The sequence below is a fragment of the Epinephelus fuscoguttatus genome, linkage group LG13 (assembly GCF_011397635.1).
Source record: "Epinephelus fuscoguttatus linkage group LG13, E.fuscoguttatus.final_Chr_v1".
NCBI classification, from domain to species: domain Eukaryota; kingdom Metazoa; phylum Chordata; class Actinopteri; order Perciformes; family Serranidae; genus Epinephelus; species Epinephelus fuscoguttatus.
Window position 1 is genome coordinate 28,446,116 of NC_064764.1, and position 505,840 is coordinate 28,951,955.

The 505,840-nt window shown below is 41.8% G+C and overlaps 2 protein-coding genes across 6 annotated transcripts; one reads left to right on the forward strand and one right to left on the reverse strand.

Moving 5' to 3' along the window:
• Positions 1-11,441: 11,441 nt before the first annotated feature.
• On the forward strand, positions 11,442-13,139 carry LOC125899897 (nuclear receptor subfamily 0 group B member 1-like). Its single transcript, XM_049594568.1, has 2 exons — positions 11,442-12,319; positions 12,592-13,139. The coding sequence occupies exons 1-2, from the start codon at positions 11,665-11,667 to the stop codon at positions 12,831-12,833; spliced, it is 897 nt and encodes a 298-aa protein (XP_049450525.1). The 5' UTR covers positions 11,442-11,664; the 3' UTR covers positions 12,834-13,139.
• A 10,181-nt stretch (positions 13,140-23,320) lies between these two features.
• Positions 23,321-453,844, reverse strand: il1rapl1a (interleukin 1 receptor accessory protein-like 1a). 5 transcript variants are annotated; one of them, XM_049594508.1, is made up of 14 exons: positions 453,715-453,844; positions 415,906-416,055; positions 295,585-295,691; positions 259,176-259,277; positions 185,335-185,620; positions 172,926-173,112; positions 171,394-171,547; positions 111,273-111,347; positions 50,963-51,095; positions 43,279-43,424; positions 36,141-36,287; positions 32,600-32,770; positions 28,221-28,265; positions 23,321-25,565 (listed from the first exon to the last, which is right to left on the reverse strand). In XM_049594508.1, the coding sequence occupies exons 4-14, from the start codon at positions 259,255-259,257 to the stop codon at positions 24,844-24,846; spliced, it is 2,148 nt and encodes a 715-aa protein (XP_049450465.1). In that variant the 5' UTR covers positions 259,258-259,277; positions 295,585-295,691; positions 415,906-416,055; positions 453,715-453,844; the 3' UTR covers positions 23,321-24,843. The 5 variants fall into 5 exon arrangements, with proteins under 5 accessions (XP_049450465.1, XP_049450466.1, XP_049450464.1 ...); XM_049594509.1 differs by lacking the exons at positions 295,585-295,691; positions 415,906-416,055; positions 453,715-453,844 and adding an exon at positions 292,934-293,555 and having other exon boundaries at positions 36,141-36,284; XM_049594507.1 differs by lacking the exons at positions 295,585-295,691; positions 415,906-416,055; positions 453,715-453,844 and adding an exon at positions 292,934-293,555.
• Positions 453,845-505,840: the final 51,996 nt, after the last annotated feature.

Sequence of the window (505,840 nt, forward strand, 5' to 3'; positions counted from 1 at the left end):
CATGATGAAAGGTCGTCTTTTGTTGGCTTGCTACGTAGAGTGCGGTGACTCCAGTCTACAGCCTCCTTTAGCATCCATCCATCTTTGTAACCGCTTATCCTCTTGAGTGTCGGGGGGGGGGGGGGGCTGGAGCCTGTCCAAGCTTACATTGGGCGAGAGGCAGGGTACACCCTGGACAGGTCACCAGACTATCACAGGCTACCACAGGCCAACCATTCACACTCACACCTACGGACAATTTAGAGTCAACAATTAACCTGCATGTCTTTGAACTGTGGGAGGAAGCTGGAGTACCTGGAGGAAACCCACGCTGACTCAGGAAGAACAAGCAAACTCTGCACAGAAGGGCTCTCTCCTGGGATTGAACCAGGAACCCTCTTGCTTTGAGGTGACAGTGCTAACCACTTTAGCGTATCAGCCATAAACTGAGATGAATGCTTTCTGTGTTTAAGTATGACCTTAACTTCCGTAATGTAGATATTGCAACGCTGTGCCTTCAAATCCTTGCACCAGTCTTTCAGTGTAGCCAATTCTCTTTTCATGCCACTGACGGTCAGAGCAACAGAGGCGAGTGTGCCAGAATGGCTGCTAACCTCAACAGATAGCTTAGACGTGGTACTTGACTGCTTCAACTCTTTTATTGACTTGTTCCACCGCGCTTCCTTATCTCCATCTGGATCTGGGCAACGTGGCCTTTTGCCACCAAATCTTGTTTTAGAGACCCCATAGACTAGCGCTGCGTAATCGTCATCAGTCACTACATTACTGTCTTCTGCCGGGCCAACATTAGCATCAGTATAGCCCTCAGGTGTCCTCACCTCTGGCTCCGACTTGTTGCATCCTGGGAGTTTTTTCTGGCATTTTCTTTACAGCAGTTGAAAAGTTGTTTTTTAATTTGTTCATGTAAACATATGAGCTTTGTTTGCACGTTTTAAAAATGAAATGAAATAAGAGCTTTAGATAATCTTAGATAGCTGTTTCAAGTCTTCATGCTAAACTATGCCAACCAATCGCTAGCTTCCTCATTGTCTGTGTTTTAGTTCATTTTGTGGAAAGAAAAACAATAAGTTTAATGAATTCTCAAGTAAAGAGGTAAAAATAAAACACCAAAGTATAGTTTACATTTTGTAGTACCTTCTCAGTTTCAAGTGCCTTCATCATTTCAAGTGTTAATTGCAAGGCGTTCAACAGCACAACGTCTTCACATTGCACCACCCTTCGACCATCCATTTTGAAATATATTTAGTTTTCGTTGCTCTTATTAAATCTGCCTGTAGGGATAGTTATTCCAGCTAATTTGTAGTGCCATGAAATTATTATTATTGTTATCATTATCTTACTATATAATGACAAAAACTCTGTGTGTCTGTTCCATGTTTTTCTCCTCACTGACTTGGTCAATCCATGTGAAATTTGGCACAGTGGTAGAGGGTCATGGGAGGATGCGAATGAAGCAATGTTACATCAGTTGGCCAAAGGAGGGCGCTACAGCAACCGATTGAAAGTCCAAATTTGAATGGGCATATCTCATGCCCCGTATGACGTAGAGACATGAAACTTTGCACAGAGATGCCTCTCCTCATGAGGAACAAATCTGCCTCAAGAACCCATAACTTCCAGTTATACAGATTTTCTGCCATTTTGAATTTTTTAATTTTATTTTTAAAGATTACTTTTTTGGGCTTTTGCCTTTAATTGACAGGAGAGAGTGAAGTGGGGTAGTGAGAGAGAGTGGGGGGATGACATTGAGCAAATGGCCGCAAGCCAGAGTCAACCCCGCGACCACTGCAGCGAGGCATCGCTTCTGTACATGGGGCGGCGGCACTATCCACTACGCTACCGACATGCCCATCTTGAATTTTTTGAAAAACACTTCAAATCTCTCTCTTCCTAGGAAGTTTGACCGATCTGCATGAAACTGGGTGAACATAATCTAGGGACCAATACCTAAAGTTCCCTCTTGGCAAAAGTTGGAAAACTTACTAAAACTGAGCTTCTATAAGGCAATGAATATTGTGGAGGGCGTGGCTCATCACATAAAGGTGTATAACATCTCAAGTGTTTCACCGATTACCACGCAACTTTGTAGGCATATGACCACACATAATCTGAGGGGACCCCTCCATTATTGACCCGATCAAACAAGATGGGGGTGCTAGAGAGCTAATTTCCTATCTAGGCCTAACCGCCATATCGATTTTTACTAAACTTAGTAGATATGTAGAACAGGACGCCTCAAGGTGACTGGAAAAATTTAACTCTAATTGGCAACTGGGTGGCGCTATAACAACAGAAAAATGCTTAAAAATGTGTGGCTCCCCCTGTGGACCAATGTTTGTTTTTCTTTCTAATTGTTCTAACCTTGACTAAGTCATGGTATGGTATGCTACATAATCACGGAAACTGTCAGTGTCATTCTGTCAGTCAGTCATTCTGTCTGTCCCACGTTTTTCTACTCACGGACATGGTCAGTCTATGTGAAACTGCACATAGGCATTGAGGATTGGCAAAGGTAGAAGGTGACAAAGCTACCAATGGGTATGGACTAGTTATTATTGATAACAACAGGCATGCAGGTTTATAAAATTTTATTATCTACCTCAAAACAGGTGCTAAGATGACATATCTAACCTCACTGGTGGATACTGCAGCCGTAGCATTCTGGAGAGAGCACTTCTTCAGAGACCAACATAACATGTTTGAAGAGAGTAATGAACAGCTTATAATATTATGTGCATGTAAACAGTCACTGGCTTCTACGCAGCACTTCCTTGTTACTCCTGTCACTGTCAGGCTTACAGTGCCAAATGTGTAATTCTGTTAGCTTCCATAGCTACATTGTCTGAAAGGGCAAGCATTTTCCTAGCGCATTATTATTTTACGTACGACTGCTTTGTATCATGCTTGAGCACAATTGCCCTCCTCCCTCCATTCCCCTGCCACTCAGCTTTCACATTTTGTAGCTATGACTCAATCAAGTTAAAATATGAATGGGCGGTGGACCGACTGGGCAGCCTTTTTGTGATCCATTAGTGATAGGAGTACGAGTTATGACTAATAATATTCTGAATGGTTCACTTAACTAAAATGTTCTGATACACCTAATGTGGAGCAGTTGTGTTGCCACACCCAGACACTTTTTAATCCTTTGCTTTCCATTTTCACACTAATTTATTGCTCTTTATCTTTGTTATGCTATGTTATCTTTAAGCATTTTATTTTTCACATTTATTTCGCTGTTTATTTATTTTTTCAATAATCACATTATTGTTCCTTTGTATATTCTGATTTACAAAACAAATCGAGACAAAAGGAAAAAAAAAAACCCTGTACATTTTATCTCGCATTCATCACATCTAAAGCAAACTTGTCTTCTTTCTTCCTATCCAACACACAAACACACACACACTCATACACTTTCACTCTGCTGTAAGTTGGTGACACGAGTCCTTGGAAAGTGCAGTATTCAATTTGTAACTATTATGGAGACAAGGACACAGCCCTTTATGTGAGCAGCCACAGAGAGAAAATGGAGGCAGTCACTATAGCAACCGCCAGAAGAGCGCCCAACAAATCAACAAACAATGCAGTACAAGACTTTTCCAGTGGAGCCATTTAATGCAAAGCCTTGAATCATACAAAGTTGTCCTCTTAAGTTTCTGAGACCTGTCTTGGAGTGTCTGTGGGTGTCTAAGCCCCAAGTGTTTGGTAAAAAACCTTGTGTTTTTCTCCACACTTGTGTTTCAAGGCCGGCTCGACTGAATGTGCCAAAGAGCTGTCTTCTTGGGTCATGGCAACCTCAGAATTTCATTCTGTGTGATCAGCCTTCAGGAAATGCTTACTGCTGCAAAAGCACGTAAAACAACAATGCTCACTTACTGAAAATATTTTGTGTATTTACTTGAGCAATCTGCACATATTGAGAAAGAGTTTCAAAGAGTCTGATGTAGAGTTAAATTAAATAGAAGTTTTTTTATCTTCAGTCCAGCAGAGAGGTTGTGAGAGATCCTGATGGACGTTCAGACTAAAGTAAAGAGACAATACTAGCAAAGTTTTGTTAAACCTACTTAGTATCATCAAACACTGAAACCCTAAAGCACTAGACTGGTACTTCAATCTTTCCTTCCAACTTTGATTCGTGTATGTGCTCCACTCTCACTTTCCCATGCCCTCTTGTCTGAGCAGATAGCTCCTCTGGTTCTGACCTTGCTCTAAATTTCAGCACTAGACACAAAGCTGCAGCGTGGCTGATGCTATCTGACTCGGACTGTCTGGATGTCACACCAATTAGTTTAAGAAGTGCAGATCACAGCTAAATGTGGGTGTGTATGTGTGTGTGTATGCACATACACGTTATTTTTTGTTTGAAAATGTGCACTGTAGACTCTTTTGTGTGTCAATATTTCAGAGCGGACTAGACACTGGCAGGAGGGAGTTGGGGGATAAAATAGAGCATTGTGTTTTCTCTGCTAAACAATAAAAATACACTCAAAATTTAGCCAAAATGACCACGTTGAGAGGCTTGGAACTTATATTTGCTGTGTGTGACTTTATACTGGCTGTAGACAAACACCAACAGGGCAATGTGGGTTTGTGGGAAGAGAGACATTTTAAATTGGGTTTGGGACCAGCGGGCACTGGGCCAGAGAGAGAGTCTGCTCTATATCACAGACCACTAAATGCAAACTAGACCAGTGAAGCTGCTACCATGACTGTGGCTACTTTGTTTGATGGCACACGTCCAAGAATGTAAGGGTGCTTTCAGACCTAGAGTTGTCTTGCTTTGGTCTGAATCAGGGACTAATTTTGTTACAAAGTTGTATAATTGCCTAGAGTTGGTTCGTGTTCTCACGGCAGCATTTACAAGTGGACCAGATAAAATGCTTTGCACGTTTACACGTTCTCACCACAAATGAACCGCATCAGAGTTTGTTTGTAACCACACCGAGACCACCTCTTCAAGAAGGTCTCGGTCCGGTTGTTTTGGTGCACACCTGAGTGTGATTGCTGTGTTCACACCTGCCAAAATGAACCCCACTGAGGGGGCAAACTTACTTGAGTTCAATTGAACCAAACCAAACAGGGCAGGTGTGAAAGCACCGTTACACGTTTTTGCCAATTAGTCCAGTGTATAGCACGTGTTTTTGATGTTAAGGCCCTGACACACCAAGCCGGCCGTTTGCTGTCAGTCGGTGTTGGGCCTTTGGTGAGTGTCACCCTAGTTGGTCAACTGAATTGGCGTAGGCAAAGCCCATCGTTAAACAATGACTCTGATTGGCAGTTCAGCTCAGTGCACGAGAATAGAAACGGAAGTGAGGAATGTAAACAAAGAGCTAGAGTCAAGACGGAGTGAGACTTAAACAAACTTGTTCCACATGGTAAGATTATTTTTCTTTCGCCACTGAGCTCTTAAGCAGAAACATTTCATGATTATTTGTGTTACTGTTCACTGACACACAGTAAATATATGAAGTCATACGCCCCAGCTGTAACCAGCTGACAGCCAGCTGCTTGGATCACTGTTTCTAATCAGTCACACACCAATCACAGCCCGTTCCCACTCAAGACGGTCACCACTAATGCTGCTGGCAAAGCTTTACCTCCACCACCCCAGCCTCCACTTTTCCACTTCTAGTAATTGGAATACCGGGCAGGTTTCTGTACTGCACTCCCTGTTTAGGCATAGCATGCTGCTTATCTAATCCAGTGAGCACCCCAAAGTGCCACACATCTGTATTTCCATTTGTTGCAATAAATGGTTAAATCTATGACAAAGAATGTTCCTGACTCAAGCATTGTTCTTTTAACATTGGATTGTGCTGTTAATGTGCTAACTAGCTAGCTAGCATCAATATGGTCTCCCAGTTTCCATTTTTGAGTGGCAATTACAGACTATCGCCATCTGCTGGTGTGGAGAGTTATTTCATCTCATGCATGCACAAAATGTACGTGCTGGTTGGCTGCTGGCTGTAGTCTTTGTGGTGTATTCATGTGCAGCTTTTTAGCCAAGACACAGGAGATGGCAGGAGGCCTTCGTCACCACTAGTTCTCTGAAGTTGGTTTGGTGTGTCTGGGCCTTTAAAGCCAAACTTTTTCTTTTTTTAAACTTTAACCAGATAAAGACCAACTGAAATAAAGATCTCTTTTTCAATGGTAACCTGGCCAAGAAGGCAACAAAGTTACATCGACTGTACCCTGATCATGTACAGACAATAAAATACATAGAGTGGTAAAATAAAAACTACTGACGTTACATCAAAAGAAAAAGTTGAATGTACACGATTCAAGATTCAATACTTTATTGCCATATCGATGTAGATAATGTACAATTTATACAGACAAAAGGCATCAACACCAAAAATTGTTACGCATCATAGCAAGAACAGCCTGTGGTGAGGACTTCCGTTAACTTTGGTTCAAAATGGTTAAATAGACAAGGGAGTCTAGATTGAGTTTAGCCTGCAGGTCATTTCAAGACCATGGGTGGTAATAAAAACACTAAAACACCTATATAAAATTCTATAAAATTCTAATTCTAAAAACTACTACAGTGTTCTCTATTGTGTCTTCCTGTTATTAGAGACATGTCTGCCCCTCGATTAATACATACGCTCACCTCTTTTGTAGAACCCTGACATTCAGCCTGCCAATGTCTAGGGCTTATGGGAAATGGTGTTTGTTAAAGGCTGCTAAAAAACAGAAATATTAAACAATAACAATATTAGACCAGGCCCCAGAAGTGCGCTGGACTTTGAAGCCAATTTGACATAGTGGCCAAAGTGTGTAAATACAATGTCTAGGTCTGTCACGTAATGGCATTGGGCCCAAAAAAATGTATTGCCATAGACTTAGATTGGGAAAGAGACAACGATAAATTAGTGGATACACTTTTGAATGTCACAGCCCCCTCAAATAACTTATTTTACTGTTGGGATTTCATCCATTTCGTCTGATAACATTTTGAAAGTCTAGAAGAGACCCATGATTAAATCACTTTATCCCTGTTCAAGTGAGCGGAAAAAATAAACAGGAAGTCTGCATCGCCTTAACCTGCATTTCTGAGGAGGTGCACGTCAGGCGACCACGTGGTCGACGGCCAGGGATGGGCACTATTTCTATTACTTGTATTTAAAATACGTATTTCAATTACATTTGAGTATTTTGTAATTTGTATTTGATAAGGCCGATGAAAAGCAAATGTAATTTGTAACAAAATACTTTTGAGTGGAGTAATTTTGTATTCAAAATACTCAAAATACTTTCTCCACAAATCAAAAAACAAAAATAATAGGCTACACATTCTTATAACATTGGATGTAACAATATTTTTTACTTTTTTTTTGTTCAATATTTTTATCTATATGTTTTTTAAACTTGGGCCATTCAATGTGCCCTTCAATGACCCAGTGGTCTGTTTTACTGGACTGTGCATAACATAGGAAATTGTATGTTGCTGTGGTTGATGTTTGGGATGAGTATGCTACAAATGAATTGCCTCACGTGGGATCAATGAAGTTGTCTGAATCTAAATCTAAATCATTAAATAATATTTTAGGGTAGCCTACATGTCCCTAGCTTTTTTTTTCTCTTTTTCATTTGAAAAAAGTTGAACACAGGGCTCCAAAGGCTCCAAGTCAGACAGCAAACAAGTTAACTAGCTACAGTAGCCACAGTATCTTGCTGCTGTTTAGCTAGACCGTTGGTGCACAGCTAGAGCAACCGACCGACAGAGTGACCTATAGAGCTGCGGGTCGCTGCTAAACAGAAAAAGAAAAAAAGTATTTTCTGTATTTCAAAATACAAAATACATGTATTTTATTTTGATACATTTTCTGGCACCAGTATTTTGTATTTTATTTTGATACATTTACTTGAGGGGTATTTTGCATTTTGTATCAAAATACATTTTGATGTATTTTTGCCCATCTCTGGCGACAGCATAGGCTACGCGTCTATGCAGAGCCTTATGTGCAGCGTTGATTCCACAAAAGTACAAATCTCACTTTAAAACACTTGTTACCACGGTAACCACAATCAACACCAAGTCATCCAGGAGTGAAGTGTTAAGCCAAGTTGAGACCAAAGATTCGTAACGACACAAAACTGTTTTAGAGCGTTGCAGAGAAAAGTTGCAGCAGTGTGAATTGGGCAGACTGAGCTCGGCTCAAGTTGGCTGATGGTGTCACCTGCAACTGTCAAATCTGCAACAGCTGGTTTTAAGTGTAAAGCATGTCACCGGTTTCTCCAGCCAATCACCTTGTAGCGAAGTCCGCTGGTCAAGTCAAAATGACCGCAAACAGCGTGTTCGCTTGCTGCGGCAGATTCTCCGTCCCTGCTGAGCCCTCTGTTTCCATCCCCAGTGTCGGAAGGTGGGCCACTACTGCTGCTTGCTGTATTTTTGCTGACTGATTAATGGGCGCTGCTTACTTATATCATTGTGGCATATTTATTATGAATACAGTCTGCCTGATGCTCGATTTGCTTTTCATCACTACTACAAATGCAACTGTAGCCAGTATCTCACTACCACTATCCTCATTCCTCCTACTATTAAATGGAGAAACCTGTGTCCCTCCGTCCGTCTGTCATCATCCGGTTTCCTCCTCACTGCTTTGACCTATTTCTCTGAACGTGCACATAGGCTTTCATCTTGGTCATGTGCAGACAGCCACGATGCCATTTTTGCATTTTCCCCCACATCTCTACTGTTTATATTCACGTTTTTTTTCCACTACCCATTCATACTGTGAGCACCACTAGCAGCGTGAGCTGCGCATGCGCGGAGACCACTTGGAAAACACCTGCGCTGGGACCACAGTTTGGCCGGGAAGCCTTTATCTCCAACACTTGTGGAACGAAACCACTTGGAAAACACCTGCGCTCAGACCATAGTTTATGGCTGGGACATGCAATTTCAAGCACCAACACTTGCTGAAGACTAAGGTAATTACTTCACTGAACGAACGCGCGTCTGTGTACGTGAGCCAGCCATTACGTATTTTAACTTTACTGACATTAGCCTACAAACATTAGGAACTAAACATTGCGCTGTGCACTTTGCACTGTTTCTTTCATCCTTTCTCTGTGTTGCGTGTGTATGTGTGTACCTGTGTGCCCGCGCACGGCCCCGCACATGCCCGTGCCTCCAAGCCGTCAGCCAAAACTATGCTCCATGTATTTTGCCATAAAGCATGTTTCTAAATACAGTGTGCATTGTTTGTCTTACATTAATATTTATTACACAGTGCATTTACAATGCTCTGATTTTGCATCTCCTCAAATATACTGTTTTTGATTTCTTATTCCTCTATACATAACACATCCCCAGTTATAGACTAGTATTTTAAGAAGCTACAAATTATATTCAGCCACAAAATATGCCTGGAAATCAGAAGTGCAGAGAGTTGTTGCATAGAGATGATACACCAGCTCATCTAGTTGCATTGGTGTGATCCAGCAGGCTTTTAGAACGTTCCAGAATGGCGCATTGCAAGAAGTAGCCTGTTTCAGCTTGTCTCGTCACAAACATTTGGTCTGAACTGGGCTTTAGGTACGACGATGACTTAACACATAGCACTTGTTGTTGCTACAGTAACCATGGTCACTTAAAATGGGTTTCAGTTTGGAAAAATTATCTTATTATTTTCCTAAAATTCCTCATATTATTTAATTGTGATGCTGAAATGTGTTCCTGTTTCCCCCAATGTAAATGACTCTGTAACTTTGACGTAAAAGATGGTGCATAAAAACATTAAGGTCGATCAGTATAACTATAATTCACTATATACAGTGTACTCAGTATAAAGTAAGATACTCAAACCCAAGGTTCTTTTTGGATCTGCAATGAATATAAAATAAAGTTTTGTTGGCCTCAACAATATTTGGCTGCACATCTTTGGCTGAGGGTCAGCATGGTTTAGCACAACAAAGAAATATTTAAAGACATGTTTTATCTGCTCTGTCTGAGCGAGGATGGTGGAGTGAAGAGCTACTTAAGTACAACTCGCACAAATTTGATAAATAAATGAAGGAAGAAAAGGAGGACCTGAGAGCAAGACAAAGAGCGACGGAGCACTGTAGCTGTCTTTTCAACTTTGTGCTTTTGCAACAAGACATAATGTAATCTCTCCTTGAGACGGAAGGATTTTTATAACCTGCGCTGGCTGGGCCTTGAGCAGGAGAAGAGACAGGCTGGGTGAAGGCTGTTTATCCCGCGGTGTCCTTGATATAAACATGTGAAAAATCTCTCTGTTTTCTCTCTCAGCTAAATCAATACAAAGACATTCGGCCTCTGAACAATGTTGTAGCACTACTGCAAAAGTTTTTCATCCTGCCTCCATTCATAGCCGCGTCCTTCGAAGCAAAGAACAAGGGACGCTGAGGTCCTGCTTACTGTGATTTCATGAATGTGGCCATGCACTCAATGTCATCCTTTCTCCACACCAAAGACAACCTTCTGTGAAGACCCTTGTGTGACATTGTGAGAGCACAGCCTGAACTCCAGCATACTGCACAGTAAGCCAGGACCTCTGCATTATTCCCACACTGATAACTTCTTTGCTTGTATTTCTCTCCCCAGGTTAAACTCCTCTGTAATCACCTCCCATTTCCCCGGCGCCCCCTTCCTCCTGCTCTCTCTTTCAGGTAGCAGCCAACCCTAACCTGTGATCCCTCTTAGGAGCAATTAAGATAAACCTCTAATTCATCTGCTTTATCCCGACCTGTCTCTCTCAGTCTCTCATTCACTTGACCTCCACTCCTCCCTTCTTCCAAACCACCCCCCCCCCCCCCATTCTCCTTCAGTGACAGAGGCAAGGAGAGCATTGAGTCATGACATCATAATTCACCAGCTCCTGTTTTCACGGTTAAATCAATATCAGTGTGTCCGAGTCAAGGTTGGAGGCCGGCCTTCACAGCTCAGCTCTTCCTGCTTCTTTCTCATAGAAAATCATATAAATTGTCCCTAAAATAATTAAGCCTTCAGATCCGTCGCTGGCCTATATTTTTTACCAGCTCCCGGCTGATGAACAGTGCTGCCGGAGAGTCAAGGTAATGCTGAGAATAGCACTGGGCTCTGATTCCTTGTCTGTCTCTGTCTCGCTCCGGCTGCCTTTTCTCTTCACTCTCACAGTTAATAACATAATCTGTTTAATTAAGCAGACCTATTGACTGCTGCTTTTTTTTTTTTTTGCTTTTAGCTGTGACACATTGTGCAGCCGGGCTAAGTCACATATTTTGTGTTTTAATTTGAACTTTTCTCAACCTTTTGAGGCAAAGAAATATTTTAGCTGTTCTGAATTGTCTGATTTTTTTTTCTCTTTTTTGGAAAAATATAATTTTATTAGGCGTCTTTGAATATGTGAGAGCCCTGGGAAGTGTGTGCGTCTTTGTGTGTGTGTGTGTGTGTGTGTGTGTATTACAGAGGAAGAAGAGGAGGAGGTGGAGAAAGAGGAGGTGCCTGAGAACAGGGAGGCGGAATATGCAGAGAGTCTGAGGCAGCTCTCAAAGCTCAGGGACAGACAGGAGCTAATATAAACGTGCTGCCCTTCACTCGGGGCTAACAGGGGCTAAGAAAACAGCGCTACCTCTGTCGCCCGACCTCCTGCGCTTCAAAGAGACAGCGGGACGCGCGGAGCTCCGGCCCATGTAGAGCGGCCAGCGGCCATGGCCACGCTGGAGGGCTGCCGCTGCCGGGGTGCCAGCGGCCGGAACAACAACAGCATCCTCTACAGCATTTTAAAGAGTGACAACCTTGTGCCCACCGAGGAACATCAACAACAACAACAACATCCCCAACAACAAACATTGCAACACTTGCTCAACAAGACCTCCTCCTCCTCCTCCTCTGCCACCGCCGCCCCAGCCTCGCTGCAGGAGCTCCGGCAGCAGGCGTGCTCCTGCGGCTCGACGCGCCGCCGAGGCATCCTGCGCTCCCCGCAGGTGACGTGCAAAGCCGCCTCGGCGGTGCTGGTGAAGACGCTGCGCTTCGTGAAAAACGTGCCCTGTTTCCGCGAGCTGCCCGAGGACGACCAGCTGATGTTGATCCGGAGCGGATGGGCGCCTCTGCTCGTGCTGGGGCTGGCGCAAGACCGGGTGGACTTTGAGACCACGGAGACCGTGGAGCCCAGCATGCTGCAGCGCATCCTCACGGGTGTACCGGACAGGCAGAGCGAGGTGCTGGCCGGCCAGAGCAGGGGGGTGGCCGGGGTCTCTGTCGTGGATATCGAAGCGATCAAAGCGTTCCTGAAGAAGTGCTGGAGTGTAGATATCAGTACCAAGGAGTATGCGTATCTGAAAGGAGCTGTGCTGTTCAACCCAGGTATGTAGGCTCCTCGACACCTGTGCGTCAAAGTTATTCAGGCTCCAACTATCTCCACTCAGGCTGGGTTTATTATACACTCATTTGGATAATAAATAAGAAGCATAGTGCAGAGACAGTCATGCTTCCAAACAGCAACATGTGCGTCACTGACATTAGATACCTACTTAAGTATTTAGGGATTTTATGGCATCTTCTTGCTGACAGCTGTCGTATTTACACCATCTGTGGTAACCTGACAGAGCCTTTCTTTCCTCTCATCTCTCCCCCAGATGTGGAGGGTCTGCGCTGCCTCCACTACATCCAGTCCCTGCGTCGGGAGGCGCACCAGGCTCTCAACGAGCACGTCCGGCTGATCCACCGCGAGGACACCACTCGGTTCGCCAAGCTGCTCATAGCCCTGTCCATGCTGAGGGCCATCAGCCCACCGGTGGTCGCTCAGCTCTTCTTCAGACCCGTTATAGGGACCGTCAGCATCGAGGAGGTGCTCATGGAGATGTTCTACGGGAAGTAGAGGACAAGTCCACAGTGGACCGAGACATGAATTCAGCACATCCAGCTGCCAGAGGGGACTGACACGCTCCAGAGCTCTGACTGGGTGGGGAGGTGAGGGCAGGATGGAGAGGATGTTTTAGAGACTGAATTTGCAACTACTGTATGTGGGGGATTTTCAAGGACTGGGAGATGACCACCACAGGCAAAAGAGTGTGTGTGTGTGTGTGTGTGTGTAAGTGTGTGTGCATGAGAGAGTGAGAGACAGGACGAGAGTGTGTTGAAGGCAAGAGATGTTATTAATAGAGGAAAAAAATACAAAGCAGCTGCTGGAATTCATAACTTATTTGTTTTTATATAAACTATTTTTCTATAATAAAAAAATACTTAAAAAACTTTTCTTTTTTACTCGTGTGTGTGTGTGTGTGTGTGTGTGTGTCTAGGATATTATAATTAACTAAAACTTGGTGTGAGAAAACTAAACTAAAATAAAAAATTAAACTTTAAGACAAAAAAGAAACCCCACAACTAAAATGATATTGTGTACTAACAAAAGTAACTTAAATAAAATAAAAACATCAGGGAATTTGGTCAAATTCGTCAACACAACAAGCACGAGGAGGCATCGATGCATATAAGTTTATTGAAACTGGGATGTCTACAGGAGTACGAGTCAACTGCTTTCACAAAGTGTTGTGTTTTAATCATAATACCAATTCTACACGTCTTAAATCTTGCCCTAAATACCCCCTAGTATTATAATTTAAAAAAGAAACTAAAACTAACACTGCAACTGATCAAAACTAAACTTAAACGAAACGTTTTTAACAATAAAACTAAACTGAAACGAGCAAACCCACTCTGGAAACTCACTAAAACTCTGTGATATGATATCAGCTCTGTCATTACTGACACACTTTTCATGTATCAGTCCTGGGCCGAATCTTACAGGAGATAATGTGCGTACGTGCACAATGATTACTTAAGTATACTTGTAAATCTGACGTGTGTCACCTTGAAAAATCTAAGTCACTGATTCATGTCAACTCTCAACTTCATAGAGGTTACTGATTAGTTTAGCATGTCAGCTGTAGATTAAGACGAGGCTACACTCCACCTGCTCAGTGCCCGGTACAGCGGCTAAGGTGCAGAGTTCAGCAGCAGCACTGTCACTTTTAAACACTGCTGAAATGCCATGTTAGACCACCAGAGTGCAACAGTAGCACATGCATCACCCTCCCCACACAAAGACTCCCCGCACACACGGAAACAGGTGCAGAGATGGTGTAGTAAAAGTGCCTCAGGTAATGTTCTAACTGTCTCTCTAACTCCGGCCATTACTGTGTGGAATTTTGTGGATGCAGACTTAAAATGCCTCTGGCAGAAACTATCCATAGAGGAAGGATGGAGGTTTGGCTCACTAGGAGAAAAAAAAGTCTACGGTATCCTGCAGAGAAACAGCATCTGGAGACTGCACATAAAGGAAAACACGGATACAGTATGGTATAATCATGTAGCATTAGGTTCTGTTAATCCTGTAGAGAGCTAAGTGATTTAACACTGTACAACAGTAAGGCAAAGCTTTCCTGCTGTTACAGTACTTTACAGTAAGACCAAATTATTTTAGGAGTCCCTGGACACCTGATTACCGCTTCCAGCTACCGTACTTAGTCACTGTTCAAAGGCCAGATGGCTCGTAGCTGCGCTCGGTCCCTGCAGTTTTGTTTTGGCCCGCTCTGACAAAATAATCTGGCCAGAAGGTTATAAGTATTTTACATTTAGAGATGACCTGCTATGCAGTTTTTGGGATTTCATCCGAATCCAAATAAAGGAGAAGAAGTGAAAATGAGTTAGAGATGCGGAGAGATGCATTTTGTCTCAGGCAGACAGCCACTAGACATTCAAATAACCTTGTATTCCTGGGTAGACCTTAAAACAGGGAGCACTGCTGCCTGGGTGTGTGTATAGAGGAAGGTAAGATTAAGGGCAGGAGGTGGTGTATGTGCAAAAGTCACAAAGCAGTCGAATTTCAAGAAGTAACAACTTTAACCTCCTGAAAAGGAAATTTCAGCACCTGATCAAGCTGTTCGACAGGTATTACTGTGCAAAGCTTGTCAACTTTGGCAGCCTCATCTGCTCAAGCATCTGCAGTTTGGTAGCTATGACAAAGGACAGAACAAAATCCAACATTTAAAAGTGGACAGATTTTGCAGCCTCGACGAAAACTCAATGAAAACATGTCTACAAGAGCAGCAGGGTTTTTTTCCAGTCCGCATCAACGGCTCTACCTCTATGCTGTTTTCATATTCAGCACACAATAACCACATGCAATCAAAATGAAATGGCACTGGAAGGAAGGAGCTGAAAACAATGAATAATAAGCAGAAAAACATGAGATACCAACTGGATGTTCATGTGAGACCATCACTGGTAACTCTCACACACCTCCCAGTGGTCTGATAAGGCACTGCAGGATTTTTAAAAAATCTAAAACAAATATCCTGCATTTCACCTGCACTGGTCTTCATCAGTTATATTGAGGGTGATATGAAAACCAAGAATACATCAATAAGTAGGAGGATCAGGACAGGAAATGATTATTACAAGAATGGCTGTTTCATATTTTACATTATATTTGTGAAACATTATGTAGCCTGCATCGGTGGTGGGTTGCAGGCTACCTGGTCCTCTTCGAGGTCAAACAAGGGCAAAGAAATTATATAAATGAAACAGCCTTGCAACACATCACGGCAGGATTTAAATCATTTCAGCCTAGTAAAATAATGTTAAACCTGAGGGTTGTTATTTTCAATACTCACAAGGACATCTTCAGAGTCTAACTACTGCAACTAAATACAAACAATTTGGATTTAGATAAATAAAATGGCCTCACAACAAATTACATTATCTCAAAAAAGGATTATTTGATAGATACTTTCCTGTCATTGGCTTGTACTGCTGATAAAAACCTTCATACCTCCCAAAGTCACTATAAGCTAGCTATTTCTGACAATGTGGTCAGAAACATGCACACCAGTAGCCTCACGGAGGTCATTTTGTAGGGCTCTGGCAGTGCTCCTCCTGTTCCTCCTCACACAAAGGAGCAGATACCAGTCCTGCTGCTGGGTTGATGCTCTTCTACGGTCCTGCCCAGCTCTCCTCGTGTAACGGCCGGTCTCCTGGTATCTCCTCTATGCTCTTGAGACTGTACTGGGAGACACTTATGGATGTACCATCCTGATTATCTGTGCAACCTGACTGGGCTGCAGGTACCACCTCATGCTACCAGTAGTGACAAGGACACTAGCAGAACACAAAACTAGTGAAGAATCAGTCAGGAAGGATAAGGAGAGAGCAGCTGTCTGTGGCCACCACATGTAAAACCATTCCCTTTATGAGGGTTGTCTTGCTGTTGTCTCTCCATTGCACCTGTTGTCACTTTCATTTGCACCAAAGCAGCTGAAACTGATTCACACTCATCTCTAAAGTTTAACTGACTTGGTGTTTTACTGTGACCAACAGTGTTCCTTTAATTATTTAATTATTTATCCGTGAAATCCTCCACAGTCCGCTGCTGGTCCAACTTCCGCTGCTCCTTCACTCTCAGTGTAACAAAACCACTCGGCCTCTCTGTCCCACGGTAATCCTCAAAGTTTCCCCACACGTTCAAATGATGGAGTTTTGTGGCCGAATCTGGAGGTAAAAGGTTCCTTGAAGTCACGCGACATCACGGGTGAGTTTGATTCGTCGCTTAGCGCTGGGCGGTGATTGAGCCAGGTAGCCTAAAAAAATGCTTTCAATTTTTTTAAATTGTCTTTTTCATTTATTAAGGTAGCCTGTAACTTTTTTAAATATCTTATTCATACTGTATATTTATTCATTTATACTTATACCAAGAGCCAAGGCGCAGTTACTCTTATTCTTAATCCCTAAACACGTAACTCTACATTATTGCTGAATCAGTGACATCTTCACTTATCTGTTCAAAAAAAGCCTTTTATTCATTTCAGCAGTTTATTTTATATATGTGTCATTTGGTAGTTTTTATTGTTTTTATCATGTGTTGTCAACGGTTATTGTAGTCTTTTATTTTATTTTTTCTCATTCTAATTGTTTGATTTTCTGTACCTCAGAGCAATTTATAGAGAAATTAGTTGCCAGCTTTGCTTATCTGCTTTAATATTGGTATTTTATCTTTATTTTATTTTTATTGTTCTTTGTATTATCTTAAAATTGCCTTATTTTATTTGCTTGAATCATGCATTTTTTTAAAAATCTGGGATCAACCATGTCAAGCATTTTGTAACTTTAGTGCTTTTTAAATTGAATTTGTTGTTATTATTATTATTATTACATTCCATCATAGTACTCTTCACAAACAATTGTTTTATTTATTTATTTTAAATTATATTTATTTAACAGAAATTCTTTAATTCACTTCCTGATTTTTTTATCTTCTCTCCTAGAATTAAAGGGTCTCAAATCACTCAGTTTATTAAAAAACAAAGTGTCCAGCTTTTGGAAAATTTTGCATTTTTTCCCCTGAGTCTTCTGACTGAATATAATGTTTTCTCTGAATGTTTGTACCCCTGTTGATCTTTTATTTTGTCTGTTTATTTCAATGCAATTGTCTTGAAATGCTGTGCATATTTATACTCTTCACACGTATTTGTCATTCCTATTTTTTTTATGTGCTGTTATTAATTACCTGCTGTTTTGTACATTTTATTTTGTCAATTAAAAAAAAAAAAAACTGTTCACAAACTGCTGGTCTCATTGCGACCTCATCCCTCCATGCCACCACTGACACTTGGCCAGTGAACTACAACTTGAACATGTGTGTTTTTCGGAGCGTGAGCTGAGTACAGAGTGGCACGCTGGAGAAGTTTTCCTTCGGGGCTTTCTTTCTGCCAGAAATCTTTTCATTTTAACCCAGACCATTATATTTTCCCTGCACCTCACCAAGAATGGGCTTTCTGGCGTAAAGCCCTGAAGGCAAACTTCTCCCAACAGCTGCAGAGTGTCACCTCTTTCCAGCAGCTTCCTCTCTGCTCCAGCTGCTGATTCGACTCCTTTCTTTAGCTCCATTATCACTTGGCATAGTAAGATACTTAAGATGAATAATATTCATGTAAAAGCAAAATTACTGATTTTTTAAAATACTCATACCCCCCCAAATCAGTTCAGTACTAAATGTAATTTGTTACTTATTTCTGTCCAGCTCCTCTAGATGTTCCCTCACGATGGGGCCTATTTTCTCTCCAATTAAGCCCTTAATTGCTCTGGGTAATAAAGAGTCTATTAATCCTGTGTCTGCTAATAAAACTCCAGCTGTCTGGCAGGAGGCTGCCAACATGCAACAGTCACCAGCTCTACTTGTGGTTGACAACATGTCGTGCGTGCTGGCATGTGTGCACGCCACCAACTGTTGGCATCTTATTAGGCCAGGGCTAATTCCAGTGGTTATGGTTCATCTGTCTTTTAATTAATACAGTTATACCTATTCCTTTATGTTGACATGACCTGAAACCATCTGAGTTTTTTAGAGCTCATTTTGTACGCCAACAAAAATGTCCATAGCCTGTCTTTAATGGTGACAAACACTTTGTCTTTCTCCCTTCCTCTCCCTTTAACTCTGTCCCCGTCTTTTTCCTCTGCCCTAGTTTCTCTTTCTCTCAGTTATCTCCTGGGATTGAAAGAAATTCAGTAAATCAGCTTTCTGTTTCTGTGTTTACCAGCGTTCCATCACAAACACCCCTTGCAGGTAGTGTGAATCCCCAGGAGATGGCACTGTTTGGCAGCACTGCACCACCATTGTGTTTAGGTTGCCAGGCAAGAGTCAGGCATCAAATGAGACTCCTTGGCTTTAAGCCAAAATGTTTCTTCTACCAGCACTGTTTTTTTTAAAGAGTTATCTTTGGCATTGCCGCCTCTATCTGACAGGAGAGATAGACAGGAAACACGGTGAGGGAGCGAGAGGGATACTCAAGCAACTCAAGTCCCCTGCCAATGTCGAACCAGGGATATGGCGATTACACGGTGAGTGTTGTAGACGAGAAGGCCTCAGAGACTCCAATATCAGCCCACGTTAAACTGTAAGATTCCCATCATGACCTCCGTCATTACATGCTGTCTAGATGTTGACTCTTCTCCTTTGTACTCTGTGCTGACATTCGGCTGTAAATAATAATGTTAGTGTTGCAAGAATTATTGGAAGACAGGAACACAAAGGTCCAAACATACACTGCTGTTGAAAAGTTTGGAATCACCTGTTATATTGATGCTTTTCTTCCAAACTTTCAATAATGGCTACTTTAACAGAGATATAAAAAAAAAAACAGTATAATTCAGACATCAAATGTATTAATTAGATTTGAAGTAGTTTTGGCCCCAAAAGTCGAACAATTAAATGATAAAATTGTCCATTAAGTTGACGTCCCCACAGTGTTGTATGACAGGGGAGAATACCGCTGGGATCATCTTTATCTCCCAAATACCCTTCGATGTTGAATTCGTTTTGCAGTCCAGAAAAGTGTTAGTGACCTCAATCATAATTAAACCGCAATACTTGCAGTTGACCCTTTGCTAAGCCCCGCCCCTTTGTGATGATCCGACAAGCTGTCAGAGTAAGAATGGAGCCCACACTGTAACTAACTGCACTCCCTGAAGAAATATTATCATATTTTTGGAGAAATGAAAGAGTGATTCCAGAGAGAAGCAGACAGAGGGGTCTACAGTCTGTGTTTGAAGGATATATCCAGGATGTCAAACTGACTCAGCAGCAACAACAGGTTAAAAAGACAAAGATAGTTAGAAGCTAAAGCCGAACTATAGGCTACAGATCACAGTGTAAAAGTGAACCACCACATCACTGCTGATCGCCACACAAGACAATGAATATAAAGGGAAACTTTGCTGATATTGAACCAGCTGTGTGGCATCACAGTGTGTGCAGATGATCAGCGTTTGGCCTTGCTCCCGTGCCGCTGCCAGCACCCAGACCTCCACTGGAAGTAAAACAACATTCATCTGCACACACTGCGATGACACACAGCTGGTTGAATATCAGCAAAGTTTCCCTGCGTCCCTTCACTGGTTCCTGTACAGCAGGGTCGGTCTTTATTCACTGTTATAGTCATTACAAAGCAAAAGCAGCATGTGTATACATTCAGTGGGCTATATCTTCAGTAGCTAGCTAGCTAACCCTACACTTTTCAGGGTCTGATTTTGGTTTTGGAACAGGGAAGAAACGTATATCTTTTTCCAACCTCTCCAGGTAACGAGTATCATTAACACACGACGTGCCCCAGGCACAACATTTAGCTCCAAATCCACAAAACCAGCCTGAAAATGAAGGAAATCTGAAACGACTGCATTAGAGTCAATGGAGCACAGCTGTAATGTTGTCGGACCCTGGTCTGAGCCGGCCTGATGCTACGTTATGATTGGCCAGTCTGAGTCTGGAGCTGGTATCTAACGAAGGGCACTACATATTTTAGGATCCCCTTATTTTTAGGGCCCTCTGCAGTGTACTCTGTGGTTAGACTGAAAAGATTTAAACTATGATTAGTCAGTCCATAGTATGTTCCGCTGATATGATCCAATTTCAATAGCCTTAACCCTAGACTAACATTCTGTTTCTTTTGTAAAGTATGATGAATAGCTTTGCTAACGCAACATGCCTGCTTTTTTCAGCTTGTTAAGGGCATCATCATTACTTCACAATAGATGCCTCTGACAAATACGCCAGATCCTCTGGCCAAACAAAATCTCCAACCTTCAACTGTGCAAGAAAACAGGTAACCGAACCGTGTCACCAAAGAACTCACACGGACATCTGAGATAGCTAGGCGATGTGCTAAGAATGGAACAGGGCTGGATCACGAGAGTCACGTTAACATGGACACCATTAGACAAAAGAAAACCTTGAAGGCCCAAAACCACCTGGCGCAGAACTGTGACACTGGAGTTGGAAAAGAGGAACCTGTCATGTGGAGAGGCGCAACATGCTGCCAAGGCTCAAATGCAATGGAAAGAGCTCATTCAAGCCTTATGTCCCATAGGAGATGAAGAGGAGTAAGTGAAGGCATTATTGTGCACTTGACACTGAAACAGGAACCTGTTCACATTTAATATCTGCACACATTTTGATGTTATGACCATAGTAAAAGTAGTTCCACCTTGCTATATGGCTCAGAATGCCTGAGAATGAGAGCGACCTCTCCACACAAGAAGCCTCAAACCTCCTCCTGACATACAGCAAGTGAGCAAACTCAAGTGGATGGAGTGTGGAAAACTGTCCTCATATACTATGAGTGACAGCAACATTCGGGAGCTGATTGAGCCGTGAGCGAACCTGTTTGCTGTTGCTCTGAAAAGAGGTTGGAGGTGCGTGAAGCTTTCCCAGAATAGTCAGAGCCATCCATTTTTCAAACAAGCAACACATCACTTAGCCTGTTCGCTGATGCAATGAGCATTTGGACATTTTCTTTGGGAGACACTGGAAGAATCCTTCGTTCGCATCGTGTCTAGTTTGGAAGACGTGTCAGAAAACTCCTGCATGTCTTCTGACCTAACACCATCTCCAACCAACACCTACTCGCTTGGTCCAATCAAGAGAGCAAAGACTTCTGCTAGGGGAACAGGATGACTTCACAAAAACTGCCCTCCACTGCAAACCAGAAGGAAGGCGTTAGAAGGGAATACCTGGTGTAGAACAGTGCACAGAGAAATAAAACCCAGAAGCAGACCTGAGGTACCATCCAAGAGTTTGTCCAAAACAGACAGGAGCGTAATCCTTTGTTGCTGCCCTACATGCCAGAAGGCATAAAGGGAAGTAAGTGAGAAAGTAAGCAACATTTTGATAAGCTTCAAGTTTCTTTCAACAATGACCGGTAAAATCTTCGGTTCTGATTGAACTGTTGCTCAAAGGTATCTTCGTCTTTTTCTTCCCTTTCAGTTGTCAGACTGGTTGAATCATTTTAAAGCATTTTGTTCTCCGTGTACAAAACAAACCCTTCATACAAAATAACATCTATTTGTTAAGAGGACTTTCTAAAACCTTAAAGCATTGAAATAACCACTGACTGTATCCAATCAAGCTTTTGTGGCAGACGATTCCAAACCTTTAAATGGCAGTATACATGCCCCATTATTCATTGTCTGCAAAGTACATTTTATAATCTCCCTGTCAAGGTTTGTTTGGGGTTTGAGTTGAACTTAAAGACAGTGTTACAATTTGTCTTCTTTCAAAGTCTGTCTTAAAGCAGTCCAGTAGCCAGAGGGAAATCATATACGAACTGACCTCGTCATAGGGAGGTGGGGGAGATGGCGTGACTCCTAGGCGACATGCCTGCCAAGCTGCAGACCACTTCAGATCTACGTGTGAGACCAACAAACAACAAAACCAGTTGTGTTGAGCGAGTCATTGCTTTGCTTTTCCTGCAGCTTTTTAAGCACCAAACATGGGTGATTTGTAGCAACTGTTACCATTGTTCTCGTGGGGGATAGTGGCACAAAGAGCAGCTGTTTTTACTGAGACATCACTGCTTTTCTAGCAGGGACTGTGACTCCAAAAGCAAAACATTCTTTCACTAACTTTTCCGTTTCCATTTTCCGTTTCCTTATCCTGTTGGTGGTCATGGGGGGGGTGAGAGGCTGGGTACACCCTGGACAGGTCACCAGACTATCACAGAGCTAATTGCAAGACATTCACACCTACGGCCAATTTAGATTCACCAGTTAACCTGACCTGCATGTCTTTGGACTGTGGGAGGAAGCCGGAGCACCCGGAGAAAACCCACGCTGGCACAGGGAGAACCTGCAAACTCTGCACAGAGGGGCTCCCCCACCCTGAGTTCGAACCAGGAACCCAGCATGCCGCCCCACACAGTGTTGAAAGATCATGTTTCGGCTTAAATTACTCGCTTTTAGGGACACAGACCCCCTAGAAAAGCAGTGGTGTCTCGGTAAGAAACAACTGCTTCTTGTGCCACTATCCTGGCAAGAAAAACAGCAATGGGTTGCTACAAATCACAACCAGTTTTGTTGCTTGTTGGACTCACACTGATCCGCAGTGGTCTGCAACTTGGTAGGCATGTTGCCTAGGGGTCACACCATCCACCATCTCCCCTACCCCGTGATGACAAAGTCAGCTCATATACTATGTCACTTTAGAGAACTTGATATGATGCATATGAAATGTGCAAACGTAATGTATTTGTGGTCCAAAAACATACAGTGCCAACACTTTTATCTAGTAACTGAGCTGTGAAACACTGATGCTTTATCACCTTACCACCTATTATTCAACTGTTGTCACCAAATAAAACACAGAGGGTGATGATCATGTCATTAATGTGACTGTTAATGTGGATATTAAGGAGGGTGATCAGTACGAGAGGCAGATGTTATTAATTCATGTTAACCGTAAGCGTCGAAGACGGACACAAAAGGAAAACATCAAAAGGAAATCAATGTTTTTAATGTGCAGTGAGAAAGTAAGGGCAACTGATAATGATTGTGTTTCTATAAAGATAGACATTTCTTTCCAAGTGAAAATCGTGTTTATATATTTATATAAATATCTATATTATATATAGAATACATATCTATTTGCTATGCATACTCAAAAATCACACCTTCAAATATATTTAAAAAGTCTTTCAAAACACAAATGTATTCTTTTCTTTCCTTAAACATGAACTATCCATATGAACCAAAGTAATTATCAGGATGGGAATAATATAATGTTTTAAAAACCAAAACATTGAAAATGCTTTACTTTTGAATCTAGAACAGTAGAGGACATTTTTTTTTTTTTTTTACGTGGGATTCAAAAGCCACCTTAACCTCTTAACAAACCAGGAACCACACTGCAAGTGTACAAAACCAGCATAACACTTATACACAAATCCCCTTCCTGTGGTCGATGAAATGCAAATAATTATGACTTCTCAAGCAAACTCTTTTCTGTTACAAAAATAGAATTCTTTTTAAAATAATCTACAGATTTCCTTTTAAGGTGAGGCATTTCACTATCACTCTAAAACAGCAAGGCTGTTTGTTTCAATAGAAAATATGAAGCTTTAGAGAGAGATCTGCCAGTCTATCGGTCTGTCTGATTGGAGAGGACTAGCACTGCCCCCCAATCGCTCCTCCGTCTCGGTCCCACAGGACGGTTTATTTTTGCCAGCTCCTCCTTCTTTTTGCATATTCTATGATTTTTTAAAAGAGAGTTTCCTTTTAAACTAGATACACCTTTTACAGGTAAACAAAAAGAAGTTTCAGCTCCTTGAAGCTCCTGAAATGTCCAGGCAAATTCCAAAAAGTGTTAAAAAATGTTCTCTTAAACTACACAAAGATTTAAAAAACAAAACAAAACAAAAGAACACGACAGCGCAGGTACGTGACATACTGGCTTTCCAAAAAAAGCGCGTTGAAATAAGAATGAATAACAAAACTAAAAAGAGAAAATAATAAAAATATACAACTCTGTATAACAAGTTAAAGCAAAGTCCTACGGTAGAGAAGGCAACAAACATGATTGAATAAAACAAACGAAAGAACAAAACAGGAAAACACTGATGCTACAAATAAATTGAAATATATGTACAAGACCCTGTTTTCCTTTTGTTTGTGTATGCACATTTGTGTGTGTGTGTGTGTGTGTGTGTGTATGAGAGTGTGTGCACAATTGCCATAGAGTGTTCGTTAACGTGAAGTTCTTGCAAGTCCGTGTCTCGCTCGTAGATGAAACAGTGTTTTCATTTTATCTCCTGTAGTTCCACATAGAAAACATCCTCTGTAAAAGAGGCACTGTCCGCTTGAAAAAAACAAGGGAAACCGTGTCCACAAACCTGCTGTATCTCCGTCACTCACTGCCAGTCAACAACAGTTGGAACCGAATGGATCCAAAAGACTTCTCGCCGTGATCACGACCATAAACTGTGTTCCTAAGAGCTACCGGACTGAGCCTAGCCACGTCTGGCTCCGACTGATCTTCCCACAGCTGAAGCTGAGCCGGTTCACCATTACCAGATGACGCTGGAGATGCTGGTTTCTCTCGGCAGCAGAGGGAGCATGGCGTTGTTAGCGTGCGCCTCCTCCAGGCTGTGCTCTCGGCTCTTCCCGGGAGGCCTCTGTCCGTTCAGCAGTGTCAGTGGGATGTTGCAGTAGGTGTGCTGGTTCCCCAGAGAGGAGAGAGGTGGCAGGGTCCCTCCTGGGGGTAAGTCATACTCGTAGCTGCGGTAGTAGTGTTTCTGCCTCATGGTGGTGTGGTAGGTGTTGTGGAAAGAGGAGCGCAGCTCGGGGTGGGCGGTCGCCATGGCGGTGGAGGTGGCCGCTGCCATGGAGATGGCAGAGACGGTCTGCAGCTCTCCGAAGGGGCCCTGCTCGCTGACGTCCAGCGCCGGCTCGTGGGTGAGCATGGGCTCTGTGCGCCTGAACGGCATCTCGTACTGCAGCTGCTTCCAGAACTTGGAGTTGAGCTTGTTGCTCTTGGGGCCGCGCCACTTGATGACAGTGAGGGTTTTAATGGTATGCTTGAGGGCCTCCACCTCCTGGTAGTTCATGATGCCGCGCAACTCGGCACACTCGATCAGGATGACTTTGATCTCTCCAGTCACCAGCATGTTGCGCAGCCGCGTCTCCAGCTCAAAGATGCTCCAGCCTCGCCGCACCACATAGTTGGGTGTCATGACTATAATGAGGCGCTTGCTCTGGTCCACACAGCGTGCCACGTCCTCTATGTAGGCTGCAGGGAGAAGAGGTGAAGGAAGAAAAGAACAAACATGCATAAGAAAGTGAAAGTGGCAAAACAGCTGAGTAAGGTACATTTAGTATGTTTGAGCTTGTGATTTAATGAGGACAGGGCCACAACACTTAATGATGGATGAACATATAGCATCAGACACAAAACACAAGACAATGACAGGTGGTTATTACGCTGTCCACCTCCAGTATCTGGTCAATTAACACTCATAGTAATCTGTAGTTTACAGCGTGTGAAGAAGGACATAGGCACTGTGTACGTGTAGATACATATCTAAAAGCTTTATTGGGATAAATATATATTCTGGGGTTGATTTTTCAGTTTAGCCGGTCCAGTCACGCTTAAATTGACATTTGTCATTGTGACACGTTCTGGGCAAATTAAAAAGTAGCCTACATCAGCAACCTGTGGTGACAGCATCCCAGCGCCAAAGCCAATTGTGACAATCAGAGCCGCTGGTGTCTGACCGGCTGTGAGACGAGTAGAAATTTCATGTGTTTTTGGAGTGATGAAATGAGACAAAACCCCCTTCCCAAAACTGCACCAATATGGTAACTGTTTGAATTTGAAGCCAACTAAAGAGTGACATGGTGCACTGTTGGGAGCTTAAATTTTTTGACACCCTGTTCCTATTTATTCCTGTCGCTTGCTTTGAAAGCGCTGCAATAGACGAGAAACAGCTGATTGATGGCGTTTCAATGAAGAGTTATCTCTACAGTACCTCCTTATTTCACTACATACATCCAAATAAGGTGGCAGCTCACTGAAGGGAGATCACCATGGTACTGAAATGACCACCGCTAACAACATCTGACCTGCTGTCAGCTCTGTTGTCCATCATTTCCAATATAAAACCTTTGTTTTCTGTTTAAAAAGTAACGTTATAAAAGTAGGAAGCTAGCAAGCATGCTACTCACCCATCTTTTAAGTGGGTAGTAACAGGGGCTGGCAATATGAAGATATTATATCCTTATCGAAATATTAGACTATATATCGTCTTAGATTTTGGATATCGTATCGTGATATGGCATAAATGTTTTTTTTTTTTCTTGTTTTAAAGGCTGAAATATACGAAAGCGATGTAAATTTATCAGCTTACCATACTTTTCTGTTTGTTTTAAAGCTTTGAATTTGTCTCTCAGTCCTAATGCTTTTGAGGAGATTTAAAAATATCAAGATATATATAAGATATATATCGTGTATCGAGATATAGCCTGAAAATATCAAGATATATATCGTGTATTGAGATATAGCCTGATATTGTGTATTGAAATATAGCCTGAAAATATCGAGATATATATCGTATATAGAGTGTGCCAGCAGTGACGTCAAATCCCGGAAGTTTAGCATCGCACTGGTTCCCGGAAGAGAAAGTGAATGTGATTTTTGCATTGCGTTTTGGAATATGTCAGAAAATAAGCTCTGTGGCTAACACAAGTTTATGATACTTTCAGGTTTTGTTCAGCGAGATAATCTTCACGTATGAACACCTTTCATACCGCATTTGAAGTTTAAATGCGATCGCCAGTAGTAAAAACCTAACATTAGGCTTTAACGGACTACATGACTACTCCACAGTCGCATGACTCTTGATGTCACCGCCACTAAGCTTTCAACTGATTTCGGCCACTTTATTTTAAAAACATTGTATAATGGGGAAATCGGACTGTTTAAGCTAAATAAGAAGCTGTAACGGTGGACTGCCAGCACTTTTGTCTGTTCGGGGGTGATGACTTTTAATGTCCCTGACAGGGTTTGTAGTCGTATTGAGCAACTTGTTAGCAACCGCCTTTTTTACGACACGTAAAAGCTTCAAAATTCACAAGTAGGGTATTTACTGACGTGTTTTACGTCGTAGAACAAAACCTGAAACTTGCTTAAGCTTTTGTTAACCACAGACCTTATTTGAGGCATTTTACCAAAATCCCATTCAAAAATGTATTGACTTTTAGACGAGAGAACTGGAAGTGCTAAAAGTGCTAACGGAGTTCCGGGTTTACTGGCACACTCTATTGAGATATAGCCTGAAAATATCAAGGTATATATCGTGTATCGAGGTATAGCCTGAAAATATCAAGATATATATCGTGTATCGAGGTATAGCCTGAAAATATGGTGATAACATTTTCAGGACATATAGCCCAGTCCTAGTAGTATCAGAAGTGCATATCTAATGGATTCATTGTGGACAGAGAGCTCCAATCAGACACTCGTTTGCTGTCGGGACACAGTGTCATTATCTTCCACTCTGAAGCGACTGCTGAGTCACTTATGACACCTGGTAAAGTTCGGTATAGTGGTTCAGTCCGGTCTGGATTAATATCAAACTGGTTTATAAATTTTCACACCGGCCCAATTCTACTGCTGCAGTGTAAAGTTTTAAATTATGTACGGTGATCAATACTCTGGAGGGCAGACCCACAGACAAAGCTAAGCGCTGCACTAAATGGCTCTAGATGGGGGGCAATGATTGATAAAGCTGCACAGACTATAAGATTAGGCTGAGTCGCCGTCTACTGAACTGGGCTTGATGTTTGAGATCACACAGCAGTGCCACTCTGAGCGTCTCTTTGAAACTTCCTATTAGCAGGTAAATGACAGCAGCTGATACAAGAGGAAAAGACTGAGGGCGAGTACCTCCAAAGAGTCGTGTTTCGTCCTGGTAATGCTCATTGGTGAGACCTAAACATAAACATTTTAACATTTAGGTAACAGGCAGAACACAGCACAGACACAGAAACATGCTCAACATTGTCGTCAAAAGCGGCCGCATCTTTTCTCAACTCATCTTTTTCATTTCCCATATGATTAATCACATACCATGTTTCCTTGATTGGACATTCATCTACAGTGAGTTTGCTTGGCACTGACGCTGGCGGCAATTTTCTTTTGATTAAAGGAAGGAGGCGGCAGGGCTCAGAGCCTTCACACATTTCCCACTGATGTTTAATTCTGTCTCGACCAACTAGGACGTGTTTGCGTTTTATCTGTTCCACATGAAGCCTACAGTACAAACACACAGCAATACTACTAACTAGAGCACACTGTGTACCACTGGCACTGACGGACTACTAAGCAGAGTTAGCACGCATGAGAATATGTTCAGACAGAATTTTCATGGGTTTATTAATGCATGGATGAAAACCAGGGAGGATGATAAATCTGTTCAATATATCAGCTCCTGGTACACACTATATATATGTATATATATTTATATATTTCCATATCTGTAGTACGTAATGTGAGAATAGCCAGTGTGAAACACTCTGATCTTCTACTTTTATCTAGAGAGGTTTGAGAGGATCCAAGAAAATGGATTCTTGTGGATAATATTTGATTCAATATCGCATTTTTCTTTCTTTGGAATAATCATCCACTCGTTATTTTATGAGTGTGAACGTACTCTGAATCTGCCCAAACAGCACAAAACACTGAAACACAAGACAGGGACAGTGAAAAACACAACACAAGACAAACGACACACAGCAAACAAACACTTCAAACTAATGATCTTAACTGGTTAACTCTGTGTAGAGAGCAGGGCCATGCCTCAACCACACCTCTCATCACCTGTCAGACCTACTTATACCTACTTAACTCATCCTGTTCTTTTTTACAAGACCGATTGTGCTTCCTGCTTTCTTGCACACCTGCATCAGTCTTAAAAGTCAGACTATACTTCCTCTGGTTACACCTTCCTTTGGATCAACTCAACATTGATCCTGAGCTGCAGATCAATCTGTCTGATTCATGCAACCATTTGTTTGAAAGCGATTCTCCTCCTGTGACTTCCTGCATCTGACACAACCTTCGGTCCACTCTCACTGAGGCCACATCCACACTACTATATTTTAAAACACAGAATTTTTGTTTGTTTTGTTTTTGTTTTTTTCCCACACTACTCCAGCGGAGGGGTGTATTGAAGATAACTGTGATATTTAAATCATGTTGATAATACATATATGATAATATTGTGTAAATAATCCAGCTGCTCCTAAAACATTTCCGTCTCTTTCTGTTCTTGCTTTGTCTCTTTGTAATTTTTCTTTTTGTATGATTTTGTGCAGCTATGGTTACAGACTCTTTCTCTTGATCTCCCTAAATTTGAATTTTGAGTGGAATTCATTTGCCAAAAAAAGAGACAAAACATACAATAAACTAAGTTAAAGATGATGAGACTAGTGGCGTTTTGTTTTTCAAAAGTTTTTAAAGATATTTTGAGAAAATATCGTTATTGTGAAATCTTTTGGATACAATAATTCTGTGGTAAAAATTTGATATTTAACTGTGTCAGCACTACTGTGGCTTTTTGGAACCCCTAAAGCGGAGACCTTTAACCTTTTAAAACCTGAGCAAATTGGCTTGGTTTCTTTTAAAACATTGGAAGAAGGCAAGGAAGAAGAAAGAAGAAATGAGTCAATATAAATATTATAATATTTCTGTAACATATTTTTAAATTTTGCCGCATTTTTTTAAAAATAATAATCATAAATATAGTTTTTCTCTAGCTTTTTCTTTTTTCCCTAATTTTTAAAATTATTTTCTATTTTTTAAAATTATGATTATTATTATTATTTTTTTGCAGCTCATGGCCTGTTTTTCCCATGCTCTTTAAAGAAATCACACAAACTTACTCAGGGTTCAAAGGGTTAAATATCTGCAAAAGGCATCTGAAACAGCACAAGAAAAGTGATTTCTCTCCAGGTTTCAAAGGGTCAAAAAAAATACTGTTGACCTAGTTTTAGTTTGAAAATTCCAGGGCTGCATTTAAGTCTGGATGGGAGGAAACAGAGACTTTTGAAACAACGACGAAGACACCCATGTTTGCTTCCCAATTGAGTCTTATTAGTCGCAATGTTTTAAGTCAAATTATTGTAGCTAGGCTTACATACCTTTTCAGATTTCATCTTTCTTGTGTGGTTACTCTTTTCCTGTTGCTATGGCTTCTCCAGGCAATGGATAACACTCCTGGTACTGCTCTGATATGCTGCTGTATTTGCTTTTCAACCTGTTTTCAAGCTGCCTTGACTGCCTTATACTCATGTGTTACTTTCAGTAACAGTTCCACTTGATTGTTGGTCCAAGAAAAGAAATCCCTGGTCTTATTTTTGCCATCTCTGCAGTATTTTCTGTATCTTAAAAACCAATCCATGGATGTGTAAATAGAACTGGATACACTGTTGGGAGCAGGGCCCTGTTTGTTCCTTTGAAAGTTGCTCAGTGTGCATGAAGCAAAAAAAGCTTGATTTCTGAGTATAAATTTATCAAGATCTTCTGCATTGTTGGACCCATAGAGCAGGCACACCAGAGACTTAGGGCAGCTGAGCGGCCAACTTCCAATTTAGCTTTAGCATTAGAAATGTTATCGGACCGAATGGATCAAATTTTGATAGTGAAAAAACTAATTTCCTGGTAGTTGTGACAAGTCTTTTTGGGCTCTGTGGCATTGTGTGATGACCCTGACATTGTAATTTGGGCACCAGGTAAAATTGGCCTCAAAGCCTGGCGCTGTTTTGGGGGCTGGAACCTACTGCAGAGTAGATGATCTGCTTCCTGTTTACCCTGGCATGCACATGTTCAGTGTCTATGAATGCTCATGTGATATGCATTTTCAGGTGTGCTAGCATGGACAGAGATGATTTCCGAAACACTGCTGAAACGCTTGTTTGTGCTGTGATTGTTTTCATTTTCATTTTTAAGATTAAAACCTATTAGTGTGGATGTGACCTGAGAGTCCTGCTCTCCTTTGTCTGCACTCAGTGAGTTGCACCCATCGTCCTAGCTGCTAATCTTTGGGGACACTAATGTTCTAGGAAGTCCATACTCATTTGGAGTCCTACAACTCAAACCTGCCCAGTTCATTATCGGTGCAGCTCATGTTCCTGGGTACAAAATTAGTGTCACTGATCCATTGTCCTGCGTCTTGTTTCAGAAATTCAAACTTTTGGCCCCAGCGCTGGACATTCATCCCAAACCAGTACCACAAATTTAACAAGCTGCACAACTGGCAAACCTTTTGAATACCTTGTCTCACACTCTCTAAGCCTTTATAACTGACTGCAACCACTTTTCAGTCCTTGATGTCATGTCTATCTGCAATCTTACCCTGCTCTTTCACTGTCTAGACCTATTTATTAGTAATCAACTTTTTCCATCACACTACTTAAGGGCAGCCATTGTCCTTCTACCTCCCACTCCCACGTTCCCATTCTAATCAAAAAGTTGCAAAGACAGAAACCTCCAACCTTCTACACCTCTGTATCGATTCTCTACTTCTTATTCTCTGCTACACATTCAATCTACTTATCCCCCATGGTTGCCTTATCTCCAGAATCCATGTTCTTGCTGCTTATCTTTGGTTTCCTGCGGTGCTCTGAATTCAGCCCTACTTCATCTACCAATTATCCTTCTCCAGAATGTGAATATGAGAGAGTCAGAAGAATCTATGGCAATGCCAGACAGACTGGCAGGAAGAGAAGTAAACCCGACCAGCTGGGAGCCTTATTCCCCATCTACAATTTCTGTCTAGACTCCTATCTCTGCCCAAACCAAGTCCTCCACATTTCTGGCATATCTTTAGTGCACTTCTCCAATAATTGTTTCCACACTGGCACAGCTTCCACAGCAGCCAAACTGGGCATCACCAATCAAACCATTCAAGTCCTCAGTTGCTGGTTATCTCGGGCATACTGTCCCTACATTCACAAAAATCTAAGCTCTATGTAAGTCTGTTGACTCTTCTCCCAGCCTTCAGTATATCCATCCAAGACTGGCCTAACAGACAACTTGCTCCTACACGTTCGTCCGCTCCTCACATCCATCCTCAACATCCAGTTCTTTCTCATTTTATTAAATCTCTAAACACACATTATTGTGGCGTGGTCCTTGCTACTGAATGAGAAACGTGCCAAACACTGCAGCAACTATAGTACACGAGCAACTGTCACGCTCCAATACAATATGACACATGAACATATATGTGCAAGCACGTATGCACAGACAGTCACAGTGCTTACTTCCTGTTGGAATGAGGTCTCGATCTGGGATGAAGAGTTTGTAGCCGTAATGTTTCTCCAGGACATCAGGGAGGATTTCCAGGGCAAAGCGTTCCTCCTCCCTGGTCTCCTGACTCCACTGGTCAGGGTCCACTTTGGTGTAGGACAGGTACGCGTCGTAGTCTTTGTTTTCTGGAAAACAGAGGGAAACAGCAGGAAGTGGCTCGTGAAATAAGATGCATTGACATCCAGCTCAAAAGGCAATATAATCCTAGGGCACAATCAAAACCTTGGACGCACACACATTACATTAGAAGGACAAAAGTATGTGGACAACTGAGCACTATCCCTGTATTTAATTTTAAACACCTTGTTCCAACATCATGCAGGTTTTACAGCTTTTTAAAATTGCTTTGGCTCAACTTTCACAGCAGTTTCAATTTTAATGCCCTTACTCTTCACCTCCAAAATTACCATTTGTATATTAATTACTCCCCCGTGTTAGATTGAATTTATAAAGAAAAGCTTGTTTTTCTTGCACACCTACATTTATTGATAATTTAATAAAGATGTACAGAGCATCAACAAACAAACATAGAACCAACAAGGACATAAAAGACAACTCCACCCAGCAACACAGGAACAAACAGAGAAAGCCAGACCAGTGAAAGGAAATCCAATAGACAAGAACAAAAAATGAATAGATAAATGGAAAAAAATAAGTAAAACAATAATAATAAAAAGGGGAAAATGATGACAAATAATTAACTCGTGTACATGCCTCCACTTTGAACCAAAAAGAAAGAAAATTCATGATGAATTAAAGTCAGAGGTGACTGCATTTAATAACAGCAAAAATATACAGCAACAAGAAAAAAAAAAAAAACCTTGACAAACTCATACAACTTGCGCAGTATAAACAAAGTCTCATTTATCCAATTGTAGGCTCAGTACTTCCCAGAACAGACAAGGAACTGAACTAAAACTAAAACTTATTCACTATTTAAAAATCTGAAACTGAAGATATGTTGCATTTATTTTGGTTCTGCCCTCATGTGGCAACCTTTTCGACGACTTTTATCACGTAGATCTAAATCCATTGTAGTTTGAAACAATGAAAAATCTTTGTCGGGGGAGTTAAAAAGTAATTTTCCATCTGTTGGTCTTTCAAATGAATCTAGTTCTGGAAAATGATTTAAATCTTTTTATTTATTCAGGCTGTTAATCTTATTTATGCACACAGCATCACCAGAGAGGCCGAGGGAGGGAAGGAGTGACAGACACGTTGTCCATATGATATACGTCTTGTATATGAAATATCTGTGTTGTCGCTGCATTTTTTAAACCCATATGTCACCTGCATCCAGGCGCTGTCTCAATGTCACACAACAGACCACAGCTACCAAGAAGAACGGCGATGCCCTATGACCCACCTCACACACAAACTAGCAGTGCAGCGCGGAACTGTACGTGTGCTACTGCGGTAATTTCATTCATCTAACAGACTGATTTAGCGTAGCTTGTGCAACATACAGACAGATGTCGCACTGTAGTCTAATTTACCGACAGATTAAACAGAGGAGCAGCTTTGTGTCTCTCTGAGTGTTGCTGGAGAACATGGGGGTTGAAGCTGTGCAAAGCGTGTGAGACTGAGGCGTCCAAAGCTACAATTGTTATGTAACACAACTTGGTAAATCTAGCTTGAAATTATTTCGATATATTGTACATAGTCATTCTATTGTTCAGCCTTAGCATAGATAAGTTTCACTTTCAGCAGAGGTCCCCCTTGGAAAGGACTGATCGTTGGGAAGTACTGAGCATACGACTGGATAAATGAGACTTGGCATATAATGCACAAGTTGTGTGAGAGTTTGTGGAATAATGTTGTTAAACGTGGACCCCTATGAATTCAATTCATCAAGACTTTTCTCCGGTTTTGGATTCCTAGTTAAAAAGAGGCACTGATAAAAACTTTATTTTTTTGTTTTTCATGAATTCAACATAACACAGGGTGAGTAACTGATTTACAAATTGTCATTTAGGGAGTGAAGTATTCCTTTAAGGCAGAGCGCTATACTCCTCATTTAACTATTATAAAATAATCATTATCAGATAACACTGCCAAAAAACTCATCAAAATGTATGTAATGTTTATTTGCTCGAAGATTATACAAATAGCTGTCAGAGGAAATAGTCTTACTTTACACCACATGAAGTGCATCAGCTTACATCGTCTGTCTGGCATCAACCACAAATTCTTTTTAATCAAAACACCAAACTATTGATTTTTCAGTCACTTTATGACTGAAAAAAGGAGCCACACACCAAAAGAAAACAAGAGTATTTGAACAGGGGGTCCATATAGCTTCGGCCATACAGTATAGTGTAGGTGAAATAAAGTGAGGTAGATACAGAAATACCGAAATCAAGGCTCAGGCAATACCCTCCTCCCCACCTCGAAATGATTTCCCAGAAGACAGTGGGAGGAACTGAAAAGGCAGAAAATAGACGACGGGAGGAAAAAAAGCACCACTGACATGTTCAGTGAGTCCTAGTCATTACGCTCTGTAGAAACTGGATTGTGGGCCAGCCAAAAAGGGAAGAAGGGCTTTTTCACAAACTCTTTGAGGAGCACACGTAGCTTTGAAACTCCCTGGAAAGGCCAGGGCTGCGCTCGAAAGGATCCGAAACATCAAACAACACTTTCAAATTAGCAACCAACCTGAAATTAACCACCTAGCAAACTTGGAGAATCAAAAACAGCTTGTATCTACGGGTCCCTGACGGTATGACTTAATCATGTGGAAGTTTGAGTCAACAAAACAGCATGTAATAGATAATTCATGCTACTGTAGAAACAATCCAATGATTCAAAAACGAGTTCAGTCTTTCCAGAATTTTTGAGGAGGGAGCAGAAAGAGTCAAAACACAAAGCGAAAAGGGAAAATACTGGGACACAAACACACCAATTGTTAACTGAAGCAAAAGTTAACTATGTTCTGTAGAGAAAACAAAAAGTTGCCCTCCAATTTCAGGCTGTTTACGCCCCTCTGTGTCGTTCGGGGAAGGAGCTGTGTGCCTGGCCGGTCCCCGTGTCCTGCTACGTGGTCTTCGACAGCAGAGGGTGGGCATCATTCCATGACATATTGAGACTGATCTCTTTTTAAATGGGCAACAAATTGAAAATCTGTCCCCTCTCTTCCCTATGCAGCCACTGCAGCAACGTACGCACACACTCACGTGCACCTCTACACCAACAGCTGAGAGAGAGAAAGAGAAAATGGGCTGCTGTCACTGAGATTGGAGAAGACATTTGTATCTAGCAGGGAGTCTGTTATGGATAGAGGCTCTGACAGCACACACACATTAAATCTTATGCACATGGGTAAACAAGCAGAACATATTTACATCCATGAAAACAAACCCAACCCGGCACATAAGCAGTCGTGTCCGCTTGACATTGCACTTTGGATAAGAAAGGCCTGGTGGAACATAGTGAGAGCAAGTTGGAGGTCTTTGGGAAGACACAGCGAAGAGGATTTGTTTGTGATGCTCTCTTTACCTCCATCCACATCCTCGCTGCCAAAGTGCCTCCTATAGAAAAGCATCAGCTCGATCTTGTAGCATTTGTAGAGGGAGATGAGGAAGATGAGTAACAGCAGGATCGCTCCCAGCCCTCCTGCCAACTCCACGGTGTACATGAGTTCTGCTGAGGACGACACACAGAGCAGAAAAGATTTAAAACTGCTGGTATGGTATGCTGAAAACACATACATCTTACAAATACACGGGAACAGACTATTGACTTCTTTCTGCACCAGGCTGGACTCACAGGGTGCATTCTTCTTCGTTTCCCTGTTAGAGATCCAGTGTGCAGTTTTTAAGGCGATATATTGGCAGAAATGTAATGAAATAAACAAGTTTTTTTTTTTAGTCTAAAATCACCTGAAAATAAAAATTGTGGTGTTTTTGTTACCTTAGAATGAGCCGTTTATCTACAGAGGGAGTGGGTCCTTGTCTATGGAGAACGCCATGTTTCTACAGTTGCCCAGAATGCACAAACCCATCAATTAGTACGTTTGCATGCAACTTGAGAAAATCAAATTATTGGCTTAGCCCGACTGAATCCGGACTTTTCAATGCATGTAAACAGTTTAGTCCGACTGAAACCAGACTTTTAAACACATGTAAACAGCTTAGTCCGACTGAAATTGGACTATCCATAGCTCAACTAACGCACCTAGATAATTCAATTGAAAAATCGAACTATTGCTGCATGTATCCACTTAGTCAGACTGGAGTCGGACTCTGCGTTCTGTGCATGCACCACTTTTTCTTTTGCGGGCTTTCACCCGGAAGAAGAAGAAGATGATGTAGCAGCAGTGCAGTATCTCCCGGAAAAACAAATAAACAAACACCATGGCGACTGAGAAGCAGAAGACGTACTTCTGGACGGACGAGGAAACTACATTCATGCTCCGCCATCTTCATTCACCATTAGCTTCCTCCTTGGGTCACCCAGAACTAGTTCAATACGTACTACATTACAAAGGACACAGCGCCTCAACGCCTATCGAGGTGGAGTCAGGCGTACTTGGTCAGAAATTCGATTTTCTCTTCTGCATGTATACTCAGACAAGACGAGAAGTCTGACTTGATTGATTAGCTGAGCTATGAGCTTAGTTCGACTACTGCGTGCATGCTCTAGATAGGGCCATTTGTGATTTTATGTTATAAACGTCAAACAGCTTTACTCAGCATTTTTACCGGTTTCGGTTCGGTTGTTTCGGAGACCTCTGAAGATAATTTGGCTCCTGGTTAAAAACCTGCTGAACGTCTGGATCAGAAATGAGGTGACTTCACATTAAACAATCAGATCAAATAGGTGAGCAAACTAGGGGTGTGCCATATCATCTAGTTCATGATAATACTGGGTTTAAAGCCTGCAACTTCGTACCAGTCATTTAGAACTGAAGAGGCTTCTTGGTTGAGAGGGGAAACGTCTTCAAGAAACGCAAGCAAGTCTAGTTGCCTACAATATAGCGCTTACCATTACCATGATCTGGATGATGATGCAGAGTCGCAGGATTAAACTCTGAGGGGGTGTGAACCCTTACAGAGTCACTGAGGTCACACGTGAGCCCTGAGTTCAGAGTTGTTAGGGTCACATGTGAGTTGCTGACCCACCCGACCATCTTGTGTGTTGTTAGGGTTAGATGGGTCCAGGTGGGAATGGGCGTTAGGTCGTCTGGGGCGGGATCCCGAGACTGCATTGTGGGTGTGTGGTAAGTGGTGTCGTAGGCCACCTCTTCTTTTTAACAATGGTCGTTTCAATTTGAGGTAGATGGCTTCTTTCCCACCTCTTTCAAACTATATTTCTTCTCTGAACATTGCTGTCCTCGAAAGAATGTCCCTTTCACTTTAGATGTAAAAATGGACAGCCGAGTATTCAATTGACAGGCCAGGAGGGAAAAGAGACATTCTTTTGAGGACAGCAATGTTCAGAGAAGACAGATGGTTTGAAAGAGGCTTGAAAGAAGCCATGTCCATCCAACTAGAATAACCCTCATTAAACAGCGGAGGTGGCCTACGACACCATTTATCACTTATTAGTTTTTACGAATATTTAAAGGCAAACTGTTTGGGGTGACATGCAAAACTGTATCTACCCTGAGATATTGTGATATTATTTCAAGACCATACTGTCCACCCCTAGGGCAAACATTCGCAGGTGCTCATAGCAGCAAGGTCAAACTCCATTGGAGAGACACTGATTTGTAAAGTTTGTTTTAGAGAGGAAGAGACCTCTGTGAATAATTTAGCTCCTGCTCAAAACCTCCTGAACAATTAACACTGAAGGAATTCTAACATGGAGAAGGTTCAGCTGGTTGCAATCCTTATCGCTAGATGCCACAACATGTTGTAAATCCTACACACTGCTCCTTTAAACTCAGAGGATGGGGCACTTATAGTACGCATTTACATTTGCTGTAAGGCTGGACAATCATCAGTATTTTCAGAGCTCAGCTCGGAGTGAAGCAGCATCAATCTTCAGGGGGAAGAGACACCAGACTCATAATGACTTCGGGAAAAGAGAGAGGGCACAGTGCAGGGAGGCACAGGGAGGGAAAAAAAAGGGGGGGGGGGGTGATGAGAAATTGGGTTCATTTCTTTGGAGCAGCGCGGCAATGACACAGCCCTGCACTTTGGCTGTCGTCCATAGTGGGACTTGTGACAATTCTGGACATGGATGGAGGCATTCTCAAAACAAGAGGCTTCAGTCTACTCATCTCACTCCCCTCTCCATCATAACCCGTCTTCTTCTCTCCGTTTCTTCTGAGCTCTCTTGCTTCTCCTCCCCCCTCTTTCCCCCTCCCTTTGTCACTCCATTCATTTCTCTTCTCTATTATCTCCCCTATCTCCCCAGAGACCTAGCTTGGGGAAGGATGAGTTATGTTGTGTATGAAAGCAGCATTTACCTGGTTGGCTCAGCTAGAACAGGTCAACCTTATATCTCTGTCACTGTAGGCTGGAGCACTGCCTGGCTGCCATGGCAACCGCAATGCCCCCTCCATATTATCTCAGATTAAGTAGCCTACACTGCAAAGATACACACCTTGACATTTGTCTAAATGACATGAGATATCCTCACTAGTTTCAGTGCAAGCAATTTTATGTTGATAATTTCCTTTCCTGCAAGCAAGTGATTGTTACTAAGGGTGCTTTCAGACCTAGAGTTGTCTTGCTTTGGTCTGAATCAGGGACCAATTTAGTTACAAAGTTGTATAATTACCTAGAGTTGGTTCACGTTCTCACGGCAGCATTTACAAGCGGACCAGATCAAATGCCTTGTGTGAGAAAGCTGCTCTTGATTGGTCAGAATTTCCATGTGGGAAATCAATCCTCTCATCTAACTCTTGGCAAGAAAGCAAGTAAGGGTATTTCCCCAAATGTTAAACTAGTCCTTTAACTTGTGAAGACACATTTTCTGTATCAGTTAGCACATTATCCTTGATGTATTTTTAATGAACCACAACTACTCTAACTCAGAAAGACAGCAGTGTTAATTTGGCCCTGTAAAATGTAATTTCTTGGCTTTTACTGCTTTCAACAAAACCATCCTCACTCTCTGTTGTTGTTTATGTGTCACTGACCACCAAGTCCCCTCTGCCTTCTCTCGCTTCATCTCATCTGAGATGGTGCCTGCAGAGACATTCACATACCTGCTGCAGGGCTTAGGAGTGAAGCATTCTGGGAGGCGGATCATGAAATAAACATCAGAATAATGTGTGAGATACAGAGAGAGAGCGAGCTTGATTTGAAGTCTTTCTTTGTATCCCTCTCCTTGAAAATGCTGCTTTGACAGAGAGCGTTAAATGAAGCTGTCTGGAGTCTACAAAGACCACTCAAAAGGAATTGGGCCATCTAAAGACGGTCACAGAGACAGAGATTAAAGCAGGGAGACAGACAGATAAAGACTTAAAATGTAATTGTATGCTGAACTTATTGGCCTGTTGGGAAAAGCTGAGGACCAATTTGCTGTTTAAACAGCCATCAAATTACCTCTCTTTGCAGGGTGACAACCAGTGCATGAAAAGAGCTTCAGACAAGTCATGCTAGAGAGCCGAAATAGCTATACAGCTGCTGGAGCACATGTAGGATGGAAAGGCGCAACCAAATGGAGCTCAAGCACAGATTGTTAACACATGCGTGGAGGGAAGAAGAAATAAAATATGGACAGGAAAGGACAAAGAAAAGGATGCTGTTTAAAAGAGTGCTGTAAGGTCTTTGGGTGGGGGGATGAAGTGAGGTGTATGAAGGCTTTTTTCTGCTATTTTAAGATTACTCCATTATCTGAAGTGATCTTGAACCACCAGATGTGTTTATACTGTGTACACCTGGAAGCTTTAAACCTGCAATAACAGATTCTCTGGCTACTTGGGGGCAGCAAAAATAATCTGTAAAAGAAACATTAATACACAGTGCTATAGACCATACGAAGTTGATATAGCAAACTTAACAAATTTACAAATCTAGCAGATACAGAACAACATTAGCATTAACTTGGATTAATGTTTTGGGCCACCTGTTAAATTTGTCTCCTTTTAGCTCTGTTTTGGTCTCCTCCACACATACCCAAAACCTTCCCAGACCTCCCTTTGCCATGTCTATGCTGCTGCTGCCCTGCATCAGTACTTCTGGTTGCTCTTTCCACCCCACCTCCACCCCAGCACCCACCTGCAGGGCCCAGCTAGCAGTGGAAATATTTAATCACTCCCCAGTATCTCACGTAAACATATCTGCGAGTAGCGATGAGGCTGAAGTCTGAACGCCAAACTCTTAACTATGTTCTGCTGTTGAAATAAACATTCAAAATGTAAGTTGTCTGACTGAATTTTATTTCCAGGTTTGGCTCTGGGTAAAACAAAGAACATGTAGGTTGGATCGCAGATGTTGGGTAATAAATATATTGGAATATAATGAAAACATCAATCATTTAATGTTTTAATCCTCTGACTGCTGACTGTGTGTCAGCTCTGTATTCCTTGCCATCAGGAATATGAGAGATTCGTCAATCAGGTGCGTTACTAACAGGCAAGTTAACTGTGGAGATGTGCTGCTCAAAATAATAAAAATAAGAGAGAAATATTTATTTAAATTGTATTTCCTTAACTTTAAATGTGCTTCTGACTGAATTATTTGAACTGTGGATGGTTAGGGTTTGTGGGTTTGGGTCAGGATGTGGATCTTGAGTCAATGGGTTGGCTTGACTTGCCAAACTAAATGGTCCTTTGAGCAGGTGGTCAGGCAGGTGCAGTATTGCGGTGCTGGTTTTGAAGATCAGACCTGTGGAGGATTCTGAGGTGGTGTACAGTGGGTTTATCAGAGCTTGTATCACTGGAAACAGCTGCCTGCTGTGTCTGGAAACAACACTGACAAGAGGAACGGGAGTCAATCAAAACAGCAAAGCTGGAGGCCGTCAAGCCAAAACAAAGAGATAAAGATGCTAAAATGTTCCGTAGAGGCGAGGGAAAGTGAAGTGAAGGGATGGGAATTGGTAAGATTTTATTCATAACAATGTCCTCATCGATTCTGCTTATCAGTCAGATTATTTATTGGCTAAATGCAGTACAGAAAAAGAGTAGAAAAAAGACCTGGCCTGCAGGTGCTCATCTAACAGAGATGAAGTAACAGAATATTTGTAAAGCATTCATTCTCATTTAGGTTTTCTCAGTCAAAGAAACATCTGCTAAGCCTGCCTGCGTGGCGCTAATGTCATTACCACGATATCTACCACCTGTAATGGACGTGCTGCTTGGTTGGGAAGCAGTGGCACAGTGTAGAGCGTCAAATATGTGGCAACACTGAAATTTAAGCCCATAGTGTCTAGGAAGATGTTTCAGCAGAGTGCCGGTGTTTCCACCCTCACTTGAAATGATCATTTTTCCATCTTTCTTCATGAAATGAGGCCACGCTTTGGACCGCTTCTTTCTCTCCGCCATGACTCCTCCTTGTTGCAAGGAACTGATAAACTCAGGGGCATAAGATTCGGATGGAGTGGACAATTTGGAACTGGTTCTCGATTCCCATATCTTCTGCAATCAGCTGATTATTCTCTTTGGGTTTGTCTCTACGAGTCACCCCTTCACATTAAACATTTCAGTTTCAGTTGATCATTATTTGTATAAGAATACTGATTAAAGCAGCTTTAACAAATGTAGCCATGTTGTTCTTCAAGAACACACAGAACTTAATTTTTATTCCCACTGAAGATCCTAGAGTTCCAAAACATACCAAATATGTCAGGCTGACATTTGGGGGAAATGTGATTAAATGATACACAAGACATGTAGAATATTTCCATTTGATAAAACAAGGCAGCCAGGCTTTGAATATTTCATTCATCAAATACTGTAGCTTTAATGAAGAGTTGGAGCGAGCTGATACAGAATATATGTATGATAGAGTCAGACAGTAAGGGATAAGATCATTATTCTAACCTTAAGGCCACTTATGGGAAAATAAAATGCAAAGACTGGATGTTAAAGGTATACGATGCAGGATTGGTTGTTAGGGTCTGAAAACACATTCACCTGCGAAAGTGAAAGTAAAAGTCAACCCCAGATTCACTCTTGTTTGATGTTTCTCCTTCCTAGACTTCTGTTTCTTCTGTTTCTTGAATGACAATGTATATGTTGCTACCTTTTCATAAAGCCCGGGGGGTTACATGTTCATCAACATCCCAAACACAGAAAATAAGAAAACTGAGGTGGAGGGTAGAGTCTCTGCAGAAAAATACACCGCCACATGCTTCTAGTGGGTCATAAGTGATGATTGGCTACGTTTACATGCAAGTTAATATTCCACTATTATTCCAAATATACAATACAATATTTTGAATTTGATACCAGTCATGTAAACAGCATATTCTGTTTTGATATTCTGAATTAGGCCTTTTTATGAATTTAGCATTTGCAGATTAAGACATGTGGGATATGACGGTATTTGGGAGCAGTTTTGGATATTGATGCAGCATTCGTTTGATGAATGAGGGCCATTATCATTTTTGGAATAAGAGCAAACACTGGAATACTTTGTGCATTTGAATGCATCGTTTTAAAAGAAAATCCTGCACAGTTATTTCTTTGAAGGGTTAAAACTCCTCAAGGCTACAGTGGGAAATGTCAAACTGCCCTTACCCCGCCTGAAGAGCTGGATGGTAGCTTGGCGACGGCCGTTACCATTTTCCACATAACAGGAATAATTTCCCAGGTCCTCCTCCTCCAAGGAGTCAATAGTCAAGGAAATGGCCACTTCCTGCTCACCAAGATGCTCCTTGACAACCCTGCAAGACAAACAAAGCAAAACTTAATGAGCAACACTTCTCTGCAGGTGGAGATGAGATGAAGCTTCCTCTGATCTGTGCTAAACAAGAACATGTAATCATTCCAAGTGGATGTGACGGCAGGCAGCATGTATGTTATGGGGATTCAAGTGTTATGAACCGGAGCTCAGCAAACACAGAACATATTGCGTTACAACTCCCAACGGTTGAGCCATAAAATGCCCATCAGTGTCGTGTTTTTGTAAGAAGTGTATCACCATGAAGCCCCCCTTTGTGTTATTGTAAGTACTTGAAGGTATGTTCATTTCTTCTCTCTGCACTCACAACATATGATAAATGAAAATCAATAAGGGCTCTTCCTCAGAGTGTGCGGTGGGGGAAGGAGGAGGGGGGATCAAATAATGGCGATCAGAAGAAAATCTTTTTATAGCGGCTGCCATGGTAACGGAGAGAAGGAGAGAAAGTAATATTCCATAAAGTAAATGAGTGTCCCCCGCTGGGCTGGTTGAGCCTGATGGAGGAGAGAATGGGGAGATAATGCTCCCTCATACCTTAGACACACTACTTAGCCCACTTTCTGCAGCACCCTCAGCACAAATTACACTTTGGAGGAAACAAAGTGCAAATGAGAGTGAGATCTCCTCTGTTTGTGTGTGCGCGAGCATGTGCATGTACTGTATGTGTTAATAACGGCTGTGTTGAGAAGGAGGAGTGGGAAGAGGAAAGTGTGTGTGTATGTGTGTGTGTGTGTGTGTGTGAGTGTGTAGGGGGGATAATGACTCTCAAGCATCTCTCTTCTCTCTCGCCTTCAAGCCGATAAACTGCACATAAGGACAGCTTGTTGGGGAGATTTGGCATCAGTAATTGAAAGTGTATCACGGGCGTCGCGTAGAGAGGCTGAGGCGGTGCTGATGATATTTGTGGTTTCAGCTGAGTTTGTTGTGCGCTGGGGTTGGGGGGTGCTGGGAGCACTGGGAGAAGCAGGCACGGGAATAATTCATGTCTCCCCAGGGAGTGGTGGGTACTTTGAAGCCTCTAGTTTCATATTATCACAGCACATGAGGCAACGCAGCTCGCTGCCGTACAACCTGATGGATAATGACCACCACTGATCAACCTGAGCCTCGAATGGAGACGACGAGGACCTCAAGGTAGAGTAGGTGGATAACAAGGTCTAGGTGAAACGCAGAGATACAGATCGTAGCTGAATGACAGGTAGTAACACACAAACAGCTGGGCTGAGGAGTGAATTTGAACTCAGCTATTTTCCTGGAAGAAAATTGCGATCATTTGCTGCAGGTAAATTAAAGGTTCCCAGCGACAACCGAAGATAAATCGGAGATGCAGCCTTCGTCAATTACACCCCAAAGCTATGAGACAGGCTACCTATGGTTATCAGACGAGCCAGCTTGCCAAATACTTGCAAAAGACAGCTAAGGATTATCTCTTAACTTCAGCTTTTACAGGTCGGATTTAGGGGGATATACTGGCAGAAACAAAAATAACAATCACTGTGTTTTTGTTTCCTTTAGAATGAGCAGTGTATATTTACATAGAGAGCAGGTCCTTGTCCAAGGAGATTGCCATGTTCCTACAGTAGACCAGATGAGAAAAACCAAACACTGGCTCTAGAGAGGGCATACTATGAGGGAGACGCCGGAGGCAAGACAGTTTGAAGACAAAAGAGACTGAGAACGCGTTTGACACGCTACCACGAAGAAGAGCGAGCTGGCCGGCCAACTGGTCCGACGGAACGGCATCCGAAGGGTGTCCAACGGAGTCGTCTGCTCTGAGCGAGCCGGTCGCGAGCAGCAAGAGTGGCGGCCTGGCTGTGAGTCAACCACACACCCCCACAGACAGGAGAGGTCACACTCACCCAGGCAAGTCCAGGCACATTTCTCACGTTTAATGCAACACATATGAGAGGCACTAAGTTACGGGCTTGTTAGCCTTAGTTGATGAGGTTTCATGAGCCAGGTTTAGCATAGCAGCGTAAAACACATTTTCTCAATGGCCACTGTAGTTAGAAGCCCCTCCAGGTTGAGCAGTGTTGGAAAAAACACTGATTTTTCAACAGGAAATTGTGTTCTTACTGGTTTAAATCACTTGTTCTTGTTTGGAGATGAAGAGACCTCTGTGGATAACTCAGCTCCCAGTAAAAACCTCCTGAACGTTGAGATCTTGAGTCATCAGAGAACACATTAAAGCAAATTTGTGTGGAACTCAAAATGTTAACTGTCTCGGTATTGGTCTAAACACATCAGATAATCAGTAATTTTAGCTGTAAATTAAGAAACCAAAGTATATCAGTCTTATTACACACCTCTCCATATTGACATAGTTTTCATCTAGTCCGTATACTTCAACAGAAGAATTAAATTCCTGATTTTCAGTGGCCCCATCTGGCCACTCCTATGAAAAAATTCTGGGAGTGCCACTGATGAAAGGCGCCATATAAATAGAGATGTATATTGTTGGGTTTTTGCCAACAATGCTTAATTGATTGATGGGGGTCGGATGACCCCTAGAGGTGGGAATCCATGCCATGCCATGACTTGACCAAAGCAATTGTTCTTGGAGCCGGTTGTCTGAATGAAGCTCAGGCTGTAAGTTTTCTCTCTCACCCTGCCATTCATTCCTTGCACGTATGCTTACTCACCGTTTCTAGGTGTCATTGTCTGGGTCTGTCAATTGAGTCATCAGCTGATAAACAATCAACCAATAGCACAGCGACACACCTTCTCCGTCAGCCTATCATCTTGCTCCTCATTTTAATGTGGTCCTCATTTTAATGTGGTTCTTTCTCTGCTGTAGTTCTTTCTTGCTGCAGTCGTGCGCAGTCTCCACCTCCCCGTCGCTATCTAGTCTTTACGGATTCATCAGCCTCATCCGTCTCAGCAGCCTCAGAGCCATCAGCCACCACCACCAGTGCCTGGACTCCATGAAGATTTATCCTGCTGCTGCTCAGATATCCCTCAATCACAAAATATTCAAGCATCAAAGACTTCTGTTCATTATTTTTACTTCATTTTTCTGGCAGGAAGTAACACTTGGAATAGCAAGTGAAGTAATGGAAAGTACCTACAATGCCTGTTTGTCACACACTACAAATTATCATGATGAACCAATTCTTTGGTTTTCTTGCAAGTAATCCCTCAAAGGTCCAATCCTGTGTTTTGAGTCTCTTTATTCCGCAACAATATACTTTATGCATCTACTGTCAGAGGTTCCTCCATTGGTGTCAGATTTTTAGAATTCCATGTAAATCTCTGTGAAACTCTTCAGTAAAAAACGCTTCTTTTCTTCTGGTTGAACGAGTTCATCGATATCGAGTTAGCCGACTGAGTAAATCGTGAACACGTTCCCAAACGATGGCTGCTGCAGGCACTTTATTCTTTTCAATATTCTCTCCCTTCCTCGTGAGCGAAACTTCTGTGTTTGCAACTTATTCAGTGCTTTTATACATTCAATTCAACGTCCACCTGCAAAAACACCAACTGAACCGGGTCAATAACGTATTGATCACCTTCGTTATTATGCTGAGCCAGATTTGTTTTGCTAATTTATTAATCTCTGCATGCTATGCTAATGTCCAGTCATCCGTGCTATGATAACAACAATAGCCCTGTCCTGCTGGTGTAAATGAGAATTTATGGGCCCGGGTTACCATAGAAATGAACCCCTCCGAATCAATAGGCTCTGGGTTGGGTAAATAAACGCCTGCAGAAACTCTGAGCCCAAGGTATGAGTGCTCATCTCTTAGCTCAAGTTTTGGCTGCTGATGCATTAGTAATAAAGCTAAAAGTGTGTGGGTGCCAGCCTGAAGAAGAAGAGAGGTAATCCTTAGAAACATGCCCACAGTATCATCTAAAAGGGAGACAGCTTGGCTGCAGGGTGAGCACAGATTTGTTCATGTTTAGTTTCTCCTATCCTCTCTCTTCATTGCTCCCCGTCCATGCCTGGTCCATATGTCTGGCTGACTTTGTGGAAGTAAAGCCGAGGCGCTGGCTGGATGTGAGAGAGCTTCGGGTGGCAGCATCAGCAACAGAGAGTGGATGATCAAATACATTATTGATCTGCTGCATGAAATATCGGTATGAATTATTGATATGATAACCCCTCAGCCAGTGAGTGGGGGAATCCTGGTGTCAGGGAGTAATGGAGGAAGAGAGAGAGACAGAGAACAACACAGACAGCAGAGCAGCGCCGGTGGTTAAAATGAGATTTGTTTCTGTTGCATGTTCATATCAGCGTGCAAGCAAAGTCGCAGATGTGTCTTCTTTACTTTCCTCTTATGTGACTTCTTCCATATTTCTTACTCTTTCCACTTCTTTCCCTGTCTGCTCCCTCCCTCCTTCTCCCCTCTCTCCCCCTCCTTTCTCCCATCTGCATGCCGCTATAGGTGGGTGCAGCGAGGGAGATAGCGATAGTGGCGGCGGTGTGAAAAATGACGGTTGTTAACCATCTGACAGGGCTGTCTCCCCAGAGCTGTAGCCTCTCCAAACAGCCCTAATGGGAAACATGCACATGGACCAGGGAATGGACTTGTTTAAATATGTTACACCACTAGCAGGGAGAAACATGGAAATGGGCTTGTTTTAAATATCTTAGAGGCCTGAAAGTGAAGCTTGCCGGGCGAATTTTACAATGTTACACTGACTGGAGACGACAAGAGAGGGCGAGTTACAGAAACAGCTTTTTTTTTTAAGGATGTGGCCAACACTTGGCCACATCCTGGTGCACAATGTTAAAAACACATACATCTGATGAATGTGGACAGGGAGCAAGACATGGATTTGCTTTCTGCAAAGTTGTGGCTTCCTAATGCGGTTGTAAGTATAAAGTGACAAATGTGCATCCTGTTCTGAAGCTCAGAAATTAAAGGGGAAAATGCTTGCCGTTGGAGGAGATGGTTAGACACAGAACAAACAAACTGCTTCCTGTGTGAGAACTTAAACAAAGACACAGATCTGCTTTCTAAAACTGTCCAAAATACTATAAAATTGACATGAATCCTTCCCACATTTATCGTACAAACTCCAGACTTCCTTTCACTTCCAACAGAAACTGACTCAAACCCTGCAGTATTCTGAGACAATCAACAGCTAAACTGGCAGGAGAATTTATGACTGCATGTCATACAGCAAGGGATGTTTTTCTGTGTGACAGGTTGAAGTTTTTTAAGTAAATATTCCTGTGCTTTAGTGGCATGTCTTACCTATTTCACAAACTGTGTAATGGCATATTTTTTTTCTTTTAAAACCACACGTTAAGCCACCACAGATACACGTTCAGGAAAGCTACAACCTTAAAGGGTAAGTTCGGTATTTTTCAACCTGGATTTCCCCATCTTTTTGTCTAGTGACTAATGGGAACAACAATTTTTGAAATCAGTTCAGTATTGGATGAGACTGCTGCAGATGGCAGCAGTAAGAGGATGGCAGTGTAACCCACTTACATCCACTCAAGTGCTTATTTTTTGCCTGCGACAGACTCAGATTTTTATTATAAGTGTGTGACAGCTTATTAAAAGGATCCCTGCCAAGATGGACATTTTTGTTAAAGTGTAAGATCCTTTTGGTTTAACTAGAAACAGCCCCAAAATCACTTTTATGAAATTCACCAAACTCCATTTAAAAAAGAATAATTTTATCATCCTAAAACACACTACATTCAAAGTCAACCGCAACAAAATAAAACTCACAAAACCCATCTTGGTTTGTCTCTCCACTGTTTCATCAATCGCCAACTCTGTTTTGGTTAAAATAAACCCTTAATTCACTCAGTAAGATGTGAAAATATGCTGGCTCTGTAAATGCTAAAATTATTGTTTATTTACATGGAGCCTGGTGGAACTGGTGATGGCAATTTTGGAGGCTGTTTCTGGTTTAAAAAAAAAATCTCACTCCTTAACAAAAAGGACTACTTGTACTTAAATTAGACTTAAATTAATAATCTGAGCCTATCAGTAGCAAAAAATCGCTTTTACAAAATTCACCAAACTCCATTTGAAAAAACAGTAATTTTATTATTATAAAACACACTACATTCAAAGTCAACAGAAACAAAATAAAACTCATGAAAATGATCTTGGTTTACCTCTCCACTGTTCCAACAATCACCAACTCTGTTTTGGTGAATTAAACCCTTAATTCACTCGGTTAGATGTGAAAGTATGCTGTCTCTATACATGGTAAAATTACGGTTCATTTAATTGGAGTCTGGTGGAATTGGTGATGGCAATTAGGGGGCTGTTTTCAGTTAAACAAATAAGGTCTCGCTGTTTAACAAAAAGGTCTATCTCCGTAGGGATCCTTTCCATAATGTTGCCAGACACTTAAAATAACAATATGAGCCTGTCAGTGGCAAAAAAAGCACTTTCATTGGATGTTAATTGACAGTGTGAACATGCCCAGAGTGGTTACATTGCAACCTGTCTCACCCAGTACTGGACCACTATGAAAAATTCTTGCTCCCATTAATCATTTAGACACAAAAACATTGGATGATAGGGGCCAAGCAAAAATGAACAAAACCAATCTTGCCATTTAAAGAACAGTATTGCACCCTAACAACTGTTCAGCTAATTTCAGCCTGAAAGATAACCACAGACTTGAATCTAACTCGCATTAGATAATGCATCGTAACACACAATTCACCACCTGTATTCATTTTTATGTTTTTTCTTTTTGCCAGAGCTGGTAATACAGCTGCACACAGGACTGGTTTGAAAACTCTCTTTGATGTAGCACTCCAACGTCCCTGGCTTCGGTCAGCTGCAGAACAACAAACTTTTTTAATGCAAGAAACAACAAAACACCACTGGTTCTTTTCCTAGTGTGCAGGTTTGTTGAGTTTTTTTCTGTTTTTTTAGTCTTGTGGCTGACTTTTCAACAGCGTAGCTAGTAAATGCAATGAGGTGTGGGACAAATAATCAATAAGAAACTGCAGTACAATACAACACACTGGCACTAATGTTGTAGTGTGTTGTGTATATAGTATATAGCCATACACTGCACTCAACTGCAGTTGATAAACAGTATTCCTCCTATCATTGACATTTGTTTTTTCCATTTCAGGAGTGCGTGCTCCCTCGTCACTAACACACATATTGTCATATACAATAGATGATTATTTTGCTACGTATGTGATGGATGCAGCTCTACTGTTCCTGTGCACAATGGAGCATATTATCCTGCTTTCACCTGCTTGCTGGTGCATTTCCGTTAGACAATAACGTCCTTTAAACAAAACAATAAAGGTGACACAATGAATGAATAATGCTTTAAAACAAGCTTTAAGTCTCTGCACGATGGTCACACCACAGCAAAATAAATGAAAACCGGCAGCAGCTTGGAAGGCAGCAAATAAATCCCTGGAAAATGGTTGGTTTAGCGTTGCAATTTGGAGTTAATGGGCTAAAACATGCAAAGCCATTGGTATCGTCCTTTAATATTTTCCAGTGAATTTATCTACATCTGCTATTAATTCCTCATTAGAGCCATGTCCTGTGAAATCAACTCAGCAGCGTTTCTTACTTGATGTCGCTTTCCTGGATCCTCTCCTCGTCCAAGTCCTCTATGAACTTCTCTCCCTTCATCCAGTAGATGAGCGGGCTGACGTCGCCACTGTAGCCAAAAAATGCCCGGCATGTCAGGTTCAAAGCGCTTCCTGCAAAGACAGGAGAAGACACACTTGTTAAAGGTGTTTCATGTGCACAGACCAAAAAATATTGTTCCATATCAAATCTGTGCCTTCGTTTTGTTGGTGACACGTGCATTCAGAATTCTTTGTAATGTGTGCATCATACACATGTATGCTTTTGCATTATTGCCCTGACTCACACATGTACACACACATATCCTTGCACAAAATTCATGTCAGAAGTGGTTGCATGAGAGAAGATGTAACCCTGGCACTCAGTAAACATCAGGGGAGCTGTGATTAAAACAGACAGTCTTTTCTTCAACACAGAGTCAAGGCAAAAATCTCAGAAATCTTTTGAATTGTTCACATCAACAGCAAACACATGTAGTACACTGAGCTGAGTGTAAACACCAGTGAACACATGGGGGCACTCAAGAGCTTTCTAAAACCCCTCTCGAGACTGTGTGCCCATGAGAGGAAAATAAGGCAGAGGGAAGCGAGAGGAGGTAGACAATAACGTTATTTTACTTAGAGCTGCTGCTGAGTATGAAGGAAGGTCAGGAATCAGCAACTGCAGTTCACTGAGAGTTGATATGTGGAGGAAGAAGTGATTGTCACTGAGGACCCAACAGTGTCTTTGTTCCCTCAACTGACTGATTACCTTTTTGGTTTAATAGAGAGTGCAAGTATCCAGGAGGTAAACAAAGGTGATACTTGCAGCAACTATAGAAAAGTTTACCTTTAAAGGGACAGTTCACAGCAAATTTACAAATACAATTATCTCTTACCTTTAGTGCTATTTATTAATCTAGATTGTTTTGGTCTGAGTTGCAGAGTGTTGGATATTATCACCTGTAAAGATGTCTGCCCTGTCTTGAATATAAAAGAATTAGAGAGCACTCAGCTTGTGGTGCTCTAAGCACCAAAAAATATATTTGAAAAACTGAACAGCAATGTCGCTTTCCAGAAATCATGACCTTGTTTCTCAAGATAATCCACAGACCTTGTTGTGAGCAGTTTCATGTAGGAACTATTTTCTTTCTACCAAACTAAACCCACAAACTGTATCAGCACGCAGAAGGAAGTGTGCATCTACTGCTAGCTCACCTAGCACCACTGAGCTAGGTAACATTACAGCTCAGCTGAAGAGGACGCCATGCTGTCTCACGCTGTCACAAGCACGAGCCTCTCTTCCATGAGGTGATGCACACCTCCTTCTCGGTGGTGATATGGTAGGCGGATGTAGTTCGGTAGAAAGAAAATAGTTCCAACATGAAATTGCTCACAACAAGGTCTATGGATTATTTTGGGTAAATGGATCAGAATTTCTGGAAAGAGACATTGCTGTTGAGTTTTTCAACGCTTTACGCACGAGCTGAGTGCCATCTAGTTCCATTATATTCAAGAGAAGGCAGACATCACAGCAGGAAGTGTGCATCTACTCCTGGACGAGAGGCTTATGTTTTTGGCGCCCCTAGCACCACAAGCCGAGTGCCATCGAGTTCTGTTATACTGAAGAGGAGGCAGAAATCTCTACGGCTGATGTCTCCAACACTCTGCAACTCACACCAAAGCAATTTAGACCGATAAATGGCTAGGGCTGTAAAGTTCTGGTTGGTTGGTTGATGCTCAAATTCTCATGGACGATCAGTGCTGGTGTTACTTTACCAATCAACTGGTCGAAGAGTAGGTAGAATTTCGGTCGACGTAGATTTTCCTCTGTTGATTACAGCCCTATAAATAGCACTACAGGTAGAGGAAAAATATGCTTTTGATTTGGAGGTGAACTGTCCCTTTAAAGACATTTCAATGACACCAGTGGTATAAGTGTGCTATTTATGAAAGATGTAAACATGCAGCACAAAGTGTAGCACCAGTGTGAGCCGATTAGAGCTGGCATAAAGAGGCCCCTCTCTCCCCCACTCAGGCAAGACCTTCAGTGTCCATGAACGATGCATGTATTAGGCTGGTGAGCGTAAAGATAGAGCACTGTTGGCATACACTAGCTACATGTTTACTTTGCATTCCTCTGAAGTGGCATTCTCGAAAAAGGCCTGGGGTGCAGCAATCACATGCTGCTGCCTCTCAGCGAACAACACAGCAACATGTAAACAACACACAGATGAGGGAGGCTCATCATGCAGCACGCAGTGTAAAACTACGCGGCGGAGGACGCTCTCCTCTTGGGAGAGTCGGTGCTGTGTCTGACTCGGAGGCATGTGATTTGGGAAGCACTGGGAGAAAGGCGTGACAGGGGATGGGGAGGGTGAAGGAGACGTTTTTCCCTGTTTCACAGCGGGATCTATGAGCAGGAGTGCAAGGTAAACTGTACTGGTATGGGGCATGTATTCATTAATCCTGCTTAGCATGTGACAGCACCATGGACAGCTCCCCACAGTCTTGTCGAGGGAATAGAAGGCAAACTATTGTACTTGACTACGGCCTCAAACTAATGAGAATTCCCTCAGATACAGTCAAAGCAAAATGCTCAAGTATTTATTAGACTCCTCTGTTGGATTGTATTACATTTTACTGGGGTTTCCATTTAGGGGAAGATCTTTGCACCCCTTCACTCCCCTAACAACTCTGCACCTTTCCCTCCGACGCCCTAGCTGTGACCGGGAACACGTCTTCAGAGCAAAACTGGCAAGGTTATTTTCGAAAGCCTGTTTGTGTTTGAACTAAGGGCATGTATCCTCTGTGCTCCCACTGCCCACAAACCCAGACACAGCTTCAAAAGATTTCAGTAGGTCACTCTGAGCACAAGGAAAGTTTTAAGGCATGCAGGGAAGGAGGATGGGAGGACACCCAGGAATGAACTGATGGTGAAGCAGTGGCTGACATTTCCAAAGTTCAACAGCCACTCTCAGCTTGGTATGTGTGCACAGCCGGGCTCTACAAAGGCTACACACTGCACTTACAAAATAGGAAACCTCCTGCACGCACACACACACACACACACACACGCAGGTTCTGCTGCAGCAATACTTAACCGTGTAGTGGCACTTAATCATTTGCATAGCAAACGTGCAAAGTAACCATACTGTGCATAGTACATAGTGTACAACTGTGTGTCTCTGTGTGTGAGACTGATACAGCATTTCCCTTTTCCTCTGTTTATAAATCCCCCCCATGCTGTTAGTTTATCCCACAGATCAATTGCAAACTAGGAATGTCATGCTGCCGGCAGCCGCTGCCTGGAGAGGAAGTCTCCACTGAGCTCCCTGGGAATCACAGGAAATTGTTGAAGGCCTCATGCTGTCTTATTCTAATCCAAGTGCAGCACTCCCCAAAAACTCCCTCACAGACACTTTTGGTACCTCCACCGCTGCAAACACCAGTGGGAGGCGTTACACCTGCAGCATCACCGTCGCATTCATGGATGCAGTTGTGTTGCGAGATGGCTCCCATTCATTCTTATAAAAGTTGCTTCGCCAGCTGTATCAGCGTCTCTACGTCCTGCCTGCCTGCTCCTCCCGTAGACTTTAAAATTGAGATGATGATACACATAAAAACTGATTTTCTATGGGCTCTGATAAAGATTTACAAGTATTATTTTCACACTAGCAAAACACCACCATGAGGTCTATCAGGAGTCATTTCACAGTTTTCAATTATATCACACAATCTTCCCAGTTGTTATGAATTTGAATGAATCTGTAGTGTTTGATGTTTAAACATCAATTTCTCTGAGCACTTTAAAGGTATACTACACAGGATACCCTTTCCAATCATCACATATGACCCACTAGAAGTGCATTGGTGAGTCTGCCCTCTGCCTGTATTTTCTTACTGTGTTAAGAGACAAAGACATTCTGTTTTCGGGATATTTAGGCTGCAACCTTTGGTGACCAGGTGCCAAACCATAAGCAGCACACAACTATAATGAGGTCAAATGCCAAGCAGACAAAGTTTGTTAGAAAACAAGAGTAAATCTGGTTGGCTTTAACTTTCACTTTCATTTTCACAGGTGAGCACCGTAGACTGTAAAAATAATGGACATAGCTACCTTGACGTCACCCATTGATGTGTGGACTCCCCTTCTGAAGCCTTGAGTTTGGCATTTCGGCCGTCAATATCTTGGTATTTTGGAGCCAGAAGGGATTTTATTTGGTCAAGAGGCTGGTGCTATGGAGGAGGGAGGGTTAATCTGACCTAGAAGCCAAGGATACTATCGGCAGACAGCCTGTCACACCAAAGTGGCCCACCCTTAAATATGCATAACTTTAAGTCTTAATGAAATGTATATGTGTAAGTTTTACAAAAGTTCAGCCCCTGTACAGTTGTCATGAAGTGAGAAATTAGCTACAGAGACCAAAACTGTTTTTTGTACCAGGCTGTTAACAGGTTTATTTCTGCTGTAAAGTCGGGCATTTCAACATGGAGGTCTATGGGAACAGACTCGCATTTGGAGCCAGCCTCAAGTGGCCATTAGAGGAACTGCAGTTTTTGGCACTTCTGTGTTGCCTTCATTTTTTCAGCCCTGGGTGACACCTAAAGGATAGGGATGAAGAGCAACACACAGTTGAACTGTTATCTGTTGGACAGTTAGGTGCCATTGCTTAGCATAGTTATGTTCCTAAAGTATCGGCTTTTCCATTACAACAAATGTAAAGTTCCTACAGCAGTAGCTTGGAGTGTACAAGCAGTGTAGGGAGGAGGGGCCAAGTTGAATGTTGTGTTTATTCCTGCAAAGTGTACCTTTAAGAACTTCTTGTTCTTGTTCTTAAGAAGAATAAATTAAGGACAAATGTATATTGTTTCTATTGTGAGGGCCTCCTGCCTCTGGAGTGTCTGTCTGCTTCGTCTTGCAGGTCCTGGTGGGCGGATCTGAGTAAGTGGCAACTAGCCTATGAGCCGGATCATGACACTGCCTACTTTGAATCTAAAAATTGGTTTGAACACATTTAAAAAATGCATATAGCTCTATTGACTCTTCACAAAACAAAGACCATGTGTGCCATTCAAGATGTTCTGTCGACAGTTTTACAGATGTCCTCTATGATTATGGCTCATAGTGAGAATTAGTATTTGTTGTTGCTGTACCAGAAGGCTGTGGGGATAAAATGCCAGCAAGGCTGACTGCTACATCATATACAGCTCTATTATAGTCTATCAATATATCCATGGTCACATCATGTCCTCCGCCCACATTGAAAGTTCCTCTACAGCACTTAATTTATTCCCTGAACATTCCAGTGCACAACTGAAATAATATTAAGTTATTTAACACAACACATCGACACATACAGCGAGCGACCAGAGCAGCAGTTTCAATCTGCAGGCTGAAGAGCAAATGAACGAGTGTGTACGCGATGCTGTTGAAAAAGATGTACAAATATTAGCCATGACTAATATTTGGCATGACTCTGTCATTAGCCTCTGAGCCAGCAAACTACTATGATGTCAAGCCGGTTGAAGTTTGAGCAGATGGTGGGAAGACTATTAACCAGGAATGGAACAATGAGGTGAATAATTCGCACACTATCAAGTTAAAGAGGAGGAGGAGCAGCTTTTTAAATCTGCTCTCTCCTGCTGTCAAACCCCACAGCAGTGTCATCATTACTATTATGATCAATTATTATTCCAGAGCCGTTTGTAACCCTTGGTAACTCACAAGAATGGTGTCTGTGTTGACTTTAACTGATCTGGAGGGTGAATTATTACCGAGACGCTATTGTTTCTAAATGGGTGAGGGGGTAATGTGCACAGACAGACTCCAGACCAGGCGGAGTGTAATCAGTCCTAATGATGTGAGCCTGTGTGTATGTGGAGGGTCCATCCATGACCACCTCGGGCGTCCTAACAGAAGAAAAACACACACGTCTGAAAACCTGGGTAATTAAAGTGCTTACCGGTTCATTTTACACGAAGAGTAAGTTCAGGATAAAAGCATCACAGAGGACGAGGAAAGCCAAAGAAAGTTAAATTATGACCTTGGGCTTGAGAGAGGCTTTTAAGGGAGCAGCAAGAAAAACAGGAGCACACTGAAGGATCTGTTCCAGCCAAAGCAGCAGATTCACATTAGAGTGAATCCTTCTCAGAGGCCACTTCACACTGTTGGGATAACCTGACCGTAACTGCACCCACAGTTAGGAAGTACGTACTTTAACTAGAATTACCACTTCGCTGTTGTACGACATCGCCAACCACTCCATTTGCACTTTAGTCCATGTCTATGCAGACTCATAAAATATATGTAGTGAAGACTTTGAAGGAATGTAATAAAAGGTATCAACCAAGGCTGCCTCCGAATAGTTGATGAAATGTTAGTCGACCAGAAAGGTCATTAGTTGGCTGAAGATGTGGTATGTGTACAGTCCCTAATTTCCAGGGCTGGTACCTGTGGTTATTCCACAGGCTAGTTAATGTCGGGCAGGAAATCCAAAGTGTGGGATCATTTTGAGAAGGTGAAGGACGAACCCAAGGTGATATGTAAACTCATCTTCATTGGTCGACTACAAACATGACGTATCATCTGAAACATGAAGTAGCTACATGCCCATTAGCCCACAGCGTCATTAACAGGCGGCTCGCTCAGTGTGTGACGTGCACTTGTAGATAAAATATAGGCCTATATTAATGAAGGTTCATTAGTACAGTTTTGTATTTCTCTGTAATGTAGCACAGTGTTAACAATGTTACTGATACTATTCTTTCTCACACCTTCAACTCAAACCATTGTGTTGCCCCGCCCAAAATATACCATTTAATACTTAAATTATTATTGTAAACATGTGGGCGACTAGTTGACTAATGGCCCTAAACGACGACTATTGGTCGACTGGGAAAATTCTTGGTCGGGGGCAGCCTTAGTTTCAAGTGTATTTTCCAATGAAACTTGGAAGCTTCACACACACCTTTAAAGGGATAGTGCACCCGAAAATTTAGCTATCATCTACTCACCCTCATGCTGAGGGAGGCACAGGTGAAGTTTTAGAGTCCTCACAACACTTGCAGAGACCAGGGGGGAGGGGGTAGCAGCACAACTCCACCTAATGCAGGCTGATGGTGCCCCAGATTAAAACGTCCAAAAACACATAATTGAAACCACAAAATATCTCCATACTGCTCGTCCATAGTGATCCAAGTGTCCTGAAGCCGCGACGTAAAAAGTTGTTTGAAAAAAATGTAATTTGAACTCTGTTTTTAGCCTCACTGTAGCCTGTAGCTCTAACTGCCTCTCTGTACACTGCGCTCACATGTGTGCGCTTGGATCACTACGGACGAGCAGTATGGAGATATTTTGTGGTTTCAATTATGTGTTTTTGGACGTTTTAATCTGGGGCGCCGTCAGCCTGCATTAGGTGGAGTTGTGCTGGTACCCCCTCCCCCCTGGGATCTCCGCAAGTGATGTGAGGACTCTAAAACTTCAGCAGAGCCTCCCTCGGCATGAGGGTGAGTAGATAATGGCTGAATTTTAATTTTTGGGTGCACTATCCCTTTAACCCTGCAGCAGAGGAAGACATAATCAGGACAGTTTCAAGGCAGACACCCAAAATTAGTGTCACCAATTCAGTATCTGACCAAATGTCTCCTCTTCTGTTCCTAAGATATGACGTTGTTGAATAATGGCCATAAAAGAACATTATGATGTCACAGTGAAGTTGACCTTTGATCTCTTGGATATAAAATGTCCTCACTTCATCATTTTATCCCATTCGACATTTGTGTGAAATTTTATCATAAATAGTGTATGAATTATATGAGGTCACAGTGACCGTGACCTTTGACCTTTAACCACCAGAACCAAAAAGTTACCCTTAAGTCCAAGCAGACGTTTGTCATATTTAAAGAAATTCCTTCAAAGTGTTCCTGTGCCGTGGCGTGGAGGCATAAAAAATGTAATATTAATACTGTTTACTTTCAGCTACTCTACAATAATGGGGACATCGCACCCTGCACAGCTTTTTCCTTTGAAGCTGCAGCTCTTTCCTGTGCTCTCTCTCTCTCCATTAGTCAGTTAGTTGCTCACAGATGTGCACACTCAAATACACATGATCTAAGCAGCAGGTGGGGCATTCACAAATCTCTACCCACCTTTAAAAAGGCCAGGTGGAAACACAACTAACACAGCAAGTCATTTCTGCATTCAGCACCACACCTGTCCAGTAAAAAACAACATAACATCAGAATGTCTCCCTGCTGAGTAAATAACAAAGCCTCAGTCACTGTTAACACACTGCCTGTATAAGTAATTCATTCAGCTGAGCAGTGTCTGCAACTACTAATAATCTGGATAGTTTAAAGCTTTTAAAATGTTTAAGTGTTAAACCAACACTGAGAACATGTTTCAAAATGTGACAACTCTGGAAACTATTTAATTTAGAGCTGCAACTAAAATGAGCATAGCGTTAGTTCAGACAGGACATGATGTCAAGCTCCACTCACATCCCAGCTGATAGATCACATGATTCCTTTCTATGCAGCCAATTGGTGAATCTCATTCAGGGCGCCCTATTTCAACTGCTCTGGCCTGCCTACTGTTGCTGCTTCCTCTGAATGCTGCTTTGCCACCCCCCTCCACCCCAGCTCCTCCTTTTGCATGCTGTGTCTGACTTATCAATGTCTTTTCTGTTTGGCATTGATGCTGCTCTGTTCTGTTCCTGGGGGGGGGGGGGGGGGGGGGTCTTTGGGTCTGCTCCCCCTGCCTTAGGCTTTCCATGTAGGTGCTTCAAAGGGCAGGAAGGTTTTCTCTGTCTACCATGGAAGGGCAGAGAGGTGTGTTCTCTCTCTGCCTTATGATTTCCACATAGACGCATGGAAGAGGCTATGAGGCTTTATGTGCACCTCCTCCTGCACTGCCTTAATATGCACATTCAGCACATCCAATGCATCAAAACATTGTTTTCTAGTTGGAGCCGCGCCTTGTTTTCAAACTGTATGGTTTGACTAAAATGAACAATGACAGCAATATAGTCCACGATGAGCAGCGCTAAAATCAACCTGCGTAGTTGTCCCTCCATTGTGACATTAGAAAGTGTCACATTTATCTTGCAAGTGTACTCTTCTTCAACGTTTTGTTTACTTCCTGGATTTTTCCCACATGGAAATTCTGACCAATCAAGAGCAGCTTTCTCACACAAGGCATTTGATCTGGTCCGCTTGTAAATGCTGCCGTGAGAACACGAACCAACTCTCGGCAATTATACACCTTTGTAACAAAATTAGTCCCTGATTCGGACCAAAGCAAGACAACTCTAGGTCTGAAAGCACCCTGAGTAACTACTAGTTTGTAACTAAACCAGCTACTGAAGTTGATTGCACCATGAACACTTGGGGCATAACCTAACTAGTTTGGACATAGAGTCATAACTCAGGCAAGTGGCCAATGACGATCAAAGATCCATGGTTACCATGTGCATGAGCTTTCTGGAAGGCATGAGCCACTTGGCACTAAAGCACATTGTGGTGAGCTATATCAATATTGAAATATCATATTAATAAATAAGGCCTCTACTGGATTCCTGTGTTGCTAAATGGCACACAATTAATAAAAGAATTACAATATGCTGTGTGGCAGAAAAACTACGTATACGTATGTGTAACTTATTATCCTACTGGATCTTTAAAACAGTTGAAGATAGAGCATAGAGCAAAGAAAAATATAAAATGATATTGATAACATCATCATGTTGTTTTTGTACAGTAAAAACATATACTGTGACAGGCAGCCATAATCACAATAGAAGGCAAACAAATATGAAGACAACATGCCTTTAATACACTGTTAACAAAACAAACCTTGGCAAAATACCATTTCACCAGCTGCCAGATATATTGCTTTACATTTATATTCAATAGGTAAGAATGCCAAAATTCGAGTCCATCCATTTTTTGAAGTTCCCAAATAAATGTGCCGTTACAAGACTTGGCAAGATTTGGTGTGAAAAATATCCCCCGCTGACTGAATGTGTGCTTTGTCCAGCACCAGAGCATGATTAAGTGTTCGTGAGAGTGTGTGTCGTTTTAAATGTGCATGTCTTTGTGTGTTGTTTCTGCCTTCACGCATGCGTGGGTGTGGAACAAATGCATGTAGTCTGAGTGATTGACATCCTCCCCCCGGCTGAGAGTTGGTCACAGCGCCTGATGGAAATGAGATTTAAGATCCACCCTTTCTTTTATTTCTGCCCCTCATCTCTGAGAGTCTCAACGACTTCCACACAGACTGATTACGACTCTGGTTCACCAGGAGCTACATGATGAATACTTAGTGGAGGACAGTATAATTTGAAAGGATACCTCTTGAACCTAATTATAACTGGATGTGCAGTGGAGGTGAAGTTGTAAAGAGTGCCAAAGTCTCATCTCCAATGTAATCCAGCCTCTGTGTCCCTGGTCTCCACAACACCATTTTCTCATTGAAGGTTTCTTTCACTGGTCTGTCTGAAAAGCCAGGACAAATGGGTATGTGATACTGTGCTGGCTGGTACACCTCATGCTTCCAACAGTCTATTATTAGATGGTCTTTTTTAGCATTTAGCAACATAACTTAATGAGTCACAGAAGTGCTGTCAAAGGAGAAAAACAGCTACCTTGGCTTTGTCCGAAGGTAAAAAAAAAAAAAAAAAAAAAGCCACCTACCAGCACCTCTAAAGCTCACTAGATCACACAGTGTATCTGGTTTGTTTGGGTGCAGCGACTTCCTGTAGTCTTGTCATCACTGTTAAATTTCCTGGGATGATAAAACCCACTCATAACCTCCTGTAAAACCACAACTTGTCGGTTTACATGATGGCTTTTGTACAAGTTGAGGCGCAGGCTAACTTTAGCCAGGCTAACTTTTTATGCTAAGCTAAGCTACCCAGCTGCTCAGCACTGTTGTCAGAAAAAAATGTTGGCATTGCACATTTCTTCAAACCACTAATACATTACATTTACATGTTTCATATGTATCATTTCCATGTTTCTAAAGTGACGTAGTACAGACCCTTTTAGAACCGTCAGTTTGTTAGCTGGAGGCAAAATGCGACTCTCCACCACAGGGCTGTAGGCTACATAGGAGTCTTAAAGTGTCGTCTTGTTGTGCTATTGGGAGCCAGAATATAAGGAGTCATGGCTCAAATCTTGAATTCTATCGCATACCAGCTGCTACTGCTACTCAACAAAAACAAAGACAATTATGGTTAAATGCGATAAGACAAAATGCTCACATGTGCAGCACACACTTCATATCAGGTTAGGGAAAAAGTATTTCCTGTTGTGGGGATGAATAACGTTATGTGTATTAAGGGTTATCATGTCCACCTCATCAGAAACTGGGGTGGTTTTAAGAGGAATATTGGATTTCTCCGTAACGCTAACTTTTTAGCGCATTAGCTAACGTTAGCTTCGATAGCAAAACAAACCGGAGGAAACTGTTCCAAATGTCGTCCTCCTTTGTAAGATTGGCATAGTTATCAACCACAAAGCTTCCTGTGACATCATCCATCCACTGAGTGAGAGCATACTGGTCAGCCAGTCTGGTCTAGAGCTAATGTCTGTGGAGAATTGTTTCGCCTCCAGCTAAGCCCCACCCACTAAAAAGGGCATACTGTTTACTAACAATAAAAGGGTCTATCTGAGCTGACTTTGCCACTGGGGGATGGAGGGGATGGTGGATGGTGTGACACCTAGATGAGACACCTACCATGCTGCAAACCACTGTTCGAGACTCATGACTCTTTTTCCAACAGCTTTTTAACCCCCCCAAAGGTGTTGTTTTTGGTTGATTTTTCCAGCAGTTCTTTAGCCCCAAATGTGCTTTTTTTTTGAGGAACCCATTGCTATTTTTCCTGTTGCTTTTCAGCCCCCAAACGTGCTTTATTTTGGGACCTGTGGCTCTTTTTCCAGTGTCTTTTTAGCCCCCAATTGTGTTTTTTTGCCTCACAGCAAGAGGGTTGCCGGTTCGATCCCGGGTGTGGGAGCCCTTCTGTGCGGAGTTTGCATGTTCTCCCCGTGTCAGCATGGGTTCTCTCCGGGCACTCCGGCTTCCTCCCACAGTCCAAAGACATGCAGATTTGGGGACTAGGTTAATTGGTAACTCTAAATTGTCCGTAGGTGTGAATGTGAGCGTGAATGGTTGTTTGTCTCTATGTGTCAGCCCTGCGATAGTCTGGCGACCTGTCCAGGGTGTACCCTGCCTCTCGCCCGATGTAGCCGGGATAGGCTCCAGCCCCCCCGCGACCCTCAAGAGGATGAAGCGGTTAGAAGATGAATGAATGAATGAAGCCAAAACATGATTTTTTTCCTGACCATAACCAAGTGGTTTTTATAGCTTCACATTTTTGCATTTAAGCATGTGAGTTGAATCAATCTTCTCATCTCAATCTTAACACACTTATTTGCTTTTTCCCGTATCACTTTCAGGTGTGGTTGAAGGGCAGTTAAACACTGCTTTTCAGACTAGAATTAAATTACTCCTTAAAATGACAAACTGTTCAGTTTTCACTGGCAAGCACAGTTGGAAACACCATTATCCTCCAATACATTCATTTGGCAGACGCATATGTGTAAAGTGACTTATATATTTAATACAATAACTGAATGACTGCACTTATAGTAAGTGCATTCATTACAATAAGAATATAAACAGAAAAACACATCACGCTTTTGAAAGAACCCATAGTAGAAGTAGTCCTCTATTAGAAAATACATAAATAAAAATAAAAACTACACACAGTGGCTCTCTTAGTTGCATGGCCAGATGAATGAGCGAGACAGCATAAGAGACCAAGAATGGTGCTCACATTTAGAGAGCCTATAAAATGACGCGTGCTACAGAGGGTCATGAATTTGATTTGCATCAACCCTCGGTGCGTGTTTAGCTGATTTCACAGTATTTGGGATAATTAGGCTTCACAGAGCTGGCACTCACATTCAGACAGAGGAATACTTTCCAAGCCAGAGGAGAGGAAAACAAACCTTGCACAGAAAACACTCTGCAGATGCTGTCCAAATTCAGCACAGATGCACAACGCACACAGTGAGATTGACAGATATGCAGACAGAAGGGCAGATGAATGAACAGACAGGCAGGGAAAAAAAAGAAACAATAAAACCATGCGCATACAAACATGATTATAAACGAACAGACGCACACATGCACGTCAATGTCAGTCCTGTCTTCTCTGTCTCTTCTCTTTCTCCCAGAATCCACTGAATAGGCCCGTTGTCTTTCACGTCACTGCTCCGAGCAGAGTTGGATTGTGCATTTCTTTGTGTGTGACAGCCACCACCATATTTTATTTGTAGAATAAGCAACAATCTGGAGTGCTTTTTGAATAAGTCATAGTCAGAGTGTGTTTGATGTTTCATAACACACTCCGGTCTTCATCACAACCCAATGTTCTCTTAGTGCTCTATTTTCAAGGCAGGGTGAAGTCTGGCACAAGAAGCGATACCACATGTTGGTGTTTTCTTCACCCTGAAGTGCACTTTGCACATTTGTTTGATTTTCCTGCTCTGTGCAGGTGGGAGGAGAGTGAGTTGGAAGTTCCGTGTAAACCACACACGTTGAGGTGTTCGTATTGTGTATAAAAAAAAGAAGTATCTATCCAGTCTTCATTAAACTGTCACTCATTTTGGAAATCCTCCTAATTCCATTTTAGCTGATCCTACTATATCAGCTACAGTCATTTGAAAAGTGTGGCATCAAAACACAGAACCATTATCTGTACTATATTATAGCTACTATGATGAAATAATGCACAACTATGCAGCAAAAAAACAAACCAAAACACATCATCCCAGTTCAACTCAATCATTTCTGACAACCATAAAATGCAGGAGAGTCTGGGGATATGTGGAAGGTAAAAAAGTTTGCACAACTGTCAGCAAAAATATTAGAATTAGAAAACCAGTCTCCTTTTAACATCACATCACATCCTCGGGACTGCCTGTTCCTACCAGTTTTCACTCTGTGCACTAATCCAAAAACATGATGTTACCAAGGGAAACAGCTGCGTGCATCATCTCCCTTTTTCCATCTTGTCTTGCAGAAGCACCGTTTTATTTCTAAGAGCATTCTTAATTGCAGTATGATGTCATACAGCAAAATAGAGATCCCACCCAGACATATTATGAGACTTAAAAGCATGCTTTCGTTTATGTCCTATACAAAAGTGTCCACAGCTTCACTGAAGTTCATTCTGAGTGTACAGTGTGTCCACTGGAGATTTCAAGGTTTCACTCGTATAATTTGACCTTTGGGCCATGATGACTGGCTTCCACACTGGCTGTGATATAAAAAGATTTTGCCCATATGTGAATGTCTCAGACTCACAGTATAGTAGAAAAAATGTGGAAACAGCTTTCGGGTGATAAAAATCTCAACATGCTGTACATCAATCTGTACAGCGAAGGTCAACCATCCAAAGGAAGCAGCCAGAGGAAACATTAATTATTGAGCTTTATTTGAAACTGAATAAGTATGCTACTTGTCAAAGCCTGGGTAGGCGGTTTCATTCGTGTCTTTGGGCAAAGGTTCCACAAAAAAAAAACTTTGAGCATTTTGTAATTTGAGTATTCTGAGAGAAAACTAGTCGCTATTATTTAATCCCTCTGCTAACCGGAGCCAAAGGCCTTGAAAGCCAGTGTGCACTGCCTCACTTTCCACTGCTACAGACCACGTTGCTGGGAGGAGAGTAGGCAGCAGGTCCTGAGACAGAACACCAGTCAGCAGCTGCAGCAACCAAAGTCCAGCCAGTGTAGACAGCCCTGACTCCCCGCAAACTTTCTGTTGCTGCTGTTACACAGGTTAGACCTGGCTCTGCTACTGGCCACTAGCCCACTGTGACACCCGCTGTCAGGGGGTTTGTGTGTCATCTGGTGGGAGGGGCTTAGGACAGAAAATGAGGTTATTCATTCATCCATTTTCTGTAACCACCTATCCTGTTAGGGGTCGCAGGGGTGCTGGAGCCTATCCCAGCTGACATTGGGTAGGAGGCAGGGTTCACCCTGGACAGGTCACCAGACTATCACAGGGCTGACACATAGAGAGAGACAACCATTCACACTCACATTCACACCTACAGCCAATTTAGAGTCACCAATTAACCTGCAGGTCTTTGGACTGTGGGAGGAAGCTGGAGTACCTGGAGGAAACCTGACAATGACACAGGGAGAACATGCAAACTCCACACAGGGCTCTCCAACCTTGGGTTTGAACCCCCCAGGAACCCTCTTGCTGTGCCTACCCCAGCTTTAATAGAGTCACTAGGTTACTGTGAGTAATCGTCACTGTTTTCGCACCCATTAAAAAAGTACTGGTGACGAGGACACTGTTGTTTTCAGACCTATCCAAATTGAATTTAACCTAATTAGACAAATAAAGTTAAAATATACTCAATATTCTATTGATCATTTAAATTTGATTTAGCTGGTTGCCATTGTTAGCTATGTTAGCGGTTTGGCTCTTGGGATGGCAGTGTTGGTTTGTTGGTCCATCACTTTGGTCTCAGTAACTATTATATTGTCATGAAATTTGGTACAAATAGTCATTGTCCCCAGAGAAGGAATGATTACTCTGTTTTTTTGTTTCTTCTTCAACATGCTTTGAGTCAGGAGCCAAGAATTTACCGAAAATTTAGGGCTAATTTAAACTACATTTCCAGAAAATAAGCAAAAGAGAACGCAGATTATGTCCATCCCATCCACTACTGTTAATGTGTCAATGTTAGGAGTTGGGTGTATGGAGATAAACCATTGGTGGGCTACAGAAGAAGAGGGTGCGACAAGATGACTGCAGTAAAAGAATCCAACTTTTAAAGGCACATTATCTGCTTTTCATACTGCAGCACCATCTCGTCAGTCTGTGTTTACTGGATACTAATAATATCTTCCTACTGGAAGAACCCAGTCAATCTGCCATCCAATGTGTGATCCCTTTTTTTTCTTCTGCATCACAACCACTTAGCGATGGTTGTTGCAAGTGAGCAATTACATCCTCCTGAGACCCCAGCTTTTGTTTTGTATGCACTTTCAATTCCTCCTCGCTATTTGGGATTAGTAGGACTTGATGACTAAAATAAAACCAAAGATTGTCTTTGAACAAGAAGTAGTTTTTGAAAAACAAAACGATGTCCTCATATGAGGACAACAGGTGTATTTTTAATAGTCACAAACGTGTAATGATGTATAAAACAGTTTATTTCAATGCCTGAACGTTTTGTGCAACAACAAAACTGAAAACAATGCAATGTTTTATAACTTTGTGTGTTAGAGGTCACTGTTAAAGTCTAAAACTATTCAAAACTTAATTCAAAAGTCGATTTGTTCAATTTATCACTCCGTATGAATTTTTGTTGCTCCACACTCCAAGTTAAGAATGTCCTTTTTATCTCCAGTCTGTCACACCTTCCTGGCCTTTATAAAAGCTGCAATAATACAATACTTAAGTCCCAGTGTCCTCAAATGAGTCCTTTTTTATAAACAGCATCTTAGCTTGTTGCTAAAATTGGTCAGATTTGTATGCATTGTTAAACTACAGATGTTATTAAGCACAAATAAAACAATGAAATCTGATCAGGTTTTGCACCTTGCCCACTTTTGTGTCGGGATCAGCTGTAGATGAATAAAGCAGAATAAAGTATGTGGTACAACAAATCCAAGATGTAGTGTCATCATATGAGGATGCAGGGTCTCAGGAGGATAATTAAATAAAATCAGAATAAACTTTAAATTGTAAATTTCTCTCTCCTGTTATCAGACACATTTACTTGATGGTAGCCAGTTGGCGTCCTCATTGCTTTGGTTGAGGCTTGGTTGGGAAGATGCTGCAAGCATATGCACACCTATCAGACTGTACTGGCAGTAACGTACTGATGTATATCAAATAAAATCCTCATATTCTTTAAATGTCAACATATGACGAGATAAGAGCAGCAGAGTGAGAGGAGACCTGTTATTACCTTGAGTTTATCAAATGAGATTTTAAGGCGAGCTATGAATCTAAATACGAGAGAGGTTTTTCATTCCATATATCGTGCCATATAACCCTTCATCTGAGGTGAAAAATGACCAGAAGTGGAGTTAATTTAAAGCTTTCACCCAAAGCAGCGTTTTTCTACGGCCCTGCTTTTGACAGAGACTGTCGTTTCAGAGTTTGGGTATTTTAAGCATTAATTAAAACGGCCAAGCAGAAAGTGCTTGTGCGTGCATATGTACTGTATATGTGTGTCTGCGTGTGTGAGAGAGAAAGAGGGGGAGAAATCGTGTTTGTGAAGATTTCCTGTGGATATCGCTGCAGGAGAATCTGATACAAGACCTGTCAGTCACGATTCTTCCCCCACAAGGTGTGAAACAAGCATGAAAAAGTGCACATGGTACTGTGTAATCCTTTTTCCGCACAAGAGAGGGATAAGAGAGGCGAACAAGACAAGCAGCAAATAGACACATTTGGCTCTGAACAACAAATTAAACCTTTGTGGTACTTCGTGGTATATTTTGGATTGCTTTCAATACATTACTGCTGTGTGTGTGTGTGTGTGTGTGTGTGTGTGTGTGCTCAGTGTAGCAAAGGGAGGTACATCCATCTGCATGGTTAAAAATGGATGGATCACTATAGAAAGTGGCAGTGACAAAAGTCCCCAGTGCATGTTGCATATGATAATTTCCTGTATGCTGTCTTATGTAAACTACATGCAGCCTCAGATTCACCCCACAATCATACAGTAGCAGACCTCAACAATATGCACACGCTCGAGTCAAGGGCAAGAGAGTGAGTTTGGGGAGAGGCAGAAAGTGATAAAAAAAGAAAAACAAAAAGCATAGAGAGAAGACAGTGAACGACAGCTAGTCAGCATCAGCAACATCCCCTAGAGATTCCACAATTCTCATTCCAAATCCCGTCGCTAAAAATATCTGATCCAACATCTCCGTCCAGACGCATCTCTCAGCGGGAGGGTGGGACATCTCCAGAGGACTGGGCAGGTGTGTTTACTGTTTCCTCGTTGTATCAGGAGTGGAGTGTTGAGCTCAGGAAAGTCCAAATCTGTCTGTCAATGTGCCTTTCCTTCTGCCGCCTGCAGGTTACCATGACAACGCCTACTGTGCTGGGTAGGAGCAGCTCTGTGGGCTCCGTCAAGACCAGAAAAAACACTGAAGACAGGTACTGTGCCACATTAGGACCTCTGTTGCTTTGTGCCGACGGCGAGCGGCAATCAAAGTTGGCTCTAATTGGAGGAGGGCTGAGACAAAATTCTGGGTGCAAACAACCAGTCAACATTTTCCGAGCAGTTCTACCTGCCTGAATGCGTGTAAAGATGTAGCCTTTTTTGTCTGTGGCATAGCAGTGAGGTGATGTGGAACAATGACGATAGGCTGAACTGATTACTTTTTACTCTGCATTGCGGAGAAGTGCAGGTCGGTGCGAGGTGGGGGAACTGAAGGGGTGAGAAGTATAGGAAAAGAGCGGATTTGGGCAGAATAAGTGGAGGAATGAGTAAGGGCAACGAGAACATGAAAGAGTTGGGGCCCACCCCCTCCGCCTCTCCTCTGTTTCTAATATCGTCCCCTCTCCAGAGACAAGCCCTTAATTACCATTACAAGCCTGAGAGCTTTTAACAGAGGAGAATCCTGCTTCTTTTCCTCTCTGTCGCTCCTTCTCAACCGTTTGTTCCGTGGCCCCTGATGATCCATCAGGGAAATGTCAGCCTTTAATTACCGGTAAAAATTAAAGCCTTTGTGAACAGGTAGTTGGTGCCCTCGCTTTCATCTCCCCTTTCCTCTGCTAATCGTCCCTTTTTGATGACATAATAGGTGCTCTGTCCGAGGCAGCGGAAGACAGAGGCCCATTATACCGTGAGAGGCACTGTGGGGGATTATGTGATGATGAACTAAATAAACGCTCCTTTATCTTTTTTGGCAATTTCATACTGACTGAGGGATCAATGTTGCAACAAGTGCCTCCTCCTCAACCTCAGCCTTGTCCATATCCCATGACAGAATGACACCGTGCACCAGAAACAGAGATAAAATTCCTCGACACACCCGAGCTCCACCACGTTGTACTGTAAACCTTGGCCTTTCTAACCTGGCACACTGTAATCCAGACATTTAGAAACTACTGTGTTTTGTTCTCTGACAAAGTGTCTCTGTCACACACGTCTCATCATCACTGCAGGCTCCACATCCTCTCTGTCTTTTATGCCTCTTTTATTTTGACACCAGAGGGTATGGGGACCACTTTCCCCGCTGCAGTGGGTTCATGTGGAATCTCCTTTTACGGTGAAAATGAGACCAAAGAGAAAGTAATTTTCTCTCAATGACACCAGGAGTCATCCCTCTAAAAACTCCCTTTCATGTGTCTTAAGAAAATTGGGGGAAAATTACCACTGACCAAGAACATATATTGAAAATGAAAATGTATGTCAATACCCATGATGGTGTAAATGCCAATGTAAAGACAAAAATGGGGAAAGAGGTGGAGCGAGAAAGAACAGTGAGAGCACTGAAGCTAAAACACAAGTGCAGAGATGGAGGGTGCTGTAATTGGCTCCTGTCCAGGGGGCTGGAGGCCAATTAAATGGTGTGATTTGAACACTTGACGAGAAACATCACTTTAACGAACGACCCAAGAGAGGCCCGGCTGCAGGCGCTGACCCACTGACCAGAATACCTACTGAGGCCAGACTAACTCAATCAGAACCAGAGCTCACTAACCAAGATCAGGACACACCAACCCAGACCATCCACTGTAAACCCAAGAAGAGGACTTTATCGCAACCCTTTCACTCGCTTGTGTCGTCTTCTGTCAACAGAAAGGCCTGCTGATCCTGCACCAATCCATATTTACAAACTGAAACGAGGAACAGTGGACCCATTGCCAATATTATCACTCAATTAAATGGCTGTTATTAGTGTTAATCAGTCTCCTACACCAACTAGTGGGTTGAGAACGATGTTATCAGCTCATTAAATGGCTGTTAACATCAAAAGCAGCTTCATTAGCTTTCATTTTCACTTTCGTTAAACTTAAGCACCAAAACTATGTAGTTAGGTTTAAAAAATACACCACAGTTTGGCTTAAAAATGTTTGTTACTAAAGTTATGTTTTGTCACATGACTTATGTTAAGTGGTTAAAATAATTAGTGGTTTCCTTTGGGACACAAACCCAGTCTCCTTGGTGAAAGTCCTGCATTTGTTTGACCCATCCACAACCCTGACCACCTTCATAACGGTGTTCTCAACCTACTAATCAGTGTAGCAGGACCCCTCTGATCCATATCTATGAGGCTGATAACCCCTGATAATGCCCGTTTAATTGAGTGATAACATTTGAACTGGCAATGTTGCTTGTAGGAAAGCAGGTTGGGATTTGAGAAAGGTTCCACTCCATTCTTTGCTCGATGCGGGAGGCCGAACAAGAAGCTTAGTATCCAAGATTAATTTTTGTGTTTGCAATACTGCATCACAGTGACAGTTATGCTTTTATGACAATTTGCAATGTAAACTCGTTATTAACTGTGTAGTCAAACCTCTGTTAACGTAGCATTACGTTAGCTACCTAGCTACCTTTAATGTCAAGCTGTTGTTGTTGTCACAGAAACAAAACCTACACAATAGGAGGAATTTTTTTATGAGCACTGAGAAGAAGCGATCCCCAGCACCCTGACACCATTAATTTGAAAAAGCTACGTCATCACACACCCTTATTGTAGCAGTTTGGTACATAACAGTATTTTATACAGTAGTTGCTGTGTTACCAGTTTTCTAAAAGGAGTTATAATTAGTTTCCAGCCTTTGTTATTGCTCACACAACAGAATATTAAGCTCCCTAATTATTATATTATTAATTTGTCTATAAGCATTTATTTATTGCATTTACTACTGTGTTGTACTCCTAAATGTGACTTAAGGTTGTTTTTTTCACTTCCTCAGGACCTGACAATCTAATTAAAAGTTTGTGTATACCTTTAAACCCAATATATGTATGTGTATATATATAAAAATACATTTGTACTTGTAACACTGTTTTCACAGTTCCACACTTGCACCAGAAAAAAACTTCAAAGGCCAACTTCTGTCCTCAACCTTTATTGGAAGTGTTGTTCAGCTCCCTGCGTACAGCAGCGATGCACCTGCATACATAGTAACTGGAGAGTTGTAGCAGAAGGTCAGTGATGTATTTCAGCCCTGAACCCTTCAGTTATTTACAGTATAAATGAGGAGCAGCATTTTAAAATCATGTCAGCGGTGCAACAACAGAGGATGGCGGCTGCAGCGGGGAAACGTGAAACATTATTCATGCATGTTTGGTAAATAATTAACACAGCTTGAATAAAGCGTACATACTAATAACTGGAAGACTGAATTGATTCACAGTGACATTGTGTAGTCGCCGAGGTTCGTGTTTCTGATAGTGCTCAGGCAAACCCCACATTTCATAACAATGGAGAGATGATTAGACGGAAATGTGGCGCATTCAAACCAATTTAAGCTACAAGATATTCATGCCTAATTTAAAAACATGAAGGTACATTATACTAATTTGCAGTTTAATAGCGACAAGACTTGCTCATGCCATTCGTACCTAAATGTAATAATTTTATGCAGAAATTGTGATTTTTTGTGTGTTGCACAGCCTCTGGAGCTTTACACACACCCCTGGCTTTACGCTCATACCCTGTCTTGAGAATAACAGATCTAAGGAATTAATTTACTATTTCTCTTTCATCTTCTTTCTCCATGCAAGAGATCACATATCTTCACTTCCTGGAGACAAGACCCTCTGTATCTCCTCTTTATCCTCCAGATATGTCGCCCCTCCACTTTGCAGGCAACCTTTTTTTTTTCCTGTGTAGCTATCTAGCTATTTCCTCCAACCGAAGCTTTGGCTTATCTTCCAAACATCACTCCAAACCCCCCTTGGCCTATTTTTCTCCTCATCACCTGCCTTCTTTTTCTGTTCTCCTCACAGCCCATCCCTCCACACACACACACACACACACACACACACCCCTTCAGCCCTCCTCCTTTCTATAGCACAAAGAGGCTGCCCACCCCTCTTCACCCCCCACACCTCTGCTTCTTATCGCACCCCCAGCACTCTGTCCTCGCTCTCGCCCCCTGGTTTGGGAGCCTGACCCTCAAATCTCAACACACCACTTCAGCCACTTTCAACTGAGGCCTAGATAGACATATATAAGCCTCGCTACGCCTCCTCCCCATCTTTCTTTTTCTCTGTTTGCCTCACACTTCTCCCTCCATGTCATGTCATTCTCTCCCAGTTTCAATTTCTGGTTTCCCTCCATCACGTTACCATCCTATCCCCCCCCTTACCCAGTCCACCAGGAACATGTCCGGGAAATTCAGGACTTTTGAGTGGGCGTGCAGATTGAGCTCCAGCCGCAGGAGGCCGAAGTGTTGATTAATCTAAATCAAGGCTGACAAATGACTTGTGCCGAGTGGGCTGGAGACACTGGGACAGGGGCACTGGGGAAAACAGAAATGTTTACACACTAACACAGGCTGATGATGTCCCCTGGTACTTGCAAAGCGCTGGGATAATTCCGCTCTGGCAAAAATACCTGTGGGAACTGAGCAGAGCTGCTTCTCAGGATGACTTTCAGCCAATCAGAGCAGCGACGAGGGAGCGCACTACAACGTTAATTACTGCAATGATTTCCTGTGAGAAGCAGGCTGTGTTTGATTTGTGTGTGTATTTGCATGCATGTGTGTCAACCTACAGAGTATATATGCTCGATCATGCCAGGAGGAGAGCTCAGCATCCATCAGTGCCCCCTTGTCTCCAGAAGAGATTAAATAAGCTGCAGTGCACAAATCCTTACAGTGATGAGTCATCACTCATTTTTCCTCAGTCTCTGTCATTTTGGCTGTAACTTTAAACACTGCTGCCCTGTTACTGTAATATCACACAGGCACGGACGTTTCCAGTCGCCTTTCTGTCAACTCTGCTAAATTACTAATAAATTTGGGCTCTTATGTCCAATTACAAGTGTTAGTGGTGCTATTTGTGGTTGGCTTTGGACAGTGGTGGTGTGTCGCTGAGAGTCACGAATCGGGATGAGGACATCAACTCACCAGTCTGGAGGTCTAGCTAGCTGCTAGCTAGCCAGGTTGATGTTTTCAAATGTAAACATTGGTAAAAATCAAGGAGAAGATTGCACCAACTTAACTAGATTCCTGCGAGCCATTGTACAGGGGTTGAAAAATAAACTAGATGACTCCCATGCCACATCAACGAGATATCCATTCCATTTTCTGTAACAGCTTATCCTGTTGGGCGTCGAAGGGGGGCTGGAGCCTATCCCAGCTGACATTAGGCGAGAGGCAGGGTACACCCAGGACAGGAAACCCAGACTGTCACAGGGCTGACACATAGAGACAGTCAACCATTCACATTCACACCTACAACAATTTAGAGTCACCAATTAACCTGCATGTCTTTGGACTGTGGGAGGAAGCTGGAGTACCCAGGAAAACCCGAATAGAACATGCAAACTCCTCACAGAACTCCAGGGTTGATTGCAGAAACTGTCAAATAGTTTTTGGTGCATGCCAGTTTTAGCTTTCGTCCTTATGTACATTTTTAGTATGGATCCTACGCATTGTTTTATAAATCAGACCCCTGCCCATGTTCAGGAGGAGTGACCATTTGGCTGTCTTGTTGAGGTCAGGTCGTGTGGACAGTTAAATCATTCCATATCCAGGAACCACAGACTACTAGAACCATCCCGAAACATGGACAATTACAAGGCAGCCACCAACAATGTCAGCAGATGTAAAAAAGGACTAAATTACAATGCTCAGTTGAAGGAAGCTGCTGGGATCACATTTCACTGGAGCTGTACCTTGCATACTTCCATGTGAAAATTAAATGACTGATTGATTAACTGATTGTTCTCTGGCACAGATCCAACACAACATCCTCTTAAAATCAAACCTTGCCAGGACTCTATTTTGAAGACATCTGCTGTACATGCTATATATGATTTACTGTTTTCATTTTTCTCCATTAGTCCTGAGGATCATTACCTAAAAAGGATATAACTTGGATCTGGTTTCTATAGAAACAGAAAAGTTCAGTTTGCCGTCCTAGCTTACCCACGAGCATAAAGAACAAGGCTTTCAATTATCACAAGAAAATTAAAATTGACTGTGTGTGTGAGAGAGAAAGAGAGAGAGAGAGAGAGAGAGAGAGAGAGAGAGAGAGAGAGAGAGAGAGGGAGTTTAAACACACTTGCAAACAATGTGTTTGACTGTAGGGTTAAACCAACTGGTTAAGCCAACTAAGCAGTACTGCAGTGTGTACAGTACACTTGTAACGACTGTATTTTACACTGTGTAAAATTAACCCTGTGTACAGTACACACTGAGTGACATAAGCACACACAAACATTGACTTTTTTTTCCAAGACAGCTTGTTGCCATGTCTTGTATTCAATCAGACCTCTCTTCACTGCAGATTAAATGTATAGTTCAGCTCATATCTCGACACTGACAGCTGTCCTTCACATCATCATCTGCATCTTTTCCATCAGCCTGAAACAGTGGTTAATGGTTTCTCACCTTGAGAGTAATTAACATATTTTTATTAATGACTCTGGTGTTAGCTTTAATTTAATGACAGATTTTTAACCCTTTAAAAACGAGGCCATTTGTTGTTTATAAAAAAAAAAATAATTAGAAGTTTACAGCAGATATATTGTGCTGTATGATTTAAGACTGTTAAAGAAAGTTTTTTTTTTCTGCCTGTAAGGTCACAGCTTTATAACAGATAGCAGTTATCTCTACATGAATGGAAACAGCAGATCTGCACATTCTGATCCTAAGTTCAGGGACAGAAGGAATCAACCTGCAGCCTGGAAACACATTCTCACTCCAACCTCGTCACATATCGACGTTTGCTCATGGACTTTCCATGTTGAGATACGAGGTGCAAGGTACCTTGGGTGCGTTGGTTGTTTATGTTCTGGGACGCGGTGTCAAGTTCTGCCTGTTACATGGATTGTCTGTTTTCAAAATACACTTCTGTTTCCACAGGAAATTGAACATTGGGTTTAGACAACAAAAGCATGTGGTTAGGTTTAGGAAAAAACAACAACAGGGTTTGGTTTTAAAATCTTACGGGATGCGACACCATTCTCCCGGGTGGAAGTCGGGGTCCTACTGTACACTGACTTTTGCTGCCTTAACTTTTGTTCTTCTCCTGCTGCGTTTCCCCTGACACTGCCAAACACCACTGAACTATAACAGCAACCTGCCGCGAATCATGCCGCTGTTAAAGGATGTTTTTTTTTTTTTGTCAGTGTGTGACGCCGCAAGTCACTGCCCAAGCGCTGGATTTGGTGTGAGATCGGGCTGGGCCTGGTGCCACATGCAGCCCCTCTCCAGTGGCTTCCTGTGGCTTTGACCGAAAATTACATGGAAACAAATAACAATTGATTTATTTTTACATTTTAATTGATCATTTAATTTATAATTGTTGTAGGCCCAAAGTGATTTTGACATTCTCTAATTGTATAAATGTGTAGCCACACACTGAATATCTATCTATCTATCTATCTATCTATAGAATGCACTTGTATAGCACTTTTCTAGTCTTCTGACCACTCAAAGCGCCTTTGCATTACATGTAACATTCACCCATTCACACACAGGTGGCCGAGGCTACCATACGTGACTCCATAACCATTCACACACACTCACACATCAACGGAACAGCCATCGAGAGCACTTTGGGCTTCAATATCTAGCTCAAGGATACTTCGACATGCAGGCTGGAGGAGCAAGAGATTGAACTGCCGATCTTCCGATTAGTGGACGACTGTCCTATCTATCTATCTATCTATCTATCTATCTATCTATGACATGGTGGCTGTTCCTCTAAATTTTGCAGACCTTTATAGTGGTATATGTACTTTAAAAGTACATGGACAGATTTGTTTGCTTTCACCGCCAACGCTGCGAAGTTGCAGTATGACATAGTCATAGATAACCAACTGTAGAGTAGCAACCTCATGGTAAAACATTAATGAATGCTCATTTAGCCCTTTTGGTAATTTTAATATACTAATTCAGGTCCAGTGTGTAGGATTTAGGGGCATCTATTGGCAGAAATAGTTTATAATATTAATAACTATGTTTTTATTTAATTTTGTGGCTCCAGATGGAGTCAAAATAAAACATAAATACACCGCCTGCTGCCAACAGCCTTCTTCTTCTGTTGTTTGTCCATCAACACCATGTGCGGTTGGTTAGCCATCACTCATTTGTCAGTCTGGATCTGAAGGTCCCACAGGATCTTACCTTAAGAGGTGTCTTCCACTGTGACCTTGGAACTCAGTGCAGATGTTGCTGTACACTATGCCAGCCACTTGGTCATGGCGTTCAATGTACGCTCTTCCTGCCTACATCTTCCACCCTGCTATTATGTGCTGTCTCAGGAGCATCTTTGCACAGCCTGTGCCTGGGGTCCTGTCTGGTGTCGTAGACCCGATATATTTCCATTTAATATCATATTTTGAAATTTTCCACCTAGATTTTGCTTTATATAAAGTTGCCACTGGGTCGATGAGCTAGCAGTAGATTTCACCTGTGCCATGTTCTCATAGCTTGATTTATATCTTAATATGAATCTACATCTTGGAAAGTCATGCTGTATAGGCTTGTAGCATTTTTAGCTTGCACTGTAACAAAGTACAGAACAGACAACAATTATCCTGATTAGTTTTGATGCTGAGTAAAATGTCAAAATCTGATGATTTTAATGTGAAGTTCTGCTTTCTGAGTGAATTTATAAACATTTATCCTCCATGGACAAACAGGAGAAACTGGAAAGAGTGAGTTTGCAGATTTCGGCAGTGTATGTTTGATATCTGTGTGTGTGCATATTTGACTGGATTACGACTGTGGGCGGGTGTGATTTTTGACAGAAACTGTGTCAACAGTTTGCATTCAAAGGCTTAAATAAGTGTACCGACTGGTTCAAAGTTAATCTACTCTATCTACATATTAAAATCCTGGAACTGTGCACTCAGTGTGCATCTGCAGAGAACGAAAACGCGCACACACACCCTCACTTATCATGATGCATAATCTTTAAATGATGAAAAGAACCACTCCATCATTAAACTATACAGTGGCGTGGATTTATCCGTGGTCTGCTGGGCTCAGAGAAAGTGTGAATGATTATTCTGTGTGTGACAACAGAAGCTGTGCCTTATGTCGGACTCTAATTGATTCCATAAAGAGACAGGTATTACCAGTGAGGCAGCGTGGTAATTCATTTCAGAGACAAGCGGCCCTGAGATAGACTCAGAAAATATACAGAGCCAGCAATCACAGCCGTGTGCATCTGTGTGCGCGCCTAAATGTGCAAATACAATACAGGCTCGGGTCACATTTAAACAATTATTTCCTTTACAAATTTGTCTGGGAGCGAGGCAGGTTGGGCCGGGAGATCCTCTACACGCACGAAATGAGCCTCGCTGACTCTGATAATATCTTTGGATTAATAAATGAAGATGAAGTGCCATTTGAATGTGTGGGCGCATCCTTGTGTTGCCGTGTGGGTGCTTCACGTGTGTGTGTATGTGCATTAGTAGGTTGAGATTATAAAAAGTCTGAGATTTGACAAGTTGAAATGACCCTCAGGCAGGGATGAATCAGCTATTAAAGAACATCTGATAAGAAACTCTTCAAATCTCACCTTCAAACTGCTTGTTAGATTCTCAAGCAGACACTGCCTTTACTGTTCCCCTATCTCTGTTCCTCCTAGTTAAAACACATGTAACAGCAATAAACCATCTTTAAGATCACACAGGCCAGTTATACTAGATTCAGTTTATTTCTATCAGTACTTTCTTATAATCACCAAGGAAACTATAAAGAAGGAACGGTCATGACGACAGCAGCAGCGTTTGAGAGGACAGACTTTGGTGTCAGATCTTTGGGAGTCACTGCAAATCACACTTTAACCAGTCATATCTTTGTTGTTGACTTTGTTGCCATGATCTGTTTGGAGACCAATAATGGACAGGACAATGAATGCAATTATGTAGATAAAAAAAAAACAACAACAAGTAATCGGGCTGCCCCCTGATAGTCGACCAAATGTTAATTAACCAGAAAGGTCATTAGTCATCAAGATTTCATTGGTCGCTTAGTCGCAAAAAAAAAACAAAAAACGTGAAACTCTATTAAGAGCTGCGTCTTGTCCAAATAAATCAAAACCTAATCAATGATTGATTAATCGGTTAGTAAAAATGTGATTGAACATGTGAAATATAACTGATCAAATAAAGATCTGATTCTGATATATATATATATATATATATATATATATATATATATATATATATCAAATTCTCTCATTACATTCTACATTACAATCAGTCTACATACATTCCAGCTATCAGCAGAATGGTGTATTCTGAAAGCACGTTTCAGTGTCTAGCATTAGCAAACAAAAGGCACAATATAACTATTATATGAAGTCTGGAAGAAGAGTGCGGTGGAGATATATGAAATGGGCAAAGCAAAGCATTATTCACCTATATTCAGTGTGTTTCATATGTCAAGGCCTCAACATGTTTATATGGTTTATAGGCTGTGCAGTCCAGTCAGAGAATATGCAACATGTTGTTGTGGCGTTTCTTAAGGAAAAATGCAGTTGGTAATGTTCGGTATGAGCAAAGTTATTATTATTATTTTTTAATCACAATTAATCGATTCATTGATAGTTAATGTTACCAGTAATCACTTAAGGAAAGTGCAATTTGCAACCCTGGTCCAGACACATGGAGTACAGCACAGGAGAGGAGAGACAGGTGAAGTGTTACTCGGGTTGACAACAACTCGATATGTTGCCTGCAGTGAAAAAGAAAAGCCAAAAACCCAAAGTTTCCAAAAACCAAAGACCTACAGACATCAACCTCCCCAAATGTCGGAAAATCAAACTAAAATATCGGCATTTTTTAAACGTGCTGCCAAACGCATTGAATCTGGCGACAGTGGCACTGGCATTGACAGCACTGCAACCTCCCCTGACAAGCACAGAAAAACAGGCTTTGATCCATCTTGGCTGTCAGAGAGGAAACACTCCTCCTGGCTCTATAAGAACGATATTGGTGAGGTTAGGTGCAGAGGAAAAAAAGAGTGTAAATGTATAAATGTTCTTGTTGCTAAGCAATGTTTCAGGTGTGCTAATGGAGTCAATTTAATTGATAATAATAACCAGTCTATACCCATTGAGTGCATAGTTGCCCATGTACAGTTTCACATGGTGTGTGTTTGGGATACAGGTCATAGAAAACTGCAGATTAAATAGTCAACTGAACCCATTAAGAAGAGCAATGTATTCAGACAGAGTCTTTGTGAATCTGATAGTATGATTGCTTTATTGAAAGTACAGTAGTATCATTGCCAATAGTGGGATAGTTAGTGGGCTAAAACTGTACATTAGTAGTTGAGGTAGCATGTTGACAGACAGATAGTTAAAGTGTTTATATGTTGTATTGACTTAAAAGTAGGGCGCACTGGTAGTTCACATGGGAAAGGTGCGGCTAGCCCTTGTTGCAGCAGCATACCATACCATGACTTAGTCAAACCAAAAATTAGAAAAAAACAACATTGGTCCACAGGGGGAGCCACAGCGATCGGTCACATTTTAGCCATTTTTAAGCATTTTTCTGTTGTTATAGCGCCACCCAATTGCCAATTAGAGTTAAATTTCTCCAGTCACCTTGAGGCATCCTGTTCTACATATCTACCAAGTTTAGTAAAAATTAATATGACAGTTAGGCCTAGATAAGAAATTAGCTCTCTAGCACCCCCATTTTGTTTGATGGGGTCAGTAATGGAGGGGTCCCCTCAGATTATGTGTGGTCATATGCCTACAAAGCTGCATGGTGATCGGTGAAACCCTTGAGATGTTATACACCTTTATGTGATGAGCCACGCCCTCCATAATATTCATTGCCTTATAGAAGCTCAGTTTTAGTAAGTTTTCCAACTTTTGCCAAGAGGGAACTTTAGGTATTGGTCCCTAGATTAAGTTCACCGAGTTTCTGTCAGAAGTTTTTGAGTTTAGAGTTTTTGTCATTATATAGTAAGATATTGGAATTAAATTTGTGATTTACATCCCTAGCAATTCATACAAATAAATAATAAAATACAAGTAATAAGAGAAACACATCAATTGTCTCTCCTTAACAGACAAAAAAATGGTATTAAAGCAAGGTCCTCGCCCCAACATGGCTTCAACAAGACCAAACAGCCAAGCAGATTCTTCACCTGCTAACTTCAGATGACTTTTGGGTAACACTTTATTTTATAGATCTAGTTTCCTCATAATGTCCCGAGAGTTTGCTGTATAGAAAACTCTAATTTGATATCAATTAGAGGGAAAATAGAGACAAGGTTCTGGGACAGTGATTTGAGTTTAGTGAGTTGTGTTTATACAGTAAGCAGCTGCTGATTTACAGAGGAAATTCCTCTGACTCACACAGAAAGTTTGACACTGCAATGCAGATCTACTTCAACTTGACAGATGCCCTACAGTACCTACAGTATTCATGAGCACACACAGTTGTGTTTACAGTGGTGTGGAAACCAAATGTAAGATTAATGAAAAACGCAGTCAGAGCATGAAAGGAAAAGTCCAGATTATATCAGAGAAGGCCGACCTGCAGGTTGCGAGCAGGGTGCGGGAGATACCATTCATATGAAACAGCTGTCAAAGGTTAATCTTTAGCTGTCACCATTGCAAATACTTCTCTGCTGAACACAATGTCAGCCAATTCCTGGTTGCACATTTTCCTGATTCCCCTTCTGCCATGTATTAAATTTGCTGACATGTGACTCCAGCCTGCCCTGCAGTAACACTTGTGTTCCCGCCATAATTTCCCATCACCTGACCTCCCACGCCCACCTGCACACCTGTTCCTTCTTCACCACCAACCCACATATATATACTGTGCCACCTAACTTCCGTTCATTCACCGAGGGGCAAAATAAGAGGATAAGATGAAGAAGAAGGGGCAACAGAAGGAGAGGTTGAAGTGTATTGTATGATAAACAGGGAAGTGTGTGTGACAGAGAGAGTGAAAATAAGAGGGCATCATGGGAGATATAGAACTATGGAGCTAAGTCTGAAAAATACAAGTGGCAACATTCGGGCCTGAAAAATTAAGCCAATGCACAAGTGCCAAAAAAACTGCAGTTCCTCAAATGGCCACTTGAGGCTGGCTCCAGTAGTGAGTCAATCCCCATAGACCTCGATGTTAAAATACACATCTTTACAGCAGAAATATACATGTTTACAGCCTGGTACAAAAACAGTGTTGGCCATTATACCTAATTCACCCATTCATTTAGATGTGTCCAAATATGGTCACAAATTCAAGATGGGGCAGCCAGTATGCCAAACTTAAGGCTTCAAAATGGAACTCCACAAACCAGTGGGTGATGTCACCATTAATTTAATATGGTCTATGGAAAAACATCAGTAAATTAAACCTCCTGAGACCCTGCACCCTCATACGAGGACATCACATTCTGGGTTTCCTGCATCTTATTCCTCAGTCTGGTGAACTTAAACCTGTTGTCGCCATTCATGGACACTTTTTGTGCCATCTAGTGGTAGTAAGAAGACAATACACTAATACATGTAAAAAAGAAAAAGGTGGCAGCCATGTCCGTCAAGTCAGTCTGCAGGCGATCCCGACACAAAAGTGGACAAGGTCCAAAACCCGGTCAAATTTATGGCTAAAACATGTTTATTTACATTTAAGCAACGTTTGTAGTTTGATATGGCAACAAAGTTCATTCATTCATCCATTTTAGCAGCAGTAACACATAATCATCTAGTTTGAGGACCAATTAGGTTTGACAGACTGTTCCTACAGACAAAAGGGCATTCCTTGCATGGAGTTTGGAGCAGGGAAGATTTGTACAGTTACAAATTGGACAAATCACAAGACTTTTAGATATGCTGGTTCCTAGACCCAGGAACCCTCTCGCTGTGAGGAGACAATGATATCCACTGCACCACTGTGGTGCCCTGTTTTAAATCAACTTTACAAATGTGCCATTAATTAAGCACCAAGCACCAAGTACCAAAAATAATGACACAATCAGTGAAATTACACAACCTAAGAACAATTTTATCTGTCAACTCTCAAATCTCGTCCATACCATATCACCTGCAGCTAGCTCAGCTAACATGTACTTCTGGACTAAAGAACGTGTGAGGTGCACATTCTTCCTTTATTAAAACCAGTTTATGTGTCTGTGGTTGCTGCACACTCATACAGACCCAGGAGGAGGAGAGCATGTGCACTGCAGCATTTAAAGTTCTGTACATAGTCTGCTTTATATTTTCCTCACAAGGACAGCACGGAGGCTCGTGATGATCATCTCAGTGGGTGCTGCTGTAAAGTTGTTTTCAGCTTTAGGTCCTCTCTGAAACTTCAGCGAAGCAGCTAGTTAGTTAAATGTCCTCATAATCAACAGAAATTATGGCCAAGGAAATTAAACCCTGGGTTTAAAAAAAATATTATTTTCCCTTAATAGCCTTGAGTGGGCCAGTGGTTCAGTGTTTTCATTATTTCTAACAAACCATCTGCTGCTAGCTCACACCCACCACAAATGCAAATCTGAGGGAAAGATTCAAGGCAGGGGCCCACTAAAAAGCTGTTTGCTAAACTTTGTAATTACTACAAGATGTTGCGCTGTCAAATCTTCTATCACACAAATGACAACTGGAGGCGTTGTAGTCTAAGAAACCTGGGACTGTATCAGAGATCAAAGGGTGAGAGAAGAAACAGGTGAAAAGTGCCATGAAGCAGGATCTTGGTTAGATAAAAATGGCTCCAGGCGCTACTGTGGCTCAATGTGGGGAACATAAAGCCTCTGCTTGTTTGTCTGTATTTTGTGATCCTTTGATTGATCTCACTCTGGCTAAAAAAACCCCTCTTTGGTCCTTAAACTGGAAGCAAGGCCATCCGCATTTAAATGCCAATGGCCTTAAGCGGAGAAAAAAAAAATCAATGAAATTCAAATAAAGTTCCTCTGAAGTTCCATATCAGCCTTCCAATGTTACTGTGGAGCAGGGAATTTCACAGATACCTCTCTGGTTCAATGCAGGAGTTAAGATGCAAATGACTCCAGCGGCGTGCAGCTCCGAACGCTGGCTGGCAGCAGGGTTCATCTTAAAACACCAGAAAACATACAACAAACAGTCCTGACACATACTAAAAACGGACTTTCTTTCCCATGTTATTCTCTCTTTGCTTCTCCTGCTCCCTCTGTCTCCCACTCCTATTTTCCTTCTTCTTTTCCCACCCTATTAACTGCAGGCATTTAGTCTGTGTGGAATCTTGCCGCAGTACTCTCTCAGAATGCTAATATGCTGGGCTGATGTGGGTCAGGACTTAATCCTGTAGAAATGATTATCGCTGCACGGCTGGAACTTCTCCTGTAGGATATCATTACCATTCTGTACTTTTCCACTGCACTGCACTATCATTCCCACCAAGACAAGCACATCACTCTGGAGAAACTGGAACAATCAAAATGAAAATTATATGTTGTAGCACCCAACTGGGAAATATGCTTCCCCTTTGTGTATTTATCGCGACATTGTGTGTGTATGTGTGTCTGTTCATATACTGTATATACAACATGCATATATATATATATATATATATATATATATATATATATATATATATATATATATATATATATATTTATATGTATGTAGTTGGAAAAAAACTGTCACACTTGATTGCCTCCATTCTGATACAAATTGTTGTGATACTAAATCACTGGGATGAGGACAAAGGTAGAATGGGCATGCATGTAACTGTGACATGTGAGAGCGTTAAAAGTAGCATGATGACAGGCAAAGTGAGAGGAAAAACCCATAAGAAGAGAAATTAATCTCAATACTAGTGACAGAAGTGTGTTTGATGAAAGAAAAACACAATTTACAAATGTTCATGACAATTTGTGCGTAATTTATGGTTCTCACAAATGTATTCTCTTGTCCACAAAAATATACTGCACATATGGAGCGCCCCAAGGGTCACAGCGAGGGTTTTTTGCACCTCCTTGCAATATGGTTTGTCCTCTTTCCTGAGACATTTTGTGTTCTTTTGCATTACCACACAATACTTTTCTTCTTCCATTTCTTCTGAGCCATATTTTTGTTTAACGCTCATCTGCTCCAAGTGTAGTCTGACTCACCGGCTGTAGACTGTGGCTATAAAGGCCAGCTGTTGGCTGTTGGTCAATGCTGGGCTGTCGTATAGTGTCTGTCTCCCTGGTCTGTCCCATACTGTTGCCCCTCTTCAGCCCCCCTTGACTTGTTTTGCTTGCTGATTCAGCATGTTGGTGATGCCCAAAATCACTCTGATTGGCAGTTCAGCTCAGCGCACAACAAGAGAAACAGAAGTGAGGAAAGTAAACAAAGAACCAAAGTCGAGAAGGAGTGAGACCAAAACAAACTTGTTACATAAAGTAAGATTATTTTTCGCAGAAACACTTTATGATGATTTGTGTAACTGTTCACTCGTGCACAGTTAATATGCTCTGTTCTTTCAACATTGCATCGTGTTGTTAATGTGTTAACTGGCTAACTAGCGTCAGCACAGTCTTCAGGTTTTCCTTTTTGAATGATGATTACAGACAACCACCGTCTGCTGGTGTGGAAAGTTACTGCCTCTCACACAGGTGCACAATGTACCTGTTGGTTGGCCATTGGCTGTAGTCTATGCAGTTTGTTTATGTGCAACTTCTTGGATGAGACACAGCGATGTTAGGTGACGCAGAAGGGGACCTTCGTCACTGCTAGTTCTCTGAGGTGGATTTGGCGTGTCTGGGTCTTAAGCCTGCCATTGGGGCACTGATTTAGGCTGGCATTCTCCTTTCCTTACACTATCTGCATGTTACTCTTTCCAAATCCCCTTCCCTATGGGAAACAACAACAACCGCCAAGCTCAAAACTTACATGCTGATAATGGCCCATTCGATCGAGGCATGCCTGCATTGTTCTTTTGGTGAAAGATCACCAACGAATAAAGCAACTTGTGACGCCACCCAAGACGACTGTGATTGGTTTAAAGAAACAAAAACAAACCAGAGCCGTTTTTTTACCCTATAGCAGAAAGATAATCAGTGATTCCAGACCTCCACAGTGCTGACACAACGCTGAGGAGACAGCGCCATCAACAATGATCTTGAAGAAGGCCCAAAGGCCAAAATATCACCAAGAACATTATTACCGAGGTCTTAATGGGTTCCCACACTGACTATACCAGACTTGGTTCATCCAAATCACAGAGTTTGCACATCTGAAAACTACACAGGAAAACATCCTACCAGCTGACACAACAGAGTGGCTCAGACTGCAGATTCTAGTCAAGATCAACAACGATCTTAAAGAAGGCCCAAAGGCCAAAGCATCATCAAAATAGAGGAAATGCACATTTTAAGCTCTCATATCTAACATAAGCTAGCTTTGCTGCCCTGCTTTTTGTTTCGTCTCATTGTGGTAAATGCTATAAATTGGCTGGCGTGGAGCGTCTAAGGATCCCTCAGAAGGACCTGAAGGATTTGGCTGTGCAGACAGATGTGAAGGCAGAAAACTGGTAAATGGACTATCCATCAAACAATAAAAATGTTTCTTTTATCAGGCATGGCGGTGTGTGTGTCTGTTTGCATGCATGTGTGATTGTTTCCTTGTGCATGTGTGTGTCCACCAGTGCGTGCGCATGCTGTTAATTCACACAGGTGAAAAGCCAAGCTACCTGCAGAATGTGGAGAATGTGGGTAATGGAAAAGTTATTTGTTTCACAAATAGAGTTAAAGCCAAAAGGGAATACTGTTGTTCTGTTGGAAATAGCATAAGTGCATGCTTGAACAACCACACACAGAAGAAGACAGAGCCAGAGATAGAGGGAAAGACAGCATTAGTGCTGATGCAATGCCCATATAAACAGTATAAAGCTGATTTTCTCTCCTCTTCCTCTAACCAGCCACTGAACATTAACTGCAACCATAAAGCAAGGCCCCGCATATTAGAGATATGCTTGCTCTTAAATTACTTTCAATATAATGGTCACTCACCAGTGGGTAAGGTGTATAGAGGGGATATAACACAATTTATTTTTAATACTCAGAGGGAAAGAAACAACAGAAAACATGGAGGTAAACAAGAGCAAGTTAATTCCACTGCTGTGCTACAAATAAAGTGAACTTTGATACATTTGCCTCTGATGAAGGGCTGCAAATGAAAGTATATATGATGACTACTTAGTCACTACTTTGGCTCCAGTGGTAAGAAGAAACCCCTAAAACTTTATTCTGGTAATGGGAATCACAAAAGAGGGAGAGATAAATTGAACGGGTGATGGAGCTGGAGAGAGAAAATAGAGGCGGGAGTCCAAAACCAATGAGAGGCAAAGAATGTGATGAGGAGGAACACCACGAAAGAGTGAAAGTGACAGATTACTTGTGAAACAAGGCGTGATCTGGAGGGCCTGTTCTACTCAGGAGAACAAGAGATGAGGTCAGAGGAGTCGTCGTAAGCTTGGCTACACTTGCACATACGTAAAGGTGACTAATTTTCTCATTTTCCAGTTGAGGACAAAGACTTGTAATGGCCCTCTGTGGCTGAACTCTGTGATCGAGTCCACTTTAGCCCCGCATTATGCTCCACTCGATCCACAGCTGTTCTCAGTCTGCCTCACACTTAAAGGTCACACAGGAAACTGCCAACACACAAAAGGTCATGTTATCTCTAATAGGGGAGTGCATGCGATTAGAAAAGCCACTGAGTAGGGGAAAAATTAAGTAAGAAAGGGAGAGAAAGGAGATTAATATAGTAGCAAGTGGGTAGAGAGTGTCGTCTGCCTGGACACACCTCATATGGAAAAAGGCCATGCTTATATCATGATACAGGATAGTTAAATGCAGAGAAGAGCACAGCGGATGGAGCTGAAAGTAGAAACACCCACACGATAATGTTCTTATCTAAACACAGGGGGGAACATTTTTGGTTTTAATGATGTTGAACAAGATTAAAAAAAAGTCGAGAAAAATGGAAATGAGCTGCAAACTCAACAAGCACAGATTTCTAATAGCTCTGACCACATACATGCCTACATCCACATGTTGCCCTTCTACGCCAGTTGGCATGAGCAGTTAATCAGCCGTCCTTTGGCTCGTGATCAATCTCTCCACAAAATCTTGCTTGGACACGTCTGTGAATCCATTTGGAAGTTATCCGCCTTGTTCTGATGTTATGCCCCTCCTTTTAGCCAACTGGCATGAGCACAAACACTCACCTTCACAGACACACACACTTGACCTACATGCCAAATGTCAGCTTCCTAGGATGAAATCTGAGGCTGTCAGAGGGTGGGGAAATTTTTATGGACTGACAAACTGACTGACCATCAGAATAGGGATGCTTGACTATAGCAAATACATAACAAAACTTACATACTTAACAAAAACCAAAAGGTCTGACCACATAACTCCTAATTTAAGCTTCTCTTCACTGGCTCCAAATAAAACATCACATTGATTTTAAAATACTTACTTACTGTATTTAAAGGTTTTAATGGTTAAGCTTGTTCCTATGTTGCAGACATGCTCAGAGTACACACCAGAGAGATCCCTTAGATCATCAAATAAAGGTCTACGCGTTGTACCTAAAATCAACTCTCAGGGCACATTCACACAAGGATAGTCAGGGGGACTCGGTTCGATTGGGCGGTATTGCCCCAAACGACCACTGACCAGGAACAAAAAAAGCATGAGGAAGAAGAAAACCCGGCTCATCAATCGGCCAGGACCGATAACAAAAATCCATCCCCTTTAGCCGGCTTGGTCACCACAAAAAACAAAATGCACTACCCTCTACTACGCTCACTTCCTCTCATTGGTTTGCTGGTTCGTTGCTTTGCATTTCCCATTGTAAGTGAACCACACCAGGGTTCACCTGCAAGTGAACCGAGACCCCCAGTTTTCAAGCAGACCAGGGTTCGCTTGTTTGGTCCACACCAGACTTCGAATGAGCGTTCACACCACTCCAAACGAACTGAACTATCCATTGTGTTCGCTTAAAGCGGACCAAATACTGCCAGTGTGAATGCATCCTTAGTCAACTCATGGAGCTTTTAGTCATCATGGTCCTGATTCTCTTCCACATGATCTACAGTCTGCTACAACAGTGTTCTCTTTTAAAAGCAAACTAAAAACAAATCTTTTTTCACAAGCTTTTAATCAGGTTTTTAGGTGTTTTTTAATGTGTTTTAGGAATTAGTATTATTATTGTTATTATCTCCCCTTTTTTAAGAATAATGATAATACAGTACCTTCTTATTCTGGTTGTTTTTATCATGTCCTGCTTGTTTTTAAACATATAATACTTTATTATCTTATATAATATCTTATGTTTGTCATGTATGATGATAAAGTGGACTTCACTTAACATGATTACTCATTGATTTTGAAAACATCCTGCATTTAAATAAAAAAATGTTTCTTTTTAACAGTGGATTTTCTTGAACTTAAATATAATTCAACTGTATGTGGCCCAATTGACATAATTCCCATTGTAACAATTAACACACTCAAATACTGGCATATTTTCAATAAGAAATAAAAAATAAGGAACAAATGTCAGCCATGTAATGTAGGCTAACTCTGCATCCTAAGACTGTGTGACCATAATTTTTTTTTTAATTCACAGTGATGCCTATTTTCAGATATACTTACATCTTTTAAAGAAGAAAAAAAGTAAATTGAAACTTATGACTCAATAGTAATCAAGGCTCTATAGCATTACATATTACTTTGGCACAGTTCAAATCTGAAGTGGAAGGCTGCATGAGTGTTGTGGGAAGACGGACTTGCTTCCAGTCTTCGTCATAAATGAAATGTTAGCAGCCATCCTGAGAGCTCCGCCTCGTAACACACTGAGAGCTCAGTAGGCTGCAACTGCAGTCGTCTCAGTGGCAACAAGTTATTTGTACAGAAAAGTTTCTAAATCATGCCAGAAAGTCACCAAGTTGAAATTGCTGACTGCGCATCGTTGTTAAGAGCAGGGGTACGCTGGGTTTACAAGACAGAACAAGAGCATCACTGTAAAAACAGAAAGTGGCACAATAAACTTTTTACCTTGATTATCTTGTTTTCACGATTGTAGAAGGCAAAAATTGCGATTGAAAATAATAATCTTTGAACATTTATAATTATCATAATAATAATTAATAACAAGTTACAACAGAGCCGGCTATGAAGCTGTTGGTAGCAGCTAAATATGAGTAAAAAAATAAACTCAAGAAATAATTGAACTTAAGAGTGGCAGCACTGCAAATTGCATTTATAAATCCAATTTTCTCACAGGAAAAAACCTAAAATGGTGAGCCCTATCTATAAAGCCCACACACCATCAACTGACAAATAAAGATGTGGAGGATTAAAGCTGTGAGTCGAACTCAAACAAACTCTGGCGGCTGTTTGGAGGCACAGACCAACCAGTCCTCACAACAGGCAGGTTTCTGATGCCAGCAGGCAGCACTGGACAGATGGTGAGAGCTCTACAGGAATTTAAAGAACACCTCCTCAGAGTGTTGAGATATACAGTGACAGCAACCTGAGGTGAGACTAAGAGAGGAGCGAAGTGTGTGACTAAGTCTCACGGTCGCCGTCAGACCTGGAGGAATGCCTTAAAATTCATTTAACTGGAACATGTCTTAATAATTAAACAACAAAGTATGTTACTTATTAGTGCCTTCAAAATGACACACATAGCTGCTCCAAATTGTGGTTAAAGTTTGGTTACAATTAGGCAACTGAAAGCATTTGGATTAAGTTCTGACAATGATGCTTTAAAGCTGACCATTAATAGAAAATGGGACATGAACCGTGGTCTCTAGGTTCATAGAGACATGCATTTTATGTACCACGTCCTCTGTCTTTGCTACCAAATATAAGGCAGGCTTTAAAGGAACAGTTCACCCCAAAATCAAAAATACATACATTACACATCAGTCTAGATTGTTGGAGATAATGGCTGTAAAGATGTCTGCCTTCTCTCCAATATGATGGAGCAAGATGGCACTCGGCTCAAAACACCAAAAAAATTGGTTAAAAAAACTCAACAGCAGATATCATGACTCCATGACTAAAGATAATCCACAGACCTTGTTGTGAGCAATTTCATGTAGGAACTATTTTCTGTTTACCGAACTATACCCTCTAACTGTATCACCTCGCAGGAGGAAGTAAGTATCCACTGCTAGCTCACCTAGCAGCACTGAGCTAGCTAGCTAGACACCGTTAATGTTTATGGTTCACACTGTCACAAGCATGAGCCTCTCATCCATGAGCAGATGCACACTTTACTCATGAGAATGGGCTGGTCTTTGATGCAGCTGGCAGGTGTAGCTCCCTGACAGTTAGAGCTTATCACAAGGAAGCTGTTTAGAGTCCTCTTTTGCTACCTGTACAAGCACAAAATCGTCCGGTTTTTGTCCTAGTAATGAAAAAGACAATATTCCTGTTAAACTGTTTGCATGTCTCATGAAAATTAATACTCACTGATCTACTTTGTGGCGGCAGCAGCTCAGCCCTTAGGGACTTGGCTTGGGGACCTGTTCAAGTTCCCATACGGTCCAAGCATGGAGTGTGGACTGGTAGATGGAGAGGTACCTTGAACCCCACCTGCTCGGGGCACCTGTCTATAGGCAGCCTCCTCGCTCTGTCATCTCTCCATTTAATGCATGTGCATAGATCCATGGATAGTAACATGTAAAAGGACAACACAATGAAAAAGCTGAATTTCCCCTCGGGGATTAATAAACTCTGTCTCCTACTCCCGTTTACATGCAGAACTAACGTGCTCTAACATGCCATTTATCATGTAAAAAGATAGATAAGTGGAACAGATGAAGCCGCTTGTCATTTTTCTTCTTTGCATCAAAGCTTCCTGCTGGTGGCGGATGTGTTGGACCGTGTGAGCACAGCCTACCTCCTTCATGCCTTCATCCACCTTCTTGAGAAGCGCAGTGTATTATTTGTGCATATCCCTCTGACCTGAGGCCTGTACTATGAAGCCATTTCAACTGACCCAAGATATCTTTTTACTATCTGGCTTGACTCACCCGTCACATTGGCCGTTTGGATAACTATCTTTGGCATGCATCTCTACTCAGCCTCGCAAACTCTTGGCAAGTTGGTTTGAGTACAACATATCCACGACAACGCATAGAGCCGGCTGTAAACAGATAAGAAGCCGTGTGGGGCGAACTGTGGAAAATAACCTAGCTGAGACATATATTCTGAATGCGCTGTGTGCATTCCCACAGAAAGGTCCTACAATCAAACTAATTCCAACATATCTCATGTCCTAATTGTCTTGTTCCGAAAATCCAAACAGAATATGTGTTTACATGACCCTCATCAAATTAAGAATACTGTCACATTCTGAGTAATAGCGGAATATTAGTGTGCATGTAAATGTACTCATTGTGATGATGAGGATGATGCGGCACTTGGGTTAAGGGTCTTCTCAGGATGCTTAATGGAGCACTTTCTAATTAGAAACAGAAGAGAGCAGTTCCCTGGTAGCATTCCTGGCATGTCTGACGCACATGTGAGGCTCATTAGATCCCGTCTAGTATTCAGACTGAATGCTAAATTTCATTTTGACATATTTAATTGTTGCACTGCCATCGGCGTGGATAGTCATCAGTTACTGTCTTATCCTATGACCAATCTTAATGGGGAATCACTAATTTCTTTTTCTTGATTAACAAGTAACAATGACTGGCTGTTACCAGCTGGTGAACTACAGTTCGTGCAGAGAGACATCCTGAGGAGGGGCTGGAGCCTGATAATATCACTATAGTAAACAAGTGAAAGCAACAGGATGATAGAAGTTTGCACGGTGATATAATCTCATGTGATTAAGGGAAGGAAGGTGTAACAAAAGTAAATTCAGAGTGGTTTGGTCAGATTTACCTAATGTAGGTGAAACAAGTCAACAACAACAGAACTGATCTTCAGCTCAGAGACAGTAAGGGAGCTCAGCTTGCCTCCATTGTCACACCCTGTAGCCAGAAACATAAAACTGAGATAAGAGGAGGCAGTGAGGAAGCTGGCTTTTATCAAAAACCGATCCATACTCTTCATGTCGCACACACATCGAGTTACTGAGATCAATGTTGGCTCAACAGGAGCCAGTTAAGTGGTTATTAATGACAGCATGGATGTGTTATTGTGACATGTGGTCAATGTAATTAGCCCACAGGAATGGCAGAGTTAAAGATTAGATTGTGATTTGAATACAGTACTCACATTTGTTGATTAGTTGCTGAATTTGGATCAGTAACAGCCCCAATACTGACCTTATTAAACATTAGCCAGATGCTACCAATCCACATTATGGACAGTTTCTTTAGGGTGTTCTGGGGGCCTGGCAGTTAAGGCATATTTCATAGGACTTGACAATATAGGACAACGAACTATTAGTTGTAAAACATGAATTATCCAGTAGCAGCACATATTATTGAATTTAATCATCCTATTTCCTTTTTAAGATACAGAGAAGGTCTATCTATCTATCTATCTATATTCACTTCATGCTTTTGTATTTTAACACTGTTGAATACAGTGAATTAAAAATGTATAGTATACTGAAATGTAGTGAAACGTGTAGTGGCTGTTGTCATTTGTTTTGATGAGCCTATCCCAGCTGACCCTGGGCCCCCCACCCTGGGTTTGAACCAAGAACACTCTTGCTTTGAGGCCGCAGTGCTAACCACTATCACCGTGCCACCAGACATGATAATATAACAGCATAATGATGCAAGTGCACCCTTTTAATTCATAAGAATATTCCAACATTGGAATAACAATATGAACCAAAGTATTTAACATATATTTATTCATTTACACCTGCTAATACATACAAGACAGTATATATGAAATTATTGTAGTTTCAAAGTAATAACCTGTAGATAACCTGCTAATAGACAAGCTTAGCAAAGCCTCTGCAACACTGCAGTCACCATTATAATTTGCTGGTGTGCTTTTTGGAAGGTGAAACTACAAACTACAGACTTTGTGGTTCGTTGCCATGGGTTGGCAAGCTAATGGCTATCAGGACTGTGGCTCTTCCGCTCCAAAAGTGCAGCTGTAGGCTACTGGTGAGCGCCGCTGTGTTGTCTCTGAAGTGTTATTTTATTTTTCTTTGGACTAGTGCAAGTAAGCAGGACTGAAGAGGGAAAAAAAGTCTTATAACAGTTGGGAGAACCCTGCTTTTTATTGGGGCATCATGCTGGCTAAAAGGTTGGTGACATTCCCATGCAACGCATGTTGCTGAAACACAATGGGTGATGTTGAGGTCAGCAAAAGATCCAGGTCATATCCATATATCCTACGGTAAGTCAATAACGTAATTATCATGACAGGCTTAAAGGGAGAGTGCACCCAAAAATGAAAATTCAGCCATTATCTACTCACCCATATGCCGAGGGAGGCTCAGGTGAAGTTTTGCGCAGTATGGAGATATTTTGTGGTTTCAATTATGTGTTTTTGGACGTTTGAATCTGGGGCGCCGTAAGCCTCCATTAGGTGGAGTTGTGCTGCTACCCCCTCTCCCCTTGGATCTCCAGAAGTGATGTGAAGACTTTAAAACTTCACCTGAGCCTCCCTCAGCATATGGGTGAGTAGATAATGGCTGAATTTTCATTTCTGGGTGCACTATCCCTTTAATACTATATCACAATTTGACTTTAAAAGGAGACCTTTGTTGCATGTTGAATCCCTAATCTAGCTCTGCAGTGTCGGCTACTCACTGATGGCAAAATGCAAAATAAGAAAAAAATCTTGACAAAATTTTCCCCCATCAACATCGATACAAAATTTTCACTATATATTCTTACTGAATATGAAAAAATGAGGCTTAAATTTGGGGGGAAAAAATAAAAGCACTGGTATTGGATTTGTATTTGGTATCGGCAGATATCTAGAGTTGAGGTAAAGTTGTAATAGCTGTGACCATGAAAAAACGCGACCCCACACTTAGCAAGATCAGAGATAAAATCCACTCTTTTGGTCTGTGCAAAAACACATTATAACTTCTTTTACCAACTTGTTTGACCTTTACAATACATTTTTGCCCAGAACAAGGACTATGGATTTTATCTGTAACAGTCATGTTAAGAGGAAATGTTTTACAGCAAGTATGAAGAGGAGGAATGGTTGCAAAATACTACCTGAACCAGTTAAAATAAAAAAGAAACTGTGTTGTGTGGTGTGTAATCAACTGTTTCTGTTTTGCTTTGTTCATTGATAAAACAAATGTAAGCTGTCAGTGAAGTGGAGAAACATAAGACGAGATGGAAATGAAGAGAAAAGGTCTGCGGTCTGTAATGATGGGTGTTAACTATATATATATAGCTATATATTGAACAGTAAGTGTGCACCCACACACCAACATTAAACACACAATCCCAGCTGCAAGCTTATTGCCAAGTAACCCAAGAAGGGTTTTTTCTTTTGTTTCCAAGGGGGTAATTATTACCATGGAGGGTAGTTATTAAGGAAAGTAAAGCTGGTACTTAAAAAGCCTGTTCCTCCATTGTTTAATACTAATAACACATTTCAGAGGTTGAAGAGAGTAGTTAAGGGAGGAAGGAAAGAAGCAGGGAGGAGGAAAGGAGGAAGAAACTGCAAGGAGAGGCTAAAATAGCAAAAGGAAATGAGGGTTTCTCTCATCCTTTCACTGGGCAAATTACAGTTTGAGAAAAAAAAAGGATTATCTGTTTTTTTATTTCACATTTACCACAATTTCTCTTTCATCCTGAGTGGTTTTCTTACCATTAGTAAGAATAACAACCTTTGCCGACGGACAAAAACTAATTTCAGCCAGCTATGCTTTCCTGTAAGCGTCCCCACAGGGCAGCACCGGCACCGTTAACTTCCATTCTTTAAAATAGAGTCAGCAGCAGCCAATCAATCCAACAGTGTTTATGGTAATGACAAAATTGAAGATAATTATCTGCATAAAACAGTGTGTTTATTCATAAAATTATGCAAATTATGCACCAACAACTCCTATACTGCCTCTGTTGCTCTGCTCTGCAGTGTGTTTTCATGTACTGTATAATGTGTGACTGCTATATGGAGGGAGAGGGAGAGGGAGAGGAAGAGGAGGAGGGGTAGAGAAGGACTGAGTGAGGAAGAGAGCGGGGGAGAGAAAGGGAAACAAGAAAGACAAAGATAGAGAAAGTCCATTAACACACTTGTAAATGAGTCTCAGCTATTTACCCCACGCTGGGCCTCTCGAATTACTGACTGAGTTCAGGATGCAGATTGCAGATGGCAATTAAAGATGAACCGTGTGCAAAGACACGCGGACAGGCGCACACACAACGCAAGCTCGCATACACTCTCCCTAAGGCAGCAGTTCGGTGCAGATCTACTGATCTCCATAGCAACATTCACTGCCGTGGGCGATAGTGACATCATGAAGATTGATTGTCATTTAAAAAAAAAAAAAAAAGGAACAGTACAGCAGGAAGAGGGCAGCGGTAATAGAGGTGTTAGCTTAAGTGCAACATGGCTTCTCGCTGCTGGATGGAGCCGTGGCCCCCAGCTGGGGGTCTGCTTTGGTTAATGAAGAACAGACATATGTGAAGGGCCTCAGCTGGTCTCCAAATATTTGTCAGCAGCGAGGATGGAGAGATTGGCTTATGTAATGCAGAGGAAGATAGAGAGCTACAGTAGATAGCTCTCTAGGGTTCAAATGCTCAGTGTGGTCCGTCTCCTCTGCTTTCTGTTTATCCTCCCTCCTCCTCCACTTCGCTCCTCTGTCTTCTTATCTTTTTCCTGTCCGACAGCCTCCTCTCAACCTTCCTTTCTTGTCTCTCTTCACACCGCTGACTGATCTCCCCCTCTTTCTGCTAACTCCTTTACCCCTCACTCAGCACCAAAGCTCGATATGGCGTGGTGACTAACTCCAACGTCCAGATGCAGCTACTCGCTCGCCGGAAACATCAGAGAAATGAAGTTTGGAAGTTCTGAGTTCTGTCTTGCCTCCTTTTTTTCCTCCTCTCCCCCTCTCTCTCTCTCTCTCCACCCTGCCTCTTTTTTTTGGCACTTGTTTTTCTTCATTTTTCTGTTACGTAAGACGGACAGAAGTGGAGCAGGCTTCAAAGTGAATGGCAAAGCCGCCTTTTCCCCTGCTCGCTTTGCTGTTCATGCATGTCATTCCAGTGCCAGCCCCCCCCCCCCATCCTCTTCATCCTTCCTCCATCACTTCTTATTACTGTACATCCACCTCTTTCTGCCTATTGGGTCAATTACTCAATCTTCACTGCATTTCCTGTATGCAGTCCATATGCCAAGCTGCTCCTTTACATGATATCCCCTGACCTTGTCACGGACACCTTGACCAAACAGAGCTGGCAGCGACTGGATGAAGAGGATGACTGGGCCGCTTCTAAAAGCGGAGACCCTCTGAAAAGGAAACAGGTCTCATTATGTCTGCCTCTTCCTCCTGTCTGCCCTTGTTGTATCAAACACAGTGATGCAGGGATGAGTGGGGTGCTCCTTCTCTTTGATTACCTGTCAGTGAGCCTGAGCATCAGAGGCAGACGAGGTAAAAGCTACCATTACCTAAATCATCTCTCTTTAAAGACATCCCTTAGCTTAAAAGGTGGAGAAACTCTTACCGGTGACTGATTTAACACAACTGCTCGGGACGGCCTGGATAATGGCTGTGTTATAAATACTGACACACACACACTCACGGAGACACACATGCGCAAACACATGACTGACAACACGGAATATACACACTGACAGTAAGCATAAAGTTGAGCTCAGGCCAGAGAGAGACGAAGCAGATCTGTTGGCCTTGTTGTGGGTGGACCTTATGGACCTGACACACCAAAGAGAAAGTGCTGACAAAAACCCACTGATGCGTCACCTCGCATCACCTCGAGTCTTCTAAGTAGCACTTAAACACACAGTGGAGACTACAGCAGACAATCTTGCCAATGTGCACGCGCATTCTGCATGTGCGCGACAGGAAATAACAAGTCGGTACTTTGTTTTCTACTTCAAATATCTCATTATGGAAGTTCACACAACAGTATGTCCTGAATAGTGCATTACAAGCAGACTTTAATTAGGCTATGTTTATATGTGCTGTTTAAGTGCTCAATTTCAGAACCAGCTGTCTGTCTGTCTAACTGTGACTTAACCTCTGGGTGCAAGGGTCGAAATTTCGGGGGGTACAGAGCATGTAGCCAGTAGATATCCAGATAGGGAATAACATATATCCTGGCCAAGACACCTTCCTCCGTACACCAGTTTTTGTTTACAGCCCAGGGCGGCTCTGGCTCAGATGAAGAGTGGGTCGTCCACCAATCGTAAGATGGGGGATTCGACCCCCGGTTCCTCCAATCCACATGCCGAGGTATCCTTGGGCAAGATACGGAGCCCCAAATTGTTCCCAGTGGCTTTTCATCCTGTGTGAATGCATGTGAATGCCTACTGAGTAGCAGGCGGCACCTTGTATGGTGGCCTCGGCCATCAGTCTGTGAATGTATGTGTGAACAGGTGAATGTGACATGTGGTGTTAAAGCAGCGTTTTTTAAGTGGTCAAAAAACTGGAAAAGCGCTACACAAGTGCATTACATTTACCATGATTACCAACTTTTTGTAGGTGTGTGAGGTCCAGACTACGCATCAGCTAATCTCTATAATCAGCATAAGAGTGCAGATGAATTAAAAACGCTAATTAAAAACTAAATCGATAGTCAATGGGTCTGAGCAGGGCTGTCTTCAATACCATTTTTTGGGGGCTCTGGAGCTTCAGTGGTAATTAGCAGCAAATATTTGAAGCTTCGGTCAGGGGTTGGGAGGGGGGCTTGACTTTTCTTTTTACTTTTAACCATTTAAAATGGGTAAAATCTTATTTCATGTACAGCATATTGATTTGCTCATCCCTTTTTTTTTTTATCCTGCTCTCCTTATCTCTCTTTTCATGATGATACTACTGCTGCAGGAGTGTGAGCTCAGCACTGGAGACAGCTAGTGAGAGACAAACACACATACAATGGCAGCAGGGCTAAGTGTTAGCATCACACTGCTAAACTGACCCCGAGGTTATTAAAGCTAAAGTTAGTAACTTTTATGAAAATAACTTTTTGTCACATTGGTGAAGATTCTCAGTCACCCAGGTCATGGCACCCTCAAATGCTATATAACAGGCAACTGGATTTGCTCGAGTTTCTTGTAGAAGATGTTTCACCTCTCATCCAAGAGGCTTCTTTAGTCTATCTAACTGTTGCAGAGTCGAAGGCTTTAAACTCTGTGTGGGTGTGAAGAGTTGTCGAGGTCACATGTGAGCTCCTAGTTTCAGAGCCATAAAGTCACATGTGACCTTAAAGGCTCTGAGTTTCAGAGTTGTCTGTTAGAACTGAAAAAGCCTTTTGGATGAAAGGTGAAACTCAAGCAAGTCCAGTTGCCTGTGATATAGCTCTTAAGAACTTTATGTCATATTTGCTGAAACTGTCACTATATTCTGAAAGAAGTACATGAGGCAGAGTGTGAAAAAGTCATGTCCCTCCTCCCCTTGTTCCTACTGCTTCTAATGGCATTCTCTAAAATCAGACCACAGCTCACCGAACAAAAAAGAGCCAGAGTCTTTAACGCAGCCGTCAACCATGTCAGTCACTGCTCATGAACTGCGATCAAACTGTCAAACTAGGAAGCGCTGACCACATATAAATCAAGCTTCTGTTACTGTACTGACTATTTCTCACCTCAGATGTTTTCAGAAACATATTTTGGTGCACTGTTTAGCTGTAAAATGAGAACGTTTGTGATCCAGCTTTCTTGTTGGAAACAGTTGCACAAAGTGCCAAGGACCGCCCACCAGCCAGACCGACTTTCTCATTTTACAGCTAAACAGTACACCAAAATATGTTTCTGAGTGTATCTGAGATGAGAAATAGGCAATGCAGTCAGTCACGTAGTTTTGGTGTTGTTATGAGTTTGTTGGGACTACTCAACAGCTCAGTATCAGATGTTAGCCGCTGCTGCTATGTTAGCTCGTACTAACCGGGCAGATGTTAAACCCAACTGTTCGCGGGGAGGAGAGCGGCTCCCGAGACTCAGGGGTGCCTCGAATGCCAGCAACAGATCATTGGACAGTGACCAGCTGTGCTCTTGTCCCGTTGCCTACAGATTCTGTATTCATACGCAGATATCTGTTTGTAGAGATTATTAGGTGCCAGAATAAAGGATACGGGTATTATTTACAGGCGCATGATTAAACAAGTTTAGGAACAACAGTGCTATTAAGATGTGGACAAGTCTGCTATGATTTAAACCTTCAAATAAACCCCCTTAGTTAATGTTTTTCCTGCTTCCTGGATTTATGAGTTCACTGGTTTAATGCACAGGAAAGTTGGATTTAATTAAATGGAACACAAGTCAAATCTGAGACAATCCTTTGCCGACTAAGTGGGATACGAATTGAGAATGTGTCTGATGAAAAGTTGGCACTGTCACTGTAACAAAGTTTTGCTTTGCTTTGCACTGCTGTTGTGTGCTGCCAGTGGAGGAAGTAAAAGGCAACGGAAAAAAAAAAAGACTAAGGAGAAACCGCACTAAATGGATGAAATCACTGATTCACTGGGCTGAGCAGCCAGTCAGACAGCTCTTTCTCAGCGACTGCCTCTGCCGCCCGATTCAACATGCTGAATCGGCTTAACGGCTGCTGATAAGGTCTATTAAAACCAACGGTGCTGGACACGCCGCTAAAACTGCAGCTGCTCAAAGACAGCGCCTGACAGTCCGACGTCAGCCTGGTGCCTCAGAGGAAAAATAACCAGAAGCCTGGTGTGAATCAAGAACGGGCTCTCACCTCCTCTTGCATCTCCTTACTGTGCCTCAGTGGCTGTGGTGAGTAATGTCAAAGCAGCAATAAACAAGCAGCTGTACGTGATGCACAGCAGGGCGTTGTGTCTGTCTTTATTGCCTGCTATGTGGTGCTGTTTCTGTCTCTGCCTTTGTGTATTTTCTCATTCCCCTGCTTTCCTCGCCTCTCCCCTTCCTTTTAGGCATGTGTAGAGGCGCTGTTAGTTCATTTATCATACAGCCGGCTCCAGCTCTCAGCACCAGACTCAGTGATTAATGACGACCGTTCACACACTTAAACATTTAGCTTTGTTTCGCTGACACACTAGTTACCATACCGGTCACCGTGGCTTACTTAACGCTGGGTCACTGTGGGACTAAAACCAAATTGAATGACGACACCATTTTTTCCCCCTCCTGTATCTGCAGTGTGACCTTTAAGGGCTGGATTTTTTTCTCCCTTCCTATGTTAGAATGTAAATACGTCATTTATCACAAGAAATTAACATATCCACACAGACACAGGCAATTGGGAAAGTGCCCTGTGGCCTTTCTGCCCCTCCCTTATAGATAAAGATACATGTACTTGGTTAATTAAAAATGTTCCTCTGATAGGTTTTATTTCCTTAAAGGTCCAGTGTGTAGGATTTAAGGGGATATATTGGCAGAAATGGAATTTATTATAGTAAGTAATGTTTTCTTTGGTGTGTAATCACCTGGACCAAACACTGGCTCTAGATAGAGCCATTAGCATTTTTGCGTCAGCCATCATAGTTAGCAGCCTCTCCGCGATGAGCAGTGTCAGAAAAACACCTTTTTAAAGTAAAACTGCTTTACTCAGTGTTTTCACTGTCTTAAATCACCGGGTTTGTCTGTTTTGAAGAGGAGAAGACCTCTTCAATATGATATAATTCAGCTCCCAGAAAAAGCTCCTGAACAATGAACACTGAAGGAATTCTAACCGGGAGAAGTTTCAGCTGGTTGCAATCTGCATCTTCACCACTAGATGCCACCAAATCTCCCTACATAGTAAAAGGGTGCTTTCACACCTGCCCTGTTTGGTTCGGTTCAATCAAACTCAAGTTCATTTGCCCCCTAAGTGCGGTTCATTTGGGCAGGTGTGAACACAGCAATCACACTCAGGTGCGCACCAAAACAACCGGACCGAGACCTTCTTGAAGAGGTGGTCTCAGTCCGGTTACAAACAAACTCTGGTGCGGTTCATTTGTGGTGAGAACGTGTTCCGACCGGGATCTGCACCAACTGCAGTCACATGACACATTGTTTGGGTTAAACATGAGCATGTTACAGTCCTGGAGGATTATTAATGTGCACCTCCTCCTGTACTGCCTTAATATGCACATTCAGCACATCCAATGCATCAAAACATTGTTTTCTAGTTGGAGCCGCGCCTCGTTTTCAAACTGTATGGTTTGACTAAAATGGACAATGACAGCAATATAGTCCACAATGACCAGCGCTAAAATCAACCTGCATAGTTGTCCCTCCATTGTGACATTAGAAAGTGTCACATTTATCTTGCAAGTGTACTCTTCTTCAACCATTTGTTTACTTCTGGATTTTTCCCTCATGGAAATTCTGACCAATCAAGAGCAGCTTTTCCGCACAAGGTATTTTATCTGGTCTGCTTGTAAATGCTGCTGTGAGAACACGAACCAACTCTAGGCAATTATACAACTTTGCAACAGAATTAGTCCCTGATTCAGACCAAATCAAGTGAACGCAGAGAAAAAGGTGAGCACACATTAGCAGGTGCTGGGCTAATGGGTAGTCTGTGACATGCCAAAGAACATCGGAGAAACAGTGGTTTGTAACGTGTAGCTGCTTTATTTTGCATTTGTACTGGTATTAATCACCAGGTTTGTTTGTTTAAGAGAGGAAGAGACCTCTGCAGATAATTCAGCTCACAGTTAAAACCTGCTGAGCATCTGTATCAGAAATAAGGTGAGCACACATTAGGTTATCAGAGAAAAAAGATGAGAACACACAGCAAGCACTTGGCAAGCAGTCCGTCTGCGACGTGCCAAACAACGCAGAAGAAACACTGATTTATGACGTGAAACTGCTTTATTCAGTATTTTTACCGGTTTTAATCACCAGGTCCGTTTGTTCTGGAGAGGAAGAGACCTCTGCGGATAATTCAGCTTACGGTAAAAACCTCCTAACAATGAACACTGGAGGAGGTCTCTCAGCTGGTTGCAATCTGCAGTCCTCACTACTAGATGCCACTAAATCTCCATAAATCTTACACACTGTTGCCTTTAAAGATAAAGATGCATGTTCTTGGTTAATCAAAAGTCTTCTTTTGATAGATTTCATCTCATTAAATGAGCAAATTGACCATTGCAGAGCATTAAGGCTGCAGCTGGACCACATGCGTCCATCTTTTTTATGGATTCTCTGTAAGATTACCACCATTTCTATCATTACCCTCACAAACACCATTATCAACAACAACTCCCACCATTCAAATATAAATACACAACAGGAGCATGCTATTACAGATAATTTCATGCATGTCTGAGCTGAAAAGGGAAACTAAACAGAGGTGAGAGGCAGTGAGAGGAACTGTATGATATATGGCGTTCAAGTGTGTGTGTGTGTGTGTGTGTGTGTGTTTGAGAGTGTAACGCAGAGACAGACATAGAGCAAGAGAGAGACACAGAGTAATTTAGTGAAGTGACTCTGCCTTGACCTTTAGCAACTCTCCAGAGCAATGTCAATTTCAATTTCACCCTTCTCCGTGGAAAGGCTGACATGTGTGGTGAAACAGCGAGGTGTTCTTCAGTATTGTATACTTCTTGAGGAGAAGAGAACAGAACAAAAAAGAAGAGAAGATGGAGTGTTGTTAACCACTCCAGCAGACTTTGGGAAATCAGAACATCCTCAATAACAAATCCTCAAATCTCACACAGAGGTCAACACGTCAGGCAGCGAGGAGAGACGAGAGGTAAGGGATAAAAGGATGCAGGACCAGATGTAAGACAGGGAAGGAGAGAGCATGTTACATGTGGAAATAGGTTAGAGTGTTTCAACTAAAGTTGAAGCCACAGTGGGCTTTTGTAGAGGGAGTATTATGAAAAAGAAACGCCCTGTGGATATTGCTGGGACCCCTCACTGCTTCACTATTGCTTTAATGTCACAATATCAGTCACACATATAATTCTCCAGTAAGTGCAGTGGATATTTTCATAACCTAAAAACAGCTGGTTTCAGTAAAGGTGCACATGGAGCTCTGCAAACAGAAACAATTTGGTGGAAGTGACCAATCTTATGACGAAAGAAAAGCCACTAATGTGCGTCACAGAAATACAGTAGTCATAGCAACCTGTCCCAAAAATATGAAAATAACCACTTTTAAGTGAAAGTCAGAGTGAGTTGTGGTAAATAAAAAGTTGCAGCACTGTAATTGTGTCTCAGTGCCTCTGGTACGGTGGCCGACGAGGGTAAATATTAGGAGAAACTTGCTGCAGCTTCAATTCCAACAACACCTGGCATCAGGATCAATCGATTATGGGCCGCGATCATTCAGAATTTTTACAATTATCTTTTTATTGTTATGATTTTTTCATCTGATAGCCGATAAAATAAATTAATTGAAACATGTGCTACTCTTGGCGATGATGCCATCGTCTGCCTCCGTCTGCAGCTCAGTGTCCCACCCTAAGCACTTTCTAATTGGTTACACATCAGGAATAATAGCCTATTAACACTGAAGGCCGCCACACAGGGAGACAAACACAGACTGGAGCTGCTCCAATCTGCGAGCGGAGCTGTGTGTCAGTGTCACGTTTGTCACCGTTAGAATAACTCTAGGCCGGGCTAATTTACGCGTTGTAAAATGCCATATGCTAATAACTTTAGCATGTCATTTTGAGAGGAAAATGTGTCTAGCACAAACATTTGTTTTGTCTGTAAACTGCGTAACTTACAGTGGAGTTACCTTTGTTTTATATGTGTTGGTTGAATCACTCAAACTTTACCTGCACTTCACAGAAACTCAACACACTGGCATAGTAACCCCACCACCAACTATGTGTTGAAAGTGGAACTGCACTCGGTATTACACATACCAACAGCAGGGAAGGCTGGCTGCAACACATGCAAAGAATGTAGGATGAAAGGCACTTTAAGTCTGTGTTATTCTTAAGTTTGAGACTGACATTTAATTTTCACAGTGAGTGTCTATTGGTTCCGAATACTGGTTATCTGTCTCCTTGATTACTAATAATTGGTATCAGAAACTGTTCTGTAAAAAACATATTGGTCGATCCCTAAGATGAAGCTCTCCAGGCCTCTAGGGGGAACGCTACGCTGAGCAGCTTGATTTCTAACCTGAGAAAGAGACCAGATGAGAGAGATTGTGCTTCTCAAAGCCAAGGAAGGATCCTTAATTGAATTCAAGGAGGCTACGTCATTGATTCCTGCCAAAGGACTGTTCAAATGTCAAGGATCCTTAGAATTTTACCGAGGTGAATCCTTTCTTCAGAGCATGCATGTTTGTATCCTCAGTGGGCGTGAAGTACCCACAATTCTTTGCAAACGACTTGCTAGACAGGGGGGCCTCCTCAGTGATGCTAACCTATTCCAGTGTGTGTTCCCTGAATGCTAGAGTCTTGCCTAGCTTCTGTAGGACCTGTCCTACCAAGGAAGTGTCCATGACTTTGAGAAGCACTGAGTGTTTGTTTTCGAAATGGGAAGAAAAGTAAAGAGGAGACATAAAAATATGCATCTTTTTTTACATTTGGGCTTAGTCTTTTACAATATTATTAAAGAACAACAGATTTATGTAGCTCCCCCTAGAGGCCTGGAGAACTTCCGCTGTGTTGACTGTAGCAGCACAGCGTTTCTGAGTTACGCTTGTTTTCAGGATCTTCTTGCATCTTTTCATTTGCTGCTTTCTGCAGCATTTTTTTCCATTCCCAGTTTATTCCTTTTTTGTATTTGTATATTGGCTACCGTACTCTGGTCAGACCAGAAAGAGACATAACAATAATCACTCCCTATGAAACAGGTGGTGATGGAAGAGTAGCTTGCAAGGCAAGTATTAGCATGCTAGCCAGCAGGTCACACCCTCATCAGCCACGATAGCGCCAACTAATCTTGCCACTTGCTGGTTAGCAGGCTAGCTTTGTTGCTAATCTTTTTTGTTGAAGACACTTGCAGCATTTGTACATTTTATAGTGTGATGACTGAATAAAAATAGCAGCATTTTTATGGAGCAGTTTACACAACAGCATGTTAGAATTATATAAAATTGGATAATGTGACTCTCTGGATCTCTTTTGCCCAAAATATTTGACTGTTTGCGAGTTTTCCAAAGTTGAACTCTCGATGAAAGCCCTGCATGGATTTACTTCACTTACACAAGAAAATCCATTGATTGGAGGGATTCCAATGAAATGTGAAAAAAAAAGTTGCTGCTTAGTGTCTTGGCCGGCAGACAAATGTTTCCCAATTGAGAGGGAAGAAGATGGAGGTAATTTGGGAGGAGAGAGTGGGATCAGAGTGGGACAGCCACTGTCAGTTTACTCCTCTGAGCTCCTCAAAAACATATTGCCAACACACCAGGGAAATCAGGAATGTCAGCTTCTTTGAGTGTCTGCTGCAGACGTCTGAGCGTGCATGGCGTGTGCCTCTACATAGTGCATGCTGAAGTAAAATAAATATAAGAGTCATCTCCCTCCTGCCTCCCATCGCATGCTGTTGGGTCCTGCTCTCTGAAATAATTGATTCTAATTCCTTTCCACTAGAGTGCACCCATCTGCTGGCTTTGGGGGACAGTGAAATCCTCTATCAGTTACAATTATCCCACAGTTACCGACGACTGCGCCGCAAGCGTGTGTGACCCACCCACCCCGGGTGGTGCAGGGGCATGTGCGAGTATCTGTGCGCGTACGTGACGAAGAGGGAGAGCGAGCGAGACGGAGAGATGCTGGAAGTGGAGTGCTGCGTAAGCGTGAGTTGAATCCCTCCACCCCTCTCCTTTGGGACCGCGAATCCATGACGAATCATCACGAGGGAATAAACACCAAGTCAGTGAGTCTGTGAGCGAGCGTGTGTGTTTTAAACTCGGAGCTTTGTGTAATATGTCACATACTGTAAGCGTGTGTGCGTCTGCGTGGCTCCCTCTCACGAACCCCAACACATAATACACAAACCCCACAATATGAATCATCCTCCTATTCTGGAGAGGTGGACTGCACCAACTCACCACTGGGGGACAGCACTAAATCTGGCAATGGAGAAACTGGATGGCTACTGACAAAAAAAAAAAAAAACATCCTACACAACCTTGATTTTGTCTCCTTTGAAAACTAAAAATGTCAAGTTGTCCGAAAGTAATATTTGTGATGGAAAACAGGGCTGCTTTCAGGATTTGCACAGTCGCACATCCCTGAGGATCCTGAGGCCCTGAAGCCTTGTAGATGTGCGATGATAGCAGCCCACACACACACACACACACACACACACACACACACACACACACACACACACACACACACACACACTGCTACCTCCTGAGTGACAGAATCTGCAGCTGTGGGATTTAGGCTCCTCAGCTGAAAGGGGACACAGTGGCAGAGATATGCAAGGAGACCTTTGGAGAGCAGGGGAAAGGACACTCTGACAAGACCCCCCGCTCCTGCCACTGTTTCCATTCCTCCCAACATGCCCAATCCTCCTGCTTTTATGACCACTCTCGCTTCGATTTCTTTTTGTGCTCTCTTCTCTGCATCATCCTCTTTGACGTACATCCCCGCTGCGTGTCCTCTGTGCGAGTTTATGTAACATATGTGTTTTATTTATGTCTGCGTGTGTGTGTTGTGTAGCGCTGGCTGCGATGGCGGCTGTCTGAGACCTGCACTGGTTGCAGCAGTGGAGGAGATAAAGTGGGGCTGTGTTTCCCGGCAGTGTTGCAGATTTATCTCTCTGCTTACGGCTCTGATTTTACTGCCCATCCACAAGCCTCCACTGGATCCCATCTCTCCCTCTCTCTCCCTCTCTCCCTCTCTCCGTCTCTCTATCTCCCACTTGCCATAAGGGACCAGGCTCTCTCTGTGCACGCTCTGGCTACCATAAATCTGCCACGTTGCTCCATAAAGCTGCTTAGGGCATGACTCAACAAATATTAAGGAAGAGGAGAATAAATAAATAAAGCAAAATAGAAACTCTCGTCTGGAGGGAGAGACAACTTTTCTGCACACAAAATGGAGCCCGGCTGTAAAATATTTACCTCGGTGTCTCTGTGCTTTAGACACTCTTCTGGGAGTGTGGAGGCTCACTGCACAACATCACACGTACTTTTCTTTCTCTCCTTCTCTGCCTTGCACATGACTCGGTTTTTGCCATGGTAGTGCCAAGCCCTCATGTACCATACAGCTCCACTGGTTTTTACACAACAAGACCAGTTCACTTGTCATGGGGAATATTAATTAACCAAGTTTGTAATGTAGTCTATGGCTTGTCTATGTTAAAACTGAAAAAACAGCCCTTGTGATGTCACCTGAGTCATCATGGCTTAGAGACTAACTGCGTTTAAAACTGGGGGACATGGAGTTTAGTCTGCATTCACCAGGCGTGGAGGGTTAACAAAGAGACTCTACTGAACTGCATTTTATGAATATTTAATAAAATCTCTTCACTGATTAGTTAGGTCTCTGTTATGATGCATGGCACAAGCTGTGGCAACGTCTCCCAAGGTGGGGGCAGTAAGCCAGCAAATGCCACGCCTTTTGTAGCTCATGATGAATCAAAAATGACACCGTCTGTTTTGTCTCTGGAGCAAGTTTCTCTTGTGAATAAAGACAGCATTCACTTCAGACTGTCTCTCACTAATGGCAGGAAATATTCCAAAACCTCCATAAGGGCCTAGTGTCCACATAACGTTTTTTTGTCAGAACGGCTGTGTGTTTTTCAATTGCTCCCAATGAGGAAAGAGTTATGCGGACGTCCAGCGCTCCAACTTTTTTGCACGGCTGCTCTCAGCACTTCTAGTAGAACATCTCCGCACTTCAAATAAAGGCTCTGTGTCATCACTGCCACTCCTTTAGCTACTGTCTATCCCGAGTTGTATGATATGTCAGTCAGAAAATATCACAAGACAGAAATTCCCATCTGTGGAGGCAGATTGTCTGGACACTGATTGTTACTGATGAGCGTTGTGTTGTTATCACCGTACGTGTTGCAAGCCTATTGTTAGCTGTGAAGTCACCCCTCTCTTAAAACAGAATTATGTTAGCTACCTAGCTAATGTTATCGTCAAGATAGAGTCGTCATAAGAAACAAAACCCATGCGTAGTGCTGGGATGAAACCCTCCCCAGCTCCCTGTTCCTTCTTTTCTGCCAAAGACAAATGCCATGTGGCGTGGCGCCCTTGCATTACGCTAAACTCCAGTGTCTCTCCGTCCTAATTTAAGCTCATTCGTGTTCGCTAAATCATCCGTCTCTGGAAGATTTGTGTCTGTTTTGTGAGACAAACACACAATTAAGGATCAATTTAAAAACAAACGTAATGGAGGGAAACAGAGTGCTACAGTTATGAGACCTAAAACCCAGATATCAGTTAGCATTTTAGCACTTCCTTTGACTTAAAGTCAGTGGGTTTTCTGAATGGGTTTTTGGTTAGGTGATAGGGTACGATACGATACGATACTTCATTGTCCCCATAGGTAGATTTGTCTTGGACTCAGGAGCTGCACAAGTGTTGCTGCTTTACAGTCATTACAATAGTCCAGAATAAATGAAAAGCATACATCATAAAACAAAAACATAAAAACACATACTACATATAACAGTATTGCACATAACACCAGCACACAACAGAGCACCATAAGCTAAACGCAAGAGACTTATGCATCAAGAGACATTATTCAAAATCTTAATTGAGGTTGGCACAAATGAAGTTTTAAAATGGACTTCAGCCTGAAATAAGGTCTGTGGTTTACACAAGCTTAAGAGAGTTTATTTTATTTATTTTTTTTTTACGATATAAAATATGTCAATCAGTGAATTTTAATCCCCAATGTCCATTTACTTAATGTCATTTTTTAATAGTAGTGACCTTGACTGTATTTACTCTTGATGTAGCATACATTTGCTTTTATAATTGTTCAACAGAACACTGTACAAGAAGACAAGGAATATGCTTTGTTTTGTTTTATAAAAATGATGGAAATACTAACATTTAGCTTTTCCATTATTCCATTATTAATCAATTAAAATACGTGACAATTAACTGGTTAATTCATTATGAATGAATTCATTAGATGTTAGTAAAGTGCAGCACTGAATCACTGTGCAGTATTAAGTGCACCAGCTCTTTAACACACACTCCACAACACACCACAACACTTACTCACAAAGCATGCACAAGTAAGAACTGACAGAGAGGCTTTAAATAATTGTGAGAAAGTTTCAAAGGACGAGACAAAGCTTTCCTTAAAGTCTCGGTGATATCAAGACAAACGACACAAACAGCTGAAGGGTGCATTGTGCAACCTGTTCATGCATGGGTGTGGGTGTGCTGACATATGAGGCTGAGCTTGTCAGTTTATCAACAGCAGCAATTTTTCACTCTTGATCAGCCAAGCGTGGAGGCATTTTAAATGAACTACCTGGATTCCAACAGCATCAGATACGAGACAAAAGGTAACCTCTCGGTAAATCATTGCACTTTCTTTGTCTCCGTCGCCGCCCCTCCTCTTTTTCTGTCACACACTTATCCAATCCTTCTCTCGCTTCCCAGACCTCTCAGTCTTGTCCGATCGGCTTCACCGTGACAGACACACCAGCCATTCATGGAGCGGCAAGCGCCATGTGGACAGCGGACTGTGCCCAGAAATCAAGCAATATGCTGCCACGGGGAAAAGAAAAAACAAACACAACCACATGCATACATTCACTCATGCACGCGTGAACACACGGTAGGCCCATCGTGACCCCACGTCAAACAAGACAAACAACGGCGACTGAAAGCAGCCGTCTTTCCATGTGGCGAGCCAGCGTATGGAACCCTGGCACCATATGGGCTCTTCATTGTTGACAAAACAGCCGTAGGGACATTAGCAGCCACTATTTGCATATATGGAAAACACTTTTACAATTGTGTTTTTTTTTTCTTCTGCCGTTTCTCCAGCAAATAAAACTGCCATCATCAATCTGTGTTCGGTGCCTGGAGGCGTGTTGGAAAGGATTTGTAAAGTCATCCATTTCCTGTCATTTGGAAATGACACAGATAGTACTGACTGCAGCTGGAGGAAATCCCATGATGCTCTTACCTAGCTGCAGCTCCATGTTGCTAATCTTGTTTTCGGAGGGAAACAGGATCTTTGGCGGCTTGTCGGTCAAAGGAGCTGAAAAGAAGGAAAAGACAATTTAAATATAGTATGACACAAGACAAACCAACAATGCAGGCAGACCGACTTTGAAGAAGAATAGCGAGGGTTTCTGATTGAACTATTTTTAGCTAATTCCCAATGTAGCTCTTGCACTTGGTTCACAATATTTTTCTTTGCATCCCACTCCTCCTTACAGAGATTTGTTAGCATTTGAACACAGAGCGCACACAGAAGTTATCTCCTACCTCCTCTTCAAAATAAATAAGTGCTGATTCCCTTTCTGTCTGTCCTCATTCCTCCTGCTCTCCCAACTTGTTCCAAGTGTCTTCGCAGACACATCGCTCTCTAGTGCCTCTACACCTTGGGTTCCATTCATCTGACCTACTTCTAATCATAAATTAATCACTGCTTTGCCAAGAACATACCATCATTTAATCTACATGAGTGTTAGGTATTTGAAGAGCCATCATGGAGTGTGTGTGTGTGTGTGTGTGCGTCTGAGTGAGCGGGAGCAGCTGATACTCTAATGATGCTAATCATCCATACGGCGGATGTCAGACCTGCTGCTGAAGTCCTTCCTCTGGGGAACGCCAGAACATGCAGCAGTTTTATTGTTGTTAAAAGCGTTTGTGTGTTCTGTGCTCTTTGGGGTTGAGGGGTTAAAGGAACAGGAAGAGGGTTTTGTATGTACATGACTTAAAAAGTAACACAAAGGGAGAGAAATGGAGGGTCTGTGTCGACATGCTGGATGTCTTGATCACGAGGTGCTTTATCTCCCTCTCAGGGAAACATAAACAACCTTTGCAACTGTATTTTTTAATGCTTTTTCTTCCAGATATGTCTTGCCCTACGCTTACACAGGCACATATATCCAACGCTGGTCACTGAGCTGTTGTACTGGAGGTGCTGTAAGCTTTGACTCATTGCTCATAAGCGCTTCAATATGTGCTCTGAGGTCTCTCACATTTCAGACATAGCTTTACAAGCAGACTTTTTTGCTGTAGTTATAGTAGAGCCTTTATTTGACAGGACAGTAGTAGCCTGAAGGGGGAAAGAGAGATGGGATGACATGCAGCAAAGGGCGGAAGGTCAGAATCAAACCCATAGCTGTTGCGTCAAGGACATGGCCTTTGTACATGGGGCACCAGGTGAGCTACTTGGCACCCCCACAATAAGAATTCTGACCGATAAACAGTCAGTTAAACAGTTGAAATGTATGTTGACTATAATATTATGGTGCTGGAGAGAGAGACGATGAGACAGCCAAGTCTGCTGCTGCCCAGGCTGGAGATGTACACCGCTGCTAGGGCAATGCCATGATTCTGGCTGCTGATTCTGTGAAAAGAGCACACCTCGACAAGCAATGACCCAGAGGCAGAGGTAGACACCTATATGAGAGCAGTCAGTTCAGTGTCTGGGGTCTGCCCATTGGTCCGACAGCCCATTTTTCAGACAACCCATTGGTCCGACATCCCATTGTTCCGACCATATTAAACCCATTGTTCCGAAGTCCCGTTGTTCCGAAATCATCATGATGCCCTGTGGTTAAGGTCTGGTTAGGTTTAGGCACAAAACCATTTGGTTAGGGTTATGAAAAGATCATGGTGTGGGTTAAAATGAAAAAGAAAGTGACAAACACATAAGCTGTGAGCCTGCTTCGCCTCAAGCCTTTCCCAGCTGACCCAGAGCCAGTCGCGGTGCACCATCAAGGCAGAAATACGCCCGTCGGGAGCCGTTCAGAACCGTGGAGAGCTCCCCACACAACCCGGACCCCAGAGTTAATAACAGGAGGTTATGATGTTTCATTGTCTCCTCTCTATGACACCTGTATCTCGACCAGTAGCCTACTTTTGTTGCGTTTGCTGATCCTCTATGGTACACAAATACAGTATAGCCTAGTATAATCACATATCAGAACAATGGGCTGTCGGCCCAATGACATGGACCCCAGTGTCTGCCCAGTTAGCACGAGCTAACACAGCAGGGGCGGCAAACATCCAACACCAAGTCATTAAATGGTCCCAACAAAGTCGCACCGAAACAGCTTGACTCTGTTGTTCAACCCATTATGATTGTAACGTTGACTGTGTGATGCTAAGAGTTATCCCCGTCATGGTGTATGTGTGTGTCGGGCAGGTGGACTCTAAACGTCCCCCAGCATGAAGCTCACACTCCCATTCCTAGAGTAAGGGCAGAGCGAGTAGGTGCTGAGCAAAGCAAGACATCAAGTGTAGCTCTACAATGAAATAAGATTTCACCCATTTTAATAGTAGAAAACAAAAGTCATGTTCATGATCCATGGGGTCGGCCTTGGTCTCAAGGTTCGGTCACAAAAATTTTTTCAAATAAGCATCCCTGGTATCAAAGAATTGTCAGGACGATCCAACATAGAGCTTAAGATAAACTTATTTCATTTGTATGATGTATTCCTTTTTGCTTTATTGCCTTGCTTTATTGCGACGCTGCTAAAAGTCCCAACCAAGATCTGGATCCAGACCAAACTGCAAATTCATCCGGACTAGATCACCTTTTGCATCATGTAAAGATACATTTGCCAGTGTAACTGACTGCTCCCAAATTTTGAGTGCTGACTGTTGCCAGCTTCTGTGAACCAATTCAACCTGGACCAACCACAAAAAGCAAAATGCCGTTACCATGGCAGTGACAGGAGTCGTGACAGTAAGTTAGTGACAGGAAAACATGATTACTAATGCTACCTGGCAAGATTTCACAAAGAAACCAAAATTCAAAACAGAGACACCCATCGAGTCTCCTGCAGTCCAGCACTAAACCCATGTGCTCTAACAGCAGCTGCTTGGCCAATGAACATTTGGATCAGTGCCTCTAATCTGAAAGTGACACCTTTTGTGCCAGGGTGCAAGGCTCTTGTTACAGCCAGACCTTGCTCTTTTATACAGCTTTGTCAAAACACCATTATGTCGTGTTGAATGTGTGTAGTTTTAGTTCATGAACAAAAATAAATTTAAAGTTAAAATAAAGTTTTCGTTGTGTAATGAACCATTTTCTGACTTGTATTCATGTTATTGAGTTGTGCCGACACTGTCCAAGGCCTCTGACCTTGTACCTTTTTGTCTTGCTGGTAATATAATAATATAATAAAAATATATAATAATAACATCTCACAGGCTTGATTGAACAGGTTGAGGAACTCTCTTGTTCCTCAGTCTACTGTCTTAAATCAGAGTATGGCTTTAACAGCCTCAGTGTACGATTGTCACTAAATGTAATAGGAACGATTAATTTGTTGGACTGCCTCCACCTTTCCGAATGTCTAATGTGATTTGTTGCTTTTGTACTACACTTTTGTTGTTTGGTTTTGTGTTGTTTTGTATTTTTGTATTCATGTGAAGTAGTCCTGAGGCGCAATGCCATCAATGTAGAGGCCAGTCAGCACACTTAATGCATATGTCCAAACCTCTCCACCTTCTGGGTAAGTATTTTTAAAGTCTTTAGCAAGATGTTTGAAAGCTAAGTCCGCACACTTTTTGGTTTAACTTTGAAGGAATCCCGTGCTACCTTACCAAATAAAGCCCATGCTGTTTTAGCATTTACCTCTCTCTTTGCAAGACATTTGATCCTTCTAATTTGGGTTAGGGTTAGGGTTAATTTGATCCTCTAACCCACACTCAAAGGGTCCTCTCAAACCTTTATTAAGATATGGACTTTTCTAATTTGCTCCAAGAACCTCTCGATAAAGAATGCAGGGGCACCTATAAATGTTGCATGACAGCAGAGAGCAACTCCTTTCCCTCTCTTTCTGCATTTGTTTGAGTAATTAATACAATTATTTGGTGAAGCTCTGGTAGCTTCCCTCCTTTATCTGAATGTATCTTGTAACCTTTATTCCTATGGATGGGTGGGCAGGGTGGTAGGGACGGAATCTGAAAGCTGTCTCTATATATGATGAACAGTGTTTCGTTATAGTCAGGAAAGGAATGCTTTGTATCTTTGTTGTGGGATAAAGACATTGAAACTCAATAAAACGTATTTACAAAAACAAAAAGTAAAATCACAATGCAAACGTGGAAGATAAACCCCTGCTTCATGGCAAGTATCAGCACAGCAGGATCACCAGTCAGACCGGCCTATGCTTGTACACTCATACTTCAACAGTTATATAATTACAGTGCTATTTGTGCTCACCTTTATGTAAAAGGGGGAAAAAGTCAAGTCATGCACTCATTCTTTCTCTTCTGTTTTTAACACTTTGTTCGAGTTTGGTGCATGCGGTGATACACTCAAACCTACGACGCTATTTTTTGTTGCTGTGGCATTACATCATGAGGGAAAATTGGGGCATGTTAAGCTCATTATAAACCACATTTCTCTGCTGGCAAGCATGACATGTTTGATATAATTGCAGACCTTCAAATGTCTTCTTCTGTATTAAAATGAGCGCAGAAATCCACCATTTTAATTATACTACAGTGTTTATAAGACTACAGATGGAGATTACCGCAATACGCAGGCTGACAGATACACCTCTGTGTGCAGTGACCTGAATGTATATATTTATGGTAATAACTAATGCATTACATGTTACAGTAGGGTTTGACCCTTGACCATCACACATAGAGACACACAGACAAAACAAGCACACATACTGCATAGCAATCATATGCACTAAGAAGGCAAACACTAATTCCTAAAAAAGCTATGAAGAAAAAAAAAACCTTTATTGAATAAAACAGAGGCTACTCCCAACAGCGGACCTCTCAGGCACGTCTAATTATGTAGCGGTGAATTTGCAAAGGCGGCTTATTCAGGCCAGTTTGTAGCCTGGCGCTTTCATTAAGATGTTTCCTTAGAGTGTCCTCACAAGCCCTCTTCTTTAGCCTTAATATGAGAGTACTCTAACAAGCGGTTTGAAAGCCCTGCTCTGTTTTGGTGTCTCTATTTGGGAGGAAGAACAAGCCATGCAATGCCACTGAGCTGACTCACTCAGCACAGTGATGTGCATTAAAGTGCGTGGTCTTGTCTGAAGTAAAGTGCATGGTTGTGTAAAGTGCTTGGTTTAAGGCGGCAGGTAACATATTCAAAATTTCCTCGAGCTGTCAGAAGGAAGTGTTCATGTAAGGAGATGTGGACCAAAGTGTTCATTAAAATGGACCCCTTATTCTTTTCCATATTTTTGTCATATATATAATGTTACAATGTCGGATGTTCTTATCAAACTTGACATGGCCAAAGTTTCAAATGTTAATGTTATCCCTGTGAGCAAAACCCTCAGGCCTCAGACCAGTGTGAATACTCTGTTTTACAACATTTTTTTTCCACTTTGAAGACAAGATGATGTCCACATTTGACAGACTTCTTTATACACTCATCTGCTCCAGGCGCATCACTGCAAGCCTTTACATTACAGAGACTACACTGCTACATGTAGTTACTTGCTAACGTCAGAAAACCATGTAACCTGTGTTGCTGATGTTGGTAATTTCTCCCCAATTTCTAATCATAGTCCTGCTGGAACATGTCTGGTTGTGTTCAGAAGCTTTTAGTAATGTTTGTTAATGGGAGAAACTGCTGCTTTACACATTCATTGCCTGGCTGCAAGTACATTGCTACATGTAGCTACAGGCTAATGTCACAGAAAGCTGTAATCTTTGTTGATGTTATATTCCATTATAGTCATTCCTCTGCCTGTAGTAATGGTGCCAGTGTTGTGCATGAACGTGCTCACATTTTTGTTGAATCGCTAACCAAACACATCAGTGTGCAACTTAAGCACTTGAACATGAGCGTTGTCTACTGTCGTGGCAGTGAACAACGCTCATTTTACGGCACCCGTCGTGCCGACACAACACCAGGAAGACGACCCAGCTACCGGTACTGCTGAAGCCAGTTCATGTGGATATTTGAAGGATTTTTATGAACAAATCCATATGTTACAGATTCTATGGAAAATTCACATATTTACATGCATATTGTGCCTGCCAGGTCTAAAAATACAAGTCCGAACATCAGCGACAAAGGCAACAAAATTCTAGGTCATTTTGGGGCTGTGAACTTAGCTCAAAAATTAAAATTCAGTCAGGACCACTTTATTTCCATTTGCAGTATTATATTTGGTGGTATGGCTCTGTTCTGGGGCCTCTTTGCCTTTCCTAGGCCTACACAGAAAGCCTAAGGTGGAGAGAGCACACCTCTGCCCTTCCACGTGCAAACAAGGAAAGCCTGAGGCAGAGAGAGTACACCTCCCTGCCCTTCCATGCGCCTACATTGAAAGCCTAAGGCAGGGAAAGCAGAAGCAAAGAACCCCAAGAACAGAACAGAACAGCATCAATGACAAACAAAAAATGACACTGATAAGTCAGACACAGGATGGTAAGGAGGAGCTGGAGTGGAGGCAGGCCACAGCAGTTTAAATAGGGTGCCCTGAATGGAGTGTTTCAAACAGTGGTTGAATACAGATGTTCCAGCACAGACAGTATGAGGAAAGAAAAGTGTTTTTTTGAACATTAAATCATGTAAACATGCTCTAGTAGAAACCCAAAATACAAATGTAAACCTGAAAATGAGCACAATAGGTCCCCTTTAAGACATTATTATGTGTTGATGTGAATAGTTTTTGCTCAAACGCAGTACCCGCTGGTACAGTATGTAAATCCTGACACAGTGACGTCTATGAGAGGGGTGGTCACGGGCTTTTAGGCACAACTGTTTGCACTGTTAATAGGTAATCACACAGCACAAATTACACTGGATACTGATACAATTTTAATTACATATCAAACTGCTATACATAATTACACAATGGGTGATCCTATAGCCAATTATGCACTGGGCAAACAAATGAGAACAAGCTGTGTATGGGAGACGAGAGGGGAAGCAGATGTGGTAAGGAAAACACTGATAGGAGGCAGACACATCAGCAGAAGAAAAGTAGAGCTGGTGAAATGAAGAGAATAAAACTGGAAAATTTATAAAGCTAAAGTGAACCAGTCAAGATACACGCTCCCCCTCATTTTGGCATGCTACACTTGCTTCTGAAAATCTCATTATCTTAATTACAACTCCTTTATGGGAAATACATCAATTATCACGGTTCAGGAAGGGGACACCATTTAAACTACGGAGGATTGGGAGCACCTCCTAACAAAGGAAAGAGTCTCCAATTGCCATTAGCAGGCAAAGTCTGGAATTAAGTGTACTGTAGACATAAACAGGTAATTAAACATGCAAATATATCTGGTGAGCTGTTAACTTAATAGAAGGTAGTGAGAGTGTCATGAGAAAGGTAATGGATGTCTGATTTTTATAAAAGACCTTTTGTGATTGTACTCAATATATTCAAGGTAAGATCAGGTTTTTTTTTTTCCATGCCTGTAGGTGTATCAGCTACTTCAAAATACACAGGGGTTACAGTAAATCTGAATGAAAGTGAACTCTTGACCAAGAGATTATTTGACTAGATTCTGGTCAGCTTTGTGTTGTGATTACATTATGCTGTATTCATGTGGTGATTGTGAGTACCACTTGCAGGTAGGGCTCTTAATATTTCACCTCCTGTGTTCTTGAAAAATGATAAATGGAGCTCACTTTTATTGCTTCTCCAGCTCAGTCGCAGGAAGAAAATGTTGGCATTGTACATTTCCACAAACCATGGATACATTTGTATGTTTCATATGTAAACATAGGCAACATATCAACGTTTCTAAAGTGATGCTGTTCTTATTACATGTATGTGAGCTGACTGTGATTGGGAGGAGGAGGGGATGGTGGATGGTGGATGGCATGACACCTAGGCAAGGCGCCTGCCAAGCTGCAGACCACTGTTAAAGACCAACAAACAATAAAACCAGTTGTTTTTCAGGAAGTCATCGCTGCAGCTTCCAGCATGTTTTTAAGGCACCAATCATGGGCGTTTCTTCAACCTGGTCTCACTCCGAAGTTGTCGAAATCTGGTGCTTGGGCAGTGACTTGCAGTGTCAGACACTGACGTAAAAAGATGTTCTTTAACGTTGACATGATATGCAGCCTGTTGCTATTATAGTTTAATGGCGCTCGGCGGCATCAAGGGGAAACCAACGGGACAAGAACAAAAGGTAAGGCGGTGAAAGTCTGAGTAGGGTGGGCGAGAGGGGTCGAGACTCACCCAGGGGAGCAGTGGTCACATCAAGCAAGATTATAAAGTCAAACCCTGTTCTTTTTCCTACATCCAACCACCTATTTTTGTTGCCTAACTCCAACCACGTGCGTTTGTCAATTTACATTGTTGTACTGACGTAGTGCTTTAATTTGAAAGAGACTGTATGTAAACAGTACAGTTCCTGTGAAGTAGGGCATTAACAGAAAAGTCGATTTGTCAACGTGTCGACGTCAGTGGCACAAGTCGACACCCCCCAAGAGGAGTCGACAAGTCGTGTGTTTTTTCTCTCTCTCTCTCTCTCTCTCTCTCTCTCTGTGTGTGTGCTTGTGTACGGAATGCAATCGCTGCCTCTGATTGGCTTAAACTTTATCCTTGAAGTGAACATACTCGGGCGTACTATAAGTGGAGCAGACTCCGCGAGGAATGTCCGCAGTCATTCGGGCTTTCATAGTTGAGTGCACTTCCGCGTTGTAGTTTCATGTAAAAATGTCTGTGAAAAATCCCCGCGATGTGAAAAATACATGCCGAGCAGTCACTGGTGCGTGGAGCGGTTGTAAAATCTGAGCTTTGTGAGCACAGGGCTTGCGGACGTCCGCTTTGAGTCCACGCGGACCTCTGCAGAGTCTGTTCCGCATACGTTCCGCCTGAGTATGTTCGGGCCTTGACAGACACACATCACATGTGGAGATACTTCACTTTCCTCCGCCGTGTCAATGTGATAACGTCATCAAATGACTTGTCGACTCGACTTCGACTTTATTGACAGATAAGTCGACCTGAAAAAAATCAAAGTCGAGAACCTGATGGCAGAACCTGATGCTGCATCCGAGAACATCCACAACCAACGCACCCAGGGTACCTTTCACGTCGAATCTGGACGTGGAAAGTCCATGACCAAATGTCGATATGTGATGAGGTCAGAGCTGCTTTTCATGGCACTGTCCCGCTGGAAAAAGGGATAGGTTCTGTGGCGTAAATATCGATGGTGCAACCGGGGCCCAGATGCCGTCAGGGGCCCATGAAGGAACGAGGTGTTCCACGCAATCCACCTGGGTACACTGAACAAAGCGCAGGATGACACACTTCACCAGGACGCACGGCGCCTCGCGGACCACTACAGTAGGGATTTATCCTCAAGTTTCCCCAACCAACTCCTTGCATTCAGAACCTGCTTTAAGTCTGAAATAGCAAAAGAGCCAACTGTGAAGGATCTGGCTAAGATGCTAATTGTGGAAAACAGCACCATGGCAGCATCATTTTCTGATGTTTGCACTGCATTACTGTTATATCTCACCATACCTGTCACTGTCGCGACTGCAGAGCACTCATTCTCCAAGCTCAAGTTGATAAAGACTTATTTAAGGAGCAGCATGGGACTAGAAAGACTCAGTGGACTGGCTATACTCTCTATTGAGAACAGCAGAGCGAGGACTCTGGACCTGAGCAGCGTTGTAAATGACTTTGCTGAGCGCAAGGCCCATAAGATGAGCTTCTAATGAGTGAGTACAGCTTCTCTTTGTTATGAAGTGGAATTAGTGGGATTTAAATCTATGGCAATGTACTTGTAACCTCATATGTTGGAAAAATGCGCACCTACTCTCTGTAACCCTTGTCTGGGTTGATTCCTAGTTTTCGCCACCCTTAAAATAAATGTTCTCTTTAGAAAATGAAAAGCATTCTTTATTGGATTTGATCTATTACATACAATCCTATAGTTCATGGTAGTCTGAGCCCAGGTCAGGGCAAGCTGTTAGATAAGTGTTGATATGGAGCTTCGGCCGCTGTCCATGGTGCTGACAGGCTGGTTTGCAGGATGAGTGTGTGGCCAGTCACCTGTAACGTTAGCCTACATGGTGACAATAGCAGTTCTCTCGAGTGGCTGTGCGTGTGTGTGTCCAAGCATGTGTGTGTGTGTGTGTGTGTGTGTGTGTGCAGTGCGCACAAGTGTGTGCTTGTGTTTAGGGCGGGGGGCACAAAAAAAATATTTGCACCGGGGCCTATCACCATGATGTTACGTTACTGGATAGGTTGCTACCAAAACATGATCTTTTTCTAACCATAACCAAGTGTTTTTTGTGCCTAACCCTAACCACACTTAAACCACTGTGTTGAAATGTAAAGTTTAAAAGAAAAGGCTCAGCATATCGGCTACATAATGACATACAAATAAGTGCATTGGTGGTTTGCAGAAATATACAATGCAAGTTCAAGTTCAGTCGCAGCAAGAAAGTTACAATGACATGCTTGAGCTCAGTGGCACTCTCTGTTCACACAAAGAGCATACACTCCCAATCCCAACAAAAAATATAACACCACCCACAAAATGGATGGATGGATGGATGCACCAACTGTTCAGCAACTTGACTACCTGAGAAGAGAGGCTATTACTGAAGAGGGTGGTGTGCAATTTGATGCTTCGGTGACATTTTTTCAATGCCAACATTTATTCTTGTAACTGGGTTGGCTTTTCTACCTTTACTAACAATTTGCACCTACTTTACATTTTCACATTCACTGATGGCGATGCAAGGCGGTGTCCTAACCATTTGTTGTTCACTATATAAATAACACTTTGACATGTGGACAGGAGAAGGTGGGGCTTGAACCACCAACTCTTCAATTAATGGACACCCCCTCTCACCCCTGAGCCTCAGAGCCGAACAAAATCAAACACTGAGGACAAGTTAAAATTATAAATGTTGCAGAAGCTGCTTTACAAGTTACAGAGTTGGTTTAAGTTGGAAACACAGTCTGAACTCTAACGACTGCCTCCTCATTGATCCTGTCTGGGCATGACATGTACTGTATGACATAGTTGTCTGTTAGCAGAGTCAATTAATGTCTCCTGTGTGAAAATGTGTCTTTAGGGGACTGCAATGGCCGTTTTGGTGTGCTTGTGCAAATTTTATGCTTGGGGATCAATGATCCACTGTAAAACATTGATGTCTGAGTATCCTCAGGGCAGAAGCATTGTGTATTCTCTGCAGCAAACCAGGCTGAATTAATTTCAGAAGGTGACACAAAGTATCTCTGTAAACTCTTACACTTGGCCTGTGGTGCTTTACCTCGGATGGATGCTATACATATAAAGTTCAGGGACTTGTAACATATGGAGTGGAAAATGACTAAACCTCTGCTTGTGTCTAATTGCCTGAGAGATGTAGCATGCGGCACGTTATTCGCAGAGTAATTGTGAGCACGGCCAGGTTTGTGGTCTTGATGTTTTTAAAGCCTGAGATGCTGTGCTTCACTGTGAGTAGGTTTTAAGTGCTACTGAGAAGAGACGGAATCAAGCTTTGTACGTATGCATGTGCGTGTGTGCGAGAGTGTGTGTGTGCAGACCTACATGTGGATACATTAACACATAGCGGGGCTCTGTGGATATAAGCTTTGTGATAAGTCATCCACAATCCCATTTCTGCTTGGTAGCGGAAAAGCTCAGTGGACTTTCCAGATGGATTATTCTGGGTGACTGACTGTAGGGAAACAGCAAATTAATGAATTAAGGATGGAGCTGAGATACTTGGATCACTGGGCTTTTTCTGTTAGTCATTGAAATTTTAGGGGCTTTGCAAAAGAGAAATATGCTGATGGCAAACTGGTGACAAAGGTGAAAATAAGAACAAATCAAATGTATAAATTACCGGCAGTGTATGGGTGAGCAGGTACCAAGACAGGCAAATGGACGCTCACACACACATCCACGCATGGACACACACACACACACACACACACACGACTGAAGTTGTGAACAGAGGCCTGCATTGTCCTTTGGTCTCAGGAAATTGGCTCCCAAAGGTTTTCAGTATTTTTTACCAACAAAGGCAGTCAAGCTGGAGAAGAAAGGCGAAAATAGGCGGATGGAGACTTGAGCAAACACAAAGTCCTTGTGAGTCCCTCAAGACTGCTAAGCTTGACTAGAGAAGTCTCGGTTCTCCTCTACGGATGGTAGCCTCCTATATGGCACTGCAGGAGATCACCATATATTAACAGTGACCTTCCTCTGTACTGTTGTCACCTTTGAGCCAGTTTCATTACATTCCTGATGGTGCAATAACCATCCTGTATGATTCCTTTATAAAGTCACCTCAGAGTATACAGAATTCAATTCCAGGCCCGACCATTTCCCACATGAGAGAAGCTGAGCAGAAAGCTGGACGGTGTCATCCAGAGGAAGCTAATAAAAGCACTTACATTCATCCTAAACCACATCACGCTCCCCCACTGTCCGCCACTGTTGTGCTCTCTAAGAGCCCTGCCTCTGGCAAAGCTGAAATACTTCAACATCAAAAGCAACAGGAGTGTGCATGCTTTCCCACGGATATACGACTGGACAGGCTCCTGCATCACAGTCACCGGCGCCGTCAAATGGCCATCATCACGAAAAGTGAGAACAATTGGCCCCCTTTGGCCGAGCGGCCAGTGAAGTTTTTCCGACTAAGCGGCTCTCTAAGCGACGATCTGATGATGAAACATGGCAGTGATCAAGCTGTTCAAAGTAGGATTCCAGCTGTGAGGCCTCAATAATCCATATCTTTGTGAAATGAGAAGAAAGAGGAAATTAAAAGCCAGTGCCAATCGTGTCAACTCCTTGCTCATTTGCAGAGTGTGTCAGCTAACCAATGGGAACTACATTTAACAATTCATTACCTAACAAGTACTACAAGGAGAGCAATTAAAGATGAATTTGACTAAAAGAGGAGGAAACCGTTAGAGGAAGGGGAGGATGAAAGCGAGAGCACGATAGGAACAGAGACACAGAGTGAAGGGAACAGACAGAGAAAATGTGTTATTGATTGCAGGAGGTTTACCACGATTCTGCCCTCTCAGCAGGTGCGTGTGTACACGTGTATGTGGGTGTACATGTGTATACTCGTGCTTGCGTGACCACCGATCTCTGACCCTTATAAATGCCCCATCCAATAATCCTACAGCTGTCTCCTCCTACAGGAGCGCTGTCTGCAGGCTCCCCCTCCTCGCAAACTTTAACAGGCCTTTTATCTACAACTCAACATCAATTAGCCGAAGAATCACCTTGAGTCAGGCTTCAAGTGGCTGCAACAAACGAAACGCTCAGGAAGTATGTGCCTCCACGCTGTACAACAATGTATTATTCTCTACTTAAAAAGCAACCTCATTAAGACAGCCTTAATTTGTTTTTTCAGACTCTCAACAAGGATTAAATTTTACGCAGGTTGATAGAATAACTTGCATTGTATTCACAGTAAGAGGTTCAATTAAGCAGTCGGGGAATGTGAGGAGTGTTTGAAATGAATAAGGAGCATTTTTATGGGTCTATTGTTTACAGAATAGTGAGCAGAAAGCAGGCATGCTGAGGGAAGAGGGGAGGGGAAGAGAGACAGAGGTGTCCTCAAGATTTTATGGTCTCCCCTGTGCATCCGAGTTGAGCAGAAAAATGAAAACTGTCTATGATACCCAGTCACAGACACTTAGAAATGTAATTAATCCTATTATACAGAGTAAAATAGTGAGACTTTGATGACTGATATGAGCCAGATTTTGCTTCACTGTTGAAAAGACAACAATGACTTTGTCTCCAGATTTAATTAAGTGAAATGAAAGTAATTACGCTGATAAAGTGAAGACAGCATCGGCCAAACCAGTGTACTCTCTTTATCTCTCCTTTCTTACATGAAAACACAAATACACACCTGCCTCACACACAAACAACTTACCTAATCTTCTCGCCTTACGGTCTAGGAACTGTGACACACATGGAGCCCTATTTTCATTGAAGGTGTAAAGCTTAAGGGTCGAGGGATGCTGTCGAATAGTCTTTTTTGCCTATAGGTCCTTGCCTATGTATGAGGAGGTGCACGAGGAGCCTTAACGCTTCCTCTCTTATCTCCTTTAGCATAGGAAACAGTAGACTGTCCCTTACGAAAGGAAAGACGATAATGCTGTCCCAAAGTTCCACGAGGCAGCAACATTTGATGGTGGATGGCGTGTCACATAGGCCAGATACCTGCTAAGCTAAAGACCACTGACAACACCGGTTATCTTTTGGTGACCCTTCACCATGTTTCCACCAGTGTTTGTGGCACTGAATCTGGGTGTTTTTAGCAGCACATTCCAGCGTTGCCAGCAGCGTTTGAGCAATGGAACCTGGTTGTTTTTCACCGACACGTTGCAGCATTTAACAGCTGTGTTTGTAGCACTGAACCTGGGTATTTTTTTAACCAAACCTAGGTGTCTTTTGTGGCAATAGGGGCTTTTCTCAGCTGCATCTGTGGCAAAAAACCTGGGTGTTTTTACAGACACATTTCAGCCTTCTCCAATGGTGTCTGAGCCACGAAACCTGGGGGTATTTCACTGACCTGTTCCGTCTTTTCCAGTGACTTTTGTGCCACTAAATGTGGGTGTTTTAAGCCAAAACATGATAATTTCCGAAACATAACCAAGTGTTTTTTATGCCTAAACACAACCCAACCTGGTCTCACTCCAAAGTCGTCAAAATCCAGTGCTTGTGCAGTGACTTGCAGTGTCAGATACCAATGAAAAAAGCCGTGCTTTAATGTTGGCATGATACGCGGCTGGTTGGTGGCGCCAGGGGCGGAAAACACAGGTGCAACAACAAAAGTTAAAACAAACATTGACTTTCACCCGGGAGAGTGGCGTTCATGTCACGTAAGATTCTAAAACCAAACCCTGTTCTTTTTTCCTGAACCTAACCATGTGTTTTTGTTGCCTAAACCCAACCATGTGCATTAGTTGTTGAAGGGAAAAAAACGTCAATTCGTGTTGCTGTGCTGACGTAGTGCATTTATTTTGAAAGAGACTGTAAGTAAACAGTAAATTTCCTGTGAAAACTGAAGTGTATTTTGAAAGAAGACAATGCATGTAACAGGCAGAACTTGACACGGTGTCCCAGAACATCAACAACCAACACACCCAGGGTACCTTGCACATCTTATCTGGACATGGAAAGTCCATGACCAAACATCGATATGTGACGAGGTTGGAGTGACAATATGTTGCCCAACCACACCTTCACCACAGCGTTGTTGAGAAGCTTCAAGTTTCAGTGTACCTGCTACAAAATAATGTGCAAATTCAACAGATTACATGTTTGCAGAAACATTTGAAATGGTGATTGGGTCGCAACCCATCATTCAACTGTTCTTTGCGGAATCAACTATTTGTTACATTATACATCCACAGCCTGTATTAGCTATAACAACTTCAAAGGAAAACCAAGTCAACAGTTCAAGGTGTTAACTGAGTTGTGTGGTGGTGCTTAAGCTATTAAATGCATACGCTTATAATAAGATCATAATTAGCACTAACTACAACACAGAAATCTCATTTTTAGTCAGATGATGTTTTTAATTCAACATGTTTGAAACTTAAGAATGATGATATGTACGGTAGTAGATTTGTAGTCCTAATGCGTTATGTATAAATTTAACAATTATTTTAATACAATCATACAAAATGGGATTCATGTTGATTAATTTGAGTGAACAGGAGGGTGAGCGACCAATCTCAATCTGACAACCATTTTGTTTCACTTATAATTGGCAGCCTATATTTCTCTGTTTATTGTAGTTCTAACCTCGGTGATGAAGTAATATGTTTCACCGAGTTGTCCATGTTTATACAGCCTGCATGGAACAACACAATAAGAACATTTCATAATTGTGGAGCCTAGTGTAACAGCAGTCAGTCTCTCTTAGCACTGTGGTTGTCTTTTCCTAAGTGATTATGGATTTCCCTCACAGCTTTCCTTGACCTCATGAAAAGTGTTTAGGAAAAGACGCAGGGTATTTAACTACAGCTGACGACACACAGACTTAAAGCACATCTGTTATTTTGGTTGATGTATGTATCTGCAGCAGCACACAGTGCAAAGAGGGTTAGCTTAAGGTGAATACAGATCGAAGGGTGTGGTGATTTGTAAATAAACTCTCAGCACATCACTGTTCTCACTGCTCTGAAACAGCTGTGCCAATCACAGCGGCGCATGAAATCATATTGTTGTGTTGATGGTGCAGAGTGGAGCAACCTGAGTACACAACACCTGAAATTTGCAGCCAGAGGCAGATGGCGTGGGGCTTTTCAACAGTTAATCAGCACAATAATGACAGACATGAATAATAAAAAAAAATTGCTCGATGAAGCCATTTATGTGATTGCATCAATACAACGCCATTTCGGTCATTATTCTAATATATTTGACACTGTAAATGGCTCGATGGTATCTTCATGTGATACAGCAGCATTTGCTTCGTAATGCGTTTCAAGAATAAATCATGAAGCGCTGATTTTTCTCTTCTTTAATTGGAGAGGGGGTTGTGATGCGCAGGATTAATGAGCTTCTGTAATCCGCTGTCTGCAGCACAAAACAGCTGAAAGCCGAGTTATAACGGACCCATCTGATGTGTGTGTCATTTGGGCGTGAATTAATGAAGGTAAACACAGTGGACAGCCAATGGCACTGCACTCTGGGGTGTCACTGCTCAAATCAGAGGCTGCAGATTTATCAACGTATCTGTCGTGCTGCCATCAGATGGCTGCAGAGATTTAATGAACTCAAGAAGAAAGGTTTCATTCAGCATAAAGCAGCTGTGCATAAGAGATTCTGTAAGAATCATATTAATACATATAAATCAATGCAGACTGATATATTGATACTCCTGCTTTATCTACGTCAAAAGTAAGTTTATGATGCAGTTTTTAACGCACCTTATGGATGGAGAGTATTAAATCACCAGCTGTGACAACATTGTGATGTCTGGTATTGTTTTCACCTTGTGAGTCTGTGTGTGTGTGCGCGTCATCATGGCGAAATGTGGTCCTGGTGACATCAACTGCAGCAGGAGCTACCTCAGAAGACATCATAAGTGCTATATCATAGGTGACTGGACTTGGACCCGAGTTTCTTGAAGACGTTTCATCTCTCATCCAAGAGGCTTCTTCAGCTCTAAATGACTGGTGGGGAGTCGCAGGGGAGTCTTTGAGGTCACATGTGAGTTGTTGACCCACCCTCGTTAGGGTCGGATGGGTCCAGATATGGCACTTTTGATTACCGTGACTAAGATGAGTATCTTCACTGAAATGTTACCTCAGCAGCCATTTTGAGCCCTATGCCATGCAAGATAGATTCACAAAACATTACAGGTGTGTAGTTGAGATCAAAATGAAGAAGATGGGTTCGAAGTTTGAAGATGGGCGTGGTCCGAGAAAGGGCGGCAGAAGTAGGAAAGGGGATCCCCCCAAGTTACACCCCGACATTTTGCTTTAAATTGCAGATCGCTGTATTGCGTCTGGAGTGATGGCATCGCAAGATGGTCTCTAGTTTAAACATTTTTGAGTTTTTGTTTGCTGTTATTGATAAAAGATTGACACCAGACTAACTTTTCTTTAATAATCTATGCAATAAAGTAGGGCGGCTGCCTCCTAATAGTTGACCAAATGTTAGTCGACCAGAAAGGTCATTAGTTGGCAAGATTTCATTGGTCGCTTAGTCACAGAGCAGAACAAAAAAAAAAAAAAACCCGTGAAACTCTATTAGGAGCTGCACCTTGTCAAAATCTACATGGACCATGTGGGAATTTAATTTGAAAGGACTGACACAGGAAGTGTCCACGTTCAGTAGTCAGACAGGAGTCAGGTTAATTTCCAGGGCTGGTACCTGCAGTTATTCCACAGGCTAGTTAATAACACGTCGTTTAACACTAACACATTCATTTTGAGAAGGTGAAGGACGAACCCAAGGTGATATGTAAACTCATCTTCATTGGTCGACTACAAACATGACGTATCATCTGAAACATGGAAGTAGCTACATGCCCATTAGCCCACAGCGTCATTAGCAGGCGGCTCGCTCAGTGTGTGACGTGCACTTGTAGATAAAATATAGGCCTATATTAATGAAGGTTCATTAGTACGGTTTGTATTTCTCTGTAATGTAGCACAGTGTTAACAATGTTACTGATACTATTCTTTCTCACACCTTCAACTCAAACCATTGTGTTGCACCGCCCAAAATACATAATTCAATAATTAAATTAATATCGTAAACATGCGGGCGACTAGTCGACTGATGGCCTTAAATGACTAGGCTGACTAGGAAAATTCTTAGTTGGGGGCAGCTCTACAGTAACTGTGTCTGTGTGTTGCCCGGCAAGTGAGAATAGATGTTTGAGTGGGCGCACTCATACATGTTCATATAAACATACTGTGAGAGAAGACAGGCAGCTTCAATTGGCGAACAGGGATGAAAAGAAACAGAAGAAGAAGGTGTGAGAGAGAAAGCACACGCTGCACGTTTCTGATCTTCACAGGGTTATGTGCCTGTGAGGATACATAAAAACAGTGCATGTGAGGATGCGTGCACCTGTGATGTAATTCAAAGTTCAAATGAGTCTGAATAAAGGGGAGGGCACACCATGTGTAGCGCGTGTGTGTCTGTGTTTGTTTTATGAGCAAGCGCCGAACATTACTGCTTCTGGGACCTTGGATGGATGTGAAGTGGAAAGAAACAAAGATAAAGAGGGAGCGCAGGCAAGGAGGAGTAATGTAAGAGGACAGTGAGGGGTGAAGGATGGAGAGGAGGAGAACTTGATAGGGAGAAGATCCTTGTGCCTACAGTCAAAGTCGCCCCAACCATACTGCTGATGAAGTTATCGACACACCAACAATCTGTGTGGGTGTAGCTCGGCACAGTCTGCTTCGTGCCCTCTCTTAGCTCAACAGCTCACTCTTTTCATCCATCCCTGACTCTGCTCTGTTCTTAACCTCTCCCAGTGTGGCACACAGCAATATTTTTCTTTCATTCTACCTCACTAAGAAGCGTGGCCCTTTCTTCGGCACTGTCATCCTTTCATCCTTTTGTCACTGTCCCAGAATTGGCCCCGCCACACTCTTTTTTACCTTTCAGTAAACCTTTCCAGTTCTTTTCTCAGCTTCTTTTCCTGCGCACTCATCCCAGCTTATGCCCCTGCCTCTCCCTGGCAGCATGTACGTGTGGGTCTGTGCAGTGTATCTCGGATAATATCACTGTGAACTTTAATGTTCCCCAATGGGTAGAGTGTACACTACACTGTTCTTCCATTAGGGCTCAGCTCACAGACATCTTGTACACATTCAATAATGCAGGTCGGTGCTTAACGTCTGCCGGTGTGCAACATCAGCATACACCCTGGCTACCTGGTGTAGCACACACACACACACACACACACACACACACATACACACACACTGATGCACACAAGCAAACATTTGCGCGTGGTCCCGTAGCACACGCAGGCTCCTGATTCTTGCAAGCACACACAGTCTAGCAGGCACACACTCATAGAGCGCACACACCTTCCTGTCAGCCTCAGATAACAGAACCCAGCGGTGGAGCGGCGATAAAGAAGCCATTCCTGCTAAATGAAAGAGTAAAACGCACAATAAATACACCTGTGTGGAGCTTATGCAGATAGGCAGAGAGGGGGGAATCGACAAGGAAGCCACGCGACACTTCACAGAGATGTGAAAAACAACAAACAGCGAGGGAGATACTGACCATCAAAACATCCTGCAGTGAGTCCTACAGTAGGCAATGAAAGAGGATTAGCTCTCTAATCAGTGCCGATCTCTGTGGGCGATTCAGAGGGAAGCCCCAGTGGCCTGGTGTCCATTCTGTTCCTCAGTCAGAGCAGAAGGACAAGGCTAACCCAGTCAACTGCAGGGGAGAGCCAGAGCAGGTGGATACACACCTGAGGGACAGGATTAACACAGTCCTGGCACATTACAAGCAGCACGCGCAGTGTATAATCCCGCTGGAAGGGTGTATGTATGTGTGTGTGTCTTTTTGGGGTTTTTTTTTACCAGGTGTGTAAACACACTGGTAGTAGCAGTAGGCTATACCTGAGGTGACACATATAGGGCTGAGATTTACATGAAGAAACAGAGGAACAGATAGGCGACCTGCAGGGTCACCTCACTGCCATCTGCTCCATCGGCTCCCTTTGACCCGTCTCCACGGCAACCTCAGCAGTTCACATAATCCGCTGTTACTTCTCATCTGTGTGTACTAACCCTGTCATGAATGTACACAGCTACAACACACACGATAAATTATCTGTACAGTAACATCCCTGCCCTCCACTTGACATGTTTATCAGATTATTGTGTGCATGTTCAGCCCATTGTCAGTCCCAGGTCTTAAAATACTGATGCTTTGTGGCACTGATGGCACCCTTTGGTGTCCCTCTGAGACATCAAGCTTTGAACTAATTCCAATGTAAAACCATCCACGCCAATATTTGATGCACTGAGCAACTGATGTAGTAAAAAAAATAGGCAAAGCAGTGCATGTAAGGCGAGCCCCCAGGAAGAACGCTGGGCTTTGAAGCCAATTTTACATAGTGGTTAAAAGTGAAACTACAGCATTTGGGTCTGTCACATGATGCCATGGGATCCGAAAATACTTTTTCCCATAGATTCACACTGGGAAAGACACATCTGTAAATCAGTGGATACATTTTTTTGAGTGTCACAACCCCCCTGAAATGACTCGTTTCACTATCAGCATTTGATCCAGACGATCTGATAACATTTTGAAAGTCTAGAAGAAGCCCAAAATTAAATTATTTAATCCCATTCAATTTAGCTGGACTCGGCTGTGCTCTGCTACAATAAGTCTCTAGTGCGCTTGCACTATGGGCCCCATAATGCTAAAGATGTGGGTACTTTCAAATGGCAGGAATATAACTTTTTGGCTTCATGCATCACTGACCAGCTTTCATAGGTAACACGGGGGCCTGCCTCATTTGCTGTATTCAGGTCTCTTCATACATCTGTGGTGTAGGGACTTTAGTGTTTCAAGTTTACATCACTTAAGGAGGAAAAAAGAAAGTTCTCATTATGTTTCTGTCACATTAAAATCACTCATGTATCTACCATTTGCATCTATGATGCTCTCTTTCCCCTAGCTGGTGTCATTTGTGTTACAGCATCACCCGGTTACTTCCTGAGTAACCAAGCTACACTGTAGCAAAAAAGATAGCGTTAGCAAATTGGTGCATTTTCAACCACCTGTTTTTATGCGCATTTTCAACCTGAGTGGCACTGCCACAATTTGAAAAACTCTCAGTGGAAAAGTTGGTGTATCAGTAAAAGGTAAATGCAAATAAGTGCAATGGAAACAAATTCAGCAGATGAATGAACACATACAGTCATGATGTATTGTGATAGCACAGCCTGCTGCAAGCTCTTATCATCGTCTCTGCATGGCTTCAAACATGCGTATGCCCACTGGGCTGTCACCAGCACTTTTCTAAGAGCACACGGCTGTAACATGAGTTATTCAGAACTCTCTATTTCCATTATCTAGTGCAGTGGTTTCCAACTGGTCGAGCCACAGGGTCCACATTTCTCCTTAGTCATTAGTTAGCATCATATCTGTTTGCTGCTGCAGAGCAGACCTGTCCCCTCAACTGCATGGGCTAGATAAATTGTGTCTGACTATTAGGTTCATATTTTTAGTGGAGAAAAAAAATACAAGACAACAGCTTTCATAAAGATTAGACAGATATAGGGCTTCACATCTGTACAGATGCTATTTTAAGAAACCTCACATCCCACTGACCACCAGTCTTTGTGATGCTAAACACCTACTTAAAACAGTGCAGTGTTAATATACAGTAGACTCTGTATAGTTTATGATGAATGCATTTAGTCTCTGACGACTAAACTTCACCATCAGTCACTCACCTTCAAATAATCTAAATCTCTGAAATTCAACAAAAAATTAGAAGTTTATCCAAAACCTCATCTTGATGAGTCATCATCTACACCAATCAGCTGTTAGATCTGATGAGAGCCAGGTGTTTCCCACCATGCCTTGGGTCCTGCAGTTGATGGGGAGCAACTGCAGCGCCTGGCTCTAAAAACTGCGGCCGCCTCACTCTCGAGAGATTTGCGCTGTCCACTTTTGTATGATGTCAGAGCCAGTCGGCATGAGGTCGGACACAAAACTAACAGTCATGCATTGTGCACAGGTCTGGCTCATCTAGAACAAGCCTATTATTGTCCTTGGTTTGAGGTTCGAGTGGCGCTTCATACGTCAACTTGTTGCGCCCTCTTCTGCAGTGACACCTGACTGGAGAATTAGCGCCACCTGCTGCTTATCTCTATGAACCAACTCACAATATTCGCACTGTCAGTACAGGATGGAGAAGTGCATAAATTAGCATTTTCTGAAAATTCCATTAACATTTATGCTATATTTGAATGGAAACCCAACTACAGACAATTCAGCTTAAATAAAAAGTGATCATAATAGGCCACAAAAAACAAACAAACATGCAAACCAACTAAAGCTACACTGCAAAGTTTGAAGGTGTAGTTTGTTCCCTCTAAATGGAGATAAAAGGTTGGTGGATTGGACAGCAGTAACGACAGGCAATTCTCCAACAAAGCGACAGGACACAGTGGATCCTTTGAGCGCTCAAACATAAATCCCCATAGGATCCCTTTGTTTCTTTCGTGGAATCTTTGTGGCTTTTTTTGTGCGTTCATTATCTGACAGCATTACGTACTTCTGACTGTCCTCGCCCTGCTGGATGATGAATGATTCAAGCTTCAGCTAGTGGTTGCCATCTTTAGCTCCTCATCCCATATGACAATACGTGACTTATTGGCGCAGTTATACTGAAACTGTAATGCGGTCACAGCTGTGTTTATGGAGTATTTTACAATGGCTTTAGACGCCTCTCAGCCAATCACAATCAAGGACTGGAACTCTCTGTTCTATAAACGGAAATAGGCTCTGGCATACATACAGTAAACAAACATATTGTTACCCAAGCACTCTTACTGGAGAGCAGCAATCATTAGCATGACACAACTGATGGTCTAAACTGTCTCTAAGCTACGTTTTACCAGCTGACTCAAATGAAGCCAGTCACATAACACGGTGCCAGGGTGAGATCTGCGAATCCTGTGTTTGTTTGCCTCGCCTTATTCCAAAAGCCTAACGATGCTCTTCTCTCCCAGCCTTCTAAGACAGATGGAGATCATTAGCTTCTCTCACTCCCCCCTCTCTCTCCCCCCCACTCTGTCCCCTCTCGACGATCTGTCACGTCTAAACCACAGGCGCTCTTTGTCTCGCCTTCTCACTCATCCCCTCCTCTGTTTGCCCCTCGCTCACTGTCTCTGTCCATCTCCCTCTACACAGATTTATATCTAAAGGTTTCAAACTCCAGCAGAATCTTACAACTTTAACAAGTGCTTCATCACTCTTGTCAGAAGTAGTTACAGGAGTCATGACACACACTTCCCTAGACAGGAGGAATTGATGAGAAGCCATTAGACTCTGCTGATCCTGGAGTGAACGGGAAGGCCTCCATCACGGCATTCCTCCACTCCCAGACATAGAAGCATGGACACCAGCAGGACTTTGGACACGTGTCAGACGCACCGTTTCTTTACACTGTGACTGCACCATGTGTAAAGAACTCTCTATGCATTACTTAATCAAACGTGGGAGCTAAAAATGGATGCAAATACTGACCTTCACAGCTGTAATTGCCACCGTGATTCCCCAGTAAACCACAAAACTGCCACAGGCATGTAGACCCCATTATTCCTTAATGAATCTCTGTCGCATCTTGACGGCATTATTAGGAGACACATGTGGCTAAATACAATAAACACCACACAGTGAGGAGCGATGGGGTTTATTGTTCATATTGGAAGAGTTCTGTGCTGTGTGCCTGTTTGCAGCAGTGCTGAAAAGTGTTAACAGAGCTCCCGCTGTCCTGCCTGCACTGGTGACCATCTGGACCGAATCCATCACTTCCTCCTGCACTTCCTCCGTGGCCCCGACTCCTAATTCCTCATTATGACACTGTGGTTGTGGGACCAGTTATAGGAGAGGCCATTTAGCAGCCGGCCGACGAGCTGACTGTCAATGCCATGTTCTCTCAGTGTTGTGTTTGTGACGCCTCAATGTTTGTCAGGAGAAGAGAAACAAAGCAGCCGAGGAAGGTCATGAGAAGGGTTATCGTTCTTTTCCCAGGGAAACTGGGATTTCTTTCCATCATTTAAGGCAACATTATGCAGTTGTTTTTTTTTACCTTAAAGCTTCGACAGCATTTTGACAGTACAATGACTTGTAATAGGAAGAACAGGGCGTCTGTTATTCCCACTCTGCACCCAAAACACCTGTTCCTGCACTACGTAACACTTTACGGCACTAGCTAGCTCTGCTGTTCGGCACCTTTTCTTTTCTCAATGCTTCATCTGTATGTGTGTGATTCTGATGTTTGAGTGACCGAGCAAGAGGCCGGACAAGAGTGAACTGTTTTGGTCCGACATCGTTGCACGTCTAAAAACAACAACTTCACCTTGTGTCAATCACGTTTGCACCCCGAGTCCGAAACATTCTTCTGTCATTAAAAGTTTTGGAACGGGTTCGATTTTCTGCGTTTTTGCATCCATTAGAGCCTTTAGAGATGTTTGACCGAGAGTTAGTGAAGAGAATGTGGCGGTGAGACACAGTAATATTCAGGAGGATGAGGATGACGAGGAGGTGGTTGTGGAGGTCAGAGAGGGAGGACAGCTCCGCCCCGCAGCTGCGTTGCCAAATGAAAGACAGGGAGGAAGTGGTGACAGCCAGATTGGTAACCCCAGTGGAGGGAGGCAAAAGAGGAAATGTGTCTTGCAAATTGCGAATTTTCACAACGAATAGAACAATTAAACCAACCGCCACAGGAGAACTTTTCTACCTGTGGCTATCAAACTGCATAACTTCATTAGTTATACTCTGAGCTGAGACAAAAGAAACTGACAACAATATTCACCTACATTAGGTGCACTATTACTTCATGTGATGCATTACTACTCCTCAATATCTTACGCAATATTTTTTACAAGATCATGTGCAGTATTATTCTTCAATATCATGATCACTAGTAAATGCAGTGCAATATCATTTTCTTAGTCATGTGCGAGACTACTTCTCATTGTTATATCAAATGCAATATAAGATTGATAAGCAGACACATTTAAGTTAATTTTTAGTAACTCTTGCACTTATCATACTCCTGTTGTTACTCTATTAGGCACTGGTTTTTGCTTTTGCTCCACGAAAACACTTCTGTCTTGTATACTTGTATATTATGCTACATATTTAATACTCTTTTGTTCTAAAACTGGGCCCAGTGAGTGACCCTGACTCGGGGGAACTCACTTGTGGCACTGATAGTGAATTAAAATTGTGGTTACTGCACTTAGTGTTACTGTGATTTGAAGCATTCTCTGTCACAAGAATTGTCTTTGGGATAAATAAAGTTCTATTGAATTGAATTGACTTAGTTTTTTTTTTGCTTCTGAAGTCATATTTGGCAGATTTAAACCCTCAGCTGTCAACAAATACATGTATGGAGCTGTCCATGTCAGGGATGACAGGGGACACTTATTGTGATCACATTCTAGTGACATTTATGCACCAATGTGTGCATTTTCTGCATTAATTTGATGTGGAAATGTCTTTAATTTTGTCAAAATAAAAGCCCTCTGCTACTTTAATGTTTTTATTGGGGGGACAAATGCACATATGTCTCCTACATCCCCCGAAATCTGTAACCCTATGTTAGCATCTACAGCTTTTGCACTCTTATCTGTTTGCACACATTCAACAAAAATATGTTGCTACGAAGCTGAAAGGTAAGCTGCCATTTTAGCATGAAAGGCAATTGGAAGCAATCATAGCAGCCAAAAAGTTGATCCAGTTAAACTGTGCTGAAACAACAGTATGTCAAGGTCAGACTTTAGTATTTGGCTGCGATGGTGTCGTGTTAGTGTGTGAGCTTTGTCTCATATGACAGTCGTCAGTGAGTGAGCACACACATGCTAAAAAGCCTGGATCCCTGCAGGTATATATCCTGGGAACACGGATTCAATTTTGGCATGAATTCCCATTAAATCCCAGAAACACAATTCGTGGTATTCCGCTCTACACCATACTCTCATACCCCTGAGGAAACCTTCCCAGTTCATATCCTGCTCCTCTCCATTTAAGTAACTGTCTACAGTGTGTAATAAGTTTACTCAGTCAGCTCCCATGTATAATTGCAGGTGCATACATGTTACACAAGAGCATAAATTCACTGGACTGAACCAACAGCCACTCCTGCCTGTATTTTACATTGAATCCTACGCTAATAAAAGTAGAGAAGCTGATTGAGTGCTTTGACCTCCCTGGAGGTGGTCGAGGTTAAACGGGTGCAAGGCTGGACTCTTTCTCTCTGCTTTTAAAAGCCTGACATGTTCCCTGCAGGATGTCTGACCCTCTCTGACCACAAATCAACCAGCAATTACAGCCCCACAGAAAGAAACTCACTCTCTCTCTCTCTCTCTCTCTCTCTCTCTCTCTCTCTCACACACACACACACACACACACACACACAATCACAGTACTCCCCGACCAGTGCTGCTGTGTGGACCAGAAGCAAAAAGGCGAGGCAATATATTTGTGAAAGAGTCAAGGTGTAATATCAGGAAAAGTAGCACAGGGTGGTATGACGATTAGAAAGAAGAGACAGAGAAGGATAAACAGGAAGTGAGATGTGAAGAGAGAAGCCAAGCAAGTATAAAGAGCTGCGTATGAAGCCAAGTAGTATGTGTCATATTGTTTTGACCTTTACTGTGATGGCAACATCTCCATCAGTGTCATTCTGATCCCACAAATTAAGTGATTACAAGTGATTTCATTCAGTCCACTTAACTGTGCCCGCCTATTTCATGTGAAAAAGACATATGGACTGAAAGTGACATACAGATACGGCCCTGGTACTGGAAGAAAAAAAGGAAAGCACTGGAGACTTGATGTCTGAGTGGCAGACATGTTTGGCTGGTTTATTCCATGGCAGCATGTCTCATAAATAAAGCAAGTCCCAAAAGGCCAGAAAACCTCCTAAGCCACCGCTTTGTTTCAAGACAAAGCCTCTTTTTATTCCACTTGGAATAACTTGTCACAACACAGCCGAACCCAAGGTGCCACCCAATCAATTTCCACAGCAACAGGGTTGGTGACAATGGCAAATGTTGAGAAGAGCGTAGTGGCAGTTCTTCAGGGCAGTCTCTGCGGAGGTGGCTATTTGCTGAAGATTCAGATGGAACAAAATAAGCTTCTTTTTTTTTTTTTTTACTTCCAGATGTAAAACTGTATATCACTGCTACAGAGCTTTACTGATTTCACTTCAGGATTGTCAACAGCATTTCAATGTATGTATAAACATAGACTTTCAAAAATCTCCATCTATACTTCAACAAATACAACAAACATTTAATACAACTATGGTAGTCAATGCTTAACCACAGACATTATTTTTGACCAGTTGCACATGTTGGTCTGTGGGCTAATTTTTGATACTTCAGTTTACAGCACTGCACACCAACCACATCTGGTGGGAGACAGTCAACTGGTTAGCCGTGTTAACATGCAAAACCATAGTACCCACTGCCCACCTTCCAGTCTCCACTGGTTTGCTGGCCTTGGTGGCTTTGTACAGCACACCAGCCGAGTCCGAGTGAGCTAGCAGTGCTGCTCATTTTGCAGTTACCCCTGGGAACACCGCCCTGACCAAACAATGTTGCTGTGGGAACATTGTGCCCACCCTGCAGTCTCCCTCAGGTCACTCTGGTGAGTAAACAGCTCAATTTTGAGCCACAAAAGCCCTCTAATATTTGTAACTATGTTATCACTGTTAGCACTGTTAGCAGAGTCAGCATGGCCAGAGTTGCTAACATAGTTAAAAGATTTAACTCCTGGTCGGCCAGTAATACCACTCAGCCTTACAGCCATTTTTCCCCTAGTGGCCACTTGCAGTAATGCAGCAAAAAAGTCCCCTGTGGCCCGAAAAGCTTTTCCCACTGATCACCATTATAAAGAGGTGTCCTTTTAAAGCATCTCAAACTGCTAACAAGGTCAATTTTGACTCTTTCTTGTATGGATTTTTAATCCATAGAGGATCTATATTTGTAAAAACTCCTCAAGCCAAGAAAATTTTAAAACATCCATGAAGTCAACAAAGTAAAGTCAAAACTTCTGGACGGGGCTAGCGGGAGGAACTCTGCTGTGCATATTCGGGGGGCCGCATACTGGACAAGTAAATCCGTAATCTAGAAAAGGATTTTGGCATTTGCACCAGTTGAACAACTCAATTGGAATTAATAGGCACCATCTTGCAATGTGGAATCTATGTCTTATTATAAATCTATGGGTTACCTACTTTAGCTAACATGTAGTTATGACTCCTTATAGTTTTCATTATTAAATATGTGCTGTAGCCCACATGGCAAAACTAAAATTTTTACTTTTTAGTTTAAAGTACAAACAGCCTAAAATGGTATACCACTGCAGTATAACTACCTAATTTAAGCTTAAAATGTAAGTAACTTATGATTATATTCAACTGTTGTTGTTTGCTAATGTGCTAAGCTAGCTAACGTAACTTGGAATTGACGTATAATGTTGATTTTTTTTATGTGCTATGTTGTATGTTGTATTTTTGGTAGCAGTATGGGTGTAGAGCCCAAGCAAAAATTAACAAAGTTAATCTTGATTTTGATTTTACCGTAAAACAAAGAAAGGTGTTTATTGTTGATCTTTGATACACTTTGTGTGTAAGGTCTTCCACACTATTGAATCCATATCTCTCTTGTTACATTTTTGAATTTGGAAAAGTGAAAAATTTGACAGCCCCTCTAAACTTTGAGGATATCTGCTGTCGGACTTGCAGGTTGCGTATGCACACCATCTTCCCTTGTTCTGAGAGCTTGACAGGCCTCCTGTGCCTAGTGATGGCTGCTAATGTAGGATTGGACCTTGACTGTTCTGGGGAGGGGCTTAGTGAAGGGTCAATACAATAAAGCTAATTATGGACTTCACCATTAACGATGACAAATGAAGTCCCAGGACTTTCTCCGAAACGTACTCACCCTATAGTAACACAGTAATAGCTGTCTTAACATCCTTTTGCGCATGCATAATTCATACAAAAGCTCATGTGAAATTTGTGGCACAACAAATTCTCCAGCTCAGATAAAAGGGAATAAAACAGCGAGTACTCGGCAGCCTCTCCATACAGTTATGATTCCCAAAGAAGCACCATCAGCGCTGTACTATCACATTCTCTAAGAGCTACGAGACACGGGAGGATGTAACGATATCTGCGTTATTTGCATTTCGGATACAACCACCTGTTAGCTTCAAAGCGTAGCAGCAGAGGCAAACACTGAGGGTTTGACAGTAATGACTAATCATGGACCAGCGATACAAAGCGGGCCTCTTCACAGGGAGCCTTTGATGCAGGTGAATCACATCCTAAACATACTTATTAGCAGGAGTGGGGGAGGAGAGTGCGGGAGGAAGGGTGAAGAGAGAAGTGGGGGGGGGAGAAATTTGTTCCGCACGTTAGCTGGCATGCTTGGGTGCGCGAGAACAGAAGGTTGGCATAATGAATTTTGGCGTGCAAGCGGCTGTTAATGAAATAAAGAGCCCCACCCCAACAGAGGTGTGAATGTGTGTGTGCTGGAGTGTGTGTGCAGACAAGAAAGGGAGGGGACAAGACAGAGGAAGTTAGAGAAGTGAGGAGAGAGGAGGAGATGGGTGAGGGCTGTTTGAGAGAGGGAGACGCAGAGAAAAGGTGTAACAATGAAAAGGAAAAAAGTTTGTTACTATATATTTGTGTGTGCTCTTTTCAAAGTAAAAAACATTGTTCCCTTTAGCTTTGGATGTTTTGGTTGCTTATCTCAGGCAGGGCTGCATAATACAGGAATAATCTGGGACAACAAGGACTTTCTAGCCATGTTGATTGGATGTTAATTCTGTCTCTTTGTAATCTTCTGCTTGAGGGAGTCTGTGGAGAAAAGAGACTACAAACAAATCTTACACACTTAAAAGGAAAAAGTGGTATTTAAGGTTATTTTACTCGTCAGTGAGGTAGCTTCCAGAAAAACAGAAAAAAAAAAACACCCGACAAAATCTTATTTCTTCATGTTTGGCCTAATAACACAAAATCATCCTGCATATGGCTCCATCGCAGCAAGATCTGCAAAAGAACACTTTCAAGTTGAACTTTATCAAAACTTTTTCAGTTTTTCTTTATTGCTATACTCTCAAGAGAAGCCCGAGTATCACAAACTACCCAGCGTTGTAGCAGCTCCGTTTCTAAATCAAAGCTTTTTGCTGAAACAACATAAAGCACCTCTTATTGGAACACATCAACTCTGATCCTTCCTTCTGTCGGGGATTCTCAAATATTGTAGCCAAGCAGACATTGGGCCTGGTTCACTGATATCTGCCTACAGTTCCCTCGAACTGGTTCTTAGGAAAAGTCCCAAGAAAAGTCCTACATCAGATACGTGATGTGTTTTGCACCTGTCGTCTTACAATGATGAATTCGTCTGTCCCCATAAAAGGACATGAGACTGTAGGGCTGTGTGCACACACAGAAACTGACGAAGGAGAAGAGGAAGAGGAAGAGGAAGAAGTGTGCGTTCCATACCACCATACTATATAGTATGCCAGAAAAGATTTAATATGTCCCAATACATTGTATGTCAAATGCAGTTTGCCAAAAATACCAGGATGTTCTACTAAATCCGATCCAATTTTGCAGCATACAAGCCAGCATGCTTTTCTAGCTATTTTGACCCCCAGTGCTCTGCGCATCCGAAGATTTGTCACATCAACTGAGGCACAAACACAACACCTGGACGACTCATTGACAGCTGATTGACAGTTGACAGAAGTCGCAATGATGGCTGAGTAACTGTAACTGCAAGTAACAAGTAACTGATGACCAGTCGAACAGTAATAGTAGGAATATTAATTAAGTGAACAAAATAATTATAAATATTACAAACAACAGGACATAACTATGAAAACAATGACAGAGAACTGCAGATGCAATTTCACTGTCACAAATATAATATGTTAGAATCCACAATCTGTGCAGGTATAACATTAAATCTGAACTACACAAATTGCAAAGTAACAACGGCAGAGGTTGATCTTCGTCTCTGGCAAACTCGGTAAGTGGCATTTTTCTTTTGTCTCCAAGGTAACAGATATAAAAGCAAGAGGGTCAAAGTTCAAGGCGTACTGTTCAGAGACAGTAGTGTGTCCCCATTGTGTGCTACAGCATGTACTTTTTAAGGGCAGCTGCAATACCTACTTAAAGTAAAAAGAAAAAATATGTGATTCCACATGTACCCGAAGAAAAGGTTAGATACTTAAGACAACAATGCCAAACCAAAAGTCTGAAGAGAGTAGAGCACTGGACTCTAAGCATTTAAAAAAAACCTCAGGAAGTGAACGCCAAACAAGCTGTCATATTAAGCAGCGTCAAGCGTGGGTATGAAATAACACAAAAAAGATGCGTAGTATGCTAAAAATGTGCCTTAATCAGCCACCAGAACCAGACACGACCTGCAAACCTTAAGGGCTGCAAATCACAAGTATCATTACAATGCAATATTATATTGAATATCTGGACAACTATATGGTATTTGCTGATATCACAAAGTCTGCCATGACTCCATTTCGATTCAATTCAATTCAGGGGCCTGTGATCAATATGAGACAATATCAGTAAATATCCTCATTGTCTTTTTCTTGGCTGCTTGCCATTGTCTGCCTGGCGCTAGGCCGCTAGCACTGTTTTAATGTTTGGCAAGTTGTGTTTGCCTGGAAGAGGTGACAAAGATGTGCCACGGGAATTTCAAAATAAAGGCCTATGTTAAAGATTGTGATACTTATAAATGTTTCCACTTTGCGTCGATGACACTGCATTGTTTATCATTGAATCAATGTATCGTTACCCCCCAAAAAAACTTTATGCATTATGTAATAGGGGTGTAATGATCCATTGATCTAGATCGATATATTGATCTTTTATGGCCAAAACAAAAAAAGAAAAGTATGGCAGCTTCTTCTGTAACTAACTGCGTTATGTGGGAAATCATATTGTGGCAGACTTTGTAACATCAACAAATATCATATGGTTGCCCAAAGAAGCTATATTATATTCTATCATGATGAAACTGGTGATTTTCACCCCTGTTATGTCATAGTACAAATGTCAGAATTGAGGACAGAGACGAGCACCACGGCACTCTCTGAGGTGTGAGTGTGTTTGTGTCTGAGAGCAAGAGAGTGACAGAGTGAGTGACAGTGAGAGGGGGCGAGAAGGTGAAGGTGGACCATTTCACACAATGTTTCTGTGAGTCATTAATAACTTACTCGGATAATTAATTTTTGACCCACTTGCCTGAACTGCCAGTGATCTTTTCTAGCTTGATCACTAATAACGAGATGGCATGGTTCCCACCTCCATAACTGAAGTGAACTGAAGTGTTGGTGTCGTGCATATTTCAAAAGACCACAATGGTTTTGTAAATTGTAATTAAAATCCTATTACATTTTACAACTGTAGAATTGAAAATAAACACATTAACCAACTATTTTGCACACATATCAGCATAAAATGTGCGTAAGTATGCTCTTGAAGGGGTAAAGATAGATTCTGTTCTTACCTAAGAATGAATCCCAAATTAGAAAACTTAAATAAATGTCAGGATTAGGAGTGTCTGCATACAATATTAATAGTTCAACAAAATAAAATCTACAACAAATTACACAGAGACGCTGTGCTGCTGCCAGAAGAGCTGCTAAATGAGTTTCCTCTGAGCAGTAAGTCGCTAAAAGAGTCTGAGAAGTGTGGGGCTGTTCATAAAACATTCAGGACACCACAGTTTATTCCACACTACTGACGCTGCTCCTCTTTTTGAAACCACCGCAGTCTGAAATAATCACGATATGAATTTTCCATAAGATATTAAAATTATGCCGGTATTATCGTGACTGAGATGATATGGCACACCCATAGTCAGAATCTTTGTGAAAACTGTCTAAATGGATTTTAAAAGACATTTCTTCCTAACAACAGTTGGTAAATGAGGCTCATTCTGACTAAACTGTTTCAACAGGATGGTGTAACGACGGACCAGAAAAGCTCAGATGTGACTTTTTATGTAAGTGACATACAGTATGTTCTCAGTAGGCCAGGTGGTGTTCAAGGCTCTGATATGATTTTCTAAAGCCTCAGAAGACAGCCCGTCCCCACCCTCTCAACACGGGTTGCCTAATTGAGTGTTAATTTGGTGCTAATTATGTAACATGTTATCCCAGTGAGACGCCCCAGATGCCACGAGACAAAGGCGTGTGGAAGAGTGTGCAGAATCCCACAGCAAAGCATTTAGGTAGACGCTGTGTGAGGCCCCGTCTGCATCTGCTTCCTGAATTCAATGAGTCACGATGCAGAAAAAAAAACACCCCACACATCCCGCGTTAAGACGCATTCAATCAACTCGGGAACAACAGTGAAAAGTGTGCACTTTTCCAAAATAAGGCCATCCTCACATGAACCACAACTGATTGTTAAACAAATATTCCTCTCTACAAGCAAGATGAATTAATCATTCAACAAACATTTCCCAGTGAAAGTTCGGCCCCTGCATTAAAAATGTATCAGATTTTCGTAACCGTGAAAGTAATAAACACTGAGGCTGAGTAGTGAGTGGTTGGGTCAGAGACAGTGCTGTGGCACCGGAGCTCTCTTCTCCCTCCGTTCTGTTTGTTCCTCAACATAAATATAACATGATTATGAGGAAGACCTCTCTGCTCTTTTATCTATCAAAGTCACAGAGCCTTATAGGCGAGGCAGCTTTGCTTATACAACAAACATTGTAGCATACTCTGTGTGGGCACCAGAGGGGGGTATAAGGATGGACGAATTTGTTAGTAGCGCTTACTTATTACGTACAGAGTGTGTGCATACACTTGACTGCATGTGCATTAGGAACACCATATCACACTTCCATCAACGGATAACACTGTTGTCTTTTAGTTTTTGTCAACAATTCCCAAGACAAGCCCAAATCCAACAATCCGTTTCTCCATCTTTCAATAATTTCTGACTTCCCTTGCTCGCCTGTGGCTCTCTAAGCCCATTTGTTCTCGACGTAAATCTTTAAACAGGGGATATAGTTTCAATTTTAAAGGAGGATGAGTAATTTCTTAAAACAGCGGCTGACTGGAGTTTTTAGCAAACATTCTCCAGTAAATATTGCATTGGCTGGGGACTATTTCATGCAGCGGATGACTACACATTTGGTGTTCTAGTGAGTATTTTAGATACAAGGACACTATGTGGGATTTCATTTTTTTTTTTTTTTTTTTAAATCACTCAAAAATACAGTGTCCATGTTTGTTTAATCTCTAGTGCAGTGGTTCCCAAATGGTCCAGCCATGGTGTCCAGATTTCTCCTTAGTTGTAAGTTCGCGGTCCACACAGTTTAATATATTCAGGGTCATAGTTGCATTTGGCGGTGTGGTCGAACTAATTTCGTGTCTCTGTTAAGTAGCTGTCTGTTAATCATTCACTCTACAGCAGGAAATAGCGCTTTGAAATAAAAGCTATGCACCAGAAATTCACTGTACGTCAAAATGAAATGTGTTTTTACACACTTGACACGTTCACGAGGCACTTGCAGTCCATACGGAATGGCCCCGCAACCCACTTTGGACTGTGAACGACCAGTCGAGAACCACTGTGCTAGTGGAACGCTGCGGCTAATTAATGTGTTTTAATAATTCTTGGACAGAAATTCATGGTTTGTTTTGTTTTGTTTTTAATTGTATTTTTAGCAATAAGAAAAATATGGAAAAGTATGATCCTTTTAGAGTATCTCTTTGTCCACTGGAGGACACGGGTTCAAAACTGTGAACCAGCCCTGATCCAGGACTGTCAAGCTACAAATCATTTGTAGTTTAGAGTGTTATCTGAGTGAATCTCAGGTGTGAATTTCAGGTTTCCAGTGTTCATAAAGTTTGTGAAAGTTGCTGCAGTGGCAATGTCAAGAAACAAAACCCAAACTTCCTCAGGTGAAGTGCAGTTACATCTTGACACTTCACAGTGAGAAAAGCACAGGTGTAAATAGTAAAATGAATGACGGCTGAATTTCATTTAGCTGTTTCGTTTTCAGGGTCCTGGTATTGCGCATGCTGGGTCACTGTCACACTGTCATGGTTTACTGGGACACTTCTACTGAATGAACCCATTGTTAATGTTATTAGGAATGACTGTACTTTTCCTGCTACGACAAGTCAAAATGTCTGCTGTGAAACTGGTGGCCAGAAATGATATTACACTGATGCACAAAAACGTCATAATCTGTGTTTGTTCAAATAACAAAATGATCAGTTTCTGTTTCGGCATTTTAGGAAGAAGACTGGAGGTCATGTTAAACCAGCAAATGTTGTATACTCTAAACTACTGAAGTATACTGTCACATCTTCATACTGTACATTTCCACTCTCTTTCTCTTCCCCTCTAGTCATGATTAAATAAAGGAATATATACATAAATAAATATACGTAAGAAATAAACCCTGAAATAAATAAAGGAGGAAATAAATGAGTAAAAAAATGCAAATATTTCATACATAAATGTATGAAAGAGTCAATATAGTAAAGTAGTAGTGAGTAGAAGTTATAGTAAATAATCCAATAGGTATTTTTTATTCAAGAGCACATGTCCCGTGCACTGCGCTGTCAGTCCTGATGACTCGGTGCAGGTGATGGCAGGTAACATTACATTCATAGTAAATAAGCAGATACACCGCACACGAGGGCTTTACTGCCTCCTCTTTTAATTTAGTTTTAATTTGAAACATTTGTTCAAGTTTGTTCAAATATTACAAACATTTTTTCATCTAACCTGATGCAGCTATGGGGGAAACGCGTTGTTTGTAAGATTTCAAATGAAATCTAAATTAAAAGAAGAAGCAATTGAGCTGTGCAGTGTATCTGCTTATTTACTATCAATCTCATTACAGGGTCTAAACTTCATTTCGCTGTTCTGCTCCCACCACACACGATGCCTCCTCCTTGCAAGAGCGTCAAGGTCAACAGTCAAGCTGCTGACTCATTGGGGGCGACAACAGAATATGGTGATTACTTTTCCATCATGTGTAGTAAAGTTAAATACTAGTTTGCAGTGGTGTAGTGGTAATTGGTGAGGTGGGTGCACTACTTGGTAGATGGGTATGTTACCAAGAAGAAGTGGGTATACTCTTCTAATGGCTTGACTAATGGTTTGACTGATAGATGGATATACTGTTAACAACCAGAAAAAGAGGTGGATATACCCCGTATACCTGCGTATACCCTCTGCTACACGACTGCTAGTTAGTGGAATCAAAGTACTATGTTGCAAACAGAATGGGTATTTTGTTTTCTTGTGGTCATCCACAATAATATGAATCAATTAGATGAAACATAATCTGATGTCTCATGTCCTCTTCTGTGAAACCATCTTCCTGTTTCGGTCCGGGAGGCAGACACCGTCTCCACATTTAAGACTAGACTTAAGACTTTCCTTTTTGATAAAGCTTATAGTTGGGGCTGGCTCAGGCTTGCCTTGAACCAGCCCCTAGTAAGGCTGATATAGGCCTAGTCTGCCAGAGATCCTCCTACAATACACTGAGCCCCTTCTCTCCTTCTCTCTCTCAGATTCTAAAAAGTTGGTTCTTGTGCCAACATTCACATCCTATTACTGCATGTCACTGTCTCGCAGGTTCCCTCAAATTGTGGCTCTGTCTGGATAGCGGGTCGTGGATGTGCTGCTGCCATGGTCCTGCCTGATGCCTCCTACCACTGATTTATGATTAGTCATACTTCTACTGTCATTATACACATATGATTATATTTGTCACATAAATATACTATCATATATTAATACTAATAGCATACATGCTACCAAAATACTATTATTATTAAATTATTACTAACATTAATGTTATTGTAGCTATTATCATTACTGTCTGCCCTGCATCTCCTTCCGTCTCTCTCTGTCGCTCTCTAATGTCTCATTTTGTCATATGGGTTATTGTTCATTTCTCATGTTGACCTGTTCTGTAGGGAATCTATTGCACATCTGTCCGTCCAGGAAGAGGGATCCCTCCTCAGTTGCTCTTCCTGAGGTTTCCACCATTTTTTTTTAATCCCCGTTAATGCGTTTTTTGGGAGCGTTTTTCCTTATCTGGGGTCCAAATCAAAATGAATTGAATTGAATTGAATTGAATTGAACTGACATACGCCAGAGCAACTTCATGTAAAAGAAATATCTGTTTTCATCGTATTATTTGTGTTCTCCAGAGTCAGATTTGGGTGCATCCCTAATTTTTTTCGTCTTCTAAGAGAGACAGAGAGACAGATCAGTTATTGACTTGTGAATACAGCGATGGCAGGGGAGATGACTGTAGTTAGCTCACTACACACTAACTCAACCTCCGCAATCCCTCATTCAACACTGAGCATTCTCTGCATTCACTAATAGATTTCCTATTCTTGTCTAATTAAAACAGGAAGCCTTTTTTTTCCCCCTGAAAGGCTCCAGAGCTATATTGAGGGGTGGAGAGGTCGCTGGGAATCCATCAGATGTGATGCAGTTAATCAGCATAAAGCCTGCTCCAGTGCACTGCTAAACAACAACTGCAGGAATGGACCCAGCCCTCACACTGCGCCACGTTTGGACTCAAAGCCACGCAGGCAGAGAAGCAAGATTAAATTCATATACATCATCTGGAATATTTTTTAAGGGAACTACAACACCTGGTAGTTTCTCTATTCCCTCTTAAATGGCTAATTAAAGGGGATTTAAAAATAACTACAGAGAAAGTCGGAGAGGGAGAATGTGGTGAGAGGGAGAGGAAGGTAAAGGGGTTTGTGGGAGAGAATATAAAGAAAATGAGAGGACAGAGCCCTCGCTCATGGTAATTACCTGTCTCTCCTTCCTATCTTTTTGAGCGACAACAAAAGAAGTAAGAAGAGGAAGGGAGACAGGGGACAGGTGGAGGAGAACCAGAGCCAAAGGACAGCAGAGAGGAGAGGAGGAATAGGTGAGCATATACAGGAGGAGAAATACAGCTATGACACTCCTCAAACTGACATCACTCTGCAGCAAACTGGCAGTAATGCAAGCTGAGTCAACCTCCTCCAGCAATGCACAATTTACCTTCCTCTTTGTTCCACACACCTATGATTAAGATACAGTAAGTATCTGATCTTGGGCTAGACACAGCGAGGAGCAGAGGTGGTCATGGAGACAACAGATGACATTTCCTATCATTGAGCGTTTGACTAGCTCAACAGGAATGTAAGTGTAATCCCAGTGAGGTGAATGTTGCAATCAGAGACATTTGTCAACACGATTTCACCCACACCATCAGCTACCTATCACCTAGTCATTGCTATAGCAAAGAAAATCACTATATGGGTACTGCTGGCACCTATTAGCATGATCTTGTCCAATTTCTCTGGTGCGCCTCCTGCTTCCAAGAAACCAGCTCGTCTTTGGCTGAGAGAGGCGATGAGACTCACACCTGTGTGTCCAAAGTGACAACTGGCTTTAGGGAGGAACAGGTGGAACGGAAACTCTGCCATTCACATTGCAGTTATCATGACTGGGCAGGCATGCATGGATGGATGTGTACATACAGTACACACACAGGTATGTGCGTACAGCGGATGTACAAAGCCGCGGACCAAAACAAACATGCCAACATATACACACACACATACGTATGAGCAGGCACAAACAGAGGCACAGACAACAGACTGTATTCGCACACACGCACACAGTGAAAGCAAACTGTAGATGCTGACACTGGCTTCCTGGACAGCCTCTGTAACTGTGCAGATGCCAGAGGAGGAAAGAAAGAGCGAGCGAGAGAAGCAGCAATGCTGCTGTAAAGACATCATTTCCATTGTGTACCAGGGAAAGTGGTGGCAACACAAAATGGTAATGACAGTTAAGGCGTTTAGTCACGGACTCACTGGAAGGAACTGAAAAAAAAAAAACAGACCTCATTTTGACATAACCGTCATTCTGTAAGGCACCACTGTTGGGTCCAAAAATAATTGTGACGTGGAAGGACCGAGACACCTCGAGAGACCTTAAAGAGAGTTTACATTTACAGGAGAGTGGTGCTTATACATACACTCACAGGGGATGTGGAACCACTTTTACTCCTGTCAGTCTTCATTTGAACAGTAATATAAACTCAATTGTTCTCACTTGAATATAAATCACAACACAAATCTGGCATCAGAGAAGCATTTGGCAGAGCATGTGTACATGGACGGCCCAGTCGTTTGTATTGTACACTTCTGCAAACCCCACATTACATTTACATTCTTCCTATGTATCATATCAACATTTCTAAAGTGATGTAATATATTAGCTGACACTGTCACAACGAGGTGAAGGATGATGGTGGATGGTATGTAACCTGCCAAGCTGTAGACCACTGTTTGAGACCAACAAACATCAAGAACAGTCTTTTTTTAGTGACCCATCGCAGCATTTCTTGGGTGTAAAGTAGGGTCGTCATGAGAACCGATACTTCGGTACCAAGTCGATGCCAACACACAAAAAATACGTCGGTACCTGTTTTTTCCCCGGTACTGTAAGTACCAGATACGACTTTGCCCTCAGCGGGCCGTGTTGATTCCTGTCGAAACTGATGGGGGCAGTATACGCGCGTTAGTCTGTGCCGAGGACGAGCGCAGAAGAACACCTGTTCTCCATTGTCTTTGCTAGAAACAATGGCTTCCACAAGTGCTAGAGCTTAGATCGGGCCCAAAAAATCCAGCCTGACCCCACCCAAGCCAGCGCATGTTCTGTCCGAGCCCGTCCCGTCCTGTCCCTTTAACTGAAATTATGAGTCCGAGCCCGGTTTAAACCCGTCTTTTTTTTAAGGATACGAACGTGGACATTGAAGGCTGACTCTTGTTTTTCACAAAAACGAAGGGCTTTGTAACCGCACTGCAGTGCCATGTCAAAGTAAAAACAAAACTACATCAATATATATTATATACAGTGTGAATAGAAAGAGGACTGAGGCCCCATCAGAGCTGAAGTTGACTAGAAAGAGAACTGAGTCATCGTTCAAATGAACTGACAATGTGAACACAATAAGAACTGAGTCCCTTTTCTTTTGGTCCACTTTTTGGTGCACTTTAAGAGGACTGAGTTTGGTTTGTTTAAAATGGACTATATGTGAAATCACCCTTGTTGACACGTGGTGTTTCCCAGCTGCGTTTCCCAGGCACGTTTGTGCAACGATCCTGGGTGTATTTCACTCACTTGTGCCTGCGTCTCCAGTGGCTTTTGTGCAACCAAACATGACCGTTTTAAGCCAAACCCTGATATTTTCCGAACCATAACCAAGTATTTTTTTGTGCCTAAACCTATCACACCATGTCAATCAGTTGGCATGGACAGAGGTACACCAAAAACTTTAAGTACAAAACAGAAAGTGTTTGTCCCACATCATTCAGATCCTCGTATCATTATGTCACCAGACAAGAGTCACATTAAGTGTGTGTTACTCAGGAGCATCAACAAGGATGACATCTTTTCTTCCAGGCAGGCGGGAGTGCAAAGGGCACTGAAGCTTCTCAGGTCAACTACATGTCAATGCACACATTAAACATTCTTATGAGAAACAGAATGAAGCATTTCTGTACAATTTAAAAATCCTTCAAAATAGGGACACACAACAGGGACTCCTTATCCTTATCTCCTGTGATATTCACTGTACACAAGCAATAAATCACTCGATAGTATAACCAACACAACAGTGGATACAGTCCACAGGCCGAGACAGGCCTATCTGTTATGATGAAATGAGATGAACTGATTTTAAAACACATCTTTACTTAGCTATTCTGTTGTTTCTTCATTTACAGTAGAATATTATAACTTCCGCCTTCAAGCCTTGTAAACATCTAATGTAACCATAATCACTTAAATGAAATCTGAAAACAGATCAGTGAAGACCAACAGGCCTGGTGTGACCATCATTATATGACAAATAAATATGAATCTTACTGATCTCCAGTCAGTGAGAGTAACAAATCCCACAAACTAAAACGCACACTGACTGTGGCTCAACCACTCACATCGTTGTAAACATGTTAACCTTTCCTGCTGCAGGGTCCAGCCTGTGGTCAGGGAGCACACACTCTCTACAGCAAACAATGTAATATGCAAACCTGGGCTGCACTTTAACCCAGCCTCGGCCGTTTTCACACAACAGTAGGGTGAGCACTAAAGCTTACATGTGGCGTTTTAATTTTCCAATCTACTCTCATTCTCAGAGCACAGGGCAGCGTGTGTACCTGAGGACCATGGGGACAAGTGTTCCCGACTTCGCTTGTTTTTCCCTTTTAAACTGCAGCTTTTGCATTTTGAAAATTGCTTCCTATTACACCGCAGTGACCGTTTGAATGGGATTAATCGTTGAGCCCTGGTGGTAGGGCTCTCCTACATCAGAGATCTCTTTGTGTCTCCACCCCGAGGCTGACAAGCTTTGAGTGCGCTCTATATGGTATGATTTAGAGTACTGAGTGACAGGAAAAGGGCGAGGGTTGCATCAACCTTATGAAGCTCCATAACTCCAGGGGGAAAAAGAGCGAGAGGTGAGGGCATACAGAGAAACACACACACACAGGAAAAATAAGAGCAAGAGGCAGATGATGTCAGACATTTGTCATAATTGAACCTCACGCAGAGTTGCGTGGTTTAGTTTGGTTTCCACCTCCTCTCCGAAAACACTGACAACAAAATCCTTTCATATTCCAACTTCTCTCTTGTGCATGGAAACCCACACAGATGCTCACACACACTTATTGTACCCCTTCTTTAATTTGGACTCTTCAGGGCTTGCTGTATACTTAGAGATTGGCAATATATCAATTATACTCCATGTATCGTGGCTTGTTCCATGTAGGATGTATACAATGACTATGGTGAATGTGGCGTATAAATTGTAATGTCATTTTTTTAAACCACTGGTATGAGCCTTGCTTTGGTGTTTTGTCTCTCTCCTTCTCACAGACACAAAATGACAAACGTGATACATCACACACACTCCCCCGCCCATTCAGACTACTCTTTTTCCTGGGTGATAATAAAAGGAGGTAAGGTTTGTGCTTTTGTATTTGCGGGGCTCCAGACAGTGACTATTTTGTCGTATTTTGCAACCGTGGAGCACCAGTTCAACCTGACATATGGACTGGAGAGCTGTTAGTTTGTTTCATGCTACCAGTGTATAAATCCTTAGTTTAATGCCACTGCTGTAGCATTTAATTTTCTGCTAACAGCTAACTGTTGACCGGAAGCTTCACCTTCACAGCAAAATATCAACACTTCCAACCTGAGAATAAAAGCATCTTTAATTTACTTCATTATAACAATACCTTATTCAATTTTACTGTAACAGTTTGTATTTAACTTTACTATAACTGAACTTTATTTAACTTTACTATAATTGCACTTTATTTAATTGTATTATAACTTTAACTTTACTGTTAAAATACTTAATTGAACCTTATTGTAACAGCACTTTGTTTAACTTTTTTGTAACAATACTTGGTTAAACTTTATTGTAACTGTACTTTATTTGACTTTATTGTAACACTATTTTATTTAACTTTATTGTAACAATACTTTATTTAACTTAATTATAACAGTGCTTTATACTTTATTGTAACAGTACTATTTTAATTTACTGTAGCAATGCTTTATTTAACTTTATTATAACACTACTTTATTTAACTTTATTGTAGCACTGCTTTATTTAACTTTATTATAACACTACTTTGTTTCACTTTACTGTGACAGTACTTTATTCAACTTTATTGTAACACTGCTTTATTTAACTTTATTATAACACTACTTTATTTAACTTTATTGTAGCACTGCTTTATTTAACTTTATTATAACACTACTTTGTTTCACTTTACTGTGACAGTACTTTATTCAACTTTATTGTAACACTGCTTTATTTAACTTTATTATAGCACTACGTTATTTAACTTTACTGTAACTGTACTTTATTAACTTTATTGCAACAGTATTATTTTAATTTACTGTAACAATAATTTAACTTTAACTTTACTTAACTTTATTGTAACAATATTTTATTTAGCTTTATTGTAACACTACTTAAAATGTTCTGTAACAGTGCTTTGTTTAACTTTACTGTAACAATACTTAAACTATATTGTAGCAGTACTTAATTGAAATTTGTTATAACAAAGATGTTAAACTTTACTATGACAGTACTTGACTTCATAGTAACAGTGGATCATGTAACTGTAGCACTTCAGTATTTTGGTAGTCTACAGTAGTTCAGAGGAGTTTTCAAGATCCTGAAATATATATTGTGTATTGCGATGTAGCTTAAAATTATTGTAATATTATTAATAGGCCATATCGCCTATCCCTGTGTGTACTGTGTCCATTGTTGTTCTGTGGCTGAGATCAAATGTGTGACAATCTCTCTATTTTCTGTCACCATCCCCTGTGGTTGTTAATGGTCATCTTCTTATCTTTTAATTGGACGGAGGGCTTTCTGGAGTGCTCTTTTCTTAAGGACACTGTATAATGAGAGGGTTATTTAGGGCCCCTTAATTGACCTTCAGCCTTTTCAATCCTGTCATAAGACCCACACTGCATATGACATGGCATTGATTATAACAGAGCAAACTTTATTCTGTCGAGACAGCAAGAACAGACCCAAAGTTAGGTGGCCGCTGCCTGTTGGAGGACAGAAAAGACAAGGAAAGACGAGGAGAGGCGAATGTTTGCAGGGAGAAGTGAGTCAGGATGTAAAGGGGCCAATTACCACCGGACTCCTGGCAAGGAGAGCAGGAATTACAGGGAGATCAGAGAAACAAAGGCCATAACATGATCAGTGTCAACATGACCAGCATTGTATTGTAACTTCATTAAAAGGCAGGAAGACAGGAAGAGAATGAGGGTAAAAAACGCTGATGTAAGTACAAGGTATACACTGGAAGCAACAAGCTCAGCCACAAAACTTCCCTGCTTCTTGTTCAGATTAAACCACACTGAGGCCATTAGTTTGAATGAAGCTACAGCTGCGCAGTTATTCTCTCAGATCAGGAACTGGACTCAAAACATAACAAATCTACAGCTTCAGAGTAGCTGCTTGAACACGCATGTTAAAGTGATAGGCTGCATAAAGACAGGGCGGGAGAGACTCTCACACACACACACACACACACACACACACACACACACACACACACAGAAAGGCTCGATCTGTCCTCTCCAGAGACAGAGGATTGAAAGCAAAATGCTGCACTGACATGGCTGATTTACGTCAGGAGGAGAATACATGACAACAAAGCTTTGTTTTGCTATTCACCGTGGTGGATGTACCGCTGCACCAGCGAGCGGTGGGCTTACACCTGCAGTGTTTCAGCAGGCTTATAAGGGCAGCACTCGTGAAAATGTTTGTCAGGAAAAAAAAAAAAAAAAAGGAGCCCAGTAATATTTGATACTGTAGATTCCCGGAGAGTTCCATACATTTTAAGCAGCAGAAGGCTTTGATGCTGGGGAAGATGCAGAGAGGCAGAGATTCTAGTTTTCCACATATAAAACGATCTGTGCCCTCGCTCTTGCCAAAATTATTTTGTTTTTGGTGTTGGAGCAAGCCCCAGAAAATATATATATTTGAAGGTCTTTTGTACACTACAGTGAAGCATGCATTTTGCAGTGGTTTAATAAAAAATATCTTGGTGCATAATTGGACAAAATAAATAAATATTAAAAGAAATATTAGGAGGCCATTATGCTGAGGATAATAATAAATAATAATAATAATAAATTCATTTCATCATTTAAGCTCAGATTCAATCTTAAGCACAATGTCACACAAAAGGAAATGCGATATCCTTTGAACGAATTTCGGGAATATGAAGGAGGTCTGATGTGTTGGTATAACAGAGGCATGTCAGATATACTATATAATCAGGGGCCACACCATTGAAGAGATATTTCAACATTTTAGGTAATGAGCATTTTCACTTTTTGTCAAGAGTTAGATGGGAAGATGGATACCAATATCGTATCCATCATATGAAGCTGGAGCCAGGAGGCCATGACTTGGTCTGTGGCAATAAGGGATGGTCTGCTGCCTCTAATACCAAATTTCCACCAAAACTAGCGCTTGTATATCGTACACATAGCATCTACTGCATAAGTCTGTCTATCCTGGAAGAGGGATCTCTCCTCAGTTGCTCTTCCTGAGGCGTCTAACATTTTTTTCCCTGTTAAAGGGTTTTTTGAGGAGTTTTTCCTTATCCGCAGGATGTCGGACAGAGGAATGTCATATGCTGTAAAGCCTGTGATTTGTGATTATGGGCTTTATAAATGAAATTGAAAATTGTATGTGGGTTTTTTAAATGCCAGAACACTCGCTAAAAATAGTCACTAGGCTGTTTTCCCATTGCCAGTAGACAAGAGCTATGTACTGGTAAGTCATGTTCAATGCACAGACAGGCCAAAAACAGGTAAGTAAACGATAGGCACATGTAGGCCAGTGAAAATGTTATAGTGGTCACTTCTTTTTATATCTCTTACTTGTTCAAGTGCTGTTGGACAGAGGCGGACAGTGTTTTGTGGTGGCATGTCATTGCATCTCACCAGTAAAGGTGCTAAGATAAGCATGTTCACCCAGGTGTTGTATTCTATCACTGCCAATCGGAGCTGGTGCTGATAAATGCCTGCGACTACTACAGAGTGAATGTTGATTGTAACCTTTCCCATTACATACAAAAGCCAGATGTTACTGGGTCTTTAATGCAGTGGGAAAGAGGCTTGAGCTTTTGCACTCAACACTAGAACTTCATTTTTTCTGTTTAAGTGCAGGATGTTTTGTGACATGCAGATATTGATGTCCTCCGAGCAGCCTAAGCGGTCTAAATTGCTCATGTTATCATGCGATAGTGAAATACAGGGTTGTGTATCAACCACACAGCTCTGATAAGTAACGTCAAGTACTTATTTAGCTGCCAGATATCTCACCCCATCTGTATAGTGCAGCAGGTTGTTACTGACAAGAGGCTGAAAATCACTGGCTTTTGAAATAAAACCATAAAAGTACGTTTTTTTCCAGATGTGTATTCGCAACCATTGAAAAACACTGCTTAATTATTGACCTACACTTCAAAGGGCTTCAAAAGACAGAATTATAATTTTAATTTCAGCACTCTTGCTTTGGTACCGGCCCTATATGCTCAGATAATGATAACAACCCGAGACTGAGGGGGTGTGTGCGTGGGTGGAGTGGGGTAGGTCAGGCAAGATTAATTGTGGGGGATGTAAATTTCATTCGTCACACGCAGATTGATGTCAATTTTAATTGAATTAAAACAATGTGAACCCTGGCCTGCTTAGAAACTAGGACAGCTGGTGAATAGTGATGAAGTGAGTTGGAGAACACTTGAGAGACAGGGGGAGGGGGAGGGTGGAGAGGTTAGGGGTGAGGAAGACAGACAGAGAAGGAGAGGGAGATTAGTAAGTGATGAGAGTGATAGTTGACCTTAAACTAATGAGCCATTCTGCTCCACCCTACACTGGTAATACTATCATTTCATGAGTGACTTAGCTGCTCAGTACGGTCATTAAAAGTGTGTGGACTCAGACGTCTCACAGATAATCTTCACACCAGACTTTCTGGTGTCATAATTTAAACTGTCAGAAGAAATATACAGAAATACACAAAGAACACACAGCAACATACTACGACTGTGTGTCAGGGCCATTGGAGCGGGGCCGACCCGTGGCATAGGCAGTATAGTCGAATGCTAAGGGTGCCATCATCCATGGGGGGCACCACAAATGGGAGAAGAAAAAAGAATCGGAATGTTTATCTTTTACTATTTTTTACTACTTTTTACTATTACTACTTTGAAATATAATAGAAGGCCACAACAACATAGCCTGCTAAATAATAGAGAGGCCTACACTTTACCTGCTCTCTGGGGGAGATGGGCGAGTTATCCGACATCACGTGAACCCCGAAACATGCTGTATCGTTATCACGTCAGAACGACAAAAGCTCTCTGGTGCCCACCCAACTACCACGACACTACTGAGAGCAGTGTATGTAGAGAGAAACAACATGAAATCAGCAGGAGGAGAGCTGGTTATCGTTTCCATTGAGCAGCCTGTGGTTGCAACAAACAGTTCAAGGAGGTTGCACTGATTTATAATGTGAAACGTTCAAGCTCTATTCAGAAATTCGTTTATGTTTTCACAGCACTATAAATTAGATATTAGACATTAAAAAAAGGCTTATTGCTGATTTATAAGGATGTTTTTCATGTGAAAGAAGGTTATGTTAAAGGTTGTTTCATAAATGTGTATTACTGAATTTGTGCACATTCAAAAGGTAGTGCAACAAAGGACTGAATGACTTTAAAACTGGTCATTTACTTTTTTTGTGTAGTTTTCTGTGGTTCCCTGGCTCCCTTAAAGAAGAATAAATAACAACAAAAAAACAAAACAAAAGAAACACCAACAGAAAAACATCAGCTAATGGTGAAATACTGGTATCAGTAACAGCAAAATTGGTGCATCCCTAATTCAGTTAGAAAATTAAATGTATATTTCATTATTATTCATTTACATGATTATTCGGTAACACTTTACTTGAAGGTATCTACATAAGAGTGACATGACACTGTCATAACTATGATATGACAGGGTCATGAACCTGTCATGAACATTATGGACATGTTATAAACATTTATGACTGCTGTCATTAAGTGTCATTTGGTTTTTGTAATGACAAGTTGACATTGTTTGGGTTGTCTTGATTATGACAAGTTGACATTAGTCAGAGTGACATTACCAGAAAATTGTCTTTGTTATGACAAGTTGACATTAACCAGGATGACATTACCAGAAGATGTCTTTCTCATAACAACTTGACATTAACAAGAAATGCATCACTTTTTGTGTTAATGACAAGTTGACATAATGATTATTATTGTTATGACAAAGACATCTTCTGGTAATGTCATCCTGGTTAATGTCAAGTTGTCATTATAAGGACATCCCAAACAAAATTAATGTCAACTTGTCATGACAAAGACAACTTCTGGTAATGTCACTTTAATTAATGTCAAGTTGTCATAATCAAGACAACCCAAACAATGTCAACTTGTCATTACAAAAACTGAATGACACTTAATGACAGCAGTCATAAACGTTTATGACATGTACATAATGTTTATGACAAGTTCATGACAGTGTCATGTCATAGTTATGACAGTGTCATGTCACCCTTATGTCGATACCTTCAAGTAAAGTGTTACCGATTATTCTAACACATGTACAACATGTTACTGAAAGCAAATTAGCTAGTGTGTTAGCTGTGTTGTTTATTTGCATTTTGGTAATAAACGGCAGTACTTTGACTGTTGATCTGCAACAAACCTTTTTTTTTGTTTTGTTTTTTGGGCACCAAATGCACCACCACGTCCTGCACCGATGACGTAGTCCTCCCATCAGGACAAACTAGTGTTTACACTGCAGAAGATATGTGTTCAAATTCATCCCAAACTACCAGCAAGTGGTTTGAGTTACTGGATCACAATGCGTCTTGGTGGTCGTACTTAGCGCTGTCCACTTGTGATTGGATGACCCAAAATGTTAATACCAGGTATGAGCAGGCTCTGTGAGTCTGATCCACCTTACTCTTACTCCTCCACAGCTCCAACCTCTCATCCAAATATGGTCACTTCTGGTTCCAAAAATCCAAGATGGTGACAATTAAAAAGCAGCCCACAGACGAATGGGTTTCACGTCAATATGTCCATTATTTTGACATTCTATACTCATAGCAACATATAGATGTAGACAGTACACAAAATCTCCATGAATGTCCTCATGGTCTCGGCTCACAACAGTGTCAATAATGCAGATGGATATAACAGACAGTAGGTCATACTGCACATATTACACACATCACTGTGTACACAAGTGCATACATGTGTGCAGGTGGAGTCAGAATAAGTCAACTGCTGGAGTAACACTTATCTCAGGTGTGATTTTATCATCTTCCCCCCGAGGACATGTAGCTGCAGGCTACAGTGTTTGGCGTGACTGCGATGTATTCACGCAAGACTCGAGCATATAGACTGAGAGATGGAGAAGGGTTTCAGTCGAGAGCAAACCCATCTCACGTTGCCACCCCGCGCCTCTTATCTCACCCCCACCCGCTCCTCTTCTCTCAGCTCTCTGGGATAATATCAGCGCTAATCGCTAGCCTCTCCATCCATCTATCCACCTTCAGTCTGACAGATGGGGGAAGGAGAACAGACAGAGGAAGGTGTGGAGGCCACAGCTCCTTGTGTCTCCGCTGACTGCTCCTGCCTCCGTCCTTTCCTGCTGCTCCAACATCCGCTGTGGCGAGATTACGCAGCTGGCAGGGTAAAAGTCAAGCTATCGGCATGATAGATAAATAAATAAATCACCAAGAGGCGCGCACAAAGTCCTGCTCACATGCATGCACAAAGGCAGTAACATTTTATAAGGTTGTGGAAGTGTTCATGCTTCTGAAGGTGACCCCGCAGCAGAAGAACTGTAAGGAACCTTTTACTGCGATGAGACAATGTCCTGGATCACCTCCCCACACCTCAGCTCCTCTTCGCACACACAAACACACTTCCTCTAAGACACACAACACACACTGCATGCATGTTGTCGTGTCTCAAATGTGAGATCAAGCCCAGAGAGGCAAGGGCAATCAGGTTACCGTGAAAGCTGATGGATGAATCTTAAACGTAACGACGCCAGCTGCAGTACGTCCAGGACAGAACACCCGCAACAGTCACACATATATATATTTATTCACAGCACATGAAGCGTTCTTCCCGGGCATCTCCGCTCTCACTGTGGATATACTACAAGACACGACGTAAGGTAGATGATTCCTCTCCTCCCCTCGATTTCCTCTTGCCCCCCGCACCTCCAATTCACTGTGCCAAATGGTACATTTACATTGGTCATAACCTCAATCACCATGCTCGCAGGCGATGCTGAATGTGCAGACAGACATTTCTACAGCGAGGGGATGCAGACAGAGGTATAATGGGAGCAATAGATAGAAACCCACGCCCGAGGCATCCATCAAACCAAACGACTCCATTACAGTAAGTCCGACAGAGGCAAACGGTAATGTGCACTGTGATAAACACTAGGATAATAGTCTGTTTATAGTCCTGGACACACTGTTTCTGCTGGGAAACACTGGCAAGGAATACAGATAAGATACAGGAGCAGCAACCCCGCTATCTTTTTTCATTCTTTCTATCTCTTCCCCTCTCTCTCCTTCCGCCGTTATCAGTCACTTTCACTCCCTTGTTCTCTTTATCCTTTTCCGCTCCCTCTGTATAATATTTTGCTTCCTACAGAACGCAGAGGGAGCTGCATACATCAGCTGAACAGGGCTTTTATCTGGTGTTATACTATTGTAGCATTACCATCGCAGCGCTGGAATGAGGCCTGGGAGAACCATAAAAATTGAATAGAAATGATTCAGATGTACTATTAAAAACAGACACATTGCAGCAGACAGTCGTGGGCATGCATACCTTAAGAAGAGAGACACACAAGCGGCCATACATGGCAAGGCATATGTACTGTATGCGCATGTATCAATTAATCATAGCTGGGTCGTTTCGGCTGAGGTGCTGCTTCTCATGTCTCTGATAATAGAAAGGGGTAAACACAAGAGTAGACTAATCTGACCACGCTCCGTATTCCTCAGAGAGGAACGGGAAATAGCAAACCTGCTGCAGCTATGAATCAATTATAAGAGTACACAAAAATGCACTCTCTTTACAGATGGGAGGTTGAGGTGAAGAGAAAAACAAAATCTTTCCATCTGTTGATAACGGGGTTTTTATTCTCAATACACACCCCAGCGCTGCATAGGCTGAACATGTGCTATGTGTCCACATGCTCAGAATAAGAGTACATTTAAAAGCACCCTGACATAAAGTAGGGAGAACATAAAATGAGGCAAGGGGTCGCTGTTTCTTTTACATTTCTATTAACCCGAGGGGCATCGGGGGCTTGATGATGGGGTTCCTGGATCAGCCTAGTCTGGGAGAGCCTGTGTTTATGCCCATAGTTAACCTCTATTACAAGACTGACCTTCAGTTCAGATGGCAGCTCTTCTTTTGCGTCTAATAGAGGCTGTTACACGGTGCGGCAGGGTCAGAGCAGTAGACACACACACACACACACACAAACACACACACAATCTGCAGCGAGGCAGGGTCACAGCAAAGGCCAGCGTCTATTGCATTATATTTAAGATCAGTTAAACTTAATGACCTCCTCCATCCTCTTGGACTATCAAATAAACTACAACATTAGCGCTCGCAGCTCAGGCATAGTTTGGCCTTTAATGCTTGCCGTCCAGGCCATGTCGGTTTTTTACAGGATGTGATAAAATGTAGATAATCTCACGCCCACTTGAGGGGATGATGGTGTAGGTTTTATTAAAGGAAATGAGCCTATGGTTGGAGCGAGCTAATCTAATTCTACCAGGATACTACAGCTTTAAAGAGGAGGTGCCCCACTGCTATGGTAATAAGGCAAAATGCTTTAATAATGTAGAGGCAGCCAGAAGCTGCATAGCTGATGACACAGAATGATGATAGGCACCTATTGTGAAGCTGTAAAATAAATCATTTATTTGATTTCTTCTATTTTTTTCACTACTCCCTTGTTATCACCTACTTATTTTGCATTATTGAATATTATTATTATTATTTTCTCCTTTTCTTTTTCTGTCTTTCTTCCATAATTATGTTCAATCAGGACGACTTTCTTTATCCCACTCCCACCACCTCCACCAATCAAGACTATGGGTGTCCCCTCTCCTAGTTAGCCAATCAAACTTTGCCATAATCTCCTTCAGCTGTTAATGTCGCTGCTGCCAAACATTCTCCTCTCTGCTCCTGTCAGCTGTCATTTTAGGTGCCCTGCTCCACCCTGTTCACCTTCAGTCACCTTATGCAGAGCCCAAGACGAGCTCATCAAAAGCCCACTCCTCTTCACATCCAGATCCTCAGCTTCCTCTTCGTCTCATCACCACCACTGGCGTCTAGACTCCACAGGGGTTGGGTTCCCTAATCTACTATGACTTCACCTCCTCCTGGAACAGATGACATCACCATGGGGTCTAATCGCCAGAGACTTTTCACATTTCCCATACTTATGTGCACATGTAAATAAATATTCTTTTCTCTCAGAACGAGTCTCTCCTGATCGAAATAAATTTAACTGCAAAATCTTAATATTAGAATTTTTATGACCGTTATTTTACCCTTGTTTGGTTCACTACGTTTTAAGTATATACTATTCTTTCTAACAAGTATAATTGACAGCATACACAAAATTTGGAACCTTTATTTAAAGCCACCAGAAACTTGGCTTGAAATAGTAAATAATGCAGACATGATATCAATCAATCAAACGTCATGTGGAATTATACAAGGTACAACTCCAGTGAAATCTGATTCCATCAGCTCCTTTAACTTGTGCACTTTCATTTAGTCCTTTTTTTGCGTCGTCTTACATCGTTGGCTGCTGCTTTATAACTATCCATGTTTCTAGATAGTTCTGGTAATCCAAGGTTTTTGGTTGTGGAATGATTTAGCTGTCCACACATCCTGACTTCTACAAGATGGAAAAGCAGGAACAGGACAGCGCCTCACATTCCCACCAACACACCAGTCCTTATTCACTGTAAAGCACACACCTCCCTTCCTTCTCACGCCAGAGTCCTCTGCTTTGTCGGATCAGCATATGGGGAAAAAAGTCACCTGGCTGATGGCACTGTCCAAGATTTAGCCAAGTTCTGGACAATCAGAGGATATCACGGTTTGTGATATCCGATACTGGATGTTTTCTAGTTTAGTGGTTCCCAACTGGTGGGTCGTGGGTCCTCTGAATGGGCCGCAAGTGATTTGCAAACATGTCGAGTTTGTAAGAAATGCACATTATTTTTGAAGTTCAGTCAAATTCCGCCACAGAGTTTTATTTTGAAGGGCCGTTTCCTGCTGTAGAGTGCAGGGTTCCTACACATTTGGAATTTCAAAATTCCATACTTTTCCATACCCTAATTTCCAGACTTATCAGCCTTTTTTTTTTTTCTCCCCAGAGAATATGCAACATATGAGTAAATATATCAGTGTATTATATTTCACATCATATTTAATTATTCTTAATAGGCGATTGTAGCCAAGTATCATAATGGCATGTAAATAAAAAACTCAGGTAAGTTCAATGTCTGGGCTGAGGCAAAAAGGTTGGGACTCTGGGTGCAAGCGATGCAGTAACGAGACGTTGGGTGTTTCTTCCTTTCATGTGGCTCAGAATCGCCTTCTCCCCCATGTTGGCGATGTCAGATGATTTCACACAAAGCTTGCATCTAGCTCTGTGTGCGAATTGGGAATACTTGGCCAACCAGTATTTATATACGGTATTGTAAAGCCATCCATCCAAAAACTTACATCTACCCATTGTGAACCACGTGAAACTCGTCTTCTTGTTGAAGGTGCAGTATTGGAGTGAAACTTGATACCTGGGGGGGGGTGGAGGAGAGTCATAGGGCAGCGGACTGGACATACCACTTGTCAATCAGGTAAAAGGGGCGGTATGTTTTCTGAGACGTTTGCTCTCACACAAACTGTGCTTGGCCCGGCATAAAACACGATCCGGATTGATTCAATTATTTTAGGAAATACCTAATTTTCTACTTTAGAAAACACAATTTTAGAACAGTGGTAAAAGTCTGGAAACATAAATATTTTTCCATACTTTATTTTTCATTTTCCATACTTTTTAATACCTGGAAATTCATCAAATTTATTTCCATACTTTTACATACTTTCCATACTTGCGTAGGAACCCTGAGAATGAGTGAATAACAGACAGCTACTTGACAGAGACAACAAACTAGCTTGATGTCATGGCCGAACGCAAGTATGATGCTGAATATATTAAAATTTGTGGACCTTGAACTAATGACTAAGGAGAAATCTGGACCCTGTGGCCGGACCAATTCAGAACCACTGATCTAGTTTATTTTCCAACGCCTGTACGATGGCTGGCAAAGATGAGTGCCATGTGCAACATGCATGGGAATAAATTACAACTTTTGAGAAACGAATACAGCGGCTCTGACATCACTTGGTTACTCTCTGTGCTGTTGTTTTTGACATTGTGCAGCGCTTGCATGTAAATCTGATCGGCTTAGGATCAGCTATATCTGAGACAGACCAGTCGGTCCACAGTCATGGCTGATCATGCCGAAAATCATCTAATTTCATTCACCAGCCTATCACTCGGTTCATCTCTAATACATATCCTGTCATGTTCTGTTTTCTGTTGATTTTGCACCAATAAAATAATAAAAAGAAATAATTTTCTCTACATAGTAATTGAGGGTGTTCTGCCGGTTGCATGTTTTCTAATGAATATGGGACTCTGGGTCGGTCACGCAGCGTTGTCTTCATTTTGGAGATGTGCTCCATGTAAATTATTTCATGTACTGCGAAAAAGAGGAACAATTGTGGGATTCCCACGTCAACCTGCTGCACTGAAACTGTGGAACATCACAACCTGGGTGTCAAATAAAATTACCTCCTCTAGGTTGATGCCTTATTGACGTTTCATTATGGGAAACATGCGTCTAGGAACCTCAGATAGTGTGTGGGTGTTTCTGTGCTGCTGTATGGGAGTGCACGCTCATACTGCATACATCTGCATGCAGGTGTTACGCAAAGGCATACAAGACCCTATGGTTGATTTAATAAGAACAGTGAGAACGCAGAACAATGGAAAATAGGTTTGGAGCATGAAAAAAAAAATCAAGATTAAAATTACTTATTTCTTTCTTTTTTCCGTCTCTGACTCACTCTTGTTCGTAGGGTTGATTAACTCCAAAGCTTGCTGTTGCTATTGTTCTGGCTTCTATTACTCAGCCAGGTTTATTGGATATTCATACCTCACGCTGCATACAGGCACGTCAGTCTCATATATGGGAGGAAAATGTCTCTCACTTTACCAGGCTGTCTTTCTCCGTCTTCATGCTGCTTTATACACCTTGCTCCCCTTCTTTCCACGCTCTCCTTCCTTCTCTTTGTGTCATTAATGTGAACTGTGTATATTTATAACCCAATAAAGCCTTTATGAGCACCGTCATTATAGAACATTGAGGTCATGCTGACAGGCTAACAAACACACAAGGGTAAAGCCAAAGTACATACAGCATGTGGCCAACATGGGTGTCATTCATTCGCCAGACATATAAAGTGTATAGCACACAGTCACCCACATTAAATCCATTAAACACGGATTCACAACACCACTGTGAACATGCCAGATGGCTCAGCAGCATATATCTAAAAACATGGGCAAATGAAACCAACCAATACATGCAGAAGGAGGAAAATGTGTTTTTTTGTCTGTGAAATGGGCGAACTGACCCTTTAAAGTGTGGTGCAGGACCCAAAACTGGTTAAGAATCTAATGGACCTGCTGCTGGTGGCCTCTCACACTGAATACAGCATTACGTTACCCATGCATGTCCTCAGGAATTTCTAATTTAGGTACTTTACAGGGAAGCATGGACACACGGAGCGCTTGGAGTACTCCACTGCGATGGTAATGGTGATAAAATGAAACCTAGTGTAGCTTCCTTCTCATATCTGCCTCATATTTATTAGGCCCCACAGGGGATAACATGCCGGCCCATCAATCACGAGAACAGCCAATCTGGAAGCAACACCTCACGTTTTAGCCTCATCCAATAACACACGCCTGCTGATGTGGAGGTGTGTATCTCAGTAGAGTTTGCCGGATATGAAATAACCTGTGTTTCCCACACTGCGATCGCACAAGAGCAATGACCAGCCACGCAGAGAAACACCACACAGGACACCAATCAAGTGTTAACAATACTTCTGTGTGAACTAACACACAAACCCACACACACGCACTACGACACCCGCTGAGCTGATGCATCCTGTAATAGAACTTTACGACAGTACCTAGTTGGAAACACACGAACATCATAGCAGCTTGGGCAAAACCAAGTTGTTATGGTTTCGATGTAAAACCACTCATCCAGCGTGATGCAATAACCAAGCAACCAGGCCTTTCTGAGCTTTCTGCCTTTAATCCATCAATCTCGATTATATATTTCCCAGCCCAGCCGCCGGAATAAAATGTTGGCATTGTACGTTTCTGCAAACCACGAGTATGTTACATTTGTCGTTTTATAAGTATGACGTAATTCAGATTACATGTGTATGAGCTAAGTTTTTCACTAGGAGGAAGAGGGGATGGTGGATGGTGAGACACTGAAGTGAAACAGCTGCCAAACATCAGATAGGAGCATGCTACCATTCAAAAGCATGTCATTTTTAACAGCAGGTTGCGAAATTTCCAGCCGCATTTGCAGCGACCAAAGCGAATATTTTTTAACCAGAGTTTAGAAGATGTCAAGCCATGTTTATAGCGACAACAGTGAGTTTTTTAAAAAGCATTTGGGATATGTTCAACTGTGTTAACAAGAGTTTGGGAAGTGCCTAGTTGTGTTTGCAGCACCTAAAAGCGCATATTTTTTAACCCTTTGAAACCTGGAGTGACATTACTTTTCTTGTGTTGCTTTCAGACGCCTTTTGCAATTATTTAAACCTTTGAGCCTTGAGCAAATTGGTGCAATTTCTTTCGAAAACACTGGGAAAAAAGGCAATGAGCAACTTGGTAAGAAGTGTTCCACAAACCACAAAAAAATAATAGATTTAGAAAATTATTTAAAAGAAAGACTACAAAAAAAACCTGTATTTGATCACTTGCTTTTAACTTTCTTTCGTTTCTTTCTTTTCTTCTTCTTCTTCCTTTTTCTTTTTTTACTAATTTTCTTGCAATCTTTTTTTGGGTCATTTCTTTGTCTGCTGCTCGTTACCTTCTTCCCATGTTTTTCAAATAAATCAAACAAATTTGCTCAGGTTTCAAAGGGTTAACAAGAGTTTGGAAGATGTACAGCCATGTAAAGGCCCATTTATGCTCCCTTTACATACGAAAATGTATACGTCCGTTTCAAACGATGTTACCGTCACTGCCCACACACTTCCATGTGCCCTTTACGTTGGCATGGATGTTAACCAATATATCCACCAGGGGGCAGACCAGAGTCAAAAGTTTATGACAACAACAAACTCAAAAACAAACATGGCGACTGTGGAGGAGATATTGATAATGTACCTCTTGCATAAAAGAAAAAAAAAGGGGCAGCACTGTAGGAGGCAGTGGTCGGTGAAGTGGTTACATACATTGCGACTGGAGGACAGAGAATTCTTTTCTCTAGTACTGCCGATGAAAGAAATTGAATTGCTATTTCTTCTTCGTGTCTCACTAGAGTTACGTATCGGGTAGTGACAGCAACACTGCCCCCACGGTTCCCAGTGGTACTGCTCTGTTTGGCCCGTATCCGTAAGCTTTATGGAAACGTGCAGAAATACGGACGAAATGAATGCGGAGCGCGGACAGAAGGCTCTGTCTGTATCCGGATCCGTATTTAACGTTGAGCATAAATGGGCCTTTAGCAGCAACAAGAGGGGGTATTTTTAAAAAAGAGTTCAGGACATTTCCAGTCACGTTTGTAGAGGTAACAGCGAGTATTTTTACGACAGTTTGGGATGTGTTCAACTGTTTTTGCAGCTACAAAACCAGATTTTTTTACCGAGCCATTTTCAGCCATGTTTGCAGCAACAAAAGGTCTTATGTTTTATTTCTTATTAAAAGGTTAATTGGAAGCACACAACCAACCAGAACAACTTACATACTTGCAGATACAAAGAGTATTGTTGGTTTACAGCAATTTAAACAACGTGACCTTAAGACCATTATCCTCTTTAAAAAAGCGTGTACCCTATAAAGTTTTCTTCAACTACTTTACATTGTGAAAAAGAGATGTATACGTGTATGTATACATTATCAACTTGGCAGACATTCCAGTACATTATTTTTAGTTGGTTAAGAATCCAGGTGTTCTTTAAGGGATCTATTAATTTGTGGCTGTGACTGTCGCACATATGGGATCCTGTTTAACCATGTATTTGTAAATCTATTCATCTGTAGACGAAGTGAGAGGATCATTTTTTCCATTATGTATATTTTATTAACTCTATCTGTACATTCTTCTATTATGGGGGGGGTCAGAAAGCAGCCAGTGTCTTGTAATAGTTTTCCAGCAGATATGAGAACACAAAATAGGTATTCGTTGAAATGTCCAGCTTGAAAATCAGCTATTTTATTTTATTTTCAGCTGTAAGTATTTTTATGTTGAAATACTGTCTAATATTGTGCATCTTGGACCAAAACTGTCTTATTACAGGGCACTCCCAAAATATATGCCAGTGATTTGCATCCTGGCTCCTGCACAATCTCCAGCACTTGGGAGTCTCTCTGTAGCGTGTGCTTTCTGCTTTGGGGGTAATGAAGAATATAATTAAACATTTCCAACCAAATTCTCTCCATGTACATGCATATGAATTAGTGCACTTCATTGAAAGCTGCAGTCACTATACCATTAATCCCTTGAAATCTCAAAATGACCCTCATTTTTCCGTTTACCTAAGGTACTCTGGAGAATGGGATTTCTTTAACATAAAACCCTTATATAGTCTGAATATAATACCTTTGTTTCATTCTGACATGTAGGATTGTATAACTACTTTCAGCACTGGGTCAAAAGCTAATATTTTTTTAACGAGTTTGGGACATGTCCAGCTGTGTCTGCAGCGAGAAAAGCTGGTATTTTTTGGGCCATTTTTAGCCATGTTTCAGTGACAAAAGCGTACATTTTACACCAAAAGATGATGTTAACCACAGAATTGTCACAATGACTGAAAATTGAAATGAAAGAAATGTAAATGATTTAACATATTTTTTTGGACATGAAAAGCACAAATGTTCCATATCCGTGGTTTGCAGAAATGAACAATGCCAACATTTATTCTGGTGACTGGGTTGTATATCTACACTGCACATCATCCTAAGCAGCACTAAACTGATGCAGTGGGGGCACGAGTGAGGTTTCTAAAAAATTGAGGCTTTTAAAACATTTTTTCATATTGCTGATTGCCATTTAATTACAGCAAATTGGAGGTCAGGCAAAGCTCATTTAATTCACTACAGCGTCACTGGGCAAAACCACCATTTTAAGTTTTCATTTGTATGCTGCGATGCTACTGGCAGGTAGCGCCAAACAGATGTACACCAGAATACATTGGGTGGGACTAGCTAGACTAGTTTGAGAGAAAGTAAAGGAGATGGGGGAAAAAACTGGATTTGACCTTTTCATCAACCGAAATCAGAGGCAGTTGACCTGGCAGTGCTCTGAGCAACCGATCCCTACGTCTCACCCTGCAGCACGCTCACGCCGAGAGAGAACAAATGAATGCATTTATTTGCCATGTGCTCACCTTGCAGCTGTGCAAGGCAACGAGATAGAGAGGGAGGGAGAGATGGATAGAAACAGAGAGGAGCAGGGTAAGAGAACTGTAAATCTCCTGACCTTGGTCCTGGCTCTTTAGCTCTCTGTGTGAAGGGGTTTAGCCTATAGCCTTAAATATTTCAACACCGCTTGGTTGGCTGGAAAGTGCTGAGTTAGAAGAAGGGATAGAGGCCAGGCCACAGCATTCAACCTCCCCCAGCAATTAACACAGCAGCAGGACATCGCTGCAGTGCTCAGTGGTGTGTGTGTTTGTGTGTATATGTGTGTGTATTTGTTACCATTCATTCCTTTTCTTCAACCGCCTGCAACTGTTAGAATTGCTCCTCTATTGATTCCCCCGACATTAAGAGCAGAGTTTGTAAAAATCAACGCCCAGACCTTCAACAAAAACACACTTTCATCTTTTTTTGCCCCTTGCTTCTCCTGAAGACTTACCGGTGACTGTGAGTTCAGTCGTCCTTCTGACCACGAAGCCACCATACTGGACTTCACAGGTGTAATTCCCAATGTCATCTTCCTTTACCTCCTGGATAGACAGAATGTCTCTCTTCTGGATGATACTGGCACGCCACTGCTTTGGACGGCACTCCTGTACATTAGAGAAGGACAGGCAGGTCAAACTTAAAACTTCGCCCCGAAGCTTACTATTGATAAATGACTGGAGGGGAGGAATACAAAACGACTGGCAGTCGACAGATGGGAAGTGTGCTGCACATGGTCAGGAATTAAATATTCTGCCCAAGCTTGACATTATGAAATTTAAGACCTTCCCTCTGCCTCATAATGAATTAGATCCATACGATTTCAAGTGGTCTGAGCTGGACATAAAAACTTCCCAACGTCACTGAGTGTTAAGAGAGTGGATGAAGTGGTGGGGATGCATAGCTTGGCACTCCGACATAAAACCTCCATACAGTAAAACGATAAAGCTTGGCCATTATCCTACTTATCTGATCAAGATTTATTGCACAGAACTAAATATTCTCCATTCAATACTCCAGTTGAGCCACAGAGGACGGGGAATGTTATTTACACTGGTCTCTGCTGGCAAAATAAGTGTGTATGCGCTGCGTCTGTGAGCATGTGTGAATATCTGTGTGTGTGTGCAGGCACAATAAGTGTCTCCATGACACGATCCTCTCTGCAGACCCTCGGCGCTCTGGCAGGGACAACGGTGGCTCGGCGGATTCTATTCCACCATCGCTCCCGGCAACCTTTGAATTCAATCACTGTGGCTCCGCAGTGGTCCAAATAACTCTGGGTTCCAGCACTCCCAGTCATTACCCAGACCGTAATTGAATTCTGGAAAAACCTAGAGGTCGAGCCCGGCCAGCTAATCCACTGCTGATCTGCCTGTGATTAGTCTGGCCTGAGCCCTTCGCCGGGATGCACTTTGTTGTCCGCAGGCCATGCCTGACCTGGGAAAGGCAAGAACCCAGGTGAGAGACGGGAAGGTGCATGCTGAATAAAGATCACGGGCAAGGAGCATTTGGAGGGCATCTACTCATTCCGCAGGGCAGAGAGTGACATCGCACAATTTTCTCCTCGCACAACTTTTGTGTTCATTATAAAAGCCATCTCAGAGGCCGCCCTCTGCTCAGCCCCTGCTTCCTTTAGATGAATTACTCTTATGTAATTCATCGTGATCATTTGCATCCGTACATAATCTGCCTAAGTGATCTGGAACCACGTTTCCAACAAGGCTTTTAAACATAAACAGCCAAGAAATTAGATGAAAACAAACCAATGGACCATTCAAGAATATTTCTCGCTTGTATAATCACAAAGACAGATGCCTTCCTTATTACTTTTCCCTAGAAAATAACAAATATTCTAGACACACACGCGCAGGCAACAAAAACATAAATGAACCTTGAGGCAAGTGCATAAATGATACACAAATCACACAGCAGCACAGATCAATAAAACATTAGAATCATAAACACGCTCAGTCAGAGTGAGCTCACCTTGAACCAGGTGATGTCCGGCTCTTTGCCAGGTTCGACATAGTCGTCTATGTCAGGACAGAGGATGTCTTTACTCTTGCTGAGCTCAGCCTTCTCGGCTAGTCTCATGTTGGAGTTGTAGCACAGGTTTGTGTCATTCTCCGCCACGGTCAGAGACATGGACACCTTCATGCAGTACGTGGAGTTCCTGTGGGCAGAAACAAGGAGATAAATATTCACCTTTACTTGTCGGAACATCTTTATCATATGTCATACTGTCAAGGTTGGAAATTTGATGTCAAAGGTGTTGGTGGGACAGTTAGTACAGACACAAATCATGAGGGCTTCAGTTTTTCAGGCAGCCTGAAACACACTGTCGGCGAACGCTATACGTCAAAAAATACACCCTATTGTTTTCAATGTACAACCCCACTCTGGCGGCGGCGAGACACTCATCAGCACTCCTGGACGTGTCGCCCTGTGGCACTTTACACCACTGTCCTTTTTCCAGGCCCCAAAATTAAATGCACCCCCTCCCAATTCACTCTCTTTTCAGCTTTACTGAGAACTAAACAAAATCATGTTTTTTCATAATTTCAGTATTTCCCCTTGAGTTGTACCAAAAAAAAAAAAAAAAAAAAGCAAAAGTGATTAAATTGATCAATATATTAACCCAACCCAAAGGCAAAAAAGTGCAGAATAAAACTACTCTAAAGATGGGATGTATTTCTTTTAAAGAAAGTTACTTTTACCCAAAGACATATATGATGGTATGTTGGCTGGGGTTGGGCACCAAACTCTATTTTCAAGGGTACTGCCTGAATTATTTGGTATTACAGAGAGCCAATTCACGTTAAATCCATCAGTGCCAAATGTCAGTACCTGAGGGCCCATCTGGGTGAGAACGTGAGGGTTTAGACAAGAAGCGTAAAGTGCCGCAAAACACCCCGACGCCTGGCAACCAGCCAAGGAGCTCTGCAGCCACTCCACTGGCTTCTGGCGAGCCAAAACTATCGCTGTAGCGCCAATCTGCCACGATAGTTTTGCATCAGGTGAGTTTTGTTTTTTATATCATTATTATCCTTCTGTCAGAGCAGCCACACATACATACACAAGCTCTATGTGTGATTCGAAAAGAACAGAGGAACAGAATTACATTTTAGTCTGCTACATCACCCCTGCAGCTTGTTCAGAAATTATATTTTTGTTATCATACGGAGAAAGTAAAGGATTGAAAAAAGGATTGATTCAGAAACTCTGCACAGAAACAATTTTGGTGGAGCAAGTTTTAAAACCTGTAAAACAGAGCGAAAATACGTGAATATTAAACAAACTGCATAAAATAAATCTTTTACACTTTGATACATATGAAAAATATATATATACTTTTTTATAATTCAAGTTATTATTGGTTTAAAAAGCTCGGTACATGGCATACATGTATTATTTTGCAGGCATACAAGAATACAAGGCACATATTTTCTATACTATGGAGGTGGACTCTAGAAGGAAAGAAGGAAGAGAAACAAAGCAACAAACAAAAACATGTCACATATGTCCTTGTGCATCACTCTAGAGGGTCATAATTACGTAGGCTTATGTTCTATTTTGATATGAGTCCATAACCGGTCCCAAGGAGATACTCCTTTATCCTGATCGCCATTTATTCTACTGAGCATACATTCATAAGATACACTCATATTTCCACCAGTGCATTAACCCATTCTCTCAATTCCGGGGCCTTTGTCGTCTTCCAGTGTCTCAGAATAACTCGACAGACAGTTATTAGACCCACAATATTAGAGAATGCACACTTGGATACGTTTGATATCTGCGACTGATTTCTAATACTCTAATCCAGAGTGGTCTGACCAAACTACATTCCCATCCCAGTGTCAAGTGGTCAAATACCACCTCCTGAAAAAAGTGCAGGGGACATGCCCCCTGTGTACCCTCTGTAAATGACACGCCTTTACACCGCTATATCGTCAATACTGATGTTACAATATAAAGAACAAGAAAGACACTGACACTACACACACTCAAACAAGTACATTTTTTTGTCATCTCCCTTTGATACCCATTTAAGTTATTTTTATCCTCCTCAATCCCTCCTCTGACTCCCTCCCCCTCCCCTATGTTTGTGGGGTTAGCAATAACGACGTGTTCAGCAGCTTTACCGAGTCAATGACTCACACTCACGACCACTATTGGATTTATGGGGGGAGTCAGCCGGGGCCTGGGAATGCTAATCAGAGAAGAGACAAATGCTGAGAGGGCCTCACAACATGAAGGAAGGAGAAAGCTGCTTGGTCATCACAAGGATGAGGTCCCTACTGCACACTGCCCCCTTCATCTCCCAGCAACCATCAACACACCTCTGATGCACACGAGCTGACAGACATGAAGGATGTCCCTCTCTCTTACGGTCTTATTATTGTCATCATAATCATCGCAGTCGTTTTCAACCCACCTCACCGATGACACGATGCCGCCCCACTGCACCCGCCCCCTCAGAAGTGTTGGTGACAAGGTATTTCCCACTACACTGATTTTAAATGGCCAAAAGTTTGAGGACATAATTTTTTTCCTCTCCTTTGGGAGACTGTCCACATGATTTTGGAGCCTTACTTCAGGGATTTGCTCACTTTGCAGCAGGTTGGACACATTTTTTATTCATAGAGCGCTTTCCTACACACTCAAAGACACTTTACATGACAAGTTTGATAAAAGGCAGAGTAAAGGCAAGAAGTAGCACAGCATGTCAAACATTAAAAGACGCCCTGATGTGTTTGGGAGGAGGGTTTCAGAAGAAGGGGCAGCTATGAGGAACACTCCATCACTGCAGGTCCAGAGCTTGAATCTGAATGCAGATGATAGGGAGGTTGGCATCAGAGTAATGGAGGCTGCAGGGAGGAGTGTGGCGATGGACAAGGTGGGTGATGTAGGTGGTTATGCAGGGCTTTGTGAGTGAAAAGAAGTTTCATTTGAATCTGTGATGGGATAAAAAGCCAGGAGAGGTGCTTTAGGACAGGGGTGATGTTGTCACGGGAGTGGGAGTGATGGAGGAGCAGAATTCTGAATGGACTGGAGTTTATTAAAAGGGATCTATTGGGATCATTTTCAGCTCGTACTTGTATTTTGGGTTTCTACTAGAACGTGTTTAATGCTTTAATGTTAAAAAAACACTTAATTTTCCTCAAACTGTCTGCTGGAACTCTTATTTTCACCTTCTGTCTGAGACACTTGGTTTGAATACCTGTCTCTTTAAGGCCCCTTTCCTTGTCATTCACATCTTAGCGTCATTGCAGCCTGGGGAATGACGGTAATGGAGTATAGCCACACTTTCTAGCTTCTAAAATCACCATTAAAAGTACTCCGAAACCAAAATCTTCACAACCAGACGTGTTCCAGCAGGAACATGATCCAAAACTGGGAAAAAAATGACAACATTGGCAATAGAGATTACATGTTTTCTGGACATTAGCATGTAGCTACATGTAGCAGCGTCACCTTGTAGGGTATGTGCCCCATATAGGCTGAGTTCTTTGCAGTAGCTCATGTTCGATTGTGACACGCAGCCCTTTGTTGCGTGTCATCCCCTCTCTCTCCCACTTTTCCTGTCAGTCTTGAGCTGTACTATCATGAAAGGCAAAAAATTAAAGCACCTAATTCATAGCTAGACATGTTCCAGCGGTAAAATGATCAGAAAATCAGGGAAAAATAACATTAGCAACCATTATTACATCTTTCTTTGACGTTAGCATGTAGCTACATGTACTACAGTATACTTGTAGCAGACAAATGACTGTAATGGAGTATAGCGGCACTTTCTATTGTGAAAAATCTCCAGAAAAAGCTCTAAAACACTATCAGGCATGTTCCACCAGGAATATGATCCAAATTTAGGGAGAAATTAACAACTGCAGTAACCAAGATTACATGTTTCCTTGACATTAGCATGTAGCTATATGTAGCATTGCACTTGCAGCTAGGAAATGACTAACTATGTATGGCAGAAGTTTATACTGTAAAAAAAAAAATCAACAACTAGGGGTGACCTCTAGCTCATCTTGTAGAGTGTGCGCCGCCTATAGGATGAGGTCTTTGCAGCACCTCAACCTTCACCACTGAAGGCAAAAAACAGCTAACAAGCATCTCATTCACAGCTGGACATGTTCCAGCAGTAATACGATCGGAAATTTAAGGAGAAAGGATTACATCTTTCTGTAACGTTAACATGTAGCTACATGTGGCAGTATACTTGCAGCTGAGGAATGACAGTAATGGAGTATGGCCTGTGGTCATGAGCTCTGGGTAGTGACCAAAAGATTGACGTCGTGGATATAAGCGGCCAAAATGAGTCTCCTCAGAAGGGTGGCTGGGCTCAGTCTTAGAGACAGGGTTAAGGAGCTTGGACATCCGGAGGGAGCTCAGAGTAGAGCCGTCGCCTTCACGTGGAAAAGGGTCAGTTGAGGCGGTTCGGGCATCTGATCAAGATGCCTCCTGAGTGCCTCCTGTTGGAGGTGTTCTGGGCACGTCCCAAAGGTAGGAGGCCACAAGACAGACACAGAACACGGTGGGGAGATTAGATATTTTGTCTGGCCTGGGAACGCCTTGGGGTCCCCTAGGAGGAGCTGGAAAGCATTGCTGGGGAGAGGGACGTCTGGGGTGCTTTGCTCAGCCTGCCGCCCCTGTGACCCGGCTTTGGATAAGCGATAGAAAATGGATGGATGGATGGATGGATGGAGTATAGCCGCACTTTCTATCGTTAAAAATCTCCAGTAAAAGCTCGAAAACACTACTAGGCGAGTTCCAGCAGGAATATGATACAAATTCAGGCAACCGAGATTACATGTTTTCCTGACATCAGCACACTGCAGCACACAGCTACATGTAGCAGTGTAAGCTACGTGATGTAAACTCTTAGAGTAGTGTGCTTGGAGTGAAGATCATATAAAGAAATGATCTGTCACAAGCTGATATCAGCTCGTCTCGAACGTAGAAAAGAAAAATGTTGGAAACAGAGTCTGAAGCTTGAGGTTTTAGCTCACAGGGACTTTTACATATGTTTACCTCATTATGTGAAACTGTGGCGGTGTTAAATGTGAACATCTTTCATTGTTACATTGTATGAAAATAAGAAAAAGCATAACAGGTTTCCTTTAAGGACAACGTACCATGAAGACTATAACAGTAGCTGGAGTCTGGAGGCAATGAAAGCATGTATCAGAGTTTCAGCAACAGAAAAGGAGGGGGAAGGGCAGAGGCATTGTTAAAACAGGAGAGGGCCTTCTGCAAAGTGTTGCCACACTGTAATCTAAAATAGCTGTAACGTTAATGTTTTCCTTAATTTGAAGTAAGCAGCCAGGTCCAGACCATAAAAAACAGCCCCAGACCAAAAGTCTGCACACTAACATCTGTCTGTCTGTGTTTCCATCCTCTGCCGCCTGGCCCATCCTGGCTGCGATGTGACATGGTCAGCCACTCGGTCAGTCGAACGGGCGGCTGTGCGTACAGCCATATGGGCTTTCATTTCATTTCATTACATTACATTTACGGCTCGCCAGATGCTCCCATTCACTGTAAATGACAGGGTTTCATATGATCTACTCAGGTTATGGAAGCAATAAGGGAGTCACCTCTCTCGTATAAACACCTCTGACCCCCTGGGACCATAAAACACAGATGCAGACACACACACACACACACACACACACACACACACACACACACACACACAGGCTTTAAAGACAAATGTGGCTACGTGCAGCTGTGGAAGACCGGGTAGAGATAGCGATGAGAGGAGCAGAAGGAGAATAGCTAGTTGGAATGAGAAAAAAAAGGCACTGTATACTTCTACAACATAGGAGATGACTAAAAGGGCATCTGGAAAATGCTGTAGGAAGCAAAAGTAAGATGCAAGATACTGCAACAGAGCAGTGCCCTCTTGGTGCTGAAATCTAACATTATCGACTCAATGCCTCCTATCTAGAGGGAATAGAGTGGGAAGATGCTGTGCTGTAGGCTTACAAAGTACACTTGGACAATATATTTGTCTACAGAACAAATTCAACCGAGCAAACACACACACATACACACGCACATGTGGACACATACATGCACGTGTCGGCAAACTCGCACACCTACAAAATCAACCCCCGCTGCTTGTTGATATAACAGGAAGATGATCAGAAATGACCTCTCGCAGTCCTGCACCTGAGCCATTAAAGTCCCCAGGGAGCCAATAGGAGAGATCTCTACATGTTAAATATTCACAGCGGGCACCCTGTGGCATTGTGGGAAGGTGTCAGTGGTGGTGCTTGATTGATGGACAGCCGGGGGTTGATGCACAGTCCTGTGGTGTCTTTCACGTCTGTCACATTCTATTTGAGTGTAGCTGCTTTGGATATTAGTCTGCGGCTCACGTTAGCTGTAATTCTCCACACATTATCATCCCACATGTTGGATAATGTAATCATAGGAAGGAAATACACGCCATTTCACCTTCTTCAAAACACTGGCTCATTACTGGGACTATTATAAAAATAATTAATCAGCTGGAACACGGAGGGACTGTGGCTGTGAGAGAGGTAGAGCGAGGAGGACAGATTGATGGATCTGAATCGATGTTGCAGGCCTTATGCGAGATGACATGCAGAGGAGAGAGGCAGAGAAAGAGCAAAGGGGTGGAAGAGAGGAAGAGCAGAGGAAAGCACAAAGAGATTGGTATGTAAATGAAGTCACCTTCACGTGAAAACTGGCGATTAGACTTAAATTTCCAGACAGAGAAGGACAAAGATAACTATTCACACACATGCAGGCATTCATGCAGCACCTAAAGACACACACTCCGGTGTGTGCCTCCATATCTCTGTCTGAGTAAAACATCTGGAGGGCTTCAGTAAAAAGCTGAACTTAACACAGAGGGATTTACCTACATTTATAGACAGTACACAACACGCCCAGAGCTATTGGAAACCATTCTGCCATATATACAGTGCAGTCAGGAGGTATTAGGGCAGTGACACATCTTTTGTTGTGCTGGCTTTTGTACCGCAGCGCACTGGATTAGAAATGAAACAATGACTACAGCTTTAAAGCACTGACTATCAGCTTTAATTTGAGGGTGCTTACATCAAGATCAGATTGAATTGAGATACAATAAAATCATTGTAGCATACTGTGCAGTCATCATCGCTTCTAAATAGCTCGCTGCCTTCACCACCACTAAATTCCTGGTATGCATTCTCCATGCATCTCATACTCGCGAGTGCTTTAATCGGACCACTCACAGTCTGTGTGGTCAAAAATATCTGTGTATCACCCAGTAAATTTCCAAGGCTCCTTCAGTGGCTCTGGTTCTTTGACACATCATAGATTTTACTTATTGTGGTATCGTAAAATGGTGGCTAACTTTTATAAAGGAGGGCCAATTTCTGGACAGAGTTAAAGATAAAGGGGTGACAGCCGTCATTCAGTCGTCATTCGGCATGTTCTGATGATTTATAGATATTGCGGCTTCCAAATAAGCTATTCAAAATATTCAGAAAAAGCCACCCACAGGCGCCATAATGGGAGATATGATGAACTCACTGTCTTTGGTTTACTTTACTCACTGTTTGATGATCCAGGGTGCTTCGGTTGGTTTTAGAGTTGACTGATTTGAGGAAGTATGAAGTAAATGTCTCGACTTTCGTGGTTTGTAAAAAAAAAAAAAAAAAATTGCCAAACAAACATTCTCCAAATATACAGGCCTTCACAAAAACAAACTTCAAATCAATGGTGTATTAAACAACATCATCAAACAACATAAAAACAAAGATTAACCAAACACACGGCGGTCTAAGACTATAACCTTGTGGCATCTTCCACGCTCTACACTCATATCAGCACCCATGTCAGGTCAAATGGTGCATTAAAGTGACTCAAAAAATAATAGGAAACTAGGACTTGCTAGAAATGGCTCGTAGTGGACGTTATCTTCTCCAAGAACCATTATCTCACATTATTATTTTATTGTGGAATGTAGCATTTCATGTGATGATGATAATTTGATACTTCACTTGTTAGTTTCATTGTGTTGAATTGTAATGAAATGACATGTTAAACCAAACAACAATATATTTCATCTTAACTTTTTCCACTCTGCCACTTCCTACCACAGACTCATTGTTGTCTCTTTTCTTTTTCTTTTTTTTTAGGGGGAGATAGGAGATCAGTAGTTAATGGTACATATAAGTGGTATATGTCTGTAAACTGGGAAACTTAAGATTATTAACGATGCAGTTCAGCACTTTGCGTCAAGTTTTTCTGCTTACAAATATATATGAAAAATTGTGTTTGGTCTTAGCAACTATTCAAACTTTTAAAGTTCAAAGAATGTAAGGTTTAAGGACATTATGATGGAACTATATGACGGATATTCCCATGCTCAATTATGTCTCAAAAATTGTTGCAGCAATTTTTGGGTTGATACTATTTGCCACACAGATTTGGTGCCTAATTTAAGCATGATTATCAATTGAGAATTGAAAAAAAAAAAATGGTCAAAAATCCTCCTGAAATACCACAGTAGTATCAAAAACTTCTGATGTTTGATTTCTGTAAGAACTGTATGTATGTATACCACTTCTACGTATGTACAGATGGAAATTGGTGTTTCGCTAAATCTAGTGCAACCATGTTTTCATTTCTTGTAAATGTTTATTGCACACTGCCCTCTTATAAATCAGATAAACTAAACTTAAACTCAACTGCAGTTTGCAGTGATTGTATGGGGAGCACTTCTGTTCTGGAAACTGCCCCTTGTCAATAAATGCAGCCATACATCCTCTGAATGCCTGAGGTCTCTAGTTTGTAGCTGTAAAGTTTCATGAGGCTGTGATTATCCTAGAGGTCACTAAAGGTCTTTTTTTTTTTACAGTGTTGTCCATTAAAAAAAGGTCTTACTATAATAAAATGGTGACTAAAGGTAGAAACATCAGGACATTATCACACTTGAATAAAATCGGGCTCACTGAATCCATAAGCGTCTCAACTTTCCAATCCAATCATATCATTTATGCAATTCCAAGACTGTTTAGGGATCCCAGCAGGTAGAAATATTAAGAAACAAATGGTGATACTACATGGAGATAGCATAAAGTAGGGGTGTCTGTAAAAGGGAGATTTGTGGGCACCCGCAGAACTCATTTTCATTCATTTATCTTGAGGTGAGAGGTCAAGGGAGCCCTGTGAAAATAGCCATACCAGTTTTTCCTTTGTGTTATTTAACCCTCTTTGTTAGCGTGACATGGATTCCTTAGGTCTTGCAATGTCGCATGATGCCGAAATCTTCACTGTCTCTTTACAATTCAGCCCGCTACAGCCTCTAAAAGACAGTAATGTCAGCCTTGGTCCCAGCGTCCTAACAGAGTGGAAGAGGTTAATCTGTAAATACAGACATCCATGACAAAATGTAACACATGGCAGTGGGGGTCATTGACGCCACTGAATTACGTCTCAGGACTAATTTACATTGAAATAACATTCTTGAAATATGACACATACTGTGCATGCTCATTCTGACATGCTACACACTATCAGTGGCACGTAATGTGCTCTTAATTGCATGTTTTAATGATATTTTTACAACCCAGTGACTCATTAAGGTTTGAGATTGTACGCACTGAGCAGCCAGTTTATTAGGTGCACAATTAGGTAAATCGAATACCAAATCAATTAGTCCTGAGATAAAGTCGACCTTTACAAAGCTTAATGTATATATCTAATATTTTATGTTAATATGTCAGAGAGGCTTGACTCAACTGTGATATCTGCTCATTCCCACTAATGTCAATGAGGGTTGTTACAATGGTTGTTGTCATTCAGACATCTGATGTTTGGATACATGAAGGTCTATGGCATTTATTGTATGAACTCTGCAGAAAAGACTGAGGCATATTTTTCCTGTCTTTGCCTGCAGGGAGTTTTAGGGAAGAGTGTTTAGGTCATACGTGCTAAAATGTGTGACTCAAAAGCTTACACCCTAACAAAGACAATTGATTTCAGCTCAGAGGCAAATCTCTCACAGTGTTCTGATTAGGTTATCTGAGAAGTTAGAAATCCCCCCCAGCTCAACACAAGCACCGAGAAAGACGGAGCTGGGGGCACTTTCTACAACTGTAGTGCTCCACAGAGCTGAAGTATGCTCTGAATCTCAAACATCTGAACAGGAACCGAGCCTTGTTGGAAGAAATCGTCAATAATCAAAGACAATATTAATTTACCCTGAGGCAAGATTGTTTGTGCCAGATTAGTCCTATGGAGAGTAGTAATGAATTGCAGTATAGGCTGGGGTATCATTGACAAACACACTCCCCCGGTCACACTCAATGTATCCTGCAAGCCTCTCTGGGTCTTTAAGAGGCCTTTAACTGGGTTTATTAAAAACTCTCTGAAATGAAGAGCTGCAATGAGCCGTTTATTGAGGGATGTTCTCCACTGTAAAGGTTAATAAGTTACTGCCACATAATTATGCATCTTGTATTAGGAAGAGTCTCTCTGTAATGGCCCACTAAAGAGTGTGTATGTGTGGGTGCTTGTGTTTGTATTCACTTATCTCGCTTTGTCTCTACAGTATATCTCCCCTCGCCACTTCACAGGGCTTATAGTTGACTATAAGATCAATTAACTAATGGGAGCAGACAATTTCATCTAATTTGAAAGGTAAACACACAAGTTACCAGTGCCGGGCATGTTACATACAAAATGTAATACATTGGTCAGCATTGTTGCCTCACTGCAAGAGAGTTTACATGTTCTCCTTGTGCCAGCATGGGTTTTCGCTGGGTACTCCAGCTTCCTCCCAAAGACATGCAGGTTAATCGGTGACTCTAAATTGTCTGTAGGTGTGAATGTGAGTGTGAATGGTTGTCTGTCTCTATCTGTCAGCCCTGTGATAGTCTGGTGACCTGTCCAGGGTGTACCCCTCCTCACACCCAGTGTCAGCTGGGATAGGCTCCAGCCCCCCCCCGTGACCCCTAACAGGATAAGCAGTTACAGAAAATGAATAAATGAATAGTTACTTTCATTTAATAGTAATGGGTAATGTTGTTTCATAGTGAGTAATCAAAGCAAAGCTCAGGTTTATGGCAGCTCATTATAAATTCAGCGAAACTACGGGGCGCCCACTACTGGACCTGGTAGAGCAGGCGCCCCATGTACAAAGGCTTTGTCCTTGCCACAGTGGCTGTGGGTTCAATTCCAACCCACAGCCCTTTGCTGCATGTCATCCCACATTTCTCTCCCCCTTTCACGCTACATCCGTCCTATCAAATAAAGGCGAAAAGCTACTGTACAGCCTAATAAAGGCTCTCAGATAGCGCAAATCTGGACCATTCACATGCAGTGTTTACCACGTTATTTTAAAATTGCCCACTCATACCCCCACTGCTAGGAGAGTGGCCCACAGCTTTGGAGATGGTACTTTAAAGGGCCAGTGTGTAAAATGGTTTGAAAACAGTGACATCAGTGGTCAAATTCTAGATTGCAGGGCTCACTCGCTCACCCCTCCCGTAGGGTAAATAACGGTGGCCTCGTAGGGACAAAAAGCCTTGCGCAGACACAGAAAGTTTTCAGATCTAGCAGGGCTGGTCTGGGATCAGAGCCCCGACACAGGGGTTTGTGCTGGCTGAATTCGAGTTGATAGACCTTGCCGAGGGCTGAGGTGTAGATGAATGAAAGGTTGAACTTCATTATGTGTGATAACACTGAAATCCTATTAGTGACGTGTTGCATTTCTTCGTTGCTCCTCCTGCCACTACACTGCGCTCAACACTGTCAGTTACATGTATCAGGAAAAAGTAAGAGGATGTAGATGATGCAACTTACCTCAAGAACATTCTAGAAACTGGCTCATTTTTTACTTGGAAGTAATATTCTTTATGTTACGAAAGTGTCTCCATTATTTCTTATGAACTGTGCTTGTATTTTTTGTAGCTGTTTTTGTGAACAAAATTGTTAATTGAATCAAATAGTTCAAAATTTGGGGAAACATGCTTATTTGCTTTCTCTCTAAGAGTTAGATAAAAACATCAAGACCATTTGTGTCTTTTATCTTTTTCACATTTCTGTTTGTGTGTGGATTAAACTGTGATGAAAAGTGCCAATTAGTAGAGTTACTGTCAGACATTTTTCTGAATTTTGGAAAGACTCAGGTTAGCTGCTTCCCCCTGCTTCCAGTTTGTATGCTAAACTAATCACCTTCAGGTTCCAGCTCAATACTTAATGCACAGACATGTGAGTGGTTTTAATCTTCTTATCTAATGCAAAATTACATCTTTCAGGATTTTAAAAACTATGACAAAACATAATCAGATAACTTGTTAAACTTGACATTTAAATGCATCACCCCCTTCATTATCTTTCTTCCCTCCACCCTACGTACCGTAAGACGCAGGAGTAGAGGCCCACGTCCTGGAGGTCCGCAGGTCTGAACCAAATGGCATCCTCCTCCTTGCTCATACGCACGCCGTCGAAAGAGATGGGCTCTTCAAAGTCGCTGTGGCCCAGGCCGGAGCTGCGGTACCACATAAGGCTGAGGCCCACACTCTGCGCCTGGCTGTAATTGGCCCGGATGTAACCATAGAACAGAGCGCACTTCAGCCGCACCGGCTCACCCTGCAGCACCCGGTACTTCAGTAAGTCCACTGACCAGTCTGTACAGCCGTCCGCTACGGAGAAACAGAGAGAGCGAAAGAGAGATGTTAATTTACAGAAATACAATAAAGCAATATTAAACATCTTCGTGTTACTTTAAAATAATATACGAGTGGGATGAGGATTACCAGGTTATAAACCACCCACAATAATCCTCTTCTTATTTATTAGAAATCACTCACTTTAAGAGCTTTATTAGTGATGAGACACTAAGCTGTGCACAATATACAACTCTGCATTGTCTTAATGGTATATGTATATTTATGTCTTTTGCTTTTGGACGCTTGCAATATTCTGCTCAGTGCCTCCTCTTCTCACCTCCCCTGTTGCTGCTCACACATTCAGGGCATGTGTGCCACCTTGCCACACATGCCACAGAGACAGCTCAGACCCTATCCTGCAATATCCAAACACGCAACCACTGTGAAATTTGGGAATGACCTGTAAAATATCTCCATAAATGATGTCAGGCTCCTCCAAGTGCTGAGGGTGCACCACAGCTCCAATGTCAAAGAGTGCAAGGGCAGTTCGTTAACTGGGAATATGCCTGGAGCTCTTGAAGCAAGGCGTGCTCCTGGTGTAACACTTGTACGGACAGATATTTTTCCTCAGGCTCTGAGCTAACAGGCTGGGTCAGCTACAATCCATTTTTTGGAGATACTCCATCCTGACTGGACCGAGAGTTTGGCCTACATGTCCACCTAGGATAGTGTGCATACTACAGTGAAAAGTAGAGCTCATTTTGCAATAAAATCACATGCAAAACAGATGGAAACTATCTCCCGGCCTAATTTTATAAATGTATACTTCAGCTTCTGCTGTATAACAAAGTGCAGAAGAGGAAAAAGTGAGGCAGAGGGCAGCTGAAAGGGCATTTGACAAGAATCAGAGACAGTGGCACAGCCCCTCAGGCACACGGGTCTGTTTTAGTTCTCGCCAGCAGATCTCTCCTAATTCCCAAGCTAGCGGAGGTTAACCTATGGCCAGCTATCAGTCTCAGACTAATTAGCTACCATTTGTTTATCCAGCAGGTGCATATTAGGGAGTACATGTGTGTGCAAGTGTAACCGGAGAGATTGAGAGAGAGCGAAGGGTGATGGTGTGGTGAGATAAAGTAATAAGAACCCCGCTGCGTGCCAGTCTGTGAGTGATACAGAGCCTCACAGGGACAGCTATGCTTGTAATTAATACTCTTAATTACCAGGGAAGTAATGTGTGTCTTAGTGTGTGTGTGTTTGCATGAGCATGCATTCCCTATACGAATGGTTGTCTGCCTAATTATGTCTGTTAATTACCAGTAGGCTAAGCCACAAATGTGTGTGCACTTACATATGAATGTGAGAGAAACAGAAAGTGTGTGTGCGGGGTGTAATGTGTGAAACCCTGTCTAATTATCACTCCTAATAACGAGAGCAGGGCCCCTATAGATGAACACAGGCACATGTGCACTCTTATGTGTTCACACGCACTCCTCACGACTTTAAACTTGATTATGCAACTGTTAACCACCTTAGTAATGAACACCGTTAATTATTAAAGCACAGAGGACAAGCTGTTTTTGGCAATTGAGTCGTATGGCTGAATTATTTAAATATCACCCCAAAACAAGGAAAAAAAATCTTAATTTTCCATTTCCAATGGGGCACAATCCACTTCTGTTGGTGCATCTATCTCCTTTGAAGATTTAAAGGTTCTGTATGTAGGCTAACTTTTATAAAGCCCTGCAGTCTGTATTCTGTTGCTAGCAATTCATAGCCACAAGTGAGCACTTTGGCACCACCAAAACAGTGATTAAAAACAAGACTGGCTATGATTGACATTATGAACAACCAATGGCAGATCTGTGTAGCTAAGTTACAGCTAGCCGGCTAACCTTAGCTCAAGTTATGGTTAGCTCATTCTACTGCATTGCTCTTGGTTACAAGAAAGCACTTTGTACCATTACATCTGTTATTATTGAGTCATAATACATAAGTTAGTATCATGTATTGGGGTGAGGGAAAAAAAAACGATAATCGATAAGTATCGCGATAATTTTGTGTGGCAATACTGTATCGTCACACAGTGCCAATTATCGATTTTTTCAATTATATAAATTATCGATATTATAAATACAAATTAAACTTTAGGTAGCCTACAAGTATAATTTAATCAACTGCTTCTTCAGTCCACTAGATACAGTTTGCTGCTGCACAAAAATGGCTGTAGTGAGATGAACAGACTGAAAACTTTATCTTACTGGGTAAAAAAATGTTTTCCTTTGGGGACAAAATTTACAGTTCAAAGAAGATAATACATCACAATATATTTTATTGCAAGACTCAGCATATCGCAACGCATTTAAAATTGCAATAATACTGTATCATGACTTAAGTATCGTGATAATATCGTATCGTGGATCCTCTGGTGATTCCCACCCCTATTATGTATCAAGCCAACAAATCCAGTCAGATAAGTTAGTATTTTACTAGCGACAGCGTTAGCAAGCAAGAAAGCTGAAGTAAAAATCCATTCATTTACCACTGGGATACTACTTCCTTCGAAAATAGAGTGGACAGCAGCTCGGACCTTAACCCCTGCAGCAACTCAAAGTTAGCCAGTGTAAACTCCAGCCGTGGGGTCCACAGCAGGCTGGTGGCAGGCGGCAGCGCAAGGTCTAATCCAGTGGTTCCCAACTGGTCCAGCCACATTCTCCAGACTTCTGCATTGTCAGCACTTCAAAGTCAACACGGTTTCATATATTCAGCATCATACTTGTGTTCGGCCATGCCGTCATGCTAGTTTGCTGTGTCTGTCCAGTAGCTGACCATTAGCCACTCAATCTACAGCAGGAAACGGCCCTTTTTTTTTTATGAACCTGACACATTGACAAGTCACTTGAGGTCCATTTCAAATGGACCCGTGACCCACCAGTTGGGAACCACTTGTCTAGTCCAGGCAATGGCAGCAACAGAAAATGTACCAATCCAGTGATCAGACCCTGACACTCAGTCTTGCTCTGGCTGAATTCAAGTTGCTACAGAGTGTTAAGTGAAGGACCATAACCAGGCCGCAGTCTTTTACATGTAAGTCAGTCCACAGGTTGCTATAGGCAACCAAGAAAGTCTAAGTTGCATTACAACCAATTTAGCCATTAGCAATGAAACACTTTTTATACATGTAATAAGCTACACGCAGAAGAGGACAATAATTCAATACAATCTAATCATGAGAGAAATACTGAAACACATACATTCCTCCCCTGACATTAGACTGAGTTTCCACTGAAGGCAGCAGGTAGGTCCTCTGCCCTCTCTGCATATCAATCTGCTAATCAGCGGGGACAGCAGAGGCTTCATTCAGCCTTTTCTTTATTCAGCCTCTACACCTCTAATGGATATGACCTCTGCCTCTCACTCACTCTCTCCATCCCTGCCCTCCCTGCCACAACAAAAACTGTTTATTCTAACGAGCTTGTATCCCGATTCACAATGAAAGAAAACATTTCATTCAGTGGCGGCGCGCCTGTCAGTTTCTCTCACCATGCAGATCTGCAGACACGTGCTGTCCGAGAAACAAACTCCGCATGCATAAGGCCATGTAAACACACACACACACACACACACACACACACACACACACACACACACACACACAACAAGGAGGCCTTTCATTCCTCACAGACCTCCAGATGGGAGTTGTTTAATGCGGTGGCCTTTTGTGGGGAAACCATATTTATGTCTGAAACTCAAAACGGTTTTATCAACTCAATTAGAGGCTGACATTTCCCACATCCCCACGCTGGGCTGGAAAATCAATGCTTCCCACTGGAGGAATACTGCAGTCCTCACCTCTCACTCTCCCTCTGCTGACAGCACATCCACATCCACATCCACACACAAACACAGGATCTCTCCCTGTTCCTCACTGCACCTCTGGGATGTCACACCTTTAGCGATTCTGTTCAGCCGATCTTAAACAAGCCCATAGTGGTGAAGGATGTTTCCATATGGACACATTCCCACATGGCTGTCAGACTGAGAGGCCTGTGCCCCAACAAATCTTACTGCAGCACTGTAAGCTGCAGCACTCTTTCACTGGCGACTGCTGCTGCTCTGCTGCTGCTTCTGCCCTAACACTGCTACAGCACATGATGTGTAGGGCATAGGTATGGCTGGTGCAAGGAGGAATGTCAAGCTGTAGGATATGTGTGTATGGCTCACAGAAAACTTATTACATTCTGCATCTAGGCAGACCTGTCCGTCTTCCTGTGACATTAAACCAAAGCAATAAATACAGACCCCTGAGCTACAATAAATTTACCTACATCCATGCAAGCAAATGCACACTCACAACAACCCAACACACAAACATACACAACCACAGAGCGGGCTACATGTCATCTGAGTCACCCCCCCACACGCCCCCCCTACCCTAATAATCAAATTCCCATTATCCTTTCACAACAGTATATCACTCAACTGTGCTTCGCTTTCCTACTCGCATGTGTCTCATGCCGCCCCTCTCTTCTCTCATCACTACCTGCTCTCCTAATGAAGTGTAATTATCAGATGTTGGGTGGGCGGCAGGGTTCTCACAGGCCAGGAAGACATTCAATGATCTATATGTGGATAAGGACTCTTAATAACTTTCTGTCTCTCTCATTCTCTTTCTCTCCTCCTCACCCACTCCGTATACATGAGTCCACATCTCTGTCTCCCGATCCAACCAACTCATTCCTCCTGGCTTTGGCACTGATCTCTTTCCCTCCTCCACTCCTGGTTTGCTGGTTTTAACTGATATTTAAAACAATAATGACTAATTCTCTTTTTAGTCAGTACGCTGTGTAATTCATTTTCATATGAAACAGAGCATTACCTTATAGAAACATACTGCGTGAGCAATAAACCTTGTGGCAAAGAAATGACCAGCAAGAACCACCTGTTCATTCTTGGCAAAGGCTAATCTTGTACTATAGATCTCTATGGTTGTCCAGCTCTACTAGTGTGAACACTGCGGCTGACCTCTACAGGTAACTGCTCAGAATCTATAATAAATGGTTCACTGTGCTACTAAGACCTGGGATAAGATAAAAACACCACCCATAATGTTTTGTGAAATTACATATTAGATGATGGTATGTGATGATTCGATGTGTAGAATAGTAAATGCACAACAAAACATTCTTGCATTAGGTTTCAAAATAAGCTCAGGTATCTTTAACAATCTGTGAAGCCTGTTACCTGTCCATCATCTTTCTCTACTCTAACTTCTGCTCCATTGACCAATCAACATCTGTTGATTGGTCAATGGAGGACGGTCACTCTGCTCAGGGCTGAGCTGTGGCTGGTTTTGAGGCTAATGTAACCACTGTTCATACTGTGGAGAGTTTTATTAGTAAACTGTAACTAAGAAAAAATAATTCAATTCACTGGGCCGACTGCCGGCAACCTTTAAGGTGGAACGTCTACTTGTAATGTTACTTGATGTATGAGTTGACGACCTGAATCCATCAACACACTTTAAATTTCACTGTGACAACTTTTTTATTTTATTATTTTATTTTTTTTTAATTTTTTTTTATATGACACACTTTTAGTAATGAGTGGATCTTCAAGTGTATATATGTTAATTTCGGCAGGGTTATGTGAAAGGCATATATTCTAATACTCACTTGGAGGAAAAAAAGCATCGCAGAGTGTTGTTCCTGTGGGCTCCGGCAACACTAAACCCCTGAGCTTGCCTGAGAAGGACTAAATGCACAAAGCTGCTATCTTTAAATATCCCATGGAGAGAGACTCTCACTGCAGCCTGTTGTGTTTTGTTCTGAAAATGTTGGCGTGCAGCCTCGTTCTGTGGACGATAACGAGGTGCAGACTTCCACCTGTGTCACCGGTAATGAGGAAATACAGTGAGTGCTGGACGGAGCAGTGAGTGACAACAACCCCGCCCACATTTTAGAGTACAGTTTGCAGTGCAAACACTAGGGTCTAGGTACCATGTCTGAAGGGTTACTGTTGGTTCCAAAGGTACCATACTGAAAGTGTTTGGTGGAAACGGGGCTTTAGTGCATGTGAGTCCCTGTGTGAGTATTCCAGCAGTTAGCAAATCACTGCCACTCTGTGGTGCGCTCATATGGCAGTTACCGCTGAGAATACTGTCCCAACCTACGGAGGCGGAACAGCAGTGTTGTGGATGCGTAGTGCCCACCCCTTCATGAATTGAAGTAAACAGGGCCTGTGTTTGGCAAAAGCAAAATTATATCAAAACATCCTTTTACAAACACTCACAGAACTTGTACAGTATAATCCAAGTCTTATTTATACAGCATATGCTCAGTACTTTGCAAACACATGCATTTTTGCTAAAACATTGAAATATAAAACACTTCCCCCAACGAGTAGCGCGCCCTCAGTGTTTCTGAGCACGTGCGTGAGTATGAGCAGAATTTAAATCCAGGACTTGGCCATGCATGAGACCGTTTGTGCAGAGGTGTTTCAAATAGTATGGGGTTTTTTTTGCATGTGTTTGGGAAGTACTGGGCACACAACTGGATAAATCAGACTTGGATTATACTGGATGAGTTGTTTGAAAATTTGCAAACAGATGTTTTGACATAGTTTTGCTGTTGTTCAACATGGACCCCGATGACTATAACTCATGAAGAATGCTCGACACTTTTGGATTCTCTGTTCATGTTAAAGCCATGTTAAACGTTTTCTTCATGAATTCAATGTAACACAAGGTGAGTAAATGATATAAAAATGGTCATTCTGCTGGTAAAGTATGTTCTTAATACAGGATCAACACAGCTGTCCTCAACCTACATCTAAACCTGTGGTGGAAGAATTCTGGTTTCTCTGTAAATCACTGTCTTTTTCTTTTTAGCCAACAGTGTGCCCGTCTGTGCTCTGACTCTGAGTCTTTCCTCTAGGCTAAGACTTGTTGTCCTCAAAATAGTGGTCGGTGTTCAAAGCATCCAACCTGGGTGAACTCTGCATGACTTTTAAGTATTTCCATCCACCTGTTTCTCTATTCATTTTCAACTGATTCAGTTCAGACAGAAAACAAACAAATGGATCTGTGTGAGCTCAGTGACTGACTCGGGCCTTTGAAGTCGAAATGACATTTGCTGCAAGATTCAACGAACTGCAACCCGATAAGAAAAATAAGCCTCTGTGTCATCAATCTTTTGTTGTCGGGGATCCGCAACATGAGAACAAACTGAGTTAATGTCGCCTGGCTTTGTTTTGGTCTCCTCTGGCTCCGGTGGGGCCAAGATGTGGTTTAACAGGAACTGACACGACCTGAATTAACAACGGTACCAGAGGTTTCTTTCATGTGGGTGGAAAATTCACAAATAATCCGTAATTTATTCATGTTTTGAGTCAGAACCGACATCAACTGAAAGGTTATCCTTGCAATATTTTATGAATATAAATAATGCATGCGTGTATTACACATTATATGTTGCACTGAGGCATGGTTGTGTATTAATGTTCCATTTCTTGTCTTTGTACGACTCTAAGTAACTTAATATCTTAAGTTTTAATCTCTGTGCCACTCCATATTTCTCTGTTCAGAATCATTCAGTCTCACTGACAGTTAACGGTTGTTCATTTATATGCAAATGTGGAACAATACTGATCATTTCTTTCTAAAAATGGTGAACTACCTTTGCTGTCTATCCAAAAAAAAAAAAACTCTAGACAGAGAGCTGCTCTCAACCTATATCTACCTTCCTGTCTGTCTGTCATGACTGAATAAAAAATATAGTAACAAAGGTATAGATATAACTTAAAAACACTATCTTGTGCTTATTGCTTTTATTTAAATCCATTTACAAAACCCCTCAATGGTTATTACCTTATTCATTGTATTCTTTCTTCAACTTCCTGTATACTATCTGTTGTTTTATGGTTTATTGCAATGTGATCTCATTGCTACTCATCATATTGTGCCGCTTGAGCAGAAGCCCCAGCATTACTAAAAGAGCAGCCTTTGGTGTTGTATCTTGACGCAGAAGGTGTTTGTTGTTAGGCTTAGGCAACAAACTATTCTGTAATGGTTGGGAGAAGAACACAGATGATGCTAAGAAACACCCAGCTTCAAATGGCATGGAGGCAGTAAGGCTGCTCGACTAAAAATTTTCCTAGTTGACCAATAGTCATCATTTAGGGCCATCAGTCGACTAGTTGTCCGCATGTTTACGATATTAATTTAATTATTAAATGATATATTTATGGCAGGGCAACACAATGGTTTGAGTTGAAGGCGTGAGAAAGAATAGTATCAGTAACATTGTTAACACTGTGCTACATTACAGAGAAATACAAACCGTACTAATGAACCTTCATTAATATAGGCCTATATTTTATCTACAAGTGCACGTCACACACTGAGCGAGCCGCCTGTTAATGACGCTGTGGGCTAATGGGCATGTAGCTACTTCCATGTTTCAGATGATACGTCATGTTTGTAGTCGACCAATGAAGATGAGTTTACATATCACCTTGGGTTCGTCCTTCACCTTCTCAAAATGATCCCACACTTTGGATTTCCTGCCCAACATGTTATTAACTAGCCTGTGGAATAACCGCAGGTACCAGCCCTGGAAATTAGAGGCCGTACACATGGTGCGTCTTCAACTGCCTCTTCCTGTGCCTGTCCTTTCAAATTAAATTCCCACATGGTCCAGTCATATAGGTTTTAATTTATTTTGACAAGGCGCAGGTCCTAATAGAGTTTCACAATTATTTCTTTTCTGCGATCAAGCGACCACTGAAATCTTGCCAACTAATGACCTTTCTAGCTTTGAGTGGCTTAACAGGGCCATAAAAAGAGGTTGGCAGTTAAGTTTAGGCTACAAAACTACTTAGTTATGGTTAGAAAAAGAACCTGGATGCTGCTAAAAATCACCCAGCTTTGGCTATGGTTGGGCAAACATCACAGTGGATGCTAAAAAACACCTGGCTTCAAGCACAGCGATAAGACATGGTTGGCGGTTAGGGTAAGGCAACAAAACAACTCAGTCATGGTTAAGAAAAGATCACAGATGTTGCTAAGAAACACCCAGCTTAGAGTGGCATGAATGAGATGGTAAGAAAAGGTTGGTGGTTGGGTTTAGGCAACAAAACTACATTTTTATGGTTGGGAAAAGACTGTAGATGTTGCCGAAATACATCCAGCTTTAAGTGGCATGAACGAGGCAGTCAGAGGTTAGGTTTAGGCCACAAAACTACTTGGTTATGGTTAGGAAAAGAACCCAGACGCTGCTTAAAATCACCCAGCATGAGTGTCAAGAACGCGGCATTAGAGGGGGTCAGGAGTTAGATTACTTGGTTAAGGTTAGGTAAAGCTCGCTCGCTTTGAGGGGCAAGAATGCGGCGATAGGAAGGGGTTGGCGGTTAGGGTAAGGCAACAAAAACTACTTGGTTTTGGTTAGGGAAAAGATTGTCAATGTCACTAAAAACACCAGGCTTTGAGGGGCAAGAATGCGGCAGTAGGAAGGGGTTGGCGGTGAGGGTAAGGCAACAAAAACTACTTGGTTATGGATCGGAAAAGACTGGCGATGTCACTAAAAAACACCTGGTTTGTAGGGACACAAACAAAGGCTGCGGTGTATCGCTCTTTAAACTACATCCATTGCCCTGAGCAGCTAATAATGACATGGATCTGTTTACCTTGAAGTTGATGGATAGCCCACCATGTCTCACATAGAAGCTAAACCGCCTGGGCAGCGACCATGGCAGCACTGCCTTGGGGCATATTTTGACGTGGGAGTGAGACAAGGCTGTTTATAATTAGTTAGGGCTATAGAAGGGAATCCTCACACCTATTCCTGCTTGTTAGTACTGAACGTAAAGATTAAATGACTAAAATTCTTTAAAAATATCTTAACTTGAGTAGTACGAGTAATTCTTGGGGGGAAGGATGAATATCACTGCCCAATTTCATGCCATCTGGTCAGTAGTTGTTGACATATATGGCTCTAAGACAAATTGCTGGACAGATCAACCAAAGTGTTGCAGAAATGTACCAGACTATTAACACTGTCACCCACTGCTTCTGTTTCACCTTCGTTTAAACTCTACCAAATGTGTGGAGAAGTATTCACATAATTATAACAAAGGATTGGAAGAGCAGACAGAGAGAAACAACAGAGAGACGGAGGCAAGTGAAACAGTGATGGGATGGGATGTGAAGGCTGCATATGCAAAGCAAACAAGCAGCATGTCTGCCAGGCCTGCTGCCACACAGCTTCCCACCGACTCAAACCCCCACCTGAACAGCCCAGTGCCAGACTTGGAATCTGTGCCCGCCGCCGTGGCTATTGTAGCCCAAATCTGGCTGCTTCTGCTAATTGTTCAAAGAAGTATTGAGTAATTTACCCTGGATTTGCTTCTTTCGCAGCCTTGCTATTTTGTTTGTAGAGAATTCCAGCTCATTTTTTCTCTCTGTAGCTTTTTCTCGTCGTAACTCACAGAAAACGCAGATATTCCCAGAGCTTTTACACCAGAGGTTTTCAAACGGTGAGTCACATCCCCCCGGGGATGGAGAGGCATGAGGTAAAGATACTGAGTAAGGTGAAAGGGACAGGTGTGTGCTGGGGTTTTAAAACAAAGGGAAGCAAGTTGTTGTAGTTTTGCCTGCTGATTTTGCCTGCTGAACAACACGGTCAGCAGTTGGACTCAGCTCATGTAGGCAATTAAGGCATTTTAAATACATTAGAGACCGACTGCTGCAATTTGTGTCAAAATCCTGCTTCTTATCAGAGTCATAAGACACAGATAATACACATATTTAAAGATTCAGCGTGAGTTACACTTGCTGAGGATTATCTCAGTTGTCTGTTGCGAATAAATGACCATCAATCTGCTCAGAAATCATAAAAAATTCTCCTTACATGCCTGAGAATCACCACGTTTTAAAGTTTTCTTCAGTATCAATGTAATAAAGTCATAGTTGTCTGAACACTGCAAGCGAGAACTGCTAATGGCTAATTCTGCATACTTTTAATTATGCTAATTTGTCCAAATCTGAACAAACAGGGCTTGAGTTGCAAGGTTTCACTCCCACACACACACACCTCCAAAGCCCCCAAAATATGGGAAATGTAGTTTCAACACTAACAGCATGATTATCCCCTAAATAGAAAGGCTAATAGGAGTTACAAAATCCATTAATTATTAACTTAAAACTTAATGTGAACATCATCTTCGGGGAGGGAGCAATAAAATCGGTTTGACCTCTGAATATAACGGCCTGTTTTGCTCTGATAATGTCCTGGTAACATTCTTGTACTTGTTTTTTGAAAGTGTCCTATTACCACAACCTTTTGGAAATGTGTTAATTCCACTCCGGCTGATTTACTACAATTTAATTATGTTCCAGACTCTGCCTTGTGTCTGTAACAACAAATCTTTCACACTTAATCAGAGAAGAACGCTTCTTCTTTTCTCCCTTCTGGGTTTACAGTGCTGCGACTAAAATATCTATGAAACACTGCAGACTGTGAACACGGAGTGTCTCGCTGCGAGATTAAACAAGGCCCGCCCTCAGACTGAACAAGCGTGGACTAAGATGGCCACCGCTATTAGGAACCTTGTCTAATGAGTAAATGTATGATAATGAACTTTCTTAATGTCTGCTGTAATGGATGTTCTGCTCCAATGGCTGTGCTGCATACATTCTTACAGACATATAAAACAAACACATCCAATCTTCCTCCTTCAAAAAAAGAGCCCTAATTATTATGAACAAACCATGTATAGAGAGCCAACTTAACAAATTAAAAGCACAAATATTTGAAGACCTGGTTGTCTTAAAAGGGGTCAAATCATGTGCAGAGCTAACAGTATCCAAGAGTTGTTTCAAATGAGACAAATTCAACACAATTTGAGTTTTTATGTTCAAGAAACAACTCGTGCAAAATATCTAATGCAACATATTATATTACAGTCAAAGGAGTTAATTTATGGAGCAACTGTAGTGAAAACACACAGAACATTTAACAAATTAAAAAAAAGAGAGATATAAAAACAACATTTGATTGAATGCATATGAGGTGGATGATTGAAAAGGGGAACTGACAGTTTTTTTGTTTGTCTGTTGTTTTTTATTCTGATTGATCTGTTTTTCTGTAGTTTTGAATCTTTTTTTTTTTTTTTTAATGAGATTGATTTGATTGAGGTATGTGTGGGAAACACTGTGCCAGAACGTGGGAAGAGTCATATTTAATCTAAAATTTGTTGATTAAATATTATAAAAGATGCATGATTTGGTAAGTATTTACTTCTTCCTACTCCTTTTTGGATGTGAAATACCTCTGTTTGAAATACTTCTTTACTGAATATGTTTGCTCGGTAGGTGGGTGGGTGGGTGGATGGATGCTTGGCCTCGTGAATGGAACACTTACATTTAAAAACACCCAGATGGAACTGTTGATAGGAGCACCGTTCTCTGCAGTTTCTGTAGTAAGAAACTTTTGTACCATGGGAGTACTTCAAGCCTGAAATATCACCTCAACGCAAAGCATTTAGTAGCGAACCCAAAGGTCTGGGCTAGCACAGCCTCTGATGCTAGCACTAGCAGCCAGCCTCATCAGGCCACACTCAACCAGGCGTTCAAACTGAGTAAGTCTACCTGTGACCAACTAACTAACTCCCTTGCAAAATGGATTGCAATGTCAAAATTCATTTGAATTGAAACTGTTAAATACTTTCACAGCAAATGCTGATGTATGTGATTAATTCAGATTAATTAATCACAGAGTCACAAAGCATGAAATTAATTGGATTACTTTTTTAATCACTTGACAGCCCTAATATATAAACATATATGTGCAAAATAAATCTAAATCAAATCTAATTTAAAACATAATCACATTTTTTTTTCTCTTCCTCCCTTTATTTTATATTTATTTATTTATTTCCAGGTTGTTCTATATTATTGCTGTTGTGCTTGGCAATGAATAGCTGCACCATCCCTATATGTTCCCTGTGGATTAAAGCCTGTATTCTCATTTAGTTGTTGGCTATACCTGTGTGTGAGCGTGTGTTTGCCCACATCAGTATGATACACTCATCATGTGCATGTGAATTTAATCAGAGAGCCTCCGTTCCTCTGCATCTCGCTTTATTAATGTTGGTTCCTGACATTATTTGCAGTGCACACACTAAATTGTGCCATAATGCACAGAAGTGTTACATTAAACTACTGAACCTGCACCTGAAGACCACAAAAAGGATATACAGTAGGAACAACAGGGAAATGAGGTAAATCTAATTTGTGGTGGTGGATCTTGACATTTGCATACATATTGGCAGAGTAATTTCAGAGGCAACATGAAGCTTTCAGAGATAAACCTGAAACAATACCTTAAAAAATGAAGCAAATCCGCAACAATGGGATTTGCCCCACGGAATCTAAGCAGGTGTTCAAAAGGAAACGGCAGGAAAACGTATTCAAGGCTGAAATAACTAAGTAAAACAGGATGGAATCAAATCTACATACACAGTATTAAAAGTAGTTTATTCGCAAATGATAGAAACTTTCAAGTTTGCCTGAAGGTGACGGTCCTGTGTCTATTGTTTCACATAGAATCCAGGGTGAGTTTGTTGCCCTTGACCAAGTTCAGCACAGCTCACAGATCCTTTTAATAACTCTCCAATTGACTTCAAATTAACCAGAACCCGTTATAGAACAGAAATTTCCCCTGTTGTGTGAGAAAGGGTGTCAGTGAGACATTAGCTTTTTGACTTTCTCTCTCTCGCTCTGTCCCTCGCTCATCCTTTCTTCCTTTCTCTTGATGATAAAGGGCTCTTTTTAAGGAGAACAGAAAGCTTGTCAGGATTTGGCCAGCTGGAGAAAGTCATTTGAGGCCCAAATTGATGCGCTCGGGACTCTCAATGGTATCTCTCCAATAGTGGGGGCAGCGTAGAGGGAGATGTGGTGGCCGGGACATTGTTCCTCGTAAATGGCTCTTTATTTCATAGGCGAAGTTGGGAAATGAGCAGCGCCGTTCATGGCTGCTGCCGCCGCCGCCACCGCTGCACTAGGGAGGACGGCCATGCGTAAAATAGAACAGTAAGAAACAGGAGCCCCTAATATCTTAACAACTAAAACAGCTCTCCTACATCACGCGCGGTTTTACTGGTAATGGAAACACATGCAAATAAAGTCCCTGCAAGTTATAAAGTCGAGGCTGTGTGCGAACACCATCCATCATGCAGACGGGGCGCAGGCAGGTTACATAGACATGAATCCATACACGGCATGACTGGCTGAGCCAAGCCCTTTGGACCATGACTGGGAGAAGAAGAGAAGCATTTCAAATCAGAAGATAGCCAAATGCAAAGTGTGTGTGCACATATGGAGTAATCTGTGTGTTTGTCTACGCAGGTGTCAGTCTGTTGTGTAGAAGTATTAAAATGCCAGTAGTTTCTCCTCTCTCTCTCTCTCTCTCTCTCTCTCTGTCTTTGTGTATGTGTGTGTGTGTGTGTGTGTGTGTGTGTGTGTGCTGGTGCTCTCCATTGTGCAGCTGTGATCCATGAGATTCAGGCTGAGCTGTCACTCCGCTAATCTCCCCCAGTAGAAATACAGCTTGGAAAATGTCATCTGAACATTCCGAATTGTGTTTACACTCGCTGCAGGTTCCATCGCTTCTAATTTGACAAGTCATTATCACCCATGCTCCTCTCCCTCTTCCCTCTCGCGGCCTGAGACACAAAAATAAAAAGGAGGAGGAGGAAGAATGAAGGAGATAAAACAAGGGCATTAAATTCCTCTCACAGACGTACAATTGTGCTCCCAATAATCAGGTAATCTAAACTCCTCGGCTCAAAATAAGGGAAGGGATTATTGTTAATTTTGTTAATTTACATAGGCTACTCTGCTTCTGATGTGTCTGTGATCTTCACATCTTTCAAAAAGTCCGTCCCCGAGGCCTGCTTACAAAAATATAAAACACAAAAACTAGACAGAGAGCCCTCCTGGTGACGTTGTTGGCTGTGTGGTAGAAAGCAGCAGCTGGTGGCTATATGTGTGTTGGGGGAAGCACATGGCTCTCAACACCCTGAGGCCTGCAGTAAAGTTAGCAGTGACAAGGACTGCAGTACTGTGGGGATTTAGGGTTGGACAGAAAATGGTGGACCACTGCACACAATAAGTCCTCCAACTTTAAAACAAAATGCTCTGTTGCTCTCCCTCCATGTGTGAGCTTCTTCTCATCTGACGCCACATGACACTAGTATCAATCCCTTATACAGCCCTCAAAACTGATACCTGCTCTTTGACTGGTTGAAGTTTGGTAAGGTTTAAAACCAGCTTGGGAAGCAGATGAATCTGCAAGGTCATATTACATTTGCTTTGGCAGATGTGTCTAGTTCAAATCTGGTTCAAAATGATTTCCATCCAGCCAGATCCTGGGCAATCAACACCATTTATCTAATATGGCCTGGGTTTGATGCAATGATTGACAGAGCAGCGTCAGTGGTCTCCGCTCCAACCAGTGCAATGCACGTGGCTCACGAAACCCAGAACAAACAGTCAAAGGCCATGCTGATAAAATATGAACTGAACTGCTGCATTGCATATTTCTCGTTTCAAACGTTATTACAAATGCATTTTAGTGTACTGTTTAGCTGTAATTTAAGAAAGGTTTGTGATTAAGCTACCATTTCTTTTCCTGCTTGAAAATGCAGAGAGTGCAGACCTCCGCCAAGTAGGTGATATTCCCTCCCCCTCTGCATCAGATTTTGCAGCCTGCATCACAATTGGGTTATCTGCATCACTATCATTATTAGTTAGGTTATATATGCCTTCACCATGGAGACACTGTGGTGTATTTATTTCGTTTTTATTTTGTACCAACACAGAATATAACAACAAACAGACCAACACCGGCGAAAACATAACCTCCTTGGCAGAGGTAATGAAGACATTTTTTCGATCCTACTTTGATCTCCATCACGTCAAAATGTTAAAAAAATATAATGATGTAATATTAATTATGATAAACAGAATATTGTAAAGTACATAGAAATAAAGTACATGGTGAAAAAAACAGTAACAGAAAAGCCGGCTGACAAAATATCCGACATATATGATATTCTATAAAACATATGGGTGGCACGGTAGTGCAGTGGTTAGCATTGTCACCTCTCAGCAAGAGGGTTCTTGGTTTGAACCCAGGGTGGAGTCTGCATGTTCTCCCATGTCAGCGTGGGTTTTCTCTGGGTACTCCAGCCTCCTCCCACAGTCCAAAGACATGCAGGTTAATTGGTGACTAAAATTGTCCGTAGGTGTGAATGTGAGTGTGAATGGTTGTCTGTCTCTATGTGTCAGCCCTGTGATAGTCTGGTGACCTGTCCAGGGTGTACCCCGCCTCTCACCCAGTGTCAGCTGGGATAGGCTCCCACCCCCCGTCACCCCCAATAGGCAGTTACGGAAAATGAATGAATTAATTATATCAGCTTCATCATCCCATTTATCAGTCTACATCACCTATGTTCAGAAATACACTGCATTAACACAGGTAAAACAGAAGAAATCTTAAATACATGTACAGAAATTAGGTCTTTATTAGTTGTGACAATCCAATTCTATCTTTACACTGAAAGATGGGGGGAAGAGGCATCATAAAACAACCACCATTTTGAATTTTAGAGAAAATAAAAAAAATCTAAAATAAATAATCAGAACTTTTTTTTCCCTAGACGCTAGCACGCACATTTATGAGAATTAAAATGTGCTCATAAATATAACAGGTGTGTTTTTATCCCCTTATTGGGATTCGGCTGAGTAACATTTTTAGAATGGTGTTCAGACCCAATATCTGTATTCAAAGTTTATTCTATTTTGCCTTTAATTCAAAGGATCAGTGTTTGTTTTGGGGCGTATCTATTGGCAGAAACGGTGTATAATATTCATGACTACATTTTTATCACTTTATAAGCGCCTGAAAATTAGGAATCACTGTGTTTTTGTTGCCTCAGAATGAACGGTTTATATCTACATACAGAGCAGGTCCTCTCCAATAGAGTCCACCATGTTGTTCTACAGCAGCCCTGAAGGGACAAACCAAACACTGGCTCTAGATAGGGCTATTCTTGGTTTTGCATTTTCATGGCAGCCTCTGTAGATCTCCCACACGCTTGGCACCTGAGAGATGTTTCAGTTCTGCAACCTCACTGGTAGATGCCACTAAATTTTACACTATAGACCTTTGATACTATATATTTTTGAAAATGTGTGGTATAGACTGAAATATGGGAGGATGTAGCTGATATATATATATCGTGTGTGTTATGTATAAATACAGGTGTGGTTTTCACTTTTCAGACATTTTGACCTGATGAAGATCCCAGTAGGATGGAAACTTTTTCTTTTTTTTTGTTTTAATTTTGTGGCATGGAATGAGTGTGTGTAAGTTAAGGGAAAGATCATAGTTTGTACTGTAATAACTTCTTGGTTACAGTAAGAGGCCCCTCATCGCCATGGTAACACCAATACCCACTTCATTAAAGCTAAGGAGCAACTGCAGTCATGATAAAAAGAAATCAGTATTAAATTGCTTGTATACAAACACACACACACACACACACACACACACACACACACACTACAGCTGTGACTTTATTAGGAAGTTGCAGAATATCTTGATGTCTGAGCTCGATAAAATCTGCTCTGTTTAAGAAACAGAAACAGGCGCTCAGTGAACAGACAGCACTGATAAATCCAGACAGAAAAAAAGGAAAAACTTCCTGAAACTGAGCTGTCTCCTCAAAAGTTTACTGGGCCATGGGGTTATGTATCCTCAGGGTTTGAGAATGAGCATTTCTCGTGACCTCTATTACCAGACGTACAACTTACAGCCTGGAGGGGAAGCTCCAAAATACACAATCTGAGTGCAAACAGGGACACACAGAGGAAACGGGGTCTTGAGTAGAAGCTACCACCACTTTTGCTTAAGACTAGAGTTCTGAGACTGGTTGGTTAAGTTTTCTCCTTAAGTATGACACTACAGAGACTTAATTTCGGTTGCACAGAATCCCTGAAGGGTTTCCTTAGTTAAAGAAAAACAATAACTCACTTGGTGCATTGGAAGAGATTTACCGCAGTAAAAGTTGCCTTGGAGATAGATTTTTTGCTTGGACTCACTCTTGTGATGCCTGTTTTCATCTCACAAAGCTGGCTTATAGTTAGACAGTGAAAAGATGGCAGAGGAAAAGAAGTCAAGAAAACCATGTTAGTCAGAGGAGGAAAAGATCAAACTTCTGGAGGGATACAATCATAGAAAGTACAAAGTTAATTTGATCCCTTGATACCACAAAACAGAAAACAACTGGAAGAAACTGCAATGAAAATGAATTCAGTCGAAACTATAGTATAAAATCAAAAGTGTACCCACTGGGTTCTTCTAGTCGAAGAATACTCTTCTTGGGGTGGGTTATGCCTGGTTCACACTACACGACATTTTTGTCTGTTCCAATAGTCAATATGTCAGATTAGGTGATTGTGGAATCATAAAATTGCCGTGACTTGGCCAACAGACATGACACACTACACGATGGTCCACACCAATTATCCTTGGTCGTCTTTCATGACGTGTGATGTCATCAGGTTACCACTGTCTGTTCATGTCCCAGCCGAAATGTTGTTTAATGAAGTAACATTAAAAGCACCACCAGATGTCAGGGGCTACATCTGAAGTATGCAAGTCACTGAATCCTCCAAAACAAGTTCCTGCAAATGTGTCACAATAAAAGCTTATTTAGAAAATGAAGGGATTCTCTCAGCCGAGGTTATGAGGAGCTTTTAATTTAAAACAGATACAGAAGTGTTGAGTTTGAAATGATTGTGCGATGCATTAACTTTATCAAGGCAATATTCATCTTCATCTTCTAACCACTTCATCCTCTTGGGGGTCGTGGGGGGCTGGAGCCTATCCCAGCTGACATCAGGCGAGAGGCAGGGTGCACCCTGGACAGGTCGCCAGACTATCGCAGGGCTGACACATAGAGACAAACAACCATTCACGCTCACATTCACACCCATGGACAATTTAGAGTTACCAATTAACCTAGTCCCCAATCTGCATGTCTTTGGACTGTGGGAGGAAGCCAGAGTGCCCGGAGAGAACCCACACTGACATGGGGAGAACATGCAAACTCCGCACAGAAGGGCTCCCACGCCCGGGATCGAACCGGCAACCCTCTTGCTGTGAGGCAAGAGTGCTAACCACCACACCACCGTGCCGCCCTCAAGGCAATATAAAGAAGATAAAAAGTAAGAATATAAAAATACAGAGGGATTAATAAATAATGGCCCGTTTATAATGTAGTCTGTTTCACATGAAGCTGGTAGCCTCTGCAGTTGTGGTAAGTAAAAGCCACTATTTTTTAATTTTCTTAATTTATATCCTCTGTTATGAACATTCTTTGTTAGCTTGATGCTAATGGCAGTAACGTTAACTCAGCGGGTTGACAAAGTGCCTCTGCTGTGTCACACCATCATTTTTCCCTTTTTACTCTGTGTGGTAACATCTCTAGAGGAAATATCTAAAAGGCTGGGTTGTTGTTGTCATACAGTTGTCTACGACAGCAGATCGCTCTGTTTCTATTGGTCAGAGTGACGGCTGTGATGAAAAGTCGTGAACAACAAAAAGAAAATTAAACATGCTAGACTTTCTGTGAGAACGTCTCCAAGATGTGGCGTCGGTTGGCGTCTACTATGACACACTACATGAGATGGAACGATGGATTATCGCATACGACACTCCTTGTCGTTCACGATCCGAGCCGACACTGTACGACGCTGCATCGGGCTATAATCGGTCTATCGTTTAGTGTGAACCCAGCATTCATTTTTTCATTTATCACCATAAACTCAGTGATGTTGCAGTTAGGATAGATTCAGAGGTACCTTAAGTTTTGTTTTAGATTGCCACCTTGCTTTGGTTGCTAAGGTCTTTTGTACAACAGTCTCGAAATTCCTTAAGTTTAAGACCAAGGAAACAATAAATACTTAAGGGAAATCTTTAAGGACACCTTAAGAAGAAGACTCAAGGGTGTTTTATGCAACCGATTTTATTGTGAAGAAACCTTAACTCGGACTTTATCCGCCCCCCTGGTTTAATCTGTAGATCCCTGTAGATCAGCCCTATAAATCAAATTCCACTGTGACTCAATCCACGGTGCTGAACAGTCATGTGTTTAACATGTGAGTTACTCTAATGCAGACCACAGTATAAAATATTAATGCTTATATGCAGTGGCCTCACTTAGCTGTCAGGCTGGTTGTAAATAAAATGGTATGTCACTTTGGTCATCAATGTACATTTATTCCATTATTAACCATGTTTAATAATATATTGGGATGATTTATTCATCTACGACATTAAGCATCTCTGTCACATTGTAAGTATTTTGTCTCAATAGAAAAACGCTTGTTTTGCTTAAGATTTAAATGCTAATGTCTACATTTGTTTCTGTCTCTGCCATCTGTTTGTCTAGAGCTGTAATTTTTGGGTTGATGGGTATATTGTGTCGTTTTATGTTGAAAATAAAAATGTTGTGTCGTGACTCAGCGTTTAATCCACTCTCAATGATTATTTAACAGTTTTTCATGTTGGGTTTTTCGTGTTTTTCTTTGCTCTGACCTCCAAAACAAATCGAACCTTGCATGAGTGGAAATCTTTCTCAAAAACAAACCAAAATATATAAATAAATAAATGAATAAAATCATGGCCACGGTTGAATAAGAAATGTGACGCTAAATCAAGGTGATAGCAGAGAGAATTGGCGATGAGAGAGAGGGTAGGGGGAGGGTTGGAAGCAATGACCCATCCATCTATCCAGCCAGTAAAGAGACATCTCCAGCGAGGGCGACACTCGGGGCCAGAGACGTTAATGACACTACTGCCCCAGGCTTAGACCCAGGCACCATGCCCACGATCATAAAAACACACACATACACACAGCGCAAGTGATTTCTGTTCAAACTATTCTCTACCTGTATGTCCTCTGCAGAAAGCAAGCTACCATGAAGGACAGACACAAAGTGAGAGCGAGGTCTGTCCATCACCCACACTCATCATCAGATGCTGCTTATTGACTGATAAGTTGAAGTGCTGCTGGTGTTCAGCTCTAATTGTTTTCTCCTATATCACCTCATCTTACCTTACCTCTCAGTTTTCTCCACTCCTTTCTTTTGTTATTGTAGTTTGTGGTGCCAGCGTTGCGTTAAAAAGATGAGAGATCTGTAGAGAGTGACTGCTTATGTAACACAATAAGAGCACTGACACGCTTCTGTCGTGGACAACAAGGCAGTTTAGCAACACACAAATCCCCATAGTGACTACGTTTACATGCACACTAATATTCCACTGTTATTCCTGATATGACAATATTCTGAATTTAATTCAAGTAAAGCAAACAGCATATTCTGTTAGATATTCTGAATAAGGTGTTCTTCCAAATGAAGCATTTTCCGATGAAAGGCCCTTACACACAACAGTCAACAGTTGACCAGCAATCAATGTTGAGCAGTCGTTGAGCATCCATTTCTCTAGTCTGAGATATGTCTTGCACCATTGGCCCTCTTTGGCCCTTGCCCTCAGCCTCTTTTGGCTTTCTTTAGCTGATTTAGCACGTTGAATCAGCGTCAAAGACGGCAGAGCTGGTTGGTGAATGAAATCACTCTCATTGGCACTTCAGCATAGTGCACGAGAAGAGAAACTAAAGTAAGCAATACGCTAAAGTCAAGACGGAGTAAGACAAAAAGATTATTTTTCTTTAGCCATTGAGCTATTTAGCAGAAATGTTTGATGATGATTTGTGTTATTGTTCACTGGCATACAGTAAAATATGCTTTGTTCTTTCAACACTGGATTGTGTTGTTAACGTGCTAACTGGCTAACTAGCGTCACAGTCTTGCAGTTTCTCTTTTTCAGTGACGAATACAGACTACCACTGTCTGCCAACACAGTTTTTTCCTCTCACACAGGCGCAGAACATATGTGCTGGTTGACCGTCAGCTGTAGTGTTTGCGGTGTGTTTATGTGCCACATTTTAGCCGAGACACAGGCGACTTCAGGAACAGTCAGCTTTTCACTGCTAGTTTATTAATGCCAATTTGGTGAGTCTGGGCCTTTAGACATGTGGAAAATGTTGTTACTACTGAGATTTTAGAAGCATTCTTCATACAGCCCATTCAGAATATGCCTCTTAATTATTGTTTTCACCGCAGTTGGCTACACACAGTCTCTTGCCTGTTTATGGTCAGTTCTGTGCATTGTCATGGATGCATTGTACACAAACCAACAAGCCAATGGTTTGCAAGGCTGAGGTAGAGATGCAGGCCCAGAAGAATAGAAAAGCCCACATTTATGGTTGGAAGAAGAAACACATCTGCTTTTAAACATTATGAAAGACCTGGATATCGACAGGCTTTTGGATATGCACAAATATCACAACGCTGACCTTTTGGAGAGGGTGATTAAAAGAGTGGAAGAGGGAGGCTTTGTTCACACAGCCAAACAAGTTGGCCACTGGTGGAAAACTATAGCACAAGCAGCACCAGCTGTTCCACTTTTTCATATTTTAAGTGATAAATGACATGTTATGGCACGTTAATTCAAGTATGCACGACTGAATATAAACAGGAAAATTAGTGGAATATTAATTTCCATCACTAAGATTAGTCTTTTCCAGAAAAAGGGGCAAAAACCACAATATTGTGCACATGGAAACGCAGTGAGTATGATGCTGATGTGATAACTTAGTTTTATTACTTACATCCCTCAACTGAAAACCCCCTGTCTTTCCTCAGTTCCTTCTCTCTCTCATTACAGGCACCACAGGGGGCACGATAAAGCTACAGTCTGATGCCCCCACCGAGTTTCACTCCCTTGGTTTCTTGCCACGACACCTTCCGGCTTATACCTATCATCGATCCTCATTCGATCCTCTGTTCAGCCCCCTGGGAACAACCCTCATTTAATCCTACCTTTCAATCTCATTCCCTCTCATCCCAACAACTCTTGCCCTCAGTCACATTACCTCACCTTCATTCTAACAAACTAATCTCCATGTATAAGTAGGGCTGGGTATCGTCCGAAAATTACAACACCAGTAGCAATACCAGTGCCCTTAAAGTGATACTGACACCAAAAGTGTACTTTATTCGATACCCATGATGTGAGCAGAAGCATGTAGTTTGCCAACTCCAATACGCCCGACTTCACTACACCACAGATTGTATGAGTTGTAGCTGCTGCAGTAGTGGGCCGATCCTATCCTGCAGTAAATCAAGGAATGCTTGTCGCGATTGGCTGCGAGCAAAACCATACACAGTCATTTTTTGCTGGATCTGAATACAAAAATTATTAAATGCGGGTACTGTTTGAGTGGACAATGTTTAATACCACTTGCTACTGGATCATTTTGGTTGACATCTTAAAAGGTATCAAGTACTGATACCCAGCCCTATATGTAAGTAGTGGTGCCTTTGTTAGTTTAAGAGCAGATACAAAAACAGCGCCAAGCATTAATACAATTGCAGCAAATACTCCAGTGTGTGTGTCTGTAATGTGTACCCGTACGTATGTGAGTACTATGAGCATACTGATGTGCAGGCTACAGTGTATATATTACATCACTTGCACTGAGGGAGACGATAAATGAGCAAGCGCTGGTGATGAAAGAACATTTTCAATTAAGATGAGTATGAAGCCTGGTTCATTAATAATGCAAAAATCATTACCCCCATTACGATAGCGCCCCAGTTTAAAGGCACTGTATGTAAGCACGCGTGTTTGCTCGCCAGCTTTCACATGCAAGCGTGCGTCTAGTGTGCGAGTAAAATGGATTCCTCGAGTGTTCTGGTGCCAATAATCCATCCCCTCTTAATGGCAAAAGGGGAAAAAAAGCTTTCCAGTTTCTCAGAAACCTGCACAGCTTGTGTGTGCATGTGCATACCGAAAGTGCATGCTCTGGTGCATCTTCATGCATGCACAGGGACAGGAGAGTGCAAGCACTAGAGACAAAAGAGATGAAAAAGACAGAGGACAGTCAGATAGGCAGACTTGTCCAATGCGTACTTCTAAAATATTTATGTAGCTGGAGATTTCTGTCCCTGATTCCGAGTCCAATTAAAGCTCATCTCTAAATGATTGTGCTTGTGCAGGAGCCAGGAGGGGAAGTGGCAGCAGCAGTCTGAAAAAGCAGCACACACAGTGCTGGAACTCAGCCTTACAGTCTGTATTTCATAACACTGACGCACACCTACAGTAGGAACATGCAGCTATAACATACAGAGAGATAGAACACACAGCCACACCAGCTTCATCTATGATTGCTATGTACTCTCACCGCACAACGTCATGTGCTTATTTGCTATGCTTGTGCTGACATTATAAATTACTGCCTGCGTTTAATGCAACAGCAAACTCCTGACATTAACCTGCTAGCCAGGAATTAAAGCAATCCCCTTTACGTCTGAAACTGCTGAATTATTCAGCAGCTCGCCAATAAGGAGCGATGCTCGAGAGGACGGGGCCTCTGGGTGGGCGCTTTCAAGACAAATGACACAGATGCTAACATGCAATGCTCTCCGGTGGCACACGCATTTGTCTCATGAAGTTACCTCATGAACACCCAGGAAACAACAGGAGACAAGTGATTTATTGAGCCTTAAGAGATGAACTCAGCGACAGAAATTACCAGAAATCATACTGCCTAACATAACATGTATTCGCCGTCGCTCCGTCTCCAAGCTGCCTGCTCTCCCTCGGCCTGGAGAGCAGGGAGGGCAGTGCCTGTGCGGCAGCTTTAAATAGGAATTAGCAGCATTTCATTGTGATAGTGATTGAGTATGGGTCCCTGGGGTGGGTCTGCTCATTGTTACCAGGCCTTGTAAATCTACAGTAATCCTCCCAGTGCAGGACAGAGACACACATACACACACATGAATATTGTACATCCACACATGCTTAGCACTATTGTGCGAACATGCATGCTCATTTCTTTCTGACGGGAAAAATAAATAAATAAAAAAACCTAGACTCAACCAAGATGCCATGTATAAGGGAGGCAGTTCAAGGCTGTTAGGTGAACTGCAGTCAGCATCCTGTTGCTCGAGCTTGCACTCCAAAGGCACAGGCAAGTATTGGGCATTGGCCAAAACAGTAACATGACCTAAACGAGACTGACAGAATGCTAGAAAATAAAATACAATCATATTGAGAATAATGTCAGAATCTGCCATGTTATATTTCATCATGATCATTGGCCCCATGACACTGAGTAACTTGCAGTTTGAAAATTACTTTATCAGCCGATGTTACTAAGCAACCAATGGCTGATCCTTGCAGCATAGCTTTACAGCTAGCTGGCTAACCATAGCTAAGGTCAGTGGTTCCCAACGGGTGGGTCCCAGTCCAAAAGTGGGTCAAGGGACCATTCTGAATGGACTACAAGTGAGTTGTAAATATGTCAAGTTAATTAAAAAAAAACACTTTATTTTTAAGTACAGTGAATTTCCAACATAAAACTTTTATTTTGAAGTATGGTTTCCTGCTGTAGAGTGAGAGACTAATGGACTTTGACAGACACAGCAAACTAGCTTGACAAGGCGGCCAAACCCAAGTATGATGCCAAATGTATGACACTGGCTGGATCTTGAACCACTGACTAAGGAGAAATCTAGACCTCAAGGCTGAACCAGTTGGGAACGACTGGCCTAGTTTATGGTTAGCTTGTTAGCCACCTGCTAGCTGTAACTTAGCTATACCGCATGGATCTAGGTTGTTTCATAGCGTTAGCTAATAAAGTAATTTGCAAATAACCCACCGGGGGTCTGGATGAATTTAATACAGCTTATCAACTTCATACTTCATATTTTACTACATTAGCCAGCTGGCAATTCATCTGCGTTAGCAAGCAAGCTAACATTAGCCAGCTAAAAGCAAGTTATCACAACATTTTTCAAGTCAGTGTTTCCTCTGGGATTTTTTCTAGCACCAGGGGCACTTAATTTGATTAATTTACTGTTTGATCAGCTACAAATGAGACAAACACTAGCACAACCCCGCTGTCCACCCGCCTCACTCCCAGCCACACGGAGATTACTTTCCTGGGAGGGAGGGGATGGCAGATGTGGAGACGGACCTTCAGTCAGCAGCTGTAACAACTCGAATTCTTTCAGAGCAAACCCCAGCAGTAGGTGAACATCAGTCTCTGAGTCGCTGCCACATTTATTGATGTTAGCGAACTTATTTTCTTAGCTAACATTAGCTAGTGTTGCACACTGTTTGCAATGTAGCTGACTGAAAAGAGGCACAGCTCTTAAGAGCGCACATAACATCAGATCCTTTGGATTTTCCCGTAAGTAATGTCCCAAGTTCTTTACATATAAGTTAGTCCACAAGCTGTTACAGGCAACTGAGAAAGTCAGGGCATGTCTCAGTTTTTAAGTTACGTCATAACCCGTTCACCCATTGGCAATAAAAAGCTTTAAATACAAGTAAAAAGTTAAAATCTGAACCTTTGATTCATTATATCTATCACAAGCATATTCAGAGCCCTGCACCCAAAGTTTGTCCCCTATGGCCTGTGTGAATATGATTAGAACAACTATGTTGTCAGAGTTTGTTTCCTTACACTAACTACTATCCATACTGCTCATTCTGTAACATTTGGCCTCCACCCACTCATCCACCCACACAAACACACAGTTGCTGAGACACAGTGAGAGTGCAGAAGTAGTTTGCAGCTTGCTGACTCTATCTCTTGGAAGCTTCCCACAGCCAAGGTTCACCTGTCGCTGCACTTTACATATTTCCAAATCTTCTTCTTCACTGAGCCCCGCACAAAAGATCGCCGCAAAGGCCCGATGAACCAAAGGTTGGCAAGTACTTCAGCCTACACTGGAGAGGTGAGAGGAGGCAGCTGTATGGTCCTTGTTCGGTACACGGCGGAGAGGACAGCGGCGTCACAGGAGTAAAAGTCGCAATCCATTAATCCCTGTTCCTTTAGGGGGTGGGGACACACAGTGAGTATTCCAAGCTGACATACTGAATTCCTCATGTGGTTTCTGGGCTCAAATGTCTAAGTATCCCGGCATAAATCAACCTGAGCTTGTGTTTACAATAGAAAGGTCAAGCTGGAGTCGATTGATGGCTTTCAGAATTTAAATATGTCAGCTTTGAAAATGCCCCTATAGAGCATTTCAGTCGCCAGCTCTGAAGATAAATAATACAAGGGAAGAGACAAAAATGGACACAAAGAGGTAGTTATTCAATGCTATAAAAAGAGGGTGTGACATGAGGACTGACAACTGTGTGTGCCAATTGGTGTGCTCATGATCAATGGTGTTGCTTGGGATTAGTAGGATGGCGGGAACTCAATACCCCGGAGACAGACCAAATGATGTCACCAGAGCGAGATGGTGCAGCTGTATCTGGGATATTTTGGCTTCCTTTTTTCATACAGTGAAAGGATGTGGAGATGCATCGTCCAACTCTCAAGGGAAATACTTGGCTTTTTAGCTGCTAATTTCTTGACTATATGTTAACAGTGGACTCTAGTGAAGTCTGTGTTGTGTAGATATTAAGAGGCCCAGACTGTGAATGTCTTCGGAGGCAATATCTGTTTATTCCCGACAACACGTGGCAAAAACAAAATCCTCCATCATACACAACCATACGTACTCCAGCCCCGACACAAGATTACATTAGAACAAAATGAACTTATAATCACAGTGCTATCACACAGAAATTACCGTAAGAGCAAAGTTGCTTACCTCTCCCACGGAGCACGACATCAAAAGGGGAGAGGCAAGGCGGGAGACACCCCTTTATAGGTGGGGCACCCCCAAAGGTCAACGCAGGGGTACAGAGATTGGGTATCTGAGACTATGGCGGCCTAAACATGTCAGGCATGTGCACCCCATATAGGCTGAGTCCTTTGCAGTGGCCTGGGTTGGATTCTGAGCTGCGGTGCTTTGCTGCCCGTTATCTCCCTTTCTCCCACCTTCCCTGTCTGTGTGCAGTTCTCCTATTAATAAAGGCAAAATTGGCCCGAAAAAACAAAACTAAAAACTTTTGGCTGCAGACAAAAACCACTCTATGAGAGCTGCACAACTGTGGGCTGATGATGTGCTGAAACTCACTATGAAGGTCAAACTATAAACTTTGTTAACTCAAAATTAGACCCCTGTCCATTTGTTATAATAGAGCACAACAATATAACTAATTTGATCCCTGTCGTTTTAAAGCCCAATATAGAGCATCCAATTCAAATATATACGAAAGTAATAAAACCAGTCCTCCTCCATTAGCATGCCCTCTCCTCACATTTAGGTGTATGCACTTATCTGTGCCTACAGACATACAGAGAGCCGGCGCACAAGCCCACACTGAGAAATTGTATCTGCTGCTCTCTCAGGCATGCACTATATATACTATTTTCATATTTAAGCACACAGTGGGTAAAGGCTCCTCTCTGGTGCACAGTAGGTGTTGTGGAAATAAATATTTTATACTGGAATCTAATTGCATTTCGTGGCCCTGAGCGCCCTACCAGACAATCTGCAATACTGCTCTAATGGCCACGCTCCTCAGTGTATGTTGGAGGGCGCGCGCGCACACACACACACACACACACACACACACAAAAATCTGTGAGGCTCTCACACATCTGCGCTCCTGTGTATGTACACCAGCGGTCTCTCATATGGGTCTATAGGTCATAAAGCTGCTTGTGTGTGTATACGTATTTATGTATGTGGGTCTGTTTACATAATCAAAAGAAGCATAATCTCTGGCAGACTCTGTGAAGCATACAGACGTGTCACAGAGGACTGACTGCGCCCTTTCTACTTCTGCTTATTGACCGGAATGGCCTTGTACATGCCTCATGAGAGGGCTTTGAGGTTAAGCATATGCACATTACCAGCATACACACACAGAAATGCTATAATAAACTTATATAAGATCTTAACGTGATAAAAAAATGGGATTAAGTACACGGGTGAGGGATTTATGTATCCTAAAAATATCAACGATTCAACAACAAGCGCAAACAGACAAACACGGAGATAACTAAATCTTGTTTGGGCTATAGGCCACAGGGATTATGTATTGTCCTTCAATGATGGCCTTATTGACAATCAACAGAGCCAGACTTGTATAATCTAAAGAAAAGGCCAAATCAATATCCACTACAGGATCCAGCACCTACCACTCCGATGAGGGTTTAAATCCACTCAAACAGGAGCCTGGAAAAGCTCTATCAACCCTGGAGGCCAACTACCAGACAAATCCCAAGCCCCTGGTTTTAATAAGGGAATCAAAATAATCGGCTGGCCTTGGCTTTGTTTTTGTGTCTTTCGATATGGGCTGATGGATGTTGTAGAGAGCGGATGCTGGACCGGCATCTCCCTCTGCACACACAGAGAGAGCAAACAAACACATGGCCACATAGTCAAACATAATTTTCTAAAGGTCGAGCTGTTAAAACAAAAGAACTCACTAAAAAATGCAGTCCATAGCGAGTCCATAACTACAACAGTCTGCTGCGTCCCTGCCCACGTCCGAGCCAACTGCAGAGGTCCACAGATGTCCCTTCAGGATTACCCAGGATGGCTGTGTGTGTATCGGTGATGCACAGAAACAGGGTGGGCTCAGGGCAGCGCAGAAGCCTGATATGGTTTCCTGCTGGCACACAGCCAGCATTTACATATGAATAAATATGAGGAAAAATCAAATAAAGAAAAGGAAAGCAGGGAAAAATAATCCTGTTAAAGATCAAACAGCAGGCTCCCTTTCCCCTCCTCCTGCCGTTCTCTCCTGCCTCAATTTCTTCCTCCAATTTATACCTATATTCCTTCGCTCATCTGTGCTCCCACCTTCCTCTTTTTTTCTTCCTGTTTTAGGCAACTCTACCTTCACTTTCAATATTAATTTCTGCTTCTCCCCAGCCTCTTTGTCTCCATCTTTTCTCCCTCTCCCCCCATCTTCCATCTCCTTTTTCGATTTCATGGCCAGCCATATCTTTAATCTTGCTCTTCCCCCTTTTCCCCTGTCCGACGCTCCCTCGACGGCCTCCCTCTCTCCCTCCCTCCCTCCTCTCCAGTGCAGAACTAAATGGAGATTAATGAAGGGAGGAAGATGTGTCTGTCATCCAGACAGTCTGATGCAGCCACCACAGCCAGCAAAGTACTGGATCTATTCAAAACACACTAGGGAAAGCTATGCACTAATGCTGCTCCAGCTGAGAAGAACTACAGATTAGTCCTCCACTTCTATTTCGATGATTTGTAAATACTAACCGTGCATTCCTTTCTACAGTATTTGCTATATGGGTTTCCTCTCCCATCTCTTTCCCATTTATCCTATCATTGTAGGATATTCAGAGCACACCCCAGTGTCTCATTTCCTCCCTAAGTTTAAATCCTGACAACTGACGGCCGCTCGCTGCTCACACGCCAGTCAAACTGCTCTGATAAGCCCCGCAGGAAATTGACTCGTATTTTAGAGCTTCATCTCCCACATCACATCCTTCTACCACCCATCACGCCCTTGGTTAGAGGTCAAGCAGCTTTCACTAATCTCATATGCAAATTTGTACACGGTACAGTGTGAGCCACGAGGGTGATGTATGAAGCATGTCCAGAATTCATGAGCCATTACCAGTTACAAGTTACGCTTAGGAACTGATCAGACGGCACGTTCTGCAGGTTGCAAAGTGCGAGATGCACCACATTGACTTTTTCTGTTGAAGCCTGACCCAATCTGACAGCAGCAGCTGAACAGCTTTCTGCGTCCTTTCTTAAATTGTTACTGTTCATAGCTTCAACGCTACTTTGCAGTGAAGTAAAGTCACACATCTCTACCTCAAAATTTGCATAAAAAATGGACAGATGGAGGGCACTTAGGGACTGGTCACAGGCAAACGGAGACCCTCAGAAGAGGAGAAATCACTAGACCTTCAGCCTCAAAGGGATGATGGTCCATTCAAGGTTTTTTTTAGGATGAGTCAGGGACAATTTGGCAATCTGATGCGAATCCTCAGGCCTGATTGGTAGAATGTTAAAGTAGTTTAGGCGACAGTTTGTTCAGACATGTCTTGCAGCTTGCCAAGGGCGCCGATGAAAGTGGATTTAAGGCAAACTATGTACACTACTATTGTTATCATTGCCATCAGAGAGGGCATGCCTCTCAATCGTTGATGTATGATACTGGACCCTGACATGGCACCTATTCAGTTAAATGGATCTGCATACACCAAAAAAGGTTTCTAGTTACCTGGTTTACTTCTGGGGTATGTGCCAACGAATCCTGCTCTGCTCATAGGCTGAATCCAAATGTCCACCTTCTGGACTTCCAGACTTAGACCTCCCGGACTTCAGTCTTTCGCACTGTGACAAGTTCACTGTCATCACATAAAGCCTGCTAGGACAGAGACCGAAAGCTGCTGACAGACGACCCATGAGACTGTTTTACTCGTTGCCATAAAAACGTTCAAGCGACAATTACAATCATTGCAACTGCTGTCATATTCTGTCTGCTAGTCTATCCCCGTAGATAACAAGATATAAATCCCATGAAGGGGTTGTTTTGAATGAACAAAATACATTTCTGTATAACATACAGACTACAGACATTCATAACCAGAGTTGTTCTAAAATAAGGACAGAGCTGAGACTAAATAAATGGGATCAGGCCTTTTAGTTACATCAGAAGATATTCTTCAGTTGTTTTTCCCGCGACTTTTCTAGCCTAAATATTTGGCATTACAGTGTGCAACCTAAAGAGTAGGCTGCAATAATACAATGCATTTTGATTCTCCTCTATAGCCTGTTATTTCTACATATTTCTGTATCATGATGTTGCTGAATATTATTTCTGGCCGACACGATTTAAGCAGAATTTTAATAGGCTACAGTCCCTATTTTATGTAAACAAAGGTTTTGTTTTTTCAGTCAGCTATTGAAAACGAAACTACCACGTCACATTCGTATAGCAATGAATTGTGGGCAAATAAATCAATGAAGCCTGCACCCCAGGTGGAGTCTCTGGAAGTCTGCAGACGTTGTGATGACGTCACAGATTTTTAAATTGCTTTTCTCCACTTGAGGAGAGTTTCACAAATATAAAACCACCATGGATCAAAACACCATTATAGAAAAAACATAACTGACGTTGCTTGCAGTGCAACATGTCCTGTAAACAGATTTAATGACACCACTTTTGTAATGGAGGTCTATGTGGGAAATATATTTTGGGCTGCAATGTTGTGAGTGGCCACTAGGAAAAATCTGAAGCAAGACTGAGCTGCAGTTCTGGGGGCCCTGTTTTAGGTGTTTGTTGAATCAATCAAAATGTTTTCTGCTTAAAAAAAACTCCACACAGTGACAAAGAAACGTCACTGCCAACTAGTGGTTTGGAGGTGTAATTGCAGGGGAATAGAGAGACACCACAGCACAGGTATAAATGCTCACGATGGCAAACGCCACGTGTGTAGGCTACAACTATAAATCAGCTTAAGCTGCCGTTTGTGTGTGCATCGCATGTGTGTGTATCAGCAACAGATAACGGAGCCAGCTGCATAAAATATTTAGTATAGATGGCTATAAAATGCTCTGGGCTTTCCCGGTCATCTTCTTAACGCATCCCAACCTTCCTCCCTTTGTATGTCCATGATATTACGTGCTGTCTAACTGAGACAATGCATCATGTGACTGTGTGTTTGAGTGTGTTTGCATGAGAGAACAAGGGAGTGCGCTCATCACAACACAACACACGATCGGCTCGAATTGAAAACAAACATTTTGATGAAGATGATGCATTTACTCACAAGGTAATTACAAGCATCAATTAAAACTGATCCACAAACAGGCCTGTGTACGCCACATTTAACACTACAATCAGCTGCTTACTCACACACACACACACACACACACACATGCAGTCCCTTGCTTATCAAGGTTCGCATAGCCTGTGTGGATTAGCAGCTTTCTAATGTGTGCTATATAATCATCTATCTATTGTGCGTCTTCTCTCAGCCCGGCTGGGTGGTGCTTTCAAGGCGCAGACATCTCCTCTGGAGTTTTTCTGTAGCAGCGTGCACAGCAGTCAAGGGAACGCAGCAGGGGGACGGGACTCATGTGACTCTACTACTGGTGAGAAAGAGGCAGCAAACTGACAGGCTGGCGTACACAACCGGGACTCCAGTTAAGTCGACAGGAAGGTCTCCTGCGAGGCTGCTGCTGCAGATATGCTTGGAGGAACTGGAGCTGAATTACATGAAAGGCATCTGCCCGGTTTAAACTGAGTCCAGTTTCTGCATGTTCCTAAATTCACAACAAAACCAGAGCTTTATCGAGTGGACTGAAACAACCTTACATATCAAAGATGGCAATTTACTTAACAGTGCAGCCAAGCTTGGGTAGATAAGATAGTGACACTAAAAAGCCACGGGAGGAGTCAGCGCTTGGAGGCAGGACACCGCGAATATTGTCCTTCTAACCTTCCATCTGTAATTAGAAAGCAGTGCTGACATTCTTGTGCTTTTGAACAGCTGGTCTTTAATCTCTAAGCATTTTCCACCACTGTTGTATTTCCTTGACCTTCCCTGCTGGCTACATCAATAAATGAATAAACAATGAATATCTCAGCTTTGAAAGCAAAGATCATGGAGGGACTGAGACTTCCCAACCTCCCACACACTGACTAAAACACACTAATGTACTTTTTCATAATTTTCTCCGAAGCCTCCTCCTGCTCCCTTTTTCTTCAAAATGTCACAGCAAGAATTGACATCATTAATTGTCATGGAGTGATCTCTTCACGCTACATCCCCCACATCCCGTTCTTTTTTTCTCTACATGCCCTCATCCCTCATCCTAATCAGCCCGGGGGTAATGCCTGTGTCAGGTTTGCTCATCTGTGACTTATACATGGCAACTGCTGGGACCCTGAATCCAACTCATATACTGTACAGCCACAGAAATGCAAACGCAGCAGAAAGTCTGCAAGCCATACAAGCCAACATTAGCTGCACAGGCCGGTAACGGTCGCTGGTTATGGTAAGGCTTTACTGTGGGCTTGAAGGCTTTACGTAACAGGAGCAGGTTACTCAACAGCAAACCTTGCATAACTGACAGTTCTTTTCATAATGCTCCTGACTACCTGCGATCACATTAAAGATAATGAGCAATTCAACTCAATTTATGTGACAAAAGGGGACAAAGATGAACTAAAAGTCAGAGCGTCACACTCACAATATGGCGTTGAACAAGTCTTAAGAACGTTAAAGGAAAGTTTAGGTGACTTATATAACATAGGTCTGAGTAGTCTTAGTCATGAAACTTTTTTAAACTCAACAACATCATTGCTGATATAACATGAACAGATGATCAGGTGGATTTAAACATCTAAAACAGGGGCGTCAAACTGCCCAACTTGATTACAAGTGGGCCAGACCTGTGAAACCATCAACCATTGCCACGTATAAATTTAGATGCAGTAAAGATGCTTGATTTTTCAGGGTAAGTGTAGGGTGAAATGTCCTGAACTCAAATTTTTTGGTTATTGTCAGAAATTATGCAGCTTTTTTTTTTTTTGGCATTTCAAGTTTCAAATTTTCAAGGTAGAAATGTGAGACTTTTACTTTGGAATATCTCCAAATACTCAAACAATAAAAATACTTAAATTTTACGTCTGTATGTTATTAGACATGTCCTCAACATCAGGAATGATGTTTTTAATTTTTTATTTCCAGCAACCCAAAAATGAAAGCATAAAGACATTTCCCTCACAAGTGGTGTTTTACTTTTTAATTTATAAGGGACACCAGTAATAAATTCTACACTTTTTCCCATTGATCGTATTTGCATAATGTTGTATGGATTTTATAACAACTTCTGCTAACTTTGCTCAGTCTGTCTCTAGCTCCTGTTGTCAGCTCAATCTGGGCCATTTGAAGGTATTATTCAATGCAACACATATTGATGTTAGTATATGGATGCACTACAATTGTAGCGTTACTTAACGGCTTGACCACAGTTCATTCTGCTACATGACTAACTGTATTGCCTCGCTGTAGCTTGGTAGCTACCTCACTAACACTGCAGATATGAACAGATATGATTAGCATGCGTCTCTTAAGAACATGGTGGCTTATGTTGGTGTCAGCTATATGTGAGGTGGCTGATACATTTCATGAGACCAGCTGTATTTTCCACATAGATCAAGATGGATGCAGTTTTGGTACCTATAATGATTAACTACTGCATCAAATATCAAAGGAAGATCTATAAGAATATAATAAAAGACTACAGATGGACGAAGACATTGGCAGACAAGAATATTGTCGGTAAGATCGTCTCTTTCATACAGTCATCTAAAGGGCCGGATGAGATCCTCTGGTGGGCTGGTTCAGGCCTGTTGGCCATATGTTTGACACCCTGATCTAAAAGTACCTTAAATCTTTTGAAAGGTGCAAATTCAAATAGTTTTCCCAACTATCTGTGGTCAATGGACTGGCAAATGCAGCGCCTTGCTGGATAACAGAGGTTAAGGTTACTGTATTTGTACATGTGGGTACATTTGTTTTGCAGTAGGCAGCAGAAAAACAAAGATAATGGACAGACATGAAAAAAGTACATGTTAAAAAATACTCAAGCCTCTAATAATCACTTAACCATTAAAATACAACAGATGAGTAAATAAGCTTTGCTTCTAAGGCATCTGTGCCATGTTATGACTTGTTCATTTGAGTGATGGCTGATAGGCAAAAGCTGTTCCTTTACCGCTTTGTTCTACGCCTTGGGATTATAAACCTTCATCCAAAAGAAGGAAACTGAAATTCACTGTGCACAGGGAAATTTGCAGAGTGAATTTGTCATTTAAAATCAAGCCTGTTATCCGCTGTAACCGTCTGGTGTACAGGGACACTGGGTCAAGCTGTGACTCACCAATCAGCCTACTGGAACATTTAACAATTTGACTCAGAGAGTCAAGAGAGTTTTTTTAATGATAGCTTTTCAAACCATGCCAACAAAGAGAACGATAAAATGGATTAAATAAGAGCACAATAGAATAAGGTCGGCGTGGTTTATTTAATGTGGAAATAAGTTTCTGCAAAGTTCAATTTTATGTCTATAATTGTCCCAAGTTATTTGTAAGATTGCACACATACCACTGTCTAACTCCTGATTTCAACAGATCCTTAACAACAGTTCCTCCTGTATTTCTTATGAATTAGTGCCCCTAGAAGTTAGATTAAGTTTAGGAAAAGAATCACAGTTGGATATCATCATATTACGTACCTAATGCAACGTGACAACATAATGTGACGTTGTCATGTTAGATACGTACATTATTAAAAACACCTTAACATTGACTTTTTATCTGTCTCCTGGGTCAAAGTCATGTGCTTGTTTGATCTGGACAAACAGACTCAAACACAGCTTTTTCCCCACAGCAATAAGATAAGGTCTGAAAGAATTGTGTCCCAGTACCTACAGTTATGGTGAAAAATGAGTACCATCATGTTTTCAGACTTTTGGCATCAACTTGGCACTTAGGTAACAGTTTAAGTGACATCCTTAGTGCATTCACTAATAAAATTGCTCAGATAAGGTGGCTAGACTGTGGATTACTTCAAAACAAGCCAAATCATCCAATTGACCCTTTGCTAAGTCCCGCCCCCAGACTCAGACTGACCAATCATAACGTAGCATCAGGCCAGCTCAGACCAGGGTCCGACAACAACACAGTTGTGCTCCATTGACTCTAATGCAATTGTTTCAGATTTCCTTCATTTCCAGGCTGGTTTTGTGGATTTGGAGCTAAATGTTGTGCCTGGGGCACGTCGTGTATTAATGATACTCGTTACCTGGAGAGGTTGGAAAAAGATATACGTTTCTTCCCTGTTCCAAAACCAAAATCAGACCCTGAAAAGTGTAGGGTTAGTTAGCTAGCTACTGAAGATATAGCCTACTGAATGTATACGCATGCTGCTTTTGCTTTTTAATGATTATAACAGTGAAACAAAGAGCGACCCTGCTGTACAGGAACCAGTGAAGGGAAGCAGGGAAACTTTGCTGATATTCAACCAGTTGTGTGTCATCGCAATGTGCACAGATGAACGTTGTTTGGTCTGGGTGCTGGCAGCGGCATGGGGGTGAAGCACTGTTGAAACACTGTTCATCTGCACACACTGTGATGCCACACAGCTGGTTCAATATCAGCAAAGTTTCCCTTTATATTCATTGTCTTGTGTGGCGATCAGCAGTGATGTGGTGGTTCACTTTTACACTGTGATCTGTAGCCTATAGTTCGGCTTTAGCTTCTAACTATCTTTGTCTTTTTAACCTGTTGTTGCTGCTGAGTCAGTTTGACATCCTGGATATATCCTTCAAACACAGACTGTACACCCCTCTGTCTGCTTCTCTCTGGAATCACTCTTTCATTTCTCCAAAAATATGATATTTTTATGACATTTCTTCAAGGAGTGCAGTTAGTTACAGTGTGGGCTCCATGCTGACTCTAGACAGCTTGTCGGACCATCACAAAGGGGCGGGGCTTAGTGAAAAGTCAACTACTTTTGCTGCTTGCCGATGAAATTGATGAGTGCTGTGTACCATAACTGATACGAATGATGGACAAAACTACAGAAGCGTCACCAAGTTGACAAATAAAGTGAAGAAATAAAAATCTGTACACCCACAAAACAGTGCCAGTTCTTCCTCAGTGAAAGCAGGTGGCAGGTTCATTGACAGAGCAGCAAAACTGTCGCCTCCTGAAGCTTCTGCAACACTCTTATCACCACCGTCTGTTCTCTAATTGAAGGATTAACCAGGAAGAGGTCTGCTAGCTTCAGTCTCATGCATTGAAATACAGTGCTGCTGGCCCTCTACTCAGACAGAAGATGGTAAGTACGAATGAGGAGAGGAAGACAGAAATGGCAGAAAAGTCGCTCGATATGTCATTACTAAAGGAGTATCAAGGCTCTGGGGTAAAGTGAGAGTGTGAATGCATTTCCAAAGTAAATCAGAAGGAGACAGGAGCAGCAAGTTAAATACAGTCGAGGGGATTTTTTGTGATTACCAAAGATGAAAATGTGTCCTGACATAAAATATGTGAAGCCCAGAAAAATGCTATCTTCCCATTCATCTTCGCTTTAGTATTTACCTCGGTCGTTTTCTCTCTGTGTGCAATCATAGCGCTCCCTCTCTATCATTTCATGTATCATAATGTTATATTTTCCCTCTATTTTGTCCTTCACTCAGCATACATTTCCGTCTCATTCGTATGCTAATACTCTTATTTTAATTTCTTTTTGCCCTCCCTTTTACTTGCTGTGTTCACTCTCTCATCCATCGCGTTAATATCGGCATTCCTCTCAATCCCCTCCCCCCGTCCTCCTTCTCCCGTCTTCCCATCCTCTTTTGATCTGTGAGCTGAATTATTCCATCTTACCCGGGCTTTTAATTCTCTTGATTGAGCCAATTACCTTCTGGCTGGATCAATGTGGGAAAGGTAATGATTTAAATGGCTGCCGCATAAAGCCACATAACCACTTCAACTGGTGCAAAAGGGAAAGGGAGGGGGAGGAGGAGGAGGAAAGAGCAAAGGAAGGTGGTTTAGCAGAGGGAGGGAAATGAATATCCTCTCTTTAACACAAGCGTGCATGATTCAGCATGTACGTTTAAGTGCTTCATTTTGTGTCCTTGCCTCTACCTGCTGTATGCTACAATGTAAAACCATGCAGGGGAGGCAGACTGTGCAAACCCAGTTTCCTCAGGGATTATCTAAAATGTATGGGCTCTGTGGAAACTGGGTCAGTCTGATCCTAAATGGTGCCATCGTGGCAGAAACCCACTAAGTCAACATCCTTCAGTATCCAACAGTTCCTCACTCGCTTGTCATCCTACCTCTCTGGTTCATGTAACATGTACAACCCTGAGCACACACACACTCTTTTACATACTGTACATGTGCACACACAAACACACACACACACACACATACACGTTTCCCCGTCGTTGTGACTTGTCATCTCCTGTTGAGTGAGCTGTCCCATCCTATTTGGCCTTCCTCCTTCATCCTCCTATCTATTATTGATGTAATGGAGCATTGTATCTAAATGCAGCTCTGCCTGTGACAAGCACTTCAGCCCGGAGGGAACCAGGGAAGCAGGCCAACGGCTGCGAGCTCCTACTGGGTTCGCTCTCGGGGCGAGTCAGTGCGGAGATGGATGAATGATTGGGCAGGTGGTTATCTCAGGCTTGGACTTGGCCTGACACAGATATCTGTGGCAAAGAATTTTTTCCTCATTTGTACCATCTCGAGCCAGCCTTCAGGCAGGGAATGTGAGACAGTGCTGGTGCAATCAAGCTGTTAAAATAATGGCATTTTATAATTACACATAGGTGTCCATTATCTAAATGTTTCATACATCTCTACTCCATGCTATGAAAGAAAAAGCCACAAGCTGAGAAGGAGAGACATCATTGCTGGAAAACTGCAGTGAGCTAATTGACATAAGGGGAAAAAAAGAGTGTTCTCAGTTCCATTTAGCCCCCTTTACACTGTGTGTTCAAGGTGGGAATGTCACGCTGTTCCTCTGCCTCGTCGTTCTGTATACAGGTACAACTACAAAATGGGAGAACAGAGTTGTCTCGCCTTTAAGTCAGCAGTGAAAGTAATAACAGCTCCTAATCAACGTCTGTGTAAAGAGAGTGAACCAGCAGGACAGAACAGGTGTGACATTTTGATGACATGCTGTGTGTGCAGCCCACCACTGGGAGATTTAAAAAGCAGCTGATAGCAGTTAGCAGCTAACTCAAAGACAAAGAACAGCAGCCGATAATGTTTGGAAATCATGGACACAATGAGGTCTGGGAAGTCCTTACCCTCCGAGCAGAGGATGAGATCAACCACCACATAGCGATGATGATAGATAATTGTTATTCCCATACCATGCCACTGTTGTTGATGAGAAAGAGTTGCCCAACGGGTATGTTACATGACATACTTGAGGAGGATGCTGTTGTGTTAGAGCCTTGACACCATGCTGACAATTGTCGGTCAATGTTGGGCCGTCAATGAGCGTCTGTCACCCTGTCTTGTGTTCTTTCAACATCAGGTTGTGTTGTTAATGTGCTTACTGACAAACTAGCGTCTTGAATCCACCCTGTTGGTCTTCCCGTTTCCATTTTCGAAGGACAAATACAGACTACCACTGCCTGCTGGTATGGAGTTATTGCCTCTCACACAGGCACAGAATGTACGTGCAAATTGGCTGTTGGTTGTAGTATTTGCGGTGTGTTCAAGTACAACTTTTCGGCCGAGACACAGGAGATGTGAGGTGACACCTTCATCACCTCTAGTTCTTTGATGTCAGTTTGGCGTGTCTGGACCTTTTCACATCATGCCTGTCACACCTGTTTTGCTTCGCGGCCCTATCACAGGATCTCGGCTTTAATCGTGAGCATGTGAGCATGAGGAACACTCAACCTGCCTCTCAGTGAATACACCAATAAATTCTATCATCATTTATATCACAGAAGTCTGCTGCTGTATAATTTTAGAGTCCAACTGTGCTGTAGCATCAAATTATAGCGTCCCTATTTGCGAACTGCATGTAAAGCATTTTGCTAAATATTCTTAACTTCAGCTATAAAGTTGGCATGAATGCAAGCTGAAAATATAACAAGTAGGAAGCTGGTCTATTTATGTGATTGCCTCTTTTTGTCTCCACTGCCGGCGGAAAAATTCATTTTTATAGACTGTTCAGACATTCGAAGAATCTTCTGAACAACTTAAAGTCACAGTGATTCATGCATTAATCTGATTTCATTTTCTTTGAGCAAAAGTTAATTAAGTGATCCATGTATATAATTTTAAGAAGAATTTTAATCTCTCTCTGTGTCTGTGCTGTGGTTGCCTTTATGTTAAATTGTCCATCATGAGTTTAACAATGTAATGATATTGAAATGCATGCTGTTTTACAAGGTCCAACCATCAGATTTACATTATAAGGGACATGTCTAAAAGGGACTTAACACACAAAAAGAGACCTCTTGTGTTATTGTTCTCTCCAAGAAGTTCTTCACAGGTTTAATTTAGTTTATAAGGATTCCCATTGGCTAACACCCAAGCCCTCCTGGGGTTGTAGGGGTAAGGTTAGTGAGCTAAGTGCAGTTTGAAAAGATTAACAGTACAAGACTGAGGACTAATGTCTGGCCCCATGATGCACCATGGCAATACACTGCCAATGGCCGATCCTTATTTAAACAGCATTGTTTTTAATCACTAAAAGCAAATGCAAAGTGATTGACAGCAGTAATTAGTTTAGTGCTCCGTCTCTTGCGTGTGGTCGTTTTCTCTTGTTTCTTATGTAGTGTGTCTTTCTCACGGGTAACTCAAGAGAGTCAGAGGAAATCATTAGTTAAATGCTTCAGAGCAGACACATAGTTAATTTAACAAGGTGATAGCTGGCACAGACAAAGACTTCAAAATACTTTACAATCAAATGAAGATGAAAAGACTTAAAGGGTCACATGTCAAGTCTAAGAATACGTTTGCTACACTGGGTTTGGGAATTGTTCAGTCTGAGTTATTTCTTTTTCTTTCATCATCCAAAGACTAAATTAAACAGCTGTGTACTCAATAAATGGTCTTTTATCTCTCTACTTAAGGTATGTTAACAACTCCTGCTGGAATTCTGTCCTTGTTTTCTGATCACACAGCAGCCAGGGTGCAGCACCTTTGCAGGCCATTTGAAGTCCAAAGTCCATCCGAGCCACTTAACTAAGGACAAGGAGGCCAACGGCAGATTTGGTTACCACAGCAACTAGAGACTGGTTCTGTCTGGGAGGTCAGTGGTGATCGATTCCCTGCAAGGGAGATGATGTTGAAGAGGCAGTGCAGGTTCAGGATCAGCCAGAGTATAAAGGCCTCTCCAACCCCTTCACTCTCTATCTCTGCTGAACAGGACTCTCCTTTTTCTGCCCAGGTTTATAAGAGACCAGAGTTCATCCCTCTCCTTTAATCTTCCCCCACATATTCCAACTTCCTCTCTGTCATCACTTAAGTTTCTTTATATATAAATATAATTTATATCGTAAATATTATTGCTGGGGATGTCAGCTTCTGTTAATTTTGCATTCGTTAGTCCGACATCGAGCTCCATCGAACAGTGACCTCCAGCTCTCGCTGGGGCGGTTCGCAGCCGAGTGTGAAGCGGCTGGGATGAGAATCAGCACCTCCAAGTCTGAGGCCATGGTCCTCAGCCGGAAAAGGGTGGATTGCCCACTCCAGGTCAGGGGGGAGGTCCTTCCTCAGGTGGAGGAGTTTAAGTATCTCGGGGTCTTGTTCACGAGTGAGGGTAGGATGGAGCGGGAGATTGACAGGCGGATTGGGGCGGCGTCAGCAGTGATGCAGGCGCTTAACCGGTCCGTTGTGGTGAAGAGGGAGCTTAGCCAGAAAGTGAAGCTCTCGATTTACCGGTTGATCTAAGTTCCAACCCTCACCTATGGTCATGAACTCTGGGTAGTGACCGAAAGAATGAGATCGTGAATACAAGCAGCCGAAATGAGTTTCCTCCGCAGGGTGGCTGGGCTCAGCCTTAGGGATAGGGTGAGGAGCTCAGACATCCGGGAGGGACTCGGAGTAGAGCCGCTGCTCCTCCACATCGAGAGGAGCCAGTTGAGGTGGTTCGGGCATCTGGTAAGGATGCCTTCCGGACACCTCCCTTGGGAGGTGTTTCGGGCATGTCCAACCGGGAGGAGACCTCGGGGCCGCCCCAGAACACGCTGGAGGGACTACATCACCCGGCTGGCCTGGGAACGCCTCGGGGTTCCCACAGAGGAGCTGACGGAAGTGGCGGGGGAGAGGACTGTCTGGGCTTCTTTGCTGAGGCTGCTGCCCCCGCGACCCGGACACGGATAAGCGGAGTACAAGTAGTCCGACACCAATTAACCAGTACCTAACCTGGGGCTGCCCCGACTAAGAATTTTCCCAGTCGACCAATAGTTACATTACAGAGAAATACAAAACTGTACTAATGAACCTTCATTAATATAGGCCTATATTTTATCTACAAGTGCACGTCACACACTGAGCGAGCCGCCTGTTAATGACGCTGTGGGCTAATGGGCATGTAGCTACTTCCATGTTTCAGATGATACGTCATGTTTGTAGTCGACCAATGAAGATGAGTTTACATATCACCTTGGGTTCGTCCTTCACCTTCTCAAAATGATCCCACACTTTGGATTTCCTGCCCGACATGTTATTAACTAGCCTGTGGAATAGGAATTAGAGGCTGTACACATGCCGCGTCTTTAACTGCCTGGAGAGTAAAATTAACCTATAAACCAACATGCATAACAAGTCAAAAATATTCTTGGCAGACATTGTTCTTGGTTCCTTGTCTCTCTTCTGCTATCATGAAAATAAATAGTGCCCTTGATTTTTCATGTTCATGTTCAATATCTCCACAGATATAACTCACTTACAGCAGACCTTCAGTGTATACCTAAACTTATTGTCATCCTTGGACCGAGACAAAGATGTGTGCAGCTTTTAATAGCCTATGTATTCTTCTTAAACATAACAGCCTGCCAGAAGACTATTTTAAGATCAGCATTAGCATAAGAAGATACATCAGACTATGTTAAAGTTAAGTTTTTATTTCCTGGCAAAGCAAATTGCTCTGCACTGAATCATAAAGAGCTCTCATGGTGCGATTATACCTCACTGGATTATTTGGTGATTAACAACATTTTAAATCTTTTATTAGTTTGTTTCCTTTAAACATCACATTGATATACAACTTTTATTTGTGTTTTGTATGTATCCCTCTGTCTTTCTGTGTTTTACAAAATATTACGCTTTCCAATGTTTGCATTAAGTAATCCATGTTTCTATTTTATGTCTTTAGCTGTAACTGCTTTAATATGTTTTCCTTTGAAGCAGTTTAGCTGCATTTTCTTGTAGGAAAGATAAGCAAGGGCTTGATAGAGAGGATTGTATGCATTGCCAAGCTGGTTTTTCAACTCCACTTGCAAAGCTAAGATAAATGGATAAAACAAACAGCAAAGAATCAAACCTGTCATGTTGCAGGGATCATGTACAAGTATGTCTGCAACATGGATTCAACCCCACCAGGTCCAGAGGTGAGTATGAAAATCGATAAACAAGTACCTGCAAACCAACTGGTAGGACAAAGATGAGAATGCGGCAGTTGTGACAGATGCAGTTGTTCCAAATAAAGGGCCTTCCAGGAAGAAGACATAATTCTCTGGGGACAAAAAATAGTAAAAAAAAAAAACTGTATGGTTTGACTAAAATGAACAATGACAGCAATATAGTCCACGATGACCAGCACTAAAATCAACCTGCGTAGTTGTCCCTCCATTGTGACATTAGAAAGTGTCACATTTATCTTGCAAGTGTACTCTTCTTCAACGTTTGGTTTACTTCCTGGATTTTTCCCACATGGAAATTCTGACCAATCAAGAGCTTGTAAATGCTGCTGTGAGAACATGAACCAACTCGTAATTATACAACTTTGCAACAAAATTAGTCCCTGATTTGGACCAAAGCAAGACAACTCTAGGTCTGAAGGTGGTGAAAGTGGTTTTGAGTATTAGAAGAAGTCTTTGGGGAAGTACTTCCCTAGTTGGAAGCATTGCTCCAGACCTCAGGAACAACATCAAACTTTTCTGTCCATGCTCATGTTCCTACTGTCTTTGAATGTAGCACAGAGCTGCTATAACAGTGGGAGTAACCAGAAGGCTACAATAACTGAGTAAACTGAAGTGAAATTTGCTTTTGTTAAATGGCAGCACCAGGAGGGAGACTGACTTCCCAAAAAGCCCAATTATTATAATAACTTCAGTATCCTTGTTACAAAAGACACCTTGTGAAGGTAAAATCCCCCTGTCAGGTTTATACAAGAACTGCAATGGAAAGTATTTTGACAGGTCAAATCACACACTGAAATGAAACGTATAAATCGTTCAAACGCAACTCCTATAGCATAATGTGGATCCAAAGAGAGTGTTGCCATTGTACGTTTGAATCTATAGAAATGTCTGTATTGTCGCTTAATCAAAGCTGTTCAGCGTCGGGATGCATGATACTTTTTTTTTTGTTTTGTTTTGTTTTGCTGATATCCTATATGCTGATATGTCACAACTGATTTTGATAGAGCCATTTTTCCCCTACCTAATTTTAGTGATCATCAAGTCTTCCAGAATTTCCAACATATTATGCATGCATATTCTTATCGTGATGGCCCACCAGTAGATGGAGACATGAAATACAATACTTTTCAATGTATGTAATATTCATTGTGCAAAATTCTGATAGTTCATTTTACACCCAATGTTGGCCAATACGATTGACATACCGATATTATCAGCAGGTTGGCCAATTTCAATATTTCACTTTAAAGCCAATATCGGTCAATACCAATGACGTACTGATATTATCAAGCATCCCTACTTAGTGTGAGTATAATATTAAACTACACCACTATAATTATATAATAATAATAAAAATAAAAAAAAAACATACTGAATCTGTACGTCCTCTGGTCAAATACTCATTTAGTTGATTAACGTTTTTGATAATCACTTGATCGCAAAAATGCCAAAAAGTTGATGGTCCCAGGTTTTAAAATGTGTAAATTTGCCACTTTCTCCCTGTAACAACATGATAAAAAACAGAATCTCTTTGGAATTATGTTGGTTGGACAAATTCAGACATTAGATGATTTTATAAGTCACAGAACAGGTGTGACATTCCCACCACTGGGAGATTTATAAGGAGCTGATAACAGTTAGCGCCTAACTCAGAGACTTAGAACAGTGGCTCCTTAGCCTCCGAGCAGAGGATGAGGTCAACCGCCACATAGCAGAGACAATAAATAACTGTTATTCCCATATTATGCCACTGTTATTGATTAGAAAGCTCTGCTGACCGGGCAGAGGTTTTGTATATTAAAGGATTAATTGAAACACTCATTGATTATGAAACCAATCATAAATTGCAGTCCTAATCTGAATGTGTTTATTGTTTCACTCTCATTAATATTTATATGTCCTTACTTCAGAGCTGATAGTGCGACCAGTAAATATGTAGTTGCATCTTCTTCCTTTCCTCTGGCTGTCTTTGATAAAATAAGATATATAATGCGAGATAGATCTCTCGCCGAGAAGGTATTTAAAATTGAAATCTGCAGGAGTTTGTGAGTACACTACCCAACAATACCTTTTCTTCTTACATGTGCACAAATTCAATTGTTTTCTTTCATTAATTCAGGATTCTTTTCTGTTATGCATAATCCTGTTTCGTCTCGCACCCAATCTCTTATTTTTCTGTCCACTCTGCAACTTCAGGCCGTTCACTCTTTTAGCGACCCTTTTCTGTACTCAGCATCCAATAATCCTGCAGCACACACACACACACACCCTCCCTCTCACCTGCCTGCTTCCCAGTTTTGCATTTTACCCCACTCTCCTACCTTGCCCCTCTCTCCTTGTCAGCTCTTGCCATGCGCCCTCAGATGGCATAATCCCTGTCATATTGTCACATTACAGAGTTCAGATGCTAATGGCTGCACCGCTAATCCAGCTGCCGGCAAGCCTGGACCGCTGCCCATACCCGCTCTACCCGGCTCCGTAACAGCTGCGGCTTGCTCAGTCATGCCAATGATGCGCCAGGGATCTCAGACACAGGAGCAGTCGGGCTGGTGGCAGAAGGACTGGGTGCTAAAGTGGACATTACAGGGAAGGGCATGAGGCCTTGAGATACAGTTAGGACTGCAGGAAAAGATATGTGCTGGACAGGAAGATAAGAAGGCTGTATGTGCTGACAGAGCTGAGGATGCTGGCTGGAGGCAGCAGGTCGGGGAAACAAACTTGAAGGTCATTGTGTAAAGGCTTCTTAAGGTGCGATAAGATGGAAGTTGCAGCTGTACCTTAAACTAACACGTAGAAGTTTAAACTAATAAAACAGAGTGAACGAGAAAGGAAGGTGAGATTCACTAAAGGGAGGCAGATAAAAACAGTACAGTAGCTTATTGAGCTATGGATGTGAATGAGCCTTGGCAGGCAATTATGGTCATTACTGTCTCTTGCAATCTTTCTGAAATAGAAATGTCCTATTCTATGGGAATCAGGGAATGTACTTAGGCTCCAGAGCATTTGGTGTTTGTTGTGAAGTTGTTCCAACAGCTCTCCCGTCCATTAGAGGGGGAAAATCGGTTTGCCTATAATCCAAGTATAACACCACTTATCAAAAATTTAAAGTGAATTAAAACCTCCTCCTTTTCAATAAAACATCTGCCCGAAAGCACCATCCCATTAGCGAAAAGCAGGCATTCAGCTACTTCAAAATAATTCAGCTAATTTGGCTGAAACCTCTGGGTTCAATTATTGATGGATGAAACCTACAAGAGCAGAGGATGGAGAGGGACACAGAAGTGGACTGAATACATGATCAGGGACACAAGGGCTCTTTTGGGAGTGTCCTTCACCCATCCTCTTTCCCTCTTTCATACACAATAATGATGAACTTTATATGGGGTTGATGAAAGAGAAATGTGTGTGTGTGTGTGTGTGTGTGTGTGTGTGTGTGTGTGTGTGTGTGTTCTGATGGGGGGTACTTTAGCCGCATGATGGATGGTAACATCAGGCAAATGTCCTGTTAATAGATGAGTGTAGTACATCAAGATCAACTCAGAATCACAGTGAGCTACGATAGGGGCTGAATTGCTCGGTTAATTTGATTGCTGTGTTTTGGGGCGAAATCAAAGCTAAAACAGGGATGGGCAAATCCAATTCCAAGTTTGAAACAAAATTATCAGATATCATCGGTTACCAAATCAGGAAACAGAGGCTTGCAATCTCTGATTTTTAAAAGAAAATCGCCCAAGAGAAGAGACGCAGACCTCGCACGAACACACAAACCCTCATCTCAATCTTCCAGTGTGTAAAGAGGGAGACCTTTGACCCCCATACTCAAACAGAGCAAAGTTTGGAGAGTGGATGCAGAGCCTGTGTACTCAGCTCTTGTGCACACAGTGGTTCGCCTCCTGTCTGTGTGTTCACGCTGTTTACCTTTCATTAGACTAGGTGATGTGTCTATTACAGTGGAAGCCCTTGAGTTATTGTAGTAATGGCTTCTCGTTGTAATGTACTCCTGTCTATTTTGGATTTAAAGCCCCTGGAAACTTGGCTTCAAATACTGTAGTAAACATGTACATATGATATTAGAGATCAGTGTCCCTTTATCATCCACAAAAATCTGAGTAAAAATCAAATGTTTACAACTTAGAAAATCTAATTCCAAAACAGCTTTTTTGGCTGCTTTTTCAGATTGTTGGGACATAATTGGGCTGACAGCTTCTTTTCAGATGGATAAACTACCAACTCTTATCAGATGGATCCTACTTGGTTAGAAAGCTAGCTGGACTAACTAGCAAACTCGGTCAGACCACCTAACTCTGTGTTTTTATTTAACTATACCTCCTGGAAAATGGCACTTATCGTTTTAGTATTTTCCTTTTATTCACGATACTGTTACCACTATGCAAAACATTTAAGCTTATTTTCAAGTACCCGAGTAGTCTGCTCGTTATCTTGACTCATCAGCTAGCCAGCAGACTAGGTTAGACATCCGATATTTGTGTCCTTATGCTGCCCCACCCATTTTTTTATCTTATAATTCTGAGGCATTTGTTTTTGTTCTTCCAGTTTAGTGGAAGCAGTGCTAGCGTTAATTTAGATGTGTGCCTTTGTGTGAATGTAGGGTAATCACCGCTAAGTGTAGCTAAGACTAGACAGCTTTTTTTTTTTTAACCTGGGGGTTTTCTGTTGCCTGTGACCGCTATTTTCCCAAGGCTCTGCCTGACAGACGGAGAGACACTCACGGAGCAGCATTTCTTCCACCACATATCCAGCCACAAGCTTCATTATTTCTTTGTAGCCTGAAGCTGTCCACGATTGAAATCCAGTTTGCGGGGCATCGGTAGCTTAGTGGATAGTGCCGGCACTCCGTGTATAGAGGTGATGTCTCGCTGCAGCGGTCGCGAGTTCGACTCCACCTTGCAACCCTTTGCTGCATGTCGTCCCCCCACTCTCTCTCTCCCCATTTCACACTGTCCTGTCCATTAAAGGCAAAAGCCCCAAAAAATGATCTTTAAAAAAAAATCACTTTTGGTTGTTTAGCCCGTGTAGGGCTACAGCCGACCGAGGAGGGCTCACCTTTGGTGGGGTGTATTTCCTGGAACTTTGCATTGTTGTGCTGTCGGTTGTAGTAACTGAGGTGTTTTGAGACTGGAGGTTTGAGGATGTGTCAAAGTCATGGGAATACTTCCAGCTGCTAAGGTAAGTGTTTTCATCTTCCAAACTAGCTTGCTCCTTTGTGACGTGTGCAGTGTGACGATTACAAAACTGAGTCTGCTGATGTGATTACTGTATTTCAAGTCAGTAGTGATGTGATAACAAAAATTGTGACGAGCTGTTTGGTTTTGGATAACCGTAATAATATTACTGATTTTTTATTAGTAATAAGTTACACTACTTCTTACTGGAAAAAGTAATATTACTGTAACGTGCTATTAGTAATGCGTTACTGCCCAACACTGGCAGACACATAAATCATCTTTCTGCTGAATACGATCAGGCAGAAATTTATGACATAGTTAATGCTCTTGCAACTGCAACCTAGTAACAGGGAGGGAAGTTCTCGTATTTTTTAGGTGTTTACGATGCACATATGATCCCAAATTACATCATTAAGAGCCAAACATGGATTTGCCTTTCCAGGATGCTTCAAAAATCTACCAACAGAACACAAAGAGATAAAATGTCGGTCCTGATTCAGTCAGACAGACAGATGATGTGCATGTGGAGGTGGGAATCCTGCTGTCATCGTTTTTATTCCTGGCAAAGATACTTCATGTTCAGGGTAAAGTATGTAGTAATTTGTCACCCAAAAGCCTCTGTAAGACTGTTTATGATGTCTGAAGAACAGAAAATGAGTCTCCTGTGACATTCAGTAACTGAGTACCTAGATTCACCATTACTATAACAGTTCTGCATTACATCAGTATATAGCATATGTTACAGGCAGCCCAAAGTGTGTAGCAGCTGGCTAAAATGAGCATTCTTTGAGAAAACGAGCTGTTTCTGGTGTTCTCACTGAGCCTCTCCTTGAACATTTCCCTCCCACTGCTGCTCCAAGTTCACTCCGGACTGCTGAGAGGGCCCTGAGCTCATGGGTGAGGAGTTCACCAAACACACAACACCAACAATTGTGAGAGAGAAGGAGAAGGAGATTCAAAAGGTTTTTAAATAGAAAAATCCAAATGAAAAGAAACGGAGGGAAGACAAAAAAAGGGAAACTTGAGTCCTTTCCTGTTATTCTTCGCTCTTTATTCCTGGTTTGAAGAGAGGGTCTCAGGGTCAGAGTGGTTGGGAATGTGCGCCGAGAGGGTTGAAAGAGAGGAATGCCCGCAGTGATTGGCTGAGATTCCCAGAGGGAAATCGGTGAGGCTTGAGGAAGCCTCTGAGGCTAATCTATCATTAGCATTCAGAAGGAACTGCTGGGACTTGGACTGAAAAGCACACACACACACACACACACACACACTCACACACACACTCACATTAGCCTGATTGCCACATCGATGAATATTTTGCACAAAAACAAGCACAGACGAATGTGAACAAACACGCTGCAACAGGGACATCTAAATGAGGCTCACGTTCAACCCTGGGTGACCCCACAGAAGCAATAAATGTCAAGAAATAAACATTGATTTAATCTAGAGCTGCAATGATTGGTCTATCAATCAATCGGGAGGAAATTTATAAGAATCTATTTTGATAATCGATCCAATTTTGAAGTCATTTTACCAGTGGTGCCCGCGGCCAGACGGGGCCACTGAACAACTTGGGGTGGCACACCAAAATCAAACGCCATGACTTAACTTCAGAATTCCTCTTATGCTGTTGTACTGTATAGGCTCATTAAAAAAGTATGTCAATGTGAGAGTCAAAGGTCCAGTGTGTAGAATTTCAGGGGATACATTGGCAGAAATAGAATATTAGTATAAGTATGTTTTCTTTTGTGTAAAATCACCTGAAAATAACAGTTGTTTTGTTTTCGTTACCTTCAAGAAAGCCGTTTTTATCTACATAGCGGGCAGGTCCTCGTTTATGGAGACTGCCATGTATCAGTGCTGCGCATCTGCAGTAGCCCAGGGCGGACAAACCAAACAGTGGCTCTACATAGGGCCTTTCTAGTTTCCAAACTGGCCACCATAATTAGAGTCCAGGGGCCAGTTAATAAATAAACATTAATATTATTTATCAGATTGAATGGATTATGAGGCAAAGCAGCCACAAACAGGTCAGGTATAGGCAGGGGTGTTTGTTGGATCTCAGAAAATTCAGGGCACTTTTTTTAAATAAACAAGTTCTATTTTTTAAAGAGTTTTAATGCACTCCAGCACCTTATTCACATTCAAAGTACAAAAAATATCCCAGTGTGAATCAGTTATTCTTACTGTGAATAAGAAAATGGTCAGCAGGCCACCCTGCATCCCATCAAGGGCCTGATTTGGCCCACGGCTACAAATTGAGTATCAGAAACTTAACTTGTCTCATTTCTGCCTAAAAAATAAGCATGACACAACCTCTTAAAGACAGTAATTTCAGCCTCTTATTATTTTTACAAGGGGGAGCCAGAAGGGTCGGCAGCAATTGTATCACGGTGGCCATGCCCCCCCCTCTGCGCCGAATTCCCTTGGGGTGCCACTGCTCTTTAAAAGCAAATATGCTAAACATTTGATGCTTACACCTTCTCAAATGTGGAGATTTGCAGATTTTTCTTGCCCTACATTCTGATAAATTGAATAACTTTGAGTTTTAGACTGCTGGTCGGGCAAAATAACAGATTTAAAGACATCGCCTTGGGCTGTGGGAAAGTGGGAAATACAAATTTCACCATTTTCTGATGTCTCATAAACCAAACGACTAATAGAGAAAATAAACTAAAATAATCCTCACTTGCAGCCTTAATTCAATCAATAAAAACTGAACCAAGGGAAAATATATTCAAAGTAAAATAAGACTAAGTTGGTAAAAGAGTCTGTAATAATGTGAATAAAGCAAATCCGCGTGGCACGAAACAGTAAATAGTCTCAACAAAAGATGTAAACAGAAAATAAATCACGCAGGGGCAAGAGAAAAGGCGAAAACCCAGATACCTTATTATGCACAAACACACACACAAGCTGACAAATACACATGAACAGAGTTTGATCTCACTAGTCCATTGTATGGTAAACACAATGAGGTCTGTTCCAGTAATGAGGGAACCCAGAGCTGTATTGATCACATGCAGTGGATCAGAAGACCTCTGTCAGTCCCTCAGAGCCCACTTTATACAGCCCGAGAACTCGACACAACCCCCCTCTCATTTACCACTTTACATCTCTTTCCCTCGCCCCTCCTGCCTCAGCACCGCAACTTGTCCTCTTGATCCATTTTAAAGGTTCTCCCACTTTTTTCCCTCCACATCTTTTGTTGCCTCATCTCTCCTCTTCTTTGCCTTCTCTTTCTCTCCGCTTCCATGTATCAACCTCTTTATTTATGTAAATCCAATTGCTATGAGAATGAAGCTTGTCTAATGTCCTGAACACTGCTGGATTTCATGCCATTTCTTCCCGGTAACATTAGAATAATGAAAATGTAAATAGCGTTAAGCTGGGTAGCTTAAGACAACCTCTTAATGAAGGCAGGGAGAGAGAGGGAGACGGAGAGGGAGAGCATTTTTAGCTTCAAAAGAGTCCCGACGTCACAGGCTACAACATCACATACAGCGAGCCACTGAAGCATGCGTATGGGAACCAGCTAGAGGACGGACATTATAGGAATTCGAGACGTGTGGTTGGTAGGAGCTGCCTTCACATAAAGCCTGAAAGAATATCCTTTCAAGTGACATTTCGAGTGGTGCGCACCAAACACCATTCATGTGTCTCTCCCTCTTGTTTGTGTCTTCAGGATTTTCCTATGGCTGCCAGTCAATCTCGGGGGAACAATCCCAGGCTGTGATCGAAGGAGATGTTAATCAGGCTTTGCGTCGCTCTGAAGTGGCTGTCCATTAGCGGGATAAACCTAATATTTTCTGAGCATTGATGTTATCAATATTCCCATTGCCTCCAAAGCTCACGTTGCTTTTTACACATCAGCTCATCCAGGAGAGTGAGGGGGAGGCACTTATGTAAGAAGGAATCCAGGAGGGCTTCCCTTGAGCTTTGCAGAGAAAGTGAAAGGAGAGAGCAAAGGGAGAGAAACACGGGGGTATGCCAACAATGGAAAACACAGGAAATGGGACAGAGGTGCACAAAAGATGACCTCTCATATGCTGTTGATGAGAAGATTGAGTCAGGGACAGGAGAGAGGGAGGGGCAGGAAACAGAGTAAAACAGAATAATTAGTGATTTCAAACAGTGATTAAAAGAGAGGCAGAGACAGGCGGAGGGAAACAATAGAGGCAGAGAAAAGAATTAAAATGCGAGATGAATTAAACTGAAAAGGAGCTTTTGTTTCAGGAGTCCTCCCTCAACAAAGATAAGTGTTTGCTGTCACCTTTATAAATGTCCTGCGCTTCGACAAAGATTGTGGATCTACATAGACCGCAAAACAGCATGTGTGTCCTTCCCATGCTGCTCAACCTTGGGATAACTCTGCATTAGCACATCAGGCTGTTAAGTCAATCCCAGAGCTACTCAGCCAAACACACCATTGGCTTGATCTTTGATTGTAAAAGCCTGCCAGGCTGGCAAGTTAATCCTGGAGCGTAGTAGGCCAATCAAGTTGTCAGGCCGGGCTCACCGTCAATAACACATTCAGGTCAAACACAAAGGCATGGGGAAGACCTGATCTCCGAAACACATACCTCAAACAAAATCTCTAACAGGCACTATATATATATATATCTATATGTATGTGCAGAGAAGTACGCCTTTAAAAGTTCTTTTTATTTCAAAAAAAGTATAAAATCAATACAGGATCGGGGAGTTTGCTGGATAACTTGTTAAAGCTGCCTTTTTTATTGATCGCCATCTGAGCAGGCACTTGACAACGTGAAGCAGGAGAAAGGTTATTGTGCAGTCACCAGAACCACCCACATCTGCAGTGGCACAGAAAAATGAACTCGGGAGCAGAACAAGTAGACAGGAGTGGAGGGAACGGCGGCTGTGAAGGACGAGGGAGGTGCTGTGGCAACAAGAGGAGTGGAAGAAGGGCGAGGAATGCAGAAAAGATCGAAACGGAATAAAGAGTGATGGAGAGAAACAGAGAGAGAAAGAGACGGAGGCAGACGGGGAGACAGCACTATTTACGGTAGATTAGTTGTTATGGTGATAAGCAGAAGGGAAAGGAAGGGATGTAGTTGTCAGGGTGATGGGGCTGCACTGGGCTACTAATGATATGTAAAAATAACTGTGCTTGGATTTTGCCCTACCTTTACAAAGGGAAAAAAAACATGCTAACACACATACACATACAAACATGCTCAGATGAATACATAGAAAGACAAAGCAGTCTGTTGAAGCAGGCTCCTCTCATTAGCATTTGGAGAAGGTACTCAGATTCCTCCCCCACATTCTCAGCATGGAGCTCACTTTTTTTGTAAGTTTTTGCTTAATGAGGGATGCTAGATAGATACACACAAACACCGGGGATGAGCGTATGAGTGTTTGTTCCTGTGTGTATCGCTTGTAGCTCTGTGCTTCTAAAGGTCTGACAACAGCTACTGAGTGCATATCACTTTGACAGAAGGAGATGGCAGAGGACTGTGGGTAATTGTAGTTTAAATGGCCTGAAGGGGTTTCTAGAACGCTGGTCTTTGTGTTTTCGCTGCCTGCGGTGTAACCTCTGGGTTTTTCCAAAGGCATCTGATGTAATCACTGTCAAAGAACAATCAAACACATTTCCATATGCCAAGTGCCAACAAATAACATCTCAGTTATGTCAAATACACATACTGTATGTTGTATTTAAATGCTAGAACTAGTACTTAAACTAATTGTATTTACCATTTACGCTAAATTCTGCTCCACTTCTATGTGGTAGTTTTCAGTGCACTACATTTATATGACAACAAGAACAATGCCTAGTTCACAACACAGCTTCAGCCCTGATTTTCCGCCTGTCGACAGTTTTCAGAGGCAAATCAGCATCGGCTCGGTGCTCACAAATCGGAGCTCGAGCACTATGTGTGAACTGTTAAAAGATGCATCACAGATGCTCTGCAGATATCTAGCATCCTAAATATTTGACTTCCACCTTTTTTCCATTACCACTTCTGGCAATGCAGAGTCAAAACACGCCGCGGCACTTTGTTTTTCCATTACCAGTTTAGACGTGTCGAGCCACACTGAGCCACACCAGACATGAACCATATCTGGAGTAAGACTAAAAGTGCGCCTGACTGCCTCCAAGCAGGTAGCAGTGACATCTTGCCAACAGCAGCCAACCCCCACCGACCCTCCTTCTCCCTCTCAAACAACCTCTGTCTGTGTTGGAGACCAGAAATACAGCCGTTTTTAAAAGTCTCACAAGTTCATCTCTAAGTACTTTTGTAGCTTCTACCTGAATCTTGGTCGTTTGGAGTTTAGTTTCTCTCCTGCATCCTGTTTGTACTTTATACTGATGATATTTGTTTTATTTTACTGTTTCCTGTTTGCTTTCAGCTGTGTAGGAGCTGTGTTAAGTTACTGCTGATGAAAACCCAACATTTCCTTACTTTGCTGCTTCATAATAAAAGCTTTTACATATCAAAAAAGCAGGGGACTTTTATTGTGAAGAATCTATAGGAAATGAAATGTGTTCATCGTCTAATTAGTGGAACTTTGTTAGCGGCTTTTCTTCAATAAAAACAAGTCTACAAATACTGCAGGGAGGAAGTGTACCAGCAGAAACAGCCACAGTGAGATGCTGATGAAGAGCTGCAGACACCAGGCTCTTACGGCACCTCTGTTAACAGCTCATCTTCCGACAGGTAAACTTCTTTTACCTGCTACACCACGTGATGGAAAAACACTTGCAGCAAAAATAATGAGGGATTTTAGCCATGGATCAGCTCGCTGCTTTTAAGCGTCATCTGCTCAAGACAAGCTGTAATTGAGATGCAAATCCTGCCGCACAGGGCTGATGTGCCGAGTCAAACCAAACCAAACCAAGCCAAGCCGGCATATCAGTGTGGAAAAAAGGTATATGCTGGTGAGGTACAGCCAGTGTCAACTGTCTTAGAGGGGTGGTGAGGACTCTGACCATAAAGGTCAGAATACAGGGAGAACGAAATACAGAAAGCTGCAACTTTGTATGCTACAACTAAAGTGAATAATGCGCAGTCTTTCAAAGATATACAAGTTGGATAAATAAGATAAATACCTTTTTTATTCAGCAACAGCACCACAACATTCATAAACGCTACACTTAAGCTGTACAAGATTATGGGACATTACTTCAACTGTCAATGTCAAGCATGTTTCTTAATATCTATATATTTTTTATTGTCAAAAATGAAATGAATGAAATCATCAGTCACGTGGGGCAAGGGACTCCAACAGGCAGGGAGGGCTGCCCCCCAGTATAATAGTCAGGAAACACTGTTATGCAGTTTCCAATTTTACTCACAAAGAGCTTATAAAATATGATACAATATTAATTAAAGAATTGAACATTATACAGTTAAAACAACCTCTAACTTCCTCAGCTATGATGTTCCAATGTTGTTTACACATATACTAATTAGTTATAATAATCAAAGAATATAATACATAAAAAATAAACAAATACAAAGGCCCTTCATGAGGACAACTTTTACTTTTGATTCTTTCAGTACATCTGTTCTTTTCGAAAGCGGGACTTGTATTTCAGTGTTTTTATACACTGTAGTATTTCTGCTTTTACTTAATTTAGAATTTCAATTTGTCCACCGTTGACTGACTGTGTCCAATATTAGAGAAAACACTAACAGGGAATTACATGTGAGCGAACATGTAACAGATACTAAAGGCTTCTGGGAAATGAGTTATCCCAGCACACTTACACACAGATCACATATACCTTTCCACTACATCACAACCATTTAATGTGGTCTAAATTGCCTTGATGCTTATAATGCATCCAGTGGCACTTCTGCTCATTTACCAACATTTAATTACCTGCAGTCTATTTCTGTACTATATGTATGTGTATATAGTACAGAAATAGACTCTTACAGCAGCGCTAATGCTTTACTAAATTTACAATATATTTACTTCTGCCACGAACGTGAATGATTCCCCGGGCATAATTGCCTCATTATCAGCGACGACCAGCACACATTTCAAGCCATGTCTTTCTAGTCATGTGTTAACTCTGGAATATACAGCCTCCCGCCTCCTGCACATATACATGTAATATCCCTGAGCATACATTAACTAGAGGGAGTAGTAATATCCCCGGTTATGACGGTCTTTAAATGGAAACTGTTGGATGGGATTTAAAGACCTACTGCACATGAACTATTTGCCATCATGTGGTTTTCTCAAATGTAACCCTCTGATTGGCCCTTGATAGAAGTCTCAGCAAGACAACCCTTGCACCCACTACAGTATTTAGCCCTTAGCCCTCCATTTTGTGCGTTCATCTGTAGGGGTAGGGGGTTTCCAGATTCTTGTTGGGATAGAGTGATAAGGCAAAGTGTTGGAACTACATGGCCCAAACACTTCAGAGTGCTAGGGCCATGTAGCCTCTGAAGTGTGAGGGCTACATGGCTCTAACACTTCAGAGACACACTTTAAACAAAGTGTTATAAGAAATCATAGAGATGGCTGCACAAGTAGCAAAAAAAAAAACAAAAAACAAATCATTATTTCAATGCATTATTGGCCTCTCCTTCATAACAGGCATAACAAACACAATCACTAGTATGCCAGTAGCTTACTAGCTAACATTACATCATTATTGCTGATTTGGACATGACAGTCCTGCATTTGGGCATATTTCCATGTCACATACCCCTCAATTCAATGGCATATGATACCAGAAATTTAACCTAAGTCCAGCAGTTGCTGCACTTGTTAACGCTCCTTTAATTCCAGTGCAGACTGGCAGGGTAGCAGCACGGGTTGCTATCATTAACTTACAGAGCACCACAAGTTGCCTGACAATGAAGCAGTGTTCTTTTTTTTGATAACTTGTTAAATCGATAGCATGAAACTAAAGTTGTGAATGAACTGAGAGGGTCCTGACAGCCGCAAAAGGCTGCCTGCGGCCCAGGCAAAAGAAATCACCACTGTATAGGATGGCGTATTTGCAATGTCCGGCACTTGACACGTCTGTTTACAAAAACCGCAGCATACTGGCCATCAATCATGGTCTTGAAAGGCTGTACCATTTCATGGGGGAAGTTTTCAACCACTTCCCTTTGTAACTCTGTTCCGAGGGGCAAAGTGGCACTCGGAAAACAAGAGGTAGGGGTTAAATATGAAATGGGATTGTGCCTAATTGTGCATCACAGAAAACACTTGGACATCCTCCATATTTCTGAAGCACTCTCCACTCCTCCAGACACTACTGAATAACTGAGGCACAAACCAATAACAAAATTCCAATCTTCGACTGATACAATCAACAATTTCCTTGTTCTTTATTTTAGAAAGCAAAATAATGATGCATTTAAATGCAACCCCTCTACCTTCCCATAAAAATCAATGCATTACAGCTTGATTGCCTGCATATGCTCTATCCTAAGGCTGTGCAGCTGTTGTGAACCGAGCAAAGAAAGCAGACTTCCTATCTACACAATGCACCAACCAGGGGCAGTCTGGCTCTCCACAAGAAAGCCATTTAATCTCCAGTAGTCTGCATGTGATCAATCTCCCAGCACAGTGTTACTGCAGCGCAGGCCATTCCTCATCATTTAGAGAGAGGTATTGACCAGGCCGGGACAGCCTCTGTAGTGCATTTGTGTGTGTTGTGAGCCAACGGGAAAGAATGAACAAAATTGTCCCGTGTATACAACACATCCTGAGTTTGTTTCTCTATTGTGCACCTGAACATGTTTGTGCATGTATGCATGCTTAGAAGAAGTGAATGTGTGTATCAGAGGGGCAAAAACAGCAGGACAACAAACATGTACATATGTTCATAGTGAGCTTGTTTGCATATTCATGTCTCGTGGGCTCATACAGCTGGCCATATCCTCTACTTATCATCAATACATCCTTGGTTAGATATCCCTGCTTAGTGACTCACATGAAAAAAAAAAGACACCAAGGACGAGCACAGCATTCTTAATGAGCATCAAATGCAATGGACTTAGCACGGCGATGCAAAAGGAGAGGCAAGGAGGCTGGAACTGCTCTAGGATGGGCAGCATCATTTTAGACGTGTCAACTCGAAGGTTCAGGGTGATCAATCGTTTAACTTGAGACTGGCCACAGTCATATATTAGTGTGTACAGATGTCAATGTGGACAGTTGATCTGTCAATAAACTGTTACACTATTTTCCTGCACAAGCATCCAGGAGGGCTCGGGGGTATGAGACAGGCATGACAAGTAGAGACAAGGTCTCAATACGTCTTATTTGTGCGGCTCATTTAGCCCATCTGCTTGACAGAGAAAATGTATAGACAGGCACATTTCAGGTTTCAAGTGTCAGAGAAATTGCACCAGTATGATTTGTGAAATGAAAGGAGAGCGCCTTGACAAATAAATTAACTGACTGGATTTTGTGTTCCCGTCCCTGCACTTATCGTGAGGTTATTCAGGCGTCAGCTCCACGGACTTCATCCCCCACACTGCCTTGGGGCCATGTCAGATTTACAGTTATCCATGACGGGCTCTTATCAGGGATTTGGAGCGAGACTTTGCAGAGTCATCTAGAATATTGGCTGTATCGTTTTTATCCCCGCTCAGAGAAACAGCACGAGGCCAAGGTTGGGATATCACAAGTCACACACGGAGAAACTTTCAGATGAATACAATCACGCGGTGCACACACACGCACATAACTGACATATCCTGCTGGGATCATTGGGTAGCAATGCCCTGTGATATCAGAGTATGTAGACAGCAAGCTGACTGCAGTGGCTTTTGGGACACTACGCTACATTAGACCAGCAGTCACAGCTGGTACCACTCTCTGCAGCTCTGAGCCTTATCTTTTGTTTTTACAATTACACTCTTTAAAAGACCCAATCTGACGTTGATTTGCTCATGTGAATTAGAGACTTGCATACACTGCTGCAGAGTTTGAGTTAGAGTTAGATTTTTAAAAATCTGCTTTGTATATTTAACTTATGAGTGTCTGGCTATCAAAAGCAAAATTAACTGAAAGTGACATCCATAGTCCAGTTGTAGTCCTTAAAAGGCATGATCAATGTCAGAGTGTAAGCATGTTGCAGAACGGCTCTCCTAGTACTTGCAATGTACTCTAGAGGGCTGCCCCCTAATAGTCGACCAAACGTTAGTCAACCTGAAAGGTCCTTAGTCGGCAGGAATTCATTGGTCGCAGAAAAAACATCAACCCCGAAACTACCCTCTATTAGGAGCTGCACCCTGTCAAAATATATGAACACCTATATGATTAGACCATGTGGGAATTTATTTTGAAAAGACAGACACAGAAAGAGGCCATGCTCAGCAGGAAGGACGGACCCAAGGTGATATGTAAACTCATCTTCATTGGTCGACTACAAACATGACGTATCATCTGAAACATGGAAGTAGCTACATGCCCATTAGCCCACAGCGTCATTAACAGGCGGCTCGCTCAGTGTGTGACGTGCACTTGGAGATAAAATATAGGCCTATATTAATGAAGGTTCATTAGTACGGTTTTGTATTTCTCTGTAATGTAGCACAGTGTTAACAATGTTACTGATACTATTCTTTCTCACACCTTCAACTCAAACCATTGTGTTGCCCTGCCCAATATATATCATTCAATAAATTAATATCATAAACATGCGGCGGCTAGTCGACTATTTGTCGACCAGGAAAGTTATTAGTCTGGGGCAGCCCTAGGACCTTAAAGCGGAGTCAATAATCACATTAAAGGCAGTTGAATAAACTCAAGTACTCCCCATATTAACTGTAAGATACTGCCTCTCCTGGGTGAAGTGTAAGACAGAGCGAAGCTCCCATTCTTGTTTTTGATCCAAGTGCAGAGCGTTGTTTTCAACTGCAACATGTTCACTCATCCCTGCAGGCTGTGTTTAAGAGTCATTATTCCAGCTAACAGACTGGTCAGCAGGCCTTGGTTGTGTTTAGTGATGTGTATTCTCTCATGACATTTGGAGTCCATAAACGGACAAAGTGTTCATGCGGCGGTTTTATTTTTTTGTCTCTGTATGGGACGGTAGAGGCTGTGATGGTGCAGAGTCGCAGCTGTGAGCAATTCGTAATCAGGGCTATTGTCTGTTTATGTCCTGGCAGTGAGTCTGGGGCAAAAGGCAACACACACTCGACGCCTGTGGACCATTCTCACAATAATACACTACACTCAACACTTGACCAGGTGACGCTGATTAATGGGCAGCTAGTCCCAGCACAGTGCTCAGTGTCTCTACATGGATGGTCACAGAGAAAACTGGCAGGGAAACGATGTAGGTTTCTCACCATATTGGAACAGATTTAATTAAGGGTATACAAAACACACTATTCTGTCATAGCTGACAATTTATACCAGTCAGAGGTGAAATGTCAAAAATGTGCATGGTATAACTTTTGTAAAACTGTTTGGATTTAATTGGTGAGCATGGTGTGACAGCCGGGCTAATGTAGCTTAATAGGGTGATAGGCTTTAATCTGGTAATGCCTAGTATAACGATGTCAGACAGAAATCTTAATCTGCTATTTTCTGATCTAATCAGACCTACATGTTCCCTACTTTCAGCTCAAAATTACTCATCAATTGACATGCAGCATTTTGGCCACATCAATCAATCCATCAATCAATCAATCAATCAGTCAATCAATCAATCAATCAATCAATCAAATACATTTATTTATAAAGCCCAATATCACAAATCCCAATTTGCCTCACAGGGCTTTACAGCATATGACATCCCTCTGTCCTTAGGACCCTCACAGTGGATAAGGAAAAACTCACCCAAAATAGCAGTATGGTGACAATACAATTGCACAGAATGGCAAATAAACGCCAGAGGTCACACAATGGGAATCCAGGAACAGCACTGGGTTGTGTGGTGATTATAGCTACACTAGCCACAGCCAGAATTGCTGGTTATGTGATGAGTTGAGGCTTAAAAAGACCAACACAGCTGTGAAAGACTATTTTTAAATCTCAAAAAGTATATCAATGGATTTTTTTCACTCCATTCACATGTGCAGGGAGTCAGTAATAAGTACCGTCTCTGGCTTTGGTGGAGGAGGATACAAAACATCCAAAAATGCAGAAATCTGAAGAACTTTTTCAGCATATGCTCCCAGTGAGCAACTGTCACTGGAATAAATGGGGTGTCATCTTGTAGCAGAACACCCAGTTCTTTCAGTACAACCATGGCTAAGGCAAAAGTTTATAGCACTGCTCAGTTCGTCCCCCGCCTTTTACTTTTTTTTAAAACCCAGAGCAGACATGCCAAGGCCTAATATATTAGGACTATAACAGCCTTGGTGTGGTCATGCGTAAAAAAGCCATATCACCTTACGAGGCATGAAGCCATCAAGGCAAAATTAAAGGCTATTACTGATAGAGTATCAGTTCCCCAGAGCCTGGTAAAGCACCATTGTCATGGCACATCCCAGTCCAGTGGGACTCTACAGGTCTGTGTGGAGCCTTTTTCAGGGGAATGAATGAGATGTCATATTTTGTTGCCTCTGGCTGATCTCCATCTGGATCGAACAGGCTATTAGTGTTGGGTACCATTCACGTTTATGTGGTAACACTACCAGTACCCAACAGTACCTTTTTTGGTATTTTACGCTCTATGCTGAGCCAACATCAAACAAGACAATGAAAAATGCTGTGCCCTCTATGGATAGACTCATAATTGACTTCTTAGGGTGGCTGGGCTCAGCCTGAAAGCTAAGGAGACGAGGTCAAACATCTGGAGGGAGCTCGAAGTAGAGTCGCTGCTCCTTTGTGTCGAAAGGGGTCAGTTGAGGTGGTTCGGGCATCTGATCAGGATGCCTCCTGGGCACCTCCCTATAGAGGTTTTCCAGGCTTGTCCAACTGGTAGGACGCTCCAAGGTAGACCCTGAACATTCTGGAGGAATTCTATATCTCATCTGGCCTGGGAACGCCTCAGGATCCCCAAGGAGTTGATGGAAAACATTGCTGGGGAGAGGGACATCTAGAATACCTTGCTTAGCCTGCTGCACCTTTGACCCAGAGAAGCGCTTGAAGATGGATGGATGGGAGGCCTTATAGTTGAGCACAACATATGCAGAGGGTGGCCTCTGTCTTTAAGATTGTCAGGACTCTGCCCCAGAAATTGTGCAGCTGTTGGATATTACCTAGGATGAAAGCAAGAGTGTTTGAAAAGACTGAGGGGGATGTTATCTGCCTCAGGCCCGACTCTAAAGAGGAACGGTGGCTTATTCGGTTGACCAGCTACTACTGCCACTTCATCCTCAACTTCCCACACTGATAATTGTCTTTACTGATCTCTGATTCACTCCAATGAGCACAGCAGTGCCAACAGGTCTTTTAGAGGACCACAGAAGACTGGGTCTAATTTTGCTTTTTGTTTTGACCGCAGCCCGGCTCCAGTTTCATGCATTGGACACCATACTGGAAGCATTTTTTCCCCCAAAGATAGACAGCAGATGATGAGGTTGCCATTGCTTTCCCAGTGAGGACATCTACATGCAAAATACACCGACAGCATGTATCACCCACGCACCCATTGTCTTCTGTGTAAGCCAACCCATCACCCATGTGTGTCACTGTGGGTAACACACATCAACTGGTCTGGATATTCCACTGTCCTGTTTCCCAGTGTGTTGTGTAGCATTCATTTTTTGTGCATGTTCATTTATCCTGCATACCTGCCAAGATCTTAAATATTACACTGTTGTCTTTATCGATGAATCTATTGTTTGTTTTTCAATTAATTAAACATCTTGTTAATAAATGAGATGCCTGTGGGAAGTAACTACCATCCAAAATGATGTCTTCAAATCTTTTATTTTGTCCTACAGCAGCCATAAAAATAGTCATCATTCTATTGACTCAGAGATCTCATTGAGGAGAGAAGTCACTGTCAGATGTGCTGACAGTTTTACATGATAAAAGACTGACTGATCTCTACTGTCACAGATTCATTTTCTGTTGATCTAATCCATTTATCCTTCCAGCAATACTTCTAAACACCTTTTTTCCTCTATGCAGTCTTCTTCAACCCACACACTCTTGCTCTTAACAAGGTCTGACATGGCATTGTGTTGTGGTGTGCAGACCACCAGGTTTTGTGTTCTGTTCTTACTGATATTTAACATTCTTCACTGTGGCTTACAGCCTGCTGCAAACTGGTAATTGGGTTTGCGAGCGGACTGAGACCCCAGTTAAACAGTCCCTGTCTTGTCTGATTAAACTCTTGGTCTTTACGGGCCGATCTCCAGCACAGAGGCTGGAACAGGCCTGCTCAGGTCTGACTGGGCTGAGCCGGACCGAGAAGTCAACAATTGGACTCTGATGGATGGACCCTGACAGCTTGTCCCTGTCAGAGACCTTCTCAGAGTCCCGGCGAGTGAATCTCACGCAGTGTCAGCACGGCATTGGTCAGCCCGCTGCACAATCACACCGAGGTGAGAAGACACACTGAGCAGAGTGCCTGGAGTACAAACCCTCATTTGCAGTAGCAGAGCACACACAGCCCAAGATGTGGGTCAAACACAACCTGTGTGGGAACATGCATCCACAGACATGTGCGAATAACAAACATCACAAACCAAAAACAGCAATCTATCCCAATTGATATCCTATTCCGCGGAGGCTGACTGGTCATTAAAACTATGAGCAGTGCCAAGTGTGGTGCAAACAATGAGGGAATAAGAAACACATGCAGCCTCCACACCTTTGGGAAACTCATTACTTCAAGTAATGCGGGCCCAAGCAGACCCCACATTGAATAATTGTAGGATTTTGGAGTGCTACAAACTCACTGGGACTGGGAACCCCATCCGGACATTGGGAAAATCAATTGAATAGCTGCTTTATATCCAGCGTCTCTTGAGGGCTAATCAAGCCCTCGTAGCTGATCCCTCACCCATAACCATTCAAGGTTGTGGACTCAAATTCCCTACTGCTCCCGCAATCCTACAGAAACAATAAAAGTATTCCCATCTGATACCAAATGCCCAACAAACAATTCATTAGAACAGCAATCCAAACAAAACTTTGTTCTCGTCCCTCCAAATTGTGTCCGGATTTCTGGTTCGGACTCAACAATAATCATGGTAATAATAACTACCTATAAATGACTTTGACCTAGGTGCAAGTAAAAAGCCAGAGGTGGTCATTTGAAGTTAATTTAATAGCAGTCATGAGGGTCCAGCTGCTCCATCTCTTTCATCCCCAGCACATGAAGACAAATATCTAAAACCTTTGAACCAGAAAACAATCACCCACCAGGGACTTTATCAACCAATTAATCTCCTTTACTACCGCATTTCATCTTTAACAGACACCAAACCTTCATCCTGCTCAGTTTCCCAGAGACTAGTACTGGAGAGAACGACGGCAGAAAAATTAATTCGACAAGAGACCACAAGGCAACACAATTTAATAAAGTAAAAAACAAGATACTAAAATTACAACGTTTGCAATGTCTCCACCGACAAAAGGCGGTGGTAGTTTATTCTACAATTAAAGGAACAGATGTCAACAGAGAGTTCATACTCAAGGTATTTTAATCCTGAATCCAAGGTTCATACAAATGTTACACAATGAAATTCAAGGACTGTCGAGTACTTTGTCAGGCACTGTTTTGTCATTTTCAAGGACTTTCATTCAAACCAAATGATTTTTGAATTTACATTTTCATTGATAATTCATAAATCACACTCATCATCACTATCTGTTTATTACATTACTCCTTTTGGCATAACTGTATCAAATCCTCTACAAAACTTTAAATGTCATCGAACCATCTGAAAAGTAGCTCAATGAAATGATGCCAGCTGGAACCTAAGTTCCACTTTCAGCAGAGCTATTACATCGGCAGAGCTACATTAACTATAAGAGAGAAAGCTTATTTCACAGTTAAATAACCAAAGCCATCATACACTGTAACTTTGTAGGATAATAACTGTGTAATAGATTTTCAGACTACAAAATTGCCTAATCAATTATATTTCATTGATCTTTTGAAGCAGTTTTTCGGGTCTGATCAGGCTAATGGCTGATTTCACTGATATGAGCTTTGCCTTTTATGTTAGCTAATTACAATCATTGTCTTGAACGGTTAGTTACAGTGCAACACCAGGCGTCTACGTATTATCTATTAGTATAACCTTTCAGTGTAGCTATTACATCGCTCACTGCTGAAGAGATAGTGAAGCAAATCATGGTGAAAAGCCGCCTCATTTAGTTACACTCATTAAGTTATATTATTTTTAGCCATGCCAACATAGCCCTACTGCTTTTGCTGAGATTTTAAGAGTGAAGCGAAGTAAAAATGAACTACAGTGTTGGGCTGAACTGACCTGGAAATCCAGATGCCCCGCCCCTAGCAAAAAAGGACCGCATCCATTTAATTTAGCTTTGGATGAAACGCTAAGCCAACTACACTTATCTTTTTCCTTGAGAGAGGAACAGAAGACTGCCCTAGAAGCCCTCGTTTCCAGGAAGGACGTTTTTGCTGTTTTGCTGACGGGATACAGCAAAAGCATAATATATCAGTTAGCCCCACTGTTCGGCAAACAAATGGGGCTTAGCGCAATGAATACATTACCTTGTTTTTTGCTCTGATTGGCCATCGTGCTATCCAGCTGCACTTGAAATGCCTCAGTTAGTGCCGCCCCTTGGGTAGGAAGGGTGTATCGCTGAGGGCCAGACTCAAAATCTTTCTAGATTTGAGTCAGGATTTCCAGGTAGGGCTGAATATCATCGAAGCGAAGAAGAAAGGAGGGGGTGAGGGTGCCGTGGAGTGGCGCGAGATGGTGTCATAATTTAAAAAGAGAAAAGCGATTTCTGATTCTGAGCATTTTAATCACAATGACCTGATGAACAAAACTGTGGTTAATTATAATAATTCAGACTTTGACTTAATACAAACAAATAACTATGACATTAGCATTGTGTTGCCCTGCCCAAAATATATACTTTATTAACTGAATTAATACCATTAACATGCAGGTGATTATTCGACTAATGGCCCTAAATGACTACTATTGGTCAACAAGGAAAATTCTTTGTTGGTGGCAGCCCTAAAAGAAACATTGCAGGGAACATGTTTATTTGTGTATGTATGTGCCCACAGATGCGCATTCTTCCCCGCTGTGTGTGTGTGTGTGTGTGTGTGTGTGTGTGTGTGTGTGTATGTGAAAGACAAATAGAGAGCGAGAGCCCATGTCCAAGACTTCCAATGTGAGCTTGTCTGATTCTCTACATGCCTCCATTTATAATCTTCAAGGTAGACAGAGGAGCCTTTCAAAGTGCCATTAAATAGCCAAACTGCCCTGTGACACTGCATCACCTCTGACCCCTCAGTTGGGGGGTAATATTGACTTTCCTGCTATCGATATTTGACCGAAGGCCCCAGAGGACCCACTTGATTTAATTGATCTGATGAGCTGTCCTGTGCCTGATCTATACTGAAATCCTCCATGGGCCAAAGCGAACAACCACACAGGTGCTCACGTGTGTGGGGATACAAATGTAACAAACACATAATCACACACGTACACACCAGCAGTCAATTTCCCATTGAGGACAGCTCAATATATGAACAGAAAACAAGTTAAATTCTATTAAATGAGTCTCTTATTGTGTTACTGTATCCTATAACTAAAGGAGAGAAAGCTTATTTCACAGTTAAATAACCAAAGCCATCAAATATTATGGATAGATGGATAATAATTGTGCAATAGATTTTCCAACTACAAAATTGCCTAATCAATTATATTTCATTGATCTTTTTAAGCTGTCTTAAAGGTCTTATCAGGCTAATAGGCAGTTATCACTGATATGAGCTTGGCCTGTTTTTCAGCTAATTAAAGGTATGATTAGCATCTTGAACACTTAGTTACAGTGCAACACCAGGCATCTATGTATTATCTATTTTAAGGTCAGTAACAGCAACTCTAAATGTTGTATATGTCCAGAGATTTAACAACACAGATTTACAACGTCCAGTGTTTAACCAGAAGCTGGAGGTTGATGATTAAAGGACAGTGGACGGGGAGAACTGCAATATATTGAGTCAAACAGGTAGAGAGTTAAAAGGTAAGATCAGCATTTTTCAATCTGTCCCATGTTTCTGTGTCTAAGTGAATAATGGAATAACAATTTTTGAAATTGGTCCAGTCCTGAGTGAAACCACTGCCACCAATAGCGGCGAAACGGGCTGCACTTAGCCACTCTTTTTTGCCATTGGCTAGCTCGGTCTTTTATTCTAAATGTCTGACAAGATTATGGAAAGGATCTCTAAAGAGATAAACCTGTTTTTAAAGAGTAAGATCCTTTTTGTTTAACCAGAAACAGCCCTGAAATTGCCATTGCCAAACCCCCCAGACTCCATTTAAATAAACAGATTTTATCACTGTAAAACACTTCATTCAGGCTGCTTTCAGACCTAGAGTTGTCTTCCTTTGGTACGATTAGTAAGTAAACAAATCTTTGAAGAAGAGTACACTTGCAAGATAAATGTGACACTTTCTAATGTCACAATGGAGGGACAACTACGCAGGTTGATTTTAGCGCTGCTCATCGTGGACTATATTGCTGTCATTGTTCATTTTAGTCAAAGCATACAGTTTGAAAACGAGGCGCGGCTCCAACTAGAAAACAATGTTTTGATGCATTGGATGTGCTGAATGTGCATATTAAGGCAGTACAGGAGGAGGTGCACATTAATAATCCTCCAGGACTGTAACATGCTCATGTTTAACCCAAACAATGTGTCATGTGACTGCAGTTGGTGCAGATCCAGGTCGGAACACGTTCTCACCACAAATGAACCGCACCAGAGTTTGTTTGTAACCGGACTGAGACCACTTCTTCAAGAAGGTCTCTGTCCGGTTGTTTTGGTGCACATCTGAGCGTGATTGCTGTGTTCACACCTGCCCAAATGAACTGCGCTGAGGGGGCAAACGAACTTGAGTTTGATTGAAGCGAACCAAACAGGGCAGGTGTGAAAGCACCCTTAGAGTTGACAGAAACTAAACAAAACTGACAGCAGCCGACTCTAGCTTGGTTGAAGTAAACCTTTAATTCACCCAGTTAGATGTGAAAGTATGCTGACCCTATACATGTTTAAATAGTCATTTAGCACAATGGAGTCTGGTGGGTTTGGCAATGGAACTTTGGGGCTGTTTCTGGTTAAACAAGAAGGATCTTACGCATTAACAAAAAGGTCTGTCTCTGTAGGGATCCTTTTCATAATGTTGTCAGACACTTAGAATAACGATCACGTTTAATGGATGAAAATGACAGAACATACCCTGGGTGGTTACGTTGTCTCACTCTTTACTAGACCAGTTTGAAACACTGTTGTTTCCAATAGTCACTGGGTCCTGGGACCAGGCTGAAAAATACCAAATACACCCCTTAAGGCCTGGCCAAAGTACCATTTAACATGGCTAAATCACTCATACTTTACTGAACCTCGATCAGCAAAGAAAATTTGAGCCTATTTTTCATGTTCATGTCCAACTTTGGTGAACTTTGACACACAATTTTACTACATAACCCAATAGCACACTGTCTCACTGAGAGCCGAAGAGTCCAAAATGCAGAAAGCTATGGTAGCTTGTTAGCAATATTGCAGCATCCAGTTTATTTAACCTCCTCTGTCAGGGTATAAACTGCTCCAGAGAGGAAAGAGAAATGGTTTGCAGACATTTATGAGACAGGAGTCAATGCAAATACATCTTTTAAATAGACCATGTGAACCTATTGTCCCTTTGGTGACCGAGCTAACTGACAGCAAGAAAGTCTGCTAGTTCGGAGAGATTTTTTTCTCCCCTTTAGTACCTCTAGTCTTTATTGAGTGAAATAAAATACAATCCTGAATCTGGATACAACACAATATATTTTAAAGTTTGTATCCGAGGTGTAGGAGTATGGGTAAGTGGGTCTGTATTCTGTGTCACTGACCATCTTCTTTGCAGGTTGAAACACATTATTCATTGATAAGTTGCCCTTCTGCTCTTTGTGCCTGTGTCTGTCAGGTGGGTGTGCTTCCTTCAATATAAAACCTTTATCTAAAGGTCAGTCCTTAAATCTTCAGACATGCCCACTCATGTCTGCAGAACAAACACACCCAGACACACAGAGAGACACGTGCAAACACACACAAACGTGCATGTTCTTGTATGCAACCAACAGCGCATGATTTTACCTCCCAGTGGTTCTTTATTAAATTCGTACGTGAATACTGTATTTAAGAAGTGCATTATAATGCACAAGGCCTACTTTTTCTCTGTGATAGCACCTTGTCCTCACAGTGTTTTAACTGACTACCTGGATGTCTATATGTATTCCCGTCATGAAAAGCCTCTACCTTCAATCTTTTTGCTCTCCATTTTCTCTTTTGACCTTTGCATTTGTTCACAATTGATGCTCAATTTGCTGGCATTTAGAGCCAAAATGAGTTTCGCAGTAACCCTTGGTGACCCAGTCACTGAGCAATTGGATCATTTGGTAGCTGTCACTCTCTGTAGATTGAGGCACTTCGAGCTAATTTTGAGAAGTACAGTGTATATCATTTCATTAATTCACCTGCTCTTGACCTGAGACATAGGAAAGAAAAAAGCTGCTCTTGTATCTAAATTGCTCAACAGAGCTCCTTGTTTCTTGCGTTACTCATTCCTACATAGATGCATTTACCTGCCTATCATCTTCTTCAATGTTTTAAAGCAAGCAACACACACTCACACATGCACAACAGGAGCTGTGGTTACATGGACAATATGTCTTCAGTCCAACTGAAATCATTCTGATTAGAGAATCCAACCGAACCGTTCACATGGACGCTACATAAAGCATACATGCGTTTACATGCTCCAAAGCATTTAATCAGAATATATCTTTTCTGGCGGGTGCAAAGCGGTTCCACCCACTGTGAAGCGTCTAACCTGCCGGAAGTATAAAAGAAGAATTTTTCCCCCAACCTTATCAAGAAAATATAATCTGTTCAATACAAAAAGTATAGAGGGAGAAGAAGTGGTTATGCCTGCTAATGAAACTTAGTGTAAGCCAGGTAATTTTCTGGAGCTACGAACTACTATCGGTAGACATTACAATTCACCTGTGTTCCCTAAACATCTCATAAGCAGGCTTCTGCTGCTGGTACCGATGGACTGTTCTTCTCCAGAGCCTTTGTGCTCCACTGTCTTACAGGTTAACTCATATTGCAGCTATGCCTGGATGGTGTGTTGTGGATGTGCCGCTGCCGTGGTCCTGCCTGACCATACCATTTTTTCCCCCATTAAAGGGTTTTTGGGGGGAGTTTTTCCTTATCTGCTGTGAGGGTCCAAAGGACAGAGGGATGTTGTGTGCTGCAAAGCGCTCTGTGGCAAATTGTGATTTGTGATATTGGGCTTTGTAAATAAAATTGAATTAAATTGACTGTCAAGCAACTCCACAATTCAGCCTGCAGCAACATTACGTAAGATTACTGTTTCAGAATCAAAGAATACATTTATTAATCACAGCACTCGCATAAGAATGTAGCACATGCAAAGGCACACAGTAATTTTTTTTTTTTTAATTCATGAAATATTCTGTCAAAATCAGCAAAGGGAGGTGCGTAAAAACAGTTGTTGCTGCATGTTGTGTCTGGCACTTAATGTTACCCCCACGTGAGGCAAACATGCACAGAGAGAAAATACTCATTCCTACCAGAGAGCAACAATCAGATTGGGTGTTAACATGGCTATAAGATGCCAATAAAGGCTGTCTCAAATACAATTCTAAAGGGCTTCAGTCATAATTAGAAGTGATTATTTGAAGCTTCGACGTGATGCAACGGGACCTGGGGCGGGGATAATAGTAATCAATCATATTCAGATATGCTAATCAGCCGACTTTAGCAGGACTTAGCACCGCTGCATGTGTGTGAAAGAGAATGATAGAGGGAAGAGAAGGTGGAAGGTGGACTATTGCAAGCAGTGTTTCTGTAAGCTATCAGTAATTAATGTTGTGGGTTGGGCGTCATCCCTAGATGCAAAGCATTTACTTCACTCCAGTTGGCAGCCATGGATAGCCATCCACAGCTTGTCTTACCTGTTCTTTGTTGTTCCTTTTTACCGTCTTTTCTTAAACAACCTATAAAATCAGCCACTTTTTGTCTTCTTTGTGTAGCACTTTGCATCAAGCACTTTGATTGACTGTTAAACACGACAGGAAACGGTAATGTCACCGCTAAAATAAGACAACTAATTACTCTCTCTGTCACAGCAACACATATGAATAAAACTGAAACTGTAAAAAATGGAATCAAATGTTTTTTAAAAATCCATTTTTTGCAGTCGAGCCCTCAGCTATTCCAAATGATTTCGATTCTTCATCTTTGGTCCAGAAACACAAACAGACCCTGACGAATTCATTGGAGGCACCGGATCAATCACAGGAGTTGATGACTGCACTAAGGCCACCTCATTCGTGTCTGACACTTGCCACTTTCAGTAGTGTAGTGAAGGATATATGCAGGTGCATACCCACCCGTTTTCTGGCCATCTACAGTATACCAGAATATAAGCCAAAAAGCCATTGGAACATATAGTATATAGAGTATACTCACTTCGTCTTCAACAACCTACCCATTGACCCAATAGTACTTCCACCTCATCAACTACCACTACACCACTGGCCACCTCGATACCGATTGGGATATTGATTACCATGGTAGCAATTGAAGCCTTGAAGCATTTGGTTCAACCCTGGGTAGAAATATTTTCTTATTCAACAGGTTATCACCCCTCTAAATCCAACTGAAAATTCCTTGTGATCCAGTGTACCATGAGGCTAAATGGAAACAATAAACAAGAATTAAAGTTTTTTCACCCTCTAAACACAATGCAATGGTGGGAATCGTTGTGACTTAATGTCTAGACTATTTATATTTAGTGTAGACAGAAGTTAATAAAAGAAAGGCACAGAAATGATTAATTTATGTCAGTGAAATTTACCAGAAGCCTCCTAATAACATCAATGGCCTAATAAATCATTGGTGGTTGGCGGCAACCATAAAATACAGATACAACTCTGGAACACACTGATACATAAAAACAAGCATTGAAATAACACACAGTGGGTGCATGCACGGGCTTCACACATACAAGAAAGGAGGTGTGTTAAATACCTGAGCCTCTCTTGGAGACCACCTTTACACTCTTGGACAGCGTGACGTACAGCAGGATCAGCAGAGGGCTGGGAGGTCTCATCTTCCCCCCGTCCTCAAAGCCTGCAGGAGAAGGAGATGTGGGCAGGGAGAGGGAGGGATGGCAGGAAAGAGAAAAAGAGAAGGAGAATGATCAGTCAAGGCTTGTACACGAGATCAAGTACCTCCTTGTTGCTACTAGACAAGACTAAGTGTCAGTGTGAAGGGATGTTCCATAAAGGCCTAAACACTGTTGTACAAACATTCGCACAGACACACAGACACTGATACACACTTGGACACTCACATTATAGCATTTTGTACATTCCCCTGGGGGGTCTTTCTTGTAATGATTTCCTCTCATGATTGCAATTGAGACAAGTTATCATAGCGGGGATATATATTTCATGAGAAACCATTCCCGAAGATGCTGACGAATCAATAAAGAAATAATTACATGTGTAAGAAACACTACTTTCACCACCAGCTTCATTAAAAACATCAGAGACCTTGAAGGGAATTTCAAATTATCACCTTGTGACTTGTGGAGATGCGGCAAGTATCCCACCCATATCCCTTATCGACTCATATATCATATTAATTGATGGAGGTGACTCGTTCTCCACTCCTCATCTTCTCTGAGTAAATGACATAATCTAACATGTAGTAATTACCCTCTAATAGCCATCTCCTGAAATAGAGCTGGTGCTGCTGAATAAATTTGACGTTAAATAAAAAAAAAAAGAATACACTCATCAAAGTAACAGTTTATTAGTTTTACTGCTAGCCAAAGGCGACACCCTTCAAAATCAACCATCATCTAACAGACAAAACAAGCCATAAATGAAAAGTTTAAAGTGAGGTCAATAAGAGTTTGACATGTTTGACAAGAAAAAGGTCAACATTTTGGAAAATACTCTTTTCATTTACTTCACTGTCATGACTATATGCTGAAGCTACGGCCAGGTACTAAAAGGTACTAAACGATCTGGTACTAAAAGGTGGAGCTGTGAACACTGCAGTCTGTTGATTGGTCAGTAGAAGACGGTCACTCTGCTCAGGGCTGAGTTGTGACTGGTTTAGAAGCTCATGTTTTGTTCTATGACATAAAATATGTCAGTAAAAATAAAAATTTTTAAGGTTTTACACGTCTTTAAAAGGCGGTGGCTAAGAACGTGATCCTGCCGAACACAGCTTCATAGCCTCGTTGTGGTGGCGATGTTGTTTGTTTAAGAGCTAACGTTAGCTTTTTACTCTACTAATCATAGAAGTGGTGTTCATTTGTGATGATTATCTAGTTGAATCATTGTATCATAAACTTTTCGATGCACAGAACTTTTTTTCTGCAAAAAATCAGGGAACAAAAGCGATGTTAACTCGTGTGTTGGTCTCCAAAAAATGTGATCTCTGCAGCACTCTGTAGAACTCCATGTTTAAATGTCCAACTTTACAGCAGAAATAAACATGTTTAAAGAACAGTTTTGGTCTCTATAGCCAATTTCAATATTTATGACAACTCTATGGGGGGTGACTTTTTATATAACTCACCCTGTGTAGATTTTATCAAGGCTTACAGTTATGCATAATTAAGAGCGGGCTACTTTAGGTAACAAGCTGTCTCCGAGGCGTCACCAGATTCTGTGAGTCAGATCCACCTCTCGCTCCTCCACAGCGCCACCCTCGCATTCAAATATTGTTACTTATAGCCCCAAAAATCCATCTTGGCAATGGCTGAAATTCCAAACTTGAGGCATCAAAACAAGTATGTGGGTGATGTCACGGTGGCTACCTCGATTATTTTTACACAGTCTATGTGTTCACCTTTGCTTAGCATGAAGAATGGAAGCAGTGAGGAACAGCTAGGTCGGCTCTTCCTGAAGCTAACAATATCTGCTGCTTCCAGTCTTTTATGCTAACTTAAGTTAGTTGGCTGCTCCCAGCAGGATCATATTTACAGTACTGATATGTGTGTGTGGTATCAATCTTCTCAACTAACTCTCTGCAAGAGGGCAAATGAGCATATCTCTCAAAATGCTGAACTAATACACTCAGCAGGGTGGAGACCCATTGCTTGCTGCATTGTTTTAACAGAAGGAAAAAGCTCCCGCTCTACTAATGCTGCCAGTCTGTGTAGCTGTACGTGTCAGAGTTACCAGACAACCACACAGAAGGTGACTGGAGGAGAAAAGCAGATCCATGTTCCTGTGCAGTGTAACTATAAGAAAAGCAGAGTACAACACACAGCAAATTAACCCAATGAACCAGAAAGTAGAAGACGAGGCGCCCTGGCCTTTGGACACACAGACTAACGGCGCAGCGAGCAGGAGCCAGGAGGGACCCTGGAGTCTGCGGCAAGTCACGTGCACTCCAGATTAGCATAGCTAATGAAAGGAGCCTCTCTCAGTGTGTGTTTACACGATACTCGCAAGGCCCGCTCTGAAAAGAAGCCTTTCTCTCCTCCTCGATCACATTCTACTAGGAAACAACGTTCCAGTCGATAAACACCGCTCTGCCAATAACATTCTGGCAAATGCCACAGCTGAAGGATTGGCTCCTCTTTGCTCGGCTAAAAGGCCTTTAAAAACACTTGCCGATAAGCCGCTCGCTTCTAATTGTGTGTTTGTAGCTGCGGCGGTAACCCCATGCTCAGTTTATGGCCATGTGCGCACACACATCATCAATCAGAAACACTCTCAAAAGGTTCACACCCTCGAGAGGTCAGTTCAGATTTCAATTCAGATAAGAAACCTCAATCTGAATCACCACGATAACCCTCTTTATACATAAACACATCAAATGACCACTGCTGCAATACTGCCCCACGGATGTAACAAGATGGGAGTAATGGAGTGACATGCAGCTACTATGAAAGGAGTAAAAAACTTAAGGGGAATTTCACTGACACCATAATCACACGCACACAAGCAGAAGAGAGAGAAACATCTAGAGATGATAACATAATTGTGGCTGCGTGATATTCAGTTCTCCACTTCTACTTACTGAAAGTGCACAGTGTTCTTTCATGCACTTTGTAAAACCTTTTAACCCTGCTACAGCCCTCCTCCAGTACCTGTTACTGTACATGGTGAGCTTCTGCTTTACTCAGCGAGCTTCATGTCTTTCTCTTGCTTCAAGATAGTAATGTGCCAACTGTTAATCCTAACATGTCACTTCACCCACTATTCAGTGTTTAAGCATTGTTCTACTTAGAGAAGGATGACATCATCAGCTAATTGGAGTTTGTTTTGTGTGGTTTAATCTGTTTTACGGGGCTTCGTGAAAAAAAAAAAAACACATTTTAAACACATTTTGGGGTGTGCAGTTAAGACGCACACTTTGGATGCACCGATTTATCGGATGAACGTCTGTATTGGCTGATATTTGCCTTGAGTGCCATCAGCTTACTGGCTAATAAGATGAAATTCAACAATGGCAGTGATCGATGTTTATCTCTTGTGATGCATCAGTTTTGCACCGGCTAAATGCTGCTTTGGTTATTTGCAGTCGGACTTGGACAACAGTAGCTGGCTGCAGATTCAGAGAAGAAGCCACTGGCTGGATTTGACTCTGACACTCCAACATGACATCAGAACGCAACAGGCGCAGTGTGATTGTGTGGTGTGATTACATATAAAAAAGTAGAAGAAAATGTCTGCCTCGTAAGTAGGGGTGTGCCATAACGTCTAGTTCACGATATTACTGGTGTCATTTTTTATATCATATGAAAAGTCATATCATGATACTTGTGATATTTCGGCTTATTGACATATTGACGTCATACTGTTACCCACGACAACAAGAAGCATGGCTGAAAGCGAAATTATTCCCGACTCTGCCGTGTTTCCAAAAACAGGAGCAGCTTCAGTACAGTAGTGTGGAATAAGTCAATAAGAAGTTACTGTTGTTCACAAACTAAAGAAATGAGAGATCTTTTTTATTAATTTTTACTGAATATTTGAAGGCAAAGTATAAAACTATATCACTTATTTTGTTGCAATTCTATTTTTCTTAAATTAATAATACCATTTTTTACTAATGTGTCATATCATCAAGAATATCATTATTGCAAAAACACACATATTGTCCAGCACAGAGTATTACACTATCTTGTAGAAACATCAACATCATGCAGTTTGTGAGACAAGTTTCTTTGCAGAGGCCCCACTTCCAGAACAGCGGCCGCATTTGGATTTTGGGACAAAAAAATCACCTCTATTTTCCAGTATTGGCACAAATGGCACACAAATATCTATGTGCATCAGCTCAGACTCAGACAGTGAGCAGCCGTTGGGCTCGGTGCCTCACATCTTGGATGAGAAAACGGAACATACTGAGCTTCAACCAGGCAGGGATGCTTACGGTATTTCTAGCAGTTGTAGTTAGTATAGCAATAGGTATATACTGCAGGTAGCTGTATAGCAGGCTGAAAAGGCATCTGAAGCAATTATTTCTCAAAAAATGAATCTTTTTTTTTTTCATGTGAATAGAGGCTATTTGATGAAAATGTTTTCCTGGCAAAAAGAGGGAATAAACAACACTAAAAATACAATAAATAACAACAACAAAAAACATTGATATCCGCATTGGCCACTGGCAAACATCGGTATTTGCCCAGGACTTCACCACAGCCAGCATCCCCAGTTTGACTCTGGCCAGGGTTGTTGCATGTCTCCCTATACTGCACTTCCTGTCTATATCTGCTCCAATAATGCCAAAAAGCTGACTTAACTTCAAGCTGCTGATACAAGTTGATTCACCTAACATAACAGAGTGATTGACAGGTTTGTTCTTTAGATGCAGGAGGGAGAGCTGCCCCCCGTCACAGCCTGATTCAATACAACAATACCAGCGCCACTCCTCTGTGTCCCAATCATGTCACGCCTTTACAGGCTCAGTGGTCTTTGGGTCCTGTCAGCCATGACATCACCGGCCTGCCATCCTTACACACAGAGGGGCATTGTGCCCCTTGTATGATCCCCAAAAACACCCAACGCACCTCAACACCCCCTCATTCCTCCACTTCCCCTCATTTCTCACCAGAAGTTGAAACTGCTGCACAAAAGCATTCAAAGAGAGACTTAAGAATTGAAACCAGAGTGGCTCTCCGGAACAGGCTGCTCGCCGATGTGTGGGAGAAAGTATTAACAGATATTAAACATCCGTCTGTGGACTCTGTAAAGCAGCAGGATTCCTGTAAAAGATGTAGCTGTTGAGAATTTGCAGTGACTAAGCGGAGAGTGAAGCTGTTTGTTTTAAACATGCATCACTCGGCTCTTGAAGGTTCTCTCATCGTTTTGTGCTGCACAAAGGGAGCTTACACCGAGGTTAAATAACACACTAGTCACTTCTGAGGTGTGTTCCCCCACAAGGCCAAATAGCCTCACAAACCAGAGGGTTTATTTAAACTATAAATCTCTTATTTTTCTTCCTGTGTAATTGACTGACCCAACACTCATCTCACCTTTTTTTGAAGGTATCTAAATACAACCTACAGGCTTTACTGTCTCCAGGAACAACATAGGGGAGAAACACTTGCTTTGCCACTACTGGTAGCATGAGTCGGTACCTGCAGCCCAATCAGGTTGCACAGGAAGTCCAGTTCCTCCAGGATTGTACATCCATACAAGCAGTCGCAATAAGGTTTGTTGTGTCTCCCAGCACAGTCTCAAGAGCATGGAGGAGATACCAGGAGACGGCTGTTACACAAGGAGAGCTGGACAGGGCTGTAGAAGGGCATCAACCCTACAAAATGACCTCTAGCAGGCTACCTGTGTGCATGTTTCTGACCAAACTCTCAGTGGCATGAGGTCCCAACATCCTCCAGTGGGAGCTGTGCTCACAGCCAAGCACCATTCAGCTCGACTGGCGTTCTCCAGAGAACACCAGAATTGGCAGGTCTGCCACTGGTGCCCCATTCTCTTCACAGATGAGAGCAGGTTCACACTCAGAACATGTGACAAGTCTGGAGACGCCGTGGTGAACATTATGCATCATCCAGCATGACTGGTTTGGTGTTGGGTCAGTGATGGTCTGGGGAGGCATATCCTTGGAGGGTCATACAGACCTCCATGTCATAGCCAACGGTACCCTGACTGCAGTTAGGTGAAATCCTCAGAGAGACAGTCAGACCTTAGGCTGTTGCAGTGGGCCCTGGGTTCCTCCTGGTGCAGTGGGCCCTGGGTTCCTCCTGGTGCAGCGGGGCCTGGGTTCCTCCTGGTGCAGTGGGCCCTGGGTTCCTCCTGGTGCAGTGGGCCCTGGGTTCCTCCTGGTGCAGCGGGGCCTGGGTTCCTCCTGGTGCAGCGGGGCCTGGGTTCCTCCTGGCGCAGTGGGGCCTGGGTTCCTCCTGGCGCAGTGGGCCCTGGGTTCCTCCTGGTGCAATGGGCCCTGGGTTCCTCCTGGTGCAGGACAATGCCCAGCCTCATGTGTCCAGAGTGTGTAGGCAGGTTCTGGATGATAACGGCGTTGATGCCATTGACTGACCCTCTCACTCCCCTGACCTAAATCCAACTGAGCACCTATATGATGTTATGTATCGGTGTATCAGGCGTCACCAAGTACCACCACAGGCTGTCCAGGAGCTCACTGTTGCCCTGATCCAGGTTTGGGAGGAGATCCCCCAGGACACCATCCACCGACTCATCAGGAGATTCCCAGACGTTGTCAGGAGTGTATACAGGCGCCTGTGGCCATACACACTACTAAGTCACATTATGAGTTGCTGTGATTGCTGGATCAGCCTGTGATTTCAATTTTTTTACTTTGATTTTCAGTGTGACTTTGTATCCAGCCCTTAGTGGGTTAAAGATTTTGGTTTCCACTGATTTTCGTCATTTTGTTCTCAACAAATTATTCACTGTACATCAGTGAAGATTTTCAACTTGAATAATTTGCTCGTTAAGATCTGATGTGTGATTTAAGTGTTCAGTTTATATAAAAATTATGAGGTGAGACTAGATATCATCTTAGAATTCTGATACTGTAATATCATGTAGTCTTTTCCTGCTTTTAAAGGCTGCATTAGAGGAAAGTGATGTCATTTTCTGAACTTACCAGACTGTTCTCGCTGTTCTAATATTTGCTTCTACCCACTTAGTCGTTATGTCCACATTACTGATGATTATTAATCAAAAATCTCGTCGTGTAAATATTTTGTGTAAACACCAAAAGTCAACCCTACAAGATCGCCGCAACATTGATATTAGGGAGTTTGGTCAAAACTATTGTAATATTTGATTTTCTCCATAATGTCCATCCCCAGATATTTTTAAAAGTACCCACAGAAGTATTAGTAGCCCAGATTTATCTTCTTATTGTAATATGACATTCTGGCATTGCTCGTACTGCTAAATAGAGCCAAGCTGTTTTCTCTGAGGCGTCAGGAGCAGGTGTGTTTGAGGAGGCACACACAGAGGCATGGCGTGATATCCACGCTTCAGCGATGCATGAAGCATGCACACATCATCACACACAGTAGCACACATGCCGTTTGCCTGCTGCTTTTTTTAACCAGAAAATGAGGGGCATGGCCCTGCTCTGGCTGCTGACTCGCCCTGACAAAGGAGCAGAGGAATTTACTGTCGCTTGCCATTGTTATGGGACTGCATCTCCCAGGATAGCTCTATCTCCTCCTATCTTCCCTTAATGTTTCCCAAATTCAATTATCACCTCACGCTATTTGTTGCAAGCACGCTCCCTCTGCTGTGTGCATGTGGTGCGTGTCTGTGCACTGTGGCTCTGTGTACGTTACCCACATACTCCAGTTTTTCTCTCTCTCTTTCTCTCTCTCTGTCTCTCTCTCTGTCTCTCTCTCGAGACTGAGCAGGACACACACATTCACAGATTACAGGCTGAACCTAAAACCAGAAACACTTTCATTTCCAGCTCTGTTGCTGTTGCTACAGCATGCAGTTGTGCCATCTTAAGACAGAGAAGCAAAACCTCCGCCATCTTGGCACAGTGAGCTGTGGATGATTGATCATGTGATTTAGGGATTTAATCCAATTTGAAGGCAGCCGGCGCTGTGGTCTTAGGTAAAGTACATCTTCATAGCATTTACTAGACGTGGCTCTGTGCCCTGACAGGACCAGAAATGCCAACAGTGAAAATGTGCATCTGAAAGGAATTCGTCTGAAACATCTTGCTGTTTCTTTGGTGTCATGATGCTTTATTTGGTTTAACAGACAAACACTGTGCCATCTTGTGTTTTTACTGCAATACATGAAGCAGATTACTGCATGTAAAGCTGCACTTTTCTTAAAGCTAGGGGAGACAACTTATTTTACAAGCATGTTTTGAATATTTGTTGGAATTCTCTTTACATCCCTAAAGCAATCAATAAATATAATGATCTGGGGTAAAAAGGGAAAAAATCTGTGGCTGTCGCAGGCCTGTAATAAGCCCATCCAATCAATTCATTCAGGCCAAATAAAATGACTTGATAGCTACCTGTCTGTAGAGAGCGTGTTGTCCTATTTGCTGTTATACAAATTAGGATGCGCATGCACAACCCTTTTGTTTAAGACTGATTCAATAGCGGAGAATCCTGCAGAGAAAGTTGCTATTCAAGCATGGGCAACGACTGCCTACACTGCAAAGCAACTCAGAAAATGGAAGATCGACTTATCAAAAAGAGAGTCTAACAGAGCGTCTGATAACTCAAGGTCCAAGGACAGAGGGATGCCGTATGCTATAAAGCCCTCCGAGGCAAATTGTGATTTGTGATATTGGGCTTTATTAATAACATACAATTGAATCAATGAAATAAAACGTGTGTTAATATTGGAATAGTGTTTCAGAGATGAAGAGAAAACGTTGGTAATAGTTTAGGCATCTGCTCAACAGAGTATAAAGCTCATGGCCGTAGCTTCATGTTCACATCAATGTAGCTGATAGGCATGGGCAAGTACACCATTATCTGTATCTGTGTCTGTAATTGTTTAACCAACTGAATTATCTCTATCTGTATTTGTGCTCGAAATGGGCGGAAGTTTTTATCTTAAGCTTGAAATTGATATGGGTCGATCAGAAGTTGCAAAATTTATTATTTATTGGAAAACTATTTACAAACAACAATCCCAGAATTGAGCATCAGGTCATTTCAGGTCATTTTGATCAAGAGAGTAAGAGATTAAACACAGGTACCCAAATATTGATACATTCTACTCCTATAGTATTCGTATAAAGTACGTTATCTGTGCGGGATGCTTGTTCAATCCGAGTATTTGGCTTAACCCTAGCAGCTAACGTTAGCTAGAGCCTCGAATCACAGTGTGTCCTCCACCTCACTCCCCGCCACTACAGACCACCTCACCAGGAGGCGGAGGGCAGCAGCTCCTGAGACAGACCCACAGTCAGTGACCGCAACAATCCAGCCAGTGCACAGCCCTGACTCCCCACCGAATCAGACAGCAGATTAAACCCAGCCCCCTGCAACACCCGACACCAGGGGGTTTGCGCTGGCTGAATCCAAGCTGCTATAACCATGACTGAAGGTCCATTTCCCAAGCTGCTGCCCGCTCTCCTCCTGGAGTCCATAGCAGTGGGGAGCAAGGCGAATGCACAGTGGGGTGGCTAACGTCAGCTCGCTAACACTTGTCTCATTTCTGATAACAGAGAGAGAGAGAGAGAGTAAGGCAAGGAAAGGCTGAGTGAATGAGCTGAGTGCAGCTCTACAATGAAATAAGATGAAATAAGTCAATGCATGGGAAACATTGGATTACTGTATGAAGTGCGTGCACATGCCTGTGGTTGTCTGGTGGGAGGGGCTTAGGATAGAGATGGGAGAGCTGTATATTCTGACAGGGTTTTTTTGTTTTGTTTTTACTTTTTCCAGATTTCTGCCCACTCCAGCTTTAAGCACTGATTAATAAAAACTGGACTTACTCATTCACTCCTGAACGGATAATAAAAAACAGTGTTTTCATACGAACTAAACGGACAAATAAATGGTTTGGTTTGTTTATTCAACAAAGTATGAGGTTCATTAAGACAGAGGAGAAAACCGGAGGGTCTGCGCTTCAAACATCTCTGCTGGGTTATAGCGAGGTCACAGAACTGCAGAGTGTACACGGAATTAAACTTTCTCTCACGCACACATTACAAAACCAGTAGTGGTTCTTGATCAATATTGCATGAGTAATAACTGCTGAATACTACATGAGAATTCGGCAGGTGGAAAAAATACCCTTTAGATGCTTTCAGATCATTACTCTGGTGTCATGAGATGGGTATACGATATATATACATACCACCCTCTATTCTAGGGACACTACATTATTTATATGCTCGAGCAGCCACTGCTTAGCGTTAAAGAATACGCTGTAAAGACGTATAAATGACTGATCAGTACTGGAGTCAAATACAGCAATTAAAGGGAGAGTCATAATTATTCAAAAGTGAAAGTAAGTTTGTGTGCAGATGCAACGCTCTCACATTCACTGTTCCTCTCACTCCATCTGTAGTTTAAGCTATGCCAACATCAAATGTGACATCAACATGCAGGGCGGCCAGAAACAAAGACAAAGACGAGTTTAAGCACAGAATGCACACACACTCACGTACACACACACACACACACACACACACACACACACACACACACACACACACACACACACACAAATGCACGCACAACAAGTGAGTGAGTCAGAGGTGTTTCTGTGTGTCACTGTGTCAAAGAGATTCATGCTGGGATTGCTAGTAAATAGCACAGCACTGCAGCTCTGCTTACTGTATTGTCTACCTGTTCCTTCGTCTGTGCCATGTGGCGTGTGTGTGTGTGTGTGCGCGTGTGTGTCTCTGCTCTGCTGTTTGCCAGATGTGTCACAGTGTGAGTCAGGTCCCATGAGTATTATTCTGCAGCAGTAATGTGAATCACTGCCTGAGAATAAAAAATAAGCTTGGTGGTAGGCTGAGTGAGCATTCGTTAAAACGCATTTGACCGCTTTTGACCATGGGCAGCCCTCGTTAATCTCCAGAGGCTGGCCATAGGTGGTTAGAGTTAACGAGCAAGGTGCGGTGAGCTATGCCCGGCCTCGGTCCCAACATGCACCTCTTCACTGAGTGAGATTAATTACTACACCATTCTGAGCCAGTCTGTACCCCCTGCTGTTCCCCCAGCCCTGTGTGTACACAACAGATATTGTACGTGCACTTAAAGAGCACATGCAGGAGCATAAAATGCAACACTGTGTGCATAATTAATTAAAAGAGCTTCAAGGCAAACGGAAGCCTTGTGCACATGATCGGTCAAGAGCGGAGCGGTGGGGTTGCTGCGAGTGAGGTCAGACACATTCCACCAGCACTGAAGCATTTTCCTCCAGTGGTTGTTGATTGCTTTCAGCCATATCCCCCCGTGCCCAGGCCCATTGTCAGCTGTCCAAGGATGACTGGCTGCAGAGACACTCTCATGCTTCCAGTCAATGCTGCCTTTGATGGAGAGAAGGGGCCAACGCTCTCCTCACCCATTTAGTGTACACACCCCACTGGGAGCAGCCGAACCACTGCTGACACACAGAGAGACTAAAAATACTGTCAGACATGAGCACACATACATAAACACAGGATGATGAACACGTTCAGGTATGCACAGCACACAGTGTGTGTGCCCTTTGAAAACTTTAGGCTTTATCTTGCTCTAACAATATTTATCTTAACATATATTCTTATCAAAAACTTAATAGGCTAATAGACTTAATTTACAGAACAATTACTGTAGTGTGATTGATACAGATTTACAAAAACATATACCATGATAAAAGGTTTTGGCTTAATTGCCATTTTACTGTCGCATTGAAAAGTCACATCACCAGTGTAGCTACGTAGTTACTGACGACTATGCCATTATAACAGCAATCCATGCAGATACACTGGTGATGTCTTTCTTTTTCCTTATCTGCTGTGAGGGTCCTAAGGACAGAGGGATGTCGTATACATAAAATTAAAAAAATTAATTGATTGATGTCTGGACACACAAACCAGATCTTCTCATTTGCAAATGGCAATGTGAAAAGTCTATCTTAAGGGTCTGATTTCAGAAACAAATCTGATTTGCCTGCGGTCTGAACGTAGCCTGAGTGGCCCTGGAACTTGGAAGATGGTAAAATGTTCAATTCATATAGTGCCATAAGCCAGGTGCTATATATATATAAGATAAGGGTGGGCAATATGGCCTTATAATAAAGGTAAAAATATAGTTAAAAAATACCCTAAAATATCACAATATTTATCCTCTAAATGCCCCACAATATCATAATATTCTCGGGTATTTTTGCAATAACGATATTCTTGATGATATGACAAAATATGACACAACATAAGTGATATAGTTTTACAGTTTGCTTCAAATATTCAGTAAAAACGTAACCAAAAATATCTCTCAATTCTTAACTCTCGTAACTCAGAGTGAGATTCAGTTCTCTATACAATATTAATATTTCAACAAAAAATCTACAATAAATTAATCCTTTCAACGCCCCCAAAAAAAAAAAAAATTCAACCTTCAACTGTACAAAAAAAAAAATCATGAGAGCTGCCTTAAGATGGACATCACAAAGCAAAAGAACTGTGACACTGGAGATGGAAAAGATGATGGGGAGAGGTGAGAACTTGCTGCCAAGGATTGAATGCAATGGAAAGAGCTTATTGAAGCCTTATGACCCACAGGGGATGAAGAGGAGTAAGTAAGTAATTACAAAAAAACAATGTCCCCTGGGATCTATCTATATAAATCAACAGGTGATTTCCTTCTTTTAACAAAATCCTAAATGACTGAGTTGTTTTTTTCCACCTGGACCTACCTTTATACTCTGCCACTAACATCAGTCTTTACCATGAAACAAGCTGCCCCTCTGTAGTGAATCATGAAGCCAGGCATCGAGGTCGGTTGTTATTGTACATCTGCTAAATTGTATCCGTTCATCAACCTAAGTAAATCAGAATACCACCAAATGGTTATTGATTGGTTTAAATAGATTCTTATTTTATCAGGCGTACAACATAATGCCCTTCATTTGCCAAATTGCAGTCTGATATTGACAGCTGCTATTAGAGGGCATCCAAGTGTACAGTGCAATGCCAACACAGTTCGCTAAATGTGTGACTGTTGTTTTCTGCAACGTGACATCAAACACATCCAACTCAGACATTTTTAAAATGGCAACTTCTCAATTTGTGCCGAAATGTTGTTTTTGTTTAAACTACAGGTGCATGTGTCCTCGGTGCTCCGGCAGCATGTGCTCTGCAGCATGTGCTCTTGCGTTCCACTCGCTTGCTACCAGACTCTGAGATGTTTCAGGAGAACATCAGTATGACAGATGATTCCAATTTAAGCTATTTCTTCTTCATGGACACATATTTAAAAGCAAATTGTAAGCCTGAGGGGAAATGTGTGGTTCTGGGGATCCCGTAACACCAATCAAAAGCGGATTTTTCACCTTCATCAGCTCAGTTTGGTTGCCACATATTGTGCTGCTGTGTAGGATAAACTATAGCTTGAGCTCTCCTGAAAGCGTTCAATCCTAGAAAGAGAACGAGGAGTGTGATTGGCTTTGCATGCTTGAGTTGCCTGACAGATATACAGCTGCTATAGAGGAGCGCCGTCCCCTGATGAGGAATCAGCAGCCACTGTTTACAGTAGAAACGCACTGCCATATGTTGCAGAATGCACAAAAAACTATGGCGGTGATGAAAAAGTGAAAGGTGGCATGCAGTGTATATAGCATGAAAAAAAAAGCCCATACATTTGCTATATTCCTCTCCTATCTCGCCTGCGGCTGTGAAATGTGCTGGATGTGCCTATATTAGTGGTGTGTGGAGAGGCACTGCGGTCCATCCTCTCAAACTGACAGGGGTTTCTTAAAACAAAGCTCCCTGAAGACAGGAAATGCTGGCCTGAGCGGTTTTTAGCCGGAATGTGCATTTACGCCTTGGTATCCATGACAGAGTCTATCCTATTGTCTAGAGGAGCCATTGTGGTGGCAATGGAGCCTAAATGAGGCCAATAATGGTTCTCTGCTCGGTCCCCAGAGTCTTGCCTGTTTAAAAATCGATTCTCTGCTTGACTAGGGACAGGCTGGGAATAGAGAGAAGTGGAAGAAATGAAGAGGAAAGTGGCGGAGGAGGGGTGTTAAGAAGGGTTACAAAAGATAAGAAAGATACCACAAATGAAAAATCCAGCCACGTGTTCAATTATCAAATTGTCCATCATAGCATGATTCTTCTGTGTTTAAATCACAATGTACAGTATATGGGGATTGTCTTTTCTTTTAGCCTGAGCACTGTGTCACTTTGTTTTGTATGTTTTGTTGTACAATAAAGGATCTGAAGTCTAAGTCTGAAGTCACTAATGTAGCGTCTGTTCAAAACATGCCTACCGATTGCTTGGCGTCTTGTATTGCTGCTTGAGAGCTGCACATCCAAACATCAAAATCTGGGGCGAGGCTATTTCCTAGAACAAAAGCCTTCACTACAAAACTTGTATCAGGGATGCTTGAAATGTTTGAGTTTAGGGCTGTACCTGACTCAGAATTCTGTCAGTCGGATTGGATTTGGGCACAGGGTGATTTTGCCAAGTAGGTCATGCTCCTGGATCGACATCCCACATCACATTCCTGGACCAACATTGCAATCAACCAATCACAGCCCTCTGATATCATCTCCTATGCTTCTTTCGAAATTCCTTTGAGCTAAGTTTGCAAAATTGTTAGTTAAGTTAGTCAAAATGAACAAAATCCTCAGTAACATTAAACAAAAACCTCATAGCTATGCAGGGTTTGTGGGTTAGCTTGCTAACCAGAAAGACTATGCTAACAAGTAAGCTTGCCAATTGGCTAGAATACTGTTCACTTCATTTTTTAGTTGCAAATACCTGATTGACGCATTTTCTCTCCTCTTCTATAGCCTATCAAAATTGTACTCATTAGCATAGCCAATCTAGTTAGCAAGCTAGCTGGCTAACCCTGCAGTAACTTACAAGGTTTTTGTTCAGTATTACTGACGATTTTGTTCAATTGTATTAACTTCAATTTCTAAAACTAGCTTAGCTCTGAAGGAGCACAAAGGGGATTTTAAAAGTAGCACAGGAGCAGGACACTGATGATGTCAGAGGGCTGTGATTGATTGATTTGTAAAGTTGGTCCAGGAACGCAATGTGGGATGTTGATCCAGGAGCATGTCCTTCTTGGCAAAATCATGTCATGTCATGGATTTGGATCTGCACTTGTATTGCGTCTTTCTAGTCTTCTGACCACTCAAAGTGCTTTTACACTACGAGTCACCCATTCACACACACACACTGGTGGCCGAGGCTACCACACAAGGTGCCACCTGCTACTACTGCACTTATTAACACACTCACACACTGATTGAACAGCCAATGGGAGCAATTTGGGGTTCAGTATCTTGCTCAAGCATACTTCAACATGCCGACTGGAGGAGCTGGGAATCGAATCGTTGATCTTCCAATTAGTGGATGACCCGCTCCACCTTCTGAGCCACAGCCACCCTATTAGGCTCCATTCAACAATCTGTTCCCTTTTTTTCCATATAGAGTTTGAAAGTTTGAGCACGGTTTGGCGGGACGTTCAGGGCGACAGCAACGTTCACATAACAATAAGCCAAGTTCGCCCTCCAAGCTAATGCATGCTTACAATGGATCAGAAATGTGCAGCAACATTTCTGATCAACCAACACTAACACTAAAAAAAGCCACAAACTGAATCACGTTAAGTTGCTGTGAGCTGTAAATTCACCACGGTTATCTCAGAGCCTGATCGGGCGAACTCTCTCCAGACAGCTACCTCAGACTCACTCAGACTCATCAGGCGTCTGAGGAGCGCTCACTCTCCAACCCTGTCTGGGGACCAAAATGCCCCAATGAGTACACAGACCCAAAACCAAAAACGACTGCTTGACTTGAAGAATCTCAATCGAGGGGTTTCCGACTGATGATTCAAATCTTCAGCTTTCAGGGGGCAGCCCTAAGTTTTCTTTAACGTAATATCTCCGGTCTCTCTTTCTTCATCTGCTGTTGAATGTGCTGCAGCGAGCAACAGACACCGAGCTTTACCCAGCATGCCATCCTGTGGTGTTACAGTTAATACAGGTTCCAGTTCCCTCTCAATACACTACACAGTGTGTAGGTTACGTAACATAGTAATTATAAATATGTCCTGTAGATCTCAAGAGCTCGCACTTGACACTGCACTTCCTTTGGTTCTCAGCAATTCACCCACCAGGTTTAAAGTCGATCCGATGAACTGTTAAGGCAAAAATTGATGGACAGACAGAAAGAGACGACGTCCATTTTAGTTTGATGTTACTTTATGTCATGTAGGCTGTTTTTCTAAAGTAAATATTCAAATCAAGCACTCTTGATCACGTAAATCGTCATGAAAACAATTTCCTTTAGCTGTAAAGATTAAGTTTATGTAAGCTGTAATTATATTAACTTTACCCATCAACAGATAAACATAGAGTAACCTCTGTATGTGCTGTACATTATCATACTACCCCCGCAGTAGTTATTCCAACATGTTTGCACTCTGGAAAAATGCTCTCTACCCATCTGTACCAAACAGCTGCCAATCACACCAGCTCTCTGTATGTATATATATCACTGTTATTTATCCGACTGTTGATGGTAATCTCTAGCCCGCTTGCCTGTGCATAAAAGCTACATTTTTATGTATGTCTGGCTTTGTTCTCTGTAAATTTGGGTTATTGTTTTTGGCACCGCGTGAGGAGAGCTATAACCAGAGTCGAATACGTGACAGTATTCACAGCCAATGAGCCTCATTCTGATCAAAAAGGACCTGTTTTAAGTCAGAGCTGTGAGAAATACACATTTTTAATCCTCTGGGTTGCAGCATCTTGCTTCAGATTGTATGTTTCCTGTCTGGTGTGGCTTATGACAAACAGCAGGCAGATCCTAAAGTAACCACGGAGAGTGTTGACTATTTGTTGAGGGTTTAATTTCGGAGAAAAGACACCGACAGCGATGAATCAGGGAGCAGACGTCAGGACATCACCTCGTGTCCTATCTCAGCTCTCACAATGTTCCCAAGTGTACACATTACCATGAAACAGTGACTGAAACTTTATGTACTGAAACTTAACGATCATTCTGATGAAACTTGGGGGCAATTGACTCCTAGTGATGGATAACAAAATAAAACTTTAATTAAAAAAAATACAATCTCACTGTTGTGGAGAAAATGAGTCTAAGGAGTATCTAAAGTCATGCACCGAACAAAGTGGAGAAACACAATATAAAACATCTGCAGACACTTAAATCCATTTGAAATTAGCCCTCGTGTCAACCTCTGCGAGACTAAAAAAATAACAGTTACTCTCTGTTCATGCCAGAAACTGAAGCACACACCACAAACACACAGCAACTTACCAAAGAGAGGGTAAACCTGTCACAGACTCGCAGTGAAGTGGAAAAGTCTCCTCTCCTTCTTTACAGCCTACAATGACCCCGAGACGCTGTCAGTTTTGGCACAGAAAGATATATGGGCTTCATCAGCAACTGGACCAATGTGAGCAACTTGTGGGTGGTGCAGAACAATAGCTACAGCCAACCAAAAGCCCCAAACACACACAAAGAGAGCAACGAGAGGTGTGTGAGTGCCCTATTAAAGCGATGAGGTCTTATTGAGTGGATGGTATCACACACTCGCTGGGGACGACGGGGGGCGGAGGGAGGTTGGAGGATGGAGGAGGATGGGGAATCAGAGGATGTTTTATTCAACATGTGCTCACCTCCTTATCTGTTGCTCATATCTACACCACCCCTCCATCCCGTCTCACTTCAGCTCTCCTGAGTGTGAACTACCTCCCTTACTCACGTCTTAGTGACCTTCAGCTGTCTCCTGTGTCTCCGACACGCTCACCTGTTTGTCTTAACCTGACCCTTGTGTACCCTCCACTGTTTGACACAATGAGACTCCAAACCCAATCTCCAAATACGGTGCCGCTGAGGACACAGCTCGACTACAACAGACAACACACACCTATAGATTTATTTTTTCTTTGCTACGATGTGCAGACACAAACTCGCAGACAAAGAGCGGGTTATGTGATATGTACGTTAAATTGTCATCGTCATGTCTACCATGTAAAATGATGCACAGTTATCATCAAAAACCGATCCATGCAGACTATGTAGCATGAGAATATATGTCCAAGTGGACAGGCAACTTTTCAACTCCCCTCACATTTCTAAGTGGTATACTGTTGGCACCGTTGGCACAAAGACAAGAAGATTTCTTTCTGTTTCAGGTGTTCCACCGTCCACTTCAGTTCCATTTTGTTTTCTAGGCTCCTTTTTATTGTTAAATGCGCAAAGCTTTGTTTAGAAAGACAAAAATAGATCATGACTTTAGAAATACAGCAGATTCTGTTCACATTTGAATCGCACAAATTAGCCTGTTATCTGGAAAAAGCCTCAGAGAAAATGAAGTTGGCTCTTTATCATAATAATCTGTAAATGTTTGGAGACTTCTTGTGTGAGCAGTTTATTTGTTTGTGTTTGTTTTGTTTCTTTCCTTTTCCATGTTTTGTTTTGTACATGCAAGACTGGAACATGGTTTTAAAATAACAGTATTTTTTGATCCCATAGGACGGGCCAAAACAGGCATGATACTTAATTAAAAATGAATGAATGATACTCATCACCAACTGGGGATAGCCACCGACAGCTAATGGGGAAAACAAAGGTACTATTCACTTCTTGTTTTGATTCACAAAAGGTGGACACACTTCCGTTGTGCCGTAAATCGAGATCACACCCAATGGCAGACAGAACTGCAAATTGATAGGAGTCTTTTAGGGAACCAATCTAAACACAGATGGGTGATAAATCAATTTTCATCAACTAATTTGAATTTAGGTTTAGGTCGATGTGTAAAAGTAAAAAACGATTTTCACTTTAACTCGGGTAAAAACGGTGCAAAACTGCTACTAATTCCTAGCTTCTGCAGTCCATAGTAACTCCCCCTCTCCCTTCTCTTCAGACACAGGTAAAATATCAACATGGCAGCATGCACTTATAAAAGTGAGGGGCTTGTGTCAGTCCAACCTCAAGCAAACCACAATCTGTTGTCAAGTTTGTCTGAAGACAAACTATCTCAAACAGAGGCATGCAGCCAAGTTGGAAAATGTGTGGCACTGCGAGCTGCACGAGACAGCAGCAGTCCTAAAACACCTGCTGGAAAATAGGTAACCTTTTCCTTTAGTATACCATTTGAGAAGAAGAAGGGGCCCTGGTGGAAAGACATTACAGATGAAATGGCGTTTCACATCACCAAATATATGGTGCCCGTACATACAGTTAAAAAACTAAAATTGTAAATGGGGTGTGGTGTGAAAAAAATTGGAGATTAAAATTTTGAGGCCATATCGCCCAGCTCGACGCAGATGGTGCCATGATCCTTTAGTCATTGCTGTACATTGTGCAATAAACATTAACGTCTTAATTATAAGTTAAAGCAAAAAACTTGTTTATTTCCACTTTAAAGAAAAAAAAAATGTCATATAACTAAAAAAAAGAAATCACTTAAAATGTCAACAGGGTGCCTGCCAATACCGCTAAGTACTGAGGTACTACATAAATTAGAAAAATCTGAAACATCTGAAAAACATCATGAAACGTAAACTGCAATTTCATTAAAACAGCACTAGCTATCAAAATGCCCATTTGGCCCAAAATAGCCCGTAGTCTTGTCAACTGTTTAAAGTTTTACTCATTTTTCTGCCCCAGAGTATGACGAGTTGGTACGGCCCCAGAGACAAGTGATTTTAGCTCTATTCGCATCAATTTCCTAACAATCTCCCATTACTTTGAATGGGAGAACGGGCGAATTTACGTAATTTTTTTGCGTAGTTTGTAAAGACAGCTTATCGAATCTCTGAGAAAAGTGATAGCCCATCCTTCCCAATCATTCTGCATGTTTTGAAGTATATTTTGTGAAAGTGTGAGTTATTTTTTTGTGAAAATAGTAGTAATAAGTACGAGGACTAATATATAGTGTCTTCTGTTGCACAGCAGTATAAGGTGAAAGATATCACATGTCGTGTTAAACTTTAATATGTACTATCCACTTTGGCTGGTGATTCAAAGATTTTATTTAAAATCCTGGATACACACACACACACACACACACACATACACACACACACACGCTCAGTATCATTGATTGTTCTCCAGCCATTGCTGTATCCATTCTACAGTACAGCAGCTGTGGGTCTCAGAGAGGGGAAAAGGCCCCGCAGGGAGCGGTCCAGTTATCTCAGATGGAATCTTATTACAGGATTTATGTGAACAGAAACAGAACTGTAAGACAGTGAATCTGTCTGTGTGCCTGTGTGTGTATGTGTGTGTGTGTGTGTGTGTGTGTGTGTGTGTGCGCATCCCTGCTGCGAGGTTATCCAAGGTTTTGTCAGAGGAATATGGAAAGGACTTTGTTGATTGCTATCCTGGCGCGTGAATAGCCACAGCTCTTCACAGGCCATGTGTTCAGTATCTTTTGTGTGGCATATTATAATTAGGTACATAATACTGCCATATAACTGTCATATGAGAGCAAAGCGCTGCAAACAGAGCCAGAAATGAGGAGGCATACCAGGGAGAGTCTGGGTAAAAGTCCAGTCAGCTCACTTTCTCTTTTTTTTTTCCTCCTGACACCCTGCAAGGCCTGGGCAGGCTGATCTGCACTGGTGTGTGGATGGAGGGAGAAAAGAAGGATGGAGGAGGAGGAGGAGCAGGAGGAGGAGAGGCAGCAGGAGAGGGAGAGGGAGAGAGGGGGGAGGCATGGCAGGGGCTGCAGGACTAGGAGAAGTGCCAGATCACTGCTGGAGCCAAGAACAGGACTGACTGGGCCTGTGTGTGTCAGATCAGTGTGCACAGGCATACAGACACACACACACAAGCATATGCAGAATGCACTGACACATACATGTCACTGACCTTCGACAAACACACTGCAATGTCACAGCTAAAACAAACGGAGACACCGACACTTAGCCATCATCTCGTAAAGACCCACAATTATATGCACTTAAAAAGCAGTTTGCCACGTGTGTGTGTTTATTATGAGCTCTCCATGTCCAAGAATTTCAGATTTCAGCTCGTCCTCTAACAAGGAGGACGTCTGCTCCCGCGTGAACTCCATTGGACGAGCGTTTAAAGACTTTTAACAGTTGGCTGGGACTCCGGTACCCACTCATTACTGACCGACGCCGCTAATAGCCAGCATCCTGTACACAATGTGAGCCTACATCAGAGACGGCTGCTCCACACAGTGCAGTGTTTATGGCAGTCCATACTCCCCGGGGACTCATTGCACCATAACACAGACCGCTGCAGCTGACAAAATAACAGGGCAGAGTGTTCTAGCTTTAGGAAACAGTAGGAACACCTCTCATTCTCTCTTTGCCTCTTACTGCTTCTCCCCCCCTCTGTCTCCCTTGCCAATTCTCGCATGACCTCGTCTGTGTTTTTGTCTTTGCTTCTTTATAGCTCCGAGCTGGGGCCATCTGAGTGGATTTCAGAGACAAGTTGACAAGCCAAGAAACAGAAAATTGAGATAAAGTCCCTCCCCTCTTCCCCGTCTCTCTTTTGTGGTCCTGTCCACCGAGGGATCACGGCTTACAATTTCACTGTTGTGAGCAAATCTGATCTCGAAAATTCTGACAACTTCCTTACAAGTAACTGCCAGCGCCGAGATTTTCAACATCTCATGTCTCCGAGGAACGCTACAAGCGGTGATTCACTTTCCGCACCGGTTCTACAGAAAAAGAAACGATTAAATTACACCTGTAAATGCAATTTCATCCTGTAAGACAAGGCAATTTGACCAGATGCATTTCGTGTGTGTGACTGTGTGTGTGTCACACAGAGAGGCAGAGGCTGCATTTTTCTGTTTAACACCCCCTGCGGTCTTTTTCATTTCTGTATTGTATGTGCACACGTGCTGGAGCGCTTCGTATCTCATCTCTTACACATTTGCCCATTGGACATTGGCGAGATTTTCAAAGAACGAATACAAAGTGACAGCTGAGAGAATGACTCCATTACGAGCGCTGTGGTCTACTCCAGCTATGACAAAGCTGATGGCAGCATGCGAACAGACGAGAGAGACACCAAACAAGAATAAAGTTAGAGGTGAGATCTATTCAAGCTGGTCCCCATCATGTGAGACACAACCATCATTGTCCAGTCTGTTGTTTTGTTCTGATGGGCCTGGTAGATACACAGCAGCAGCAGAGAGGGCCTGAAATAAGTCCTCCAAAAACAAGTTGAACTACTCAAAACTTGGTTCAAATCAAGAGTAATTTATTTTTTTTAAAATTCCTGACTAATCAAGCAACACCACAACGGCCATCGTGTTTCAAATTGAAATATTGCTAAATGCTTACTGGTTTACAGAAGTATGTCATATGGCTCATGGCTCCTAACCTGACGCGCCAGATGGTAAGGGTGTAATGATCCATCAGTCTGGATTGATATATCAATTCAATGATCAACGATCAAATGTCGTTGATGCAAAGCGAAAACATCGATCTATACTGTCATCTTTAGCATATGTTTTTACTTTGAAAGTCTGTGCCATCGTCAAACAGCAGCAGATGGCAAACAGCCGAGAGAAAGACGATAAGATGATGTTATTTACTTGGGAATAAATCAGCAGTGTGGAAATTATTTTTTAGATTTCGGAGAAGATACGGGTCAACAGACAAAAACACGCAGTATGTAAACAATGCTGTTACAAAATAAAACACAATGTAACGTAACTTATATGGACGAGCATCTCACTCGGCTAACTACTCACTACAGCAACATTAGCTGCTGTTTAACAACGTTCGGCTGAAAAAACACGCATGACGGCTGAAATTCAATCAAGCTATTCTGTTGGGTGATGCAGTGACTTAAACTGACGGTGACTAAGAAAAATAACAACGTTACATGTGATTTGTTAAGCTATGAGGAGAGTAAAAGAAGTCCTCTAACAACGAGGCTAATTTATGCAATGTAAACATGCTAAAGCTAAAAATGTGTGACTAGCAAAAAACAATTCTTTTGTCTACAAACCTTGACTCTTATTTCTGATTTTTGTTAAATGATCTTGTTGTAAATCTGTGTTTTATGGCTGTTGGGAGAAGTTAGCCTTCAGGCCAGATATTCCTGACGTTTTAGGAAACAGATAATGTTTTGGGTTAAAATGAGAAAATTCCCTCCAGAAAGGTCTTTCTGACAGAAAGCCCTGAAGGTAAACTTCACACAAGTTTACCCTGAAGGTAAACTTCTCACAAGTGTTGTTTTATGTGTGTTTGTGGAGTCAGTTTAAATTGAACTTAACTGAACTTAATATTTATGCTGTTTGTATTTTTTATGGCCAAACGTAATAAAGTAAGGGGTGGCAGCTTCTTCTGTAACCTGTGTTAAATGGGCAGATAATATCGTCTCATATCGATCACCGGCATCTAAATCACATCATGGCAGACTTTGTAATATCGGCAAATATCGTATCGTTGTCCAAAGAATCGATAAAATATTGTATTGTATTGTGATGAAACTGGTGATTTACACCCCGATGGTTACAATAATAACTACGTAGCTGTGGAAAGGAACAATCGTGGAATGGTTAAAGAAACCAGCGGTGACTGACAGGAGGAAACTGGAAAAACCTGTCACCTGTGTTAACGCCGGACATGTTTTTGACCCATCCATCAAACCTGACTTCCTCCCTCTGCAGACTCTGTGGTTCTATGGTAACGTCACATCCTTGGTCCAGACCATAGACTGAATACAAATAGCTGACGTAGCCACTGTGACACTTCCATTTCCATTTTATTTATCTTATTTATACGGACAACACACATTAATCAACATTTCTGTAAATGTGCCAGTGATAGCCAGGTGACTTATTTTCAACTGCTTTGGTTTTATAGCCTTGAGTTCAGCATTTCGGCCAACGCTATCTTCTTTTTGGAGGCATGTCCATTATATCAACTTTAAAAGGTCATAACATCACAGACTGTATAAAATAATGGATGTAGCTAACGTGACGTCACCCATTGGTTTGTGGACTCCCATTTTAAAGCCTTGAGTTCAGCATATCGGCCATTGCTATATACTTTTGGAGCCAGCCTCAAGTGGCCATTAAAGGATATGCTGTTTTTGGCACCTCCATGTTGCTTTCATTTATCGGCCCTGGAGGTTGCCGTTTGCTACATATGGACAAGAATCAGAAACATATGTAATTTTGGGCCATTTGCTAAAACACCTGATGCTCGCATATATCTCAAACGACAGTCTCCTCTGGATAAAATGATTTGTGATCAAAATAGCATGAAATAAAATGAAATTACAGAGGTGAACTACTTACAAGCATGTAAAAATTAAATTTTCAATATAGCGGTTCAATCTCGATAACATATTCCCCCTCTTCTGCCTCTCGTCTCTGTGTTGTTTGGGGAAGAGGGATTCAAAGCCAGTGCAGCAAAGAAGGGCTCAGTATGTCCGGCTGTACAGCAAATGGAAACAAGCTTGAGTACCTTTCAATTTATTTCAATTTACTTTCTTCACCTTTATTTCACCTCTATCTGCTCTCCTCTCTTTTCCTATTCCTGCTCCATCCTCTTCCCTCATTGACGTAGATGTGCTGGTCATTTTGCATGAAAGCTCTGCATGAATGTCTCCACATTAAGTTTCACCTGGTGAGTAAAGTAAAATCAACGCCACTTTAGTCTTAACACTGTACCTGCTGACAGGTGAGTCCTTTAAATGAATTAAAAGCCCAAGACTGACTTTGTTTACCACACTGACAGCTGTCAGAGTACGGTTTTAAAAAAGGAAGTATTTTGAGAAACAGCTCCAGGTAGGAACTTTGGGCAAAGAGACAGAAGTTAGAGCATAAAAGAAAGGATATGAAACATGTGAGGAAAAAGAGCAGCGGAGTGGGATCTCTGCCATGTGCACAGAGAGAGCAACAGTGTCACAGAGGTTATCAGTGAGGAGATATGAGTGGAGGCGAGTTCAAGCAGCCATTGTCAAGTATCCTGTGGTCTCCTACATCAAAGTCTCCACCTGTTGAGTCCGCAAAACCTAATGTTGTGCAGTCACTGTGATTTGACTGTTACAGGTGTTTTCTGTTGTGATGAAACGCAGCTAATAGAGCTGATGTTTCGGGTTAGCTAACAAGCTATCACTTATTATTCCTCTGTATTTGTTTTTTACAGGGGGACACGGCACATTAACAACACTGACATTTAGCAACATCATTGCTCAGCAGCTAATTTGCACCCAAAGTCCCAACACAACTATAACTGACAAATGGATAAAAAACAACAAACATAGTCAAGCTGTAATGAAAATAACTGGGGGACATATTTCACAGCACTTAGTCCTCACAGCCTCAAACAAACAGTTTAATCAAACAAATATAAAAAGCATGGGCTAATTGGGAAGTTGAATTTGGTCTGTGGTGCATCCCCCTCCAGCTGGCCGGTCTGCAAGAATAACACTGTGCAAAAAAAAAATGGTTGGAGACCCCTGTCCAACACTACATGTAATTTACAGACCATGATTCAGAGCAGGGGTGTCTAACTCATTGTAGTTCATGGGCCACATACAGCCCAATCTAATCTCAAGTGGGGCAGACTAGTAACCACTGCATAATGACCTATAAAAACACCTTTGAATTTTCCCTTTTAGTGTACAGAGGTACATTCTGAAAATGTTCTTTAATTTGCAAAAAAAAGATGATGATGAAACATGAGATTTCAACAGTATGTCCCAGTTTTTCCACATTCAGTCAGTCTGCTGCTCACTGTCATTATATGTGCAAACCAATGGATTACTGAACGGCGTACCAGGTACAGGCCCAGGGGCCAAAAGTGTCAGAAGAGACACAAAACTAAACAAAATAAGACACAAAATAAAAACAAAACGAGGCAAAACAACCAAAAAGAGACACAAAAAAACCTACAAATAAACACAAAAATAAGAAAAACTAGCACGAAATTGCCTAAAATACACTACCTCAGACACAAAATTACAAAATGACTACAAAGAGACACAAAACATGCAAAAGAAAAAAGAAAATTTCCTAAAAGACACACAAACAACTACAAAGAGACACAAAATTAGAACAAGGGGCAAAACAACCAAAAAGAGACACAACATGATTACAACAGACACAAAACGAGCAAAAATAGCACAAAATTACCTAAAAAATACAGACGCAAAATTACAAAATGACTACAAAGAGACACAAAATGCCCAAAAGACAGAATATCACCACTAAGAGACACAAAACGGCTACAAAGAGAAAAAATTACCTCATAGAGCCACAAAACCACTGAAATTAAGAATTCAAAGGGGCAAAAAACCCAAAAGGAACTACTACGAAAAGACAATAAATTACCTTAAAAACACAGAGACACATAATAAGTACAGAACGGGGCAAAACAACAAAAAAGAGACACAAAATAACTACAAATAGACACAAAATGAGCAAAAATAGCACAAAATTACCTAAAAACTACATTACCTCAGACACAACACTACAAAATGATTACAGAGAGACACAGAATAATCACAAAAAGGGACAAAACAACCAAAGAGAGACATAAATTGACCACAAACACACAAAACTACCTAAAAAAAGCACAAAGTTGCCTTAAAGAGACACAAAACGACTACAGACAAAATAAATACAGAAAGGGGCAAAACAGCCAAAAGGAGACACAAAAATAACTATAAATACACAAAACAAGCAGAAATATCACACAATTTCCTAAAAAAAACTGCATTACCTCAAACATATATCAAACTACAAAATGACTACAAAGAGACACAAAATTACCTTAAAGAGAAAAACAACCCACTACGAATAAGAACAAAACGGGGTAAAACAACCAAAAAGAGACACAAAATAACTACAAATAGAGTTTAGTTTTCTCCTGCCTTACAAACCATTTACAAATCAAACATTTTAGTGGTGCCTTAGCAGTAAAGCTCATCCAAGACCATTTTAAGATAAAAGTCCGATCCTGAAGCTGCTGATAATAGTAATAGTCTGAACAATTTTTAAAAAACTTTAAATATGATAACAAAAAGTATTCATTGTTTTCTCAGAGGACTGTATTCTGGTCAGGGTGGAAAGCCACCAAGGCCACATTTTTGTTATCATAGTATAATCAAGTGGGCCGGATTGGATCCTCATGCCGGCCAGTTCTGGCCCGCAGGCCGTAGGTTTGGCACCCCTGATTGAAGAGGGACAATTTTGAAAAACAAAGAAAGACATCCTGGAAACAAATTCCAGACACCTGACAGCTGTTTGACAGGGACTGAAATATCACATTGTTTTCTTGACCTTCTCAAACCCCTCTGCAAATCATCCAGCCCATTTCAGACACTGTTTACATATATACAGAAAATCAAAATGACGTTAGAGCTCTTAAACTCTGTATCATCACAGACCTCTGAGCTCCAGAAGCTTTGAGACTTCAAGCTGTGAAAGGTCTTCAAACCAGCATCTAAATGCTGTCGTCCCAATCTGTGAGATGGAAACCAGATTTATTGCACACGTTTGGTTATTCTGAGCGGCAGTTAATCAAGCCGCGTTCCCTCCGCACTGTTTATTGTTCTTTTATTGTCAATCAATGTGACAAGGAGGAGATGGTCTTTTAAAACATGACCCTCCTCCAAATATCAATTCCAATAGTTCAGTGATGAAAACAATGTGCATGTGTGTGTGTGTGTGTGTGTGCGTGTGTGTGTGTGTGTGTGTGTGTGTGTGTGCAAGGCAGTGGGTGGATTAATGAATTAGCTCTCAGCAGCAACCTATCCTCAACCTTTTCTGCAGCAGGGACACAAATCAGTGACCTGTCCTTTCAGCAGCAATCTGAGGGGCTTCATCAGATGACAGACAGGCTAAAAGCCTCTGTTCCCAGACGCCGCTCTGTATTCTACATCCACGTGTTGTTATTGTGCAACTGTATGCGTCTGTGCATAATTGAACATTTTGAACCCTTGAGCCAATATGCCTCAAATGAATCCTCAGCACCCACATCAAAATGATTATTTCTAAACAAACCGTGTTTAATCGACTGCGTGCCTCCGCGGCACTCTCCATCTGGAGGATGCTGTGTGACAGCTTCCCTTAAATTACAAATATCAATCTGCCACAGTGGGAGCTCAGCTGCCAGTGGCCTCATGGGGGTCCACGTCAAAGCAACCAGCCTTCAAAAACAGAGCCATCAAAACGCCGTGCCAGGCTAGACGCTTTGTTGTGAGACAATCGCGTTCATCACCCGATCACAGATCAACTGAAAGGAGCAAAGAAGGAAACAGCGAGGGATTTTGGCTCAGAGGAAATATCAGCTAAACTGAGCTGGATTCAGTAAAGGAAGCTGAAGTGAAGTTGGCCCTGTGTTTGGCTCCTCCTCCTCTCTCCCTCCACAGACAGACGCCAGCACCAAGGGCTCCCAATCTGCTGTGTGATCAGCGGTGCTCTCCCTAAGCGTGTTTCCCCCTCCTCATCACCGGCTGTCTGCCCGCGGCAACACCACCACTTACACTCCATCCACCCGCTTATTGATACACTTCACCGCAGGATCGCCTTCGAGTGCTCCTTGGGAAAGCGACGGGTCTGTAGGGCGGCCTAATTCAATCAACGCTGGGGGAATACACACACACACATCGTTCATCACCAAAGTAGGACCAGTCCAGGATGACTCTCCACCAGCTCCATCTTCAAGATGACCATTAACACACAAACAAATTGCATTGCTGTGTGAGTCTGGCAGGCGTTATCACACCATGTCATCATGTAAAGATATTTAAACGATACCCATATGTAGATATTGAGCAAAAGTAATCACAGATATGCACTGCAGTCAATTATTAGGCTCACAATAGACATCACGGCTCTCCCAGGGTTAATTTGATTTCCACTTGGGCTGTATATCGGTCTCTCTACTGTGTTTACAGCAGGCATGATGTGCGCCCAGTGCATTATAACAGGGGGTTTAACCCTGTGGAGCCCACACAAAAACCGCAGCAGAAGATATGCAATTTAAGGCACGACCGTAAGTGTTTAAATTTGGAGTCTCGAAGGCGCTTTACACTGAGGAACATTTCTAAACTGTAACAGCGAGTATGATATGTGGACTTTTAAATGAGACAGGCTGACAAACACTGACAAAAGCTTTACGTTGAGTGTCTTGTTTTCGTATATTTTAGCACATTTTTTACATTTTACACACAACAAGAAAAGAAAATGTACTCCTGTGATTGCATTTGCATCTCTTACCAGCAGAAGACGGAGAGGAGATATTCTTTAGGATAAATGTTGCATAATTAAGCAGCGCGGGCACACTAAGCTGGTCCTCTTGTTTGTCATAATGTTGCTGTACTTTTCTATAGTGTTATGTTTCATCCTCACTGAACAGATTCTCGCATGGCCAAGCCAAGCATCACTTCATGATGATCAGCTAATGGACTGTAACATCAGACGGTACACATGATGAGGCCATTTAAAGCAAACACTGTGATGCAGGGCCAGAACTGTAAAAAAAAAAAAAAAAAAAGCGAGGGGTATAGGATACACGACACAATGTGTCTTTGTACACAGAAGTGTGCGGCAATGGGATTTAATGCGGCAATTAAATGGGTAACATGCAATATGTATGAGGCATACGAGCATAATGTACATGGTTGTAAAATGAATGCCATTATCAGACAAATATGCCGACGGAGTTGACCTGAATTCTCAAACTCCTCACGAGTTGGAGGAAAACATACAGCACAAGATATAAAACACAACTGAAGCAAGAGCGGTGCAGCAGTGGGACTTAATGGGTGAGCTGGAAGAAGATATGTATGAGGCATATAAGTATTAGGGATGAAAACGTTAGCCTCTTCACGATTAACCAAGGCAAAATCCCAGATGGTTGGTATCACTCAGATTTCACTTGTCATTAAAACTGTGTATGATCACCGCACTCAGAACTCACAGTAAATACTGTCCATTCATTCAATCATTTGCTGTCAGAGCTTATTCTGTTGGGGGTCGTGGGGGGGCTGGAGCCTATCCCAGCTGATGCTGGGCGCGAGGCGGATGCACCCTGGACAGGTCACCAGATTATCACAGTGCTGACACATAGAGACAGACAACCATTCACCAATTAACCTGTATGTCTTTAGACTGTGGGAGGAAACCGAAGCACCCGAAGTAAACCCACGCTGACACGGTAGAGATCATGCAAACTCCGCCACCCAGGATTCAAACCCCGAACCCTCTTGTTGTGACGCAACAGCACTAACCACTACACCACTTTATCACCACTGTCCAGCATCAACCAAAGTCAGCATCACCTTTCACTTATCCCTCTCTTTACGCCCCACACTCATGCAATTAAGATGTGTGGGGTCAGCCATAGTGCGAGCCCCTGGAGCAGTTTGGTAGCGCAGTGCCTTACTTGCGGGCACCCCAGCAGTGCCCAGGAGGTGAGCTGGCACCTCTCCAGCTGCAAGTCCACACTCCATATTTGGTCTGTACGGGGGACTTGAACCAGTACCCCAGCCAAGTCCTTCAGACTGAGCTACTGCCGCTGCTATGATTTGACATTTGACATGGTTTTCATATATTTACATAAGGTATTGTCTATTTTTTAAATGTCTATGCACATTCAGAGTGCAGCTAATTATTGGTGGTTGTCAATGTGAAACTTTTGGAACATTTTCAGCACATTTTAACATTAATACTATTAAAAAATAAAATAGAGATGCTTTGGATTTTTGATTTGTTGGGTGGATAAATCAAACCATTCAGAGCTTGTACAGAGCATATTTACTATTCCCTGCCACTTCATCGACATCATAATTAATCAATTAAAAGGAAGAACGATAAGCAGATAAATCAGTAATATGTAATCATTAGTCTCAGCACTATACTTGTGTGTGTGCGCGTGTGAGTATGCAGAGTTTCCCACGCATCCACTTGTTTGTGGTGGGCCCCTGTGACTGAATCATTGGGTGCGCTGTTGGAACTTTCGCCTTTGACTTAAAGGAGGCTGCTCATCCATAGATCTGACCTGTTCTACCCTGATCGGATCAAATGACCCATTGGCCACCTCGTGACTTAGGACTACACGGACTGGAGCTTTGTGGACTGAAGCGGTAAGCTCATAGTTTGGAGAGAGCACACAGACTGACACAAGGACACACACACAAGAAAGGGGAAGGTGGAAAACAACCATAATACTATTAATATTGGTCCCTATAATTATGTTGTGACATTTTCATACTGTTTTATATCTAGTATCTCTCGTCAATGTTTTATCTATTGAACCAGGAAGTCCCACTGAGACTGAAAATCTCTTTTACAAGAGAGACCTGGCCAAGGTAGCAGCTGATAAAAGGACATTTAAACTGCAACAAATACAACTTATAATACAAAAATCCACAATAAAACAACAGCTATTCAAACATTGTGACCTCTCAAGAAAAACAAGCACATGTCTCTATCACCACAGTCTTTCTGACGCCCTTAAATTCATTGATTTGAAGATGCCAATATCAGACAAATATGAGTTGACCTAATTTCTAACTCTTCTCAGGGTTTGGGAAAAACACACAACACAGGATGTAAGACACACTGAGTCTTTACACCAAGAGCAGTAAACCAATGGGACTTAAAGGGTCAACCTAAATATGAAGCTATGTACACGGTCGCACATGAAGCCCTTTATCAAACAAACATGAGCACCCTGTCTACCTGATTTCTCAAACTCCTCTCCAAATGTCCTCTAACTGCCTCCAGCTCATTACAGAAACTCAACTAATCACATATGTCTGACTGTGACACAGTCAGAGTGACACGCGCCTGCATTTCCGCGGCTGCTCAAATATTTAAACCTAGAATCTAAGCGAAGCCACAGAGAGTTCCTGCAGCCGCTCACACATTTCAACTTACAAAATGAGCCCAGAGTTGAACAAAGGAGCTGTCTGTTCCAGCACCACGGACAGTTCCTGTCATCTTCCCTGTGACGAGGCGCTGCTGGCAGCAGAGCCGGCCTGCCAGTTTCATCTGCTGCACTTTGTAACATCACACACAAGTGACTTTAGGAATTCATTAATGCAAGGCCCCCGTGCTCAGACAAAAAAATGTACACAGAGTGACATGCAGACATATTTTTTCATGACTTTGTATTGTTTTAGCAGCATGAATTGGAGATGTGGCCCACCTCCAGCTGGCCTCTGGCACCAGTCTCTGCCAACACACATAGATATAGGTCACCTGACAACAGTCTGTATGTACATGAGCAGCATGTCTCCTCAAAATGCAGCAAAACTGCTTGGGTTTAACTGTGTTTCAGTCTCTCCTGTGTGTGAGAAAGAAAGGAGAGCCTACCTTGACACAAGCATGCGCTCACTGACAGCACATGTTCAAGATGAGCCACTGGCCGGCAGACCACCAACACACTCTCCTCACTTGTAGCAGGGTCGAGCAAACAAAACCAACAATAAATAAGGCTGACAATCCCCGAGGGGGGTCACCACTGAGGCTCGGAGTGGTCCGGCATTTGTGATCCAGGCGCACATCCAGAAATAGGATCATCATCAATCATCACTCAGACTCCTGCGTCATGCGTCGGTATTCGCACGGTTCCACCCAAGGGAGCGCGCTGTTTGTCCTCATGGGGAAACTCGTACAGTAGGTCGAGATGGCGAGAGAGCCAGTGCGTGCTGATGAGGCATCGCGCTGTCACCAAAATACTGTTAAATTGCCTTAAATCATCGCTACGGATGCGCCGGGGTGATGTTTAACAGAAGATGACAGCGTGTGCGCGAGTTTTGGCATCTCCTGTGTGTGTGTGTGTGTGTGTGTGTGTGTGTGTGTGTGTGTGTGTGTGTGTGTGTCGGATTTGGACTCGGCAACTAACAGTGACGCACTCTCTCACACACAATCATTTCAAACTCAATCACTGGGAGTGTGCGAGAGGAGTGTGTGCATGCACGTGACGCACACACACATACAGAGAGAGGGAGAGAAGGAGCATAAGTTGTTTTGTGGCGCAACCGTTAAAAACTTGGCTCTATTCTATTGTTAACGCGCTGCCTCAGTGCGAGCAGCAGCCGATATCCTCCGTATAAAGACCGGATTGTGCATCTAATAAGGCTTACCGGTAGACTGCCTTCAGGGGGAAAGCTGCCGCTTCGTTTACACCTTTATCTAAATCCTCTCCTCAGTGAGCTCCAGTGAGCCCGGCGGGCCGGTGTGTGTGAGACTGCACTGCAGAGGGCTCCTCCGGCATCTCCATGATTGAGCTCATGAGCAAACACATCGTGAGCCAAATATACCAAAAAATAGGGGCACTCAGTCCAAAAGAAAAGAGGCACTGAGATTCCCTCTCACACTGCGACACATACCTTTAGTTTAATTATTCATCTATTGCTTTCCTGAGTGTTGGAGGCTGTAATACTAATCTATATCCAATGCTGCAACAGTGGCAGATGCTTAACTTCTCATCCTCACAGCCTGTTTTAAAAAACATCACATCTCCACCACCGTGTGTGTGTTTCATTCTAGAATAACTGCTGCAACTGTTCAACAGAAACCCAGTCGGTCTATAATCTAAGAAGCAATTCAATGAACTTTATGAAATGCTCAGGAAGAGGGGAAAGAAATCGTGTTATGTCGGCAAGCCAAGAGGGAAAACTGGCCTACCTTCAACTCGATTCCAAAATGGTACGACGCCGTTTGTCAGTCAGTGGGGAAGAAGGCTTTGGACATCACAACTCCAGGTCAATAGAGAAAACACGTTTCCATAAAATGGGTGCAAGCCAGTGACAGTCTGTGTTGCAGCGAGGTCACCCATTCAGCCAGTCGTCCGGTTTAAATCCAAACAGAATAATGGAGATCTTGTCTCTGTCCTTTGGGGGAGAAGTGCGCCAAGCGCTCTCCTACGCAGACGTGACTTTGCGCGCTTGAAATAAAACGGATGATGGGTAGAGATGAGGAGGAAAAACACTACAACCAATAAAAAATGTTTATAAAAACGAGTGGGGGCGAAGCTGCCAAATAATCACCCCTCTCCCTCTCCCCAAAAAAAATTTAAAAAAAAACCTGACAGCTGACTTTTTACGCAAATCGTGCTCAATTACTAACCCTCTCCTGGGTGCTTCACCAGCCCAGACGCACTGGTTGGTGCGATCCCCACTCAGCAGCGCCGCGGTGGAGATGGGAAAAAGAAATGTATGGATATAATGGCCAGATCCGATGGGGGGGTTTCCTCCACAGCTCCGCTCTGTAGTTGCAATGCACACGACGAGAAGGATCTCTCCCCGGTCCTAGTGCACCACACACCGTCCCCTGCTGGCGCTAACACACGCCGCGGCTGCACCTGCACTCTGTCATCTCCATCGATTCAAACAGGGAAATGGATGAGGGGGGAATAAATTCCAGCAGACAGCTATAACTCAACTCAAAGCTGCGACGATGAACGGAACGGGATGCGGGGGAAAAGGGTCGTCACTTGTTGGAGGAGGGAGAGAGGGGGAACGGAGTCATGATCCCGCATGCAGCTGATGTCTCAGCCTCATATGAGAGGAGAGCTGCTTGAGATAAAGCGTGAATTCAGAGCTCCATTCGTGTTAAATGTCCGTGCAAATTAAATGACTCAGTGCAAGGCGGGATGGGGTCCTATTACATCCCATCATGCTGTAACAGTGGTTTGTAGTTGTGGCTTAAAGCAGGAATACAGAGGCGACTGACATCATGAGAAATATGGAAATCAAGCATGTTGAATCTTTGAATCATGCAGTTTAGGAAGTGATGAAACGATCCTGGCACAAGTGGTGTTTATCAAAGTCCTTAAAACAAGAGGACATGTGGCCACTTTTGCACTTTGTTCATCATGAGAACACACTTTGAAACAATTTTACTGTACCAATGGTGCTAGAAGTCACTCACATGACAAGACCCTTTGCTAAGCTCCGCCCCTTTGTGATGGTCCATCAAGCTGTCGGAGTAAGCATGGAGCCCACACTGTCACTAACTGCACTCCCTGAAGAAATATTATCATATTTTTGGAGAAATGAAAGAGTGATTCCAGAGAGAAGCAGACAGAGGGGTCTACAGTCTGTGTTTGAAGGATATATCCAGGATGTCAAACTGACTCAGCAGCAACAACAGGTTAAAGAGACAAAGATAGTTAGAAGCTAAAGCCCAACTATAGGCTACAGATCACAGTGTAAAAGTGAACCACCACATCACTGCTGATCGCCACACAAGACAATGAATATAAAGGGAAACTTTGCTGATATTGAACCAGCTGTGTGGCATCACAGTGTGTGCAGATGAACGGTGTTTGTCTTTGCCCCCTGAACCACTGCCGGCATCTGGACCTCCACCACCGGACGGGCAGGGATCTCCGGTGGAAGTTAACCAATGCTCATCTGCCCACATTGCGATGACACACTGCTGGTTGAATATCAGCAAAGTTTCCCTGCGTCCCTTCACTGGTTCCTGTACAGCAGGGTCGGTCTTTATTCACTGTTATAGTCATTACAAAGCAAAAGCAGCATGTGTATACATTCAGTAGGCTATATCTTCAGTAGCTAGCTAGCTAACCCTACACTTTTCAGGGTTTGATTTTGGTTTTGGAACAGGGAAGAAACGTATATCTTTATCAACCTCTCCAGGTAACGAGTATCATTAATACACGACGTGCCGCAGGCACAACATTTAGCTCCAAATCCACAAAACCAGCCTGAAAATGAAGGAAATCTGAAACGACTGCATTAGAGTCAATGGAGCACAGCTGTGTTGTTGTCGGACCCTGGTCTGAGCCGGCCTGATGCTATGTTATGATTGGCCAGTCTGCGTCCAGGTACCGTTTACTGTTTATGATGTCAACCTCTGTGGTCACCTGCTGCCTCATATCATAACCTCCAGAGCCTGCTGCTGCCTTCTTAAAGAGAGAACAAGTCTCAGCTCAGAGCGTTGAGAACTGTCACATATTTATGTATGTAAGCACACTTTTAATACCCTCAATGCGGCAAGCATTCAAAACTCTGGGAGACTAAGTGTATTTCTTTTGTGTTTCCCATTTGTTCACTGCAGACGCTGACAGAGCCACTGACTCATTTGTTTGAGTGATGTGGAAAATGTAACTGAAATGTCTCCAACGTTTGTATATTATGTTATGAGTTGCTGCAACAATTAATCAATTAGTTGTCAAGTATTAAATTGATGTGATAACTGATTAATCAGTCACTTGTTAAAGGAACAGTGTGATGGATTTAGTGGCATCTAGCAGTGAGGACTGCAGATTGCAACCGGCTGAAACTTCTCCTGTGTGCCAAGTGAGAACTTACCGGTTAGACGTCCTTCAGTGTTCACTGTTCAGGAGGTTTTTATCTGGAGCCAAATTATCCGCAGAGGTCTCTTCCTCTCCAAAACAAAGGGATCAGGTGATTTAAACCTGTAAAAACACCAAATAAAACAGTTTCATGTCACAAATTAGTGTTTCTCCAACACAGTTTGGCTTGTCGCAGATGGGATCTAGCCAAGGGAACAGACCTTACTAGAGTTAGTGTTTGGTTTGTCCGTCCTGGGCTACTGAAAACAGCTCAATTTACAGTAGCAAAAACATAGCAAATCTTATTTTCAGGTGATTATAGACTAAAGAAAAACATACTTATTTTATCACATTTCTGCTAAAAGATCCCCCTTCATCCTACACACTGAGCCTTTATGAGAAATAAGTCAGATTTCTCTGATTCCAGCTTCTTAAATATTAATATTTTCTGGTGTCTTTACTTTATGACAATGAACTGAACACTTTTAGTCGTGGACAAAACAAGACATGAGAGCATCTTCTTGGAATTTGGGAAACACTGGTCGATATTTATGGACCAAAAAACTAATAAATTAATCAAGAAAATAATCGACAATGAAAATAATGTTAGTTGCAGTCCTGCTTTGCACATGGCAGAGATGAGCCAGTCTATTACGAACAAATACAAAATAGCAAATCAGCCAATCACGTGACAGCAACTCAGTGCATTTAGGCATGTAGACATGGTCAAGACAACCTGCTGAAGTTTAAACCAAGTATCAGAATGAGGAAGAAAGGTGATTTAAGTGACTTTGAACATGGCATGGTTGTTGGTGCCAGACGGGCTGGTCTGAGTATTTACTGGGATTTTCACACACAACCATCTCTAGGGCTTACAGAGGATGGTCCGAAAAAAAGAGGAAATATCCAGTGAGCCAAAATGCCTTGATGATGCCAGAGGTCAGAGGAGAATGGCCAGACTGGTTCAAGATGACAGAAAGGCAACAGTAACTCAAATAAGCACTGGTTACAACCAAGGTCTGCAGAAGACCATCTCTGAACCAACAACACGTCCAACCTTGAAGCAGATGGGCTACAGCAGCTGAAGACCACACCAGGTGCCACTCCTGTCAGCTAACAACAGGAAACTGAGGCTACAGTTCACACAGGCTCACCAAAACTGGACAATAGAAGATTGGAAACACGTTGCCTGGTCTGATGAGTCTGGATTTCTGCTGCCACATTCAGATGGTAGGGTCAGAATTTGGTGTGAACAACATGAAAGCATGGATCCATCCTGCCTTGTATCAAGGGTTCAGGCTGGTGCTGGTGGTGGTGTAATGGTGTGGGGATATTTTCTTGGCACACTTTGGGCCCCTTAGCACCAACTGAGCATGGTTTAAACACCACAGCCTACCTGAGTATTGTTGCTGACCGTGTCCATCCCTTTATGACCACAGTGTACCCATCTTCTGATGGCTACTTCCAGCAGGATAACGCACCATGTCACAAAGCTCAAATCATCTCAAACTGGTTTCTTGAACATGACAGTGAGTTCACTGTACTCCAGTGGCTCCCACAGTCACCAGATCTCAATCCAATAAAGCACCTTTGGCACCTTTCATGGATGTGCAGCCGACAAATCTGCAGCAACTGTGTGATGCTATCATGTCAATATGGAGCAACATCTCTGAGGAATGTTTCCAGCACCTTGTTGAATCTATGACACCAAGAATTAAGGCAGCTCTGAAGGCAAAAGGGGTCCAACCTGGTACTATCAAGGTGTATCTAATAAAGTGGCCAGTGAGTGTATATCCTATATGTAGGTTGGTTCCTTCTGACACACTCCTGCTGAATGAGCTTACTGAAGAACCACCAAACACACATTCACAGGTGAAAATGGCACTGCACAGCATCAGTTAGCAGGCTAGTTATCTACCTTGTCAAATAAAATAGCATTTAAACTTACCAGCAACTTTCACTTCCAGTTAAATGCCGTGTGTCCTCACTCTTCATTATCACAAAGAACAGTGACTTGATAATAGTTTGAAGCTTGATATTACAAAGTGATTTTGTTCCAGACTTGATGCTGCACCACCACATCACCTAAAACTATTAAAATAGCCTATTGCTTTACCTAACAAATGCTAATAAATAACTTGTCTAACCTAATCTTACAACCTTATACCATATTACACATTGCTCACAGTTACATTTCAATCAGAAGAGACTGAACAATGAAGTAAAGCTTAAATTTAATACAGAATATGAGTGTACAGATTAACAGATGATTTGTGCTGATTGAGATCATGGACACCAGAGGGAGATATTTTGTGGTTCAGGGACACGTGAGCAAAAAAACTTACAAGCAATAGCTGAATTAATAGAATGTTTCTTACTATGAGAAACCACTGATAAACCTGAGAAGGGCCACTTTAGATTCATTTCCTGTGTCTGTGCCATGTGGGTTTCGCCATCCTAGGCTCCTTTAGGAGACTCGTGGAGGTCCTGAGTAAATATTGGACCCATTATTTTACAAGCCCCAACCCTTTTTAACATTGTGACACTGAAATGGCATTTTTGCAGACAGGTAAATTGGAGGAAATTCACTTGCTCTGTTTTAGCAACACACTCTCACAAGGTCGAGCAACAACTGACGTGATCGTACACTTTGAGGACATCAGATATAAAGTAGCAGATAAAAAAAGAGCAGAAAAATAAGGAACAAATATCAAATTTGTATTGTGTAGGCTATAGTGTTGTACTGTTTTGAATCTCATATCATTCATCCACACAACTTCCAAACGAGGTGGGGGTGTCAGGGGAGAGACAAGTACGCCCACTTAGGAGACTGTAAGTGTAAACTATTCAAAGCCTGTAATGAGGTATGTTTTGTTAGAGTATCTTTGTTGCTATCAACCCAACATTTACTTTCGTCCACCATGTTTCTGCATACATGACGTCAACTTGTCGACTAGTGTACCAAAATTGTCCTTCTGCTTCCAGGACAAGGGGTGAAGGGGGCTAATCATGGGGAGGTCACGTAGCTCCTCCAGGTGCAGCTATACCTACTTGTTAATTTTTGCCAACTTCCTGAAATGTTTTTTCAACTTGAGGGGGCATTCATGTGAATTTTCCCAGTCATAAGCTCTTCTTTCCGATTAGTCAGACACCACATGAATACGGTTTCCCTGCCTTGTGTTACAATTGACCTATGGCTAAGTCCCGCCCTCAAACGCGATGAGTCAATCACAGTGCATATAGCCATTCCCATACACTCGGACATTCTCTGCCTGGACGTTCATTGAAATGCATTACAGAAAGTCAGTTTTGTTTGGTTTTATGAGCTTTTTCGGAGTTTAAAAATGGTCAAACGGTGTGTATAGGGTACATGCAACTCTGACACAAGGTATCCTGAGAGGCTGGGCGACGAGGTGTATTTTTAACCCTTTCCAAAACCACATATCAACCGAGAAAAGTGTCTTCTTTGGATAAAGTTGTGTGATAACGTTAGACCACAACATCAACTCAACGTGAATAAGATTAACAATGATGTCTACATCTGTTCTAAGGTAAGTCAACATCGTGTTTGAGGCAACATATTGTGACTTTGCTGGAAAGAAATATAAAGTTACCTTTAACATCTCTAGCTAACGTTAGCCTAACGTTAGCTCCTAGCTGCGTTGTTCATCATGTCACCTTGTTTGCTGGGAGTTCATTAGCCTATTTTGTTCTAGTTTTGTACTTTGGTAATCGTACATCATTGTTAGCTGTTGTCCAAAGGGCTCTAGTTAAGCTAACGTTAACTTCTGGAGCTTAGCTTCATTAATTTATCTGTAATCGCAGAGATAACAAAGGTTGGCAAACGTTATGCTGAATGATTCCGTGTAAATACTGTAGCACCAAACTAACGGAGAGACACTCTTGGTAAAGATGGTAAAAAAGGCTGTTATCCTTTTCTCATATTCTGAGCCAAAAACCTTAACTTCAGTGGCACTTTAACTTGTTGTCTTTGATGGTGACGGCAACGAGATGCGGTTCACAAGCGTACACTGTGACCTGTAAATTTTGGCTTGTAATTTAAGCTTTTCATCGACCTTCTCAACAATAAAATGATGAATATATCACTCCAATGCGTAGTTTAGGCCCTTTTGATTACTTCTCAATGACATCTGATCGTTATGTCCCCAAAAATCATCAATTGCCTCCTGCGAAATGCCGTGTACTGTGCTGGTCACTGAATGTTGATAGTGTCCGAGTGAGTGGAGGGGGGCGTGGCTTAGCCATAGGTCAGTTTTATCCACATATTTGGAAACTTGACTTGCTTGAGTTTCTTGAAGACGTTTCACCTCTCATCCAAGAGGCTTCTTCAGTTCAGAACTGAGTTTCATCAGATGGGAGGTGAAACGTCTTCAAGAAACTCAAGCAAGTCCAGTTTCCTACAATATAGCACTTAAGATTACCATGACCTGGATGACTGATAATCTTCACTAAGACATATTTGGGTACATGCCAATTTCCTCAGGCTAACTGCATCTATGTTTCCTTCACTTCTGCCTTCTACTTACACCGATGACATGATCAGAGGCGCAACAAAAAGATGTGAGGAGAGAGGAATCAAGGAAACGTGTTTTTTTTTTTTTTAGAGAAACAAGATGTCCTATCCTCTGAACCGTCCCCTGAAGCCACGTCCGTTTGCGATGAGTGCAGCACAGCTGGATCAGCTGTCAGTCCGATTTCTCTCCAACCAGAGACTGGGTTGAAGTTTCTATTTGCATTTATATGCTCTGTCCAAATAATAACAAGGGTACAAAGTAACCTCTGCCAGCAGCAGTGGTTTTTAAAAGTCTCCCTTTATGTTTTCCCTTTAAAATAAACTGGCAAACATCTGCTCATGTATTAAAACTTTGTAGTACTCTCTGTACAGATCAGACAAAATATAATGTTATTACCTGCTCAGATGCTGAATTCACATGAGACGTTTGTACTGGCAGAATGTGTGTGGTGTTTTTTTTTTTAATATAAAATTTTGATATATTATTAATTAGCCCAAATGTTTAAAAAAGTAGCAGTTAATATCTTGCATTAAGCTTTAGTTTCTGGATCATGTACAGAGGTTTTCAGCCTCATATGTGACTGAATGGAAGTGACATTTAAAAGGGTTTATTGCCAAAAGACATCAGCCTCAGAGAGGAATATCAGGAAACATAAAATCTAAAACTGAAATATTACCATATTTTTGGAGAAATGAAAGAGTGATTCCAGAGAGAAGCAGACAGAGGGGTCTACAGTCTGTGTTTGAAGGATATAACCAGGATGTCAAACTGACTCAGCAGCAACAACAGGTTAAAAAGACAAAGATAGTTAGAAGCTAAAGCCAACTATAGGCTACAGATCACAGCGTAAAAGTGAACCACCACATCACAGAAGACAATCAATATAAAGGGAAACTTTGCTGATATTGCACCAGCTGTGTGGCATCGCAGTGTGTGCAGATGAACCGTGTTTGGCTTCGCCCCTGTGCCGCTGCCAGCACCTGGACCTCAGCCGCTGGACGAGCAGGGATCTCGGGGTAGGTCAAACACAGTTCCTGGTTCCTGCAAAGCAGGGTCAGTATACATTCAGTAGGCTATATCTTCAGTAGCTAGCTAGCTAACCCTACACTTTTCAGGGTTTGATTTTGGTTTTGGAACAGGGAAGAAACGTATGTATATCTTTTTCCAACCTCTCCAGGTAACGAGTATCATTAATACACGACGTGCCCCAGGCACAACATTTAGCTCCAAATCCACAAAACCAGCCTGGAAATAAGGAAATCTGAAACGACTGCATTAGAGTCAGTGGAGCATAGCTGTGTTGTCGGATCCCTGGTTTGAGCCGGCCTGATGCTACGTTATGATTGGCCAGTCTGCGTCCGGGGGTGGGACTTAGCGAAGGATCAATTGGCATGACTTTGACAGCACCTGTACTGGAGCTTAGCCTGCAAGCTAGTGTCAGTCATACACAGAAACGTCCCTTCAAACCAGCCGAGCCCAAAAAAAGTATTTCTGACATTTCTCCAAAGACCCTTTGTCTCCCTTTTAATCGTATAAAAGTATTACCAATACTTCTAAAACCATGCTGACATAATTGTTGCCTTTAAAGGCCCTGCACATCCACAGTAATCCCACACAGGTGATTTAAATATTTTGGCTGATTAGACTTCGCCTCTTCAGAGCTGTGTGGGAGCGCACACAGACAGCTGCAACACCTTCATCATTCTTTTCAGTGTGCCGAGTCCGGTGACGTCACACAATTCCCAGCACAGCTCTTCCACTTTCTACCTGAGCAAAGGTCTAATCATCAGCCAGATAAAATAAAACACCTGTGTGGGTGTGAAGCTACAATAACAATAGTGAATGATTCAGTTCTGGTATTCATCTCCTATTGTTGCCGTGTATGAGCCATCAGCAGTGATGAGCAGATACATCCTACTTGTTCATGTAATTGCCGTCTGGAAACAATTGCTCACACACACACACACACACACACACACACACACACACACACAGAAAGGAAATGGTGAATACTTAAGTGATTTGATATATGCTTAAGTAATACTGAGTAATACTGAACACTGTACGCTGTGTCTCCCTCAGGTGTGTGTATTCCTCCTGTTTGAGGCTGGTTTAATATCTGGTTGGAAAAAAATTGTTCTGCAGTAATAGAAAATCTGAGGAGTTGAAGCAAAATCACGACAAGACAAAAGCCAACACAAACTAAGCTGAGTATATTGGTACAGATTTTTATTAAACAGGATAATAAGTCAAACTCTATTGGTCAAATTCACCTCTCTAAATTCAATCACAGTTATAAAGACTTAAAGGCCATGTTACTGAAGTAATATTTATTGATTTCTGCAAAGCATTTCAAACACTGATAACTGATATCGTCTTGAGAAACCATTCAGCGTCTTTTCACTCCTGGATAGGGATGTCAGTTGTCCACCCTCCAGTCCCCACTGGTTAGCTAGCTGCTGCAGCCACTCTGCACTGCACTGGTCAGGCAGGAGCTAACTAACAGAGCTACTCATTTGGCGATTATTGCTGGTAACATCTTGACCCATGGTCATGGGATGGCATTGCTGCGGAAACACGATGGCCACCTTTTTGTCTCCCCACAGGCAGCCCTGATGAGTGAGTTACTTAATTCTGAGCTAAAAAAAACACCTTTAGCATTGTTAACCACATTAGCACCACTCACTGTGCTGAGGATGCTAACTGTGCTAACCAGGGGTATATGAAAAGACATATACCGGCACTGGAGCGGGGCCCTTTTCATTCCTATGACAGTTGCTCAGTGGTCCATGAAGCTAAAATAGTTCAATTGCCATGTACAAAATCACCCAGATGATTGGCAGAACTTCCGCATGGCGTAGCCCACAGAGCAAGCGCACTACTGACCTAGCTTCTTCTGGTTTATCATTCACTTAACTTGAACGGCAATAAAATTACTTGATCTTGCAGCTCTTCTAGACTCTCCAATTGTTAATGTACCAAATGGAAGACATCCCAACTTGTGGAACTGGTTGAAATGAGGGGTTGTGATGTTTAAAAAATGTATCCACTGATTTACAAATGCCTCTTTTGAAAAGGGAAAAGTATTTTTGAGCCACAGGGCATCCCATGATGGTGTAATTCCACTGTTTGGCCACTAAGAAAAATGGCTTCAAAGCCCGGCGCACCTCCTGGGGGCCTGGTGCTAACAGAGCTAACAGTGATAACTGCTTAAGAGTTTTTGTTTTTTTTTTACCAAAAATTAAGCCGCTTAGGCCTACTCACCAGGGCCACTTGGGAGGAGACTAGAGGGTGGGCAACATGCTTTCACAGATGTGTTGTCCCACCACAGTGGGGCGTAGTTATGGACAGGGCAGGCAGTGCGGTTGCACCAGGGCCCATGGGGTAGGGGGGCCCGTAGAGAGAGCAGGCCCTTGCAAGTGATTCAGAATACTACCTCAGAAATATACCTGTGTTCAAAGAGAAACTATAAAATCTATTAAAAAAAAAAACAACAACATAAAAAGCATTAAATGTAATTATGCATTTCTTACTTTCTTTGACATATTTGTCAGATATGAAATGATGATTGCTTGGTAATATGTACTACGTTGATGTTGTCCAGTGTCAAGTCTCTAATTGATCATGTGACGAGACGATACGTGCGCAACAGTGTGCACCAGGGCCCATCAAGAATACCATACCAACTCATTGTCACTGCCCCCTTGTCACATCTTGGCTTTTGGTCATGGACTTTCCATGTCCACATATGACATGCAAGGTACCCTGGGTGTGTTGGTTCTTGACGTTATAGGACGCCGCGTTAGAGTTCTGCCTGTTACATGTATTGTCTTCTTTCAAATATATATATATACTTCCATTTTCACAGGAAATTTACCGTTTACATACAGTCTCATTCAAAATAAACACACTACCTCGGTACAACACCGCAAATTGAAGTTGTTTTTTTTTTGCTTCAACAACAAACACATGGTTAGGTTTAGGAAAAAAGAACAGGGTTTGGCTGTAGAATCTTATAGGGTGCGAACACCGCTCTCTCAGGTGAAAGTCAGTGTTTGTGTTTTTTTGCCTCTGTTGTCTCCTATTATGTTGATGACCAAGTCATTTTCTGCCTCCTCTAACCTTCATCCTCTACGTGACTCACTGCAACAGAATTGCCTATTCATAACAGAAAATGTACACAAACACAAATCCATACAGCTCTCCCAAACAATCTTTTCATGCCTGTTTCTATAATATAATATATTCTATAATAATAAAGCATGAAAACTGTCTACAGCATGTTGTGTGGATTATCTAGAGGGACAATGATTCTGGAAAGAAAACATCTCTCTGCTGGCTTTCTTTAACAATGCTGTGAGCACCACAAAGAAAATCCCATTCACCTGTGCCAGTTTTTAAACAGCTATGGGCATATGTACTTTTTTGTTGACATACACAAAAATTCAGAGAGTGATCGCCCATCGTGTCAGAGCCATCACCAGTGGTGGAGAACTTGTACTACACTGTAAAAATACACAGTGTTATGAGTGAGAAGTATTTAGAGAATCAAACATGAAATCAGTCACAATGTGAATGTTCTGTGGAGTTTCACTGGTATAGTAGGACGAGCCCGACCTAGTTGTAACTATTTTACATATTGTCGGTTTGTTCAATCTATAAAAACACATCAAAGTGTATTAGCTCATCATAATTTGTTTTAATAAGTGAAATCTTAATTTGTTAAGTAACTTGTAACTTAAACTGTCAAAATAATGAAGTGCAGTCAAAAGTAGTGCAGGTAAATAGAGTAAAAATTGTAACTAACTTCCCCATTTGATTACTCACATTAAGACAGTTTTTATTTGTATTATAAGTTTTCTGAAATTTCATCGTTTAATATGCAAGTGAGGCATTATCTAATTAAATATGTGTGAATTTACATACATTTCCAGAACTAAAATCTAAATAGCATAGCAAATAAACTACAAAAGAAAACAAAAGATCTGTGGCGATCCCTCCCTCCCCATCCCTGGGTCTCCTTATTCAGTTTTATGAGCAGGACAAATAGAAACTAACATTTTAGTTGTGAAGTGAAGATTACATTGATTCCTTAATTTCATCTACTAATAGTATGATGATATCAATACATGGGTAAATCCAGTTTTTGTGACTGTGTGTGGAGGTTTCCAGGTTCAAAATTCTTGTTTCATTTTGTCTACACGTAGAGTCAAAGGTTTCTACAGAGGGAACTTTGGACATCTCTTTTCATTACTCCATGATATAAAAATACTGTCAACAGCCATAAAAAAAAATCCATTTTGCCATGTTTTGGGAATATAATGTTAAAAAAAAAATCAGGCTATGAATGATACATAATCAAAGTCCTCTGTGAAAACCTTTAGAATATAGATGAATGTAGACTGAAAATGAAATTGAAAAGTGTGGTGTAATTAAGTACTGCTGAAGGGCAGATTTCTGGCTCAGAGTATAATAATTTTTTGGGGGGGAGAATTACCTTATATGTATTCTAAAATCCCATACATTTTTACACACAAAAAACAAAACCCTACACGTGAACAGGGTAAAACTTTGAACTAATGAAGCTCTAGCGAAAGTTAGAGGAAAACAACACTGTTGATGCTCAGGCTCTAAGTTTTTTCCTCACCCTGCCTTTCATTCCTTGCACGTATGCTCACTCACTGTCTCCAGGTGTCATTATCTGGGTCTGTCAATTGAGTCATCAGCTGATTCACAATCAACCAACAGCACAGCGACACACCTTCTCTGTCAGCCTATCATCTTACTGCTCCTCATCTTAAATACGGTTCTCTGCTGTAGTTCTTTCTTGCTGCCGTCGTGCACGCCCTGCACCTCCCCATCACCACCAATCTTTACAGATTCATCAGCCTCATATGCCTCATCAGCCTCAGTCATCAGCCACCACCACCAGTGTCTGGACTCCATGGGGGGGGTTTCCTGCTGCTGCTCAGGTGTCCCTCGATCACAAAATATCTCCCTCTTGTGTCCAAGCGCCAAAGACTTCTGTTAAATCTTAATCAGCACAAATCATCTGTTAATCTGTTCACTTATATTTTGTATTAAATATTTTATTTACCTCATTCTTCTGTCTCACCTGATTGAAATAAATTTTACTTATTTGTTTAATAGGACAGTGTAAGGGAATCCTATTTTTTTCACCTATGAACATTTGCTCCTACGCACCTGTCTGCAAGCTTTTGAAGGTGTGCGTGAGCCTCCAGATTCTTCTTTCCAGTAGTCTGAAAAAAGACATGGAAGGAAAATAGCCCAAATTTCACAAAATTGGCCAATGCATGAAAACACTATGTTTTCACCTGGGGTGTCTTGCCTCAAGTAATGTACAAACACTTTAAAAATTGTACTCAGGTGCAGTACTTGAGTAAATATACTTAGTTGCGTTGCACCACTGGACTTCATCACGCACTTCAAACACTCACAGACAGTTTTTGTTGGAAGAACAGATCTATAACATCTGATAAAAGTCATAACTTATTCATCTAAAACAGCCATTCTAGCCTTTTGATTTCTGAGGATTTTATTGCGTTCTCTAACTCTCTGATGGCACTTTGTTAAATATATTGTATTGCTTTGTTGTATTAATTACGATCTGTTGAAGCAGGAAAAGCTGCTCAAAGCCAGTTTTTAACAGAGTCGAGCCAGGAAAGTGTGATATTTTCTTAACATAAAACAAAAATGAAAGCTGCCAGAGAATATCCATTTTGGATGTCAATCACTTAAGAACACATCAGTCCTTTTCAGATGGCAGTCATCTCAATTATAGGGATTATCAGCAGGTTTACACATCATCCTTCATAAGTAAATTACCCTCAGACAACAGCAGTGATGTTACAAAGAAAAAAATATTTTCATGAGCCTAACAGCTCAAGGACACGCAGGACGAGAACACTCCAGATGCACCTGTGTGTTTGTGTGTCAATATGAGGACACCTCTGCTTATCAAATCCCATCAGGATCTGCAGCGTCTGTAAACTCGATGGGAGAGAAGAGGGCTGTCTTGTATAACCGCACTTGCCCAGGGCTCAGGAAACTTGTCACAGACATATCTGCCTCCACAGTTTTTCCTTTCAGAGTATGAGTAGGTACCTGACTATTATCCGTCATGCAGAAAATATAGAGTCTGACTGATATGACATAAATCCTCCTCTTCATTCTTTAAAAATCTCACTCACTCATTCATTCATTCACTCACTCGCTGCTGCTTGCTGAATATTCAGAAGATACATGGTGCATGAGTGATGCATCACTCATCACGTCTTACTCCCACACTTCTATTTTTTTTTCCCCCGCTGCTGCATTGTCCAGTCTTCTTCCACTAAATGGCTCTCTATCTACAGCAGCTTCTTCTTCATACAGCAAGAGCTCCGTATAAAAGCTCTCAGTCGTTTAACAATAAAAAAAGGGGGGGAACCAACATAGCTTTAAAGAGCAATATCTTGAATTAGCATCATGTCCCACTTTCACGCACGGACAGAAATAGACTTTGCATTAGAATGCAATCAGATAAAGAAACAATTAATTCCTTGGTCCAAATTGAAAATAAGAAAGAAATAATGTGAATTCTCACTGGGACGCAGGCTGCACAGGAACAGATGTAGCCTTAGTTTGTGAATCACAGACAAATTGATCCCAACATAAAAGTCCTCCGTCTGTTCCTTTTCCTCTTGAACATTTTTAAAGTATTGATGTAGTGGATAAAGACTTTTTCACACCAAAATAGATACCACTCAATGCATTCAAATGTAGTAGTACATATCAATGAAAGGTGGATTAATGTATGTATGGGGGAGTCCATGCTGAGACATTACAGTTTATCTATTAAGAATATTTCATTTAGACATAAAGTACATGTTAATTGTTTTGTTTTTTGCCCACCTGGGGGCAGTGCCGCAAACTGTATACAAAACCCAACACATTCTCACTCCAACCTTGTCACATATCAACGTTTGGTCATGGACTTTCCATGTCCAGATAGGACATGCAAGGTTGGTTGCTGACGTTCTGGGACACTGTGTCAAGTTCTCTCCTTTCAAGATCACTTCTGTTTTCACAGGAAATTTAACGTTTACATACAGTCTCTTTCAAAATAAACGCACCACATCGGTACAACACCGCAAATTGATGGGTTTTTTTTGCTTCAACAACAAACACACGGTTGGGTTAAGGCAACAAAAGCACGTGGTTAGGTTTAGGAAAACAAGGTTTGGCTTTAGAATCTTACGGGACACAAACACCGCTCTCTCGGGTGAAAGTCAGTGGCTGTTGGATGCTTTGCACACATCTTTCCCCTTGGCAGCACAGAGGATCTATACAATCAGCACAGTTTCAAGATGGACACCCAAGATCAGTGTCACCAATTCAGTATCTCACCTTCTGTTTCTGAGTTGTCAGAAAAGTGTTTTTGCAGGACGTTATGATGTCACAGTGAAGTTGGCCTTTGACCTTTTGGGTATAAAATGTCATCACTTCATCATTTTATCCTACTGTGTGTGAAATTTTGTCATGATTAGCAAAATAATTCTTGAGTTATGGCCAAAAACATGTTTTGTGAGGTCAGGTGACCTTGACCTTTGACCTTCGACCACCAAATTCTAATCAGTTCATTTTTGAGTCCAAGTGGGCGTTTGTGCCAAATCTGAAGAAATTCCCTCGAGGCATTCTTGACATATCACGTTAACGAGGATGAAACGGACGCAAGGTCACACTGACCTTTACTTTTGACAAACAAATTCTAATCAGTTCATTACTGAGTGCAAGTGGACGTTTGTGCCAAATTGAATCAAACTAAACTGAATTTTTTTGTTTGCATGTTCTCCCTGCGTGGGTTTTCTCCAGGTAGGTGTGAATGTGAGCCCAATGTCAGCCAGGATCGGCTCTAGCCCCACCGTAACCCCTAACAGGATAAGCAGTTATGGAAAATGAATGAATGAATTGAATTTAATTCCCTCGAGGCGTTCTTGAGATATTGCGTTTACAAGAATTAGATGGATGGACAACCTGAAAACATGATGCCTCCTTCCATGGCTATCACAGGTGTGGAGACACAAAAATATTGACATCAATAGCTTTAAATGTTCCCAAGTGGGAAGCCAGTAAGCCCTCATAACCTAGCGATTCCTACTGGTTATTCCTACTGGTTATACACAGAGGAAGGTTTGATCTAAAGGTGACAGCATGAACCTCAGGGTGTCTTATCGTCCCGACAAAGCTTCTCTGTGGACAAACAACAAGGATTGAAATACAAAGGAACTGGTGGTGCTGAATAGGCGATAAGAGGTTGAAAACAATCAAAAACAAAATCAGTGATGTTTAATTTTGCTTCCATGAGAGTTCTTTCACAACAAAGAATTTCAGTCCTTCAGTTTCACGCTGATTATTGTCAAATAAGACAAAGCTAATAATTTTGCATCTCAGCATAACAGAATTATTCTCTGTCATCACTCTTTTTTCTTTGTGTCTAGCATTAGTCTCCCCTATAATCTTGCTTACTGTTAGACACACAAACATGCACACACACACACACGCACTGACAAGCAGATGTTTCACAGAGTGCGCTGACTGATACATGCCCATTGCCTAATTGCAGGTTTATGAAATCTGCAGGTTGCGGGTGCCAAGCAGTTTCCAAACGGATGCCAAGTGGTTGCCGTGACAGCAGGTCATGACCTTCCTGTAATTGTAGAGATGATGCCATTTCCCCCGCTCATCTGGTATGCACATCTGTGCCAGCACAGAGCTACCGACAGCCAGAGCACACAATTGAAATAAAACCAATACATCAGAGCGAGAGTCACTTTATTGTTATCAGTCCTTCGGGGGTTTACCTTCCAAAATGTTAATCCATTTTTCAAAATTGTACCTCTATGCCTGATTTGCTCCACAAATAATTAATACTCCTACTGCCAACAGGAACATCTGTGGTGTACAAGAAATCTCATGGTTCTGGGATATTTGATATTTGATTGTTTCATTGTTTTGGCATCCTTGATGTTGCAGCTCTCCTGATCAGAGCGGCATCTTCAACCTTCGAGCTGGACTGTCCAGTACAGCTGTTTGACGCCGTGGTGTGAAATGACATTAACGTCAAATTTAACCCAAAGTAGGACACACAGGGGTGGTATATTCAGAACGTGTCTGTCTGGTTTTTACAAGGACGTAACACCCACTGCTGGATGTTCAGGATGTAAAAACACTCATCACATAACTGTGGTGAGTTTAGTTATGACACAAAAAGTCTGTGGAAGAGTCAGCCTACATGTTTGATATTTTAATCTTACTTTGTTTTTTAAAAGTTAAGCTAAAAAAAGTACCTGAATTCAGCCTCAGGGATTCACTATATTTGAACATAAAGTTACATTCATCTCTGTCACTCACTCGCCTCCCTGTTTCTTCTCTAAAACTGTTTGTTTTTGTGACAGGATCTTGCAGGAATAATCACTGTATTAGTCCGAGCTTTTTCACTGCCTTGTTATTTTACTTGGTGCTGAGAGTTTGCAAGGAGCTGGAGTAACATTCATCGCATTGTACAGCTTAGCTTCTCTCTGCATGCTGAGTACTGCTAAATATTTCAACAGGGAACTAGATTTTCTCCCTCTGCAGCTCACCAACAAACCATCTCCAACCCACAGAAATTATCATAAGAACTAAAAAAACAGTGAGAGCAGAATCTCCTCCAACAGAGAAGGAAGAGAGGAGGAAAGAGCTCAGTGAGAGGCACTCGGAAAACTCTGCTGTGAAGATGCATTTGTGAGCGCCTGCGGTAGAATGCTGAGATATGAATGAGGAACTTAATTGTTCGTACATCAGACGTAGGTGCACGGCTAACAGAAAATGGCATTGATTGAAAAGCCTGCACAATAACCTCAGACACATTCATTATGTAAAAAAGAAAAAAGAGGTTACCAATACCTTGACAGGCTGTGAAGTGACAGGTGCTATTAAACCACACAATATGGCCCTGGTGAAAAACATCTCAAAGCAAATAGCAGAACAAAGAGTATGCAATGAAAAATGTTAGGAAAAAGTAAATGGGATCAAATACACAACAAAATACACAAATAATTCACCAGAATATCTCAATCATATTTTGAGGTAATATGCATTAAACCTGCAATAACTACTTTTTTAGGCCACTTGGGGGCAGCATACAGAAGCTGTAAAAACATTGACATATTATCAGTAAACTTGTTGCTTATTTACAAATCCAGCAGTTAAGGAGCAACATTATCATTCATTTGGAGTTGTGTTTCTAACTTGATAAACATAAGTCAAATATTCACTGTCTTTTAGCTCCATTTTTGGTCTCTACCAGCTCCTGATGGACATATCTTGGTCTTTAGTGGCTTAGTGTTCCACTAAGTTCGCCAGCTAGTTGCTAACTGGCTTGTCAAGAACTAGCTGTTGTACCTGCTCAGCTGTTGTCAGTGTTGTCAACCCGGAGTGCATTCTCGTTTTTTCCGTTTCCACTGTGAAAAGTTGTGGATGGTACCAATGGAATCGCTCCATATCGTCCCCATTTTTGGTCCACCCCTCTGTTGAGTACATAGCACACAGATCTGGTACTAAAAGGTGGAGCTGTGAACACTGCAGCGAGTGCTAGATGGAGCAACCATCCACATGTAAGAGTACTGTTTGCAGTGGAAACACTAGGGTCTAGGTACCATGTCTAAAGGGTTACTCTTGGTTCCAAAGGTACCATACTGAAAGTGTTTGGTGGAAACAGGGCTTTGACCTTGATTAGTATTGATACAATGTCTGTCTAAATGAATTTGAGGTATGGAGCGTGTGCAGGCCTTACTCTTTTTCATCGACACTGTCAACATCATTAGCCAGTCTCATTAAGGTCTCCCATCTAACCTGAATTATACATCAAGCAGCCAATCAAGGGAGTGCATCCAGAGCCATCATGGGAGCATTCCTGATGATTCCCAGTTGATTCCCAGTCCTTTTAATCAGACTGCTGAATCAGGATCAGCATTTTCCATCTAAAGGAATACAGGGAAAGGTACAAAGAGCGAGGTAGGGTGAAGGAATCCCACAATTGCAGTGAAGCTTCACACATACTTGTGATCCTTCTATTCATCATATGTGTGTGATTGGGTGTATAGAGGAACATTCAAGGCTATCTCTTGGTCCAGTTTTAGAGTATGGATTCCTTCCTCCAAATTTGAAAGACAAATAAAAAATAAACAGGTGGTTTAATGCCAAAAAGAAAATAGTTTTATCAAAGTGAGGTTCAGTTTCAACAGACAGTTCACCCAAAATCAAAAATATATTTTAAACGTATATTTTTTACACCTGTGTATCCAGTACTGCATTAACACAATGTTGGCAGAATGGGAAGAACAGGAAAACGTCACATTTTTACTGCTGAATTTTAGTCTCATCACTCAAACAGCCTTAATTAGCTGCTTTTGTTGTGTTATGAATTTGTAGCAGTTTTTTAACAAGTGAAACCAGATACAAACAAAGCGTGTGAAGCTCTTTTTAAAGTGGCAGAATTCATTATAGTGTTAATATTGGATTTTAAACAGATGTAGCTCCCGGGGATGGCAGTTGTGGGAGATATCGTTGCTGTCAGAAATTCCTGATATCTCTTCTTCAGAATTGAAACTAGGAGGCTGACTTGAACATTTTTCACTATTTAGCTGCTCATAATTATGATGAGAAAATGTGAACATCCCTAAATTATTATACCACCTTTTGGTGGGTGGATTGCACAACATATAACACAGATGAAAAGCCACAACTCTGGCAGAGAGGGGTCAAATGGTCAGATTTTTGTAAGGTAAAATATAAGAGTGGACACCTGGGTGCACTTTGACCGCCTCCTTTTACAAAGGGGTTTTAAAGCACGCAGTAATAATCAGTGTATGTCACAGTGTGCACTCCCAACCTGCCATACATGCCATTCTCTCAGTTTACCCAGTAAATTTCCACTAACCCCACCTTTCTACCACACCTACCTGCCAACCTATCACCTGTCAACACATCTCCCACTCCTGCCGGTCTACCACAACTGTCTCATCAAGTTAACGCCCCTCACCTGTGGATCATTACCTCCTACCAGTATAAGACTTCAGCTTCACAGACTCTTCTTGCCAGACTGTTCTCCACCATACCCATGCAGGACATTCCAGCGTTTATCCTTGGACTGCTTCCTCGTTGACAAGCCCACCTGCCCCTGACTCTCCTGTTTCATGTGCTCCCCGGTAAACCACTCAGCCTTTTGTCTCCAAACGAGAGCTCAGCTTCCATCTTTGTGGTTTCTGCCCACCTGTTCCCCGTGGCTGTTTGGAGAGATCGTCTGTGTGTGCTGTGTGGCTGCAAATTCCACCTTTGTGTGTGCACCACGGATTCCACTTATTATTGCCACTGATGAATCTCTCCTTGTCTGACTGCTGTTCACCAGTGTGGCAACTTCTCCTGTGAGTACTCCTGCTCATCTGACATCGTCTCCCGACTGCTCCCTCACGGTACCACTGCACACGTTGGTTTGCCATTTGTGTGCAGTCAGCAGACACCACTGATTCACCTGCTCTCTACTTCAGCATGTCACACTTAGTGCTTGGGACTAAACCTGTGCCTTGGAAGGTTTCACTTGCCTGCTCATTCTGTGTTTAACAAGCAAAATCTTAAAGGGCATTACAAACCTTCATTATCTTGCTGTGGTGCTGCAATCGGGCTCTTACCATCCCCATGACAGTGGGAGGGTAAGGTGGATAAAAAAATGGAAAATTAGTGAGGAAGCACAGGAACAGTAAAGTGGTTATTTGAACTGAAGATTTTAAAGGTGCTCTATACAACATTCAGAGCATCAATATAGCGGCAAACAACTATTTGCTGTGTAAAGTTATGCTGGAATAATCATGGATAGATATTATTGAGCAGGCCTAGCAGGCACAAGCCCAAGGACCCAAAGCGTCAGGGCCCCCAGCCTTCACCTGGAACCAGGAGGAGACACAAAAAGACCAAAATGAGAGATGCAAAGGAACACTAAATAACTAGACCAGACACTAAAATAATAAAATACATACTGACTACAAAGAGATGCAAAACACCACTACAAATTCTGTGTGTCCTGCTCCTATGTTGGAGAGGTGACAGGGGCCTTTTGCATATCTGGGCCCAGGGGTCCACTGTCTCACAATCCGCCCATGGAAGTAATGGCATCCTAAGCAGTGAATGAAGTCATGTTATCTCTGTGTGTGTTGTAATCTGAACTTCTCTCCTAGTTGTTGAGGTAGATTGTCCAGCTGCGTGTTCCTGTTGAGCATGTGAGTCCCTTTGTGTGTATCCCACTGGCTGGCTAATCGCCGCTGCTCTGCACTGTGCTCATACAGCGATTAGCGCTGATGACAATGCCCTGACCAGTGGTGACTCAAAGCTGGTGTTTAATTGTCCTCTGTTTTAGGAAATGTAGATGTTTGCAATACCAGAACATAATTATCACGACACATGCAGAACAAACAGCGCTGTTGTTGTGACCCATCAGGCCAGATTTGAAATTATACAAAAAGTCTTAAAAGTGAAGCATTTGAGGACATTTGTTATCTCATGTCTTTTATCTCTCTCACTCTTTTAACACAAGGTTACTAAACAGTCTTTTAATCACGTAACTTCTCCACGGAACATCAACTTTGTCTGAAAACAATTGTCCCCTCCCTGTCCCTCCCCATCGCCTCTAGTGTTCATTAACATAGAAATTGACGAGCCACAATTGATGCTCTAAAGCAAAGTTCAGACAGCAAGGTCAGCCAAGAATCAGTAATTAAGCCAGTCCTTAAAGTGTGGCGGATCTGCTTATTAGTAGTGCAGGCCAGGACTCATCCACATAGAACTGAAAATGGAAATAAAATCCATCTCATTCCCGCTGAGGCCCGCAGGACGTCAGCACTCAGCATGTAAAACAATTACAGACTATTACATAGGGCAGAGAGGGTTGAAAGTGGACTTTGTCTCCTTGCCTCTAACTGTCTTTTGAGAGACACAAAGGCTGTCTCATATAGTTTGCACATATATATATGTCCAGAGTTTTCATCTGTGGACTGCTCCATGATTTGTAAGGGTGAAAAATCCTATCTAATGGTGTAGAAATGTGCCAGAGACGATGTGAAGGAGATCACCTGCTGCGGGCTCAAAGGGACAGGAAACCCGAGACCCTTTGCCCCCAGCCTGAACAAGGTCTGGCCTCTGATATGCTCCTCAGATATGCCCAATTACTTGTCATTCCAAGCTTAGTCATTTCAAGCCTGGTTTAGTCCAAATGGGGGAAAAGAGAGTAAAGCTACATCGTCTGCTAACTTTTCCCTTCCACTGGGTCTCCCTTCCCTCAGCTCTCTCACATTAAACACCCATAACAGCAAGTGTTTGAATGGTTTGAAGGACAAAAGGGGTGCTTTTAAGTACAGCAGAGATGATTTATTCATTGTTTAAAGCTCCATTGTATCAGAGGCCCTACCGCAGGTGGTAGAGGCGGGCTGGATCTGCACTCAAATTGTCTGACAGAGGCGTAGGCAGGAGTGATACAGTCGCTCTTTCACTCTTTCCTCTGGCTCTGACATAGCTGTGTTTTTCAATGCTGCATTACAAACAACTGATGTTGAAGTTAGGATACGATGTTAGGATGTAGTTTAACTGGATGTTTTCATCATACCATATGTCTGCATTCATTTGGCTTCTAGGCCCAGTGGCTCCCACTTGCTCGGCTCTCTTGTCGATTACCGACTGGAGGATAAACATGAAGACTGTTAATTATTTAGCTGGAATATAGAGATCATACAGAGAGCAAAGGCTTTTCCTCACATAACATTTCAGACCTCTATCAGACCTACTTTGCGAGATGTTATCACTGTGAAATCAGACAAGTTGGTCTTAAAAAATAAAGGAAAGTGACTGCCTTGAGAAAGATACGTGAACATATTGACTTCAATTAAACGCCCAGTCCCTTTTACTAGCCCAGTGTGGCTACACATTTTGACAAATGTCTCCATTAGAGGCCTGGTCTGGTTGCCAAGCAGTTCATTTTTCTAATAGAAGTTCTTTGGAAGTATAAAACCCAGTTGCTGATAACCTCAATTTATGTGTCCATTCCTCGATTACTCTGTAAGTTATTCATATTCCTTTAGTCCGTAAGGGTCCTCAGGTCAAATGAATCAAAAGGGTTTTTCATAAAAATTAATCCAAGTTGTGAGTATTGTTATAACGAGATAAATTGCGTCTGTATGCCAGGTGCTGCAACTCTCTTCCTCTTTGATGTGCTGCCTGTTGGAGCTAGATCAAATTACTGATTCATATCTGAAGCCTAATTTTTATACAAGTAATATTCATGCTGGTTTAAATAAACAGTTTGATTGCACTTCCCGATTTTTGCTGAGCAGCAGTTTTAGTCTGAAAGGAATTAAGGGCCTGTCCCAAATATAGGCCTGTTGATTTAAGTGATTTAAGCTAATAATAGCCCGGGCTATTAATTGAAGTTTTACGGTAACTATTAAGTAATGTTTACCTATCTTAAGTTATGTTTATTTTATAAGTAAACACAAATTAAAGGTACTGTAAAAAGTCATTATGTCCTACTCTCTAGAATTCTCTACCACATGAACGACAGCGTTCTCTTTTAAAAGCAAACTAAAGACGTATCTTTTTTCGCAAGCTTTAAGTTAGGATTTTAAGTGTATTTTTATTTGTTCTTGGAATACGTATTATTATTGTTATTATCTCCCCTTTTTTAAGAATTATAACAATAGCCTCCTATTTTGATTGGTTTTATCATGCCCTGCTTGTTTTTATATATATAATACTTTATTATCTTATATATTTTATGTTTGTCATGTACGATGTATCTTAAGCACATTGAGTTTACGCTTATCGTATGAAATATGCTACATAAATAAAATTGACTGAACTTGACTTGTATATAACTTTTTACATGCACTGATTGTTTTTATAGCCAGTGGGTGAACGAACTGTAATGTAACTTATTCACTTTCCCCATCTCTCAGTTGCCTATAACAGCGTACAGACTGACTTCTATTTGAAGGACTCAGGCCAAATTCTAAAGAAAAATACAACAGATGTGACGTACCTTGACCAAGAAATCCCTTTCTGGCAGAAAGCCCTCAGGGCAAACAGTGTCTCCCCTCAGCTCTGCTACAGTGTGACAGTGTGCAGCAGTAGCTAATGAAAACAGATTGCAAACAGTAAGCTAGTTAGTATCATGGAGCCAGTGGTCCAAAAGAAATATAGGAAGGTTCAGATAGTAACACTATTCGAAATGTGATGGTAATTTATTTACCAGTATTCTATCAACAGGATGGCGGTCAATCACATTCAGTCTCTTGGTAGTCAATCTTGTATGTAGGATGCTGACTCCACTACTTAACAGCTTCAGAGAGGTGTCACCAAAAACAGGGATGTTGTGACAGTTAGGCACAGACTTAAAGTTAGACGTATTGTTTCCAATGCAATCAGTTTCCTGGATTTTTTAAAGTAAGATCAACTTGTCAGATTTTAGGTCTTATACAAGGACTTAAAAAAATGCTTAAGTGGTTGTTATTTAGGCAGGTGAAGTCTGTACTGTTTGTCCCTTGAATTGCGAGGCGAAGACAGACAGGCAAGCTTTGTTGTCTCACAAGGGGTTTTGGACAAACTTGTCACATGCACTCCCGTTGGGAGGGAAGGGTTGCTGTAACAGCAGAGAACAGCAGAAATACTTTAAGAATTCAGTGACAAAGCAGCAGGACCCACACAGTTATGGGCTGGACTGTCAAATCCACCCACTCTATACTGTAACAGCTAAACACAGTTCATGACAAGACGCCACTTTGTTGTTATATAAATTCAGGGGTGGGGGGGGGGGGGGGTGGGGGTGCGTGACTCCTTTAACCTCTCTTCCAGGAGACTCGGAGTCTGATTACAGTCTATGATATTGAGAGCAGTCATTGGTATTGCCAATATTTATGGAGGATTTAATGTCATTATAGTGCGACTATACTATCCTGTTCCAACAGCCACCCACCAGAGACGTAGAGCCCTGCTCCATCACAACCCACCTACAGTTCAGCTACACAATGATGCTAATGTTTAGGAGCAGTAAATCCCAATGATCAACATATCTCTTTCACAAATGTAATTACCAATGGTATGTTAAAGGGATGTAATCTGATTTCGCCCTGAAGGGTCAGTCTGGTATCTTAGTGGCTCAGGTGCACACCATATACCTACAATATCCCTGGTTCATGTCCGTCTCTCACTTGGAATTTTCCTAGTCAACCAATAGTCGTCATTTAGGGCCATTCGTCGACTAGTCGCCCCCATGTTTATGATGTTAATTGAATGATTAAATGATATATTTATGGCAGGGCAACACAATGGTTTGAGTTGAAGGTGTGAGAAAGAGTAGTATCAGTAACATTGTTAACACTGTGCTACATTACAGAGAAATACAAAACCGTATTAATGAACCTTCATTAATATAGGCCTATATTTTATCTACAAGTGCACGTCACACACTGAGCGAGCCGCCTGTTAATGACGCTGTGGGCTAATGGGCATGTAGCTACTTCCATGTTTCAGATGATACGTCATGTTTGTAGTCGACCAATGAAGATGAGTTTACATATCACCTTGGGTTCGTCCTTCACCTTCTCAAAATGATCCCACACTTTGGATTTCCTGCCCGACATGTTATTAACTAGCCTGTGGAATAACCGCAGGTACCAGCCCTGGAAATGAACCTGACTCCTGTCTGACTGCTGAGCGTGGACACTTCCTGTGTCTGTCCTTTCAAATTAAATTCCAACATGGTCCAGTCATATAGGTTTTGATTTATTTTGACAAGGTGCAGCTCCTAATAGAGTTTCACGTTTGTTTGTTTTTTTCTGCGACTAAGGGACCAATGAAATCTTGACGACTAATTACCTTTCTGATTGACTAACGTTTGGTTATTGGCTATTAGGGGGCAGCCCTAGTTTCAACCAATCTGCTATACAATAGCGTAAATGTAATGTATCCGTGGTTGGCAGAAACCAGATACGGGTTGACCTGATACACAGCGACACACAGTGTCAGGTGTCAGTTTGTCGGTTTATTACACCGGCTTTGTCACCGGTAACCTGAACACAGAAGTAGCAGATTAAATATGTTCCAGGAAATACAGCCTGAGTAACAGATCCATGAGACTGAAGGCTTATTAGACTCCCAAAACACGGCACAGGTTTATGAGATTGAATGGAAAGATTTAACTGCTCTGTAAAACTGTAATGGTTCCAATTATTTTATTTTGCCTAACAATGATCGTACTGTAAATTCTAGAAATCTACTGTTGAAGAAATTATGGTTCAAAGTGGTCTCATTCAAACAGAAGTGGTTGCAAATTGTCACACAGTGCTAAACTCTGGCTTTTCACTGAAGCCTAACCTTTCAATTGCTCTAGAAACCCAAACTACAGAGTCAGAAAAAAAACATCTCGACTGTGTTCTTGTGCACAAAACACAAAACAAAGTCCTGTGGAGACGTCTACATGCAGTTTCTCCCTGTGTTAATGGGAAAGCATTCAAAGACAGCTGCTGGAACATCTGCTGGCACTGTGTCACTCATGCATCAAGTGTTTCCGGTTCACTCTGGGCTAATGGGGGAGAGAGACAGGCCAAGATGCATTGTCAGTGCACCCCAGCTACAATTTCAATAATTACAGTGGAAACTTGTTGATGGCACTCCTCTTTGTCACTGCTCAGCAGCTACATCATCCTGACACATTTCATGTGTTGCAGTCACTGCCCTGTTGGAGTGAGAGAGGTTGCGGATGTGGCTGAGGCAACATGCATCCAGGTTTTTGTCACCGGATTTGTGCGTCGCCATTTCAATCAAGACTCAGTTGAGCCAGACAAAACATAATCAGGGTCCTCTGAGTGGCACCAAATGACTCATGGTGAGAAAACTCCACCATACCACTGTTAGATTGAACATAATTTGTTTCCAAGTGCACTAATTTACAGCATTTATCTCACTTTTCCCTTGTTGTGTTGGAAATGTGCTTCCTTCCTGTATCTCTTAAACAGACAAAAACAACAGAGACAGAGTGTTGCTGCGTTATAGAAAGGTAATGAGAACATCAGCGTGGTAGAGAGGTGAGCACACAAAGTGGTGGAAGACAGCAAGTTCTTGAAGGTCAAAAGGCTGACTGAGACAGAGAAGGACAGAAGGAGAGCACTGTTAGCCTAGAGTGACAAAAGGAGGAGTGTTAGATGCTTGCCACTTCATCATTTTGCTGTGAATGATTTTGCATGAATTTGTGTGGTGACTCATGATACGCTGATTGATTTGCTCCGCAGCTAAACGCTTGTAATTAGTTACTGAAAATGAAAAACAAAAATCAACCATGTGAATGACTTTATTGTAAAAGTTAAAGTCTTCCTTCCTGAAGACAGAAAAAAAGCTCCTTCATTCACAGTTAGAACAAATGTGTCCTTAATAGGCCACCATATTAGATACATGCTCAATATTAATGCATGTCTGGCCAGTCACGCTGTTATTGTTCAGTTCATTATGGTGGGACGGGAAGCCGGAGTGGGTGTATCATTAGTAGTAAGCTGATCTGGACTAAGGGAGCAGGAGTCTCCCCTGACTCGCTCATGTCTGACAGCCGGAAGATTAGTATGAAGGATGTTCTTCATTTGTTAAATGCTGATACTAATCCCATCTATCCACGTTATGGAGTGACACTCTGTCTTCATATGGCCTGGACAGCATCTCCAAGATCAACACTGACGGAAATTAAAACCAGAACCTGCTGCCCTTCATTCATCCATCAGTTATTCCTGTCTCTGTGTTATGACAACGCAGCGTTTTGTCATTCTGAAGTATTTAGATGGATTCAAATAACACGAGGGCGCATTTCCTCTCACACATGGAAATGTAAACTCATAAACAACACAATGCACCTTTACTCAGATCAAATTATCAGAGGTTTTGCAGCCCTACCTGGTCTGGTACGATCAGTAATGGTGGTGGCAACTTTTAGACAGGTATCGGTGTTTACGCTATGGTCACTGAAAATTCTTGATTGTTATTGGCTACTAGAAATGAATGAACTTTCACAGGGTTCCCACACATTTTTATGGACGAAATTTCAAAACTTTTTCATGATTCTGCCTGGCCTTTTTCAGACATATCAGGCTCAAACGCGAGTCTATCATAATTTCAGCTAACTGGCACACGCAAATGGAGAAATTGAACGTGGCGAGCAAATTAATAAACTGATAGTCAACAAAAGGTTGTCAGATATCAACATATATTAGAATAAATCAACAGCTACAGAAAAAAATAAATTTACTTTTGTGTTACATTACGTGAAAGGTCATCCACGAAATAATACTGTTACAATTTTATTATACACAACACAATTGTTGGACTTTTCCAAATCTTTCAATGATTTTGACTAATCCTATCACTTTTCCAGGCCTGAAAAACATGATTGTGAATTTCCATGACTTTCCCAGGTTTTCTGTGACCGTGGGAACCCTGGATTTTAGATTTTAGACTGCAACCAGCTGAACTTTCTCCAATGTGCTGAGCGTGAACTCCTGGTTAGGATTCCTTAAGTGTTCAGTGTTCAGGAGGTTTTTAACTGGGAGCATGGACCTGGTGACTTAAACAAGTAAAAACACTAATTAAAGCAGTTTCACGTAGGTGTGGTTTTCCGACACTACGTGACTCTCTGCAGAGGGGCTGCTAACTACAGCGACCCACACAACTACACAAACGGCCCTGTCTACTCTGTGGACTTGCTTCCTATGTAGACATAAACGGCTCATTCTAAGGCAACGATAACACAGTTATTCTTATTTTCATGGGCTGTTTCTTGCAAGTCCTAGTCTCCTATTATTTTTCTGATTCACTTTAATGCACCACCTGACCTAGCATCCCAGGAACCTTTAATTAAAGGCAGGTGTGCTGAATGAAGTGTGGAGTGTGTAAAGACACTACGGGGTTTCAGTCTTTAACCACAGTGTTTTTAGTTAATCAAATCCATAGATTTGAACTTTGTTTCTTGTAAAGGCCTGTTTATTTGAGGAACGCTTGTTTGGGGATTTCTCTTTTCTTTGTTTATGAACACGACAGTCAAGACAATCGGTTCATAGCGTCATCTTGCAACTCTCCGTACATCCTGCAAATCAGTCAACTCTAAAACCAACCGAAGCACCTGGGTCATCAAACAGTGAGTAGACTGAACCAAAGACAGTGAGTTCATCATATCTCCTGTTATGGCGTCTGTGGGCAGCTATTTTTTAACTTACTGGAAGCCACAATAGAGGATTATACACTAAAGAATAAATACTTATTATATTATATTCCATTTTTGCCAATATATCCCCCTAAACCCTACACCCTGGACCTTTGCTGCACAAGTACCGACCTTTAGATGAGATTATCAACACTGACCACGTTTACATGCACACAAATATTCAACTATTATTCTGAATATGACAATATTCTAAATTTGATACGGGTCACGTAAACAGCTTGTTCCAATTAGGTATTCCGAATCAGGCCACATTCCAAATGTCTCATTTTCAGGTCAAGACATGTGGGATGTACTGATATTTTGCAGATTTTAGGAGTATTCTCAGGACACTTGTTCAGCGCATTCATAATACATGTCTAAATTGTGGTTTCTACCAAAGGTTACAGCACTCGGCCTCTTGCCTTTCTATGGTCAACTCTGTGTGTTGTGCACAAACCAACTAGCCAACAGTTTGCAAGGCTGTGAGATAGAGATGCCCAAAAGACAAGTCCACATTTCTGGTCGGAAGGAGAAACACACCTACTTAAAAACGTCATGAAAGGTTTTGCATATGTATAAATAGCTGTAGTTGTAGGACATACATCACGGGGGTGATTGACATTAATCAGAGTGTGCACAGCTGCATGTAAACAAGAAAATCAGTGGTATCATTATATTCATTAGCCATGTAAACAATATAGTAGGATATTGTCTGTTTCAGAATGAGGAGGAAAAAAACAAAACATAGTGAGTGAGGCTTACTTAATCCTCATAACATTGTGTAGCATGATGCAATACTATTCACTATTCTTTGGATTTCAAGCAAAATTTTGTATTTCTCATCTGCTTTAGGAACTTGTCAAGATTGTGAAACTCTTCATTCAAACTTTTGAATATCTTTCCGTTTCACAACATACTGCCTAGCAATGGAAGTGGCAAGAACTCTGAGGCTCAGGAGTTATATTATATGACATTTAGAAGTAAGATCATTATTAGATATATGACAAAAATGTACATTATCCTGTTTATTACACTGCTACTTACTCAAGCAATCGCCAAACACTGACACATTTCATTTATTCAATTATGATTATATAGCTTCTGCTAAGTATCTTTGACCAAAACTGTGTCTATAGGAACAGTCACTTAAAGCTGCAATCCACTATCTAAGGGATAATGCCTGATGAGGTCAGGACAACATGAAGAGAATTATCCCGCTTATACCATGGTGACTTACCAAAGAAACAAACAAACAAAAAAGAAGATTCATTTAAGAATATTCATTCTCTCAGACATGCTTCTTCTCAGATCCTCCTCTGCTGGTTCTCCCAAAGATTTCAGCAAAAATCCATGAGGAATCAGTGTTTAGCCACTGCAGCCTAGGTCTATGGAACAGTCTGAGGAACTTCACCTCAGTGGACATTTTTAAAAGAAATCTTAAGACATATGTTTTTAGCTTGGCTTTTACTTAATGGCATCTTTTATTTTATTGGCTCTGTTCCAAAGTCTCGTCTTTAGTATTCTCTAATTTTTTCCTTTTGTATTTATTTGTTCTTTTAAATATCTTATCATTTCTTGTTGAAATATCTAGCTTTTCACTTGTTACTTTTTCTGTGCTGTTTTATTCCTGCTCTGTGAAGCACTCAGCGCTGCACAACTGTATGAAAGGTGCTGTATGGATAAAGTTTGATTTGATTTATGTTTTTGTGCTTTTTGCAGTCGAAATCTAAAGTTTTTCAGAAGCCACAATTTGGTTTCCCTGGTAACACCAACCAGTTTGTTTGCTGTGTTTTTGTCCTTGTCTCTTTCCCTTTTCTGCTTCTTTTCCTTTTTTCTTTTTTATTGGTTGATCTGTTTTAGTGATTCTGTATTGGAGGGGAGGATTTTATATAAGCCCTTTGGGCTTCTTTTCCTCTCCTGCACAATTATTTGTCCTTGTATTATTAAATATAATCCTTGTTTTTAATCATTGTGCAAAAACAAAACAAAAAAAAACACCTGAGGATTCAAAAAGCTAATGCTCTGCTAGTAACATTAAGAGTCAAAAATTCTGCGTATGGTTTTTAAACAGTAAATATAATTTGACAATATGTTTAACAACAAGACTAGGTAGCTATCCAGCCATTTCATTGTCCCCAAATCAATATCAAGATTTTAACGATCAAATGACACGCCACGTGTAGCATTACTGTTGGCCACAGCATCACGCTACTACTGAAGGACGGTCTTGTAAGTAAATTGCAAACAGGGGATTTGACTGAGTCCTTTACTCATATTAGATACAGGCTGATGACATTATAAAGCCAGTGCATTGATTTAGAACGGTGAACAGAAAAATTCACCAGAACAACTTCAAAGGTGTCCATTATCACTTTTTAAAGACACGCTGCAGCCAATCAGAATCAAGTATTCACCCAGCCCATGGTATAATCAGGAATAACAGACCGTAGAATGCTTTAATTGACCAATCAGAATCAAGTGTTCAACAAAGCTGTGTAATAACAGTGTGTGTGATGTATTGTATTTATGACAAAATCAACGAAGAGTTACTTTTACAGTCACCAGTATAGAGGAACAGTTGTGAGTTGAAAACATTTGGCTTTCCAACTGTTCAAACAAAATATGATATAAATTTTAGAGATGTGAATTTTGGCTCTGGTAGCTGAACATGTTTTATAGATTGAACCATTATCATAAGATTAATCACTAATAAAAAAAGGTCAATCCAATGTCATACGATGAGAAACACAGTGAAATGCTGAAACTCAACAATGCTGTCATACTGTAAGACACAGCAGCATCCATTACTGTAAAATGTTCACGTTATAGTTCCGGAGGGACCATAATATTTAAGCAACAGAGGGTGTTGGACATTAATGTGCCGAGTGATGGAGGTGGGTTCATAAATAGTACACACTGAGCTGGCTGAGGCGGTTTGCAAGGCTGCTGAACTTGGAAGCTTCTTAGTGAATGAAAGTTCACAAAGTGATGCGGCCCTCCTCCACTCTGCGGCCCACATAGCCAGGCCTTCACACCGGTTTATGTAACCATAGATGGAGAAGTGGAGAGGCAACAAGAGAAGCAGAGAAACACAGAGGTGGTTAAAGATATAGGTAGGAAGAGAGAGCGATGGCGTCACAGAGACGAGAGACAAAAGTAGATATAGAGACAGTGAATATGATGCACGCTTACTTTTTTAAACTCTGATGAAATCTTACTGTTGGTGGGCTTTGTCGGAAAAATCACTTTAACAGAGAAAGCTGGTTTTTCTGTATTTTTCTTATTGTCAACAAATCCCATGAAATGACCAAAACCAATTATGCATTAGTCCATTTCTCTGTCTGTCTCTGTTTGTGGCTCTCAGCCCATTTGTTCCTAATAAACCTGTAAATCTTTAAAAACAGCTCACAAATGCAGTTTAATTTTTTTACAGGCTGAGTAGTTTCCTCAAACAGCTGGGCACTGTTGTTTTTAGCAAATGTTACTCAAACACAAGCAAATCTGACGGGGACTATTTTCAGCTGCAGACTAAAACACATTTGGTGCTCTGGTGAGTTTAAGACAGCGAAACGGCGTAAGTGGGACTGAAATAAACTACAGTGCCCATGCGGATCAATATGAGGGAACATATTACTCAGTGCAACGTAATGGCTCTTCAATGTTTCTGATAGTTCTTGAAGGCCTGCAGCACAGAGGGAAAAGCTATATCAGGCTTTTTCAATGGTTTTGTTAACAATAAGAAAGAAGCATGAAAAGAAGAAGTACCCAGTAGGACACCTGGCAGAGGTACCAAGGCTACGTCCTTGCCACAGCAGCCGTGGCACTATAACACACTATCACCTGTCTTTTCTTTGTCGTTTCACCTGTGACTGGAAACTCCTTTCACCAGATTAAACATCACATATTACGTGATGTTTACTGATGTTTCTTATCTAAATGTGTGCATTTGTTTTTCTGTTTTTGGTCTACAAATACATCACACTCATGTCTTAAGCCTGTTTGGTTCAAGATAGCTACCATTACATCATGATGCATAAACAAACAGGGCAGGCCCAACCTATCACTGCTAACCAGACTGCAGTCATAACCAGATCAGTTTATGAACAGCACTGAATATTATTCTGGCTGGACTTAATATGGCCTGCCAAACTGGGACTTGACCATTCATACTTACGTTAGTCATCTACCTTTAATTAGCTATCACACATACAAGTCAACATTTAAGCTAGAGAGGCTGTAAAGTTTACCATCACTCACCAACAACCACAGCTCCCTGTCTGAAGATTGTTGCTTACTAACAAGGATGGTCCAAGTCAATGTAGGGCAGCCTACCTAAATGAGATATTGCTGGCTAACGTTATCTCAACAAAGTGCAGATGATAACTTAGTAAACTGACAAACAACAGTAACAAGTACCAGTAAATGATGACAGTCCAGATTTGGACTTTGGAATTTGGCGATTAGCACCACCTTTTGACAGCAATAACAAACATTATCTAGCGTTAGCCCTCCTGAATAATATAAAATATCATCGACAGTTTGAGGTGTGGTTAGTTATTGATAATGAGATACATGGAGCCTACATGGGTCCATGTCATTGGTTCGACAGCCCATTGGTTCGACATCCCATTAGTCCGACTGTCCGCAGTGCTGAACAGCTCGCGGCGGGAGTATGGTGCGCCGCGACCGGCTTGAGGCGGAGCAGGCTCACGGCTTATGTGTTTGTCACTTTCTTTTTCATTTTAACCACACCATGATCTTTTCCTGACCCTAAACAAGTGGTTTTTGTGCCTAAACCTAACCAGACCTTAACCACAGGGCATCATGATGATTTCGAAACGGACTTCGGATCAATGAGTTTAATTTGGTCGGAACAATGGGATGTTGAACCAGTTCCCGCCTACATTACTACCTGCTAACAGCAGGTAGCGTTAGCTATCTTGAACCCAAAAGGGGCTTGAGATGCAGCTGTTGGACAGAGCCATGATCTGTTTGGAGACCAACATTCTCGGAACCCATCGGAGACCCCCGATTTTTTGGCATTCCGGTTTGATTTGGGCGGAGGAGGCAAATTTCTGTTTCCGACTTCTGTTAATATATAAGTAAAGAGTTTGCAGTGACGCCAATTATGTTCCGCCTCGTTAGTTCACCGCAAGGAACGTTTAACCTGGCAACAACTGCAGCCGGCTCAAACATGATTGGTCAATATCACGCGTACTACCAACAGTCTACAACTGGAAACCAGGGCTCTTCCGCTCTCCTTCCGGAGGCAAGATCTCCGGGGTTTGCCTACAGACTCTACATTCACTGAATGTAGAGTCTGTATATAGAGACTAGGTGACTGATAACATGGGGGAAAAAAACGTGCACATTTAGATAAGAAATGTTAGTTAACATGAAGTCATGTGTGTTTTTTAAATCTGGTGGAAGGATTTTTCAGTCAAAAGGTGAAACATCAAAGATATGATGGGTTAAAGGGTGATTTGCAGTGCCTGCCTCATTGACTCCAATAGAACTGGCACCAACGCCTGGCTCCTCAAGTCATCATGCACTTTCCTTCTTTTATAGTTTTCTCGCTAGCTGACAGGAAGTAATCAGGGACCAAAGCTGTATCTGTGGCCCCAATCACATGGAAAGCATTTTGCAGGTTGCAAAATGCAGGGTGTGCCACACTGCCTTTTTCAAAAATTGAATTCCACTAGTGAAAAAAATACTTGGTGCACCTTTTTATTGTTGCTAGGCAACCATGGACTCACCTCCTTACCCTAACCCTCCCGTGTAATCAATCTACTGTTTATGCTACGTTATTTAGTTGACAGTAATTTTATTTGACAGAGATCTGTGTGGGTACATGAGACCCTAAAAAAGTGGGTGGATCATGAGGAGTACCACCAGTTGGTCCAGGAGCTTCTCCACCGTGATGGCTGCTTCCAGGCATATTTTCTGGGTCAGTTTGACAACTTGCTGTCTATCGTCGGGATGTATAGCTCTGGGTATCCAGCAACCACCACCACCAGTTTCACCGCCAGGAAATCAGAGCGCTCTGGCAAAAACGCCAGAGCGCAGAAACGCGAGGCGTGCTGCAACACAAAAACTGCAAGCAAAAAGCTTCATCCTCATTAAAAACGATTACAAAAAGCCGCCTCCAGAAGGTATAACACTTTCTGTGTGATCGAGCCGTATAGTTGTCACTAGAGTGAAACCTATGATCAGAATAGTTACTCTTATGACTCTGACTCACATTGGGTTAAGTTTTATAGTAAATTAAACAGTGAAAATAAACTATTCCCATTTTTATGGGGACCCCCTGGGAATCCTTTGAGGACCCCTGGACGTCCCCACGCCCCTGGTTGAGAGCCATCGGTCCAGACCTGCTCTACATTAAAAGTTTCAGATAACTTTTGCTGTGTTTTGGTGTTATATAAATAAAACTGACTTGACTTTAGAGACAACAATTAATCCAACATGCATGTTTTTGGACTTTGGAAAGAAACTGGAAGGGCGCAAGCTAGCCAGTGGGCTCAAATTTGGACGCTCACACTGTTAAGACGACTGTGCTAACCACTGCACCACCATGCCACCCTGATTAAGCATACATAACATAAATAAATTACCTTAATGTCAATATTCCAAGTATTTCCTTGCTTTATGTCTGATATCAGAAGCAACACTGCCAGTCCTGTTTGTGCCACTAAGCTACAGCAGTTTTCTAGTTGTGAATGACGCTACATTTAAGCCTCACACATTCTGCAGTCCTTTATAAATTATGTCACAACAGCATTAAGTTTTCTTCTAATGTCTTTTTGTTCAGTGTTGACAAAACATTAACTGTTAACACAATATTGTAACGATAGCATAAAGTGTGTGACAGTGGGAGAAGATGACAATATCAGACACGGCATGTATTCACCAACAAAGTCCAAAGCATCCCGTCTAATAGCAGTGTCACACAGGATGCTGCATGTGCTGGCAGGTTGACTGCACATACAGGATTCAATCTAATAGCAGCTCCACTGACTATCTACCGGAGTGGCGAGTTGTCAGTTCTCGCCGGCTCAACCTTCTAATGCACCGTAAGCTTTGTAAAATGGTTGTGAAGAGCAGGAGTCATGGTTTCCAGTGCATGGAACAGAAACATTGTCTCCACGGAGCCCTAAAAATAGGTCATGCTCTGCTCTCTGATCTACTCCGCACTGTTACATAAAATATACTCTGCTTTGTACCAAATCCCTGTTTCTTTCTCTCCCTCTTTGCAGAGGCATACAGTACACAAACAGAATCCACATGCAGCAATTACAACATATGCTGCATGCTGTATTTATTACACCTAATAGATGTGAGGAATTTACGACAGAAAAAGGCGCTATTATGCTTTTAACATTAGCGCTTGGTTAAAGATCAGCGCCATTATTTAGACTTTAAAAAACATCAGGTATCTGAGGTACAGCAGGTTATTGAAATGCACCATCTGTTTGTGCAAGGTTATGCAATAAATTTTTCATTTGAGGTAATAGGATAATATCAAAACATGGCTATCCAGTGTTGATGAATCATGCTGTTAGTTGCTAGGATGTGATGTGAAGCTTTTCTATGGACTTTTTGAGTACCACAACAAAGGCAGTGTTGACATCAATACGCCACTGCTCACTCTTTATAATTCTTTACCTCTCACTCTGCCATTTGTTTTCCCAGCCACATTGTTTTCTCGTCATTTAGTCCTATTTTCCTTCACTCAAACCAGGCTTATACACTAATCACAGCCATAATTGGTGATAATGCCATTGTTTGTTTTCAGATGAAAGCGGCTGAGATGAGAGGCCGGCTTAATGCCACTGAGAAAGATCATCTGAACCCTTCTAACCTTTTCTATCGATCCCCGAGCAACATGACGCTGATTGACTATCAGCACTCTGATAAACAAACACAGGTTGACACCACTGAACTGAAATATTTCACCGCGATTACTTTATTACTATACTACCTTTTCCATCAAGAGTACTTTTAAGTTCTGCTTGTTTAGGCCCTGATCACACAGAAAGCGTTTCAGCAGTCAGAGGCATTTTTTTGTAATTGTTTTTAATGAGAATGAAGCTTTTTCCTTGCTGTTTTTGCATTGCTGTGTCTCACATTTCTGCTCTCTAGGCACCTGGTGTTTTTGCTGGATCACCATGAACAACTCGAGGGGAGTGGAAAAGCACCCTACGTCATCTCAGCTTTTTTCTTCACTGTCTAATCAGATGATTTGAGAGGTGGGCCTTCTGTGGTGGTCATGACATCAAGATTACCGTTGTTAAACAATAGAGGAGAAACTGGTGGTTGCTGTTGGTGGATACCCAGGGCTATACAGCCCAGCGATAGACAGTTGTCTAGTTGGTAGACGGTTGTCAAACTGCCCCCAAGTCATCCTAAAATATGCCTGGAAACAGCCACCATGGAGGTGAAGCTCCTGGACCAACTGGTGGTACTCCCCATGATCCACCCTCTTTTTTAGGGTGTCATGTACCCACACAGATCTCTGTTTCCCTGCGTCCACAGACTATTTACTGACAGCCTCTCACCCCCAACCAGAGCTACAGCAAGTACCCTCTGCCTCAACATTTTAGGAACTAGATACTAATTACTGTTAAATATAATAATATAATAAACAGTAGATTGATTACACAGGAAGGTTGGGGTTAGGAGGTGATGGGGTGGTTGCCTAGCAGCAATAAATTTCTTTTACTAGTGGCATTCAATTAAAAAAAAAGTGCATTTTGAAACCCCATAAAACGCTTTCTGTGTGATGGGGGCCTTAATCCTCCACTGTGATCACCAGCTAGTTGCTAACTGCAGGCAGTGTACCTTCAGGTGTCATGCCATTGTTCCGTTGGCGCATGATTTCAGAGCCCCCATAGTCCAAAAGGACCGAAAGGCCATATATCTGACAGCCCAGAATCCTTACTATCATGCAGAATGTGCTAGGTCCTGCATTGACTCCAAAACTAGAGATCAATGTTTGACAACTGCCCTAGAATTAAGCCTCTGTAAGTTTTCAAACATGAACTTAAAGCTCTGTCAACAAACTATAGGTTCCACTTGTGTTTATGAGGCTCGGTTAAAAATTAATCAAGCATTTTTAAATGAGGTGCATGTGAATATTAAACTCAGGAGTGCTGAGTATTCATGGAGAGTCTGTCCTATCTTGACAAGAAGATTAGTTTAAGGCCTATTAAGAATCCAAAGCCAACATCCAAACAGAATGAGTGACTGCATTATTTATTGCTTTCATAGTGAATCATGCACCCCAGGGAAAAGTAGCCATGCCATAAGTATAAGTAAACATAACAGAACACAAACTAAAGCGATGGAGCTGGATGTCTGCCCATGTGAAGGCCTCAAAATTGTGTCTGCACCAAAAACATTGATTTAAAAACTGTATTTTGTTAATAGTTAACATGCATATTATAAGTTAAATGTAGCATGTTTGAAAATCATGACGCATTTTGGGTGATAAAAAGAAAAGTTGAACACTCCACCAGGCAGCCTCCCAAGCTGACAACGTCAAATCAAGGTGTTTAAGAAGCGTCCAAGAAGCTAATGAACACCTTGTCTATCCTCCTGAGACCCAAACTTTTGTTTGGTATGCATGTTTATTTCTCCTAGCTATGTGGGATCAGCAGGACCTGATAAGTATAAAAAACTAAACATGGTCAACAATAATGAAGTCCCAGTGTCTTCAACGTTGCTAAAGTGGTCAAATTTTTGTGATAACTTGACTTTAGCAGTATTAACTTTGTCTGTAGGCAACAGCACAACAAAGTAAGAAATAAAAATAACAAACGCACTTAAAAGAAACCAACAAAAGGGACCATTTAAAGACATACTTTGCAGGATTTGTTGCTTACTTTTTGCAAACAACACTCAACCTTGGCCCCTCCTCCTCGGCTTGCAACATCACTGAGTGAGCTAGAGAGTGAATGAAAAGGGTGAGCCGTGTTAACATGAACAAAGCAGTAAAAAATTGTTTCATAGCGGATACTTTCTACAGCATAAATAAACAGACCCACACCTCCACACAAACCTACAGGAAGGTGCTGTATTGCCGGATTTGTGTGAATTCAGCTGAAGTGCATGCTTCATCCTGTCCGCTTGGCCTCTCTGTCCTGTCTGTTTTCACATCCTATTGTGCCTAACTTTAGCGGATCCTAACATATCAGTTATATTGCTTTGCAGATGCAAGGTAACACCAAACTTTTCTATGGATGTCAGTTTTTGAGCCACGTTAAGGGTCAAAATGTGGCTGTAACAGATGGAAAGGTTTGTTATTTTTAGCCGAGCTGATTTCTGATAAAAACGTTCCGAGTTTTTAACAATTGTAAATGATCGTAACCATGAGAAGTTCTTGAGCATACAGTCATGAATACGCCGCATAAAATTAGGCTGACTGGTTGAGTAGTTTGTGGGATTCAACCCAGTCTCTCTCCAAAGTCATGGAAATCCGGTGCTTGGGCAGCAACTTGCACCGCCAGACACTGACGATTAAAGCTGTCCTTAACATCAGCATGATGTGCAGCCAGTTATAGTTTAACAGCAATCGGTGGTGGCAGGGGAAAATGCGGTGGGACAAGAACAGAAATTAAGGCAGCGAAAGTCGGAGTAGGGTGGGAGAGAGGGGTGGTGGATTTTTTCCTGAACCTAACCACATGCTTTAGTTGTTGAAGGAAAAAAACATTAATTTGCTGTTTGCGTTTATTTTGAAAGAGACTGTATGTAAACAGTAAATTTCCTGTGAAAACAAAAGTGTATTTTGAACGAAGACAACGCATGTAACAGGCTGAACTTGACACGGTGTCCCAGAACGTCAACAACTAATGCTCCCAGGGTACCTTTCACACCGTATGTGGATGTGGAAAGTTCATGACCAAACGTCAATATGTGACGAGGTCAGAATGAGAATGCGTTGTGAGATTAGCTGTGGAGAGATAAGATACACACATTCACACGCTCACACTTGCTCACTCACTCACTCACACACACTCACACACGCACACACACACACACACACACACGACCAAACACATGATCCCCTCCAGGCTTACGCCTGGCAGAGATAATAAATAGGGCTGCGAATCATTCAGTGAGCTCCAGTCCCTTTTCTTCCCTCAGTACGATCGTTCCTACATTAAATTATATGCAGTATCTTCACTTTGTTACATGTCGTCCTGTTGACCCAGAAGCTACAGCACATCTTAGCCAGCTGAATGATACCCATCCCAAAACCCTGCCATTCTCATTCCATGCAAACCTCCTCCCTCACCGCCTCTCTCCCTCACTCCTCGCCACAGGTTCGATTAACAGCGCCCGCTTTGTTCTGACCCCCCGGGGCTAGTCCTTTTGCAGGGTACCTGTGTGTGTGTGTGTGTGTGTGTGTGTGTGTGTGTGTGTGTGTGTGTGTGTGAGAATGAGTGTGAGTGCAGTGCAATGCAAGAGTAGAGTAGAGAGTCTTTGAAGAGTGAGAGAGGAAAGGAGGGGTGCCAGAAACGGATAAACACAAGAATACCCAGGGACAAAATAAACCCATGCTGTTGAAGTTATTTTACACAGAATAGGGAGGGTGATGAAAAATTTCGAGAACTAGAGCACTGCATAGAGACGAGGGTGTAAGGATCAAAAGGATATGCGGAGAGGAGACATGCGTACATTCATAGCAACCGCTCACCTCTTATGTGTCATCTTTATGTGATGTGTGCCTCCTTAAAGGTTAAAGAATGCCTCAACAATAACACATTTAGTATTTATGGATGTGTAGTGCTCTTCTTAAGATCTCTGTACTGACTGTTCGGAGTGAGCCAGCTGACATGTAATCTCTTATCTTGTATGAGTGTGTGTGGCTGATGTAATAACTTGTAAGCGTTGTTTACTGGTAAAATCATACACACAGTATCTACATAGGGTGTTACATAGGCAGGGTTTGCTCATAGTGTATAGTGTATACTTGGATTGTAGAGATCGTTTCATCTTGAGATGCCTACAAGAAATGGCGAGTGATCAATACAGCTGCCTAAATATTTCACTGTGTGTGTGTGTGTTTGCACGTGTGTGTCGTCATTAGACTCAATCATGCAGTGTTAAGTTTGACCACCTGCAGAGACACAGCAAGTGAAATTAGAGAAATCAACAGAAATCTAGTGTATCTGAGTGTAAACAAGCATTATCTTTAATGCAGCTTCAAGTGGACTTCCTAATAAGTGCAATCCCATTCTGTCTCTCTTGCTTCACAGATGGATTTCAAAGAGAAATAAACAGTTCGGCAGAAATCGCCAATTTGATCCCTCAAATATGTATTGATCAGTACAGCTCCAAGAAGAAGAAGATGAAGACAAACATGAGGACCAACACCGAGAAGAAGAGAGATTTTCCATTGGTATTTCCCTCTATATATCGGTGCCTTAGGGCCTGGACACATGCTGTGATTTTTCCATTGTTGTCAATAGAGGTGAGTAGTAGGCACACTTAAATCGAAGCTATACCCCAACGCCTCATTTCCACATAGTTGTGTGCACAAATACAAGTCAACTGGAGGTCCGATAGTTCCTAGGAGAACCTCTGCGATCTCCAATGTGTCTGCAAAATTCCTCCTTGTGTTTCTTTGGTCCAAAATTTGAGTATGTATTTGAGTATTCGAGTATGTTGAAAAGATGTATCTTTTGCAGCACATTTTGGAGAGACAGTATGTGCCATGCCACAGGAAGTTAGCATAAAAACGAATAAGAACAGACTGATGGAAATATTACAGTTCTATTTATACATTCTTTCTTTGTGAAAAGTTTGATGGCATGTTTAATTCGCTAACACTGGTAGCATGTTGGCTGTGTAACATATAGAGCAGGGGTGGGCAATATGGCCCCAAAATAATATCACAATATTTCTGGGTATTTTTGCAATAACAATATTCTTGATGATATGACAAATTAGCTTAAAAAAAAAAAAAAATCATTATTAGTTTATGAAAATAGAAGCGCAACAAAACAAGTGATATAGTTTTACAGTTTGCCTTCAAATATTCAGTAAAAACTAAACAAAAATGATCTCTCATTTCTGTATACAATATTAATAGTTCAACAAAATAAACTCTAGGTCTAGATCAGGTGATTTCCTTTATGCTCTAATCATCACGCTGTAACCTGTGACACGCTGTTATGATACCACAACTATCTCACGTTCACATATATGTAGTGTTTTGTCAAGCCGTGAGTGTCACCTATGTTTATATTACCAAAGATTTATGACAAAATCACTTGACGACACCAACCCCTGTGTGTGCACATGGCAAGAGAGGAGAGGGAGAGACGCTGTGCTGCTACCAGAGGAGCCGCTGAATGAGTTCACTCTGAGCGGGAAGTCACTAAAAGAGTCTGCGAAGTCCGGAACTGTTCATAAAACATTCAGGATGCCACAGTTTATTCCACACTACTGAAGCTGCTCCTCTTTTTGGAACCACCGTAGAGTTGTCATAATTTCACTTTCAGCCATGCTTGTTGTTGCCGTGGATAACGGTATGACGTCAGTATGTCAGCAAGTCGAAATATCGCTCGTATCATGCTATGAATTTTTCATATGATATTGAAAATGATACCGGTATTATCGTGAACAAGATGATATGGCACACCTCTATTATAGAGTGCATGCTTACAGGCTGTTTCCACCAGATGCGTGTTGGTTGCGTCTGCGCTTTGGCACAGTGGTGGAGCCGATAGGATTCAATTCTGTTTTATTTATTCATTTATTTTATATACTTTATTAATCCCCCTGAGGGGAAATTCCATTTTTTCACTCTTTTTTGTCATTAACACACAGGTCTGAAAGACACACACATGCACAAACAGGACCTACACATGCACAAAGTGGAGAGATGTCAGAGTGAGGGGGCTGCGTTGGTCAGACGCCCCGAGCGGTTGGGGGTTCTGTGCCTTGCTCAAGGGCACCTCGGTAGTGCCTCTCCAGCCATCAGTCCACGCTCCATATTTGGTCCGGACAGGGACTTGAACCAGCGACTCTCCGGTTCCCAACCCAAGTCCCTATGGACTGAGCTACTGTCTAGTCAATGTGTGTGTTTCCACCGGCTGCGGCTGTGCTGCGTTCCGGCTCCGTCTCAGCTGCGGCACTCGGGATCAGATATGCAGGACTTCTATTTTTGTCGGACGCCTGAGCACAATGCAGCAATTTAGCACAGATTGTGCAGGGCAGGAAGTCATGCATAGAAGCAAAATAAAACATCTGGTTAATTTTCAAAATAAAATACACAGTGTTCACAGCGGATCATATTTCCCTGCACTACACCTTGAAAACTACATAATGGGCAGAGGCAGGCCTGAAGTCAACAGGTCAGAGGTTTTCAGACATCATTTCACCCCGTTGACACCATGGACGAGGAGATATTAATCATGGCAATGCACTGAGATGTCTTCCGGCAGCGCTGCTGTTCCGCAATGGATCCAGTGGAAATCCAGCGTTAGATCATGCCTCTTTCAACAAAATGTTTGACAAAACTTGTTGTGTTTTTATGCACATATTCCACAAGACTGGACGGCAAACATTAACTCAAAATGTGGCGGTCTTTATACATCAATGAAGAGATGCATTTCCTTGCGTTGAACACTAGGGACGTACTCTGTATATTACACAGAAATATGGAAACAAGGCGGAATATAAACAAAGTATTTTACTACTTTTAGTACTTTTGAAAAGCAGCATCGTGCACCACATGTCATCTGATGAGGAACAACCAATCACAGCCAACAGATATCTCGTCTTACTTCTGTGAATATCAGTCTCTAATAAATAAGGAGAAGAAGTTGATCATTTCACTGCAGGGCTACCCAGAGCTTTACAATCTGTCTCACAAACAACATTTCAGGCCAAATGCACACTTGACAAACAACGCTTGGAATACAGTCAGCTCTGAACTCTTGATTTCTGTGTCGTCGCTTAGCAACTTCAGATGCAACCTGCCTCCGTGCTCTTAAAACTTGGCAGAGAGTAGGCACAAGGTCAGAACCCTGCGCACAACCTTGTGTTTTCCAGGCGGTTAAAGGCGGGGCATGTGTCCTGGCCCTTGAAATGTTTGAAAGAATGTTCAATTAAATTAAAGGAGAGTTGTTAAATAGAAAAGAAAAATGCAGACCAACATGGCACATGAAATTTTTATCAATCTATTTTAAAAAAAATCTACACTTATAAATTCCCTCATCAGCTATTTTCATGTAAACTGTACTGTCATGTTAATTTACGCAATCCATTTGTTAGTGATATATAAATGAATGTACTATGTACTGATCTTTTTATAGTCCGTTTGATGTCATTTATAAGTCCCTTCTTGTTTCATCTGAATATCAGCATCATTAAGGTCATGAGCATTTCATATTTTGTTTAAGTATTAATCAATTCATTCTGGAGCAGTCTTTTATGTGCTTTGTGTTTAGTGACCAATTAAATATAAATTAATGAACTGTTTCACAACATGATGCAAGACCTTTAAAGCCATCCAGTCAAATCAACTTCACTCTTTTTATTGTCCGCAGAAGCTCTTGTTTTCTCATCATACTGATGCACTGACAACACAGTATAAAAGGAGTAATGAGCATCTTGTGTGTTCAGGTATAAATGTATGATACAACAGCGTGTGCTCGTGTTTGTGTTCTTTTTAAATCATTGTTGGGTTTTTGTTTTCATCTCTTCCCATCATAAAATCCTGTAAAGAGGAGAGGAGCCCTTCTCACACTGTGTTTGACAGAAGGATAATGAGCCACTGGTATTGGAGAATGCTTTTGAAGCACACACACACACACACACACACACACACACACTCACACACACACACAGACACAGCAAGCATTTCCATCTCTGTGTCCATCACGATGTTGCGTGCCCTGTGTGATTACCGGCCACATGTGATTAATAACCTGTGTTCATCGTAACCTCCTCATGCTTGTCAATATGTCCTATATTAGAATAAATGGGTGTCAGGGCGCGGAGCAAGACCATTCCTCAGGCCAGATCTCATTAACGTGCTCCCCCACATGTAATACACACACACACACACACACACACACACACACACACACACACACACACACACACACACCACCACCACCATGTACAGACCAAAGCAAAAGCACGGACAAAAAAACAACCAAATGTATGTACACTCGACCTGCACAGAACACAGAGACGTGCACATTCAGACAGAAAGGCAAACATCCACAGACAAATCAACACAAATCATGTTATGCTGCGTGCCCTCTGAGACTGCCATGTTGAATCCAGAGAGAAGCAGGTTTAACAGCAGCTAATTGGTGTTTACATGCAGACTGACCCAGCAACAAAACCTCAATACCATACAGTATACTATACAGAATACAGGCTACTAATATTTATATAATATTTATATGAACATACTGTCTTTGACACACTTAACATTAGTGGGCCTTTAAAACCTTGTGTAAAGATAGCAGTACAAGTTGATTAAGATACACATGTAATATTAATATTTATAATTTTTTTGTAAGGCAAAGATAATTGGTAAGTTATATCATATATTATAATAGGTTTTGTGAGACAGATATTTGGCAATTCATATTACTGTATGTACATATACATGGGTTATTTTTGTGTGACAAAGATAAATGGTATATGTAGAATAATTTAAGATAAAGGTTAATCTATGAGGAAGCTGTCTGTTTCATTTTGGTTGATGACTTCCGGAGAAGAGGTGGGATTTAATAAGTTTATACTTCCTTCCACTCTTTTTCGGATGTGTAAATGAAAGTTGCTATACATTGACAATTGCTTTTCATTGTGCTTTTTATTATTTGTAAATGCTTCTTTCGGTCTGCTTGTTTGTATGTTCATGTCTTTCTTTACATGTTCAAAATAAATATCAACATTAATAAGTTAAACTAAGTACAGCTTTTAAAGCCATATTTTCTCAGTTCAAGACATTTTATTTCACGGCTAATTTATCATTATTAGAAATATGTCGTACTTGCTGTTGCCCCTCCAGCAGGAATGGTATTCTTTAAGATAAAAATAAATAAATAAACCTAGTTAAATTTAAGCAACCTATAGATATTCACATAATATGAATGAAACTGTTAACATCTGTTTTCAAAATCAAAGTATTTTGGTATATTTTGTTAGTTATGTACTGGGGGTGGGGTAAAAAATCTTTTTTTATTTTTGTGTGGTAATATCATATCATCACACAGTGCCAAGTATCTTTTTTTTTTAAATAAAAATTATTAATATTGCAAATACAAATTAAACTTTAGGTAGCCTGCTATTATATAGTTTTCCTTTGTGGACATAATTTACAGTTGAAAAACGCTAATTTATCGCAATATATTTTCACACAATACTCAGTATATTGCAACATATTCTAAATTGCAATAATATTGAAAAGTGGCATGATCAAGTATCGTGATAATAAGCTATCTTTAGGTCACCTAGCTTCCAGTTTTACCTCTAACAATTTAACGTAGGCTACACGAGGCACGTCTAAGTGTACAAATTGTGTAAGAATTAAGAAGTTAAAAAAGTTCTAACATAATTTAAACAAAAAATAACATTGATATTGGTGGCCCTTGTGGGGAAAAGCAGTAGGTCTGTTGTTTCCCAGAATGAGGACTGCATTTCCCATAAGCACCAATGCCTTGTGTTAGCTATATACACAACACATTCTCACTCTCACCTTGTCACATATCAACGTTTGGTTGTTTTAGTCATGGACCGAGGTATGCAAGGTACGCTGGGACTGTTGGTTGACGACGTTCTGGGATGCCGTGTCAAGGTCTGCCTGCATGCATTGTCTTCTTTCAAGATACACTTCTATTGTCACAGGGAATTTACAGTTTGCATACAGTCTCTTTCAAATTAAATGCACTATGTCGGTACAAAACAATGAATTGTCTGGTTTTTTTTGCCTTCAACAACAAATGCATGTGGTTTCATTTTGCCCACACACACACACACACACACACACACACGGCTGGATTTACAAAAGAAGAATAACAGGGTTTGGCTTTACAATCTTACAGGGAAGCGATTACAGCCCTCCCAGGTGAAAGCTGGTGGTTGGTGGACCCACCCACCCTAGTCAGACTTTCGGCACCTAAGCTTCCGTTCTTCTGCTGCCGCAATCCCCCCTGACGCCGCTGGGCACCCTTACACTACAACAATGACCAGAAGCGCATCATGCCAACATGAAAGGATGTCTTTTTTCATCAGTCTCTGATGCTGGAAGTAACTGCCTAAGCGCCAGATTTCGACAACTTCAGAGTGAGACCAGGTTGATATATATATATTTATATGTATGATAAGATACAAGCAGTTATAAGTTATCTTGCGTGCCCAAAAAAGAAAACAAACCCATCATCTTTCGGGCCTTTAGGGGCTCCATGAGTTTGCTTATGTGGGTCATATTGAGCCATCATTATTGATATTTAAAACTCCTCGTAGCTGCTTTAACATCTGAAAGTGAAACCTCTGAAGTTTATTGCATTTTTTCTTATTGTCTCACTCAAGAGTATACAGATTTGGAGTAAGATATCACCATGCTAAAATATTTAGCCATGAACGCATTGTAAGAACTGGACACAGGATTCCAAGATGGCGCCTATTTCCTTGATTAAAAACTGCTTTGCTGAGCGCATCAGCCAGAGGAGGTTTACCGGGTTTGTTTCCACACTGTGCGGTCCACTGCACATTTCTCCTTCTGGCGCTGCTCTCACATTCCCAGTCGGCCCACTGGCTCATTAGCTTTATGAATATAAAAGTTTCATGGATTATAAATGTATACATACACAGAGTAATAACTGACCTTGTTTATAATTTGAGGTGTCCTGTGAGGAGTTTTACACACAAGTCTCTGGGAAAAATGTTTTTTGGGCTATAGGGGATTTTTCCTTCGCTGTCACTGCTGGAACAAATGTATGTAAAATGTATTGTATTTTACTGATCACAAAATGCCTTGCAGATCTGACGTACTGTACACTGCCTCTACAGTGAGTCACTGTTGAGAATACAGTATTAATGCTGTAAAAACAAGAGAAACAGGACTAAATTTATGCTGCTCTTACATTCAGCTTCCACTGGCTGTCATGAGGGATTTAATATCGCCAGCTGATCAAGCATAGGTCATTGGAATCAAGAGGAACTGGATATTTTTGTCTCTATGTCTCTAAAAAAACACGACAGTCCATATTGTTATCCCCTGGTGCAACACAATGAGCTCTCTCCGTCACCTCTAAAGCAGAGATCCACACTGTGGTGTATCCTCTTTAGTTGAAACATGGCCTTTATATAACTTAATGCACAGCCTACATTTGGATCGGCTGATTCATTCAGCTCATTTACATTTTCCCACTGACCTTCCCTGCTCTCCTCAGTCCCACGCATTCCTAAATACAGAGTGCTGTGTCCACACATACGTAGGACAATAGCAGAGGATAGAAGGGGCGGCGCTGAAGTCTCTCTCAGATTCATGCGCGTACACAGAGGAAGAACGTGATTGTGCACACACACACGCTGGCGCCATACATCTTTATACATCCATACTTCTTACTGCTCATTTGTCACAGCAGCACTGATCACTTTCACGGCAGCGTCTCATCTTGCAGCACACTTGAGAGGCGCATGCATCTGCTTGAGCATCATCCTGCACTCAGCCAGATGGGTTGTATGTTGTGTTGTATGTTATCACAGCTGGGCCAGCCTGGCAGAGCCTCGCTACAGGCTGACATTGTGCGCGGATAGGAGGAGTAATCCCTGATTGTGTAGGTGCGGATAAGTTCTGAAAAGTGTTTTCAGCTTCAAGTGTGGGGTGAAATGAGACTGGTAAGCCATCTCCTGTGACGCGCTTTCCTTTTTTTTCCTGCCATTTGATTTCCATGTTCTGTCTTAACTCCCCCCGCCCTCCCTCTCACCTTGGCTCCTTCCTCTCATGCCCGTATGATCCTTTGACATACAAACGCGTTCCTCTATTCTCCTCATTGTGTCTTTGCTCTCTGAACATACCACCTTCTCTCTCTGTGCTCTCTCACTTCGCACTGCACTTTTTTTTTTTTTTTCTCGGAGCTACTCAGCTGAATCCTTTCCATTAGAGACTGTGAGAGGGAGATTAGTGTTGTATCAGTGTGTACAGTATGTGTGTGTGCAATGTGTGTGTGTGTGTGTGTGTGTGTGTGCGTGCGTCTTTTGGGGGTGGAGGGCCGGGAGAAAGGATTTCCAAGGCTTTCTTAGTAACAGTAAGTTGACAACCAGGAATATCATTATTGTCTAGAGGGGTTTGAGGGGGATGTGGAGAGGCTGCTTTATTTGTATCTAATGCGGCTGTGCCCATTTTGTATCGCCTCTATCACAGTCTGCAATGTTTCTGTTATATATCATCAGCTTCTGTCGTCATCAGCAACTGCTCAGATGAGTAAGCCAATATACTGTATATGTGCAGACACACATGCAGGAGTCACAGTGAGCTTAAACCTTTTGGTACACACACACATGCTTCTGCATCTGCAGGGGCCATCAGCCATGAGACAAGCGTGTTGCTTAGAGACCAAGAGGTCACCCCAACAACAGAGATCACACAAACCAGGTGTGACATCTGTTCCAGTGTGGTGGCCACAGCCAGCACTGGAGCCCTGCCTGCCTGGAGCATGCAAATGTAGAACACCCTATGGCGTCGCAGGAAAAGACACTTGACGGTGAATACATTTGGAGCCTTTTCTTTTTCATGCACCAAATCACTGTGCAAAATGCAATAGATCTCCCTCTACCTGTGAATGACTCTTTGATTTATTGTGTCCTTTGTCACATATTCAACTGGAACTTAGTGTAAAATCTCCTCCACTAAACAGTGACGCATTATGCAAGAAAATTGCAGCAAAATCAAATATGAATCAGTTCATGCAAATACATTCAATCAAACAAAAATGACACAATTAATAGAGAACCTGTAACTCTGATACATCGTTGCTGCTTCCCTCCTACGATGGTGATTTTTCTTTTAATGAATACATTTTTCTTTTCTGAATCTCCTGTATCCTGTGGTGTTTTAATCAGCTGCTATGATGATGGAGGGGGGGTTGAACAAGGCCTCCGCCTGGGCTTAAAACTGAGGTTGCCACAGTGTTTGAAAAATTCTTTAATTTTCCGTTTCAATGGGGCAACGTTTTCACCTCAGTCGGCCATAAAAACTGATATTTCATTTCCATTCATATTGTTTTATGCAGCAATTGTAAAAACAGGTGGATGGAACACACATCACCAGAAGTCACTTATTTGGATGAGGTGGTGCCAGAGGAAAGGATGTTGTTACCAAAATCAAACAGATTCATCTTCTGTACACTGCCGGTTTTAAGACATCTCAATTGTCTAAAGTTGAGCATTCTCAGCTGTATTTTCACACCACTCCACTTCCACCAGTGAGCCAACAGAACAAATATCCCCCAAAAGTTGTTCGTGTGTAGTTGTAGTATATCATTATACACTACAAGAAGGGTGGCGCCAGTGATGGGCACATCTGGGTGATGCTGTAGCCTACTGTGTGTTATCATGTTCCGTGTGTTTCCATTAATACACCTGCAATGTCTACAACATATCCTGTTCTGCGTCTACATCCTAAGGCTGCTAGAAAGTAGCGGGGATAAGGAGCTGACCTCTGCTTTGTTTTCTCCTTGTCCTTAGTATACGTTGGATGTGGTTCCATTCACATCCCCTACAACTGCAGAGCAACACTGACACACAGTCCCGTTCTTGTGCATAACGCTCTCTCCGGTGCCGCTGTAGCTGACCGGCACATGGGGGACTAGCAGGTCCATCTTTCAGTTCCAGTGTATTTATTGGCATTCATCATAGCAACTTAATTACGAGCCACTCCATTTGCTGTGCTAACCTCAATATTTGTTTATTGTGTTGCATGTTATAGGCCCATCAAATATTTATCCATATCTCATAATTATCAGACTTCGGTCCTCTGCTTGACCCTCCCCGTGTCCAAGGTTATTCATCTATTTTGAAAGGTCTAGTCTGTTTAATTGTTCTATATTATCAGGGTATTATATATATTTATTACACGGCTCTATTAAATGCTGTATTCTGATTGGTCAGTAGCGGCATCCTGCGGTCTGATATTACTATGTAATGACCGCTGCTAGTAGCAACGGTCATTACACACAGTTGCTATGTAGCCCAGCGTTGCTAGGGATGCTGCCCTGCAACACTGCAGCTGTAAAACAACTTCCGAGGGAAAAAACAAACAGAAGTGGCTGATTTTAACGGATGTAGCTGAAGAAAAAGAATACCTACGGACTTTCTCTGCCAAAAACAAAAGAAGACGGATTTGAATACACACTCGGCAGTCATGCTTAATGACATTTTACGCTGGTTTTATGCCTCGGTTCAGTCCACTAAGCCTGGGTGAGTACAAAACTTTCACCAAAAGTTGTCGAAACCGGTCGGTTTTAATGCACTTCGCAGAGGCAGACAACATTATTTATTTAACTGATAATTAGCCGTGTAATAAGCTGCGTGTTGGGGTTCTATTCCCCTGTCGGGAGTTATTTTCCCAGTATTCACCGGCTCATTATACATTATCCCTTACATATATAAGCAGAGGATTTTAATACAAAGTGGTAAAGAGAAGTGGTCAGACCTGCAGCACTGAATTTAAAATGAACTGTAATAAACTGGAGCCTCTGTGCTTTGATTAGCTGCTGTGAAACATGACCCAGCATTTAAAATGCCTGGTAGTTCTTCTGACGTCATTCTGGTGAAAGTAACACAAATGTAATGTAATAAGTAACTTATTACTCTACACAGAGAGTAATAATGTAATGTAACCTAATACTTTCAAATGACAATAACTAGCAATATGTAATATATTACATTATGATAGGAACTCGCCCAACAGTGACTCTCAGGCGTTAATACTCTGACTGCAAAGATTAGAATTTAGTGTATAACATTTCTCTGCGAGACTGTTGTTAACATTTTATCAAGTACACGTTAGCATACTGCGTTAGCATTTATTTCGAAGTACAGCTAAGGCTGATTGGAATTTGGTTTCTTTTTTTTCCCCACATAGGATTAAAGGTCCAGTGTGTAGGATTTAAGGGCATCTACTGGCAGAAATGGTGTATAATATTTAGAACAGGTTTCATTAATTTTTAATCACCTGAAACTAAGAATCGCTGTGTTTTCATTATCTTATATCGAGCCATTTACCGTCTACCTACGGAGCAGGTCCTCTTTTCGTAGAGTACCTCATGTTGTGTTTACAGTAGCCCAAATGGACAAATCAAACATTGGCTCTAGGTAGGGTCATTCACATTTTTGTATTTTCCTGTAGTTCGGCCACAGTAGTTGTCCTGCATGCTTGGCACACGGGTGATGTTGAAGTTGATGCCAATAAATCCCTCACACTAGACCTTAAAAACAAGAGAACCAATTCTGCGACACTGTCATGTCATCCATCTAATCATGTTTCATTATTTTACTCTTCTGATGGATCTGAGCTTGCTCTATCTGCGACTGGATCTCCTGGATGTATAGCGAGATGAGCCTCCTGCACCCAAATGCTGTTAAAACTTTCATTTATAGCCTAAGTGCAAACAAAGCCTCCACAATATAACCTCTGTGTTCGGCAAAATATGGAAGGTAATTTGAATTTTTTACTTGACAAATTACAGACATGGCAGATTTGCACTTCACCTTTGCAATTATTATAAATTACTAGAGGCTCCCAGATAACACAAGTCCAAATGTGAATCGGGCTTCAGAAGTATTCTGCTGCATTTTACACAAGTGGAAATTTTAACCTCACTGCGGTGAAAAATAACACGTGAAACCACCAAAGTAATCAACATCCACTGGTAAACATGAATGAAACACTGGACCAAACTGTTGGACCAGCACTGCCACATACCCATCCCCAGAGCCACGCTGCCTGTGTAAGTAAAACAGGAGTACAAACTGTCTTTTGCTTATGAGAGTGTTTCCTGTGAGAATGCTTGAGGAAGTGTTTCCTCCGGCACCAAAGTTAGGCAAATGGCAGTTACAGCTAATATCTGCATTTAGCATCTGTTTGAGCTGGTGAATTGGCATGCTCACTGAAGCATTTGAGAGACATCCATCTGCAGTGCCACTCCAGAGCAGTGGAGTGCGACTGCAGTGACAAACATGCTGTCATCCAATTTCCCACACGCAAAAACCCCCCAAGACACACACACACACACACACACACACACACACAGATGTGCTCTCTCTCATGAACGTTTGCTCAGATGCACTCCTCCTCTCACATACTTCTGTTGGTTCATTCCTCCGTCTTAATTTCATTTCTGACATAATTCTTGACAGCGATGCAGTGGAGCAGACAAAATATCCAGACAGACATTTTCTGCATGTGTTGAACAGTGTGAGTAGTGTCAAAGAAGAAGTGGAAGTAGAGGTGATAATGTAAATATATTTACATATATGTTCGATTTTCAATGTGTTTTGTGTCCAGGATTTCTTGGGTAGACCTTCAGTCATGGCTTGATGATGCTCCAGAACAATCCTTAACATTACCTCACTGTTTAAAACGTTAAAACATTAAAGCTTGTAGCGTCAGTGTCGTTTCATTCTCTGCTTGTGTTACCAGTAACGCTTGCTACGTTTCACAAGCTCTCTGAGCTCCTTCAGCCGAACACATACATGAATGAACATCTTTATAAATGCCACAGTCACAAAAACACAAGCAAAATAACTGTCACTTAAAAACCTTTCAGTCTTTCAAACCAACTCTACCTGGCCCAGCTGTTACTGCAGTGTGTGTTTTGCTTGTGTGTGTATGCTGATGTTAGCTGCTACATGAGTCTGTTGCCACAGAGCAGCACTCTTTCTTTCAGGGCATGTGTGCTGTGCTACCGTAGACTGTGCATGCTACTGGGTTAGCGGGCAAATGAGTTGAGTTGGGTAAATTTCGGGTTTGCCAGTCTGGTCCGCAGTATGAGTTTCAACGCATTTGATTTCATGCAAATCAGCTGAATCGGCATTTGTCGTTATGACACGTTCTAGCAAATTAAAAAGTAGCCTACATCAGCAACCTGTGCCTACGGCATCACAGCGCCATATCTAATTTGTACTGCATTAGTAGTAAGGAATATAACAACGTGATTATCATAATATTATGTTTATAAATTGACTGATGGAGCCACTAGTGTCTAACAGGCTGTGAGCTGAGCACCAGCAACATGAAGGAGATCAAATTTCAGACGAGGAGGGAGTGGGGAGGAACAGCACTTGTGTTTGTTTATTACAAAGTTCATTTGTTTTTTGGGAAGACAAGAGCAGACTAGCCTCGCGTCACCAGGCTCTTCAAGCGAAGAGCCTGGTGTCTATTCACTCTGAATTTTGTCTGGATTCTGGTTCCGGTCTAGGGAGAGGATGCGGTATTCACCAAATTCTCCAAACTAAAAGTGTTCACCATAGTAAAACTTTAAATTCTGGCGCACCATCAATTTGGGGTGATGAGGGGTGTAAGAAAATCGATTAACTTAATGGTTTGGGGCTTTTCTTGTAAATTATATTCTTTAAAATAAAAGTTTCACCGCATTTTTATTAGCTTGGTGCTTTTATTTTTACGGAAAGGCACATCCATCCAATTCCGGATCCTGTTTCACTCACCCTGGTTCCGTTTCCTTACCAAAACGGCCACTAACGGCCCCAGACTAGAGTAGACATGGCAGAGTCAAGACAACAAACACTGAACCAATATGGCAACGTTTTGGATTTGAAGCCGATGAAAGAGATGTCCTGATTGGCTGAGAGCAACGTTCTTGTCACTCGCTTTAAAAAGTGCTTCAGTGGATGAGGATATCAAAATATTCCTCCTTATTTCATGACACAAACCTAAAGTAAGGAGGCAGCTGGATGGAGGGAGAATCCCCAGGGAGCTAAAAGTTTCTGGTAAGCTAAATAACCACTGCTAATAGTAAGCTAGGTTACCTGCAGTTGGCTATATGGTTTGTTAGTTCCAGTAAATGTCACAAGAAAAAACAGTTTTCTGTTAAAAAAACAACAACAGTACAAATGTAGGAAGATAGCAAGTACTTATCAGCTTTTAAGTGACAGCTGATATTTATGTGGTGTGTTTTCATGATGTAACAGAAGTACATATTTAATGGATTCAGTGTGGACAGAGAGCACCGACATACATAATCAGACATAATCAGGGGCTTGTCAGCGTAGATGATGAGTGGAACCTGCGGCGCGCACACACAAAGGTGGAATGTGCAGCTGCACAAAGACAGCAATCCATAGCACAAAAGTCCACAGATGGATGAACAGGTAAACTCAGTATGGAGAGCTGGGTGACGATGTCTCTCAACAGCCACAAGCAACAGGCGAACAGAATCCAGGAAGGCGGAAACTGAGCTCTTGGTCCAGGACAGAGGGATGAGTGGTTTACTGGGGAGCACATGAAACAGGAGAGTCAGGGGCAGGCGGGTCGGCAACAGGAACAAATGCAATTGCGAAGAAGTCTTTGTAGTGGCAGGAGGTAATGATCCACAGGTTGATGAGGTGGATGTGATGGACCAGCAGGAGCGGCAAATGTGCAGACAGGTGAAAGGCTGGCAGGTCGGTGTGGGGGCGAGGCGGGGAGAGTGGAAAACTACTGAGGGAGCTGAGAAGATGGCATGTATGGCAGGTAAAAAGTGCCCACTGTGACAGTTCCACAAAGAAGAAGCTGAGTCAAGTGTGACTAGATCTAGTGGTGACATTTGTATGCCATTCCAGTGTGGCGTTTGTCTTAATATCGAACCAGTTTGAAACGTTTTACACCAGTTTAACCCTTGAAATCATAGTTTTCGATGCTTAGCAGCTCATTCCTCTTCACCTGGCATACCACCAGTGTCTCAGAACAGAAATACAGCTTATGTTTTCATGATTTTGAAACCTAATTTTATATGCTTGGTGACTTTTTAAAATAATTTTAGTTTAGCTGGGTGGCTAATAACACATTTTTCTGTGGTATATGAGGTACATATTTATTTTTGCTTTACTCTGACTTTAAAGTCAATATCTACTACAAACATCCACTTCAAATTAATTCGATAATACTGATAATATAATGAATGAGTTTTGTAGTAATTCCTGCAGAAACTTGGTAACTCCGACTCATTGATTCAGCAGCAGTTTCTAATTTCAGAGGCTTTAGTGAGCCTCCTTGCTCATCAGCATTTTAGTTTAAACAACTCAGTATAGATTTAAGCAAATTAATGCCGCTCCTCTTCTCTATCCAGCCCTCATTTATTCCCAACAAACTCCTCTTGTATTTGTACTTTATTCCTGTCCAATATTAGATTTGCTTTGAAAAGTTGAGCCCCCTCTTTGTAACCAAACATATCGGGGTGAGTGTTTTGACCTCCCCTCCTCTTCTTTCTCTTTCACAGTTTCTTTCGCTCTTGTTACCTCTCCCTCCCTCTCCCATGTTTCTGTCCGGCGCTCGCCGTGACATCAGACCAGGGCCAACAGGTGACCCCACAGATGGCACTTTGACACTCAGATGCGAAATCAGGTGTTGTGCTGTACAGATCTGCATATTTAGTGTCACATTATACGCTATATTAACACACAATGTTAGCAATTCAAGGTAATTTCTAAGTCATCAGAGGCAGGGTGAGGAGGGAGAGAGGGAAAAGAAAGAACAACTTTGTGAATAAATTGCTTCATTCCTCCTGTTCACTTTTCAAGGGTAAGGCTGGCTTTGGTGTCAGGAAAACAGGAAGTCTCGCTGCTTCTTGAAGGATTGTTTATAGATTTCTAATCTAGGCCAGCAAGTTGTAATTCTCTCTGTCTTACTCCTGCTGTGCATTTTCTCATTAACTGCATCAATGCTACGCTCAGCAAGTCACAGCAGGAATGCGCGAGACCAGGAGACAATTCATGTTCTGAAAGTAAAACACTGAGTGGCCCAGACTTTAAGGTCATATATGCTGACACATGAATTAACAGCAGGCAGTCTGTCTGTGTGTCACACACTGATCAAGACAAATGGCCCACAAATAAAGATCAAGCAGAGAGACAGAGACACGAGGCAGAGATGATAATGAAGGAAAGGTTGTGATTTGTACAGCCACAAAATAACTGCAGTAATGATTACATACCGTACATCAGAGTAGTGTGAAGCTATGTTGTAGCTTCATTAAAGGAATACTTAACCCCAAATGATCATCTCTATATCATCTACTAACCCCGTGTAACACTGAATTCGTGAAGAAAGTGTTTTTTTCCCATGTCTCTAGTGAACTAAGAATAAAGAAACAAATGTGTGCTTGGTGTTTCAAAGGGTCAGACTGGACTGACCAAAGTCACATAGTAGCACAAACAAACTGACCAGTAGTTCCTGTGTTAAATGAGGTAAAGTTACTGTTACTCACAGTGGAGTCTGGCTTTAAAGAGAGCATAGATGTGTTTTACTTTCAAGCAGTCAGAAAGCGCAGTGTGTTTGGGAAGTACTGAGCATACGACGAATGAGGCTTTGATGATACTGCACACATTGTGAGAGTTTCTAAATGGATGTTTTGATACAGTTTTGCTGATAAACGTGGTCACCTATGACTTCATCAAGAAATGTCTCCAATTCTGGATTATTCATTCATGAGAGGTATGCAAGCAGAGAATTTATATATTATAGATGTAGCCAACCTAACTCCCATTTTGAAGCCTTGAGTTTGGCATTTTGGCCGTCACCATCTTGAATTTTTGGAACCATAAGAAAACATACTTAAGAGGGTGTAGATGACACTAATGCTAGCTGCTAGCTCAGTTAGCACAGTGCATTTACAGCTAAGATTAATTGTGATATTACTAATGCTATTTTTCGCAAGCAAAAAACAGGCTTAAAAGGCTTTCCGTAAACTGAATATCCGACTCTTCAGAGGATTTTTTAAGTACAACCAAATGCTAAATGAGACTTTTTAGGTGACCAAAATGTTCCAATTTACTTTAAAGAACTGAAAACACACTGAAAAAGCAACCGCTAACATGACGTCTACGCCTATACTGTGTGAATCTGGGGCCATATTCACAAAGCTTCCCAGTATTAAGAGTCGCTCCGGGTGACAAAATCTTGAGAAAATTAATTACGACGATTTCTCAGACTTTCCCCTTAAAGTTAAGACCAGTTCCTGGTAAAGATAAACCCTCAGGGGAGTTCCTAAGTTGAAAAACTGTCTTAAAAAGGGTCAAGCTGGAATCGTGATGTTACGTGACGTGCGTCAGGAGCCGCCCCTAGCACACACCGGACACGTCGCCCTACAGCTTGACCACACAATGTTATTACTACTTTTAGTGCAAGATCTGCACCTCTTCCACCTCTGCGTTAGCTTAAAATCATGTGTGGAGAGGCATTTTTATTCTATGCACGGCGTTCACCACCAGTGTGTTTTGGTCTTAAAGGGACATTGTGTAGCATTTTCTGTTGTTTAGATAGGAGAAATTCCTATACACTGTGGCTTTAAAGAATTTCTTAAGCAGAGGAGAAACTGAAAAGACAAAGAGGTAGGACAAATATTATCCAAACACTGAATGACAGTGAGTAAATGAACTGCTACAGATGAGATGGTGCAGGGATAATGTTTGTGGTCAATCTCATTAAGGCACACACACATTTCACACAAAATGCAATAATGACATAACGACAAAAATAAAATGATCACAATAATAACATACTTGGAAAAATGCAACAGCGCAGCACTGATATGGTGGGTCAGTCTAAACCTTTGATCAGCAGAGTGATCACATTCATAAACACAGCACCTTCACAGTATTATATTGTGACACGGTTCATTTCATTTAGTCTACGATGAAGTCATGGTTTGGTGAGCAAGTGACTTGGGTGAGTGTGTTCGGCCTTTTAATTGCATTTCATAGGCCATTTAAACATGTTTTTTTTCTCCCCCTGTAATCATCTCATTGTGTTCAGAAGGCCAGTCTCTTTTATTATTTTATTTAAAGCCCACTGATATATTATTTTCATGTAATTATTATTTGCACTATGCAATGTTAGGAAGACTGACTTCTTTTGTATACTGATATAGCTTCATTGAGGTGACTGCAACGCTGTCTTGATTCACCTGATACTAGTATCCTAGTGTAACGACCCCAACGCTGCGCACCACATACTGTAAGCCCCTGAAAATAAAGCCCAATACTGTCCAGCGGAGCCCGAAAACTTCATGATTTAGAGACCCGAAAAAGAATATGTTTCTGCTTCAGTTAAACAGAAACGGCAAAGTGAGCCAAAGATTGATGAGATGAAACTCTTCTGACCATTCTCTATTGTCTTCTCCTGGCAGGCTGTATATTCCTGTCTCCCTGTGGGCTTGTAGGAGGTTTCAAAAGATTTAGATGAGAAGGCAAGCTGTTGGAAACACCTCACAATCACACTCCCACTGGGTGCTCCATCAACGGCAACATTAATCTATATGCACTTCATCATCAAATGAGGTGGTTCTTTCAATAGGAAATATACTATACAGTGCGACACAGGAAGAATGAAAATGCTGTGATATTGGATCTGAGATTGAAGCCTGCGAGCATCCTGCAACAGACTCAGCTTTATCTAGAGTAAGTAAGAATAAAGCAAGATGACTGCCATCCCATCTACAGACATTTATTTGGGGGTTTTGACGACCAACAGGCGAGACAACGCCACATGTGTTTTATGCTCTGGCTCTCCTCCTAATCCAGCTGAGGGTTACAGTTGCTGTGCAGATGGTTTAAGAAAGAGATAAAACTGCAACACCAGCAAACAATCACTCATTCCCTCGTAACATTTCCTGCTCCATAGATCCTGCTGTGCCAGTCACCATCCACGCCGAAGGTTAGGAATCGGTTTGATTGGAACCTGTCCCTGCCATTCTGAACTCCACCATCCTGTCCCCGTCTGATTCATGGCTTTGTGCCTGCTGTCGCTTAAGTTTTACAGCCAGTATTGGCAGGGTACTTTTTCACACATTCAGAGCCATTTTAGGACCTCCTCTCTTTCTGTCTCTCCCTCCCTTTTGCCCGGTCCATTTCTGCCAGCATGAATCAGCATCCAACTCTCTTTACCGATATACACGGTGATGCACGACTGGCCGAGGACAAGGGAGATGAAAAGGTAACCTGCTGTCTACACCTTGCTCTCCACCATCAACAATCCCCACTCTGCCTCCACGGTTTCAGCGTTCGACCTTTTCTTGCCTGTAAAGCATGGCTGTGGAGAGCCGGAACGCTGAAACAGGTACGCTGCTGTGTGCGTCTATGCTTGTACATGCACTCTGAAAGCTGCTCTGACCTGCGGTTTGGCTTTAACTGCTGTGTAAATCTGAGCAGCACTTTAATGGGCTGCTTGCCCCTGATGCTCCTGACACACGTCACCTCAGTGGGACAAAGCTGGTCAGTGTGCTGCCGGCACGCAGCTGCATACTACCCCAATAATAATCATATTCTAATCGCTGAGCTGTACCGGACCTGCCTGATGGAAGCACATCCCAACTCATCAACCCTGTGCATTACATTTGCGAGGAAATTGCCCCAGTGAGTGAAGCAGAAGTAGGAAAATTTAAGGATATTACACACACAGACTGTAGAGCTTTAGTACCAGGGTTAGTGAGGTGCTAACATGCCTGGCACTTAGCAGCCATTTTAACAGCCTTAAAACTAGCATCAGGCTTTTGCCTGCTAACTGAGAATGATAAAAGGATGCTATAAAGCAACACCTGCTTGAACTTGAAGACAAATATAAAGAAACTGTAATTTATCATTAGCTCCAAAGTGTTGTAAACTAACGCACTGTACCATGGTAACATTACATAAACACTCGATGCTTTTTTTCAGCCTGCCTCTCAAGTGCATGTGTGGTATCTGTGATCAGGCTGCATTTAATTACAGAACTTATGTACTTAGAAAATGCACCTTGTCTCTTCCCACCTGTGAATATTGATTCCTGTTGGTCAAAGTCTGAATGTGTCAACTTAAGAAACAGCTGTAAAAGCTGGTCTCAATATGAAAACATTATCGCATTTGAAATGTTATTCTTCTGTGATATCCTATCGTCACACAGTGTCAAGTATTGATTTTTTATTATATAAATTATTAATATTCCAAATACAAATTTAACTTTAGGTAGCCTACTACAATAATATAATCAGTTGCTTTTTCAGTCCATTAGGTACATGCTGCTGCTGCTGCTGCTGCTGCTGCTGCAAAAGAAAAAAGGCTGAAGTGAGATGAACAGACTGAAAACTTTATCTTATTAGATAAAAAGATGTTGATACAGTTTTCCTTTGCAGCCATAATCAACAGTTGAGAAAAGGTAATGAATCACAATATATTTTATCGCAATACTCAGCATATCACAACACATTTAAAATCACAATAATATTGTATCGCGACTTCAGTATCGTGATAATATCGTATCGTGGATCCTCTGGTGATTCCCACTCCTTGTCGTCATAGACTGATGCTTTGTCACGCCCCTTGGTGTGTGATTTCGACACTAAAGGCACCCTTTGGCATCTCTATGAGACACACCAGGCTTTCAACTAACTCCAGTGTAAACCCATCCACGGCAATATTTGACCCTTAGAGCAACTACTAGTAGTATAAAATGAAAAATCCAGGTTGACGAGAAAAAAACAAAACAGAACTGACTTTCACAGAGGAGATCACTGTTCGTGTGTTGCGTAAAACCAAAAGGTAATATTGTAGTAGGTGTATTGTGGGATATGGTGTGATGTTTATATTGTGGTATATGTACTGTGGTATGCATACTGTAGTGTGTGGATTGTGGTCAGTGTATTCTATTGTGCCTTCCATGTTTATAGTGTACTGTGATTGTATGATGATGTTTTAAACTGTATATTTTTAATATAATTTCAGGTCTACATGTAAAAGCCCAACTCGGGATGAGAGTTGAAAATCAGTAATAGCTATAAACTCTGTGTGCAACACATCAGTCACATACTCTGTATTGGAACTATGTTAAATTGCATCAGCCCTATCAAATTAAACATTAACATTAAAACATTAAAATAAACATCACTTACCCTACTTATTTTAACCCAAAACATAATCTTTTTTAAAGCCTAATCAAGTAAATTTCTTGCTTCAACCTAACTACAACCATTTGACAATTTTAACCCAGCTGTGCGTAGCATATATCTGCTAGGGTGTGTCTCAGTGTGATGGTCCCACCCACACGAGGTAATGTTATCTTTAAACTCAGTTTGTTACCTACACAGGTTACTTTAATTTATGGGCAACCCTCCCTGAACAATTCCAATCACACAGTTGGTTTGAGTTAGAATCTGTTTATTTGCTTTTAACCTTACGTTGTTTAAGTTAAGTGTTCACATTCTAGCACTGTAGGGTTACCCAGGCAAATTGAGTTACTGTGGTTGTTTGGGGAGGTCTCTTCCTGGTGGAGCAAAAGGCGTGGCGGAGGGCTGAGGACTCTTAAATCCTGGAGCCAACTCACTGGACCAAACCATGTGCTGCCATGTCATTTGGGTTTACTTAGTTTTGCTTTGTATTTAGTCGTAGTTGCCATCCATTTTGGTTACCCCTTGTGTAGTATTTGGTTTGGCCAAGCAACTGTATATGCTCCCTCTTGTGGCATTTTGACAGGTCAAAAACACCTTGTTTAGTGATATGCTGGCATCTTTTATAGGCCTAGTTATTCATTTCTTGGTTTATCATTTTTCATGCATTTTTTAGGTAAATAAAAACCCACAATGTTGTCAACAACTCCTGTGCCCTTGTTTCCCCTCACTGCTTGGTCCCTTACACACAGAAATGCCAAAGAGTGCCTTCAGTGTCAGTATAACACGCTGAAGGGCACGAGAGAGTGTGGTATTTGATGACCTGGGATGAGAACGTGTTGGCTCACCACCAATTAACCATTCAAACCAGTTTACAATTAAAAGGAAAAGCAGATAAATTACTATAATTAATTTGAGTTTTGAGTGAATGAGAGTGCTGGAGTCAGAGGTTGCTATCATGTTATAAAGTCAAGTGGAAACAGGAATTAAATGGTTAAACAGGGTGGTGACTTTAGTCAGGTGACCGGTAATATGTAAATCATGACATTACCATAATATATGCATCTGATGAAATGAAATAATTACACAGAGATAATGAATTCAAGGCCAGTGAGAAATGCAGAAAAAAGCGCGTGAGAGAGAATGACAAAAGACAGAAAGACAGGCGAGACGAAAAAATACAGTAACAGGTCGACCTTTTATTTTTAAAAAGAAACAGAAATCTAGCATATTGTTATTAGATCAGAATGTATTTTTAAACATAAGTGCCAAAATTTGCAAGAAATACAATGTTCATGTTTGGATAAACAGCTCTTATTTAAACATAATGACTGATGCAGTGATGTTTTTATAACTACCTGATATTTTTAAGCATTGCTTAGTGATAAAAATAAAACATCTATCTGTAGCGCACAACATAAAGATGTGGAGATAAAAATTCAGTCAGTGTATATACCGGTGGGCCAGTTGTTACTCTCTCCATCAGGCCTGAGTATTGTGCAGCAGCCTCCTCTCCTACCTTTGTTTATTAGAGCAGCAGTCATGACTCACAGAGGCCGAGAGAGAAGTTTGAAATGCTAAATCTAGCCAGCATCACAGTGATGTAAAACCTAATGCACTGAATGTGCACAAATCATTCTGTGACCAGACAGGAAGTCAATTTTCACCGTCACTAATCAGAAAAGGCATGAAGGGAAGGAGGGGTGTGGGGGGAGTACAGAGACTCTGTATGTCTCTGCACACTCTCCTAGAGAGAAGGTCGACCACTGGGCTGCCACCTCAGATCAATGACCTCCCCGTCCTGAGCCATAAGCCCTTCCATTGCCATAACATGGCTCTAATCCCGAGTCACACAAGGGCTCTTTCCTGATCTATTGCAGAGCGGCGTTGTGAATGCACATGTGCATTTACATACACAAGTGCGTTTTCAACCAGATGGCAGAGAGTTTAAATCCTCAAACCACCTGAGAATAAAACAGCAAGGTCTCCTTCAGCCAACAGCAGCTCATCAGTAAGCGCTTTTGTGCGAGGCACCGAACCTCAGTAACTTCAGTGCTGCTGCAGAGCAAAAACACAACAAGGCACCAGATGTCCAAAACACCTAAATCCCTAATTCTCAAAGACTCTCCCATCCTGCCGCTGTGAAAAATTTTCCATCTACTGCACAGCAGTCAGTTTTTAGACCATTTCACAGATTGCTTCTCTTTTGCCAGAAAACAAAGATCTGAAGTGACACAGACATCTCTTTGCTCATCTCGTACGACACAGGAAAAATACTGAGCTGTTCTATTAGTATATTAAAGCTGTAGTTGGTAACTTTTATACAAACATCTCTTCTCATATTTACTGAAACTGTCACTATGTCCACATGTTAATACATGAGATAGACGACCTCTAATAGTCAGCCAAACATTAGTCGACCAGAAAGGTCATTAATCGGAAAGATTTCGTTAGTTGCTTAGTTGCAGTCACATTAGGAGCTGTGCCTTTTCAAAAATAAATCAAAACCTACATGACTGGACCATGTGGGACTTTAATTTGAAAGGACAGACACAGGAAGAGGCCACACTCAGCAGTCAGACAGGAGTCACGTTACAAACCAATCACAGCCGCAGCAGCAGATATCTTTCCCTTCTTCTGTAAATATTCAGTCTGATGAATACGTTGATCATGTTAGTGCAGGGCTACCCAGAGCTTTACATCTGTCCCACCGAAGATAGGCCTACACACTTACAAACAGCGCCTGGAAGAAGATCAGCTCTGCGCTCTGGATTTCAGGTAAACCGGCTATACAATGCAACCTGCCACCACGTTCTTGAAAGCTGCCACAGAAAAGGCACAAGAGTAGTGTCCAGCAAACAACCTCAAATTTTCTAGGCTGCTGAAGACGCAGCATGTGTACGGCCCCTTATTTCCAGGGCTGGTACCTGCAGTTATTCCACAGGCTAGTTAATAACATGTCAGGCAGGAAATCCAAAGTGCGGGATCATTTTGAGAAGGTGAAGGACGAACCCAAGGTGATATGTAAACTCATCTTCATTGGTCGACTACAAACATGACGTATCATCTGAAACATGGAAGTAGCTACATGCCCATTAGCCCACAGCGTCATTAACAGACAGCTTGCTCAGTGTGTGACGTGCACTTGTAGATAAAAAAAGGCATATATTAATGTTGCTTTGGTCGACTGTAGCCAACATGGTGGCTGGGTCACAAACTTTCTCATTTTACAGCTAAACAGCAAACTCAAATATGTTTCTGAAAACAGCTAAAGTGAGAAATAGGCAGTGTAGTAATAGCATCTTGAATCATATTTGATCAGTGCTGCCTAGTTTGACAGTTTGACCGCAGTTCGTGCCCAGTGATTGACATGATTGACAGCTGCATCTGAGATTCCTAGGCTCTGAGTGGTTGTCTTCCATGAACCGTGGCAGATTCTAGCAAATACTATTAGAGGCTGATGAGGAGGGACATAGTCTCATGTACTCCCAGAATTTAGTGACAGTTTCAGAAAATATAACAAGAAGTTATTTTCATGAAAGCTTAAAATTTTACACATCTAAAACACTGAACAAAAACATAACAAAAAGGAAATTGGGTTCACTTTGGGGATGCAGTGTAAAAAATGAGCAAGGGGATATGTCACTTCTGGTTATTGGTATCTTTGGCTGAGGGAATAACCCTGACCTTGTGAAACAAATTAAAATGAACCAAACTGTGAAACAGATTTAACAGTACAGGCAGGATAGAAGAGGGTTTGGAGAATCTGTACGCCTTACAAACAGTGTTTTTAATCCACTTTGAAAATCTTACTGTAGCATATCTCTGACTCCTGTAATATGACATGTTTGTGAGTAAAAGAAGATGTGGATGAGATCTAATTTTCAAATTAATTTGGTCAAATTGTTTGGTAATTTGAGAGCTCTCATTTTGATGTTTCTAATGAGAATGGGAAAGGTGACATTTTTGTCCCGACCAAACCCTACATCCTGTCTAATCCATTCAGTGCATGTGCAGCTCTCAGTAGAGATGAGAAGAGAGTGAGATGCTCCACGTTAGCTACCTCCATCATCAGCTCTGGAAAAAACAATGTATTTAATTCAGAATGCTATTGATTAAATGCTATTAATGTTGTGTTACTGACCTTGTCTCCAAGGGATCAATGCCATATTCCAATCCCTTATATATTACAATGTAATTGAACTACATACACTTCATATGTCTGTCTCACACATATATTCTTATAGATATGATCTATCTGTCTATCTATCTAGCTGTATAAATATATCATATACTTCATCAGAATGATCCAGAAGATGTTTAACTTGTTTTAGAAAAGTCTTCATGAACAACATTCGAAAATATATATATAGTTCTTTTGACAAAGATGTGTTTTTATTCCTCTAGAAGTTCTGGGCTGTTAATTAAAAAGGCCACTATGCTTTTTAAAATTGATTTGCCAATGTAAAGGAACAGTGTGTAGGATTTAGTGGCATCTAGCGGAGAGGACTGCAGATTGCAAACTGCTGAAACTTCTCCCATGTCCCAAGCGTGAACTCTTGGCTACAAATCTTCTGATACTCATTGTCCAGGAGGTTTTTAATGGGAGCAGAATTATCTGCAGAGGTCTCTTTCGTTCTCCGAAACAAATGGACCATGCGATTGAAACCAGTAAAAACACGGAATAAAGCAGTTTCATGTTACAAATCAGTGTTTCTTCGACGCTGTTTGCTCATCGCAGAGGGGCACCTTCTAATGTGAGTTCACTTTGACAACTTATGATCCAGACATCCAGGAGATTTTTAACGGGAGCCAAATTATCCACAGAGCCTCATTTCACTCCAAAACAAATGAACCCACCGATTTAAACCACATGCAGAATAAAGTGGTCTAAATAAAAAAGCAAAAGGCCCTAACCAGACCCAGTGCTTGGTCTGTCCCTTCTGGGCTACTGTAGAAACTTTGCAGTGCATCATGGCAGTCTCCGTGGAGGAAGACTCACTCTCATTGTAAATAAAATGGGCTCATTCTAAATACACTAAAATACACAATATACAATATATATCATATTATATTTCATTTCTGCCAATATCTCCCCCTCAATCCTACATACTGGACCTTTAATCACATTTTTAACTTACAGTGGCCTTTGTGCCCTCAAAAATTGCCCTGCTAAGGGCCGAGTGCCCCTAAAATTACAAAATTCAAGGTCTGCCCACAGCTCCCTCACCTGTGTTCAAAAGGCCGATAAAGACTACAAACCCTTTTTTTTGGAAAAATAAATTAAGTTTTTGAGATCTAATTTTCAAAAGGACACTGGCATGAAATGTATGTAGACATAAATGTATGTGATTAAATGTGAGTTGGGGTGATAGGCCAACCCCTCCCATCATAAAACAACACACAACAATGTTAGCTCGTGGGTAGAAGCTCAGACTGTATCAGAGCATATGTCTTTTAAATATAGTGGAACAATGTAACTTAGCTGCTTATCGCAAGATGTAATGGTGAAAATGAATATATGGGATGTACTGTGCAATGACTGCTGCAGATACAGATACAGATAAATGTTGGGAGAAGGGACACAAATTGTCTTCATTTATTGACTTCCTAACATCTATGGCCTGTAGGGCCTTTAGTGCAGAATCTATAGTGAACGGCTGAAGAGAGGAATGAAGAGCGGGACGTGGATGAATGCATATAGCTGATATATGGAGCGGCAGTCGCTGTCTTATCAGAACAAATAGCTACGGGCAGAAAGATGTCTATTGAAAGCTGAACAGATATCATTGTGACTTCTTGCAGCACAGCCATCAGAATTAATGCTTGAGGGTAAAGAGGGGGTGACTTTATTCTTATCAAATACGACCGCCTTCCAGAATTAAACCAGATCTGAATAGGAGCTACAAGAGGCCTTCACCGATAGAGAATGATATCAATGTGGACGGACAGAGGGAAGATTAAGCTGCCCCCTCATACACTCGTACACACAATAACCTCAGACACACAGGTGGCACACATACATCTTCTGCAGGCATGTTAAGAAATGGATCTGCAGCTTACTCCGGGTTTGTATAATTAATATTCCACAGGGACTCTTAGTCAAGTAATTAGGAGCTGAAACTCCACAGGACTCCATTAATGAAAAGTCAGTCCCAATGCTGATGAAAGATTGATCATCGCTTACTTTGTCGAGCATGTGATCCGGCAATTTTTCTTGGTTTGCCCTTTAAAACGTCCCCTGCTCAAAAAAGTGTCTGTTGGGAGCACCTTTGTGTCCTTGATAGATTCCTTCACAGGCCAGAAAAGAGTGTCTGGACCTTGAACAGTGGGACAGAAGGGAAATAGAGGGAGCGGTGAAAAATGTCCCTTGTCATGAGACACTCAATCCTGCCTCGTTTGTGTTGACATATTAAAGTGGGGACCGTAGGGAGGCCATAAATACAGCGGCCATGTCCCGACCCAACACTGCTAACCCTTGACCTCTCCTGAGTCCAAACAGGGAGGGCAAACAACAGGAGAAAGAACAAGCTCTAAGCCAACTGAACAGGAAGTTCTTCTTGAGGGTTGGGGGCATGGAGTCCGGCAAAAATTCTGTTCATCCTAAATATCAGCGATGATAACCGCCCTAAATGACTGGCTGATGTGGAATGAAAAGGACACTGCATTTGTGAATGAATCCAGGTGAAACTACCTCTAGGTGTTTAACTCAGATAATTAAGATCACAGCTTCTGAGGTGCATCCAAGAGACAACAACACAGACAGAGTGCACTTCAGCCCTCTTACCTGGAGTGCTATTTATCAGTCTAGACTTTTGGTGTGAGTTGCAGAGTGTTGGTGAGATGTCTGCCTTCCCTGGAAAATAATGGAAGTAGATGGCACTTGGTTTGTGGTGCTAGAAGTGTCACAAAAACAAAAAAAAAAAAATTTTCAAAAACTCAGTAGCAATGTCTCTTCACAGAAATCATGACTTGGTTTCTCAAAATAATCCATAGACCTTATTGTGACCAGTTTCATGTAGGAACTAGGGGTGTAATGGTACACTAAATGCACGGTATGGATCGATACGATACAGCGGTGTCACGGTTCGGTACGTTTTACCACAGCAAAATAGTTGAAATACCAGAGAAATTCTGAATGAATAAAAACTAATATAATTTGTTTTGTTTTTTTGTGCAACGCAGGAATTACAGTCTGGCTAAATTCATCTGTAACATCTAACGTCTGTAAAACTACAAACAAGGTTCATTATTTTATTTACTTACTTACACAATCAACTCATGAGGTGATTCTTTTACTGATCCTGTCCCCGGAGCTGCCTTTTTTCTTGACAGGGAAATTCAGACAGGGTGAATTTTATATTTGTACAAGAATATTTTTATTTTTTATTATTATTGAATGTTTGGTATTAATGTAAACCTAACTTTCCCAGAATCCACAAAAGCTGTTTTATGTGCATGACGTCATATTGAAGTGTAGTCTATGGGTTGGGCGAGCAGGGCAAAAGCCATTCTGGGTGTTTTCAATAATGAAATACAAGAAGAGAACATTTAATTTAGAAAAATATTTAGCCCCAGTGTAAAACAAGCTTCCCTATTTACAAAAACAAAACAAGCATGTTAGCAATACCAGGGAGCAGAAAACGCATTAGTACTCCCATAACAGTTTATCTATGGGCATTTTCAACATTTTAAAAAAGCACAACTTACTTGAGGACAAAAAATAACTTAGTTTGTGCCTACCTCTCTACAACTTTGTTTATGGCATGCCACATTGACACACTGAATTCTAATAAGAAATGGCAGCAAGTGGCAGTATGAACTCTAATCCGGATTACACCAATAAGTTTCTTTTTGCAGGTGGTGTGAAATTGCATGATCCCCACAATTCCCAGACCATAAGATTAAGGGCCGTGACACAGCAAGCCAACTTTCGAAGAACCAGCTCAGACAAAAAGCAGCCGGTGCGCTGGCTTTCATTGCCTCACATCTTTTGTTCCAAGTTGCACTTCAGTACACCACAACAGCTGATCAACACAGGCAGCTGAATACTGACCTGCCAAAAGTTCTGAGCCTGCACAGGAAAAAAATAACTAGTGAATTAAATTTGTAATGTAAATCTGTAGTTTCAAATATCTAACAAACAAACACTACAAGGGTGACCTGTAGCTTATCTGGTAGAGCATGCACCCCATGTTCACTGACTTTTTGGCCCAGGTTTGATTCCAACCTGTGGCTCTTTGCTGCGTGTCTCTGTCTCGATCCAGTAGGGCTCACTTTCTTTAAAATAAATAAATAAATACAATACAATACCAATACCAGTACCCTTAAAAATGATTGATCCCACCAATAGAGTATTTCATCTGATACTCACCATGTGAATAAGGTGGTGAACATTTTAGTGGCATCTCGGCACACTGAACTGCCAACTCGGACAAACACACTGCCCTTGACTGCACCACATCAGAGCTCTGTGCCGGACACAGTTGTGAGAGTCTGCACTGACACAAAAACACAGTGACAAGGCTAACTGTTAGCATCACACGGCTAACATTACCAAAAGGTTACTGACAGATTTAACAACAGAGCTGAAACGTGTTGGTGTGAGTTTGCTGGGACCATTGAGCTGCTCGGTGTTGGATGTTAGCTGCTGCTGCATTACCTCATGCTAACCAGGCAGACATTAAACTGACTGTTCGCTGAGGGGCTCTGAGACGGAAAGACAGCAACAGAAAGTTTGCTGATCCAGCTGGGAGTCAGGTGGCGCAAAAAGGTTTGAATGCAGGTATTAGAGGTGGAGGAAATAATGGATTCTTGGACAAATTGTGATGCAGATCTAGACAATTTTGCATCAGTTTACAAATGTCAGTAATTGATTAGCTAAATGTTTATTCATAACATGATGTTGACGGAACAAAAAAGGCAGAACTCAACCGTGACGTCAGTGCAGCTTGTTAACTTGTGATTATTTTTATGTCTTAATAATTACATTTGCGAGGTGAATGTGAAGTATATTGTGAATATTTTCTAAGCCATCACCCAGATATTAGTGACTACGGAGTGCACCAGCAATCAGCAGTAACGTAAACTATGAGAACTACTGACCAACGCACACTGCAGCATTACTACTACTACTACCACTACTACTACAACTACAACTACTACTTAACTACTTAAAACACCTCTATGGCGATGAAAATAACCCTATGCTCAGTGCGTTTTACCTTCGCCCGCTTAGTGACTTGGCTTTCCCTGAAGCTAATGTGCAGCTGAGAGGCTGCTTTCCACTGCTGGAGACGTCACCAACAACAAAGTGGGGCACTTTGCCTCCCCCTCATTGTGTTATTCTCATACAGGCAGGAGACTCAAAGGTGCCTTCAAATATTTGATCAATTGATCCATGCATGTGACTTTTTGAAATATAAAATACATTCCAACTGGCATCCACTGATTTAAAAGCTCGCATATGGAAGTATTTTGGCTTCTGTGAAGTAAAATAGTAACTGGACCTGGACAAAAGCCACACTGTATGCAAGTGAATCCATCTATTAGTACAGTACACTATGTTCAAAAAGTAGCAAGTAGCCATGCAGTGAGAAAATGTATCATGTTTTATATACGAATAGTTGCCCTCTGAATTGTGATTTTAATCTGAATCTGAATCTAGGTCAAGGTATCACTTGACTGGAGACATTTCAGTACCACTTGGTACTGGGTTAGTTCCTTCGATACCTTACAGGGATTGAGAACTGATACTCTACTCTCCAGATGTCAGTTGGTTAAACACAACACAGCTGAGCAGATAAATGTCAGTGTGGTGTGCCAGGGCAATCACACAGAGCCCCCCTCACCCTCAGTACGGGTATTAATTAGTAATTCCCACAATTGTCCAGCAAAGCATGCCAGATACTACACACAGCCAAATGTGCAAACCGTACAAGATGCTTGCAATCATAGTTTCACACATTAATCATACCCATACAGGAATTTAAAACTAAAAATATCAAGAGTCTCAATGCACACCTGCGCAATACTTCACTCTGTACCATCTGTCTGTGACTTTCGCTACTGGAAAAAAGAAAAAACAATTAAAAAACTGATCTACTACCAGACAAAAACATGCAGGAACACACTTAGTTTCAACCAAGTATTTCTATCTCACCAGCTTCTAGGAAAAGTAACACAAACTGCAGATCCATGGCTGTGAAGAAGTGTGATTTAACAGCCATAGGACAAGGAGCTGCAGAAACCTCTGAGTCATCAGTGCTGGGTGTTAAATTTCATGCTTGTGAATGGCAATGAGATAGTCCAAGTGGCCGAGCATCCTAACTGGAACACATATCTGACAAAGAAGCCTTGTAGGTATTCTAAAGAGAACCTGCATCCTTATGAAAACAACCAAAAGAAGCGCATTGGATACGAATATTGAAAGTAGGCAGTCTGTGCTGGAAGGGATTTTTCCCTCTGTGGATATTAAATATTTTCCACCCATCACTTTTGCACATCTCTTCCTCTCAACTTTTCTCCCCATTAACTTTCTACAATACACTGTTTACTTTCTTCCCCGTCTCCGCGCACACCATTTCCTTTGTCATTGCTCTCACATTCCCTACCCTGTTCTATACTTGCTTCCTTTCTGCCATATGGGTAAGTGAGTGCTTGAGAGCAAACAACGGCAGATGTTCGAAGTGTGAGGTATCTGTCCGCGACACACTGGGAGGCACGGGAGGTGGAGATGGTTTGGTGGAGACAGGGGGAGTTCACAACAGTCACTGATAATCCCTCGGCATTTAACAGAGATTTTCCGAGCTGGTCAGCTCTGAAAAGGAGCAAAGAATATGGACAGCTGGAGGAGAACCAAAAAAGGGGCAGAAAATCCAATCTGAGAAAACCTCTCGTTTATGCCCACAAATCAATTTGCCGTGACAGGTTTGTCTCTGTCTTGTGGACAGGTTTATTGTTAGAGAGCTGTTGTGAACTGCAAACCCACTGAGAATTTAATCCCTTTATCATTTTATCACCCTGAGGACTCGAAATGGGCAAGACTAAAATTAACTATTACAGTGCCAAACAATGGGCCTCATGAATCATGCAGCAACATTCCCTTAAAAATCTCTTTTATTTAATTTTCTGTTAAGAGAAAAATAAAAGCAGTCAACTGTACCAAATGTTCTAACCATCCAAATCTGCTCCTACCCAGGTGTGCTGAATAATCAATCCCACTTGATTATAAATTGGAAGTGCATGGCCAGTTGCGTGTTATTAGCATTGCTAATAACTATCTCAGGGCAGATGCTGTCTCCTGTAAAAGTACTCTGGCACATGTCCTAAAATTGAGAGATGCCATCAAACAAAGGCCGAAAGAAGAACTTCAGCAGTAGTGAAATCATCTCAGGGTTTTTAAAGTCTTCATTTGGATCAAACTAGTATTTCCACAAATGCAATAATCCAATCTCTCCATGTTCCTCAGATTTAAAACTTGTGTTTCTTTGTGTGTGTGTTAAGAGCAAGTTGTGGATACGAAAAAAAACAAAAACCTTCTTGCATGAGGCCCATTGTCTGTGACACTGATGCTGTGTCCTCTTGTATTTTTTAGACTGTTTGGTGAGTTTAGTGGGTAATACCCTTGCTTTCAGTTTAGTTTTTAAGGGGAAGCAGCACTTCTTGAGCACGTTTATGTACTGTACTTTAAGGGTAGGGCTGTTTTTTAGATCCTGGCATGTTTCAGTGTTACAAAACAGCACCAAATGAGTTGATAGCCGTTGAGGAGGCTAATTAGCATGTTTGCTGTTCTGTGTACAATCTCTCACTGCCCCAGTTAAAGGTTCTGTATTTGACTTTCAAAGCATTAATATAGCAGCAAACAACTCAAGTGATGGCGTCCTGAGCAAAAAATTAACTTACACTACCTCTCAGTGAAGTGATCAACCTTTCTATTGTAATCTGAGCTTAGGTTTGTTGTTGTAGTAGACACCTGGCTGAGCATGCATGCAAGTTCTTGTATGTATCCCTCCACTCTCTGGTGCACTTATACGGTACAAGATCGGTCATTTCCACACTTCCCATTTATTGCCTATGTAAGTAGCCATGCAATGCACTCTGGTAGGACAGCATCGCGTTTAGACAGATAGAGCATCCACTCCTCATTTGCATTAAGTTGAACCTTGGCTACTTTATGCGAATCAGGGGCAACCATCGTGACTCGCCGCCTCTGGAAACTATGTAAAAACATTTAAACAAACCACTATTGACATAAAATGATGACAGATTCCGCTCATAACCCCTAACCCCTTAAGTCAGTTTCCACTGTTAGCAATGTTCGCGTTGTTAGCACTGTTCGCTGTCGGTTAAGCCAACTCGATGTTGACAACCGTGTGCAGACAAGTACAGAGTTTAAGTGTTAAGTTGATGAGTTCAGCCATAGCAGAAAATTACACTCCAGTCATCAATTACGTACCAGCCAAGCTACGCTAACCACCAGCTGAGGTTGCGATTTATACATTATGCTATCTGTGAATCATCAGCCAACTCTCTACCTCTATCAGCCTCTTAACTTTTTGGGGGATTTTGTTTTACAGCACATTCAGTGTTTTGTGCAGTCTCACAGCAGTTATTAACCATTTCCGTTTCAGGTCTGCCCTTTTTCCTCTTTCGTACATATGGACAAAAGCCAAAAATGATGTGTCCCAAAAAATATTTCACACTTTCTACAATCAGGTTTTCACCTCACCATCTGCGTCACCAATTTCCTGTCTTCAACATGTTTGTAAGCATGGGTCAAAGTGTCACCCACCAAGTCTGTTTTAATGGATCACAACTTTTCCATGTGAAGTAGGGTACGCCTCTTTCAGGCCTTGTTGTGTGTGTATGCAATGTTTATAAATGAGACCTCAGGACAAGATGATCCCCAAAGGATCCCCATCTGCATTCTCCAGCAGATTATTTAAGGGTTAGAGGAGCCCTTTAGGGCCAAAAAGAAGCAACCAAATAAATCTCTTTAGATTTTTAGATCGTTACATTTGAACTTATTCACTGGTTTTGCGGATAACATCTGTAAAATGAGACAAATATTGCAAATTTATGTCATAAAGACTCACTCTATCAGTAGCAATATCGCTGGTAGCAACTGTCAGAACCTCATTACCAACTCTGACCCATAGTCATGGATATGTAAAACATACTGCAACAAATTGTGCCATTCACATCACACACAGCTTTTCTGAGACTTTGGGGAAAATTAACGGAAAGAGTTTGCTGTGATGACTTGACAGCTTCATAGGAGGGCGGGAAAGCCTGCTGAGGAGTGTTTTGAAGCACCACTTTGGTTGAGTGGGGGTTCTCCGTTGGCATCCAGATAGTGTCTTGTCTTATCTGTGTTTTTCAGGTTTTATTACCTTATTTGCCCTCTGTCTCTTACACTGTGTGAACTCTCTAGTTTTTGCCGACGTGTAGGCAGGAGGTCCTCGGGAAGTAAATGTCTGTTAATGCTTGTGTTTGACCACTGCAGCGCTGCTTAAAACCATCAAGAAACCTTTACAGTGTACAATAAACTAAATGGCAGACAGAAGTCAATTTCAGACTTGTGCCCACAGTGTTTCTCATAAAATGTGACATCAGCAAAGTAGAAATAAGGAATAAAGAACATTTTGGAGTCTAAAGCTGTAGTTGGTGAGTGCTATAAAACTAACTTTTTGGCATCTTTGCTGAAACAGTCACTACACAGAGTACATGAGACAGATAACTGTGACAAAATCATGTTCCTCTGCAACATATCTTCATACAATATCCCATGAATTAGCACCCCATTAATGACATTACATAGTTAATGTAAATAGATTAGGATCAGGAGAGTAAAGTTAATGTGGTTAAGTTTAGGAAAAGAAACAGGGTGATAATGTTCCTCAAAATGACTCGTTCACACGGTTCAGATATCCTGGAGAAAGTCCTGTGTTTTGTGACCCATCCACCACCCTAGCCTCCATCGTAATGATCCTTCTTTAGATCTGTCAGCGCATTGGTCATGTGATCGTAACCTTTCCAAATACCAGGGTTATACACAAATTACTGACACATGATTACATACAATATGTATACATTTTGATGCATGACTTTTCATAGCAAAACATGAGAACAGCCTGTTCTCTGCCTCCTTGTAGTGCTTCTGATGGCATTTGCAAGAATCCACCACACTTAAAAAAAAGCAACACAAAAACAACCAATCAGAGCCGAGGAGTCTCTCACACAGCTGTCAATCATGTCAGTTAGTGTCAAACTGGGCAGAATTGATCAAACAAGAATCAAGTTTCTGTTACTACTACGGAATCTCCGTGATATCCAATGTGCCTACGAAACTCCTCCCTTCCAAAATATTTCAGTCCGGAATTTGCCTGAAGAACGTTAAATTTTTCTTAACTTCTGTGGTGGATTTCAGAGAGACCGTATGACAGTGTGTTAGCTTAGCTAACAGGCTATTTTCTTCAATTCGGTTGCCTGTTGATCGTCAAATGACTTTGATTAAAAAGAACTGGTTTATCTAGCTTTAACACATTGTGAATCTGAGTAATGTTATTCTGCTAAAATATGCTCATACATTATGAATCCGCTTTTATATCTGGAACCTCATGTCTACAACGGGTTTGAGACACGCCCTCGTTTAGGACTTGGCTCAGATTCTGGACTTACTTCTTATCCTGAAGCCTCCTTAAGGAATCTGATCCCATTTGATTCAGTGATGGGAACCTCTCGCGACCGCATGCCTTTGCTGACGTCAACCCCAGCAGGATTCAAACCCTGGACCTTCCGCATGGAGTCATTATGACTCGCTCAGCCATTTGTTGCCATGCAATATTGGTCCTGTTTTTGTACCAGTGATGTTCGAAAGGGCATATTCCAAACTACTGGATGGCGAAAATGGACAAAATTTGCCTCTCCCCTGCGGCTACAGGTAGTGTCCATCAGGTTTCTATTTTTCTGTAAATAACTGCACTTCTTTGCGTTGGACACTAGAGGCATCATCTGTATATTTACAGATCTACGGACACCAGTCACCTATGTCAGTGGAAACAAGGCGTTAGTGTACTATTGAGAACATTCAAAATGCAGCATTGCCCACTGGTCGGAGCAAACGTTCTCATTTTACAACTAAACAGCACACTAAAATATATTTCTAAGGGCATTTAAGCCAAGTTATATGCAATGCAGTAACCGAATCTTGATTCATAATTGATCAGCACTGCCTAGTTTGGCAGTTGGACCGCAGTTCATGGAACGATTGACATGATTGACAGCAGCGTTAGAGACTCCTCAGCTCTGATTGGTAGTTTTCAACTGTTTTGGATTCCAGCTCATGCCATGAGAAGCAGGATGAGGAGGAACAGATATTTTTCACTGACTATCTTTCTCATCTGGTGCTGCGCGGATGCAGTGACATTTACAGCAAATATGAGAAAGGGTTATTTTTTCTAGAAGTTATCAGCTGTAGCTAAAATAAAGAGCAGTGGGCAGTCTGCAGGAACTACAGTATCCTGCAGCGCAGAGTTTCTGAGGCACAGAGTCTGTTTGCCTCCAGTGGGTCCTCACTGTCAGACCTCATGCACACTATAGCAGGAGAAAGTGTAATCTGGCTAAAATGCATTGATACACAATCCATGTTCCAGATGCATGTTAATGCTTGCTGTCGTTTTTGTCAGTATATAATACAAATGTGAACTTGAAATGATAGCCAACCTTTCTTTTCATGCACGCCTATATAAAAAAAGTGCACAACACTTGTAAATTCTTTGTTCCAACATGACTTTTTAGATCATACTGAAGAGACACTGTAATAAATATGCTGGCTACAAATAGCTCCCACAGCATTTATGATGAAGACAAGATTTAAAATAATAAATGCTCATTTACACCTACACACACTTTCTGTTGCTAAGAAACTTTACTTGAGAGCTACTGTGCTACCTGGTAATCTTCACAATCACTAAGCAACCATTCAGCATGATCAGTGGATGTGAAGTTCCTCACCAAATTTGTTGACAGCAAGGTGATCTATTTTCTTAATGTGTTTAATGAAGCTATAATATGCTGATTAGATACTGGACACGAGTGCAGAGTAGAAACAGTTGATATTGTATCTGAAATCGTTCACTTTAGATGAATAATGTTGTGTTATGTTTACAACCACTGACCAGAATACACAGAACAATACATCCTTTTATACCTCAAACAATAAAGCCTGTGATCTGGGTGTTAACACAAAGTCGAATTCCCACCTTGTGTCATTTTGACTTTACCTTCTTATCTGCTAAGTGCTGCCAAAGCCTGACATTCGCCCCAGACCTTTCAACTCTCCATCACACTGAGTCATTTAAACAATGCAACAAACGCAAGGTAAGATAGATGCCACGGATTTAGCGTTTCACCTTGCAGAATAAATGAAGAGGACGGATGTGCAGATACTGTACAGTAGTTTTACCCATTCCTCCTGCCCTCCAGAATCCATGCTTCATCATCTCACCCCAGCTGATTTGTGACAGATGCTGTTAGCATTTGCACTGAAGTCTTTGCTTCAGCTGTCGAAGGCTGATTGAAGTTTGCACCGGAGAGGGCCGACATAACGCTGGGCGGGCACCCAGGTGTCACACTTCAGACCAGCTGTTCAGTGTTGTCAGGACAATGTTTGTCCTTTTCTGGTGCGTCATCATCTCTCCAAACACCTGCTGGCCTGTCATAACCACAGATATCGCTCTAAACGCAGCTTTGATCTAATTATGATACAGCAGAGATAATTCTAACTGAATTACAAATGTGCAAAGACACAAAACAAACAAGGAAAGTATTAATGAGGGCAGCGACACTATTATCTCCACTCACCAAACTTTGTGGATGCAAAAAATACACGATCTGGCATTTGTCAGCATCCACTGTCCTCTTGTCAACAGGTTTGGAAATGAATCTGCTATTCTTTGTTTGTGTTTCTGGTACCTATTTAGCATTTATAAGCACTATATAGACATTTAATATAAGGTTTATAACAAACTATAATATAGTCATAAGGTGATTAATGTACAGTATTTGTCAACAATTATAACTTCTTCAACAAAGTCATATTTAACAATATTACAGCTTCGTTTTACTATATTTTCATCAATTATGTCTTTGTACAGCAGCCTCCACTCATGTCGGGCTTTCCCATTGGTGTTTCGAAAGCATCAAGTCAGACCATGCCACACTGGTTTGCGTTTAAACACACTGAGTTGTGCCGAGTCAACCCGATTTCACTCTGAAGTCGTCGAAATCCGGTGCTTGGGCAATGATTTGTGGCATCAGACACTGACAAAAAAGCCGTCCTTTTACATCGGCATGATACGTGGCTGGTTGCCGTTATAGTTTTATGGCTCTCGGCAGCATCAGGGGGAATGCAGCGGGACAAGAACGAAAGTTAAGGCAGCAAAAGTCCGAGTAGGGTGGGCGGTAGCGATGATTTTTGGGTCCAACAAACACCAACTTTCATGCAGGAGAGCGGTGTTCAGGTCCCATAAGATTATAAAGCCAAACTATGTTCTTTTTTTTACTACACCTAACCACGTGTGTTAGTTGCTGGAGGAAAAAAAAAGTGTATTCATGTTGTTGTACTGACGTAGTGTATTTATTTTGAAAGAGACTGTATGTAAATGTTAAATTTCCTGTGAAAAAGGGAAGTGTATTTTGAAAGAAGACAATGCATGTAACAGGCAGAACTTGACATAGTGTCCCAGAACGTCAACAACCAACGCACCCAAGGTACCTTTCCCATCATATCTAGATGTGGAAGGTTCATGACGAAATGTCGATATGTGACAAGGTCGGAGTGAGAATTATTGGTCAGCCAGAGCGCACCCAAAGAGCACCTGAGTGAACACCATCCTTTCATTTCTAGCACTGTCTGCTGTAACCCTCCAACATCACAGCTCCAGTTACACTGCACATGTGGCACAATCCAAACCTCCCATGGGGTCTAAGACTGTGTCCCAGCCTTTACTGATTAGCCTCAGTATTGTGCATAGACACTCGAGTGAGAGTGTGTTGGCAAAGTCATGCCGAGTCGCACCCTAGGTGGACCACCTCTGGAGTTGGGCCAAAGTGCGCCTAACCATCTGCAAGCAGGTTGTGTAAATGTCAGATGTGCTACATCATCATTATTAAGCATCAACATTCAGCAACAGCCTCCACTGCTACTGCCAGACATATCAGATACTTCATCAGTTTCAACTTGTCTCAAAATAGCACAGAAAAATAAGAAAGGCAAACGCTAGGTCTGCAGATGGAACACAATTCCTGTTTGCTGTTTGGAGTGAGAACACGGAGCATTACAAGTAAGCTGGAGGAGATTGGCATCTGGCGTACGTTTGTGAAGCGCCGAGAGAAAATTCAAAGTCTCGGACAACAGTACGAGACAGTTGTTAACCAAAGTAATACACCAGCTGGGCAAACAAACAAACGTTCCATGGGTTCACAAGCACATCATCAGTTAAAAACACACCTTAGAGCAGGTAGTCCTGTTGTATGGAGCTGCAAATTCCTGCTGTGCTGGAATGACACGTCAAGTCAAGCCAGGCCAGCGCATGTGTATGGAAAAGGGCTAATAGTTGAAGACAAATACATTAATAAACACTTCAATCTGCTATAAATCATTAATTAAATGTTTATATACTGTGTATAAATGCTGTGTGTGTGTGTGTGTGTGTGTGTGTGTGTGTGTGTGTGTGTGTGTGTGTGTGTGACTGAGAGAGAGACACATGTCAAGGTGGAACTGTTTTTGAGGAAGAACATCTCTGATTCAGTTTGAAGAGTGTTTACAGGTCCTGTGATAGCTCAAGTGTATCCGAGCAGTGACAAACAGCATTAAACAATGACAGCTCCTTGTACAGTGTTCCACTGTAGCATGTTTATTATCTCTGTGAGCCTGCAGTGCTCTTAACTTAACATCTAGACCTTAACCTTGAAGATACATTGCAAAGAACAAACACCCTGTGGCCCACAGACTGTCTATATAAAAGCTATGTCTGTAAAACTGTTGAAAGGTCACGTCCAGCTGTGAACATGGTCAACTATTACTCTTTGTGTTGTGAATTTTTAATTAATGGAGGGTTAATATTTGTAAAAGCAGAGGGAAGCAGTGGGTGGCACAACACAGAAGCAAACCTGCAAGCTAAAAACGTTTCTTGATTATGCTTTCAATGCATAGTTTTCCTCCGAAGCCCCTTTCCCCTTGGACGAAAAACCCACCATCAACTATCACGTGGCTTTTGTATTGTATGGGAAAGGTTACAATCAACATTCACTCCAGGGGCAAATGACTCAACAGTAGTCACGGGCCATTATAGGCTCCAACTGCAAATGGCTCTGATTGGCAGTGATGGAAATATGACAACCAGGTAAAAGCGCTAAACTTAGCCCCATTTCCAGTGTGATGCGCTGCCACAAAGTACCATCCAACTCCGTCTGAAGCAATGCTGGAACATTGTTCAAAACTTAGTTGCTGCTTTACGTCTGTGACATCGAAAACAGAAACACGTCCTTGTCTACTGCAGAGCCATGTACACAGCTCTAATATACCAGCAATTGGAAAGGAGTCTATTCGCTACTTTTAAAGGGATTTCCCTGTTTAAAAACCTAAATACTGTAAAACTTCAATTAGTAGCCTGGGCTATTATCTAATCTAAAATCACTAAACTTAACAGGCTTATATTTGGGACATGCCTTTGATTCCTTTACATGAAAGAGTTGCTCAGCAAAGACGGGAAATATGATTAAATTGTTTATTTGAACCAGTATGAATATTACTTGTATAAAAATTTAGCCTCGAATAATAATTCAGTTACAAATAATCTATTGGATTTAGCTCTGACAGACAAGGCATCAGAGAGAGAACGTTTTGACACTTGTTTCACGGCACAGGATTACGTTACTCAGTATACCTACACAACACCTCTTTATCCTGTTAAAACAATATTCACAACTTTTAAAAAGAACCTTTTGATTCTTTTGATCAGTGGACCCTTACGAACTACAAAAATATGAATAACTCACAGGGTAATCGAGCAATTAACACATATTCAGACTTAATGACAGCTTCAGAGGGAGTCACCACTTGTTTTTCGTCATGCCATGAATCATGGCCTTCTCTGGTTCTCAAGGTTTCAGTAAAATGAACTGAACGATTGAATTGTGGAGAATCTAATTGAGCTAATGATGTGTAGCATGTCCAATTTAATTCAATTCAATTTCATTTATAAAGCCCAATATCACAAATCACAATTTGCCTCAGAGGGCTTTACAGCATACGACATCCCTCTGTCCTGGGACCCTCACAGCGGATCAGGAAAAATTCCACCCCAAAAAAAACCCTTTTAACAGGGAAAAACTGACGAAGTTTAAACATTTATATTTTAGACGTGCAGTCTAAACAGCTGTCTAACATTAGCTCCAGCTGGTAGCCAACAACCCAGTTTTATACATCCGGAAGAACTTCTATAGAAATGGATTGCTTGGGAGATGGGGCGTCTAATTGAGACAGGCTTTTATTTGTCAAAATGTGCCACACCAGGCTAGTGAAGTAAAAAGGGACTGGGTGTTTAATTGGGACCAGGCTTTTAATTTAAGTTTTACAGTATGCGCACTAGTTTTGGTGAGAAAGGGGTATACGATAATGGGTGTCCAGTATCCAGTTCTCAAAATAATTCCATGGTCCTAGTTGTTAGCAGACAGACATTGTGGCTTAGATGAGTGTTTATTTGTCCATCGGCAAAAACCTGACACCAACACATTTCCAAAAAAAAGTTTTGTTGAAGTCTGAGGGCTGTTTCATAGTCGACGTAGACCTGAACGCATTGGGACACATCGAGATGCACTGGCTGACATGATGCGTGCTTGTGCCTCAAAATGTGTTGTCCATGTTTGATATGCGACGCAGCGACGTGTGTAATACCAAGTGTTGCCAGCAGGGGTGATAATGCAAGCAACGTACTTGAAATGAACCACTTTTTGTTATTCACAGAAGAAGCAGGTATGAAATATGGCAAGCGAGAAGGAAAAACTTTGCAAACTCATACGGGCACACCCCCATTTATATGACAGTTCAAATAAAATAGCAGTACTAGCTAGCTACAGCAGTACTAGCTAGCCAGAATATACCGGTGACTCTGCTACCCCCTATTGCGCGAGCAATATATACTGCATTTCATTGCGTTCAATGTGTTGACTATGAAAGGAAGTGCATTGCTCACATCGCACATTTGTTCATTTCTGTCTGTCCTCCACCCCCTGACTGAACAACATGGGCAAAGGTGATTTGGGTGGAGGCCAACAGTCCACTTCAGCTTAGTATCACTCCACAGTTTGGTGTTCACTAAGTCATGCTCACTTCTAAGTGATCTCACATCTAAAGGATTTGAAAGGATATAGAAGATAAATTTGAAGATCTGTCATGACCTGATGCATCAGATTCATAAAATGCTCCAAAACTGGTTCCTATTTTGGTGAAATACCACAAAGTGTAGTCAGTCGCAGAAAATGAAGACAATTTTCCTCTGGCACAGTATTTGCAGGCTCTGATTGTGCTAATTTTTAGCTCCACTTCCATTCCACTCCCTCGCAGCAGGGAATAACTGCATTGACCCTGGATATTATGGGATGCTGCCCTAAACAGTGTCATTACCGCAAACTAATTGGTTCAGTATGTGTGGTCATGCAAGCGAAAAGAAAAGACAGGCGCCTCCCTATCTTCTGACACGCTGTCATTCGCTGTGCAGTCAACGCTGTGAGGAAATCTGTTGCTATCTTATTACCACTGCAGTTAATTCAGCGCGTCTTATTGAAAGCTGCCCATCGGTAAACCACTGCTGCAAGGCTTTTATTGTCAGGTAGCTTCAATTAATGTTGACTTAGTTGCCAAGGTTAGCAACAGCCTGCTACACCCATCTTTTACAGAAATTGGTCAATATGTAGCTTTAGTCATCTTTTTTGTTCTGTTATAAGGAGGCAACAAGTGACCTTCAGAGGAAAACATACAGGTGAAAGGCACTTCATGAAGCTGAGGTGAACCTAAAACCTTATACATGTCGTTAAAGTAATGACACTGTGTAAATCAAGAGCATATTATTCTCCTTTTATGTCATATTTTTGCAGGAGGTACAGAATCACCAATAGTAATAAGACACTGGATTAAATTAGCTCAGGAGGAGGTGTCACACTTGGTTGCTGTGTTATTTCAAGAGTACAAAATTCATTGCCAAATGAAAAAATAGAAAAATAGCTCGGTGATATTTAACAAAGAGCAGCAAACTCATGGTGGAGAACAGGAGGGAGTTTGGCAACAGGAGGAAATGATCCACCAGCCAGTCACATCCTGTACATGCAGGGGTGGGTGGTACTGATGTGCGTTACTTGTAAAAGTTGTTTTATTTTAAGGAACAAGTACTTTTCCTTTCCCTCTTTTAAAACACTTCCACTCTATCCTCAGGTTTATTTGTGAGTCAGTAATCTATTTTTTTTATTTCACCGCATTTGCCATTTACTCCGTTGTTACATCTAGTCTGCTATAAATGTGAGAAGTGAGAGGAGGTGGGGAGAGCACATGAGGAGAACCTCTACTGCAGATGTCAAGCTGCCTGCAAGAAAAAGAAGCACCACCTGTCTTTTGATAACAATGTGATGATAAAACCCAGAACAAAAGGCAGCTTCAAGGGACGATCCCTGACCACATCTGGCAACACTCTTTACACCAAAACCTCAGCCCAGTCGCCAGAAGAAAAGGTTGGTATTGTATGTTTCTGCAAACCATGAATACGTTACATTTGTAAGTTTCATGTGTATCATATTAATGTTTTTATATTTATTCAGTACTCTACCAACTGTGTACATGTTTTGCTTTCCAGCTTGATGAGTATAAATGAAGTTATTGGGATCTAATCTAAAAAATAACTTTCTAAGCTTCTGAATAAGACGTATTCCAGCACAGATGCACCTTTCTCTCGCTCTTGACAACACAAAAGCACGGTGTTCCTTAAAAACAGAACCATGCTGCACTGCCTAATCAAAACTGACACGCTGCCTACGGAGCTTCTCCTCCCACTTTGATACCATACCAAACATGTGAAGGTGGAGGAAAACAGGAGCTCTGTGCCAAATAAAAATGTGGAGCAAAGCCCTACCAAAAGCTACGATGAAAAGGCAGCCCTGGGTGCTGGCCAGCAAAACACAAGGTTATCTTCAACCTTGTATCAAAGTTTTCTGTTGCTTTCATGTTGTTGTTTTCACATGGCACTGACATTCTGAGAAATAGAATCAGTCTGAAAAAAGGAAAGTTTCTCTTCTTATGTAGAACCAACCACAGCAACCAGAATCCAGACAGTACAAACCCCAGCTCCAGGAGAGCGGTGAACCCTGACTGCCTGCCGGATCAGCAAACTTTCTGTTGCTGCAGTTACAGACGTAAGACCCAGCAGTGCCGCTGGCCACCACTGGCAAATCATCCTGGATTTTCGGGTGCTTTCAGACCTAGAGTTGTCTTGCTTTGGTCTTAATCAGGGACTAATTTTGTTACAAAACTGCGTAATTGCCTAGAGTTGGTTCATGTTCTCATGGCAGCATTTACAAGTGGACCAGATCAAATGCCTTGTGTGAGAAAGCTGCTCTTGATTGGTCAGAATTTCCATGTGGGAAAAATCCAGGCAGTAAACAAATCGTTGAAGAAGAGTACAAGATAAATGTGACACTTTCTAATGTCACAATGGAGGGACAACTACGCAGGTTGATTTTAGCGCTGCTCATCGTGGACTATATTGCTGTCATTGTTCATTTTAGTGAACAATGTACAATGTAGTACTCCAGGACTGTAACATGCTCATGTTTAACCCAAACAATGTGTCATGTGACTGCAGTTGGTTCAGATCCAGGTTGGAACGCGTTCTCACCACAAACGAACCACACCAGAGTTTGTTTGTAACCAGACCGAGACCATCTCGTCAAGAAGGTTTTGGTGTGCACCTGAGTGCGATGCTGTGTTCACACTTGCAAAAACGAACTTGAGTTTGATTGACCCGCACCAAACAGGGCAGGTAGAAAAGCACCCTTAAGCTGCTACAGCGGGTGACTGAATGTCCATCTCAAGAGCTGCTGCCTGCTCTCCCCCCAGGGAAGTCATCCACAGCGGCGGGGAGCAAGGTTAAGGGATGACGGGTTGGCTTATTCTTGTCTCAATTGTGGTCCGATAAACAGAGACAGAGAAACAGCACAAGGAGGGGCTGAGCAAATGAGCTGTGAGCTACTCTCCAATGAAATAAAATTTAAGTACATTTACATATGGGAGACCCTTGGCTACTGTATGAAGCATGTGTATATGCTTGTGGCCAAATTGAACAGAAGCCATTTTGAAACATGTTTTTAAACTGCAGACTGCATGTGAGTGCACAAATGACACAGTTGACACGGTAATATTCTATCTAGTTTGAACCCACCTCCCAAATTATACCCTGATAACACAGGGCTCTCTCATAAACACTCTACCATCATGAACATGTGCCAGCCGCTCACAGGCCTGTCTTCTCCTCTCCTCTCTACTCCCAGGCATGGCGGGAAACACAGAGATAAAGACAAAGGCTTCTGGTTTCACAGTGGTAAACTGCCGGAGAGGGAAGATAATCTTGTGTGTGTTCCCACAAAATAAAGACTAATCTAAAATCTAAAATAAACTTTTCGCTCTGATCCACACCACCATGCTGAATGTGTTATGAATATTCCACCTGCAGTGTTCAGCTTTGATGACTGCAGACACCTGGCAAACAAATATCTTTAGAGAGGACACACACAAGTACAGCTCCTACAATATTCTATTACACACAAAAGTACATCTTGACTCACAGCTGAGTGGCTACAACAAAACATAAGCACCTAAATGATGTGACAAATCTGATTAAAGTCATGAGGTATAAATACAACACTCTGTTACTGAAGAAACACTTTAAAATATTGCTGTGACATTAAAAATAACATGAAAGATCATCTCTACACCTAACAAGATATGTTTAGGCCAATATAGGAACATTACACAGGGCATGAAATAATATATATATATTAATGCTTTTTTCAGACTATCAGTCCTTGATTGCGTCCCTGCCTTCATACTGCTTATGTTTTTCCAAACACTTGTGCTAATTGCTGAAACTAATTTAACATTTTGGCCAGTTGCTTTTTTGTCTGCAATTAAAAATGTACTTGGTTAAAGAATCAACAGGAAACACTGCAGGTGAAAACACAATATTAAAACTAGTGGATGTTCAAATTACACGTCCAGGTGTTTGTTAAAGTTCAGGTTTCTGTTTCTGTGGAAATGTACGCAAAAAGCATTGATCTGCATATTTAATCAAAACATCTGTTTTTTTAAGATATTTTTAGGACATTTTTGCCTTTAATTGATAAGATAGTGAAGTGTGAAAGGGGGAGAGAGAGAGAAGGAGAGACATGCAGCAAAGGGCCACAGGCTGGAGTCGAACCCGGGCTACTGCGGCAACAGCCTTGTACATGGGGCGCCTGCTCTATCCACTAAGGCACCAACGCCCCCAAAACATCTTTTATAATGTGTAATATAAAAACTAATAGCCTTAATGTAAGTAATCAACTGTGGAAGTTTCATGGTTATGTCTGTTAGTTACATTTTTTACCCTATGCACCTGTAGTGTCTTATTTCAGGTCTGAGAATGTATGGAATTTGACCATATCATTAAAACATTGCTTCACCCGCAAAATTATCATCATCATCATCCTCATGTTGAACAATTACTAACTGTGTGATAACCTTTTTTCACAAAAGCGAACATTCGTCATGAACTGAAGTGAAGGGGAATCACGTTTAACAACAGCAACACTATATCAACTGGATATATGAGACTTGGAATATACTGCATGGTTTGTGTGAGCTTGTAAAAGGATGTTTTGACTTAGTTTTGCTGTTGTTAAATGTCCTCATACTCGTCGTCCTCAGCTTATCCAGGTCCGAGTCTCGGGGGCAGCAGCCTCAGCAAAGAAGCCCAGACAGTCCTCTCCCCAGCCACTTCCGACAGCTCTACCGAGGGAACCCCGCGGCATTCCCAGGCAAGCTGGGTGATGTAATCCCTACAGCGTGTTCTGGGGCAGCCCCGAGGTCTCCTCCCGGTTGGACGTGCCCGAAACACCTCCCAAGGAAGGCGTCCAGAAGGCATCCTTACCAGATGCCCGAACCACCTCAACTGGCTGCTCTCGATGTGGAGGAGCAGCGGCTCTACTCCAAGTCTCTCCCGGGTGTCCGAGCTCCTCACCCTATCCCTAAGGCTGAGCCCAGCCACCCTGCGGAGGAAACTCATTTCAGCCGCTTGTACTCGCGATCTTGTTCTTTCGGTCACTACCCAGAGCTCGTGACCATAGGTGAGGGTTGCAACGTAGATCGACTGGTAAATCGAGAGCTTCACTTTCTGGCTAAGCTCCCTTTTCACCACAACGGACCAGTTAAGCGCCTGCATCACTGCTGACGCCGCCCCAATTCGCCTGTCAATCTCCCGCTCCATCCTACCCTCACTCGTGAACAAGATCCCGAGATACTTAAACTCCTCCACCTGAGGCAGGACCTCTGTTGTTAAATGTGGCCCTGATTTACTTTAATTCATGAAGACAGTTCACCTTTCTCTGATTCTCTGTTCACTGTGGAGGCGTGTTAGAAAAACAGCCTTCTTCATAAATTCAAAGTAACACATGATGCGTAATTGATATACAAATGGTCATTTTATAGGTTAAGTATTACATTTTCTCCAAAGTGAGAGATACTACATACTCTGAGTCAACAATCTCAATTTCAGTTGCACTTACATATACCAGACTTTATTCTAAAGGTTTTTACAGAGGGGTTTGATTAAATATCTTTCATCACCTGATTTATTTGACATTTTATCCCTAAAAACATGGCGAAAATTATGTTTTTTTAACGGCAGTTGACATTATCTTCTGATTTATGAAGTGACAAAAAGAGATATCCAAATCCTGTGTAAAAAACTTTTGACTCTTACCATGTCATCAATAGGCCCTTTCATACTGCCAGATTGTCTGCAAATGTTTATCCGAGGTGCCCAATTTCCCTCCCTTTTAGTTTAAACAGACTGAGGCGGCCTTCTGCAACAGGAGGGGCTGTTGAAGACCTGTGGGAGGAGCTGTTGATGACGCCGCACGTGCGACTTACTGGCGATGGATAAACAGGAAACAGCTGATAGCAGGAATTAGCAAGCAGCTAGTAGCAAGAGGGAAACGCAAACCTGACAGACACTGTAACGATGAGCAACTGGGGAGATCACGTTGACACACTGAGGACAGTTAGAGTTAGGAGGTCATGATTAGAGCTAGCAAATCTCGGATATTCTCTGAGATTTAAGCGGTAGATTCACAAAGGAAAACTCACATGCTGTCAGAAAGTCAGGTGTCACAGTATAAAAAGTGACACAGGAGGGAGTAAGACATGGTGGATGACTGGATCAAGCACAGATCTGTCACACAGGAAACTGAATTTGACTTTCATGTGACTTTTTAGATGTATAAAGCTGCTGAATGCAAACTATGTACATGGAATTTAGCAGAGTAGCTGAATAGTCCTGTTCATGTTAACCTCATATTCTAGCGTTGCTAGGACACCAAGGAATATACACACGGTGTAAATAGCTGCATTGACGTTTTTGCACCCTGGCTGTATATAGCATTGTTGTCAATGGACACCTGAGTGCTCATCGCATCTGCCTTTAAAGTTTTACCCTATTTCCTGTAGTGTCTACCCTTTAGATGTTTTTGTCTTATTTTTAATGAGTGCCTCTTCTCAGATTTCTGTAAGGAGCTTTAGGTTAAATGACATTTGGAGGCTGATGGATCTCTGCGAATCCCTTAAACACAGATCTCAAATAAAGCTGTTAAAGAGCTTCATGATATCAGGCGCTGATATGGCGTTTTCAGGGACAACTCCAGCAGCTCATTATTTTTGATTAGTCTCAACTTTTCAGGCTTGTTAGCACGATTTTTGCACATGCTGCCATACCGCACCACAGTCTCTACCAGAGGCCACAGAGACCATGTGTTGACAACAAGTTCACTGTTTACTGCTCCTGCAGCTGATAAAACTTGCAGTGGAAGCCGATGCATGTCAGCGGAGACACGAGAATCTGAGTGTTGATGTGTGAGGGAGAAGACAGGGTCACACTGCTACACAGATGCAGGCAGATAAAGAGGAAGAGTGAGAACCGCGCAAGAACCTCAGGGGAGCCGAGAACATACAGGCTTGAATATCAAGTTACAGACAGAGGCCCTTGGAGCTTTGACAGAGATGATGGAGGCAGCCCCACATTGGCTGCAGCACACAGCAGCCAGCCAATAAAACCTCAAGCATGCATCAGAAGACCTCAGCTCCAGATAAAGCTGGCAGCGTTACCCTTTGACATGAATCTTTAAGGCTGTTATTCATCGCTCTCTGCATATTTTCTCAACATAACCAAAATTATAAATGACACAGTATACAGTACTTTCAATGCCATCATTTTAGCTATATAACAGAGGCTGATTCATCCAGCCTGGATGTGTGAATGACTCTTCACTGCTGGAATGTAAATGAAGGTGATGATGGCCGAGCAGTTCTGAGAAAACATGCATCTACCTTTGACTCATCTGAAGGTGTCCCTTTGTAAATAATCCTGGAAATAACGGCTGCTCTTTGGTAATGTGTCTGCCTGTACCCTTTGGAAAGCATCCATCATAGAGAGCTCTCACGGCATTTCCAAATGACGTGACAAACTTATCTAATCACCCATATGCCCTGACAGACTTATCTGTTCTTCTCTATTTATAGGCTCTCGAGGAGGCTGTGACACTACTAGATATAATAAATGAAGGATACGCAAATCTGATTATGACTGAATGTTTTTTGACTGTTGCCTTTAAGTGAACCCATGATGTTTTCCTTTAAAAAGGTAACCCTGAATAGGACGCGGATTAATCGTAACCTGGCTATGACGAACTCTCTTGAGAGTCTTATGCAATACGTCCTCATACCAAACCGACTATCCTATGACTATCCTAGAGTACCAGTAACAGGTGCTCAAACCAGTGGTTGTAATTTTAAACATGTGGTTAACGTTGTAAGAAGGTCCCAGTTAGGCACCAAAATATTTGGTCAGGTTTGCCAAAAAAATTATGGTTTGGGTTGAAATAAATACATTTGTTACGTAATTTACAATATGTATGTACTTAACTTAAGTAACATACGTACATAAAGAACTTAACTTCCATTAATAACTTAAAAATAAGTAATGACTGACTTTTGTTGTCACACTTTCCAGACACGATACCTTCAAGGTATCCAAGTAGTATTAAAACTCCTGCAGTCAAATGATACCTGCATTTGATCCTTTTGCACCAGGGGACTGATCCATACCAAGTCCCAACTCCCTGCTGGATCAGCAAACTTTCTGTTGCTGCCATCTCGGGGGCTGTTCTCAGCAAACGATAAGTCTCCCCAGTTAGCACACCGACATCAAAACAGCATGACTTACTAGCAGTGTAATGCTAACCATTATGCTATGTTTACACCACAAGCAACAACACAACAGCGTGACCAGCTACATTATCGGCAAGATGATTTTGTAACAAGTTCAGTAATAAACAGCATATCAAGTATGGCGATACACTTACATGCCACTCCATTCACATTAAAGGTATCGAATGAAGTATTCTATAGGTATCTATTTCATGTTAAGGGTACTGGTATAGGTATTTAGCCCGACACAGAGGACACAAACAGTGGTCTCCACTCCAGTCCTTTCCTGATGTGGACTTTGTCACTCTTTATCCTACGCCACCTGATCCTTCCTTTGCTTTTGTGATCATATGGCCACTAGAAGTCGCAGCCTAACAATAAACTTAAATATGAGTTGTAATAACCTGATTCTATATGGCTGTTTATTAGGGGAGGAAGGTCTCATATAATTGCTTTATTTCAGTGGTTTATTTCTTTCATATTTGTTGGGTTCAATTAAAGGTTATCACAGGCAAACAAAAACAGGATGGGAAAGCCACAAACTCAAAACTCAAATAAATACATTTATTTCAACTAATAAAGATCACTGTTTTGCAAACTGTTTTCCTCGGGATTAAATGCTTCGGTCCACAAACCCCACTTCGAGCACTCCTGCCTAAAAGCTGTATTAACCTATTTTTGACTGACTCCCAGGCAAATTCACAGCAATGAGCTGATGAAGTGGTTACAGCCAACATGCTAGCAAAATGACTTCTTGTACATATCCAGCTGAAATGGAACTAAATCAAAGTTCAACAATTATTGGTCTCTATAAATATTTAGCCTTCCAACTTTTGCTGAGAATGGCTGCCCTTTGGTTTTATATGGTTTGGTAAGTCTACAGATGCTCAGGTGCGGACTGCTGTGTTGATTCTCAGTGGGGTCATCAGAGTTAACAGCCCTGTCACATGACCAGGAGTCTTTTATATGATTTACTGAATGGATTTTATTCACTGTAATATTACTTTCTTCAGTTTAAATGTTTTAAAATGAAAGAAAACTGTTTAGCAGCAATTAGTACTTTCAGCAACTTGATTGAATTATTGTTTTGAACATTTTGACTGTAACAGATTCTGTTTTGTAAGTGACATTGTCAACAATAGATTTTAAAGATGGATCTACAGTAGAAGAAAAAAATAACAGTTCCATGGCGTAAAACCAAAAACAAAATGCCAACGCAACTGAGTAATGGCATCCTCTCGTATTTTTGAGGACGATTTACCCAATTAATTGTGGAGGAGTCCTGCATGTGGAGTAGTTACTTTCAAGCAACCCAAAGTGTTTAAAGTCACTTCACATCTCCTCTGAGACTGTTGCTCATTAAAATAACAGCTCCAAACTCAAACAGCCTGTTTATCAGCCACCAAGATGGATGGCAGTATGGACAAATTGAGGTGTAATTATAGCGTTGAGTTGCAAGAGACTTTTCATCACCGCAGAAAGCGCCCCCTCGCAAATTATTCAAGGAGGAGAGGTGGGGGAGGGGGGAGAGAGGTTTCACTTGCAGATGCCAGGAAAACAAGCGCAGAGCTTTTACAGCATCAAAAGTCTAAAGAGTGGGAGCCATTTGTAAACAGGATCCCCGGAGAGGGTCATATTTGGAAAGAGAGGGAGAGAGAGATACTCGCAGGACAAAGTGATAAACATGTAACTATCAGATAAGCTCCTCACATTACCACCACACTGGAGACATCTTCCTCAGAGAAGCTCTGTTAACTTTCAAAGACTAATCACACATCAAACATCTTCGTGACAAATCAGACTGTAGTTCAATTATCAAGAGGGTTAATAATTAGAGGAATTTTTATTCTGATTCAAAATGAGGCAAAGGTGGCACCCATTACGTAGTCTGTCAGGAAGCACTAGCTAGGACGTGAAAACTGAAACATGTTTTATCTTAATAACCAATGAAATGTACAAAAAAAGGCTCTTTGTTTGTTTACAAGGTCAAACAACAAATACAACTTTTCAGGCTGCCTTGTCTGCTACAAAAAAGCCACCCACAGCAGATCTTTTTTACACTATGCTGTTTCAAAACTGCACTTCTTTATATCTAATTCAATTTACAATATGTTATACTAATGGACTCAAAGAATTATTGCCTGACTCTGCAGTTCCTCTCAGCTCTGCTGTCTCTACTGCGTGTTTTAGCATCTTTAAGCTATCTGTTTTAGTTTAATGACCTGCCACTTTACTTTTTGGTTCACATTTTGGTTCACTCTCATCACCAGCCACAACAGGCAGCAATAAACCCACTGTACGCTTCCTGGCAAGCACCGAATGTTAGACAGACAAACTTAAGGCCAGCTGGTGAACATAATGGAGCATTTAGCAGTTAAAGAAAAAACTTGTTGCCTTGTAACCAGAGTCTTGAAGTCATTTGGGTTTCCACAGTTCTGTCAGGAACTCTCAAGTCAAAGAAATCTTTATTTCTATTTGTAGTATGATATTTGGCGGTATGGCTCTGTTCTGGGGCTTCTCTGCCTTTCCTAGGGCCTACGCAGAAAGCCTCTTCAACGCATCTATGTGGAAACCTAAGGTGGAAAAAGCACACCTCTCTGCCCTTCCATGTGCAAACGAGGAAAAGCCTGAGGCAGAGAGAGCACACCAGCAGCAAAGACCCCCCCGGGAACAGAACAGAGCAGCATCAATGACAAACAGAAATGACATTGATAAGTCAGACACAGCATGCAAAAGGAGGAGCTGGGGTGGAGGCCGGTTACAGAGCAGCTTGCAGAGGAAGCAGCAACAGTAGGCAGGCCAGAGCAGTTTAAATAGGGCACCCTGAACGAGATCTGCCAATGGATTGCTTAGAAAGGAATCGTGTGATCTATCATCTGACCATCAGTTGATTGGGCTGTTTGAGATCAGCTGATGTAGCTGGTATGTGAGCTGAGCTTGACATCGTGTCCTGCTTGAACTAACACTATGCTCAATTACATGACTGACCAGCAACAGGGGGTCACACACTACAGCATATTTACGCAGAAGGAATCCAGGTTGAGTATCTCATGTGATGCGCAGGTCAGCAAAAAAACCCAGGGTGGGGGGATGCTTACACAAACATATCAAAGTCAAAAGGTAACAAAGCAGCTTTCTGAGCAAGTTATTAGGCCAACATCTTACAGAAACACTGCATGCAATAGTCCACTTTCTCTTTCCCTAGATTATTCAAACACACACACATTGGAAGGTGATGTAGCATTGCTTGCCTTTGTCCTCAACCCATGCCTTGTGTCGGCAAGTGTAAGACCATGGCTAATTCCTAGTTTACACTACTCAACTTCAGCCCTGATTTTACACTCGGCAACAGTTTTTGGAGCCCCCTGACAAATTCCCTAGATCAAAGAAAGATCGGTGTTGACGGTGTTTGAACAGCAAGTGTGAGGTGTTCAAAGACACAAGCCGAGAGGCTCCCCAGAAATCTGGCATGCCAAATATTTGAACTTGTCGGGGTCTTTGTTGGTGAGCTACAGCCAATTAGAATGCAAGACTTGGGTCAAGGACAGAGACAAGTGGCACTGTGGCACTTTCCAAAGTGTGTGTGTGGGTGTGTTTGAAAGATAGAGAGAGAGTGGAGGGGTGGTGGTGGGCATGGTGGGCATGGTGGAGGTGGGGGATGGGGAGTATTAGATTAATAACTTACCTAAAATGCTGCTTTGAGATTTCGCGATGCCATGAATGACATAACACAGTCGTTAGAGATTCCTCTTGGTGAAAGATCTTGTAGATGCTGTAGTGTGTGACCCTCTGTTGCTGGTCAGTCACGTAGTGTGAAAACCACAATGACCTCAAAACCCCTCATTACAAGACAGCCAGTTGTGCAGTGTTAACAGTACAGCAATCTCATGACTTTGAAAGTTGTGCAGCGTGAACTTATCTTAAAGTCATGTAACATGTTACACTGAATATATCCTCATTTCAAACCGGGCTTTTCTGAAGCACAAAAAGTAGGATACAGTAGAAACAGGCTGACATATTTTTCTGAGATCTCCATATTTAGGCTGCAGCTATTCTCCAAAGGGAAGGGAGATGGTAGGCGAGGGAGAACATGGTACAGCGTGAGTGCTGGTGCATGGCTGTCCTCACATGTTGTGTGGATTTGCCTTTATGTCTTAGATTTGGGGAGAAAACAAGAGCTTATGAAGTCACAAGCAAAGAGAAGGATACAAATAGAAAGGCAGGGTGGAGTGGTGGGAGTTAGAGAGCTTTTATATTCCTGAGGATCGCAGAAGATACAGACCTGAATATTAACTTACAGAGACCCTATAGAGCTTTAATTATTGATTACCAATGAGCATTCAGTGCCAAAGCCAACATGTGCTCCATGAACAATCAGTTGAAAGGATATATCAGGGTGAGGGATTGGAAGTAATACAATACCTTGAAATTCAAGGAGAAAAAACCATTCCTGAAAAGTTTTATACAGCACCACGTCTTGAGAGATTCAGAACACTGAAATCTTAAAGCAAAATCCTCATGTAATCCATAAAAGGAAGCTGTGAGAGAGAGGCTAGTACATGGTACAGTAACACTCAGTATCACGATCAGGTCCGTGTTCCTCAGGGATGGATTACATCTTGCTGCTACAGTAGAGTGGAGGGAGAATTTATGAAGCGGCTGGATTGCAAAGTACTACTGGTTCTGGAGTGAAATACAGGAGGAGAATTCTGTGCTGCTACAACATCGATGGCTGTTTCCATCTCTAAGTTCTGCTTCTCATTAGCCTACTGGTTCTGTCACAGTGCATCTTTGTGGACGATTACTAACGCTTAATTTCACTTGTCTAATTGGGAGCTAATTCTCACACGCTGCAGATGGGGGCCGAAAGGCACTGCAGTGGCCCCAAAGTAACTCGGCGGTAACCTCTCAGTTTTACTCCGTGCTCGGGTTCAACTTAGCTCCAGTGACTTCATTTCACACTTCATCTCCCTTCCAGTCACGCACACAAACACATGATTACAAACACACACATGCACATGCTCACATACACACACACGACTTGCACTCACAGAGGAGTCCAGTTGCATTTTAAGACATTTCAGAGAATGTTTCAATCACGAACAATCAGCCTACACAAATTAGGCTGCCACGCATGGCGGAGTACGCTTGATGCGTGCACTATTACATTAAACAGCTGTGAGTGTATTTGCAGATATTTTCCGCTTAGACAAGGATTGCTTTTGCTTTTTTTTCCAATTGAAATTAAACACTAACAGTGGTATATTTCAACTGCCTCAGTCCATTAAGTAGAAAGACATGATACAGTGTCAAACTTTGATTAATTTGGCGTGATATTCAGTTTAAAATGAACGAAATCTACAAACTGGGAAACCCATAAAGCTGTGCAGTCCCATCCCATCTGTTAGAGAGCTCAGAGTAGCAGGCACTTAGACTCTGTCTCTGTGTCCTCATGATGCTGAGTGGCCTCGCAAAACAGTGCTCATGTTCAGCCTGACCTCACCGTGGCCAAATCAGACTGGATAGCACTTTACAGCGTGGAGCCACTCAGAACCCTGACGATCCAGCACATAAAAACACTGGGTGGGAGTAGAGGAATTTAGCGTGCGGCTGTATGCAGGGAACACAGTGGTGATATGTGATAATGTCTCCACACTGACATGCCCGTTGTCATTCCACAGTCCTTGTCTCGTATATGCAATATTATATGTGAGGCTCAGAAATTCATCAGTGACTCAGTGAAACTGAACATCTAATAATTTTAACAAGATGACTCAGTGCTGGGTGATTAAATATGTGGTGAAATTTTACCTCTGAGAATAAACAAAAGTAAAAAGTTGATGAATCATTTGCCACAGAAGCACTGGGAGAAGGATAAACTGGAGCTCATCAAGAAATAGTTACAGCGTGTACCTTCTTCTAAAACCACAAGCTGTTTTTATGTGACTGTTTGGGGCTAGCCAGGCTAGTTGTTTCCCCTGTTTTCAGTCTTTTAGGTGCGCGCTGCTATGACATGATCGCTGTCTTTTTAAGAAGTCCCGACTGCAAAATAAGAAGGTACAGGCAGAGGAAAGAGTCTGCAGATAAAAACACCCACACACAATTCCAATGGGTCATTAGGTGATGATTTAGATAAGGTACTTCTGTATAAGTCTATACATTGTTTTTCAGTAAAATCCATTCATAGTATACCTTTAATGCACATATCAGTGAGGTACTGATCATCTTGTTTAACTCTCAGCAAACAAAGCAAATAAGCACATTTCCCAAAAATATAAACTACTCTTATAAGTTGAATTGTATGTTAAGGAATTAAAGTATTTTACTGGTCGAAAGAGTCTGTCTATGAAGTAGAAAAACACAAATACTTTCGAAATTGGTGCTATACGACCAGAGAAACCTGAGAAAAAAGGGCCGTAGCATTCGCTTTTGCTCAAGAGGCATAAAACCTACAACTACCAGCAGCAGACAAATAAACACTCCCACTGATGGGTGACGTAATGCACGTTGTTTTCAGCTCGTCCAAGAACAATATGGCAGCCAGCAGGTCACAAACTAATCTTCAATTACAGTTAGCTAAAATATGTTCTGAAAATATTTTAGGTGAGAAACAGGGAACCCAGTGACAGAATACTGGCTCATATTTGATCAGCACTGCCAAGGTTTACAGTTTGATCTGAGTTTGATTTGAGTTTGCAAGAGAGGCATGTCTCTCTCTCAATCGGCCTCTATACTCTTTAGCTCGTTTCCACCAAGCAGTCTGGTAAGGCTCAGTTTATTCGGTATGCTTTTTTTCTGTTTCCACTGTGAAAAGTTGTGGATGGTACCAATGGAACTGTTCTGTACCGTCCCCATTTTTGGTCCCCCCTCTGTTGGGGTACCTAGCACACAGATCTGGTATTAAAAGGTGGAGCTGTGACCACTGCAGTCTGTTGATTGGTCAATAGAGGACGGTCACTCTGCTCAGGGCTGAGTTGTGGCTGGTTTTGAGGCTCATGTAACCACTGTTTATACTGTGGAGAGTTTTACGTATATTAGTAAACTGTAACTATAAAATGAAAGGATGTCTTGCTGCCTCTCGCAGCAGCTGGAGTCTGAGAAAAAAAAAAAAAACTTCATTCACTGGGCCGACTGCCGGCAACTTAAGGTGGAACACTTACTAATAGTAATGTTACTCAATGCATTAGTTGATGTTGTGAATCAATCAGCACACCTTTGATCATTCCATTAGTTTTTATTGTCTCTCTTGTCTCTCCATCTGACTGGATCTTCAAGAATTTAAAAGTATATATTAAATTTCAACTGAAATATTTGAAATGTATATACTATAATCCTCACTCGGAGAAAAAAAAAGCATCATGGTGCATTGTTCCTGTGGGCTCCGGCAACACTAAACCCCTGAGCTTGCCTGAGAAGGACTAAATGCACAAACCTGCTATTTTTAAATATCCCATGGAGAGAGACTCTCACTGCAGCCTGTTCTGTCTTGTTCTAAAAATGCTGACATGCAGCCTCGTTCTGTGGATGATAAACCAGGTGCAGACTTCCATCTGTGTAAACCGTGATGAGCAAATACAAAATCGAGTGCTGGACGGAGCAGTGAGTGACAACAACCCCACCCACATTTAACGGTACTGTTTGCAGTGGAAACACTAGGGTCTAGGTACCATGTCTGAAGGGTTACTGTTGGTTCTAAAGGTACCATACTGAAAGTGTTTGGTGGAAACGGGGCTTTTGAGTCCATGGTAGCAGCAGATATACAAAAGTAAGGAAGTACACTCTGTTGTTATAGGAACCAGCCCAATGATCAGGGAGATCTGGCGAGATGGAGGGAGGTTCAGCATAGTACATTTACACATACTGCCCACATTGTTATGAGACAAAGATGGTTTAAAATTGGGAAAGTATCCCTATAATTCACTTTAACTGTATGTTCCAACAACCCTGCAAATGTTCTGTCAATGCTAATGAAGCTCTTAGAGGTGACGACTGATTAACAAGGTGAATGATTAAACATTAAGTTTAGAACAAAGGCTCACACTGATGGCCTCTAAGTCTGTTTGTGGTTTAAGGGGTAGTGGGGTGAGCTTCAGAGGGTGTCATATGGTGCCTGCGGTTTGTGTCCTTCAGGCAGTTTGAATGTGTGTGTGTGTGTGTGTGTGTGTGTGTGTGTGTGTGTGTGTGTGTGTGTGTGTGTATAAATATGTGTGTGTGACACCATCTGTGGCCTGGTCACCAGCCCAGAGTTTTCTGCCAATGGCTCCCTTAGAGAAAGATTGTTAGGGGGCATGTTGAGAATCACTGTTGATCCCTGCTCAACACACACGAGCAGGCACATTTTAATTTAGCATGTTAAGTGCAGCATTTATGTTCACATTATTAGCATGCATGCTTTTGAAATCAATGTGTACCAGAGGAGTCTGGGAACTGCTTCTGTCACACAAACTTTCGAGGGCGTAGTTGCTGAAGAAGCTTGTTTTTATGTCCCATTATTCTAACTTTTCTTTTACCTCTCTTTTCTCCACTAAATCCCATCGGAGGCGCTTCACCCAGCTGTTCAAAGAGAAGAATATGAGCTCTTAAAAGGGCTCAGTCCCTTCAATCTCATTTCAGCGACACAGTTTTCCTGACAGCTTTGAGGCTGAGGAAATGTTTTGCTGAGGAACAGTCCCCGAAAATCACTCTAATGCTGTGTCGGCTCATAAACAGCGACGAGCTATAAACTTATCTTTTTACTGTAGAGGGGGGAACATTTACAATATTTCATTATGGACATTATGGAGAGCAGAGATATCACAGTGTTGTGATGTGGCTGAAGTTTTGCTTTGGTCCCTGCCTTGCGTTGAGTTTGCTACAGTATGGTAATGGCCATCTGTTGGTAGTGCAGCAGTGCAGTAAACTACCTCTGATAGTTCGACAAGATGAGACACACACACACACACATACACACACACCTAAAGCTTCACACACACACACACACACACACACACACACACAAACCAGAGTACAAGGATGACCTCTCTCTCGCTCTTGTTGCAGAAATACGTGTGTATTTGTCTATAATGCTCTGGGGTGAGTCAGACAGGGGACAGAGGAGGATTGAGCTTCAGCATGAGGACGAGGAGGCTTGTAAATCCACATAGTTGACGCTGTAAAATGTTTAGAGGACACACACACTGTATGTCTGGCCTGCACAGGACACCCTGTCTCTTTGAAATTATGTTTAAAGTCCCCATGAAATGAAAAATACATTTCCCAGTTTTAATCCTCCGTCCTTAACTGGTCATTTCTCTCTTGTTACAGACAAATTTATGTTAACAAGTCAGCATCTGAGTATTTTTACATCAAAATCCCTCCTCAGTAAAACCAGATAAAAGGGTTACAAATGTTTGATGAGTCATCCTGCACTCAGGGGCATCTACACAAGTTCATCCAGTCAACTGAGATTTCGGACGACTTGCTAGCCACACTGGTCAAACAAGGCTCAATTTAAATCTCCAGACTTCATCTTGCTTGGTCAGTGACTCCCAGCATCAGACACTAACGAAACGAGCCATTCTTTCATGTCCGCCAGAGGGAAACACAGTGGGGCAACAACGAAAGTTAAGGCAGCAGAAGTCTGACTAGGGCAGGTGGCAGGAAATTCAATCACGTGCTTTTGTAGCCTTAACCCAACCATGTGCGTGTGCAAAACGTAATCAGATGCTTTTGCTGTTGAAGGGAAAAAAAACCCTTCAATTCACAGTGTTGCACCGATGTAGTGAGTTTATTTTGAAAGAGACAGTATGCAAACTGTGCATTTCCTGTAAAAAAAAAAAAAAAAAGTATATTTTGAAAACAGGCAATGCATGTAGTTGTAGCCCCAATCGTGCTAAATCTAAGTCCGCCCACTTTGTAGTCGTCCAATTAAATGAGAATGATTTGATTTAGATCCCTCTTGTAACTGTTCACTGCTCAAATATTCCGTTTCACTGGGAAATGTGCTAAAGATGCTCTAACTTCTGTTTCACAGGGACTTTAATCATTTCCAACAAGTATATTTTGATTATGTGTTTAGCCATGTTCCATGGGTGGTAATGTCAGTCTCTTCCCACTTTCGCCCAGATTAAATTATCTCTACAACTATTGGATGAATTGGCATGACATTTGGATACAGACATTCTTGTCTCCCTCGTGGTGAATTGCTTTATCTAGTTTCACCATCAGGTCAAAATTTAAATAAAATTTTTGTTGGCAATACTAACAACATCAGCCACAGCTGTACTTTCTTTGTAGTGCTAATTCACAACAGTTATCAAACTAGGAAAACAAGCTTCTTATTAATAACATTAACAACGGCTCTGTTTTACAGGCTGAAGCACTGACGTCACGCAAACAACTACAATCACTCCAACTTGCAATTCATTTGAATGCAAAGATATATGAATTCGGCAAATGCTTTAATACTGCTGTCATTTTAAGCCGCAACTGTAGCATACAAAGATGTATAGCTTAACACAAATGGTCAGACCTATCTGACGTTTGTTCGTAGAGTTTTGTAACAGTTTTGTTTATACTGTGAACATAGCATTACACTGCTACACCACACACACTGATTATAAAATCATAGTGTCGACGTTCAAACTAATGTTAACATTACCTAAAAACTGCAAGTGTTGGTTCGCCAGCCTCAGTGCTCAACAGTAATGTTAAAATGGAAACTTGGGGGCACTTTTGATCAAGGACCCTTTTTTCCAATGTTTTTGTGTCAAAGTGATAACTGCTTTTGGAAGTGGTTTGGTATTAAGAGAGACTGTTAATCTGTGAATGTAATCTCTATGGACAATTGTTCATTGTCTATTTTAGTGTCTTTGCCACTGACAGGCTCAAATTCTTATATGTGTCTAACAGCATTATGGAAAGGACCCTACAGAGAAATAAAACATCTTTCTTTACCTTTCCTGATCTGGTCTGTTCGTGTTTGCAAGTCTCACACAAGGAGAAGACACTTTATTAAATCTCATGGACTTTTTCACATTGTCAGTTAAATATTCAGCCATGACACTGAAAATCTTTTAGATAACACTAGGCTACATTTTCTGTACTCCAGCACAGCAAACTCTTCCTAGCACTCCTCTCTCCAACACTCACTAATGTTTCCACTGTTGTTTTTCCTGCAACAAGTCACCTCTCACAAGATTTCAGAACGAGACTTAGGCGAGACTTAGTCAAAATAATAAATTGAGTCATAAAAGATAAGGAGAACATTTCATTCCTCTGTAGGGTCCTTTCCGTAATATTGTCATAATAGCAATCTCAGCAGTGAGTGGCAAAACAAGCACTTTTAATAGACACAAACCCACGATGCACAATCGCCTGTAGGGATTAGGTTATATTGCATTTTTCGCCACTGAGGCTGCAGCAGTCTTTCTCACACTTCGTCTCTTTTAATCACTTAGACACAAAAACATGGGAAAATAGGGTCCAAGTTAAAAAATAAATTAGTGTCCCATTAAGTAACCTAACATTAACCTAACACAATGTCAACAGCCTCAAATATGTTGTTTCTTTGATTACTGAAAATGACACATAAAGCTTACTTATCCCATAATTCTTTCGTCAAATTCGGTCACGAGGACCATGCTGCCAGATTTACCCAACCCTGAGCACAGTAAGGCTCTCATCTTGAGTCCAGAGCTGTCTTTGAGCATGTTTGCTCTTCGCAGACGGAAATCCGAAGATCCAAATCCCCTTGTACACCCTTTATTGTTACCCCGCACCCCTATATACAACAAGACTTCATCACTCCTCTTGATATCTCAGCTGTTTCTTGCTCCCATGTGCTCAGTGCTGTTAGATTGTGAGTGCACAAGGCAGAGGTTTCTACCCGCAAGTTATTATAAACAAACACTGTGACCAGCACGCACAATACCTGAACCTTGAAACTGTGACAAGTCAAAATGTCAAAGAAAGTCTGCGTCTGGATGACACAAAGGCAACTGACATCATGTCAAACAAAGAATTAATTTCATGTTTTATTGTCTTTTCTGTTTTGAATCCTACCTTGTGTTGATAAAGCAGTTGCACAGCATCTCCTAATAACAAAATCCTCTCAGCAGTTCGCCCCACTTATCAGTAAAACACTCTGTACTGGTGACGAATATCTTTAGCTACAATGTGGTATTTTCACAGAGGTAGATAAAGATTATCAGTACGAGCACAGTGGAAGCGGTGAGGCTAAACATGAATTAGCAAGATGTGAGGCTTTGGCAGCAAATTACATGGATATACTAAGTAAGATATTACTGTGTTTGCACCAACAGCAAAACATGCACAGAATTAAAGGTGTCAGCTGCATATTCACATTAACTCGGCCCTTTATCAGCTTTATATCCTGTTCAGAATAATCTCCACCATTACTGTAGTGACTAAATGTTTATCTTACTTTATTTCCAAATGCTACATGATGACAAAATTTACTTTACTGCTGAAACTTTGCATCACCGATGTGGAGAACATTACAAACTGTTTCATCAGATGTTTGTGATATTCATGTATGCAGCGTACAGTATGTAAGCGTGTATACTCTCATATATGAGACCATAAAAGAGAAAGTGAGAAAGAGAACTAAGGATGAAACTCCCGCCACTTTGTGTCAATTGATCCAAAACACTTTGGGTCAATTGGAAGCGCCTCACGTCTCTATCTGTAGCCCTCAGACGGCAGGGGCGGCACTTGCTTTGTTCTGATTCTCTACTTCAGCTTTTGTGCCGTGAACTCCGAATAGACAAATTCCTATTATTACCCCTTTGATATGGCTTGGCACTTGCCAGAATGCTGTGAAGGTTTTGCCTCGCAGTGCAATGTGAAATGCATGTTGCGGGATGAGATGACAGGGGAAAAAAACTATTGTGCAGGTACACACACACACACACACACACACACACACACACAAGCTAAGCTAAGATACAAACACACACTTGTGTATACACACAAATGTGCGACAGATGAATAATATTAAAATTGCTAAATCAGACCAAATAATATTACTACTAAGTAACGTTTGGTATGTGTTGTGATCAGTTTGTCCTTTATTAGTGTTAACAGACTAAAAATAAGAGTTTGTTCAGAGGCAAGCTGATTAACACAGCTCACCTGTGAAAGTGAAAGTAAAATCCAACCCCAGATTCACTCTTGTTGGCATTTCGCCTTGGTACATTTGCATCTTTCATCACTGTCACAATACTTGTTAGGGTTGCTTCGCAATCTCAGACAAAACCTGCCAGCACGCTCTTAACAGCTGGCACAAAAGGGCACAAGAGTAGCACTCGCACCTGACCAGACAGTTAAAGACATAGCATGTGTACGGCCTCTAATTCCTATTCCACAGGCTAGTTAATAACATGCCGGGCAAGAAATCCAAAGTGTGGGATCATTTTGAGAAGGTGAAGGACGAACCCAAGGTGATATGTAAACTCATCTTCATTGGTCGACTACAAACATGACGTATCATCTGAAACATGGAAGTAGCTACATGCCCATTAGCCCACAGCGTCATTAACAGGCGGCTCGCTCAGTGTGTGACGTGCACTTGTAGATAAAATATAGGCCTATATTAATGAAGGTTCATTAGTACGGTTTTGTATTTCTCTGTAATGTAGCACAGTGTTAACAATGTTACTGATACTATTCTTTCTCACACCTTCAACTCAAACCATTGTGTTGCCCCGCCCAAAATATATCATTTGATAGTCAAATTAACATCATGAACATGCAGGCAACTAGTCGACTAATGGCCCTAAATGACGACTATTGGTTGACTAGGAAAATTCTTAGTTGGGGGCAGTCTCATTCAGGTGCCATGCCATTGTTCAGATGGCTCATAATTTCAAAGCCTCAATAATCCAAAAGGACAGAAAGGCCATATATCCAACAGCCTGGTATTCTAAAAAATGAACATGAATTGTTCCGAAGGGCTGTTTCTCTGAAAATGCGCTACACACTTTTCCCAAACAGAAGCACGTGGCTAATCATTATGCAGAATGACATCGTCCGACTTTCCATTACCTGCCGTACTCTGCCTCAGATTGGCTTACACTGATAAACCTAATCCTAACCAACACAACCAAGAAAGGTGACAACTAGCCAGTCATAGGCAGAGGCTGTCTCTCTGTTTGGGAGAGCGCTGATGGAGAAACAGACCTTCTGAGCAAAGTGCATTTGTTTTCAGGACACTGCACTATCCGACCTTTTCGTCTAATGGCAGATTTCTGAACAATTGGAGCTTTAATGAGGTACTGGAACAATTGGCAGTCCCAAGTGTACAGTGGGTTTTTAGAGTTTTATTCTCTTAAAATAGCTGTGGCCAAAAACAACACTATTAGAGTGGACAGAGTGAACTTAAAAAGTATAAAGTTGTGGGCCAGACAGTTTAACAATGAGCTGAAACTTGCTACAAAGCTCCGTAAAGCCAAGAGGAGCTGCAAAGTCAAATGAAAATCATCTGTAGGGTTATCACTGTGAGCCACCCCCTTTCACAGTGTCGCAACTGTACTTGTATTTGTATTGATCTGTATGATTATTGTGATATATTTCATGATCTGAGGAAAGTGTGTTGTCATTCTTTCATGCTAAATAACCTTTCCAGGGCTTTTACATATGCACATACAAACACAACAACAACAAGTCAAAGTTATATTAAGGAGTTGTTATTATTCAGCATATCTGGAGCATTTTCAAAAGTCACTTTATGCCGCTCTCTGAGGATGACTGGCACTTTTCATATTAAATGCCACCAGATGACTGCTTCCAGGGGCTAAGAAACCTCCCGGTGAACTTAAGTTGTTACACTCCGTTCCCCATATAATACTGTTTACGTCATTCACAAAGCATCTGCAACAACAACACGCTCAGTCAACTCCTCATGGCTCAACTGTTTCTAAACACATTCAAACTGAACAGGAGTGAGAGGAACAGGAAATGTGGGGGAAATGGCGGTGAGAGGAAAAGTCCACCAGGGCAACAGAAGAAAGGGAGCCAAGTGTGAATCTAATTTCCCATGGTGCACTACTTCCCAGCACTGTGATGGTTGTGGTGGTGTTGACTGATGAAGCCTGACTCTGGCTTACCTGTGATGGCCTCTCACCAAGGTCCTGAACACTCCTCCCCCCCAGCTCTGCCAACAACTCTCACACACTGCATCCTTCATCATAACGACACTACATGCTGGTTTCCAGTGTCCCTCCATCCAAACTCCCAGTTACTCCCTCCACCTGTACAGTAGGATTCTGCCTCATTTCCCACCTCTCAGTCTCGTTATCATTACTGAGCCTCCTCCTCTTGAGCACCACCTCCCCCTTTAAACCTGGCAGTTTGTCACAAGCTTCCCTACTGTCCTCAACATTAGCAGGTGGCCCCTGTGGCCACTGGTGGGTTCAACCTTACCAGACTGGTCTCATGAGAGGAGCCACAGGAAAGTCAGCACGCTGGCCCTCCAAGCTTGGGGGTTGGGTAACAACACCTCCCCATAAAAAACACACTATCACAGAAACAACAACAAGCAGAACTACTGACATCAGGCACTTAGTAGACCCCAGCCACAAAACAGTGGCAGGATGACCACTCCTGATGAAAGCCAAAAGGAAATCAGGAGTGCGTAAGAGGGTCTACAAGGGCCAAAATCAAAGATCCATTTTGGAACATGGAATGGCTGAACCATGTACGAGACCACCAAGACAACACAAGTCCTTGGTGAGATTAAAGGTGCCACCTGGATATACTGGGGATGAGTGAAAGTCACTGGACTGGCTCCGGACGCCAAGTGCTGCATGATGGATCTGTCATTTAGACCATGAGAATACCCCCACACGGCGTAGCTGTCATAATCTCAAAGGAAAAAAACCAAACCCCTGACGTTTGAGATGGCTAGGCCATGAGCTAAGTATGGAACAGGGCCAGATCACAAGAGCTGCCTTAAGATAGATATCACCAGACAAAAGAAAACCCGCAAGGCCCAAAACCACCTGGCGCAGAACTGTGACACTGGAGCTGGAAAAGACAAACCTATCATGGGGAAAAGTGAAACATGCAGCCAAGGATCGAGGGCAATGGAAAAAGCTCATTGAAGCCTAATGTCCCATCGGAGATGGAGATGAGTAGGTACGTAAGTAACTACGGCCTAGTCCACACGGACCCGTGTACTTCTGAAACCGTGTATTATTCTATGCGATTTGGCTGTTTGGCCACACACAACCCCGAAACGTGTTTCTTTGAGTCCAGGGTGAAGTTTTTGGAAGACTCCAGTGCCAGCGGTTGCGTGTAGATAGGATAACCGCAGTATTTTATTACCTGTCTTCATTGTTTGACGTCAGAGCGACGTATTTTACTTGTATTTTATCTACTTTGTATTCACTTGTTACCTTGAGGAGCAATTCTACTTCGCTATCTGTCCACACGAAAGACTCTCCCCTGCCTCGATTCGCCACTGTTGGTTAAAAAGAAAGAAAGGTAAGGTTATTTTGCGCTATTGTTGTGGATCCGGTTGTTTTTATTTTCTGCACTTCCCTATTTCAGTATTGACTCTTCTGATTGGTTAAAATGGCCTTTCCGTTAGAAGTTACATCGCCACCTACTGCTTTGGCTTGTGTATTACATCACTTGGTAGCGGGTTTTGCAGTTTCGTGTGGATATCATATTTTTTAATCACACCACTCGAGCGGACGATTTTTTTTTGGAAACCGGAGCCCAAAAAATTTCGGTTTCAGAAGTACAGGTCTGTGTGGACTAGGCCTAAGTATGAATAAGTTCCTCATACAACCCGAGTTCCAAAGAGCATTAACACCAAAATCATCCATGTGTAAACCTGTTATGTAAAAGTGTGAGAGACAGAGAAAAAGAATTAAACCAGCAACCCCTTAGCCACTGGACTAAATTTTAATATATTTGTTTTGTACTGTATCAAATACACTGTACTAATACTGTATTAAACGGACATTTCCTGATCTTCTGAAAAGTGCTATCACATGTAATAACACAGTTAATGTCCAATTAGTCATTCTAAACCATAATAACTACAGGTATATTCATATAGTTTGACTTATAATGGGATCATAACGGAAAATGAAGGCCTCTTCTACACCTTTGTTAAGACAAATCACTGATGAACAACCATTTACTGAGATCAAAGAACATTAATACATTATTAATGTATAATAATTGATAATAACATTTAGCTACTTGGCTGCTTTTAGTTCTACAGTAACAACAATGTCATCTTCCTGTGCTGGAGCCATAAAAAGCTAAAAAAGTTGTATATCAACTTGCATAATTAACATCTGCTTCATCTGCATATTTCTTCAATCAACATGACAAACGTAAAGATAACTGCTCTTATCTACCACTACTGCAGTCGTTGTGTTGACTGAATATGACATTAAAGAGACGGACACATCTGTCAGATCGATAATTAATAATTCCAGGCCTCGATGATCACTTCTAACGAGTCTGAATACAACACTGGAGCAAACAGTCGAGCAGGGACCAATTAATGATTTTAGAGTCTGTGTTTATGCCGCTTATGTAATTTCCCAACAGCCTGTGGACACGTTTCACTGCAGACATTTTAACTTGTCAAAGCAGGAAAAGCACAGGTGGAATTAAAGGGAAACTTCACCTCTCAAATCATCATTTGTATTTCATTTACTCAATTGTGTTACGGTGGTGATTTAAACTTTTTTTTTTTTTCGCTTGCTTCAAGGTAAACAAAAGATCCAAAGAGGGAGAAAATTCCTGGTGAATTTAAGTAAATGGGGGCACGTTTAACAACAGCAAAACTACATCAAAACATCTGTTCACAAACTCTCACAGAACTCTTGCAGTGTAATCCAAGTCTCATTCATCCAGACGTATGCTCAGTAACTTACAAAGAGACGGACCTTTCTGACAAGAACCTGAACAAAAATAAAACCTAATCTATATGAAGTAAAATTATTGTTTTTCTTGAGCCTAGTTCACATTACACGATTTTCATTTTTTGATCCTGTGGACGCCGCCATTGTTGTTGTTGCTTGCTGGCTTGTCAGTGTTGCCAGATCTTGGGAGAGAAACAAGCAACCAGGGCTATGGAAAGAAGCCCAAAAGAAGCGACTATCATGCATTTAAGTAACTTATTAGACGCATATATATATAGAGGAAGGTGACGACAAATAAGCAACTCCACTTTAGGAGCAAGCCCAAAGTTGCGGCTAATAAGGACCTGGCAAGTGGCAACCCTGCGGCTTGTCCTCCTCATTTCTTCCGTCCTCCTGTGTGCTGACATGGGACGTATCCCACCTCTCATTGGCTGATGCTCTTTGTCAGTCGTGTCAGACTTCTGCAGTTTTCTAGCATGCCAGATATCCAGTCCCAGTCTCAGACGAGGGGGCGACTTGCTCGTAGGCTTGTTCACACATAAGGACTTGTCGTGGCAGACTATCTGCCGACTCACCTCTGACCCAAGGTGGCTCTCAAGATCCTCTGCGACGTCAAAATCACGGTCATCATCTTGTAATGTGAACTAGGCTTTAGTGGAGTTCGGCTTCAATGCAAGGTAAAAGTCTGGCTTTGAGGGGAGCATAGATAAGTTTCACTTTACATTCAGCTCAGGAAAGTCTGCTGTGCATATGGTGTATGCACCCCACCTGCTAAAAGGCTCAATAGCTGACACACTATCATAGAACATGGGGATGATTGATTTGTTACACTGAGGCAGTCGGCCTTGAGTCGTAGTATATATTTTATTAACAAATAAAGATATGAGTGAGACTAGCAATTTAGCAATAATTGGAAAAGTCCTTAATAAAAGACCATAAATAAATACCTTCTATATAGCACCTTCCTACCACAAAATAAACACCAACCTTCACTGACATGTGGGTGTGACGAGTCAAATAAGTGCAGTAGTCAAGGGAAAAACAGAAACAGAGAAACATAAAGTCATGCTCGTCTGCTGCAGAGTCACAAAGTCTAAATCCTATTTTTTTGTGGATTTTCCTATGTTTGGAAGTGTTATTTTGGTTGAAAATGGGTAAATGAAACATTCTATTGTGTGTCGGCCACCATCCAAGTGTACCCAAAAAGGAGTTGGCATCGACAGAGTGGAGTGTGCTGTAGGAGTGTGATGATGAAGGTGCTCAGACAGGTAGGGTGGGCCCTGATTGTTGAGGGCTTTGTATGTTATGAGGAGGATTTTGAAGTGGAGCTTATGGAGAACAGGGGTGATGTGGTCACGGGCGCGAGAGTGGGTAAGTAGCCGAGCAGCAGAGTTCTTGATATAAAGCAGAGTCCTTGCTATGTTATCATGTCACTCAAAATGTCCGCTGTGAAAAAGGGACTACTCTCCTTAAACCTACAGCATATTCCTTTAATGTGTCTTCTCCTGATCACCTACTCACAAAGTAAGACAGATGGTCTCATATCTCATCAAAAGCAAACATGATCTGAGATATTTGAAGCACACAGACACACTGTGTGACTTTGGGAGTAAGCAGTATAAAGGACAGTGGGAATAAATTGGAGGAGTCCTCTCAGCCAGCACAGTAAATATTCCCGACTTCTCTCAGTTCTGACAAGTGCAATTATGCATACATAATCACTTGTGTTACGCAACTAAATGGGTTACTGGTACATGAATAATTTGTATTTGATACTGAGCCATCACCCTCAGAGTTTTCAGTTTCTGTCACTGTTTCAGTCTCACGTTGGAATTTTCTGCAGATTGTTGTTTTTTACACTGTCATGGTTTGATTTCGCTGCTGTGCTCTGGTCTCGGACTGATCGTGGCCAGTGAAAGATACACTAGCAGACGTGCTTTGAGCATTCTGGGTCACACACAGATGTTGGTTGTCCAAACTGAGGTGTGTATGTGTGTGTAAGGGGTTTAAGACTCTTAGCCGTCAGTCATCAGTGAGGTGGGAATTCAAGGGCTGCTTCTGAGTTCAATGTTTTAATAAACTTTGTTATTCAATTCTAATTATCAATTGATTATCAAAGAGAATAGTTTGACATTTTGGGCGAGAGTTCGATAAGACAAGTGATTTCACTCTTATGATTCTACACTCAATACTGTGAGTAACTGTAGTCAGGAGGCAATTAGCTCCGCTTTTCTTAAAGACTGGAAACAAGTCCAAAAGTAGCAAAATCCACCACCACCGCTACCAGCACCCTCAGAGCTCACTAATTAAAATGTTATATATCCTTTGTTTAATCCTAAAAAAACTGAGAAATGTAAAAATGACTAATTGCAGTTTTATAGACTATTTCTTGGTGCAGTGATTTCCTGGAGTCTTGGCATCGAGACAGGACCTCATTTCTCATGTCGTTAAAGGTTTAAGAATGACAACTGTATTTACTTAGAACAAGGATTATTTAAAAGGGTAGTTTGGATCTTTTGAAGTGGTGTTGTACAGGAACTTATCCATAGCCAGTGCATTATACACAGAAGAAGAAAGAAGTGTCGGCACACCCCCCAGTTTGGAAAAGCAGACTGGAGCCTGGCACAAAGCTAAACAAGGTGGTCTAAGTTTGGTTCGCTTCAAGTCTGCGGTGCAGTTCGCCTAACCTGTGCCTTGTGAACACAAAGCGCTCCAGGTTCGCTTTGCTCTTTGCCATTGTATTTAGCCCTCTAGATCACATGCTGTTGACCTGGGATGCTTGAAAAAACAGACAATACCACGTCAGCCTGTAATGTTTTTAAGGACGCAGGATGAGGAGTAGTTTGGTCCACAGAAGATACTGCACGTCTCCAGATGTGGAATGTTAAACACATCAAACAGTCTACAGCACAGAAACACTGAGGTTTTCCTCCAATTTTCAGTTCATCTGAAAGTGAGGGGCTTCATAACCTCACTGTAGTGCCACGTCAAAGTAAAAACAAAACTATATTGATATATATAATATATAGGCTATAGTGTGAACAGAAAGAGGACTGAGCTGAAGTGGACCAGAAAGAGAACTGAGTCCTCTTTCAAATGAACTGACAATGTAAACAAAGAACTGAGTCCGTTTTCTGTTGGTCCACTTTTTGGTGCACTTTAACAGGACTGAGTTTGGTTTGTTTTTTTGTTTGCTTTTTCTTTTTGTGTTCACATTGTCAGTTTATTTGAAGGAGGACTCAGTTCCCTTTCTGGTCCACTTCAGCTCTAATGGGGTCTCAGTCCTCTTTCTGTTCACACTATAGCCTGTATTTAATATATATCGACATAGTTTTTTACACTGACGCTGCACTGCAGTGCGGTTATGAAGCCCCTCACTTTCAGATGAACTTAAAATTGGAGGAAAACCTTAGCATTTCTGTTCTGTTGACTGTAGCTGTTTGATGTATTCTACATTCCACATCTGGAGATGTTAAGTATCTTCCATAGACCAAACTACTCCTCGTCCGGTGGCCTTGCAAGCGTTAGTTACAAGCTGACGTGGTTTCGTCTGTTTTTTTCAAGTGTCCCAGTGCAATAGCATGTAATCTAGAGGGCTAAATAAAATGGCAGAGCAAAGAGAACCTGGAGCACTTTGTGTTCACATGGCACAGGTAAAGCAAACTGCACTGAAGACTTGAAGCCAACCATACTCAGATCACCTCGCTTCAGAGGGGTCTGAGTTCTGTTGAAATGTTCACATATGTGCAAAAATGCTGAGTCACCACTCTGAGTCCGTTAACAAGGCCAAAAATGACAAGGTGTGGAAAAAGTTCCTAAATTGTCAAACTATTCAACTATTAAAAGCAAACTTAAGATATGCGACACTTCACTCTGCTTCTGTGGGTTATGTACATGTTGCAAACAGCAGACAGAGATATAATGTCTCTATGTGTCTTTTTTTAAAGACTATTTTTTAGGTATTTTGTCCTCATTAGAAAGGGATGTTGTAGTGTGAAGGGGAAGGAAGAGAGGGGATGACATGCAGCAAAGAACCAGGATTGGAACTGAACCCGCAGCCGCTGCAGCAAGGACATGGCCTTTGTACATGGGGCGTCCGCTCTACCAGGCGAGCCAGTGGGAGCCCTGTCTCCATGCAATTATTTGCATGTGTGTGTCTCTGTTTGGATGCTAATAAGGAGTCAAACTGCAGCAGCCATCTTTTATCATGCAGATGCGAAGGAGACAATTTTAGCAACTGAAAAAGACGCATGTCAGCAAGACAGCCGAGGAAACTGCAAACACAGATGCACACACACCATCGAGATCTCGATTGTGTTGTGTGGGGAAGCGGGAGCAGCCCCTCTCCCTTTGCAGTATGTAATTAGCAGTGCCATCTGTATGTATGAGACTCAGAGGTGAGGACAGCACAGGAGGAGCACTGCTGTCCATCCTCATTTACACTCAAATCATTACTGCGGCCTATCCTTCGCCTTTTCTTTTTTTTTTCCATCACTCCTCTGCTCTTTTCCCAGGAAAACACTCTCTCACATTAAGCCATCAACTCCAAACTGCTCTATTTCCTCTGCAGTGGCATGCCACCTCTCTGTCCTCTTTGTGTGATATTCAACCGCTCAAATGTCAATTCACAGCTGCCATTGCTTCACTGCGCCACATTCTCCTCTTCTCAGCCTCTCGGCCCCATCCATCACATTTTCATACAACCGCTGATTTCACATCATCCTCAGTCTGTGTCCTCCTGTCTGCCATTCTGTCTCTCTCCTCTCTCTATCTGTCTTTAGGTGTCTCTGTTATTTTCTCTCCCTCCCTCCCTCTCTGTGGGCTCCAGGCAGAAGTGTTGGACTCTCAGAGGAGGAGTACAGGTTTAAATGACGGGCTTGTTAACGGGGTCACTGATAATTCTGCTAATTAGCTGCCGTATCACCTTGAGCTGCGGTCCCAGCAGCTTGATAAGAGAGGCCGTAAATGAGCGAGAGGAAGGAGATATGGAGGAAGCAACCCCTCAGATTCTGGCAGCACCTAAAAAAATACAAGCAACCATCACTCACTTTATCTGCAGCTTTTAAAAACCAGGAGCAGAACATCTAATAACACTAAAGGAAAGATTAAGAAGAAATTCAACACTGTAAGTCTCATTATGTCATTAAGTTCTGCAAAAAAAGTTAATTATGTCTTTAATGAGAAAATTACTTGCAGTGCTTCTTTTTAAAGTTGTCCCCGAGAATATAATGAATCAATTTTATCACCTGTTAAAAATAGTACAAAGAGGCTAATTGTAATTTGCTTTAAAAAAGCCAAATTAGTGTTCCTTTCAAAGAGCGTTCCACCCATATTTCAGTTTGCGTAATAGATTTAATGCACTGAATACTAAAACCAAATCCCACGCCGTGGCTGTTAGTAATATTGATACAATTATTTGTGTGAGCACTGGCAATTAGCACAGGTCGCTAAAAAAAATTGACAGAGCTTGTCGTTTTGCCGGAGGGCAAAATCATCACGTAATTAACCTGTTAAAAATCAATACACAGCAGACTGTATGCAAAATGAGAGGCCATGTTCCCTATTAGCAGCACATTTCAATGTGGATCCTTCTGTCGTCCTATTGGCTGCTACATGAGCCACCGGACCTCCTATTGGTCTGTGCAACTTGTTAATGAGCCTCAGATGTCCACTTCACTCAGTGGGATTATCGTGGTGTTTAATATTGATATCAGCCGCACTAATTACAGCCTATTAATTATGGAATAAATAATTGAAAGCAAAAACTATACTCCAGTTAGTGTAATTAAAGAAGACTAATTAATGCATTAATTGATTTTATGTTAATTTAATTTTCCATGAAATGAGAGGAATCTTGGGGAGGATGACGCTGACTGAAGCACAGGCCCTTGGACAAGGTCGATGTGATTCGGCGCGATTAGAAATACTCCAAGAAACAGCTTCGCTGGTGCAACTTTGCACTAAGAAAGCAGGGAAAATTCACAAAGTGTGGTTTGATTAAAAAGTGATGAGGAAGTTCACGTCAACCAGGGCTCTTCTAAAGACACACTCATGTGGATACTCAACAAACAGCAATTTTTTTTTTTAGTTTTGCCTTGTACTTTTTCCTAATTGGGGGAGCATGCTAAAACCGGATGCACAAACGAGTGGAATGGAGGCACATATCTGAGGGCTAGATGAGCCTTTGTTCTAAAAAGAGAGAGAGAAGATGAAAAACCTTCTTCGTCTGGGATCTGGGTCAGAGCTCTGTGTTGCAGCGCCGAGTGTTTCTCCGCGGCTCTGTGCTGCACACTGTACCGACTGTATCTGTCTCTGGAAGGGCTATGAGACAAATCTACCTGGCGGAGCATCACTGGAGGAGATCAAGCACCCACATACTCACCGTCTGCAGTAAACAGCAATCAGAATTAAAATGCTCTTTCACACACTCACATGCTCAGCACTGCTCGTGATGTGCAGCGATTCGAAGCCAATGAGCCGAGAAGCCATATCAGGTTATGAGACAGTAGGCCAGCTGAGGCAGACTGTTTCCTGCCGTGAAAATCTGCTCCCCCTCTCTGATCTGTTTCCCCTGAAATACCACAAGAGGGATTCACAGAGTCAGCTGCAACACTGATTTCTTCTCCCTCTCAAGTTTCACCTCCCAACCACATTCAGCCTCGTCTGGCGTCAGCATGAATGAGCTGCATTAGATTAGCAGCACAGTGAGCTAGCCAAACCCTCTTCTCCAAACTGCATTATGAGGAAGCATGTCTTCGTACGACTTTTCCTTCGCAGGTCACTGCACTCATTTTTCACCGGCGCAGGACTTAAACGCATACACAGTTAATTCACCAACATATGCTGGTACATAAACACATGCAAACAGTCGAGACAAACACACAAAAGCGGCCACTGCGGCGTAACAGAGGCAACAGAGGCTTTTGATTGACATTAGCATGGCGACTGTAGATCTAATTTTCTCGGCCTGGTGGAGAGGAACAGCAATGGAGAACGCAGCAAATCAGCCTGTCAGTCAAAGTGGCTACCTGCCCCCGCTTGGGCGCCGTTAGTGAGCGCTCTCCCCGCAGCAGAGCTACAGCAGCACAAAAGGTACATCAGTCGTTTTGTTGAAGCAGAAAGAATTAATCCCCAAGTAGTTATCGCTCGTATATTGTTTTAATTGAGCCAATCGTACTCGGCGATGATAATGACTCTGGAAGACAGCAATATTTGGTGAATAGGAACAAACAAGGAGGCGTTTATTCTTTCCATTTCAATGCCCATGCATTCATTGTGATCTGGTTCCACTGCTTTAGGGGAAAAATATTAAAGGCCCCTTCAAATATGTTTGAAGACAGAAAATGATTTGGCTTTGAATCATAATTTGTGTCTATTATTCTCCCTCATTGAAAAATCCAGAATCTATTAAAATACCAGTACGCTTCATTTCAAAAGTTTTGACACATGAAGGCTCCCACGTGTGCACTGAAGGTTTCAAGTTTCCACATTAGAACATAAATGGCCTCCAAACCCAGCTGTGATGTCATAAAATCAGCTCTATAGCTCGCTCTGTCAGTCAAAAAAAAAATCCAAACCATTTTGCAACCACAGTTTTTGTTGCAGGTGACTGAAAGTTGGCATGGAGGTTAAGTGTGTTAAAAATGAAATTCAAGGGCTTTAAAGTCCTTTTAATGCATGTTTTTTTTAATTTCCAGGGACTTCACTGAACAAAACAGTTTCTGATGCTTTGTGCTGTAATATTTCAGTTGTGCAAACCAAATGTTGCATCAGCTGTTCGGGTGGCAGGTCTGAGACGATCTTGCAGGTGAAGACGCTGTATGTGAAAGTCCTGAGCTGGTGTGGTTACATGTGGCCTGCGGTTGTGTGGCCGGTTGGATGTACTGCCAAATTCATAGAAATGACGCCTTCTGATAGTTAAATGAACATTCAGTTCACAGGCAACAGTTCTGATAAATATTCCTGCGGTCAACATGTAAATGGCACGCTAATTCAAACATGGGACATTTGTTGCGTTGTGTTCGAGCTAGGAGCCCTCTTGCTGTGAGGCAAAAATGCTTACCACTGCACCACCGTGCCGCCAAATATGAGTGCATGAATAAAATTCTGAGATCTTTAACTTAATGCTGTGAAAAATGGGAGCAAAAACAAAAGTGCTGCATTTACATTTTGTTCAGTGTATTTAATTTTCACGTATATATTTGTAATAAAACATAAATAAATGATGTGATTAATGTCTCTCTTCTCAGTGAAGGATTACCTATCACACTCTTAAAACATCTGAATGGCATTAGAGCTATGGTGCCTATGCTGCTATAATGCACCATTTTCTCACGCTTGTCCAATCAGGAGAAAGATTAAAAGTGAGAACGTCAGCTTGTCCATAGAAACTCACCAAAACTGAACTTAGTGAGTGGTGTCCTCCTTCCTGCCCCACTCCTACTGAATGTCTGCGCACACCACAAGAAAAGAGGGAGAGAATCACCACGCTTGCCTGATATCAGTCAGATTTACCAACTCGAAGAAGAAGAAAGGAAAAATCATCTTTAAAACAGAAACATCTGTAAGTAGCACAAGGAAACAATGCCACTTAGAAGTACGTCTGAATTTCAGTTTTCAACAGAGCTATATCATCAGAGCACTGCAGAAGAGGGAGGAAAACAAGTCACGGTGAGGGGCGACCTCTAGCTCACCTGGTAGAGTGTGCGCCCCCTAGAGACTGCGTCCTTTACAGCAGCGTGAGTTTGATTTTGCCTCGCAGCCCTTTACTATATGTCAATCCTCAATCTTTCCCATCTCACCTGTATATCCACAGCCATGCTATCAAAGGCCTACTGGTTATGCTAATGTTTTCAGAGTGGAGCAAAATAAAAATAAGTTACAGGCGGACATCATAAAGACAACGAAGAAAAGAAAGAGAGAGTATGTTGGAATTTGCTATCTCACATCAAGATAAAGCAATGAGAATACTCCAAATGTAGTGTACGCCTAAACTGATGTTTTGACCTTTTTTTTGGGTGGCTAAAATACTTCTTGCTGCCGCACTGGTCCACAGCAGTACATTATTTTAGCGTCTGTGGATTCCTGCTTGCTTCTCCAAACTTGGGGAGCACCCACTGCCATCTGCTGTTGGTAATACACTGACTATGGACACATACCTCATAAGCGACTTCAAAACATCTGAAAAATCCCCTGAAGGTGAGCAACAGAGAGGCTGATAAATGTAGAAACAGTCTTCTAGCCCAGCCATCGTCCTGCACAGTTACAGTAAAACATCCAATCAAGTAACAATAAGAAAAACACATTTTCCAACAGTGGAGGGTCCTTAAGTTCCTCTAATATAGAAAATGTATTTAACCACATGTTGTTAACCTGACTGTTGCTGTAAATAGCAACAGTGTGTTTTTCTACTTACCCTATAAAATGAGGTTATCATTGGGCTTTAAGTTTGAATGGATTGTGGGTTAAGATTGCCGGTTGATTCTTAATCTAACAGATCCTTCAGGGGGTTAAACAAAGTGTATCAGATCGATTTAGCAGCTTATAGAGGAGGACTTAGCAAGGAAGAGGTGGTGCAGTGAGGCCTGAGGGAGGCAGAATAAAGATCTCCATGTTAGGTATCTGCTATATCTCTGCTTCGCTGGCGGGAAAGAGGTAGGTGTCATATATGCTGTTATCAGTAGGACTGCTCCCCGTATCTCTGATATCTCTGTTTTATCATCGGTATAAGAAATGGCCAGAGGGTGAGAACGGCCGTCTAACTGGCTTCTTCTTTCCCTCTCATTCTCTTCTCCTTTCTTTCCTCTTGGTTGTCAAAGTGAAGAGACCAAAAAGGAAATGTACCCACTCCACACTGACAGCCCTCACAGATTCTAATCTTTTCTCATTTTTTCATTCCTGTTTAAAGAGCCTTTGTCGCCACAGGTGAAGGACATCAGCTTCCCCGCTCTGTCTTGGTTCTTTTTCTGCTTCTCTTTGATTAATCGATGAAAGGTGAGGATGGACTTTGCAGTGGTCTAGGCTCCAGAAGGGAAAAAAAAAATCTAATTTAAAACCCAATTTTGAGTTTACAGCTCTGGAGAATACAACATAACTACAGATTTTAGAAAGACAAGGTCAAATGCCCTTTCTTGTAATGTAGAAGCTGCAATATACATCATTCAGTCCATTAATGTAGCAGCAAACTACTATCATTCATGTACCCACGGGCTAGACATTCACCACTGCTCTGAATTGTGAACTACGCAGGATTAGTTTGCGCAGGAGAGTGGTGGTTATACAGGATGGTATGTCCACTGCTGAGTGAGCACACTACTAGCTCTGTCAGGCCTGCTCTTGCGCCGTTATTCACCCACCTTCCAGTCCTCTAATAACCCCCTCCACTTCAGGTTGCCCTGGTGATTGTGAGCTAACTCTAATTAACACTGTAAACGCTGTCAGCACTGTTGCCGTTGTTTGCACTGCACTGCTAGCCGTTACGATTTCATCTCAGCCACATCCATGTTTGCTTGTGATGCTGAAGGTGAGAGCTCTGTGCAGGCAACTCCTGTACAGGTCTGATTTTCAAGACATGCTCCCATACAAGAGCCACAACGTTCTGCGACCTGACTTAAACTGCAAATCCTAAAATAACCATGCACTGTTTAAATAAATTGGTTAAGCAGCACATTTAAAGTGATTATTTTGTGTTAGGTATGTTAGACTTGCCATGGTATGAACAGTGGTTACATGAGCCTCAAAACCAGCCACAACTCAGCCCTGAGCAGAGTGACCGTCCTCCATTGACCAATCAACAGACTGCAGTGTTCACAGCTCCACCTTTTAGTACCAGATCTGTGTGCTAGGTACCCCAACAGAGGGGGGGACCAAAAATGGGGACGGTACAGAACGGTTCCTTTGGTACCATCCACAACTTTTCACAGTGGAAACAGAAAAAAATGGGTTACGAACTGAAATGAACCATACTGTTGCACCTGATTGATGCAGCTCTCATGTTCCAGGTGGCACAGAAGACAGAGCCTTCACACAAACTAGTCAGCAGTCAGACGACTAAAATGCTAAAACATTAAATTAAAGTTTTGTCATTCTCATTTTATTTTAATATATGTATCATCCAACACTCGCGATCCAACCCAGATGTTCTTTTTTTCACCCAAAACAGAATCTAGATATAGAATTAAGACAAAAAACACCCACAAACCACCTTTTTTTGGAGGTGACCGGCAGGTACTTCTGCAGGGAACACCGGCCCAGACTATGAATGTCTTGCAAATTTAAAAATCATTCTTGTACCTGCCAAGTGATTTGGATCCACTCCAAAATTTAATGGGTTCTATCTTGGCCACTGCTATACCCATCCTCCAAGTATGAAAATCGAACTAGTAGTTTTTCCGTAATCCTGCTGACAAACAAAAAGACAAACACACAAACAGAGCCGGATACATGACCTCCTTGGTGGAGGTGACAAAAGCCTTTCTCCTCTCTCCCTTGTTTCTCTGCATCTCTTACTCTCTTTACAAAGTAGCATTTCCCTGCGTGTACAGACATCTCTGCTTTCATTAACCTCTCAGTTCGCTCCATCAGAGAGAGGGGGAACATGCTACAATAATATCCCAGTGACGACACGTGGGTCAGGACCCCTCTGATCCTGAGAGGGGAGAATATCTCATTAAGAGAGAAAGCCTCTGGGACACTAAAGCAATTTGGCTTGCCCTCTGTTCTTGGGAACCAATTAAAACATTAGCCTAAACTATCACAGTGCTCACAGATGTTGATACGGAGCCATGACAGTTGCGTGCATTACACTAAAAAGTCAAAGCTGTGGCAGAGTGACTCCCAAGGCTAAGACAGTAATCAGAGAAGGTGACAAATATGCTGCATAATGGAAATTAAAACAGCCAGAGACAGAAAATAAGAAATGTGCTGTGGTTAGAATAAATACAGTTATACATACGATGTTTTAATGGATTCCCAAAAGCTTTTGGATGTCCCAAAAGTTGAATAAGTGGTCCCTTTATATCTAAATATGACCATAAATCATGTGAATAAACCCTTATTCAGATTCTAAAAGTTCCCTGACTGCTTTCTCCCACAGAGCTTTCAGTCTATTTTCCATCCCACGATTTGATTCCAGTCTATTAAACTGTGCTTCCAGGCCAGCTGCAAAAGTCTCAACAGCTTCATTCTGTGCTAATGAAGCGCAGCCTTGTCCATAACCAAATCTCAGTCTATGAAATTTTGGGATAACGCCAGCCCGCGTGGAGACGAGGCCCTCAATCATCCCTCCAATCTCTAACTCGATTCAACAATTACATGCAAATAATCCACAGATTCAAATCACTCTGACACATTACTGATGAGAGAGAAGAAAGTTCAAACCAGGATCATCCCCAGGTCTTACAACTGATCAAAAAAAATCATCAAAAGGAGAACAACTGCGGATTTTCTCTATCTGCCTTTTTTTTCTAAGATTCCAGCTGGGATTTTTCTGTATTCTGAATATATACTTCATCCTCTTTCATATTTTACATTCATGACACTAAATTCTAACATTAAATGTGCTTCATGGCTGAAGAAATGTAAAAAAAAAAAAAAATGTACAAAAGATCTTTGATATCATCTTTCCAGTCACAGCAAAGAAAAGTCTAATGCTCGTCACTCCAAAATCTCTCACACAATCTGATTACTCATGAACACGTCCTCCAGGGGTGAATATGCTTTGCTGCTGCGCCTTTCACGAGCTATAATCAGGGGTGAATCTGTCTTTCCCTGGAAAATCACGAGGGAAGGCAGAGTCCTTGATTCAACTCGACTACCAAACCGCGAGGACGTTCCTTTTCTTACGTCGAAACAATATTTACAACCATTTAGAAACACGGCTGACAGACTGCGACAAAGAGAAAACATTTAAGCATCACCTCTGACCGCTGGCTCCCTCCTTGTTGATATGATTGACGGGAGATGAGTGCAGATATGCTGAGTCCACAGGGCATCTCCCCGTGCGATGTCACTGTGAGGTCATGTGATGACAGTCCAGAGTAGTAGGTCGTCACCTCCTGACCCCTGAGCTGAACAAACAGAGGAGATTCAGAATAAATGCAACTCAGTGGAGTGAATGACAGACAGAGGCTGGAGTTACTGGGTTACCCCCTACACTCATGACTGGCTGCAAAATAAGTGCACTCCACTGTTACTGAGCATGAAACACTCCATCAGACACATAAGTCCAGCCAAAAGGCCACACAGCTGAGCTACTATTTTATCAGTACAGTATTATTATTTGCAAGTTCATGATGCCCCATCATGCGTGCAGTTAAAGGCCGATCATCACTGTGGAGGTCAGTGGTCCAATCACCCTCGACCTCATGGGAGAGCGCTAGCTGGATGCAAGCCAGCGCTCGGAGACAGGCTGGCATTTCACCCATAGCGCCTAACATCACTGCCAAAAGCATGCCTTTGTGCAAGGCCCTTAACAGCTACAGATCAGTGCTCCAGACACAGTGTTTTTTGGCTGACCCAGTGTACTGTGACCCTGCAGTGGAAGATATTGGAGTGTGTGTGTATGTGTCTGCCTGTCTTAAAGAGGCCAGCAGTGGTGAAAGAAAGACAATTCCCATAGTGACAGTATCAAAGTTTTTCCACCAAAACTCATTTTATTCACATAAATTGTAAGAAGGAACACAGGGGAAAACAAGGTTTCATTACAGCTCAGTTTTCTTTCTGCTTATTTCCACACATTTCATTTTATAATTCTTTTTCTTTCACCAAGACACATCAGTTTCCAATCTTTTATACATAGAGGCACTGTGTCCTACAGTCTTGACCGTATTATTTGTTCTTGATGGGAAATGCTAGAAAACACAATAATTATTCTTTGGGGGAAAAGTTGTATTAAATATGACAAAGAGTCTATAGCCATGCTAGCAGCTCTGTGAGGCTGTACTATATACTGTATGAACATCAGCATGACAATCTCAGAACCCATCGCTATTGGTATGATGACGATTTAGCAGAGGTGGGACCAAGTCATTAGCCCGTTAACACAGAGATCGCACTAAAGGCCGCTAAGAAGTCCTGTCTTTGCACTGCCTTTGTATTTTAATCCACAACCAAACAACAGTGACATCATGCCACTCCCTTGTGTGATTTTAGATAGCATGCCAGTATCGCTGAAGCAAAGAGAGGCAAAACACAACAGCTTTGGCCTCTCGTGGGACATATGAATTGGAAGCGCTTTATAAACAGTAACAATGGCATTGACATGGCAATAACAATCATTTACCCTCCCTGTTTAGTGGTTGATCTCATCCTCTCCTTGGCGGGTAAGAAGTTTGTGGACCTCAGTTTTCTCCCAATTTAACATTTTCAGCTGCGTTTCTTCTTTGAATTAGCTGCTAACTGCTATCAGCTGCTTTTTAAATCTCACGATGGTGGGTTGCACACGCAGTATCGTACCTTTTACATGGAAGAGCGAGGCTGAATAACGGCGTGAAATTCCCACCTTGAAGAGGCGGTGTTAAAGCGGCAATTATTCCACAAGTCCCAAGTAAGTCTCAAGTATTGGCACTCAAGTCCTGAGTCAAGTCCGAAGACAAGACTAAAAAGTCCTGAGTTAAGTCCCAAGTCCTATTATTTGAGTTTCAAGTCCTAAATAAGTCATAATGCGCTTGAACGTGATTAGTCCATACTACCTGGACTATAAACAAAAATCAGAATGCTTTACCAAAATTGTGTCCAGTTACTACTAGCGCAGTACTTAAACACCATGGTACATATGATACCATAATGTTGGAGTACCGGTACCACTACTGTGGGTTAAGTTCAAAGTCCAATCACAAAAGGGTGAGTGTCCATGCGCCGTCCAATAACGGCACGCGCTGGCCACCTGGCTGCAGTGTTTTTTTTTCTAGTGACATGTCAGGTATTAGCTGAGCTATTGAGTATCTCTGAGCAGTGAAAGTTATTATTTACTTATTTTTACTTGTAGGCTAGATTTGTTTATATATCCACAGAGCTCTACGGTGTGAGCATTTTACTCGCATTTGCGACTAAAAATAGTTTTGTGCAAGCAAAAGAAATCATTCAGCATGCTGTGCGAGTACAGATTTCAACCAGCAGCAGAAACGAAAGGCGAATCCTGATGGTTGTGGGTTGAACAGGGGTGACAGAAAGGAATACAGCGGAGCACTATGGCCACTGCAAGATAACGCAGTTTACCGGCGACCGAGAAGCCCGGTTCCAGGTCCAAATTATATATACATATATATATATATATATATATATCTCTTCCAAAAGTACCTGAACAGCCGAGCCGTGGGGGCACACAGGTATGTGACGTGTCAGAGGAGAAACGAGCCGTTCACATTTCTCTCTTTGTGGCAGGTAACGGTCCACAAACCTCACCGCACTTTAGGGACTGTTCTTTACTTATGAAGGGACTGTTCTTAACTTGTCAGGGGAGGAGGGTGGCTGGTTGATTTTTGGTTTTATTTTATTTATTTTATTTTGATCCGCCCTATGTTAATCACTTATTGATGCTGTTTTTGAAGTATGAATACGTCAATAAGTAATTTATTCCATTGAAATGTCATTGATGTATTATAGAAAAGTGATTTATCTTTTTGTAAATGACCAAAGGCACATCTGCCTCATTTTTGCTGTGGTATCGTGATACTACTCAGAACCGTGATACTTTCACTGGTATCGTACCGTGGGTCCCAATTTTGGTACCGTGACACTATTACCTACATATTCTGCAAACATATGCAGATAAATGTTTATAGAGATTATCAACATGCTAACATGCTCACAGTGACAATGCTAACATGCCAATGTTGAGAAAGTACAATGTTTTCCATGTTCACGTTTTGAGTTTAGCGTATTAGCATATTAACATTTACAAATTGAAAATCAGAGCAGAAGGTGGTGCAAGATAAAGAGTTAAGGTAAAGTCAAAGTTACAAAAATTCATCCTGAGGAGGACATGAATGTGTTAACCAAAATCAATGGCAATTCTAGAGAAAAGTCAGAGGGTCATCATTGTTTTAGCACGATGGATATCTGTCTCTAATGTGACAACAGTATCTCCCAGAATAGGTGAAAACCCTACCAATTGGTGGTGCTAAAGAAAAATTCACTACATCACCAAAGTCATTAGGGTTCATCCTCTGAAAACCGTAAACATCTGAACCAAATTTCATGGCAATCCATCCAGTAGTTGTTGAGATATTTCAGTCTGGACTAGGGATAGACCGATATGGATTTTTTAGGGCCGATGCCGATACCGATTTTTTTCCGTCACCCTTAGCCGATGACCGATTATGGACTGCCGATTTTCTTGAGCCGATATTTGGGGCCGATACTGCTTTTGCTCCCTCAATTTACATCAAAAAAATGACACAATGATAACAAATATTACAGGTCTCAAGTTTAAAATAAGAAACATTTATTGAACAGTAAAAAATACTAAAACAAGATGGAAAGTTGAGGTAGAACAGGTAGAATATTATCATTATTATCATTATTATTATTATTATTATTATTATTATACATTCAAATAAAAAAAGAGTTCAGTGCTCTTAAATCTTCCAGTAATGTCTTTATAAAATAAACACATATTTAAGCTGAAGCATAAATAATATAACAACTACTGTACACAGTAGGATTCGCTGCATGCGCGCTGCAGGGTCTTCCGGCAACACAGAGCTGCCCGTGGATGCCTGTCTGTAAATCATGCTAGGGAAAAATAAATCCACGAACCCACGCACGTATCGGCCGATGCCGATACAAGTAAAAAACTCAAATATCGGCCCGATATATCGGCCGGCCGATGTATCGGTCTATCCTTAGTCTGGACTGCAGTGGTGCACCAACCAACTGGCCTACCTTGCCATCCAGAGAACGACGCTAAAAGCTAGCATGGGAAGAATTTATGCATATCTGCATCAAAAATATTTTTATTTCTTTTAGTTTTTAACCCCCAATTAAAAGCTTTTTGTTTCCTGCAGTGAGCACGGCTCTCCATATGAAAGACAATGCTAAAAAACAAAATTGTTTTTAATCAGGAAAACTGTTGCGTAACTGATACACGCACACGTGACAACACACATATACAGACTGAAAAAAGCACCCATGCAAACATACACATTCACAGACCCTGACACACACACACGCAGAGAGACACACACACACACACACAATACGATCCCTCTTGGCAATCTATGACCCAAATCCTCCACGAACCCCTCCCTCTTGGCTCCTCCGATTCTGTTTTCTCTCAGTCTGTCTTTCTGGCAAGGGATTGGGACCTCATACATACACTTACAATTTTTTTTTTCCCAAATCAGTTTCAATTTTACATGAACAGAGACACAAGCTCACACATTTCTCAACAAACAACATTTTTTTACATCTCTCTGAGGAGACTTCTCTGTTACTGCACCTGAAATAGTGTCTAATGTAAAGAAGATCTGTTTGTCTCTGCAAGAAAAAGACTGCAGTATCCTTCCTGATTGATCTTAATAGTATTAAATAACGACTTTTCAGAAACACCTATACCTTCGTGCTATATCACTGGTTTCACCTCTGAGTCTACGGCTGCCTCCCCTATGTGAGAGAAGAAGAACAGGTGTCCAGGAGGGAGAGAAGCTGCTGGGGCTACAGAGGGTTAAACGCTGGCTCTGACCCCCACTGATCACCCTGCTGAGTCTATAATGCCACCCATAGACTAAGGGCATGGGGAGACACACATGGCTCTGCACTGAGAATATAAACTAGGCGAGACTTGTGTAGGGAAGGGATTTCAACGAAAGTCTTCTAAGAGTTGCCATACGCTCAATAAACCCTTTAACGCCTGCACTCTTTACTATGAGCTGTCGCCAGGATGACAGTCACAGAATGATCAGACACCACGATCCTGCTTTTTAGTGTCTGCACAGGGTGTATTTCTGATGCATCCTTGAGCATTTGAAAGCGCAATCTATTGCTTTTTTGTCCCCTTAAAATTGAAATAGCTTGTTTGCTCTGGTGAGTACGCATCAGTGCTGGAGGAAGTACTCAGATCCTTTACTTTTAATGTAAACACACGCTACGACAAGTAGGCACGACATTCAAAATAGCTGAGTAAAATCCCCTGTGACCCTCCAGTGGGTCACAAAATAAATCTGTGGGTCCATGGGATGATTTAGAGCGCAGGAAAGAAGAAAAAGCAAAGCTCTGCTGCAAGAATCTGAATTCTTTGGAGCTTTTTTTTAACCGCCCCTTGTTGCCCTCTTGGATGCCCCATAGATAAAACATGATAAAGTGCCCTCCAGGTCGCCCTTCCAGTAAAGAAAAATCAATAAGATGCCCTCTAGAGTGGCCTTGAAATTGAGAAAACATGATGCAGTGCCATAAAGGCTATAGGCTGCCCTACATGCTAAAAAAGTTTCTGCACGCTGCTGCCCCACCGCATGCAGCAGGTGCCCTTTTTATTATTTTCACCCCTGTTCCTCGGACATTCTGGGTCTGCCACTGTGGTGGAGTAGAAGTATAAAGTCACATATAACAGAAGTTCTCAAGTAGAGTATAAGTACATCAGAACAGAACAGGCATTTGGGGAAAAATGGATGACATAGTGGCGCAAGCTTCATTTCCTCAATGATTGCTATAGTAGGAGGGTCCATTGACATCATTCTGCATAGTAATTAGCCATGTGCTTCTGTTTGGAAATGTGTGGAGCATATTTTTGGAGAAGTGGCTCCTCAGAGCAATGGGTTTTTGGGGTGAATAGCTGTCGTACAAACAGGCCTTTGGTCCACTAGCTCTATGAGCAGCAATAGCTCTATGGAGAGAGAGGTGGATGCTGGGAGAGGAGTCAGGTGGGGCCATGATGTGGAGGGTTTCATGAAGAAACAGTTCCTCCAAACTTAAGAACGTCCAGGGTTACATTCTGATATCTGTCTGCACCTATCGACTATACTGTCACAGCATGTTGGCAAGCTGTCCCCATCAAAAAAGGTCTGGCAGTTGGGCTCTACTGGCTGATGACTACGGAAACCTTCTGTAGTTTCAACGGACCACTCTGACACCACGGTGAATGATCTGCGCCTGTGCTGTGAAATATGTGGGAAACCCATGAATTCCAATATGACTGTTTTCACAGTGGTCAGATGCCAATCAGATCTGAGCCACATATGGAAGTGGCTCAGATCTGATTGGAAACTATATCCTCCTGAGACCTGAACTTTTGCATGGTAGTGCAAAGTGGTAGTAGTGGTAGTGGTAGTGGTAGTGCAGCGGTCTCACTCACTCCTGGACCAAATTAAAAACTGTTGTCTCAATAAGTCATTTCAACACAAAAGCACAGGAAAATAGGGTCCAGGTTAAAAAATACTGAACTTTCTCTTTAAAATAACTATATAGAAATATCCAGTCTTCTCACTGATGGTCTTGTTTGTATATGTAGGTCATATAGAGGCGTTGGTATTAAACTGAGACAGTTTCATAACCAGTTAAAATCTCCTTGAAGCTGTTTTAAGTAAATGCACTTCTTCCACCAACGATTTAGAGATTAACAAAGACAATGCTCACACACAGAAGGCCACAGTACATCTCAGTGTCTACAGAAACAACTAAAAGCTCAGCATGAATCAATCACACACACACACACACATGCACACACACACACGTATACCACAACCAGACCAACAACAAAGCTGTAATCAGCAGCTCAGCCTTTCTGGAAATTACTCCATTACATGGGCAACTCTGTGATGAAGTAAGGAGACAAGCAGCAGAGAGATAATACACTCTCTCACACTGTTGCGGGGTTACTAATATCCACCGTGGACTGGCAGTGATGAATGAGATTCCTTGGCTATGTGGAGGTGTATTGAGCGTGAGGTAAGAGAGAAAGGGATGCGGAGAATGCAAGGAGGCAGTTGGGTGATTAACCAAAGGTTGCGTGAATGGCCCCTCTGATAGTTATTTCAAACATGTATTGTTACACTGGTGCTCTCCACTGTTTGAATGCAGGGTCTTATTATTCCCATGGCAAATATCCAGACACTCCAGGAGAGGCAGAGCATTCTTTATGCAGACATTGTTTCACCAGGCAATCCTTTCATGCTTTGCTTTACTATTAACTTTTCTTTGTGGTTTCAACAAAGCTGTTGTTTTATATATCCACTCAGTGGCAATCAATATTTTATCACTCGTCTGAATTAAACTCGCCCATTTAGAAAATGTGCGCAGGGTCTGGAGACTGCTGAGAGCTCAAACAACATTTCATGGTATGATCAAGGCCACTGAGTAATATGGTTCAATATAAATGGTTGCATCATTTACACAACAAGCCAGTGGTGAGGAGCAGCAGGACTCCACTACATTTCAGAGGCAAACATTGTACCTTTTGCTCCATTATATTCACACAGACAGCTGTTGCTGAACACTTTTCTGATTAAGATTTTCCATAAAAAACATGACCATCTTATAAAACATATTTCATTGTTAAAGGTTAAACTAGTATTACCCAACCCTTTTAGGTTGTGACTTCAAAACGTAAAAGCAATGTCATCTTGGGCTCCCTTGTTACTGACAATATGAAAAAGTTCTAAGAATCAAATATCAAAATATTTTAAAAGTTTCCGTGGCTGAGGTTGAAAAATTTGTGTATCGATAACAGCGAAATGTGACTAAGTGCATGGAAACAGACGAAAGCCACACAGTGTCAGCCCAATTATAGCCTAAGTCAGCAGACGTAAGGTGTCTGCTTGAATGTGGACGACAACTGATGTCGCATCTGGGAGGCCTCACAATGTCTCTGACACAAAGACTAGCATGTTAGAAAACGTTTTGCCTTCCCTGACGTGTTCCCTCACATCTGTGACTTTGATGGATAGGAGCACAGAGCAAATTTTCATGCACAACTGTAAACACAATGAAGCAAAGATGAAGACGTTGTTGGTGGAACTGTGAAACAGAGTAAAGGCTATTCTTTTTTCTACTGTTTGATGACATTGTTGTTCCTGGAATTTGGTTTCTAGCAACCCCTTCCTGATGACGCATAACATGAATGATGGTGAGAAGGGCTAGGCGATAGGAACAAAAACTCATATCTCAGTAATTACAGCTGACTGGTGATACACGATATATATCTCTGTATTTTGTACATAATGAGCTACATGTTTTAAGCCTGGAAATCCAGACTCAAATCTAGAAAGATCTGAGTCTGGCCCTCACCGATACACCCTTCCTACTCAAGGGGCGGCACTAACTGAGGCATTTCAAATGCCGCTGCACGCAACTGGATAGCATAATGGCCAATCAGAGAAAAAAACAAGGTGACGTATTCATTGCACTAAGCCCCATTTGTTTGCCGAACAGTGGGGCTAACTGATATATTATGCTTTTGCTGTATCCCGTCGGCAAAACGGCAAAAACGTCCTTCCTGGAAACAAAGGCTTCTAGGGCAGTCTTCTGTTCCTCTCTCAAGGAAAAAGATAAGTGTAGTTGGCTTAGCGTTTCTTCCAAAGCTAAACTGAATGGACGCGGTCCTTCGGCAGCTGCCATCTTGGCTGTTTACCTTTCGACTCCTACTAGCACTGTCGTCATCATGTTACGCCCGCCCAGAGCCCGCCTCTGTCAGATAGACTGATTGGTCCAATTGGTGATTGAGCGGACTCTGCTTGTCGGGGCCAGATTCCTGTGCAGTGCAAATTGGAATTTGCTAGGGGTGGGACATCTGGATTTCCTGGTTAACATGTTTTCAAAGTCAAAGCCACATCTGAGATGTCACAAGCACTTTTACAAAAACATACAAAATAAAACGCAAAGACAGGGATTATTTAGCCTGTTTGAAAATATACAGCTGCACAACATGTAAATGAAAAATGATATAAAATAAATAGCAGGGCTGTACATTGACCTTTTTCACACAGCACTGGAGCTACAGAGGTTTAAAGGTTTGCAGCACAGGGCACAAAACTATAACATGAGTATAAAAGTATCAAATAGGTCTAAATCCACTGTAGTTGGGAACAATTAAAAATCTTTGTAGGGGGAGTTGAAAAGTCGTTTTCCATCAGTTGGCCTTTCAAATGAATCCAGTGCTGGAAAATGATTTAAATCTTTATTATTAGTTATTTATCTATTAAGGCTGTTAATCTCATTTATGTACACAACATCAACAGAGAGGCCGAGGGAGGGAAAGGGTGAGAGACACTACTGTATATGTAAACTACCGTCTAATTAAGAAAAGATCTTCATGCAGACTAATAAGAGAGTAATAAAAAAGAATCTAATAGCCCACTTATACAAATGGCTTCAAGACAGGAAACAGTATGGAAATCAAATTGTCTAAAAATTATCATATTACATACCAATTACAAATCATTCAATAGATGTAGCTCAGAGACAGTGCATCTAAATCAACGTTATGCACTGAGAGACAGACAGAGAGAGAGCAAAGTGCCCAAAAAACTATAAAAATGAACTTCTTTGCAGCTTAAATGGCAACCAGACTGACTAGACCTGCGTTTAGCCTACTGGTCAAAACATGTAGCCACACCTACCTAGCAAACAGACTCAGGGTTTGTTTGGGGCTCTGCTTTTAATTGAAGCTGTGCAGTAACTGAAGCCATTTATACAGATGTAACCGTGCATACGTGCATGTACAGCACAGTGATGGTACACTGACAGTATAATTGAGATTTCCCCTGACCTTCTCGTTAATCTCCAGAGTGTCCCAACGGGTGTTTGAGGAAGTGTCTGGTCTGGCTGATTGCATATTAGTTAGAATGAGGTTAATTGGGTGGCTATGTCTGCGATGTCTCTATGAACAGAACCCAAAGAAGATATGTCGATGCAATGCTCACGTGTTATGTGATTCATACATCATGTTTGTATGTCCACCTCTGTAAGACTGCATATGGGAATAAAGGTTAAGTGCAAAAAGAGCAAAAAGGATCTGAGTATTGTTGTCACAATGGAATTTCTAACTTTAAAAGAACATTGATATTCAATACCATTTTAATACTATGGGGAACAAGGCTATAAATATAACAAGGATATAACATGACAACAATGACATTAGTGAACTTTAACAATAAAAGAGACAGCCAGAAAGTGCAGCTGGTACCCATGTATTAATACTGCGGAAAATGAATATTGACACCGTTTTAAATATTCAGTACAGATAACACCAATAAAGCAGTGTTTCTGACAGCAATAGATCTGAGTACTTCTTGCACCACTGCTTACAGTCCAGTTTAAGATGAGAAGCTCATCAATGCTAAAGGTGCAGGAGGAAGAAGAAGTGAGCAGACACTATCATGAGACTCACGCAGTAACTTCACCCTCACTAGGAGGCTACTGCTACAGGAGTTGAAGCTCCACACCTGGGACAGTTGGTGAGAATCCACCCTCCCATGCGCCCTTAATAAAAGGGCTAATTGAAGCATTGCACGGCTAACATTACCAAATAGTTGATAATGGGCTTGACAACAGAATCAAGCATTTTTGGTGTCTGAGTGAGTCAAAAAGCTCAGTGTCAAATGTTACCCGCTGCTGCTGTGTCAGCTTGTGCTAACTGGGCAGACACTGAACTGATTGTTGGCCACTAGGAAAGCAGCTCCAAACACAGTCCTACAGTGTGACGAAGCGCACGCCGTTTTGAACAGGACTTTTGTCAGATGCCAGGTTTGTATTTTATTCCTGTCGCTTCATTGAAAGCATCGCAATGAACGAGGGCCGGCTGATTCACGAGATTCAAATGAGGAAGTATCTATATGATACCGCCTCATTTCAAAATAAAAACCTAAATAACTTGTGTCTCTGGTACATTTTGTTGTGTGGGGTGCTCAACAGAGCTCGCTAGCAAGTTAGCTTGTTTTACAAAGGGGAGATGGTGTTATGATATACAGTGATATGGTAGCCACAACTATATCACCCATCTTTTCATTAATTACTCTGAGACCACAGCTGACAGGTAAGTGGTTTGTTGACATGATACAACAGAGTTCCATTTTAATGGAATCAGTGTGGACAGAGAGCGTGTGCTGTAACGTGACACAGTACACTTGTTGGACACTCACTTCCAGTTAGGACATGTGGCTCACATTGGCTCAAAAGTATTCAGCAAGTGTCAGACATCTTACACAGCATTAAAAAAAAACACTCATTTCATTTGTATCAAATTTTTAGAAATGATTAATTCACGATCAGATTCATTGTTTTTAGTAAAAGCGACTTTTATTCCTCACCTTCCTAAAAATTCTGAGGATGTGTTATTTGTCGAAATAAAAAAGTTATTATGTAAGACCCTTAAATTGTTGCTTTCACATTAGATGTTAACCGCAATTAAAGTACAGTGCTCCTCTGAGCATGAAGGGGTTGCCTTTGGCTGACTGGTAAATGTCTGAATTTCAAAAGAAATCATTCATTTGTTACACAAGACAATTTGCCTCAGAAAAAATAATTTCATTCAGACGTAATTTAGGCTGCACCAATTGTTGGCTGGTTGCTGTTAGTGTTTTCAATAACCGAAGCCGTTAGATAAATGTAATGGAGTAAAATGTACAATATTTCCCTCTACAACGTAGAAGAGAAGTAGAGAACAGCCTGAGAATAACAGACTCGTTTGTACTTTCAGTACCTGAATAAATGTATAAACATTCCATCACCGGTTGCAGCTTATCTTGATGAATTTGTGAGTATGACTTGACTTGTGACTTGCTTGACCTGACCAATCACCTGAACTTGCCTGACTTATTGCAGGGACTTGCTCTGACTTGCTTAATTTTCACCACTGTGACGAAGGACTTCCTTGTGACTTGCACATGTGCGACATACTCCCACCTCTGTCAAAGCCTCTACAGTTTTGTTGTTGTTGTTTATGTCTTTTTAACTTATAATGCATCAATTATTTAAATACTGTATGTAGCTTTACTCACATCAGCATCATGTGTTTCTCACTGATCATAATTGAAAATAAATGTCTGCTTTACTACATTTTTTTTTGCCAATGTTAAACATCTAAAAGCTTCAGAAAACATTAACAACGTTTTTGGCACAGGTAAACAAGAATATATTAGTGTTTCCCCTTGCTTATTTATAACTACTTAACTCATTACATAGATCTGTAATTTTACTTGCAAGTGTTTACTGACCAATTGTTTGAATAGATTTTGCTGAATTAGATCAAATTAAATGTCAATTTAGAGTCTCTTTTTTGAACAGTGGGCAGAAACCAGAGCACCCAGAGATAACCCACGCTGACAGGAGAGCATGCACACTCCAGAGAGAGAGGAACAGATGTCAGGATCTCTCTGTGAGGCCACTAAACACTGAGCCACTGTGGCACCCTCGACAACTATGAAGGTTTGGTGCCACTTTACTCAAAGGCATGTGCATAAGACTGACATGACACCGACATAACCATGTTCTTGTGTAAAAGGAGCATAAATGAGCTGTGGTCTGATCCAGAGTGAACGCATTCCCATCAGCCACTTAATATATTAGGTGTAAAATATTAGGTTCACGAATGTATAATACCTTGAAAAAAATCCTTATTCAACACCAATTTTTGAAGCCACAGGGTAAATTTACATTTACGCCATACAAGCTAGACTTTTTTATCAAAAGATAAATATGACAAGGCTGTAACATGATGGTGGGGATTGGCTGTCTAGAGGGGTAGACAGTTCCTGGATGATGACGGCATTGATGCCATTGACTGGTCCTCTCATTTCCCTGACCTAAATCCAACTGTGCACCTATGGGATGTTATGTGTCGGTGCATCTGACATCACCAAGTACCACCACAGGCTGTCCAGGAGCTCACTGATGCCTTGATCCAGGTCTGGGAGGAGATCCCCCAGGACACCATCCACCGACTCATCAGGAGCATGCCCAGACATTGTCAGGAGTGCATACAGGCACACAGGGGCCACACACACTACTGAGTCACATTATGAGTTGTCATGATAAAATTCACGCAAGTCGGATCAGCCTGTGATTTCAAATTTTTACTTTGATTTTCAGTGTGATTTTGAATCCAGCCCTCAGTGGGCTGATGATTTGGTTTCCACTGATGGTTGTTACATCATTTTGTTCTCAACAAATTATTCAGTGTACATCAGTGAAGATTTTCAACTTGTATAATTTGTTCATCAAGATCTGATGTGTGATTTAAGTGCTTTCCTAATTTTTTTTTAGCTGTATAATTATCAGGGTTCCTACAGCTTTAGGCAAATTAGATTTAAGACCTTTTAAGACTCTTAATGCCACTTGGAAATAAATTTGAGAGCAATTTAACAATAACTACATTGTATGGGGGGGGGGGGGCGACCTTGAACCAACATCAGTTACTTTGGATTCAGAACAATTTTGCTCAAATGTGTACTGTAACATAAAACATGACTTTTTGGATCCAGCAGCGTTTCCCACTCATTCATTTATTTGTGGGGTCCCACCATCATATTAGCATTTGCCACAACATACTGATTTTCTATTTTTGAAGGTGGACTGTTCCTTAGGAGCACAGAAATATATGTAATGTTTGGTTATTTAGAGCACCACACTCTCAGAGCGAACTCAAAGTCAGACGCAGTGAAAGTGAAACTTAATTGTTCATTAATCCATATAGACATAGACAAGGTTTTTGCAAACCTACTTTATCAAACTGGCTGCATTCCCATGACAACCACACAGCTCTGATTGATCCAACCACAAAGTGATTGACTGATCAATTCTCCACCCCACGACTCAAAGTGCTGCTGATTGGGGGGGGGGGGGGGGGACTCGTGGAGAATTCTGCCTGAGCTGCAATCATAGACCAGTAAAGTTCAGAGAGGGTTCACAGATTGTTCACAAAGAGACACAAACATACAAAAAATATTGTCAGCTTTTGCCATGTGTAGACTCTAATTCTGTGGGACACACTGCCCAGTAAGATATTAAATGATCTATATCGTATGTTGGGGAAAAAACACTCTCTGGATGTTACCAATTAATTTGGGATTTTACAATGCAGCATAAGGAAGAAACAATTCATAAAACCCTCCTCCACATGTCTTAGCATTTTAAAGGCTTTTGAAAGATTGATTTAAGACAATTTAATACCAATTAAGGCTTCATTTTTAGATCAATTCAATGCATTTTCAGACTTTTTAAGAATCTGCAGGAACCCTGATATATGGACAGAGACAGTACACAGGCTAGCAGACATGTCACCTCTAACAAATCAAAGTCAGTCATGGCCTCTTATTCTGTCATTTCAGGCCAACCACGGATGTCTGCAGAGGACGAAAAAAGAGGCGCTCCGCTGGATGGAGGCCATGCAGAGGTAAAGGATGATTATAATCTGCTTGCTCTCTCTGCTGTCATCTTTTAACATTTCTCTTCCACACAATGACCATGAGGAGGACGGGTTAGAACACCCGTCACCCTAATGTCTCCCTGCCTTATCATGAGGAGCTCATAAAGATCCGCTCTCTTCCTCTCAAGTAGGCCAATCTGTGTGTCAGCCACATGAGGGAAAGGTACAGCACACACACACAGAGCCAGCCTAACTGGTGGATCACCAAAACCGAAGCTGAAAAGTGTTTCACCTCAAAAAAGTTGAACTGCGATGGCTTAGAATTATATTGCCGAGAGACATTTTTCATGGCCTCCTCTATGCCTACTTATTAACATTATATCACATTTACATTCAGGGTGCTTTCAGACCTAGAGTTGTCTTGATTTGGTCTGAATCAGGGACAAATTTTGTTAATAAGTTGTATAATTGCCTAGAGTTGGTTTGTGTTCTGACAGCAACATTTACAAGTGGACCAGATCAAATGCCTTGTGCAAGAAAGCTGCTCTTGATTGGTCAGAATTTCCATGTGGGAAAAATCCAGGAAGTAAACCAAACATTGAAGAAGAGTACACTTGCAAGATAAATGTGACACTTTCTAATGTCACAATGGAGGGACAACTACGCAGGTTGATTTTAGCGCTGCTCATCGTGGACTATATTGCTGTCATTGTTCATTTTAGTCAAAGCATACAGTTTGAAAACGAGGCGCGGCTCCAACTAGAAAACAATGTTTTGATGCATTGGATGTGCTGAATGTGCATATTAAGGCAGTACAGGAGGAGGTGCACATTAATAATCCTCCAGGACTGTAACATTCTCATGTTTAACCCAAACAATGTGTCATGTGACTGCAGTTGGTTCAGATCCAGGTCGGAACACGTTCTCACCACAAACGAACCGCACCAGAGTTTGTTTGTAACCAGACTGAGACCACCTCTTCAAGAAGGTCTTGGTCTGGTTGTTTTGGTGCACACCTGAGTGTGATTGCTGTGTTCACACCTGCCCAAATGAACCGCACTTAGGGTGCAAACGAACTTGTGTCTGATTGAACTGAACCAAACAGGGCAGGTGTGAAACACTCTAGACCCTTTGCTGGCCCATAACCTCTGCCCTCTAAAGTGGGATTTATACTCGTGCGGCAGATCCTATGCTGTCGCCTACACCGTTGTGAGCATTAATACTTGTGTTGTGGTGTGTCTGTGTCACTTTGCAGTTACACCTCCAAAACACTAGTCTGTAGCAGAGGTTACTTTGAAGTTTAGTTGATTCAAAACACACCGAAACAAGTACACAAATCAGATTCACTATAACTCGCAGCATTCACAAACAAACACTTGTCTTTATCTGGACACATTTTCCCCACAAATACAACATGCTAACGTTATTAGCACAAGCCTATGGCATTTTACATTGTATAAATTAGCTTAGCGAACAGCTACCTGGACCTTGGTGGACTTTGAACCAATGGCTAAGGAGAAATCTGGACCGCATGACTGGACCAGTTGGGTGTGACACAAAGCTATTCTCCTGACATCGCAAAACTGATGACCAGAATAACATGGCAGCTTTTAAATCACTTTTTTTCTCCAGTTACGTCCATCAGATGCATCCCTCTGGATCTCTTTGCATTTTCCACTGGAATCAAATAAAAAACAGATTTTATGGGCAGAATACAGCCCACTGAATCAAGCAACTATAAACCTAAAGTATTTCCTAAATTCTGCCTGCCAGATCCACCTGGGCTTGCATACGGGTATTAATATGTTCCTGTTGTACAGCTTTTTGGTCTCTAACAGACAGAGACAGCATTGGGTTGTCACAAATACATGATGTGAACGGGAGAAAAAGAGGCAATTTGGATCCTCATTAAATTTTCAAAAGTCCTGATGGTCCTCTGAAAATTGAACCAACTGTTCCAACGCAACCTTAATTTTATGCTACAGTAAGTGCAAATTAGTTTCACAAAAATTATTTTTAATCACACTCTGCCGAGTTAATTTGCTGTGTGGTAATTTTCCATGCTCCCTCTTAGTATCACACTCAGTCATGAACCATGATGACTTGTAGGATCTGTGCTCACCCCAGGCCCGCCCGCTGCTTCAGACTCAATGTTTCTCTTGTTACCAATCTACCAATCATCCACCTCTTAAACACAGGATCACGTTTTCTTTCAGCAGCACTGTAGGCCTTTTGTTTCTGGTAATTTTTTGTCATGGCCGCCGTGGTCTGAGGTTGATTGCTGGGCTGTTCCTGTTACATTACATTACGTTACGCTGCTTTCACTTGAAAGATGCCTCAGTCTGAACTACAGATTCAGAATGTGTAAAGATGCATCACCAACATTCAGGTGTTTATAGGGTACGTAACTGTATTTGTTTGCTCACACAGTAGTCACACATTTCAAACCACCATTTACCTAAAGCACTTCTCTTTACTCTTCACTCTCCTTACATCGCTAACTAGCTTTAGCTCCATTTGAATTTAGATCACTGTTGATTCACACACTTTGGAGATTTACATTCACACATGCCAAACATGACTGACTGCCTTGGGTTAAAATGCAGTCGTTCTCATATCATAAACATATAGAGACAGAGTCCACATTTGTCTTAAACATATGATACATGAGATCTGAATTAGCAACAACATTATGCTGTGCTCTATGGAGTCCCGAAAGTCCCGAAGGGTGATGTTTTTATTTTGTGGGAACAAGTTGTTTACTTGTGGGAACAAGATCATCATCTTGTGTGGACACGTTATCTTGTTTGCACAATAAATTACTTTGTGTGAACAAAATTACAGGATAATTAACTTGTGTTCACAAGATAATAGCTTGTTTTCATCAGACAATAACTTGTGCACACAAGATGATTAACTTCTTCCCACAAGATAATAACTTCTTACAGAGACATCAAAATAATGATGCCAAGAATTGAGGCATGGGAGTTCTGCAGAAACTGTGAAAATCAGTACAATTACTGTTGCATAAGCCCCGTAGAAATTAGGGATGTTCCTGGCAACTAATTTCCCTGTCGACTAAATGAAAATTTTAATTGAGACTAGTCAACTAGTCTAAAACAGGGAAAACACTCAGACAGTCAAACGGTCCAAATTCAGCACAGTTTATTATCAACTATTTGAAATATTGTCCCAAAAAATATCAAAATGTGGGGCACATTGAACCTTGCAGATTATTCGACAAAATTGATAGAAATTCACTTTAAAGTTAATAAAACAACACCTAAATTATAATTAAATTTCAGCTGAAGTACGAGACACTTTGCTCCATGCAGTATGAATGTAAACCCTGCACATTATCTGACAACACTCACTTCAAGTTATCAAATAATACAGCATTTCAGGAAAGATAAATTGCTGCTGAATAAATTGCTGCTGAATTCATTTTCTAGATCAAGTGCTGCCAAACCACGCTGGTTTTGCGAGAGGACATCTCTCTTTTTTCCCACCGTGCTGTTTTAAAACTCCAGTCTACTTGAGCATTACCGCAGTGAGGGCGACTGCTGTCTGATGGCTCTGTAGCGCCCACTAGTGGCGGGCGGCTACATGACAGTTAAGCAGCCTTGTACGTTAATTTTACACTCATAGGTTTAACTGACTAATATCTCTGGTGCCGACTAGCGAGGGGGCAGACGTTTAATCGTTTAAACGTCTAATCGCGTGCATCCCTAGTAGAAACATGAATGCACTGCATCACAGTGGAATTCACTGCAGCAGAATGCGACAAAAATTCAAATTAATCCACCAATAGTAGGACTTGGTAAAGTTGGTGCTTTTTCTTTACTACAGTATGACCTCTTAAATAGCACTTTGATGCTTCTGGTTAAGATTTGCCATATCATCTCGTTCATGATAATATCTGTATAATTTTTAATATCATGTGAAAAATTAATATCATGATACTAGCGATATTTCGACTTGTTGACATATTGATGTCATACTATTACCCACGGCAACAACAAGCATGGCTGAAAGCGAAATAATTACCGACTCCACCTTGGTTCCAAAAAGAGGAGCAGCTTCAGTAGTGTGGAATAAACTGTGGTGTCCTGAATGTTTTATGAACAGCCCCGGACTTCTCAGACTCTTTTAGTGAGTTACTGCTCAGAGGGAACTCATTCAGCAGCTCCTCTGGCAGCAGCACAGCGTCTCTCCCTCTCCTCTCTCGCCATGTGCACACGGGAGTTGGTGTCGTTGAGTGATTTTGTCATAAACCTTTGGTAATGTAAACCTACGCTTGTGGATTGTCAAAAAATTATTTGTGAATGTGTGATAGTTCTGGTCTCATAACAGCTTGTCACAGGTTACAGCGTGATGATTAGAGGAGAAATGGAAGAGCATGAAGGTCCAGGTGGGAGGGAAAAAAAAAACAACAACTCAATCATTTAGGATTTTACTAAAAGAAGGAAATCACCTGTTGATTTATATATATAGATCCCAGGGGACATTGTTTTGTATTTGGGAGCTGTTTAAATGTGTAATTTGTGGTAGATTTTTTTTAACTATTAATATTGTATACAGAATCTGAATCTCACTCTGAGTCAGTCTGAGTAACTGTAACTAAGGAAATGAGAGACTATTATGTTTTGTTGTAGTTTTTACTGAATATTTGAAGGCAAGCTGTTAGGTTGACATGTGAAACTATATCACTAATTTTGCTGCAATTCTATGTTCTTAAATTAATTATATATATTTGTATATATATTTTAACTAATGTATCAAAAATCAAAAATCTTGTTATCCCAAAAAATACCCTGAAATATAGTAATATTATTTTAGGGCCATATCACCCACCCCTACTTCAAGTCTTGACCAAGTAGTTACGGCAAACTTCAGATAACATAAGTAAAAGTAAAGTATAGATGGCAAACTTCCCAGAGCCATCTTTTCCCTGATTAGTTGGAATGGAAAGCTATGCGACTGCAGACACTCTCTCCTTATTACTGAAGAACTGTCAGCACTTCACGAATAACTCAATTTTAAAATTTTTACAAATTTGCAGCCTGTCATGAACCCCAGGCACAGGTGTCACAATGACCTATACAGAAAGAATATTATAGGTCATATCATCGTATTTAATGAGGTCTGAAAGTCCGAGATTCACCTTCAAGTTCAAAAATAATTGTACTGATCGTACCAGCTCATCAAACTCAAAATGTGGCACTTCAGAATGATTTTTATTAATTGTTGAGTAAAATCTGGTTGGATATTTACATTTTCCAGCTGAAATGTGATGCACATAAATGTGGGGCATTTAACAGTGACATTGAAGTGTCTCTGTGATTCTCCACTCAACTGACCCTTCCCCAAGTCTCGCCCCTCAAAGGCAGACGGGCCTAGGTCTGCCCCCTGAATGTCTGAGATTTAAATTGTCAGTTAGAGACCCTTCAGTTGACTATTGCGTCAAGCAGTCAAGCAGTCTTTGTGTTTTTGGTCAGTGTGCTGTGCAGTGCATTTGTGGGGATGTTTTTGTCCTCAGATTTTGTTGCAGAGTGAGCGCTCTTGACTTTTTTTTACACTTCTCTTTGGTACAAACAGTAGCGGACGTGATGCGCCAGCACTGAGGAGAAGAACCTTCCAACTTTAGGCTAATTATTTTCTGTCTTCTGCTTGGAAGTGGTGAATATACAGCTCACAGATACTTACTACGACACAGTCTCTGGCTTTTGTTTGCTATCTAATGTCGGCAAAAAATGTTGCACATTTCAGATCCCTCATTAAGGCCTTTAACTTGTTTGCTGTATGACATGAATGCCACAAACTGGACGCCCCACTGAGCCCAGTTCAAACATTCAAAACTGTTGAAAAAAAGACCTGAATCGTCAAATATTCGTATTAAACAGCCAAATCTGATTCAACTGACATAATTCTATGCCTAGTATAGCCCTAGACTGGTCAATCCCAGTGTAGCATCAGCTGGCTCCAACAAGGGTCCGACAACAACACACGCTGTGATGCCACACAGCTGGTTCAATATCAGTGCAGTTTCCTTTTATATTCATTGTCTTGTGTGGCGATCAGCAGTGATGTGGTGGTTCACTTTTACACTGTGATCTGTAGCCTATAGTTCGGCTTTAGCTTCTAACTATCTTTGTCTTTATAACCTGTTGTTGCTGCTGAGTCAGTTTGACATCCTGGATATATCCTTCAAACACAGACTGTAGACCCCTCTGTCTGCTGCTCTCTGGAATCACTCTTTCATTTCTCCAAAAATATGATAATATTTCTTCAGGGAGTGCAGTTAGTTACAGTGTGGGCATCATGTTTACTTTGACAGCTTGTTGGACCATCACAAAGGGGCGGGGCTTAGCAAAGGGTCAATTGATAAAAACTGAACTGACTGAACACTGACATCCTGTTATCCCCTGATTTTCTTGGTCTACTGCCAGTTGTTATGCTAATATGATGCACTTACTGAATTTGGTTTGCAAACTGTACATCTAGTAGAGTACCAGTGGTGCTGCTGCTAGAGTGAAGACAAAAAAATCCAATATTATGAAAGCTGCATCTATGACACAAAACCATCTATTTTAGAAAATCCTTCAAAAGAAAGATGAGGGCACAATGACACCTACACTGTAATACCCCAAACTCAATCCTGGGTTAACTTCATTATTACCTCTGCAAGTACCACATACTAATCTTACACATTCGGTCCTTCTTTATTCGTCAAGAAAAGTTAAATGAAGAGCTGATTGCAGTGAAGCAGAGGTGGGCCATTTAATAACACTACCTGCATGAAAATTGCATTTAATCATCCTCGACCATTGTAAAAGCGAAAGGAATATTGGATGAGGTTACTGGTTCTCCGCAGCCTCATTTGCTAACAGACAGTACTGCTCATAGCCTTTTCTCTGTGTTGTACTAATCTTTCAGTTGGGGACTGTTCCCACATATACTTTAACTTGAAGTTTGGCACCTCAGAAGGGGTCGCAGTGTGCCCTGTGTTACATGGGCATCGAATCCAAGCCTGTCTATCAAAACAGAAGGTCCAACAGAACAATAAAAAGCCCCTCGGGAAATATGCCAGATCTCAAATTTTGGCCCGTATATGAGATTTTGCACTTCCTCCTAGAAACAGCACATATGTTCCCGGGGGCAGGATGAACAGCTCCGCCTGGGAGAATAGGGAGAGAAGGGGGAGGAGGAAAGATGAGTGTCTCCATCTGTGTGTGGATCTGGGGGGCTTACAGAAGGTTATATCTCCCCCTGGAAAAGTAGGGAGTCTTGGGCAGATATCAACAAACACAGACTTAGTCTCTCAGTTTGCTGGCCTTGCGCTCCACGGCTGCCATGTTACAGCCAGTGTTTGCCAATGATGGGATGGATGACTAAACTGCGTGCGTGCCACAGAAAACACATATGGCTTTGAGATCTTTATGCCTTTTGCTGACATGGAGCTTTCATTACCTTTGGCTTCAGCAGACATGTCAGCTTCAGTCTGCTGAGATTTAAACAATACAGTGTGCATGCCTCTGTGTGAACACTTTTCCTTTTGCGGTTAATATATTCAATCAACATATCCTCATACAACGGTTCATATGATATCTAACAAGCAAGCGCACCATAAACGGTGTCATCACGTTACGTACTTAAGGGTTTAGGGTAAGTTAAGTTACATAGGTTAGGTTTAGGAAGGTAAATCTATGTTGGTTAGGTTTAGGAAAAGAAATATGGTTGGGCATTCTCACATTACATAAATACGTAATTAACATAAATATACTAGGGTTAGGTGTAAGAAAATAATGTCACATGGGTTAGGTTTAGGAATAGAATCATGGTTGGGCGTTGTCACGTTACATGGGCTACTTTTCGAAATAAAGCATGGTGACAACATAATTTAAAATAATTCAAAGTTCACATGGGACAAAAATGGTCTCCTTGAGGAAAGTCCTCTGTTTGTTTGACCAATCCACCAGCCTAATCTGCGTCCTTACATGGACTTTTGCTCTTCATACTACTTCCTACTTTATTCCCATTATTTGATCACATAATCCCAGCCTTCCTGATTCACAATATATACGCACTACTGCATTATGATTACATGGGTTACTGTACATACAAATTCAGGTGAGTTACTTTACCTAGGTGTACAAACTGTGCATGAGAACAGCCTGATTTATTACCGTAGCATTTTATTGCAGTGGTATATTTATTTAATGTGTGTTGATGTGTGTGTGTGAAGTTGTAAGTGTGAACCAGGGGGATTGGCTATCTCCCTGGCAGACAGTGGCCATCTGGTCGAGGGGTTTAGAGACAGACACTGTCTGTTGAGCACTATAACCCTTATCTCCATGGCATGTCTCAGATGCCCCTGCCTGTCTCTCGGGTCTCCCCTCACACCGGAAGAGACACTCTGAAATGGATGAGAGAAGACAGACGGGATAGCTGGCATGGTTGGGACTAAAGACAGTGTGCAAGAGAGCAGTATAAAAAAAAAAATCACTGTTGTCAGCCAGCCAAACCAAGCAGACACATATCATCATTCTATTGGGCACGGATCCAAATCAATATCTTGTTACTGACAAAGCTAGTAGGTTTGATGTATGCTGTTGTTCTGCCCCAGGTTGAACACACACATCACCGGTCCTGAGGTGTGTGCATCTACAGAAACATTAGTCCTGATGGTGTGAAGCAGTAGCTCATACTTAGGAAAGCGTGTTGGTGGCTCATCACTGTCTCAGTTCTGTTCCTGATAGATGAAAGGCCTTTAAAAACTAGAAATTAGTGCATGCAGTCATTTTCTCTTTGGGCTCAGAACGGGGCAAAGCATGTTAAAGATGTGAAGATATACGAGTACACATACAGCGCTAACACAATGGAGCAATATGTGAAGACAATAGAGAGACTATGAGGGCTGCACTTCAAGTATGTAAAACTCAGTGTTGTAATCAGATAAGTGTCACAAGTGCGAAGGGTGGAGGAGCATATAGTAATGAAGTGCGGAAGCAAGTGCCCATAAAAGCTGTAAAAGTAGGGCTTACATAATTCAAATAATTTCCGGCGAACAGAGAGGATGTTGCATATTTTCACAGTGAAGCCTGGGAACTACATCCGATAGACAGCTCAAGTCACACTGCTACGCTGTTCAGCTCTAACGCCGCTGAGGTGGAGGGAGCTGGCAGCATTAGATTAAATTCAACAGAGTACAAGTACAGAGACAAGGAAATGCAATAATGCTAATGCCTGGGCCACCTGGGTAAAAATCAGAAAGCCTAACCACTAGACCAGAAACCCAGGATGGCTTTCGTAGTGTGGAGAGCCAGCGGAGGATGCCTAAATGTGGATTTGTACACTGTTATTTTATTATACAGAATTTAAAGGAGCACCATCGTTATTAAATCAATTACTCACCCCGGCTTACTTTGAAATTGTGAAGAAACCTTTGTTTTTTTCGCATGCCTAACGCCGTCTCCATCGATTAGTTTGTGTTATTGTGTGACTTTGGTTAATCTGAGCCAACACTTTAAAACACCTAAATAACACAATAACACAAACAAACTGACAAACCAAGGCAGCAGCTCCTGTGCTCAGTGAAGTCAACATACTGTTTTTGTCAATGGAGCCTGGCTTTAAAGAAAGCATAGATAGGTTTTACGATGGGTTCACTTCCCAGACTTTCCCACCTGCCCACTCACTGTTATCAGGTCAATAGTGCAATCACGTCCTCCTCGGATAGTGGTTCCTTCAACTTAGCTAAAACCTTAGTATTTAAAACAGAAGTGAAAGTGAACTGTATTTATACTTTATACTCTCTTGAAAGCCAGACTTTATTGACAAAAAGGTCATTTTACTTAGCTGAACCCGGGAGCTGTTGGTCTACAGCTACTTCAATCAGTTAGTTTGTGTCAAACAAAGTGATCGAGGTAATGGTAGACCAACAGCTCCCATGTTCAGCAGGGTAAAATTACTGTTTTTGTCAGTGGAGTCTGACTTTGAAGAGAGCATAGATAGGTTTAACTTTTAGTTTACTTATTTTTATACTCTCTACTTGTCAAAATTATAGTCTTTTACAGCAGCTGGGAACTAAAACAACAAAAGAAAAAGAATGTGTCAATCTCAACAATAGCTACTGTGCATCCCTCCCACCCCACCTCACAATACCAACATTTCAAATAACAAAAACAAGCAAAACAAACAAAATAATAAAATAAAAATGACAGTAATATAAATAATAATAATACATACATACATTCTTATATACATACATAGGATTACCGCAATAAATATTAAAAGGAGTGAAGTAAATGAAATAACTAAAATGCTTAAAAAATATAAATAAATAAAAAATTACACTACGTAAATAAAAGAGCTTTTCCCTTATTTTCTTTCATCCCTTCTCCTCTTCCTTCTCCCCTCATTTCCTTCTACCTTATTACTTTTGCATGATACCCATTTCCTGTACTCTCTTCCATCTTGCATCAAATAGTTTAGCTAGGTTCCTTATGATGTAGTTTATCATCTCCATTTCATAGATCTTGTTAATTGTATCTTTGCATTTGCTTAGTTGTGGCACCTCTGGTTTCAGCCGTACTTATCTGTTGAAGTACGGCTATTCTTAAAGTTCGAAGACGATACTTATCATTTTGTTGAGAGAGTAGCTGTGGTGTTCGGCCAAGCAACAATTGCTCAGGCCCCAAAATTTGTCTAAAAATGCCGTCTATTGCAACCCTTATTTCTGTCCAATATTGCTGCAAAACCGGACAGGAATAGAATATGTTGGTAAAGGGGGCGTCTGTTTGGGAACAAATGAGCATACAACTGGATAAATGAGACTTGGATTATTCTGCGCGAGTTTTGTGAGAGTTTATAAATAGATGTTTAGTAGATTTGCTGTTAAACTCAAGGTAAAATTCAAGGTAACACGGGGTGAGTAGAACAGTGCAAAAGGTTATTTGGGGAGTGAAGTATTCCGTCAGTAAACCAAACCAAAGTATTTGAGGAGTGGACGTGTGGTAGCTAGTTTCCGCTAAACACTTTTAACTCGTGCTGTATGTGAGATAACTGATTGAACTGCAACAGCTGAAATAAGGAGCGCTTCTTTTGCTGTACTAAGCAGCGTCTTTGAGTGTCAATTATGATTACAGATCCGGTCAATCCAAACGTCAAAGAGGGAGAAATGAAAAGCTTAAACTTCATTATTGTAATGCCAAAATGTTTAAAACACCACATCAAACCTACCTGGCATTTTTAAAATGCTATATCTCCTCTGTTTTCTCTCCTCTGTGTCCTAATGTTGTCTGACGCTCATCTGAATTGCTGTACTCCTGTTGTAAATTCATGGCCAAACATAATGCCTGGTGTGCTAACATGCTCTCCATCACCTTTTGAGATTCTTCTCTCCATCTTCTCCAGAATCCAGAACTCAAAAATAGACTTCTACACGATTTAATTAGTGTTATTCTGCTCTGTAGGCAATGAATCTACTTTACAACCGAGCCGTATATCCAAAGATCATACAAGATGTCAACAGCTGACATCTTTTTCACATCCCTCACATAACCTTCTTCACACACACACACACACACGCACCGTCTTTCTCATTGTCTAGCTCTTGCTTCTCTTTCCCTCACCTTCTGTTTCTGTCTCGGGTGGTGTGAGGGATCAGAAATTGCCCAGAGGGTCCACCCACACGTTCTCAACCCCCCCTTCAGCTATGAGTAAGGCAGCAGCAGAATTCTTACCATTTGTGCATAAATGTGAATGTGCTTATGCGTAAGCCCACCTGTGCGAACTTTCAGCTTGGATAGGATGAAAATAACAGCGCTAGATGCTCTAAACCGCGCTGCACAATACAGTACGTCCTGTCTCTCCATTTCCCAACTTATTTGACGCTGAGGAGTTAATAAAACAGCAGTCGAGTTAGGCTTGCATTTTTAAACACACAGCAAGAGTGAAAGGAGAGACGAGATGAAGGACAGACGGAAGGTATTAGAGTGGATGCTTGATGACTCAGGAAATAATAGGGATGTCATATCCTTCCCTTCGAATCACACATTTCATCTGAGCTGCGTGTCGGACGTGATTTCCCGGCCCTGACTGCGACAGAACTCATAAACCTCAGGCATCGCCGTGCTTTCAATTTGGACAACGTTGCTCAGGAATAAGACATTGTGCAGCTGCGGTGTCAGCCATCGAGAGTTGAGAACGCAAGCATGAAGAGCAAGCTGTTATTAATAAGTCATGAGCACAAGCGTGGTATTATTGAGCTGTGCCGCTCAAGAACAGTAAATGTAACTCACTTTTAACAGATGTGAGGAGGGAGACAATGGCCCAATCCCAAAACACCCCTTGCCCCTATCACTTAGCTCTTACCCCTCAATTTTGCAAGTTCACGTTTAGGGGTCGGGCGTCCCGATTCTTGTGGGGATGGCAGAGTGAGGTGAAGAGTTAGGGCAACGTGGCCCTCCAAACTGAGGTTTTTTAGAGGCACACTTCAAACAGAGTTATGAGAAATCATCGGCAAGATGGCTGCAACAAAGGAGAGCCTCAAATGTATTTTCTTCATTAATTAAGATTTGAAAATTACAATAACCATGGTGTTGTCTTATCTAATGTTGTTTCAGTGTATTATGGTCATTTTTATTTTTTTTATAATCCTGGTTCTCAAACTGTGGCACACAAGCTCCCTCTAGTGGTACGAAGAGGATTTTCTGAAACACATATTTTTTAAATGAGATAATAATTTATAAACATTTAATACTATAAAAATACTACACACTCCAAATAAAAATTCTTAAACTGTGAGATCACTGAAAGTTTTGCCTTTCCTGTAACATTTTTGTTTGGATATCAGCCTGCTATGTAGTCACGTTTATGAACATAGCACGTGCGAACTCGGTTACAAACTAAATTGTGATGGCAAGACAGTGAGCAAAGTTAAAATGAATGTTTTAAAAACATTGCAACTGTTGCTCTAAATTGGAACTATAAGGAAGACATTTACAGATCAAGAGGAGAATACTTCGAGCAACCTTGTTGAAACTGAAATGGACGACGGTAAACCATGCACTTGTGCTGGTGGCTACGTAAGCAGCACCATTTAAGTCTCCACAGCACATCCTAGCGCCAAACAGTCCAAAAGGAGATATGAATTGAGTTATCTCAAGCTTGGATGCAGTTGGTGCAGGACAGAGGAAGTACCGCGTCGCTCTGGCAGTCCCAGTCAACAATAACTGATCTTACTAGGAATTAACATGCCTCACTAGGCCTGTGCTAATGTATTTTATCATTAGTCGTTAAAGGGGTAGGCTTACTTGGAAAATCTAATATTTTCTGAGGTGGTACATGGTGTAAAAAGTATGCAGTGTAAAAAGAACCACTGCTTTAAAACAAACATAACAAAAAGAACCACTGGAAGTACACTGATGTCTTGCTAGCTAACTAGCTAGCTTTTATTCGATGACTTGTTTGATCGATTGATAGTGTGAAATTTAAGTTGTGAACTAATCAAGAGCATCCTGACAGCCGCAGGAGAAATCACGGCATTTTCACAACGTCATTTACACACATTTGCTGCATGTGCTTATGTAAATGCCAGCCTCGACAACTACCAATGACATGACAGGGTCTTAAAGGGCTGTCCCATCTCATAGGGAAAGATTTCAACCATTACCCATTGTAACTCTACCCCTACCCCTTGTTTTCGAGTGTCACCTTGCCCCTGAGGACAAATATAATAAATGGGACCAACGATTGTGGTTAGTTATACAGACCCACATCTCTGTGAATGACCCTGAGTAAGGTGTCTTGGTATCAGGTTTGTCCTCTCAAAATGGGCATTTCTTTGTGTAATGAAAGACTGTATGAAGATTTCCATCTAATGAATACACATTGTTGATATGCTATTGTTAGGTACTTAGTGTAGCATCACTGACTGATTAGTTTATTCAGTCTCTGCCTATTGTACCTCTACATTCACATAAGGGGAAGTCTGTGAGTACCAGAGTGTCTTGCTGAAGTGAAGAGTCTATTCGACTGTGCTTTCTATCTACAGTATAGATCACCTATCACTCTGTGTGGGTGGAGAACAAGCAAAGCTGTACACTCTGCTGTAGAACTCGTCTGGAGGCTTGCGTCTATAGAAACTGACTCTTCATATGATAAATATAACCGAGAACATGAGACGCAGACCAACATGAAGCTTGTTTTTGTGTTTGTAATACAGAAGGCCTTTTTTTAGCCATTAAAGTTGTTTTGAAATACCAGAGATGATTGTTCTTATTCAACTAAATCAAAACAATTAACACACAAATTGAGTGACACTTATATATTTCTCTGCTAGAAAGATGGTCTTTTCATAAAATCGGGCTGTCTAAGCTGTAGAAAGATTCATACTTTTGAAATTGGTGCTACGTGACCAGAGAAAACCAAGGAAAAGGACTGTGGTATTTGCTTTTGCTCAAAAGGTAGAAAAACTACTACTACCAGAATGCATCTTTGGTGGCTGGCAAACGAAAATGAGAAAGTGCAATCTGTAGTTCAAGCAATGGCCCAAGTTCATTTACACGACCTACACTGCTGTGATACAAAGCTGATTCAAGCTCTTTAATTTCTGCCACCATTGTGTGCAAAAGGTATAGAATAGGTATTCACTCAAGACTAGGTGTTCGTTGTGTTTTGAGTGGCAAAATCAATGTTGTTGTTTGTCGGTCTTGAACCCCGCTTTCCTGGGTTAAAGTCCAGTGTGCCTAGATGTAGCTATATAAGAGATTTATAAGTGCTTCCTGTACATGCGACAAATACATATTGAAGGAAATGGAGTATGTTGTGACAGGGTCTGAAAGTTACACCCACCAAGCGTCGAATGCCGGTAGATTTTCTGTCTGGCGAGTAAACCCCAGAAGGCTATCTGCCACACTAATGGGTAAGTAGTTGCAGCCTACTAAAATAGTAATTTAATATGCTGAATCTCTACTGCGTCTTGGTGTCATTTATGGGCGCACTGGTCTGCTTCTCCTCTGTTTTAGTGTTGAATTTTGACACACAGACATGTATACACACAACAGATGTGTTTTACGGGAATCTAAAGGTGCTGCAACGTTGACAGTCTCGGGCGATCTGAGTTTTGCAGCACTACGCCAAGACATGATTAATGTAGCCAAGGGTTATAAGTTGTGCCCATACTTACAAAGGTCATCAAATAATTACTCTAAGGCTCCATAGTCTGAACCAACACGGCAAACTTGTTATTGCCTCAGACACTGTCAAAGGTAGCGCATCACAGCTTCACTTCTTCCATTCTTATCTTTCACAATAAAAGCCCTAGACATGTATGTTACATCACTGCTTACAAATGATCACATAGTGAGGCTGTGGTGATTAGTTGTTAAATTGGTAAATGGACTGCACCTGTAAAGTGCTTTTCCAGTCATCCGACCACTCAAATGGCTTTTACACTACATGTCACAGTCAACCACTGACACACAGTCACGCACTGGTGGCTGAGGCTACCATATATGGTGCCACCTGCTATTCAGTAACCATTCACATGCACTCACACACTGATGGAACAGCCATCGGGAGCAATTTGGGGTTCAGTATCTTGCCCAAGCATACTTCACGACGACCGCTCTACCTCTGAGCCAAAGTCACCCCAACAATATTTCAATTCAGTCATTAATTTAGTTCAAAGTTTAGTCCAGCCTCTTCTTTAAGTTTGTTTTCAACATAATACCTTATTACCTCAATGACATGTACTGAAACAATGTTGTGCATTTTTCCCCCTTAATAAAAACACTGAAGCAGCAGAGTTTTAAAGACATTCCCACCTCAAACTGATGCCGAAACGGTACAAACTGGTGCCTAAAAATTCACCGGGATGCTTGAAATCATGTGTTTGATGCTCAAAATTTCCTTTGGGGAGGAACCCAAACCCTTATGTGTCCTCTTACTGTTGAAACAAAACCTACATCCTTGGTTGTTGAACATTCTGCAGATATGTTCAGTAAGAGCAGCTTGCAATGTGGCGGAGACAGTAATTAAAAATCCTTTCCCCATTCTGTTAATCAAAAAAAACATAATTGGGGCAGCACCACTCTCTCCAAATGCATTTGCCATTAGTACGATATAGGGGACAGGATTGGACATGGATTGTTATATACTGTATCTCCTATGTTCTCTCTCAAGCTGCAATGCACAGACGCCTCCTCATTCTATCGCAATTAATTATTAGTGGATCTGGGTCCTTTGGGTGAACAACACTATCAATACTGCTTCTACTTGCTGCGATCAATGAACAAGTTATTTAGGGAATTGGCCACCCCCTCCTCATACACCGACTCCTTCCTGCTCACACACTCGAATGTTTAGTTTTCTCTTCATCACAGTCAAATAGCACTTATAAAACACATACTGTACATTGAGACACCACTTATAGCTTGTGGTCGTACTAGTGTATAGAAATGCCCCCCTCCTCATCGCCATTGCAATGAGCAGTCCATTAGCAAATGCCAATAAGCCTTCTGTAGCGTGACAGCATGTTCTCAAACAAATTAGAGCCCTAAAGACAACGGGAATATTATTATTTTCAATCTTCCATCATGTGTTCATTAATCTTCATTTGGACTTGATGAGTGTGGCAATCAAATGAAATTATATCCCCGTTTTGGCCTCTTGTGGATACCCCCTCACACACACTCCTATCTGACGCGTTCCCGCAAGCCATTGCAATGCAACAAAATTTCCAAACGACTTTAGATTAATTTCGTCTGATTAGCAGCTAAATATATAACCGAGCTCCTTCAAAGTCATTAAGAGCGACAACAACGGCAGGAGAAGTAAACACATCACAGACCAAGCTCGCGATCAAGCACGAGCAGAATCAAGACCTTTAAATATTGAAAGATAAACATCATACAGAAGCCTCTGTTTGACTATGCAAACATGCCAAATCTGTCGTGCTCGCTGTGAGATCTGAGATCATTCCTGGTAATTAGAAGGTGTGTGTTCAGGGCCTGGCTCCGTTGCTTTAAATCACTGTAATTGCCCCTGATCTCCTCTTAAAACATCACAATTCATTCCCCCATAATTACCGGCACATCTGCGGGAGCGCACGTGCCTCTGTCCTCTCTGACATCACCGTGAAGTCTGCCTGGCCACCGTGCTGCTATCCGTCAGTGGTCTGCCTGATGGAGCACACATGGAGCAGTGATGTGCGTAGCTGTGCAGGCAGAAGCATTTTATTATGACATTTTAACTTTACAAAAATCCTAAATTTCACTCCTTGCAAGCCTCCCTGTGTCTCTGCGCATTGCTGATCAGCAGTGGTATTACCTTTTCAAAAAAGCCAACCAGGCATCCTGCTGCTTTGTGTCTGCAGGCACATTTCAAAGCACTATTTTATTATATAAATGTGACAAAACATGTAGAGAGGGTAATGGCAATGGCAGCGTGGTCTTTGATGAGACTCTGCAATAGCTTTTTTGGAATACATGGGTGTATTTTCTTGTTACTTTGAAAAGGCAAATTGTCAGCCACTAGAGCGAGAAAACTATATGGCATCAAAATGGCTAGCCTGAAGGGTACAATCACCCCCATAGGTCTGCACTTTATGGAGTAAAATATTAAATAATATATACGCTGAAGAAAGTTTGGTGCCTGTTGCATAGTTTGCCCCTTTCCGTGATTCCTGGCACGTTATGGCTCATTTTACTACATTCAAAACAACTCATTAATTTTATGTACAGTTTAAAAACACAGCTTTCAGTCTTGAAAAAAGGCCTTCACTGGATAATTCATCATCGCAAATATTATTTCTTTTCATAGAACCAAAGTCGAGTGTTTTCATAAGAGTGTTTGTATTCATTCCAACAGTTTTATTTAACCAAAGACTTCTTCAGTCTCTTCAACTGGATAAACAAGTCGGATATAAAAGTTTTTACCACTGACATCTTCTCAGAGATGTTAAGCAGAGTTTAATGTAATAACTGAGGATGTCAGCAGGTGCTTTATGCTCTGCTTACTTTCAATCAAGTCACTGGCATGAAATAATACCTCAAAGACACCTTTCTGATTTTACTATCACATCCATATCTTTTATTTAGTGTCTCTGTCAGGTGACGTTGAAGTCTGTATTCTAACAAAAGTAAGAGTCTATAGCAGGGATACTCGATTTGGATATATGAAATAAATGAACTGTCTGTTTTCAACCTTTTGACATTTGCTGTACACAGGGGTGTTTCTAGGATTTGAGGATATACAGTACAAAGCTTAGCCCGGACATCTGTCAGGGGTCCAGGAGATCTTCTCCTGGCAGTTTTGTATTTTATGATCAAGTACTATAGACTGAACCACTTGCAGGTGGAAGTCCTTGCGTCACGTACATTAAAATCAAATGCTTCTAAGGAAACACTGCCTCGATTAGTTAGTTTTTAGCCACCTAAAAAAGGCCAGCCAAAAGCAACCAATATCAGTTTAAGTGTGCACTATATTTAGAATATTTTCACTGCTTTACCTTGCCATCAGACAGCCTTTTCCGACAGATATATCACTAGCAAAGCCACCAAACTCCACTCTACTGACAATAACTGTCATTTTACATAGCAGAACACTGAATTACTCGTCTACCGTGTCCTCGATTGGTTACTGTGTACGGTAAAGTGGAGCAAATATAATTGATGTCTTAGGTGTCCCGTCAACAGCAGTACATTGTTTAGTTTCCATTCTTGGAAAGTTGGTTTATAAAAGATGACAGCAATGCAACAACGTACATAAAATCAGAAGGTTGGGCCACCGTTGGACCGACTATATATCTTTACACGTTACAGTTACGGCCGAAAATGACATCAAAAATCAACAAGTTTGCCAATTTTACATATCTCCATGACGGTAATCAAACGCCAGCTTTCTACCCAGAGTTGATTCTTGTTGTTAGCGTGACGTCACGGTAATTGTGTCTATTCTGGTGCTTTTCATGTACTCTGGCACCTTATTTGCATTCAAAGTACAAAAATAAATCCCAGTGTGAATTAATTTGTCCTGTAATGGGCCATAAGAGGAGTGTCACTGGTCTACAGCACCCTAGCAGCTCATTGAGGCTTTACTGTTTGGACACTCTTTCTACACTGAATATGTGCGAACACGTGGACATACACATGGTTCCATTCATGGTACAACTGAGGGTACATGTCCACCTGCAGCAGTAAGTGGGAGGGCTGGGAGGTGAAACTTAAACTTACAAGATGTTGCTGGGTCTGGAGTGAACGTCTTAAAACTAAATTCACCATGGTGCAGTGGCTGTAGCTGGCTTGATCGCAGTGTTTTGGGCTGGACTGGAGATTGGAGCACGCACAGTCGGCGTGTTTGCTATGGGCACGCAGATGACCCTATAAGGGTTCTTGCTGACCCATGTGAACACGGGTAGATGACGACATTTTACTGTACACCACGCAGACCAAAAATGACTGCACAGCAGTGCTTTGGTCTAAATGTTAACATTAACATGCTAACGTGCTGATGTTAGACACAATTTTCGCCTATTCAGGATCTTAGTTTTGCATGTTGGCCTGTAAACAGTTGCTAATTAGCGCTTAACACAAAGTACAGTTGAGGCTGATGGGAGTTAATTTGATTAGTTTTACAGGTACTTAGTCACAAACTGTAGTATTGGAAAAATGCAGATTTTGACTTAATGGTGGCGCTACATGGAAAATTAAGGGAAAAAGTTATTATAATTTATGAGAATATCAATGTCTTAACCAAATTCCACAGGGATACATTTAATGGTTGTTGAGACATTTTACTCAAAAGCACAAATTTCAGCCTCATGGTGGAGTTAGATGAGAAGTCAAAGAGACCACAGACATCATTAGGATTTATCATCTGGGCACCAGCGTCCCAACCTTGCAGCCACACGTCCAACAGTTGTTGCTCCATCGCTCCTCTGTTGCATTTTTAAACAAGCTGGGAGAGAGGGTTCTAGCAGAATTTAAGGGTGCAGTTACTCTGTAAATCACTGTAATCTCCTTTGAAGTTGGCCCACCGCCACCCTATTGATTTAAATAGCGAGAAAGTACAGAGCATTATGCAGGACATCTGTCTTTTATCATGGTCTCACCTTGACACTTGGCCGGGCATTTGCATACGTTCTGCCGAGTCACTGTTGACAAACTTGGGCACAGTAGTGAGAGACAATCATGAGGAAACTTTGAGGTAGCGCCTGTGTGGGCCTAGGGCAGCAGAAATCACGTGTGACCTAATTCTCAGCTGTCCTAGATATAAACACTTGGCTTCCAGTAGATTACTGTCCTCCTCAGCTCATGATCAAAGACAACCAGAAACAAACGACTGCAACGCGAGAGATGGAGAGACACTGAGGGAGGAATGTTGAGTATAAGAGGACGCGTTGCGAAGAAAGGATTTAGGGGAAGAAAGATGTAAGAGCTGGATGATGGAGGCATGCATGTGCAGAGGGAGATAACGTGACATATAAGCAGACCTTTACACACATTATCAGCTGCTGAAGGATATTTTAACTTGTGTCCTCCCTTTTCGAGTTTCTATTTCCATGTTGTTTACATCAATAGCTCTGGATTTCCTTTATCAGGAACTTAAAGCAGCTATCCAATAAATGACAATGTTAAAAGCATCTCTTGGGGAAATTTCATCCAAATCTGTGAGACCGTGTTTGGTATTTAGGGGTATACTTTGGCAGGAATGGAATATAATACCCATAATTATTTTTCACTTGTGTATTATCAATGGAATCTGAGAATCATTCTGTTTTTTCATTAGCTTAAAATGAGCACTTCATATCTACAAAAGGAGTGGGTCCTCCTTCATGGAGTCCACCATGTTGCACCGCCATGTTTCTACAGTAGCCCAGATCGGACAAACCAAACACTGGCTCTACATGGGGGCTTTCACATTTTTATGTTACCTGGAGGCCACCACAGGTTTCTCATACATGCTTGAAATGGGAGGGCTGAACAGAGGGGTTTTAAGGTTGTTGCAGTGTAGCTACAGTCGCAGTATATTTGGAAAGCAAATGCAAAACATGTCTGAAAACTGTGCACTGATAAACTTGGCAACCTGTGTTGTCAGTTCATGGATTTTAAGTGTTAAAGGACCCTCTAAGATGTCAAATGTTCAGTTTTTCCAGTAAGATCATTTTATTGAAATGCTTTTAAGCCTGTTTTTCGCTACCAAATATTAGCATTAGCATTAGTGTTATCACTTTCAACAGTGGCTAGGGATGCGCGCGATTAGTCGTCTCAACGATTAAATATCCACCCCCTTACAAGTCAGCACCAGAAATATTAGTCGGTTAAACCAATTAGTGTTTTATTCACGTACAAGGCGGCTTCACTGTCATGCAGCCACCCGCTACTAGTGGGGGCTAGAGAGCCATCAGACAGCAGTCTCCCTCCCTGCCATAATGCTCAAGTAGTTTTAAAACAGCACAGTGAGAAATCGGAGAGATGTCCTCTCACAAAACCAGCGCAATTTGGCAGTACTTTGATCTAGAAAATGAATTCAGCAGCAATTTATCTTTCCTGAGATGTTATATTATTTGTTAACTTTAAGTGAGTTGTTGTCAGATAATGTGCAGGGTTTACATTTATTATTTCAGCTGAAATTTAATTATAAATCGGATGTTGTTTTCTTAACTTTAAAGCGAATCGCTATCATTTCTGTCGAATAATCTGCATGGTTCAAGGTGCCCCACATTTCAGAGGCTATTTATTTATTTTAGATGTTATGTAACTTTTGAATGAGTTGCTGTCACGTTGACATTCATACCGCACGGCGCAAAGTGTCTCGTACTTCAGCGGCATTTAAATCCAACATGGTTGTTGAGGATTGTGATTAAAGGCTTCAAAGGGCTCTTAATGCACACAATATTTTTGTGACATTGTTTCAAATACTTAACAATAAATTGTGCTAAATTCTGACTGTTTTCTGAGTGTTTTTCCTTTTCTAGTAGTAGTAGACTAGTCTTGATTAAAATTTTCATTTAGTCGATAGGGAAATTAGTCGCCAGGAACATCCCTAATTTTGGTTACAACATTTTTGCTTTTAATCCTGTTTTTTGCTACCAAAAATTAGCATTAGCATTGGTATTATCACTTGTAACCACAGCTGTAAATCCACCATGCTAACCAAGCTAGCAGCTATAGCATTAGGGTTACCTCCACCCTCTCATCCAAACATGGTCACTTCTGGCTCCAAAAATCCAAGATGTTAACAGTCAAGATGCCAAACACAAGGTTTCAAAAATGAAGTCCACAAACCAATGGGTGACATCAAGGAGGCTACAGCCATTATTTTCTACAATCTGTGGTTACACTAAGGGGGAAACACATATCGATGGGGAAACGATGAAATCTAATGTTTCTACTGATGTCAGTTTTGGAGCCATGACGAAGGTCAAAATGTGGCCTGTAACAGATGGTAAGTCTTGTCATTTTTAGCCAAGCCGATTTCCAGAGAAGATGCAGCCCCTACTGGCTGGTTAACAGGAGTAAGGAGTCAGCAGTCAATGATGACATAAAACAGTAGAAAAATAAAACAGGGTTTCCAACAACTGTGAGTCACTGCAGCCACAAGAGGCCCTCGAGCATACAGATATAAATGTTTACACAAAATATTAGACAGATTGGTAGTATTCAAGATTAGCAGCAGACAGACATATACACACTCACATGCATGCACACGACCAAACACATGATCCTCTCCAGACTTACGCCTGGTGGAGATAATAACATCTAAAGTCTGCCCAGACCAAGCAGAGTTTTCTTATTAAAGGTTTAGACTTTTCTTTAATCAAAAGCTTAATAGTGCAGTGTCTTTGTGGCCAGTGCAGCGTCGCCTGTTTGACTATAAATACATTCATTTATACTTTTCATGTTTACTGTTTTTTGTGCTATTTTTATTTTGTCTGGATTATAAAGCTTTATCACCTGCCACAAGATGAGTTTAGATTCTGTGTTTTATTACAGATTATTGTGGAAGCTTCTGCCACAGATCAAACTCAGGTGCAACATGAAACTAAGCTAGGTGTAAGAGGTATTTTTTTTCATCTGTACATCCATGCTGTGGCCTTTCTGTCCTATCTCAGGAGACTGAATGTCTCCAACAAAAGTTAAAGTTTCTTTGTAAAAGAATTCAGGTGAGTCATTCTGCACTTTTGTACAAATGCAGCCAAGTATTTAGCTGCAACAGTCTCAGGGACACTTCCAAGTAATATTTCAATGTCATCTCCAAGTCTGGGGCATTGTTTCTGCAGTCAACAACTTATTTATTTTCCTATTTTCCAATCTCTGGTTTTAGGTTTTGTTATACGAGTAACGTTAGTTCCAACCGTCAAGTTTAACTAACGGAAACCATGAGCACCAACCTACAATTCAGTTACATTTACCGGCATTCCTACCTTTTAGGCGGTCCTTAAGTCCAAATATGTGTCCTTTCCTTGATTATTCATATTCCCTCAGTGTGTTAGAGTCCACAGATCACATGAATCAAAAGTGGTGTTCATAGAAGACAATCCAAGTTGTGAATATTGTCGCGTAAAGTCCGTTTGTCAAACGCAGTTTCACATATTTTCTCACCTCTCGCGCCACCTTATTGGGTACGCTTGTTTTGGTCACCAAGTCGGCTGCAGAATGAAAGTATCTGCCAGCTTTTCTGTGTATGTGTTACTCCGGGACAACCCGTGTAGTACAGCAAGCGCTCCCAGTTTAGAAGGGCAAAGGGCACTGTCATGTGTCTTTTCGGCCACCGTACAACACATTTTTAGAGTCTTTCTCACTCTCAGTGACAGTTATGATGTAATGTGACGGATTTCTGCCTTATATTTGGAGTACAGAAACAATTCTTACATCATTAAAAAGCTAAAACTTTTTTTCCACCTTGAAAAACTACTACTTACATGTAACTTACTTGTAATCAAATTACAGTTTCTAACCAAAAATATTGGTGACTACAAAGGGGTTATATATGTGTGTATGTATGTATGTGTATATCTATATCTATATCTATCTCTATATCTATCTCTCTCTCTCTCTATATATATATATATATATATATATATATATACATACATACACACACACACATATATCATATATATGATATGTGTGTGTGTGTATATATATATATATATAGATATAGATATATATATAGATATATATATATGCACATACATATACATACATATGTATATATATCACAGAAACTGTAATTTGATTACAAGTAAGTTACATGTAAGTAGTAGTTTTTCAAGGCGAAAAAAAAAAGTTTTAGCTTTTTAATGATGTAAGAATTGTTTCTGTACTCCAAATATAAGGCAGAAATCCGTCACATTACATCATAACTGTCACTGAGAGTGAGAAAGACTCTAAAAATGTGTTGTACGGTGGCCGAAAAGACACATGACAGTGCCCTTTGCCCTTCTAAACTGGGAGCGCTTGCTGTACTACACAGGTTGTCCCGGAGTAACACATACACAGAAAAGCTGGCAGATACTTTCATTCTGCAGCTGACTTGGTGACAAAAACAAGCGTATATATATATATATATATATATATATATATATATATATATATATATATGTATATGTATATATATATTTAAGCAATATCACACGAGAGGGAGTGATGTTGTACTGTGATATCGTCACAGCTGTGATTTGGTCGTAGGCACGAGGCCGCAGGCCGAGTTAACAGTTTGGTGCAAGATCAGTACAGCAATAAAAACAAACTCAAATGCACAACAGTATGTTTCTTTTAATTTATTTTTAACAGACAGTAGGGCCAAAGACAGACAAAATCCTCCTGCTAGGGACGTGAGTAGAATTTTTTCCAGTGGCAACTTCTGTACACCATTTATTATAAATAAGGAATATTTTAGAGACACTAAACAAACACCTTCCAAAAAGACAACAGGTCATAACAGGCTATAAAACTGAAAAGTATATCTTATGCTATGAAACTCAAAATACAAATAAATAGAATAATGAAAAAATAAAACTTAAGCATTAGAAAGAGTGTTACAATCACTTCCACTGTGGCTGGGGATCGCTATATGGGCGATGCCGAAGATCGTGCATTAGCATGTCGATTGTGTTTCCATTTGCATCCCCTGAAATTGTGGAGCATCGCTGACCTGCAGATCCTTAAAAGATCTTAAAAGGCATTTAATTTTTTTTATTTAAAAATAAGGCCTTGACTGGTATTAAAATGACATGGGAAGCAGAATTTTATGAATATTTTTCTGACCTTGCATAGTAAAATGTAAACATGAAATATATAATATATATTATTGCTATTTTTTAAATATTTTACAGAAGGCCTCTCTCATTAACATCACACAAACTAGGATAGCAGCACCACCAACACTCATATTTTGTTTTTAGCTTTGAGTTGAGTTACTGGAGTTTCTCAAGGAATCATTTCAGCCCTACCTGGAACCCATCCGGGTCTAGCGTTTTATTTGTGCTTGCCATAGTGTGACTAAATAACACGCCAATCCACTTGTTGCGCTAACCTCAGCATATGTTGCTAACGGCATACAGCTCAAACTCTTCTGACAGAACATGTGCTTGTGAACTTTGGTTCCACATTACGTCCATCAATCTACATACTGTGTATTCTGAGTGTAGCTGCATGTGCCAGACCATGACCATCATACACAAACTGTTATAGCCCTAGTATTTTATATCAAGGGCAGACTCTGTAGGGGCCAGAAAAAAAAACAAAAATGAATGGGAATTAGACAGACTGAATCCGAAATCAAAGAGAAAAGGCTAGCAATCTAGCAAGGCTAGATTTACATGCTACTTATCTTCATACTTCACATGTGCTTTTCAACTGCTTTATTGTATTTCAGCATTCAGCATTTAATTGGTTTTACAGTCATTTTATTACATTCATTTAATTCTTCACTTTTGTGACACTTCTCGACAGTTGCTTTTGACTGTATTCTGGTTCACAGTACCAAGACGTCACCCTTACTCCCACCCCTCCATGACAACAGTCACTAGGACAAGTAACTACATCATCAGAGCAGGAGGAAGGCTGCAGCACCCAGGACAGCCGAAATGAGAACAGCAGAGAGCGGCACAGAGAGGCTGCTTGGAGAACCATAAAGTCACAGAGGAGAGAGCGCTGTCACCTCTTCTTTCTTTCAAGTGTAGCTCCTCCAGTAGCCCATCATTTGCCAAATACCTGTACTCCTATGTTGAGAAAGCACTTGGTTCAGTCCCCCTACACCTGGCCACAACAGCCCCAAGGAGTTTTCTACCAAAATATTTTTGTCAACCTTCCTGTCTTGGACAGATTTACCTTTCTCTGAGAGTCCTTCAGAGTTTTTCTGTGAGCAAAACAAAGACTTTGACAAACAAACAGAGCTACATCTAAATGTGCAAATCAAAAAGAGACATCAAAAAACAATCTGGGAATCAATTAAGACAAGTACGTAGCGCATAAATCAGTTTGTGAAAGACGCAGGTAACAGACAGCCACTATTACCGTTTCTCCTACACACTTGGAAAATGGGTAAAGTTTTAGCCGCTATATAGCACTAAATCCTTACAGCTTTCAGCACAGAGTTGGAGTACTGGTAACAGCAGTATTTCTCAACCTTCTTCATTCAAAATTTTGGTTGTTAGATATGATTAAGACCAGAATTCTAAGGTTGTCGAGTACATTTCAGGAGGTAACCGTGAAGGAAGTGGGATTGCAAAAGTCACCCTTATGACTATTACTCAGGACCCTCTCAAACTCCCTCAAGGCCTCCTGGTTGAGATCCACTGGTCTAGATGACTTTGTAAAGTCCATCTGCAACAGAATCTCTCAGAACAAGTCAGAGAATAGATCTCTAGACCAATCACATGCCTTGTTCTCATCATCAAGGGGGTAACAATGAGACCCATCCCTCATCAACCATCTCACTGTCACAATTTCCTGTTTGTGACAGACCTCTCTGTGATGATGTGAGAGTTTGATCCATCCTCCTGCTGCCCTTCCCAGCAATAACCCAAATTACTGCTGCTGTTATCAGTCTGCCTTTTTACTCTGAGCTTCACACTTCAGCGGCAGGAGTCAGAGGGACAATTACAGGGACAAAGACGCTCCTTCTTGGGGTAAATCTGCATCTGATGGATGTCAAACTTTTCTTTCGTAGACTCTGTCACACTGGAACAGCTGGTTAGCACTGACAGTTTAATTTACAAAGAGGAGAGGTTGCGCCTGCTGTCTTTTTACTGCCCGATTCAAGCAGACGTCTGTAAAAAGCACCAGAATCTTGACTGTCAGGTTGTGAACCGACTTCAGCTAATGTCAAGGTTCTGTGTGAGCCTGTCACAACACCGACTTTTACAGTGGGGGTGGATTGAAAGGGAGGGATGAAGTCAAGATCTTGTGTGTCTGTTGGAATTAAAACTGTCTCTGTTAATGCATTTTTTACTTTTCAGTGTCACTTTGTCTGGTGTTGAATGTGTCACCTTTTCATCCTCAGGTGCTATTTCTTGGTGTGGAAAGCAGTGGGCGAGCTTTTGTGGTTGTCCTGACAGTTTCTTCTTGTGTGTTGAGTTTGTTTGTGTTCATATCAATTATGAGTGAGCTACTGAATAGGTCTGTCAAACAATTATAGGTATCACTTTCGAGCTGCTCTTCTTCCTTATTTTCAAAAGACTGAGAACTTTCTTTTTCATCCTCCCGATTACACTCATGGAAATTTCGGAAATTTTCTGGCTTGACATGTGTTTGCACATCCAAGAGGGTTCTTAAATACGTGGTCAGAGAAACCATATTGTCATCTGCAGCTTTAGCAGCTGGAGGCGGCTTTTTGTGATAGCTTTCAATGAGAATGAAGCTCTTTGGTCGCAGTTTTTGCACTGCGACGCGCCTCGCTTTTCTGTGCTCTAGTTGCCTGGCATTTGGCCAAAGTGCTCTGATCTCCTCACATTGCAAAAATTTCAACTTGGAGCGGAATAGCACCCCAAGTCATCCCTTTTTTGTCATCTTTTTTTCCATCGTCTAATCGGATGATTTGAGAGGCGGGCCTTCTGTGGTGGTCACGACATCAAGTTCACAGTTGTTAAACAATGGAGGAGATTAGTGGTAGCGGTTGCTGGATACCCAGAGCTATACATCCCGACGATAGACAGCAGGTTGTCAAACTGCCCCTGAGTCATCCTAAAATATGCCTGAAAATGGCCATCATTGAGGAGAAGCTCCTGGGCCAACTAGTGGTACTCCCCATGACCCACCTCTTTTTTAGGGTCTCATGTACCCACACAGATCTCCTCACGTTTTGGACCTGCAAAATTCTTTCTGTGTGATTGGGGCCAAACTCTGTTCATCTAAGGCATAACCATAGTGCAAAATAGGAGCTCGGGAACACATGCGTGCCGCAATGGCTTCAAGCAAAACAATGAATTTTAGGGTGCAGAAAATGTAGCATGCGTATGGCCCCTAAGACTGAGGGGGAGGAGGGGGATATCAGGTAGTTATATACACTTGAATATACTGGAACTGGAACCTGAGCTTACCTAGACCCTTTTTGCCAACTACTGTATTATTTTCAAGTGATTATCATAGGAACAAAATTCAACATTACCATATATAGACATTTAATATTCTGCTTCATATTCTGTGTATATGGCTTCATTGTACATGAAGTAAACTGTGTCCTTGGAGAGTTGACATTTGTGTATGAGAAGCTTGCTCTGTAGCTGTTCTCATGACAGCAGTTAACTGGATGCCTTCCCTTTGCCTCCCTTCTGCTGTGCACTTCTAAGTTTTAATTAGATTTTGTGACTGAATCTGTGATTGTTCCTCAGACCTACAGAGGACATGGAGGTGTCAGAGCTCCGACCTTTCAGCTGAAGTATATTGACTGTTATTATTCTGTTGTATCACTTTACTGAATAACACAAAAGACAACTTGATCGTTTCACTCTTTATTTGTTCGCTTCTGCAGCAACAATTGTAAACTATTGAAAGAAAAAAAGATAGTCATGAATATTATGTTCCATTTCTGCCAGTATATTCACCTAAATCCTTCACACTGGACCTTTAGATAATAAAGACAGGAGACATGCTGTTGGGAGATACTACAGTAAAGGATTTGCCTCACCTTCTGTTATATGTATTTAAGCTTTAAAAATGTAATAATTTGTGGGTTCAGCTGACTGTGGCACACCCATTGCTACATGTGCAAAAAGACAAACTGGTCAGAGGAGGAAACGATTATACTTCTGGAGGAGTACAATCACAGAAGGCATATACTTCAAAGTAAATTTGATGCCCAAATACCAGAAATCAAAAAAGAAGAAGAAATTGCAAAGAAAATTGATTCAGTCAAATCTAAAGTGTAAAATCAGAGGTGTATCCACTGGGCTCTACTGGTCACAGAACACTCTTCTCGGGGTGTGTTAGTTTTTTTTCATGGTCATGTTGCAGTTAAGAGAGAGTTGGAGGTACCTTAAGTTTTTTTTAGATTGCCACCTTGCTAGTGTAAGACCAACACAAGGAGAAAACCATAAATACTTAAGTGAACACTTTAAGAAACCTTACGGAGAAGACTTAGGTGTGTTTTGTGCAACTGCTTTTATTTTGAGGGAAACTTTAACTAGGACTTCAAGGGAAATCTTAACTTAAAGTGTTTTGTGCAACCAGCCCCAGGCCTTAAAAGATTGTCTTTAACCCTTTGTGGTCAAGGGTATGATTGACTGTTTTTGACTACTTTTGATTGTACCTTTACATTTCACCTTAAAAACTGTTCACCTTGCCCTGTTTGTGGTTATGTTAGAGCGTCTTTTATTTTTCAGCACAACCTCACCTGTGTCACTTAGCAGTTATTGCTTTCATTTTGACACACTGTATTAACACACTGGACCTAAAATCACACAAAAAACACCACTAATATGAAAGGGGGTGTCATGTTTGTTTGTTTTTTGCTTGTAAGCACTTTCTGCTTATTCTTATGGCATCAAAAATTTATCATAAGTCTGGTTTTACTTGGCCTATCAGTACAATTTAATGCTGGTATATAGTTTGAAGTTCGCACTTTCAACACAAGTTGAAACAGAGACTGAGCGAGGCTGTTTCTTGCTGCTACGTCATCTTAAAACGGTCATGTGATTTGGACGCACCCGTGCACCCATGGACTCCAGATTAATTTGAATTTGTGAGGTCTTAATTGCCACAAACATTTTATCTAATTTTATTCATCCATGTTTTAATGTCTTTTTGTCAAAATGAGTTAAGCTCTTCTGTGTGAAAGTTCTCATTCCTGATGTTACAAATCTTAAAACCTACCATTAAGTTTTAAACTGTCTTTTTACTTTATTCTTGTACTTACCTGTTGGCAAAATGTAGATTAACCTAACTCTCATATTCCAAGATAAGACCTACCTCTGCATGGGACCACATACTTCTCACCTGCAGTGTTTGAATAAGTAACAGACGATTTGTTGAGAAATCAGTGTTTGGTTCAAAATAACTTTGAAAAGGTCCTTAAAAGCCTAAAATTAAGGTGTCTGATACCTGGAGACACTGATCTCAGCACCCAACTTCAGGGCCTGACCCTAAATGATCTTGTGGCTGAAGGGGAGCAAATCCCTGCAGCCAATTTCCAACGCCTGTATAGCTCCTTATTAATACCTTCAGTTTTGGACTCACTTATGGGTTTAATGTTTGGATGTGCACACATACTTACAGGGATTTATTTTGAAAGGAAGAATCTTGTGCAAATGAAAAAGTATTGTGACTTGTGATGATTTTTTTTTTTTTTTTACCTTGACTGAGGTATGTACTGACCTTGGCAGGGAAGGATGTGGCCATAACACATTGTTAACTCATTGTGTGTGTACATTGTGCTCTCAGTTATTGTTGAATTTTACTCATAACCCCATCTGTTCTTCACTAGTTCTACAACTATGAATGACATTGAAGCACAGTGAAAGTAAAATATGTGTATGATTGGGTAGGCATTCGATAAATGAAAAGCTGCTGCCACATTTAAGAACCATTGGAATTAACATTTTAAATTATTTTCTTGAGTTTTCGCCTTTATTAATAGAAAGTAGAGAGACGAGGACGACTGGCACTGGAACAGAAATCCCCAGCTGGAATGGAACCAGGAACGTTCCACTTTCAATATACGGCATGCATCCCAAGGCCAACAGGATGCTGTGTCACTTTTGAATGCTCTCCAGTCTAATTTAAATCACTGCTTCTCGGTACTGTTGGCAGCAGACAGACGCTGTTCTGCTGCTACTGTGTGTGTGTTTTTGTGGGGATGCTAATGTAGTTATGAGTGTGTGCAGTATCATGCCAAAGAGCCAAGAACAGCAGTCACCAAATATGACTACGATTTTCTGGATGCGTAAGTAAAAGAGAGAGCAAAATAAAGACGATGTTATGTTTGTAAAAATGGGACTGGGACAAGAAGTTAACAGGTGGCGCTTCGTACTGTACGTGTTGGAGACGCAGGGTCAGCTGGGTTGGCATTATGTGCGTCTCTGTATATGTTACAGCATCCTCTTTGGTCAGTCTTTGCTATTTAAAGTGCCATGTGAACATTTTTAGCATACTGTATTCTCCTAAGACCCAAACATTTGTTATGCATTTTTACTTTCTCCTAGCTATTTGGGATCAGTAGGACCCAATATTTATAAAAACTATTGTTAACAATAATTAAGTCCCACTGTCCTCAAATGAGACAATAAAATCCCAATGTCTTCAAACGGGACAATCAAACGAAACGACAGTAAAATCCCTATGTCCTCGAACGAGACAATAATAAAGTCCCAATGTCTTCAGACGAGACGATAAAACGAGATGTCAGTAAAGTCCCAATGTCCTCAAACGAGAGGATAATTAAGTCCCAATGTCCTCAAATGGGACAACAATAAAGCCCCAATGTCTTCAAATGGGACAATCAAACGAAACGACAGTAAAGTCCCTATGTCCTCGAACGAGACAATAATAAAGTCCCAATGTCTTCAGACGAGACGATAAAACGAGACGACAATAAAGTCCCAATGTCCTCGAACGAGAGGATAATTAAGTCCCAATGTCCTCAAATGGGACAACAATAAAGTCCCAATGTCTTCAAATGAGACAATAAAACGAGACAACAATAAAGTCCCACTTTCCTCGAACGAGAGGATAATAAAGTCCCAATGTCCTCAAACGAAACGATAATAAAGTCCCGATGTCCTCAAACAAGATGATAATAAAGTCCCAATGTCCTCAAACGAGACGATGATAAAGTCCCGATGTCCTCAAACGAAACGATAATAAAGTCCCGATGTCCTCAAATGAAACGATAATAAAGTCCCGATGTCCTCAAACAAAACGATAATAAAGTCCCGATGTCCTCAAACGAAACAACAATCAAGTCCCAGCGTCCTCGAATGAGACGATAATTAAATGTCCTCAAACGAGATGACAATAAAGTTCCAAACAAGATGATAATAAAGTCCCAATGTCCTCAAACAAGAGGATAATAAAGTCTCAATGTCCTCAAACGAGACAATGATAAAGGCCCAATGTTCCCAAAGAGATGATAATGAAGTCCCGATGTCCCTAACCAAGACAACAATTAAGTCTCAGTGTCTTCAAAGGAGTACTTCCTAATTAACAGCGTCTTAGCTTGTTACTGTTGCTAAAATTGGTCAAATTTGTTGCCATATCAAACTACAAACATTATATGTCAGGATCAGCTGCAGACTGACTTGACAGAGATGGCTGCCATCTTGTTTTTACATGGATTAGTGTATTGTGCTTTTACTACCACTAGATGGCACAAAAGTGTCCAAGAACGAGGACAGCAGGTCTGGGTTAAGTAGAATGAAGTATTAGGTCAAGTAAACCCAAAATGTGATGTCCTCATGAGGACACAGGGTCTCAGGAGCATATATACAGTCTGTACTTATGGAAACGCCCAAAAGATGTCACATCCTTTTATGCTAAGGGGGAAACCAACATATTTGCTACCATGCTGAAGAGCTGTGCACGTCAAATAAACTTAACGCTTTATCCAAACAGTGTTAAATTATTTAGCCACTAGAATCAAAGAAAAGCTTTCCAGAATATGTGACTTACGTGGTAGCCGTCTTCCATTAAAGACTTCAAATAGTTCAAGGTGAGACCAGCAAAAAAATGGAAAAAAAGAGGAGGGAAAATACAGGACTGATCTGAGTTCAGGTCTTTGTCAAGTCGTCTTTTACTCATAGCTGAAAATCTTGCAGCAGGATCAGAAAGAGCTGATTCCAGATCTGCAGTTGTGGGTAACCTTGTACCTACAGTGAGGGAGCCACAGGAGGGCATGTTTCTGCCTCAGGCTGGACACCTGTAGTTGAAAGGACTGTCTTAAAGCGATAGATATAAAAGACCCGAGCTCCGATGAGAAAGTGTAAAAGCAGCTGTGTCAGAGGGAGCAGACTGCGAGGAGGGAAGATGGCTTCTAAAAATCGTTTGTGCAGTTTGTGTAGATCAACTGATACCGGATACATCTTGTTAAGGCTATGCCATAGTTTAAGAATGCTCAAGCTCAAACAGTGCTTGGTTTTCTGTCTTTAATATGTCAGATACACATGACCCTGTCCTGACATTCATAAGTTACGTAAACTTTTCCACTTCACTATTCCACATAAGCTGCTGTTGGCCACTCGTTTCCAACCCAGGGGTCGGGCCCATGGATGTATAAAGACAACTGGGGCACGTTCAATCTCAAAAAGGTGTGCACTGTTTTGCGACAGTTTCCAGGCTGACTCAGTAGGCTTGTTAAAGATGAATTGAGCCTCACCTGGAGAGTGGAAGAGATTGGGCAGCTGCAGCAGGAACTGTGGTCAAGTCAGACAGTTTCCCGACAGTTTCCAGCAGCCTTCGGTCCTAACAGGAAGTCATAGAAACACTCACATCCTGTTAGATCTCATGTTGATTTTTTAAAATGTTATACTTATACATCAGTTTGTTCACAGTCAGAGTAGCCTATTAAAATGCTTTACAGGAGGGCTGTAATTTACGATCAAGATTATTGTTATCCACTTTCGTGTGACGTCAGAGCAAGTTGGGATGAAGTCAGTAACAAATCTAACCAGCATGCAAAAAACCAAGATGGCAATGGCTGAAATGCCGCACTCGAGGCTCCAAAACAGGGGTGGGGGACATCACGGTAGCTGCGTCCATTATTCATACAGTCTATGGTTCTTACTCATGCAGTGTACATATGGTGCACCTCAAAGGACTGCATACTCTAACACCATTTGTAGCCTTTATACATTTTTGAAAGCAGCATAAACTATTTATAAAGTTATGAATGTAAAGCATTTTAATGTCACGCAACATGGGAAAGTAGCACAAACAAATTGTTTTGCATTTGTATTGCTCTTTAGTCCAAAGTGTTTATAGTTTTCCTTTCATTCACACATCACTGGCAAAAAAAAGCCTCCTTACAAGGCACTGGCCGAACCACCAGGAGCAACTCTTGGTTTGGTGTCTTGCTCAAGGACGCTTGTGGACAGGTGCAACTAGCGATCAGATTACTTATGCTGCCATTAAGATGGCAACCCAGTCCACCTGCTGAGCAATACAAATCAGTGTTCTGTTGTTCTTTTTGTCTTTTCCTGAACACCAGAGTAGACATATTGTTCATTAATTGGGTTTTCCTTTGTTCACTGCATACAGGGTCATTGCAGCCACAGAGCGTCCTGTGAGACAGCAAGCTTATGGTGCACCATGAACCCAGAGCTTTACAGTGTGGTCACTCCCCAGGCCTCAGTGCTACAGGCCTGGCTGATCTCAACTTGTGCTCCTTCTCTCCTCTGTGACTAAAGTCTCTTCCACCCAAAGTTAATTTTTAATGACACACTTTGTTATGTGGGTCCACAGGGGGCCCTTAGTGGCTGTGCTTTAATAAAGAGAGTCTCACTGCTCGCTCCCTTCTGAGAAGGCTTCATTAAAACTGGTGTCGGGGAAAAAAAAAAAAGGTCTTTGAAGTCCCAGATTTGAGCCTATCTAAACTTTATATTTCTCTTTCCATCTGTCTGTCTGGTGCTTTATGAGTTTATTTTCTTTTTTACATCAATGGTCGCAGTAAACAAATACGATATATTGAAGGACAGATGATGTGACTCCCTAAGGGCCACTTCATAACAGTAGTAGAGTGAGTGTGTGTGTGTTATGTGGGTCCATGGGGAACGGGGGTTGGGGTAGAGTAAGACGGTACACAGACACTATCGATCTTCATCAGTAACCCTTTATTGTCCTTTTATATCTGATCAGCACCATCATTTATATATACAGTATAGTACATAGTATCTCTCTGACAGAAAACCAGTAGGCCCATGGGAATACGTTTAAAGCTTAAGAAATAATTTGATTGCAAGGCCATGAACTTTACTACATACTAGGATAAAAATCTCCATTTCCAGTGTGGTCAGACAACAACTCGTTCTATCCTCGACCTGCAAAGAAAAGCTTAGGTGTTTTCATATAGACCCTTTTAAGGCCGACGTCACAATGATGTTATTTTATTACCTGGAGGCAAAACAGGACTCTCCACCACAGGGCTGTAGGCTACATAGGAGTCTTAAAGTGTTTTCTTGTTGTGTTATTGGGAGCCAGAATAGAAGGAGTCATGGCTCAAACTTAAAGCTATAGTTGGTAATGTTGGAGAGCTAGCAATATTTGAAAGCGGCACCTCCTCTAAGCTCCACCCCGTCCTCCCCCTCCCGTCAGTGCTCCGTCCAAAGCCACGGCCCCACACGAACTTGAACGTGCATCCTGCAGTAGGAGTCAGCAGGGCAGAGGAGAGCCGAGTAAAATAACAAATCCCCCCGAAGCAAACAAATAATTACCTGTCCAACAGAAAGACAGCAAGCTCTGCACCACTCTTCAGGCCCTTCAGCTCCCTCAGTTGTCTCCACCATTCAAAAGCTGCACCAATGTTGACGTCTGGTTTGTCCTCTCACTTTATCCAAAGCCTTTTTCGTCGCAGCCTTTTCTGCCTCCGACTTTCTTTTCTCAGCCTGTTTAGCGGGGTGAGCCATTACAAATAACGCTGGAAGTGGTACTTTTGGCTGCATTTTCTCTGCCATTGTGCAGCAAACTCCTGCTAACTCGGTATTTCTGCTGAGGAGTGAGCTGAATATTTCCGGCAATGGTGACACGTGATGAGTGCACGCAGGGAGGAGGGAGGGAGGGACAGAGGGGGGCTCTGGCAGGACGAGACATGAAGGCATCTGATTGGTTCTTTCCATTCACACCGAATGGCAGGGATTGGTCAGAGTTTTTACAGGCCTGCAGCTGCCACAGAGGTCTGATTTTTTTCATTCCTTTTTCTGAACACATTATGTATTAGTGATGGGATTTATCGTTCACTTGTGAGAGCCGGTTCTTTGGTTCTCGTTCACTTTGAAGAGCCGGTTCAAAGATGCAGTTCGTTCGTTCAGTTTTTTTTTTTGGTGGGGGGTTATTGCTGTGTGTGTGTGTGTGTGTGTGGAGGGTGGGTGTTAGTGGGTTCAACGACGAATTGCGTTGCTGATTTATCACATCACATGATCTGGATATTGTAACGTGGACCCAGAATAGACCCTGCACATATAAAGTTTGGTGTAGCCATAGCAACGCCCTTTATAAACAACAAGCCTGCCAATACAAGCAAGTGCTGATAGTGGGTTAGCTTCCTACCTTTCGTTTCTAACCGAGGGGGGTCATCAACACAACGTGAATTAGGAACTGGCTCGTTCACTCTAAAGAGCCGGTTCACTCGTTCACTTCAAAGAGCCGGTTCAAAGACTTGGCTCGTTCGCGAATGTCACATAACTATTATGTATTGACTACTCTCAGGATGGAAGGACCATTTTACCCAGTATAACAAGAAGTGTTTCTGAATATGATTACCAACTATGGCTTTAATTTCATACCAGCTGCCACTGCCCGTCAACAAACACAAAGACAGCTAGGGTCAAATGCTATAAGACAGAGGCGATCATCAGAAAAGCTCACATGTGCAGCACACACTTCATATCAGGTGAGGGAAAAAGTATTTCCTGTTGTAGGGATGAATAATGTTATGTGTATTAAGGGTTATCATGTCCACCTCATCAGAAACTGGGGAGGTATCAAGAGGAATATTGGATTTCTCTGCAACGCTAACTTTTTAGCACCTTAGCTAACTTTAGCTTCGATGACAAAACAATCAAGAAGAACCCTCCAGCATGTTCTGAATCTGCCCTGGGGCTTCCTACCAGTGGGACCTGCCCATAACACCTCTAACAGGAGGCACCCAGGAGGCATCCTGATCAGATGCCCGAAGAAGCAGCGGTTCTACTCCGAGTTCCCTCCAGATGTCCGAGCTCCTTACCCTATCTCTAAGGCTGAGCCCAGCCACCCCATGGAGGAAACTCATTTGTGCTGCTTGTATACGCGATCTCATTCTTTCGGTCACTACCCAGAGCTCATGACCATAGGTGAGGGTTGGGGCGTAGATGGACCAGTAAAATGAAAGCTTCACCTTCCAGCACAGTGTCCGCGTCACTGCCAATACAGTGTTCACACTCATTTAAAAAAAATGGACTTGGGGGTCAAGCATATTCACATCTGTGCACATGTCCCTGACCTGAAAGCTCCCTAAGTCTTATTGATGCTTTACAGATTCACAATACGTGCAATGCATGATTTGTTGAGTAAACTCAACGTTACTACTTTTCATATTATGATATAAGATTATTTGGATCCACCATCGAGAGTATAAAAATTGTCTCCAGAGAATCTAAGGAAAATAGACACTTGAGATCGCGGATTATTTAAAAGGTGAGTGATTTCAGACGCAAGCTAAGTGATCCCTCCAGGACCTGCGGGAAGTTCATTGTGCGCTGCTATGGAAACAAGTGGGCTTCAGTCTCAGATAGTGGGGGTGAGGCATTCTCGCTGTTTTACATGAAGTGCCTACTGAAAGACAAACTAGCCTCAGCATCACAGCCGCAGTCGACCAGTCTGACTGCAACAAACCTACTATGAAAGTACCCATGCTGAACATAGCTGGGTCGTGTAAACTGTAGATAAAATAAGGTTCATATTCAGCTCTCAATATCAGATACAGGTTGCAGTACCTGTTTTTAATGATGCACACTATAAGATCTTTGAAGTTGAGTGGAGCTGCTAGTAATTGTTCTCTGTTGCTGTGAAGACTTGAGTTCCCTGCCAGGATGAACACCTGGCTTCTGGTTTGTTGCTATAATAAACTGGGGGGGGGGGGGGGGACTGCAGCTGTGCTATAGTTGTATTTAGCCCGTAAATTAATAAATATCTTCTACAGGCTACAACTGCCTTTAATTGGTGAAATTGATTAGAAATTTTATCGAATGTATCTCCTTCCTCTTCTCCCATCTGTGAAAAGATGTAATTTTCCCTTCCCGCACTTCTCCATTGAGAAAATAATTACGGAACAGAGTGATGAGAAAACTAAACGAATGCTATCAGTAAGCTGGAGGAGAAAATGTCAGCCGAGTGAACCACAGTACATGAGACCAGTTACGTTTTGGTGGCAATAATAGCACGTGGGAGCAAAGTTAGCTCATGAGTCTTCATTATAATCTGCCCTATGGTGAAGTCTATGATCTCATGTACATCTACTGCATGATATGCAATTACAGCATAATTAGGAAAACAACAGAGGTTATTTTAGGGGGCGATTACAGAGTCGTGCCATATTTCTTCTATGATTCAGAGACACATGGTGGATAACATTCAAAGGAAATTAGGAATAAAAGCATCTGCCTAATTTAAAAAGTGGGGATGAAAGAAAATCACAATCCCCAGCTATGAGACAATAAATTTGACGCACAATATTAAAATCACATTTGTGTTTTCTTTACTGTAAACACATCTGTGCCCACAGGAAGATAAAAATAAAAAACAGCAACTGCGTGATTCACTCAAGTACTGTACCTAAGTGTGACAACTGGTGAACCAGGTGAGAGTGGACTCAAACGCACAGCTCTGTCTGGAGACAGTTTAGGTAAAATAACACAGACTTTACAGGTCAAAGGTAGGTTCGGTACACAGATGGACAATCAGTGGAGGCAAACAAATCCAACAGGGATGAGGCAGAGGAAGAGTCAATCAGGCTAAATCCAAAAAAGCAAGAAAAGGACACAGGGAATCAAAAGGCTAGAATGCTAGACACACAAGGAGCTGAGACGAACTGGCACTGAGAGAGAACAAGACACACTAAATACTCTGGTGAGGGGAAAGATAACGAGACACAGGTGAGACAATCAGACACAGGTGATGTCATCAAAAGGGAGGGAAAACTTACACTTAATATTTTGAGCGCATAAGTGCGTTCACACTGAGAAGTACGGAAAAATGCAGTGCACTATGAGTACCTGGATGGTGCACTCAAAACGGTCAAGAAGTTGAGTGTGGAACTATGGACACTTCTCGCACTCAATGGTCACCATCTTGGCTACGTAGCGGAAGGGGAGGGACCACTTTTCAAACTGGAAATGGTGGCCAAGGACTGTGTGACCATGAACGTCGCTGCATTGTACAAATACATGTGTTTTTTGCACTAAGCATCACTATACTGTTGTGGGGTTTAAGCCAGCAGTATGTTTATGGGGTTAATTTAGCAGTCTGTAATGATTTGGTACCGCGAACGATAACGTGAATGCTAATGCTAGTTTGCTAACTAGCTAATTTGCAGTCGTGTTTGCTTTGAGACAACACTACCCTGTCGAAATTCTTGCACTACGCCAAAGAGTACATCGTGCACATAGTATACTACGTAGAAGTGTACTAACGGAAGTATGTGATTTGAGACACACCATCCAAAAGAGATGACATCACAATGGGGTATAATCGCCAAAGACTTTTCTCATTTCTCATATTTATGTGCACATGTAAATAAATATTCTTTCCTCTCAGAACAAGTCCATTCTGACTGAAATGCAATAGTCATTATATAGGTCTGAAGAAAATGTTAAAACATGCAGTTACAAGTTAGCAATATGGTCGTGTGCACCAACACAAAGGCCATGCGGCACAAAGTAAGCTGTGTTGTTAATGACATAGATATTTCATACATACCCATGCAGAGTTGGACATGATGCAAATTAGCAGCAGGGTAGCCAGAAATAACGACAACATTGTTGCAGTGAGCAGTGTGAGCAGTGATTAGAAATGTTCGCATGTCTGATTGGCCAAAAAAACAGGTCTTGAGCCTTTGTTGAAGATGTGACAGGTGTTACAGTTTCTTATCTCAGATGGGAGAGTGTTCCAATTTAGAAGTTTATAATAAATGCAAAGCTGAGATATGATGAGACTTCAGATGGGCGCAATCATATTTCAGACAGTTCTAATAGCTCTGGAAATATACCCAAACATATATAGTGACGAGAAGACAGGACTATTGGCCTTGGCAGAGGTCTGTGCTCTCTGAGTGCCCTTCTGGTTGACTATTTCTTTTGTGTGGTGTCACTAGTATCTCATTTGAAAACTTCTTCCACCACTCCTGGACACACACTTCCATGAATAATTTCTGGCCCATTTTTGAGCCTCGCTTTAAGAACAAAAGAAAAGACTGGAAGAAGAAGGTAATTTCCGTATGATTTTCCAGGTAGCTGCTCTTCCAGGGATGAAATCCAATTAACCATCTTCTAAGACGCTATTAAAATGGCGAAAACATGGATGCATGTCCGTCCATTATGCTAAAGAGTTTCAATTTTGCTTTACTTTCATTCCTTATTCTTGATCTTTTGTATGTTCCTCCTGGTGCTGCTCTTTGATTAATATAAATCCATATTCTACAGTAGATAAGATCAGTAGATGGTATGATCTAGCACGGGGATGTTTGAACAATACTTGTAGAAAGCATGGTGGGTCTCACTGCAGAGGCAGCGCTCTGGCTGTGTGTGTACTCTCCATTTATTTCATGTGATTTTGCACTCCCTCCTCGCAGGAGGGGAAGAGCTGATTGCAGTGTTCTCCCTGTCTTTTTCAATAAGCCTGGCACTGTCGGCTCCTCTTTGACTCAAACTCATGTGTGGAGTGACTGTCAACCCGCCAAGGCCCGTTCACTCCACCACATCCAAACTCCCCTGTGTTCTGTCTGCATCGCAGCTCCTCCCCAGCTCACTCTTGGCTTGCAGTCACGTTCTGCGGCTTTGAACTTGAATTTAGCTCACCTCCAGTCTCTACCCCACAGCCCCTTTCCACTTTCCCACTCTCCTCCCAATCTTATACCCCCACCCCTCCCTTTTCCCTCCTTTCCTCCAGCTCCACTCGGGGCTACATGATAACACACTTTGGAGGGAACCGCTTTCCCCCAGAGCAGCCCAAACTGTGAGCATATTCACTCCATCATAACAGCACTGTAGCAAAACTGCTGTCACGCCGAGTTTGCCATGCTAATGTGGCTCTAGGCACCACTAGCCTGCCCTCAAAGTACTGTGATGGAGGTGTGTGGAGTGTTTTGTGGGTGATGGAGGGAGGGGGGTGTTGTTTGGAGAGGTTACATAGCACAATGCTGGGCTTCTGGGCCAAGGCAGTGAATGTAGGGATGGGTTGGAGGGAGCCTGTGACAATAGTTCACATCAAGAGAACAGCTCCTCTTATAGCTGAGAGCAGTTTAATTCCCAGTGATGTAAACACTGCTCAATGCACAGCGAAATGTGAAAACACTCGAGCTAGCTCCTCCTACCCTCCCCCATCTACCCTTTGCAAGGGGTGAGAGAGGAGGCTTCAAAGGGCTCGATTGACACCTGGCAACTCTTTGAACTATGTCCTTGGACTGTCATATGGAAAGACAGACACTCCCTTTAATCACCCGCTTACAAACATCATGTATTAAGACACATGTAGTGCGACAGTGGGAACATCTCATCATTGCCTCATTCTTCACCTGTCACATATGTTCACACACACACACAGTATTTTCTTTTGCAGCGACAGCGAGGGACTGATGGAGTACCGAGCATCTTATCCTCCTCCAAATGAAAAATAACTTCCTACTGGCAACATGTTGTTGGCAGAGTCATTGAGACACCAAGGAGAGCAATCAGCCTATTACCATTACCACATTTTTCCAGGTTACAGGGTCCCATTTATTCTAAGGCACATGTGGGACACATGAAGCCGAGTCCTCCTGTGTCTGTTTCCTTCACCTTTGATGCTTCATAAAACTCAGAGATGGCTCTGTCAGATGGATGGTAGCTGCTCTGCACTGGGGCCTGACACAGTGGCAGGGTTCTTTTCTTTTTCATTCAGTCAAAGAAAAGGAATAGACAAAAATACACTCATTTAATTTCTTGCAGAGTTAGGTGAGAAGATCGATGCCACTTTCATGTCTGTATGGTGCATCTGAACATGTCACCAGAAGCCAGTTAGCTTAGCTTAGCTTAAACATTGGAAATAGGGAGAAGCTCGCCTGACTCTGTACAAGGCCAACAAAATCTACTCTCCAGCACCTCTAAGGTCTACTCCACATGGACAAGGGTATTTTTGTAAACAAGGTTTTTCCCTTATTTGTTCTCAATAAAAAAACATGTTCACGCACTGTTAGAAAGAAAATCTTTGTCCAAATGAAAACGCAAAAAAATGAGTGCTGTCATGAGCATGCCAAACTCACAGATGGCGAACATGTTGGCTTGTCAGTAGCCTGAAAAACAAACAAAAAGACACACATTAAAGTTGGTTGGAATGAAAACAAGAAAATATTATAATGTATAATTCTGATTTGATGATGGTGTGGCTCCCGAGGGCGAACCCTTCCTGGGAGAAGAGGGGCGCAATGGAATGGAAGGCTCACGGACTCTGGAGTGCTGACGGGTACCCCATAACGGTGGAGGGTAGGCCTGCCGAACACCGCCCAACCCCTGCCCAACCTCTGCCGACGCTCTTCAATCCCCCGCTAGAGTGTTCCCACTGGAGACTGACGCATGGGTGCCGTGCCGCCTTGCCAGAGCCCCTCAGCTTTCAGGAGACAACAGTGGAAACCCAGCTGGCTGACCTTGTGACCCGCGTCGCTGGGCTCAGACCTGGGCTGGCAAACTGGTAATGATCATTCCACAGGTTCAGCTACAGAAACCTTGTTACGAATTTTACTTGCTCTAGATGGTCAAGTTTGATCGTCTTCTTGGCACTCTGCCAGGGCAGTGACCAACCGTGGCAGGGCTGATCCGAGGACCTTACTAAACCATCCAGTCGTTCGTAGCAGAGGGTGGTGTGTACAATGACGGCAGAAAGTCTCATTGGCTACGGTTACATGATAGCTTCTCATTCGGAATGAAATAAATCTGAATGAAATCATTCGGAATTAAAGTGTTTCCAGGTAGTTTACATGGGAAATATTCATTCCGAATGAGGGTTTACATGGGAGATCAGTTCAATTGCCTTTATTCAGGTCTGCGCAAGGTTTGGGTCAGGGAAGGTTTCTGATTGGATAGGGGGCGGGCAGATGTTACGTGTTTGCGTTTACCGGAAGAAAACACTGTAGTCCTCGCTCCGGATAACAAGATGTTTGATGATGCCGTTCTTAGTGCATTTTTCGGGCGTGTTTTGCTTATATTCTTGAAGCAGCAGTACGACAACAATCTTGTTCTGCTAATGCTTCGTCTGTTGAGGAGGAGAAGGGAGGTAGAAGGTCGAAGAAGGGAGGTAGAAGACCGTGCTGTGGCGAATGGAAACCGGTGAGTGCAACAAATCCGACTGCTCTATCTCAGCCTGTTGCTATGCAGCCCATTGCTATGCGCGCTATATACGTCATCGCACCAGAAGGGCAAGGAAACGAGCATGCGCAGAAAGACCGGAATGAATTTAAAGAGGAATGAGTGTATACATGCACACAAAATTCTTTCATTCGGAATGACAAACAGATTAAACCACCCCCTTTAATCGGATTTAATTTTCAATCGGAATGACCGTTTACATGACCACTTTTAATCGGAATGGCCTTTCATTCCGATTAAAAGTGGAATTAAACTGTGCACGGAAAACGTACTGATTGTGTAGAAGTTAACATTATGATGTTTTGCAGACACTGGGTTTTGCTCTTCTTACCTCACGACTATGTTGTTATTCTACATAAAGACAACATTAGTATGACACTGACATTGAATTTTGGTCACCCAACATCAAAACCCATAGTCAACAAAATATCAACGTCTAACGATGGTGGTGGCCAGATGGGAATCTCTAAAATACATTCTGATTCCCCTGTTCCTCCATACAATTCAAGAGTAACATGTGTAAAGTCATGTTAGCAAGGTTAGAACTAGCACTATTTAGGTCACGTCCGCCATTGCACAAAATGCCATCTCATTTGTGACACCTCCCAAAGGAGACAACGGCACACGCTATGGCGTTACGGGTCAACTCAGTTTCATCTGTCTCTACATGTCAACACTGAAAACAGTTTCTGAAAGTCTTCTTCCTGGACAGAGATTTACAAAATGTTTGTTTATAGTGACCTGAAACACAGTGTGTGGAAAAAAATACCCATGTCAGAGTGGACTGGGTGTAAAGCTTACGAATTAACATGTTATATCTTGTTTGTTTAACCAAATGAAGTGTTAAAATGTCAAGCAGTGATTTGACAGGAGGTTACGGATGGGACTATTCCTGTTTCTTGCAACAACTTCCCATAGCCTCTGCTGGTTGCCTGGCAACCTCACAGTGATGACAAGACTCCAGGAAATTACTGCACCCATGTTCAAGACATAATCTGACCTGTAAAGTCATAACCTGTCATTTTTACACTTTGGTTTTGGTCCAGATGAAACCTTCGAGTATCGACCTTCCTTCCTTTATCCTGACACCTTTTTGATATCTCAAACAGGACTGGATAAAAGGACTCCTCAGGTTTTGCTTGTGTCCATGTTTGAATAACTCAGAGTTAGCTTATCTCAAATTAAACTACCTCCCCCAGAACTCCTTACACAAACCCTGTAATTTGGCCAAACCTTTTATCCAGTCTGTTTATTACCTTTCACTTCCAATGTGCATTTCTCATTTCACTCTTTCTGTGGCTACTCTCAATCCTATTAACCCTGCCATTGTAATTCTCCCTCTTTTCTTGATTATTGTTAGAAGACTAAAGTCTGACACCCTCTCACATCTAAACACAATGTGAGGTTTTAGTCACAGACTGGGGATCTTGCAGGGTCATTATTTTCAGTTTGGTTCCTTTTGAGGTTACTTCCCATCCTGCTCCTGGTGGAAAATATTACGCCAAACTTTCTTTAAGCAATATGACATAATAACCATTATTTACATGTCCACGAAAACAGATGATTCTAGAAACAAATAAAAGGTGTTATAGGTCTACGGTATTCTCAACAATTTAGTTACGTCCCAGTATAGGGGTGTTAGCGCATAACATAAAAAGTGAAACAGAGAGCATGTATGAGTGAACAACAGTTGTCAATTTATTGCTAATACAATAGATCTGAGAGTTGATTACAGAACAAAATGGTTTTCTGTTAAATGCAGGTGACACAAGAAATTCATGCTCAGTCTGAAGCAAGGACTTCAGGGTGAACCACGGCCAAAATAACAACCAAAACCCACCTATCTTCCCTCAGAGTGCTGCTTAGGCACAACAAAAGAAACAAACAAAAGAAGCAAAAAAAAATAGTACTAGTACTAGAACTGACTCCCTAAACTAACCAAAAACAGGAGAGAAAAACCAAAATGGCAGTTCACCCCTATGGCTTCGTGTGAATAATCTGAAGTGCAAGGTTATTTACAATATACAAGAGTAGTTAGCACAGAGCTGGGCTAGCATAAAGCTAACACACACACTAAGGGTGCTTTCACACCTGACCTGTTTCCTTCGGTTCAATCAAACTCAAGTTTGTTTGCCCCCTAAGTGCAGTTTGTTTGGGCAGGTGTGAACACAGCAATCACGCTAAAGTGTGCACCAAAATAACCGAACCGAGACCACCTCTTCAAGAAGGTCTCGGTCCAGTTGTTTTACAAACGATCTCTGGTGCAGTTCATTTGTGGTGAGAACGCGTTCCGACCTGGATCTGAACCAACTGCAGTCACATGACACATTGTTTGGGTTAAACATGAGCATGTTACAGTCCTGGAGGATTATTAATGTGCACCTCCTCCTGTACTGCCTTAATATGCACATTCAGCACATCCAATGCATCAAAACATTGTTTTCTAGTTGGAGCCGCGCCTCGTTTTCAAACTGTATGCTTTGACTAAAATGAACAATGACAGCAATATAGTCCACGATGAGCAGCGCTAAAATCAACCTGCGTAGTTGTCCCTCCATTGTGACATTAGAAAGTGTCACATTTATCTTGCAAGTGTACTCTTCTTCAACGATTTGTTTACTTCCTGGATTTATCCCACATGGAAATTCTGACCAATCAAGAGCAGCTTTCTCGCGCAAGACATTTTATCTGGTCCAGTTGTAAATGCTGTTGTGAGAACACGAACCAACTCTCGGCAATTATGTAACTTTGTGACAAAACTAGTCCCTGATTTGGACCAAAACAAGACAACTCTAGGTCTGAAGGCAAAACAGAAGGTGTTAGCAACGGCCCACCTGGCATCAAGTAACACAGTTGACAATAATGAAACGGCTCACTGAACTGAGCACAAGCACACACAAAGAACACTGTGCTTTATCAAATCGGCTGGGAAGGTCACCTCAACTTGCTACCATCCTCCATTGGTTAGCTGTGCTATATTAGTGGGAGGAGACTCTGGGAATGAGAGACGAACTGTTTAAAAGTTAAGATTTCCCACTAAAATAAGTCCTGGTAGGTGGATCAGATATACAATAAATTAAACACGGTCTCTAGTTCACTTCACAACTCCAACAAAAATGTCTGTGACAGTGACATTGCTTGAAAAGGTTGGCATTTGGCAATTAGACCCCAGTGTGATGTCATCATTTTACTGGGGTAGTCATGCCATGAGCCACACAGAAAAAACAACGTCTAGACATGAGTGGTGGTAAAAGAGTGAAGAACGCGAGCTGAAGATCTGAATGAATGTGATGTGGAGTGGGATTTCTGACGAGCCCACCGGACAGACTCATTGGACAGCTGGTTCTGATCAAACCTAGAGTTTGGTTTCATAAACGTGGCATTGAAATGACAGCTGACAGCAGATGAACAAGAAACAGTTTTAAAATGTGACAGCTACAAGGCGAGTGGCTCACAGAGGCTGCGGCTCAGCATCAGAGGCCTCAACATATCTTTAATTTAATCTGCTTACATCAACTCTTCTGCATCGACACTCAGCTACTGAAACTGTTGAGCCAGTGCTGGTGTTTATGCCAGTTATTCAATTTTAATCTTTGGTTGATGCAGCGCAACAATATCAAGGCTGTGCTCTTACATGTCTCAAGCTGGGACGCCCAGTTACTCCTTTCTGTCTGCATATTGACATGTTGAGGAGCCCACTACCCGTGTGCCATCTGTGTGTTTGCGTGATGTACAAGTAAAACCAGAAGCAGGTCAGGAGTGAAATCAACCATCAGGTTGTTGGTGCGATGGAAAATAGACGATTGTTAATTCATGCCGCTGATGAATAAGTGATCGGCTCCAGCGTTGGGGGCCAGGCTTAAAGGCACGGGGCATATGGGGAATGAGGAGGGGCACAGATGCTCCTCGGGGCCAGAGGGCTGATAGGCAAACTTAAGAGGGACACGGAGAGGGGAGAGGAGACACTGGGGCGAGCATGAGAGAGGAAGATAGAAGATGAGGCAAAGAGAGTCATGCTTACCATGCCTCAAACGCCAACTCGGGTCCCACTGTGCAGAACTAACCCCCTAACTCAGCCCCCAAACCCAGCGTCTGAAGTGCCAGTTCACCGCAGGCGCCTGAAGAGACGCTGTTTTTCAGAAGCCTCTGAGCATTAGGTCCTGTCCTACTCTGACCTCCAACAAAAAGTAAACAGCTCTATGATGAAAAGTTCTGCAAGTGACTGACCTCGTGGGAGTGACACAGAAACTCTACCAAAACAACATAGATATCAAAATCAATCTACCCCCTTAAAATCACTTTAAAAAATATCAGTGTTCATAATTACATGCATACACACACACACACACACACACACACACACACACACACAGATATGTCCACATGCTGCAGAGCGACCCCTGGAGCATTGAGAGGATCTCAGCTCCATCTACTGGTGACATGGTGAATAAGCTCCACTGCAGCTGAGGGGAGATACACACCAACTCAGTTCCCTAAAATCATTTTCTCCACCGTCTTTGCCAAGCTTCCCTCTTTCCATTTACACCTCCTCCCAGCCAAGAAACTAATCTGACATGATTAGTTACACTTTGCCAGTGCAGCAGTACGGTATCTTTTATCATCCATAAAGACCATATTTTATATCAAAGGAGGAGGAAGATAGTTTCAAATTAGATTTGATCCAAAATTTGATATCAGGCAGTGCACACGGTGATGCCTATTTATAAAAGATAATTGAATAAAACAAAATGCCCCCCAAAAATAAATCACAGTTTTTGTGTGAAGGAGTAAACTTAAAGGAGCAGTGTGCAGGATTTAAGTGGCATCTAGCAATGAGGACTGCAGACTGCAACCAGCTGAAACTTTTCCCATGTGCCAAGCAGGAACTCCCAGTTGGAAATCCTTCAGCGTTCATCATTCAGGAGGGTTTTACAAAGCTGAATTAGAGAGAGGTCTCCTCCTCTCCAATTCAAACAGACTAGGTGAATAAAACCATTAAAAACACAGAATAAAGCAGTTTAATGTCACAAATCTGTTTCTCCCAGGCTGTTGGGCCACTAGCCCAGCACCTGCGAATGTGTGCTCACCTTTTTTCTCTGAGAACTTAAGATCCAGACGATCAGGAGGTTTGCACCAAGAGCCAAATCACACACAGACGTCTCTTCTACTCCAAAACAAATGGATCTGGTGATTTAAACCAGTATAAACACTGAATAAAGCAGTTTCATGTTACACGCAGCTTGTTGTAGACGGGTTGCTAACTACGGTGGCCAACGCGAAAACATGAAAAACATGTTACCTCTCTCAGTGGCAGCTTACGGGCTCCAAAACATTGGGAACATGCTGGCTTATTAACATTTATTTCAGCTTGGCTTGTTATTAGGTGGTAACTAGCTTTAGTGGTCTGCACCACTCTGCAGAGGGAAGGATGGCCTCTACACACACAATGAAGCACACCTCACACCCTCACAGGTTACCCACAAGGCCACTGCCCTTACAGGGGAAAGAGGGTGAGCCGGTAACACACTTTTTTTTTTTTTTTTTTTACCTGTCTTCCTCCTTCTCCGACCCTCTGAGGCCAAAGAGGGGTGCCTGCTGGGCCCACATGAGTTAGGCGTGGCTGACAGTGGACACCTTGCTGTGTGCATAAGTCTAATGGGAAGCTCTAATGGGAAGGTTTGAGTGGTGCCTTTGGGGTAGTGGGGGAATCAGCTTGCCCTCCTTTGCTGCAGCAGGGTACCCGGCTGTCTTCTGTGGACCGTGAGCTTACTGTTGCACCTCACTTAGGAGCACAGTCTCACTCTGAAGCCATCAAAATCTGGTGCTTGGGCAGTGACTTGCGGCGCCAGAAACCAACAAAAAAGGCGCCCTTTAACATTGGCATGATACACAGCCGGTTGCTGTTATAGGTTAATGGTGCCCGGCAGTGTCAGGGGGAAACGGGACGGGGCAAGGATGAAAGTTTAGGCAGCAAAAGTTTGGATGGGCCAGAGGGGTGGTGGATGGGTCCAACAAACACCGACGTTCACCCGAGAGGATAGTGTTTGCATCCTGTAAGACTGTAAAGCCAAACCCTGTTCTTTTTTCCTAAACTCAGACACATGTTTTTGTTGCCTAAACCCAACCATATGTTTGCTGTGCAGTGTTGTACTGACGTAGTGCGTTTATTGTACTGTATATAAACGTTAAATATCCTCTGAAAACGGAAGTGTATCTTGAAAGAAGCGAACTTGACATGGTGTTCCAGAACGTCAACAACCAACGCCATCAGGGTACCTTGCACGTCGTATGTGGACGTGGAAGGTCCATGACCTAAATGTCAATATGTGACGAGGTCGGAGTGAGAATGTGTTGCGCTTAGGCATCCAGGATCCAGAGGTGTGTGGGCCAGGGAGGGCAGCCGGCTGTGGGTCCCTGGCGGTCGCCACAGTGTACAGCCTGGCCTCCCTCTTTCATCCTGGTACTCGGTGCTTGAGTACCAGGGTCATGAACCAAAAAACTAAACCAAATTAAACATATTTAACATAAAATGATGATAAAGTCTATTTCATTATGTTATTTTCATTCTTTAAAATGATATAAGAGTCACCAAAGTGCAGACCCTCACTTTAGTTTTGAAATCCTGATGATTTTTGAGGTCTTAAGGTTGGCAAGTACGGTACTGGGGAGGCAGTGTTCAGTGGTAGTCTGGAGGCAAAGTAAGACAGTAGCGCCCCTTTAACATGAATAAACAAGTGAAGCACAAAAATAATTAATTAAAAATAGTGTTTTCTTTGTGTTAATTCAGTCACCTCTACATTTAAGGTAAATTTTAAGTGCACTAGCATGACAAAATGTACATCATTAGCTTGATTCTAAATGCATTTTCTCCTGATGGTGGCAGTGTTTAAAAGAAGAAACCTTCAAATGGCATCTGAGGTCATATAAAGTAATGACTGACTGGTAGGAGATTCGTGTTGTAAGTGCAGATGAGACAAAGCAGAGCTACACAGAGAGAGCTACAGTCACTGGGGGAGGCTTGAAGCTGGTATCTCAATTATTTTGACAACACTATGTAGATGTAGCAGCACTATTTCTAGTTCGATTCTGCTGGCAGTGTGCTTTTCCCTATTCTTATCGCCGCCAACAGCAGAACAGAAGAATAATAAAATCTATTGTGTAGCTACTTGTAAAATGCTCCTCCCAACAGCAAACGCTCATGGGACACTTCCTGAGATTAAGTTTTTAGTTGACGTGGAAAAATATTACACGACACTTCAACATTTCAGCGCAGCGGTCTCAGATAACATTGGCAGAATATTTACACAGGTAAAGTGGGGACCAGATAACCATGTCTGTGAATCAGCGCACAGCAGTTATGAGTCCGCGTGTGTTGAGGTCCTGCAATTACAGACAAATACATCAAGTTGCTATCAGTGGAAACAGCTGCTCATGAACTGATTGTAAAATGGTAATAGGCTGCAAGGTCCTGCAGAGAACAGTGACAAGACAAATCTTCCTCTCAGGAACGTCTTTTTAGAAACCACAGCGTGGTCCCTCGCAGACACTATCTGCACCTGGATCGGTAAATGAATTGCTGCTGTACGTGTCAAGGATTCCCTCCTTTCTCCAGCAGTCCTTCAGCAACACACTGGTCATCTTTATTCTGCAGGGTACAGAGCAATAACACAGCAAGCTCTAATAATGTCGTCCATGCCTGTATTTTGTTCATGTCAAGGAAGTGGGTTAATGTGCGTGCATACCAGAGTCAATCTTTTGATTTTCTGATGAAGAGGACATGATGTATTGATGGAGCAGAGATTTCCTTGATAACATCACACACACAGTTACAGAAGGCGGTAGTGAGAGGCTAATAGCTTCTCTAAGGATGAGATCCAACCTAATTTGCACCATGCTTATTCCCCGTGCTGACTGCACCTACAAGATATTAATGTTCTGTGTGTGCGCGTGTGTGTGGTGAGGTCTCCTGGAAGAATATACAGTGTGTATATTTTATATATATATATATATATATATATATATATATATATATATATATATATATATATATATATATATATATATATATGTTGCTCTCAGGGACAGACAGATGAAAGAAATAAACACAACAAAAAGAGAAGAAAAGAAGATAGAGATATGATTGAGTGCTACTCATCTCTTTGATATCCGCACTGTGACGTTCTGTACTCGGCTGAGATACGCCCAAATTATTCTTTTCGTCTTTTATTCATGACCTACGGGACATCCTGACTTACCCTCTTACTGCTCTGCTCTGAGTCAAACCCGACCTCCCTCTTCTCTATCTCTCTGCTCCTCTCTTGCATTCTCCTCACTCCCCATCTTATCATCCCCATGTGAGATATCTCACTAAGCTCATGCATTCATGTGATTACTTATTTACATAAAGTATACAGTGCAGTGTTGGGGATGGGGGTAAAGAGGAAGCCTTAAGAGCATTAGCATGTATGTTTTTTTCATGATTATGATTACTGGTAATTATGCGCTGATGGAAGTAATGCCCATTTGAGGAATTAACTATGCAGATATTCTTATTTCATAACCGGTAAATGGGTTGCTGCCATTATGTTATATAAGGATGATTAGTTTTAAGTGTGTTATACTAACTAGCCTATGTCTTATATCTTTAAGTTAATAAAACATATGACTTTTTACTGTATTCTGTGCAGCCTTAATTAGTCACAGTAAGGCTTTAAATATATTCTGTAAATTCATGATGTTATTTACAAACTGGTTATTCCAAAAATTAAAGCATTTTACACAGTAGACTGTATAAAAGAGTCTGATGTAGCCACTGTCCCACCACCCACTGGTTTGTGGTCTACTGTTTTTAAGCCCCATACTGGGCGAAGTACTTTAAGTCCGAATATGCCAAATCAACAAGGTCTTCCTGAATCACTGTTAAGGCCTTTTGCACACTGAGTCTGTGTTTTTTTAAATGTCATCTGAAAAAAATCGTTACACACAGAATCCTTGTGAAAATTCACAATATGTGACGAAATGGAAAGACACATTTCCTCCTTTGCCTCGCTCCACTGGAGTTACCTGGCTGTCATCACTTCCTCCCTATCTTTCATTTGGCACCGCAGCTGCATGAAGGGGTGGAGCTGTCCTTCCTCTTTTTCCTCCACATCCTCCGTCTCTTCATCATCATCCACTTGAATATTACTATCTGACCTGTTGAAAGTGAGCTATCTGAGTTATGAAATGATTCGGTGCGCCCTGTTCCTCTGTCTTGTCACGGCTGTGTCCCAACGCCACATTTTCTTCACTGATTCTTGGTCAAACAGCTCTCTAAAGGGCCCGGTCTCACTCTGAAGACATCAAAAACCGACGCTTGGGCAGTGACTTGCAGCGTCAGAAACCAACGAAAAAAGGCTTCCTTTAACATGATATGCATGATATGTGGCTGGTTGCTGTTATAGTTTAACAGCGCCCAGTGGCGGCAAAAGCCCGACTGGGGCGGGTGGGTTGAACAAACACGACTTTCACCCAAGAGAGCGGTGTTTGCTTCCCGTAAGGTTCTCAAGCCAAACCCTGCTCTTTGTTCCTAAGTGCTTACCACCTGTACCAACCTTACCACATGTTTTTGTTTTTGAAGGAAAAACATATTGTGTTTATTTAGAAAGAGACTGTATGTCAATGTTAAATTTCCTGTGAAAATGGAAGTGTATTTTGAAAGAAGACAATGCATGTGACAGGCAGAACTTGACACGGCGTCCCAGAACATCAACAACCAACGCACCCAGGGTACCTTGTACGTCATATGTGGAAAGTCCATGACCAAACGTAGATATGTGATGAGGTCGGAGTGAGAGTGTGTTTCTCTAAAGGCTTCAGAAGGAAGCAAAAAAAATCGAACCTGTTCTAACAAAACTGTATTGATGGACGAAAGTTTTGGACATGATTGACACAATGTGAAGCCGTATTTGTTTTTAGATGTGCAACATTTTCGGACAATAAAACATGCAAAGGTCTTCAGTCTGGCCCCTCCCCTCTAACTGCTTTGCCTTGGGAGGCCTTATCAGGGGCTTTTGGCCCCAGACAACACAGGTCCCAGGATCACAGGGACACGCACCACATTAAGGTGGTGATTCTCGGAGGTGTGCAGGAGTGAGGAGTACCGCACTGGTAGGAGGCCCCGGGTTGGACCCAGAACACACCACACCCTAAAACATACCCTGCTTAATCGTCTATTTTACTCTATATCCGTGGTTCCCAACTGGTATTGCACGGGCTCTGCTCAGATTCTCATGAGTTTGTTAGGCTGAAATAGCTGTCTTTATTTCAGGTAGAAGAGACATATATGATTGTGTTTACCTGTCATAATATTGTGCTGCTGAAAGTTTAATATCATCATACTGTTTTCAGTCCAGTCTTTGAGGTGAGAGAAGTCTTTTAGCCACAGTGCAGATCCATTTTCTGGGGAGATAAATCCCCCTGAACCACAGCAGCTTTACCACTGCACACCATGCTATAGATGGTTTATCTCCTGGCTATGTTCTTATTGACAAAAAGTAAGTTGTCCAGTGAAAATGTTTAGTGTCTCTGCATCTTTTTTGCACAGTGACAGCAGTGTGAATATTGTTAGCCATTCTGTTTGCCTCAAGGTCTTGCAGTCCAGTAACCCACCATATGGTCAATATTACACAAGAGTATAGAGAAATTTAGATACACAAACATTTCTACAAATGTGCTCGCAGAGAGGTTTTAATAGAGTCACTTAATGTAATGTACAGGGACATTTTTTTGTGTATTGCTTATGGCCATCTGCTTTTTTCCCGCAGTAAACAAAAGGGATATTTTGAGCAAAGTTTTAAAAGTTTTATAAATAAGAGTTTATTGCTGATGTTTAGAAAACAGTATCACCACAAAGTCTGTTTATTAGCTGTGCTGGAGCTTTTCAATCAGATTGTCTTAATGAGCAGTACACTTGGGATATGTAGATGTCCAAAAGACTGGCTGAAGACTTGTCACATGACCTGAGCTGTTTACTTCCTGGTTGCACATTGAAACAAGGGTTGCGGGTTGCTACCCAAAAAAAGGTTATTAAAGTATATTAACATAAAGATAGGACAGAGATTTTTGGTACACATTATCTTTAAGGTCTCTAGTATTGATACATGCATTTGCAATTCAGTGGGGTCACAGAATTAGTGAACATGTCGATGGCAACAATAGTGACTGGTGGGATAACACAGTGCATCTAAATACATACATAGTTCTTATTCTACCTAATCATCTACTCTTATGTTTTTAGGTTCACTTTGAGTGATGTTCTGGATATGTGGGGTCTTGCTGACAGCCCAGACAATGCATACAACATTACAGTTGTCCCTCAAAATAAAAAAGATGCTGTTTTCAGTGACTGCGATAGCGATGGGTCAGATATAGGCTAAGGGGAAGATGGGCTGTTGAATTCATATGCTTAGCTTATGCAAACAGATCATGACAGGAGCAACTTTATCACTGATTACAACCTCCACCTCCAGCCTGTTCTCATTCTAAAGTCATCCAGTAGCGCTGCTTTGTCAATAATTTCGGCATCAAACACCTGACGCCAAAAGCTTCCTTTCAGAGGAGTATGTAATGTGGCCGGACGTAACCTTTGGTGTTGTTACGATATGCCACTGGTTGGTGGGAGGGCACCAATCAGGGTGGTATGATAAGCTGCTGAATGGGGTCATGTTACAATGCTGCTGGTAACAATGTAATATAAGGAGCAGGAAAGTCTGTATAGGGTGGGTAACAGAGGTGGTGGATGAGTTCAACAAAGCCCGGACTTTCACCCAGGAGCCGAGTGTTCGCTTCCTGAATGCCAAACTGATATGTTTTTGTCTAAATCTAACTACGTGTAACGAGTGTGATTTTAACCCAAATGCAGCATTCCAGAAGTCAGTGACCTTTATTTATACACAGAGTAAACAGGAACTGACGAAGATATTCAGGTAACAATTCTTTTTTTGGAGTCTCTTAGTTCGCTAGCAGGCAGAGGTAACAAAGATGGGCTTACTGATGGCGTGGTCGAGAAGGCGAGGGGTCCGGAACCAGAAGGGCAATCCAGCCAAGCAGCAGAGCCAACGAGGGATGAGCAGCAGGAAAGCAGAAGCCAGGCAATGGATCGAGGAGCTGACAGGTAGGTGAAAGGAGAACACACACACAAGGCAGCATGTGGCAGCTCACAGAGCTGCAGCAGGCAACTGGCAAGCAGGTAGGAACACTCACACTGAAATGTCGTTGCAGGAAACCACCACACAGCCACAGGCAGACGGAAACCAGAGTGGCTGAGGTAGGACTCGTGGTTGGGGACAGAAGTCTGGTGAGTTTACTGGGAAACTGTGCTGGAAAGTTTTGCATGTGAGCAAAGAACACTCTGGCAAGGAGAGAGTCTGTAAAGCAGCAGTCTGTATAGTGGCAGGAGGTCATGATCCACAGGTGAGAGCAGTTGGTTGATGAGGTGGGTGTGGCAGACAGGCAGGGGCGGGAAATGTGTGGGCAGGTGATAGGCTGGCAGGTAGGTGTGGTGGCAAGGCGGGCTTAATGGAAAATTACTGAGTGAGCTAAGAGGATGGCATGTATGGCAGGTGAAAAGTGCCCACTGTGATACCACACGATTGATGAATGATTGATTATTTCAAGGGGTTATCAGTGACAGACGATTTAGATAGTTTTATGTGTTTTTTTTATGTAGTTTTATGGGATTCTGTTTCATAAAGGAGGTTTAAACACCTACATTACCATGTAAGGTTATGTTGCCAGGTCTCCGTCAGGTTAGTTCTCAGACATGGCTTCACCTCAGGCTGAACTGGTGTTACAATCAATCTGCCAGACGAAACACAGTGTTGTTCCCTGAAGGTTCCTCTTTATTGCTGCTCTGTGAACATGAGTCAGTTCCCAGCACGTGTCAGATTTATCACATTTGACACATTGTTGTTTACTTAAAACCTGAGGTCATATCTTTTTCAGCATTTAGATAATATTTCAGTTGATATGTATTTTTAAATGCACTATAAATTAAGATAATAATTGATTCTGACCCATAGCTACAGCCTCATAGTCAGAAGCATTTTCACCATTTGTTCTTTTGCAAATGTCACTGATTTTCCTAAAAAACAATGTCATACAGAAGTTATCCCTCTAAATCATCACGTATGATCCACTAGAAGTGTGTGGTGGTGTATTTATCGGCAGAGACTCTCCCCTCTTCTTCTTATTTTTCAGTGCTCAGGTGAGGTCAAGGCTTTATAAAAAGGCAGAGACCAGATCGTAGGCAGCAGGCATCCAAGAGACATGGCGCCAAAAAAATTGCAAAAATAGCAAGGCGACATGCCAAACGAGAGTGAATCTGGGGTTGGCTTTTACTTTCATCTTCGCTGGCAAGCACGTTTACCGACAGTAAGCAACAATCCTGCATAGTATGCCTTAAAGGAACATCCTTTAAGGCTGAGCAAGGTACTGACATCCCTCTCGCTAGCAACGCTTTCCAACTCCTCCTAGGTCAGTGGTTCAAAACTGGTGGGTCACAGTCCAAAGGTAGGTCATGGATCCAATCTGAATGGGCCACAAGTGACTCACAAACATGTCAAGTTTGTAAAAAACACTCTTTATTTCAAGGTACAGTGAATTTCTGGCACAGAGCTTTTATTCTGAAGTGCCGTAATGGACAACTACTTGACAGAGACAGCAAAGTAGCTCGACAACATGGCCAAGCACAAGTATGACGCTGAATATATTAAACTGTGTGGACCATGAACTAATCACTGAGGAGAAACCAAGGCGTTCCCAGGCCAGACGAGCGATGTAATCCCTCTAGTGTGTTCTGGGTCTGCCCCGGGGCCTCCTACCAGTTGGACGCACCTGGAGCACCTCTAATGGGAGGCGCCCAGGAGGCATCCTGATCAGATGCCTGAACCACCTCAACTGACCCCTTTTGATGTAAAGGAGCAGCCTCTCTACTCCAAGCTCCCTCTGGATGTCCAAGCTCCTTACCCTGTCTCTAAGGCTGAGCCCGGCCACCCAATGGAGGAAACTATTTTCAGCTGCTTGTATCCGTAATCTCATTCTTTCAGTCACTGAACAAAGCTCATGACCATAGGTGAGGGTTAGGACGTAGCTGGACTGACTCAGCTCCGTCTTTACCACGGTGGTCCGGCTGATGCAGCACCTAACCAGTGATCCATCTCATGCTCCATTTTACCCTCACTTGTGAACAAGACCCCAAGATACTTGAACTCCTTCGCTTGGGGCAGTAACTTACTCCCAACTCAGAGGGGGCAGTCCACCATTTACCGACAAAGAGCCATGGTTTCAGTGCTGCTGACTCTCATCCTGACCACTTCACACAGCTACGCACCATCCCTCTGCATGCTGAAGGCCACGGTGTGATGAAGCCACTTTGAAGAAGATGAAGCCAGCCTTTAAAGACACAGCCACACAGAAATCCATCCATTAAAACTACAAGAGTAAAGCCAGCCAGTCTGCAGATGTTTAAAAATCTAATGATGTTTAAAAATTTCTCACACACTTGGACACTCTTAAACCTTCAATGATACAACCACAATCAGAGCGCTGCAACAAACTGAGCTGAACAGAAGAGTTCAAAGTTTACTGCTGGTCTTCATTTGTTGCTGTAATATTGTATTCTCAGCGTTACATGTTTTATAAGTGCAGGCTTATTTAAACAGCCCAGTTCAGTTTGTTAGGCTCATTCAAGACTTTTCACAAGACTTGCCTCTCTGAGCCTCCTTTGTGAAACATTCCTCAGAAGCTCCTCTGTACGGACAAACAAGATTAATATTTATGAAGAAATGTGATGCATTCATGGTGATCTTCCATTTATTTATTCTGTTTAAATAGCACCATTAACGGATATACTTATGTCCCATCTATCCTCGTACAAGTCATGGGTGAGAAGTTTCACAACAAGACAACATGAATTCAGAGGTCTGTGATAATGGAGTGAATCAGATCTGTGAAAATGTCAACTGTCTTTTTGTTGACTAACAATCGATAAGGCAGACGTTTGAGGCATTTGGTCTTTTCAAGGCCTAAATCTAATTCAGCAATATTCACAGTGAGTTGCTGAGCAATTGCTGTTGATGGGTACTGATGGCCTGACAATGAGCTGCAGACTGTTCTGTAGATTTGTTGCCTCTAAAGTGTGTCAAGTGGATGGAGATTTTTCAATACTGTTTGCTTCAGTGTTTTATTTGGATGTGGAGGTGGCTGCATTATGAGTGTGTGTATCAGGTTTCCTCAATGCAGGGCTGGGCAATATAGATATTGTGATACGAGACTACAGCCAAGTTGTTGATACCTTATATTTACATGTTTCATCAGTATCATATCAACTTTCTAAAGTGATGTAACATGTAAGCTGACTTTGTCTTCGGTAGGTGGAAGGGATGGTGGTGAACGGCCAAGCTGCAGAACACTGTTTGAGACCAACAATCAACCAGTTATAATTTAGTAACTCATTTCTATGTTTCCAGCAACTTTTTAGACACAAAAAGCAATTGTTTTTTACTTAGGTATCGCTGCTGTTCCTTCTGAGATTGTGCCCTTTCAAACTGGGCGTCATAGTTCTGCATTCCTGGTCACCTGGGGTCTCATTTATAAACATTGCGTACGCACAAAACAAGCCCTGAAAGAGGCGTACGCCACTTCCCAGCCAAGAGTTGTGATCTATGAAAAAACAGACTGGATGCGAGAAACTTTGACCCATGCTTACGAATATTTTGGAGAAGGGAAATTGGCGACACGGATGGTGAGGTGGAGGCCTGATTGTAGAAACTGTTGAATAGTTTTTGGCACATACCATTATTGGCTTTTGTACATACGTACATTTTTAGTATGGGTCCTATCTTTTCTGCATGCACGTTCCCGCCCGGCTCCCATTCCGTAATTCTCCATTGACCCTGGTTTTCCCACGCCTCAGCACTAGGCACGCACCTCATTAAGGCAACTCAGTTCACCTGTTCCTCATTCCTCACAGCCAGTATTCATATCCCAGCCTCACAGACACTCGTTGCCAGATTGTTCTTCGCCATTCCCATGCAAGACTTTCCAGAGTTCACTCTCTCCCTGACCACGAGCTCTGCTTCTGTGTTCCTGGTGTCTGTTTGCCTTTTCTCCTTGGCTGTGCTAACTTGTGCTGTGGAGTGATTCGCCATGTAGTGGCATATACCGTCTATGTGTGTGTGTGTCATGGAGATTATTCACAGTCATTGCTGGTTCCTTGACTCCTTGCCTGGCCTGACCTGCCGTCTGCTTGCTGGTGTGTTCACCCCTCCCGTATGCTTACCGGGTTTTGGATCTTCTGCCGGCCTGATGACCTATCCTGCCTGCTTGGGCAGAACCCCGAAGCTTTTGGATCAATGCTGCCAGGGAATTGGACTTTCCTGTTGTTTAACTTACCTGCTCATTCTGTATTCTGCCAAGAAGTGCATTAGAGGCTATTCCGACCTGTCCTTTCTGTCAGTGGTGCTGCTTCTTAGTCCAAACCACACCTATTATGCTGAGTATTTTAAGCCACAACATGATCTTTTCCTTACTATCACCAGGTGGTTTTGTGCCTAACCCTAACCATGTTTTGACCACAGGCTCACAGCTCAGACAAAAGGAGGGAGAATACAAAAAGATGGAGGTCCAAAAATGAAACAACTTATTACATAATGTTATTTACAAAACAAATTATTGAGATGTGATCAATCAGTAACATCAGTGGTGTGTGCAGGTGCCAGGGTGAGTGTAAAATGATGTATGAAGATCTTGCATGCTAAAAGAAAAGACAAAATAAATTAACCAAACCAAAGGAGAGCGTGGGAGCTGAGAGAGCTGCGAGAGAAAGAGGCAGACTGATCTGGCCAGCTGTGTAGGCTCGACAGCTCATCATCCTTGGTGAACCAATTTCCTTATGACCTGCACTGCCAGCCCACTACCTGCAAGAGGAGGAGAAAGTACAGGCAGGCCAGGCAGAGCAGAGACAATGAAAGAGTTGTCATGCTCAGGGGCATGGTAGAGGGGGGAAAAGTGGGACTGTTGACCCAAGGCCCCAAAGGGAGGGGACAACTTGAAAAGCTTGGAGTAAAAAAATTGGGTTTGTTGCATTTTTTTATTTCTCATACTTATTCTTTGTATAAAACTTGGTATAATAATTTGTTTAGTTCACCCCTGCACTACGATTCATCTCTGCTTATGCTGCTGGAGCACCAATGTAGACTGTCATGTATATCCCCAAGAAAGGGAAATCAGGGTTACAACAAAGTAAAGAAGGAAAGAGAAAGAACGCAAACTGACGTTCTTAAAAAAAAAAAAGCCAACATTTTATCTGGCTTTTGGGTTGGAGATTACATATCATCTTAGATTTTGTGAACCTTATAATCATAAGTGTTGTCTTTTCCTGGTTGTAAAGGCTGCTTTACAGTAAAGTGATATGATTTCTAAGGAACATACCACTCTGTTCTATCTGTTATATTATTTTATCTTACCCACATCCACTTCACTGATGATTACTTATTAAAAACCTTGTTGTGTAAATATTTTGTGAAAGGACCAATAGTCAACCCTACAATACTGTAGTATCAGTATATATAATTTCAATATCAATGTTGGGCTCCATACTCTAAAAATGTAATTGATTACTCATTATTTGTTACTTTTTTCAAACGTAATGATATTACTTTACTTATTACTCCCTACCAACAGTAATTCGTTACACTACTCATTATATTAGTTTTCCTTTACACCCAATACGATTGGTAATCTCGTATCTTCTCAAATTTAGATGTGTGCCTCTGTATGAATGTCATTGTAATTGCCGGTAAGCGTAGCTAAGGCTAGATAGGTCTTCAGTTGCCTGTGACCGCTATTTTCCCGCGGATCTCCCCGAAAGACGGAGAGTCACTCATTTCATCTACCACATATCCAGCCACAAGCTTCATCACTTCTTCGTAGCTGCAGCTGTCCACAAATAAAATCCAGTTATAGTTGTTTAGTCAGTGTAGCGCTACAGCAGACCTCCGCAGCCGAGGAGGGCTCACCTTTGGTGGGGTGTATTTCCCGGAGCTTCGCTTGTTGTGTTGTCGGTTGTAGCAGCCGAGGTGTTTCAGACCGGAGGTTTGAGGATGTATTTTTCGTTGTAGCAAGAGTTTTAGTCTGACTACCTGCAGCAACAGTGTTCTTGTCATCTTTCCTCCTGACAAAATCAAAGTAATGGGAATATTTTCAGCTGCTAAGTTTCCAATTATTTTCCAATTACCTTGGTGCTTTGTGACTTGTCTGCGCCTGTGCCTAGAAAAATGAGTCCGCTGGTGTGATTGCTGTCAGTAGTGATGTGATAACAAAAGTAATGTTGGAACAAGTTGTTTGGTTTTGGAGTATCTGTAATATAATTACTGAAATTGTATTAGTAATTAGTTAAACAACTTTCTGTACTGCCCAACAGTTATCAATATCAAGGTACTTGGTCAAAGTTATAATGTTTGATTTGCTTCAAATCACTCAGCCCTGCCTCAATTCAGAATATTTTACCCACTTACACCGTTTTCACAACAGAAAAATGCACAAATCTCTTGTACTTCTCAAAGTAATCATTATTGTGACTGAAGTTTTATTAAGATCACACTGAACAAACGCCCGCAAGATTCAAATATGTCAAAGACTGAACAAAGGCTAAGGCATTGCTTTCAAAGTTATATTTAATAAATTTCTCCAGAAACTAAGGTTAAAATTAAGGTTGCGGTTTATCATTATTGTCATTTTTATTTGTTATCTGGGATCTTATTGCACTGCAGCAGGAATCTCAGATGTCACCAGAGAGTGTTAACTTTGTGTCATAAAATGAGAAATAAAATTACATTTGCATTGTCAGCAGTTACAGAGAGTAGGCAACTCATAAGCAGCCTCTATGCTAGAAGTCACATCTCATTTAAGCAACAACACAGGTGTTTGTTGGTTTTCCAACTGTCCTGGCCATCCTGTGCTGGGTCATGTAACAGCACGCAGGCAGCAAGGTCCTGTTTGACAGGTGCATTACCCAGAAATCCCCTCTCACCTTGTTTTTTGCCTCTGTGTCCCTTCGGTGATGTACGTGTTGAGGCAAAAACTTGTATGTGTCACTAAACTCCCAGCTGTGTGGGTGGCCCTCCGCCCTTTAACGCTGTCACTTCTGCAGCTAGCAACAATCACTTTCGTCACTTACCATAATTAGAGAGGGGACAAGATGTTGTGTCGCTCTGCCCACACTATAGAGTCTCTGCTGTCGGCAGCGCCAACAAGCTGTCTCCATACATCCAGAGGTCTCACACAGGGGGAACTTGTAGTCTGCTCCATCTGCTGGAAACAAAAGGTGCGAATAACATTCAGATGTTTGATCTCTTAAGAACAAAGGTCAATTTTGATGACAAAAATTGTGCTGGAGTGTTGAAAGTTCTGACAGCGCCGTTATTTATCATCTGAGGAGATTTGTACTGGATGCAGTATCACCCACAGTTTGCAATTTCAGTTTGGCCCTTTGCTATCACTCATGTCAACCTACACACTGGGCCTCTGAAGGCTAACACATTTTTTTTTTTTTTTACACTAATTACATAGCCTATGAGACAGGGCAGAGACAGCATTAATATGACATTAAGACCATAACTCAGGAAAATCTAACTGAACAGAAAAATTAATAAATGAATGTAAAGTTTTGTGATTTCTTTAAAATACTCGAGAGAAAAAATAGAATTTTGTTTGGTAGTTTGACAAAATGTTCTTCTTCTAGGGTTATTTTAAGGACATTTTGATGTTACGTTTTATTACATTTATTTGTAAGGGACATTAAAGAGTACTCTTAATGATGTCATTGGACTGCACCAACTTGGAGTTTGGTATCTAGTTCTAATAATACACCCATGGTCTGGTTTTCTCTCCCGTTCAGACAGATTTCCAACTGGCCGAGCCAAAGCCAATCCCAACTGTTTATCTAATATGGGATGTGTTTTAAACCAGTGGATCCCAACTGGTCCAGCCACAGGGTCCAGATTTTTTCGTCATTAGTTCAAGGTCCACACAGTTCAGTATATTCAGCGTCATACTTGGGTTTGGCCACGTCATTGAGTTAGTTTGCTGTCTCTGTTAAGCAGCTGTCACTCTACAGCAGGAAATGGCACTTCAAAATAAAAGCTATTCACCAGAAATTCACTGTAATTCAAAATTAAGTGTGTTTTTTACAAACTTGACATGTTTGTGAGTCACTTGCGGTCCATTAAGAATAGACCTGCGACCCACTTTTGGACTGTGAACCACCGGTTGGGAACTACAGTTTTAGACAGTGACAACTTGAAGAGCCTTCACACTTTACTCAAAATTTGTAAGGACGTCAGTTTTGGCTCGCATACCCTTGATCCAGGGACACTATGGTGAGCATAAATCTAGCTCAGTAAAGAGGAGCCCCGTTGAGACATTAAAAACAAACCAAGATGGCCGCAGCTGCAACTCTATTTTAGAAATTCTAATGGAAAAAGGAGCAACACACGTTAACAACAATATTGATGCTACACCATCACAGCAAATCTCTGCATGCTGTAGTCTGTTTACATTTGTCAGTCACTCAGCACTATGTCACATGTTTTGTAGCTCTGATTGGTTGTAGGTCAATCCAATTGTGTCCAGAGTCATCTTAGTCTACGGCACTGATAATGGCCTTTGGAAACTGAAAATGAACTGAAAGGTTCCAGACTGCATTTGTTCTCTCAGGCTTCTAGACGGCTTTTCCATTGACAGTTTTGGCCATGACAGGTCAAACCATGCCACGTTGACTTGCGTTTTCATACCCGAGGTAGACCATCTCCGGAATTGAGTCAAAGTACGCCCATTGTGGTGACACCAAACGGGCTTCGTCATCATTCAGGGATGATTCGATGTCGACATGCAGTGGCAATATCATCATTCCATCTATGTTTTTTTTAAAGAAATGAGCAGTAGATACCACGATAAAAAAAGGTACAAAAGGTACTTCTCAAGACACTTTTTAATGTGTAAAATTGGTGGCATTCCCCTTTAATCAAAAAAAAAAGAGGAGTAGAGAGGCTTTGTACCAGGTTTACTGGCCACTTAATATATGCAGACAAACATGACATTAACAACATCTCAGATACAGACACATGTGTCAACTGTGGTTTTTTTTCATGTTTGAAAAAAGAGCAGAACTGTAACAAAACTGACCCTGTGGTGTTTTGAAAAGCCGGCACGTAACTTGTAGATTCAACCGGACAACATGTCGTGATGTAACCTCCGAGCTGTCGTTTCTTCTCCAGCACGCTCTGCAGCGTGTGGCCTTAAAACTTCCATCAGGTGCAGCCTGACCCATGTGGTTAGACAGTTGGCGAGGTTGACAGTAACTGGGACCTTCGCCATAATGATGCCTGCTCTGAGATACCTTCTGTCTTACCTCTAACCCTCTGACACATCTACAGGAAGGCATGTTCGTCTCATCTGCGGCCGCAAACACAATATGCCTGCTTATTGTACACGTGATGCTTACAGGTGAAAGTTTGATGTAAGTGTGAATATAATGTTTATTCCAATATATTAAACGTAACAGATTTTTGTCCACATGTTTTTTTTTAATATTTTTTGTTTTGATATATTTCAGCCTTGAAAAAAAAACCCAAACAAAAACACATAAAAACAAAGCAACATAACCAAATGTTTGTCTGGTGTTTAGAATGCAGCACATCTCCATGCAGGTCAGGCTCAGCCAGATGCTCATGAATACAGTTGTAACTCAGAGACCTGCACGGGAAGTTATGTGTGGGGAAGTTTTGGAAGGCTCAAGGTCACTTCCTGTTTATTTGCACTTGGTCACATACTTGCTGTCAAGCCGCCGACTACCTTGGTGACCCCTCGTTCTGGCTGTGGCATATCAACATGACAGTTACTGTATTTCATTTTATATTCATTTGAATCATCATTTTTGTTTTTCAAAGCTCATTAAAACTGAGAGGGCATTTTTAGTAACGCACATACTTTATTCTCCTTGGATCGCTGTCCACAAATTTGATAAGGTTATATCACATTAAGGCAGGTATTAAAATAGTTTTCTGTCATCTAACTAATCATTTAAAGGAAAACTTTGCCGGTTTTGAACCAGCTTAGAGTCCTAACAATGTGGGTAGTATGTGTGAATGAACTATAGTGAACTTCCCTCCATCTTATCAGCACCAGGGCTGAGTTCAATCCCGACAAAATGAGGCAAATCATTTATTTAAACAGAGACACTGGTGCATTGAACACCCTGTTGTGTCATGCAGGTGCACTGCCTTTTATTATGGTGGGGTTTATTGCAATTCAATTCAAAGGGGCTTTATTGGCAGTTTGAAATGAGAACTATAATTGACCCTCCGCTAAGTCCTGCCCCCAGACACAGATTGGCTCAGACCAGGGTCCGACAACAACACAACTGTGCTCCATTGACTCTAAAGCAGTCGTTTCAGATTTCCTTCATTTTCAGGCTGGTTTTGTGGATTTGGAGCTAAATGTTGTGCCTGGGGCACATCGTGTATTAATGATACTTGTTACCTGGAGAGGTTGGAAAAAGATATACGTTTCTTCCCTGTTCCAAAACCAAAATCAAACCCTGAAAAGTGTAGGGTTAGCTAGCTAGCTACTGAAGATATAGCCCACTGAATGTATACACATGCTGCTTGTGCAGAGCCTTGGTCAAGGACACCTTGGCAGTGCCCAGGAGGCGAACTGGCACCTCTCCAGCTACCAGTCCATGCTCCTTGCTTGGTTCAGATGGAGACTTGAGCGGCAACCCTACGAATCCCAAGCCAAGTCCCTGAGCTACTGTCATCAGACTGAACGGGTCAAATCCTGGAAGTGAAAAAAATCTCTTTCACCATGCAAGTCATTAGGAAAAAGTGTTTTTGAGCCCGAGTTGGCATCGTGTTATGGACCCCAGAATTTGCAGGCCACTGTTTGGCCACTAAAAAAATTTGCTTCAAAGCCTGGCACACTTCCTAGAGGCCTGGAAAAAACATACCTCAAAGTCTGCTGCACACCATTTCACAACATTTTGAGGAAACATGCTGTTTAACCTTAGCCTGGAAATCCAGACCCAAATCTAGAAAGATTTAGGGTCTGGCCATGAGTAATGAAAATGGCCCAACTCGAGGGGCGACACCAAGCATGCATTTGAAAACATCACTGCACCCAATTGGATAACACTACGACCAATCAGAACAATACACGGGGTGATGTATCCAGAGCTTAGCTACCAGCGCAGCTAACTGGTAGTTTACACTCTTGCTGTATCCGGTCGGCAAAACAGCAAAAACGTCCTTCTTGCAAAGGAAAGATTCGAGTGCCGTCTTTTGTTCCTCTTTTAAAGAAAAAGCCAAGTCTAACTCGTTCATTGTAGCGGCCAAAGCCGTTTCAAACAACTGGTGTTCATCCGTAGCCATCTTGCAATGTTTACTGACTGATTCCAGACTTTGTCGTCGCAGCGCTGTCGTCATCTGTTTAGCTTGCCTCTGGCCCGCCTATATCAGATACACCGATGTGATTGGTGCAGCTCGGCTACAAGGGCATGGGTAATGAGCATCATTACTGATTGCCAGAGTGACTTGCTGAGCAAATTCAAATTGTGCTCTCGCGAGAACTCTGGATTTCCAGGGTAGTTTAACCTGGAAACCATAGCAAAATGGTGCACACTGTTTTCAGAGTAAAAGTGCCCCAGATCTCCCTACTCATGTCCCAGTGAAAGGCTGTTGTTCAATCTTAAGATTTTACTTCTACACTTTTCTGCACCATGGACACAAAGAGTACAGTAGTGAATTGAGTGAAAGGCCTGACCCTCTCTCTTTCAAACACAGATCCAAACTCCTATCAAACTGTAAAACTAAGCAGTGCTGATCAAATAGAAACCAAGACTCTGTTGCTGTATTGTCTATTTCTCGCCTAAAATGTCTTGAGAAACATATTTTAGTGTACTGTTTGGCTGTTTGTGAACAGATAGCAGGCACCATACTGTTTCCTGTAATGTAAAACAGAGATCAAAAGATAAAACTAAGTAGTGTTGATAAAATATGAAGCAAGATTCTGTAACTGAGTTGCCAATGTCTCGCATAAAATGTTTTCAGAAACATATTTCAGTGCACTGTTAAACTGTAATTTGAGATTGTTTGTTACCAGCTGGCTGCCATATTGTTTCCTGTGGAAAAAAACATTCTGGTAGTTGTAGGTTTTGCACCTCTTTAGCAATAGCAACTGCTACAGTCCTTTCTGTGGTCACGTGGCACCAATTCCACAAGTATTTGCGTCCTTCTACTGCATAGACAGCCCAGTTTTATGAAAAGACCATCTTTCCAGCAGTGAAATGCTTATTTAATCCTTATAGTCTACAAAAACCAATCTCATGTTGCCTCTTCAGTCCCTCAGCAATCTGTTAAGTGGCTTGAAAAGGAAAACAGACGATCTCCATGCAGCTCAAACTTGCACAAATTAAATGAACAAAAACTCAAATGTATGCTCTTTACTGGATAAAACAAAGCAGAGTAATTCAAACGAGTCACCACAGAGATCTCAGGTGGATAAAGTAATACTTTTATCACAATGGAAATGCATTGCATGACAATAGGTAGGAAACAGATGCCATTGTGGATGGGTAGTAATCAGCATTGAACTTTTTCAAAGCCATAATTATTCTGTGTCCATTCTCACTTCGTTTATCCTTCGCCTTTCTCCACATTCAGCAAAAGAAAACAACTCTGTAATGGAGACCAAAAATAAAACATCTTCTTGTGATCATTAAAATGAGAAAGTGAAGGAACAGCTGCTTACAACAAAATAAACACATTAACACCAATGCTTCACAGTGCACAATCACAGAGGCCCGAGGAGACAGCTGTCCGCCTCTTTTTAATTAAAATGACGCTCAGCTTCTCTTTCAGCGTTCTCACAACTTTCTGGACTTCTTTGTCTTCATTTAGATCTCTTTGCATCTTAATTTTGTGCCCTGTGTTGCTCCAGTATTACTCAAACTGTAATGCTCTCATGCTTATGGTTATGAAGATCAATTATTGTCCATCACTGTTTAAACTCCAAAAAGCTAAAAACAGGGGAAACCCTGAGCCTCTGTGTCTGTCTGTCCAAAGGTAACAAAATCCTCCGACTGATGCCTTGAAACATCACAAACATACAGGTTTTATCTTGTTGGTTTCATCTGTATAAAACTTAAGTATAAAAACTAACAAGTTGTGATTTAACAGGGGGATACATCATATTATAGTGGTATTGATTTCTTCATCTTACTTTTGGCAAGAAAGCAAATGTATTTCCCAAAGTGCCAAACAACATTTGAAATCATTTTCTACTTCTGCTTCCCATCAGCCAATTTACACCAACGCAATCTTTTACCACAACCTCTTCCTTAAAGAGTTGCAGAGAACAGGGGTTATTTAAAACCTTCCTTTGTGTTCAAACCATTTTAAAAGGATTTTAAAGGGACAGTTCATCCAAAAATCAAAAATATTTTTTTCTCTTACTAATCTAGATTGTTTTGGTGTGAGTTGCAGACTGTTGGATACCTGCCGTAAAGTTGTGTGCCATCTCTAAAAAAATATGGAACTAGATGGCAAAAAACAAAACAAAAAACGACTACAAAAATAAAAACATAACAGCAACATCGTTTTCTAGAGCTCTATCCCTAAAATGACAAATATTACTGTCCTAACTGTAGCCATGATAAACATGTTCTAAACATTATGAAATGACCACTGTTATGCTATAAAATCTCGTGGTTAGGCAACAAAACTAAGTGGTTAGGTTTAGAAAAAGCATCATGGTTTGGTTTTAAATATGTAGCCGACTTTTGTTTCTAACATAGTGTCATGTATATCACATGACAATTGTCTCATATGTCACCTTACATAAGTCGCTAGTGTAGTATGCAACACATATTAGCATTCTACGCCATAATGTTATTAAAAGACGTGAGCATTGACATTGTTCCATGAACACCAGTCTTGTGGGTGAAAGTCCTGTGCTTATCTGACCCAAACACAACCCATCCCACCCACTTTGTAGGGACTTCTTCCATCTTAGCACTGCTGACATGCACCTCCCCAGAAAAGTAACTTCTCGTTGCAGTGATGCAGACCTCCTGTCTATTTTTGTAAGCTGACACCATTTCCCTCAGTGGAAACAAAGTTTGTATTTGCTTTAACTTCACAGATAAGAAACAATAAATTGTTAAGACAATAAAGCCTCCACAAAAATAGCATTTTAAGTCTTGTTAGTGATTTACCTTGGTTTCATATGGGCAGAGGAATTCTCCGCTTGTCATTAGGCTAATTTGTACAATGTAAAATACCACAGTCTTGTGCTAATAATGTTAGCATGTTGTATTTGTTTGGAAAACGTGTTTTAGTATGGAATTTTCTAACATTACCTTTGTTAAATGTTGCTGTTGTCCCTGGTTTCATATGAGTAGAGGAAAAGTCTGCTAACTAGGCTAATTTACACAATGTAAAATGGCTTAGGCTTGTGCTAAAAACATTAGCATGTTGTATTTGTGGGTAAAATGTGTCCAGATAAAGACACGTGCTTCATCTGTGAATGCTGCGAGTTATAGTGAAGCTGATTTGTGTACTTGTGTCTGAAATTGTCTCTATTAAGCCATGTTTAGTGTGTGTTCAATGTGTGTTTTGAATCAACTAAACTTCACAGCACTTCACAGAAACCCCACTGCCAGCTAGTGGGTTGGAGGTGTAACTGCAGTGACACAGACACACCAATGCACAAGTATAAATGCTCACAATGATTTAGGCCACGTGCGTAGGCTCTGCGTGAGGTGACGCACAACTATAAATCCTGCTTTTTATACTACTTCACGTCAATTCCTCCTCTGCTCCTGTGATAGTAGCTATGGCAACACCTTACAATTACTGGAGGACTAAGTATGGGCCGTAACAAGTTGCTTGTACAGTTGACCTTTATATCAACTGACTTTTTGACCTTATGACCTTTTTCCAGTGAGAGCTGACCGTTCAGTAGACAGAAAATAGTTCCAACAAGAAACGGCTCGCAACAAGGGCTAAGGATTATCTTGAGTAACCGGGTTTTGATTTCTGGAAAGAGACATTGCTGTTGAGTTTTTCAGATGTATTTTTCTTGGTGCTTTGAGCACCACAAGCTGAGTGCCGTCTAGTTGAATTATATTCAAGAGAAGGCAGACATCTCTACAGCGATACCTCCAACACTCTGCAACTCACACCAAAACAATTTAGACTGATAAACAGCACTGCAGGTAAGAGGGAAAATAAGTGTTTTTGATTTTAGAAAGAACTGTCCCTTTAAGATAGAAAACTCTCCATTGTTTTTTTTTCTTTTTAAATGCACATTTTCTTTTGCATACAGGTTGGCTGATTAACACAGAAAAAGCTGATTTTAAAGTTTCACAAGTTTCCCTGGGGTCTAGAGAAAACGATTGTGCTATTGTACAGCATATTGTTCCTCGTGAAAACGCAGCCAAACGATGAACAGAGAGAATGACAAATGAGGAAGAGGCCTGTGTTTTACAGGAATGATGCTTAATTACATACAAAGCTGCCATTTAGAGCCCATTGTCCTCCCCGAATGTTGGCAGACCTCGGCACAATGTGTTGACTGCATCCCTCCTTTCTCTTTCTTGATTTGTTTTTCTTCCCCCATTTTGAAGGTTATACAGCATAACCATTCTGAACCCGTTATAATTTCCCCAGTAATCAGTCTGTTCTTTTTTTGTGGCAAAGCTTTAATCAAACATCTCATAGCTTCTACCAGCCAGAAATGTGTTGTTCCGACAGAAACACAAAAAAGCATACAATTAGTCCCAGAGGACCTGTCCCTCCTCTCCGCTACAGCTGCAGAAAAGAGGGCACTATTCCAAACACGTCCTCCTCCTCCTCTTTTCTCCTCTCTTTCTTCTGTGTGTTGGAAAATAAGATCACCCTTCCCAAACCATAATGACAGAAAATGTAAAGATGTGTTTTGTCATGTGCACTGTGTAAAAACCCTCAGTAGAACAGTAGGTTACTGCTCCCCTCCTCTATGAAAACTCCTATAATTGCATATGTCATTCATACAAAGGTTAACATTCGAGTTTTATAAACTAGATATAATTATAGAGATCCTTTATTTAGCATCTAATTAAGTGTCACAGAGAACAAGTAACTGAAGCAAAGGATGTGTTATTTCCGGGAAACGTTGTATGGTATGGTTCAGTATCTTGTGGAGAGGGGGCATTATTTATACTTTCATTCATTCATTATCCATGGCTGCTTATCCTTTTAAGGGTCGCAGGGTGCTGGAGCCTATCCCAGCTGACACTGGGCGAGAGGCGGGGTACATCCTGGACAGGTCGCCAGACTGTCACAGGGCTGTTAAGGACTGCGGGAGGAAATCGGAGAACCTGGAGTAAACCCACGCTGACACAGGGAGAACATGCAAACTCCACACAGAACCTGGACCCCTCTTGCAGAGAAAAGTAAAATCCAACATTCACTGAAGAAATTACTGCATGTTATTGAATCATAAGATCAAATCACGAATAAACAAATATTTTTTTGGAGCATTATTTGGCTCCCTTTCCGACAAGATAGCATAACATGGTTGGTACCAATGAATTCCTCAGGCCTCTAGTTTAATATGATACCTATATCTTCACTGCAGCTTTAAAATCGAGCCCGATACAGCAGGTTTTATTTGCTAAAAATGAGTCTGCCTCACTTCTCACCCTCAGCTTCACCTGTCACACCTGCTGCTTCACATTTTTTTTGTTTTTGCCAGATGTTTGGCTGTTGTGTCTCTGCTCCTTTATTGCCTTGTTCTCTCTGTACTCTGATTTTTCTTTCAGGAACTCCTGATTTTTGGTGAGGCATTCTGCCTTAGCTGGTCAGGCAGCAGTCTATCTCACATGTTTACATCAGCGGCACTTGTGCACATCACACACCTGACGCCCTCTGTTAGATGGACTGAACCATTTCACAATACTTGTGGGTGGATCAGATGGCACATTAAAGTATTTTTTAAGATAAAATTACATTTATTTATCATGTAAATACATATAACTTGTCAGTGATTTAAGTCAGTAAGTAAATTGTTGTACTTGATCCCTATTAAGGATCAACCATAGACCTTCTCATGGGCCCCTCCTTGGCCTTGGGCCGGGGTCGTCTGTACCCAAATGTAATAATCCAATTATGATTTCACTAAAACATAATTTTCTTATTTACATTATATGATAGCCATGCATTTTTATGTTCTGCAGATTTAAAACTTGTGTTTCCTCATGTTGGATAAACAATTTGTAGACTGTGGAGACGAGATGTTTTCCTCTTACGCTGGTGAAAGGTCTCTCGACAACTCCTGATATTTTTCTGTTACCTAAAAGAAGAGCAAAAATAAGAAAAGATCGGTGGATCACAGAAGTCAACGGGTACTAACAAAATAAGAAAAAATTGTGGATTTGATTTGTTTGTAAATCACAACTTGCATGAGGCCTGCTGTAATGTCACTGAGGATGTTTTATGAGTCAGTGGAGGCCGGTGCCATCCTGTTTGCTGTAGTGTGCTGTGGCAGCAGGTTGAGGGGAGCAGATGTCAGCAGACTCGACAAACTGATGCAAAAGGCCAGGAAAGTTGCGGGGGTAAAGCTGGACTCAATGATGACAGTGTCACCGAGGGGGATGCTCTTTAAGTTACGCGTCATCTTGGACAATGTCTCCCACCCACTCCGTGATGTGCTGGTTAACCACAGGGGTACACAGGAAATCATTCCTGCCTGTGGCCATCAAACTTTTCAACTCCACCCTCAGACTGTCAGACAGTGTGAGTCAATAGTGGCCTTGGACTTAATTCACCCGTCAGCAGTCCATAATTTATTTATTATATTTTCGACTGTGCAATGGTGACTTAAAGGAACAGTGTGTTAGATTTAGGGAGATTTAGTGGCATCTAACAGTGAGGATTGCAGAAAGTTCTCCCACTTAGAATTTCTTCAGTGTTAATTGTTCAGTAGGTCTATATCGAGAGCCCAATTATTAGGTCTCTTCCTCTCCAAAACAAATGGACCTGATAATTTAAACCAGTGAGAAACCTGAATAAACCAGTTTCATGTTAAAAAATGAGTGTTTGTCCTACGCTATTTGGCATGTCAGAGACGGGCTGCTAACCTAGCACCTGCTAATGTGTGCTCGCCTGTTTTCTCTGATAACTGATTGTGTGTTCACCTTATTTCTGATCCAGATATTCATGATTTATGAGGAGCCAAATTATCAGCAGAGGTCTCTTCCTTTCAAAAAAACAACAACAAAAAACTGATGATTTAAACCGGTAAGCCCCTCTGCCTCCATTATCCAATGAAGGCAAATGGGCTTCTGACTGTGGTGGCTGGCACAAAAATATAAAAGAAAGAGAAATTGCAAAAATACAAATGGCCCTATCTAGACTCAGTGTCTGGTTTGTCTGTTCTGGGCTACTGTAGAAACATGGCAATGCAACATGGTGAACTCTGTAGATGAGGATCCACTCCCTATGTAGATGTAAGTGTCTCATTCTTAGGGTGCTTTCACATCTGCCCTGTTTGGTTTGGTTCAGTCGAACTCAAATTCATTTGCCCTCTAAGTGCGGTTCGTTTGGGCAGGTGTGAACATAGCGATCACACTCAGGTGCACACCAAAACAACCAGACTGAGACCTTCTTGAAGAGGTGGTGCGGTTTGTTTGTGGTGAGAACGTGTTCCGACCTGGATCTGAACCAACTGCAGTCACATGACACATTGTTTGGGTTAAACATGAGCATGTTACAGTCCTGGAGGATTATTAATGTGCACCTCCTCCTGTACTGCCTTAATATGCACATTCAGCACATCCAATGCATCAAAACATTGTTTTCTAGTTGGAGCCGCGCCTCGTTTTCAAACTGTATGCTTTGACTAAAATGAACAATGACAGCAATATAGTCCACGATGAGCAGCGCTAAAATCAACCTGCGTAGTTGTCCCTCCATTGTGACATTAGAAAGTGTCACATTTATCTTGCAGGTGTACTTTTCTTCAACGTTGTGTTTACTTCCTGGATTTTTCCCGCATGGAAATTCTGACCAATCAAGAGCAGCTTTCTCACACAAGGCATTTGATCTGGTCCGCTTGTAAATACTGCCGTGAGAACACGAACCAACTCTAGGCAATTATGCAACTTTGTAACAAAATTAGTCCCTGATTTGGAAGAAAATTGCAACAATTCTTATTATCATTATTGTATTCCATTTTTGCCAATATATCGCCCTTAATCCTCCACACTGGACCTTTAAAGGTCAGTAATTCTGTGCAACACTGTCCTAACTCTACAGTAATTGGTGCAAAAAGTCAACTGCTGCAATTATTCAACTGTGTATTATTTTCAGTGTCCAAATTTATTCCTACTCTCTAACATATGATGCACAGTTTGTACAATGTATGCACATATTTTTATATTTGTAAAACTTCACATACCACTGTACTTCCTTATAATGCTCTGTGCTTTACATCAGGGGGACTGTAATGTATCACAGTTTTCATCCCGGGATTAATAAAGTGTCTGATTCTGACTGCGAGGCAGCTATACTGGCAAAAGGGAAAATATTGCGACATGTCCTATTTGACGATATCAAACTGCATCAGTGGTCTCGAACATAAATTGCCCTCTCCTACACATATCCTCATTACTTTCCACATGAATTAAGTCGAGCTTCTAACTGACCCAGTTAGTAAAGCAATAAAGACGATG

What these genes read in the sequence shown, in the direction of transcription:
- il1rapl1a (XM_049594508.1), bottom strand. Translation starts at nt 259,257, where the DNA reads ATGAGACCTCCCAGCCCTCTGCTGATCCTGCTGTACGTCACGCTGTCC. An exon ending in CAGCGAGGATGTGGATGGAG is followed by an intron (nt 32,771 to 36,140) that starts GTAAAGAGAGCA and finishes TCTGTTTTCCAG; the next exon opens with AAAACAAAGACTACGACGCG. An exon ending in AGACCTCATTCCAACAGGAA is followed by an intron (nt 28,266 to 32,599) that starts GTAAGCACTGTG and finishes GTTTATGTTTAG; the next exon opens with GTCTCACCAATGAGCATTAC.
- LOC125899897 (XM_049594568.1), top strand. Translation starts at nt 11,665, where the DNA reads ATGGCCACGCTGGAGGGCTGCCGCTGCCGGGGTGCCAGCGGCCGGAAC. An exon ending in AGCTGTGCTGTTCAACCCAG is followed by an intron (nt 12,320 to 12,591) that starts GTATGTAGGCTC and finishes TCTCTCCCCCAG; the next exon opens with ATGTGGAGGGTCTGCGCTGC.